General features: G+C 49.4%; 10 protein-coding genes and 7 long non-coding RNA genes across 68 annotated transcripts in view; 8 read left to right on the top strand and 9 right to left on the bottom strand.

Moving 5' to 3' along the window:
* Positions 1 to 10,314: 10,314 nt before the first annotated feature.
* Positions 10,315 to 65,639, bottom strand: KLC4 (kinesin light chain 4). 7 transcript variants are annotated; one of them, XM_059720363.1, is made up of 17 exons: positions 65,337 to 65,639; positions 57,673 to 57,746; positions 47,917 to 48,190; positions 47,398 to 47,628; positions 46,922 to 47,000; positions 46,589 to 46,814; positions 46,130 to 46,217; positions 45,478 to 45,579; positions 44,794 to 44,967; positions 44,509 to 44,608; positions 43,806 to 43,858; positions 39,267 to 39,334; positions 38,242 to 38,350; positions 32,675 to 32,806; positions 14,401 to 14,525; positions 13,757 to 13,814; positions 10,315 to 11,264 (listed from the first exon to the last, which is right to left on the bottom strand). In XM_059720363.1, the coding sequence occupies exons 1-17, from the start codon at positions 65,622 to 65,624 to the stop codon at positions 11,175 to 11,177; spliced, it is 2,271 nt and encodes a 756-aa protein (XP_059576346.1). In that variant the 5' UTR covers positions 65,625 to 65,639; the 3' UTR covers positions 10,315 to 11,174. The 7 variants fall into 7 exon arrangements, with proteins under 7 accessions (XP_059576346.1, XP_059576345.1, XP_014454706.1 ...); XM_059720362.1 differs by having other exon boundaries at positions 32,648 to 32,806; XM_014599220.3 differs by lacking the exon at positions 57,673 to 57,746 and having other exon boundaries at positions 32,648 to 32,806; positions 65,337 to 65,416.
* On the top strand, positions 65,451 to 67,104 carry LOC132247681 (uncharacterized). Its single transcript, XR_009458968.1, has 2 exons — positions 65,451 to 65,610; positions 66,045 to 67,104. It is a non-coding gene; the product is annotated as an uncharacterized LOC132247681 (long non-coding RNA).
* Positions 67,105 to 87,183: 20,079 nt separating this feature from the next.
* Positions 87,184 to 93,272, top strand: LOC109280319 (uncharacterized). Its single transcript, XR_002086597.2, has 3 exons — positions 87,184 to 87,589; positions 92,754 to 92,909; positions 93,192 to 93,272. It is a non-coding gene; the product is annotated as an uncharacterized LOC109280319 (long non-coding RNA).
* Positions 93,273 to 99,350: 6,078 nt separating this feature from the next.
* On the top strand, positions 99,351 to 108,255 carry MRPL2 (mitochondrial ribosomal protein L2). Its single transcript, XM_019476063.2, has 7 exons — positions 99,351 to 99,553; positions 100,511 to 100,679; positions 101,144 to 101,285; positions 101,512 to 101,627; positions 104,954 to 105,064; positions 107,326 to 107,399; positions 107,990 to 108,255. Exons 1-7 carry the CDS (start codon positions 99,485 to 99,487, stop codon positions 108,200 to 108,202), a joined length of 894 nt encoding a protein of 297 aa, XP_019331608.1. The 5' UTR covers positions 99,351 to 99,484; the 3' UTR covers positions 108,203 to 108,255.
* Positions 108,256 to 114,926: 6,671 nt separating this feature from the next.
* CUL7 (cullin 7) lies at positions 114,927 to 149,394 on the top strand. 10 transcript variants are annotated; one of them, XM_059720368.1, is made up of 30 exons: positions 114,928 to 114,949; positions 121,094 to 121,702; positions 129,348 to 129,502; positions 130,178 to 130,696; positions 130,923 to 131,058; positions 131,749 to 131,939; positions 132,772 to 133,159; positions 133,455 to 133,647; positions 136,392 to 136,599; positions 136,854 to 137,047; positions 137,356 to 137,582; positions 137,991 to 138,228; positions 138,748 to 138,853; positions 139,301 to 139,528; positions 139,675 to 139,765; positions 139,858 to 140,029; positions 140,454 to 140,559; positions 141,962 to 142,057; positions 142,227 to 142,402; positions 143,286 to 143,419; positions 143,501 to 143,686; positions 144,737 to 144,852; positions 145,035 to 145,217; positions 145,762 to 145,919; positions 146,448 to 146,670; positions 146,793 to 146,964; positions 147,604 to 147,749; positions 148,119 to 148,236; positions 148,567 to 148,763; positions 148,850 to 149,394. In XM_059720368.1, exons 1-30 carry the CDS (start codon positions 114,943 to 114,945, stop codon positions 149,132 to 149,134), a joined length of 5,958 nt encoding a protein of 1,985 aa, XP_059576351.1. In that variant the 5' UTR covers positions 114,928 to 114,942; the 3' UTR covers positions 149,135 to 149,394. The 10 variants fall into 10 exon arrangements, 9 of the variants coding, with proteins under 9 accessions (XP_059576355.1, XP_059576360.1, XP_059576351.1 ...); XM_059720369.1 differs by having other exon boundaries at positions 131,755 to 131,939; XM_059720370.1 differs by lacking the exon at positions 114,928 to 114,949 and adding an exon at positions 117,450 to 117,543.
* A 533-nt stretch (positions 149,395 to 149,927) lies between these two features.
* On the bottom strand, positions 149,928 to 365,063 carry LOC106739643 (phosphofurin acidic cluster sorting protein 2). 17 transcript variants are annotated; one of them, XM_059720388.1, is made up of 28 exons: positions 364,859 to 364,948; positions 361,888 to 361,969; positions 238,809 to 238,896; positions 199,147 to 199,264; positions 188,033 to 188,122; positions 187,349 to 187,474; positions 186,868 to 187,030; positions 186,598 to 186,689; positions 185,062 to 185,142; positions 183,084 to 183,143; positions 180,600 to 180,751; positions 172,679 to 172,772; positions 172,089 to 172,160; positions 170,988 to 171,059; positions 169,217 to 169,350; positions 168,464 to 168,596; positions 168,147 to 168,251; positions 159,468 to 159,574; positions 158,312 to 158,466; positions 157,986 to 158,159; positions 157,742 to 157,844; positions 156,116 to 156,148; positions 155,416 to 155,458; positions 155,168 to 155,210; positions 154,451 to 154,592; positions 152,324 to 152,547; positions 152,042 to 152,155; positions 149,928 to 151,763 (listed from the first exon to the last, which is right to left on the bottom strand). In XM_059720388.1, exons 4-28 carry the CDS (start codon positions 199,147 to 199,149, stop codon positions 151,648 to 151,650), a joined length of 2,631 nt encoding a protein of 876 aa, XP_059576371.1. In that variant the 5' UTR covers positions 199,150 to 199,264; positions 238,809 to 238,896; positions 361,888 to 361,969; positions 364,859 to 364,948; the 3' UTR covers positions 149,928 to 151,647. The 17 variants fall into 17 exon arrangements, 16 of the variants coding, with proteins under 16 accessions (XP_059576371.1, XP_059576363.1, XP_059576361.1 ...); XM_059720386.1 differs by lacking the exons at positions 199,147 to 199,264; positions 361,888 to 361,969 and adding an exon at positions 151,859 to 151,991 and having other exon boundaries at positions 151,674 to 151,763; positions 152,103 to 152,155; positions 364,859 to 365,059; XM_059720383.1 differs by lacking the exons at positions 199,147 to 199,264; positions 361,888 to 361,969 and adding an exon at positions 151,859 to 152,003 and having other exon boundaries at positions 151,674 to 151,763; positions 152,103 to 152,155; positions 364,859 to 365,059.
* LOC109280340 (uncharacterized) lies at positions 202,628 to 207,498 on the bottom strand. Its single transcript, XR_002086622.2, has 2 exons — positions 203,409 to 207,498; positions 202,628 to 203,242 (listed from the first exon to the last, which is right to left on the bottom strand). It is a non-coding gene; the product is annotated as an uncharacterized LOC109280340 (long non-coding RNA).
* LOC109280338 (uncharacterized) lies at positions 274,161 to 364,820 on the bottom strand. 3 transcript variants are annotated; one of them, XR_009458973.1, is made up of 3 exons: positions 364,525 to 364,820; positions 277,248 to 277,476; positions 274,161 to 275,221 (listed from the first exon to the last, which is right to left on the bottom strand). It is a non-coding gene; the product is annotated as an uncharacterized LOC109280338 (long non-coding RNA). The 3 variants fall into 3 exon arrangements; XR_009458972.1 differs by lacking the exon at positions 364,525 to 364,820 and adding an exon at positions 360,347 to 361,859; XR_009458974.1 differs by lacking the exon at positions 364,525 to 364,820 and adding an exon at positions 309,698 to 309,785.
* A 24,465-nt stretch (positions 365,064 to 389,528) lies between the features above and the next one.
* Positions 389,529 to 418,494, bottom strand: LOC109280339 (uncharacterized). Its single transcript, XR_002086621.2, has 4 exons — positions 416,330 to 418,494; positions 415,750 to 415,827; positions 401,317 to 401,474; positions 389,529 to 400,649 (listed from the first exon to the last, which is right to left on the bottom strand). It is a non-coding gene; the product is annotated as an uncharacterized LOC109280339 (long non-coding RNA).
* Positions 418,495 to 418,515: 21 nt separating this feature from the next.
* On the top strand, positions 418,516 to 442,340 carry LOC102563513 (transmembrane protein 121). 3 transcript variants are annotated; one of them, XM_019476128.2, is made up of 3 exons: positions 418,516 to 418,701; positions 431,029 to 431,152; positions 431,593 to 442,340. In XM_019476128.2, the coding sequence occupies exons 1-3, from the start codon at positions 418,614 to 418,616 to the stop codon at positions 432,536 to 432,538; spliced, it is 1,158 nt and encodes a 385-aa protein (XP_019331673.1). In that variant the 5' UTR covers positions 418,516 to 418,613; the 3' UTR covers positions 432,539 to 442,340. The 3 variants fall into 3 exon arrangements, with proteins under 3 accessions (XP_019331673.1, XP_006268835.2, XP_019331675.1); XM_006268773.4 differs by having other exon boundaries at positions 418,619 to 419,174; XM_019476130.2 differs by lacking the exon at positions 418,516 to 418,701 and having other exon boundaries at positions 431,051 to 431,141.
* A 3,787-nt stretch (positions 442,341 to 446,127) lies between these two features.
* RRP36 (ribosomal RNA processing 36) lies at positions 446,128 to 465,513 on the bottom strand. 3 transcript variants are annotated; one of them, XM_014603898.3, is made up of 7 exons: positions 465,304 to 465,513; positions 457,195 to 457,333; positions 449,303 to 449,369; positions 448,332 to 448,436; positions 448,128 to 448,202; positions 447,826 to 447,943; positions 446,128 to 447,003 (listed from the first exon to the last, which is right to left on the bottom strand). In XM_014603898.3, exons 1-7 carry the CDS (start codon positions 465,362 to 465,364, stop codon positions 446,864 to 446,866), a joined length of 705 nt encoding a protein of 234 aa, XP_014459384.1. In that variant the 5' UTR covers positions 465,365 to 465,513; the 3' UTR covers positions 446,128 to 446,863. The 3 variants fall into 3 exon arrangements, with proteins under 3 accessions (XP_014459384.1, XP_014459385.1, XP_059576378.1); XM_014603899.1 differs by lacking the exon at positions 465,304 to 465,513 and adding an exon at positions 465,011 to 465,032; XM_059720395.1 differs by lacking the exon at positions 465,304 to 465,513 and adding an exon at positions 464,001 to 464,076.
* Positions 465,414 to 472,584, bottom strand: LOC109280367 (neuronal PAS domain-containing protein 4). The gene is made up of 7 exons (XM_019476235.2): positions 472,345 to 472,584; positions 470,895 to 471,040; positions 469,755 to 469,860; positions 468,363 to 468,609; positions 467,781 to 467,890; positions 466,811 to 466,946; positions 465,414 to 466,197 (listed from the first exon to the last, which is right to left on the bottom strand). The coding sequence occupies exons 1-7, from the start codon at positions 472,391 to 472,393 to the stop codon at positions 465,693 to 465,695; spliced, it is 1,299 nt and encodes a 432-aa protein (XP_019331780.2). The 5' UTR covers positions 472,394 to 472,584; the 3' UTR covers positions 465,414 to 465,692.
* Positions 470,988 to 474,445, top strand: LOC132247683 (uncharacterized). Its single transcript, XR_009458976.1, has 2 exons — positions 470,988 to 472,402; positions 472,964 to 474,445. It is a non-coding gene; the product is annotated as an uncharacterized LOC132247683 (long non-coding RNA).
* Positions 474,446 to 483,467: 9,022 nt separating this feature from the next.
* KLHDC3 (kelch domain containing 3) lies at positions 483,468 to 539,750 on the bottom strand. Of its 7 annotated transcripts, XM_019476239.2 has the most exons (12): positions 539,234 to 539,382; positions 526,512 to 526,758; positions 517,084 to 517,260; positions 513,823 to 513,938; positions 511,676 to 511,747; positions 511,199 to 511,433; positions 510,795 to 510,881; positions 509,139 to 509,247; positions 485,760 to 485,833; positions 484,980 to 485,058; positions 484,558 to 484,610; positions 483,468 to 484,373 (listed from the first exon to the last, which is right to left on the bottom strand). In XM_019476239.2, exons 2-11 carry the CDS (start codon positions 526,663 to 526,665, stop codon positions 484,601 to 484,603), a joined length of 1,113 nt encoding a protein of 370 aa, XP_019331784.1. In that variant the 5' UTR covers positions 526,666 to 526,758; positions 539,234 to 539,382; the 3' UTR covers positions 483,468 to 484,373; positions 484,558 to 484,600. The 7 variants fall into 7 exon arrangements, with proteins under 7 accessions (XP_019331784.1, XP_059576383.1, XP_019331783.1 ...); XM_059720400.1 differs by lacking the exons at positions 484,558 to 484,610; positions 539,234 to 539,382 and adding an exon at positions 539,702 to 539,750; XM_019476238.2 differs by lacking the exons at positions 484,558 to 484,610; positions 539,234 to 539,382 and adding an exon at positions 539,475 to 539,632.
* Positions 539,751 to 541,259: 1,509 nt separating this feature from the next.
* On the top strand, positions 541,260 to 545,094 carry MEA1 (male-enhanced antigen 1). The gene is made up of 3 exons (XM_006268769.4): positions 541,260 to 541,669; positions 543,983 to 544,091; positions 544,292 to 545,094. The coding sequence occupies exons 1-3, from the start codon at positions 541,382 to 541,384 to the stop codon at positions 544,453 to 544,455; spliced, it is 561 nt and encodes a 186-aa protein (XP_006268831.3). The 5' UTR covers positions 541,260 to 541,381; the 3' UTR covers positions 544,456 to 545,094.
* The window catches only part of PPP2R5D (protein phosphatase 2 regulatory subunit B'delta), a 66,152-nt gene continuing 41,228 nt past the window's right edge, over positions 544,971 to 569,894 (bottom strand). For 2 of the 9 annotated variants that reach the window (XM_059720396.1, XM_006268770.4), the window contains 3 exons: positions 549,717 to 549,789; positions 549,010 to 549,126; positions 544,971 to 548,340 (listed from right to left, as the gene is read on the bottom strand). In XM_059720396.1, coding sequence (XP_059576379.1) covers positions 548,203 to 548,340; positions 549,010 to 549,126; positions 549,717 to 549,789 — 328 coding nt within the window. In that variant the 3' untranslated portion in view covers positions 544,971 to 548,202. Of the gene's footprint in view, positions 548,341 to 549,009; positions 549,127 to 549,716; positions 549,790 to 560,903; positions 561,200 to 561,360; positions 562,579 to 562,725; positions 563,345 to 567,708; positions 567,773 to 569,410 lie in introns of those variants that run through there. The other 7 variants (XR_009458977.1, XM_059720399.1, XM_019476187.2 and 4 more) reach the window with 7 other exon arrangements.
* LOC132247684 (uncharacterized) lies at positions 561,198 to 562,779 on the top strand. The gene is made up of 2 exons (XR_009458978.1): positions 561,198 to 561,388; positions 561,678 to 562,779. It is a non-coding gene; the product is annotated as an uncharacterized LOC132247684 (long non-coding RNA).

Consider the following 569,894-nt stretch of genomic DNA (forward strand, 5'->3'; position numbering starts at 1 on the left):
GCGCAGAGGGGGAGGATCACCTCCTTGGCCCTACTTGAGATACATCTGTGGATGCACAATAGGGTCCGGTTAGCCCTGCCGACCATGACCTCGCATTGTTGGCCCATGTTCACCTTGGAGTCAATGATGACTCCAAGATCCCTTTCTGCCTCCGTGCTCTCAAGAAGGGAGTTTCCCAGCTTATAAGTGTGCTGCTGGTTACTACTGCCCAAGTGCAGCACCCTGCGCTTGTCCGTATTGAAACGCATCCTGTTTTTGTTAGCCCACCCTTGCAACCTATCCAGGTCTTTCTGCAGTCTTTCCCTCCCTACTAGCGTGCCCACCTCATCCCAAATTTTGGTATCATCAGCAAATTTGAACAGGTTGCTTTTCACCCCGTCGTCCAAATCGCTGATAAAGAAATTGAAGAGTGCGGGCCCAAGGACCGAGCCCTGGTGGACTCCGCTGCCCACTTCCCCCCCGGTCAAATATGACCCGTCCACCAGCACCCTCTGAGTACGACCCTTCAGCCAATTAGCAATCCATCTGACCATGTAGGCATCAATGCCACAGTTGCCTAGTTTTTTAATGAGGATGGGGTGGGAGACAGTGTCAAAGGCCTTGCTGAAGTCCAGAAAGACTACATCCACAGCAACACCTGCATCTGGAGAGTGGACAGTGGAAGAAACAGGCAGGAAGAAAAACCAGTCAAAGCTGGATCCACTGACAACACACTGGCACTCCATGAGAGGGAAATGCAGTTGCTAATGCACCACTGACAGATAAGAGGTGGGGTCAGGAACCCACCTTGGATCGAGGGACCTGCTGAGGAAAGTCCAAAAAACTGATGTTTGTATGCAAACTCCACTAACTCTAATAGTCCCAAGCCTAGTGCTAGGGACCTACTTAATTTGTAATTTCACAGAAACAGCAAAATCCACAACTGTCCGTGAAATCAACTTAAAGAAAAAAAAAAAAAAAATGCTGGCTCCACAGTGGAAGCCAGAGGTCCTCATTGCCTCACAGCTCAACCAGGAAAGGAAGGCGCTAGCTGGCGGAGCAGCATGAAGTTCAGCCAGCAACCAAGATGGCAGCCACCTCCCCTTATCCATCTTCTCACCTGGGGCCTCACCACCAAACAGCAGCAAGGGGCGGGGATGCTGAGAAATGCCTGCGAATTCAGCTGACCTGCAAAAGGCATGATGGGTAATGGGTGAAGGGTATGAGCCTTTAGGTGTCCTGCAATGAGGCAAGGCACATCAGGAACACCACACTGCCACTGACCCAATCTAAATTCTAAGACTGCCAATGAAGTCTCTAACACCAGAGCACTCTATGGCACTGATGGTCTTGGACAGCTGCCACCCCATACCAGAGCACCTCCAGAAATAGATTCCAAGCTCAGAACTTAAAGTTATCCATAGCAGGAAGGCAGAGGGTCTGCAGAAGTCAGAAGGGTTCCCAGAAAAAGCTGACAGTTCTCATCCGAGACCCTGGGCAGACAGCAAAGAACTGCAGCACAGAACTCCCCAGCCCATCCATCTCTGTCACCATAAGGTGCAATACCTCTTCCCAGTTAAAGTGTGGAACTCATTCAACTGAGACGCAGCTGGGGACTTTGTTGCTTATTCAAAAAGGAGACAACAATGAGCACTGAGTTGAGTCCACCCAGATGGATGATCCAGGGAGCGAGCCACTCCGGCAAGTGCTCCTTCATATGACTATAGAGTTGGGAGATATTTCAAGGATTATCTAGTCCAGGAGTGTCAAACACATTTGGTCTTGTGACCAGATCATCATTCCGGTCTAGATGTTTGGCCTGGAGGGGAGTGTGCTGACTCTGGGGCCATAGAGTTGCAAGTTAAAGCCTGGGTGTGTGCCCAGGCTCCCAGCTGGGCCCCCGGGTCCAGGATTTTTATTTTTCACCATGACACATGGAAGCTGCCATGGTCCCCAGAACCAAACAGAGTAGTGGCAAGGTTCTGGGTCAGAAAGTTGGGGGTCTCGGCGTGGCATGCATCTTCATTATCATTGTACCAGGGAATATTTGATCAATATCCCGTTCCAGTTCTGTTTTAATTGGGCTTGCTCACTGCTCCTATTGCATTTGAGTCTTTTCAGCTTCAGGAATGTATTAAGCAAAATCCATGTTCTCTAGCTCCATTTATGTCTCCTCCCTAGGAATCATCTTCCTGACTTTCCAATCTGCCCAGTAGGCTATATTCTCCACCAGTCAGCATTACCTCTCTTCTGCAAGAACATGGCCAATAAGCTTCTAGGCCTGTCCACACAGTTGTGTCTGTTGGAGCCACTCACCTTCAGGGCAAGGTTGGAGGGTATGAAGCTTAGCTATGAAAGAAAATTAGAAGGGCTGGGATAAGTTTATGGAGAGAATATGATGACAGAAAGGGGTGTGCTGGTGCTCTAGCTATGGGATGGGATGTTATTTGCTGTTTTCAGTTTCCAAAGCAGAATGGAGGGTGCTGTATTTCCCAGGCTTCCAGGCTTTGCTGATTGCCAGATGGGGCTGGGAAGGAATTCCACCCCACCACTATTGCTACAGGTATTAGGGATTTTTTCCCTTTCCTTAGAAGCACTGGGTGTTGGCTGCAGCTGAGGCTGAGGATTTTGATGGGGGTGAGAGATGTGCCAGTGTTCCTGCTGGAACTGAAACTCAGAGATTCCTGGTTAAAGGGTCTTGCCCACCCCCCCCCCCCCCCCACCAGGGTTAACCCAATTGGCATATTTGGGTTCAGGAAGGAATTTTACCCTGGGGTCAAATTGGTACAGATTTGGGGGGGGGGGGGGGGGCGGGGTTGCCTTGCTCTGTAGCAGGGAATGATGGTCCTCTTTTGAGTAGATTTTAACAACCCTTGCAGCAGCAGGACATTGCCAGTGCCCTCTTCATCCTGCTTCACCTGTGGCAGGTTTGGGTACTTTTGGTGTCTTTGAACAATATCCCTTACAGTTATGTGGCAGGATTGTGTAGTTTTAGGAATAGGTTAAACAAATGCTTGTTTAGCTAGAGATGATCCTGCCTTGAGCAGGGTGTTGGACTATATGCCCTCTGGAGGTCCCTTCCATTCCTACTTTTCTGTGATTTTATGAAAGTGAGGAAGTGGCCCCATTTAACCTTCAGTTTCTCCTGGACAATGAGGGTCAGCAGGTTGGGATTGTATTGGCATCCTTGATGCTTTTCTCATGGATATTACACTCCACCTCTTGTGGCTATTACTGTCTGATTTTCTGGAGAGCCAGCTGGTGAGTCAGTTTTTCTTTATATAAAGAAGGCAAGTGAGAAGAAAGGGTGTCTATGATTCACAGGCAGGGTTTTCAGCTGCATTAGAGATAGGTCTCCTGGCACCCCTGCTGCTGGGAAAGCACCTGTTGGCCTGGGTGCTCAGTCTGATGCTGCATAAATTTGGAGTACTGTTAGTCAGAGGAACTACATGCCCAGCATAGACAGAACTGGGCTCTTTGGGCTTCTCTGGATTGGATTGACAAGTAAGTGCTAAGTGACATCAGTGACTCGGGAGAAGCACTTGTTGAATTGGCCTATGCTTGATGCAAGTGGCTTTGAGGTTCATGGATACACTTGGATCAACCAGGCACTCTTGACTCCATGCTTCATTTACCCCCAATCGTGACCTCTCTCTCGACATAAGGTTATGGTTTCTGTTCCTTGTGGGTTGGGAGGGGGTAGAGGAGGTAGGTACCTTTTCTTGAACATGCATCCATTCCAGTAACTGAGGCACACCAGTGCTCTGAAATAAGCAAGTTCTAATCCCTTTTCTGCATCAGAATGCCTGACACCCCTCAGTAAATCTATGCAGCCCATCAAGACAGCTGTTTTGCCTTAGGGGTAAAAACCAGTATTCAGAGAGCTGGCTGAAGGGTCATGTTGAAAGACTTAATCCTTTCAGCAGTTTTATTATTGTATATTAGGCATTATGGTTCCCAAATCATTTTGGATTAACTGAGTCCAGCATCAGTGATGTGTCAGTGTTAACTCTGATGATCCACAAGAGATTCTTTGCTAAACAAGCAGCAATCAAAGCTGTTTGAATCAGCCATATGCAGTGCCAGTGGCCCTGTATCAGCAACTGAGGTGTACCTTAGCACAAGCAACACTGATCTCTAGACTTTTCTGGATTAGCAGAATCCAGGGGTGAGGGTCCAGACCTTTAACCAGAGGGCTCTTTAGTCCAGGAGACAGGTAAAACCCAGGAGACAAGTTGGAGCCAGCTATGTTCACGCTGGAAATATGGTCTCCCAATTCAAGGCTGGCTGCTCCATTGACCCATCATTCTCTGAGTGAAGCCATTCAGGTGACAGGCCCTGTGCCCTCCTCACCTTGGTCCTGATGGAATCCCATGAGTCTACCTCTATAGACCAGGCCAGGACTACAGCCCCCTGTGCTCAGCATGTCCTACTGGATGTGGTTACTAGGAAGCCTTACTTATGGAAGCTTTGACCAGTGGTGACTAGTGACCCCAGCAGCCTTTCAAACACAAAATATTGTTTAATCCCAAAGTGACTAAAGTCTCCTAATCACTGCTTTCCATCTCTCATTACCCTTTCCTTAGTTAAACATCAGCTTCCACAATACAGAACACTCCCTTGGAGCTCCTCTAAACTGGGCACCAAGAGTTTACCTAAATGCACTCGTCCATAGCTTATTTCTAAAAGGCTCTATACAAGTTAGTCTTACAATGCACTTCTGCAATCTGAGTTTCTCCCTGGAAAATGAAAGGCTGATGCCTGAATCATTTAAGAGCTGTTACTGTGGAAGAGACACAGGGCCAAGACAAATGACATGGCATTACATTAGTAAAAAAGCAGACAGATAGCACAAATCCAAAAAGAGAATCTCTTCACCAAACCCAGTAGAAAATTACCCCTAAGGCTAGGGACAGACATTCGAAAAGCTGGAGCTTGAATTGATTCAATCGTTGCAGGTGAGGCTAAGCTGCATAGATTGAACCAGTTTGCAAGCAAAAACATTCACTTTCGACTGCAGAAATGCAAGCACATACCTGCAGTGGCTTAGGCCAGAAGCTGGGAGGTGAACGAGCAGGGTTAGGCAAAGTTTTCTGGGCAGAGGGCCTAAAAACTCCACAATGCCTACCTTGGAAGGTGCTGGAGTGCCAGCATGGCAGAAAAACAAAATGAGGGCAGGGGGTACATGGCAGGGCAGGGGGTACAAAATGAGGGCAGGGGGTACACCCAAAGCCCCTGCCCCCAGCCCTGCTCATGACCCTTGCCCCCCACCTAAAGCCCCTGCCCCCTAGCCCTGCTGCCTTGTGCCCCCCACCCAAAGCCCCTGCCCCCCAGCCCTGCTCATGACCCTTGTCCCCCAGCCCTGCTGTCCCCTGCCCCCCAGCCTAAGTTCTGTGGCTGTCAGTAGCTACCCAGAATCTGGGCCAGATGCAAACATCTGCTGCCTCTCCGCCCCTGGCCCCAGCTGCCTCCCAGACCCGGCTACAGGGAGGCAGCACATACCGGCAGTGCTCCCTGCTGTCCTGCCCTCACCACTGCTTTGTTGGAACCCAGCACGGCAGGGCACAGCAGAGGGTACAGAAAACTGCCTGCTCCCAGCTCCCTACTGCCCTGCCACACTTCCCCTGCAGGCAGGGGCAGCAGTGAAGGGCAACCCTGCGCTTTTGTGCACGCTGCTCCTGTGCACACGGGAAGTGTGGCAGGGCAGTGGGGAGCTGGGAGCAGGCAGCCTTCTGCACCCCCGCTGTGCCCTGCTGCACTGGGCTCCAACGCTGCTTTACAGAAGTGGCGAGGGCAGCACAGCGGGGAGCATCGCCGGTATGTGCCACCTCCCCAGAGCCCAGGGCTGAGTCTGGGGCCTGGAGGCAGCTGAGGCCCAGCCGGAGAGGCAGCAGATGTTTGCATCTGGCCCAGGTTCTGGGTAGCTGCTGATAGCCAAGGAGCCTGGGCTGCTTGCAGCAGGGCTTCCATAGGAGCAACCCGGGCTTCATGGCTATCAGCTACCCAGAGCCAGGGCCAGCTGCAGCTAGGAGGCTACAAACAGCTGCTGCCCTCCTGCCCCAGCCCCAGCCTCAGCTGTCTGGGAAGGCAGCAGGTGCTGGTACTGCGCCCCCTGAGGCAGGGGCCGGGAGGCAGCAGCTGTTTGTAGCCACCCAGCTGCAGCTAGCCCCAGTTCTGGGTAGCTGCTGATAGCCACAGAGCCTAGGCTGCTCCCAGAAGGGCTTGCAGCATCCCAGCTGCCTGCTGAGAGTAGCCCGGGCTCCATGGCTGGCAACAGCTACCCAGAGCTAGGGCTGGCTGCAGCCAGGAGGCTACGAACAGCTGCTGCCTCCCGGCCCCAACATGTGACAAGGAAAATGGCCTGGAGTGCCACGCTCAGCACACCTGCAGGAGGTTGCTGATCCCTGTGCTAGAGCTAGCCCTGCCCCCCACTGGAGGGAAACTAAGCTGAGGGAAGGGAAGGGGTGTGGCCAGGCCCAAGCAGGCCTGAGTTTAAATGCCCTGCCCTGGTCTGCAGGGACCCCAGCTGGGATCTGCCTGGAGGGGGAGAGGAAAAACAGCCTGTCAGGTCCCCAGCCCCTCCACCTCCGCTCACTCAGTGGCTGGCAGTAGGAGTGGGGGGCGAGACCAGACCCCGTAGCCTGAGGGGAAGCTAGGGTTTAATCCTCACGTTGCAGGGGGTGGCACAGGCACAGGCACCAATAGGCTCCACTCCTGCACTTGGGGCTCTGGCAGCCAGATGCACTAGCCTGAGGGGAAGTGAGGGTAGTTTAATCCCCCCATTGCAAGCAGCAGCAGCAGCATGGGCACTGATATAGTGCCCTGGGCCAAGTCCCTCCAAGGAGCAGCCAGCCATGGGGAGGGGGGATGTGACCTGGCTGTACAGAGGGGGGATGGGAGGAAGCTGAGGCTAGTTACAGAGCCCGACTCGCTGCTGTAGCAGCAGCACTGCCTGGAGTGGGGCAGCCCAGGGGACAGGGGTCAGTGCCCACTGCCTCCCACCTCCAGCCCTGTGCTGGGGCTGTAGTTCGCAAGCATGCTGCAGCTGCAGCATGACTCCCCACAGAATAAACTATCTGTGGCAGGCAGAGGTGAGGGACACAAGTTCCTTAAACCAGTTTGACCTCAATTGGTTAAGTCTGATACTACATTCAGCCAGGTTTATCTCAAACCAATTTTGGCCATTTTGAAACTGGTTTATGTGCACTGAACTTATGTTCTGTTATAGGTTTAAACCAGTTTCTGATCACTTAAATCGGTTTATGTGTAACTTCTGTCCCTAGCTTAAAAGAATCAGAGATGAATCTCTAGCACTGTAGCTTACACTGGTTTAGGAGACATCTGTACCTGCTCCTCTACCATCTAGCAGCAAGACACAGTAACAGCTGGGGTAGCTATGTATTTGTCAATTCCTGATCCCAGTGTAATTTATATCACTACACAAAATCAAGGTAAATCACACTAGAGCAGGGACTGGTCCATCTATGTCCTCAGCTCAGATCTACACTAAGAGATGGTAGGTACAATCTCATTCTGGAGGGCCTGGGCATGGGCAGCTCTGACTAAAGTCATCTGGCATGCAGTTGCTCAGATCTTATTAAAATCAGGCCTTCTCTGCCCAGCCTGTCTCTCCAACCTGAGTTTTACTGAAACATTCTGAGGCTAGTGCTTCCCCAATATGGCAACTCAATATGCGTTTACAAGAGACCAAGCAACAGCATTCTCTTAAATTTATAGAGAGGATAGGTAAAGAGGGGAAGGTGGTTTTCACAAATCACATACTAAGTCTGTAAGAGAGACAGTTAAAGAACCCAGAAACACTGACTCCAGGGTTAATCTGTCAAGTCAAGAAATGCCATTGGAATGCTCTTCAGGAGTGACGTTAGTTTCATACTGCCTGGGCCACTGAGTTCACAGCACTGCAAGGATCACTCTCTACCCTAACACATGGCTCCTCTTGAAAAGGAGGCAGTGACAGAGAAAAGCCACCTGGAAAGAACTGCATCTCAGTTTGGGCTTCTCTTTCAGGCACTGACTGAGGCTGAATGCCTAATAGTGCAGGGATGGAAGGAACTCTGCATTGCTCTCACCTGGAGGAAGGGTCACTTGGTGGCTGTTGGCCACTGCCTCCCAATGTGAAAACAGCCTGTTCTCCTCTTCCCTATCCTCTTCAAGGGACTCATTGTCCATGTTTTTGAGCTCCTTCATGGTGATACAAGCCATCTCAGCACCACAACTCCAGCTACAGGAAATAAAATGGCGGAGAATTTCACGGCAAATCTAGGGACAAGGGGCAGTACTGGTGGTTTCCGTTGCAATGTGAAAGGAGCAGTGCATGTGCTAAATAGCTCTGAGCTTGCAGGTCCTTGGTATTTGGCAGTAAAATCAATGCCAAACATTGGAAGGGTTGGGAGGGGAGAGGGATAGGTTGAGGAAGAGCTAGAGTTGAAGTTCAAGTACTATTCTAATATGTTCTTCCTTTTGATTTTGATCTTTGAAGAAAAGTTGCCTGAGATGCAGGGGAACAGAGAGTAAGCAAGTATTATTTCAGGTTGAGAAACAGAGACAGCAACTTCCTGGCTCGACTTATCCCAGGAGGATTGAGGGCTAAATAAAACATCCCTCTGCCCATATTAAGATTTCCAGAAACTTAAGGGTCTCACATCCCCAGCACAGTAGCATCTGTGTGCAGCAGACATTGATAGGTTCACCTTTTTCATACTCCACTGAGGTAGGGAAGGGTTGTCCCTCCAACTGTTATGGAACTGAGGTACATCACGAGTTGCCCCAGGTAAAGCAGCAAGCTTGTGGCAGAGCTACCTGCCCTCCCAAATCTTATTCCCCCCACTGAGCGAGGGCTAGGAGTCAATGAAACTGCAGTTGATTACTTACTCCCAAAACAAATGGCAAACTTGCAGACTTCTACCCTGATAAGAACAGAGGCACCTTTTAAAGGCCACACCCTTTTCCTTAAACAAACAGTCCAAGGCAGTGAGTGTGTCTGGCAACATTGAGCTCCTTATGGTTGTCAACAACCTACACAAGAGTGACCTGAGCCCATCCCCAAGGGGTGTCAGATTTGGTCCCTCAAGACTCCAGAGTTTCGGCTCTTCAGAGAAGAAACCTGAGCGTGCAAAGGAGACTCCAAGCTGTACACGGTTCAGCATATTGCTTCCCAGTTCTCCTACTCCCCCTCGGGCACCATGGGGCTTTTGGAACAAATTGCCCATTATCATCACAGAAGCTTTAAAGAGTCCCTGGGGGCTAGTTGCAACCAAAAAGGGGGGGTCGCACTTCACCCTCCGGATCTGCCCTGGCTCCATGTTCAGGGCCAACTAGGCAAGGGATTGCTGGGTCACAGAGAGGCTGTGGCCAAAGGTCAGGGGGCTGCAGGCAGGAAGAGGCTCCTTTTAACCCGGCCTGCCCACACGCCACCGACCGCACAGCTGAGTCCAGCTTCCGGCACTGCAGGGTCAGGGGCCAATGGCAGGGCAGGGTGGGCACTCCTCAACCCGCTGCGCCCCGCATCTGACAGCCCCATGTGTGGAGGCCCCTGCCCACAGCTCCGGTGCTACATCCCGCCCTGCCGTGCTGTACCTGCTACTTCCGCTCCGCCCGCCCTGCCCTGGAACTTTCCTGAACACACGGCTGGTCACTGGGCTGCACTTCCAGGCACCACCCTGCCAGTGACAGCACAGAGGCCTGTGTGGGCTTGGCCCGGGGCAGAGGCGCATGTGCGGAGACCACCAGTTCCCCCACACCTGCCCTCGGGACCAGGTCCCGCCTGGAGCATGGGAAGTGCTGAAACACTGCTTCGGCCTGGCCACTCTCCCGTGTGGCCCTGCGCTTGTTTTGATGCGGGTGGGACTGGCCCCGCTCAGTGGAGAGCCTTTTGCATGCTGGTCTTAACTGGCAGCAGCCTCTGCTCACAGGCACGGTGCTTACTCAGGTGCTACACAGATACACAGCGAGGGGATGGGCTTATCCTCCAGCAGGGCTGGGGCTTGCCCAAATCCCAGTCAAACCGGTTGTCTGTCTTCAGCCTCAAACCTGGGATAAACCCAATGTTTCTGTACCCTGAGGTCACAAAGCCAGGGCTGACAGGAGCCAGCTGCTCCCTGTGCAGCCTCCCCAGCTTGTAGGACTTGTGCTAAAAAGCAGTTCTGGTCAGCAAGGCCCCAACAAGGGCTTGGATGTTTGCATGAACAGGCAGAGCTGCATTAACAAATGCTGAAAAGCCACAGAGCTCTGGCAGAGTGCTGAAACCTTCTGTGTTAGGCCATGGGCCAGGCCCCCCAGTGTGGTCTGAACCCTCTACCCTCTTACCACTGCACATTTCTATGATTTGTTTTATTTAATAAAATAAAGTACAGTAATCGGAGGTAAATCATGGGAATGCACAGCCCCTGCCCGCTCTGTGCAGTCATCCAGTGCTCCCTTTGCTACATTGCTTTTCATGCTAAGGCAAACACAAGCCATGCAATCAGAATGGGAATGGGCTTGCAGAGCTCCAGGTGGTACAACTCTGGGTGGGATATAAGAGACCTGCCCTTGAAGCCTCCCCTCGGTTACAAGAGTGCAGTCCCAAGGAAGCATCCAGTACCAGCCCCCCCCCAACTCCAGTGAGACAGTATTTGGGAGTGGGATTCTGAATGGGAGGAGCCCTTCACTGGAGCATGCATAGGCATCGTGGGGAAGGGAGGGAGCCTGAGGGTGCTTTAGATGGGGCCCATAGTGAGAAGGGAGCTCTTCTCAATAAGCTCTAGAAGACATGGGAATAGCTGGCACCAACTCGGGGTGGGGGAAGCTCTGCCTATCAGGTGCCAAGTGAGAGCTGCTGGAGCTCATTCCTGGGCAATCACTAGCACGCAGTTTGCAAACTATGTGGGGAATGCTGCTACCAAAGCTACTGGGCTCTAGCAAGTCTCAGCCCCAGATAGTCACCAGGCAGAAGGAGGCCCTATCCCCAGTCTGGTTTCTCATGTGGGCTGGCACTCCCCACACTCCCTCCTCTATAGGGTAGCAGTATGAATGCAGGTAAGGCTGGAGCTCTGGCATTTAGGAAAAAACCATGATTGTGTATCTGAGACAGAAGCAGCTGGAGTGAGTGGTCCTGGACACCAGGCCAGTACCACCAGTTATTGGAGCATCCAAGATGGAGCTGGAAGGGGGTGCAGGAAACACGCAAGGGTGGGTCAGTTGGAGGTGAGCAAGGAGCTGTGAGAAGACAGGTCTAGGCTGCTTGCACTGAGGCCTCTGCTCTCTGCCCGAAGACCTTGAGTACCCTGAAAAAAAGAAACCATAGTGTTTGTGATCCACTTCTCCAGAACCCAAGTCTGCAAATGGCTTTAACTGAATCCCCATCCTGTCGCCCCAAACACTGAGAACCATACTGCTGTAACCTGAGCCTAAAGAACTATGTCCTTCCTCCCTATTGTGATCTGAAAATTGTCCAGAAAGACTCCCTCATTGCCAGAGCCTCAGTGTTCTTTGGACAGGAACCATTCCACATTTTTTTCTGACCAGTCATTCAAAAGTTAACCTTGGCATCTGAACCACTGTTAAGCTTTCCAGTCAGCAACTTAACAAAGGGGACAGGGCAGTTCAGCTTTCACTGAGTTGCCGTTCCAGGCTGCCTGCAGACCCAGGCCTCAATACAGAGGTTTCTTCCAAAGATGTGGGAAAGTTATACATTCTTAAGGAAAGCCCAGGATCTGACATACAATTCTGCAGCAGATTCTACAGCCAAAGACTCTACCTAAACCAGACATGGGTCCAGAAGCTGGACTGGCCACATGCTGGCATGTGCTGCTAGCACTCTATTTAGAGCAGTGAGGGACAACCTTTTTGGTAAGTGTGCCACAAATTAGCCCCACACCCTCACCAAGTACCACTCCAATCCCTTTCTCTTGCCCAATCTGCTGCTCAGCTTTCTGCCCGTGCCCCCTGCCTGATCTGCTGCTCTGCTTTCTGCTCCATGCCCCGCCTGCCACTGTGCTGCCTGTCCCCTCCCCAATCTGCTGCATGTCACACAAAGAGGCTGCCCATGCCACCTGTGGCACCTATGTCACAAGCTGGCCACCCAATTTAGAGCCTCTCAGTGCTGCTCCCTCAACAGACCTAGAACTGGACTCCTACAGAGACTGTACACTAAGCACAGTGGTGAGGTTAGAGGACATGGCCCCAGGAGGAACTAGTGCTGTTGTACTGCTAATACCCCTGGCCTCACAATCAGCTGTGGGCCTGAAGCAAAGCTGCTGCCCACAGGCAGGAAATTTCACCACACAGTGGGTGCATCTACATGAGACTTTACTGCACAGAAGAGCAAGTTACTGTGTAGTATGTGTCACTGTCTACATGTGCAGACCCTTACTGCACAATAATTTGCTCTACCAGGCAGTTGATTTGCTACCTGCAAATGCAAGTAGCAAATTAACTGCTGAGTAATTACTACACAGTAAGGCATGTGTAGATGGCTGATAGGGAGCAGACTTGCTCCTGACCAGCTGGGCAGCAGGGGGCAGGAGATTGCTCCCTATCCTGGAGGCTGCCTACTGCTGGGGCAGGCTTTGCCACCAGAGCCCAGGTGGGGACAATGTCCCGGACCCAGCAATAGGGAGCTCCCAGACCTCACTCCATGATTGGGGAGCTGGGGCCAAGAGTTCTTTACATGGGAAGAGTTCCCTACCCAGCCTGGAGTTGGCTAGGACCTACCCCAACTGGGACCCCAGACTGCACAAGGAAGTCTGCATGTGCAGCCTGGAGCTGGCTGGGCGCTGTTCTGTTTCAGGTAGTCCCCAGCCAGCTCTGGGCTACATGTGAAGATTTCCCCATGCAGCCTGGGGCTGGCCAGGAACTGTCCCACTCTGGGACAGGTCCCAGCCCTGCAGCTTTTTCTCAGCTCTGTGCCCTGGAGGCAGGGGGCTTGGAAAGAGTGGTGGGAGAGGGGCAGTTCCTAGCCCACTGCCCTAATTCACAGGCAGAAGCTCCCTGCTGCCAGGGCAGGGGTACATTGTCCCTGCCCAGGCTCCACCACCAGAGCCCACCCCGGCAGCAGGGGCAGGGAGCAATCTCCCAACTCCCTGCAGGAGACAACTGTATCCTGGCCCCGTGCTCCCTGCCAGCCCCTGAGCTAGTACCCAGGGGGAGCCTAGAGCTCCCCATGGCTGATGCAAGGGGGCAGAGCAGGGTGAGAGCAAGTCTGCTCCCTAATGCGCACATGTGTAGATGCCTGCCCAGGGTGGGTATATTACTCTGGAGTAAACCCATCCAGCAGCATTTGCACATGTAGGAGGACTGCAGAGTCTATTTGTTCAGTGTCTGGGAGCAGTTCAGGCTATTCCAGCCCATGTATATTTCCCTGTCCCTGGTCTCAGAATTCTAAATGCCACTACCTTGCCCAGGGATTTAACCTGTACCTCCCCAGCCCTGCACAGTTCATTAGCTCTAGCTGTCCTGGCATTACCTAGCACAGGTTTATTAAACTCTATGAGAGACAGCACAACACCATGTTTGCCCAGGTTCCTCTGGCCCAGTCCCATCCTCATCTGTAGAGATTCCCACCAGGCCAGAGGGAGGCTGGCCAGTGATCACATGGGAGAGGCACCAATAAGGGAGAGCTACTGCCCCAGTTGCTCTTTCCTACTACCCCTCCAGGCAGTCAGGTGCTCCAGGGGTTTACTGAATGGAGATGTCTCTGCCAGGGCCAGGCTCCCTGTAACATGGCAAGCAGGAAAGGCTAATAGGAATGGGTAGTGTCCTGCTGCTATGCTCTCACCTCAAAGGAATCATCACTGGATTTATGGAGGTAATTTAATGATGCTGCTCGTTTCATGCTAGTAAAAGAAAAAAAGAGAGATGAGTGACTTCTTGAACTTCAGAACCTGCCCTGCTCCCAGAAACAGGGTGGTATCTCACACTTCCCTGCTTAAGATTCATCCCAAACTCTCTGCCTCAGCCAGCACAGGGGACAGGAAGACAGGAGTCTAAATACTGGCCACCTCCTTGCAGCCCCTGCCTCACCAACAGGGATGGAGCTAGGGAATCCTTCCAAACATGGGTCCATCCCTCCATCCCTTGGATGCCTCTAGTATTCAGTAGGGTCGCCTCTCCCTACACTAGCCCCATATGAATATATATTGGAGAGTTTCTTGCTGCCCAGTTTTCCAGAGCTCACTCTGAAGCTTCCTTGTAACTGTGAGCCTCATGAGGCTGAGGGGTCAGAGTTAGAGCTGAGGGGACTCTGAAGACTCAGGAAGAGTTTTGTGTGGCCACTGAAGAGCCCTGCTCCAAGCAGTCAAAGCCCCAGGAATGAACAACCCCCTGGCACACAAAGTTTGAATTTTCTCCTGTCCCGCCTCTGGCCTGGAGGCAGCAGGTGCAGTGGGATGAGAGCTCCTATGCCCCAAGGTAGACTCATACTTAGTGTTCCTTGGCTCCAGGGGGCCATTTAACTGAAGCTTCTTGACCAGCATTTCACTGCTCCTCCTTATCACGTCCCGAATCTTCCCCAGCGAGCTGCTGCGTTGGAGCATTCCACTCCCATCCTGGAGATAGAGACACAATCCACAGGAGATGGTGAGGTCACTGAGGCTCATAGAGCAGGCTGCAGGATGACTCCATACCCAAACCCCAGGTTCACCAAGGTTCTAGCAGCCAGTTACACTTATAAATGGAACCAGACCCTCAGAAATCAGTGCTCCAGAAACAGGGCACAGCAGGGCCAGGCTCATCCAGCACCTGAGCAGGGGAAGTCTCCAGCCCAGAGCAGGAGCCAACCCCCAGCCCAGCATTTATACTAGGCATACATCTCATGATCCTTTAAGCCAAGGGAGGCCAACTTTTTTGGCAATTCACAACTTAGCCCCTCAACCTTCCCAACTGCCACTCAGGAAGGGTGAGGGGCTAACTTCCCAGCCTGATCTGCTGCTCTGCTTTTTTTCTCATCCCTTTTCTCTCTGCCTGATCTGCAGATCTGCTTTCTGTTTCCTTCCCTGTGCTCCCTGCCCTATCTGCTATTTTGCTTTCTGCTCCCTGCCCTATCAGCCACTGTGCTGTTTGATCCCTCCCTAATCTTTTGTGTGCCAGAGGCTGCTATGCCACCCCTGCTTTAAGCAGTCCTTCAGCGGGCAGGGGCAGTTCCTAAGGGGAGGCTGACTTGATACCAATGATGGGAGCCCTATGTACAAAGTGCCCATTGGAGACCCCCCCCACCTTCAACACTGGCCCATCCCTCTGTAGCTAGCAGGGGAATAGCACTCACTGACATCAGTTTGTGGGACAGATCAACTACAGCACTACACCTTAAGGAGATATCCTTGAAGAGTAAAACAGTAGCAGAACATGGAGTCAGTGGCCTTCATCTGAGGAGGCTTTGGGACTAATCAGCTCTGGGATGAGATGAGGATCACAATAGCCAAAAATCAGTTGATTTGCTACTCTCAGATCACCAGGTAGGTAGCAGTCTGCCTTAGGCCTGTTTCAGGTGGGATGGAAAGGCCACAGAAATGGTAGCTGCTGTTCCAAGAGCAGTTCCAGGTGATTTGGGAACCCCTATCATTTCTCTTGAGAAAGAGCTTCTTCCTCACCCTGCTCCTGTACTTCTTAGCTCAGACTCTTTGAGGATCATCTGACTGACTGTGAGACTGACATGATGGGGCTGCAAGTTCCAATGATAGGAATCAGAGTTTTCTTAGAAGTCTCTGTTTCCACTTGAGCTCCCTAAAGCAGCACAGCGTCTCAGTGATGGCTGGTACCAGTGCCTTCTCTAGAGTGAGGGAGTGATGTCACCTAGTATTAAAGAAGCAGGGAGTGGGGAGAGCTCTATATTCATGAACTGGGGCTTAGAAAACGGTTTTCCCTTTTGGAGTAACGAGTGGTAGTTCTGAAGTTCCTTGGCTTCTCTAGGAGAGATGGCCACAGGCCCTACACCACTAATGTCTGGGGATCCTCAGAGGCCATTCTCCCAATGCCACACAGGACTCCCTGCCTTCTAGGGTCATCTAGCAGGAGCTGAACAGGAACTGTTCCATAAGGGCCAATCACACTGGTGTTGTGGGTTTCTCCTCTGGGTTCTCTTCCTCTCTCCAGCCCTCTGGCTGAGTACAACAATGTCCCCTGCTCTCTTGCTCAGCTTAGTACTCCACATGATGCTGTAGATCTATACTTCACCCTATTCCTCCTTCCTCATCAGACTGCACAAATTGGTGGTCCTCTCAGTCCCAGACCTGCTCTGGCAGCAGCATTTCTCAGATGAACATCCTTGTGGGGGAGGGGACACCTTCCTTCAGACAAATGAATCATACAGAATGTATAAGCCTGTCCTTTACTAGCATCTTCCAGGTAGCATCAGCGAACAGGCCCTGTCTCCCTCCCCAGAGGTTGAAAACTGAGGGAAAGAAAGAGACAGTGACTTGGCCAAGATCACCTAACAAGTCAGCATGAACAAACACAGGAAGTCCTAGATTGGAACAGGGACTTCTAATCAGCCCAAGCCTTTCTCCAAGACAGGCCAAAAGAAGAGCAGTCTTCACAGGCACGGTCAGCTCCCAAACTACTGCACCTGGCAGCACAGTTTGGAGAAGAGGTGAGCAAATAACAGTAGTGAAAGAACAGGTTAGGGACTATTTAGGAAACCTGGAGGTGTAAAAGTCCATGGGGCTGGACATGCTGCACCTGATGGTGCTGAGGGAGTTGGCTGATGTGACTGCAGAGTTGCCAGCCATTATCTTTGAAAACTCATGGGAGAGGTCCTAGATGATTGAAAAAGGTGAATATAGCTCCCATCTTTAAGTAAGAGATGAAGGAAGATCTGGAGAACTACAGAACTCAGCCTCAGCTAGTCCCTGGAAAAATCATGAAGCAGGTCCTCAAGGAATCCACTTCTAAGCACGTGGAGGAGAAGGTGATGAGGAACAGACAACATAAATTCACCAAAGGCAAGTGATGCCTGACCAATATGATTGCCTTCTACGATGAGATGACTGGTTCTGTAGATGTGGGGAGAGCAGTGGACAAGATCCACCTTGACTTAAGCAAGGCTTTTGTTACGGTCTCCCACAGCATTCTTGCAAACAAGCTAAGGAAATATGGGTTGAATGAATGGGCTATAAGCTGGATAGAAAACTGACTGGATCATGGGGCTCAGAGGGTAGTAACGAATGGCTTGATGTCTAGTTGGCAGACAGTATCAAGTGGAGTGCCCCAGGGGTTGGTCCTGGGGCCAGTTTTGTTCCATGTCTTTATCCCATCTTCTAGATCACTGATGGAGTGCACCCTTGGAAAGTTTACAAACAACATCAAGATAGGGTGAGTAGTAGATATGCTGGAGGTAGGGCTAGAATTCAGAGAGACCTCGACATATTGAAGGATTGGACCAAAAGAAATGTCATGAAGTTCAATAAGGACAAGTGCAAAGTCCTGCACTTAGGACAAAAAAGTCCCATGCATAGGTACAGCTGGGAATGGACTGGCTCTACAAAAAAGGACCTGGGGATTACAGTGGACAATCAACTGAATATGAGCCAACAGTGTGCACTTGTTGCAAAGAAGGCTAACAGCATATACTGGGCTGCATTCGTATGAGTACTGCCAGCAGATAAAGGGAAATGATTATCCCCCTCAAATAGGCACTGGTGAGGCCACATCTAGATTATTGTGTCCAGTTTTGGGCCCCCCACTACAGAAAGGAAGTGGACAGATTGGAGAGAGCCCAGCAGAGGGCAACAAAAATGGTGAGGGGCTTGGGGCACATGACTTAAGAGGAGAGGCTGAGGAAACTGGGCTTATTTAGTCTGGAGAAGAGAAAACTGAGAGGGGATTTAATAACAGCCTTCAACTGCCTGAAGGGGGGTTCAAAAGAGGATGGAGCTAGACTGTTCTCAGTGGTAGCAGGTGACAGAACAAGGAGCAAAGGTCTCAAGTTGCAGCAACAGAAGTTTAGGTTAGATATAAGGAAAAACTCTCTCGCTAGGAGGGTGGAGAAGCGCTGGAACAGATTACCCAGAGAGGTGGTGGAATCTCCATCCTTGGAGGCTTTAAGACCCAGTTAGACAAAGCCTTGGCTGGGATGCTGTGGTTGGGGATGGTCCTGCTTTGAGCAGGGAGTTGGACTAGATCAGTTGTTCTCAACCTTTTTTGTACCAGGACTCATTTGTAAACATTGATGGCCAGTCTCAACCCCGTGCCCTTCCCTCCCAACCTGCTGCCCCCAACCCCCTAGTGTGTGGGACAGGGGGTGAGTCTGTAGGGCAGGGTAGGGTGTATGTGGGGCATGGGGAGGGGAGCAAGGCTGGAACTCTGACAGTTTACAGGGGAAAAAACAGTTTCCCACATTTTTCACCTTTAAAGAAGAATCCATTTATAAAGTTTGTTGATCCATTTTTAAAGTTTGTTCATGGCCCTTTCATATATTCTTGCAACCCACTTTTGGGCCTCCTCCCCCACCCCCATGGGTTGAGAAACACTGGACTAGATGACCACCTGTGGCCCCTTTCAACCCTAATTTTCTATGAGTCTAAGAGGGGCCAAGCACTCATGCAGTGGCAGCTCTGGAGTAATCTACACAGAGGGTAGTTTCTCCCTAATCCTACTCTAGCTGGCTTTGCCCTACATCAGGGTTGAACCAATGGCACACAGCCCCCCTGCCCCTCCTCACTGCACAGGCTGCATCAGAGATACCAGTGGCATGCCCCTGCCCTGCCCTGTAGGCTGTGGTGGCAGTGCACAGACCCCCACAGTCCTGTCCTTGCTGTGTAGCAGTGGGAGATGTGCCTAGTTGGGCCTGTAGACCATTTATTAATCACTTCTAGGCTTGTGTGCCTATAGATCAACAGTTGGCTTATGCGACCAAACTGTTCTATACCTAAGCACTGTCAAGACCAGCAAGGCCACCTGACCCAGTGCTAAGGTAGAGGTTCATATAGATAAAGACAAATGGTGCTCAGTCTCACATCAGCCAGCTCCATTGTTCATCTAACACCACCCTGCAAAACAGGCCTAGGAGGTACTTCATTCCCTTAACCTTTAGGGCCTTAGACCCTTCCAAAATTCCTGCTTTTCAAAAGTCCCTTTTCTAGTGACATCCTTAATAGTCAGAGAGGTGTCCACTCCTGTTTGGAACCCTCCTGAGCTGTCACTGGCACTGAGCAGCAAGTCCCTCATGCTAATCAAATGCTAATCATGGGCAGTGAGTAAAAGATCTGTCCTTGAATTAGGTGTGAAGTTGCCACTGTTTAACATTACTGACAGCCCTCTTGTTCTTGAGTAAAGAAAGGGTGAATGGACACTCTCACTCCCATCTCTTGTTGTTCATTCCTATGTGCACACGCCTTCGTCACATCTTTTTTTATTCCTCTACTCTTTACAGTAGCAGAGAGGCCCCAGCTGAAACTGTGGCCCCATTGCACTGTGCATTGAACAGATGTAAGTATAAACAGCCCCGGCCAGGAAGAGTTTGTGGACTGATGGATTTCACAACATTTTGTTCCTGTGTGAAAGAAACACACTGTCAGGCTGGACTAGAGCAGGATTCCTAGCCATGACCAGCTGTGTCAGGGGCAATAGCATGAAAATCCCAGAAAGGATGGGAGGAAAGTTTCTACCCAACCCCCAGCAGTTAGTGGCTTGGCTGCTTTGTCGAGGACAAAGGTTTCTGTTCAAATCAGTCCTGTCTAATAGAAGGCAGGGCAGGGTGGTGCCTTAGTAGCTTATTCTGCCCAACTACCTCTCTCTGCTTTATTGTAACTAAACATCTTCATCCCTAGGAATGCAAATGCAAATGGACAATTGCACATTTCTCCGTTAGTCAGGTGGAATTTGCTGCCTGTGGATTTCAGGACATCCTTAAGATCTGGCAAGCTGATCATCCCTTTTTCCCTTCTGTGCCATTCATTGATGGGGTCCAGCTCCTAGTAATGTGTCTAGTCTTTATACTAACAACTTCTCTTGACAAGCTCTATTTGCTAACAGTTTTGCCTCATATCCAAACCATTTCTATTCCTGCAATATGCTTTCCCTCCTTGGGGTATCCTGCACTGCATATGTCACAGCAGGTAGGCATATGCCCCTTGCAAAGGACTCTTGGGAAGCCTCATAGCAGCCTTCTACTGGAAGCCAACTGCTTCTGCTCTGAGTTTTGTCTTGGTCAGTTGATGTTCAATGGTGGAAATTTGCCTCAGCCTATTTAGTTTTTGGTTTTTGTTTGTTTTTTTTGTTTTGGGGTTTGTATTGGGGGGGGGGGCAGGGACTAGCAGCATCTAGTAATGGACTATGTTCTAGGCCAGGGGTGGGCAAAATGTGGCCTGCAGGCCAGATGCAGTCCGCCAGGCCATTCCATGGGGCCCACAGGGCCCCTAAAATTTAGAAATGTAATATTTATCTGCCCCTGGCTGCCTGTCATGCATCCCTCAATGGCTTGCCAAAACTCAGTAAGTGGCCCTCCACCCAAAATAATTGCCCACCCCTGTCCTAGGCTCTTGGAAAAACAAGCTCAGTTTTCAAGGGTTTGGAACAGGCTTCCCACAGAGGTGGTGCAGTCATCCACGCTGGCAATCTTCAAAAAGTGTCTTGACACCCATTTTTCTAGGGTCATCTGATCCCAGCAGTCTTTCCTGCCCAAGTGCAGGGGGGCTAGACCCAATGATCTGTAAGGTCCTTTCCAGCTCCTAACAACTATGAAACTATTCTCTTTATCCTCTGCTTGAAGTACTGAGAGAACTAATAGTTTACTGAGGCAACTGCCCTTTGCAGAAGTCATGCTGACCAGGTCCCTGTTATATCCCTGGTTATTAAAGGATTGGACAATTCTATTCTTAATTCCCATTTAAATCCATGTAACTGATACTGATGTAGCTACTCCACTGCAGGTTGATCACTAAACCTTGGTTGGAGGCCTATATCCTTCTAACTTGGAATTCACTTCTGCAGTGACTGTGACAACTATATTCAAAAACACTCGCCTGCCATTCTGTAGTTTCCTTTAGAGATAACAACACTCCACCAATGTCTTGCCTGGACAGGTAGTTTCTACTGGAGTACAGTGACTTGGTTACTATCATTTACTACTACAATATCAGACTTCTACAAAGCCAGGCATTCTAGCCTCCCTAGGTTGAATGTTCATCTCCCACAGAGGGCAGAGGTTAGAAATAGAGGTCATTTTTCATTCTTAACTCTTTGCTCCAGTGTTTTGGTAACAGGAAAAACAAACAAACAAAAAACAAACTTACTTCTGATCCCAGCCTCTCTGTGATCCAGCAGTCCTATGTGCCTTTTTTGGACTGCAAAGCATTGCAGGAACCTCCAGGGACTTTTTACAGTCCCTAAAGCAAGTGAAAATCCTCCATCCATGCCCCCTTTCTCCTCAGAGGCATATCCCCTCCCCCATTTTGCTTTGTGTAGATGTGCAGGGGCTGGACTCAGCTGGGGACCCAGACAAAGGGGGTGGGGGGGACTACTTTCCAGCCATCCTGTTGCCACTGCCACTGTCTCCTTCCACTCAGTTTGGCTGGCTCTGGAGCTCCCCCACCCTCAAAAAGTAGAGAAAGCAGCAGGGGAGTAGGGACAAGGGGAAGGAAGAGAGAAAGGGACAGCATTTCTGAGCAGGAAAGGGAAGCGGGGGGGGGTTCCTCATCTGCTTTCGGGACTTAAGAGTACCCAGAGGCTCCAGCTGGGCAGTCTGCCTACACTGGTAGTGTATAGAAGACTGGGAATGGGGTCCAGCCACCCAAGCAGTACAGGTTTCTGCTCCCACACCCCACCTTTAGGAAATTCTGGATCCACCCCTGAATGGAGCCAAAGCACCTCAAAGCAATCTTCCATAAGGGTTCTTGGCCCAAGACTTCTTTCTTCCTAATGAAGTAACTATAGACTGCAGGACTTCTCTCCCACCTCCCTACATAGGCAGCTCTTATGGGCCGCATCCACAAGTGCAGACATTTGGTTCCCCAGGACAACTAGCAGTGGCACACCTTGTGCCACCGCCGCTAGTTGGCCCTAGGAAACACCTCTGCCACATGCCCTTTTGGCATATGGCAGGTTACCCCAGGTGGGGTAGGGGACACTGGGGCCAGCCTAGCAGCCTTACCTTGGATCCTGGGGGCCTCCTGGGGCTGCAGCAGCGGCAATCCTACCACTTGGAGTCTGGCTGGCAGCCACAGCATGGCTGCAGCTAGCCAGACTCCAGTTTTGAATGGATATCCAGGGGTTAAAAAAAAAAAAAAAAAACACAAAACAAAACAAAACACAAACAAACCCCCTGCGTTGCTCCATTACAGTGCAAAGGACAGCTGAATATGCAGTATGTGGTTCCGCAGACTTGTCTGCGGTGCCATATACAGCACAGCTGCACTCATCCAGACACAGCCATGTTCTCTCCAGACCCCATTCCCTTGATTTCTAGTAATCAAGTGCTCCAAGACAACACCCTGTCTGCCTCTCCAACTCAGACCATTCTCTGGAGTTACATTCTTAGCACAGGCCTTGATCAGCCTCTGTTCATTAAGTTGGAAGGTGGATCTGATCTACAAGGTGTCTCCCCAATTGAGCCTACGACCCCTGTATCCATGGGCTGGGGAACTTGGGCCTTTCATTGCTGGGGCTGGGGAACTGAAGCTTGGGGAACACCATTCCTGTCACCTCAGCAGTTGTTTTCAGTTTCCTTACTCTTCCAGCTAAGTAATTTTGGCTTCAGGAAACAGCAACATACGTTGCACTGGCCCCAATGCAAGCAGCATGCCACCACAGCCTCCTCAGCTATGTCCCTGCTCCTAGTCTTCTACTTACTCCATAGCTAACAGGGAACTAGGTTATGCTGGCAAGGATTTAAAAGGCACGCTTCATCTAAATGTATATGTAAGTGCTTTCCTAGCAGCTAAGTTAGCAACTTGTTCCCCACATTTCTACCAGTCCCTACCCCATGCATTGGGGTCACTGCAGTCATCTTGTGCAACTCAGTCACACTCTCTCCTCCCACAGGAGTCGTGTTAGCAAGCCACTATCAACTTGAAGTAACAGGAATAGGAATCCATCCATATCCCAGTTATTCTAATGGTTATAATCATCTTCCATGTTAAAAGTCTACACTTTACTTCTAGCTATTTGCCTAGCTTCAGCTTTCAGCTGTTGGACCTGCTGCTGCTTTTTTGTGAGATCCACTGCTACTGGAAATCCTCTCCATATAGGAACTCGTAGATTGTGTTCCCATCCCCTCTCAAACTTCTTGGGTAAACTCAGCAGCCTGAGCTGTTTTAGTTTCTTGCCATGAGGCAGGTTTTCCAAACCCTGAATCACTTCCTTAGAATTCACTCCTGAAGAATGCTGAGAGCAGCATACCTGTTGACAGTATGAACAATTTGGAAACTTCCCTGGTAGGTGCAGGATCCCATAAGACAACTACACAAACTTCTAAGAGTGATGGGAAGACTGCTCTTGGTATGCATCAGTGCCAACAATAGGCAAAGCAAAAGAGAAAGGTCCTGAAAGCTATATTTCAACTGTTAGAAGAAAAAGCTTTTAATTCTTTGCACAGAGGGGACAAAAAGTCTCAGTGAATATATGAGAAAACTGTGAAGAAGGTTTTAATTCCAGCAGTCTTTGGAAGGCTTCTGTGGGGAGGGAAAAACTTCTTCAGAAGAGGTACCCAGTAAACTGCTGCTAACACAGAAAACTGACAAGTCCTGGGGCAGAGGTAGGTTGGGGCTGTTTAAAACAGGAGCTGTAGAAAGAATCAGGTGAGACAGATGTCGGCAGATGGGCATCAGCTTAAGCCAGAGGCACCCTGTCTACAATATAAATAGTGCAAGGTGCAGATAGCTGGGCCACGGCACAGTTACAGAAGTACATTCTGGAAAAGATGCAAGGCACTGAAGCAAGTTTTTCCAACAGAAGTTTGGGGGGAAAAAAAATTAAACCTAGGGGAACAGGAATGCCTTGCAAAGAGAAAATGGCAGTGTCCCTGCACTACAGTTGATTATAAACTGCCCAGGAAGGGCACATTGAGCTTGGACCTGGGGAATCAGTGCCATATCTAAAAACAAACAAACAAACCTGCAGATCCTAATGATATAACAATGTAATTAGTACAGACAGAAATCATAGTATGTGAAATGACAAGACTGCAGATGGTACAATATCAAGATCCAACAAGCCCAAGGAACCTCAAAAAGCCTCAAGCAGAGGTATGTGGAGAGGCTGACATTTGCAGGGAGCTCCTTGCACCATAACAGAAAGCTTCCCCTATAAAAAATACGCAGCAAATGCTATATTCTATACAAAAGTGAGAAGCTGGTTCAACTTCCTGCCTTGTTTCTTATTAATCATCAGTGTTTGACTAAAGTGTTCTTTAATGCCTCACGTTTCCCCGCACCCCTCCCATCATGAAGTTATTTGTACTTTGCAATCAAATCATTTCTCAGTCTACTTCCTGATACAGCACAATTTGCTTAGCTTTCCAGTTTCTCAGTATGTCATTTTCTCTGGCCCTTGCATCATTTTTACGGCTGTTCTCTGCACCCAGTAGGGATGTGGCAGGAATACAAACCCTTCTGCTTCAAGGCAAGCAGCAGCCTGTGGTAAATTGTTAGGAAGAACTCACTCCTCTGCAAATTAATCCAGAGCTACTACTGCTTCTAGGACAGCTTATTCCTAGAAACAGGACTTGGGGCTAGATGGGCCCCAGCTGTGACCTATGCTGGCAATTGCTGGGTGAAGGCAATGCTCCTGTAGTCAGTAAGGCGGGGACCATGAACTAGTACCCCTCTTACACAAACACAGCTACAAATGCATTCTCCCCAGGTATTACTTTCAGTAGTTCATGCACTATTGCTTGACCAAGCCCTAATCCTCCAGGCCTGAGCACAGCCAGTTCAGCTAGCCTCCTGTGTGATTCTGGTGTTAGGGGACCTCACCCTCAGAGCTGCTGGACTGTCTCTTAAGCATGCTGGCTGCAGGACAGAAGACCTTCCCACAGCAGAAGACAGCAGTGACCCTGGAACTGAACCATAAGCAGCATGGTGCAACAGATGGACAAAGGCTGTGGATCAAGAGACCTGGGAGTTCTATGTCCATGGGCAGCTCATTTACAGCAGCAAGGGGTCTCTAATGCAACATGTCCAACCTGAGACAACAAGGGCCCAAGTTCGCAAATGTCTCAAGACCCTGCATTTCCAGTGGCCTGAAGATAAGCTCTCAGCACCTATGGAAGCCAGACCCTCCACACAGGCACCTAAAGCTGGGCACCCATCCTGGCACGTTTGACCTCTAATTGTTCTGTGACTCAGTGGCATTAGCTGTTCAACAGGGCTCACTCACCTTTAAATCCAGGTTACATCAAGTTCTCATCCCCTTCCCCTCAACTGGATGTATGTCGCATGAGGAATAGGAACCTCTCCCACATGCAGGCTCCTCCTCAGGCTTGCTCACTTCTCAGCCACCATGTGTGCACACAATCCCTTCATTCAGAGTCACAAACGTGCACACTTCTCACACTCACAATTTGTATCAGGAAAGCTGAGGCAGAGTAGGCTGGGCAAGGGGGATGGTGACAGCTGCAGCATACGCAGACCCAAAGAAGATGAAAGCTTGATGCACACAACATCAGCTCAAATGGTTTCTGAGTCTCATGGCTGGGAGGTAGGGGTAGTAAGCCCTAGCCCATGTAGCACAGAAAAAAGCACAGGGCAGCGGTTCAGGTCTGTCTGCCTTTAATCAGAGGTAAATTAGTTCACAACATCAATGAGAAGCCCCAGGTCCAAATGCAGAAGTGCCATGGCAGAGATGATCCCCACTCCCACTGCTGTAAGGCAGCCTCTGAATAACCCAGCACCAGGCGGAGGGCAGAGTCACACACAGGCCCCAGGCACCAACAGGAGAGAGAGAGAAGCAGGGGCAAGGGCAGGGGCTTGCTCCCAGTGCCTCTTTAGAGAGCTTTAAGCAACAGCCAAAGAGCCCCTCCAGAGGTTTCTTCATAGTGTCCTGGCACAGTTCTCACTTGGGGCAGCAGCATGTTAAAGAGTGGGCACTAGCCTGATGGCTACCTCTTTCCTTCCATGAAAATGCCCTGTACAGATACAGCACGGAAGCAGCAGCAGCTTCTAGGCTTGTGGCATTACTCAACCTCCAGGTCCTTGTACAACAAGCTAAAAAGAGAATACCCCACTGTACCCTCATTCAACTTGACATCAGGGCTCAGAGGGGCCGCAGGCAGGTTATGGATTCTTGGAAGGTACATTAATACTCACCCTCTTCTTTCAAGCCCAATGGCAAAATGGATTGCTCTCTTACTAGGCACCCCCTAACTAGGTCTCTGAGCCCTAGGACAAATACTCTTCTTGCCATGCTTCTCCCCATAAGGGCTCACAAATGGATCCTAACGTCATGCCCAGCATTGCACGTGCTTAAAGTTACAGGTCAAAGTTCCCAAGGCTCACAGTGCAGGGGCCCTGGGTCACTGCACAAGGAGAGCGGGGTGTAGGGTCCAAAAGGAGCCAGAGTCACAGATACAGACACATCTGCCTCCACCCACCCAAGGCAATCAAAATCATGTATATTAAAATATATGGAAGGAATGGGTTTCTTTTTCATTGTCTTCTGAGTTTGATCAAGTAAGCTGCACCCAGGGCAACTGCCAGATTTTACTTCCCAGTCACAACAGCTAGAAACTACACCTGGTTACCCGACTCCAGGAGCTGGGGCTTTAAAGAAAATCCTAAATAACATGGCACAAAATGGTAAGGAGCCAACAGCACTTTGCATCTGTCTCCCGCTTTTCCAGCTAGTCCTAGGACTTCTGGAAACTGCCTGGGCCTACTGTCTGCCTGCTGACAGGGGCCTGAAGCACTAGATTTCTTCTGATCACCAGCCCCATCCCACTAGCAGAACCAATCCATCATGCTGCTCAAACTGCTGCATGAAAGGAGTTATTGGTATCAGCCCAGATCTCAGACAAACCCAGCCTCAGCACCTGGCCCTTTCTCCACAGCAGGGAGCATCCAACCTGGTCAATGCCACATCTGAGTGAAAGACAGACAGAGGGGCATATGACAGCCACTCTACCCCGCCACCCCCCTCAACACACACACACACAGCCTCCTCCTAAGTGTTAAGAAACTGACTTAGGACAGGCAGTTCCCAGCAAAAAGCCACTGCAGCCAAGCATGGTCTCAGGACACAAGCTAGGAAGGGCAAAAGCAGCAGGTGCTCTGTGTCACTCCCACCCCACCCCTCAGAAACAGGCTCTCTCCTTCTGCCCAGAAGATGTTTCCTTGCCCAAGAAACCCCAGCTTGATGTCCCCCACCGTGATAGAAGCACACCCCAGGCCCAGCCCGGACCCTCCTTCCCCCCCATGTTCCTCTAGGACCTACCTACCTTAGCTGCAAACTCTCTCCAAACTGCTCCTACCCACAATTCACCCCTCCCCAAAATAAGAGGTACCAACTGGAGCAAGAGCACTTGCCCCTGCAGTCACCTGTAGAGCAAGTATCCCCATTCCTTGGCTGCTGCCATTTCTTGAGAGCCCTAGCTGTTGCCCATCTCTTGCCTCCCTCTGCCGAGAAGGCTGCATGACTGCCCTCTACCCCCACTCCTTGACTGCTACTCCTGGAGTGGAAGACTACACTGCTTCTTGCCCCTCCTCATGCCTGCAAGGAGCTTTTGGGGAAATCTGGCAATTCAGAACTGTTTTCTTAGATATGCTTAGCCTTTGGGTATATCCAAATTTAGAATTCCAGGAGTCCTGAGAGGGCACAAGCTAGACTCTTCCAGCCTATAGCCTCAGCAAAATGGCCAGGGCTGAATGAGCTGCAGATGGAAGCACTCCTTACCACGTATCAGTTCCTGTTCCTAAAGACATCTCCCTGTCCCAGCTTGCGCCATTTAGCTGCTGCCCCAAACCTATTCTGGAGGCATACTGCAAGAGGGGGTTCAATCCTCACTGCTTGCACAGTGATTCCTCCCCACAGACAGCCCTCTGCCTTGCCACCTGCTTCAATCCTTGTATCTGGTCAAGAAGCCCCATATTTCCCTCCTGCATGGCAATGGGGCCACCAAAGCCCAGGTGTAGGGGAGTGGGTAGGCCAAAGCTACTGCCACAACCCACTTAGCTCACATGTGCTTTTGGCCAAATCTGGCGCTGGGGGAAGGGCCAGCCATTGATACAGGCACACTAAGGGTCATTCTAGTTCCAAAACACAGCGGGGGGGGGTGGGGGGGGGGCACGGCAGGGGCCTGGAAATGGAACTACACACAGCACAGTAGAGACCTATATGGACTGAGACACTGCCTGCACCTCCTTCTTCCCTGACTTCTAGGGAGGGAGAAGAAAGCTGTCTGGGAAGGGTTGGGAAGATGCACGTCCATGGGTGTGTGTGTTGCACACAGAGTAGGGATGCTTTCCATCAGCAGGACCTTTCATCCAGGCCTCAATAAGGACAGGACCCAAGAGGTGGGAGCGAGTGGAATCCTCCCAGTCCCTGGAATAGCCCAACCCTGGCCAGGGGAGCAGGCAATTCCACGTGAATTCTTCCTGCTTTCTTGCTGGTGGAGAGAACTGTAGCTGAGCCCCATGCAGTCGGGCATTCCTCTGCAGGTGCTGTGGTGCCCCTCGCGCGCTGGGAAGGTTGGGGACTGGCGTGGAGTCCTTGCCGAGGAAAGCAGGAGCGGTGGAAGAAGGGATGGTGTGGAGGAAAAGTCGGAAGGTACAACACATACATCCAGGTGATTGTAGTGGAGGGGAAAGAGGGAGTCTCGGGAGGCATTTAAGCCTAGTGCACAGAGAGGAGAAAGACACAATTTATAAGGCCATAGTGAGGATGGAGGTAACCCCAGAGAGCAGACATGTGCAATTCCCCAGATTGGGCAGAACAAGAACACCTCTGCCCTGCCACTGGGGACGTGCCACTCTTGGGTGAGGAGGAAGACTTGCAGCACCTCCAAAACACTGAGCTCAGCCTGGTCAAACAGGGTTGTCCGGGGAGGGCTGGGACTGGCAGGCTGGTCATGCTGGGAAGTGCCAGGTCAGGTACCTAGTATCCCAGTACTTACTATCCCCACGAACAGGGAGGGATCTGCAAAAAAAACGTTCTTAAATACACAGGCTCTGGGTTCTGTCTGTTTACAGTAGCTGTCTGCTGAGGGCTCGCTCAACTCACAGGGAGAGCCTGGAGAGTTGTTCCCAGGCTCAGAGAAGGTCAAGCCTGCACCCCAGGTGTTGCTATAGCCCCAGGGGGTGGCTCCAGATGGGGCACCTTTGGATCTCCTGCCTCACATGGAGAAGGTGCATATTCTGCATCAGTGGCCGCATCACCCAGGGGCTTGGTCAGCCACTGGAATGAATGCCCATGAACTGAAGCTGCAACCCCCTTCTAGAACTTCCGCTTTGGCTCTCTGGCTCCTGTGACAGCTCCTGGTTCCTTGGTTCTCTAGATGACTGGGGGCACTAAAGCAAACATAGGCTGAGCCTCCAGATCTATCCTTTTTACACAGGGTATACACCCTTTCAGGCGCTTGCATGAGTCAGAAAGACTAAAATCTCTTTGTAGCAGCCTTGAATTTTCCCATGGACCTTCCTGCCCAAACTCATTACAAGGGAAGCCTGCAGCCCATCAGTAGCCTCTCTAGATAATGGCAGGACAGCAGTAGATGGACTGGGGTCTCTGGCATGGCAGGAGGCTTGGTGCTCCTGCCACTTCATCCCCAACCTGCCTACTCTTAGCCTGCAGGTGTGGCCTGGGCTGACTGCAGTCATCTGACCCAGGAGGAGAGTTGGGCTTAGGAAGGATAAGCCCAGGCCCCAAGATGAGCCAGTTATAACAGCTTGGAGCCTGCTGAGAGATCACAACCTCAGCAGGATGGCTGACAGTCAACATGGAAGGTAACACCTCAAGCAGTCTGGATGTTTGGGGAGGAATTAAAGGGAGCAGGAGGAGGTTCCTAGGGACCCAGGGAGGGGGCAGGAGCCCAGATTGTGAGGCTGAGAATGTGCGACCAGCAAGGGTCCCGGAACCCCAGAGGAGGGGCTAAGTGGAAGAGAACATCAATGAAGATGCTATCTGCAAGGCATGGTGTAGGAGTGGAGCAGAGCAATGCAATTAGCCCATAAGGCAGTGACCATGGCACCTGCTGGTCATTTGAGAGAGCAATTTAGGAAGCCCTGGGGCAGACTCCCTCACATAAAAGTAGAAGACAGCAAGGTGTGGCAGGTGACTGAAGGGGTGATTGCCCACAAAATGGGACTGAAGGAATTCCAGGAGTTTCATGGCCACCCCTGGGAGGACACCCTGTCACATCTGGTACTCAATGGTTTTCTGGGCTCACTGACCGGTTTACTGGAGAAGATGAAGGCTTTGGCCCCTGGCTTGAACAGAAAACAAGCAAGTGAGAGTCATCACTAAGGCCTGGTACAATCTAGACGCTGGTGGGGGGAGGAGGGTGGCTGGCATGAGGTCAAGAGTAAGGCTTCTGAGCCCTCCCTATCAGAGCAAGAAAGAGCTCTTCCCTAGGCCAACAGGAATGTGCCAAGGGCTCTGACTTCCCTCATGTGGCCCCAGCAGCATGGTGGAGGTGGGGCAAGGGGGAGGTACAGGGGGTGGAAAGGAGGGTTGGGATCTGCATCCCTCACCTGAGACTGGTGTGATCAGAGAGGGGAAGAACTCCTAGGCTCAGGGTGCAGGCCCTCAAGGAAAAGAGCTCCCAGGCCACCACCAAGACAAACAAATAAATCAAAGAGCATGGTGGTGCAAAGTGTGCAGCAAGGAGTAACCACAGAGGAAACAAGCTGAGATATGAACCTTGGGGGAGCTGGGGATCTACCCTGGGAAGTTCCTCACCCTTCCTCCACACTGGAGAATGGGTTCCTGTTGATAGGCGGTACAGACTTCTTGCCTCTCTAAATACAGAGAATGCAAAGTCTGTCCTCTTCTATAGCACAGCAGATAGCTGCCAGAGCTAATGCCTTGCCAACACTTCCCTTGGATAAGTAGTGAGTTGCACCCATACCATGGAGAAATGAGACCCCAATTTCCTCTCTTGAAAAGGAAACCTAACTCCCCTCTGTTCCCTGTCATGGAAGGCTCCTTGTCAACCCTGCTCTTCTGAAAGGATATCCCATCTCCTTGTCTTTCCAGAAAACAAATGGTAGGGGTCCCAGAAGCTAGGAAAACGCAAGTCAGAACTCCCCTCGCTCCTCCTAGTTTCTACCTCCTGAAAGGAGGAGATCTCCCCACCAACCCACTCCCTTCATTCCCAGCCCTGCTCCCCTGGAAGGGACTCGATCTTTTCCTTTGTAGGTTACTTCACAACTGCCTCTCGGGTACAATCCACAATCAAGACAGCAAGAGACTCCAATGCTGATTGGCTGTCGTGGCAAGAGAGTATGAGTGGGGAATGAAGGAGAAGCTCATGCAGGGTTAGTGCATGGCATAGCTGAGCAAGAAAGGGTTAGTGAGCCAATGCAGGAGGAAAGTGTGTGTGTGTGTGGGGGGGGGGGGGGGGGGTTGAGGGGAGAAAGGAGAGGTAGGGTGAGGGGGAGTATATTAATATAGCCAAAGCCATGGCAGCCAAGGATTGCCTAGGCAAGGCGAAGCCCACCCCAACCCAGCCTGGAACATGATCCATTCCTCTGCTTCAAGTCATATCCCAGTACTAGCTATAGTACACCCACAACCAGGGCCTCTTGGTGAAGCAGCCACCACTACAGCTGCCCTTGCTCTTTAAACCCGGGCTTGCACAGCCCCCCTCAGCACCAGCCCCATGTGATTCATTCTCTCCGCCCACATCCCATCACATGCTGTGTCCCTTACGCCAGATACACACCTGAGCTGGTTCCAGATACCTGATCTTTGGCACCCACAGTTCACCACAAAAAAAGGAAACTGCTCATGCTCAGAACAAACACGTCTGCCAGAGACTGCCCAGTCTTCTCTCTCTCAGGTTAACCTCTCTGAACCATCCCTCTCCCCCAACCACCCATCTACTGTCCTGCCTATACCCTCAAAGAGACTCAACTTCTGACCTCCTCCCTTTGCTATAAACCACTGGAGGGGCATAAGGAAGCCAGAAAGGAGGGCATGGAGTCCAAAAATCTCAGCCCTCCTGGAGGCAACAGAGATATATAGTCTTCTGCAGCTGTAATCTTCTTACCACTACACACACACATGCCTTCAGCACCGTGCCTTCTCAGGGCACTGCACACAGCAGATGCCACAGATGCCCACAAAGCCCTCCCAGAAGTCACACACATATGGAGACAGTGGTGAGTGAGATAGTCAGTGCTTTCAGCCCTACACCACAGAGAAGGGAAGCAGCAGCTTGAGTTGTTAATAGGAATGCCAACACTAGGGTTAGGGACAAGCTAGGGCTGGTTTATACTGTAAGGTTCCAAAGCAAGGCTCAAAAGCCCATCAAAAGCAGAAGCCATTCATCAGATGGTCCACAGAAACATACAGCAGGAACAAGCACCAAGCACTGCTCTTTCTGAGCTGGCTGACTGATGGCAAGAGAGGGGGAAAGGGAGTGTACCGGAAATGAATGGAGGCAGACAGGGGTGCCAAGACAGGCCATCAGCTCCCTGAGACTGCAGGGGGCAGCACTCCAGCAGGAGCCTTCCTTAGCCTCTACTGCCCCCTGCCTCTCACAGCTGGCCTAGGCTGTTCTTGATGGTGGACTTGTACTTACCCCACTCCACTCCACGCCCATACTCACTTCCTCGCTACCGTCTGCGGCATTCTCATACTTGACATTTCCCACCAGGCTGTCACGGCTCCTCCTCCTCTCAGCACCATCTCCCTCCTTCAGAATCTCCACCACCTTGGTCTGGTTAATGGGATCAATGCCCTGCAGAGAGGATGGAGCAAGGGAGCATCAGAATCAAGACTGGCCTATCCCTACTAGCTACCATCTCCTCCAGGGGACTTGTTGGGGGTCATGTTGCTATTCCCCTGGTCTGAGGATCAGACACAAAAACAGATCAGCATAGACCACCAATTACCCCCATGCCAGGAGGCTTACTGGGATGATCTAGCAAGTGGGTGGTGTGGGTACAAAGGGAGAAGGAAGAGCCCTGTGTATGGAGATGTCTCTAGGGCTATATTCCCTATCAAACCATGCTGCAGAACACCATGCAAACTGTAGGCAGACTGCCTGGAGGACTCAGACTGGCAGAACAATAAGGTAGTTTGCAAGCCAAAGACTATTGCCTGCAACCATAGGCAGATCCAGGATTTTGTAAAGGGGGGTCTGGGAGCAGTGATCAGTGTTGCAGGGGTGGCTGCACCTCCCCTCAGCTTCTCTGCCCCCCCCACACCCCCTCCTCCAAATTGCACCACAGGAGCAGAAGCCTAGGATTTTTTTTTGATGTCCCTGAAGCAGATAAGATGGAAGGGGAGGAGGACACCCTTGGGCAAGAAGAAACACCACGTTCTTCACACTCTAAACAGATCAAGAGATCCACGATGACCCAGAGGAGGAGGCGACGAGTGCTCGTCATAGGAGACTCCATCCTGAGAGGTACGGAAGGACCCATCTGTCGCCAGGACCCCTCGGCACGAGAGGTATGCTGCCTCCCTGGAGCAAAGATTCGGAATGTGACGGAGGTAATCCAGGCCAGGATCAAGCCCACCGATTATTACCCCATGGTCCTAGTCCATGTGGGTACTAATGATGTGGCCAGGAGAACCCCCGATCACTTGATGGCGGACTACTGTGCTCTGGGCGGCGTGCTGAAGGAGTTCGGTGCCCAGGTGGTTTTCTCTTCCATCCTACCAGTGACCGGACGAGGAAGACGGCAGGAGAACTGCATCAGAGAGACCAACTGGCGGCTTCGGCAGTGGTGTCTCGAGGCAGGCTTCGGCTTCCTGGACCATGACCCGCACATCACGACGAGGGACATGCTCAGCTGGGATGGGCTTCATCTGTCCCCCAAAGGTAAGCATGTGTTTTCTTCTAGGTTGGCGGATCTCCTCCGGCGGGCTTTAAACTAGGCTCGTCGGGGGGAGGGGAGTACGAGGGCAGGGGAAGCTGTGGACCACCAAACCATGTGGCACCCACAAGGACAGCCCAGCCTGAAGAAGGAGAACATTGGGAACCTGAAAGCCATGGGGAGGCCAGCACAACAGAACAGGTAAGGAACAAGAAGGTAAGAAACAATGGGCCCCATGGGACTGGGAGCGGGGGGGGCAGCAAAGGCGCCAGTCGCAGGGCTCAAGTGCCTATATACTAATGCTAGGAGCATGGGGAACAAGCAGGATGAACTAGCACTCCTGCTTGCACTAAACACCTATGACTTAGTGGGGCTAACAGAGACCTGGTGGGATTCATCCCATGACTGGGCGGTACATATTGAGGGCTATAGATTGTATAGAAAGGACAGGTCGGGGAAGAAAGTGGGGGGGGTTGCACTTTATGTCAGTGAGCAATATACATCAATCCTCATCAAGACAGAATCCGAGGCTGAGGAAGTAGAAGGATTGTGGGTTAGGCTACATGGGGGGCAAGGAGAAAGGGATTTGGTGGTAGGGGTCTGTTACAGACCCCCACACCAAGGGGAAGAAATAGATGCGGGGCTCCTGAGGCAACTCTCGGAGACCATAAAAGCTAAAGAGGCGGTAGTCATGGGGGACCTAAACTACCCGGACATCTGCTGGGAGACGCAGACAGCAAGGTCCCATTGCTCACGCAGGTTTCTAACTTGTGAACAGGACCTCCACCTGACACAGGAGGTGTATGGTCCCACTAGGGGGAATGCCATACTGGATCTGGTATTGGCAACGGGAGATGACATGATAGGGGACCTCCAGATTGGTAGCTATCTGGGAGACAGTGATCACCTTATAATAGAATTCAACATAAGACGGCAAGTGGGTAAGGTAACTAGTAGGGTAAAAGTGCTAGACTTTAGGAAAGCTGATCTCATTGCACTCGGGCGATTAGTCAAGGAAGCACTGCAGAGTAGGAGTTTTGATGGGATGGGTGCCCAAGAAGGGTGGCTGTGCCTAAAGGAAACGATCCTTTGGGCACAAAGCAAGATGATCCCCGAGCGAGGCAAAAGAGGGAAAGGGGCCAGGAGGCTTCCCTGGCTGACCAGAGAAATCCAGGGCAGCCTAAGGGCCAAAAGGGGAGCGCATAAAAAGTGGAAACAGGGTGAGATCACTAAAGATGAATATACCTCCTCTGCTCGTGCTTGTAGGGAGGCAGTTAGGCGGGCCAAAGCTACCATGGAGCTGAGGATGGCAACCCAAGTAAAGGACAACAAGAAATTGTTTTTTAGATATATTGGGAGTAAAAGGAAGGCCCAGGGAGGAATAGGACCCCTGCTAAATGGGCAGAAGCAATTGGTGACAGATAGGGGGGACAAGGCTGAACTCCTCAACGAGTTCTTTGCCTCAGTGTTCCTAAGCGAGGGGCAAGACAAGTCTCTCACTGGGGTTGTAGAGAGGCAGCAGCAAGGCGCCAGACTTCCATGCGTAGATCCTGAGGTGGTGCAGAGTCACTTGGAAGAACTGGATGCCTTTAAGTCGGCAGGCCCGGATCGGCTCCATCCGAGGGTGCTGAAGGCACTGGCCGACGTCACTGCAGAGCCACTGGCGGGAATATTCGAATGCTCGTGGCGCACGGGCCAAGTCCCGGAGGACTGGAAAAGGGCTAACGTGGTCCCCATTTTCAAAAAGGGGAGGAAGGAGGACCCGGGCAACTATAGGCCGGTCAGTCTCACCTCCATCCTTGGTAAAGTATTTGAAAAAATTATCAAGGCTCACATTTGTGAGAGCCCGGCAGGACAAATTATGCTGAGGGGAAACCAGCATGGGTTTGTGGCGGGCAGATCATGCCTGACCAACCTAGTCTCTTTCTATGACCAGGTTACGAAACACCTAGACACAGGAGGAGGGGTGGATGTCGTATACTTGGACTTCAGGAAGGCCTTCGATACGGTATCCCACCCCATACTGGTGAACAAATTAAGAGACTGTGATGTGGATGACTGCACAGTCCGGTGGGTGGCGAATTGGCTAGAGGGTCGCACCCAAAGAGTCGTGGTGGATGGGTCGGTCTCAACCTGGAAGGGTGTGGGCAGTGGGGTCCCGCAGGGTTCGGTCCTTGGACCGATACTCTTTAATGTCTTCATCAGCGACTTGGACGTGGGAATGAAATGTACTCTGTCCAAGTTTGCAGATGACACAAAGCTATGGGGAGAAGTGGACACGCCGGAGGGCAGGGAACAGCTGCAGGCAGACCTGGATAGGCTGAACAAGTGGGCAGAAAACAACAGGATGCAGTTCAACAAGGAGAAATGCAAAGTGCTGCACCTAGGGAGGAAAAATGTCCAGCACACCTACAGCCTAGGGAATGACCTGCTGGGTGGCACAGAGGTGGAAAGGGATCTTGGAGTCCTAGTGGACTCCAAGATGAACATGAGCCGGCAGTGTGACGAAGCCATCAGAAAAGCCAATGGCACTTTATCGTGCATCAGCAGATGCATGACAAATAGGTCCAGGGAGGTGATACTTCCCCTCTATAGGGCGTTGGTCAGACCGCAGTTGGAGTACTGCATGCAATTCTGGGCGCCACACTTCAAGAAGGATGCGGACAACCTGGAGAGGGTACAGCGAAGGGCAACTCGTATGGTCAAGGGCCTGCAGACCAAGCCCTACGAGGAGAGACTAGAGAAACTGGACCTTTTCAGCCTCCGCAAGAGAAGGTTGAGAGGCGACCTTGTGGCTGCCTATAAGTTCATCACGGGGGCACAGAAGGGAATTGGTGAGGATTTATTCACCAAGGCGCCCCCGGGGTTACAAGAAACAATGGCCACAAGCTAGCAGAGAGCAGATTTAGACTGGACATTAGGAAGAACTTCTTCACAGTTCGAGTGGCCAAGGTCTGGAACGGGCTCCCAAGGGAGGTGGTGCTCTCCCCTACCCTGGGGGTCTTCAAGAGGAGGTTAGACGAGTATCTAGCAGGGGTCATCTAGACCCAGCACTCTTTCCTGCTTATGCAGGGGGTCGGACTTGATGATCTATTGAGGTCCCTTCTGACCCTAACATCTATGAATCTATGAATAAGAATGTCCCTCCTTCCCCCCAGTTCTCTACACTGCCTTCCTTCCCCTCTATGCTCCCCAGTATGTCCCCTCCTCTCCTCCCCCACCTACTGCTGCCACTTGTCTGAGTCTCTTCCTGGGCTGGAAAGAATGGGTGGTGGGGGTGAGGGCACAAGGCAGGAAAGGGAAACCTGGCAGCTGCTGCCATCCCCAGCTGAGCCAGCTCCTGCACAGCCCTGGCTGGAGTCAGGAGCTTCAGAGCTGCTTCTGCCTTTCCCCCACATCAGCTGTAAACAGCAGGGACAGCAGCAGCAGGGAATGAAAGGGGAGGTAAAGTGCCAGTGAGCATTGGGGGGGGGGGGGGGGGGGGGGGGGTGTCTTAAAAAAGTCCCTGGGTGCTGCTTCCACAGTGTTGTCCAGAAGGGTGTGTGTAGGGGAGGGGGGTGCAACCATGCAACCACAAACCCTCTGGATCCTCCCCTGCCTGCAGCACTCTGCCACTACCCTAGGCCACATTGTTCCCTTAGCCAGCCTTCTAAAATCGAAAGGAATTACCTGACCCTTTCTCCATCCTCCAAATGTCCAGAGTGGTGTGACCACCTTTATTGGAAGCCATGCTAGGCTAGCCCTGTCACATCACACATGTCTAAGGGCTTCATCGTTCTGCTATATCAGCACTTCAGTCCCTCCCTGTGGTCCCAGAGCACTATCTTCAGGTCTAAAAAAAAAGGGTGCTGGCTAACTGTAGAGAGGTCCTGGCAGACAGGAATAGGCTTGGTAGTCTCCAGCCTTCAGCAATCACTGGTTTGGTAGAAGTTTGGCCACACCATTCCACCAAGCCCTTAGTACAACACTGGACTGAGGAATTAGCCCTTATCTTGGTTTCAATATCTCAGTCCCTGAAGGTTCCTCCCAGCCCCCAAAGTCTCCGTGAGGGAGATCACTAGCTAGACTGTTAGATCAATGATAAAAAAAACAAAAAAACAAAAAACTTCTAAGCCCCCAGCTCTTTGTGAGACTCAGCCAGACCTGACCTAGAGAGAAGGAAACACGCATTGTGTATGGTTAGCTGTGGATTGTCCTGCGTTTAAATACATCAGACCAGAAGAGCCTGAAGTATCAAAACAATGCAATGTCTGGGAAATTCTGTTTGCCATTTGGATGGGCTGTGCCAGTTGCTACTATTCTCTGCCAAGTACCATCCCACTACCCAGCTTCCTAGGGCGATTAGGGTTACCTGTCGCCGGGACCGCATCGCACACTCCTCCAGTGTCTCTGCTGCCTCCATCTTGCCCTGACGCCTGTACAATGCTCCCAGGTTCCGCAAGGTAGTGTTCACTGTTGGGCTGGGAGACAACAGGAAACATGAGGTTGACACATGATCTCAACTATCCCCGTGGCCACAGCCTCCCTACTGGTCCCTAGCATTCCTAGAACTGGCTCCCAGCAGTATAGGACTGACTCAGCTCTGTATGCATCAGTGGCTTCCTCATTCTATGTTCAGAGTTTGTATTAACTAGGAAGGCAAAAAGCACTGGGGGGGAAGTTCTTGATAACTTGCATGGTCCTGTCCAGGCTACTGGAGTGGCTCAGCAGGAGCTTTGAACTCAAGAAGCCTGGAACCTGGCCTTCTGGGATGGCCCATATACTCTCCTTGCTGGGCCAAGTCTCTCTAAAAAGAAAAGAGTGCCCAGCCCTAGGTACTAAATCCCAGGGCAAACAGCATCTGAGTGACACCATGCTGGCTATCTCCAGAGGGAGACCTTGCAAGTTGTCCTTGTGAATAAGATGAGGATTTATTCACCAAGGCGCCCCCGGGGGTTACAAGAAACAATGGCCACAAGCTAGCAGAGAGCAGATTTAGACTGGACATTAGGAAGAACTTCTTCACAGTTCGAGTGGCCAAGGTCTGGAACGGGCTCCCAAGGGAGGTGGTGCTCTTCCCTACCCTGGGGGTCTTCAAGAGGAGGTTAGACGAGTATCTAGCTGGGGTCATTTAGACCCAGCACTCTTTCCTGCTTATGCAGGGGGTCGGACTTGATGATCTATTGAGGTCCCTTCCGACCCTAACATCTATGAATCTATGAAATGTCCCCCGAGAAGCTCAGCCCGCTCTCCCACTGCAAAAGGCCAGCACAGCTAGCACAAATGAAGAACATGGGGAAAAGACCATCTTGGTCCCAGAAGGGTTCAGCTACAGAGTTGGATGCAATGGCCCATAGCTCAGCACAGATGGGTAGATTCAATGAGCTTTTATCTTACCTGCTGACCTTGCAAGCTTTGTACCAGCCACCGTACTCAGCATAAGGGGCACTATCTCGGTGTTTACTCTGCAAGACAAGAGGAGAAAAGGGATGGTTAGATCAGCCTTTGGCTGTTTTCCCCCCATCCTTCCTGCCTGACCAGTAGGTGTAAGATCAGGATTCATGTCCTAGGCATACTCCCCCTCTGCCCGTGAGTCCCAGTTACCCACTGCTAGGTCTTACTCCACTGCTTTGGCCTATGGCAGCTCAGCATTTGGCCATCACCAGAATCCTAAACCCCCTGGGGATCTGCATTAAGATCCCCCAGGTCTTTGGAGCCAATTTAAACCATAAAACACATCTCCAGGCAATGGTGTTTTCAGACTGTCCTGGTGCTGGTGCAGGTGCAGTGGGGGCTCCTTCACCTACTGCCCAGCCTCAGCTCATTGAAACAGTATTACCACAAGCATTACTGCTGGTTCCCAAGCCAGCAAGACACATACACAATGAATGTGAGCCAGCAATAACAAATGAAGCCACTGGAGCACAACATGAGATTATATTAAGAACTACAGAACCCCAGAGTTGGTCTAAAGAGCCCAGAAACCTAGTCCCCTTGATCTCAGCAGCTTGACTATCTGAGGTGGTATGTGCCCAAATCTTAGGGCAAGCAGCAGAAACTGGGGGCTTAGCACCACCTAACATCCACACCTTTCTTCCAAAGACTGTCTTAACTGCTAGTTAAGATCCACCAGGCTCATTTCAGCAGTCTGGCTCAAGCATCCTGTGCCTCAAGAGAATCTCCTTGCTGGGCCAAGTCTCTCTAAAAAGAAGAGTGCCCAGCCCTAGGTACTAAATCCCAGGGCAGACAGCATCTGAGTGACACCATGCTGGCTATCTCCAGGGGGAGCTTTAGGAGCTGGACCACTCTACCCGGCCCTCATTCAGCTGGCTGGCAAAGGACAACGAAGACCTGGGCAAGGTCAAAGCCTAAGCTAGCAGGCTTGCTGAGACCACCTCAAAGGGAAATGCCTCAGTCGCATCTGAATTAGCTGTGGGTAGCCACAGGCTACATTCAGAGCTCCTGTCTGTCTGCAAGGCCAAGTGTGTTCTGCAGGAATTTGGATCCCTCTGTCTGCAACTCTTCCTGCATGGGTAAATGATCAATGTCACAGGAACAGGTGGTGGCATCAATAGGCCACAAGGTGCTGCCCACCTCAGCAGTGGAAAAAGAATATGTCCAACATTCCAATTACCACTTCACAGAGCACAGCTGGGGCCGCTGCCGGCATCCCACAGCTCAGGGGTTGACTGCACACAGCTTCCAGAAATAGACAGCAGGAAGTTGGGCACTGCAATTCAATGGTCCATGTGGCCATCTGGAGGCAAAGTACACCCATGTTCTGGAGGTTGGTGTGCCCCAAAGCTTGACCATGCATCACCCTAACATGCACTGTCTTTCATTGTACAGGGTCTGGAAGTCTGACAGCTGGCAGCTCACATTCTGCTGCAGGAGATTCACCTAGCACAAACAACCTATGCCTGGACCCCTGCCCGAGCCTGAGGCTGCTAACCTGCAACAGAACTGTCTCTCTCAGGCAAGGTCAAATGTCATGTGGAGAAGCATCTCAGCAAATTCACCATACCAACCTTTAGTTTGTGGTGGAGCTGCCCATGAAAGGGCCCTGCACCCATCACAGGCCTGGTCCCACAGCCAAGGGCCTTATGCATCTGGCTCCTCCCCAGAACCAATGGAGCACACAGTTGGCTTGATGACTGAGTATGGGAAATGTCCCCTACTCAGTCTTCAAGCCTTTCAGCCTGTCCCCATGTCTACAGGAGCCTCCAAGAATCTAGGCAGCACAGGCTAGGAGGACTTGCAGTTAGGGCCTCTCGTCTCTGGAGAGTTATAGCATGCTTGGCAGTAGGGGACAGACTGTGGCACAAGCTCTGCATTAGCTCCTTACCCGTGCTTTGAAACTGGCCTGCTATGCACTGCAACATTACCCCTCACGCCCAGGATCTGCATGTGTGTATGTTCACCAAGGAAGAGACAGGGGATTCCAGTAGCCCATACCCTCCCTACCCACAGATGTTTAACAATGAAACTGCCCCATGCCCACCACTGCCTTGACACTGGCAAATCCACCCTTCCCAGCATTTAACCCCACCGCAGCACCATTGTATGAAACAAACAAGAAAAAAAAGTGAAGCTCTGGAAGATGGGTTTGACATTTTTTAATAGAAGACAGACAGATAAGCTGCCAAAACTTGCACCACAGTAAGGGAGGGAGTGGTGGGAGCAAGGGTAAGCTAGCACTAACAGCTCAGGAAGAGTACAGCCTGCCTGCTAGTGCTCCACTCCAGGTCTAAGATGGGAAGATGCCCCTGAACTAAAATCTAGTACCTCCTTCTTCTATCCAGGCCATAGCTGTCAGCCTCTACACTAGCCCTAGAAGCAGAGTAAGAAGATACCAGGACACCAACATCTGCCAATCAAAAGAAACTGTTATCGAGTGCACTGGGAAGAGACGGGGGCAGGAGATGGACTCCTCCCATCCCCCCCTCCCCAGCCCTTCTGTCGCCCACCCACACTAGACTCAGTAAGTCTCTAGTCTCAGCAGTAGCCCTGAAGTATCTCAGCCCTATACACACACAGCAGAGACCCTACTTCCTACTCAGCTGCATAGGACAGGGCCTGAGCCACAACGGTAGTTCTACGGTGACAGTCATGACAGGAGTCCAGCTTTGGGAGGGGATGTTCACACTAAGCATACACGGGGAGCAGGAGATGGGGTGGAGGTGCTGGAGAGCAAGGCATGAGGGCTGTCTCAAGATCCAGACATGAAGGATGGTAACTAGTAGAGGATCTCGGGCAGCTAAAAGACCTTCCCCAGTACAGTTGCTGTAGGGTGGGAGAGAATGCCTTTCCACAGACTTCCTGGCAACCCAGGCCAAATGCATGCATGTCAGCCATGCCTGCTCCAACACTTGCTCTGGGGTATGTCCCCCCACCCAGCCCTGCAGCAGCCTGACAGATAGAGCTCTGGGTACATGGGGAGAGCAGCTAGATAAGCTGAGCAGTTTCTTCAGGGGAAGCTTGGCAGTACAGGCCCTCTCCTCCACTACCCCTCCCCCCCCTCCCCCCCCCCCTCCGGGGGCACTGCTTTGGAGTAGCTGGCACAGACAAGACAAAAGTTCCATTCTGCTGCCACAGCCCAAGCCCAAGCCCTGCCATGACAGGGCTCTCCTCAACACTTCTCTGTATACACAGCAACCTAGAAAGCTGGTATAGGAAGGACACGTTAACTCCAGCACACCCCATATGCACTTTGGCATCTCCTGGAAGGGCCAAAGATCTAGATGGTATAGGACATTTCAGAGACAGACAGACGGACAGAGAGACAGAGAACAAACGACAGAGAGAGAGAGAGAGAGAGAGAGAGAGGCAAACGAACGAAGAGATACTTTGTAATGCTTTCACCCACATTACAAAGATAAGGCCTTTTACTGAAGCATCCCCTTCACTCTTCAGGAGAGAACAGGGAGTCTAGCCCATCCCTCATCTGCCAGCCTACTGACAAGGGCTGAGCTTCACTACCTGCCAATTTCCAAATTGGATCCCTCCCCACAACCTACTCTTCTCCAGATAATCCCCATCTGCAAACCCAGCTGGGCATGGGTCTAAGAGACCACAGACCCATAGGAGAATGGTGGCACTACAGCCCTCCTACCTCCTTGCACACAAGCTACGGGAACTTCTACTCTCCAAGTCTCTAGCTCAGTGCCATGCAGAGGCATGTCTGCTTGCAAAGTTTCTACCATACAACTGGAAGGAGCCAGGAACTGCTGCCCACCCTCCCTCCCTCCCAAGGCCCAGTGCTCCATGAGGCTACAGAGGCAGACCTATTGTCCTGGCTTTAAAGGAGGCCCAGGCAGAATTCTATGACCTGTTCCTGCTTAAGCCATGAATTGCAAAAGGCTCTTTAGAAAGGTGATGGCAACAGCATGCTGCAGCATTCTCCCAGGTCTGTCTGCCACTTCTCAGGCTCTCCAGCCCCACAATCAGCCCTATGGGCTGCCCCAGGAATGAATGGTGGGGTGAGCAGTAGAGGCTAAGTTCCTGTGGTACAGCAACACTGCCTCTCCGCCGTCTTCTGCATCCAACATGTCCTAGGGAGAGCACTACAAGCAAAGAGAAAACATGCAGGGACAGCCAGAGCAACCTTCACCCCCCACTCCAAATTGCAGCTAGACCCCTGCCACCCACTGTCATCCACTCCTATATCAGCTCCAGTGAGTAGCTGCAGTACCCTCCCTCCTAGGCTGCCTCTGTACGACTATGCTATCCCCAAGCCTAGAGGCTGCCACTGGGGGCCTCACTCTCATGCCTGTTCCCGCTGCTGGCCAGAACCAGGTGCAGAATCTGCTCTTTGTTGTACACACACCAGAGACAACTCCTGCCTGTGGCAAACAGAAGATACTCCAGCCCCCAAAACTCTCCCTCTCCCCATGCCCCATCCCAGTTGTGGGGCTGAGCTATTCTGAGGTCACTCACCTTGCTCATCTCCTCCCTCTCCTCTGCATGCATCCAGATCGGCTTGTGCTCATCTGTGCAGGAAGAACACAGGAGAGCACTGCTCATTATCTTTCCATGCTCCTTCAGAGGGGCTAGGCTGCAGCACTGCTCCCTGATTCCAAACAGGAGGCCTCTCTAGCAAGCAAGGGAGCATGGTACAGGGCCAGCCTGGAAAGAGGCAGAGAATGCCTGTGGGGGATATGCCCACTGCTTCAGAGAATACCTCCTACTGCTCTCTCTGTGGGAAGCCATCTACTTTGATGGCCTCTCCTTAGAGTGAACCCATGCCTCAGCACAGGCACAGCACCTGCTTGTTACAGTTGCTGCTCTCCACACGTTTCCAAACAGGGATTCCCTCGAAACCCACCAGCCATTGACCCAGCAGAGGCTGAGAGCAATCTATCTGCCTGCGTGAGTTGGAAGGAAAAGGGCAGAACAGCATAATGACAAAACAGAACCTAGGGCCAGCTCTTCAGGCAAATTGCTACAAAGCCTGGGAGGTGCATCACAGGCTGCTTCTTGCCCCACCTGGCTGAGAGCAGCAGACTGCATGGAGACAGGCAGGCAAGTGCCAAAAGTAGTGAAACCTTGCAGAGATACCTTCTGTGTAGGAGCGCTGCACCCAGCCACTGGGAGACCAGTCCCAGGGCCCAAACTAGACTCCCCATCCAGTTGTACGTACCATCTACAGAGCCAAACTCCTTCACATGGGCACGAGTGAGGATCTCTTTGTACAGCACCTCAGCTTCCTTGTACTTGCCTTGTTTAAGGTAGCAGGAGGCCTGTAGCCAACACAGAGCATGTGGTTGAAGCCCCAAGAGATGACGAGTATCCTTACACCACAGCTCCCCCTCCTCAGAAAGTTCCCCACTGTTTCCCCCTCCACCTTACGCAGATGGTATCCCCAGCCTCCCACATCCCTTACCCAGCCCCTGCCCCCTTGTAAGGAGAACCCAGACAGACCCACCAGGTTGTTCTTGGTTTTGGCCACATTTGGGTCATCAGGGCCCAGGCGACTCTCGTAGATCTCCAATGCCCGGCAGTAGTAGTACTCAACCTCCTCATACTTGCCCTGATTCTGGCACAGCAGCGCCAAGTTATTCAGCTGCTTGGCCACATCCGGGTGGTCTTTGCCTAGGACCTGGGAAGCCAGAGAAGGAAGATATCAGATAGAAGCCCCTTCAAGACCATTTTAAGCCCTTGGAGATAGCATGGAAGCTTCTCCTCAAGAGTCCTGGATATCCCAAGTTCTGCCTAGAGGGGCCCTATCTAGATGATCATTTACCTAGCACCCCTATAATGAAAGACAGGAAGCAAGAAGACTCTAAATGGTCCCTCAGTGTGTATGACCTTTAATCTCCTGTAAGCCCAAGTGTTAGGGAGGATGGGAGAAGAGGTGCCATAATGTCAGTCTGAAAGCAAAGCTGGAAGGAAAGAGACAATAAGGCAGAGGTCAGCAGCACTAGGGAATGTTACAGGAACCAGACAGTTTATTTGCAGGGCATGGGACACTTCTTCCCACCCAGACTGGGGGGAGCTATATTGGTACCATTTCCTACATTTCTGAAAATAAACAAGCAGCACACCAGGAGCAATTGGGGCTGGTGCCCTCCTGCAGAACCCTGCAGAAGGTGGGTAATGGGGCTGATACCTTCTCACGGATCTCTAGGGCTCGTTTGCACAGTGGCTCTGCCTCCTTGTATTTCCCTCTTTTGCCATAGAGAACAGCCAGGTTGTTCAGTGTTGCTGCTACCTGCAAAAACGTAAGTCACATCCAGTGAAGCTGAAGAGGACTCAGAAAAAATGAGAAAGTGATGGGAGTTGGTGGGAACATGGACATTAGTTCCTTCTCACTCAGCACTGCTGCACAGTACCTTGCGAGACAGCAGCAAGAGCATCTTAGTACCTCAAACAAGTAGGAGCAACCCAGAGCCATCAGCTGGTCTTGGGGGTGTTCAGGAAGGCTGCAGGGAATTAATACCATCCTGGAGGAGTTTGACAGAATTCAGGATTGGAACAGCACAACCAGTTATCCAAGCATGAGGCTTGGGGAGTTGGGGCAGAGTACTGGGTAACAACCCTGCAAAGAGATCTCCTCAACCCAATGCCACAGCACACATGGCTCTCCTTGGGTACCTGCAGTCCCAGCAACACTACCTAGCCTGTAGCCTTATAGCCAGAGATGACCTAGCCATGGGTAACAAGGGAAGTATGACACAGAATTTGGGCACCAATCCCAAGCCCTGCACTACCAATGCCAGGGGGAAGGACCAACACCCAGGGCAAGGGTGAAAGATACTCACTGCAGGGTGGTCTTTGCCCAGGGTCTTCTCACGAATAGAGAGTGCATCATTCAGCAAGTGAGCTGCCTCTTTGTATTTATTCTGATCCCTGCAGTTCAGAGCCAGGCAATTATTGCAGTTCTAAGGTACTGATATCCAGAACATGCAAAGCTTGGTAAAACACTGCCACGCCACCCCTTTCCAAGAGACTTTCCCCCAACCCATTGCTTTCTCCAAAGTCCAGCCTGCACTGTGCTGCCCTCAAATTCAGCCCCCTACAACACTCCCACAATCTATCAATGGGGCCTGCCCATCCCAGTTTTCTGTGATCTCAACATATACTAACAAGGCCCAGATTGCAAGATGGTTACTGACCCACAACCTTTTTCTAGAGGCAGACTCTGTCAGTTGGTGGACTCCACATCTGCATAAGGCCTGTATTGGCACATCAGATAGAGCAGCAAAGCCCTGCTCCCCTACCTGTATACAAGTGCCAGGATGTTGAGCATGGTAGCCACATCCGGATGATCATGGCCTGAAGTCTTCTCTAGATCTTCCAGTGCCTGCTTGCAGAGTGGCACAGCCACCTCATAACGCCCCTGTGAGGCATACTGGATCACTAGGTTGTGGAGGGTACGTAGGCGTGCCGGGATCTCATAACCACCCTGCTGAGCCGCTGCTGCTGCACTGCTGTGCTGGTGGGGCACTGCGGAACACACAAGGGAGTCAACTGGGGAGCAGCATAGCTTGCACCCCCATTTTCCCCAAGCCAGCCTGGGGTCTTGGTACAAGCGCATGAAGCAGAACACTTACATCCTGGGCCGTGCTCCTCCTCCTCATTGGGGAACAGATCATCTAGAGAGTCCTTGGTAGAGTCACCTTCTTTCTCCTCCTGACAAAGAGAAGGAAGCACAAAACCAGCTACATGTGCTATCAGTATCCCAGGGAATTTACATCATGTAAAACATATCAGTAAAAATATGCATCAGTAAAGAAGTTTGGCTATCATTAAAAGGTTTGCAGATTGTCAGTTAATAAGAACACCCTCCATCCTACCCCCTCCAACTTCTCTTGGGTTGGGAACCCAGCTCCAAGTCCTGATGGACTCCACACCTACGCCCTTTACCCTCCCTACTTTGAGGCTAAAGGAGCCCCTGCAGGTGTGGGATGAGGTGCGTGCCAGGGACTGTGAAATGAACTGCTAGACACAGGCTGCAAAAATTGGGCACTCTGCTCACGCCCATGGGATTGTTCTGAGCACTAATGCACCTTGCAGCACCAACTCTTACCGAAGGGGAGACATCCTCATCATATTTCTTCAACTGGTTCATGAACTCCAGGTGCTTCTTCTCCTCTTCTAGCTGGGCCACAGTCTGCTCACTGCGCTGCAGCTTCTGCTGGGTGTTGGCCAGTTCATCCCGCAGCCACTGGTTCTCCTGGCACAATCTCCGTACCTGAGCACGCAGTTTCTGCTTTTCCGATTCCACAGCATTCAGGTGGTTGGACAGAGCCATCATCACCTGGACCAGAAACACCAACGGGGCCACATTAATCCAACAAGAGGAGCTGAACAACTCCCTAATGTGCCAAGTGTTCCCCCGCCCCAATGTGCCAAGACTACCTTCATAAAGGAAGAACCTCCCTAACCCTTCCATCTCTTGATATGGAGATTAGACATTACCAGGCTCAGGTGCAGATTAAGTGTGCGGCCCCTGGGGCAAGCATAGCAGTATCAGCCCTCCTGCAATGGCCCCAGCCACTGTGCTGCAGGGTCCTTTCCCAGCATGCTCCCTAGCAGAGCCTCTCACCTGAGCCTCCCCAAGTCCCAGCTCAATCATTTCCACCGACTTGCGGAGCAGGTTGGATTTCTCATGCACTAGGTTGGCCTCCTCATCCTTCTTCAGACACTTGATGGTTTCTAGCAGGCTGTGTAGGATGGAATTGTGCTCATTCTTGAGGGCCTCCAGCCCCTGAATCACCAGCTTGGTGTTGGATATTATCTCCTCCTGGCTCAATTTGTCCAGCTTCTCCTCCCTTGGATACACCATGGTGGACATAGCTTTTTTTTCCCCACACAGACACCTGAGGAGAAAATCAAAACCTCTTAACACTCTACCAGAAGGAGCATGTACTTAATGGAGGCTGAAGAGCTCCAGGCCCAGACAGTTCAGAGGGAAGGCCAAGGACTGGGATGGAAACAATGTTGTCCTCTCCAAGTTCTTCCCTTCCTGGCCTACACACAATGCAAGAGGACAGGTAGGGGGCAGGAAGTACTAGCTGTCACTTGGAGCAGCATACAGGCAGGAGACAGAGGGTCACAGCATTAGAACCAGCTGCCTCCTCACTGCCCACAATTTTGTCAGCCAAGAAAGTGAATTTAGCAAATCATTCAAAAGCTAAATAAAAATCAGCAAGAACTGCAGTAGACACACCTCCGGCTCAGAGGTCATCAGAGCTCAGCTAGGAACCAGGTGCAAGGAGTCTCCAGGAAGACTCAGTGCCTGTTGTTGGTTGTGGGAGAAAGAAGAGGGGGAGATGGAAAGCAGCCAAGCAAAGCAGCTTGCTTCCTCAGTGGCAAGTCCCTTAGAAAAGCAGGCAAAAAGAGGCACAATGCACCACTCAGCCAGCCTACAGACAACAAACCTCCCCCAGTGCCTTGAAGGTCAGACCCGAAGAGCAGAGAACAGGACCACAAACAGTTTGCAGAGAGCAAGAGGGAAAAGATCCAAATATAGCCCTGCAGGCTTGTTTGCCTTGGGGGGGGGGGAGGGGTTGCTAGCATTACTGTACTACCCCAATACCAGAGTTATACCACTGTATCCACCCCCATATGGGCACACTTCACCCAGAACAAGCAGCTTTTCTTCCACTGCGCTTGATTTTTTTTTGCTGACAGCCCAGGTAGTGTTGTCAGAAGTGGAGGCATTGAGACTCCTGGGTTCAAGGGTTCCATGTCATCTTTTCTCCTACCCATGCCTTGGTTTCCCCACACAACAGAACAGTACCAACCTACTTACCCCTGTAAGAGTTAGTATGTATGTGGCATCCTGATTAGCCTCAGGATCCTGCATCAAAGCCCTACTTCATGAATGGGAGCAGCACACACTTGGGAGCCCTGAGCCAGAATTAACTGTTATCAGAGGAAAAGGCTGCCACACTTGAGAGCTCCGCCACTTGGAGCATGACACTGAATATACAAACAACTACCCATAACGTTAAGTCAGACATGCCCTTGGTCCCTTCTCCCCCTCCCCCAGTCTAAAATCTGCCCTCTCCATGCCCATGTCCAGAGTCAAGGTACCCAGTGGAAATTAACCCTCTAGTGCTTGGCCCCTTTGGACTCCAACTTGAGCATCCCGGCTGTCCCCACTCAAAAAAGCTTAACAAGAGCCTTGAGACAGAACCTGTAGCCTAAGACAAGCCACTGCTTACCTTGGCCAGTGACTAGCAAGTGCTGAATTCGCCTCCAGATCAAGTCAGTGCCATAGATGCATCCCAGTGCTAGACGTGCAGCAGCCACTGGTGGGGTTGGCCAAGCAGCACCTCTGTGGGCAGAGAGCTATAAACAGGCAAAGCAACCTGAGCTCATGTGACCCTACTGGCAGGAAGCTGGCAGTCAGCCAAGGTATTACACCAGCCAGGCAAGTGAGGGAAGGCAGTGCCAACAGATTTGTCTTTGTTCTGCTCTGTAGACCCACCTCTGTGTGTTTTGGGTCCTTTGCTCAGCAACAGCTGCCTGCCTGTTTACAGAAGCAAGCAAATCCTGTTTCACGTGCAGCACAAGTGAAGCCAGAGCAATGCCCGTCTCTGCAGAGTCCCACCCTAGCTGGGCACTCCCACCACTTCCAGGGAAGCAGCTGCTCAGCTCAAAGGGCTTCCAAGAGTCCCTAGTGCCAAGGCAGTCCTAGCAAGAGCAGCAGCATACTTGAACGTGGAGAAGATTGTCCAAATATAGCGAGACAGTGTAGCAGAAGGCGAGTAGCCAGGCAAAGAACAAGGGAACTGCTGGGCAGTTATGGAGCAAAACTGGCTCTGCAAGGTACTGTGCAATGGGACAGAAGACAAGGATGACCACAGCACATCCTGGGAGCAATTCTGAGGGAGCCAGATATGATGAAGGGAGTCTTCACCATATCTGCAGTGGTTTGGAAGAGGAAATTTATTTATAGTTTAAATTTATAACCCATCATATCCAGCAGGCTCAGAGTGGCTTACAACAAACCATCCCCACAGATCGTAGGTTGAAAGAACCTCAGAAAGGAGGTAAGGGTAGATGTTATTTACATGCATTTTAAAAAGGCTTTTGACACAGTGTTGCACCCAATTCTTACAAGTAAACTAAGTAGCTGTGACATGGATTTTTTCAGTCGGGTGGGTAGAAAACTGGCTTATGGGACACACCCAGAGAGTGGCGGTGGATGGGTTGGTTTCTACCTGGAGAGATGTGGGTAGTGGTGTCCCCCAAGGCTCTGTCCTTGTACCAGCACTGTTCAATATCTTAATCAGCGATTTGGATAAGGGCGTAGAAAGCACTGTGTCCAAATTCACAGATGACACCGAACTATGGGATATAGTAAACACACTAGAGGGTAGGGAGTGAATTCAGGCAAATTTGGACAGGCTGGGGAAGTGGGTGGATCAGAATAGGATGCAATTTAACAAAGATAAGTGCAAAGTGCTGCACCTGGGGACAAAGAATCACCAATATACCTATAGACTGGGAAATACCATTCGAAGTAGCACAGCAGCAGAAAGGGATCTTGGAGTCATAGCCAACACAAAAATGAACATGACTCGCCAATGTGATGAGGTAATAGGCAAGGCTAACCGTGCTCTTTCCTGCATTAGTAGGTGCGTCACGAGCAGATCTAGGGAGGCGATACTTCCCCTCTATGCAGCATTGGTGAGGCCACAACTGGAATACTGCATCCAGTTTTGGGCACTGCACTTCAAGAGGGAGGTGGAAAACCTGGAAAGGGTTCAGACGAGGGCTACTCATATGGTTGAGGGCTTGCAGGTAAGATCTTATGAAGACAGATTGAGAGACCCGAATCTCTTCAACCTCCACAAGACAAGGCTCAGAGGTGATCTTGTCGCTGTCTACAAGCTCATCGGGGGGGGGGTCAGCAGGGAATGGGGGATACTCTGTTTACCAGGGCACCCCTCGGGGTTTCTAGAAACAACTGCCATAAACTGAAGAGTAGATTTAGATTGGACATCAGGAAGAAATTCTTTATGGTGAGGGTTGCCAAGATATGGAACAGGCTTCCAAGGGAGGTCATGCTTTCCCCTACCTTGGAAGCGTTCAAAAGGAGATTAGACAAACACCTGGCTGTGGTTACTTGACCCCAGCGTGCTTTCCTGCCCAGAGAAGGGGGTCACTCAATGATCTAATAGGTCCCTTCCAACCCTAGAAATCTATGACTGGGGAGAACTGCAACCTGGGGAGAGATGGTTGCTGAAGGTATTCTTGGAACCACATTGCTAACGTCGTTAGGCAAACAAGCAGTCATACTGAGGCATACCAGCCCTCAGGCCCACAACAGGGGTCTGCCCACACTGTGACAAAGGTTACTGAAAACAGAACTCTTCATCAACAGGCTGCCTGTAACCTCAGTGAGCCAAAAAGGCACCCAAGGCTCACAGAAAGAACTCTGCAGAAGCCTTTGAAGCCAGGCACACCTTTCTTATTCCCCACCTTCTCTACACATACACTTCCCATAGCCCTCTGGTCTCTCTGCCCAAACTTGGACTATTGCTCCAACTGGGTAACTCAGCCACCAATCCTGACTTGCCATCCCCACACACCTAGCAAAGCTCTGCCTCCCCATATTCCATCTCTCTCTCCAATACTTCTCCCTGCAAAGCTCCCATAACTAAACATTACCCCCAAGAAGGTAAAAGAACATGAAGACCATGGCCAAAACTGATGAACACCTCAGTTTGTATTCTGCCCCTTTGCCTCTGCTGGGGCCAAATCCATAGCCCACCTGGGCTATCTGTGCAGAGGGACTTGCTCATCCCTTCCTATGCAGTTCGGCTGACAAACACTGGCACAAGATGGGCCTTTGCTTGCAGTTCCTTTCTGCATAATGAGTCAAGAGGGTGTTTATAGCACAAGCAACATGGTATGCACTATCTCTGGCTCCACCTCCACTGGTCAGTCTCCACTGTCTTCTTCTACTGGAGCTTGGGACTCACTGCAAGTAAGTAGATGGCACCTGGGGGTATAATATTCACCAATATCACACAGCTCAGACCCTAAGAGCTTACTATTGCTCCCAGATACTGCACTGCACCTTTAACTTATGTGATAGTACTGTGCACTGGCACTGCACCAGGCAAAGCTGCCTGCCCATCACCCATTAGAGTGGGTGGAAGCTGAGGCTGCAGCTCTCCCAAGCCAACCAGCACTGTACCTTGCAATATGCAACTCGAACCCCATTCCAGGTTCTCAGGATGGCCCTGCTGTTTGCCACAGGACCTCACTGGAGGTGAGGGGAAGATGAGTTCCGTGGGTCTCTTGCACTAGCTTTCACGCAAGTTACGTTCTCAAACATGCTATTAAAAGCACTTCAGATTTTCTCCAAAACCCTCCTCTTCCTTGCTCTAGGACCTAGCTTCTCAATTTTTAGGCCTGCATATCCGTGTAAAATTAAGCAACAAAGAGCAACGTGAGCAGCTTGTCAAAGACCACAGAACCAAGGAGTGTTGGCCCAGAGATAGCACTGCAGTTCACCTCCCCAGTTCTGCAGCACTTCCAGGGGTGCTGTCCTGACCTCTTGCAGCTGCAAAAACATTCCCTAACCCAGGCTTACAGCACAGCCTTTTCCCATTCCTCACCCAAGGTAACTATGTATGTGGCTGTGCTGCTCTTCAGAACAGATCTGCTCAGTGCTCAGCTGCTTCCAGTGGGAAATAAATTCCTCATCTTTTCCTGCTCAAGGGTGGGAGTAGGAAAGAAATCAAGGCCTGGAGAAGCACGCTGACCACCCTGTTTCACTCCTACATAGAGGTGATCCCTAGCCAGGGTGCTGCAGGAATAGACAGTATTACATTCTGACCTGCTATGGACTGTCTGAATATTTTGCAACAGAAAAACTGCTCGTTTGGGGTTTTTGTTTTTTGTTTTTTTAACTACGGAAAAAGAATCATGTGAAACAAAGTGCTAGCAGTTTCCAAGGAGTACCTTGGGTGTAACAAGGTTGAAAATCACTGCTATATAGAGTCCAGGGAAACAAACAGTAGGAAGCAACAAGAACTAGGAATGTGAAAAAGCCATATTAGCACTGCCCTGTCTCAAAGCCACAAAAATCCAGCTTCCCCAGTTAGCTCCATGCTCCAACCCCACCTCCCAACAATTTATTTCCTTCAAAATGACTGCCCTACGGGGGTTTACTAGCATTAGACAGAACCCCAATTCCTGGCTTCCCCAGGGCTGGCAGGTACAGATATGGTACGTAGCCTTCCAAACAAGGAGAATGCTATGGAAACAGACACTGCTGTGCAGCCAGTTATGAGTGGCTGCTGTATAAGCACTCTTCCTAGTAAAAGGGCATTGTATTTCCTGTCTCAGCAGTCAAAACTTCAAGGTTCCTCTGAAGTCTGGATGATAGGAGCAGCTACAAGGAGGGGACAGACATGTAGGCTTGCCTTTTCAGGAAAGTGAGATGGCCTAAACATCTTGGGCAGGGGAAAAAGGACACCTTCTCAGTAAGTACCCCAGCTCCAAGTTCTGGGTTTTTGTCTGGAGCTGGACAAAGTTTGGGGCTTGGTTCCCCCTGCCCCTTTCCCCATCCCATTTAGCAGTTATAGCTCTGACACTTTCCATGTCTGGTCACAGATAGAGGGCAACAGGGGAGCCTGGGGCTCAGTGAGAGGAGAGGTCCAAGAAGCAATGTTCCTTCTCCAAACCACCCCGATCTTCCTAAGGAGTTTGACTTCAGAGAGCATGCTGCTCAGAACAGTACCACAGAAAGGCAGGGAAGAGAAGTTGGATGGTTCCAACAACAGGAGCTGGGAATATGGTACATGACTGGCCAGCATGCCCTGCTTGGCAGGATCTTTCTACCTGGGTCAGGTGCATGGCTGAGTAATCCTTGCAACTGCTCAGCTGTTTTGGAGCTCTGAATATGTATTAGTTATGTCATCCACCTTGGAAGGAGAAACACTAGAAGTTTCTGATCCCTTTCAGGGTCTTCTATAACTAAATCAAGCAGGCATCATGACAGCATATGGGAATATACTACAGGCACGTCTCCCTTGCCTAGTTCAGAAGCAGCTCACAGCAACTCCATCAGCAAACTAGTTGTATATATATGTTTGTTGCAAGACATTTTAGGATACCAAACACCCAAGATGGGAAAGCTAGAACATTTGCTTTTGTTGCCTGAAAAAAAATGTTTAGCTATACAGTATAAGAAAAAAGCAACTGGCTTCCCAAAACACTCCTGTGCCAAGTGTAAGTTACAACAGACTGTTGCTGCTTGCAGAGGAGCAGAATAAAGAGACTGGGATGGTAACAGCCTCAGGATTAATTGCAGAGGGGCTGAGACTGCATTACCATGGACACTAGTGAAAAAGACCAGGCCATGGGGTGCTGGTCAGTCAATTTGGTAGCATGGCTGTGACCAGGGAATTACAAACTCCTGTTAGGAGTTAGAATAAAATAACCAAAACTAAATCTTAGAATAAGCAACAAACAGGTTAATAAAATATTTTCAGGGACAGACTTTGGCCCCTTTTTAAGGAACACACACACCCCACCCCTTCTGTTTACATTCTAGAAAAGATATTTTCACAATAATCATTCAGCTCTTCTGCACCATGAGACTTTATGACTACCTTTTGTTGGAATCATCCAACAAAATGGAGGATGGTTACGACACTGGCAAAAGGAGGGAAGCAACACATGAGTGGAACATGAAATTGTCCTTCACACCATTTCAAAATTGTTGTTGTGAAGTGTACACATTCGGGATAAAGGTCTTTGTGCCAGATTGTCCACACCTCCAATTAAGTGGTGAGAATTCCCAACATGCAGCTGAGCCCCTATCCCAAGGGACAGGTGACAAAAACAAAACAAGACAGGATGTTAGACATTTCTAAGGTAAAACGAAGAAGGCACAGCATGAGGTTGCGTTCTTTTCTCCTGTTGTATAGGAACATGTAGAAAAAGCAGTTCTTCTAGAATGCTTACTGACACAAAGCTAGGCTGATATCAAGGAAGACTCCCAGTGAAAAGGGACAAACTTTTAGGCCAAGTACAGGGCATTCAGGGGGTGAGAGGTCATAGGTCAAGGTGTCAGGAGGTCAAAGATCAGGGGTCAAGGGTCAGGAAGTCAAAGGTCAGAGGTCATGGGGTTGTGAGGCCATTCAGGGCATTAAGGGGAGGTTAAATAAATTTAAAATGGTTGTCCAATAGCAGATAAGTCAGTATGAGGGGGCTAGCAAAGGGGTTGGGAGTCCAACAGGCTGAATGGGATGGGGGGGGGAAAATCTACCAGGGATGCAGAATAGACATGACCCATGGGTGGGAGGGAGGCGTCCCCCCCCCCTCTGCAAACCTACACTTCCATCCCTCCCCCCACCAGGACTTAATTGCTTGGTTCCAGAAGTGGTGAATGCTGATGCTGATAAGAGCAGCTGCACCTGGAGCAGCTTGTGAGATGCTAGTTGAGAGGTCTAGCTGGTCACAAGGTAGCTGGCATGCAAAAATACCCTAGTGCCAGGGGAGGGGGGCCTGGGGCCATTGGATGGGTTTTTCTGCCCCTGCGGCTGCGCAGGGGAACAGGACAAAAGTTCCATGCACCAGCATTTGACCTAAATCAAATAAATCTAATACTACATAGATCCAGGTTTATTTTAAACCAGGTTTTGCATTTTTTAGACCAGTTTATATGCACAGAACTTCTGTTCTATTACAGGTTTGTTAAGTGTAAAGTTGGCACTGGGACAAGCTAAGTTTAAATCAGGAGGCCATTTTGAACCCAATCTGACCTCCCCAAATGTCTCTACCTAGCCTTAAAAACTATTTCCATGGTAGTGTGAAACATCCTGGGACCTAGAAGTGCATCTCCCACTCAGGGTTTTCAGATTGCTTGTCTAGCACCCAAGCAGCTCCACCAGTGATAGAAGCTTCAGAAGTGTAGACTAGCAGCACCTGTTTTTAAACAGACCATCACTAAGATCCACCTGATGGAAGGCATGCACACCTGGTGAACACTTCAGCTCCCACAACCTCCTGTATGACAGCCACTCCTGAGAAAAGTGTAAAACACCATGATCAAACAGATTTGCGAAAGCAGATGGAGGTTAAATAAGCCTCCCTTCTGAAGTGGCAGACCAGGATAGGATCCCAGACAACAAGAAAAGGATAAAGAACTAAGGGTCACACTAAGGATCAGGAGAAAAAGGAAGCAAACTTTAGGATCTTAGAAGCAGGAAACCTGCAGGAATATCTGCAATGCAGGCTCCTAGGGTAAAGGGGGGGTTGGGTTGGTGGTGGATATCAGCTAGAGAGGCCAGCATACCCACCAGGTATAGAGGAGAGGAAGTCAACAAAGAAAGCAATCCACCAGCTGCAAATCTGTCCTCATCCTGTTTAGGTCCAGGGGCGCTGTACCCAAGGAGAGGTTAGCATTTTTTTTTTTTAAGTCATCTAAACTCTCTCTTCCTGGACCCAACTAAGCAGAAGATCTCTAAGGATCCCTAGTTTAAAAAAAAAACAAAAAAACCACACACACCTTGCAAGCTGCCATAATGTGGTACAAGAAGCCTGGTTTTCAATTACCCTGCTGCTATGCTTAAGGCAGAGAGAGTGGGCAAGGTATATTTCAGCTGCTCTGTACTCCCTATATAGCGCAGCCTATACAAGGTGGCCCCTAGCATAACACTGAAGGAAAGAGAAAATAAGCAGGTATTGCAAACAGGGGACTTCCTCTCTGTTGCTCAGTCACCAAACTAGCTGACTAGGTGCCCAGCTTGGGGGTGCCTGGTTCCTTCTCTACAACAATAGCAGGAGGCCTGTATGCCTTGCTGGCTCAAGAGACAAATTTCAGCACACAGGGAAAGTCCATGACTATGGTCAGAGGAAGAAATCCCTGGGGCAGGCTAGGCTGTGCTACAATCAGGGTTGCAAACCATTTTTGAAAAAAAAAATTACCAAGAAAACTTGTTTGTAAAGTCTGTTTAAAAAAAAAAATAAATAAAAAAAAAAAATGAAAAAAAAAAATCGAGTTATCCATAAAAAAATCCTAAGCAACTGTGAGCTTGACTGAGGATCTGTGGTCTGAAAAAGACTAGCTGTTGAAGGATCAGATAGCATCTAATGAATTGAACTGGGGTTCATGAAAGTTTGTGCTCTATCTGTATCTTAGTCTAAAGGTGGCTAATCTTCCCTACCTTTGGCTGAAGGATAGACAAAGCAAGAAGTCACCAGTTGGTATCCGAGCAGGAACACAGCTCAGGGCTTTGCAACTCACTGGAGTCTCTGTAGACCCCTTCCCCCCTCCCCCAGCCATGTGTTGCTGCTGCATTCCATGCCTGCCTATATCACTGCTCACCTTGCAGGTAAGGCAGGGCTGCGCAGGCCCAGGCAGGACAGAGGGGGTGATGCTGCCAGGACAGAGTTGCAGAGCTGGAGGGGGAGGAAAAAGTAGTGTCAGGTGAAAGTCCATGCCAGGACAAGGGGAGCAGGGCCAGCAGGGGTAAGGGCTTGGGGAAGGGAAAGTGTGCAAGTACAGTGTGAAGTATGGTTGGGGATATCAGGGTGTGGGGGTGAACCTGACTTGGTAGGTTTTAATGGGAGGGTAATTGGTTTCTCTTCTTAGTTTAAGAACCTAATGACACCTCAACCTACAGAAGGGCCTGGGCCCAATCCTCAGTTAGGCTAGGACCCATTCTACTGCTCTGGCAGTTGTAAATCAGACAAATAACCCCTGCTGAGACTAGCCCTCCTTGTACCAGCAGGCACCTAGCTGGTACAAATCGTCCCCACCACCAACCTCCCAGGCAAGACCAAAGCACATTTTGCCATAGTTCTGCATGTTGCCAGAGATCTTAAAATGCACAAACTTGCAGGACAACTACTACTCTCTGTAAGCACAATCAGATTATTGCACAGAATACATCCTAGCTGACCCATTGTTGCCGAAGGGCTTTCACCCCCAGAAAGACTGACCTTGTAAGTCAACAAACTTCCTTTATCAGCTCAGGAGCAGAGTAGTCACTTGAGAAAGTAATCTGTAAAGACCCCTAAGCTTCATCTGCAAGAGAAGCAAAGGGTCTAGCTCAGGGATAGGCAACCCCTGAAACAGGTGCCAGAGCAAGGCACGTACAGGCATTTTACTTGGCAAGTGTGCCTCTGAGCAGACAATGGGGAAGGGGCCACGGCTGTGCAGCCACAAGGATCGGGCCCCTCATAGCTCCCCCACTGTCCACCCCTAGGCACATCAACGTCTTACAAGTCGAGGTTGTGGGTGTTTTTGGCATTCTGCCCTAAAATGTAACCAACCCCTGGTCTAGCTTGATTCTGGCCTCTTCAAACAGCCTACAATGCTTAAAGAGTAAGTGGTCCTTATGAGCCCCACATCTGCACTCATGTCAAGGCCCTCTGTCAAGTATTCCTGAGGTCAGGGCCTTGACATGGGTGCAGCTCCTACTGACACTGAGCTCTTTCCAGGAACTGGAGATTAAGGCAGTGACCCTTAGCTGTCCATTCTTCTGAAACAGGCTGCAGCAGGCACAGCCTGCGCTCTTTGCACCTTTTGGCACCACTGAGACATGTCTACTTCATGCCTGGATTACTGCACTCTGTAGCATGGCTGCTGCCACTGGCCTCAGAGGGCTCAGGATACAGAGCTGGGAGCACAACCTGAGGACCTGCCTCGCAGCCACTCTCTTGCTTTGTCCAGGAATAGGACCATACCTTCCCTGCATATTCCAGATCTGTGAGCCCAGAGAAAGGATCTGTTTGTATTTGATCCAATACAGTCCAGGGATAGCTGCAAGAACAGTTCTACTGTGTATTTAAGGACTGTCTAGTTATGAACCTCCCAAAAGCCAAGGCTTCCTATTCCAGTACGCAGCAAAGCATGGCTCAGAACAGCTCTTTGTTGTGGCAAGGTACTGAGCCTCATCTCTGCCCCAAGATGCAACACCCCCCCACCCTTTACACACACATGCACACACACCTTGATTCCTCCAGAAGCCTGTCTGGTATCAGCAATCCTAGACCACAAGATGCTGTGGAAGCCAGATAGCTGCAGGCAGCACTTATGCCCAGAGCGATGACAGCATCTGCTGCTCTGACCTCTGCTCCCACCAGAAAGCAGAGGCACTAGACAGCACAGCAATCAACCAACCTACTGCAGCAAGGGGGGGGGGGGGGTTGGGGGGGGGGGGGAAGAGAAGAGGAGTGGAGATGCAGCCAAGCTAAGGAAGCTTGATCAGCGGTCTCCTGGTAGCACAGAAAAGCTGAACAATGCTGGAGTCAGCCATCAGCAAGGCATGCCAATCCCAAGGGCTCCTGCCCTGAGGATACAGGAATAAGCACAGCAGAGTACCACACTTGCCAGACACTGTAGGAGAAAGCCCTGTCACTCACTACTAAGATTCTGGTCTCCCTGATCTCTGCAGTGTGCTGATCAGTGAGACAGCACCATGATGCAGCACAGTAAGCCACAACCCCATCCCCCACTCCCTTGGCCACCTGCATAGAACTGAGGTTCTGCTGCATTTCAGCAAGATGTTCAACTGCCTCCTCTACAGTCCCAAAGAGAGCTTTGTCCCAGCTCTCAGATATGCAATAACTATCCCTGTAATTATTTGTGTTACAGTACTATTAGGGGCCCATCTAGTGGGGACCCCTAGGACAATGTGCTACATGGGTGCAGAGTAAGCATTAGAGCCCACCCCAGAAAGGCCACTTAGTTTGGCTGCTTCCTCAGGTTCTGGCCCCATCTTATTAGATGCCCATACAAGTGATGGATGATGTGTTGCAGTGGCCACAGAGGATGGGTTAAGAGACCAACTCTCCTTCGCTCTTCCGCCCCCTTATTTCTATACCTTTTCATCCACTCCTGACATCTTGGATCAAACCTGAGCTGAACATACAATGCAGACTTTGTTCTACTGCTGCAGAGTAAAAACTGCCTGCACCTAGTCCCCGCTACTATTTTAGAGCAGGACAACAAATGCTTATTACTTAAAAAAAAAACAAAAAAAAAAACAACCAACCTTAATTAGACCAAGGTTTTAAACCAGAGGAATCTCTCTCACCCACTGCACAGCACAGTGCAAAAACAGAACCCCTAAGCACATCTGGGGTGTCTGAGCTCCACTGCGACATAACAGTGGACAGGCAGACAGACATTCCCCTCCTCATAACCTTCTGTATAGGCTACATATGCATGAAGGGTAGAGAGTCTTTCTGGATCTCAAGTCAGGAATTTAATCAAGTATAAGGCAGTGCTGGTTCCAGCTATATCTGAAGGAAAAACACCTTGTGAATGCCAAAGTCCAAAGCAAAGCCTTATCACCATTCATCTACCAAGCAGGAGACTCCTCCCTCTCGGCTTAAGGGTAAGCATGAACTCTGTCTTGCTTCCAAGGTAGCTCATGTCCAGCCCCACCCACTCCTTGCCCAGTAAGAGATTGTGCTGATGCTGGAGCTTGAAGGGACTCTACTATTAAAGACAACCTTTCACTCAAATTAAGTCTGCTTCAGACCATGGGAAGGGCAGGAAGTAGGGGTGGAAGTGCAGTAACACCACAGTTAAAATCCTGAACTATTACCAGGATAAATGAACATTCATCTACAGCCCAGTCACAGTCTCCAAATGAATGCAGATAGGTTATAGTCCACTTTCCAAAGTGCAGTCTTAATAACCAGAAACCCCCAATATCTGCATACAGATTAACACATAGGTCCTACATAGGCCATAAGCCAGGAGTAACCTCAACCACATAACCATAAACCAGTGGTTCTCAACCTTTTTGGACTCGAGGCCCCCCTCACTCCCAACACACAGCTCCCTGGCTTTGCTTGTGCCCCTCAGTCCCAATCCACAGAAGGGGGGAGGGCATGGCCTGGCTGCCGCTGCTCCCCTCAGACCACCTGCGCTGCTCCCCACCCCCTCTCCAGCAGCAGAAGGTGAGGGCAGTGCATGCCTCCTCCCCCATTACCCCTTCACAGCTGGCTGGGGCAACAAGTCTTGCTGTCCCACTCTGCCTTCCTACACCACGTCCCACTAGCTGGTTCAGCCAGGCTGCAGTCCTGTGCCCACTGTGGGTGCAAAAACTGTGGGTGCACATGCACACATGCATATGGTAACCCCTGCCAGATTTGCTTCCTCCCACTCCCCACAGTCCCAGGCAGCCCCTTTGCAAGCTGGAACCCTGCCAGCCAGCAAGAGGAAACCCAGTTTCCTGCATGTTTCCCCTTTAACAGAGAAAATCCATGTTTTCCTGTGATCCTGGCAGCAGCAGTGGCAGCAGGCTCAGCCTGGGCATGGTCTGCCCCAGCTAACCTCAGAGATCATGATAGCACCAGATCTGCAGCCCCCATAGACCCCCCGAAACCTACTCATGGCCCCCTGAGAAGATAGTTTATGGTAGAGGTTCTAGCTCACAGGTCAGTTATTAACCATGTATCAACATCTTACTTTCAGATGCAGATCAAACAGATTTATCCCACCCTTCACAGCTACTTGCTACAGTAAAAAGGTTGTAATATATCACAACCCAGTCTCCATGCAGAGCCCAGAAACTTCACTTATCCAGTCCCATTCTCTCTTTTCAATTTGCCTGCCCATCACAAGGAGATCTTCATCTTCCATATATAGGCCATGCTCATCCAGCCCTCTCTACACATTTAGGCCACAGATCCATGGACCCTTGCTTGCCAAAGCTGGTTTATTCATTGCCAGAGGATAGAAAGGAGTCAGCATCTCTGTAGAATGCATAATAGTTCCATCTGCAGTCAATTCCCAGAATATTTAGAGCAGTGTTTATGATCAAGCTCATGATCAGATAAAACCACAGATGAAAATAAAAAAGTAAAATTAAAAAACATGCAAATAAGGTATTTAAAAATTACACTTAGAATTCTGACAGTATTAATCTCTAAAATGTTATTTGATTATACTGACAGTAGTAAGCAGTTTGCATTCACTGCTAAAGAAAAGTCAAACCACTGAGCTCATCAAATCATAGGCTAAGTGTCTGAAACAAGAGTCTGCTGAAATGCTAAACCAGCTTTTGACAGCAGTTGCTTCATCTAGAGGCTATTTTCTGTTTTTTAGGTTTATTCAACTAACTCACTCCAAGTTGAGAAATCACTGGAAGTGGGAAGAGCAAAAAGTATCTTTCCCACCCCTTTCCCATCTATGGATAAAATGAAGCAAGACAGGAAGAGATCCCACTACCTCCAAAGTTAAGAACACAGTAGTTGGAAACAGTTCAGCCAACCAGGGATAAGGCTTCCTTTGTCTAAAACTAACTTCTTAAATACAAAAAGTATTATACAGTACACTTAAAATTATTTTAAGATTCTTGTATTGGTTTTATAAAGCTGTGCGCGCATTTTAGCAACATTTCAGGTTCCGTCCAAAATGACCCCAACATTCACGATGACTAAGGGGACTGGTCATCCAATAGATAAAAGCTGAGCCATTCACCATTTCCGAACAAACGTAAAACTTTACAACCCAAATACATATATGGTTAGCTATAACTGGCAAAGTAAATACATGTCAATTTTAACATATCTTTCTGGTTAGAAAGAAGTACCAGTCAGTACAAAGACTGTTGTTTAACTGTAAATCAACATATTGTAATGGTTACCAACCAAAAGTTCCTTAGAAAACTAAATAGGATAAATGCAAAAACATCTTAAAATAAACTATATTTATACTCATTTAGTAGTAATTAAAATCAATGAGCCAACTAACTACACACAGGTTATGTAAAAAGTTCTATCCACCTTGGCCAATAAAGGCATATGGGACCATCAGTCTCTAGAAAGAGACAGGGCACTTGGTAGATGGCTAGATAGTTGCATCCAGAGCCATTAGTTGGAATGGTTTCTTAAAAACATAACCAAAAACAAAACCCTGCAGTATAACCTTACAGAGATGGTCACAGTTGTCACCCACCTAAGTAAACCCATTACCACCCCACCACCCCCATAAATATACGTATATATGAGGTTTTATGAAATTAGTAGCTTTATTATGAAAAGTTTTGCAAATTAAACTGCACTCCTACTACAGGTTCCATCATATTCACTTTTAGACAGCGGCATGCAGGCCAAATGGCTGGTCTGCACTGAGCTCATATTTGCTAGTATACCCAAAGAGCATTCACTAGCAAGCAATTCCTTCAACTTAAATGACCCCCCAGCCATGTCTTTTAAGAGGCATCCTGCTTTCTCAGAAGTGTTCCCTGGCTCCTGTTTCTGCATCTCCTCAATAGGCTAGCTAGAGTCTGCCCTCCACCTAAAGCATGTATCCCTACCCTCTTCTGTTGCAAAGGAGGAGCACCGTCAATACCAAGAAGGGACTTCCAGGATGGAGGAGAATTGGAGTGGGTAGAGGAGGATGAAGCATGTCTAGGACAGAGACCACAGTCCCAAGTGATGCTCCACAACTAACCTGCTAAAATGTTACACAGCAGGAGCTGGAAGGAGTTCAGAGGATAAAGTTGAAGGGCACAATATGGAGTATGGCCAAAAGCAGTCAGCAAGGAACCTTCAGCCATCAGAGGCTAGGGAGGGAACTGCTGGCCACAGCTTCTGATGACTGTCAAAGTGGTGTGTATCCACCGGTCCAACACACCAGGGACACCCTGGCTCCCAGTGGACTACATCTGTGCCGGTTCAGTCCACCCTAGTTCTTATACGTGCAAATGTGGGGTAAAATACATTGATTACTATCTTCCCAATAAGGAAGTGAGCTACTTGGGCACAAACCCCAAAGATGGATCACCATCCTCCAACATCAGCAGCAACCTCCACCCCAGCTTTGAGGACTTTTCTTCCAACAGAGGGACTTGGTGCTTCCTAATCCAAACTCTGCCTTGTCCCTGATAATTAAGGTCTCTACCCAACCACATATGCAGCAGGACAGATAGAGGAATTGGTCTTTTCCTGGTTCTGCCATGTCTCCCCTGCCATTGTACTATATACTATGTAGTCTTGGTCACATGCTACAAGGACATTGGGGTTAGATGCTCTCCTGAGCTGGGGATATTTCTGCCTGCAACATGCATTATATTCCCCAGATCAAAATCTAAAATGCCTGAGATGGAAGAGCTTCATTAGGTCCCATGTAGTCCATCCCCATGACAACCAGGATTAGTCCCTGTTCTTCAGGGCTTGCTCCAGTCTAGCTTTAAGCATTCCAAGCACAAGGGATGCCCTCTTCCTTTGCAAGGCTGAGGAACTAGGCTAAACTTTGCCAGGGAAAGCTTTTCCCAACAATCCCTGCATTTTTCTGAGTTTCACCCTACTACTTTGTTCCTGGGACCCCTTATATAACTCTACTTTCAGCGCTGCTGTCCTGCTTGAGGGAGGTCAAGGCTCAACAAAATATGAGACAGGAGCCAGCTAGTGGTCCTGCTCCTGCAAGCAACCAGGTCCTGATGCTTCCAAGGAAGGTGCAAGAAACCCATGTGAAAGGAAGCTGAGATCAGATATTAGGAAAAACTCTCAGGAAGAGGGTGCTGAAGCCCTGGAACCAGCTACCCAGAGCAGAGGTGCACCCTCCATCCTTGGAGGTTTTTAAGACCCAGGTGGACAAAGCCTGGGTCGGGGATGATGTAGTTGGGGCTGGTCCTGCTTGAGCAGGGGCTTGGACTGAGTGTCCTCCGGACGGCCCTTCAGCTCCTCATGTTGTCTGACCCTAGGGGCTATGGAAAGCTGTGCCCAGGGCAGCCCCGAGGCGAGGCGAGGCTAAGCCTTCTTTCTTCCACCCCCGGCAAGGGAGGGGGCGCGGGGAAGCGGGCGGGGCAGCCCCGCATCGCAACAAGCCCCAGCACAGCCGGCAGCGGGCCGCGCCCCGGCCGCTGCAGCCACACGACAGGCGGGCTGCGCGTCCTCGCCCAGCCCGGCCGCCGCCTCCGCGCCGCAGCCCCGAGCCCGCCCGGCCTGGCCCATCCGCTACCGCGCCAATACAAGCCGCCCGCGACCGACCACCACTCCGTCCGTCCGGGGGTGAAGGGCACTCACCCGGCCCCGCCTGCCGCCTCCGGCTTGGCTCTCCCCTCGCAGCTGCCGCCACCGGCGCCCGCGGACTGAAAGTGCCTCCCTTAGCCGACCAGGTGCCGGCGCCAGGGCCGCCCCTTTAAATCCAACATGGCGGCTTCGCCGAAGCGGCCCCTTCCCAGCATGCCCTGAGGCACCGCGGTGGCGGGGCGCGTTCCACTGCCTGGCCTGTGGGGGAAGGGACTGGGACGCTCCTAGCAGCTCCTTAGGGGGCAGCAGCCGCTCCGCAGGGGGAAAGGTTGCAAAGATCATGGTTGTGCGGGATGGATTTGGGGTGCATGGATGGGGTAGTCCTGCCTCAGGCATGGGGCTGGATGTCCCTCGCAGCCCACTTCTTTGTTACCTATTAAGGGGCATGGTGGTTAAGAAACACAGCATAGGTGCCTGCTGGGACCTTGTGGCAGAGAGGGCAAACGTGGCTCTTTCACATTCAGCCTCAGCAGTGCCAGCTCTGCATCTAGTGCTGATAGCCACCTTGTTAAAGGGTGCTGGCAGTCAGAAAGGGTGTAGAAGGAAAACCAGCAGGGTGTTTCAGTGGGTTGAGAACTTGCCTTATTGCTGTGGTGGGCTGAAAAAGCTGGGTCTGCTGAGTTTATCCAAGGCAGGTTAAGACGTAACGTGAAGGCAACCTGCAAGCAGTTGTAGGAGAAATAAATTTTTCCTTTTGCACAGGGCTCTTTAACATAGCTGAAGATGGCAGAATGGGATCCAACAGCTGGAAGATGAAACACTTAGAAGTCAAGACTTAGATGTGAAGGTTGTGCATGTTAAGCAGCAAAGGTGAGGAAATGTTAGAACGTGGTGATGCTGAAGGATCCTACATCTTGTGGAGCCTCTAGAAAGATATCCTGTCTTGGTTTCAACTCACACTCCAGCTCAAGCAAGTGATGGATTTCCTGATTCTCCAGCCTATATGTGAAAGATTAGAAGAGGCAGTCATGATGACACTCTGCCACTGGCTTCAGAATGCTCACAAAAGGCTCATCAACCTGAGGACCTGCCTCCCAGCCTCTCCCTTGCTTTTTCCAGGAATAGGACCACACCCTACCTACCTATTCCAGGTCTATGATGAACTCAGAGAAAGAAGCCACTTGTAGCTGATCCAGTACAGTCCTGGGGAGAGCTGCAAGAGCAGTCCTAATGTGCGTTACTGTCCTTGTCCTTAATCTCGAAATTCTGCCCACCCCAGTTGCACCACATACTAAAAAAAATCCAGTTTAATTCTCTCAAACAGCCAATCTATCCTCCCAGCCACACCCTGCATTACAGCAGCCTGCTCACTTCCCTCGGCTGACCACACAGCGCTAAAGGAACCTCACCCCACTTCACTGGCTATGGCCAATGCAAAGGAGCTCAGCTCCCGTCACCAACTACACTTGGTGTGGGCCTGACCCTAACTGCTTCTACTCTTCTTCTTCAGCAATCCCTCGCAACTGAGGATGATTGTCTTCCGTGATTGTTTTACCTGTGTGCCTGAAGATGGCTGATGAGGCTTATCCAGAATCAGACTCTACTGTCTCTTGCACACGCATTTCCATGTGGGGTGGGTGGCACTGGATTCTTAATCCCTTCTTCCTCCATATGCAGTAGTCCTGGGCGATTGTCAACTTGAGGGAGACTTCGATATTGCATTTTCTTAAGTTGGCTTTGAGGAAGTCCCTGAAGTGCTTTTTCTGCTCTCCTCTTGAGTGTACACCTTGGCTGAGCTGGGAGAATAAAACTTGCTTCAGGAGGCTGGAGTTAAGATGTTCGGATGATGTGGCCAGCCCAACAAAGTTGGTGTTGGATGATCATCACCTCAATACTCATGGTGTTTGCTTGCAGGAAGATGCTAATGTTGGTGCATCTGTCTTTCCACTGGATTCATAGACTCTTCCACAGGCAGTGTTGATGGTACTTCTTAGGGGTGCACAGACAGAGATTTTTGCAGCCAATGCCGATAGCTGGTTTAAGGGCAAAAGCAGGGCTGAGAGGCTGTGGGAAGGGAGTGAGGGGCACCAGGAGGGCCAAGGGGGCTGTGTGGGGGGCTTTACTTCTAATCATGGCTTTTGGGTTTAAAAAAAACAACAAAAAAGCCCCCCAGAAAATTCGCAAAAAAACAAAATCAGAGAAAACCAGGATCCCTGGTGATGACACAGCCTTGATTAACTTGTTTTAACCTCAAAGGGATCTGTGATAGATCCAATACTGAGACATACCAAAAGGGAACAGGTAGGGAGTGGTGACAAATTTTGGTGGGCATCCATACTTAAGAAGGATCCTCCACAACACTTCTCAGCTGAGAGTCAAAAGCTTTTTTGAGTTCAAAGAAGGCCATGTAGAGAAACGTATATTGTTCCCGGCATTTCTCCTGCAGCTGGTGAACTGTGAAGATCATGTCAGTTGTGCCTCTTGATGCCCTAAACCCACACCAAGATTCTGGGAGGATCTCTTCAGCAAGTGGAAAGAGACAGTCCAGGAGGGTTCTTGCAATGATCTTTCCTGTGTTAGACAGCAAGGCAATCCCTTCATTGTTTCGGCAGCGAGACTGGTCTTCTTCCTTGAAGATCCTTTCTCGTCACAATCATGGTGTCCCTGAGGTCATCTGGGATTTCCTTATCATTCCAGATCCTTAAGATGAGGGCACGAGGCCATGATGTGAGCTCCTTTCCTCCTTATTTTAAGATTTCAGCAGGTATTCCATCCACTCCAGATGCCTTGTTGTTCATCTGCTTGATGGCTTTCCTCACCTTGTCAAGGACTCGGGGTGGGATTCTGAGATCATCTCTGACTGGGTTTTGCAGGATGGAGTTGAGAACCCTGTTGTCAACAGCAGAATCTCGATTGAGAAGGTTTTCAAAATGCTCCTTCCAATGGCCATTGATGTTTCATCTTTCATGGATCAGGTCTCCTTCCTCCTTAGGTCTCAAGGGGTTTGGTCCCCAAGTACTCAGACCATAAGTGGTTTTGGTGGCACTGAAGAAATTGCACATATTGTGGATGTCAGCAAGATGCTGAATTTATTTTACCTGGTCTTCCCACCGTTTGTTCTTCATATCGCAGGTCTCATGTTAGACGTCTGCCTTGATGATTCAGTTTTTTTTGCTTGGAGCTGGTGCTGTTTTGCCAAGCACAAAAGGCCTTGTGCTTGCAAGTGGTCAACTCTTGGATCTCCCAGTCACTCTCGTCCTACTGCTCTCTTCCTACAGTTGACATTTGACTTGGGAAGACTACCCCAGTTACAATATCACTGTATCTGGGCAAGAGCTAACAGTCCCCCACAAAATCCCTGCCCCAATCTCAGCAAGACTCCCCACAGGAACAAAACATCCCAGAGTCTCCCTGGCCCCAGGAAACAACAGAAACAAAATCAAAGTATGACTCAAGAGGACAAATGGCTATCCCCCCCCACACATCGAATTAGGTATTCTGAAGGTGATCATGACCAGTCTGTAATGCAGGCTGAATTTTAATTTGCATTTACAGAAGGGAGTCAACCTCTGTTTCACATGAGAAACCCAGTGTTAACCCCTCAAAAAGTATTCAGTTATTCTTGCAGCATAGAGGAGAATTTGTAAAACATTTACAGGCAGTGACATCACTGCTCTCCATTGCTGTGACTCTCTGCTTTCCTCCACACCATCCTTTTCAAAATCCTAGATCCTCTACTGCTAGCAACCATCATTAATTTGTTAAGAACAATTTTCTTTGACAAAGTAACTGGGTGGATGAAGGGAATGCAGTGGAAAGAGTGTACTTTCACTTTAGACAAAGCTTTTGATGAAGTCCCACACGACCTTTTCTTAATCATCTTAGAGATAGGTGGGCTTAAAGGCTAGGTACAGACAGTCAGAAAGCCCAAGGCTGAATCAATTCAGTCTTTGCAGGCTAGTCTAAACTGCACAGATTAAATTGAAACAGAACAGACATTTACCTTTGATTCAAGAAATGCAGCCACATACCTGCAGTGGCTCAGGCCAGAAGCCAGGGGGCGCTAGAGAACAGCTCTCTGGCAGTGTATTCGCTTCCTCTTCCTGCTGCCCTTGAGGTCTCTGGGATTTGCAGTCCAGAATTACAGTAGCAGGACTCTGCAGAGTTGCTCATCACGTCCTCTTCCTGCTTCCAGGTACCTCTGGGATTTGTAGTAAGTTTAAAGTGGGGGAAGGTTTGCCTGTGGAGCTGGGGGGGGGGGGGGGTGCAATCCTTCCCCTGTAAACTGGGCTCCATTCCCAGCCAGGCTTGTCCCTGCCCTTTGTCAGCCAGCCCTCACTTCTCCAGCTAGGGAGTAGAGGGGCTGAGCCAGCCCTGCTCTTTGGAGCAGACAGCACAGCCTAGCCCAGGTTTGGAAAGCATGCTGGGGGACTGTGATTTAACTTGAACCAGGAAGGGATCTGGGACAGAAGTTTTCATAAACTGATTTGGGTCAAACCAGTTAAGTCTGATACTACATTCAACCAGGTTCATCTTAAACCAGTTTCAGCCTTTTTGAAACTGGTTTATGGGCACTGAGCTTCTGTTTTGTTACAGGTTTAAACCAGTTTCTGATCACTTACACCGGTTTGTGTGTAACTTCTGCCCCAGCTGAAAAGATTACTACAAGGTGAATAGGAAATTGAGTCAATAACTGGAAGTAAAGGTTAATTACAAATGAATCAGTGTCAGAAAGATGGGGTTTTGAGTGGAATTCCACAGGGGTCTAGTGGTTTTTAATGTATTCATTAATTATTTGGATGCTGGAATAGAGTGCTTCCTGAGTAAATTTGCAGATTACACAAAACTGGGAGGACTGCAAACCCTCTAGAGGATAGGGACAGCATTCAGAAGGATCCTTATAGATTAAAAAGTTGTTCTGCAGGCAATAGGATGGAGTTCAACATAAACAAATGCAAGGTGCTACACCTAATGAAGAATAATCAAAAGCACAAATACAGAATAGGAGAGAACTGGCTAAGTGGTAGGAGAGCTGAAAAGGATTTGGGGGTTTTGGCAGATCACAGACTCAACTCTAGTCCACAATGTGAGACAGTTGTTAAAGAAAAAACAAATGCAATTCTTGGCTGCTTCAATAGGAGTGTTAGAATAAGACACAGAAGGTGATAATGCCTCTTGGTGCTGGTAGGCCTCATCCAGAATACCATGTACAGTTCTGGGCTCTATGTTTTAAGAAGGATGTGCAGAAGTAAGAGAGGGTCCAGAACCAGTGACAAAAATGGTAAAGGGGTTGGAAGACAAACCATGAGGAGAGGTTGAGAGAACTAGGCATGGAATCACAGAAGAGTAGGATTGGATAGGACAGTAGTTTTTCAGCCTTTGAGTAAGTACCCGCGCGCCGGGGGGGGGCAGCAAGCTGCAGTGGGGGTGGCAAGCAGCGGCAGCATGGTGTCTGCGTGGCCCTGCTCTCACCCTGTCCCAGCCCTGCTCCTGTGAGGCAGCGGTATGGGGTGGCAGCATTCCATCCCTGCCCGCATGTCCCCTGGGACCTTTCAAAGTACCCCCAGGGGTACATGTACCCCGGTTTACACCCCCTAGAACAGGATATCTGTCTAATCTGCTGTTTAAAGCTTCCAAGGATGGAGACTCCGTAACTTCTCAGGAATAGCCTGTTCCAATGCTTAACTGCCTTCGTAGTGAAAAAGTTCTTCCTAATTTCCAATCTCAATTTCCCCTGCTGCAGTTTCAGACCACTGCTCCTAGTCCTGTCCCTTGTGGCCATGGGGACTAGTCTCCAAAAAGACGGGCAAGAGTCTGGCAAAGCCCAAAATTGAACCAGGGACCTTTGATTTGATGCTCTAACTGAGTTATTTCAGCGGCAGCTGTAGGTTTAACTTGGCAAAAGAGATGACTAAAGGAGAACACGATCGCAACCTTCAACTACCTGAGAGACTGCCATAAAGAAGAGGAAAACCAACTGTTCTCCTTTGCTGCAGAAGGTATGATGGCTTCATATCGCAGCAAGTAGATTTAGACCAGTTATTAGAAACAAATTGTTCACTGCCCGAACAGTGAGGCAGTGGAATAGACTTCCTAGGGAAGCAGTAGACTCTCTTGTCAAGAGAAGACTGGATAAGCATTGGACAGGAATGATTTAGGAATAGCAATGCCTGAAGCATGATGTGAAGAGCAACAGTTGGAAAACCCAGGAGATTCCCCCTACCCCCTGAGACTTCCCAGACTGCATTGCTCAGAGACCATGAAAAGATCTCTGCAGCCCAGAGCAGCTAAAAATAGAAGACCATGCTCAGCAGCAGGAAAATAAATCAGAGCGCCATAACCAGCTTGGTTATGAAAGAAGATTGGAAGAGCTGGGATAAATTTATAGAGAAAATGATAAAAAGGGAGTTCTGGCTCTCCAGGCAGGAAAAGTGATATGTGGAGTTGTATTTTTGATTCCCAGATTGCAATACAGAGTGGAATGTGTCTGTTAACTCATGCTTCTGGGCTTTTCCTAGTTGCCCCATGGGGACAAAAAGAATATTTTTCCTCTAATGGTTGCTACTGAGATTTTGGCTCCCCCTCCCCTCAGAAACACTGAAGGTTAACTGCAGCCAAGGCTGGGGATTATGATGGGCAAGGTTCCCTCTCAGGTGTGCACATGTGCGGCTGCACACAAGTAAAAGGCTGGTTGCGCACAAACTTTTTCAGGCCGCACACCCACTGGGAATGGAGCTGGGCTGTGGCGTGGGACACTTAGTAAAGGTAAACTCCTCCCCTAGCGGAGGCAGAGGCGGGGGCTGGTGCTGGCTTTGCCAGCTCTGGAAACTGCGCCGCCCCCCTGCATTGCCTCGGAGCGAGGTGGCACATGGTGTCAAGGCCAGGGAGTGGAGTACTTCCCAGAGTCAGCGGAGCCTGCGGAGCAGTTCCCCGGAGCTGGCGGAGCCTCAGGGCAGGCAGGAGCTCCTCCCTGAGGTGAGGCAAGGCAGGGATGAAGGCTGGGGCAGGCTCCACTGGCCCCAGGGAACTGCTCCACTCCCTGGCCCTGACACAACATGCCTCCTCACTCCCCAAGGCAATGCAGGGGAGCGGAACAGTGTCCCAAAGCCCGCGATAGGCCCCAGTGGAGCCTCACTCAGGGTAGGCAGGCTCCAGCCCCACAGCCCTCCAGGCTCCAGCCCCACAGGCCCACTGCCTGCCCCGGGTGAAAAGTGAGGAGCTTACCTTTGGTAAGTGTCCCATACTGCACCAGAAGGGGGAGGCAGGATTGAAGTGGCATGCTCACGGACTGCCACTCCTTAGAAAGAACATTGATGATGGTTGTGCTTGTGGTGGGTCAGTACGAAGCACTCTTGTGCTGAGCCTCCCACCTCACTGTGCCTGACCACTGTCACAACCCAAAGTTGTGAGTTTTTGTTTGTGTGTGCTTCGGCAACGCTAAATTATGTTCCCGCTAAATTGCAGCTTCCTTGCACGGTGGAGTTCTCTGCTGCGGAACAGAACTCCGGTGCAACGGGGAATTTCCTGCCAAATTTGTAGCTTCTTTGCATGGTGCATTTCTTTTGCATCTCAGAGATGCACGGCGCAAAGGAGTTCCTGCCATTTATATAAGAGTTCGTGCCACATTATTGGCCAACTCTAATATATGCACACGTAACGGCTAGCAATTGGCTTGCTAGCCGTATAAAGGGTTTGGGTGTCTTCCGCCCAAGTTGGAGAGAAATCACTTGGAGAGAAATCACTTAAAGAGCATGAAGATCTCTAAGCGCTGCGGATCCTCACGGACCCAATGCATTTCTTAAGCAGGCAACAGAGGTCTAAACAGCCTCTGGCCTCTCCCCATTGCCGAGCGCAATCCTAGATGTATCCCTTTCCTATATACTCAATTTTCGAACCCACGGAGCCTTAACAACTCCGGGGCCTGAGAACCGGACAGAGCCCACGGAGCTTCGACAACTCCGTGGGAAAGAATTGCCGAACCTGTGGAGCCTTAACAACTCCGGGGCCAAAGAACTGAATTTGTTGTAGTCCTCCAACGAGGATTTAAGCGGAGCTGCACCTGGAAACTGTCCAGCCTACACCGCGACCATCTTAGGTGTAAGTAAATAATCTTTCAATCAACCGTTACGCCTCTGTGACTAATTCTAGCCCGTGCGTGCCTTGCCGCCGCACGGTCTCCTCAGACCCTGCGTGCCCGGGCTGCTGGCCACAGTCCGCGTGCGCAAAGACGGGCCCGGCTCGCCCCCGGCCCGCACATGGCAACGAGGATGGGATCAGGAGGAAACACGTTAGAGCTAGAATTGGTTCAGAACTCCCCTTGGCACGATAACCAACACCAAGTGAAAAGCTTTGAGGAACTGGAGGCGCATATCGCTTACCACCAGGCGGGCGGAACGGGTGAAAGATTTGTCAGCGGACGCCTGTCGCTGAAAGGAGAAGAGGGAGTCTCCGAAGACGGAGCCCCGAGAGAGAGGGAAGTGTATTTGCTCCCTGCGGCGTTCGGGTGTATAATGAGAGACGAGCGGGTCCTGTTTAGGCCCCTCGATACTGTGTCCCTCGCCGGACCCAACCCGGCAGGTGGAATGAACCCGACCTTCATCTGGGAGTGTGCCCGATGCCTACGATATGCTCAGGAGAGTGAAGAACCGGAGTCGATCGGCCGGTTCCCTCCCCTCATGGCGGCTAGATTAAGGGGTCGCAAGCTACCATCCGAGCTCCGCGAGGACCTGGAAGCGGAGGAACGAGCCGCAGATGAGAGGGTGGCCCCGTGGTACAACAAGGGGGGAGAATGTAGTGCAACATTTTGTACTGTGATGAATCTAATGCACAAGAATTTAAGTTTGAAAGCCCAGCTGCAGATGGCTAGCCAAGTGGTCAAAGAAGCGGCTGAGAAAAAGGAGCCCGAAACGCCGGTCCAAGATGGCGCCGAGCAAGAGGGAGACCGCTTGGAAGAACCAGAAAAGAAGGGTGGAGCTTCGGAGGAACCCGCGAGAGTTCAGTCAGCAACTCCACCCATCGACGCAGCGTCGTCGCTGGCAACCCTGCCTAGCGACGCAGCGACGCCCCTGCCGACCATGCCTTCCTGCCAACGAAGGAGAGAGTCAAGCGGAGGAGTGCATCTGCCCCTCCTGCCTGAAGCAGCAACAGCAGCAGTAACTCCCGCGGCAGCAGTTCAGCCTATAACAACATCAACTCCCGAAAGAACAGCTTTCCCTACAACAACGACTGATCGAATTGCTACTGCCTACTATGCTCGCACCAGAGCTGAGTTGCAGGATTTGTGTAGAGCATCAAGAATTCAACCTGAAGAGACTCTAGCTGTATGGTTAGGATGTTTAGTCATGGAACTTGGATCCGACCTGCTGAACCAGGAAGAAGCAAGCTTCCTAGTTAGACAAGCTTCGTGGAGTAGAGGACATGTCACTGACATTGACATGATTACAGTCAACGTTCACTGGCCTATTCCACTGCCAGCGCTTGTTGCAGGACTGATTAGTCAGAAAACCCACATATGGCATGCAGGACGGCCGGAATATACTGGCGCAGAGCATCTTATGCTAGCAATCATCGGCGTCTCGTACTGTGCCTGGAACCCCAGAGCATGTGCGCTGGGACTGACATCACTCCAACAAATAAGACCATGGCCTCATCGTCACCTGCAAGATCCTGGAACCGTTCCACTAACCGTTCACAGCCTAGACAGTTGCCTCGAGGTTTATGGGCGGAAAAACATCGTCATCCTTCGGATTCTGCTCAGTCCAATGGTAAACCAACCTGTGAGCAATCTTCTTTGTCAGTTGCCACGACTGCGTATCCTGATGGAGCCAAGATTGTCTCTTGACTGGGACTGTCGAGACCCGACCAGACCTCAAGGCACCAGACGTCGTGAATCCGATCTTCCATCACTGCCACCAAGAACCCTAGAGGAGCAATACGTGTTTGGATTTCTCCTGCAGTGTTCCGGAATTAACAAGAGGCAGCTTCGGATTTTAGGAGACGCAGGCCAATGGCAATTGGCTTATGAGTTAGGTTTTCGTTATTTAGAAGAGCCAGATGATGGATTCTCAACGATTTCATCCAATTGAGCCATGGAAATTGTTTAAATCTGTTGAATAAGATCATTAATCTATTTTTTGAGAGTTTTCTGTTTACAGATCCGAGATTCAGAGTGCGTGGCGAGGAGGAGCCCTGAGAGGGATGACATCACTGAAAGAAGTGAGGGCCTGACGCGTGACTTCGCCATGACGCCCACTGAATCCCTGATCGTGCAATTTTGTTATGAATCAGATTATGTGTTTGTGTTGATTATTGTTTCTTGATTGTTATGTAACTTAATCCCAGGGCAGCGAATTTTATGTTTGTTTATTTGTTTGTTTGCTTATCTGTTCGTTTGACGACTCATGACAAGGTTCTAGAGTGATGAGTATATAGCATAATTTAGCTATGCTCTCAGCAAGGGGGGATGTCACAACCCAGAATTGTGAGTTTTTGTTTGTGTGTGCTTCGGCAACACTAAATTATGTTCCCGCTAAATTGCAGCTTCCTTGCACGGTGGAGTTCTCTGCTGCGGAACAGAACTCCGGTGCAACAGGGAATTTCCCGCCAAATTTGTAGCTTCTTTGCATGGTGCATTTCTTTTGCATCTCAGAGATGCACGGTGCAAAGGAGTTCCCGCCATTTATATAAGAGTTCGTGCCACATTATTGGCCAACTCTAATATATGCACACGTAACGGCTAGCAATTGGCTTGCTAGCCGTATAAAGGGCTTGGGTGTCTTCCGCCCAAGTTGGAGAGAAATCACTTGGAGAGAAATCACTTAAAGAGCGTGAAGATCTCTAAGCGCTGTGGATCCTCACGGATCCAACGCATTTCTTAAGCAGGCAACAGAGGTCTAAACAGCCTCTGGCCTCTCCCCGTCACCGAGCGCAATCCTAGACGTATCCCTTTCCTATATACTCAATTTTCGAACCCACGGAGCCTTAACAACTCTGGGGCCTGAGAACCGGACAGAGCACATGGAGCTTCGACAACTCTGTGGGAAAGAATTGCCGAACCCGCAGAGCCTTAACAACTCCGGGGCCAAAGAACCGAATTTGTCGTAGTCCTCCAACGAGGATTTAAGCGGAGCTGCACCTGGAAACTGTCCAGCCTACACCGCGACCATCTTAGGTGTAAGTAAATAATCTTTCAATCAACCATTACGCCTCTGTGACTAATTCTAGCCCGTGCGTGCCTTGCCGCCGCACGGTCTCCTCCGACCCCACGTGCCCGGACTGCTGGCCACAGTCCGCATGCGCAAAGACGGGCCCAGACGGGTGTCTGTGACTGGCCAACCCCCTTCCTAGAGCACACCCGCAAGCCTGGAGTAACTGCTGCCACCACCCAGGGTCTGGTTGTTGGTCAGGCCCTGTGCCCCCCCCAGGGTACACAGGCCTTGTAGACCCCTTGAGGGCACTTGGCCCACTGTGAAATCTTGGGGCGCTTCAGTTTAACCTGAAGCACAGCCAGTTGCCTCCCTTAGTCAGCTGAGCGAAGGGAATAAAAAGGCATATCCATTCCCTCTCAAGCTTGTTCCCCAAAGCTGGTTATAGTGGATAGTTTTATTGGATAGAGAGGGTAGGTTTGGGGAAGGGCATAAATCAGAGAAGTCTCAAAAGAATACCCTGAGCAAACAGAACTGGCCTGATAGCAGTTTAATATGCTTCTACATTGCAGATGTCATTAGGGATCTTCTGGAAGGGCTAGACATTTTTAAATCTGCAGGTCCAGATGCCCTCCACCCAAGGGTGTTGAGGGACCTGGCAGGGGTCATCGTGGAGCTCTGGGCCCGGCTGTATGAGCATTCGTGGTCATCTGGCCAGGTGTCGGGGGATTGGAAACTGGCTAATGTGGTCCCTATTTTTAAGAAGGGGAGAAAGGAGGACCCAAGTAAGTCTAGGCCTGTAAGCCTCACCTCAGTGCTCGGAAAGATCTTGGAGAGAATCATCAAGGAGCACATCTGTGGGGGGCCTGCAGGGGAAATCATGCTCAGGGGCAATCAGCATGGGTTCATCAAAGGCAGGTCCTGCCTGACCAACCTGATTGCCTTTTATGACCAAGTAACTAAATCCTTGGATGATGGTGTCACTGTGGATGTAATCCTTCTAGACCTTAAGAAGGCCTTTGGCACTGTCTCTCATCCCATCCTCATCAATAAATTAAGTGACTGTGGCATTGATGCCTACACAGTTGGATGGGTAAAAAATTGGCTGATGGGGCGCACCCAGAGAGTAGTGGTGGACAGGCTGTACTCAACTTGGCAAGATGTGAGCAGTGGGGTACCCCAGGGCTCGGTCCTCAGGCCCTCAATGTTTAACATCTTCATCAGCGACTTGGACGAGGGGGTGGAAAGCACGCTGTCCAAGTTTGCTGATGACACTAAGATGTGGGGAGAGGTGGACACACTTGAAGGGAGAGAGGCTGCAACTAGGTTTAGACAGACTACAAAAGTGAGCAGATGAGAATAGGATGGGGTTCAACATAGACAAATGCAGGGTGCTGCACCTTGGGAGAAGGAATCCACAGCATACATACAGGCTGGGGAGTTCCCTTCTTGAAAGCACAGAGGCGGAAAGGGATCTCGGAGTCATTATTGACTCCAAGATGAACATGAGCCACCAATGCCAGAACACAGCCAGCAAGGTCAGCCATACCATGTCATGCATCCAAAGATGCATCTCAAGCTAGTCTAGAGAGGTGATACTCCCCTTCTATGCAACTTTGGTCAGGCTGCAGTTGGAGTACTGTGTCCAGTACTGGGCACCGCACTTCAAGAGGGTTGTGGCCAGCCTGGAGAGGGTTCAGAGGAGGGCCACCCACTTGGTGAGAGGGCAGCAGGACAGGCCCTATGAGGAGAGGCTGAGGGACCTGAACCTATTCAGCCTCAGCAAGAGGAGGCTGAGGGGGGACCTGGTGGCTGCCTACAAACTCATTGGGGAGATCAACAGCAAATAGATAGAGCCCTTTTCTCCCCAGCACCACCTGGGGTGATGAGGAACAATGGTAATAAGCTGATGGAGAACAGGTTTAGGTTAGAGATCAGAAGGCAATATTTTACAGTTAGGGTGGCCAAAATCGAACCAACTTCCCAGGGAAATGGTCCTTGCCCCTACCTTGGCAAATTCAAGAGGAGGTTGTGTTGGCTACAAATGTCCAACTTGGGATCCTTAAAATTCTGGTTTATTAGGTGGATTGAAACACTGTAATGAAATCAAATCATAAGCCTTGGGGCTGGTCTCCACACACACACGCACACAGTAGCGAGTTACAAGAGTCAAGTATACCTATCCCACAGGCGCCATCTGCCATCGATGGAAGAAACCTTGACTGGCCAGTGTGGTGTTATCCTCCAGAAGGGGGTCGCTGGCTGGTCCTTCTGGCTGGACAGGTCGGGTGCTGGTCAAGTTGGAGATCAAGAGGGCGCCGCTGAGGGTCACTTTTCACTGCTTTTTATCTGTCCGTGGCAGACTTTGTGACTCCCCAGTTTTCAGGTTTGCCCAATCCAGGGGTCTTCGACCCTCGTGGGACTTCCCCCTCGGTGGCTACTGGATGGCATCTGTCAGCCCCAGGGGTTGTCCACATGTACATGCAAGTTTGGGAGTCCGTTGATGACTTTTGATTAATTTACTGCTGTCATGAATAAGGCTCTGGGAGCGGTCGATCTGGAGATATTCAGCCCCAAAAGTTGGTCCCCAGCGTCGATTAACTCAGACCCTGACTTCTAGCCCTTGAACAGTGAAGTTTAGAGAATTCCTGGTTGCTACATTGTCTCCTATTGATTTCTTGCATTGGTTGATCTGCCCTTTTCATAGGTGTTAATTGACCCTTGTTACTGAAGCCTGCTACTGTGTTACACATTCAATCACTGATTCACTGGCTCTTTCAGGGGCCCGCCTGATACAGGGAAGCAGTAGTTTGATTCCAGCCCTTGTTAACATTGTTACAATGTATAACTTACTTCTGAAACGAAACACATTTAGTTAAAAGGTGAAGAGTATAAAATATGAGCTACAAGAATAATGCCATGGCACACAAATATATAAAAATACCAAAATACAAGGGGAAGATACAAAATACACACATACAAACTTTAAAACACAATTCCTTATCTTTATAGTGAAAGAAAGAGGAAGGAAGAAAAGGTAGAAGAGGAAAAACATATCCAAAGGGGGGAGAGCAAATGCAGGCAAGAGGAAAAGGGGGCTTTCTGCTACAGTTGGACAATCACCTGTCTGGGGTCTTGTGAACCCAGCATTCATTCCTGCCTGTGGCAGGGGGTCAGGCTAGATGATCTGTTCAGGTCGCTCCTGACTGTAGTTGCTATGAAACTATTACTTTGAACTACCTTTCTAGTTAAGTTTTTGGTACTTTACTCACTCCAGCATTGTGAAAGAGACAGAGGTTCAAGTTGCAGTGTGAAGGTCCTAACATGGCTCCCCCTCTTCCTGGAGAACCTCTCTCTTAAATAGCTTTCCTGACCTCACCTTCTTGACCCAATCAGGGGCAGGTGTTGTTTGAGGCCGACCAACCAATTTGAAAAGCATCACACCTTGACCTGGACTCAAGCCCCTGTCTTCAGGTCATGAGGCCATAAGTTAAAACAATACAGGCTAAGTTACTCAGATCACATATGCCATAACCTGGGCAACCAGATTGACAGTCAGGTAAGAAGACCAAGACAAAGAAAAGAAAAAAAACCCCAAAGTGGGTGGCTGGAAGAGGATTCTTCCACAGTGCTTCTCCTGGGATTTAAAGCCCAGAGGTTCCCAAGTAGAAAGTCTTGCTCCTCTGCTCAGGATGAGACTAGTCATCAAATTTGGGATTGTATCAAGGTCCTGGTGCCAAGGGCAGCTGTGATGCCCCCAATAGCCTAGTGACTCCTGCCCCACTCCAGCTTCTTGAAATACCCTGTTTTCTTACTCACCTGCCATGCCTTCATGGGATTTATAGTATTGCAAAAGGTTGCCCCAGGGTCCCAGAGTGAGCCTTAATCCCTCAACTACCTTGTGCTCTACATGCCCAACTGGCACCAGTCTTGCCCTCAGGTATTAAATCACTTTAGGGTTGTCAGTGCAGTATAGGATAGGGCCATGGTTCCTGAGGCCCTGTGCCCTATGGGATTGTGCCGTGGGGGTGCGGACCCGCCAAGTTTGTACAGTCAATGGAAGTTGCCCAATTCTCACTTGCCACATCTTGTTGTTGTACTTGCTCTAGTCAGGAGGTGACCTACTTCCGCTGTGTGAAATCTCAGATGAATCAGGTCCAGTTCTTCCTTGGGACTCCAACCTCCCTTACACTATCTTAGCACCACCCAGTTGTTATTGTGTCTGTTGTCCTGGGTCTCTCTAGGAGCATTCATCTTCTGTCCTTTACTCCACCACACTGTTGCTGTCTTGATCCTGGTTTACCAGGGCCACAGCTCAGCTGGTCCTCCAATCATTCAGTCAGGCTGAAGTCAGGGAGAAGAAACAACGAATGATTTTGCTTGGAAGGAAATTCAGGTAAATTCCTTCAGAGGGCATCTACTGGAACCAGCTGCATCCCTGGTCCTTGAGAATCAAGTGTCCATAGAGTGTCAGCTAATCCCAAGCCAGTGGCCCTCCCAAAAGAAAATGGAAAAGAAAAGAAATGGCTGAGCCTTCCCAGCCCCCATCACTCACTGGGGGGATTGCTACTCCTTAGATGTTTCAGCATCCCACAATCAAAAGCCTTTGTGGCACCTGCCAGTTTGTCCACCCACTCCTCCAGCTTAACTCTGGCTGGTTCTTTAAAGCCAGTTCCCTTGCTGGCTTGCCTCAGCTGGCTCCAGCTGCTCTCTCTCCCCCTCTCTCAGGGCTACAGCCCTGTGTCTTGGGCGAATCAACAAAGACCGAAAAAAAGGGAAGTAAACTTAACTGCAAGAGTGTTGCAGTGCCAGCTTCTCAAGGTCATGTCTTCCCTTGGCATGTCTCCCAACCAGCAGTGCCTGCACTCTCTGCTCCTGCAGCATTTGTCCCAGAGAGCTTCAGTAGCAGAGCCACTCTGGGCTTTCAAGGGCCCTCTCTGCCAGCTCCTCAGGATCAGAGGCTCTTCTTTGGGCATCCAGTGTTCCTGCACCCCCTCCATCGTCCAGTGCTTATCTCTTCCCTCTCCTGGCCCTGGCAGCGGGCCAGAAATAGCCACAGTGCCACAGGCAGGGCTGATCCTGATTGACCAGCTGCTGACAGAGCATCACAGCTGCCATTCTTTTCTTGATGTCAACTCTGGCAGGACTGGTGAGTTCTCCCCTGTTATGAACTCAGGAGTTTTCCTTTATTCTTTTACAAGGGTCATTAATCATGGCCTCCATCCTCCTCTGTAGCCTTGCCCATTCCTTGCAAGCAGTACTTGATCACCTTGGAAAGGCTCCCTGGCTCCACTGCAACACATGGCTCCCTCAGGCCTCAAGACTTTGTTGGGGCTTCAGCCTTCCCAGCTTTGGCCCCTTTTCTCTGGGTGTGCCTCTTCAACCTAAGTTCACTGCCCCAGACCTTAGGTCCCTGGCTCTGGTCTCACCCTTCTCAGGCTCTTCCACCCTCTGGGGTCCTGTCAGGGCTGCTATTTTGCTTCTCAAGCCCCTGGGATCCCTGACCCCAGCCAGGCTGTTGTCATGTCGCTCAGACCCCTTGTGGTCCCTGACCCCTACAGGGCTCTATGTCAGGTGCCTCAAGTGCCCCTGTGGCTTCCATATCATAGCCACAACCTGGTCCTCCAATGTAAAACTTAAATATAACACCGTAGCAAACTGCTTCTCAACTAATCTTTACCCCTCATTCTGGGTCATTCCCCCACCCCAAGCCACACTCCCCCTTTAGCTGCTCCATCTAGCTCTCCTGGGTAGCTTAAGTGTCTCCAGGCCTGTTTCTTGAAACCTTTCTCCCTCAGAAGCTCCTTCCTCTGCAGCATGCAATACCATACTAGCCTCTATGCCTCAGAGCCCTGGGTTTATATGCCTCTAAGCCCCACCCCCTTCTGGTCACATGGCTCCCCAGCTACACACAGGGGGTTTCCCCTTTCCCTAATAGGCAGTCTGTGCTCCTCTGCTACAGCCCCACACAGCTAAGTTGGCCTGATGCACTTTTTACTTAAACTGACAGAAGCCTTTGGCTCTCTGTCACACAGGGATCGGGAAGGAATTTTACCTTGTGGTCAGACTGGTGCAGTCTGTGGGGTTACCTTCCTCTGTAGCAGGGTGTGTGGTCCTTTTCTTTGGATCTCTTGAGCATATTTAGCATCTTACTTCCTGTCCTTACAGTGGCAGGACATTGACAGTGCCTTCACCCCTCCACTTTACCTGTGGCAAGTCAATGGGTGTTTTTGATGCTTAGGTCAGTATGCCCAATGCTGGACACAGAACTTGTGTGGACCTACATGCAAACTTCAAATGACTAAATTATTGTATCAGTGTCCTTTTGCACAAGAATGTAAACTCATGACTGGGACCATCTGAAACAACAATAAAGTTAATCTCATCTCTGGCTTTGATCTCAAGTACACTCCATGCCCAACTACTCTAAATTGATTATGAATAATTTCATAGATTTCTTAGACATTTGGGCTGGAAGGGACCCCAGAGGATCATCTAATCCAGCCCTCTGCCCCAGGGGCAGAAAGTCAGCAGGGATCATAGGATCCCAGCAAGATAAGCATCCAAATGTGTCTTGAAGACGTTCAAAGTGGGTGCTTGAACCACCTCTGGCAGCAGTCTATTCCAAACCTTGGGGGCTTGGACAGTAAAGAAGTTCTTCCTTATGTCCAGCCTGAATCGGTCGCAGTGGAGTTTGTGACCGTTTTATCTTGTCATCCCTTGGGGCACTCTGGTGAACAGACATACTCCCAGATCCTGATGAGTACCTCTGATAATCTCATAGGTGGCCACCAGATCACCTCTGAGCCTGCACTTTTCTAGGCTGAAGAGTCCCATGGCTCTCAGCCTCTCATCATAAGGTCTGTTTTCCTGACCTCTGATCACACACGTAGCTCTCCTCTGCACTCTCTCAAGCTTCTCCACATCCTTTTTGAATTGTGAAGCCCAAAACTGGCCGCAGTACTCCAGCTGCGGCCTCACCAAGGCCGAGTACAACAGAAGAATCATAGAAGTAGGGTCAGAAGGGACCTTGTAGATCTTCAAATCCGACCCCCTGCCTGGGCAGGAGGAAAACCGGGCTCAAATGACCCCAGCCAGGTAGGCATCAAGCCTCTTCTTAAAGACCCCCAGGGTAGGAGCCAGCACCACTTCCCCTGGAAGTTGGTTCCAGATCCTAGCCGCCCTTATTGTGAAGTAGTTCTTACGGATGTCTAATCTAAACCTACTCTCCAACAACTTGTGGCCGTTATTCCTTGTTATCCCAGGGGGCACTAGGGGAAACAAGGTCTCCCCCAAACCCTTCTGGCCCCCCCTAGTGAGTTTATAGACAGTCACCAGGTCCCCCCTCAGCCTTTTCTTGTGAAGGCTGAACAGGTTCAGGTCCCGTAGCCTCTCATTGTAGGGTATGCCCTGCTATCCCAGGATCATGCGGGTGGCCCTCCTCTGGACCCTCTCAATGTTGTCCACATCCTTCTTGAAGTGGGGTGTCCAGAACTGAACACAGTACTCCTGACCAGTGGCCTGACCAGTGTCGCGTAGAGGGGGAGGATCACCTCCTTGGCCCTGCTTGAGATGCACCTGTGGATGCACAATAAGGTCCAGTTAGCCCTGCCAACCGTGACCTCGCATTGTTGGCCCATGTTCATCTTGGAGTCATTAATGACTCCAAGATCCCTTTCTGCCTCCATTCTCTCAAGAAGAGAGTTTCCCATCTTATAAGTGTGCTGCTGGTTACTACTGCCCAAGTGCAGCATCCTGCACTTGTCCGTATTGAAACGCATCCTGTTTTTGTTAGCCCACTCCTGCAACCTATCCAGGTCTTGCTGCAGTCTTTCCCTCCTTACTAACATGTCCACCTCACCCCAAATTTTGGTACCACCAGCAAATTTAAACAGGTTTCTTTTCACCCCATCATCCAAATCGCTGATAAAGAAATTGAAGACTGAGGGCCCAAGGACCAAGCCCTGGGGGACTCTGCTGCCCACTTCCCCCCAGGTGAGATATGACCCGCCCACCACCACCCTCTGAGTACGACCGTTCAGCCAATTTGCAATCCATCTGACTGTGTAGGCATCTATGTCACAGTCACCTAGTTTTTTAATGAGGATGGGCTGGTCGACAGTGTCACAGGCCTTGCTGAAGTCCAGAAAGACTACATCCACAGCGACACCTGCATCCAATGCTTTTGTGACCTGATTGTATAAGGCAATCAGGTTGGTCTGACATGACCTGCCCCTAATGAAACCGTGCTGGTTGCCCTTGAGCATCATCCCCGATGCCAGCCCATCACAGATGTGGTCCTTGATGATCTTCTTAAAGAGTTTCCCCAGGATTGAGGTAAGACTGACAGGCCTATAGTTGCCCAGGTCCTCCCTCCTCCCTTTTTTAAAGATGAGGACCACATTGGCTATCTGCCAATCATCTGGCCCGAGCACCATGAGCGCTCGTAAAGCCGTGCCAAGGGCCCTGCAATAACCCCTGCTAACTCCCTCAACACCCTGGGGTATGAATGATGTTCCGGGATCTCCTTGAGAAGTATCTATGGATGCAAGCCAGCGTTTTGCTCACTTTACTAGCCGCAGCATCACATTGAAGGCTCATGTTCATCTTGTGGTCAATCATGACCCTCAAGTCCCTTTCATCTTTAGTGCTAACCAGTGTAGCACTGCTGAGCCTATAAGCATGCTGCAGGTTTTTCCTCCCAAGGTGGAGAACCTTGCATTTTTCAGTGTTGAACACCATCAGGTTCTCATGCACCCTTTCAAAGCTCCCCTTTCAAAGCAATTGCCTCTCCCTTGTTATCACATTCCTCACTGATCTAGATGTCTGTGCCAGTTGGAAAATATTTTAGGTTCTACCCTGTTATCACAATAACCTATACCATGCCTTACAATTCAGGGTCTAAGGTGCTCAATTCAAGTAATCAAGTCCTACTGCAATTAAATCATGTAGTATATCCAGTTTAGAGTGTTAGGCTCAAACAATCAAGCCATACTATAGTTAAACAAATGATAAACCTCCAGAGTGATCAAGGGTTTTTGTGTATGTCAGTTTCACTCACAACAACTAGAGATGGATCCAAAAGGCTAACATTTACTCCACAACCAAAGGACAATGACCTCCACACTGTCAGCTTTGTCTGGACCCTGATCCTCAACTCTTCAAGAAAAATATGCTTTGAAGAATAAGTATAAGAGAAGAATGCAAGGCATGCATATCACAGAAGGGAAACACCACCCTGACCCACCATACCCTGCTCCCCAGCTGACCACTCTTGGGGATGGATTCACACCTGGTGAAAAGCTGTAAAGATCAGGACCGCTTCCTTACCCATGCTGGTGAGAAAACCACTATTATGGCTAGAAATACTGGACTTGATTATAGCTTGTTTTATTTGTAAGATTGCAATAGCCTACCTGTCATTTTCCTGTATAATTTGTTATTTAATTAGTAAAGACTTTCTGCTATCAATGGAAGTGTCGTGTCAGTCTTCCTAAATACTAACTAGCCCATTTCAATTGCAACACCTAATAGTTATGTAGGAGGGTTTGTTTCTGATGTTTTTTAAAGAACAGGTTAGATTAACACTTGTCTAGGCTGGTTTAGATAAAACTTGAGCAGAGGGCTGGACTAGATCTTTTGAGGTCCCTTCCAGCCTTACTTTTCTATGATTCTATGACTCACAAACCATAGGAGCACCCTAACCAGTGAGCTATAGAATCAGTTTCTTACTTTTCATTCCCCCTCTCTGATACACTATTTAATTATTTAATATGAGGTAGAGTGAAAGATCTGTCTCAGGATGGCCTATAGCCCAGCTCTCCTTGAAGGCAGATGATCTCCTAATCTGACTGAGCAATAATTTGAACTTGGGTCTCCCCATGTCCCAGATGAGCAGTCTAACCACTGGGCTGTGAATCAAAGGCAAGGCCTTCTCTCCTCACTCTATTGTTGAGGTTAGATGACTGAACTTTTCTGCTGGATTGGATTTGCAGGCAAGATAGAGGACACTGGTTTTTAATCCTGATGGAGATTAGATGTGACAAGTCAGAGCAGTTTGGTGATGACAAATACATTACTTTGGTGGTTCTAAACATGGACTGTAGCAGAATTTTTTGCACACAGAGGCCATGTCCACACATACAGGCATGTGCACTTACAGCAGCTCAGATAGCAACAGCACAAATTTTAGCCTGAGAGTTGTGCCTCAGTACATATGCCTAAATATACACTTTGGTGGGGGGCAAATTGTGCCATTTGGGGCAAACTGACCCTGCCCAGTTCCTCCTGGATCTTCAGCCAGGGGGGAGCTACAAGTTGGGACCAGCACCTGTGCTGGTCCCAGCGGAATAAAAAGCTGCCCTAGTGAACAGCCTCTGGGAAGAAGTTGGCTTTGCCTCTTCCTGTTCCAGGTGATGGCTGCTGCAAGCTTGGGCTCAGGAGCTTGTGGGGAGAAGATGGGCAGGTTCTTTCCTGCCTCTAGCTACTGCTAGCTGCTGGCTTGGTCTCAGAGCTTTTGGGAGTAAGTTGGCCTTTTCCTGCCTTGGGCTGCAGCTGCCACCCTGCCACCAGTGGGGGGGGCGGTGTCCTCTGCAGCACAATGCTGCCCCCTCGGGGAGGGGACTACTGCTCTGCACCCCAGCTCTGGCCTGCTGCCCAGTCTGCTGCCAAGCCACAGTCAGGAGACAGCCTTGGGAGGGAGCCTGCACTGCTTGTGGGCCCCTCCTCCCCCACCATCACTGCCAGAGCCTAAAGGTGCCTTGCGTGCCCCAGCTGCCTTGGCAGGCCAACCCCCACCTTCACCTCCACTCTCATCGGAAGCACACCCTGAGTAGCCACTCAGGAACTGGATGGCTCCCACCGTCACTGCTGCTGTTGCTGCTCCCTCTTGGGAGAGAGAGAGAGATTCCCTACTGCACCACCCGACACCACACCTGCACTGGATTACTTCCTAATTGACTGACTGCTCCTGCTTTCCCCAACAGCTGCCTCACTGTGTCTGATCCTGCTTTGTCTTCTGGGCTACTGCTCTGCTGCTGAGCACTTGGCTGGAGGCCTGAGAGGCTTCTGGACAGATCTTCAACAAACAAAGCCCCTCCACCACTCCAGCCATCTTTTACATCTGCCTCAGCAGCCTTCCCTGTGCATTCTTGCCCTTGTGTGGTAAGTCCTGTGGCCCACTCCCCCTGTCCTGGTGTTTGTCCTGTGGCTGAGTAAGCCAGCTAGAGTTTCCCCTTTCCAGCACTTGCCCACAGGCACAGAGTGAAGTGCCAACTACCCAGGCAGGATAACCTGCACTTTAAGATGTGGGTGCAGGCCTTGGCTTTGGTAGCGGGGGCCCCCCCCCCAAAATTGTGGCAGCCTCCCACTTTCATGGCAAGGGTGTCTTTTTCCTTGCCTCAGAGGTTGTTGCACAAAAGGCGGTGGAGAAGGGGCTTGTAGTGGAGAGTGAATAGTTCTAGAAGAGTTGGGGACCAGGGTGGTCCTCAGTTCCATCCCTCCCTATATCCCCATTTGGGCCCTGCTCCCCCAAACCCTGGGGAGAGTTATCTCCCTGGTGGTGGCTCTCTTGCAAGTGCCTGGTCCTTGGCAGAGACTTTAATGTCACCCTAGACATTAGACACCAGTTGGGTAGGGAGTGGAACCAGGCAGCCATGGGCACCCTCAGAGACCCTGACAGGCTACTCCCTGGTGGACATCTGGAGTGCCTGTCACACTACCAACCCTCCTGCTGCCTTCACCTATGTGAAGGTGGGGGAGGAGCAGGCATGCCACTCCCTGTTTATATCTCTTTGCTGCACTTTGCCCAGGCCCACTCCTCTGGCCTCCATCCGACCCCTTTCACCAATCACCACCTTGTCTGGGCCCAGGCCACGCTAGGGCCTGGGCATCCAGGGTCAGCCTACTGCTGGAGGATGTGGATTTCAGGGAAGCCTTCCAGGAGTTCTGGCTGGCCTGATGGGGGCAATGGGCAGTTTTCCCCTTGTCTTGGAGATGGTGGGATGTGGGGAAGGTGTGCATCCAGATTTTTTGCTGCAGCTACACTCAGGGGGAACACCCAGCAGAGGGAGGCAGTCTAGGAGCAGGTTGAACGGGAAGTGCTGGAGCTGGAGAGGCGCTTGCCCACTGACCCAACCAACCCATCTGTAACAGGGGGTCTGCTCAGGGCCGATCTCCATGGCCCGACCACCTGTTCTTGAGCCAAACACCCGCCTTCTTGCCCACCACACCTTGATATTAATTGATTAATTAATAGATGTCAGTTAAGCGGGAGGCTACCCATTTTGTTGCCCCGATGCCTGGGGGCGCTCTCTGCAGCTCCTGTCCTCCCCTATACCGCAGCCCAAGCCTTGCAGATGGCATTTTGATGTTCACATAATCACTGGTCCCCACACTGGGCCCCAGAATCCTCCTAACAACAGGACCCCTCCATGATCCCTCCACTCAGGCGGCCTCTCTGCCTTCATTCAGGCTACCTAGCCCCTGCCAAAACTATTTTCCCCTCCTGGGTGTGGTCCCCCCGGGACCTCTGGCTACCAGCCCTGGTCCACCTCCAGGCCAGTCGGGACCCCAGGCCCCCGGCTCTTGGGCGTCCCTCGCAGTGGGCCCCTGGCCCTTTTGACTGTCCTGGTCCTGGCCCCAGCATGGGCCAGTCGAGGGTACTCTCTTGTTCAGGTCGGGTCTCTAGCCCCTCGCTCTCTCCAGGGGTCTGCCCTCTGGGCCCTTCACACAAACTCAGGGGTTACCCACCCAGTGGTGGGGGCTAGGGGTTAAGGCACCCCAACCCGCCTTTCACCAGGGTGGTAACTGGCCTGGCATTTCCTGGGGGCTCCCACGCCACTAGAAGCCCCACCAGGCCACCCACTCCAGGCAGGGTGCAGTTTTAGGTCATGCCCAGGACCAGGAGCCTCCTGACCATCCCCTACAGCTTCTCCCTTAACTCCAGATGATCTCAGCAGCCCTCCAGCCAGGCAATGTTGTTGCCTGGCCTCCAGCTGCCAAACTGCCCTGTTTATATAGACAGCCCCTGACTCCAAAATGGCTGCCCTCATCAGGCACCTGGTGGCTGCCAGCTCCAGGCCCTTAAAGTGGCAGGCACACACAGTGCCCTGCCACACCGTCCCTCTGCAGAGATTGTTGGGAGAGACAGGGCAAGCTTCATGCTCTGGATGACCACTGCTCCTGCAGTGCATTTGTCCACTCACACGTCCAGCTCCTTCAGTAGATGGACTGCGGCTTCCACTTCTTATCTGCCCTGGAGAGGAGGTGGGGAACCAAGAAGTGCATCACATGCCTTCTGGTGGGTGATGGCACCCCCTTCACAATCCAGGTGAGATATACCTGTGTGCATGGGGCTTCTATGAAGGCCTTCTCCCTGTGCCTGCTTCCGTGCTGATGGATGTGATCCATCCTGACCAGACATACATGGTGCCCGGATGTTCCATCTTTGACAACCTATACCTGGTTCAGGACCTCCTGGAGCTAGCACACAGGGAGCACCTGTCTTTCGCCCTCCCATCCCTGGACCAGGAGAAGGCATTTGACAGAGTGGATCACGGATACCTCACAGGCATGCTTTGGGCCCCGCTTTGTGCGGGTGGGCTTTCCAGGTGATGTACACCACTGCGGAGAATTTGGCCAAGCTCATCTGGACCCTGACAGAGCCCATCCCATTCAGGAGAGGGGTGCGTCAAAGCTGCCCGCTGTCAGGCTAGCTGTACACCTTGGCCCTGGAGCCCATCCCTGTTCTTCTGCGGAAGCAGGTGGTGGGGCTGATGCTCTGGGAGCCGGCGGTGCGGCTTGTCCTGTCAGCTTATGCTGATGGCTTACTCCTCATGGTCCAGGACTCAAGACCTCCTCTTGAGGTTCTGGTTGAATTTCACCCCCCACTTTTTGTTTTTGGTCACCCCATCCACGGCCCCACCAAGTTCTGGGATCTCCTGGTCAGCCTCCTCCTGGCCCTGGCCCTGGCCAAGTGGGCCCTGTACTTAACCAGGAAGGAGGCTCTGGCTAGGAAGGTGCCCGGGGACTGTGGGGCCACTTTCCTTTCGCTTGTCCACGCATGTTTCCAGGCAGAGCACCAGTGGGTGGCATCCACCGGCTCCTTGGATGCCTTTGGGGACCAGTAGGTTAGGCCTGGGGGACTCTGCTCAGTGTCCCCCTTCAGAAAACTTCTTTTCATATTTTGAAACTATGACCCCCATGTCACTTCTACCCTTTTCTTCTTTAGTTGTCCCACAGCAAACAAAAACTGTTGTATCTTTCAAACTTTGGCCCCACACAGTAGTGGAGGCTATTAGTTAACTAGGTGGGCCTTAAGGCCCATGATCTCTGGAAGATGCATATAGACAGGAGCTTCTGAGGCAGCATCCACCAGCTCCTTGGATGCCTTTGAGGATCAATGGGTGCAGCCCGGGGGGTTCTGCTCGGTGTCCCCCTCAGGAGCACTTTATTCCAGGGGTGGGCAATTATTTTGGGTGGAGGGTCACTTACTGAGTTTTGGCAAGCCATTGAGGGCCACATGACAGGCAGCCAGGGGCAGATAAATACTACTTTTCTAATATTTTTAGGGGCCCTATCTCTCTATCTTACACACACCCCTGATGCCACCTCCTCCCCATCCCCCACTCCATCACCAGGAGCACCCCCAGGCCAGGGCCACATGTGTGGGCATAGGACAGGGCTGCAGTGCAGCAGTTGCCCCTGCAGCTGTGGCTTCCACCAGCAGGTTTCATCCCATCTGGCAGCTGGGCACACAGGATGTGAGATCTGTGGGGGATGTGGGATTGGGGAGGGTGGGTGTGGGGTTTGTAGGGGGAGGTGTCTGATAGGGGTTTTGGCAGGGGTTGTGGGTGGATGTAGGTGTGGGTGTGAGGTTACTGGGGGGAGCTTGTGGGGAAGTGTGTGGGGTTCGTTGGTAGATTGGGGGCATGGGTTTTGTGGGTAGGTATGTAGGTGGGGTGGGGGGGTTTGTAGGTGGATTGTGGTGGGGTATGAGGAGGCTGAGGGGGTGGGGTTTGTGGAGGGGCCCACCACACACCCCCTCCCCACTCACGGTGCACAGAAGCAGCAGCCAGCAGTGGGCTAACAAAGTGCTCATGGCCCGCTGCAGGCAGATACCCCCACGGCATGCAGTGCCACCTGAGATCCAGGGGCTCCACATGGTGCACGGAGCTGGCTCCTGCCACAACCTGGGGCTCCTGGCACTGCACATGGGAGCTTCACGCTATCAGGCTGAGTCAGCTCCTGCCTCCATGGAGCCTGTCTGGCCTATTGGTGTGCAGGTCACATGCAGGCAGGAGCTGGCCTGGCCCACAGCTCTTGAGTGTAGTGCTGGGAGCCCCGACTCATGGCAGGAGCTGGCCTGGTCCTGCCCAAAGGCGTGAACCAGTGGACTGAGCTGGCTCCATGTACCAGGGAAGCTGTAGACTCAATCACTGGAGGTGTCAAGAAGGGATTGGACAGCTACTGGTCAGGGAAGATTTAGACATAGTTATGCCTGCATGTGTAGTGGTTTTTTAAAGCCACCTTCAGAGGCGCTGAGTGCTGCTACAGCTAAGGCTCCAGACTTGAACTGGAGTATGCAGATTTCTCCTGCTAGGAGTAAAGCCAGAGGGTCCTGGCTGGAGGGATTTGACCTTCACTCAGAGTCAGACCAATTGCTATATTTGTGGTCAGGAAGGACTTTTACCCCATGGTCAGATTGGCATATGGACTGTAGGGGTTTTTACCTTCCTCCATAGCAGGGGTATGGTCTCTACCCAGGAATCTCTGGAGCATATATTGATACCATTTCATAAAAGCAGGACAGTGGCTGTCATAGTTCCCCTGCTTTACTTGTGGCAGGTTCAGGTGTTAGGTCTATGAAGTATGGTTAAATGGGATGATTTAGATAGGAGTGATCCTGCCTCAGGCAGGGAGTTGGACTAGGTGACAACTGGAGGTCCCTTCCAGCCCTATTTCGCTATGATTCAATAAGTCTATGAGCCCCTGGCAGCAGGGAGCAACAGAGCCTCTGGGGCGGTCCTCAAGAACTACTACCCAGAACTTGCTACTAAGCCAGTGCAGGTGGTAGAGTCCCTGAATGGCAGCCTTGAGTGAGACTCCCTGCTTGAGTGACTGGGTTAAGAGGGAGCTCCCTGGGTTGGTTTGCCACTGACTATGACCAGTTTTGAGCTAAGTTAGTAGTTAAGGTTTTGCTTAGGGACTACCACTGTTCCCCCTTTTCCCTTGTAATAAAACTTGTTTTAACTTAACATTGGCTAGTGAGTGAGCAGGTTTCCCCAACTCACAACTCAAGTCCGCTTCTCCTTCTTCCTTCCTGTAGGAGGTTGGTGTCGTGCTGCCTGGAGCAGTTTGGTGTTCCATCACAAAAAAAAACCAAAACAAAACAAAAAAACCCATCACTGTTCAAGACTTGATGTTACAGAGAGAGATGCCAAACACTTTTGGGAGACAAAAGGATCAGTTATAGGCTTAAGAGGTCAGCTTATCTTCACAGGGCTCCACTATCCCCATACCCTGCCTCAACCACAACAGATGTTCTGGGCCTGTTGTTACTCACCTATGGTATTGAGGGTCCACTCTCAGTCTTATGGACTCCTTTGCTGAGGGGCCCTCCTCTAAATTGGCTGCTTGCCCCATTCTTCCCTGCACGGGTCCCAACGTAGCCACTTCTTAGTTCTAATCCTGCCCTTAATCTTCAAGGTTGGGACAGATTTACCACACCTTGGGGTGTAATCTCATCCATGTCTCTCTTCTCTAGGCTCCCAAAGAGGTTACCTTCATGCCTCAGGACTAGACTCACCAAGGGAACAGTCTCCTCTGTCTCTTCACTTGCTGTCACCAGGTAAATTGGGGACTAGGGCTTTCCTCCAAGCCCTAGGGTCAGTTCCTTCTTTTGTCAGCTCTTGCCACCTTCCCTCTCTTCTTGTTCTCCCCTTTCTCCGGTCCAACCCTAGATGCTCCCTTGGCATCCCCTTAAATTTCCCTCCCAGCTGGCTGGGTCTGCCATGGCAGCATCCGATTTGCTGCCTTCCCAACCCAGCTGTTTCCCCTTTAACTTTTTGGCACATTTTTTTTTCTTTTTCTTTGGCTGCGTTGTTTTCCCTGTCTTGGGCTTGAACCCTGGCAGCTGGGTTTGCTGCTGCTCCCTTTGAACTGCCACAGCCCCAACTGGTTCCCTTAATTAGTTGGAGCCGGCGTCTTTCCTGCCCCTGTTCACCACAGTTTCCTCAGCATCTCCCGGAAAATTGCTTTTCTTTGGTGTAATCCTTGTGTTCCCATGGAAGGCAGTTTCAGCCACCCTGTCACACTTCCCCAGGTTCTCAGGATGAAGCTAATTCCTTATTCAGACTCAGTACAGTGGCTGGAAGGCTAGAAGTTGGCAGCCTGTCACACACAAACCACGCTTTAGGCCAGGCAAGACTGCTCACAGTTTTCCAGGAGAGTTACCTGGTGGCACAGAAGCAGTGTGGGCAGGCCTAGAAAGGATTTCCATCTGTAATCTCAGCCCAAAAACAAGTTCCTTATTCAAACCCATATACTTAATACAATGGGCATGAGGGGCTGTCAGTTAGCATCTTGGAAGGAACAAACTGTGTTTTGGGTCAGGCAAGACTCTGGTCAGGGATGTCTAGGAGAGTCCCCCAGTGCAACAGTCATGGCGTGGGGTGGCCCAAGAAGGATTTCCATCTCTAACCCCAGCTCAAAAACCAATTCCTTATTCAAGCCATTATAGTTAGTATAGTGGGCATGGTGGGGGCATCTGCTGCTCCCCCCCCCCCCCAAAAAAAAAAAAAAAAAAAGGTTCCTGTCCTGCCTTTGTTTCACACGAGGGCAGGGAAAATAATACAGAAACACAAAATATCGGGTGGGCCCAGTGAATCTAGTAGGGGCAGGCTGGGGTTGTGGGGGAGAAGCAAGGGAGGGAGGGAGAGGGCTGAAGCTCACCGAGATACAGTCCTACAGGAAAAAAGCTGGGAGGCCTATGCTTTGAGAATGTGTGGGGGAGGGGGAACAGGGCTCTGCAGGGCTCTTCGTGGCAGGGGCTGGGCCTGGAGTGGGCATTGTCAGCGCTGGGCGGATGCTGCATCCACCCCAAATTTCACCACTGCTCTGCTCCCAGTGCCACTGCCACCAACCGCCCAGTGCAGCCCTAGCTCAATGCCCTGCCTCTGCCCACACACCAGGAAAAGCCGGGCCTACTTCGGGCAGCTGGTGGTGGCAGGGTGGGAGTGGAGTCCAGCCCCCACCTAGAAGAGCCACGTGCAGACCCAGCTGCAGCCTGCCCTGCCCCTCACAGATCTGGGGGGCACCCCCCGCACCTGAGCAGCACCTGCCCCTGCCTCCTCCCTCACCGCAGGGGACGTTGATCTGGCCCCCTCACACCCTTTCCTTACCCCCTCCCCTTTCACCACACCAAACTTACCAGCTGGAGGCAGCTGTATTGGAAATCGGATCGGTATCAGTCAACATGCCTCCTTAAATATTGACTATCGGTATTGCCCCCCAAAATCTCTATTGGTGCTCCCCTAATTTGCAGCCATAATCCCAGCACCAAACAGTTCCTTATTCAAGTCTCACTATGCTAAGTATATGGCATGGGGGGCTGTCAGATGGCAGCCTGGCATAAAGAAACTGTGCTTTATGATGGGCAGGACTCTGGTCAGAGATCTCCAGGAGAGTCCTCCGGTGGCACAGAGGCATGCTTCGTGGTGGCGTAAAAAGGACTTGCAGCCATAATCCAAGCCCAAAAGCCAGTTCCTTATTCAAGCCTCTATACTTAGTACAGTGGGCATGGGGGGCTCAGTTGGCAGCCTGGCACACACAAAGCACACTTTGGGCTGGGAAAGATTTTTGTCTGGGATGTCCAGGAGAGACCTCCATTAGTATATAGGCATGGTGTGTGGTGGTCCAAAATGGATTTCCATGTGTGATCCCAGCCCAAAAGCCAGTTCTATATTTGGGTCCATATACTTAGTACAGTGGCTGGGGGGCTGTCATCAGGCTGGCACACACAAACCACACTCTGGACCAGGCAACAGTCTGGCAAGGGATGTCAGGAGAGTTCCTAGGTGCCACAGCGGTATGGTGTGGGATGGCCCAAAAAGGATTTTCAACCCAAAAGCCAGTTCCTTATTTGGGTCCATATACTTAGTACAGTGGCTGGTTGGGGGCTGTCAGTTGAGAGCCTGACACGAATAAACTGTGCCTTGGGCTGTGCAAGACTCTGGTCAGACATGACAGGGAGAGTCCCCTGGTGCCACAGAGTCATGGTGCGGGGTGGCCCAAAAGGTATTTCCATCTGTAATCCCAGCCCCAAAACCAGTTCCTTATTTGGGGCCATATACTTAGTACAGTGGCGGGGGGGGGGGGGGGGGGGGGCGGAGGCGTCTATTGGCAGCCTGGCAGGGTGAAGCTGTGCTTTGGGCTGGGCAAGACTGTGGTCAGGGATGTCTGGAAGAGTCCCCTAGTGGCACAGAGGTGTGTGGTGCGGTGTGGCCTAAAAAGGATTTCCAGCCATAATCCCTGCCCAAAGCCAGTTCCTAGTTTGAGCCCATATACTTAGTACAGTGGTGGGTGGGTGGTGCTATATCAGTTCACAGCCTGGCCAGGGCCAGGTCATGCTTTGGGCTGGACAAGACTCTGGTCAGGGATGTCTGGGAGAGGCTCCCAGTGGTACAGAGGTGTCGGGTGGGGTGGCCCAAGAAGGATTTCCTGCCATAATCACAGCCCAAAACCCAATTCCTTATTTGAGCCTATATACTTAGTACAGTGAGAATGTGGGGCTGACAGTTGGCAGCCTGGCAGGGCAAAACTGTGCTTTGGGTCAGGCAAGACTTTGGTCAGGGGTGTCCAGGAGAGTCTCCTGGTGCCACAGAGACATGGTCTGGGATGGCCCAAGAAGGATTTTCTTCTGTAATCTCAGCCCAAAAAACAGCTCCTTATTGAGACTATGTATTTAGTACATTGGAAGTGGGGGGCTGTCTGTTGGCAGTCTGGCAGGGCCAAACCATGCTTTCATAGATTCATACATGTTAGGGTCGGAAGGGACCTCAATAGATCATCGAGTCCGACCCCCTGCATAGGCAGGAAAGAGTGCTGGGTCTAGATGACCCCAGCTAGATGCATATCCAACCTCCACTTGAAGACCCCCAGGGTAGGGGAGAGCACCACCTCCCTTGGGAGCCCGTTCCAGACCTTGGCCACTTGAAATGTGAAGTTCTTCCTAATGTCCAGTCTAAATCTGCTCTCTGCTAGCTTGTGGCCATTATTTCTTGTAACCCCCTTGGTGAATAAAACCTCACCAATTCCCTTCTGTGCCCCCATGATGAACTTATAGGGAGCCACAAGGTCGCCTCTCAACCTTCTCTTGCAGAGGCTGAAGAGCTCCAGGTGCCCCAGTCTCTTCTCATAGGGCCTGGCCTGCAAGCCCTTACCCATATGAGTGGCCCTTCTCTGGACCCTCTCCAGGTTATCCGCATCCCTCTTGAAGTGCGGTGCCCAGAATTGCACGCAGTACTCCAACTGCGGTCTGACCAGCGCCCGATAGAGGGGAAGTATCACCTCTTTGGATCTATTTGTCATGCATCTGCTGATGCACGATAAGGTACCATTAACTTTTCTGATGGCTTCGTCACACTGCCGACTCATGTTCACCTTGGAGTCCACTAGGACGCCAAGATCCCTTTCCACTTCCGTGCCACCCAGCAGGTCATTTCCTAGGCAGTAGGTATGCTGGACATTTTTCCTCCCTAGGTGCAGCACTTTGCATTTCTCCTTGTTGAACTGTATTCTGTTGTTTTCTGCCCACTTGTCCAACCTATCCAGATCTGCTTGCAGCTGTTCCCTGCCCTCCAGCGTGTCCACTTCTCCCCATAGCTTTGCGTCATCCACAAACTTGGACAGAGTACACGTCACTCCCTTGTCCAAGTCACTGATGAAGACATTAAAGAGTATCGGTCCAAGGACCGAGCCCCGCGAGACCCCACTGCCCACACCCTTCCAGGTCGATACCGACCCATCCACCACGACTCTCTGGGTGCGACCCTCTAGCCAATTTGCCACCCACCAGACTGTGTAGTCATCCAAATCACAGCCTCTTAACTTGTTCACCAGTATGGGGTGGGATACTGTATCGAAGGCCTTCCTGAAGTCTAAGTATACGACATCCACCCCTACTGCTGTGTCCAGGCATTTCGTAACCTGGTCATAAAAAGAGACTAGATTAGTCAGGCATGATCTGCCTGCTATGAACCTGTGCTGGTTTCCCCTCAGCATAATTTGCCCTGCTGGGCTCTCGCAAATGTGAGCCTTGATAATTTTTTCAAAGACTTTGCCAAGGATGGAGGTGAGACTGACTGGCCTATAGTTGCCCGGGTCCTCCTTCCTCCCCTTCTTGAAAATGGGGACCACATTGGCCCTTTTCCAGTCCTCTGGGACTTGGCCCGTGCACCACGATCGTTCAAATATTCCCGCCAGTGGCTCTGCAATGATGTCAGCCAGTGCCTTCAGTACCCTCGGATGGAGCTCATCCGGGCCTGCCGACTTAAAGGCATCCAGTTCCTCCAAGTGACTCTGCACCATCTCAGGGTCTACGCATGGTAGTCTGGCGGCTTGCTGTTGCTTCTCTACAACCCCAGTAAGAGCCTTGGCTTTAGGTTGGACAGGACTGCACTCAGGGTTCTTTGGGATATTCTGCTGGTGGCATTGATAGGAAGGGTGGGGTGGTCGAAGGAGTATTTTGCCCCATAATCCCATCCTAATCTGATCCTCATTTAGGGTTCTGTACTTGATGCAGCATATTATTTTACATATTAATTAGAAAATATACATAGCTAATTAAATTCTATCTTTAGAATGTGTGATTCATTATTAAGAAGCTTTTATTGGGTATTGATTAGCTTTGAAAAAGGAACTGGGAACCGGAAACAAGGAACCAGGAATAAGGAACTGGGAATAAAGAACCAACTTCAGCCTCATGGCATAGAGACACTGTGGCCAGATGCTAGAGTGCATCTTTGGAAGACCCAGCCTCTGGTTGCCTCCTGGCGTGTGCCTTGTGTCACTTTTTTCTGTGTGCGTGTCTTTGGGGGTTTTTTAAACCAGGATTTCCTGCCATCAAATTTACTCTGTGCTGCAAATATGCAGCACGGGAACATTTTTTCATTCCTAGCATGCTTCCTGTGGCATCTCAAATTACTTTGAGACACCACAACGGGCACATGCTCACTTGTCTGGACCTGGCCAGAGGTGTTAAGTATGTTGCCTAGCCTGCTGGCTTCTGCAGGCAGACTTTGCTCCCTGAGGAGCAAATAAATACACAAAACAGTCTTTAAGTAACAAACAAAACCCAGCCGCCAGGAGGGGACTCCTTTGGTTCTGGCTCAGCACAGTTGTCTGGCCCCTGCATATAACAAGTGATTCAGTTCACAGTTTATTTTCTTTCTCCTTGCCAACTGTTCCTTCAGTTTGCCTCCTTCCAGTTCTCTCCTTTGGGATTTTAGAATCCCAGTGGGATACTCTTCGTGACCAGAAGGCTCTATAGCTGAATGCCCTTAACAGTACTGGCCGCCCCTTCTTAAGGGAACAGACCACCCTGTTTAAGGGCATTTTACTGGTGAGAATGCAAGTACTTCAAGAATTCAGGTGCTTCCAGAGCTAAGTGGGAGCTTGGGTATCTAGATTTTGCACCAAGGTTTCTAAAGTGGGTAGATAAGGCTTCCTTGTGAGCATAGCCCTGTTAAAATGGAATGACAGTTGTGTGTATATTACACAACACGTCTGGGGCGGCGGCCTCAGCAGGCTCCGGCCCGGCCCCCAGCCGCCTGGCACCGCCTCCAGCCCGCGCAGGCTCCGTGTGCAGCAGCGGTGGCGGCGGGAGGTGGGTGCGCGGGGCCTGGCCGGGGCGGGCGGGGCTTTGGCAGGCGCGGGGGCCCTGGGCCGCCGCGTGTCGCCCGGCCCGCGCCGCCATCGCAGCGCTGCGCCTCCCGCCGGGCCGAGGCCGTGTTACTCGCTCAGGCTCCGCTGTCTGCTTCCTCCGCAGCTGGGCGAGCCATGGCTGTGTCCAGCCTGACGCGGGCCTTCGGGGCCCTGCTGCTGGCCTCGGGCCCTCGTCTTTCCCAGGTACCAGCTCTGACTGCTCCCCTTCCCGGGCTGCGCTCTTCCCCCTCCGTGGACGGGGCTCCCCCTGCATGGCAGCCAGCACCCCTGCTACCAGCGGCTTAGTCTCAGCTCAGTGGGTCTGCTACTTGGGGCAGAGGCCACCTGTGCCAGGCGTGGGCCTCGGAGGGAGAACAAAAAGTCTTTGAAGACTGCTTTAGCGGGAAGAAGCCCCTCACATGTTGGCAGAGGGCTGGCAAGTCTTCCTCTGCCAGGAGCTAGCCTTGCCTTGGGTTGGCTGTACCAAATCAGAGGCACAGCTAGAGTGTCCGGTATAAATGTGTGCCTCTTTGCTTCCAGCATTCCCCAGATAAAGCCCCTGCACCCACCCAGGGGGCATCCTGAAGCTGATACATAGGCCTGGAAACATTTAGCTGGAATTTAAACCTCTAATAAATGTGCAGAGTTGCGCAGGAGGACTAGTGCTGCAGGAGCACAACCCTAGGGAAAGAGGCAGAACCAAGTTAAGATGACATTTACAAGCCCCACACTCACCCTTTGCCCTCTGGTCCCAGGGAATGACAGTGCTGTTCCTCCTGCTCAGCTGTGCTGTGCTGTGTAATTTAAGCAGTAGCAAGTGCTGCCTGGAGGTCTGTGGGACTGCATGAACAGGAGTGCTGAATAGGAGCTGTGCTGCATACGAGGGGTAGGCAGAGTGCCAGGATAGTGCTATCTGTGCCCACAGGGACAGAATGAAGGTGGGGGCAGGTTAGTATTGCCATCCCTGCATTTGGCGAATATTTGTATTTTGGCCATAAGTTTCTCTTTCTGGAGGAGCACAAGAAGGCAGGGCCATGTGAGGGCCTGCAGCATTCCTTTATAATAGCATGGCATGTGTGTATCTCACTTTTTTTGTACAAGTTCCCTTTTATTCTGGGGTTCTGTTCTTTGAATTCTTGCTGTTTGCTTTTGATTTCCCAGGTAGCCTTACAACCCAAGCATCCCTGTCTTGGGGGGCAGCTCCTCTCTGCATGCCATGGGTTCAGCACCTGTGCTGTCCTCTCCACCAACAACCCCTTGTGGAAATGCAGGATCAAGTACACCACCAGGCCCATTGGCATGAAAAAGACCGGAGGCCGTGATCACACAGGTACATCTAGAGTGCAAGATTCACAGCAGCCTGCTTGGCTTGCTAGACAGAAGCAGCTGGGGAGAATGGATTTTGGAGTTATGTCTACAGTGACCCCATTCACCCTGAGGGGAGATGGCCTGTTGTCCCATCTGGCCCCTACGGTACAGCTAGGGAAAGACCAGTTTCTATGACTCTGTGACAACAGCTCTGGTGTGTCTGGTGCCTTCCTTGCTCCCCTGTATGCAGTTGAGGGCAATCTATTAGTGTCAAGAATATACTGAAATAAGGAGTTACAGAAAGGGTACAGGTGTCCCAGTGCCATCAGACAATTATTTTAATATGTAAAATGAGTGTAATAGGAAAGGGGAAGCAGGAGACAGCCCATCTGGGCATCTGAGGAAAGCATTGAGGTGATGCACACATCCTACTGGATTGTGTCAAGCATGCATGGTGCCTCCTCAGGAGCAGCTCTTCTTTTGCAGGTCGTATCCAGGTGCATGGGATTGGTGGGGGACACAAACAACGCTACCGCATGATTGATTTTAAACGGTTGCGCTCCGAGGATGGGGCTGAGCCAGGCCCCTTTGCAGAAAAGGTGATCAATGTCCGGTATGATCCCTGCAGGTAGGTAGCAGCAAAGTGATTTCAAGGTAGGGAGAATGGTGGAGTCTGGAATCACAGTGCATGGGCCTGTGAGGACTCATAGGTGGCAGGAAGTAGCATGTGGGGCTTGGAGAACCCGTGAGAGGGCTGAAGGTTTCTTGTTTTGTGGGGGCCCAGGGAGGGTGGAGGTCCAGCTAGACCCACCCACCCTAGGGCCCTTGACAAGCTCCCTTGTTGTCTGTGGCAGGTCAGCTGATATCGCCCTGGTGGCTGGGGGCAACCGTAAACGCTGGATCATTGCAACAGAGAACATGCAGCCTGGTGACATCATCCAAAACTCAGGACACATAGGCAGGATGGCAGGTGAGCAACCCAGGGTCTCTACACCAAAGTGTAGGGACTAGGAAAGCCAGGTTTTGTTTTGTCACACGCCTGCTGGGCAAATCCCAGGAGACAGGACCTGGCTTCTCTCAAGGGCAAGGGCTATAGTGCTGTCTCTTACTGACTTTTATGCAGGATTTGTCAGGAGGAAAGAGACAACGGGAGCCTGGGGAGAGGGCAGAGTTCTTGTCAGTAATGCAGCATGTCTCCGGAGACCAGATGACAAACCGGTCCCCTGGGGTCATGCCACAGAATCATAAAATCCTAGGGACCTCAGGAGGTCATCTAGTCCAACCCCCTCCTCAAAGCAGAACCATCCCCAACTAGATCATTCTAGTCAGGCCTTACACACCTCCAAGGATGGAGATTCCATCACCTTTCAAGGTAATCTGTTCCAGTGCTTCACCACCCTCCTAGTGAGAGAATATTTCCTAATATCCAACTTAAACCTCCCTTGCTCCTTGAGACCATTGCTCCTTGTTCTGTCATCTGAGGCCACTGAGAACAGTCAAGCTCCATCCTCTTTGTAACCCCTCTTCAGGTAGATGAAGACTGCTATCAGATCCCCCCTCAGTCTTCTCTTCTGCAAATTAAATAAGCCCAGTTCCCTCAGCCTCTTCTCAGAAGTCATGTGCCCCAGCCTCTGAACCATTTTCATTGCTATCCACTGGACTGTCTCCACCTTGTCTACATCCCTTCTATAGTGGGGGGCCCAAAACTGGATACAGTACTCCAGCTGTGGCCTCACCAGTGCTGAATAGAAGAGAATAATAACTTCCCTTGATTTGCTGGCAACACTTCTACTAATGCAGCCCAGTATTCTGTTAGCCTTTTTGGCAACACAGGCACATTGCTGACTCATCCATCTTGTTGTCCACTGTAACCCCCAGGTGCTTTTCTGGAGAGCTGCTGCTTAGCCAGTCAGTCCCCAGCCTATAGCAATGCATGGGATTCTTCCGTTCTAAGTACAGGATTTTGCACTTGTCCTTTTTGAACCTCATGAGATTCCTTTTGGCCCAGTCCTCCAGTTTGTCTAGGTTACTCTGAATCCTAACCCTACCCTCTAGCGTATCTACTACATCCCCCCAGGTTGGTGTCATCCGTGAACTTGCTGAGGGTGCAATTCATCCCATCTTCCAGATTGTTAATGAAGATATTGAACAAAACTGGCCCCAGGACTGACCCATGGGGCACTCCACTTGATACTGGCTGCCAGCTAGACACTGAGCCATTAATTACTTAACTGTCGAGCCGGACAATCCAGCCAGCTTTCTATCCACTGTACAGTCCGTTCATCCAACCCATACTTCCTCAGCCTGCTTGCAAGAATACTGTGGGAGATGATATCAAAAGCCTTGCTAAAGTCAAGGTATATTATGTCCACTGCTGTCCCTGTATCCACAGAGCCAGCTATCTCATCATAGAAGGCAATCAGGTTGGCCAGGCATGACATGCCCTTGATGAATCCTGGCTGACTGTTCCTAATCACCTTCTTTTCCAAGTGCTTAGAAGTGGATTCTTTGAGGACCTACTCCATGATTTTTCCAGGGACTGATGAGGCTGACTAGTCTGTAGTTTCCTGGATCCTCCTTCTTCCCTTTCTTAAAGATGAGCACTGTTTGCCCTTTTCTAATCGTCCAGGACCTTCCCTGATCACCACAAGTTTTCAAAGATAATGGCCAGCAGCTCTCCGCTCACATCACCCAACTCCTTCAGCACCTTCAGATGCATTGCATCTGGCCCCATGGACTTTTCTAAATAGTCCTTAACCTGTTCTTTCTCCACTGAGGGCTGTTCATCTTTTCCCCAAACTGCTGCCCGGTGCAGTAGTCTGGGAGCTGAACTTGCCTGTGAAGACTGAGATTTTAAAAAAGCATTAAGGATTTCCATTTTTTACTCATCTGTCAGTAGGTTGCCTCCCCCATTCAGTAAGGGACCCACACTTTCCCTGACCTTCCTTTTGTTGCTAACATATTTGTAGAAACCCTAATTCTTACCCTTCACATCCCTTGCTAGCTGCAACTCCCAATTGTGCTTTGGCCTTCCTTACTTCATCCTTGTATGGCCGAGCAATATTCTTATATTCCTCCCAAGTTGTTTGTCCAAGCTTCCACTTCTTGTAAGCTTCCTTTTTGTGTTTAAGCTCGCCAAAGAGTTCCCTGCTCAGCCCATCTGGTCACTTGCCGTCTTTGCTAGTCTTCCTGCACATCGGGATGGTTTGTTCCTGCACCCTCAGTAAGGTTTCTTGAAAATACAGCCAGCAATCCTGGACTCCTTTTCCCATCAAAATGACCTCGCAGGGGATCCTGCCCATCAGTTCCCTGAGCAAGTCAAAGTCTGCTTTTCTAAAGTCCAGGGTCCTTACTCTGCTGCTCTCCATTCTTTCTTTCCCCAGGATACTGAACTCAATCATCTTGTGGTCACTGCTGTCCAACTTGCCATCCACTTCTACATCCCCCACTAATTCTTCCCTGTTTGTGAGCAATAGGTCAAGAAGAGTATGCCCCTAGTTGGTCTCTCCAACACTTGCACCAGGAAGTTGTCTCCAATGCTCTTCAAAAAATTCCTGGATTGCCTGTGCACTGCTGTATTGCCCTCCCAGTAGATGTCACTCCATGAGAACCAGGGCCTGTGGTTTGGAAACTTCTGCTAGTTGTCTGAAGAAAGCATCATCACCCCTGGTCTGGTGGTCTGTAGCAGACCCTCACCACAACACCATCCTTGTTGCTCTCCCCTGTATCCTTAACCCAGAGACTTTCAACAGGCCTATGTCCAGTTTCATACTGGAGCTCTGATTAATCATACAGCCTTCACATGCAGCGCAACTCCTCTTCCCCTCCTGTTCAGGAAGGACAGACAGTTTATACCCATCCATGACAGTGCACCAGTCATGTGAGCAATCCCACCAAGTCCCTGTTATTCCAATCACAACACGTCATGTTGCATCATGTCACCCAGGACTTGCAGCTGTTTCATGTAAAGTGGCCAGCCCTGTGCTCAGCTGAGTCTTGGTTGGATGTTGGGTTGTAGCACTCTTGCTGCAGGGTTCCAGGTGATATCATAAGAATTGCTCTGGTATATGCATTGCAGAAGCAAGTCCTGTATTGCCCCATAGAAGGCAGGGTGGGAGGGTCTAGGAAGACTGCTGCTTTGGGGCTTGTGTTGTTCCCTCTAACCTTGGGGTTCAGTGGATTTAGGAGGGACATTGCCCTGGCCCTGTGGGTTCCAAATGTTGGCGATGGAGGAGCCCCATCAAGCCCACCTTGGACTCTGTGATCTGTCAGCTTGGTGGGCATTTTGTCTTCCAGTCTCCGCCAAAGAGGGGGATGCATATCCATTAGGAGCTCTGCCTGTGGGGACCCTAATCAGCTGTCTGGAGAGTCACCCTGAGAAGGGAGCACAGTACATCCGAGCAGCAGGTATGTAGTGGACTGGGCTAAGAGAGGTTCCTTTGGAGGTCCCAGCCACAGCTCAAGGACCTTTGGCCTTGTCACTCTGCTCGAGAGTGGCAGCAAAGCTGCTTGGAGCAGCCTAGTGACTAGATACAGGCAGGCACTTTTCTAACTCCTCCCGTGGCCTGGGCAGCTCTCTGTGCCTGGTGCTGGTCAGAGATGGACAGCAGGGCTACCTGTCCCCAAGGAGATGGTGACCTGTGGGGGCTATAGTACCAGGTGACCAACACTGATCCTAGAGTGGCATCCTAGGGCTTTAGTTTTGGTGCAGATCCTTGGCCCAGAGTCAGAAGAGTCCTCGCTATTGCTTTGCTTATTATCAGGGATCCGGGTTTTCCGCTTCCCACAGAAAAATGGAGAAAACTACAGCATGCAACTGCCACTTACCTGGAGGGTTGTGCCAGTGGTGACAGCCGCTGCCTGGAAAACTTCCTGCCCAGCGGCCGGCCACACAGCTCCAGGCATGGCTCCACAGCTCTGGCCACATGCCAGTCTCCCACTTCCCCTCCCCTGGGCAGGCGGCTGGGCGGCACATGGCGGACACCATCACACTGCAACCCGCATCGCTTGCCCCCCACAGAGGGGCACCCCTGTCCTCATCCCCTGGCTCTGCTCCCAGTTGTGGTGTGCTGCCTGGGGCTGGCAGCACCCCCCACTCCCTCAGCCCCCAACCATCTTCCCCAGCCCTGCCCCACAGCCCCCAAGCTCCACTTACCTCTAGGATCCAGGGGCAAAGGGCATGGCTCCGCGTTGGCACCGCTTGCCCACAAAGCTCCCCCAGCCTGCGTGCAGCCTCCCTCCCCCCCCCGTGTCACTGCAGAGCTGTACAGCCAGTTGCGGAGCATGCCGCTGCATGCAAGTCCCCCATTCCACCCCCCAGCCAGGCAGCACATATGTGGCCTGCACACGGTAGTTGCCACCACACTGCTGCTGCCGTGCCCTGCACCACTTGCCCACAAAGCCGTGCAGGTGGCCATGGGATGGTAGCACAGGATGCAGTGGCAGAGTTGTGGTGGTAGCCTCCGTGCGCAAACCCCTTGTCAGACCGGCTGGCACATGTGTGGCCCACAGTGTGGCACCCCTGCCCTCACCCCCTGGCCCTGCTCCTAGGAGTGGGCACAGGGGCACACTCCCCCCCACCCCGATCTACCCCCCAGCACCTTCCCTTTCCCCCACCCTGCCCAGCCCCTTCCCCCCCACACACACTTACCTGCTGGGGTAGGTGTCAGTGTCTGTGCCTACGAGTCTGGGGGGCTGTTGCAAGGGGCATCAGGAGGGCTGTTGAGACTGGGGGGGGGAGTGCGGGGCACCAGCAGCATGGGGGGGTTGTGGGGGCCTTTGATTTTTATCATAGATTTTGGGTTTTTAATCAGAGAATTTGCCATTTTTAATCAGAGAAAACCAGGATCTCTGCTTATTATATAGTTTTCCTGTGACCTTGCAAAGGATTAACCTGCTCCATTTAGCCTGCTGCTGTTGGGGAAAAAAATCTAAGTCCCTGGGTTCGTTGGGCGGAGGCTCAGACGAACCACAACATAAGTTTAAAGACTTGATTTATTAAAGAATGCATTCTGAACAAACAACTGCCCCGCAGGGAAATTGCCTGTTGCACTTCTCGAATTACACAAAGCATTATATGGGAAACATGACGATATCATCACAGCAACAGCTTCACCAATCAACAATTGCCACTTGCTGCTAATTTAAATTTCCCTTACTGAGTAACTTAGAGCTGATAAAAGCCAGTTTATTCTAGTTTGCACTAGCCTTACTGTTTCGAGTTATGTCCTTCACTTTTTGATAGCTTATGCAGCATACGTGATCTGCTTGCTTACACATAATGGCGATGAAAGTTTCTATTTTGTTCCCCTTCACTGCCTGTACTATTACATCTGCTTGGGGACGGGAACTAAGTCCTACCCCAGCTGGCATGAGCTGCATTGCCCAATGCCAGCTATAGTCCTTGGGCAGGAGGCAGGATTTCTACCCTAAGGGCCTGGGACACTCCTTCCTGGTGTGCCTGCACCATGCATCTTGGTGGAGTCCCAGAGTCACTCTTCTTCAGTGTGTGGGAGGTAGGGGTGCTCTGCATACATCTAAAGGAGCCACTACACATGCACAGTATTGCAGAAGGAGGCTCAGTCTGCTTTTGGGGTACATTGAATTTCTGCAGGGATGCCTGCTAAGGGAAGCCATAACCCAGCCTTTTGCTCCTTCGTGTGCTGCAGGAACCTGTGGGGTGTTACTGAGGAAGGTGAATGGAACTGCCATTGTACGGCTGCCTTCCAAGAGACACATGCAGGTAGGTGGTAAGAGGGCATGCCAAGGCCTCTCTGCTTTGGACTTACTAATGGCTGCGGGCTGGGTCTGCAATCTCAACAAATGGGGAGATGTGGCCTGTGCCAGGGTCTGGCACCACCCTGAGCCTGGACTAGGCCATGAATGTCTGTCCTCAGTATGGGCCACTAGAGCCAGGGTCCTATAGACTCAGAGCACTTCCTTCTCAGTTGGGAAGATTCTGGCCCCCAACTAACTGTACTCTGTAGGGTGAGGGGAAACCTGTTAACTGGCCTCTGGGGCTGTGGTTCTTGGTCTTATTTGTATTCTCTGGCACCATGGTCCCAGGCAGGGTGACCACAGGATTGGAGACCCCTGGTTTTGTGTCTGCCCACTCTGGAGGTGGCAATGGGAGTCTGATAACCACTCTCCTTGTGATTGTCATGCTTCCCACATATCCAAAGAAGGAGAGAGTAGAGCAGGGGTTGGAGTACAAGAGGGAGCTTGGACTTGGGCTCACAGGATGGAGTGGAGCAGGGCTCAGAGTACAGATAGAGGGGCTCTGAGGCAGAGAGTTGTCCACGCACCTCTACTGCTTGCTTTTCTTCCTCTCAGGTGCTGGAGACCTGTATCGCCACTGTGGGCCGAGTTTCCAACGTTGATCACCACAAGCGGGTTATTGGAAAAGCTGGCCGGAGCCGCTGGCTGGGGAGGCGTCCGCATACTGGTCTTTGGCACCAAAAGGGTGGCTGGGCTGGACGCAAGATCAAACCACTTCCACCCATGAAGAGCTATGCCAACCTTCCCACAGCAGCAGCACATGATTGATACTCATGCCTCAGTTGACCCTTAATAAAAACTGATCTGTTGGCTATTGCTAATCCTATGTTGCTTGCTGTGCATAAGTTCTGCAGGAGTGCTGGGAGTGATCTCATGCGGGAGGGGCTCATTCTGCTGCTCTAACCATGGCACTACAGTCATGTTTGCCCTCCCCCTTACCTCTTAATGTGTGGCATGAGGCTGCTGCAGGAGGCACCTGCTGGGCTGATCTGTGCCTGGAGCACTGGATGTTGGAAATTCCTTGAGTGATCCCTTTGTGGGTCTGGGCCTTTGCCCCTTGTTCAGTCCCCTTAAACATCTACAGGGGTTTGAGCCCAGGCATCTTACCCTCTCTTCAGGTTCTACCCTTGCAAAGGAGCTGAATCAAAATGTGGCCACCCTGCATAGGAAAAAAATCCTTTTCTCTGGAGGTGCTCCCTACTGGCCAGAGCCCTGTAGCCAGTCCCTCTCTACCTGAGGTTTCTGGGCCATTCCCAAGAACCTTCCTGCCCAGTGCTGTAAGTCCTATGGTAGCCAGTGCAGCTGCATTTGTTGCAGCTGGTCCTAGGGTGCTGCTTGAGAGGGACCAGGCAGTACTGAATTTGGGGGAAGGGGGAACCTGTTCCTTGTCCTGTTACCTGCATTTGCCAGTTACCTTACCTCTACTCTATATCCTGTGGGATAAATGTGTCTGTGGGCCCCTCATAGCCATATAGGCGGGCAGGAGTGGCAATCCCTGTTATTTTCCTGCAGACAAACCAGTGAAAGCCCAGAGACCAGCAAATTCAACAGGGTGAGGCAGATCAGAGACGCAGATCTGCATGGCATCAACTGCGATGCACAAGCTAGAAGGGAGATGTGCGTGTGGGTAAAGCCCAGTGTGGAAATGTCCCCATGGCTTATGGGTTCTGAGCTGCAGCCGAGAGTAGGCTGTGGGACAAGTTGAACAGCTAGCTGGGGCACTGGACTGGATGCCCCTGAACACAGGGGAAGCAGTTTGTTTAACACACAGAGTCCATTTGATGACTGGGAGGAAGACTTGTGTGGATGTTATGGTTGTGGAGCCAATGATCTAAAACAGGTTGTCAACCAGGGGTACGCATACCTCTGGGGTACTTGGAAAGGTCATCGGGGGTATGCAGGCAGGTGTGGACAGAGTGCGCCTCAGGATGTGGTGGCGGCATTTCCCCTGGTACATTGCTTCTTATCCAGGGGATGGGGAGGGGCACACTGGGCACCGCCGGCCCCATACAGCACACTGCAGTGCCTCCCCGCCCCCATTTTCACTGGCCTGCATTCTTGCATGCTGTCTTCTATCCCATCCAAGAACACAAAACCACTAAAGATGCTCTCACAGCCTGACGAAGGGTGTTTTTACCCAAAAGCTTGTAAAGAAGAATTTTTCCAACTATTTTAGTTGGTCTAATAAAAGGTATCAGATTTACCCAAAGAACCGTGTCTGCCTATGTCCTTAGACCAACAGGGCTACAACTAACACCCCTGGATTTCTCTGCCTCTTCAAGATGCACATTCCAAATTCTGCAACAAATGATGCAGGCATCCTGCTTTAGAGTACAGCCCATCCTGTGCACTAAATATGGCAGGGTTCAGTGGAAATATTCCTTATGCAGAAGGTCAAATGAAGGTTGTGCAGACCGCTTTAATTGTGTTATTTCTTCATTTGAGTGCTTGACTACATTACTAAACCATTCAGGTTGCAGCTCATTTGGAGGTATTTTTTTGTTCTGAATAGTTAAGATTGACAATAAAAAATTATCATGGAACCAGACTGGATTCCACCGAATGCACATTGGTCATTAGATCTATGCCACAGATCTCTGCCACTTGAGCAAATGGTAGCAGTAGGGAACTGTTATCTTCTCTATCAATCTGCTAGAGGGTGAAGAGACCTGCTCTGCCAGTGGGGTTCTTAGATGTTTGCACACAGCAGACAAATAGTGTCTTGGGTACAACGGGCTCAGTGCCAGGCCCTGCAGGGGAGTGTGTTCTAGTATCAAGAGGCCATTTTGTTCCTGTTCTCCAGCTCCTTTCTGTTTCTCCCTGCTCCTTCTGTTTCTCCCCACACCCCTTGCTTCTTAGCTCCTGTCCATGTTTTATCCCATTTTCATTCCCTTCTACCTCCACCTTTTTAGGCCCTGTCCCTCTCTGTGTTACAGTTCTCATGTACTAGGGATGCATGACTTGAAATTTGTCAGAATAACCACACTGATAACATACATTAGTTAGTCAGATACATCCTCACCTATTTTCTGTGGGCCATGACAGCAGGAACCAGAAGTTATTGTGCACTGGTGCAGCCATTCATCAGCCTGTCTTCTTCCTTGGGCAGCACTGGGTTAGGTTTAGTTTGTGTTTAGCCATAGCATTTGTTGTTCACCTGTTATACAACAAGACAGGCTATGTGACAGATCAGTATGGTTCCTTTTTTCTTTAAACCTATGAATGTCAGGCAAGACCTTATGTTAAAATGTTCAATGTGGGGAAAGAGCTGTGTGCCAAGAGCTGGGGTACTGTAAAGATAACTGCCATTTGGTATAAATCACAAGATAATCACGCCTAATGGTGTAGCTGCAACATTAACTGATGTGCTGAGACATTCATGTTCCTCCCTGTTTGCTTCCTACACATGCTCCAGCAGGCTTGTCAGTGCCTCAGGGAAGATCTTGAAGTACTTCTTCACTAGCTCCTGTGACCAACTTATTGTCATGGTGACACTAAGTGTTGGGAATGCCCTAGTATATCCCCCTCCCCACCCCATTTCAGCATCAAAGAGCAGGTGTGGCTGGTGTTCCAGACACCAACATATTATACCATGTGTTGGCTACAAAGGACCAACTCACAGGGTCATCATAAAATTCTAATTTATTAGACGGATGCAAAAGTCAGATCATAAACCTTGGAGCTGATCTCCTCAAACACACACACGTTCACGCACACACACACTCACAGTAGCTAGCTATGAACACTAAGCACCAATGTCAAGATATACCTATCCCCAACCTCTGGAGTCTGCCGTCAATGGCCAGTTAAAGATTCTTTCAGTGAAATGTTGCTTCAGAAGGGGGTCGCCGACTGGTCCTTCTGGCAGGGCAGGCAGGGTGCTGATCAGGTCAGAGGGGGGTCCATTGGGGGTCATTCTTTGCTGCCTTTTATCCCTCTCTGGCAGACTTTGGTGACTCCCCAATTTTCGGGCTTACCCAATCCAGGGGTCATTGACCTTGTAGGATGTCCCTCTTGGTGGTTCCTGGATGGCAGCTGTTAGCCCCAGGGGTCACGTCCGCAGGTACATGCAGTCTTGGGAGTCCGTTGATGAAGTTTGATTAATTCACTGCTGTGATCAGTTCAAACTGGGGCTTCTGTACCTTTATCAGTGAAGTTTCAGGGAGTTCCTGGCTCTGTATTGATCCTTTCCTCTCCTTAGTCTGTGGTTTCTAGGTGTTAATTGCCACTCATGAGCTTGTTATCCTGTCTAGCTACTGTGTTACACAATCAATCAAGATTCATTCAGGGACCTGCTCCATACAGAGAAGCTGTGGTTTGATTCCTGCCCTTGCTAACATTGTTACATGGTACAACTTACTTTTAAACTTAAAATACAGTTGTTATAAAGTTAAAAAGCATAGAATATAAAACATAAAAGGGTGATCCACTACTATGCTTTCTGTTTCCTACCCTGTGCTCCCAGATCAACATGCTGCTCTGTTTTCTGCTCCCTGCTGTATCTGCCACTGGACTGCAGCCCCCTCCAAGGTCTGCCAGGTGCCACACACAGAGGTTGCCTGTGCCACTTGTGGCACGCATGCTGCAGGTCAGTAATTCCTGAACTAGGGATATAAGGATTTCTCCTGTATACTGCTTTAGTAGTGCTGAAGTTTTGTGTGACATTTTATTTCAGTACACTTTGATCCTGCTGTGAGATTGTAGAGACTGCAGACCCTTAATCCAGTCCCATCTAATTCTTGTTCTTCCATTTGTAAAATGATACCAATAATAATTTGTTTGTTTCTTTTAAATTATATGGTGGTAATGATGCTGCAGAAGACTCCAAAATGTCATCTGCAAGCTGACATTTTGAGAAAGCTCTTTTTCACTGGCCTGCATGTTTTCTGTGCTGTAGCTTCTATATAGTCCTTGAACAAGTAATCATTTGCACAGAGACACTGTTTCCTGCAGTGTGAACATGCAGTATTTGAGGGTTCTCCCTGTGAGCTTTCTCTGTAATGTCTAGTTCATTTTTCAGATACTGTTGCTGCTCTTTGATATCCTCAGTATCTATGAAGAAATGTATATAACCATTTCTAATGTGCATTTTCAGGTCTAGACTGTCTCATTCATTAACACTTTTTGGATTGCTTCATCCTCCAGACCACACACATTATAAAATCCCTTTGTGAATACATCATTTAAAGTACCCAAAATAAAAATGCTCTGTTAATTTCTTGGATATATTAATATTGTTTTATTTATTTATTCTGTGTTCCTTTTATAAAAACTGTTGTCTCCATTGGAATTGGTAATAGGGGATTCCTTGGAATTTCCTTAATCTCAGCAATTGTTTTGTTTTGTCTTTGGGGTCAGTAAGGCTCATTAGGCTTAATTTGTTACAATTGGCATTGAAGAGTTTTAATGCCCAAGAGCTCTTGTACCAGGCCCCTGCTGAAGCAGCGGTGTATATATGTAGTCAGGTTGTGAATTCCTATACAGCAAGGGTGTCAAACTCATTTGGCCTCATGGGCTGGATAAGTGGTATGCAGGCAATGCATGGTCCATATCAAGCCCATGAACAATCTCCTCCCACCTGCATGCCTGATCCAGCACCAGCATCACCTACCTAGGCTGGCCCAGGATGCTGGCCTGAGTGGTTGCTGCATGTTGTATAGCCTGGGACTGGCTTGAGTGACAGCTGTGGGCAGCGCTGCCTGGACCCAGCCACAGCAAGTGCCACAGGCAGTACATATCCTGGGTACTGTATGCAGGGATGATCTGGAGTAGCAAAAGGGGTAGCACTGGGTTATGGGGCTCTGCAGGATGGAACTGGCCTTCAAGCTGTATGTTTGCACCCCTGCTATCCCGTTAGTAAACAGTTATATGAACCCCAACATTCCCCTACAGCCACTTTTACCAAGATAGCCTCAAAATGAGTACAGATGATAATACACAATTTTTGTGTACTGTTTCAGGATCCTGGTATTGAGATAGATGCCAGGGCAGTGGGGGGTGAAGTCGGGGGGTGTGAGGGAACCTACTGAGCTGTGAAACAAGTCCACTTCCCCAAAGACCCAGACATTTTTAGCTTCGTCTCTTTCTTTTTGAGAGCTCCATTCATGCACCGGGAAGCTGAAGTTTCACCTTCACCAGGGCTTTGAAGTCTTTCACTGTATTCATGGCTTATTAGCATCTCGATCATGTTGCCAGTCACTGTGTTGGGTTCCTTACACAACGTATGTAACATAAAAGAGCTACAGGATTAACTAGGGTTCGCATAATCATGTTTACTGAGTGTACATAAATTCATGGCCTTACTATACATGTGTAACCCGGGCGGTACTCCAAAAGGTACCCCCTCTCCAATTGAAGGGATCAAAGCAGGTGCACAAGCACTGTGGGAGGTGTAGGGACTCTCCTCCCCCCATAGAGTAGAGCCAGACCACCACTGGGGACTTAACCATATACCTTTTAATGAGGGAACAATACTGGGAACATAACAGGCATAATCAGGGGGTATAGCGGACACTACAATGCCCCAAGGGGCAGGATTCAACAAAGGTTAGACACTTACAATCATTGACAAAAGACAGGGTTAACAAAATATAAAACAAACAGCAGAGCAAACAATACTGGTTGGAGAAATATAAAAAAAGCGCAAAATACAAAATGCCAAAGGACAAGGAAATATAGGGCCTAGGTACCTGGAAGGGGAGAAAACACAATGGCCCCTTTCTACTGCAAGAGGAATTTCTCCTTGTTAGCTCACTCACCCCAAACCACCAAAACTGGGACTTGAACTCATCTCCCATGTGGCAGGCAGAAATGCTGCCACACAACCACCAGTGCTGGTACTGCTCCAAGCTGCTAGGGGTCTTGACCTTCCTGGAGCCCCGGCCTCACGTTGAGCTGCCTGGTCTCTGATTGGAGGAGCTAGAAGCCAAGCTGGGAACCTCTCAGGTTGCTGCCCAGATCCTTGCTGGAGCAGGGAAACCGGTCCTGCTGGCTACAGCCTCTGGTAGGGAATCCTGGAGCCCAGTAGGAAGCCTCTCCTGCTAGCCACATGCCGTGCTGCTGAGGGTCCAACTGCTGCCTGCAGGTCCTGCTCCTTCAGGCTCTTCTGAGGCAACTGCTCCCACCCCACTGGCTCAGCTCTTGCCAGCTCCTTCCTCATAGTCCCTCACTGGTCTTTTCCCTAAGTCAGCTGTGCTGTCCCTTTTATCCCCCTCCAGGTGACCCAAGGGGCCAATCAGGGGACATGAGGGGTGAGTCTCTGGGGCCTGATTGGTGAGGAAAGGGAATCCCAAGTCCTCCAATCATCTTTTGCCCTTTCAAAACCCCTGGGCTAGGTCACTGCCAGCTAGCCCATCACACATGTATGTTGCTACTCCAGTATGTGCCTATTGGCTTCTGCAATATGAGACAGTTGGGACTATGAGAGCTCAGTCTCCCTTGCTTGGAATTTGGTTCTGCATCACTGAGTCTACAACTGGATTTCTTCCTGAAGGTTGAATTCAGCAATCATGCATTGTGAGTATGGGGGAGGGGATCATGTTATTGTTTTGCAGAAGAATTGCAACGTGCCTTCAGCTGAATAAGCAATGGCATGACCTAGCAGCAATACAAAATACCAGCAGCCATTCATGGACTTAGTGGAGCAGCTCTGGTGAGTGAAGTCTGATCAAATTAAATTGCATGTTGGCTGGGCTTTTTAAGGTCTTTAGTCCACTCCAAATGGAATAAGGGCCCCACAAGGGTCTGTAGCCAATAAGCATATGGAGAAGGTCTTTAGCAGGATTGAACTTGTAGGAAATTGGTAGCAGTAGGCTGAAACTGGTGTCACCTTTAAGAGGCTACTATATGATGACTCCCCATTTAAAAAGGAATCCATCACACGAGCCTAATACATGCCTTCTCTGTGAGTGGTTGCTACTGCCGCTATTTTCTGTCCCCTTCATCACTGTCAGCAATCCCTCAATTCAAGTATGATATCTACCATGACTCACTGCTGTGTCTTGAGGTGACTTAACAGTTCAATCCTCAAGTCAAAGGTCTGGCCACAGGAGTTACAAGTAATTCTGTCAGGGAGAGTAGGCTGCAGGCTGGGATTCATCTCCATTTCCTTCCCCTGTTGTTTCTTTTCTGCTTTGAGAGTAAGAAGCTTTGCCTCAAAACAGGCTGTTGCTTGGTTGAAGTTGTGGTGCCATTGGAGTTGGTTGGCTCCTCCAAACTCTTGATGTTGGTGTGTTTTCTTGAAGTATGACTTAAATATGTCCTTGTAGTGTTTCCTCTGGCCACCACAAGATCTCAGGCCATTACTAAGCTGGGAGTAGAGCACTTGTGTTGGAAGTCGAGAATTGGGCATCTGCACACAATGAAGTTGGTGGTTGGAGATCGCTGACTTAATGCTGGGAACACTAACTTCAGTAAGGATGCTGGCATTTGTACAGTGATCTTCTCAACTGATGTGGAGGATTTTCTGGAGGTATCGTTGGTGACACCTCTCCAGACTCTTGAGATGACAACAGTAGATCACCCACATTTCACATCTGGAATCTCACATTCCTGGCAGGGTCACCTATGGCAAACAGGCCTTAGGGGAGGTTCCAGACAAACCACTGTCCAACACCAAGTCCTCAACAGTGGATTAGGAGGAAGAAAATGTCAGAAGTTCAACAGCTATAAAGATGAAAGAAGGCTGCAGCAAGATGGAGGTCTCCCGTCATCTAGGGCTCCCCTTTGCCACTGGGCCCGGATCTCTAACTTGCCAAGATTGTGTGGTTGCTGCTTCTGTGCACTAGCTTCCTCATGTTAAATATACTGAAGTGCAAGCTTCTACCACAGGAAACCATAGTTTCATGTATCAACCTCCAAAAGTCCTGTGGCTATGGGTCACTGGTGATGGAGACAGGACTAGTGAATCCACCAGTCTCTACCCACCAATCTGCATGCAGGTGATGGTAGACTGATGGTCATCTTGCACCTGGACTGAAAGAGGGGTGCAGTTTGGCAGCTTTTACCTTGACTGAGCAGTCCTATTCAGGATGCCCTCTGCTCATCCTACATGGAGAAGGGACTAGAAAAGGTGCCCCAAACCTTAGCTGTCTTACCTGCACCTGGCAGAATAACTGTGTCCAGTGGGATCACTCTCTCTGTGGTTGAAAACATAAGAATCTGAGTATTGTTACCTTCAAGGACCAACTCACCATTATACTCTGTGTTACACCGCTCTAGGATGGTGTGGAACAGTTGGAACGTGCTGGTGACGGGGCCTTTTGGCTGCTTACACACAGCCTTTGAAGGGCAGTGACAGTTTACAAACCAGATAATTTACCAGTGGGAATGGTGAGACGCTGGCAGGCCCCCATACTTTGCCTGCTGATTTCAAGCACTAAAGCAGAGCATGCAAATCGGAGTGAACTGAGAGGTGAGGACTGATCAAGTTACCTGGGAGGCCAGATACCTTTTCACTGTCAGGTGAGGGCTAAGAAGAGATGATGATTTGACTCTGTCCATAGTCTGTTTACACAGTAGTTCTCAATCTTTTTAGAGTTAAGGCACCCCTTGTTTGGCTTGAGGGTGCCACCCCTCATTCCACCCCTTGGGAAATGCCAGAACCATGTCAATGAATGACCAGAGTAAGTAACACCAGCATTATCCAAGGCATTTGGGGACTTCAGTTCCTACCAATCCTAACAGGGAGCTCAAATGCTCTGAGGCAGTGGTTCTCAACTTCTCAAGACTCAAGGCCCTCGCTCAGAAAACACCAGCTTAGTTTTCACTCGGTTTCTGACTACAGAAAAATACTAGAGCCCTTCTTCTATTGCAAAGAAGAGAGGAAGCCTAGGGCAGGGCAGGGCAGGGCAGGGCAGAGCGTTTTGGACACTGCGGATTTCTATTTGCAACAGCGAGCCAAGTCTGTACCCCTCCCTCTCAGCGCCAGGGCAGGTGACCCGCGAGCGCGGAGCCACGTGGCGCTCCCCCAGCCGCAGGCTACAACCCCGCCTAGCGCCCCCGAGCCTTGCGGGTGCAAACGCCGCGCTTTGTCTCCAGCCGGGATCCGTAGCCGAAAGGGCCGAGCCTGCGCGAAGGACCCGGAAGCCGCGCGGGAGCATCTGGAGCAGGTAACTGGGCCGCGGGCCCGGCCGGGTGGGCTCGAGCCAGCCCCGCGGGAGGCAGAACCGGGCCTCGGCTCCAGTGTCCAGACGCGGGCCGTTCGGGCAGGGCCCCCTTCGCACCCGCTCTTGGAGGGCGCTTGGCCCGGCCCGAGCGGGAAGTGGCCGCGGAGCTCGGCTGCCCCTGCTGCCGGTGGTGCCAGCCCGGCTTGTCCCCTGGGGGCTGACTTATTTTGAAGACTGAAGACTCGGGGCTCTGTGCTTCCGGAGTGCTGTTCTGTCGCTTTTTCTGTCCCTTCCCAGCTGCGTCCAGCTTGCCCCTTGGCCTTTCTGTCTCTTTCCCTGCACGATCGGGATGTGCTCTTGTGCTTTCTCAGTAACATAGCCAAGTTTCGCTTTTTTGGGAGAATACTTTTTTGGTTTCATGCTGTTGAACAGGCCTCTTGCTGTGCCTGTGTGCCTTCCTTGGGCTAGCCTGTTCTTGTGCCATTAAGAGTAACTCTTTAAGAAACAGCCAGCTAAAGCTCATAGTATTCAGTTACACCTATTGGCTGAACTGTCGTTTTGCCTGTTGGTTGAGATCTAAGGGCTCCTACACACATGCGGGGATCCCGCCTGCTCTGACGCGCTGGAAACAAGCATGGAAGTTGATGCGCTTTGGCAGCCTTGTGCATCACCTGTATCAGCATTGCTGCATGTCTCCATGCTGATAAAATAGCGGTAAGGTGCTTTGAAATAAAACATGTCTGAGCTTTAGTTCAAAGCACCCCAGCGCTATTTCTTCAGTGTGGGGACACGTGGCAAATCCTGACTTATGTGACGCTTGGGCACTTTTAATTAGCACGGATCACTAATTGAAGTGCACAGCACCGCATCTGCCAGCACATGTGAAAATGCCCATAGAGAAGCAGGGCTGGAAGGGACCTTCGCAGGTCATCAAGTCCCAACCCACTGCCTGAGGTTGGATCATCCCTATCCAAACCATCCCATCCAAATCCATTATCTAGCCTTTTAGCAAAACCCCGACACAACACAACCTAACCTGCCACGTTCTGCCACAGAGAAACCATATGCATGTCAAGTTTGTGCATAGTAAACCTCTAATGTCTTTCCTTCCTTTAAATTATCGTTATGTTACGTTGAAATCATAGCTTTAGATTATGTTTAGTCTGGGCATTTTTTTTTCTTTGAGATGATACATTTTAAACAGACAAGGTTCTTTGAGTAAATCTGATATCTTTTTTAAGACCAACTCAAATAGTTGGAAAAGTTCTTTGCATGCTTTCGGGTATAAATACCCTTCATCAGGCTGAGGAAGCCTCTGCAGTTGGTGTGTGCACTTCACACCAAAGAAGAAGTTTTCCAACTATTTGAGTTGGTCTAATAAAAGATATCAGATTTACCCAAAGAACTTTGTCTGCCTATGTCCTTAGACCAACACAGCTACAACCTATACCCCTGTAACACTGTAAACAAGCATTCTCCAAGGAATGCTTCTTGGCAGTCTCATAGTTTAAGTTTGATGCTTCATATCAAAATAACTGCACAAATCTGGACCAATATTGGAGATAACAGACTAGCTTTTAATTTGCAACTGACTGTTCAGGTGGCCTATGTTGGCTGGATGCTGTGAGAAGACTAGGGCAGCAGGAGGCTTGGTCTCCAAGTTTTGTGTCTCTCCATTCTAAGGGTTCATGCTGTGTTCTTGGTCCCACGCTCCCTAACTTCAGAGTGCCATGCAGCCCAGAGCTTTCAGAGAGCTGTGATGGCTGGGTCAGGGTACCTGTGTACAAGCAGTCTGCACGCTTGTGTTCAGCCCAGTGATTCTCAGCCAGGGTCCTATGGCACTCTTATGCCATGAGAGCTTTTCAAGAGTGATACAAGCAACGTTAGGTGTGCAAACATGATTCACAACATAAACCCAGAGATTGCAGATAGGAATGCATAGTGTCAAAAACATTTTGATCTGCTGTGGTCTTCCTGAGTTCTTAACAAGAAAAGAATTGCTCTACTAGTTTTCTGTAGAGCAATTGTACATTGAGAACTACTGGGCCAGTCAGACTCTTTCCACTGAGGTCCTACAATCAATTAAACTGTTGAGTTTGAGGTAACTTAATCCTTCCTTCACAAGTTACTTCTGGTGTTGCAAGTGACAGAATAGAAGTTACCTGAATGATAATCAGTTGTGCTACACTAGTACCTGGTTGTACCAGTTATGGACCAGAACCACACTGGACAAACAACACAAACACCTAAATAAAACAATATGTAACCTCAATCTTCAAATACCTCTATGTTTAACTTTACTACCATAAGCTGTCATAAGACTACAGCATTTACAATACCAGGACCTTAGTTAATAGCTTTGCCCAATTATTTAAAGTAGTTAGCTTTGTATAAAGTTTACAAAATTATGCTACTGTGAACTGTAAGGCAGTTTGAAGTCTTGTTGTGTCATTAAGTTCACTTAGGACAAAACTGGCACAGAGACTGTATTTTTTTAGAGCTGATGTAAAGTTTATTCTGTGTTTCAAGAGTAAATACTGTAAAAGTGTTGGGGTGGGGGGGCATGCTGGACCTTTTGTTGTAACTATGAGTTAATTCCCCGCGTTAAGGGCAAAACTTAACTTTAGTTAAGAAGCCATAGATGGGGGCCTCCATTTGGCATGGTATCCCTTAGACTTTACCCACTTCTGCATTTAATTCTATAAAGGACATTTTCAGTTTTTTGGAGGCTGTTGCAGAACCTGGGGTCTTGGCACAGAGTATATGGCTTTGGTCTTGTCAAGCAGTATGTGACATGAGATATCATAGAAACAGATCAATGCAGATGAACTATTCTAGGTGGCAGCACCAACTGCAAAGAAAAAGATTTTTTGGAGTGAGGGAAAGATCAGGCTGTCCATAGAAGGGTAGTGGCACACTTGGAGGATAACCTAGCTGGTGAGTTGCCCAAGACCACACAGCAGGAGGACTGAACCCCAGCTTAGGTTTCCTGAGTCCCAGTTCAGTGCCCTGCCTGTATGATTGTGCTGCCATCCATGTGATGAACTTGTAAACCTTTTCTGTCTTCCCTGCTGGCTGTCCCAGGGAGTTTTGCTGTCTGCCTCCTGAGATCAGGGTTCCCGGGCTCCTCAGGGGCTTTAGGTTTGAACATGCACGCAGGCTTTAAATGTGGTTTAAGGTGCATGAAGAAAAGCTTTTGCTAAATGATGTGTGTGTATGCATATGTGTGTGTGTATATATATATATAGAGAGAGAGAGAGAGAGAGAAATATATTTAAAAAAAAAAAAAAAAAAGAGGCCCTTGCTCCGTTGGTGCTGGGACTTCAGGAGCTCCTGACTGGGACTTTCCTTACAAAGACTTCACCTGGGTTGCAGAATTGCATGAGTCTTGGTTGCTGGAGTGGTCCATCTCCAGATTTTTTTCTGTCAGCTGGGTGTTCAGGGTGTGGAGACTCTTCATCTGAGAAGCCTTTTCCCTGGAGCACCTGGCTGGGGAGTTCTCAGAGGAGCTGTCTCTAGGGGTTGTAACCTGCTTCTCCCCTTTTCTCTGCAGCCACGTTCCCTGTCATGGTGAGTGAGAGGCGTAATGGAAACCTGCTTGTGCACTTGGGGGCCAAGCTGCAGGCCTACCCTGAGGAGCTGATCCGTCAGCGCCGGGGCCATGATGGCCACACGGAGTACCTGATTCGCTGGAGCATCCTCAGCTTGGAGGAGGGCATGGGGAGCAGCACCAATGCCTCTTCCACAGAGAGCAAAGCGGAGAACATCCTTATGTGGATGTCAGCAGAGGAGGTCTATGCCAATTGCCCGACGCTGCTGGGCAAGAGGAAGCCTGAAGGGCAGCGAGTGAAGGAGGAGAAGGCACCCAGCACGTTTCCTTCGGATGTCACGCTGGATGAGGCCTCGCTGTTGGAAATGAAGGAAGATGTCAGGAGTCTGGTGCAGCGGGCTGGCCGGCAAATGGCTAGGGCTATGGGCCCAGCATCCTCCATCCTCAACACCATCCATGTGCTGAGTGCCTACGCCAGCATTGGTTCACTGACAGGTGTCTTCAAGGAGACGGGGGCTCTGGACCTGCTGATGAAGATGCTTTGTAATGAGGAGAAGCAAATCCGGCGCAGTGCTGGCAAGATGCTAAGAGCCTTGGCTTCGCATGATGCAGGTAAGACCCCTTGGTGAGCGGCCCTGTACAGAACCCCAGGGCATGTTTGGGTAGCGTCAGCTTGCTGGAAAGCTGGTGCTTCATGGTGCTTGTGGTAGATATGGGGGAGCTTTGCAGATGGTGCTTTCCAAACAGCCAAAGTGTACTGGTAGGTAATAGGGTATAATTTTCTGATCATATGGAGTTCAGTTTGGCAAGGGTAATAGTACTCTTGGAAAGTACCTCTTGAAAAGGGCTTGATTGACTGGAAAATCCTTACTAAGGGCAGGAGTTTACATACACAAGTGTTACCAGATTTGCCCGTCACTTTGGGGAGTGCTCATTTATTAGGAGTATGTTTCTGGGGGTATCTATAATTCTATCAATGTGCTGCTTGTGTTACTTGTGTTTCTATATGGAGCTGTATCTCTCCCTTCTGCAAGTCCTCACCCCCAATGGAGCTATCTTGCAGGACTCAGTTTCAATGGGCTGGGTTCCTCCAGCCACTGAATCAGTCAAACATATGTATTCACGTACACACAGAGATCAACAGGATATGCCTGAGTCAGGCTGGGTTATTTAGCATTGACAGGCTAACACCCTCATATGCCTTGAACTCAGTTCATCAGGGCAACAATAAAATGCAGTCAGACTCAAGCACACAGGTTAACAGAGCACATCTGAGTCAGGCCGAACTATTCAGCATTGATAGGCTGACACCCTCATGTGCCTTGAACTCAGTTCATTAGGACTATAATAAATGCAGGTAGACACATATATACACATGCTAACGGAGTACGTCTGAGCAGGCTGGGTCCGATCAGCACTTTCAGCTGATACCCTTGTGTGCCTCAAAACTCAGCACGTCACAATCTCTTGTCACAATGGTCCTAGTAGTAACCCCCTTGATGAGCAGACCCCACTGTGGTTTGGGGCATTACAGGGATCTTTGGCTTAGGTAAAAGAAGCGTTGCTGCAGAGCAAATGGGGAGGTCAAGGGGAAGAAGGAGTAGGTGAGGTTCAGAGAGAAAGTATAGCAACCAGCTTGACCATTAAAGTTATATATTGCCAGGTATATGAACTTATGATGATACCAGTAATAATAGCCATACAAGAGAGAGAGACAAGTAAAAAGTTATAATATTACATAATTTCAATTAGGTTTTTGGGGAAGTCTAGCGTGAGTTTGATTAGCAAAAGTCAGGTTTAGAAAGCTGTGCCTGGAGTAAGAGAATAAAAGTCAGGTTCCTGGAGACGGAGACTGTTGGGATCTCACCACTCAGCGAAGCTTGAACCAGTCAAAGTTCCCAGGTATTGTTGGAGCTGGCAGACAGGCACAGTTCTGACCACAATTAATGGAGAGATTCCAGGCAGAAAAGGAGTGGAACTGGTGCAGCTTTGGATCCAAGCACCAGGACCCAAACTTGAGCTTGGGTAGGGGTTTTTGTAGAGGACTAACAATGGCTCAAGGGAGAGCACTAGGTTTGTTTAGGGGTAAATGATGGCTCATATGCTGGATACTAGGAACTGATCACTCCTGGACATGGATGGCATTTCTCTGAGGGAGCTCACAATATAGACAGGCAGATTCAGCGTTTTGGATGCCAATAGAGGAGTCATTACTAGAATTGGTCTGATAAATGCTGAGCTGGGTGTGGTCAGGTGTGGGTTGATTAGCATTTGGAGCAAGGATTCCCCATCATGCAGTGCTCCCCTGCTTTTCTGATCCCAGAATTCAGTGCGGTCCTTGCCTTGGAATCTCTGTTTTCCATCCTGAATGCTAATGAAGGTGCATGCCTGTTCCATTTCCCATTTAAATGAGTTGTCATCTGGTTCCATCGTGGATGCAAATGAGACCGGGGAGTTGCTTCACTCTTATCGCCCTTGTCTGGAGGGCTTTAAGTGCGTAGTCTCCCACTGCATCTTCTTTGTCTGTTGTAAGTCCTTCCTCTAATCAGTTCTTGTTCAGGCAGAGGTGGGGAGGGGGAGTTCTTTGCGAGTCAGACAGGCTGCGTCCTGTGCCAGGGTTTCCCAAGAACACAGAGCTGAGAGGTAACACAAGCGTTGACACTTTTATCAGGTCCAGGGTGTGCTGTGCTTTTGTATCCGAGCTAGACACAGTCAAGCCTCAGCAGTTCCTTCTGGAGTCTTTTTTTTTTCCCCAAAGGTTGAAGGAAGTAAAAGATCAATCCAGATCTAAGGAAAAACGTGAAAGCATCAACCTCATCCAAGCAAATCTCACTGTATTTTTATGGAGCTGTTGCAGCCTGGTGCAGTATTGTTACAGTTTAGCTAAATCAATTCAATCAGCTAAACTGTAAAGCTAAACTTATTCTCCCTAGTGCTCTTGTTGATGGATGCAGTAAATTTTTTTGTGATGACCCTGGATAGTGATGATATACTGAGAGGCCTTCTATGGCTAGGAAGATGAAAAAAGGGTGTAGTTCCTATATGTGGTTGGCTTTGATCTCTGAAATCTCATACCAGTAAATTACTTAAAATGGAGAATAGACCTTATAGAGGAGGAGATACCTGATCACTTCCAAGAGCTTCCAGAGAGAGCTTGGCTTCTTTTGTTGGAGGAGTTGGTTCTCCTGTGCAAAAAGTTAGTATTAGGTATCATGAGCAGGGATCTGAGCTTTCAGTTTGCTGTGGAAAAATGCAAATTTTCTCCTTTAAAGGAGGAAACTGTAGGAAATAGCAGAGTTCCTCTTATAGGCTGGGAGATTTTCAGCCTGCAAGGGACTGCTTGGGGGTGGGAGGACTGGGAAGAGGATGATTGAAGGCAGGGGGCACCACATGTGTATGTGCACATGCATGCATGTGGTCAGCACACAGCCAGGCAGGGTGGTGGGAGCAGCTCTGGCAGCTGGATACAGGTAAGTCTGGAGTAGGGGGGGGGAGGGGTTGGAGGGCCAGGGCCTGGGGACTGTCTGGGTTGTGTGTGTGTGGGGAGCAGAGGGTGTGTGGAGGTGTGGGGGGGAAGAGTCTGGGTGCCAGGGCTGCAGCAGGGCAGTCAAGTCTGAGGCAGCGCTTAATGCTACCAGAAAGCCCAGCTCCACGCTGTTGCCAGTGGGGCCAGGCCGGGATCATGTGAGTTGGGAGTGATGAGCAGTGGCAGGGATTGAGGGGGCTGCGGGTTGGGAGTGAGTGGCACCAGCAGGGTTGCAGGGGCTGTGGGTCAGGAATGAGGGGCACCAGCAGGGATGGGGGGCTGTGGAAAGAGAGTGAGGGACATCAGCAGGGCAGGGGGGCTGTGGGAAGGGAGTGAGGGGCAGGGTTGAGGGGGGGCTGTGGGTCAGGAATGAGGGGTGCTGGTGGGCCAGGGGGCTGTGGAGTGGAAGTAAGGGGCATTGGCAAGGCTGGGGGGCTGTGACTTCAAAGTGAGGGGCAATGGCATGGGCAGGGCAGTGGCATATCAGGGTTGCTCAGCACCACAGAGCAGTGGATGGGGGGCAGCTGCAGCTGGACCTGCATCCTGGTGAGTGAAGGGGGCAGGGGGAGCTCTGATTTTCCATGATAAAAAAACCCAACAAAATCAAATGCCAAAATATATAGGTATTTAGAATTTATTTTTTATAATGATTGAGGCACCGGTAGCCTTCCAGATTGCTTTAAAAATTTAAATATATTATGTTCAACTAATCCCTATATATAGAGTGATATTTAATTTTAATTGTGCAAAAACATAGATTTTGGGTTTTTTAAATCAGAGAATTTTGGGGGTTTTATCAAAGAATCTGCAGTTTTTAAACAGAGAACACCAGAATCCTTGATCATGAGTATAGGATGGGTAGTATGTATAGCAGTGATCTCTGACCTTTTAAAGTACCAGATCACTTTTTGAATTAAAGAGCAATCCAAGATCTACCATGTGCCATGCCCCCCCCCCCCCTTGCGCTCAGTCTGAGGGAGGGAAGGGGTGGGGGAAAATCGAGGTCCCCATGGTGAGGGAGGGAGTTGGACAGGGGCTGCGGTGAATGGGGGGCCTGGCCAGGCAAGTGGTGGGATGATGGGAGCCCAGGTGATCATCCAGGCACTGGGGGGTTCCCGCCACTGTATGCATCCCGGGAGGTGCGTGACCCCTGATCTGTGCATGGGGTGGAGGTGGCTTCTGCTGCGCACTGGGCTTTATGCCCCAAGCCCACTGCAGCTTCTCTGGGAGTGTTGTGATGCTACATGCATTCCCCCGCTGGGCTGTGCTGTGCCCCCTGCCCAACTGGCAGAGGGACACATGTGGTGTCGCAGCGCTTCCAGGGCAGCTGCAGCAGGGCTCAGGGCGCAAAGCCTAGCACACAGTGGCAGCCGCCTCCGCCCCATTCACAGATCAGGGTGACATGTGCCCCCCGGGCCTCTGCCAGGGTGTGTGCAGCAGTGGGAGCCCCCGCTATGCCTGGACGAGCCACCTGGGCTTCAACTAGTACCTACCTTGTATACTGCCCCTGCTCGATCTCAAGTCTGGGGGGGGCTGAGCACATGTGCGCTCAGTTCCCCCAGACTGAGATCGGCTGTCGGAGGCTCTGACCAGTTGATTGCGATGGATTGGTTGGTGACTACTGTTGTATAGGGAGGAGACAGTTTTCAGTATGGTCAATATGTAACAGACAACAGAGGAGTGTACTACTGCATTATCTGTAGGATGGGTTTAATATTTCTTGTTGCATCAGCTGCCCCCTGCATAATATCAGGTTTTCATTTGCGCCAGAACTGTCATTTTTATGCCATTTGGAACATAGGGCCTTCACTATTATCTTCCAACTTTGATGGTTTTGTGCAGCAGTTAATTGTGGCTTCCCGTGTCATTTTGATGGTTCGTATTTCTGCCTCTGTTTTACGTTTCCACGATGTCTTTGTTCTACCATGATGCCTCTTGTCCTGGGCATTCCAATCTCCCCCTTGCCTTGTCCTATTTTTTGTGTCTTTCCTTCCTGTGTGTTGACATATTACACTGATTCTGACCAGACTTGGAGTTTGTGCCCCAGTCTGGTGGAAGGTCTGATTGTGCAGCTCAATGCGTTCAGTTCCGTTCTTTGTGCTGTTGCTGTTGGGTTCAGGAGATGATTTGTTTTCAAGTTAATGAAACAGAAAAATATTTGGTCTAACCCTGCCCTCACTGACATCAGTGGGAACAAGCCTGTGCCTTTGATCTGTCTCTTTTTAAGGATTGTGCAGTGTGCTTGCACCAGCTTCCCCCTGCACTGTCAAGAGGGCAGCAAGGGTTTGGGTGGAGACAGGCAGGGCATTGCATACAATATCTAGTCTTTTTTTATGACCAGGTTACGAAATGCCTGGACACAGGAGGAGGGGTGGATGTCGTATACTTAGACTTCAGGAAGGCCTTCGATACGGTATCCCACCCCATACTGGTGAACAAGTTAAGAGGCTGTGACTTGGATGACTACACAGTCCGGTGGGTAGCGAATTGGCTGGAGGGTTGCACCCAGAGAGTCGTGGTAGATGGGTCGGTTTCGACCTGGAAGGGTGTGGGCAGTGGGGTCCCGCAGGGCTCGGTCCTTGGACCGATACACTTTAATGTCTTCATCAGTGACTTGGACGAGGGAGTGAAATGTACTCTGTCCAAATTTGCAGATGACACAAAGCTATGGGGAGAAGTGGACACGCTGGAGGGCAGGGAACAGCTGCAAGCATATCTGGACAGGTTGGACAAGTGGGCAGAAAACGACAGAATGCAATTCAACAAGGAGAAATGCAAAGTGCTGCACCTAGGGAGGAAAAATGTCCAGCACACCTATAGCCTAGGAAATGACCTGCTGGGTGGCACAGAGGTGGAAAGGGATCTTGGAGTCCTAGTGGACTCCAAGATGAACATGAGTCGGCAGTGTGACGAAGCCATCAAAAAAGCCAATGGCACTTTATCGTGCATCAGCAGATGCATGACGAATAGGTCCAAGGAGGTAATACTTCCCCTCTATCGGGCACTGGTCAGACCGCAGTTGGAGTACTGTGTGCAATTCTGGGCGCCACACTTCAAGAAGGATGCGGATAACCTGGAGAGGGTCCAGAGAAGGGCCACTTGGATGGTTAAGGGCCTGCAGACCAAGCCCTACAAGGAGAGACTAGAGCACCTGGACCTTTTCAGCCTCCGCAAGAGAAGGTTGAGAGGCGACCTTGTGGCTGCCTATAAGTTCATCACGGGGGCACAGAAGGGAATTGGTGAGTATTTATTCACCAAGGCGCCCCCGGGGGTTACAAGAAACAATGGCCACAAGCTAGCAGAGAGCAGATTTAGACTGGACATTAGGAAGAACAACTTCACAGTTAGAGTGGCCAGGGTCTGGAACGGGCTCCCAAGGGAGGTGGTGCTCTCCCCTACCCTGGGGGGCTTCAAGAGGAGGTTAGATGAGTATCTAGCTGGGGTCATCTAGACCCAGCACTCTTTCCTGCTTATGCAGGGTGTCGGACTCGATGATCTATTGAGGTCCCTTCTGACCCTAACATCTATGAATCTATGTACAACCTGTACCTCATTGAGTCTTCTCAAACTTTTAGCTGTTTGAAGATGTCTTAATACATTTTCAATTCTATAAGGAGCAAAGGGCTGACAGCTTACATGATGTTAAGGTTTACTTACCTGCGTGTCCATAGAGCTGTTCACAACATATTGAGTTATTTTTTGGCTTTGTGACTAACTCGGGAGCAGCTCTAACAGCTGCTTTTAAACTTTGCACATGTGCTCAGAAATTTCCAGGCATGAAAAGTGGCATCTCCAGAGAAGTGTTCAGAAGGTCACAGCAGACTTTTGAAATGCTAGTGTCACCTATGAAGTGAATTGCAAAGGCTTTTAAAAGACCTGCTCTAATGATCTTTTTGGTTTGTTTATGATGTAAAACAGACTTCAGAGAGCTGTATCCAAAACAAAGGTGCTTTCTTACTGGTTTTAATTTGATTTTACAAATATCAGAAGTATAAGTTTTATTTTTTCAGGAGGATTGACTGAATTTGTGAGCTTTTACCTAATTGAAACCATGAGTATTGAAAGAGACATTTTTCCTCAGCATGTTAATCATTACAAGGAGATCTTATGAAAGTGTGTTAAGCAATGATCGCATTTCTCTTGTCTCAAGAGATTCAGCCTTCACTTGTCTTCTTGTCCTCCAGTCCATCCTGCAGCCCAGAAGGGCCTGTGAATTTCTCATACGAAATAGCAGAACTGATGGTTTTGGAGGAAAGGAGGATGTGGCTCAGACTGCTTTCTTAACTGAAGCAAAAGCTTTCAAACAAGACTTTGATTTTACTTTCTGGGTCAGCTTTAATGCTAGTGTAAGTGCTTTCAGGTGCCTGCTCTCATTTAACTGCTAAATTTTGGTAGCTTTTGTTTTGTTGCGTCTCTTTCTGGGGCAGTAAAGAAACTTGCTATCCTAGACTTCTCTCTAGATTTATTTGGCCCCTTAATATGGGGAAAAAAAGTCTGGCCATTGTATCCAACATGTGCCATGACTTCTCTGAATTCTTTTAGGCTTAGGATTGCTTGGTGCCTTGGTGATTGTTGAAAGGGGCTTGGACGTGTCAGGCTTTCAAAACTCCCAAGACAAGGGGAGTAGGTGGTTGCGGGTTGTGGTATTGTGTATGTTGCGTCTGATTCTCTTTATTGGTGTGGATGACCCTCCATGAAGAAACATTAAGTTGGTGTCTGTTATGCTTGTAGGGAGTCGGGCCTATGTCCTCCTGTCCCTGAGCCAGCAGGATGGCATTGAGCAGCACATGGATTTTGACAGTCGTTACACCCTCCTGGAGCTGTTTGCAGAGACTACGTCCTCTGAAGAGCACTGCATGTCCTTTGAGGGCATCCACCTTCCACAGGTAGTAACTGATTCAGGCAGTCCTTGGGAGGGGGGCAAAGGGCACAAAGGCATGGAGGATTTGCTGGGGAAGAGATGGAGTGATGGATGGTGGGGCTTAAAGCCCTATTTGGGGGTGGGAGCAGGTGCAGAGTCCTAGTTTTAAGGACAGTAGATGGATGACTCAAGGCAGGCAGGATGGGTGGTGAGGGAAAGGGGGATGTGGTGGAGAGGGCTCTGGACAGGTAGAAGGAAGGCCTGTCAGAGGAGGGGGGATGGTTTTAGTTGGATGTGATAAGAGTAGGGGTTTGGGGAAGGGGCAGGGGTGGGTTGGCTGGGGGGATGGGGGCAGGGTGGGTGGCCGAGGGGTGCCTATCAGGGAAGGGGCAGGAGTAGTTTGGGTAGGAGAGCCTGTGGGCAGGATGGCCAGTGTGTGTGTGTGGGGGTGGGGAGGGGTATCTGTCAGGGAAAGGGCAGGGGCAGAATGGGTTGGTTCAGGGCAGGCAGTATATGGTGAGGGGGGCTTTGTGGGGATGGCTGGCTTATGGGCCTGATGTAGGGGCAGGGCAGGGTAGGGTACAGAGGGATACCAGCTGCCTGCTCTGACCTATATTGTGATGGTGTGACTGGGGGGAATGGTAGCTGAGGGTGACTGGAGCTCTCCTGGCCATGGGTCTGAAGCCCGTGTCTGTTGCAGATCCCAGGAAAGCTGCTGTTCTCTCTGGTGAAGCGCTACCTGTGTGTCACCTCTCTCATGGACAAGGTCAACAGCAGCACAGAACTGGGGGCAGAGTGTCAGGACTGCGCTGCCCACAGTACGCACTTTGGGGAGAGGACCCGCATGCAGCGGGAGTTTGAGTTCAGCATGGCCATGGCCAATCTCATCTCCGAGTTGGTGCGGGTGATGGGTTGGGACTGCAGCCAGAAGATGGAGCGCCTCTCCTTGTGGGAAGCACGACCTCGAGTCATCCGTTCCATCTTCCAGCCCAAGGCTCCTGCCTGCACACCCATCCAGGTGGCCCCTGGCCCTCCCCAGAAAGAGGCCAGTGCCTTCAAGACACGCTCTGCCTTCCCAAGCCGCAGTAGCTATGCAGAGTATGTACAGGCGACCTTGACACGGGGCATGTGGGTGCGTATGCTGGAGGACTACGAGCAAGTCAATGCTGGGGATGAAGGCGAGTTCCGCCAGAGCAACGACGGCATGCCACCCGTCCAGGTACTTCTGTGGGCAGCAGGTGCCTATTCAGCCGTGTGGGGCTGCCTGTGTCATCCTGAAAGACTCCTGTGTCTGTCTATGTCCTTGTGTGGGTCTGAAAAGGGATGTTGATCCTGTTAGAGACAACACTAGGTGTTCTTGCTGGTGTGGGGGACTTGCTGGGATGCATGCCAGGGTACCCAGAAGGTGCCCTAAGTAACTGGCTATGTTGGGCTCCTGTCCCCAGGTATATTGGCAGGCTTTGGGTCGTACATATTGGGTACACTGGCATATGGTGGAGATTGTGGGTTCGTTTGGGCAAGTGGAGCGTGAGGTCCAGGACAAGATGTCCAGCCTAACAGAGAACCTCAAACTGAAAACTGGTGAGTGTCTGTGCAGGGCATGTGCCCTGCTGAACTGAAGCCTGTGGGGCCCTCACTACCTGCTCCCTGCCCATCCCCCGCATAGTCTTCTGTAATGTCAAGCTGTTCCTGTGAAGAGGGAAAAGGGGCTGGGACTCAGTTCCAGGCTCTTTTGCAGACTGCTGAGTGACCCTGAGCAGAATGCTTAACCCTGGCCTCCTGTGGTGATAGTGCCTTGCCCCTGTCCTACAGCAGTGACTCCCTAAGACTCTAAGGAGGAGCTTGATGTTGGGACCCTATTAACCCATAGCTGGAGATGGGGTTTGGGCTGTGCCCCTGGTTCTGGCTGTGCTGCCCCAGAGGGAGGCCTCTCTGGGGAATAGACTCATGAGGGAGAGAGTGAAGGGTTCTGTACCTATGGGTTTTTCCCCAGCGGTTCTTTCTTTTCTCTGTCTGCTTGGAGAGTTTCCACTGGTTTCTTACTCCTCAAAATGCAAGTAGATATACAGGCACTGTGGGAGTGGGAGAGTACCTCATCCCCTCATACTCTGCCTCATCCCCTCACAGAAACACCAAGACTCCAGATTTACTTGGCTGCCTGAATAACCCAGGCAGATCTCCTTGTGGTCTGTAACCACCATGCCCTGGAACCCCAAGGTTAGCCTCCAACTGTGGGTGCATTAAAAGCTCTCACTGCATTTATGTGCTTAGCTGCAGTTACCCAGACGTTTTACTGCAAGCCCCTTGGGGGGCTGTACTCCCTGCCGTACCTGATGGACCAGCTGGGCGAGGACACAGAGACCCTGAGCCGGGCTGAGTGGTGGGAACTGCTCTTCTTTGTTAAGAAGCTAGAACTGCATGAGCAGCAGGAGATCATCCACCTCATCCAGCAGCACCAAGAGGTGAAAGACAGGGTGGCAGAAGTGAGAGCAGGGCAAATCAGGCAGAAATTAGTCTAAGCATCTCTTCACCATAGAGCACCTGCGAGGGGCAGTCAGCAGTGCTTTTATGGGTTACATGTGTGATTTGGCCATGGAGTAGAAGAGGCTGGGAGAGAACACTCCTTGGCATATCAGCTTTTGTCTGAGGACAGCCTCCTAGCAGGTGCTCTGTGCTGGCGAATACACTGCTGCCATTCACTCTCAGACCCTGAGCTGGAGGCAGCAGCATGGGTTTGCTGCTGCCCATCATGGATACTTCCTCTAACTGATGAAACAGAACTGTTGCTGCTTTCTGTCCATCTCCTTAAATGTGCAGCTGATGCAGGCTTCTAGGAGACTCCTTGCTGATAATGGTGTGGAAAGGAGTCCTTCTTTACACTAGCCTTTTAGGCTGCTCAGCACTTACCATGAGCTTGCATTTGTTGTTATTGCTTTAGCCTCCCACAATGCCAACCTTATGGCTTCTAGTAACTCTTTCACCCCCCTCCTTGTCCAGAGCTTTGAGGGCTTCTAGCCTGCCTGGGCTCTACATGGGTACTGTTCCCTAGGATTTTTTCATTCTGCCCTAATAGAGTGCAAGAATTTAATGAAGGGAAAGGATATGAGAAGATCAGGTGATGTGGGAAGGAGGGGGAGATGTGGAAATGAGATGGAACTAGAGGAACAAGTCGCAGGGCTGGATGAAGTCATTGCACTGAGGAGCAGATGGGGAGGTTTGGCTCTGGCTGCCCCTGGGTAGGTGTCAGGCCTGTAGAGGGGCCATGAAGATTAACTCAGACCCCTGTATTTCCAGCTGTCGGAGCTAGGTGAGGAAGCCCTGACCCAGCTGTCAGTGCCAGTGGAGTTGGCCCAGAAAGTGTTGCAGGTCCTGAGCAAGCAGTGCCAGGGAAGCACCCTGAGTGACCTCCACAGCTCCCATGTCTACATCAAGTACTTCCTCAGCAAAGGATGGGTGGAGCAAGACAGTGTTGGGGTAGATGCAGTGCCTTCAGAGAGTGCTGGCCATGGGAGTGCCTTCCTTGAAGCCATGGTGTCTAAAAAACCAAAGACAGACCTTCCTACTGCTGATGTGCCTTCCCCTGCCCCAGCCACTGTGGAGAAATCAGACTCCCAGCTATTTAATGAACTCTTCAAAGCAGAAGGGCTGGTTTTGCCAGAGTTGCTGGAGGAGAAAGCCAAGGGTAAGTGCCAGCGGGAAGCCCAGGTGTCCTGCTGGGGGGGGGCCAGAGTTGTCACAGGGGGCTCTTTAGGCAGAGAGGGTCCCTGCTCATCTCTCTCTGCATGAAGGCAGCTCTGGACTTGTTGGAGAAATGAATGCAGGGCTCGGGTTGGGGAACAGAAGGTTAGCTTGGAGTGGTTGGGCTTGGGAGAGGGGGAGGTAGGGTTGTGGGGAAAGTGCTCCAAGGAAGGGTGGGGCTTGACCTGGGTTAGGTGAGACCCTTTTGCTATGCTGATGAACCTGTTGGTCCTGGCCAGTACTCTGCAGTGTGAAGGGATCAGGCAAGAAGAGCTCTTTGGAAAAGATTGCAGATGCTTTGGAGATGATCCAGAGATCCAGTTCAGAGGTTGAGCTGCAAGTAGCGGGTCTCAGGTTCATTATCAAGACCCTGGAGGAGGAGCTGGGTCAAGAGCGGCACCTCATCAAAATCGAGAGTGGACTCACCATCAGGTCAGTTGTTTCATCTTGCGTTCGTCTGGGTGTATGGATGCAGCTTTTTCCAACCAGTAGCTAATAACACAAGGGAAGGGCAGGGATCCCCAGCTTTCCCTGTCTCTTGGGAATGGCCAGCTGACAGGCATATGCTTGGCTTAGCTGATACCATAGAATAGTGGTTCTCATTCTTTTTAGACTTGAGGCATCACTAGTTAGACTCAAGGCCCCCCATAGAAAATGCCAGCTCTTAGCTTTTGCTTATTTCTTGATTACAGAAGAATAATTGTGAGCCATTCTTCTGTTGCAAAGAACTCAGCCCACAACAGGGCAGAATGCTTCTAACACTCTGGATTTCTATTTGAAATCTCTGGGTTTATCTTGTGAATGGTGATTGCACACCTCACAATGCTAACATTGGGCAGCATCTTGTGGCAGCCTTGACAGGATCTCAAGGAACCCCAGGGTACTGCAGCACCCTGGTTGAGAATCACTGTCCTAGAATCATAGGGCTAGAAGAGACCTCAAGGGTCATCTGATCCAATGGCCTGTATGAATGCAAGTTGCTATTCCCAAATCATCCCTGCTCATTGCTTTTCCAGCTACACAATACTTGAAGAGATTCTGTGATGTCTCTGGGCAGTCTATTCCACTGTTCTAGCAGTAAGGAGACTATTCCTGAGATATCTAAATCTACTTGGCTGCACTTGAAACCTAGGCTTCCTGTCTTGCCCTCTGCAACAAGGGCAAACAGTTATTTGCCTTCTTCATAGCGGCATTTCAAATGTTTGAAATTGCTGTCATGCTCACCCTACCTTAATTTCCCTTTTTTCTTCTCTAGTTTTTATACCTCTTGCCTTCCAACCCCTTTTTCATTTTGTTGTTCACCTATGGACCCTCTCTAACTTCTGCACATCCTTCTTAAAATATGGAGTCCAAAACTTCAGGCAATACTCTAACTGAGGCCTAAGCAGCACAAAATGAGTTGAATACTGCCTTCTCTCTTGCCTTACACTTAATACTCCTGTTGATGCAGCCTCCAGAGTATTTGCAGTTCTTTCTAGTTTTGTGACATCTGCAGATTTGCTCAGGAAGCTCTCTGTTCTGGCATCCAAATCATTAATAAACATATTAAACAGCATTGGACCCAGGACAGACCCTGTGGAATCTCACTTGAAGCCTCTTGCCATTCCAATATTGGTCTAATTATAATTATATTTTGCTTGCAGCTATTGAACCTATTATATACCCAACTTTGTAGTAATTTTATCTTGCTTACCTTTCTCCAGTTCACTTGAAAGAAAGCCATGTGGGACTCTTATCAAAAGCCTTACTTAAGTCCATGTGCATTCTTTTTATCCACCCAACTAATTATGTTGTCAAGGAAGTAGGTTGAGTTGGTTTGGCATGATTTATCCTTAATAACCCTATACTGGCTGTTTATGATCAGCCTTTTCTCCTCCAGATGCTTGCATATGGACTTCTTTATACTTTGCTTCAGAACTTCTGAGGTATTGAAGTCAGGCTGACCATTCTGTAATTTCCCAGGTCCTCCTTTTTGCCTTAAGATGGGCTCTGTTTTAGCTATCCTCTTTTTTCTTGACTTTATTTGCACTGGGGTAGTACCATAATAGGCTAGATAGAACAGGGCAGTGTCGCTATGTGTATGGTCCCTGCCTCGAGACAGCGGAAGTAAATAAAACTTCATGCAAAGAAGTGGGGTGGAAATCAAAGAGGTTCAGGGATGGTTATTACTTAGCCTGACCATGTATAGCATAAGATAGAGCCCTTCATCACCTCTTGGAGGGGGGAGCCCTTTTCTTACTTAGTGGGTCTTTAAAACAGATGTCTTTATAGATTGGAAGATTCTAAGGGATGGAAGAATTCTCTTGTTCCTGCAGAAGTGGGTCAGCTGGCTAATTACCCTTCCTCTTAAGGTTGTTTTATTTTCATTTGGGCTTTGTTGACATCAGCCTCTGGTCTTGGCTCTGTCTGCCTTTTTCTGCTGGATTGAATGCCTTCCAGAACCCAAAATGCTCATGTAGGTACTTGTACGCTGTGATCAAACCTCCTCCTCATCTTCCTCCACATAACTCTGTGGTTCAAACTTCCTCACTCAGTCACTGGAGGGTAGGTTTCCAAGGCTCTGAACTGTTCTCATTTCTCATTCCTGGTCCCTTTTAGTCCTTCAGCCTCCTTCATAACAAATGTGGACATCTCCAGGTGACTGGGAGAGGTGATTTGATGAAGGAGAGGACCAGGTGCAAAATATCTTTTTAGTCCAGCAGGGGAAAGCGGAGCAAGAGCCAAGGGCTGGAAGTCAAAGCCAGAGAAGTGTGGGTTGGATGCAGAGGCTGTATTTTTCACAGTGAATATGATTGCTGGCACAGACTGCTATCTCTCACTGTCTTCTTGGGACTAGTCAGATGGGCGGGGGGGCCACCAATAGACTTCCCTTGGAAGTGATGCAGTCCACAACCTTGGAAGTCTTCAAGAGGAGACTGGACAGACAACTTGTTGGGATCGTTTGATCTTAGCAGTATTTCTGCCCAGAGTAGGGGGGGTGGAGTTGATCTTTCGAGGGCCCTTCCACCCCTTAATGTCTATGATTCTGTGAATAAGGATGGCCTGTTGGTGGTTGGGGATCCAGTTCCTAGGAGGGAACTGCCTTTGAGTTAGGCAGCAGGCCTCATCCCTGCAGCTGCACTGTGAGGGTCTCCAATTGCTGTGGCCCCTGCCTAAGCAGCTGTTGCTCTGTGCAGGGAGAAGCTGGTGAAGATGGTTGTGGAGCTCCTGACCAACCAGGTGAAGGAGAAGCTGCTGGTGGTGCTGGCGTTGCGCCTGCTGTGCGTGCTGATGGCCAAGTATGACTGGCGCGTGCTTTTTGCCACGGAGGGTGGGGTACGTGCTGTATTGACTTGTATGCAAGAGTACGGCCCCTCGGCACTGGTCCAGCAAGCTGGTCTGGCGGTGAGTGTGTGTGCAGAGGGGCTGGGTGGGTGTAGGGGTAGTGGGGAGTGCGGCGGGTCTGGGCCCTCTGCTGGAGGGCAGCTATTGGGATTGTTGGGAAGATGGGCATCTGTACTTGTCAGGGGAGGTAGGTTCTGTGGACTAGATAGCAAGTGCTGGGATCCTGGGGGTACCTGGTGGACTGCCAGTGTTAGGCTAGTGTTGGGTGACTCTGTCCTCTGCTCCTCCCTCAACTCCCTGTTTTTGCCTTGCAGGCCCTGAAGGTGCTGGTGGGGGCTGGAAACTGTGAAGTGTTGGGCACCAGTGGGAAGCCCTATCGCCTGAACCATTCTGATGCCCAGATGATGCGGGAGATCTTTGCCAGCATTGGCTCTGCCACCAGCAAGGACTCAGACAGCTTGCTGTGTGCCATTCCTGCTGCCATCAGCACCATGCAGGGCATGGCTGGGTATGGGCATATGGCTAGGGGAAGCGTCCTGGGTGCAGGTTGGGGGGAGAGGGGGGAAATGCCTCCCAGAGAGTAAAGCAGGTGCAGAGTCTGCAGGAACTGCACTGAGGGACAATTGCCCCCTGTGCCCCCCTCCTCTCCTGCAGCAGCAGTGCTGTGGGACTGGCACTGGAGAAGGATTGTGGCTGCTTCTCCCAGAATCTCTCTGTGGCTGCTTCTGGGTGGGGAGACCCCTTCACTACCTGTTTCATTAGAGGACAGGAGGAGCAGTGTGTCCCAGCCCTTACCCTGACACCCTGTCTCCGCAGTAGTACATCGGCTGTGCAGAACGGCCTGTTGGTGGTGAACATGCTTGTCGACAACCACCACGGCCTGGCTGAGCAGCTGGTGAGCTGTGGGATCCACTCAGCCCTGCAGAGCTGCTGCCAAGGAGGCCAGAACCCTGCGGAGCCCAGCTGTCCCAGTGAGACGTTGGCCACGGCCATGCTCAGCCGCCTGGTGGAACACAAGGTCCCCTCAGATCTGGCAACAGCAGGTACGGAGTCCTCTGGGTCCTTTAGACCCCACTGCCTGTGAACCTGGCAAGGGCAGGAACTGGTTTTGTGCCTTCCCTTCAGTCCAGAGCATCCTTCTTCCTAATGCCTGTGAGCCCACAGGCAAGCAAATACAGGATGTCTGGTGTCTCCTGACTTCCTGCTTTCTGGAGATGGCAGGGACATGGTGCCATGCATCTCCTTAAGCCCCAAGTCCTACTCCCCCCCCCCCCCCCCCCAAATGGACTGCCCATGCTTTTGAGCCAGGAGATGAACCCTGAGCACCTGTTTGCTCAGTTTTTACTCCTTCCCCCAGCCTGGGGGAATTTGGGGATGGTGCCATGCTGAGGAGGGCTGCAGGCACCTGGGTGTTGCTGAAGCGAGGTCCTGAGCCTGTTGTACTGGTGCAGATGCAGGTGCCCCCCTAGATCTGAAGGACATGGATGTGCAGAAGCTGGTTGCCAGTCTACGGGAGGGTATCCTCTCCAAGGAGGTGGTGTTGGCTCTGGAGCAACACCTCTGTGACAAGAGCCTCTGGCATGAGAGTGAGGCCGCTGAGCTCCTGAGGGACCGGGACCGCTTCCTGCTACTGCTTTTTAACCTGGAGCAGCTGGGGGCTGAGAAGGCTGTACAGCTGGGGGTCCTCAGGTGAGGGGAGGAGGCCAGGCTCCTGGGGAGGGGGCTCAGTGGGCGGGAGGCTGTGGTTCCTGTGTCCTGAAGGGGCCTTGGGTGGGCTGGGATATGCTGGAACTGGCCGGAGTACCTGGATTGGGTTTGCAGACATGGCTAGGATTGCCAAAGCAGCAGGGCTGTGGCCAGGTGGGGGACAGAACCTGGGGTGATTGGGGGCAGAGGGTAGCTGTGGATTTCCCAAGGTGAGACATGGGAGGAGGGTGTTGGTCAGAGACCTGCAGAGGGGGAGGAAGGCTGCGGGTAGGTTTGGAAGGTCTTGAGGCAAGGAGGTGTGGGGTAGGAGCAAGGCTGCCAGGGCTGCCCTGAGCGGAGAAACAGAAGGGACCTGGCGTGGGTTGGCTGGTGTCTGCACTGGCTGGCCAGGGGCAGGGGAACTGGGTGCCTGAAGGGTGGCAAAGTGAGGGGGACTCTGGGCACTGGCAGCTCCTGCCCCCTCCCCTCCACCCAGTCCTCACTCCCCTGTCTCTCGCTCAGGATTTTGAACAAGTTCCTGGACAATTACCAGGAGGACGCGCTGCCGTGGCATGAGTGCATCGAGCCCTGCATGTCCTCCATGAGCGCCCACAGCACCGAGCGAGATGTGAGGATGGGGCCAGGCGGGGGGGTCCTGTTACCTACTGGCAGATTGAGGGATGGGCATTGCGGGGTGCCCTGTGGAGGTTGGGAGCAGGAGCTGCTGCTGATGTCCTATGTGGGGGTGGTTGTGGCCGGGTCCTGCCTCAGACCTGTTTCATGGGGAGTGGTGTTAGCTCTGGCTCTGGCACTTCCTTCAGTGGCCCCTAGGCCAGGACTGGATCCTCCCACTGGGACACAACAGAGAGCTTAGAGACTGCAGCACTCCATTGCCCTTATGTACCAAGCACTGGGCCCTGCCCATGAGCTGGCTGCAGATGAGCCAGGCAAGAGTGTGGTGAGCTGGGGAGTTTCCTGCCTCAGGCCACGTGCCAGGCAGAGCTGAGAACAGAAACAGGCCTGCTGGTTCCCAGGCCAGTGTGCTGACCTCCAGCCCCTCCCTCTCCTTCTGCAGGTTGTGCAGGAGTTCATTCGCTTCCTGCACCGCCTGGCCACTGTCAACAAAGACTGTGCTGTGGTGATGTGCCGTGTGGGCACCAAGGAGGCCCTGACCAAGGTCATGGACAAGCACAGCTCCAGCCTGCTGCTGGTGACGGAGCTACGGGACCTGGTGACGGACTGTGAGAAATATGCCAGCCTCTACAAGAAGATGACGACCAGTATCCTGGCCGGCTGTATCCAGGTGAGGCTTGGGCACTGGCACAGGGGGAGGGTGGCTGTGTGGAAGTTCAGGACTGGCTGGCTGGCTGTGCACACCTGGTCTCTGTGGCTGTTGCAGGGGCCCAGCCACTGGGCTTCCCCCACTAGGCCCTTGTGTCCCTTGTGCAGATGGTGCTGGGTCAGATTGAGGAACACAGGCGGAGTCACCAGCCCATTAACATCCCCTTCTTTGATGTCTTCCTGCGTAACCTGTGCCAAGGTGAGTGCTGAGCCCAGGCACCCTGAAGCCCCTCCACTTGCCTGCCCACTGGGCCCAGACAGCTCCCTACAGTGCTGCCCCTTCCCTTTCAGGCTCCAGTGTGGAGGTGAAAGAGGACAAGTGTTGGGAGAAACTAGAGGTTTCCTCCAATCCCCACCGAGCCAGCAAGCTGACAGACAAGAACCCCAAGACCTACTGGGAATCTAACGGCAGTACTGGATCGCACTACATCACTGTGTACATGCATCGTGGTGTGGTAGTCAGGTGTGGCCCCAGGTCCTGCGGCTTGTGGCGTGTGTGGGGGATGAGGGGTGAGGCAGGAGGGCTGGCCAAGGCCTTTGGGGAGCAGGTTGATCTGTGGGTTTCCTGAGGTGAGTTTGAGATTTGGGGGTTATGTGCAGAGGAGTCTGGGAAGGGGCTGGGGCTGGGTGTGGGTGTGCTCAGGGTGGAGGGTGGTTGTGAGTGCTGATTCCTTGGCCTCTGGCTCAGGGGAAGGACAGTATGGGATGGATTTGTTGTGCAATAACCAGCTGCAAGGGGACACTGTGTCCTCCTCCAGACCCTGACCTGTGCAATGTCATATCAGGTCCTTGGGGACTTGGATGAATTTTAGCTGGGACCAGCCAGGGCAGGCGGCTGAATCTTTGGAAGCAGTCTGGTTCTTACCCTGTGGCTGTCTCTGTTGCAGGCAGATGAGCATGCTGGTGGCCAGTGAGGATTCCAGCTACATGCCGGCCCGAGTTGTGGTCATGGCAGGAGAGAGTCCTGCCAGCATCAACACTGAGCTGAATACGGTGAGCTGGGTGGAGACTTCTCTGGGCTGAGGGCTCTGGCACTTTGCAGGAAGCTAGTGCATGGGGTTCATGGCTGAGGAGCTGTCTTGTGGCAGGCAGCAGGCTGAGGGCTTTGTATTGGCTGCCTCTTTAGTTGGGTGTAGAGTTTGGAGCCCAGCCCACAACAGGGCTGGGAGGAACCCCTGGCTGGCACAGTTGAATTGGTGCTGGGTGGCAGACAAGTGCCAGGGCCTGTGTCAGCCCAAGAGGAGGCCCTGTGAGACCCAGACTGCTGGCGCATGTTGCCAGGAGGACTTGTTGTCTGGGATCAGAGTAGGGCTCTGGTGTCCTGACTCCTGCATGGCCAGGACCTACAGAGTTCAGAGCTCATGCTGGACATTTACAGAATGGGATGGCCTAGCTTGCCCCTCTGCCCTGCTCCCCCTCCCCGGGGAAGCCCAGCACAACTTGCCCCTGCTTAATGTCTTGTGCCCATTTCTGTTGTGTTCGTCTCTGCCCCATGGCTCTTACTTGAACCCACCAAACGTCCAGCAGAGACCTGTCAGGCTGCTGCTTCTGTGCTTCTGGTGCTGTTGGAGCTGGGGCTTCCCCAGAGCAGTGACTGTCCACCAGAGGCAGGGCAGGCACAAGCCCTGCTGAGAGCTTCCCCTGCTGTTGGGCAGTGCCAAGTTCCTCAAGATATGTCTGGAGATGGCAGCAGCATGAAATTGGGACCTCAGGGACCCCAAGCCATTGGACACATGACCCCTCCACAGGGGTTCCTCTGCATCCTGGGATCAGCTTGGGTGCCTGAAGGTCCAGGTCTCAGCGGCAAGGCCACATGCTCTGGCCAGGCAACCAGTGCTTGCCTCAGTGCAGTACTGTTGCACAGAGGAGTATGTGGGGAGATGTGCCTCTTACTCAAAAGCTCCTGGTGCTGGCTGTTGGTCTGTGCCACCTTGTTGGTGAGGAATGACAAGGATACACTGACTAGGTGTGCCCTCTGACCCCTGTCTGCTTTGGTGGTCCCTGGGGCTGCTTCTGATAGGATGAGGTGGCTCATGAACTTGGCATTGTGACATCCAGGCTGTTGCCTGCTGCTAGATTTTGATTCTTTTAGTTGTCTGGCTAGACAGGGATGCCAGGGAGCAGGGCCAGGACTAGCCAGTGTGCGCCTCATGGTGGCAGGGGGATGGTATCTTTCTATACTTGGGGATCCTAGTTTGATTTCTGCTTGCCAGTCCCCTGTGCTTGTTGTCTTGCTGCCCTGTGTTCCTTGACCCTAAACCCAGCTGCTTCCCTGCCTGTTAAGTGCTGTGGGGTGGGGCCCTGTGCGGCCATGACATGCTGTGGGTTATGTGAATGGCAGTACTTGGGGCCTGGCAGTCCTGGCATCAAGATTCTGTGACTCTCCCACCCTCAGGTGAACGTCATGCCCTCGGCCAGCAGAGTGATCCTTCTGGAGAACCTGACCCACTTCTGGCCTCTCATACAGGTCAAGATTAAGCGTTGCCAGCAGGTGGGTGCACTGGACAGGCCCTGAGCCCAGGTCTCCCTTGCGTCCCCTTGCAGGGGTTTGGTTGGCGGGTGAAGGGCCCAGCCAGGAGCACCTATGGGGCTGGATCCTGCTGGCTGTGGGGTGGGCAGCCTGTGTCTGAACACTTGAGGTCTGTCTGTGCCCTGTGCAGGGTGGGATTGACACACGTGTACATGGCATTGAGGTCCTGGGGCCCAAGCCCACCTTCTGGCCAGTCTTCAAAGAGCAGCTGTGCCGGCGCACATACCTGTTCTACACCACCAAGGCCCACACCTGGTGCCAGGAGATCTCTGAGGATCGGCTCCAGCTGCTGCAGCTCTTCAACAGGTGAGGCCCCATGTGGCAGTGCTGTGCCCCTGTGGTCAGCAGAGGGAGATGGATTGTGTGGCTCCAGGCACTGTCAGCCATGTCATGCTGCCAGGCAGAGGAAATGTCAGGGCTGACCTGTGTGGGGGCAGAGGCATCAGCCTGGGGCTGCAGGCATTGGTATGCAGGGCGGAGAAGGTGCAGTCTGCAGTATCTCACAGGGGTTTATGAGGCCTTGTGTCCCTTTGAGCCTTTGTTTGTGAGGCTTGGATGCTTGGGAGCTGTGCAAGACCTTGAGAGCAGAGAGTGTCCCTCTGACACAAAGGCTTGAGAGGTTTCAGGGGTTTGTGGTGACATCTGGAGGGCCAGTGGGGGGAGCACTGCAGGGCAGGGAGTGGAGGTGGTGGTGATCAGTGGAGAGGCAGGGGGCATCAGGATATAGCAGCTTGGGTTGCCTGGCCTGGTGGAAGGGCTCCAGCTGCCAGATGGAGCTGTAGAGAGGGAAAGGGCTTGCTGAGAGGGGAAGTGGAGCCAGGGTAGTACAGCTGGGTCTCCAGGAGGAGCTATCCAGCAGCAGGAGGGGACAATGGCAGAGTTGCCCCAGGACAGGACCCAATGGCCAGGGGAATTTGCTGGGTGGGGGTGCCCCAGAGCCCAACAGTCCTGCCTCAAATCCTGGCAGGTGTAGGATGCACCAAGCTGGCCCCAGGTTCAGCTGCTGTGCTGCCTGGATCTCCCTGCCCTCTTTGTGTCTGGTGCTGGGTCAGCACCTCACCCTACCTGTCCCTGCCACTGTTTTCTGCCCCCTCCCCTGGCCAGCCATGCATCCCTGCCCAGACCACGTCCTGGGTGTGTTTCCCAGCACCCCTGCTGATGCTCTCCTGGCAACTCTCTGTTGTTGCAGGCTGAACAGCGCACTGCGGCATGAGCAGGTGTTTGCCAATTGCTTCCTTCCTGATGACGAGGCGGCCCAGGCTCTGGGTAGGACCTGCTGGGAGGCCCTCATCAACCCGCTGGTGCAGAGCATCACCAGCCCAGGTACCAGCTCCCCCTGCCTGCCCCCTCTCACTGTGCCCCTGACACACAGCTTGCCTGGCTCAGGCTCTGTCCTCCTCCCAGACCCCAGCGGCATCAGCCCTTTGGCCTGGCTCCTCAGTGAGTATCTGGAGAACTCGGAGACAGTCCGACATGCAAAGAGTCGTGCCACCATCTTCAACTCCCGCGTGCGCCGCCTCAGCCACCTGCTGGTACATGTGGACCCTGGCACTTTGGAGCCCAAGGAGCTGCGATCTCCCATCCGAGGCAGTAAGGGCCTGGGCAGGCCAGAGCAGGGGGTTCCTGGGGCTGCATGGGTGAAATTGGGCAGGAATGAGTGCAGGTGCCATGGGGGTGAGTGCTGCTTGTGTGGTGAGGCTGGCAGAGCATTGCATGTCCACGCCAAGGGCCACAGCAGCAGAGTTGCTTTCTGTTGGCAAAAGAGCCATGTTCCCCACCCAGCAAAGCAGGCTTCTCTCGCCCCTCAGCAGGCAGTGTCAGGCATGTCTATACCTTCTCCAGCTGCCACAAGCCCTGTGGCAGCCAGGCAGGTTCCCTTCATGCCCTGGGGCACAGCTGTACCAGTGGAGCTGCCTGGACATGCATGTGCCCAGGGTTTCCTTGGGGCAGGGGCCCTCTTCTGGCAGAGGCTCCCTGCTCCAGACAGGGCCTGGACACTCTCAGCTGCCTCCTGCCCATGGGACCTGCTCTGCTGGGGGGGCCAGGTTCAGGCTGGTGGCAGAGGCTCGGTGCAGCTGCTTCAGGTGCAGATGCCTCTGTGGAAATGCTGCAGGGGCAGGGTGAGTCCAGGGCTCCCAAAAGAGCCAGAGCAGTGGAGCAGTTCCTCTCCTCTCCTCCTTTGGGTAGGTGGATAGAGGAGCCAGACTGCAAGGCCTCTTTGAGAAGAGGTGGCCTCCCTGGCCCATGCAGCACCCTTAGCATGTAGTTAGTGCCTGTGGGGCTGGCACCTGCTGGCAGGGGCCACTGTCCCTGCAGAGCTCCCACTTAGTACTGGCTCCTGCCTGGGCTCAGGCCTTTTCCATGGGCACCTGGCACATGGCGGGCTGTGCTGTTGCTGACAGAGGTGGGGAAGTGATGCAGGCATGTCAGAGGGTGAGGAGCTCTGGTTCCAGGTGGCTCTGCAGTGCACCACATGAGCTTCAGCTCTCTTCCCCCAGGGTGGCAAGGGCCATGGACATGCCTAGCTCCAGATCCAGTCCCTCCTGCAGCAGCCAAGCCAAACTGCTGCTTTGGAGCACAAAAGGCTGCTCTCTGTGGGCCCTGCGAGCCGTGCTCACTCTGGGTTTGGTCCCTTAACAGATGGGAAGAATGGGAAGAACAAGGAGGCAGTCTGTGGAGCCGGGAACGTGTCAGGGAAGAAGCCTGGCAGCCTGGTGGGCATCACACAGTGCTGGAAAGGTGTTGTGCAGCAGCAGGTTTGTGTGCATGGCTGTGGGGACAGGGCCTGGGCAGCAGAAGCAGGATGTAGTACTGGAGTGCACGGCTGCAGTGGGGGAGCTGTGCTGGTGCTGCTCTCTCCTCTGGCCCCAGCTGTTCTGCACAGAGCATGGTCCTGGGTGGGGCTGCCTATGACAGCATGGTTGCCACCCCCGTGCAGGTGAAGCAGTTCCTGGAAACCTCATGGCAGGCCCCAGACTTTGTGGAGCGCTACTGCAGTGTGTACCAGCGCCTGCATAGTGCCATGGAGGAGCTCTTTGGGCAGCAGATGGCCTTTGCACTGGCCCTTCACCAGGGCTTCTCAGGGGCGCTGCTGCAGCTCTCCTTCCTGACAGCCATGCATGTGAGTAGGACTCGGCCCTTTGCAGGGGGAGGGCAGCTAACGGGGTGGCCCTTGCCCTGGAACAAACTGGGAGCTCAGTGGAGGATTGGGCTGCTCTGCTGGGCACTAGGCCCTTGGGCAGGAGAGCAGGGACAGCACCTATGCCCTGGTTGGGCTGTGCCCTGGCCTTTCTGCCTGCCAGCTTGGGCCAAGGCCCTTCATGGTTTCTCTGCAGTTTGCCTGCCCTCTGGGATGCTACCAGCCCCCACTGCTCTGTTTCTATTGGGTGACCCCTGTGGTGAGCCCTGCCCCTGCCTGGGTCCAGCAGGTATAGAGTCCTGTCATGCCCCTTGCAGCTCCCCTGCTTCTGTTCTTGTGCTGCCTCAGTGTGACCCCCTTCCAGGGAAGGGACTCCATTGTCCTGACCTGAGGACAGTCCTGTGGTGAAATGCTTTCCTCCTGTCCCATGTTCCCCTGAAAGTTCTTGTGGGGAAGTTTGACTCTGCCTGACCTCCTGTTCACATGTGGTGGAGTCCCACCCTGACCATGGGCGCTGTCCCCCCAGGTGAGTGAGCAGTTTGCCCGCTACATTGACCAGCAGATACAGGAGAGTCGCACTGATGCGGCCAGTGTGGAGACGCTGCAGCGGCTGCAGCGGAGCCTGGAGCCCATCCTCTTCCTCTCAGGCCTGGAGCTCGCTAACACCTTTGAGCATTTCTACCGGTGAGGAGACGCAGGCAAGGACCAGCCAAGGAGGAGCGGGGCTGTGAGGGTTCCCCAGGTCAGAGGGGCTGGGGTTCAGGTCAGACTGCTGACTGAGGCTGTGGGAGCTTCTGGGGGAAGGGAGCGGGCCCTGGACTGAGCTCCACAGAAGCCTGCTGGGCCCTCTGCTGCCAGCCCCAGCACCCAGGTTCTCTCTGTGGCTTGCAGCAGCCTGGGTAGGCATGTCCCCTGGGGTTGCTCATTCTCCAGGTGCAGGGAGAAATCAGACCAGTGAGGCTGGTTTGGCAGGGGCTGGGCTTTATGGCCTCCAGCACCATCCACTATGGAACTGAGGATCTGGCATGGAGTTGGCTGGGTTGGCCCTGAGGGCACCTGCCTTTGGCCGTGACAGAGGAGGAGGGCATGGGGTTCCTGCATCTGGCACGTGGGGTTGGGCTTTTGGTTCTGGGAAGGCAGAGATGGGTCTAGGGGATGCCTTTGTTGCGGGTTGCTGGGACCGGGGTTGTCTGAAGTTGGTTGCTGTTGTAGGTATTACCTGGGTGACCGGCTCCTGGCCCAGGGCAAGGTGTGGCTGGAGGTGGCTATTGTGGAGCAGATTGGGCTCTGCTTCCCCAACCGCTTCCCCCAGCAAATGTTGAAGAACCTGAGTGAGTCAGCAGAGCTGCAGCAGCAGTTTCACCTCTTCCAGCTGCAGCAGCTGGACAAATGTCTGCTGGAGCTGGATGCAAGGCAGGAGGACCTGGAAGATGAGGTGGGCCTGAGAGGGGTAGGGTGGGGGCTGTGCAGGGGCTGCTTCCTTTTCCCAGAGGGGTCATGCCCAAGTAGGCTGTTGCCCCTGTGGGCTCTTGAGCAGATTCCTGCATCTGCCCACAGGTGATGGAGGAGGAGCCTTCCCTGCTGGCAGTGGAGCCACAACTGCAGGTGCTGGCTCTGTCCCCACGCTGCTGGACCATCTCTTCACTCTGCCATCTGGATGACCCCGGCCGGTTTTTCCCACCACCTCTTGCCTCCTACCTGGCCAAGTTCACTGACTTCTGCACAAAGAGTGAGCCTAGGCCAGGGTCAGCCTTGCTGGGGCTGGGTCTGCTGGGGGCACCCTGCCCCATGGGAGAGTCTCTGGAGAGGCTGTGGGGCCTGAGGGGTGGTGAGCGGGTAATGCTGCCCATGGGTAGGGTCACCATATGGGACAGTGTGAAATCTGGGACATTGCCCGCCCTCCCCACTCCATCGCTTTGCAGGTAAAGGTAGAGTCAGGGCACCACTGGTATTACTACTGGGGCAGCTAAAGAGTCAATGTCCGGTTAATGATCCATTGTTTTCTTCATTAACACCAATGATCCCTTTTTTAATCTTCATTCCCCTAATTAAGCTAACCGATTAGGGCAATTTAGGTGTCTGCTAGGGCTTCCCATTTCACTGCTCCTGCCCCTCCACCTCCATGCCCTGCACCCTGGATGCTTGTTTTAATTTTCATTGGCTGGCCAGGACTGGCTTCCAAATTCCAGGACTCTCCCGGCTAATCCAAGACGTAGAGTTACCCTACCTGTGGGCAACCCTTGCTGGAGCCTGTCCAGATGCTCAGTATGAGCTCTGGCTGGGGCTGCCGCACCAGTCTGTCAGTGGGGCAGGGTGGGTAGGGCTTGCCTGCAGGGGTGTGTGATGGGATCAGCCATGTCTCTTGCAGGTCAGAACCGGTTTGGGCTGGAGCACATGGAGCCACGGCACCTGCAGTGGACGTGGCTGGGCCACGCTGAGCTGCAGTTTGCGGATAGCACCTTGCACGTCTCCACCTTGCAGATGTACATCTTGCTGTGCTTCAACAGTGCTGAGGTGGGGAGTGCATCAACCTCTATCACCCCTGCCGGTCCCCCAGAGCAGTGCTGCCTTCTCTAGGTCCAGCTTCCTTGGGACAGCTTCCCTTCACCCCTTCCCTGGGGCAGACTTGCCCTGTCTAGCCCCACAGTGCAGGAAATGCCAGTCTCTCAGCCCTTGGGATAGACCCCTGCTTCAAGGCATGAAGCCTGTTCTTGCTCTGGTTGCCTCTGCCTGACCCTTCGCAGTTCCTGCTGGGGCATTGGTGTCCTTTCTCCTTCCTTGAGAGGATGTGGTGGGAAAATGTGGCTGCCTCTTGGCAGCCTTGGCCCTCTACCACCTGTTCCCCTCACCTTGCACTACTTGGCCCCATCTCCTTTGTTCTAGGAAGTTGCTGTGGAAACCCTGGTACAGGCCACAGGGCTGTCTCCGGTCCTGCTGAGCCATGCGCTGAAACCCCTGACAGACAGGGATGGGATCCTAACTCAGAGCCACCCTTCTGGGGGTGAGTATGAATGGGCAGCGCTGTGGGGAGACCCAAGGAGGATGTGTGTTTTGCAGGGTTGGTGTGCAGGAGCCAGTTGCCATGTGAGGGACTGAAGTGCCTGGTACCTGTGCAGGGTGTGTGGCCAGGCAAGAGTGTGTCTGCAGGGGGCCTGGGGCTGGGCCTGTAGCATGCATATGGAGGGACTGGTACTGAGGCTGGACTTCCAAAGTGGGTTACAGCCTGGGGCTTGTGGGGTGGATAAAGTGGGACTGAGGTCTCTGAGCTGGATGGGGATGGAGGTCCAGTCCACAAGTACTGCTAACCTTGGCCTGTGCATGTCAATCCCAGGGGTCCTGCAGCTGAATGAGGCAGCCCTGTTGCAGAGCTCTGGCCAGCACCTGTGGCTGCTGCCCAGGCAGACGTACCTGAACGTGAAGGAGGACGAGGGACGCACTCTCGAGAGGAAGAGGAACATCATCTGCTGTCTCATTGTCCAGATCTTGAAGGGGGAGAAGCAGCTGCACATCGATAACCTTGTTTTCAGGGTATGGAGAAGGGGCTGCCTGGCCCGGCTGTTCTGTTTCCTGTCAGGGTCAGGAGTAACTCCTGGCTTTCTCTACCACTGCCTTAGGTGATTGATGCCTGTCAGAAGCGGGAAGCTGGGGCAGCTCCAAAGTTCCTGAGCTTCTACTGCAGCAGCACAGACGTGCTGTCATGCATCCTGCACCTGCTGAACCAGGGCTACATTCGGCGTCTGGAGGACAGCCCCCAGCTCCTGGAGTACATCTCCACAGAGCCCCTGCCAACCCCATCCCCTCATTGCCAGCCCCATGTCACCTTCCAGACTGTGGAGATCAAGAAGGTGCCAAGTGTAGCCTCTGCTGAGAAGAGACAGACCTTCTCGACATTTAGGTAGAAAAGGTACAGGGCTGTGCATATGGGCTGGGCTGGCACTGAGGCCAAATGCCTGTCTGCATAGCTGTGCTGCTTGTTCTGGTGGCACAGCAATTGCTAGGTTTTGGTGCGTTGGTTCTGCAGTCCTGGACTTCTGGGAGCCACAAACACCTAGGGCATGGAGCAGCAACTCGGCCTTGGCCCCAGGCACTGCCCATGGATTCTGACACATGATTCCTAAGGATTCCAGATTTTTAATTTAAATAAAAGAATTTAATTATATGGTCCAGCTATGTGTGCTGGTCTGTGCAGGACTCCCTGCTCCTCCCTGTGGCAGAGTTAGTAACCACTGCCTTAGGCCTGGCTCAAAGGAGCTTGATGCCAGCAGCAGGAGCTGTGGGGTTCACCAGTACTCAATTAATGGATTTTTGCCTTGCCCACTACAAGTGAAGAATGGCAATGTATACAGCAAGAGTATAAGCTAGTGGGAAAGGGGGCAGCCTTGGCTACCAGCCTTGCACAGTGTTAGCAACAGGCTTTGACACAACCTGAAACTCAGCCTGGGGTCATCCGTGCCCCTAGCATCTTGCCAAGACCCTTGGGGATGTGGGGAGCAGGCAGCCCATTGCCAGATCTCACTTTAGCTCTTGGAGCCTAAGGTGACAGGTGCTGACCCCCTGGCCATGGTCTAAGTCAGTTCAGCATGCTTGCTGAAGAGCCTGGGGCCCAGTGCTAGTGCTGGGGGCAGAGAGCAGTTCACCTAACTCCCTGTCCCAGGGAAGAGCCCAGCTTGCACATGCTGCTTATACTCTGAGCACGGTACCAGCATTAATTTATTAAAATGAATCCAGAAAAGCAAACATACAATAAAGTTAAAAAAAATAGAATCTTGTAAAAAAGGGGGGTAACCTGCTGCCGTCCTGCCCCGCGGGCAGCACCGCCCCACAGTTTAGGTCTCTTGAGTTCAGTCAGGGACAGCCTTTACAGCTCAGGCGACTTCAGCTCCCAGGGTTTGGCCTGGCCACACAGCCCACTCACCTCACCCTCCAGGCCCCAGCAGAAATGTTGTGATTCCTTTGGGGGAGGGATATGTTAGCTGCTGCAGGCTGTTCAAAGAAGCTGCTCTACCCTGGGAAGAGCTTTCCAACCCCCCACCAATACCAATGTGTACAAGACTTCCTTGCCCCTGGCCCTCAGGTAGGTGCCACACCTCTGCAGCTCTTATCCCTGGGGTGTGGCTGTAGGGTCTTACTAATCCACTGCAGTACTTGATGGTTGCCCTCAGCAGTGGGAGTGACTGGGCAGGGCAGATGGGCCAGCAGCAGAAATGGCAGTGGAAAGCTGTTACTTGAGCTTGGACTGGCTGGGCACGGTAAAGTGCTAGAGCCTTTTGCGGGCTCTGGGTAAGATGTATCCTAAGGTAGGTGGGTGGTGGGGAGGAAGTGGGGGGATGGGAGGGGTACGTAAGGAGCATAGTGACTGAGCATCAGCCACTTACAGGCTTGGAGGAGTCGAGCGTACAGGATAGTGCAAGAAGCAGCCTCCAACACTGCAAGAGAACATGGCAGCACAGCACAACCACGAACACCACGCATGCTTGACGCCAGGGCAGGGGCACTGCCTGCCCACAAGCTGACATTGACTGACCCTGTCCTTGCCTTTCCCTGTGCCCTTTGTGCAGCTCCTGCTGTCTTCTGCTTTGCTCAACTCACCTGCCTCTTTTGTGCCACAGGGCTTTAAAGGAGTAGTGGGGGCCTCTTGCTGTTGTTTGCAGGGTGAGTTCTTGCCTCCCAGCCTGGGGAATGCTGCTCACTTAGAATGCCAGCTGGGACACAAAGCTGAGTCTTGCCATCTGTTCACTGCCCCCAGCCACAACCACCCAGGAAAAGCTGATTGCAGGGGAAGAGACCCCTTGCCTAGTGTCCTTCCTGTGACCTGACTGGTGCTGCCAGCCATTTCTGCCATGGGGTGACTGCTCCCTGCAGAGCACAGCTTGCATCTCTTCCCCTGCCCCTTGGGCTCCATGGCTCAAAACACTCATGCAGAGGCCATCTAACCTCAGTGGCTCAGCAGGGTGGGGGGAGAGGGCAGGTTTCTTAGATGACAGGATATAGGGGCTCCTCTAACCTGCACTTGTGCACCTAGGTAAGCAGCAGGGCTCCTCTTGCCTAGGTCCTCAGTACTACTGCAGCATTGGTCTCTGTGGCAGTTCCTAGCCTCCATCCCTACCCCAGGGCAGGGGTGCTGCTATGCCCTTGTAATGGGAGGGGACAGGCTCAGATTTCTAGCTGTTACTGGAAGCTGCCTGATACCATTTCACCTGCCACAGCATCACATTAAAAAGCCTCAAGGGTGTACATGTAGAGAAATGTGTCATCTCCCTGAAGAACAGGGAAGGGGCTACACTTGCAGCCAGCCCATGCTGGCAGGAGGCAGCTCCTACAGTGCCTGGTGGGAGGGGAAGGGAAAGGAAAAGGGTCTGCTCCCCACTCTGGCCCTGCTCAGTGGAGTCCTTCTCTTGGCTGCTGTGCCACCTCATGCACTCTTCATGTAGCCGAAGATGCCCACAGGGAGATACTTGACATGCGTTGGCCACTGTGCTGCAAGCTGGAAAAACTTCACATCGTTCCACTCCACACCATCGATGGAAACTGAGAGGGAGGGTCTAGCTCAGCTGGGGCATAGACTGTGCCGTCCCCCCCCCCCACATCCCTCAGCTATCCCATGGCAGGGGCTGCACGCTCACCCTCAGTCAGCCCGAAGGCCCAGCACATGCACAGTCAGGGGGTGCTTTCACTCAGCTGCTTCAGCTGTTGTGGCTCCAAGGGTAGAGGCAGCAGCAGTGGCCTGCTTGCCTGGTGCCGTGGCCTTGGTACCAGCTGCAGGAGAAGCTGAGTGAAAGTGCATTATGAGGCCTCCCCACCCTTACCTCGCAGCATAGTGTTCTGGTGTTTGGCAGTGCAGATCAGGCGTGTGATCCCTTCAATCACCTGGCTTTTGGGCTCTAGGTCCTTCTCTTTTGGTTTCTTACTCAGGAACATCACTGTCAAGAGAAAGCACATTCCCAGACACTGACTGGATGGAGGCACCTGCCTTCCTGCTCTGCTCCAATCTTTCCCAGCAGCTGGGACCCAACAGAGCAATGCTACTGCCCTGGGTGGAGAATACCAGGTCTTGCCTCACTGCTGTGCTGGCCCTTGGCAGCTGTTACCTTTCTTGTTCTTCTCCTTGGTGACCACGGTCATGGCCATGGTGGTGGGCGGGGCCGGCTCCCCAGTGCTGGGCAGGCGGCTGACCTGCAGCGAACGGAAGTTGCTCTTCAGCGTGTTCTTCATGCCTGTCTCCCGCTTCTCTCCCTCCTTTTTCTTCTCAGGCCCTTGAGTTGTCCAGTAATCAACCTGCAAGCCCATTACCTCCACCCCAGGGCTCAGGGACCTGGTGAAGTGAAGGGGGCAGGGCGGGCAAAGACATCGTGACCATGTGGCCTCACTTACACCAGCAGATCAGGGCCCTCTTATCTGGGCTCCTGCTTCCTGGCCCCCCCAGCAACCACACTGTTCCTCAGTGTCCTGGGTGGTATCATGCACTGTCTGACACCCAGCCCCCAGCAGCTATTGACCCCTGCTGTGGCCCTCAGGAGCCAGCTGCTAGCCTCACCCTGGTACCTCAATTTACTGTATTTACTCAAAGCTAAGTTGACCATGAATTTAAGATGACCCCCCCAGTAATTAGATGCTATGTATGGAAAATGTTATAATTTTCCAGATACAGAATCTAATTACTGAAAGGTTGTCCTAAATCCATCCTCCATCACTCCTACAGCAAGGAAAGCAGTGGCCGGGGGGGAGGGGGGGGGAAAGGGGGGGGTGTCAGGTAGCACCCCTTGCCCTCTACCCCCACCATGTATTTCCCCTGCAGCCTTCCTGCCCCCCCTGCCACCTACACCACCCCATCCCCAGATCCCCATCATCTGTGCCACCCCCACTCCCCACAATCTTTACCCCTTACCCCAACTCCCCCCAGTCTCTGCCTCTACCTCTTCCCCTTCCCTTACTGTGAGATGCTGCTTGGGCTCTGTACCCTTCCAGGTCACAGAGCACAACACAAGGAAGTGTAGCCCTTGCAGGACCATGGAGAGACAGTTGCACTGCTGACTGGCCAGGCAGGGCATGTAGTTTCCCTGTGCTCTCTGCCCAGGAAGGAATCCAACCTGAGCCAGACCCTGAGCTGCACCTGACAGTAAGTGGGGGGAAGGGGGTAGAGAGGGGCAGAGAACAGAAGCTGCAGAGAGAAACTGGGGGAAGGAGGGTGGGGATGGCAGAAAGCTGCTGTGGGTCTGGCACAGGGCCTGAGTTAGCGCCACAGAGCTGGCCCCCTCTACTTTGTATGCAAATTAAGAGGATTTTTTCCCCCCTCAGACTTATTGGGGCCAGGGAGGGAACATGACACCTCATCTTAGATTTAAGTAAATATATGTACGGTATCTTATGGGTCCTGCAGCTGCAGGGATTACTGCTAGCCCATGGGGCAGAGCGTGAACACTGCATAGCCATAAGCCTATGCCTGAAGCCAGCCTGGTGAATCAGCTCTGAGGGCTTAGCACCAGCCCCAGAGTGCAGTGACCATTGCAGTGGGGAGGAGTTTTCTGGGTGAACAGGAGGAGCATAGGAAGGTGGAGGAAACTCCTGAAGATGGGGAAGTCCTGAAGCAGAAAGGAAGGAAGGACAGCAGCTGTGGGGCCTGTTCGCATTCAGGGTCGAGGTTGGGTGCTGCTCAGTAGGATAAAGGGGGCATGGGGTTGCACCCTGCACTGAGAGAGGCATGACTTTGAGCACAGCACACAGCCCCACTCCCCAAGGGACTGCACACTCTGCTCTCCTCTCCACGTGCCATGCAGCCAGCACAATCCTCTGACTCAAGCTGTCCCCAATGTGGGAGCAGCGTGGTACTGGTGCTCGCTATACAGGCAGCCCTGGCTAGCTATGGTACAGCTCTCCCCTGCACCCAGGCACTGACCTGGTGGCAGGCCTACAGCAACAGCAAACTGGGGCATAGAGTGCACCCTGGAAGCAACCACAGCCTTGGGGCAAGGGGCTCTTGCTCCCCTATCTGCCTGCCCATCTGTTGTGCTGCACTGCCAACCCCCCAGCATGACACAGCAGCATAGGAGCTAAACACTTCTCCTTCAGCAGGGAAGCAGCTTGGTCAGTTTTCTGTGATCACAGGGGCCTGAATGTGGTGGCCTGGGAAGGCCATTACTATTAGGCCCCCTGATTTGGTCATGGCACAGTATCATCTCCCCAGAGTCTGGCCCTCAGCACCCAGTGCAGAGCCTTACCCAGTCCCTGAGAGGCTGCTACTGATGGACGGAGAAGGCGGTGGGGTGCCGACAGCCTCCTTGCTGTATGTAGTGCTTCCACCTGATGGTGTACCAGAGCTCAGGAGGGAGGTGGTGCAGATGGTGGCGTCATCAGAGTCCACTAGTATGGATGAAACATAGCAGCCAGTTAAAGGACAAGGGACAGAAACAGGGGTTTGCCTTGCCCACTGCTCGGGGAGGGAAGGGAGCATGGGGTGCTCTCACAGCTCCCTGGGGCAAGGAGGGGCATGTGCATGTGCATGCCTCCAGGTGGTGAGGGGGGGGCTGCTGTCTAGCACCAGCTGCTTGCTCATTAGGAATGAGGCTGAGTGCAGACCTGCAGTCCTTTCCCCAGTGCTGCCATGGCTGGCTGCAGGGTGGAATGGTGATGCCAACCCAGTGCAGCACAACTGGGTGCACAGCCCCAGAGCCATGAATCACTGCACTAAAGTGAGTGGCATGTGGAGGTCTGCCAGGGCACCCCGGGCAGCCCAAGGCTGCAGAGTCTGTGTGCTGTCAAGAGAGTCGTCTACCATGTTGCCCGGGCAGTCCCAGCCTGTTTGGGTATCAAATCCATCAGTCATCCCCTGAGGAGGGCCAAATGTCCCTGAGCTGAGAGCCATGGCCATCCTGGGACAGGTGCTGTGTGGGAGCCCAGGGCCATGCCCAGCCTCCTAAGGTGGTAGGTTGTCTCACCTGAGGCACTGAAGGACTGTTCCACAAGCCCCACCTTCACCACCTAAGGAGAGAGACACATCAGAGCCCTTCCAGAGTTGGAGCCCTGCTGGCCCCATTTCCTGAGTGCTGTTGTGCAGCTTTCTGCCTGCAGCTTACTACCCACCACTGCCTGCCACTGAGAACCTGGCAGGGGTGGGGCTGGGCCTCCAATGGGTGCAGAGCCTTTGCCATGGCCAAAGCCTCCCCTCCCCACTCCAAACACTCACCCCCACGAATGGCACAAACTTCTGGCAGGAGTCCTCATCCGGGCTGTGGGAGGGGAGAGATGAGGGTTAAAAACTGTGACTTGCAGCAGGGACCAGAGGGCTCCTATTGGCCTCTAGAGCCAGGAGGGCCATATTCAGGCATGGACACAGGCCTGTGGGGCACAGCCAGCTCCCCTCTCATTAGGCAGCTGAGGAACTATTCTGCAGGACAGCAAGGTGGGTGAGAAAAGCCTCTGTGGCCACCAGCCCAGCAGAGGGAGCAGAGCACTGGGGCTTGTGTGGCATGGGACAGAGCATGGTGAGGATGACACGTGCCACCTCAGGGCTCAAAACAGCCCTGCCCTGAGCCCTGAAGGGGGCAGGCTAGACCCACCCTGCCCCTAGGCATCAGGACAGGTCCCTCTCCCCTGCACAGCACAGCCCCCTACCCACCTCCCCACAACACTGCAGCACAGGGACATACAGGATATGGGAGGAGGCAGGTGGGGCATGCAGCACTGGGCAGGGGCTGAAAGGACCAGTCTCCCTTCCACAGGGAGAATACATGCAACCAGGGTGCTGGGGGCAGAAGGGCGCTCTGCTCTGCTCCTGGGAGGGGCCTGCTGTAGCAGCCAGGCCCAGGGGTTTCCTCCCAGACACAGAAACAGGCTGGACAGACACATGGAACGAGGCACCAATGCAGCGAGCGACACACCAGTACCTGATATAAAAATCAAAATAGAGACTTCTCTTCCTTGAATGCCAGAAACCAAGAGAAGGGAGAGATGAAAGTGCTGCTGGAACACAAGTCATTAGAGACCTCCACCAGGAGCTGCCTAGCCCCCAGTTCTGGCCCATATGCTGAGAGACCCCAGTGCCCAGTTCCAACCAGGGCAGGACCCAATGCCCAAGTCACTATTTCCCAGGGTGGGGTGAGGACACTGTTCACACCAGTCCCTGTGCTGCTTCTTGGAAAGATACTGGGGGTGGGGAGGGGGGAAGGCAGGCCAGTGGCACTGCCCAGCCATCTGTTTGGGGGCTGGAGGTAGTGGGGTTCCTTTAAACAACAGCTGTGTCAGTGCCACTCCATCCTGACCAATGGCCCCTACCCTGTCCCAGCCCTAGGATCTCCCTCTGCCTCTTGCACACAGCTTTACCAATAGCCTTCAATCCTGACCTGTTGGCCCCTGCCATTGCTTGCCCTATGCCCCCTACCACAGCTCTGTGCATCTCGCTCCTTCCCCACAGTCCCAGATATTCTAGGCCCAGGTTTCTCTGGAGACAAACAGGTGTACTGCTTTGTGGTTCTTTCCCAAACAGCCATGATGCTCAGTGCCCGCCTCCAACCCTGCAGAGATCACAGTGCTCAGCAGGGTCTGGGAAGCCCAAGTCTCAGGCTGGGAGCTGGTACCCAGGCAGCTGCAACATCCCTGTCCCTCCCCCCCATGCTCTGTACTGACAGGGAAAAGGTGATGGCAAAATTCTGAGATCCTCTGCAGGGAACAAAGCTGGTTCACAGTCAGTGGGCTCCCTGCCCTGCAACAGCACACAAACCTCTGGGCTGGAGATGTGGGGGAGAAGGCCCAGCACAAGGGGAGGAAGAAGAGGAGGGCAAAATCTTCTTGAAAGAAGAGCAGCCACTGGGCCAAATGAACTTCCCTCTTCCTTAGGACCATCCTCCTCCAGAGACACTTTAGCCTGGGATGGACCCTGCTGCCAGCCTTGGCGTACGTACCCAGTTTACTTTAATCAGATCTGCACACAGGCCCAGGGGTTCCTCTCACTGCTCCCTGCCATGTCTCCCACTCTTTAGGGAAGTTAATTTGGCCTGGTGGCTGCTCTTCTCTCAAGAAGATTTTGCCCTCCTCTTCTTCCTCCATCACTGAAATGAGGAGTCCCTCAAGCAGGGGAGTGCAGGGCCTGCTGTGCTGTATTCACTGCTCAAGCCTAGCAGAGAGAGGAGCCCTCTGCTCTCTGGGGGCAACACCAGTTGGCTGGGCTCCAGGGGCACAAGAGGAAAGCAGGTCGGAGCACAGCAAGGTGCAGGGGCCTGCCCATTCTGGCCTGCAGCTCTCCTCTGCAATCCCTAGCCAGTGCAACAGCTGGAAGTGTCATGAGCAATCTGAGGCACTGCAATAACCTGGGGTGCACAGTCAACAACAGTAATGCAGGGTGGTGAGTGCCCAGCCCTGGTAGCACAGCAGGATGGCAGGAGCCCTGTAGTTTGTCCATGGGGGAGCCTGGCTGGACATGTGTGCGCCCCGGAAGACAGGAGCGAGCTCAGGTGTTTCTTGACCTCTGTAACAACACTGGTGTAGGGGGCCCAGCACTCAGACTTAGCACTCACCTCTTCTGCTTGTAAGTCAGCATGGCCTCCGAAATGGGCAGCTGGTGAGAGAGGCTGGCCCCTGCAATGAACTGGGCAACTCGGCCTGGGACATCCACAGTGTCTAGGAAAGTAAGCAGAGGTGAGACCACAGAAAGCAGCTTACTCAGCCTGTAGACTTTGGCCACCCTAGGCACTGCCAACCTCCCTCCGCACTTTGAGCTGACACTTCCCACAGGCAGCTCCTGCCCTTCCTGTTACTTACCTGAGCTGGGGGCCTCGACTTTACTGAACAGCTCTCTCCAGGCTGTGTCCAGAAAGAGGGCATTGTACTTACTATCCACAGATGCCAGGTATTTGGCCAGGGGATGGGAGCCTGGAAGGAGGAGGAGGAGGTGATGGTGAGAGAGCAGGAGCTGGCAGTGGCTGGAAGCAGGGCCTGTATACACACAGAGGCCCCACCTTTGCGCCTGGTTTGAAGGGTTCCAGAAAGCCCTTCTCCAAATCCCTAAACAGCTCAGGCTGAGAGAGGGGATGGGACCCTTGGAGCTGGGAGAAGGGGGTGATCCCAGTGTTGGGGCTGGCTCTTACCCAGCGGCACCAGGAGGAAGCGGAGGTAGTTGAGCCAGTCAGGGGTCTTGCTGGCCAGCTGCTCCACAAAGAAGCGTAGGACCACACTCAAGTAGCTCTGGTCTCCTGCCACGACCACCTTGACTGGGGGAGGCATGTGGGAGTTACAGTTACAGCTGCCGAAGGAAGAGAAACCCCTGAGAGACTCAGAGCAAAGCCAGGGCCAGGCTCACCCCCTACTCCAGTACAAGGGATGGCATAGTCCATACTCAGGGGCCTACTTCCAGATGGGCAGGTCCCTCATCCCTTCACTGACAGCTGTCCACACAGCTGTGGTTCCTGCCCCCACAGCTTTCATGCACAGCCACAGCATTGCTGCTCCCTGACTCCTGCATGGACTATGGTGCAGGGTGGCTACCAAGGCACAGCTTGGAGTTCTTTGGCTTGCATGATGTCGAACTCCATGGCCAGGCAGTGGGAAGGAGCCCAGACCCTGAGCACAGCCATGGGGCTCTGCATCTCACTAGAACCTGCCTTTGTGCACCCCCCCTCCTAACTCAGCCATGCACATCTTCACATCCACTCATAACCCAGCCGCCTCACCTCAAAATTACCTTGTGCAGGCCACGAACTAGCATTTAATAGCCAGAGACTGATACGATCATCAGCACAGTTCAGGCTTAACATCCTACCAAGCTATGTGCAGGCTGCTTATCCCAGCTTCCAACCTATATGTTAGGGACCCAGTCCTGCATCTACTCACCAGCCCTGCCCACATCCTGCCTCCTGCCTGGTCACTTCACCATTTGCTTCTGCTCTAATTCCTCCAGACCCACAGCAGTGCTTTGCTGGCGGAGGGGTGGGGGTAGGGGGCTGGGGCACCTGGTGTAGGTGGCATTCCAGGACTCAGAGGCACTCCCTCACCCATCCCTGCTGCATTCAGAAGCTGGCTTGTGGAGGCCGCCAGGCCTTGGCACCTCCCTGGGGTTGGGGCTGGCAGCCGCACCTTGCCTACTCAGGCCAGGAGCAGAAGCTTACTCTTTTCCTGAAAAATGAATCAAGCAAACCGCAGCAAACAGGGCCAGGCCTCCACCCTACTAGGGCAGGCTCCTTCCCCAAGGCCAGGTCATCGACTCTCCCCACCACAGGTGCTCGGCCTGTCTCGAGTTCTACTCACTATCTCTGGATGCGAGCAACGATAGTGTTGAAGGCAGCCTGGACATCTGCCATGGAGCAGGTGGAGACGACGGGCTGCCTGTGGGCCTGGAGCTGCTCACTCACGTACTATCAACACAAAGCCAGAGAGAAGGCAAGAGCTAGTCATGAGCTCCTGGTATGCCATACCATGCTCTGGGTCCCCTCGCTGCTGTGTTGGCCAACTGGGCCCCACAAAGCCTCCCAAGGATGTACACAGACTCAGCCTGGATGGGCTCAAACACGGTGCCCCTGCCAGCCCCTGCAGGATATCCTCACATAATCACCTGTCCCTGCTGTCCACAGCCCCATGCCCAGCCTAGCAGCAATCATCCTGGGAGCCTGACATCCCAAGCTGGTGCTGGTGCTGTGGACTCCAGTGACATGGAGCCCAGCCACATGGCATAGGTCCCAGCTCTTTGGCAACCTAAAGCAGGATCTCCAGAGGCTGGCTCTCTGGAGGAGGGAAGGAGTTCCTTGGATGAGTTCGCAATTTGTTCCCCTTTTATCCAAGTGAGGAGAGATGCAGCCTGTCCAGATGCGTTAGTCTGCACAACGTTGAACTAAACCCTGTCTGCCCATTCACCATCTTGGGTAGGCCCTTCCAGAGCCAGGTCTTGTCTTCAGTCCTGACTCACCTAAATAACTGTGCCTCATATGCAGGTTTTGCCACCTCTTTGACCATTCCCTTCTCTAGGTTGATGCTAAAAGGAAACTATTGCACTGTATTTCACTCTCTGGCTCCTCTTGTTTGCACAATGAGCGCTCAGGTACAACCTCCTCATTTGAATTCTCAGGCAACCCAAGGGTGATATCATCCAATATTTGTGCTATGCTTACTTGGCTGGTTTGCTGCAACCAGATAAAAAATATTTGATGGAGACACAATGGGGGAGCAGAGGTCCTCACTCACACCCTGGCCGCCCCTTTCCAGATGAAGACCTGATCATTTCTTTCTGCTTGGTTTGCTGCTCCTCAGCTGGGGGTGGGAGTTGAGGAAAGCTTTGCCTGTCACCCATGATTACCTACCTTCCCAAAATACAAAAACAAATACAGTAAAATACAAAATAAATCTAAGGTCACCCTTTTGCCAGAGGTCTAGGAACCCCCTCAAAGAATTCTAGCAGGTGAGAAAGGAACAATTTTTCTTGGCAAAGACTGCTGCTGGTTCACTCATGTCCAGCTGGGAGTCTAACAGGGCAGTGCAGTGAGGCCACTGGCCTGGGCACTGCTGAGTCATCCCATGGTCCTGGCAGAGAGGTTCAGCCGTGGCTACCCCATCTCATAGATTCATAGATGTTAGGGTCAGAAGGGACCTCAATAGATCATCGAGTCCGACCCCCTGCATAGGCAGGAAAGAGTGCTGGGTCTAGATGACCCCAGCTAGATGCATATCTAACCTCCTCTTGAAGACCCCCAGGGTAGGGGAGAGCACCACCTCCCTTGGGAGCCCGTTCCAGACCCTGGCCACTCTAACTGTGAAGAAGTTCTTCCTAATGTCCAGTCTAAATCTGCTCTCTGCTAGCTTGTGGCCATTATTTCTTGTAACCCCCGCGGGCACCTTGGTGAATAAAATCTCACCAATTCCCTTCTGTGCCCCCATGATGAACTTATAGGCAGCCATCTCCAGGCACACAACCTGTAGGCTTTAATTAGCAGCTAGGCCACTGCTTTCTCAGGCTTTCCTGGACTCACAGCTACACTGACCATGCCATCTGGTGGGCTTTAAACTAGGCTCGTCGAGGGGAGGGGAAGATGAGGGCGGGGGAAGCTGTGGACCACCAAACCATGTGGCACCCATAAGGACGGCCCAGCCTGAAGAAGGAGAACATTGGGAACCTGCAAGCCATGGGGCGGCCAGCACTACAGCACAGGTAAGCAACAAGAAGGTAAGAAATAAGGGGCCCCTTGGGATTCGGAGCGGGGGGGGCAGCCAAGGCACCAGTCGCAGGGCTCAAGTGCCTATATACTAATGCTAGGAGCATGGGGAACAAGCAGGATGAACTAGCGCTCCTGCTTGGAAAAAACACCTATGACTTAGTGGGGCTAACAGAAACCTGGTGGGATTCGTCCCATGACTGGGCGGTACATATTGAGGGTTATAGGCTGTACAGAAAGGACAGGGTGGGGAAGGAAGGGGGAGGGGTTGCACTCTAAGTCAATGAGCAATATACATCGACCCTCATCCAGACGGAATCGAAGGATGAGGAAGTAGAAGGATTGTGGGTTAGGCTACATGGGGGACAAGGAGAAAGGGATTTGGTGGTAGGGGTCTGCTACAGACCCCCATATCAAGGGGAAGAACTAGATTTGGGGTTCCTGAGGCAGCTCTCGGAGACCATAAAAGCTAAAGAGGCGGTAGTCATGGGGGACCTAAACTACCCAGACATCTGCTGGGAGATGCAGATGGCAAAGTCCCACCATTCACGCAGGTTTCTAACCTGTGTATAAGACCTCCACCTGACACAGGAGGTACATGGTCCCACTAGGGGGAATGCCTTAATGGATCTAGTACTGGCAACGGGGGATGACATGGTAGGGGACCTACAGATCGGTAGCCATCTGGGGGACAGTGATCACCTAATAATAGAATTTTTCATAAGACGTCGAGTGGGTAAGGTAACTAGTAGGGTGAAAGTGCTAGACTTTAGGAAAGCTGATTTAAATGAACTCAGGCGATTAGTCAAGGATGCACTGCAGAGTACGAGTTTTGAAGTGATGGGAGCCCAAGAAGGGTGGCTGTGCCTTAAGGAAATGATCCTTCGGGCACAAAGGGAGACAACCCCGATGCGAGGAAAAAGAGGGAAAGGAGCCAGGAGGCTTCCCTGGCTGACCAGAGAAATCCAGGGCAGCCTAAGGGCCAAAAGGGGAGCACATAAAAAGTGGAAACAGGGAGAGATCACCAAAGATGAATATACCTCCTCTGCTTGCACTTGTAGGGAGGCAGTTAGACGGGCCAAAGCTACCATGGAGCTGAGGATGGCATCCCAAGTAAAGGACAACAAGAAATTGTTCTTTAGATATACAGGGAGTAAAAGGAAGGCCCAGGGAGAAATAGGGCCCCTGCTAAATGGGCAGAAGCAATTGGTGACAGACAGGGGGGACAAGGCTGAACTCAACGAGTTCTTTGCCTCAGTGTTCCTAAGCGAGGGGCACGACAAGTCTCTCACTGCGGTTGTAGAGAGGCAGCAGCAAGGTGCCAGACTTCCATGCGTAGACCCTGACATGGTGCAGAGTCACTTGGAAGAACTGGATGCCTTTAAGTCAGCAGGCCCGGATGAGCTCCATCCGAGGGTGCTGAAGGCACTGGCTGACGTCATTGCACAGCCACTGGCGGGAATATTTGAACGCTCATGGTGCACGGGCCAGGTCCCGGAGGACTGGAAAAGGGCCAATGTGGTCCCCATTTTCAAGAAGGGGAGGAAGGAGGACCCGGGCAACTATAGGCCAGTCAGTCTCACCTCCATCCTTGGCAAAGTCTTTGAAAAAATTATCAAGGCTCACATATGCGAGAGCCCGGCAGGACAAATTATGCTGAGGGGAAACCAGCACGGGTTCGTGGCAGGCAGATTGTGCCTGACTAATCTAGTCTCTTTTTATGACCAGGTTACGAAACGCCTGGACACGGGAGGAGGGGTGGATGTCGTATACTTAGACTTCAGGAAGGCCTTCGATACGGTATCCCACCCCATACTGGTGAACAAGTTAAGAGGCTGCGTGTGACTTGGATGACTACACAGTCCGGTGGGTGGCGAATTGGCTGGAGGGTCGCACCCAGAGAGTCGTGGTGGATGGGTCGGTCTCGACCTGGAAGGGTGTGGGCAGTGGGGTCCTGCAGTGCTCGGTCCTTGGACCAATACTCTTTAATGTCTTCATCAGCAACTTGGACGAGGGAGTGAAGTGTACTCTGTCCAAGTTTGCGGATGACACAAAGCTATGGGGAGAAGTAGACACGCTGGAGGGCAGGGAACAGCTGCAAGCAAACCTGGACAGGTTGGACACATGGGCAGAAAACAACAGAATGCAGTTCAACAAGGAGAAATGCGAAGTGCTGCACCTAGGGAGGAAAAATGTCCAGCACACCTACTGCCTAGGAAATGACCTGCTGGGTGGCACGGAAGTGGAAAGGGATCTTGGACTCCTAGTGGACTCCAAGATGAACATGAGTCGGCAGTGTGATGAAGCCATCAGAAAAGCCAATGGCACTTTATCGTGCATCAGCAGATGCATGGCGAATAGGTCCAAGGAGGTGATACTTCCCCTCTATCAGGCGCTGGTCAGACCGCAGTTGGAGTACTGCATGCAATTCTGGGCACCGCACTTCAAGAGGGATGTGGATAACCTGGAGAGGATCCAGAGAAGGGCCACTTGTATGGTTAAGGGCTTGCAGACTAAGCCCTATGAGGAGAGACTGGGGCACCTGGACCTCTTCAGCCTCCGCAAGAGAAGGTTGAGAGGCAACCTTGCGGCTGCCTGTAAGTTCATTACGGGGGCACAGAAGGGAATTGGTGAGGTTTTATTCACCAAGGCACCCGTGGGGGTTACAAGAAATAATGGCCACAAGCTAGCAGAGAGCAGATTTAGACTGGACATTAGGAAGAACTTCTTCACAGTTCGAGTGGCCAAGGTCTGGAACAGGCTCCCAAGGGAGGTGGTGCTCTCCCCTACCCTGGGGGTCTTCAAGAGGAGGTTAGATAGGCATCTGGCTGGGGTCATCTGAACCCAGCACTCTTTCCTGCCTATGCAGGGGGTCGGACTCGATGATCTATTGAGGTCCCTTCCGACCTTAACATCTATGAATCTATGAATATGACTTACTCCAAAGTAAATGAACCTCTGTTCTAGTAGTAACTTTTGCAGCTATTCAAATTTCACTGGAATGTGACAGCTGAAGCCTGGACTGTCCCATAGGAAATTTGTTTGTATTTGTTACACTAACTGTGATTGGCATAAGGGGCATGCATACGAAATGCAACGTTACCAGACATACACCTAGAAGTGAACACAGGGCTGGCTGGCGCTGGGCCAGCTTCACAGAGTGCAAGGCTGGGAGGTATAATTACTAGGGGTGCAGCAATAGAGATTTTTGGGGCTGATACCGACAGCTGATTTTAAAGGAGGCATATTGGCCTATACCGATCCAATTTCTGATACAGCTGCATTCAGCTGGTAAATCTGTCATGGTGAAAGGGGAGGGGGGAGGGAAGGGATGTGGTGGGGCCAGATAAATGCCCCATGTGGTGAGGGAGTGATTGGGGCTGGGGTAAGCGCTGCCCAGCTGGGGCAGGGCGGAACAGAGGCATAGCTCATGTGGGGGGCACGGAGAGGGCGGGGGAAGGCTCCCACCGCTCGTCTAGGAGGGCATGGGGGAGGCATGCCCCTGGATTTGTGCAGGGCGGGGCAGGGCAGGCTGCAGCTGTGTGCTGGAGCGGGGGCCACACTATACTTGGTGCAGGCAGCAGCGGCGCTGGGAGGGGGGCTACGGAACGGGGCTGCAGTCATCCCATATTTCATCATAGCCCTCCCGTAGCCCCCTCCCAGCACCATTGGCACTGCCCGCCCCAAGCGCAGCATGGCCCCTGGCCCCAGCCTGTAGCTGCAGTCCACCCAGCCTGCCCCGCGCAGATCCAGGGGCACATGGCCCACCCTGTGCCCTCCCAGACGAGTGCTGCACAAGTGGCATGCATTAGAGGAAGCCACTCTCCACCTCTCCTCCCCACCGCCGGATAAGCTGCAGCTCCGTCCTGTGCCGACCCCAGCTGGGCAGTGCCTACCCCAGCCCCAGCCTCAGCCCCACTCCCTCCCTCACCATGGAGGGTATTGATTTGCGCCCCCACACCTCTTCCTTCCCCCCTCCCCTTTTACCACAACAGACTTACCAGCTTCACACAGCTCTCCATGCTGCCGGGCTGTGCTCCTTGCTGCCTGCATGGTGTGCTGCAGCTGCAGCTGTGCACACATACAGGCATTTATCAGCCAAATTATCAGCCACTTCAAGCCGATTTCCAATACAGTCAATTTTCTTTATATCAGTGCCGATCTGATATCAGACCGATGTATCGATACACCTCTAATAATTACAGTATCAAACACAACCTCCTGTATAACAAAGGGCTGAGAATTTCACCTGGCCACCCCTGCACCAATACCAAGAATCTATGTTTGGCTGAGCCATGTCACCCAGAACAGCATTTAGCCTTGATCTGAAGACACCTGAAAATGAAAAAGCCACCACTTCCTTTGGTACCTTGTTCCAGGGGCAAGCCACCTTCATGGTGAAACAACATTGCTTTATTTCTCTGAATGTGTGGCACTAGCCTCCAAACGCTGGTTCAGCCGTTCTCCATTAGGCCAAAGAACCCCTGAGTGCCTGGTATTTCCTCCAGGCCCTCCAGCCCCTTTAGTGCTGAACCAACCTTTATGGCAGGCGTGCTACAATTTAAGCCCCATACCCTCCTTAAGTGCCACTACAATCCCCTTGCCCTGCCCAATCTGTTGCTCTGCTTTCTGCTTCTTCCCCTACCTGTTGCAGTTTTCCCTGAAACCTCCCTAATCTGCCACAAGCCACATACAGAGGCTGCCCATTCCAGTTGTGTTGGCCATCCCTGCCTTACTGCCTGTTACTTTACATATGCTAATCCAGCCTCCTCAGTTACCTTTTGGATAAGGTAAGCCAGGAACATCCAGCTTCTGAGTGACTGGGGCCTACAGGACCTCTGCCACATGGTACGCAGGCCACACATCCCTCAGGCCAAATGCCACGCCTCCCTCCCCCACCCTGCTGTTCCTGGCTGCAGGATCCCTTGCGCTCGGGATTGGGGGCATGCAACGGAAGCTGGAGGAGGCAAGGGGAGCCCAGAGATGCTGGTGACAGCAGCAGCAAGGGCAGTGGGGGAAGCAGCACCTGGACCAGAAGCCCAGAGACTGCACATGGCCCGCAGACCACCAGTGTCGGCCCTGAGGTAAGTTGATAAAGTTTAGTCTCTCACTGCAAAGCATTTTCTCCAGAGCTTCAATTATTTTTCATGGCTTTTCCACACCCGCTATAATCTTTGTAAAATGTGGGCACTAGAACTGGATGCAGTATCCATCTCATCAGTGCTGCACACTGAGGTTTGGTAAATTCTCCTCCCTGCTCCTGCTCATGATTCCTCTGGCCCCCCTATCAAGTGAACCAGATTGTTCTGTACGGCTCCCCTGTCCCTCATCATTAGTTACCACTTCACCAATCATTGTGTCATCCACAAATATTCCCAGCAGTGATGCGGTTGGCCCAATAAAAGATATCACCCTAAAAAATCCTTGCCCCTCATATATTTCGTGGACTATCATGGTTATAACATCACTCTAATGCTACCTTTACTTCCAGGTCACTGATGAAAGGATTAAATAGCATCTCACCTACTGAAATCCTCTAGTCAGTAATGTTTCTCCCTCAATGGAGCAGATTTATTTTAGTTCAGTCCACTAATTAGCTTATCTCTGGAAATGGACTCTATTGATAATCTGTACCTGGGCTGGCAATATACAGCTCATGAGCCAGGTCTGGCCTGTGAAACCCATGGATCTGGCCTACAGAGTCCCAGGACTTTGCCTATGCTCATGTCAGGTCTAAACAGCCAGGACTGGGCCAGGGCCAGGGAACTTCCATCTGCGTCCTTGCAGCAGTTGCTTCTTTCTGTTTGCCCTCTAGCCTCCCCAGTCAGGGCACACAGGCAACTTCCAACTGGTGGGGAGCTACATCAGGGCTGGGCAGCTGGAATTTTTATCCATGCTGCTGCTGCTTCTTCTTCCCCACTTCCTCTCAGCTGTAGGGCTGAAACAGCAGGAGTGTGAATGTAGCTTCCAGCTGTCTGGCCCTGATGCAGCTCTGCACCGGCTAGAACCTGCACCTACACCCCCACTGGGGAGCTGGGGGCTGGAATAAGCAGCGGTGACATGGGTGCAGCTCCTAGCTGCCTGGCCCCAGGGTGGGCACAGGGAAAGTCCTATGCTGCTGTCATGCCACAGAAGCCACCTGGCTTGTATAGGACCAGACCCAGGTTGTTCCAGCCAGCGTTTTAAAAGGTTTCTGGATGCTGTTCTGTATGGTTAAACGTTGTAATATTTTAATCAAAATAGTATGTGGTACTGAGTCAAATGCCTTACAAAAGTCTAAAAATATTTTATCCCTGCAGTCAGTAAAACCCAGTGACTGAGAGAAATCATTTTCCCATCCTTGAATTCCTGATCAGTTGAATTTCCAACCAGCTTTACAGTTACTCTGCCCATGGCTGATGCCAAGCCATGTGACCTGTAGCTCCCCTGGGCACCTCACTTCTCTTTGGGAATGGTGGTACCATGCCAGCACTGTTCAAGTCTCCTGGTACTTCCCCCATGTTCTAGGATTTGCTAAAAATGTACATCAATAAGCAGATGATCCTCTCAGCCAGCTCTTGTAGACTGCAAGTTATCCAGAATGGCTGATTTAAAGCTTCTGCTGAGTAGATGCTCCTAATGGATGGGGAAGCCCCTGATACAGTAACAGCATTTTGCATCCCAAGACAAACAGCAAGAATATACAGACTGCCCACTTCCACCCTTTCTACATCACTGGGACCAGACATGTCTCCTCTTGCACCTGACAAACACAACCCATTTCACAGGCTTCCCTTGTCCTCACCTGTCCTTGCCATTCAGCAGCATTCACCAGGATGATGCTCTCGGGAAGCTGCTCATCTGAGACCAAGATCTGGTTCAGCTGATCATAAACTGACTTCCGGGGCGCCTGCAGCAGTGCAATGAGGCAGGGTTAAGCTCTACATAGCTCCCCTCATTCTCCAAGCAAAGCCAAGCTCTCTCATACACTGTGGCCTCTCTTTTCACCTCTTGCCACACCACCCCCTACCATGCTCCTCTGCCCTGAGGAAAGGCACCTCCCAGGAGAAGAAAGTCCCTCTCCTGCTGGGCAGTTCCTCCTATGTCCTACTGCAGCTTAACCTGAGTGTTGAGCCGGGAGTCCGGGGAGCTCTCGCTGTCTAGGCTGCTGGCACGGTCACTCTGGGCCTTCGAGTTCTGCCGGTCTTTCATGGAGGTGCTGCGGGGCCGCCACAGCTGCTTGCTCTCAGCCTTGCTGTGAAGCAAGAAACCACAAAAGGTTCTGCTGTGGTAGTTGCCCCCTTCCCTGCACCCATGCCAAGACTGCAGACTGGGGCAGCACATATTACCCAGAACCATCTTGAGTGGGCACACAGGAACTCCCAGTTGTAGGTGCCATTTCCCCAGACAGGATGTGAGCAAGACCCCCAGGACTGGGCTGGCTGCACCCAGGGGCAGGCATGTTATTCCCTGAGATTAAAGCTTTGCTAGGGGAGGAAGTATATCATAAAGGCTCCTTGCAAACCCCAGCACCTCCTCAAAAGGGACAAGGAGTTAGGAGGCTGTTTCTTGACAAAGAACCACCACTGCCTATTAGCTGAGGACAGCTGGATATTGCTAGCCTGTGTTGCCTGACACTGGCCCTGTCCCCAGCTCAGGAGGAACAGAGGCAGGTGAGGGTGCAGAGTTGCCAGAGGCACCTTTCCAACTTGGTTGTAGCCCTGTATGTCCCCCTGGTCCCAGTTGTGGCTCTGCCTTCAGTGCTCTGGTTGCCAAGGAAACAAACTGGTGACCTTCACCAACTCTCCCATACAGGCCCAGGCTCCATGCAGCCATCTCAGCAGGCAGGGAAGGACTACAGCAGACCTGCTTTACCTGGGTGACACGGTGCTCGGAAGTTCAGGCTTGCTGGTGTTGCCCAGCTGGGCTAGTCTGTCCACATTGCTCTCCCTTGCAGAGGTCTCTGTTGGGCCTGGCCGAGGGGAGGACTCTTCTGCTTCTAGCTCCTGCTGACAGCAAAAAGAATGTCACTCACTGCAGCAGTAGGAGTCACTGGGACACGACACAGGGCACTGTGGAGGTCACAGGCAGTCTCTGTTAGCACCAAGACCATGCCCTAGCAAAGGCAAAGATATGCTTGCTTCCCCCAACACCTGAACCCACGTCTTACATGTGCCTACATATGAGCTTACATGGCCCCATCACCACAGGATCTGAAGCTCCCGAACATCAGTGCATGTACCCTTCACATCCCACTGCATAGCTGAGACCTCAGACAAACTCACCCTAAATAACTCTCCTAATGTCAGTGAGAGAGTCAAGGGAGAGCCAGGACTGGAACCCCATCCCCTATACCTGGGCTTGTGTCACAAGCCATCCTAATACTCATCTCCCACTCCCACCTGTTCCAGCTTCACACCTGTTTCTTGTTCTCAGAACCCATCCAAGCTGGCAGTATTTTCTCCTCCCCTTAGTAAGGTCAGAGACATGGAGCCACATTGGCTAGCTCACTCTCTTAGATTCATAGATTCATAGATGTTAGGGTCGGAAGGGACCTCAATAGATCATCAAGTCCGACCCCCTGCATTAGCAGGAAAGAGTGCTGGGTCTAGACGACCCCAGCTAGATACTCGTCTAACCTCCTCTTGAAGACCCCCAGGGTAGGGGAGAGCACCACCTCCCTTGGGAGCCCGTTCCAGACCTTGGCCACTCGAACTGTGAAGAAGTTCTTCCTAATGTCCAGTCTAAATCTGCTCTCTGCTAGCTTGTGGCCATTGTTTCTTGTAACCCCCGGGGGCACCTTGGTGAATAAATCCTCACCAATTCCCTTCTGTGCCCCCGTGATGAACTTATAGGCAGCCACAAGGTCGCCTCTCAACCTTCTCTTGCGGAGGCTGAAAAGGTCCAGTTTCTCTAGTCTCTCCTCGTAGGGCTTGGTCTGCAGGCCCTTGACCATACGAGCTGCCCTTCGCTGTACCCTCTCCAGGGTATCCGCATCCTTCTTGAAGTGTGGCGCCCAGAATTGCACGCAGTACTCCAACTGCGGTCTGACCAACGCCCTATAGAGGGGAAGTATCACCTCCCTGGACCTATTTGTCATGCATCTGCTGATGCACGATAAAGTGCCATTGGCTTTTCTGATGGCTTCGTCACACTGCCGGCTCATGTTCAACTTGGAGTCCACTAGGACTCCAAGATCCCTTTCCACCTCTGTGCCACCCAGCAGGTCATTCCCTAGGCTGTAGGTGTGCTGAACATTTTTCCTCCCTAGGTGCAGCACTTTGCATTTCTCCTTGCTGAACTGCATCCTGTTGTTTTCTGCCCACTTGTCCAGCCTATCCAGGTCTGCCTGCAGCTGTTCCCTGCCCTCCGGCGTGTCCACTTCTCCCCATAGCTTTGTGTCATCTGCAAACTTGGACAGAGTACATTTCACTCCCACATCCAAGTCGCTGATGAAGACATTAAAGAGTATCGGTCCAAGGACCGAACCCTGCGGGACCCCACTGCCCACACCCTTCCAGGTCGAGACCGACCCATCTACCACGACTCTTTGGGTGCGACCCTCTAGCCAATTCGCCACCCACCGGACTGTGCAGTCATCCACATCACAGCCTCTTAATTTGTTCACCAGTATGGGGTGGGATACCGTATCGAAGGCCTTCCTGAAGTCCAAGTATACGACATCCACCCCTCCTCCTGTGTCCAGGCGTTTCGTAACCTGGTCATAGAAAGAGACTAGGTTGGTCAGGCACGATCTGCCCGCCACAAACCCATGCTGGTTTCCCCTCAGCATAATTTGTCCTGCCGGGCTCTCACAAATGTGAGCCTTGATAATTTTTTCAAATACTTTACCAAGGATGGAGGTGAGACTGACCGGCCTATAGTTGCCCGGGTCCTCCTTCCTCCCCTTTTTGAAAATGGGGACCACATTAGCCCTTTTCCAGTCCTCCGGGACTTGGCCTGTGCACCACGAGCATTCGAATACTCCCGCCAGTGGCTCTGCAAAGACGTCGGCCAGTGCCTTCAGCACCCTCGGATGGAGCCCATCCGGGCCTGCCGACTTAAAGGCATCCAGTTCTTCCAAGTGACTCTGCACCACCTCAGGATCTACGCATGGAAGTCTGGTGCCTTGCTGCTGCCTCTCTACAACCCCAGTGAGAGACTTGTCGTGTCCCTCGCTTAGCAACACTGAGGCAAAGAACTCGTTGAGGAGTTCAGCCTTGTCCCCCCTATCTGTCACCAATTGCTTCTGCCCATTTAGCAGGGGTCCTATTCCTCCCTGGGCCTTCCTTTTACTCCCTATATATCTAAAAAACAATTTCTTGTTGTCCTTTACTTGGGTTGCCATCCTCAGCTCCATGGTAGCTTTGGCCCGCCTAACTGCCTCCCTACAAGCACGAGCAGAGGAGGTATATTCATCTTTAGTGATCTCACCCTGTTTCCACTTTTTATGCGCTCCCCTTTTGGCCCTTAGGCTGCCCTGGATTTCTCTGGTCAGCCAGGGAAGCCTCCTGGCCCCTTTCCCTCTTTTGCCTCGCTCGGGGATCGTCTTGCTTTGTGCCCAAAGGATCGTTTCCTTTGGGCACAAAGCCTTCTTGGTTTGGAGGCAGTGTAGAGGATAAGATACTGTGAGGCTGGGCATGCTGGATGTGTACCAGAGAAACAAGCTGGTCAGGTAAGCACTGCTAGAGGGACCCTGTCAGCTCCTGAGGCCTGTGTGTAAAGGCCTGAACCACTGCATACTTACCCCAGTAGAGACTTCCGTGTCAACCTCCTCCAGGGCCCGTGAGGTTCCAACTTTCCACTTGTCCACTTCTCCCTGGGGAAACATGGGCGGGGAACATCAACCTAGAACCAAGCATTCCAGTATGGTGCCATGGAAGCTTGCTCTCCAGCTTGGCGCCTGCTCCCCAGCCAAGAGCAGTGCATGCCATGTTCCCAGCTACTTCAGGAGACACATGCAGGTGTGGGGGAGCCTGCCCTAAGACAGTGTGCCAAGCTGCTCTCCCTCACATCTCTTTGGCACCTGCTAGCATAGGATGGTTTTTCCCATGCTGCCATGGGGCCAGGAGTCCTCCCATGATCCCCTCAAGACCACCCATACCTGGCCTGCCTGCATTGGGAAAGGAAGCTGATCATGCCAAGGGAAAGAGAGAAAAGGAGACAGAAACAGAACTTGGAGCATCTCCCAACAAATTACAGAGATGCTTCTGCGGAAGGTCTGGTCTCAGGGGCAGGTCTCAGTCAGGCAGTTTGTGGGCCTGGTGTGACTGAAGCCCCTAACAGGAGGGGAGAAGGAAGGGTGGTAGTGTTGGTGGCGGTGGTGGAGTAACTCACAGGGCTGCCAGATTCTCGCTCCTGCCCTTTCTGGCCGTGCAGACTGCCGATCTCACTCTGGGAACCAGAGTGAGAGACTCCCTCAAAGAAACGCCTGCATAAGAAACAGACAGACGGACAGACAGACCAGGAGAAAGCATGAGAAAGAGAAATAAGAAAGAAATGAAGTCACCATGTTCCCAGTTGGCCCCCTTCAGCCTAACCTCAGTGCACAGCATCACAGGCAGGCCTCTCACCAACACAGCCCCAGGGAGGAAGATGGGGATGGAAGGAGGAAGTCAGAAGGTCTACACCCCAGAAAACAGAGTCTCCCCCATGACGGCTGCTGCATTGTCCCTGGGAAGGGGGAACTCCCTCAGGGGTACTGGGAGATCTGGGACTTGGGGGTCAGTTCCTCTCCCACTGCAACAGGAGAGCTCCTGGCAAGTGGAGAGCTATCTGTCCTAAGCAAACCGAACCACCTAGTTCATCACCCAAGACACAGACCAACAACCTGTGGGAAGCATTAAACTGAATCATGTCTGGAGCAGGGATCCCAGCGCAGCCCATGTGGTGAGGAAGGGGCTCCAAATACATCCTGGAAGCAGAGTGGAAGCCAGGAGCTAAAGGAAGGGGGCAGGCTCTCTGCAGGGAAGGAAGGAGGCTGGTACAAGGAGCATGTGCATAAAGCACTCTTTCCCTCCCTCCTCATTTTTTGGCATGGTATAAAGGAGCCCACTGTAGGCTGACAAAGCTTCACATCTCCTTGGGTTTGTGTCACTTTGTTCCAGCCTGTACACAGCCTGCTGGGACTTACTGTTTCCTCTGGCTGACTCACACAGATACATTTTCCCCCCTGGTCCTAGGATGTGCTGGGGATTAGTAATGGGGAACTATCCAAAGGAACTGGGAGCTGGCAGCAGGGAGCTGGCACAATTACCCAGATGTGTGCCCAGAGAGCACAGGGGGTGTTCAGCAGCTCAGCACTCAATGAGCTAATGAAGAGGAGGCAGCAATGCACCATGGGGCACGTTGGCTACCAGGAGGTCAGCAGGCAATCAATACTCTTCTGGTCTCTAGGCTGGTGCAGGAGCCTGGGTAAACCAGAGCAATGACTCCACACCCCCCATAGAGAGCACAGGTGTCAGGTGCATCAGGGACCTGGAGCCTGGGAGGGCTGCTCAGACAAGGCCTTTGAGCTTAAAATCCCAGAGTACCTTGGTACTTCCTGTCACTGGAGTTCTCTGAACTGATCTCCTTTCTGACTCTGGTCTCCGAGATAAAAGGACCTCCCCAGGGTTATATTATGTCATGGTGGTAAAGATGTTGGGGCCCGATCTGTATCAGCACTCTTGTCATTGCTATCAGCAGGAGCATGGCCTACAATGTGCAGTGGAGATGAGGCTTATGCAGTTGCCTTGCAAACATCCACAAGAGGGAATGGGCCAGTCAGTAGGGTGTTGGGGGTGGGAGCCCAGACCAGCCAACCTCAAAGGTGTTCAGAGGCTTTTTCTCAAGTGCCACCAAGCTTCTCAATTTGGCCAGGGAAAAGTCAAGTCAGAAGAAACCCAGCAGGTTCCTATCCTATCCATTCCCTACTAATGAAACCACCAGCTCTCTTATGTAAATCAGTTGGTAAGTTTGAGGCTGGGTGCCAGAGGGCTGAGCTTCAGGCTCTGAATTCTCTGAATGCTGGAACCTGTAAGGAAAGAGGGGTAGGGGACAGATCAGATTGGACAGGCTCTGCAGAAATACTCTTCTTCTTGGCATCCATTCTCTGCCACTGTGAGAGACAGGATGTTGGGCCTGTAGTCTGACCCAGTGTGGCATTTCTTGTACTTTTAGGCTAAGGGAACTGGCACCTAGATTCCCAAATTTGGAAACTGGTGTGCCCTTGAAGGAGGTGGAGAGATTGCAGCAGGACTGGCTGGATGTGGTATACATCAAAGACCTTCCTGAAGCCCTGGGGAAAAGGAAGTGATATGTTCCAAGGGCTCAGTGGGGGGGAAGAGCTGTAGGCAGTTCAGCGAGAGACCAAGTGTATATACGGAGCTGTGGCTAGGGATGGGAAACTGCAGGAAATGTAGGCAATTGTTCCTGTCTGACCAACAAGAGCATGCAGCAAACAGATGCGGCCATGAAGTACAACATCCCCAAGCCCAAAGGGTCCATCTGAGAATTCTAAAGGAGCTTAATACTGGGGCTGAGGAGCCACCAGCTTTCTTCTCTAAGTTAGTTACTTAGAGGGGCCTCATAAATATCAGTTTTCCTGCAAGCAGGCAGTAGGCAGAGGGAAAAGCCTGTAAACAACAGACTGACTTTGACTGCAGGGCCACAAAATTGGTCCATGTGATAATTAACCACTAAGTGGCTTTTCAATAAGAACAAAGGAGCAAGGTTCCTGCTGAGGGAAATAAAGTCTCTCCAGTCTGTTGGATGCCACTGAAGGGAAGGAGAACTGAGATGGCTTTGTTTGGCTTTTCCAAAAGCCAATGCCAGAGTTCTGCACATGAGCTGAGCACAGACCCTGAAGAGTCTTGAGAAGCAAGGTGAAATCACCTGCTGACCACCTGAAAAAAGACTGGTTGTCATTATGTCACATTCAATGGAGACCCTACACCCCAGGCAATGGTAGTCCAAAGGACAGACAAAACTCTAGCACAGGGAACAAGCTGAAGGTTTTCTAGACCTCCTATTCCTCCTCTCAAGAATACTCTGTGCAGTTCTGGCCCCTCTCTCCACTGACTGAGGGGCATTCAGAGATGGGAGTCCTGGAGAGTCTTCTATGTGGAGAGCCTCAGACCCTGAAGCCCAGCAAGGAGATGTAACAGAGGTATAAAGAAGAGTGATGGACTTGGATATCCCAACCTACCATCTCTTAGCAGACTGGGAAAAGGGTAGTCACTGTTATCAAGAAGAAACTAACTGAAACGGATACAAGGAAATCCTTCCTCAAGTAATGCACAACTAACCTATGGCCCTTGCTGCTGCAAGGCATCCTTGAGGGCAAGAGTATGACAGGGCTCAGCAAAGGACTGACTACACGTTTTATATGGAAAAGGACATACACAGTTTTTGTTGTGGTTTTCCTTCTAATTCGAGGATAACCATCACATCGCTGGTTGGTTTGGTTTCTGTGAACACATGAATGGCTGACCAGGCCAATTTGTGGTTTGAGCTGTCTATGGCACACTAAGCAAGAGATACCACTTTGGTTGCTTGTCAACAGTGGCTGTACTGCTGTTGCAAGATTTATGCTGTTTGTGCTTCTGCTCTGCCTCAGGAGTTCTTCTCCACTCATAGATGGTAGCTCCAGTATGGATGAGGCTTTGCCAGGTGAAACTATCATGAGCAAGATCTTCCCAAGACTTCAGGTCAATCTTGAAATGTTTCAACGATGACTTGAGGGAGTCCTGGCATGGGTGATTGGTGCCTCTTGAGTCAGGGGGGCACATGCCCTCCCCGCCCCGACACCAGTCAGTGACTGGGAGCTGGGGGTAATGTTCAGGTCTGAACATTACCCCCAGCTCCCGGTATGATTTCCCAGCTCCCAGTTCGATTTGCCTGAAAGCTGGGGTGGCTCCATGTATCAGCTGGAGTCTGGCAGTGCTCAGCCCCAGCAGCACTAGCTCCCAGACAGCACACAGTACCCTGCCAAGCCGTGCTGCACCCATGCCATGAGGCAGCTGACATGCAGGTGCCAGGTGTGGGGGGGGTGTGATCCCTGTTGCCCCGCACTGCCCTGTGCTGTGTTGGGGGTGCCCAAAGGCCCCAATCGCTGCTCCTGCAGGCAGTGAGTGCAGGGCTTTTTTTTTTTAAGTGCCTGGACTAGGCTGGGTCCAGGTAGGGGATGGGGTCAGGCAGGGAAGCCATGGGGGCTTCTCCTATGGCTCCTGTAGCCTGGGGAGAGGCAGGCAGAGCCAGAGGAGCCACAGGAGAACCTGCAGCTGCCCAGCTGTGCCTGCATCTCCCCGGCCAATCCAAATCACCGAATCTCGCCAAATCTTCTGAAGCTGATTCAGCTGAATTGATTCAGGACAGTGATCTGAATCGAATCACCATCCTCCAAATCGAATCACTGTCCTCCGAATCGGCCAAATCCGAATCTGAATCAAATACTTCCCTATTCACACAGGCCTAATGTCTATGGATCCATGTCCTTTCCTGAAATCACACTGACTCTCAGGCAAGAGCCCTTGTTCAAAGTGTTGCACAAGGCAATTCAACAGAATTCTGGTGAGGATTTTACCAGCTACTGACAGCAAGGAGATGCCCCAATAGTTGTCGCAGTCTTGTCTGTTGCCTATATATATATATTGATTACACAAGCGGACGATGGATGCATCCTTGTACTCCTGGGATATAATATCTTGAGTCCACATTGACTGGAAGAGTTCAGTCAGTTTCAAAGCCATGTGCGAGCCCCTGGGCTTGTAGACCTCTGCTGATATAGCATCTGCTCCAGGTGCTTTGCCATTTGACAGCAGCTTAATTGCTTTCACAGTCTCAGTCAGCATTGGAAGATCAGCAAGAGATATGTTAATATCTGTCTGGGGCAGTCAATCAATTACCTCCTCACTAATAGATGATTGTTCATTGAGGATGTTGTTGAAGTGTTCTGCCCATCTCTGCAGTATGTTTCCTTTATCAATAAGCAGTGTGATAAAGGTGCCCTAAACATTGTCTGCTTCACCTTAACCCTGGTCAGCATACTGCAGCTGATGTTCTGCCCATGTCTGCAGTATCTTTCCTTTATCATTGAGCACCTCTGCGATAAGAGACTCCAGATCTTCATCAACACTCAGTATCAGAGATGTTCCTGGTGACCATGGCCCATAGATTGTCCTCAGCATCACAGAAGTTCTTCAGCTATTGTTCCTGTCTCATTTACTTTGTTGCTCAGCCATGGGTTTTGTATCTCTGAGTTTGCATAGCATAATCCCCTTGATGTTATTGAAGGCTGCCTTCTCAGATGTTGAAGTGCTGTCTTCTAAGCAGGCCATATGGAGCCGAGGTTTTTCGTTCAGCAGTCTCCCTACGTGGTATCATTTTCATTAAACCAATCTTGATATTTACGTGTGGTGGGACCAAGGGTATTGGATGCAGCCAAGCAGACAGTCTCCGCAGGATGCCCAATTTTCCTCAATGTTATTGGAGTTTACATCAATTGTCACTAGTTGGCTGTGCAGTTCTTCAACAAATGCTTGTTTCACATTCTCCTGTTTCAATTTGGAGACACTGAGCTTTCTGGGTGCTTTTGTGCCTTGTGGTTGTCTACTAGGATGTATCCGGATATTCAGTATGGAGACTATGAGCCTGTGGTCAATCCAGCATTCTGCACTTTTCATTGCCTTTGTCAGTCATCCCGTCTGTCTCTTTTCTCGATGATGATGTAGCCAATGAGATGCCAGTGCTTGCCAGATGCACAGGTGCATCCAATACATCTTGTTGCAATTTGGCAGAAGAAAGACTGTGTTGGTGATGAGGAGGTTGTGTTTGGTGCATTTCCTCAGCAGGAGGAGCCTGTTGCTGTTACATTTCCGAAGACCATTTTTTCTGATGACACCTCACCATGCCTGGTGATCTGCACTAACTCTAGTGTTAAAGTAACAAACAATGATCAGCTTGTCTGCCTTCAGCACTTCTGTGAGAAGAGACTCCAGATCTTCATAAAATTTGTCCTTAATCACATCTGGGTTGGTCACAGTGGGTGTATAAGCACTGATGATAGTTGCGCATCTTCACCCAGACAGTGGGAGCCTCATTAGCATGAGTCTGTCATTCACTCCCTTTGGAAGATTTATAAGCTTGCTAACTAGCTGTGTTTTGATGGCAAACCCAACACCAGGTTCCCGTCACTCTTAACTATGGCCACTCCAGAAGGTGTAGTCAGCTACTTTTTCAGTTAGTTGTCCTTCTTCATCTAAGCAAGTTTCACTCAGGGCCGCTATCTGAACGTTGAATCTGGCCACTTCTCTACCAACTATAGCTGTTCCTCTCTCTGGTCTATTTGCTGTTATACAGTTCATTAGTGTGTGTACATTTGAAGCACTGATGGTGCATGGTGTCACCTTTATCTTTTTGTGTGGTCTTTGACTGCTGTGGTAGGATCCCCATCAGCCACAGTATGCTGACCAAGGTTAAGGTGAAGCAAACAATGTTTAGGGTACCTTTTCTAGCCCCTTCCTCATGCTATGGAGGAGAGCAGTGTAATCCTAAATAGGGCTGCTCATGCACCTAGGGGGCTGCTGAGTTCCACTGCTGCTTTGGTCCAGTGAAAAGCAACTCTATGCCCTGAGCCACTTGTGTGCAGGTCTGCAGCTACAGCTCCCAGTGTATCCACACCTGCTGCTTTGATGCTAGCACATCACCACAGGACTTGAGTGCATCTTTGGAAGGATATAGTGATGTCATGACTTGCATGCGAGTTGGATTTAAGTGAAGGAAACTTGCACAGAGCCACCTTCACTCTCTCATCTAGGCCTGTCTGAATCCAGTAGCATGACAGTCAAGATGTCTGGAGACATGTCTGGATGCAGTGGATGGCCATCAGGTCCTGCAGCACCTTAACTCATGCCCTACACTGTCCACACAGCTCTTGCCATCTGCCTTCACAGCCAGGGGGATGAGCATATCTGCTTGGGCACCTGATCCACCAGAGAGGACTTTCCAGAGGGAGCCAGGTGTAGCTGGCTGGTCCTGGGTACAACCGGAAACTGCATCCTACTGGGGCTTAGGGTCATTGTGGTGGGACTGCTCCTAGCAAAGCAGTTCCTAGAAAGTGTCACCAGGGCCAAACCCCAGGGAAGGGTGAGTTTGGGGTGCCCTAAAACCCTATCCCCTGCTGCCTTATGGGTTACCCCTTGGTGGAGAAAGGCTAGAGGGGCTGACCCCAAAATAAAAGTAAGGGCAGGGCATCCACAGTTACAGCAGCATTCAAATGCATAATGTAAGGCACCAATTCTCTCACTCCCTGGAAATAAAACAGCCTTTCATGTAGTGGCTAGAAAGAAAATTTTCCTTTTAAGCAGGTTATTCAAAGCTGTCTGTAACTGGGAATCCTTCTTTTTTCTCAGAGGCATCTGGTACTGGTCACTGCCTGATGGGATATGGAATCACTCTACATAGGGACTTCCCTACTTTGGCCCAGATACTGTTCGTACCTTTTAGTGCATGTGTCATTGGACGGAGAGAGGCAGCAGGTATTTATCACTGAATGATGCCTAAATCAGCACAGCACCTGAATGCTTCCCATGGGCTGAAGTCTCGTGCCACACAGGGAAACTCAGCACCTGGGTAAAATCGGGCTTGTTTGCATATACCCTGGCACAGAATTCCATGGGCAACCAGAGTTTGCTGGTGAGTGAGCTAGAATGTCATGAGACACCAGGGCTTCTTTTTCTCAGAGGACAGATGGACAATATCCATCACATATGGCCCCCTCTCTAACCCAAAAAGCAGGGAGCTGCATCAATCATGTCTGACTTCAGCTCTCAGCTGGGTCCCACTGAGATGTGAGATTAACTCTTCAAGGCAATGTGGTTGCTAGCTAGATGCTTTGCTGCTGCAGCTGTTACATAATTCTCCTTATCAGCTGTCAGATCCAAGGTCAGCTTCATACTAGCAGCATCTGTGACTAAGAAGCTTCTGCAGGTGAGGCTTCCTTTTCAAGTAAATGGTTCAAAGTGGAAGATAAGTCACTGGAGACAAGGTCTTTCTCACCCAATGCTGTCATTGTGTCTGATGGAATTATGGAAGGAGAAAAAGGGACCCAGACATCTGGTGCAGAAGCCTGAGGAGCAGGGGGAAAGCTCTGAGCACTAGCTCAAGCAGGGACTGCCAGCTGTCCCTGGCTTTAGGCTTCACAAGTAATGCCTTGTCCTACAGTGTCTCCAGGCCTGCAGGCAGCTATGAGGTCTGCATGGCCCTTGTCAGCTCTTACCTCAGGGTGGGCTTGGGTGTGCTATGCACACTCTCATTATCCTCCATCTCTGGGCCACTGTCGCTGTTGTTGCATTCCTCCAAGCTGTCATAAAGAAGACCCAGGTCCTCCTCCACGTCCTGGGTTTGATCCACTGGGTCGGAATCCAGAACCTGCAGAACCAAAGCCAAAGGTGACATGACTCCAAGAGTGCATGTGTGCTCCATTTGGTACCAGATGCTTTCTGGAGAGGATCACCTCCCTACAGGAGTTTTAGTGAGGGATGAAAAAGCAGTGCCCAGCTCCTAATCTGAGGGGTTCCAATTCTGGGACAGCTGTGATAAATCCAGTCCCCTTTCCAAACTTCCCTTGGATACTCATGCTTCTCTACAGACTTTGTGTTGCCTGTTGCTGTCTGTTTTAGGATTCCAGATGCATTCTGCAGACAGGAATCCAAATTATCACAAAACATGGGCCTACCTGCAATGCTGGGAGAAGACTAGCAAGCAGCCATTGGGAGAGCTGTTCTAGGAACAGCACCATCTTCTTCAAGCAACACTCAGCAGTGAAGACTTGACTCCTTTCCTCTGAAAACTGTTACTCTGAGTCTCCCAGACCCCAGCATAAAATGCCAAATCCAGCCCTTAGCAGGGATGGCAGGTATTCCCATCATGCTCAGTGGTGGCTGTAAAGCCACAGTCAAAAGAGGCTGAGTTGGATGAGACAACTAAGATCTCTGTTCCATTCCCTGCTCTGCCAGGAATGAGCTTGTCCATCTCCTGTCAGGTCTTCTGTAAAATAAGGGGTTGGCTCTTGCTTCTAAAGCAGTGGTTTTCAACCTTTGGTCCACTGACCCCTGGGGGTCCACAGGCTATGTCTAAGGGGTCCATGGAAGATGACTATGGTCAATGAAAAGTATGTGAATACCCACACTTACAATTTAAAGGGTCTGCAGCTCCATTCAATTTCTTTTTAGGTGTCCACAAATGAAAAGTTAAAAACCACTGTTTTAGAGAGATGAAGATGTACTCAGAAATGAGGCTTGTGAAGTGGACAGTATTATTAACTGCAGAGAGTTAACAGAAGTGAAGCATTCCCATTATCTTGACTGCCACGCTCCTGTACCTTTACCCTAGGGCTAGGCCAAAGTGTTTTTTCAGGAGTAGCAAGTAAAAGACTGAGAGATGCCAGGACCACAGCTTCCTAGCACCTCTGCAGTTTCTCTGTTCAGTCCTGACAATAGAGACAGTTTGGCCTGGGCTGTGTAGCCGCCTCTGGAGCCTCCTGGGCTAAGAAGCATGTTCTGTGAGAATGGAATGTCAGGTTGTTGGTGCCTGGGCTGCGCGCCTGGACTGCAGCATGTTGAGCCGGGTAGCAGCAGCCAAGCTCACAGGGGGCCTGGGGGGTCAGCCTGCCAGCCTGGGGCTGCTCTGATTGGGCTCAATGTGCTGCGGAGGGGCTGACTGGCACATGAGGGTGCTTCAATGTGGGGCTAGCCAGCAGGCAGCCACTGCACTGAAGCACCGTCATACTTCAGCCAGCCGGGTCAGCATCTACACCAGGGGTTGGCAACATTTTTGGGCAGAGTGCTGAAAACACCCACAACTTCAATTTGTAAGATGCTGGTGTGCCGGGGTGGATGATGGGGAGGCCATAAGGGGTCTAATCCTTGCTGCTGCTGTGTAGCCCTGGCCCCTTCCCACCATCCACCCAGAGGCATGAGTGCCAAGCAAAATATCTTCAAGTGCCACACTCTGGCACCCGTGCTGGCGGTTACCTATCCCTGATGTACACATATGTTGCTGTGTACGAAAAAACTCCGCAGTAGTGTAGTACTTGTATTTACAAGTACTATGCTGCCGCAGAGTTTACTAGTTTCCTATGCCCTCATAGGGGTGCACATGTAGATGCTGACATGTTTACTGCAAAACTAATAGTCAGCTCCACAGTAAACATCTCATGCAGACACACATTGTAATTTAGTCAAATCAGGGTGGCTTTTCAAATAAACATCAACAGGTGCCTCATGAAGTCCAGCACCATCTCCCAGTCCCAGGTTCAGGTTCTGTTCCAAACTTCTAGGTCACTGGAGTTCTTCAAATCAGCAGAAAAACAGGACATGGTTGTTTCAACTTTTTTCCCTAAGTTTAAGAGAGACAGCTCTCAAATCCTGGAATTTCAGAAATAGAAAGTACCATGTCTCAGGGTTGTATTCTCCAGGAGGCAGGAAATGCTTGAAATATAGATACACTGAAAGTACCATACAGGTCCCTCTGCTAGCAGGATGTCTGCAAACTCACCTACATCATACTGTAAGAGCATACCAGATCTCCCTGGGGATGCTGGCTCTGGCCTGGTCCTCCCAGGATTCTATGCAAGGTAGAGTACACAGCGAGACTTGAGGGCCATCATGGGATGTCCTCACACATGTGCCATGAAGTAACTGACCCCAAAACAAAGTGGGCTGCTGATGCATCACACAGGAACAAGTCAACTGTTTCTTACCTCATCTGTCACTTTAAATCTCTTCAGCAAAGCAACAAATTTCTGCTTGAAGTTTGGTTGCTAAAATGAAAGGAAGGAGAGAAAAATTCAGCAAGATCTAAGTGTCCTGTTATCTCCTGGCTGTACTCACTGCTCTATGGCCCAGCTGGGGCTGAAGCTGGCAAGTGTAAGTGGTAATGCTTCCTTCATAGCTTCCCAGCTACCAGATCACTGAGCAAAATAGGATTATGAGCTATTATCATCTGACCTACTGCACTAGCTAAACACGGAAGATGATTTGAACCTGCCCAAAGAGCTAAAGTCAAAACAGAGGAATGGCAGGAAAAGGGATATTGCTAACAAGCAAAAGACTGAGAGACACCAGGATCACAGCTTCCTAGCACCTCTGCAGTTTCTCTGTTCAGCCATGCCAATGGAGATAATGCCTTTCTATAAGATCCTGTCTTCATTAGAGAGATGGGCATGGGCCAGTAAGCCCTGCCTTAGTTTGTACCAGTTTTACCCTGTGAGACAGCAACACTAAATGAATCTCTCCAGTGCAGAGGCCTATGGCACACCAACTGACTGGCACTGGTGCTGTCTGCCACTTCTTTTAGGGAAGCTGGAATGAATGTACAAAAAACAACCCCTACCTAGAAAGTCTGCTCACCAACATAGACCCATTCCCCACCAGGGCCCACTAGCATAAAACCTGAACCTAGTGGCACTCACTCCACTGCCTGACCTGCCAAAGTAGGTTTCCCCCACCCTTTTAGTTTGGTGACCCCAAAGTAAACGTAAAACATCTTCCCAGCATAAAAGTGAAAACTGGGTGGTGCTAAGCCCAGAGAATGCATATGTAGGTGCATCTGGAGAGGATGAGAAAGAACACTTGGCCCTGAAGGCTGTGGAGGGAGCCTGACTGCATGTGCTTTGGATATAATAGCATTTTTTACACCTCACAACGCCAATGATAGCCTTTCATGATGCCCCCAGGATCATGATGCCCCCAGGTCTTATAGCTGAGGAACATGGCCCTTGTGCATGGGAAGGTTCTGGCTAGAGACCTAGCATGAATGAAATGCAAGAAGGCAAATGAGGGCAGTAAGAGAAGAGTGCTGGAGAATGCAGAGTACAAACATATGCCATCGTGTGGCACAGGGATGTGTGTGCAGGCAACACTGCAGCCCTCAGAAACCAGCCAGACAGTACAGTTTGCCCTAACCTTTGCAAGGCATCTCAGGCTCTGCTAGGACCTGGGAGGAGATGACTGAGCCACAAGTCAACTCCAAATTATTTCCTGGAGCAGGGTGTGTTTTTACACACACGCACACACACACACACACGCATGCATGCACACAGAACCTAAACACTCTGGAGGCCAGAGAGAACAGGCGCAGCTTCTAAGCCACACACAGCTTCAAGCAGTCCGTCTAACTCAGGTACTCTTTTGCTTGAGAGGAGAACACACTTTCTCTGATGGCACCTGTGTTCTGGAAAGCAAGAACCCTGCATCACTAACCTCAGGCGCAGGCAAGGTATGGAGAATCTGGGAGCTTAACTCCAGTCCCCTGCTGGGGAATGGCTTAAAGAAATGATTCTCAAGCAGAGTGCTGTGGCACCTTGGGGTGACTTGATATCCTTTCAAGAGTGCCGCTGCGTGCCACATACTGTGAGGTATGCAAACATGATTCACAAGATAAACCCAGAGATTTCAAATAGGAGTCCATAGTGTTAAAAATATTCTGACCTGCTGCGGTCTTTTGAGTTCTGTGCAACAGAAGAACGGCTTTAGTAATTTTCTGTAGTCAAAAAACAAGTGAAAACTAAGCCAGCATTTTCTGAGGGGTGGGAGGGTCTTAAGACTAAAAAGGTTGAAAAACACTGGCTTAAAGCTTCTGAATGTCATCCTCCACCACTAGTCCCTTCTGAGCCTCCTGCTAGGTTAGGTAGGAACTAAAATCCCCAAATGCCTTAGAGAATAGGAAATGCTGATTACTCTGGTCATTGATGTGGTTCTGATCATTTTCCTCCTGGCTTTCTTAGGCTTCCTCATTTCATCTTCTTCATCATATAAATCCTAAATGGCAAGAGATAACAGCATATCAGAGGCACGTGGAGCACAGGGAAGGCCTACACATGTGGAGTCTGTGCATGCCACAGCCCCTAGTTTCTGCAAGGATAGGTTCCTCACCTCGCTCACCTGACACCACTTTCCATCAGGGTTCCTCTTCCCTCCCCACCCTCACTGCTTATGGCTTATTCTGAGCCCCAAGGGGGCCCCAAAGGTCCTTTGCACACCTGCTGTCTGATCAGGACAAGCATCAGAAAGGCCCAGAAAATACAGTACTAGAAAAGAAGGTGGTGCCCTTCCAAGGCCCATTTGAACAGCTTTGTAGAAGTTGCCCTTGCTGTAGCCAAACCAATTATTTCTCAGCTTATCAGCTTTCACTGTGTAGCTGCTCAAGGTAGGGCCCACAGCTGAACCAAAGATCCCTTAGGGCCAGAGTCGTGGGTTACCCAAACAGCTGTCCCCAGGGATTCTCTTGAGCCAGGCACGTGGCCTCAAAAGATGTGGGGTCATGGTGAATATGGAGCTGGACATGAGCTTTCAGTATGATACTCCAGACAAAAGAGCTATTGAGGTCCTTGGATGTACGAACAGGGGAATCTCAAGGAGGAGCAGGAAAATGCTATTCTGATGAGGCCTTGATGAGACCACTGCTGGAATATCATGTCCAGTTCTGGTGTCCACAATTCAATAAGGATGTTATGAAACAGAAAAGGGCTCGCAAGAATGATCCAAGGACTGGAACCCTGCCTTACTGTGACAAATTTGAGGAGCTTGGTCTGTTTATCTCAACAAGAAAGGTTATGGGGTGACTTGGGGTGACTTGATCACAGTATAAGTATCTTCAGGGAGAACTGAAATTTGATGAAGCACTCTTCACCTTATCAGACGAGGGTACAAGACAATCTAATGCCTGCAAGCAGAAGCCAGGCTAATTCAAACTGGAAATAGGGTGCAAACTTTAACCATACAGGTAATTAACCCTCACTAGGGGCTGTGGGAAATTTGTCACCATGATCTATTTATGTTTTATTTTTAAATTCATTCTGGAAGCTTTTCTGAAAGCTTGCCCCTTGCTCAGAGGAGATGATCGCAAAGGTTATTTCTGGGCTTATCTATGATTTTATAAAGGAAGTCTGTTCAGGAGCAGTCTTATTTTCCAGATGGGTTTGCACTGACACTGCACCTATTTCATGCTGTGGCCAGCCAGCACCCTAGGGGCCCAATCACAAGCTGGCTGGTGCCACAAGGCCCCATTCTCTGCTGTGAAGTGCCACTATTCTGTGCTTCCCTGAAGCTCTAGCAGGTGGTCATCTCCAGGACAGGAGAGAACTCTAGGTAAATGGAGGGTCTGATGTATCATGCCTTCTGCCCTGGGGAGAGGTAAGAATTTTACTTCTCACTGAGGACAGGAAGCAGGACCAAGCTAATTTGAGATGGCCAAAGAGGCTGAGCCATCCTTACCTGGCCCTGTACAGCATCGTCACTGGCTTCCTGCTCCGAGGAGTAGCTATCATCCTCTTCCTCAGAGTAGTTATCAATGTCTGGAGAACGATCTGAAGTCACAAAATGCAGATGCCATGTCCCAGCATGGCACCTTGCTTCCACCCCTCTCACCAGTTCCCACAGCCCTACTCCCAAATGCAGTTTGGGAAACACCCTGCCCCGAGTAGCTCAATTTCCCCCAGCAGAGAGAGGAGCTGTCATGTCTTGTCTTGAATTAAGACTACATACCTGAGGCTTTGATTTTGGGGCCAGAGGGCACATTTCCATCTTCATGGTCAATGGGTTGGCTCGACAGGGAATAGATACTGATTTCAGCCACTCGGATGCTCACGTCCTTCATGCTGCTGTGCAGGCTGAGAAGCTGCCCTCCATCTGTTGGGTGCTGCATCACCTGGGCAAAGAGACAAACACCCATGCATAGGGGTGAGGCTTCCAATGCTAGGATGACTCCTGCAGCCAGCAAGAATTAAGCCTGGGAACTGCCCTCTCACTGGGAAAGCCCACTTACTCTGCCAGCAGCCAGCAGTTTGGAGGGTACCCAGCTGCTGGCAGATGGCCAGTACTCTCAGGCCAGAGCAGCCCTAAAGCTAGCACCCCCATCAGTACTTTGAGATGGTCAGCTCCCTTTGTAGATATGCTAGGCAAGAACAGGCATGCCAAGGCTCCCAGGCATTCCCCAGTTCCTTGTTTTCCTCCCAGTGCTGCTTACCTCAGCCATGTTGATGATGCCAACTGCCAGAGTCTTGTAGCCCAGAAAAGTGCGGTTCTTATACCTCTTCTTTCGCTGTAGCATGATTTGCAGTTTGTTGCCATCCCTCTTCAGGAAATGTGGATACTGAGGTGAGAGAGAAAGCACAAGGAAATAGCAAGGCCAGGGGTGGGAGCCAGGTCTGGGGTTCAAGCCAATCTTGACCTCTCACCACCAACACATTGATGAGAGTACATGACATGCAGTTCTCTGACCACCCCAGCCAGGTTCTTCACCCAAGACTCCTTCTGGGCATCTCGAGTTCCATTTCTGCTCCCTGGCCCCAGGCACATCTCTCTCCCTCTCTAGCATCCTCTAGCTCCCTCCTGTAAGCTGTGTCCTGAGTATAAAGCCATTATAGCATGACATCCCATGAGGTCCTGTCAGCGCTTTGGAGATGCTGTGCTGTCAGGCTGGTCAGAAAACTTTGGAATACTCAGAACTTCTGGCATGAAACTGGGAGATGAAATCAGCCTGGTGCTACTAGTTAGATGCTGACAGCACATTCCCTGAACCAGGTGGGGAAGCCCCTCACAGATACCAAACAAATGGAAATTTCCTAAAAACAATGTTTGTTCAGAAGGTGATAGGTCTGTCGAAGATCTTGCTGGGGCTCCGCACTGAAGTCAGCAAGGCAAAAGTTACCTGTAAAGAGAATGTCAGTTCCAGGTCTGTCTCCATCAGGCCACCGGGGGGAAGGACATACTCATTGGATCTCAGGACTCGCTTTGAACCCTGCAAGATGATCAGGAGATGCGCATGACAGTTAGCAGAGACCTGCCCATCTGGAAATGCAAGTCTGATATGCTTTATACATAGGGCAGTTCACTTTATGCTCAGTCACCCTGGACTTACTGGCACTAGAGATGAAACAAGGACATTAAAACCTTTCTAATCCATCCACTCCAAGACCAGACCCACCCGTTTCCCACAGGAGATTTAGAAAGGCTTTCCAAGACTAGTCTTGATGTTTCCAGTGCACTCCCCTTGGAAGGGTATTCCACAGTTCATGAGGACATAGCCGTGACCTCTAATGCCACTACAGACCATGGAGTTAGCTCTCTGTCAGCTAACAGAGCCATCCTCCAAGGACAAATCAGCATTTTGTATACCCTTCTGCCCAAGCATCTCCATCCACTGCTTGTTTGGTGGCATTTCATGATATAGCACCCAGATGAAGTGCCAGAAGAATGGGTTCTGGTCTACCTAGCTCCTGAGCACACAGATCCTGCTGAAGGGAAGGAGAGTACATGGGAGATGATTGTGACAGTGCCCCAACCCAGGGGTGGACACTACTATGGAAGCTCATCTCTCCTCAAAACAATGACCTAGCCCCCTGGCTCACCAGCCATCAGTGAGAGAAGAGCACTAGCTTCCAACCTCCCAGCCCCACTGAATGAAGCCAACATGGTTCATGTCGCATATTATCTGGGGAAGCCCCACAGGGTGTAAGTGGGACTCTTGGGCACACACAAAGATGGACAAATCTATCTGAAGGAGGCATGTACTATTCAACTTACTCATATGACTAGTCTGACCAAAACCACTCCTTCACCACTCCATCCCTGAATTTCAACCAGTATCAGGTAGGGCAAGTTGTAAGATGCTTTGCCATCAGGGGGCCTTTGATCTAAAGGTAGTGAAGGAATCTTAAGTGTCCTGAGATGTGCATTATGTAAGACAATACAGAGTAACAGGGACCAATTAAAATAGACTTCTGCCCTCTAGCAAGCTCACACCCCAATGACACACACACACACACACACACACACACACACCCCGGGAGCCAGGGGCAGGAAGGAGAGGAAGGATCTGGGCACACGTGCGTCCTGCACACACATGTGCCCTCTTACCTGACCCGAGGCGGAGGAGGACGCAGCAGCAGAGGAGCCAGCAGTGGGGGCAGCAACAGCTGATCCCCCAAAGGTAAGTGGGGCAGAGGGAGCCGGCACAGCTGAGTCAGATCTGGAGGGGAAGCCCCCCGTGTCCCTTTTAGTTGAGCTGGTAGGGAGCCATGCTCCTGAGCTGCGCCACGCAAACAGTGTGCGCAAACAGGCGCGCCCTGTAAGAGCGTGCTGGCATTTGCGCTGGTGTTCGCACTGGTGGGCGGGCAGGAAGGGCCAGGAGGGAAGACTCCTGCAAGGGTGGGGCAAAGGCACCACACTAAAATGTAAACAAACAGTAACTCACACAATGGTGTCGATGCGGAGTGCTGCTAGGGCCCCTGCCTGGAGGGTGCCGCCTACCCGAGGCTTGTCTGAGGCCTCCACCCAGAGAGAGCCCATGGGGGAGCTGGCATCCCCCTGCCCACCAGCTTGCAGGGGATGCCCAGCAGGGCTGGGGGGGGGGGCGGGGGGCAGGGATTGGGGGCCCCCACACCTGTCGTATAGGCGCCTGTCTTAGGGCCTTGGAGGCGCAGGTGAGGAAGCTCCAGGAGGAGGTTAGCAGTCTTAGGGGAACCAGGGAGGCGGAGGATGAAATTGATGGTTATTTCCTTTCCCTGCAGGGCCATGCACCCAAGGAAGAAGCACCTCGGGAGGTGCCCTCCACAGCAAAGTAGCAGATGGTCACCTCCAGAACCAGGGCTGCTTGCAGCAAGCAGTACCAGTTCCTCCAGTTCGGCTGGAGAACAGGTATGAGGCCCTGGTGACACTGCAGGAGAAGGAAGGAGAGGAGGAAACCTCCAGAGGAAAGGCAACTCCACACTCTGAACAGGCCAAAGGAGATAAGCAGACCCGGAGGAAGACACGTTGAGTGATCGTCATAGGTGACTCCATCCTGAGAGGTACAGAAGGTCCCATCTGTTGCCAGGACCCCTCGACACGCGAGGTCTACTGCCTGCCCGGAGCAAAGATTCAGGACGTGACGGGGATGATCCAGGCCTTGATCCAGCCCACCGATTACCACCCCATGGTCCTAATCCATGTGGGTACCAATGATGTGGCCAGGAGAAGCCCTGATCACTTGATGATGGACTACCACACTCTGGGGACGTGCTGAGGGAGATAGGGGCAAAGGTGGTATTCTCTTCTGTCCTACTAGTGAGCGGACATGGAAGACGACACAAGACCTGCATCAGGGAGACCAACTGGAGGCTTCGGGAATAGTGCCTCAAGGCAGGCTTCGGTTTCCTAGATAACGACCTGCACATCAGGACGAGAGACATGCTCGGGTGGGACGGGCTTCACCTTTCCCCTAAAGGTAAGTGTGCGGGCCGGGAACGGTCCGAGGCCCTTTTTTCACGTGGTGGGCTGTGGCCAGCAGCCTGGACACGCCGGGTCAGGGAAGGCAGGCTGCATGCTAGAATTAGGCATGGACGCTTAATGGTTGTTTAAGATTGTTTACTTACACCGTAGGTGGTTGCGGTGCAGGCTGGAAAGCTTCCAGGAATACTTCACTTAAGTCCCAGTTTAAGGACTCAGACAGAGCTCTGGATTCACTCACAATTCACTCACACGAAGTTTGCTAGGCTCCGTGGAACTTTGCGCGCAGGGAAGGGTACGTCGAGGGATCGTTCGGCAACGGGGAGAGGCGAGAGGCTGATCAGACCCCTGTTGCCTTCTTGATATTCACGCTGGGTCCGATAGGCTCCGCAGCGTTTAGAGATCTTCACGAGACGTGAAGTCTCCTCCTCCTGATGTTCGTGGAGTCCTCCAACTTGGGTGGAAACCACTCAAGCCTCTTACATGGCTAGCAAGCCAATCGCTAGCTGCCACGTAGGAATAATTTAGAACTGACCAATAGTGGGGCACGAATCTGAATACAAATGGCGGGAACTCCTTGCAACGTGCATTTCTGTGTTGCAACAAAGAAATGCACCCTGCAAAGAAAGCTATAAATGGCGGGAAATAATTTAGCAGTGCCAAAGCACACACAAACAAAAATCACACCCTTGGGTTGTGACGGTAAGCATGTGTTCTTTTCTAGGTTGGTGGATCTCCTCCGGCAGGCTTTAACCTAGGCTCGTCGGGGGAAGGAGAAGACAAGGGCGGAGGAAGCCTTGGACCACTAAACCAAGCGTCACCCACAAGAACAGCCCAGCCTAGACTGACGACGAGCAGAACAAATACCCAGGTAAGCAACAGGGGCCAGGGCAGTACTGAGAGTAGGGGGCCAGTGCACACATCTTCAGGAGGCCTCAAATGCCTCTATACAAATGCTTGTAGTATGGGGAACAAGCAGGAGGAAGTTACCCTCCTGCTAGCTGACACCAACCCAGACATAGTGGGCTCACAGAAATGTGGTGGGACCCAACACACGACTGGGCAGTGAATATCAAGGGCTACAGGCTGTACAGGAGGGATAGGACAGGGAGGAAAGGTAGGTGTGTGGCGCTCTACATCAAGGAGGAATACACATCCTCAACAAGTAGCACTGGGTCAGAGGAGGGGCACTGAAGTGCTCTGGGTTAGAATACAAGGAAGTCAAGGGGAAAGGGACTTAACGGTGGGGGTCTATTACAGACCACCCAACCAAGGGGAAGAGCTAGACTGGGAATTCTTAAGTCAGCTCACGGAGGTAGTTAGGTCAAAGGATGTGGTCATCATGAGTGACCTGAACTTTCCAGACATCTGCTGGGATGAGTAGTCAGACAGGTCTGACCACTCATGTAGGTTCGTAGCTGAGATACAGGACCTCCATCTAACCCAGGAGATGCGCAGCCCCAACCAGGGGAGACACCTTGCTGGACCTGGTCCTGGCCATGGGTGACGACCTGGTGAGGGGGCTGTGGGTGCTCGACCACCTGGGTGACAGCGATCATTGCCTGCTGGAATTCACCATCCAGCGCAAGGTAGCAAAGGCCTACAGCAAGGCAGCAACCCTGGACTGCAGGAGGGCAGACTTCAATGAGATAAGGAGAATAGTCGGGGAGGCACTGAGGTCCCGGAGGGGAGAGGAGTCAGGGGTCCAAGAAGAGTGGTCGTTCCTTAAGGAGACGATCCTCCAAGCCCAAAGGGAGGTAATCCCAACACGGATCAAAGGGGGCAAGAGGGCACAAAAGCCCCCATGGCTCACCAAAAGCATACAGGAACGTCTCCTAGCTAAAAGAAAGGCATACACCCAATGGAAGGGAGGGGCCATCACCAGGGAGGACTATACCTGGGTTGCTCAGGGCTGTAGGGGGGTGGTCAGGAAGGCCAAGGTGGAGATGGAACTGGGACTAGCTACCCAGTTCAAGAACAACAAGAAATCCTTTTTTAAATACATAGGGGACAAAAAGAAGGTACTGGGTAACATGGGGCCTCTGCAAGACACGCTAGGAAATCTGGTCGTCACACCAGATGACAAGGCTAACCTATTTAACAATTTCTTTGCCTCCATTTTTCTGAGCAGAGACCGGGTCACCTCCCCACCGGGACCTCCATAGGCCCCAGGGGAGGCGCACCCAGACCTAGGGTCAGTGAGGATCTAGTCAGGGAACTTCTGGAGGGGCTGGACGTATTTAAATCAGCTGGTCCTGACGATCTCCACTCCAGAGTGCTGAGGGAATTAGTGGAGGTCACTGTGGGACCCCTGGCACGGTTTACGAGCACTCGTGGTACTCTAGTTTAGTGCCAGAGGACTGGAAAAGGGCCAATGTGGTTCCTATTTTCAAAAAAGGGAGGAAGGAGGACCCAGGAAACTATAGGCCAGTTAGTCTTACCTTGATCCTGGGTAAACTTTTTCAGAGAATTATCCTGGCGCATGTCCACGAGGGGCCAGCAGGGAAGGTTATGCTTAGGGGCAACCAACACAGGTTCATTAGAGGCAGGTCCTGTCAGACCAACCTGGTGGCCTTCTATGACCAGGTCACCAAATCCCTGGATGCAGGGGTAGCAGTGGACGTAGTCTTTCTAGACTTTGGGAAGGCCTTCGACACTGTCTCTCATCCCATTATCATTAAAAATCTAGGGGACTGCGGCATCGACACCTACAGTCAGATGGGTCACTAACTGGCTGGAGAGCCGCACCCAGAGAGTGGTGGTGGACGGGCCATTTTCGACTTGGAGGGATGTGGGCAGCAGGGTCCCCCAGGCCTCGGTCCTCGGACCCGCACTGTTCAACATCTTCATCAGCGACTTGGACGAGGGGGTAAAAAGCACCCTATTCAAATTCGCAGATGACACTAAGATGTGGGGGGAAGCGGGCACACTAGAAGGGAGGAATAGGCTGCAATTGGACCTAGACAGGTTACAGGGGTGGGTGGATGAGAACAGGATGGGTTTCAACACTGTTTGTTCAACACTGGTTGTGGTCCATGTGGGTACAAATGATGCATCCAAGGGCAAGCTGGATAACATCATGGAGAACTATAAGGCCTTGGGACACCAACTGAAGAGGACGGGAGCTCAGGTGGTATTTTCCTCCATTCTCCTGGTAAGTGGACGGGGTAGGCGTCATGAGGACCGCATTGATGTGGTTAACTGGCGGCTTCAGAGCCGGTGCCACGAGGCAGGGTTTGGGTTTTTTGACAATGACCCATGTTTTTGTAAGGAGGGCATGCTGGGCTGGGATGGGCTTCACCTCTCCCCTAATGGCAGACGTATATTTTCCTCTAGGTTGGCTGATCTCGTATGGCGGGCTTTAAACTAGCTTCGCCGGGGGAAGGGGCCGCTTCAAGTGGAGAGGATGCTTCACCAGCACGCAGGGTGACAAAAGGAAGGGAAGCACAGGTAAGTATCAGTGTCCAAGGAGCAGGGGGCCACACATGTCCTGGGAATGGGAGGAAGGCACGAGCACCCTCAGGAGGCCTTAGGTGCCTCTATACTAATGCTCGTAGTATGGGGTGTAAGCAGGAGGAACTATGCCTCCTGATTTCAAGTAAGAACCCAGACTTAGTAGGGCTCACAGAAACCTGGTGGGACCCTACCTACGACTGGGTGGTGGGCATTCAGGGGTACACCCTATATAGAAGAGACAGGACAGAGAGGAAAGGTGGGGGGGGTTATGCTCTATGTCAAAGAGCACCTCACATCATCAAGAATTAGCTTTGGGTTAGAGGAGGGTCGGGCAGAGACACTATGGGTCAAACTACAAGGGGGGTGTGGCGAAAGGGACCTTACGGTGGGTGTCTACTACAGACCACCCAACCAGAGGGAAGAGCTAGACCAGGACTTCTCCAGTCAGCTTATGGAGGCGGTTAGGTCAAGGGATGTTATTGTCATGGGTGACCTAAACTACCAGACATTTGCTGGGAGGAGCAGACTGCCAGGTCTGACCGCTCACGTAGGTTCCTGGCTGTATTACAGGACCTTCACTTTATCCAGGAAGTGCATAGCCCCACTAGGGGTAACGCCTTGCTGGACCTGGTCCTGGCCACGGGGGATGACCTGGTGAGGGGACTGCAGGTCCTTGACCACCTGGGCAATAGCGATCATCACCTGCTGGATTTCACTATCCAACGCAGGGCATCTAGGGCTCACACCAAGGCTAAAGCCCTTGACTTCAGAAGGGCCAACTTCAATGAGCTTAGGAGACTAGTGGGGGAGGCACTGAGGGCCCAGAAGGTAGAGGAGATGGGAGCCCACGAGGGATGTTCGTACCTTAAGGGGGCGATCCTCCAGGCCCAAAGAATAACAGTCCCTGAGAGAAGCAAGGGGGATAAGAGTGCTCAGAAACCCCCTTGGGCAAGGGCAAAGGCATTCAGCAATGCCTGAGGACTAAAAGGGAGGCGTACAACCAGTGGAAGGGAGGAACTATCGCCAAGGAGGAGTACTCCTCCTCGGCCCAGGAGTGTAGGAGGGCTATTAGGAAGGCCAAGGCAGAGATGGAACTCAGGCTAGCATCCAGGATTAAGGACAACAAAAAGTCCTTTTTCAACTACATTGGGAGCAAGAAGAGACACACACACACACACACCTGTTGGGCAATGCAGGGCCCCTGTAAGACACAAATGGTAATCTGGTGGCCACGCCAGATGAGAAAGCTGATATTTTTTACAGTTTCTTTGCCTCTGTTTTCCTGAACAGGGACCGGGATATCCCACCTACCAGAGGTAGGGACAATCTTGGGGATAGCTCTATCAAGCCTTCAGTCAGTGCAGCTGTAGTTAGGGATCTTCTGGAAGGGCTAGACATTTTTAAATCTGCAGGTCCAGATGCCCTCAATCCAAGGGTGTTGAGGGAGCTGGCAGGGGTCATCGCGGAGCCTTTGGCCCGGCTGTATGAGCATTTGTGGCCATCTGGCCAGGTGCTGGGGGATTGGAAACTGGCTAATGTGGTCCCTATTTTTAAGAAGGGGAGGAAGGAGGACCCAAGTAATTATAGGCCTGTAAGTCTCACCTTGGTGCTCGGGAAGCTCTTGGAGAGGATCATCAAGGAACACATCTGTGGGGGGCCTGCAGGGGATATCATGCTCAGGGGCAATCAGCATGGGTTCACCAAAGGCAGGTCCTGCCTGACCAACCTGATTGCCTTTTACAACCAAGTAACTAAATCCTTGGATGATGGTGTCGCTGTGGACATAGCCTTTCTGGACTTTAAGAAAGCCTTTGACACTGTCTCTCACCCCATCCTCATCAATAAATTAAGCGACTGCGGCATTGATGCCTGCACAGTTGGATGGGTAAAAAATTGGCTGATGGGGCGCACCCAGAGAGTAGTGGTGGACAGGCTGTACTCAACCTGGCGAGATGTGAGCAGTGGGGTACCCCAGGGCTCAGTCCTCGGGCCCGCACTGTTTAACATCTTCATCAGTGACTTGGACGAGGGGGTGGAAAGCACGCTGTCCAAGTTTGCTGATGACACTAAGATGTGGGGCAAGGTGGACACACTTGAAGGGAGAGAGAGGCTGCAACTAGATTTAGACAGACTACAAAAGTGGGCAGACAAGAATAGGATGGGGTTCAACATAGATAAATGCAGGGTGCTGCACCTTGGGAGAAGGAATCCACAGCATACATACAGGCTGGGGAGTTCCCTTCTTGAAAGCACAGAGGCGGAAAGGGATCTCGGAGTCATTATTGACTCCAAGATGAACATGAGCTGCCAAATGCCAGACCGCAGCCAGCAAGGCCAGCCATACCTTGTCATGCATCCAAAGGTGCATCTCAAGCCAGTCCAGAGAGGTGATGCTCCCCCTCTATGCGACTTTGGTCAGGCTGCAGTTGGAGTACTGCGTCCAGTACTGGGCACCACACTTCAAAAGGGATGTGGCCAGCCTGGAGAGGGTTCAGAGGAGGGCCACCCGCTTGGTGAGAGGGCAGCAGGACAGTCCCTACGAGGAGAGACTGAAGGACCTGAACCTGTTCAGCCTCAGCAAGAGGAGGCTGAGTGGGGACCTGGTGGCTGCCTACAAGCTCATCAGGGGAGATCAACAACAAATAGGCAGAGCTCTTTTCTCCCCAGCACCACCTGGGGTGATGAGGAACAATGGTCATAAGCTGATGGAGAATAGGGTTACGTTGGAGAGCAGAAGGCAATATTTTACAGTTAGGGTGGCCAAAATCTGGAACCAGCTTCTCAGGGAGGTGGTCCTCGCCCCTACCTTGGGCATATTCAAGAGGAGGTTGGACGATCACCTGTCTGGGGTCTTGTGATCCCAGCATTCATTCCTGCCTGTGGCAGGGGGTCAGGCTAGATCTGTTCAGGTCCCTCCTGACCCTAGCTACTATGAAACTATGAAACTGCTGGTTCTTCCCCCTCCAGGAACTGCACCTGGGGGGAAGAACCAGCAGCATACCTACAGGCTGGGGAACTCCCCTCTTGTCAGTGCAGAGGCAGAAAAGGATCTTGGAGTCATTATTGATGCCAAAATGAACATGGGCCAACAGTGTGGGGACACGGTCAGAAAGGCCAACCGCACCTTGTCATGCATCCACAGATACATCTCAAGCAGGTCCAAGGAGATGATCCTCCCCCTCTATGGGGCACTGGTCAGGCTGCAGTTGGAGTACTGCATCCAGTTCTGGGCACTGCACTTCAGGAGGGATGTGGACAACATGGAGAGGGTCCAGAGGAGGGCCACTCACATGATCAGGGGGCAGCAGGGCAGGCCCTATGAGGAGAGGCTAAGAGACCTGAACCTTCTCCACAAGAGAAGGCTGAGGGGGGATCTGGTGGCTGTTTACAAACTAGTCAGAGGGGACCAGCAGGCATTGGGGGAGCCCCTGTTCCCCTGAGCACTCTCAGGAATGACAAGAAATAACGGTCACAAGCTGGCAGATGGTAGATTTAGACTAGATATCAGGAGGCACTACTTCACTGTCAGGGCGGCTAGGATCTGGAACAAACTTCCAAGAGAAGAGCCAGCACCACCTCCCTTGGTAGTTGGTTCCAGATCCTAGCCGCCCTAACTGTGAAGTAGTTCTTATGGATGTCTAATCTAAACCTACTCTCCAACAACTTGTGGCCGTTATTCCTTGTTATCCTGGAGGGCGCTAGGGGAAACAAGGTCTCCCCCAAGCCCTTTTGGTCCCCCCTAATGAGTTTATAGATGGTCACCAGGTCCCCCCTCAGCCTTCTCTTGTGAAGGCTGAACAGGTTCAGGTCCCGTAGCCTCTCATTGTAGGGTCTGTCCTGCTGTCCCCAGATCATGCGGATGGCCCTCCTCTGGACCCTCTCAATGTTGTCCACATCCTTCTTGAAGTGGGGTGCCCAGAACTGGACACAATACTCCAGCTGTGGCCTGACCAGTGTCGTGTAGAGGGGGAGGATCACCTCCTTGGCCCTACTTGAGATGCACCTGTGGATGCACGATAAGGTCCGGTTAGCCCTGCCGACCGTGACCTCGCATTGTCGGCCCATGTTCATCTTGGAGTCAATAATGACTCCAAGATCCCTTTCTGCCTCCGTACTCTCAAGAAGGGAGTTTCCCATCTTATAAGTGTGCTGCTGGTTACTACTGCCCAAGTGCAGCACCCTGCACTTGTCCGTATTGAAACACATCCTGTTTTTGTTAGCCCACCCCTGCAACCTATCCAGGTCTTGCTGCAGTCTTTCCCTCCCTGCTAGCATGCCCACCTCACCCCAAATTTTGGTATCATCAGCAAATTTAAACAGGTTGCTTTTCACCCCGTTGTCCAAATCGCTGATAAAGAAATTGAAGAGTGTGGGCCCAAGGACCGAGCCCTGGGGGACTCCGCTGCCCACTTCCCTCCAGGTCGAATATGACCTGTCCACCACCCCCCTCTAAGTACGACCCTTCAGCCAATTTGCAATCCATATGACTGCGTAGGCATCAATGCCACAGTCACCTAGTTTTTTAATGAGGATGGACTGGTCGACAGTGTCAAAGGCCTTGCTGAAGTCCAGAAAGACTACATCCACAGCGACACCTGCATCCAATGCTTTTGTGACCTGATCGTAAAAGGCAATCAGGTTGGTCTGACGTGACCTGCCCCTAATGAAACCGTGCCCTTGAGCATCATCCCCGATGCCAGCCCATCACAGATGTGGTCCTTGATGATCTTCTCAAAGAGTTTCCCCAGGATTGAGGTAAGACTGACAGGCCTATAGATGCCCGGGTCCTCCCTCCTCCCTTTTTTAAAGATGGGGACCACACTGGCTATCTTCCAATCATCTGGCACCTTAATATCAAAGACAACGCTACCAAAGCCATTCCCCAAAACCTCATTAAGGACCAGCTTGCAGATGCACCAACCTATCAAGAGGTCTTGAAAACCATTAAACACATGAAAAACAACAAAGCATGGGTCCTGATGGAATACCAACTGAAATTTATAAGCAAGGTGGGAAAATGGTCTCTAACTACAAATCATTACAATGAAAATCTGGAAACATGAAGATTCCCAGTGACTTGAGAGATGACAGAATCATTACCATATTCAAGAAAGGAGATACATCGGATTGCAGCAATTATTACTGATCTTAAGCATGCTGATGATTCTGTTGTATGTCTTCACTCATTTGAAGAGCTCCAGGTCACTCTTGCTTGCTTCTGTCAAACATGAAATGCCTGAACTCAATGTCAACTTCACAAAAACCAAGACACTTGACCAACCCACCCCAAACCAACCAGCTGCTCCATCACATATTGAAATAGGAGGCAATTCTTAAAGAATATTGGGCGCTTTCCCTATGTCAGTAGCTACCTTTTCCAAAAAGTATTCAACACTGGATAAATCTGCCAGTGCAGCCCTTGGATGTCTCCAAAATCATGCCTTTGATGATTATGACATCAGAATCCAAACCAAACTTCTTGTCCCCCAGGCTGTTGTCATCCCTACCCTGTTGTACGGATGTGAAACTTGAACAATATATGAGAAATTCCTGAAAGCTTTGAAACATTACTATCAGTGATGTCTCTGGAAAATCCTCCATGTCAACTGAAAGGGCAAGGGAATGAAGTTTTGGCTCAAGCAACCAACACCAGCACTGATGCTACGTTTATGCAGCACCAGCTCTGTTGGACAGGACATGTCATAAAGATGCCTGACAACCAGCTCCCAGAACAGATCCTAAACTTCCAATTCACTGATGCTCACTATTTTAGAGAAGAGCACAAAAGAGATTGAAGGACACCTTGAAGGCCAATCTGAAGACATGCAATATTAACATCAATTCTTGGAACACTCAAGCACTGAATCAACTCCAATGGCATTGTGATGTATGACACCATTAATCATTTTTAACAAACTTGCCTCGCTGTGGAGGTGGATAGATGAGAGAGACAAAGGGAAACAACTGTGACCTGACATCGTCAGGATCTACTACTTTCTTCTGGAACTAATTGCCACTACTCCTTAATTACCTGAATCTCAAATTTACTCTAATAAGACAAGATTTTTCTTTCTTTATATTGAATGAGGAAAAAACCTTATCTTGGATTTGAGTAGATACAGTAAATTGTTGTTTCCACATCACAAGCCTCATCAAGAAACTACCAGCATGTCACTTGCTTTGAGCCCTTCCGTCCAAGCATGCACATGCTACAGTGCTCAACAGGCACATGCAACGCTACATGAGACGCTTTATCGCACAGTTGACTAACTGACTGTGTAGTAAACTGTGCAGCAAATGCAGGTAGCAAATTAACTGTGTGGTAGTGACTATGCAGTAGCCCACACGTAGATGGCTGGCCAGGAGCAAATTTGCTCCCCGTCAGCCTGGACAGCACGGGGCGGAGCAACAATCACCTTCCCCAGGAGCTGCCTGCTTCTGGGGCAGGCTCCAAGTGTGGAGCCTGGGCCAGGACAATGACCCTCTGCTCTGGCAGCAGGCAACTCTTTGGGGCAGGGAGCAATCTCCCAGCTCCCACTCTGATTGCAGAGCCAGGGCAGGAGCTCCCTGCATCAGGAGAGTTCCCTGCCCAGCCTGGGGCTGGCTGGGACCTGACCCAGAACAGGACAGGTCCTGGCCAGCCCTGCAGCTCTGCAGCAGCAGCTCTCCCACCCCTTGAACATCCTGGGTCTTAAAAACCTCCAAGGATGGAGATTCCACCACCTCTCTGGGTAACCTGTTCCACTGTTTTACTACCCTCCTAGTACGAAAATTCTTCCTAACATCTAACCTAAACTCCCTTGCTGTAACCTGAGACCATTGCTCCTTGTTCTGTCATCTGGCAGGTCTGTCCCAGTTAGGGGAGACAGGACTGCTCCCCAGTTGGGGGGGGGGGGGGCTGTCCTGCCTGCCAAGCAGCTGCCTCCCAGTCACATGGAGATCGGAATGGGTCCCGATCTCCACATGGCTGGCAGGCAGTGTTCCACCATGCCAGGAGAGCTCTCCCTGCCCCCTGTGGCCCCTGCTGCCTAGGCTGACTAGCAGCAATTGGCTAGTGGCAAGCTGGCTAGATGGTCGCACCCAGAGAGTGGTGGTGGATGGGTCATTTTCAACCTGGAGGGATGTGGGCAGTGGAGTCCCCCAGGGCTCGGTCCTGGGGCCTGTACTGTTCAACATCTTTATCAGTGATCTGGATGTGGGTGTAAAAAGCACGGTCTCCAAATTCGCTGATGACACCAAGTTGTGGGACAAGGTGGGCATGCTGGAGGGGAGGGACAGAATCCAGCTTGATCTAAACAGATTACAGAGGTGGGTAGATGAGATTAGGATAGAATTCAATGCGAACAAGTGGAAGGTGCTGCATCTAGGACGAAGGAACCAGCAACACACTTACAGGCTGGGGAACACCCTTGTCAACACAGAGGCAGAAAGGGATCTTGGAGTCATTTTTGACTGCAGGATGAACATAAGCCGCCAAAGCGAGGAAACAGTCAGGAAGGCTAACCACACCTTGTCATGCATCTACAGATGCATCACAAGCAGGTCCATGCAGGTGACCCTTCCCCTCTATGTGGCATTGGTCAGGCCACAGTTTGAGGACTGCATCCAGTTCTGGGTGCCGCACTTCAAGAGGGATGTGGCTAGCATTGAGAGGGTCCAGAGGAGGGCCACTTCCATGGTCAAGCGACAGCGGGGCAGGCCCTACGAAGAGAGGCTAAAGTACCTGAACCTATTCAGCCTCCACAAGAGAAGGCTGAGAGGGGATCTGGTGGCTGTTTACAAATTCACCAGGGGGAACCAGCGAGAATTGGGGGAGGCTCTGTTCCCCCGGACACCACCCAGGGTTACTAGGAATAACGGCCAGAAATTGTTAAGAGAGAATTCCAGGCTGGACATCAGGAGACATTACTTTACAGTTAGGGCTGCCAGGCTCTGGAATGGTCTCCCAAGGGAGGTTGTGCTCTCTCCAACCTTGGGGGGTCTTCAAGAGGAGGCTGGACAGATATTTGGCTGGGGTGTTATGACCATGGCACCTATTCCTGCATGGGGCAGGGGGTCAGACCTGATGATCTGTTTAGGTTCCTTCCGACCCTAAGCACTATGCAACTATGAAAAAATTTGCTCCCAGTCAGCATCTACATGTGCAATATGGACCATTAACTGTTGTATCTACAGTACAGGTACTAGAAAACGGTGCATTAGGCTAATACACTGCACAGTAATTGCAGCACATGTGTAGATGGTGATGCTTTATTGTGCATTAGATTAGTCTAATGCGCAGTAAAGTCTCTCATGTAGACACATTCAGTGATGGACATATCCTGAATGAATCTGTCTAATTCTTTTTTTGAACCTATACAATACATGTCAGTATTTTCCAGCAGTGGGCTGGAATCACTCAGCTCAAGTCTGAGGCAGGACAGTACTAGGAAATGGCTGCTGCTGCTGCTTTTCCTATGCAGTGTAGCACAGACAAAGCCCCCTGTCACCCAGCTGCAACATGGCTGTCACCAAATGTCACCAAAGCTCCATCTCTCAAGTTAATTACATGTTGTATGAAAAAGAATTTTTTTGACTCAGATTTAAACCTGTTTCTTAATAATTTATTTTCTTTCCCACATGCAGCACTTATCAACACTGAAATTCATCTGCCATTTTGTTGCCCATTCACTCAACTTTGCAAGGTCTTTCTGCAAAAGCCTGTGATGTGAGACTATCAAAAGCTTTTTGAAAGTCCAAATACACTATACTAATAGGATCACCCTGATCCACTTGCTTGTTAATGTCCTAAAGAATTGTAGTAGGTTGAAGAAACATGAACACCCTTTACAGAAGCCACGTTGACTATTCCCCAGCAAGTTCTGTTCACCCACGTGATGGACAATCCTATTTTTTTATAATGGCTTCTACCAATTTGCATCAATTTGAAACAAGCTTCAATGAAATGCAATTCCCTGGATCCACACTGAAGCCCTTTTTAAAGATTGGCATTACACTGGCTACCCTCCAGTCTCTCACGCAAAAATAATGGAATGGATAAAAGGAAAGCCAGCAGCTTCAGATGTTGTCTGAAGTTCACTGCCCATCATGATAAGAGTTTCTCAAAATTCCACTTAAAGCCTTTCAGTCAGTCTCCTTCAGCAGTTGTTGAGAGGTGCATGACTCTAGAAGAACACAACAGGCTGCAGACATGACCCTACAGTAGGACACACAACACATGACTTGATAAGTACAGAACAGCAAGCTTTCAGGTTCAGGCTCATAGAGAGCCTTTTTTAGAATAAACTGTAGAAAACAAGATATAGACCAGCTAAGCGTAACAGAATTACCTGTAGCAAAGTGTATGTAACACCTTTACTCACCCAGGGGTAGTGTCAGTGTCTCAATTTCTGGGTGTAGTGCAAGGACCGTGAGAGGCTCTTTCCCACCCCCACTCTGGCTTAATTATTTCTACATCTGCATTTAAAGCAGTGTGAAAACTGCTGAAGTTGGCTGGCTCACATCCATTTCTCTGCCATGATAATATGTCACCTTACACGGTTAGTTGGTCCTGGCCTTCCCTGGGCATTCTGCACATAGCAACCTCTCTCAAGAGTCTTTTCTCTGGTTGCCAAGCTATTCATTACAAAGAAGTCTCTTTGGTGTATGATCATCAGTTGTTTGAGCAGATTCCTCTCCATAACTCCCAGCTATGGCAGGTTCCCTTTATAAACAGCAGGAAGCACAGAGAGGACAGAAGCAGCAAATGCAAATTATCTACCAAGCTCAACTCTTTATACTTTTCAGAATTAATCTGATCCAGGTCACAGAGATCACATAGCATGCAGATTTTCTTCTGATAAAGTTCTGTCCCAGCAAGATTAAGTGAAACATGCTTGTCCTCTGTCTGTGGAAGCAAATGGATTAGTGCAGCCCAAGGGGGCTTGGTTTGGCACTGGCAACTCTAATGCTTGCCTGTCCAAACTCTTATCCATTTTGTTGGTAATACCCTTTTAATTAGTCTTAAAATAATATTAATCCACTGAATATTTCAAAGAACTTCTCTGGAAAGAAAATTATTTGCACTGTGGATTGGAAATGCCTTTCAAACAGTCTTTCCCCTTTTCCAGGGTTTCCACTCAGTGGTGTCTAGGACAGACAGAAGAGCTCTTTGCCCTACCATACCTACAAAATATCCAAAAGAGGAAGCAAAAGTCTCTCCTCCTTCCTGACCTACAGGGAAGCTGATGCTCCCTGATTGACAGAGGCAAAGGGCCTGAACCAAAGCCCAAAGTTCATGAAGACTCCCATTAACTTCAGCAAGCTCACAGTTACCACAATCAGGCTCAGAACAACCAGTGCCTGGTCTACGGACCAACTTGCCCAGATTTACCAAGGGAGTAAATTGATTAAGATGATTAAATTAAACCAGTACAGCGCTCAGGATAGACACTCTCACTCCAGTAAGTCAGACAAGTTGCTTCATTACCAACTTTAGCTAATACCATATTTACTCAAATACAAGATGAGGCTTTTCCCCCCACCAGCATAAGGAAAAAAAGACCCTGATCTTATATTTGCATACAAGGAGACCTCATTAAATACTCTATCATTAAACTGCTGCCAAAAGTAGTATATGCTCAGTAATACACACCAACTATGAAGTTGATTAAATGCAGCCAACATTGAACATGACTATAAAACATTCAGTAAACATTCCGCTTTTTGGGGCTTTTTTTTTAAATCTTGTGTCTCAGGCCAAATCTGCCAAATAAGTTCTGAATTCTATTGAATGAGCAGAGCTCAACTATTCAAGTCTGTGTGGTGCTGCCACTGGCAAATATCCTCTCTCCCAGACTCTTCAGCCTGTGACTTTAGATATTCCCAATTCTATGGCAGGCAACCTATGTGCAAACCACAAGCCTGGAGGCCTTGCAGTTCAGATGCTCCCTAGTTTTGCTTGCCCCTAGCCAAGAGGTCAAAGGAGCAAGCCAGAGGGAAGCCCAAGAGCAATCCCCCATCACCATAAATTGTATAGCCAAGGTCCTCACAATTGGAGGCATTTGTAGACTCTGGTAGGGGTCAGCTCTGTGAGCAGGCTAGGGACAAGCCTTCACTCTCTAACTACACCAGATCATTCAAGGCCAAGAAGAATGGTATCTCCCCCTAACAAAGGAGCCTAGTAAGTCCAGGCCAAAGATAGGTATATAAAGAGACAGGGAAGCAGCAAACAGGGAGAAGCAAACAGAACTTTTCCCAAACAAACATAAAATCTTCTCATTTACATGCTTTCACATGTACCATTTCATCTATCTATGTGCTTCTTATCCTCTGGCAGTATTTACCTGTATGTAAACAAGTCTCAACAGGATACATCCCTCCTTCCCCTGATTTATCCATATTAAACAGTCAGCATTTCATTTTATTTCACATCATATTAACATTATTATACTGGTTCTCATATAACAGCTCAATGGGCTTCCTTTACCACTCACACCTCTAATGGCATTACCTGTCATGCTTTCCTCAGTTTCCCCAACGCATCCCATTATTCCCCCTGCTCCCCCTCCCCCTGCTCAGATTTTTCCTGGACCAGCATTCTCGTCTTTTCATCTCCACTTGTTCATCGTGCTTCATGCTCCCAACTCCTCTTCATCTCTTTCAATATGCGCTTGCAGTTCACACGTGGCTAGCTGCAAACATTCTCATGGTGTGAAAAACAGTCCCTTGAGCTCCAACAGGTTCTGTATCTTCCAGGTGGCCACTCATGCACATTATCAGCAGTTTCAGTTGCTGGCTCATTTGTCCTCTTTGGTCCAGTCCATACATCGCCATCTCATATGTCAATACATTACATCATTGGGTTCTCTTCGCAAACCTCCCCACCCTCTATCCTTCTCGGCATATCCGCACTGCCAGAACACATGATAAGTTGACTCTATGTTCTCACAGTTCTCCCTTGGGCTGTGTAGTAGGACTGTGAGAGGCTTCGGACAGAGCTTCGGATCCGGAGAAGCTTCGGACGCTTCGGGATCCAAAGCAGCACATCCGGGTCAAAGTGCTGCCTCGTTTGGCTTCCCGAAGTGGTTCAGAGCCGCCTCGGAGATCAGGCCATAGGGTATAATGGGGAAACAATAAAATATCTATAACTGTTGTTTTCTGTCTGATTTGGATTAAATTTTCAGGGGTGGTAGACTCTGCAGAGGGGATAAAGCCTGCCAAGTTTTAAGAAGATCGGTCCAGGGGTTTGGGGGGAACAGCACCCCAAATTCTTGAAAGCAAAACTCATGTTACATCTAGGCATTACAACATAGCAGGGTGAAAACTGCACGGTTGGTAGCTGTTACTGAGGCCACAAAGCCTGCCAAGTTTCAAGAAGATCGGTGCAGGGGTTTTGAGGCAACTGTACCCCAAATTCTTGAAAGCAAAACTCCTGTCACGTCTGTGTTACAACAGAGGGGGGTCAAAACTGCAGGAATCTTACTGAGGCCACAAAGCCTGCCAAGTTTCAAGATGGTTTGTCTGCCCCCTCTGTCCCAGTTGGTTCTGGGGAGCTAGTTGGGTGTAGCTTCAGACATGCAGTGCAGCTGGAAACCTGTTATGGAGGGTAGGGGACTCAGAGTTGAACAGATACTAATTGATAGGGCTGTGCAAGGCTTTGGACAGAGCTTTGGACCTGGAGAAGCTCCCGGCGCTTCGGGGTCTGAAGCAGCACATCCGGGTCGAAGCACTGCCTCGTTCGGCTTCCCGAAGCGCCTCGGAGCTGCCTCGGCAATCCGGCCATAGGGTATAATGGGGAAACAATAAAATATCTATAACTTTGTTGTTTTTTGTCTGATTTGGATGACATTTTCAGGGGTGGTAGACTCTGCAGGGAGGATGAAGCCTGACAAGTTTCAAGAAGATGGGTGCAGAGGCTTGGGGGGAACAATACCCCAAACTCTTGAAAGCAAAACTCCTGTCACGTCTATGTGTTACAACACAGGGGGTCAAAACTGCAGGCATGGTAGCTGTTACTGAGGCCACAAAGCCTGCCAAGTTTTAAAACGATCAGTGCAGGGGTTTGGGAGGAACTGCCCCTCAAGCTGCGGACAAGCAAAACTCGTGCCATGAGTGCTTGTGGCACTGACTGTCTCTGGCATGGGGCTGGAGAGGAGACACTGCTGCAGGCCTGGCTGCTAAGCTACTGGGTTACCAGTTACCAATCAATCAATCATGATTCACTCAGGGACCAGGGACTCAGGGACCAGCTCAATACACAGGACCTAGCTACTACATAACGACTCAATGAGCATCAATTAGCACCTACAAAACCAGGCTAAGAGAGGAAAGACTCAATACAGGCAATCAACTGCCCCAGGACAGAGACAGTCTTGGCAGGAGTTTTGTCCTTCAGCAGCTAGAAGTGCAGGGCCCCAGAGCCCCCCTGCACCGATCTCCTCCACAGCTGGCAGGCGTCACAGCAGGGGCCACCATCCCTGCAGCTGTCACCTCGCTGCGCCTTAACACACGCAGTGTCACCTATGGCACGAGTTTTGCTTGTCCACAGCTTGAGGTGCTGTTTCTCCCAAACCCCTGTACTGATCTTCTTGAAACCTGGCAGGCTTTGTGGCCTCACCAGGGGCCACCACCCCTGCAGTTTTGACCCCCCTGTGGTGTAACACACAGCCGTGACATGAGTTTGGCTTTCAAGAATTTGGGGTACAGTTCCCCCCAAACCTCTACACCGATATTCTTGAAACTGTGCAGGTTGCATGCTCTCAGCAGAGGCTACCATCCCTGCAAGTTTCATCCAAATAGGAGACGAAACAACAAAGTTATAGATATTTCATTGATTCCCCATTATACCCTACGGTCTCCGAAGCGGCTCCAAAGCTTTGGAGCCGCTTCGGCCGGATGGAGGCAGAAACCCGGTCTGGAACTCCGGATCGGATCGCAGCCATCTGAAGTGGTCCGATCCAAAGCCAGATCGGATTGCTGTGTAGTTCCCATCTGCATAATCTCTCCCAGATTGGTAATACATTTTATGCTGCCGCTCATGCAATTTCTACATATTCCCTCTTTGCCTGTGCATCCCACATCTCTTTCCACATTTTGGGTGACTAACTCCCGGTCAGGTTCTCCACTTCTCTTATTCTATCTGTCCCTTATATTCTTTTCAAGGCTTTTACTATTTTCCCATTTCTTCAGTTTCCCTTCTAACAATGCTTAGTGTATCATGAACTTCTCCGCTCTTGTGTAGTGGGTTGGCAGTGTCCAAGCCCAAGGTGCTTTCCATCCCTCCTTTCCTTTTTCCCCCATGTCCTCCAGACTTTTCCGGCTAAATCCTGCTGTATTCCCTTTCCCCTCACCATCTACATTCTGCTGATGAATTTTGTATAAACACCTGTCTGGTATTTCCCATCCTCCTGCTTGTTTTCCCTTGTATATCTCTTGCCTTGCCACACACTCCCTTTTGCTGCCACAGAACAAGGTGCACAATTCTCTTTGTATCCTTCATGCTCTTTGCCATATTGGAGGAAACACAATTCCTACATACAAGATCACTGGTAATAATACTGTCTTTACCAGTTCCACTTTGCTTTTAGTCATCTTTCTCGTTCTCCAGAGGCCTGTTATCTGCCATAGCCTAGCGATGATCTTTTTCCAGGCCCTGTTGCCTTTCCCTTTCACGTCCATCTGCACACCCAGGATCTTCATTCCTTCTGTTTGTAGCTGCAAACTGCAGTCTTCCAGTTCCCTATTCCCATTAGCGTGATCTTCTTTTTATTAATTTTTGCCCCTGCTGCTTCGCCGTAGTCCAGGGGTGGCCAATTATTTCAGGCGGAGGGCTGCTTACTGAGTTTTGGCAAGCCATTGAGAGCTGCATGACAGGCAGCCAGGGGCAGATAAATAATAACTTTCTAAATTTTTTAGGGGCCCCGTGGGCCAGGTAGAATGGCCTGGTGGGCTGCATCCAGCCAAGAGCTGCATTTTGCCCACCCCTGCCATAGTCCATCATGTTTCAATACTCTATCAATCAACAGTTTGTCTTGTCCTATTACTGTGATGTCATTCATATATAGCATGCATTTGATTTCTTCTTCACCAGGTATTTTCACCCCTGTGATCAGCTTGTCTCTTCTTATTTTCTGGGTCAACATTTGGGGGGAACTGTACCCCAAATTCTGGAAAGCCAAACTCATGTCACGGCTGTGTTTTACACCACTGGAGGGGAGGGGGGGTGAAAACTGCAGGGGTGGTAGCCCCTGGTGAGGCCACAGAGCCTGCCAAGTTTCAAGAGAATTGGTGCAGGGGTTTGGGGGGAACTGCATCTCGAGCTGTGGACAAGCAAAACTCATGACATGGGTGACACTACGTGTGTTAAGGCACAGCGAGGTGACAGCTGCAGGGATGGTGGCTTTTGCTGCGGCCACAAAGCCTGCCAGCTGTCGACAAGATCGGTGCAGGGGTTCTGGGGCCCTGCACCCCTAGCTGCTGACAGGCAAAACTCGTGACATGGGTGCTTGTGCAACTGACTGTCTCTGTCTTTGGGCGTGAGAGACACTACTGGAGGCTTGGCTGCTATATATGCATAGAAATATATAACTCTACCTCCAACACTCTGCCAAGTGGCCCTTGTGGTTCACTTGGCAGATCAAAGCACTTTGACAGTTAAACCATTAAAACCCATTACAGTTTGCACCGCACACCCATCTCCATACCCATAACCCCACCCACTGCCCTCTGAGGAGGGCTTGCCCTTGAAACAGTCTATGCCAGACCCCTCTCCACCATAAGAGGTCTGCTATTTCTTTCCTGCCATCCTTTTTCTTTCTTCCTGTAGTGCTAGTACATTTCACTTAGTCTCACTTTAAGACAGTCCTTGACTGTGGGGTCTGATCACTCATCCGGGCTGAGCTCGCACTGAAGATTGGGTTTCACTGGGCAGAGCCACTCATAATGAACTGTATCTTTGGAAAGGAAATGCAGTTTGACAGTTTCATAGATTCATAGATGTTAGGGTCGGAAGGGACCTCAATAGATTGAGTCCGACCCCCGCATAGGCAGGAAAGAGTGCTGGGTTTAGATGACCCCAGCCAGATGCCTATCTAACCTCCTCTTGAAGACCCCAGGGTAGGGGAGAGCACCACCTCCCTTGGGAGCCCGTTCCAGACCCTGGCCACTCTAACTGTGAAGAAGTTCTTCCTAATGTCCAGTCTAAATCTGCTCTCTGCTAGCTTGTGGCCATTATTTCTTGTAACCCCCAGGGGCGCCTTGGTGATTAAAGCCTCACCAATTCCCTTTTGTGCCCCCATGATGAACTTATAGGCAGCCACAAGGTTGCCTCTCAACCTTCTCTTGCAGAGGCTAAAGAGGTCCAGGTGCCCTAGTCTCTCCTCATAGGGCTTGGCCTGCAAGCCCTTGACCATATGAGTGGCCCTTCTCTGGACCCTCTCCAGGTTATCCACATCCCTCTTGAAGTGTGGCGCCCAAAATTGCACGCAGTACTCCAACTGTGGTCTGACCAGTGCCCGATAGAGGGGAAGTATCACCCCCTTGGTTCTGTTTGTCATGCATCTGCTGATGCATGCTAAAGTGCCATTAGCTTTTCTGATGACTTCGTCACACTGATGACTCATGTTCATCTTGGAGTCCACTAGGACTCTAAGATCCCTTTCCGCTTCCGTTCCACCAAGCAGGTCATTTCCTAGGCAGTAGGTATGCTGGACATTTTTCCTCCCTAGGTGCAGCCCTTTGCATTTCTCCTTGTTGAATTGCATTCTGTTGTTTTCCGCCCATCTGTCCAACCTGTCCAGGTTTGCTTGTAGTTGTTCCCTGCCCTCTGGCGTGTCCACTTCTCCCCACAGTTTTGTGTCATCTGCAAACTTGGACAGAGTACACTTCACTCCCTCGTCCAAGTCGCTGATGAAGATATTGGGACCGAGCCCTGCGGGACCCCACTGCCCACACCCTTCCAGGTCGATACTGACCCATTCACTACGATGGATACATGGGTTGTTACATACCCATCTGTGTGACGGAATACCAAGGAGCGCTGAGAGTGGGGCTCGCTCAGAAGTTAGCTTGCGAGATGATTATTGATAGGGAGTGGGAGCCCATACACAACATACTGGAAAAAGTCCAGGCAGCCAAAGAAGAGTGGCGGTGCCTGTGAAGAGGTGAAGGCTGGCACAGGAGCTGGCCGCTCCAGGTACCTCTGGGAGCAATGAGGACGTTATTCTGGAACAAGTCCCCAGTGTATCACACAGTTACGTCAAGCACAGCAGGATGATCCACAACTCCAATGATTGTCAGAAGAAGACCCTCGGGAAGGTCCTTCTTCTAGAGACATGCCATATGAGGTAAGAAGAGGTCTCCTTTACCATGTAAAAAGGGGCCCTGGGGCAGGGAAGGAATCGCTTGAACTGGTGGTTCTGAGCATCTTCTGCAGGGTCGTATGGCAATTAGCCCATGCCACACCATTAGGAGGTCATCTCAGGCAGAACAAAACCATGGCAAGGATCTCCCGGAATTTCTTTTGGCCTGGACTTCAGAAGGAGGTCGAGTGGTAGGGAGCAGCGTGTCCTGAGTGTCAACGAACCCAGGACTGGAGACCCCCAAGGGCTCCACTACAATCTATGCCAGTAATGGAGACACCATTTTCTCAGGTGGCACTAGTTATTCTAGGCCCACTCTCAAAAAGCAGTGCCAGACACCAGTATATTCTGGTGATCATAGACTACGCCACTTGTTTCCAGAAGGCAGTTCCACTAAGGTTCATTATGGCACCATGAGTGGCTGAGGAATTACTTTAGTGGATTTCGAGGGTGGGCATTCCCCATGAAATCCCGACAGATCAGAGAACTAACTTTACGTCAGGAGTTATGAAAGCCATGTGCAGCATTTTAGGTGTCACCCAACTCCAGACATCAGTCTATCACCTGCAAACTAATGGATTGGTAGAATGACTGAATGGGACACTAAAGTGGATGATCCATTGGACCGCTTAAAGTGACTCCCATAAGTGGGATATCTTACTAACACTATTGCTGTTCGCGATCTGCGATGCGCCACAAAAGTCTACCCAGTTTTTGCCATTTCAGTTGTTGTACAGTCATGCACCCAGGGGTTTAATGCAAGTGCTCCAGGAGGAGTGAGAGAGATCTGAGAAACCTAGAGTTGGGGCTGAAAACTACCATTGCGAACTCTGCGACTGGCTACAAAAGGCACAGCTCACCAATGAAAACTTGAGGGAAGTGCAACAATGGCAGAAGTCTTGATACGATCAAACGACGGAGGTGAGAACCTTCCAGGTGGGAGAGAAAGTCCTGGTAATGCTTCCCATGTTAGCCAGTAAACAAAGCCCCTTCGAGATCCTCTGACAAGTAAGGCTGGTAGACTATGAAGTCCTCAAACGAGGACACCAGTGTGGATGGTAGATTTATCATGTAAACCTGCTCCATGAATGAAGAGAGCAACAGTGTTAGATGGCCGAGCAGGTCGAAGAGAAGGATGAATTGGGACCCTCATATTTGAAAACAGACAGGAAAAACCCGAGACGCAGGTCCAATTCAGCAGGGAGCTCTCCCCTGCACAATGGCTAGAAGTGACTGGATTGGTCCAATCCTTCCAAGATGTATTTCAAGAGGAACCCAGTTGGGCCTGAGGGGTCAAGCATGAGATTAGAACACCTGCAGGGGCCCTGGTCAGAGAATGCTGACATCCTATTCCATAACACCTGCACCATGCTGTTCGCACCACACTAGAGAAGATGCTGGCACAAGGTACTAGCTGGCCTTCGCAAAGCCTGTGGCAGAGCCCAGTAGTCCCTGTGCCTAAACCTGATGGGATGCTAAGGATTTATATTGACTAGTGGAACTTAAATGCTTTGGCTACATTTGATACCTTCCCCATGCTCCACATTGCACACCTACTGGGGAGGATCGGGGAGACTAGATTCATAACCATCACTGTTCTATCTGGCAAATCACCACGGCCTCTAAGGACTGTGTAAAAACAGCATTTGGAACACGATGGGAGCTTTACAAATTTCTATGAATGCCATTTGGGCTGAACAGGGCACCGGCCACATTTCAGAGACTTATAGATTCCTTGTTAGTGCCACATCTGCCTATGCAGCCACTTACATTGATGACATTGTAACTTTTACTAAAACCTGGCACCAACACATTCAAACAGTGAAGGCCATACCGAAGGATGTTAGGGCCGCTGAGATGACGGCTAACCCCATGAAATGTGTCCTGGCAGATAAGGAAACTAAGTACTTAGGATTCTTAGTGGGACAAGGGATCATTAAATCATTGACAGAAAAAGTTGAAGCAATGTGTCAATTCCAGGCACCTAAAACCAGAGACAGATGCATTCCTTGCTAGTACTTATCAACTATTACAGGCAATTCATACTGCATTTTGTGTAACTGGCAGCCCTGTTGACAAACACCTTACGAGGACAACTAACAGGGGTAATTAGGTGGTCCCCGGTCACAATTAAAAGCTTTGAGAAATTAAAGACCGCATTGTGCCAAGACATACTGGTCCACACACCTGATTTCTCAGTACCCTTTATTTTACAGACAGACACGTCAGACAAAGCGCTGGGAGTCATCTTGATACAACAAAGGGGGAGTGAAGAATATTCGATCACCTTTGCCAGTCACAAACTCAATGTGACAGGAAGCAGGTAGGCTACAATAGAAAAGGAATGTCTAGCAATACACTGGGTGGTGGACTACTTTCAATATTATTTATTAGAGCAGAAAAAAAATGTCAGTGTGAAAAAAAATTTTCTTTTGTTTTTTTTGTTGAATTTGATGTTGTCTGAGCCCCTTGGGGTTTTCCATATATTGAGAAGGGCTCTCTTTGGAGAGGGAAACCCCAGAACCTTTACTCAGGTACAAGGACAGGAAGCAGGTACTTGACGAAGATGCCAAGCATACCCCATGGGGGACCTGGGGCAGCCTGATGCCGGAACATACATCAGGGTTGCAACGAGCAAGAGTCATAGCAGAGCCAGAGGACCAGAGTAGCGGATATGTGCCATAAAACATTGTCATCAGCGGCTGGTGAGTGGACAGGGTGTAGGGGAGGCACAGCCCCAAGTCAGCCGTGGCAGTACCATGAGTAATTCCGGACAGGAGTCCATCACATATCACACTGAACCCCTCCTTTCAGAGTATGATCAAGACATGGCAGGAAAGTTGGGAAAGGGCCTACCCAGGGTACTGATGTGGGCATTCAACAAAAAGGCTGTGGCATGACAAGCAGATACAAAAGTGTTGCTTAAAAATGTACTTAAGGAGTACCTATGCTAAAACTTGCAACAGTATCAAAAAAGGTAAAATGATCAAAAAAGGTAAAGATAAAATAGTGCATCAAATCTGAATGAACTAAGTTTATAGGTACCTTTAATAATTTACCTATATGCAAATTTTGGTGTGGTTTAACCCTGTAAAATGTCAGGTTTAATTGTGTGACTGTCCAGTGTTACATTACAAACTTTATTTTGGAAATGTTTGGCTTTTCATGTCTAAGTGCATGGGAAAAATGTTAAGAGTGTATTAGTGTTTAAACAAGTGGCCTTGATTGGGCAGTATTTATGTGAACTTTCTTAGGCATAGTGTCATGGTAAGGGAAGAGAGACAAAAGGTTAAATTTCTTATTTAGTCAGAATACAAGTCCAGTCTTAAAGGGAGTGGGTAAGTACTAAATGTTGAGAGAGCAGTTGTTTCAACAATTAGATTATGCTGTATTTTATAGCTGTGATTTAATTTTTCTACTTGTATTAACCTTGCAAATTTGGAAATCCTTCCAGAATCTGCTTTTTGCTTCTTATCCCTGAAATTGTAAACAGGCTTCATCTTACTGTTTCACTATCTGTCATTAATGAGCATTTCATTTTCCCACTTTCCTAACCTATGTTGTATTAGATCAGGAGTATCAAAGATACAGCATAAGGGCTGCATCTGGCCTGCAGAGCCCCATCATCTGGTCCCTGGTACTTCCCCCGAGTCTCAGGGTTAACCCACACATGGTGCCCACTGCATCAGCCCTAAGGGCAGGGCCTGGGACACGTGCCACACACAGTGCCTGCTCTAGCCAATCTGGGACTCACAGCACCTTGGATTGACCTTGCATGGATGCTGGCCCTGCCCTGCACGAACACTGCATGCACTGGATCTGGCAGGTTAAGGGGGAGGTCTGGTCCACAGGGCTAGATGAGTTTGACACCAAGAGCAAGTACCGTTGTGTTGGGTGTTTTTTGTTTTTTTTTCAGACAGCTGACATTTACCAGGCTTTTGATGTCTCGCAGTACACAGATTGGTGTGGTGAACCCCCTTAAATCTAATTTTTGGTCCTTGTGCTACTATGATGCTGTGGAGATTTAAGTTGCAAGGACCACAGCAGAATACTGAAATCTAAACTTTCTGATACTGTAAAAGCAGTGTTTTAATTTACTTGATTGGAATTATGTAAAGCTTTAAACAAAACCTAAAGTTTGAGGTTCAAGCTACTTGGGCACTGTCTCTTGTCAAGTCTGTCATAGATTTGTGGGAGAAGCAAAAGGTTTTCTTTTGATGCCATCTTTTGGTCCAACTCAGTTTTCCTGCCCAAGTGCAGAGGGGCTGGACCTGGTGATCTGTAAGGTCCCTTCCAGCCCCTAATAACTATGAAACTATGAAATGACTATGTTTGTTTCAGAACGAATGTTTTCAAATTTGCCCATCATTCAGGAAGAACATGGTCTGACATTAAGTGGGGAGGGAGGGAGGAAGGGAGGGAGGGAAGGGGCTGACGGGGAAAGATGTTGTTGGGAGCAGAAGGGAAGGGAGCTAGTAGATCCCCCAAATTTATTGTTATAGCAGTGGGAGGGTGACAAATTCAAGGCAAACTTCCAATAATTAGATTTTAAACCTGGAAAATTATATCAAATTTATAATTTTCCATATATTGAATCTAACTATTGGGGGGTTGCCTTATAGTCAGGGTCACCTTAAATTCAAGTAAATACAGTAATAAACGAAAGAAGCCACCCTACTGATCCCTGCCTATGAAGGAAACTGTGCCCCTTCAACTACATCTGCATGAAAACTTGTATATTGATATGGAACAGTTTCTCCTTGGTGCAAGAGCAAAGGAACCAAGCTGTTAGCGAGGTCTCAAGGCATGCCTCTATGCAGGCTTAGTACTCTTATGGTTGATTTAGACTGGTAATTTTCAAACAGTATGCGGTGCAAAAAGAACATCCCATGTAATAGGAAAGACCCTATCACCAAGATCCAGAAAGTAAATACACAAGAGGAATGAAAAAGGAGGAAACTACATCTTTCCATCTGATACTCTCTATGGGCGTCTATACACGTAATTACAGCATGTCAGAGCAGGCTTGATTAATTGAGTCTGCTGGATCATGGTAATTAGGGTAATCCAGCAGATTCCAGCGTCTCCTATAGCAGCATCCCCATGCTTAAAAATGGCGTTGAGGGCACTTCAAAGCGCATCTAACAAGCTTTAGTTAAAGTGACCCTGCCGCCATTTTTAAGCATGGGGACACTAATACATGAGATGCTCCAGGCATTTTAATTAAAGTGGCTCTTGGATCTGCTCTAATTAAAGCACCACCACCAAACCCCCTCCCTCCACTCCTGGAGCATGTGTATAAACGCCCAAAATGCTTACAGCCTAGTGCAGTAGGCCAGCATTGTTAACTTCACAGCAAAGAACAAATAGTAAGGTGATCTGACACAGAAAAACTAACTTCTGTTGCACTGCATAAAATATCTCAGCAGATACAACACTTTCTGGTTTCCAGGGCCTGTGAGATAGGTGACATTACACCAGATTGGCAGTGATGGACAGAAGCCAGCAGGCAATGAGGGCTATGCTGTCAGGCAGACAAAGGAATATTAGGCAACAACTGAGATAAAAACTAAGGATATATGGCAAGCTTTCTGCAAAGACAGAGAACAAGGCAAACATTTGGAAATTACTTCTTGTGCTCTGAGGTGACATGGCATCTTGGGAAAGAAACACTAGGCTGTAGGAATGACAGCATAGGAGTCAGTTTGTAACAGGTGCCCCAGAAAATGGGTTTTACTTTGATATGGTCACATTTGTAAGCCTCATGCAGTGCTCACCCTGGGCTCTTCACACCATTCACTGGTGCTAGCAGATACTTCTATACTATATATTACACAGTCCTTCTGTAGAGATGACAGGAGGTGGGACAAATTGTACTCAATCTTCTGCTCTCAAGATTAGGCTAGGATGAAATTAAGTTGCCAGGGTCAAAGATGCAATTTCAAAACAAGGAGGATGTTCTGAACTCGGCTAGATTTGAACTGGCTGAGGATCTGATGCGTCACTGCTGCCTGCATTCCAGATCATTTGTCTCATGCCTCAGAGCTCAGATTGTGTCTAGCAGGTGCCTAGGGCCTGTTTCAAAGCACTTTGACCCAGCATGTGCAATAATTACTTTCAGTGTTGGTGGCAGTGCTTACTCAGTCCAGAAAAGAGACAAGATAGACAGCAGCAGGGCAGGCCATGTCCACAATGCCTCTTACTCCTCACCTTAGGGATCACACCTCAAGGAGTGCAGGGGAAGGTCCAAGCTGGGTGCATTATTGCACTTTTTCTAATGTGCCTTTTCCAATCTGAGGTACTAAATTAATCCACATTAGGTTATGCTAATGCATAGTAGTGCATTTGCATGCGTTTTTTTAGTGATGCTTAATGTGCAACAGATTGTTTTACTGCACATTAGCATGATGTCATTTTTTGATGTGATGCTTTAATACATAGTAAAATAGTCTAGTGCATATTAATGTACATTTGTAGACATACCCACTGAGCCCGAATGAATACCTGTCAGGGCCTACTGCAGTGGGCCTTCTCTACCACAATTGTAGAGAGACTCCCATCCCCCTATTCACCTCATTCAAGCTCCAAGAATCCATCCCCTTTTGGTCAGGCTGGCATCATGCTCCCCATTCCAAAGTCTGTACTCCTCATTCCTTGCCTTCTCTTTCTCTTCTTAGCTGCAGGGCCTCATTTTCACAGTTTGGAGTCTGGAGAAAGTTCTGTTTTAGTGGGAGATGCTGGTATTTTATTGAAGGCCCAGTGTGGTGATTGTGTGATTATTGGAACAGAAACCTCTTCTATTATCTCTGCATGTTGGGAAGCCGTGGGTTCTCATTTTCGTCATCTTCATCTTCTCTTCACTTACCCATTTATTTGGATCTGATTTCTCAGGTGTCCGATGGAGGCAAAGGAAACATTTAGCACACACTACTCCCTACTCTGCCTGCAACCCACAAGGCATAATTCCTAACTGGTCAGGGTCCAGGCCAGAGTCCCCCTAACTGGCATGCACTGCACTCTTCCTCTTCTAAGACAGAGTGCCACTCAAGATGTCCTGTAGATTGCAGCAGGTCACAAGAGCTCTTTCATGGCAGCAGTCATGTTTCCCATCTCTCCAAGGGCATCCTATCCACTCCCCCTCCTAGGCTCAGTGAACATGTCTATGCCTCTCACATGGGCCAGCCAGTGTCATACTGAGACATACCATGCAACTCCCTGTGGGCAGACCCTGAACCAGAAGCAAAGCTGCCATCTTAGTGTGCCCTTCCAAAAGGAACAATGTCTCTGCCTCTCTGAAGAACTAAATAGATCAGACACTGCAACATGTGAATGTATACTCCTTCTAGTTCAGGAAGCAGCATGTGTGGAGCAGTGTGATATGTTTCAGCATGGCACTGCCTGGGCCAGCAGAGCTTTTAATATGCCTGCTATAGTCTGATTCTGGTGTTGCTGGCTCTGATCAGTCAGTATTCAAGGAGTCCAGAAACAAGCTAGCAGCACTTAAAACACACTGCCAGATAATGTCTGGAGCTTTTTAGAGACAATCCTCCCCTCCTCCCAGCCCCCACTCCCCGTTCCAGAGCAATTTATTGCAGAACTGATGATTAACGTGCAGCCTGTTGCTGGGACAGGCCCCTGATTTTCTTTTGTGCTATATGTAAAATAAACAGTAACCATCGCTTCAAATGCAGGTACAAAAGGCATGTCTTGAGCATCAGGAGAATGGGAATCCCATGAAGGCCCCAGCAGTACAGCCAGGGTTATTTTGGTCTTGGAGACAGTACTGTCTTTGTCTATGCACAGAGAGGCTTAATAGTGTAGCCTAGCCACCTCAGATTTAGGTAGTTTCTGTTGTGTAACAATGGGAGAACGGCCTGATAGTTACCATTTCTGTCTCCTTATAATCACAGTCCTACAACATCTTTGCTGCCCAGATCACTACTGCCCAATCACAATTTAGGTCTGCACCTAGTTCTCACCAGACGTGGTAAGTGCATTTGGTCTCATTCGACTCTGAGAGCCCAACCCATGTTTCTAAACTCTCTCATTCCCTTTGTATTAATACCTCACTTTCTTGTCTAGTGTTCACAACAACTCCTTAATTAAGTACCATCTGCAAATGTAGTTAATGAGTTGTTTTCTCTCTTCCAAATCATTCAGCTAATTCTGTAATTCTGGGAAGCAGCTTGTGCTACTGACATCAGCATGTTCCTAACGCATGTGTCAAATAAGACTCGGCTTGCCCTCATTCCCTTCAGGAACCATGCACACATTCTTTCCCCCACAGCAAGGGAGCAGCAAAGGGCTGCCCACATGCTAGGTCCTCGGAGCTGGCCGGGGTGGGGAGATGGAGGGAGAGGAGCACAGGGGGCACATGCAGCAGAGCTCGCCCAGGTGGCATGATGCAGGTGCAGGTATGTTCTACCCCCACCCACAAGATCTGGCCCACAACTCACTCTAGGGTGCTCCACATGGGGCTGAGCCCCACCCACTTCTGCCCAGGGCAGCTTGTGGTGCATTCCTGCCTATACCCGCCCTGTGCCTGCTGATGGTACTGACTGACTCCAGCCAGTGTGCACCCCTTCCCGGTGGGGCTGCTTCTGCTGCAGCTGCCAGAGTGCTATTTGGCTCCCCTCACCTCCAGCAGTTCCTCCTGCTCCTGCTGCACTGCTCCAGGTTGGGGGAAGCTGCAGCTGAGCAGCTCCTGCCCCACAGTGCAGGGATCCAGGTCCCGTTCCTGGCTGCCTTCTACTCACTCAGCTGCCTGCAGGTGGCTGTTTATTGTACTGGTCAGGCAGAGAGGGTGGAAGGCGGCTGGGAATTGGAGCTGGAGCCCCGTGCACTGAGACAAAAGCTGTTGGGCTGCAGGGTCTCTCCTGCCTGGAGTGGTGCAGCAGGGGCAGGAGGAGGAGGAGATGCTTGTGGCAGGGGGAACCAATTAGTACCCAGGTGGCTGCAGCAGCTGCAAAAAAAGCAGCCCCGCTGGGAAGCTGTGTGTGCTGGCAGGAGCTGGAGCCATGGTGGCGGGTGCAGGGCAGGTATGAGTAGGAGCACAGCATGGGCAGCCCCAGTTGGGAGTGAGTGGGGCTCGACCCCATGCAAAGCAAGGTGAGGCAGCTGCAGGCTAGATACAATCCATTGGCAGGCCAGACTTGGTCTATGGACTCTTTTGTCCACCCTGGCTCTACAGCTTGTTCTTTTCCTGCCTACTTCCTGCAGATGACAGAAGGCCATATTGAGTTTGATTGGCCAGTCAATTCCTGAAAGTAGAGACTAAGGAATTGGCCATAGGTTCATTTTTTGGTGAGTATTATGCACCTGCTACTGAACATTCCTTTGCATCAGTTTCAAAGCACTGTCTGACTCAGATGCCAGGAAGGCAGAGCTAAGCTTTTCAAGGTTACTAACCTTTTCAGGATTGACAAGTGCCATCTGGAATGCCCAGCACTCTCTTGCGATAAAGTCACTGACCAGCAGGGCAAGTGTTCACTCCAAATCACCAGTGGCTCCTCTGGCAACAATGCAAACCCCTGCTAACTTGAGTATGAGGTATGGACAAAAAAAAGCCTATAGCAAGTAAAAAGAGGCAGGAACTTACTGGAGAACAACTGATAGGCAATAACCATCCAATGACCAGCACTTATCCTGTGATATGTGAAGACAAAATGGCCCTTTTTCACTGTTTAACTTTCACTAACTGGGGGGTTACAGCAGACAGATGGACATTCACCACATATCAGGTGTTCTGTGGTAGGTTCCCATCTCTTGTTAATTTGCTAACAGTTTGTTTATCCATAGCCATATTTATACTAGAGCAGATGCCTCTGTAATGTGTCTGCTTCCCACATTAAGTAAGCTTAACAGCGGTCCCCAGGGCAAATACTTCTGACCCAGGATGTCATTTAGGTTGTCTCAGTTAGCTTATGCACTTTTTGGTTAATTAAAAAAAACGTTTCTTACCCATTTAATCACTTCTTCTATTCCTGGTTTGCCAAGGTAAGAGTCTTTTGATTTACCATAACATTCTCAATATAATTTAGCCCTCAGTAATAGGTTGGGGTTTTTTTAGTTAAACATGTATACCACAATCACCAGCATCAAGCACTTTTCAAATAATTACAGTCACAACAGTCATACTGATAGCTGGGTATTTCTGCCACCATCATGCAAGTAGAGGCCTGTTTGTATTACAAGGCAGACTCTTCTAATGTTGTGCTAGACCAGGGGGTGTCAAGTGGGGGTATGTGTACCCTGCAGGGTACTTTGAAAGGTCCCAGGGGGTTTGTGGGGCTGGGTGGGGACGGAGCGCAGCAACTCCGCATCGCTGCCTCACAGGAGCAGGGCTGGGGCGGGGCGGGGTGGGGTAGGGCTCCCCCCCCAGGTACACTTATTAAAAAGGGGGCTGCCAGGGGCACACTTATTTTAAAAAGGTTGAAAACCCCTGTGCTAGAGAGTTCACTATGCAAAGTGGTTTAAGCTGCGGCTGTGTCACCCAGGGACAAAGAAAAGGCAAAAGAGAGCCTTATCACATGTTGTGATAAGGACATGTTAACTGCACTTAAAATATGAGTGTTCACCCGTTCCAGAAGTAAAACACATGCTAAATGTGATCAAATCATAGCAAAGTTAGCATTTTTCAGGGGAGGAGTACGCCCAGACCGTATTAAGTAATACATATTCAGTTACCATCCAACCCTCCAAGGAGATAATACCAGCACAGCTTGTTTGCTGGCTGTCCCAATCCTGGCACCACACTGGAGTCTTGAACCAGCTCTGGTGCAGTGCCAAGGCTAGGTCCAACTATCAGCTCTAGTGGGGTGCCACGGCTGAGATTGACATTCAGGTGATTGTTGGCCTCACTCCCCACACAGCACTGAACTCTTGAACCGGCTCCAATGCAGTGCTAGGGTTGGGACCAGCAATCAGCACTGCACCAGTCTTGAACCTGCTTCAAGTAGTCCCACATTTTCACACCTTACACTTAAGAGATTGTAATAAGCATTACTGGGCAAGTGATCAGAGTGTCTTCAAACTCAGGGGTAGGCAACATTTTTGGCCAGAGTGCTGAAAAAACTGCAACGTCTAACTTGTAAAATGCCAAAGCGCTGGCATGCCAGAAAAACAAAACTGGGATGGAAGGTACATGGCAGGACGCACTGCATATTAATATAGTTAATAATAATAAATCTATATATACTAGCCAACTGCCAGTCAAGAATGATGGGGTGGCAGGAGGGGTGGGTAGCAAGCAGCTGGATGTGAACCCAGCGGCAGTGGCATGGAGTCGCCATGGCTGCTCCGCCCAGCTCTGCGGGGCCCAGGGTGGTCGCCCCGATTCAAACCCCATCCCCACCCCCCCACTTCCCCGCTGCCGTTTCAGGGCCGGGCCGGGCTGCTCCTCCCAACCTCTGTTTCAGGGCTGGGGTGGGCCTGGTGCACCCCCCCCCCCCTTCCCTGTCACCATTTCGGGGCCAGGCCTGCTCCTCCCAACCCCCAACCAGTGCAGGTCTGTTGCTCCCCCACCCTCTGCCGCTGTGGCATGTCAGCTTCTCCCCACCTGGGGCCTGCTCCTCCCTTTACCCCCACCATGTCAGGCCAGGCCTGCTGTTCCCCACCCCACATCGGGAGGGAGCAGCGCAGGACAGAGAGGGTACTGGCCTCGGCCCCCCCTTCTGTATTTGCTGCCTGCAGGGAACAGAGGTGGGGGCAAGGCCAGCACTGCTGGCCTGGCTCCCCCCCACAGCATCTCAACCCTGCTCCGCTGCTGTTACCTGCAAGGAGCAAGGGTGTGTATGTGGGGGGGCCCATTCCGTCGGCTTTGTTGCCACTGACTCTAGGGAGCAAGGCCGGGGGGGTGTGTAAGGCCAGCTGTATTGATGTCGCCCTCCCACTCTATCTCCTATGTCCTCACCATCATGACGGCAGTCTGCCACGCTGCCACCTCCTGTCCGAATGCTGTATTTGCACTCTGATTGGTTGTTTCTGTCAGCCAATCAGAGTGCGAATAAAGCGTTACGGACAGACAGGCAGACTAAGGCTTTTATAATATATATATATATATATATGTTTTTGTTAAGCATTTTGTAATGAAAGAGAGAAAAAAGAAAGAGAAAGAAGAAAAGAGAAAAAAGAGAGAAAGAGAGTGGAAAAGAGAAAGAAAAAAAAGAGAAAAAGGAGAGGAGAGAAAAAAGAGAGAAAAGAGAAAATAAAGAGAGAAAGAGGGGAAGAAAGAAAAAAGAGCCAGAGAGAGAGAGAAAGAGAGGAGACAAGGTTAAAAGAGGGGAGAAAAAGAGGGAAAGAAAAAAGAGGAAAGAGAGAGGGAGGGAAAGAAAAGAGGAGACAAAAATAGAGGGGATAGAGAAAAAAAGAAGGGAGAAAAGAGTGAAAGAAAAGGAGAAAAAGAGGTGAGTGAGAAAGAAAGAGAAGAGAGAACAAAACGAAAAAGACACAGAGAAGAGAAGGGAAAGAGGAAGAAGAAATTACAAGGATTGATTGCCAGAGCCCGGCTGCCCCCCTCTCCCCCTCAGTGTGGTTACATGGGTGAGTGGCATGGGCATTGAGTTCATGAAGTGGTGGTAGTCACCACTGCTGCTGGTGTCCCTTCCCCTCCCTGCCCCCCTGAAATGGGCAGGGACAGAGGTAGTGCTAGAGGCAGTGCTGGGAGAGGCTTGCTGCATGGCGTGGTGGCTGGGCTCAGGCTGCTTACCACAGCTGCAGCTCCAGATCTGGCCAGCAGCATGATGCAAGCCACTTGGGCTCCTGCCAGTGGCCTTGGTGGAAATCAGGGAGGGTCACGCACCACCCCTCCCAGTGTCCCCCTTTCAAGTTCCCCACGATTAGGGATGGGTGGCACCAGCCTCTTCCTGGTGGGGCTGCACTAAGGGCAGGAACGGGGCAGGCTCAACAGCATGGGTTGGGTGGCGGCGGCCCAGAAGGGAGGGGTGGCATTGAGACAGGTGGCTAAGGGGGCAATTAAGGCAAATTTTGGGGTGGGCATAGTCCCAAGTCCCTGCCTAGCACTATCCCTGATTAGGGACCTACCAAATTAACAGCAGGAGCGAGCTGCACAGTGGCTCCTTTAATCTTGAAGGTGTGCTCCTGAAGGTCCACTGCTGATTGGTGGAGGGGTCCCACTGCTCCCAACTTGCTCCTGATTGGCAGGGAGGCAAAAACTGCAGTTTTAAATATGGCACCTTTTTGCCACTTGCTAGTGATTGGCCAAGTGGCCCTGATAGTACCACTGTGTTGTTGACTGGCCAGGAGGTAAAAACTACACCATATTTAAAACCATGGTTTTTGCCTCCCCGCTGATCAGATGGGAGCAGGGAGTGGTGGTGGGGGGGGATATGGTGGAACGTGCAAAAATCAGTGGGAGTCAGGTGCGTGGCAGCTCCTTTGATTTTGCAGATTCCCCACACACCACCAAAGCCATAGAGGCAGGGTCAGCAGAATGCACACAGTGTCCCTGAGTCCCTGCCTGTGTTCTCCTGCCCCTGCCCCCAGTGCCTGCTGCAGCGCTGGAAGCCATTGCTATGCCAGAGAGCCCAGAGCAACAACTTAAAACATTTTTTTTTAACATTTTCCTTGGCACACTTCCTGGTGTGCCAAGGAAAATGTCTCCATGTGCCACTAATTGGCACATGTGCCAGGGGGTGTCTATCTCTGTTCTAACTTATAATACAGCACAGTAATGCTTACTAAATAAAATAAATGCTCTAAATAAAACATGAGTTAAGTGTTCCATGCAACAGGGCCCTTACAAAAGTACTTAAGTAACTTTAAGGACAAAGTCCTATTTTCAAATGTGTTCAGAAGCCTCATCGTCACTGAAAGATTTACGCTCCTAACTCCATTTTGCCTCTGAATACAGGATTTAGGAACTTTTGAAATTAATTTACTGAGGCTTAAATATGGTCTCTGAATATGAACACAGCTAATCTTCAGCAACCCAATGGAAAAGAGAGATTGTTACCCCAGTTTTACAGATGGACACTATCCTAAGGTCGCAGCCCAAGTGGCTATCAAAGGCAGAATGAGAAACCAGGTGCCTTTCCCACAAGACTCATGATGACTAATCCCTTATGGCTGGGCTCAGTAACCTTTTAGGAGTTGCAAGCCACATTGGGGCAGCTTACTGAAGATGGCCCAGCTCACTTACAACCTGGCCACTATTACTCCCTTTACCACTGAACTGCTAATTCCCGTTGCCACCAACTTGGTGCCCATACCAACTTCGTAGGCCAGATGGAATTGCCTGGCAGCCAAATCCAGCCCACAGGCCACAGGTTGCCAATCCCTGCCTTAGAGCACAAAGGCATTTGGCAAATTACATGCTCTGTTTCTGTCTGGTCAACCATTGTCTCTTTCCAACTTAAGTCTTCTCTTAGAAAAGGAACATTGGAGAGAATTCCCTTCAAAGATAAAGGCCAGCTGTGAGACCACTGTCTACATGAGAACCACTTTTCTCCATTACCCTCAACAGGCCAAGGAGTGATCCTTCCAATGAACAGGGATCAGGTGTTTTTTAAACTATGGCAGGCACATGGGGCTCTAAGCAGCGGGCACTACACATTGGTAAAAGCTAACTATTATGGGGTTCATTTTCAAAGAACCCCATTCTGCATGCAGGCCCACTCTACTTAGACTGCAAGGACCAGGTCTAAGAAAAGGCCTATAGGTCAGGCAGTGCAGCATCCAAGTCTTAAGTGCCTGGCCCCCAAAGTGGAATCCAGACCTCAAGTTAGACATCCATAATTCCTATCAACCTCGTGAGGAGACTTGGTGCCTCAAAAGGATGACCCCCCAAAAAACCCCATGCATACTGAACTAGCCATCTGACACTAAACATTAGACACAGGATAGGCCCTGAATACCTGCCACCCTCCACAGATGAGAAACCTGAATTAGAACCGTAAGGGAGACTTCTCCACTTACTGAGGCTGCAGTGTCACAACTTAACCCTGAGAGTAACAAGCCTACAAGAGTCCCTTGAGAGAAGTGAGCAGGGCTCACTCTTTTTTAAAGTTTGAGAAAGTAGTCTTGCTCCTACTTCTAGGTAATGGCCATGTGGTTAAGGCACTTGCCTGGGCTGGGGGAACCTAGGTTCTAGGCTTTCCTTAAACTGAAGGGATTCAAATGCACATCTCACACCTGCCAGGAGTGGAGAGTGTCATAGCAACTAGGCCACAGGCTGGAGCAACACTCAACCCTTCCTGGGGAGAAGCTGGGCCATTAAGCAGAAAAAAAAATCACATCAGCCCTGGACCAGAAGAATATTAAGCAAGAGGAAGCATGGCTCTATAGCTTAGTGGTCTAGGCACTTCCTAGTGAAGGAGCATGGTCCTGAATTCCAGTTTCTGCTTTCAGGATTATTTTTGTTTAATGGCTGTGTAATGTAAAATGCATAAAACAGTGGTAGGAGCGGGGGTCAGAAGCTAGGACTTTCCCAGGGGAGTGCCCTCTTCTTGGGGATATATGATCAGGCTCTTCTACCCCCATGAATGTGGCATCTTTTCTTTCCAGTGACACATTTTCAACTGGAGAGCTGAAAGGTGCCTCAACCAGACTATTCTGCAGCTTGATGGTCAGGGCACTCTCCTGGGAGTTGGGAAATGTGGGCTCAAACCCGCAACAGCTGAGGAGGGTTTAGAACCCAGGTCTCCCACTTCCCATGCGAGTGCTCTATCTACTAGACTATTACAAAAGAAGGCTTCACCACCTTTGATTTTTAATGAATGTGCCTGTAGCAGCTGTATTGTGATCTGAACTCCATACTGCTGGTATGTATTAGCCATGCTTAGAGCAAGCCTACTGAACTGTGCTGCTCTGAGCAGTTAGGCACTGCTCTGTCTCATTCCTGGATTCCCACTGGGACTTAACACACAAACTAGGAACCTACCTGCTCAGACCAGTATAGTTCAGAGCATGCATAAGAGGCAGGAACTTTAGGTGCCTGATTTCCACCCTTTTCTGATTTGGACTGTAGCTCTTTGAAGCAGGAAAATCACGCACTACCTCACAAGACCCAAAGGCAGACACCACTTACTAGCCATGTATAGCACACAGTACTATACATCAAGCTGGCAGCAGGCTGAGAGAACAGGAAGACTGCTTTCCAGGCTCCAACCCTCTGCAGGTGAGTCCCCTGGGCTACATAACCTAAAGCAGGAACAAAGCTATGGGCAGGCCCCTCTGATTACACCAACATTTGCCTAGGGCAGACTTGAGTTGCATGAAGCAAATGCATAAACATGGAGATCTTGAGAACTATGACTGTCCTGCTCCAGGCTGGGAATACTTTCAAAGACCTATGAATTTGGCATATGGGCCCTTGCTAAGAGACAGCCACTGTCACAACTCAGGTATCAATAAGCTGTCATTTCTGTTTATGAGAAGGAGGCTGGTGCAGAAGATAGGGTGCAAGATGGAAGTTGAGAAACCAGAGTTCCTTGCTCCCCTTGTGCCACCGGCAAAGTCTTTCCGTCCCTCCGGCTTCAGTTCCCATTTGTACAACATGGATAACAGCCCTGCTGCATGGGTAAGCAGCGTAAGGACTGAGAGAATCTGGATATCATATGTCCCCATATACCACATAAACTGTCATACAATCATAGAAAATTAGGGTTGGAAGAGACCTCAGGAGGTCATCTAGTCCAACCCCCTGCTCAAAGCAGAACCATCCACAACTAGATCATCCCAGCCAAGGCTTTGGTCTAGCCGGGCCTTAAAAACCTCCAGGGATGGAGATTCCACCACCTCTCTGGGTAACCTGTTCCAGTGTTTTACTACCCTCCTAGTAAGAAAATTCTTCCTAACATCTAACCAAAACTTCCCTTGCTGCAACCTGAGATGGTTGCTCCTTGTTCTGTCATCTGGTGCCACTGAGAACAGTCCAGCTTCATCCTCTTTGGAACCATACTTCAGGTAGTTAAAGGCTGCTATTAAATCCCATCTCAGTCTTCTCTTCCTCAGACTAAATAAGCCCAGTTTCCTCAGCCTCTCCTCATAGGTCACATGCCCTTGCTCCCTAAACATTTTCACTGCCCTCTGCTGGACTCTCTCCAATTTGTCCACACCCTTTCTGTAGTGGGGGGGCCCAAAACTGGACATAGGACTTCAGATGTCACTTCACCAGTGCTGAACAGAAGGAAAAAATCACTTCCCTCGATCTGCTGGCAATGCAAATGTAGCCCAACACTCCTACTAATGCCGTTAGCCTTTTTGGCAACAAGGGCACACTGTTGACTCATATTCATCTTATTGTCCACTGTAACCCCCAGGTCATTTTCTGAAGAGCTGCTGCTTAGCCAGTCAGTCCCCAGCCTGTACTGGTGCATGGGATTGTTCTGTCCTAAGTGCAGAATTTTGCATTTCTCCTTACTGAATCTCATAAGATTTCTTTTGGTTCAATCCTCAAATTTCTTGAGGTCTCTCTGAATCTTAGCCCTACCATCCAGCATATCTATTACTCCCTCCAGCTTGGTGTCATTTGCAAACCATGCCCCCTTCAAAGTCATTGATGAAAATATTGAACAATACTGGCCCCAGGATTGACTCCTGGGACACAACACTTGACACTAGCTACCAACTAGATATCAAGCCACTGATTACTACCCTCTGAGCCCAATGATCCAGCATGTTTTCTGTCCACCTTACGAACCATTCATCCAACCTGAACTTCCTTAGCTTTCTTGCAAGAATGTTGTGGGAGACCAGATCAAAAGTCTTGCTAAAGTTAAAGTACATCACATTCCCTGGTCTCCCCACATCCAGAGCCAGTCATCTCATCATAGAAGGCAACTGGGTTGGTCAGGCATGATTTGCCCATGGTGGATCTATACTGACTGTTCTTAATTACCTTCTTCCTCCAAGTGCTTAGAAATTGATTCCTTGAGGATCTGCTCCATGATTATTTCAGGGACTGAGGTGAGGCTGACTAGTCTGTAGTTCCCTGGATCTTCCTTCTTCCCTTCCTTAAAGATGGCCACTATACTTGCCCTCTTTTAATCATCCGGGATCTCTCCCAATCACCACGAGTTTTCAAAGATAATGGCCAGCAACTCTGCAGTCATGAACAATGCGTGCCCCCAGAAGCAGCAGGAGCATGGCAACCGCCTGCAGGCGGTGTCTGGGGCATGGTAGCGGCAAGCAGGGACTGCCTGCAGGTGCCTGCAGTGATGATGGTGGCAAGGGCAGGCTGAGTGGGGACTGCCCGCAGGCAGCTGCAGCAGTGTCAGCAGCAAATTGGGGGGGGGAGAATGGCGAGCGGCAACCGCCCAGAACCACCGGCAACCACGTCAGTATCCAAGGGGGGGTCGTCAGTCCAATCTCAGAGGGGACACATGGCCCCCTGTGCTCCCCCAAGCATCACCCAAGTCTGCAGTCATACTGGCCAACTCCCTCAGCACCCTTGGGTGTATCCCATCCAGCCCCATGGACTTGTACATGTCCAGCTTTTCTAAATAATCCCTAACCTGTTCTTTTGCTACTGTTGGCTGCTCACCTCATCCCCAAAACTCTGCTGCCAGGTGCACTAGTCTGGGGATTGACCTTGCCTGTGAAGTCTAATGTGAAAAAGGCTTTGAGTACTTCAGCCTTTTCTGAATCCTCTGTCACTAGGTTGCCTCCCCCATTCAGTAGGTAGAGGTGCACCAATATATCAGTGCCATATCAGATTGGCACTGATAAAAGGAAAATTAATTTTATTGGCTATCAGCTTTTTTGGCCAGTGTAGCCAATAATGTCACTGATAAATACAATATGCCTTCTGGCCAAGGCCTCTGGACTCTGTGTGCATGCGTGCAGCCACACACATGCACATGGCCAGGAAGCATGGAGAGCTGTGCCCTGCAGGTAACTCTGTGGAGAGGAAAGGGTGTTAAGGAAAGGCAGGTCAAGGCCCCCACAGTGTAGGAGGGAATGGACAGGGGCAGGGGACGCTGCCCAGCCAGGGTGGTGAATGGGACCCAGGGCAGGGAGCAGGACAGAGCTACAGGCAGCTCATCCAGGGGACGCGAGGGGGCAGTTCCCCACTGCTGTGTGCACCCTCCAGGGGTGCCATGGGGGGCATATGCCCCTCCCCGGATTTGTGTGTGGGGTGGATGTGGGCTGCCTGCTGTGGGGTCAGGGCTCTCCGCTCTGCTGCCTTGGCGCCAGGGGCTCCATGTTAGTTGCACATCCCCTGCCCACCAGGCAGCACTCAGGATGGCAAGTTGTGCCTCATGCTGTTGGGTGGGCAGGGGACATGTGGCTGACGCGGAGCCCCTGGCACAAAGACAGCAGAGTGGAGAGCCCTGACCCCACAGCGGGCAGCCTGCATCTACCCTTACTCCACGCAGTTCCGGTCTCCGTGCTTAAAAATGGTGGCGGTGGCACTTGAACTAAAGCTCATTTGATGAGCTTTAGTTCAAGTGCCCCTGCTGCCATTTTTAAGTGCTGAGACACTGACCCCTGGAGAAGCTGCCTGCAGGCATCCATCCTGCTCTCTGCCCCCACCCCAGGTCTCATTCACTGCCCTGGGTGGGCAGTGCACCCAGCACCGGCTTCTGCTCCACTCCCTCCCTCACAGTGGGGGCCTTGATCTGTCCCCCCGCCCGTGCCTCTTCCCTCCCCCACACCCCTTCTCTTCCACAGACTTACCTGCAGGGTGCTGCTCTCCATGCTGCCTGGTTGCATTCCTGTAAATCAGTTATGGGATTGGTATCAGCCGATATGGCTGGTTAATAACTGGCTATCAGTATCAGCCAACAAAATCTTAACTGGTGCACCCCTATTAGTAAGGGACCTACACTTTCCCTGATCTTCCTTTTGTTGCTGACATGCTTGTAGAAACCTTTCTTGTTACCTTTGACATACCTTGCTAGCTGGAACTCCAAATGCATTTTGGCCTTCCTGATTTCATCCCTGCAGGCCCAATCAATATTCTAATACTCCTCCCTAGATGTTTGTCCAAGTTTCCACTTATAAGCTTCCTTTTTGTATTTTAGCTCACTGAAGAGTTCCCTGCTAAGCCAAGCTTGTGTTCTGCCATACTTGCTAGTCTTCCCACGCATCTGGATGGTTCATTCCTGCGCCCTCAGTAATGTTTCTTTAAATTACAGCCAGCTCTCCTGGACTCCTTTCCTCCTCAGATGGGCCTCCCAGGGGATCCCACTCATGAATTCCCTAAGTAAGTCGAAGCCTGTTTTTCTGAAGTCCAGGGTCCATACTATGCTTCTCTCCATCCTTCCTTTCCTCAGGATTCTGAATTCAATCATCTCATAGTCACTGCTGTCCAAGTTGCCATCCACTACTACGTTCCCCACCCATTCCTCCCTGTTTGTCAGCAGCAGGTCAAGAAGAGCATGGCCCCTAGTTGGCCTCTCCAACCTTGCACCAGGAAGTTGTCTGCAACACTCTCCAAAAACTTCCTGGATTTCCTGTGCACTTCTGTATTGCCCTCTCAGCAGATGTCAGGGTGACTGAAGACCCCCATGAGAACCAGGATCTGTAAACAGGAAGCTTCTGCCAGTTGTTTGAAGAAAGGCTCATCCACCACTTCCTCCTGGTCTGGTGGTCTATAACAGACACCCACTACGACATCACCCTTGTTGCTCTCTCCTCTGACCCTAACCCAGAGACTCTCGACAGGCCTATCTCCAGTTTCATACTGCAGCTCTGAGCAATCATTCAGCTCTTTTACATACAGTGCAACTCCTCCTCCTCTTCTCACCTCCCTGTCCTTCCTGAACAGTTTATACCCATCCATGACAGTGCTCCAGTCATGTGAGCTATCCCACAAAGTTTCTATTCCAATCATGTCACAGTTCTGTGACTCTGTGAAGACTTCCAATTCTTCCCATTTCCCAGGCTCTGTGCATTCGTGTACAAACATGAGGTAACTAGCCAATTGCCCTACTTTCTCAGAAAGAATGAGAACCCCTCACCTTTTGCCTCCTCTTGCTTGTGCTTCCTTCAGGTCACCCACTTCCTCACTTACCTCAGGACTTTGGTCTCCATCCCCTGGTGAACCTAGTTTAAAAGCCCTCCTCACTAGGTTTCTGTCATAGACAGAAATTCACCCACACAATCCATTGGCTTGTAAGGTCTGCATGACAGTGAAAGGTTGGGGTGCAGATTGTAATGCAAAGTAGTGGTGATCTGTTCAAGAGGTTTCTGTTTTGGGCTGGCTGTAGACACAGTGTGCTAAGTTGCTTTTGGAAGGGTTTCCCATGTAGGAAGGCACCTGTGATTTCCTGATATGGAGAGGGCTGCTCCAAAGCCCTCCCTAAACATGTTTCTTCAATTCTTCATTTTCATCACCAGCTTCTCAGAGGCAGGAAGCATGAAAATCCCTTGCATCTGCACTTGGTCCTAACTTTAAGGAATCCTGGGGTCTCATTGCTGTTATTGCCCATGTGCCTACATTTTCCCAGCCCCTGGGCTACCAGTCTCTCTCCCCTCCATGGTTCACTCAAATCCTACCTGTGCACAGAGAGGCTTACATAAAGGTGCAGGTGGTACCTTAGAGGTTCGTGTGGCCAGATGCACTGCCACATACCCAGCAAGAAAGGGTGGTCATTAAAACATACACTGATGAGGAGGAAGAAAAGTTACAGACTTTCAGCACTGAATGCAGGTGGCACTGCTTACCCCAACATCTGCCCGCGGCCCCAAGGGGATGGTAGCACCCTGCCCTCCCTTCAGATGTGCTCTCCCATGTAGTCTCTGCTATACAGCTGCAAGCCCTGCCCATGGAAAATGCAAGCATCAGAGCATGCATGGGTCTTGCAATGGAAAAAAAATACATGACAAGACAGTCGAGATCATATGCATTAAGTTGCCAAGTCAACAGCTCACCCACTTAGGCCTGTGCTCTTGCCACCCCACCCTAGGCCCTCACTGGCACTGGCCCCAGTGCACTGGTGTGGGCCCCATGCTCCTGCCCAGCTGTTGCTGTGTTCCCATGAGCCCGCTTGCTGCCCCTTCCCCCTGCCTTCCACAGCCATTTCCCAACTTCCCCCCACCTGCTGGCTGCTCCAGCATGTGGTTCCCAGCTGCAATGCCAGGACTGCAAGAGCTTGCCCTGAAGACCGGGGCGATTCCCCGTGGTCCTCCCCTGCCTCCCTCCCCACCTCCTTCCTATCTGAATTTCCCTTCAGCACAGGAAGGCAGGAAGAGCCCCATGGTCCCAGGCCAGAAGCCTCTGCTAGACACAGACTTCTGGCTGGGGGTGGGAGGGCTGGGCTGGCCTTGTTGCTGCTTAGTCCTGCCACCGACTCCTCCTGGCTCCTACCTGTACTGGCTCCTGTCATCTTTGACAGGCAGCCAAGGGCAGATAAATATTAATTTTCTAAATTTTTTAGGGGCCCTGCAGGCCAGATTGAATGGGCTGGCAGGCCAGATTCAGCCCACAGGCCATATTTTACCCACCCGTGCAGGAGAACCTGGAGTCACTTCACTAGGTAGATGAACTTCATGGAAATTCCCCTATTATACATAAGAATGTTCATAATGGGAGCAAAGAAGATGTGCTCTAAATGTAAGAACCATCCAGGAGATAGAGGCCTGGGTGGCATATTCTGCCATCATCCTGAGAGTACAGGTCAGGAAGTGAAGGCAGGGAAATGCAATCCCACACCAATAAGGGCAGGGAGGTCTGAAACACCAGAACCACCTAAGCCAGGTTGGGGCTATCAGAGTGACTTTGGCTCAGTCTTCTGTATCTGTCAATGAGTCACAGCATTAATGGAATTGTTGGGGGGAAGGCATATAGATGGCCCTTCCACCATGGGAGCCTGGACTGAAAGGGAGGCTGGACTGAAGCTTAACCTGGACCATAAGAGTCAACACTTTGCAACCATTCCTATCCTATATAAATCTATTTCCAGGAAACCCAGGAACAGCTGGGAGAAGACCAAGTCCTTGATTTCCTACTTGTAATGGATTGACAACTGCTCAGTTGGTCCACTGTTCCATTGTGAAAACTGGACAGGTGAACTTCTGAAAGGTGGATGCGGTGACAAATGCACCACTGCTGCTGCCATGCAGCTTCCTCATTAAGAAGGGAGGGCCTGGTGCTACAGAGATGGAAGGAAAGTTGCTAGCATGAGTACTGTGATGGGTCTCCAATCTCTTTTTCTTTTTGGAATCAGAAAGTAGCATCCTTTCTCTCTCATTAGTTGGAACAAGTCCCAGAGGCAGCAGCCATGAAACCACCTGATGAAGGCTAGTCTCATGACAATGGTACCTGAAAAGGTACAGGAAAGATGGATTTGGAGGAGGAAAAGCCAATAAAAAAGCCCTCTCTGACCATGTCTATGACCCCCTGCTCAGTAGCTACACTGATCCAGAGAGAGGAGGCAAGTGATTGAGAAAGGGAGGATAAAGTGGGGTTAGTAAGCATTTCTAGTGTGTGCACATCATCAAAGCCCCTGCTTTCTTGATTGATCATACAGCAGGATATCAGGTGAAAAGGCACAAAGAGGGCTCAAGCTTCTGTTTCTTTTCTGCAAGCTTCAAATGGCAACTGGAGGTGGATGCATCAGGTGCTGAGAAGAATGATAGGTCCACTGAAGGGTCCCTGTGGGTATGGAACTGATGAAAACAGGACTTGCGTCTTAAAGAGGCTGGTAAATCCCAAGGGGGCATAACATACCCCTAGAGTCCTTTAGTGAATGGAGAATTTTCTGTTTTAGAACTAAACATTTGTGTGGCCTCCTTCAGAAGCCTAAGGCCCAACAGCCACAAAAGTTTTTTCATAATTACAGCAATGGCCACAAGGCACAATGCCACCTCTGCTGCACTGAGGGCACCTTGCAGAGGCTTTTAGGACATGAGTCTCCCTTCCAGCATGACTGAAAGGAAGGAGTCTCTGGAGCAGAGGAAAGCATGTCAGCAAAACTGGCCATGCAGCTGTGTAATCTGTAGTACTATCTGGCAAATAGGGCTTAATATGATGCTGAACTGTAAGCTGGACAAGGAGTACAGCTTTTTGTTGAAGAGGTCCAGACACCTGGGATCCTTTTCTCTTGTCCCTAACCTAATGTGTCCCAACTGTTGGCCACCACAAGCAATGGAGGAGCTGGGTGTGAGTGGAGAAACTCCATGCTATTCAGCATGATTCTGTATTTCTTGTTAACAAGTTTGTCAATTGACAGAGCTAACAGGAGAATTCCATATTATGCAGGCTCATTGTAAAATAGTCTCATTAACTAGAAGTGGCACTATCAAAGGACTAGATTAATGTGAAGTGCCCATCAGTGAATGCAAAAGTGCTTCCACAAATTTATTTCGGGGGGAATAGGTTGACAGCCATGCCATACACCTGGGTAGGTCTGGGAAACTTCCAGGTTCCTCCACCAAAGGGATGGATGAAGGCAGAGCACCAGAGAAGGTAGATAACTTACCTGCTCTCATGGGGACAAGCAGCCCCACATGACAGGGCTCCCTGTGGAATGGGAGGCAAAAGGGATCAGCATGTCCCTGGCAGAAAACATGACCTCAAGCAATGGGCAAGGCTGGCTCAGTTCCCTAGACAGATGCAAAGACCACAAGGTTCATTGAGGACATGCAGGCCAATTCTACAATAGAGTAGGTGGATGCTAGTATCAAGCAGCCAGCACAGAACAGGAGGAAAAGAAAAACAAGAAAAAATAGTTGTGGTAAGGATCTGTCTGCTGACAGGCTATGAATGCTAGTGAACCAACAGTTACTCTGACTCAGCCAGGCAGTGAAGGGGAAAGGGCCAAGGAATAGCCTGTACAGGTTAAAAAAAAAAAGGTCTCTAGTCAAAAGGCTCAGGGGCTGAGCCCACCCCACATGTGAGAAAGTGTGTGGATAAATGCTCAAAGGAGAATTAGGCATGGTGAATAGGAAGAGGGTCCTGGTGATGCAAAGGATGAATGGAGCACGGGGGACAAAAAGGGAGGGATTCCAGGGCATCTACAATGTCCTGTAGCTCTTGCAGCCTGGTTCCTGTTGGGTGACTGGGTCAAACATGACATGAAGGCAAAAGACCAGCCTTCATTTCCAGAGCAGCATTAATGCACAAGCTTCCACTGCTAATCCCAGATTTAAATCCTAATGCATGCAGCACAAAAAGCTCTCTGGGAACACAAAGTTGTTAGACTCCCCACCCAACCCTGCTTTCAATAGGATCAGCTGCTTTTTCTGCCACCTAACAAGAGCACAGGAAGGGCACTGGTTTCCCTGCTGGGTAAGTGAAGACCTTTGCATCAGAGAAGCTGCTTTAAGATGTCTTACTCCCTTGTTCCTACTTGGAAAGACAGGACTGGTCACAAAATTGGCCTGCCCAAAATTCACACTGGGGAAGGGTAAGGCATGGCACATCCAGACTGGAAGGTGACAGGAGCACATACAGAGGGGGGGGGGGGGGGGGGGGGGTGCGCACGCGCACTCATTTACATTCATGTGCTCACAGGCACGCAAGAGATCAATCCTGTTATCTTCCCCCCCTTCCTGCCTGTAAGCTAGATATTTTGTGCTCTCTCTCACACACATGCACACACAGAAAGGGAAGGCAACAGATCTCACACACAAATACACACAGAAAACAGGGCGGGCCACAACAGAATCTTAAATCTCTTGTATGCACATGGGTGTTCAACATATAGGCAAAAGAAAAGTCTACTATGCCAGGATCTTTTCTCCCTCACATGCATTGTTCTCCCCATTGTCTCTTCCCACTGTAGGGTGACTGGGAGGTGGAGCTCCTCAAACTGTTTAGGATAGGGGCCAGAAACCTTTATAAACTGTGAGCTGGGACAACCTGGCTTCAACCTGGCACAGACTGGGTGTCTTCAGTGGTGTGTCAGCAGCAGGGAGGTTTGCCTAGATCCACACCAGGGCCAGGCACTGCTGTTGCTTTTCCCTCCCCCTGGCTACAGCAAAAGGCACAGCTGAAAGCTGCCCAGCCCCAGCACAGTTCCCTGTCGGCTAGAAGCTTCGCTCTCACTGCAACTGGGAGAAGGAAAGGGGCAGAAGCAGCAGCACTGCAGGCACAGCTTCCAGCTGGCCCACCCTAGCACTGCTCCTTGCTGCCTGGCCTCAGCACAGGTGCAAGCTGAGACAAATTCTTCCAGTGCTGCAGGCCATATGTTGCTGATCTCTGGAACAGCAGGGTTGAGCAAAGTACATCAAGGCTTGGGGCAAGCAGTGCCTGAGTTGTACTCCACAATTTAGCTGCATTCAATGGAATGATATGGGCAGGCCACACTACACAAGCATTACCAAACTTGAAGAAAGAAGCAGAGCCTATGAACATCTGCCAGAGGTGGATCTGACCTCCCCTGTGCCTCCAACCCCTGCAACAGGGCTATATATGACATCTGGAGTTTGATCGCCTTAACCTGATCATTTGTGACCACTGGAGACCCAAGGGTGCTTCCCTAACAGGCAATGCTATCTCAGCTACATCATCTGTCCCATAGAACGCCATGCTGTACAGCATGAGAAAGGGCCTTCTTCATTTTCTGCACTAGCTTTTCTACAGGGCCGTGCCACTGGGAGGACTGTGGCATTTAGGGATGAATGAACTGCTTCTCATGTTATGTCCCACTTTCCTTGCTCTGGGTGCTCATAATGCTCAGCACATGACAATCTGCAATGTTTCAAAGCTGGGCATAGCCCACGGGGGTGGTTAGGCTGCCTTTCTTTCTCAGCTGTTAGTGTCACATTCTGACAGAAAGGTTTGTTTATACTCCAGGGTCTGGCACTTGTGGAAAAGTCATACTTGAGGCAGTTTCAAATTGCTGGGCAAGGTTGGGGCTAAGACGAGAGGTGACACTGGTTTCTTGTAAAGGAGCTCTTGAGAACCCTGACCCCATCTGGCGGTGGCTGTTTTGCCCCCTTTGCTGCAGCAGATGACAGAGTGCAGCAAGGATAGCACAGCAAAAACAGCATAATGCAAGGATGAGCGTACAACAGGGCTAGAGGTTTCTAGGTAGGGAATCTACAGGGTGGATGTCCTGTTGCTGGAGGAGCTTTATGTACACAAAGAAGAGTAACAAATGCAAGGACAGAGAGAGCCTTTGGTTCTGATCCAGTCCCTAGGGCCCACTATCTCCACCACTCCAGCAACAGCTTCATTTGAAAGTATCCCACACTCCATGAGATGGTAGGAAATGCTCAGGCAACAGGAGGCAGCAATAGAGGAAAGATTCTCTTGGGATGGGGGCCGGGCAATAAATTCAGCCTGACAGTAAGCAGGCACTGGGCAAGTGTCACTGATTCATGGGGGAGCTGTTCAAACTAATGCCAGGGCTGGAACTGCTTCAGGGGAATTTGAAAGATGCTAGAAGAGAAAAGCTTGGAATGAGGGCTACACAAAGTGAAATACATGCAAGCCAACTTTTCCTACCCAGCAAAAAAATACCAGTGGTACTTCCCTGCAATTAGGGCAGTGCCATAAAATCAGCAGCTTACCTGGATCTTCACAGCAATAAGCACAGAGCTCAGCTCCTTGTCCAGTTCCCTAAGTACTGTGAGCTTCTTCAGACGCAGACTGCAGAGCCTGTAAGACAGACAGAATGGGACACATTCAGGCACCACCATCCCAGGGGCCCTGCCGCATGGTACGAAGTGATCAGAAGGCAGGCTGAATGTGCAGCAGCTGCCTCCCTGCTGTCTCTCCCAGGCACAAGCTCCACAGAGAAACACCAGGATTCATGCCCCACAGAGAAAGCGGATCAGAAAAGATGAAAGAAGGAAAATTAACAGAGCTAAAGCAGGATTAAGGGATTACTCTGCCACAGGAAGTCACAGACCATGTGATGGAGAGACCCCTCCCAAGTCGTACTGCCAGATATACATAAAGTTCTCTCACCACTGGTGTTATTTATAACTTAAAGCACTTAAACCCACTCTCATCCTGAACTAAGGGCAGATATACCCATTCAGCCCTTAGCACCCAGACTCACAGTTTTTCCAGCAGGCAGGATATTTCTAGAGAGACAGGGAAGCAAAGTTATCACTGTACAAGGCACTGGAAAGGCTCCATTAAGACAACTCTGCAACAGCTCTGGTCACCTGTCTTAAAAAAAGATGAATTTAAAATGGAACAGGTACAAAAATGGGCTACTAGGATGATTAGTGAGAATAGAAAACCTCTCTCATAGGTGGAAATTTACCTTGTTTACCTCTCATAGGTGGAGTTTACCTTGTTTAGCTTAGACAAACAAAGATTGAGAGAATATATATAAATATATTTGCGGGTAAATAACAGGAAGGCAGAAGAGCTATTTAAGTTAAAGAATATTATTAGCACAAATCCAATGGCCGCAAACCACATTTAGAATGGGAAATTGGGTGGTTTCTAACCATTAGAAAAATGACATTTTAGAATGGTATTTTGATCAAAGCAATGGGGGCAAAGAGCCTAAGTTGCTTCTAAAGGGAGCTTAGTAAGATCATTAAAAGGGCAGCATGATAGAGTGGGATGTTCTTGAAGCAGAAATCAGAACATATGATATATAGATGAGAGGATTTGGAATCCCCATAAAAGAGCTGAAAAGATATTTTATTTCTGTATGGGGTGTCCTGGAACCCGCTGCTTCAGGGCTCCTGAATGTATCATTTGGCATGGCAGATATTTTTGTTCACATGCTTCTGACGTATTGGGCATTGGCTGCAATTAGAGATGGAGGTCTGGCTGGGGGACACTGGTGCCACTAATGATACTCAGAAACCTCAGGTGACTGGCTAGTGGGTGTCACTTACACATTCGAGGCTCAGATTGATTGACAGAACTGAGATCAGAAAGGAATTCCCCTTTCCTCTCAGATCAGATTGGCAAGGATTGTTAGGATTTTTGGCCTTCCTCTATTGTACAAGACATAGCCTTCTTCCTAAGATCTAAGCATATTGTAACTCAAGGGCGGGCAATTATTTTGGGTAGAGGGCTGCTTAGTGAGTTTTGGCAAGCCATCAAGGGCCACATGACAGACAGCCGGGGCCAGATAAATATTAATTTTCTAGATTTTTAGGGGCCCCGTGGGCTGGATAGAATAGCCTGGCAGGCTGCATTTTGCCCACCCCTGTTGTAACTGCATAACTTTCTTTCCATGGCAATGGACAAGACATTGAGAACATTTTTCTTCCCTGCTCTTTATCTATGGTACATTCTCTGTGGCCATAGGGGACAAGTCTAGGGACAAGTGACCTCAAGCAGCAGTAGAGAAAATTTAGGTTGGAGATTCGGATAAACTTCCAAGCATCGAAACAGGCTGCCTAGAAAAGTTGTGGAATCTCCATCACTGGAAGTTTAAATTTTCAAGAGCAGGTTGAAAAGACACTTGGCTGGGATAGTTTAGTCAGGGATGATCCTGTTTCAGCAGGGAGCTGGACCAGAAGACCTCATGAGGTCCCTTTTAGCTCAACTTTCCCAGTAGGAAGCTTTTGCAACAAACAGTTCCTTGCAAACACAGAGTACTAGACTCAGTGGCCTGGGAGACCCTTTCTGCCTATGGTCAAGTGATCAAAACTATCTACTCTGGCCAGATTTTTTTAAAAATCTGAAAAAACTATAAACAAGAGTGTTAAAATAACAAGCTAATATAAATAATACCAAAATGGAAAAAATATAAACATACCAAAAATGGAAACTTCATTTTGAAAAACACCTGAAAGAAGGAAGACATTACAGGACCTTACTAGGTGACTGCTACCATGGGAGTAGCAGCTAGATGTGGCATTATGTCATAAATCTGACTCTGTCATTGGCTTATTGTGTAACCTTGGACAAGTCATGTTTCCACCCCTGTGCCTTGGGGCGTTCCTCTGTTCCCCTGGGTCTGTACTTTTACATAAGATGGATGCCTTTCAGGACAGTATACCTTTCTGGAGCTTGGCTGGAGCTTCTCAGCACTACCAGAAATTACTGTGGTTAGTGAGAGGTGTGCACTGGTCAGGTACTTATTTTAAAACAGCCAATTCTCTCTCTCTCTCCTTGTAATGCTGATCAGGACACTCCACAGAGGGGGTTTGTCCAGGACACAATCACATACAGTTTTCCTGAGCTTGTAATATCTCTGAGATTAGCTTGCTGGCATTATCTGGCATTCAGTGGGGCCACAATATCTAGAGCAGGCATACTCCAGCTCACAACCTAATGCCTTTTGGATGCCAGGAACTTTTCAGACTAAACCTACATTTTCCTTCCCCAGATAATTTCATCTCATTACTCTCTATTCTATTGTCTTGCATCTCCCATGACACTTCCTCTCCCAGTGTGTTCAACCCACTCTAATCTTGATAACCCCACCTACAACAAAGAGAATTTTTGTTAAATTTCCCAAGCATTTTAAGGATCACATTTTGACACCACTAAGCACTTATATTTTGTCTGAATTAGGAAACATAAAGATTAGGTAAGTATTAGATAACCATGAACTCTACATTCCCCACCTCCACCCACCTGCTGACCTCAAATACCAATGCTAAGGTAAGAGATATCAATGTGTTACTTCACTGAGGAGGAAGGAGGGGGTAGAGAGGGAGAGGGAGAGAGAGAGGAAAAGAAAAAGGAAAAGGAAAAGAAAAGGCCCAAAAGTAGCTTGGGGTTTAGCCAGCACATGTTTACTAATTGACCTGACCTTGATTTTTGCCCAATTCAAACAAATCCTCAGGCAAGTCTAGGATTAAATGTGCATTAAATAAAGCTTAAGGCCTGAAAGGGACCACTTAATCATCTAGTCTGACCTCCTGCAAAGTCCAAGCCATTTTCTATCAAGTAGGTAACCTTGGAATTGAGCCAATGATTTGAGTGTGACTAACACCACTCTTCCAACATGGCATTGGGTCCTGATCTGAAGAAATTAAGAAATGGAAAATACAGCATTTTCCTTGGTAGTTTGTTCCAGTAGTTAATCACAGCCATTATGAAAAATGCCTATACTATTTCTAGTCCAAATATGTCTGGCTTCAGCATCTAGTCCTTGGCTTCTGTCACACCTTTCTCTGCCAGACTGAAGAGGTGAGGGCACAAAAAGACTGAAAAGTGCCCAATACGTTCTCCCCATGACAGTATTTACTCACTGTAATGAAGTCACCTCAACTTACTTTCTGCTAAAGAGCTCAGTCTTTTCAGTTTAAGTAGCTCATTGTAAGGCATTTTTCTTTCCTTCAAAATGTTTTATGGCTGTTTCCTGTATCCTCTCAATTTTTCGACATTCTTTTTAAAATGAGAACATTGGAACCAGATGTAGTATTTCAGTACCGACCTCACCAGTACTACACAGAGAGAAAAAAAAAATCACCCTCCTTTTGCTTCTCCTTTTACATCCAAAGATTGTATTAGTCCTTTTTCTCTAGGGCATCATACTCAGCACTTAGGCATTGCTTGTCCACGCTGACCCCCAAAACTCTTTCAGAGTCTCTGTTCCCAGGGTACTGTGTTCCCTGTTCTGTAACCATGGCCTTTGAACATATATAGCCTCCAGTGAGTCTAAATCCAAGATTCTTGGTTTCCACAGGTTCTATTCTATAGATTACAGAATTATTATATTTACAACAGCACACATAGGGTAACCAAAGACCTATAACTTGAATACCTTTTTTAGAGACATCAAGATAAATGTTATAAAAGCAAACTGAAAGAGAGATAAGATACAGTGAGCAAGCCCTGTCCAATGATCCACTCAGATCTTAAGTGGAAGCTCCAAGATTAGGTGACATCCAGTATAAGAGGCACCCAATATCACAAGCTGCATATGCAAATACTATGTCCATTTTTGCATTGCCTCACCCCAAATTCTAAGGTATACACACCTGATAGGTTCTTGGCTTTAAAACCCTCTATGAATTAATATTAACATCCTATCACAATGTTGACTTGTTGCTATGAAAAATGCAAAGCGTGGGGCCCCTGAGTTTCATACAAGAAATCTTTATATTATATCAGCCACTTTGGAGTGTTTGCCTCAAGCTATAGAATCATAGAAAAGAAGGGCTGGAAAAGACCTCATCTAATCCAACATCATCTAGTCCAACCCCCTACTCACCAGGCTGTTCCCAGCGAGGGGGTTGGGCTGGGCTGTGCTGTGCTCGGGGCAGGTGGCGCTGGGAGTTGGGGTTGGAGGGGCTACGGCTAAATGGAGTGGCTGGCAGCCCCTCCCGTAGCCCCCTCCCAGCGCTGCCACTACTGCCCACCCCGAGTGCAACCCAGCAGGAAGAGCCCTCACCAGGAAAAGCCCAGCAATGCCCTGGCCCCAGCCCACCCAGTGCACAGATCCAGGGGTACATGCCCCACTCATGCCCTCCCAGGGTGTGCACAGCTCAGTCCCGGGCTCCACCCAGCTATATAATGCCTGTCCCTGCCCCACTCCCTCCCTCACCATGCAGGCATATGGGGGCGGGACTACAGGGTGGGGGGGCTGCAGCCATCTCAGAATTCACTGTAGCAACCCCCACTTCCAATGCTGCCACCACCTACCCCAAGTGCAGCCAGGCCCAGCCCGTCAGGAAGAGCCTGCCCTGCCCAGATCCGGGGACCCTTATGCCCTCCTGGGGGTGCGTGTAGTGGTGGGAGCCGCCACCCCCACTCCCCACCGCAGCTCAATGCCACACCATGCCCCTGCCGGGCAGCCTCTGCCCCAGCCCCAGCCCCACTCCCACCCTCACCACTGGGGCAGCCCAGCTCACCTTGCCCTATGTGCAGATTCAGGGGCACATGCCCTCCTAAGCTGTGTGCAGTGGCAGGAGCTGCCCCCCCCTCCAGACAAGCTGCTCACAGCTTTCTCTGTCTTGCACCCTGATCTGCCCTGGCTGTGCACCACCTGCACCAGCTCCACTCCCTCCCACATGGTGGGGGCCTCAATCTGCACCCCCCAACTTAAAAACCAAAAAAATATATAAAGGCATACAGGAACTGAAACTTTGAGTCAGAAGGAGTACTCTTATTTAAAAAGGTTGAAAATCCCTGGTGTAGTGAGTACAGAGATGATTGCATAATAACTGAAAAATAAATTCTTAGTTTTGTATATTGTAGGGGGTGAACAGTAGGGTGTATGTGTGTGTGGGTGGGTGCGGTATGTGTGTGTGTGGTATGTGTGTATGGTGAGTGTTTGGGGGGGTGTGGTAGGATGTGGGGAGTGTGTGAAAGATTTGTGAGGGAGTGTGGCTGTGTGTGTGGGAGGGCACAAGGTATGCTGGAGGGTTGTGTATATGTGGGAGATTGTGGGGGCAGGGTGTGGGTGTGAGGGAGGTTCGGGGGTGTGGGGATCCCCCCCATACTCCTCCTATGGTGCAGCAGCAGGTGGGACACTCAGTGCCCTGAGGGCCATGACTCCAGCCAGCACTGCACATTGCAGCGAGGGGTGCATCCTCTGCCCAGCTGCCTGCATCACCGGTGCTCCCTGCCATTCAGGCACAGCCCCTGCACTCACACACCAGAAAGGGAAGCTCCATGTGCTGGAGCTGGCTGCCTTCCCTGCCGGGGCTGCGCAGCACCAGAGAGAAGCCTCAGGCACTGGAGGGGGTACATTTTTGGGGCTGCATGTACACATGGGTGCCTCACTCCCACCCTCATGGGCAGAAGGGCTGGGTGAGGCACAATTTCTTGGGGGGCCCCACAGGCCACATGAAAGTTCTTGGTGGGCTGAATCCGGCCTGCGGGCCTAACCTATTCTTAAAATTGTGCAAGAATCACAACAATCAGACAGTGCCTGAAAACATCAAGACCAACCTAACTTGACACAGGGAAAGCAGGGAGATGGGGCTACTGTTAAGGCCACTGCAAGAACTGGAAGCAGTTTGTTGAAATACACTTGAAAGTGTATAAGTATTAAGAAATAGGCAATCGGGACTTGTAGTAGAGATGATATCTTTTATTAGACCAACAAGATTTTTGCAAAAAAATTTCTTTAATTGCAAGCTTTTGGGCATAAAAGCATGTGTGTGTGGGAGGGCACAGGGTATGTTGGGGGGTCTGGTTCTTAGATGGCAAAAACCCTTGTTGAAAGGAGTACTCCTGGGGCAAGGAGAGGAACTTCTGGTGGCAAAGGTCCGGGGTTAGGGGGCAGGACTTCCAGTCCCAACATAGCAACCAGGGGGCGGGGCACCTGTTAGGAGATAGGGCTACTCATGTGGCCCTTAACAGCTTGCCAAAACTTTACTGATGTGTAATATCAATAGAACACATTAAATAGACTGAGAACAGGCCATCAAACAGATCTCAAAGGATACCTGTAAATAGTGGTAGTTCTAGTAGTGTTCTGTAAGCATAAGAACTAGGCCTGAAACTCTACAATATCATATCACTTATCTGGAAGTAAATATAATCATCACTGCTGATAAAATGTGTGGATAACACAAGGACTGACCTGACAAATAAGGAGAGAACAATCGGAGTTTTCTGGATGACTGTAACCTGGGCCTATTCAAACAAAAATATTGCTAAAGGCAGGGTCACCCATCTAGAAATAAAAACCAGAGATCATACCAACAGAGTGACAGACTGTATTCTGAAAAACCAAAATTCTAAAAAGGGATTAAGAGTTATACTGGACGAACAACTCAAAGTGAGCTGCTTCTAGTGAGATGCTGTAGTAAGAGGAATTAGATGCAAGTATGGATAGGAAGATTATTTGACCTCTCAAGTAGTGAACATTGTAAAATATTGGAACAAACTATTAAGGAAAGTCTTAGATTTTCCATTTGATGTAATCAAATCACAACTGGATGCCTTTCTAGAAAATATTCTTTTATCAGACAAGTTCTCAGGCTCCTTATGAAGATAACTAGATGAAATGTAATATCATGTGTCATACAGAAGCTCAGATTAGAAAAGCATTGTTACCTTAAACTATGACTCTATAAATTATATACAGTAAAATATGTTTAATTCATTACCTCTGGGGGACTGGTAATCACAACTAGTTATGCATGACTAATTATCAGTAGTTAGCCATTTCAACTTTCTGCGAGATGTATTTTGTGTGCCATATCAAGGAACAGCAAAGAATATTTTATGACACTTCTAATGAAGAACAGAATATATTACAAAAGTTCCAAGTGTAAAGTATAAGTATCCTGGCCCCCTATATGAGAAATGCATGATTATACAGTAAATGTTTCCTGTACAATTTTCATGCGACAAAGATTCAGAATGCTTACTACATAGGAATTACATGATTATAATAGAGTAAAAGTAGAGTATGAACAGACCATCATATAAAGTGCTTCAAAAATGTGCCATCTTTGTAGAGCTTCAGTACCATAAAGACATACAACTGTCCCCCTGCTCAAGTGTCCCTTGCAAATATTTCAGAGTTATCCTCATTTCATTCAGAGGATTTTTTTTTTTTTTTATGGCTCAGGTCAATTTGTAGCACTGTGCATCACCTGTCTACTCAATATTTATAGTGCTTTGAACTTGTTTAAATGTTACTTCTATCCATACCTTCCAAAGATGATTGCTTTTTACATTTAGGGGATGAACAAATGTTCACTTGAAACAGTTTCAAAATGGGAGGGGGAGCTTCTGATTTGGACCATGCAGCAGCTGTTTCACTCTAGCTCAGGAGTGGACAAAATGGCAGATCCAGCAGCCCCTGCCTGCCTGGTTGGGGCCGGTCTCCATGGAGACCCCAGCCACACCTGCACTGTAATAGCACAAGGCTATGGTTGCCATGGAGACTGGCCCCAGTCATGCTGACAGGGTGCACGGCAGGGCAGGGAGCTGCTCCAGAGCTGCTGGGATCTTGAGGCGGGGGCAGCTTGGTCTGAGGCCAGGGCAGAGCTGCGATCTGCAGCCTGCATGCTCCAGGCAGGGGGCGCAGATAGTGGATTGCAGCTTTGCCCTGACTCCTTGCAGCAGTGACAGCCTGGTCCTAACCCGGGGCAGAGCCGCAATATGCTACATGTGCGCCTCTGCCCAGAGCAGGCAGGCTGCAGATCACAGCTCTGCCCTGGCCCCGGTCCTAGCTGCCCCACCACAAGATCTCAGTGACTCTGGAGCAGCCCACTGCCCTGCCCTGCCAATGCGGATGCAGCCAGTCCTCATGGCAACCCCAGCCTTGCTCTATCACAGCACAGGTGTGGCTGAGGTCTCCATGGAGACTGGCCCCAACCATGCAGGCAGGAGCTGCTGGGAGATGGAGTCCACTGCCAGCCCGCGGGCCAGACTTTGCCCACCCCTAGTCAAGCTGCTACCTGTGCACCAGCCTGCAGCAGTAAAAGCGTAGCAAAACCTCCCAAATTCTAACCCTGCTTCACCCAGGATTAAGGTTAGGCAATTTAGCACACCTGCATTGTCACAGCTAGTGCCCACATAGCAGCTAGAGCTGGGGTGACCAAGATATGGCCTATGCGTCAGATCCTGCTGAAGGAGCTGTGTCATCCAGGCCAGGGGGCTAACCAAGGGGCAGGGAATTGGTGGCATGGCAAGCAGAGGCCGTGTAAACTGCTCCAGCTCCCAGAGCTATGGAAATGAATATTGCCACTGTTTGTCCCACCACAAAATTTCCAGACCCATGAAGAGCCCCACAGGCCAGATCTAGAGTGCAGAGCCATGTCATCTTGAGTGCGGGGCCAAAAATTTAAGAGTGGGAGGAGTGGCAGCTGCTGCAGCTCCAGGAAAAGCAACAAAGAGCACTGCCACCACCAAAATCCACCTCTGTGGGCTCTGTCTTCTGGATCATGGACCACCCCTGTGCCATTCATCTGGCCTGTGGAGTCCAAGGAGTTAGGCACTACTGAGCTGCTAGAGCATAACAACTGAGTGGCAGCTCCCTTTGCCCTTTGAAAACCACCCTAAGTGAATGTTTGTCCACGTCTTTACATGCAGTTGCTGACAAAATAGTTCTGCAAAAGGGAACAGCTGGATGCCTATTTTGTTAAGCCAGGAAATGCTGAAGAGTATCAGACAGCTTATTTTAACTAGTGGTATGGAGAGTTTAGCTTGGTACCAACTAATTAACCAGAGCAAATTCCACTGCGCTTTAGTAGGTGTGTATATTTCTAAATGACTAATTACTGTTTGTGCAAGGCAAGGATTTCTTAGGGTAATGCCTTTTATTGGGCCAACTATGTAGGTGGGATAAAGTCAGACAAGCTTTCAAATGCAAGATATTCCCCACAGGACCTGACCAAGATGAAGTCTGTGGGCTGAGTATGGCTAAAGGAGCTGTGTCATCCAGTCTGCATCATCCACAACCTGAGGAAGAATGTCTTGCATTCAAAAGACTGTCTAACTGTATCCCCACTACACAGTAGCCTAATAAAAGATAGCAGTCTAAAAAATCCTTGCCAATTCTATAATTTCTGAACCATCATGACTGCAACATCACTTTTAACTACCATAATTATTCTCTAAAAGATAATGAATTAGCCGAAGTGTTTTGAGTATTAATCAACCAGACTTTGGCAGCAACTAATAGGACCAAATTGATGAGTTATCACAGTACCTATGTTTCACTGCATGTCTGAGCATTCTGGACTGGGGAACATCCAAAATTAATTCTGTCTTCTTTCCTCTCTTCCCTGGTATTTTGGAAAGGTTTCTAAGACTGTCTAGTTCACTGTTTTCTTTCATGCTGATAACTTTTTCCAGTGCATACTCATTGCCTTTGCAAAACTTCTACAAGATTAGTGCATTCCAGCATACTGCCCAATATTCTCCATGTGTGTGTGGGTGGGTGTGTGTGTTCATACGGTGAGTCTCACACACACCCCCCACTATACACATGCACCCACACAATGTTTGAGATGTTGGCTTTTTAGAATATAATTTGGTATTTTTCTGGTTCTGAGATGGCAAAACCCTTTGCTGAAAGGAGTACTTCTGGGGGCAAAGGGAGGGACTTCTGGTGGCAAAAGTCAGAGGTTAGGGGGAGGGACTTCAGTCACAAGATGGCAACCCGGGGGCAGGGCACCTGTCAAGGGACAGGACTACCTATGCAGCCCTTGACAGCTTGCCAAAACTAGGTAAGCAGCCCTCCACCCAAAATAATTGCCCACCCTGAATTAGAAAATGGCAGGTGCTATAAACCCTCTGGCTATAGCACTGAAGCCAGCCAGACACTCAATACTGGGGCTGAGGGAGACTCCTCCTGTGCCAGCAGTTCTCAAGGACAGGATTGTGACACCAGAATGCCAGGACATACAACATCCCAGCATGGGGTGGCAAGGGCCATGGAATCAATGATAGACTCACACTGGAAGGGCGATCAATGCACAAAGAGACTGGGAGCTGCTGCCCTACAAGCAGGGGCATCCGTAATTGTACTCCAAGAGGTAACCAAGGTTCCCTCCAAGGTACACGCATGCATGGCCGCACACAATTTAAAATCTTGCCCTGCACCAACTTTTTAATGCCGCGCACCTGCCTGGAGAGGAGCTGGGCATGAAGCGCAGCAGAGGCATCAAGGCCGGCACGGGACATTTACCAGAGGTAAGCTCCTCACTCCTCAAGCAGTGGTTCCTCTCTGAGGCGAAGCAGAGGGCAGGGCTGGGGGCTGGGGAAGAGCTCTGGCTCCTTATGGTACCAGGGAAATGCTCTGGCTGTTTCTTTTACCTTGTTGCAGCTGGAAATTCTGGCTGCCACCACTTCTGCTGCATCCGGCGTACCAGGACATTCATTTAGTTACCGGCCGAGCGGGGGAGGAGTTCCCAGCTCTGCTCCCGCTCCAACCCCGGCCCCAGGGAAGGATCAGGGGGCCCCAGAACTACATCCTGCAGGGGGTCCCCCAAAGATTGTGGGCCAGCTCTGCATGTGATTTCCCTCTCATACAAGTTTTACACCACTGTTTCTATTTTTGAATTAAGTCACTGCTGATTTGCAAAGGCATAGATGAAAAGAAAATATGGGCCTATAAACACCATTGGAAAAAAACACTGCATACAAGCAGTTCACATGACTTCTAGTGGTGCACAGAACTCTTTTACTGCTTTCTTTATTTTACTTTTCTTTGGCACAATGTTTGAGTAAAGCTATTTGATATATAAGTACCTATAGGAGTTTCTTCATCAGTACACACTCAAATACTGAGGTTATGCTGGTATCTGATTTTGTGTGAGGGGAATCAGACCCTAACCCTTTAGCTGTTTGTGACAACTGACAATTTTAACTCTTAAATCTGTTCATGAATGTACAATACCCCATAAACACAATACCTTGCTGCTGTCCTTGAGCCACATTGCAGAGCCCCACCTGGCTTATTCAAACAAGACATAAGAGTGCTTAAGCAGAACTCAATTACTATTCAAGTGGTCATATGTTTGTTATGCTATTAATGGGAACAGACCAAAGCAGCACGCTCACAGATCACTGCACCTTAGAAGGAACATTGGAGGTAACTTGTACCTTTCTTTTGTGGTAGATGAACCCATGTTCTGCTCCAGTCTGGAAATCTGTCTCTAAGGGAGAGAGTCCCAAGTCAGGGAGTGGCTTGAATTGTGAGCAGTGATCTGTGCCTCTTGGCTTATTCCTATCAGTTTTGATAGGGGTTCCAACATCTGGCTGACTGAAGAAACAAGATGGCTGGGATGCAGAGTCCAGAGAGTAAGGGAATTTCAGGACTCTAATGAGAACTCCTCCAAGGAAAAGGAACTCTGGCCTTACAATGCCATTGGACAAGACATCAGCCCAAGCACACCACTAATTTGAAGCAAACACCCCCAAACACTACACGTATAACAGCTCATGGACAACTTGGGAGGGAGGTTAGTTTGTCAGCAGAGACTATAACATCCAAATGTACAATGTGAGCATAAACAAGAGGGCAGAGGTTCTTATTATTCTTCCTTAAACAGCAATTGTGTGCTGTCAGGAAATTACTGAAGTAAACAGGGCCAGCAGCATGGTTACAGTAATTGGGCAGAGTAGACCATAAGGAAACAGATACTGTACTCCTTTGAGATAAAGTAAAGTGAAAGTTGAGGTCGGCAGGTGGCCGGGCCACTGCCAGAACACCTCATGGAAGAGTTTCCTCAGTACCTTCCTGCCTTGGGAAGATTAATCTACAGAGAAAGAATATGACTGAAAATATTAAGGCAAACATGGTAAACCTCTCCTCACTCCCCTCCCCATATCTGACCTCCACTAGCTTGGGGCAGGCACAGGCACTGGGTTGGAGGAAAGGAAAGCAGCAATGAACTGTTCAGCAACCATAATACAGGGAAGGTGCACTCCATGCTTCTTGATAGGGCAGCTCTAGTGGCAGCTTCTCTCATGACATTGGTGGTTTTGCAAAGCCTTTACCTGAAGACATTACCAGGGCTTTCTGTATGCCTAACCTACACAGACCACCACACCTGCTCATAATGGGCTGATTTAGCTTTTGGCTGAGACATCCATATCACTTGCGATGCTCTGAAGATGGTTGCAAGCCTCATGGTCCCCATTCAGCACACTACTCAGTGGACAGAGGCAGCTCCACCCCTAACCAGAGCGCTCGGTTCAACCATATTTTTAGTTTGGAGATGCAGCTCATCTCAGGCCTCAGGTGCATGCACAGTGAAGCTAGGGAGAAGTATGAAATGCACCAAAACAGCCCCTGAGAGGAGTGATCCAGGCAGAGGAGCCAAGCAGCTGCTGCTAGGCTCCTGTGGATAGAGTCGACCCCCAGCTGTGCTAGCTAATGCTGGACTTAAGTGTGCCAGTCCCAGTGCTGGCAAGCAGCCCCTGCATTGGTGTGCTCATTATTTCCATCCACATAGGATCCCAGCTCCCTGCTGCCAGAGCTCACAGCAGTTCATCAGCACCAAACCAGATACTTCAGGATTTAAGTCTGCACTGCTGGTGAGGAAACAGGTCTCATCTTCCTGTATCACCAAAGGCTACCCCACACTGTGATGGGAGCAAGACCACACAGGGCTAAGCTAGCTCCAATTAACTCCAGTACTGGGGCTGGGAAGAAATTCAAGAGGATATTGCTATTGCCCCAGCCTGCCTTGAGTGGGGAGATGCTAACCCACTTGGGGCCAATCCTTTTGGCAGGCATATCAAAAATCATTCCCCAAGGACTCCCCAAATCCCATTCTGATCCCTTTCCCTTACCTGATCTGCTGCTCAGCTTTCTGCTCCCTAATGAAGCTGCTGCTCTGCTTTCTACCATGTGCTCCATGCATGATCTGATGCTCTGCTTTCCATTCCCTGCCCTATCTGCTACCATGCATGCCTGTTCCCTTCCCCAATCTGCCACATACCACACACACAAGCTGTATGTGCCATTTGTGGTACATGTGCTACAGGTTGCCCCTCCTCACTCTAAGCCATGCACTATTCACCTATGCTGCCAACGTCAGCTTGAGGGGCCACTACTGCTTACTAAGATGAATTAAAGAGATCAAAAGCAGCTAAGCCTAGGGTGGGCAAAATACAGCCTGTGGGCTGCATCCGTCCTGCCACGCCATTCTTTCCGGCCTGCAGGGCCCCTAAAAAATTTAGAAAATTAATATTTATCTGCCCTTGGGTCCTGCCAAAGATGACAGGAGTCAGGGGCAGTAGGACCCAGGGGAAGCCACAGCAGACTCCTGCAACACCAAGGCGCGCCAGGCCCTGCCCCCCCAGCCAGAAGCCCCTCCCTAAGCAGAGGCCTCTGGCCTGGGACCGTGGGGCTGTTCGTGCCTCCCTGTGCCGAAGTGAGAAATTCAAGTAAGAAATGGGGGAGGTAGGGGATGGCTGTCCTTGGGGCTGGGCTGGCTCCTGCAGAGTCCCATGGTCCAGCCATGCAGCCAGGAGCCACATGGTGCAGAACAACCAACAGGCAGGCAGAAAAATGGGGAAAGTAGCAGTGGGGGTGGGGGGAGTGGAAGTGAGTAGGCGAGCAGGAACACAGGGCCTGCGCCAGTGTCCCGGGGCCAGGGGTGGCAGGGGTCTATGAAGCCAGGCTGGGCAGCATCAGCAGGGAGAGAGGGAAGATGACTTGGCTCCACAGAGCTCTTGCCAGCCGGGACTCCATACTCTGTAGCCCACTCTGGGCCCCACCAGTACTGGCCTCAGGACACCAGCACGGGCCCTGTGCTCCCGTCCAGCTGTTGCTGGCTCCCACGTGCCTGCTTGCTCCCAGTGCCCCCAGCCCCATGGTACAGGCAGGGACGAGTGCGCGGAGCCCCGACCCCATGTGCCCTGTGCTCACCTGTCTGAGCTGAGCAGTGGTGGCACAGGACAAACTGCTGCTAAGCCCCAAGTCCGGCACTTCCTGGTGCAGCCACCCAGAGCCCACACGGGGCTGTCCTGTGTCTCTGCCAGGTCACCACTGCCTCTGGGCTGCCCCATGGGGCAGCAGTGACAGTGAAGAGCAGGCACTGGCAGCCCCATGTGGGCTCTGAGCAGCTGCACCAGGAAGCGCCAGCAGCAGGAGGAACAGAGGCCGCTTTTCCCCAACTCTGAGCAGCAGTTTGTACAGCGTTGCTGCTGCCCAGCTTGGGCCCCACGCTGGGTCTGGGCTTGCCCATCAGGGCTGAGCAGCAGTGGTAGCAGCAGCAGCAGCTGGGCACAAACTGTTGCTTGGGGAGGAGGAAAGTGCCCTCCGCCACCCTCCTCACTGCCGCCGGGCAGTGTTGGCTGTGGTGGGGCTCCTTCACAGCCGCTTGTGAGCTGCCCAGTGGCTGTTCCACATGGCCACTGTTGCCACGCTGGGCAGCTCACAAGCAGCGGTGAAGGAGCCTCACCACAGCCTAGCACAGCGCAGGCACCAGGTGGCCACAGCAAACACTGCCTGGCGGCAGCAGGAGACACACTTTCATCCAGCCTGCCGGTGCTGGCCCCAAGACAGCTGCCACTTTCCCCACTTTCCTGCCTGCCTGCCAGCCGCTCTGTACCACGTGGCCCCCATACCCACATCCATGCCCACAATACCATACCCATGCACACACATCCACCTATCCCCACAAACCCCCACCCACCCATACATACCCCCCAAAACCCCTGCACACCTCACACAATATACAAGAGTAAGACTGCATTTTGAGCTATTATGCAATCACTTCTATATATACAGTACAAACACAAATCAGGACTTCTATATATACAGCATAAACGCACACAATTTTTTTTTAATTAAATTAAAATATATTATTTGGGGTGTTTGATTTTTATTATATTTGTTTTTTTCCCCCTAAGTCCCCAAAGGAGTACTTCCAGTGGCAAAGGTCAGAGGTTATGAGTTGGACTTCCAGTCCCAAGATGGCAACCAGGAGGCAGGGCGCTACCCATGTGGCCCTCGGCAGCTTGCCAAAACTCAGTAAGCGGCCCTCTGCCTGAAATAACCGCCCACCCCCAAGCTAAGCACTCAAGGCCCTGGGGCTGTCCAGGGCAACCCCTCTTCATTCTTGTATACCACCCATTCTGACAGCCTCCACCTGGCCTGAAAATCAGGACTGAAAGTTCACAGACATCTTGCCTGTTTGCCTTGGAGTTTCCAAGTCCTTATGAATATCTGCAAGCAGGGAAAACCCATGGCCAAGGCTAAAGAACTTCTGAGATGAGCAAATGATAAATTTACTTGCTGACCTGGAGTCACACAGGCAAGGAAATAGAGATCATGCTGCATGCTAAACAAAACTCCCATTGTCCACAGTAGGGAGCTGTTTCTCCACACCACCAGGCAGCCAGGCGTGAAAACTATGACCTCCTCTGCAGAACTTGGCAAGGGAATAAGAAAAGGAGGCAAGGAGCTAGGTCCCCAGGTCATGGATGGGTAGAGTCAAGCCTGAAAACAGTAGATACACTAGATATAGCTCCTACTGCAGCAGCTAATGGCTCTAGCACAAGACAGAGCTAAGCCAGGGCTATCCAACTTCTAAGCAGCTGGGGGCCACGTGCTGCATGAGCCACGCCAGCAGGAGCTGCAGGAATCCCCCTGCTGTACCACACATGTGGGACGGCATACTGGCCCCCACCCTCAGCTCCCCAGTTGCAGGCTCCCCTGGAACCATGGGTTATGCTATGACACCCCAACCCCTAAGAAGGCAAGAAGCAGAAGTCAAAGGAGGCAGGGGAGCCCTCAGCTGCTGCTGTTCCAGTTGGACCTATCGGGGGGAGTGACAGCCTGGTAGGAACCTGGGGGGGGGGGGGGGAAGGGGAATGGCACAGATTAACTGCTCGCTGGCTGCATGCAGCCTGCAGGCCCATAGTTATACAGCCACGAGTTAAGCCATTGCTGTGGTTTAAATTACCAGAGCAGGGACATCTAGAGGCAGCCTGGTCAGGGGGAGGTGCTGCTGGTAAGCAGTGGGGCAAAGCAAACCTTTCATGTCTTCACTGCTGTCTGTGTCTAGCTTTCATTAGGGAACACTTGCTATCCTAGGCAATATCACTCAAAGCTTACTCTGGTGGACCTACCATGCCCATTGAAAGCCATGCAGAGCAGACGATGGCATCTTCTGAAGCATCCCTGTCAGTTCATTCTGCCTTGAGGCAGAGTCTTTTACGTCACTGTTCCCTTTACAGTCCCAAAGGAATCCAGAGTAGGATATGTCTCAGATACCTTGGCCGGTACCAGCTCTTCGGACAGCAGCTCAAGGGGAACAATCTCTTTAGAGCAGTGGCCCCTACCAATATTCACGGAATTGCTACGCTGCTGGGTTATGTTTGCACTCACAACAAAGCACGCATCTGTCACGTGTAGGCTGGAGGTGAGTCAATAGCATGTACTGCAGGCCTGGGCAGGTCATAGGATCACAAGGTGGGAAGGGATCTCATGAGGCCATCAAGTTCAGGCCCCTGCTCAAGGCAAGCTTGCCCCTGATGAAACCATCCTAGCCACTTGAACCATCCCAGCCAACCAAGTTTCCAGTTTCTCGAGATAGTCTGTTCCAATGCTAGACTGTCCTCACAGTCAGAAAGTTCCTCCTAATCTCCAGCTTCCACCCAGGAGTCAGGCATTTCTCAACAGATTCTGGCTATGGTTTGAGATCTAGGCCCACTACTGCTCTCTTGCTGACTGGTCAGATTCATTCTTTTAAACTGTATTAAACCTCCACACTTGACACAGTGCCTTTATCAGTTGTGTACCACACAGAGACTTGCCCTAGGAGGGCACTGGACCATAATTCATCCTTCATTTTATAGCAGCATTTCCCAACTTGCGTGCCACGTAATTTTGGGCTGGAGCCACACCCCCACCTGCTGCTGCTGCGGACACAGCCAGGCAGAGGGCGTGGCTCCAGCCCAAAATGCCATCTGGCTGGCCGCACACCCTCCACCCCCACTCCACATCCTGTGTGCCATGGTGCTTTTTTATTTAGGCAAGTGTGCTATAGGGCGAAAAAGGTTGGGAAACGCTGATTTACAGAATCATAGAAAATTACAGTTAGAAGGGGCCTCAGGAGGTCATTTACCCCAAACCCCTGCTCAAAGCAGGACTATCTTCAACTAGATCATCCCAGCTTTTCTGTTATCAGTTTAACACCCAGGCCCCGCAGCCACAGAACAGGTCTTCATTCTCCAGTAAGACCACTGCAAGTGGCTCTCATCTAAGCAGATGTTTGCCCCACAGAGCTTGCTGGCTCTAAGATGAGAGAAAACATCAAGGTGTTCAGAAACTGCTCAGATGTTTGCTTTCCTTGTGACACGGAAAGCACTTGAGACCAAGTGATTGTTTGCCCAGTGTCCCAGACACTCTGTAAAGGGAACATTATTCTCATGTCATAGTACCACATTGTGGACAAAGAAGATACTGCAACCCAGCAGGGGCCAACTGTTCTGGGTGCTTTACAGATATATCCCCAAAGAGCTTAGAGTACAAAAAAGTGACAAGATATTACAGGTGGGGGATACAAATTAGTGAGGCAGGTTGCTGGGCTGAGGAAGAGGAGACCCAAGAGGCAGACAAACTTCAATGTTAAAATGAAGGATAGTTCACATTAGAAGGAAAATCTGAATTACTTCACGTGTCACTAAGTTCCAAATTAACTAGAACCATTCATGGTGAGTGTGAATAGCTCAATGTTAAAACCTGTGTCAAAGAAAAAAGCCCAAGGAATGGGACAGAAGTTAAAACACCATACGGTAAATTAATAGTGGCCCTGATTTAGAATGCAATGTGCAGCACTGCTTACCACAGGCTTTGACAAGAGTACCACTCTGTAGCACACATATCAGGAAGTGGGGTAGAAGGAAAGAAACACAGCCAAGGCTCTACACCAGATTATGGAGTGTTTCTTGGGTTCCACCATCCACAGAAAGCAGATAGGACATCAGCATTCTCAACCTGCACACATCATCTGTAAAAAGAGTGGGTAAAAGCAAATCCTGTAATTCTAGGGAGTCTGTGAGCTTCAAACCTAGCTCTTGGAGTACTGAGCTATCCCTTCTGTTCAGAACCAACCAATCACATGGGCAAATCTCTGCCTGCAAACTACTTAAAAAATAGTGACAGAATCTCCTTTCTTTAGGCAGTATATAAGCCAGAGTAGATTTGTCAATCAAAAGTTTGCTCTGAAGGTCCCCCCTACCCTTCTTCCTAACCCAAAGGAAATTTCTTACAGGTGCTGCTTGAGGAAATACACTTTATTTCCTGTAGTTAGTTCTAGAGACCTTCTGTGGAGTGTCAATGAAACTATGTGGAGCCTTGGAATAAAAGAAATGACCATCCCGGTCAGCTTACTATAGAGCAGTTCCTGTTGTCACAGCAATCCTTTCATATCACTTCTTATGCCATGGAACCCCTATCCCTGGCTCTGCAGGCCACGTGAGCTGATGCAGAGCAAGGCAACCTGGCCTGGCAATGGTGGTGCATGGCCTCCCAGCACACTCCACCATTACCCCCAATCTCTTTGTGGAACCTTGGGCTTCACAGAACACAGCTGAAAAATCACTGCTATAGAGAGAGTTCCCAACTACGTAGCGAGGCATCGGACAGCTGCTGAATAGCTCTTCTCCCTGACCTGGATGCAACAGCTATCACGTCTGAAATACGCTTTGGCTTTCCTTAAATTAGTATATACTGGTCTCTCACAAGATATGCAGTTTTCTCCTCCTCTAAGTTTAAGCACCATTTCTGCTGGTGCTGCTGGCAGTCCTGAGAGGAGTCAAGCAAACCCCAATTCTTTTTTAGACACACTGATGCCAAGATGAGCCTATTACTACCCATGCACTCAGCAGGCACACAGTTAGCAGCCTGTGTTTCAGCTAAGGAAATCAGTCCATTTTAGTTTCTGTTAGTGTTGGCCAAGTACTCCTGCTGTTCTTTAATAACGAGGGTCTGAGAATGCCCTTCCCTTCCTATACAGAAGAATTAAATGGAGAACTTTGTATTTCTGAGCTTGCAGTTTAGCAGAAATTGGACCTGGTATTATCAAGAGTAAGGGGAGGTACTATTGCCCAGCAGAATAAGTTACAACCTTCCATACATCAAGTTTTCCCTTCTATTGCTAATCATTCCCTTCCTGAGTCAAATCATTCCTAGAAAATAGCTGTCCCACCCAAAACATCCCAACCGCTCTTGGCTCTTCCCCCAACTGCACAGACACAAGCCATCCCAAATTCTATTTCCATTCAAAGACTCATACTGCTCCATCACAGTTTTACTACTGCAGATCTTCAAATAACTCTCAACCCACAACTGTGTTACCTGGGAGCCAAATCTTGAAGCCAGCATTAATAATTCTAATATTATAAATGCCTAAGACTGTTGATCTGTCTGTCCATAATGTTTTATTCGCACTCTGACTGGCTGATGAAAACAGCCAGTCAGAGTGATCCAAGCGTGGGGGAGCACCGCCATGATTCCAAAGCCGTGCTGAGGACCGGACAGAGCGCTGCTGGCCTCAGCTCCCCACCCTGCTCCCTGCAAGCAGCACCAAACATGGGGTGGGGAAGCCAAGGCCAGCACTCCCACACCACTCCCTGCAAGAGGCAGAAGAGCGGCAGCATGGGGCGTTAGGTGGCGGCACTCCATCCCAGCCCCCTCCCCCTTGTCATTCTCGATGGGCAATTGGCTAGTTAATTTATATTGCACTACTGCCTGGATCAACCAGGCCACAGCCCTACTGTCCTGGATTCTGTGTAGATACATCATAAACAAGAGCCCCAAAAAACTTAAGAGTGCAATTGACATGAAGGTTAACCAAGACAAATTAGTTGGCTTGGATGAAAGAAACAAGAAAACAAAAGTAATAAGGTAGGTACAATTCTCAGTCAATCAGAACAGTAATCAAAACAGGTACACAGTTGGCAAGTTATTAGCAGGGATCCAGGTGTCTGTTTGCTATGGAGAAATGCAGTAAAACCCAAATGTTCCCATTTTAAGGAGAAAAACCCAGATCTTCTCCTTTAAAGGAGAAACATGCAGAAAACGGTGGGTTTCCCCTTGCAGGCTGGCAGAGTTCCAGCCTGCAAGGGGCTGGGGGGAGCAGGAGGCAGCCTGTCAGGCAGAAGGCACCATGTGCATGTGCGCATGTACACATGCACATGGCTGCCAGGCAGCCTGGAGAGCAGCTCCCACAGGTAAATCAGGGGAGGATTGAGGCCCTCATAGTGAGGAATGGAGGAAGGGAGGGAGTTGGGCAGGGCTGGGGCTCCTGCCCAGCTGGGGTGGCATGTAGGGCTTGGGCCTGAATGAGCAGCTGCAGGGCACTGGCGGGGAGGGGATAGAGATGCAGCTCTTCCAGGGGGGTAGGTTCCCCACTGCTGCATGCACTCCCGGAGGGGTAGAGGGGGCATGTGCCCCTCAGATTTGCAAGGGGGGGGGGGTGGAATGTGGGCTGGCAGCTGCAGGCTCTTCACCCTGCTGCCCTCTCTGCAGGGCCTCTGCAGCCCAGTGGGTGGGACCTGGTGCCGCAGGGCAGAGTGGGGCGGGGAAGCTCTATGCCACTGCTTTGAGCCCCACACCACCGTGGCAGGGTTGTGCCCCTTGCTGCTGCCAGGCAGGCTAGGGACTCCTTACCAAAGTGGTGTGTGTGGCAGGGCACTGTAGGTGCCTTCCACTTTAAGGGCCTGAAGCTAGCAGCTGGCAGGTGCCTGATGAGGGCAGCCATTTTGGATTTAGGGCTGCCCATATAAACAGGGCAGTTTTGCTGCTGGAGGCCAGGCAACATTGCCAGGGTGCAGGTATCATCTGGAGGTAAGGGAGGAGCTTTAGGGGATGGTCAGGAGCCTCATGGTCCTGGGCACGACCTAAAGCTGCACCCTGCTGGGAGTGGGTGGCCTGGTGGGGCTGTCAGTGGCACAGGAGACCCCAGGAAATGCCAAGCCAGTTATCACCCCAGTGAAAGGTGGGTAGGGTTACCTTAACCCTAGCCCTCACCTTCAGGTGGGTTTGCATACCATTGGAGGTAGTTGTGGGGGTGCAAGCCCTGAGGAGAAGAGGGGGGCCAGGCATGGCTGTGGCCACCTGAGCCCTGAGGGGATGCGAGACCCCGAGAGGGAAAGATGGGGCCACCTCAGCCCACTGGGGAGCAAACCCCATGGCCCCCCAGTGAGGGGGCAGTCTGGAGCTCCAAGCGAGAGGGGGTGGAAATTAGGACCCCAGTGAGGGGATAGCCCCAGTGAAGGGGGCCAAGATCTGTAGCCCCAAGCGAAGGGAGGTGTGGTAGCCCCAAGTGAGGGGGCAGAGTTGTGGAGCCCCCAGTAAGGGGAGGTAGCCCCAAGTAAGGGGCAGAGATCTGGAGCCCCAAGTGAGGAGGGGCGATGTGGAGCCCCAAGCAAGGTGGGTAGGCTCAGGTAAGTCTTTGGACGCCAGAGGTCAAGTGAAAGGGGCTCAAGAGGTCGAGTGAAAGGGGCTCAGCCCCAGAGCGAGAGAGGCGAGTCTTAAGTAAATCCTCCACTGCTGGGAGGCCGAGTGTGGGTCAAATGTAAGATCTGAAGTAGCACCACTGTAGCAGAAAGCCCCCTTTTCCTCTTGCATGCATTTGCTTTCCCCTCTTTGGATATGTTTCAATTTGTATGTGTGCATTTTGTATCTCCCCTTGTAGTAATCTATTTGTGTGCCGTGGCATTTGTAGCTTATATTTTATACTCCTCACCTTTCAACTTTCAACTAAATGTGTTTTAGTAAGTTATACACTGTTACAATGTTAACAAGGGTAGGAATCAAACTGCCCTTCCCTGTATTAGGCTGGCCTCTGAAAGAGTGAGTGAATCAGTGATTGAATGTGTAACATAGTAGCAGGCAGCAATTATCACCTGGAAGCTGCAGATCAACCAAGGGAAGAATTCAATAGAAGACAATGTAACAACCGGGAAATCTCTAAACCTCACTGATCAAGGGCTAGAAGCTCTGGCACGAGTTAATCAACGCCAGAGACCAACTTTTAGGCTGAATGTCTCCAGATCAACCCCTCCCAGAGCCCTATTCTAAATTCATCAACGGACTCCCAAACCTGCACGTACATGCAGACGACCCCTGGGGCTGACAGATGCTGTCCAGTAGCCACTGAGGGGGGGGAAGTCCCACGAGGGTCAATGACCCCTGGATTGGGCAAACCAGAAAACTGGGGAGTCACCAAAGTCTGCCAGGGACAGATAAAAGGCAGTGAAAAGTGACCCTCAGTGGCGCCCTCTTGATCTCGATCTCCAACTCGACCAGACCTGTCCAGCCAGAAGGACCAGCTGGCGACCCTCTTCTGGAGGATAACGCCACGCTGAAAGAAGCCTCGACTGGCCATCGACGGCAGACTCCAGCGCTTGTAGGATAGGTATACCTGACTCTGTAGCCTGCTACTGTGTGTGTGTGTGGACCAGCCCCAAGGTTTATGATTACAGTGTTTCAATCTGCCTAATAAACTAGAATTCTAAGGATCCCGAGTTGGACATTTGTAGCCAACACCACGACCTACTGCTCCGGGGGGGGGAGTGAGAGTCCACTGTGAGACACTGGGGCACCAGTCGTGGTGTGAGGTACCCCAGCTCCCCACATCCAGGAAGGTGGACCTGGAGAGAATGTGGGGCTAGTGAAGCCAGAAGTAGAGTACCCCCTCGACTGGTCCATGCTGGGGCGAGGACCAAGATGGACAAAAGGGCCAGGTGTCCACCGCGAGGGGCACCCAGAGTTGTAGACTTGGGACCCTGCCTGGCCTTGGAGGTGAGGCCAGGGCTTGTATATGGCTGAAGGTCCCAAGTGGGGACCTTGCCCAAGAGGGGAGCCAGCTACAAGGAGCTCAGCAGCCCAAATGAAGGTGGTGGAGGCTGCCTGAGCAGAGAGATCAAAGGAGGGTCCTACCAGGAGGATTCTGGAGCCTAGTGTGGGGCTGGTGTGACTGTTAACATCTGGATGCCATCTGCAAGGCTTGGGCTGCGGTGTAGGGGAGGAATGGTGCTGCAGATAGCATCCCCTGACATTGGGGCAAGAAATGGGAAGCCTCCCACCTTATTTAACAACTTATTAATTTTCCAACAACTCGTGGTGGGCAAGACAGGCAGGCAGCGCGCCCAGAGGCAGGTGGGAGGCCAGCAACAGCTGTCCTGAGAAGCCCACTTCACCACAGCGTGGAGCTCCCAAGACTAACATGAGCCTACCTGCCTCAGCACTGCTGCAGGGGGCTGTGGACCCAGGTCTCTGGCCCCATAGCCCTGGCAGCTGGAGACCCCCTCTGACAGAGCTAAGGAGTGAGGGGCACCAGCAGGGCCAGGGGGGCGTGGGTGGGGAGTGAGGGGCCTGGACCTGAGTCCTGGTGAGCTAAGGGGGCAGGGGAAGCTCAGATTTTCTATGATAAAAAAACCCACAAATCAAATGCCAAAATTTATAGCTATTTAGGATTTATTTTATTATCATGATTGAGGCACTGGTAGGCTACCAAATTGCTTTATAATTTTAAATATATCACTAAAACATTGTGCTCAACTGATACATATATCTATATATAGTGGTGTTTCATTTTAATTGTGGATTTGGGGGGTTTTAATCAGAGCATTTGTAATTTTTATCAGAGAAGTTGTGATTTTTAAACAGAAAACCAGGACCCCAGGTTATTAGTTACAAGTAGACTAGCTTTATTGGGTAAATGGATTAGATTTCACACAGGGGGGTTACACTAGATAAACTCAGTTGACTTAGAAACCGATTTTTAGGTAAGTAATACATGTTGCGCAAGTAGATAGGTCTGAGATGGAATGGAACTGGGGGAAGTGAGACCGGTCAGGTGTTGAGAGGCAGATATAAAAGTCACTGCTCTGAACCTACATGTGCAGCTCAATTCACCTAATTGAAAGAGGAACAAAGAACACCACACGAATGGTCAGCAGCTTGCTCCCTTCAGCCATTGGTGTCAATGCCTCTGTGCTTGAGGGCGACCTTGACTGTGTCTTTATACAATTTCCTTTGCTTGCCCTTTGAGCGTTTGCCAACAGACAGGTGGGAGAAGAGAATCTGGCGAGGGAGGCAGTTTTCGGACATGCAGACACAGTGGCCCATCCATCGGAGTTTATTTCTCAAGAGCAAGCCTTCGATGCTGGTGGACGCAGCTTCCTGGAGGACACTTGTGCTGGTCCAGTGGTCCTCCCATTTGATCCCCAGGATTCAACACGAGCATTGCTGGTGAAAGCTCTCAACGTTCTTAATGTGGCGTTGGTAGATGGTCTAGGCTTCACTGCAGTAGAGGAGGGTGGTCACGACAACCTTGTAAACCAGGATCTTCGTTGACTTCCGAAGATCTCTATTTTCAAAGACACGTTGTCACAGCTTGAAGGCGGCAGCACTGGCACAGTTGACCCAGTGCTGGACTTCTTCATCGATGATAGCCCATTAACAGAGGTGGCTGCCAAGATACAGAAAGTGCTCCACATACTCCGGAGCCTCCCTGTCTACACAGATAGCATGACCATCATGACCATCTACAAAAAGGGGGACAAATCTGACTCTGGGAACTACAGAGGGATTTCCCTCCTGTCCATTGCGGGTAAGATCCTGGTCCGCATCCTCCTGAACCACCTTCATCCCGTTGCCAAGGAGATCCTTCCAGAAACCCAGTGTGGCTTCCAACCATCCTGGGGCACTGTGGACATGGTTTTCGTTGCCAGGCAGATCCAAGAAAAATGTCGGGAGCAAAATCAAGAACTGTTCCTTGTCTTCACTGATCTGATCAAGGCATTCAGTTCCTTAAACAGTGAAGGTCTGTGAACCATCCCCCAAAGTCTTGCCTGCCCACTGAAGTTTGTCATCATGCTGAGACTCCTGCATGACGATATGACTGCCACCATCCTGAGTGGAAGATCTGAAACCAATGCCTTCTGCATCCGGACCAGGGTCAAACAAGGTTGCATGATTGCCCCCATCCTCTTCACCATCTACCTGCCAGTCATTGTCCACTTCATTGGGAAGCTTTTCGATCTTGGGCTCTTCTGGGCAAAAAATGAAACTTACCACCAAGGTCATCCATGACCTTCAGTTTGCAGATGATTGCTGTGTGATGGCTCACTTTGCACAGGATGCGCAGGTGACCCTAGACCTCTTCAATGCTTCATAAGAGACTTGGCCTGTCCTTGAATGTCACCAAGACAAAGGTTCTCCACCAACCCCCACCCCCTGGCCAGCTGAACATCCCTCACACCATCTATAAAAATGGACCCAAAATTAAGACTCGTGCGCACACACTTCTCACACTGACCAGAGCAGCTGTAGAAATACCTCAATTCAGCAGGACACTTGCAGCATCTTTGTATTTAAATAAGTCCATTCACCTCACACAACCAGAAAAATTTTCTAAGAACATGAAAACAGCAATGGAGAGGCAAAAGTGAAGACAGGGCTGTCTAACTTCTAGAGCCCCCAGGGACCACATCAACTGTGCCACATTGATGCTCCCTCCACCCAATGCATGCCAACCTGGGTACCCCCCCATCACTGTGGCACTGGATGGTCTTCTCCCCCTGCTGTAATGGGCATCTACAGAAACTGGATCCCTCCCTGCTGCAACATGCACTCTCATGTGTGCCACTCCCTCAACACTACCCCATGTGCTGACCTCCCCTGCATATGGCCCTGATCACCTTCCCCCTGTCCCCAGCACGATACCAGATACACGCTCAGATCCCCAAATGGCCAGGCTGCACTGCCCTCTGGGCAAAGGCAGGAAGGGTCAGCGAGAGAAGGATGGAGTACTTAGAGATGGGGGCAGCAGACAGATGAGAGCCCAAGGGCCACATATTATCCCAGGGGTGAGCAATTATTTTGGCTGGAGGGCCACCTGAAGAATTTTGGTGAGCTGTTGTGCTACGGGAAGGGAGCCAGGTGGCTGACACAGCCTCAGGGGGGAAGGGGGTGGAGGGCTGACCTGACCCAGTGCAGTGGGGGTGGCGGGGAACCCTCCCACACCCACTGTGTGTTGTGTCTCCAGTGATGGGTGGACAGGCTGGGGCCCCCAGGCAGTGGAACTGGGTCCAACAGCAGTGGAGATGCTAGTGGCTGTAGCCAGAAGGAGCTGCCACTACGGGAGCTGCCAGAAAATGGAGTCTAGCCATTGCACCACCCTGCTGTGTACCTGGGGCAGCAGGTTTAGCCACATGCATTAGAATAGATAAGCTACTTAAAAGGTAAGGATGTAGTGAGGGTGGTTGGACACCCTTTCAAGACTGGGGACCCTAGGGGCTGTCTGATCAACACTGTCTGGGATACAACAGCCACTTAGCCAGGTAAGTAACTCATTGCTTGTTAATTCAGAGAGAATTACTTCTTAATACTTCAGGGAGAGAGGACTCCTGGGATGAGATTGTATCCACCTCACGCAGAGAGGTAAATCCCTGTTCTCGGCCAGAATGGCCGATCGTGATAGGGCTTTAAACTAAGATTGCTGGGGAACGAGAAAACACTGATTGGACCATGCCCGGGGACCAACATACGAGGAAGCTCTGTAGATAGGAACACCAGAAGGGCCACTCTCACAGGAGCGGAGGGAATAGTTCTCCTTCAGCATGACAGGAAGTCAAGGGCCTCAGTAAGAGGACTCAGGTGCCTGTACACTAATACCAGGAGCATGGGAAACAAGCAGAAGGAACTAGCCCTCCTGCTCTCCAGTGGCTATTACGATCTAGTAGGGATTACGGAGACCTGGTGGGACTCCTCACATGATTGGAGCATAGCCATAAAGAGCTACGCCCTGCATAGAAGGAACTGAGTAGGGAAAAAGGTGGAGATGTAGCTCTCTATGTGAAGAAAGAGCAGTACACCTCCTTGGAGGCCAACATCAGCTCCAAAGATGTATGGCTTGAAACCCTCTGAGTCATGCTGCTGAGGTAGGGGGGCGGCGCAGCAAGAGATCTAACTATAGGTGTATTCTACAGACCACCAAACCAAGGTGAGGAACTTGATCTAGAGTTCACCTGAGAAACAACACAGGCTGCGTGAGCACAGGACATAGTCATCATGGGCGACTTCAATTATCCAGACAACTCTTGGGAGGAACACTCAACCAAGTCGGATCAGTCATGTTCCTTCCTGACCTGCATCAAAGAGCTTTTTCTGACTCAGGAGGCGCACAGGCCAACCAGAGGTAATGCTCTTCTGGACTTAGTCCTAGTCGAAGAAGACGACCTGGTGACCAACTTAAACAGAGGGCAGCCTGGGTGATAGCGACCATGAAACCATTACGTTCCTGGTCTGTTGCAAGGCAGATAAATCAGATAGCAGGCTTGAAGTTTTGGACTTAAAAAATGCAAACTTCAACAAGCTCAGGTCACTAGTAGGGACCGAATGGGAAAGGAGTGCATGCAGAGCGGTCATTCCTAAAGGACACAATCCTTCAAGCACAAAGAAAGTCCATTTCCTTGCAGAGGCCATGTAGCAAAAGGGCTGGGTAGCCCTCTTGGCTAAACAGGGAAATCATGGTCCTCTTAAGAAAGAAGAAAGAGGCGCACAGTCAATGGAAGCTAGGGACAGCCCCCAAGGAGGACTATATATAGCAATGGCCTGTACTTGTAGGGATCAGATTAGAAAAGCTAAGGTGGCGACTGAACTAAAATTAGCAACTGGAATCAAGGACAACAAGAAGTCCTCCTTTAGGTACATAGGGAACAGGAGGAAAACGAATGGGAATGTGGGGCCGTTGCTCAACAACTCAGAACAGCTAGTCACCAGCACTCAGGAGAAAACTGAACTCCTGAATGACTACTTTGCTTCAGTCTTTCACCGGGCAAAGGGGTAAATCACGCCAGGTAGGGTACAGAATGAGCAGGGTTCAAATGACCGCCTTCCTACTATTGCCATAGAACTGGTGTGTGATCAATTAAAGAAACTGGACATGTATAAGTCAACAGAACCAGATGAACTTCATCTGAGAGTGCTGAAGGAGCTGGCCAAAGTAATTGCAGAACCCCTGGCGAATCTCTTCCAAAACTCACGGCACTCCGGGAAGATCCCTGAGGACTGGAAGACGGTCAATGTTGTGCCCATCTTCAAGAAGGGGAGGAGGGAGGACCCAGGTAACTATAGGCCAATTACCCTAACTTCTATCCCAGAGAAAATCCTGGAAAAATTCACTGAGTCTATGTGCAGTAGGCTTGCCGAAGGTAGGATTCTAAACGATAGCCAGCATGGCTTTGTCACAGGCATGTCTTCTCTTACCAACCTCATCTCCTTTTATGATCAGGTGACTCACCACCTGGATAAGAGAGAGGAGGGTGACATTATATACCTCGACTTCCAAAAAGCTTTCAATCTGGTATCCCACAATGTTCTTGCAAGAAAATTGAAACACTGTGGGCTTAACTGTGAGACAGGTGGGTAGGAAGCTGGCTCCAGGGTAGAACCCAGAGAGTTCTAATGAATGGATCCATGTCATCTTGGCAGGAAGTGGCCAGTGGTTTCCTGGAAGGGTCAGCGTTTGGTTCTGTGCTATTCAACATCTTCATCAATGATCTGAATGTGGGGGTGAAAAGTTCACTGGCCAAGTCCGCAGACAACATCAAGTTATGGGGAAGTGTAGTCACGCTTGAAGAAAGGCTGCAGATACAGGTAGACCTAGACAGGCTTGCAAGTTGGGTAGACCAGAACCAGATGAAGTTCAACGTTGAGAAATATCAAGTCCTTCACCACGGGAAGAACAATCCCTTGCACACCTACAGACTTAACAATGCCAACCTGACCAGCACTATGAATGAAAGAGATCTGGGGTAATAATAGACTACAGTATGAATATGAGCTGGCAGTGTAATGCTGTAGCCAGCAGGGCCAACAATACACTGGCATGCATCAATCGATTCATCTCCAGCAAAACCAAAGAAATGACTCTCCCATGCTACTTGGCATTGGTGAGATTGCAGCTGGAGTACTGCGTCCAGTTCTGGGCGCCGCACTTTAACAAGGATGTGGTAAAGCTTAAGAGAGTCCAGAAAAGGGCTACCTGTATGATCAGAGACTTGCACAGCCAGTCATATGAGGAAAGGCTGAGGGATCTGGGACTCTTCAGCCTGAAATAAAGGCGGCTGAGAGGGGACTTGGTAGCAGCTTACCGCTAACATCAGGGGAATACATCAAGGGCTCAGTGAACAACTGTTTACCAGGGCACCCTTGGGGAAAACTAGGAGTAATGGTCACAAACTCCTGGAAGACCATTTCAAGCTCAACATTAGGAAAAAATTCTTCGCAACTAGGGTGTACAGACTGGAATAAGCTCCCTTCAGAGGTGGTGCAATTGCTACCCTGGAAATCTTCAAGAGGAGACTGGATGGTCCCCTTGCTGGGGTCACTTGACCCCAGTTGTCTTTCCTGCTTGGTGCAGGGGGCTGGACCCAATGATCTTCTGAGATCCCTTCCAGCCTTACACTCTATGAATCTATCAATGCATTGTGTTTCTCTCTTAATAAATAAGCTTTATAGAGCAGAATTCTTGTCTCTACTTGTATGTCTCAAACCCTGACCACGCCTTAAACACAACTGTTTAGGTAACAATACCATATTCTAATCCACACTGTAAAGCTCTTGAGGCAAACAGTTATGCCTCTCAGAAATGGTTTATTTCATCAAGGTCTGTCCCTTTACCTCCAAGCTCATCTGTAAAATGAAAGCAGAAGAACAAACACTCTGGCTGCCACAAGAGGCAAGGCAGCCATCTCCAGGGACCAACAAGACTTCCTGATAAAGCACTGGCTCTGAAGGAAAGAGGGCAGCTTCCCCCCAGGGAGCTTTCCAGGTGAAGCATGCACACGATTATTGCCTGTGTAGCCCTGCTTAGTTCAGTGACATTTCTGATGGGCAGATTCAGCTGACTCAGCCTTTAGAAGGCTTTGGTGCAGGCTGTTGTCAGTGAACAGTCGCTAATCCCTACGGAGGCAGCTGGAGTTCTGTCTCAGAAAGGCATCAGATGGTTATTTGTTGGCTTGCAAGACTCTCAGGGACTTATGGGAGCAACAGAAGGACTAAGCAGATGATACACAGATCATTCATAGCTGTTCACTTAGAACAGATGTATCAATGCACAAAGGCAATCTTTTGAAAGCAGAGTTCTGAAAACCCAATGAGTTAATTATGCACCAAATCTCAGCCTCTCAGCCACTGATGACAACAGCATGCTGACAACTGGTAAGGAGTTCCACCTTGTCCTACAATAGGGTATCCTTGTTAAGATTCAGCATCACCACATGCCAGCTATCTTCACTGACAGGTGATACTGCATAAAGCATGCTGCTTTCTGCAGCCACATGCCACCATGGTCTATATTGCAGCCTGAATCCCAACTAAATCAGGGACCTGGACAAAAACCATCAAGACAAACACAGACCATTTTGTGGAGAAAAAAGCAAAGTTCACCATCCCTCTGACAACAGCTTCCCACATAGACTCCAAGAGTAACCAAAGTTTAACAAACAACAAAGCATAAGAATTAGGGGCCTTAAGATACAGTCAGCTGCAGTAATTCAACCTGTCTGAAAAGCAGACCCTATACTCAGACAATATTACACCCACAAATCAGTAGCAATACACAGTCAACAAAAAGGCCTTCTGTTGTATAGGTTTGTGCATAATCAGAGTAGCACTTTGATTCCTCCTGCCTGTGCCTTTGTTGTTCAATCTGAACCTGCATGTCTAGGTTCAAAGCCCTGGTTTCCATTTCAAATAATCTCAACATTGAAAATATTTAACCGTCTCTTTGGTATAGGTAACTACTGCCTCTTTTTTAAAGCCAATCATAGAAATTTAAGCATTAGAGAAACATTAAGCAAAAGGCCTGTCTATACACAGCACTGCACTTGTTAAACTGAAGTCAAATCAGATGAATAATGGATTTTTTTTAGTCTGGTGACAACCTTTAAAAAAAAAAAAAAAAAGAGAAAAAAAAATCTAATTGGGCCAAACCCAAAGAAATTACTCTTAATATTTAAAATGTGTCAATTAAACAAAATTGCTTTGGATCAAACCACAATACTTCATTTTCTTTTCAGGTCATTCAACCACTTTCAAAACTCTTTTCCTTTTTTAAAAACTTAGATTATTATTTTAACTAAATATGCCCCTTCTTTTTTCAAAATGTATTCTCTCAAGGGTCAGAAAAATGTATGACATTTTCAAAACAAAGCATTTCTTTAAAAAATGAAAAATTGCTTGGATGTTTTCAAAGCTCAGGTAAAGACTTAAGGATCCTGGACTATAGCAGTTTCATTAAACTAGTAAAAATATTCTTGTAGATGACTTACATATCAAAACACCCTGCTGAATGAGGGGCTATCTACATGGGGATCTCAGGGTAATTAAGATTAATTCACTAAAAATCTGAACTTCATACATATTAAAGTACATTAAACTATGTACTCATATATGACCTTTGGAGAATAGACAGACATGCATGTATGGTGCTTCAAATCCCATGTTTACAGGTACTCCTCACTTAATAACCTACTTGTTTAACGACCACACGGACTTATGACCAGCTCTCCGAGCAGTCGTTACTTCGAGCAGGTAGGTCGTTAAGTGAGGAGTACAGTATACCTGTATTGTGTTCAGCATGGCGGGGCGGACAGCTCCCACACTCGCGGCCCAGGCACTTTGCTGCTCAGAGCGGCTCCTCGCTTATCGACCAATTCGCTTAACGACCCAGTCGCAGGAACGGAACTCGGTCATTAAGTGAGGAGTACCTGTATTTGAAAGACTTAAAGCGGAGAATACAAGTATTCTCCAAAGGCTTTTGAAGACGCTTCTAAGTGGAAACTGAAGATCCTTATGGGCATCTGACACCTCAGGCTTCTAGTCTGCCCTTTCTGCAATCAGCTGGTTAGTTACACATCTGCAGCATTCCTAATAGAACTGGAAAATGGATACCTTTCTTCTCATTCTGCAGACAGTTAACTGAGTAGTTGCACAAGGTACTAGCTGTGCTATGCACATCACAGTGCAGTTTTCACTTATCCAGCCCTGCTTTCTGCCTTATTCAAGCACCTCTGCCAGCTGGCACAATGATATAGCACAGAGGCTCAAGACTGTCAAGACGCTTCCTTAAGCGTGCTTTATCTGTCCGAGCAACGCATCTTAGGAGGAAGAAATATAGGAGGCTCCAAGAAGGATGGTCTTCTGTGGAATCTACTTGCAGATGACTCGTGAATCAGAGATACAAGCAGTAATTGGTAGGAGTGGATAGTGCTGAGGTCCACAAGCAGTGGCAACAGAACTTCAGAATGAATACAGTGAAATTCTGTGAGATCTGGGGCAAGCTGTCCTGTCATTCTAATACAGTGATCTTGTCAGTCAATCTTTTCAGGCTCAAGGCAGTCCTCAAAAAATGCTAGCTCTTAGCTTTCACCCCTGTTATTACTACAAAAAAGTTATTCTTCTGTTGCAAAAAACTCAGAAAGACCACAACAGGTGAGAATGTTTTTGACACTATGGATTCCTATTTGACATCTCTGGGTTTATCTTGTAAATCAGGCATAGGTATTTGCACATCTAAGAACACGTCTATATGAGCAAGTGCTGCAGGGTGGGTTTACTCTAGAGTAAACCCACCCCAGGCAGGATTCTACATGTGGGGGATACAAAAGCAGATTTGTATCCCCCACAGCAGCGTGCTTCCACCCCCTCCAGCCCTGCACCAGCTTCCTGCAGCCGCCAGGGGCAGTGGACAGGGAGCATGGGGCCAGGATACAGCTGTCTCCTGGTGGGGGCTGGGAGATTTCTCCCTGCCCCCAAGAGCTGCCTGCCCAGAGCCCAGGTGGGGACAATGTACCCCTGCCCCAGCAGCAGAGAGCTGCCAGCCCCAACTTCTGGATCAAGAGCAGAGGGCTTGGAAAGAGCTGCAGGGCAGGGGCAGGTCCCAGCTCCTTGTCCCAATCTGCTGGTAGGGCAGCCAGCAGTAAGCCCTTGGCTGGGCAGGGCTGACCAGGAACTGTCCTGGTCAGGGGCTCCAGGCTGGGCAGGGAACTCTCCCCATGCAGGGAGCTCCCAGCTCCCGCTCTGTGATGGCAGAGCAGAGGCTAGGAACAGGCTGGGAGCTTGTTTCTAGCTCCCTGATCGTGAAGCAGGGTCTGGGAGATTGTTCCCAGCCCCAACTCTGTGATCATCACGATCACAGAGTTGGGGCTGGGAACAGGCTGGGAGCTTGTTTCTAGCCCAGGCTCCATGATCTCAGAGTGGAGGCTAGGAGCTCCCTGCTGCCAGGGCAGGGGGACATTGTCCCCACCAGGGCTCTGGTGACAGAGCCCACCCTGGCAGCAAGCACCCACCTCCTGCTGTCCCACTGGCCAGGTTTGCTCCCAGTCAGCATGGGCGACTGGTGCCTCCTGAGTCTGGGAGGACACCTGCAGAAGCTGGTGGCGGAGGCAGGGAAGGAGCTGGCGAGCACCTGCAGAAGCTGCCGGCGGCGTCAACAGCAGGGGACAGCCCTGTCAGGGGGCCACATGCCCCCCCCCCAACCCTAACACCCCCCGCCCCCCCGTGTCCCTCCTACCAGTCGCCTATGCCCGTCAGCCATCTACATGTGCTGTACTGCACAGTAACTAATCCTGCGTAAATATGCTACTTGTATTTACAGATAGCAAATTTACTCGTGATTAAAGCAAATTACTGCACAGTAAGTGTCTGCATGTGTAGACAGTGACGCTTATTGTTGAGTAATTTACTCTAATCTCAAGTAAAACATCTTGTGTAGATGCACCCTAAGAGTGCCAATACTGAGTGGCAATCTTAATAGGATTTTATGGCACCTCAGTGTGCCACAGCACCCTGGCTGAGAATTACTGATGAAAGTCACCAACATGAGAATCCCCAGAAGTTTGGAGAAGAGGGTGGAAAGTGCTATTTTGAAGTTAGCAATCCTCAGTAGCTTCCAGTTTGTCACCAACTGCCTTGGTGTGGAGCACCCCTGGCTGAACCAGCACCAAAGTTTCTCAAATTCTACAACCTATAGGAGAATATACCCTGATCTGCCAACAAAGTGAGTCCAAACTGCACTGGGGCTTTAAATAACATACACAATTCTCTGCTGTGCCCAAAATACAGGTGCTCAGAGGACATCAACTGCAAGAGATTCTTTTCTACAAGCAGGTAAGGTACATGACAACAGGTTCTTCAAAACTTCAGCCTACTGCCTCTGGTAATGTCAGGAGCATTGGCGCTTCCAACATAGAGCTGTAAGGGGTGACTACTCCCTTGCTACTCAGAGACCTACTCCACATGCTCCTGTCATGGTGTTTCCCAGCATCCAAGTGTCCAGTGTAAGAGATTATTACAACAGCTGCTCAGGTGTTAGTTATGTGATATGTGCTTTCAGGTGCCTCAAGGTTAAAGTGGGAGGAAGGGCACCTTAAGAACGCATCTGGATGCCACTGAGTGGGACCTGCCCTGGATGATCATTTCAGCCAGTGCGCTACATAATAATTGCCCAAAGGCTTGTCAGTCACTAACAGACCCAGACTCAGGCTCTCACTCACCACGATCAACAGGTGCAAAGCTGCAGGGCAGAAGAGGGGCACCTTAGTGTGAATTTCAAAATAATTCAGTCATTTCTTTTTTTCCCCAAACAGTTTCTTTATTAAATAACTACAAACACACACTCAGGGCTGTATTATTGGAACAAAACAAGTGCTTTCTAGCAGGGGTGGGGTTGCGGGCAGTTTCTGAAGTTGCAGGGGAGGAGGGGTGTCCTGACAGTGTCCTGCAGGGTTACTGTCACCATGTCATTATGGATGGGGAAGGGTCTTTAGAGGATGCATGGCAGGGCAGTATTCCACCACAGTATGCAGAGGGATGAGCTGCTCTTCCCACACCAGCATGGGCCAGACCTCTGCAAGGTAAAGGAGAGCTGCTCCTGTCCCAGCATTCCCAAGTCTTCTTTAAAGGTCTGTTCTCCCTCACGGGCTGCAGAAGAGTGCCTTATGACTATGGAGCCTTACAGTTGAGAAGGCAAGTGTGTGTGGGAGGGTGGAGAGGGGGAAAGGTCAGGGGGAAGAGCTGGCTAAACAACAGGGCTAGGAGTTGGTAGACTGAGGTCTGCTTGTGGAATAGGTGGGCTCCAGAGGGAAAGCCTAGGCATGAGACAGCAGTAGGTAGGGGCCCTTGGTTTGGAAGACACTAAGAGGGTAGAGGTAATTCTCCAGGGCACAAAAGTATGTCTCTAAAGGGGGCCTACTTCGGATAGGGGGGCAAAACACAGCACTGCATAGATGTTCTCCATCTACCTGTTAAGGGCTATGACATACTGCTGGACTTTTCCACTAGGAGGTTCCCCATCAGCATCTCCACAGTCTGCTTCACCATGCCTCCACCATGCCCTGGTGACCTCAGTGTTGACACGCCTGGAAGATCACTGTACACTTGACCTGAGATATCCCCCTCCTGACCATATCAGCACAGCAGCCTTGGCAGTACTCCATCTAGGGACACCATTTTCCACAGCCACTGCTTTTCTCTCCAATAAGACAACTAGATCTGTCTCTTGTTCTTCTTCTCTGCCTCAGCCTGGCTACTTGCTCAGCTCCAGTCTTGAGTAGTGATCTTGGGACTTCCAACAGTAGCAGTAGGAACAACTGCATGCTGACCCTGAAATCAGAACAAACAAGGTATTTGTTAAATGTGTCTAACTTAAGCATAAACTCCCCAGAATTTTTTTCCATACCATCTTAGGAGCTTTTTAGTATTCAGTCAGTCCTGGCTCCTCTCCTCAGATTGAGATCTCTGCTTCCTGGATCTTTTTTTCTGACCTTCAGGTGCCAGATCCACCTGGAGAGGATGCCCCACACTTGGGCTGCCTCAGGACCCACCTTGTGTTTTTCAGGTAAAGGGAGAGAGCAGGGGGCAAAACTAATCCCAAAACCTCAGTGCTCCTGAATTTTGCAGGCTCCCAACATACTTGATGATATAAAACTCTCCCTACATGCTGTCATCAAAGTGGTAAGAGCTTTTGACTATGACCAGGAAAAGACTACACTACCTATTGCTTGAGAAAATGGTCCTGTCAGAGGACCCTGAACAATGGCAGAGTTGCACAAGCCATGGGGGAACCTATGAGATGCAGGGGCAACCTTCTTATATCACAACCAGGTTTCAAGAGTACCTCCCAAAAAAGTACATGTGCCATGACTCTGGTGCTAATAAGGTACTTTATTTTTTCCTTGAATGAACCAGCTCAATAATTTTGAGGCCTAGTGGGGGAAGAGGAGAAAGGCTTTCTGGAATATTCTGCTGTTTGCTGCCTGCCCCTTTCTGAAGTTCCCCTTAAAGGGTTTCCTCACTCAGTCAGAGACATTTTACCATTTGCTGCCCACAGCTTCCTGAAGCTTAAACCCTCCTTTTACCTGTATGTCACATCTGAACAACTGCCCACCACCATCCTGATCTTTGCAAAGCTACTTGCATCATACAAACTGCATGAAAGCACCAAATACTGGTTTACTGTTCTGCTCTTTAAACTTCAAATCTTGCTGTTCTTCAGATTTTCCCTGGCTAAATGATGCAATGTGTGTTTAAAATTGGCAGAGTTGGTGAAGTTTTACTAACTGTTAAAACTTGTGGGTCCAGGCTGAATTTACCAACAGCTTTAAGCCAGCTGGTCACAATTCCATACTTTCAATCCTGCTGCCTTGCTGAATTGCTTCTGCTTTTGCTAATACAAAGGCAACTTTGACAAAACTATTTTTGGGGGTGGTTTCCCCCAATATGCCTTTCTGGGTTCTAGGGCAAAGGAATGTCTCAGGAAAATCTGCAGAGGCCCTGGGACCCTTTGCCAGGTCTGTGTGCATGAATATGTGCTTGGCATCTGTCCAGGGGGGCAGGGAGAAAGAGCAATATTTTTGTCACAAGCATCTACACCCCTCTCTGCACGGAGGTGTCCAGTAACAGAAGAGAGACAAGATGGGGTGGGGGTATGAATTCCCAAGGTCTTGACAGGCCCTAGGTCCAGTAGGGACAATAGCTGACAGAGAATGGGATATGACCAGAAAGCAGAGCCACAGTTGGCGTGCTGCCCAAAAACAAAGAGGAGACCAGGCTGTATTATCCCCTTGATGGAGTAATGCAATGGAGTGTTAATGTGAACAGCCACTAAATGGATGACTTGTCAAATGACACAAATCCCAAAACGGTAGTCTCTAAATGGCCTACAAGAAATTTCCAGGCTAGTCTGAGTTATTTCCTTGTCTCCTCCTTACACACAAATACATTCCCTTCCTTACCCCACCGTTCAATGCATGCAAGGGCTGAATGGGAGAAGTACAAACTGAGTGTGTACTCCCTAGCCTGTAACTGAAACTAACAATGCACCTTCAAAACAGCAGACTGCAGTGAGCTGTAAGACCTGCACTCTCCTCACAGTCCGAGAGAAGTTTCCAGTGGTCACAATTATACCTACCTTTAACACATAAAAGGGATAATGAGGAGAGGTGCAAAGCAGCCTCTGCACCCCTCAGGCTGCAACTGAAGCTGACATTCTCAACAACAGAACTGTGCAAGCTACCCTTCAACAGAGCCAAAAGCAATTAGCAGCTCCACACGCCCAACCCCCAGCTCCCTGCAGCCAGTTGAAAAAAATGGATTAGTGATGCTGCCAGAATGCAGGAGTGCTACTCACCAATGGGTTTGGTGTCCAGTTGTCCACACATTCCTTCCAGGTGACTGGAGCCTGGGCATGGGAGCATGAGGGCAGGGTTGGCTGGTCCTCCTCAATGTCAGTGCCATATGAGCTGTCCTGCCCTGAGAGCTAATACATCTCCAGCTCAGTGGTCCAAACAACATCATCCTGGCCCAAGACTTGGGCCAGAGTATCCTCTCAGCCCTCCTGGTCCATGAAACCCGAAGTCCTGTGGTGCAAGTCATTCACATGGGAGGGGGGTGAGTGAGTGGTCAAGAGAATTTGCACCATTTTCAAGAAGCCCTAACATTAGGAGTGTGTCACAGAGGGGTCACCTCAGGGTCCAGCAGTGGCAAAGCACTGTAGGATACTGGTGGACTGACCAACTCCCTCATGCTTTATGTGGAAGGCAAACTTAACTTGAAGCTTTTCACTGTATCACCCAGTTACTTTCAATATGATTCTAGCTTATTTGTAGTCTTAAACCCTGTACATGATCTGCCTGTTCATTAGAGCCTGTAAAAGCTACTTAAAAAAATGCTATAATTGTACCTGTCTGCACCCTTAGTTTACTGCAGCTTATTCCTCCTAAAATCCTTCGATTGATTTTTCCCAACTTTCCTATATTGCCAAGCCCTTACTGAACTATCCCAAGCTTTGTAGCTACAGAAACTAAAGTACTACAGAAACATTCAATAATTTCCCCAAAACTACAGCTCAGTTTTTCACTTGCATGCCTTGAATCTGGCTCTGTTTCCTTCATTAAGCAATACTTGTCCACTGACTAACTAGAAGTTCCAAGCCACAAGACTTCAATATTTCTGGGATGAAATAGAAGTGCACTGATATATCAGTCACATATCAGATTGGCACCAATGAAAGGAAAATTAACATTACTAGTAATTAGCTTTTTCAGCTGGTGTAGCCAATAATGTCACTGATAAATGCCATGTGCATGCACACAGCTTCAGCATGCACACAGTCAGGAATGTAGCCAGGCAGCTTAGAGAGCAGTGTCTGGCTGGTAAGTCTGTGGGGGGAAAGGGGGAGATTGAGGCCCCCACGGCGAGGGAGGGAGTGGGGCAGGAGCAGGCACTGCCCAGGCAGGGAGATGAATGCGACCCCGAGACCAGAAGCCGTAGGCAGCTCATCCACAGGGTGCAAGGGGGATGGGGGTGGGGGCAGCTTCCTGCCACTGTGCACACTCCTGAAGGAGGCATGGGGGGCATGTGCCGACCCAGATTTGTATGTAAGGCGAGGATGGGCTGCCTGCTGCAGGCTTGGGGCCAGGGGTTGCACCGACCTCTTCCTGGCAAGGGGGTTGGGCTGGGGCTGTGCTCAAGGTGGGCAGGGGAGGGGCGGGCAGTGGCAGCACTGGGAGGAGTGGATGTGGGGTGGCTACAAGGAATTTTGGGGTGCCTGTAGCCCACCCTGCAACTCCCCGCCCCCTGTAGTCACCCCTCCAAGCTCCGCTGCCACCTGCTCCAACCTCATCCAGCCCTAGCACAGCCCCAGCCCCCCCACCGAGAAGAGGCTGGCACTGCCCCTGGCCCTAAGCCCACAGTGGGCAGCCTGCCCTCGCCCCACACACAAATCCAGGGGGCACATGCCCCCCATGCCTCCCCCCCAGAGATGCACACAGCAGTGGTGAGCTGCCCCCCTTCCCCACCCCCCAGATGAGCTGCTGATGGCCCCATCCCATTCCCGGCAGGGTCACATTCACTGCCCTGGCTGGGCAACACCTGCCCCTGCCCCCACCCTACTCCTTCCCTCACTGTGGGGGGGCCTCGATCTAGCCCCCCACACCCCTTTCCCCCACAGACTTACTGGCCAGACTCTGCTCTCCAAGCTGCCAGGCTGCATTCCTGTAAATCAGCTACTGGCCGATATGGCTGGTTAATAATCGGCCATTGGTATCAGCCAAGAAAATATTGGTGCACCCCTAGGATGAAGTGGTAGGTGAAACAGTTACCAAGCACATACACTGTAGCTTGAACAGTCAAAGATTTTGACATATGGTGAAAACTGGACAACAGGGAGGAGTGACATGACTACAGTAGCAAATGTAAACAATAAAGTTTACTGTAATATATGCCTATAAACTACCTGGGCACCAGTGAAAAGCAGGGGAATAGTTTACATTTATAGCAGGACTTCTCATACAGTTCCTGTGTAGGAACTGTATGTGTGAAGAAGTGAGAATATTCCCCGATGAAAGGAATGCTGGGAGTGCTGGGGAAGACTGGACACTGTTCTCAAGACTATGTTCTATCCTCGCTAAAAGTAAAAGAAAAAACAAGAAGTCAGGAAGCCTACAATGCAGCTCTCTATTGTCCTGCAGTCACCACTGAGGCTTGTTTGTCACGTATTTGCTACATCTAACCCAGGTTTCAACAAATCAGAACATGTTGTATGGAGACAAAATCTATTGCATGTAAAACAAGCCCTATAGAAGGCTCATAAATGCTATATCCCAGACTAACGTGGGCAACCAGGCACTCTCCCCCACAGGGAATGGTATGTTGTGCAACCTGTGTTAGTATGAATAGCTTTCTTATGTGGTATCTTCTACAGTGTACTCCTTTTAGCATTGTTCATACAAACTACTGCTGTATAAGGCCAGAAGAGATGAAATATCAGGAAGGCAGGCAGGGCGGGGATGAAAGAGCATCAAGAACAAAAAAAATAGAACAAAGGAGCATTTTCTGACAGTCATGGACAAGAAGCGCCACTTCTAAAGAGCAGGAACAAGAGTAGAACCATCTGCCCCACATAAGCAAATCCTAGGGGCATGGCACCTACCTTTGGAATCCACACTCTCAGATTTGTCATTAGTGGGGTCATTGTTCTACCTCCTGGGCTTTTTAGGGCACTGCAGTCTTAAAGTGCATACTGTCCTGCACAGAACTCAGAGGCTGCATTCTTCCCCCACTATCTTACAATGAATGCTTTTCAGACAGCTGTGCAATCTGGTGCACATATAAAGCTGGCTATTCATCCAAGATGATAAACTCATTCTTCATCTCTCTCGGTGCCTTGGCCCACGCTCTGCTAGGGTTTCATTAAACCTTTAGAATGAGGGACGTAAGGAACACTGCTCTGTAACAACTATTTAATCTGCTCTGTAACAACCCTCCTCCAGAATAAGAATGTGTGTGGCTACGAAAACAAAGCCACCCCACACCTCAGGGAGGACAACAATTATTTAAATACAGTTTCTTTTTGAAAAAAAAATATTTAAAATTAAAATGTGACATTAAGGCAACTAATATTTAGGCCTTAATTCAGTATGTCATTATTTCATTTATATTAAAAAATAACATACAGTACATGTGTCAAAGTTAAAAAAAAAAAAAAAGTCAAAGCCACCTAACTAGGGAAAGTCATTAGCTAAGCATCTGCAAAAAGTGTGTTATAATGCTAAACCTTTGACAGAAGTAGCTACTTCTACAGGTGGAGAGAGTATCTTCTTCATTTTATTGCAACTACTTTTTCTTTCAGAGCTGAGCAACTGACTGGAAATTGGAAGAAAAAAAATAGCAAAAAAGCTTGTTTTCCAGTTCCAATTTATGAATAAAGATGAGGTGCTAGGGGATAGAGGTCTACCAGTTCTAAAAATCCTAAGATACAGTGAAGAAAATAATGTCCCTACTTTCCTATGATTCAATACACTGACTATAAATAGCCCCCTTGTTTAATAAATCCATGTTTTCCTGCAAAATGTTTTGATACGCTTTTTATTTTTTGTATACATCAGTACATTTAAAGTAGCTTTACTGAACTGAGAACAATTTTAAAATGCTGATTCTGAGCATTTTAATTGAACTCAAATTTCCATTCAAATATAGCTCAATACAGCACATTTACCCAAATCCAAGACAACTCTGAATTTAATATGACCTCCCTCTAATTAGACTGTATACATGGAAAATTTATAAATTTTTATTTTATAAATAAGACTGGTGGTGGGAAGAGCAAGTAGTAGGGGAGTCAAGCAGCTTGATCCCTGCCCCCAGAGGTGCACTGATATATTGGTCATATACTGGATTGGCACTGATAAAAGGAAAATGAACATTATTGGCAATCAGCTTCTTTTGGCCAGTGTACCCGATAATGTCACTGATAAATGCTGTGTACATGTGCGCAGTTGCAACATGCATGTGGCCAGGAATGCAACCAGGCAGCTTGGAGAGCAGTGTCCGGCGGCTAAGTCCGGGGGGGGGGGGGGGGGCGTGGCGTGGCGTAAGAGAGGGAAGTGGCATGGGGGGCAAATTGAAGCCCCCACAGTGACGGAGGGAAATGCTCTCTAAGGTGGTAGGCTGCATTCCTGTACATCAGCTATTGAATCGGTATCCGCTGATATGGCTGGTTAATAATCGGCCATCAGTATCAGCCAAGAAAATCTTTATCGGTGTACCCCTACCTGTCCCTTTCCCCCAACTCATCCTCCTCTGCTGCCTACTCCTCCCCAGCACCTGCCCTCCTCAGGTGCCTGATCCCTCTCCTAGCCCCTGCTCCTCTGCTACCTCTGCCCTCTCCCCTACACCCCTGTTCTGTACCATCTGCAAAGCTGCTGCCACAGCATCAGTGCAAGAGAGCCTGGGGCACTTTGTTCCTTTAAGAAGGGGCCTGGGGCTCTCTGTTCCTTTAAGAAGAAAAGCAGCCTGGCCAGGGAGCTCTGCAGGCTAGGCAGGGGGCAGCAGCTACTGGTTGCTCGGGCAGCAGAGCTAATGAAGCAGTTAGCAGCCAGTCCAGGCAGTCACCTGACCAAATGTAGGCAGGGCCCTGGGAGCATATAAGCCCAAGGCTGGGGCTGGCAGGGAAGTCTCTCCCTGGTTTCCGCAGGGAAAGGAGCTCCTGCCCAGGGGACCCACCCAGGGATGCTGGGCTGACCGTTTTGCTACCTACAGGAGCAGGAAGGCTTGGGGAACTTATGAGGTACTCTGGCTAGGAGTCACGCTATACTTGGTGTAAAGATCTGCCCTCTTAAAGGGACTGAGGGCTGCTACTTTACTGTTTACGTTATAGCCCAGGGGCTCATGTTTTATGTTACTGTTTCGACCAGTGGTTTGGGATGAGGCTGGAAGGGGAGGTAAAGAGGCCTCCTTAGTGTCCAGGAGGCACTTGACTGCCTTGAGCCCTGCCAAGGGCAGGCTCAAGCACATAGACCCAGTGACTGGAAGGGACAAATGAAGTTAGTGCCACAAAGCCAGGTCCAATTCAGTGGGCCTAGGCTACAAGGCTTAACTAGATTAAAGAGGAAGAGGCCGAAGCCCTAACAGAGGGACAACATACCTGTAACACCTGCAGGCATGGGGTGTGGTAAAGGGAAGGATTTGGAGCAACACAATTAGCCCTTCAGGCTTTGTGTGCCCTGCCAGGCATAGTTCACTACAGAAGCCCAACCAGGGACCTGGGACAGTCAGACTTAGGCCTAGCAAGGGCCTGTGGGCAGCCTCCCCATATTTTATAAATACCATCAAGACAAGGCAGGAAGGCGCCATAGAGCAGAGCAGGGCACTATCGCAGAGCCACCAGGGGGCTTCATGGCCACCCCTGGGACCCTGACATGTTACAACCGGCTGTTACCAGGCTGGAGCAAACACGTGCTCCATGCCCAAGGCTGGAGTGGGGCTGGAGCCCTGCTGGAACCAGAGTAAGGGTATGTGTGAGGCAAGGGACAGGAGTGGGAGGCAGAGACAGAGGCAGCGAAGGGGCAGGCAGCAGCTGTGGCTCTGGCTCCAACCCCAAGTCAGGGCCAGAGCTGGAGTTGGAACTGCAGCCTGCCACCTCCTACTCAAAATCCAAGAAAAGGGGTCTCCCTCCCCAAACGGCTTGCCTTGGATTCAAGTAAATACATTAAGTTGCGTAAGGGAGAGACTGTCATTAACAGCCCTAATGTCTATGGCAGAAGGCAGGGGTTGGGGCTGTGACAGACTCTGCCTAGAATTCCCTTCCCTGTGTCCTTGACAGCCAGAGGCTGCAGGTAACGGAAGGATTCAGGGGAAGGCACTGGGACCCGGCATCTTCACTTCATTGTGAAGATTCAAGCTAAAACACTTGAGTTCTGAGTCTTCCAGTACCTTCTCCTAGTTCTCCTGCAGTTGACGGGCAGAGTCTCAGGTACAAAAAACATGAGTTATGGCTCCAAGACACACAAGGTCAAATACAGAAACAGCATAAATGAGAATGGGAGTAGGGCTTTTAAGTAGGGATGTTCATATCCAAGCTAAGCTAATGGGGTGCCCAAATACAATCACCAAGCACCCAAGATAATTTCCCAGTGGGCCTGCAACTGGTAGGCGAGACAAACAAGTGAAGTTGGGGGGGGGGGCACGCAGAACAGATGATAGAAGAACAGCAATACAATGTTTCAGCTGAGACTTGCTCTCTTTTGGGGTAATGAACCAACTGGTTGCAGTGGCCATAAATGGCCTTTTGCCTAGCTGTTATGAAATAACTTTCTGTTGAAGGCAGTGTTGCAGAGGTGAATTTTAAAGGAAAGATTAGGAGGAAGAGAGGGCAGTAGCACTGGGGGCTTCCAACATCACTGTAGTAGTGTGGGAGAAAAGATATCTGCCTCTCCCATAGGTGCACCCAAGTGGGAGATCAAGACTGGCACCAGAAGCAGCCTCTTCTACTATGCCAGCATCAACCTAACAGGATGGCAAGGCAAAGTACAGCTAAACAACAAAATTCTTTAAAAGCCAAGTCAAGAAGCTTGTGTTTGGGACAGTGAAGAAGGGGAAAGCAGTAGAAAGGTGTAGGAAGTGGGTGATAATCAGAGCAATGGGCAAGGAAGAGATACAGTGCAGCAGAATTTTTTTAATGAGCTTGAGAGCATCACCTGGACTATAGTGCCCACAGACACAGGTCTGAATGGGGAGGTCAATATGCAAGTCACCAGCATGGAGATGTCAAGTGAAGCCATATCTGTGGCCAGTATCACCCAGGGATACTATGTAACAGGAAGAGAAATGGTAGGATGCCTGGGATGGTACAATGGAGATCATCAATGGAAAAGGGGAAGAAGGAACCTCATACGTGGACACACTGAAGGAAGATCTGACAGCTTACAGGTGAACTAGAATGGGACAAATCCAACAAAGCAAAAAGAGGCCAAGATTCCTAGAGCACAATCAATGGTGCCAAAGGCAGAGGGTGGTCTGAGGAGAATGAGGCTAGAGCTCTAGGCAACAGGTGACTGACTGGCAGACATCCTGGAAAGAGCAGGTGCAGAGGGGCACAGAATGAAGAGGGAAGAGAAAGGTGGTGGCAGTCCAGCACTGCAGAGAGTGGTAACTCATAACACATTCAGGGAGTCTGGAAACAAGGCAATAGCTTGAGGGGAGGAGGGGCCAAGGGCAGCTTTAACTATTGCAGAAGATGAATGCCCATTTGTATTGGGAGGGAAAGAAACCCAAGGAGAGAGAGGTAGAGGACAGAGAATTGGTAGAGGGGCTAAAGGGAAGAAAAAACAACAAGGAAGATGTTGTTGCTCCTCTCCTGTCACAGATGCTGTGAAACAAGGATGACAGCCTGAGGGAGCAATAGGAAAGGAACATGGAGATCACATGCGACTCTTCCTTAATAATCTTACCCAAAGAGAATGGGGCAATGAACTATAAGCAAATGCTGGAAGGCTCTGCAGGAGAATGAGGGATCTGTGTGGATGAAAGATGTTCCTTTTAAGAAGCAAGAATTCTTCTGGATTATATCTTTTATTGGACAGATTGCATGGTTGGGATAGTTGTATCCCTCTAGAAATACACCTGAAGCTTTTTACATAACAAAGAGATTTTAAAAATCTAAGGAATAAGTGAGGTGCAGCAGAGGGGTGCAGTGGCTTTGGGTCCTAAGAGTAAGTTCCATATTCTGATTCCTTTATTCAGTGGACTTATGCCAGGGATGAATCTGACCTAGTTGTGACAGAAAACCTCTACAATCAGAACACTTTTCCTGTCATTCACTGTTTGGTCCTTTTGATACAAGGCATTTGAATTTCTGGAATCTACTGATCTGGGCAACTATACATCCAGGCTTTTGTATTTAGGTTGACTAAAACATTAAGTTTTGTTTGGCTAACTACTTTTGGCTTGGTACAGTTCTTAATACACACCTCAATCTCATTGCATTTAAGCAAGATTCTTCTTAGATCTGCCAACTTTCATTCGCAAAATACCCTGAAAAATATCTTTGCAGAATCAACTTTGCATAGGGCAGGCAATGGACACTAGAAAATGGACAGCTTATTTCCATTTTCAAGTCCTCCCGGCAAAGGCTTTGAAGTTATGTCTAGACTCAGACTCCCATCAGCACCTCGGACTCAACGTTTCAGAGCAGACTGGCTTTTTTGGTATACAGCTTCCAAGTTAGAAATCAAGTTACTGAACCAATTTTTCAAGTAACGGTAGACGATGCTTTAAAGTTTTGCTCGCTTTGTTTGTAAATGATTTGTAAGATTTGTCAGATCAGTTGTTCCTAAAAACTAAACTACCTCACAAAAGTTAAAAAAAAAACCCAAAAAACTAACAATACAGTGCATTTGGGGGAGTCTCTCACAGATCGTTATTTCCTCTGGCAATCAACAAGCCCAGTCTTGGTTGGCTTCACCGTTGACCTTGTCGAAAGCAAACAGACTGCCATACATAGATACAAGGACAGACCCTAAGAATATTTGCCCTTCACGTTGTTCTTGCTCTAGGAAGGCAACAATTAGGCCTTATGGGGAGAAATAACACCCCTGGAGCCCTTCAGTGTCACACTAATAGAACAACACCAGTTTCCCATAGGGACTCCATTAGGGACTGAAGCAGATGCTCCTAACAAGAGGCACCATGGGATATGAGCAGAAGCACTGGCTATACAGAAGCTACCAGCCAGAGATGCCATGAGGAGCCAGCAAGAGAATTAACTTTTGGAGTCTCCCAGCTACTCTAGTGTGGGCCTACCCCAGCAGACCCTAGTCTAGTGGAGAGTACCATTTCCTCAGTTAAGCAATTCTTTTTCCTCAGGTGTCAGGCACTGTTTTGAGACGAGATTGCTGAAACCCACCTCCTAATCTAAGCCCCAGTTCCAAACCGCCAACCTCGCCCCACCCCTGCCTCATACATTCATGTAAGAAAATATATGCATACAACACAACAGCTCAGGCAGTTTAATCTGCACCCAGTCAGCAGGAAATGCTTGGTTGGACTTCCCTCTCTCACTTGCAACTGCAGCAAGTGGCAGTTCTAACAGTTTGGAGCCATTTTTCACTCCCCAGTCTGCCACCTCCCATTCCACAGTAACAATTAATAGGGCTACAACCCTCTTTGCCAGGATCTCCAAAGCCTATGTATAACAAAGCCACTGGCAACTGCATGGGTGTTATCTGCACTGTCAGATGAGAAGGTGGTCCAGTGAGGTGAAGCATGCAAGTCACACAGCAAGTCAATGAAGAGAACCCATGAATCCTGACTCCCAGTACACACCCCAAGCTGCACAATCATTCCCTCTCCATCAGATGCTGCTACTTCTATACAAAGACTTGTGATTTACATTCAAACTATAAATCCCTTGAACAGAGAGACAGATAGAAAGTGGATTTTGCTGGGCAACTGTTCCTCCATCAAATCCCCATTTTTTTCTCTCCCAACTCTCCTGACAGGCAGATGCATTCCCCTGACCTACTTTTCCAGAGGAAGAAAAGGCTTGGCTACTGCACCTGAATTCCAATGAGCTTCCCCACTCTGACAATTCATCTCCCTGTCACTGGGACTGCTGGCCAAACACATCGCCACTGAGAACAGGGCTGAGTGCACATCACACAAGAGGGAGAACAGCACAGAGTGCACACTGGAAGCCCCATCATAGCTAGAACTTGTTTTACCATGAAACCAGCCTGAACACAACTGTGCACTGCAGCCACATAGCCAGAACAAATACTGACAGGCACGTTAACAGCCTGCAATGTTTAACACTGTTACAGCCACTGGCAAGCAATTCAGCCATTAGTACAAACACTGATCTACCCAGGACAGATTTAGCCACCTAACTGCGTTCAGACACACCTTAGTTCACAAGCAGGTGGGGGATGAGGAGGCAGCCATCAGTAGTCAGCTACCCATCCAATCCTATGTATTCCAGTCAGCAAAATGGTTAATACTGACAGAGCAAACCACCAACAGACTTCAAAATTAGGCCCCCACAAAAAGGAGTGGGGCAGCCACATCTCTGACTGGCTGCAGGCACGCCTCCGAGTAGCTGTGGCTAACTTCATGAGATTCTTCAGAGCCGGGCAAGTAAAGATTTTTTTTTAAACATAAACTTTGCTCTTTTCAGAAAGTGTGCGGCTCTGGGACAGTAGTAGCCATCCTGTTCAGCTTGCAGCCCTTCAGGATTCTTTCCAGACAGGCTCCAGAGCAGCCTCCAGATGCTGATACTCTCACCATTTTCAATTTTCACAGCAGCTTGTCTGCCCATTGCCACCCTCCTGGTGCCACTTCTCATGCTTGTTATATCCCTGCTTCACCACCAGGGATCCAGGTTTTTTGTTTGTTGCAGAAGAATTCAATGTTCTCTTTTAAAGGAGAAATTCAAGGATTTTCCCCTTCAAAGAAGAAAAATGTGGGAAACAGCAGGTTTCCCTTTGCAGGCTGGCCAAGTTCTAGCCTGCAAGGGACTGCAGGGAGCAGGAGGGCAAATCAGGCAGAAGGTGCCATGTACATGTGCATGCACATGGCATCCAGGTAGTGGTGGAGATCGGCTCCCGCAGCTCACTCCAGGAAAGTCTATATAGGAAGGAGCACAGGCTTCAGGTTGGGCTGGGGGGGCACCGGCCCCATGGGGGTGAACGGGTAGGGGTAGAGGCCATGTGCCAGGAAGGGGGGGACACATGTCCCCTGACATTTCTGTGCCCCGCAGGAGCAGGGGGGACAAGTCTACACCACCAGCACTGCCGCTTCTGCACCTAACCTTGGTGGTGCAGCACTCCCTCCAGGGCCGGGTCCCGCCCACTGGGCCATGGAGGTGGCTCCTACCCAGAGCTGGTCTAGCCTGGGTGCAACCCCATTGTGAGCACAGAAATCTTGGGGGGCACAAGCCCCCCCCATGCCTTCCCCACATAACCACTCCCTTCCTCACACACTGGTGTCTGAGGGCATTGGGCTGAGGACTGGGAGTAAGGGGCACCAGCAGGGCTGGCCAGGGGGCTGTGGGTTTGGAGTGAGGTGTACCAGCAGAGCCAGGAGGCTGTGGGTCTGGAGTGAGGCACACCAGTAAAGCTGGGGGGCTGTGGCTTGGGAGTAAGGGGCAACAGCATGGGCACAGAGAGGGCACCGGCATATCAGGCCTGCTCAGTACCACAAAGCTATGGGGTGGGAGGAACAGCTGCAGCTGGACCTGTGTCCTGGTGAGCAAAGGGGGCAGGAGGAGCTCTAATTTTCCATGATAAAAAACCCAAAATCAAATGTCAAAATTTACAGATATTTAGAATTTATTTTATTATTATGATTGAGGCACTGGTAGGCTTCCAAATTGCTTAAAACTTGTAAATGTATCGATAAAACATTGTTCTCAACTGATATATTATCTATCTATATCTATCTATCTTTGGGAGTTTCATTTTAATCACAGAAAAATGCAGGTTTTGGGGCTTTTAATCAGAGAATTTGCTATTTTTATCAGAGAATTTGTCATTTTTAAACAGACAAAACCAGGATCCCCCATCATCACTTCACCAAACTGAAGAATCATAAAGTCCATGATGGTAAGTGGTGGAAATAGAAATGAAATGGCTGCGGTTACTTCTAGGAACATTTCCCAGATCTTCCAAGCTGCTGTAAATCTTTTCTACAAAGTGTTGGGAAGCATGCACATGCAAAATCCATGACATGATACTACCAAAGATAGTGGCAGTTCCATCAGTAAGTCACCAGTTTGCTCACATTTCCATTCCTGCCAGCTTCCAGGGTCTAATCAGAGCAAGGCTGGCTGCTTGGGATGAAAGTCCTGCTCTACACAGAGGCCTGGTATGTGGCCCAGAAGGGCACTTCAGCCATGAAATCTAGGATATGGCTCAGTGGGGGCCAATATTTTTGGCAGGAATGCCACAAATTAGCACCCCTGCCCAGGGCCAGTCCAATCCCCTTCCCCTGTCCTATCTGCTACTCTGCTTTCTCCTCCTTGCAATGTGCCTCTGATCTGCTGCTCTGTTTTCTGATTCCTGTTCTATCTGCCACTGTGCTGCCTCTGCCCTCACAATCTTATGTGTACTGCACACACACATGCCACAAGTTGGCCCCCTGATATGGCCAATTGTTCAGCATTTGACAACACGTATGCAGAATTCCTGTTCAGTGAGCCCACACTGCAGACGTGTGCGTCTGAAAGTTGTTGTGCATTTCATGGATTAACATTTGAACTACAAACTGCTGACGAGCAGGCTTCAGTTACCCAGCATCTGGAACAATACACGTTTGCTGTTCCTAATTATCTCCACCTCACTTCACCCATCTCCCTGACTCAGCGAGAACCATCATACCCTGCTTCACAAGACAGCAGATTTAAAGGTCCAGCAGGCATGATCCTGGACCAAAAGGATCAAGTCCCAGAGTCCACTGCCTCCCAGTCTCAGAGTCATTTTGAAGAGGTTTAAACTCTCTTACAGAATGTTTCTCAGGGTAGGTTGAAGATATGAGACTAAATTTGGAGGCTGTGGCACTATACCATGGAAATCAAAGTCTCTCTGCAAATCTCCCAAAACAGTGTGAGCATAAGCATTACCACATCAAAACAAAGTGCCAGGAAATGCATAGTTAAGGTAATGTTTCCTAATGAGCACTCCATCTCCTGCCCTAAAACAGGGCTTAGCAACTTGCAACCCATAGAGCCATCTGATCCAGCCAGCAGATATAGGGCTTTGAAGATCATTTGGTAGTGGTGGTCTTCAGCAGTAGCTGCTCTCCCTGTACCTACAGGGAGAACACCACCAGCTGTGGATGGGTCTTAGTGCCCACCTTTCTTGCCAATGACCTGAACTGGATCACTGGCTCGCAGCCTAAAAATGTTGCTGCCGCTGCCCTAAAAGGGTACCACAAGATGCTCAAGCATAAGAAACAGTACCTTACCCCTCTCTAGACACACACGTACCATATTTTCCCATATACACACACCATGGAATATAATTGCACCTTGCTTTTGAAGGCAAAAAATGAAGAAAAAAAAAAGATTTTTCCAGCGTTATGGCTGCATACAGCAGGGATGTGGCCTAATCTTCAGGTTACTCACCCTCCCTTTCCTACTTAACTAAAGCTTGAAACCCAGCTGTTGTTGGAAACGGCTCTCCAGGGGTAGATTTATGATTTTGATTAGAACTAGAGTCTCCAAGGCACTGTGAAACAGGAGTAGAGACTAGGAGCAGCTAGCGCACAGCAAAACTGCCCTGAAAAGGGTTAGCTTGATTGGTGGAACATCAAGACCATTAAAAAAGTCATGAATGTTAACACCTTTTCAGTGAAGAACAAGGAACCTTTAAGTCAACTGACTCCCTTAGCTGCCTGAATATTAACATAACATCGACTGCATTGTGGACCAGGAATCAAAGCACAGTGCTTCTAATCTGGGAAACAAATCAGCTACCCCACTTAATACAAGCATCCCAAGGGTGGGGGGGAGGGGAGGAAGGAGGAGACTGTTTTAAGGAGGAAACTGCATATTGTACGTAAAAAATACAATATTTCAGATGGTTCCAACTCAACTCCCAACTGCTTCAAATGACCCAGTTGTTAACACACAGCTGGCAGGTCTCCACATCTTACGTGAGCCTCTCAAGCTTTCCTTTCAATCCCAAATGCTTGCCTCCAGTTGTAAGCCTGTTTCTGCATGCACACCAGATACATATTTAAACATTATCCGAAAACTAGCCAATTGCCCATCAAGAATGATGGGCAAGGGGTGCAGGCGGGGACAGAAGCCCATGTCCGGCTCCCCCCACTCCTTCAGGGCTGGGCCTGCTACCCCTTTCCCTCACTGTGCCGCGGGGTCAGGCCTGACCCCTACACCCTCTCTGCTGCTGTTGTGGGGCTGGGCCCGCCCCTCCCCCCACCCCCTCACCACCATTTGGGGGCTGGGCCCACCCCGCCCAACCTCCCCACTGCCAAGCTGGGCCCAGCACACCCCCCCACCCACAGCCTCCATTTTGGAGCTAGGCCAGGCCCAGCGTGCCCCCCTCTCCCCACCTTCCCCGCCACTGTTTTGGGGCCAGGCGCATCTCCCCACCATCCCTTCTGCTGTTTCAGGGCTGGACCCACTCCTCCCAGCTCCCCCTTACATCAGGCTAAGTCTGCTGCTCCCCATAGTCCCATCCCCTGCCGCCATGGCAGACTGGCTTCTCCCCACACTTTGGGCCTGATCCTCCACACCCCACCACTGCTGCCACATCAGCCCAGGCCCGCTGCTCCCCTCCCCCACCTCCCGCATCGAGAGGGAGCAACGCGGAAGAGAGAGGGGGCAAAGCCAGCAGTGCTGACCTTGGCCTCCTCCTCTGTATTCGCTGCCTCCAGGAAGCAGGGCACTGGCCTCCCCCTTGCTCTCTCTTTTGTGTCCCCACCGTTGATGCTCCACTGCACTGCCACCTCCTGTCCGAATTCTCTATTTGCACTCTGATTGGCTGATGCAAACAACCAATCAGAGTGTGAATACAGCATTATGGACAGACAGACGGACACGCTATGGCTTTTATAATATTAGAATGTTCACAAACACAAGCAAGGCACCCTTAACACAGACACAAGCAAGTTTGTACGGCACAATGGGACTCCAATACCAATAGGGTCCTCTGGACCTTACTGCATAATAAACTAGTTATTACAACTTAGATATATCCATGGTGATGACCAAAACTTATAACTGGTTTTAACTGCATAAACTACATTATACCTTCCCAAGAAATTTGTAACAGGATAATAAGCAGTTTCTAACAGGTACTTTTATAAAAGCTATTTAAAAAAGATGCAACTTTCTTTCATCTAGTTTTGGCATTCTTCTCTTCCTCCAAGGCCCACAAACAGGTAACGTTTAGCTTGGCACAGTAGCAGTTTGAAGTCTGACATCTTGTGGCCTTTCATGGCTAGAATCCAGAGCTTTCTACAACTTGAAAAAGAGACTCCCAGCTTGAAAACAGAAAAAAAACACCCACTACTGGGCTTCAAACTTATACTGACACTGTACCACGGGTCATTGTGAGAAATATCAAATCAACTTAAAAAAACCCCAAAAAATCCTGAGCATCACTTACAGGTCCAGAATGGATCTTGCATTCCTTAAATAACAACTACTGGTACACTTAGGCTTGGCAGAAATTGATTTTTATAATGTTGATGGATAATATCAATGTTTATTTTTAAGCATTTATTTTGATTTTTATCAATTTAACTTTTCAGGATTGCGCAAAATTAAGGGGGTGGGGGGCAGACAATTTATTAATGACAGCATACTATTACTGTGGTGCAGTTTAACCACCTATCACAATAAACATCACTACTGTACGACTGCTGCACTGTAGAGCTGCCGTCAGTCCCATTCCACTCACCCATAGCTCCCTTATCCATTTTGTCACTTCCGTTCCTTTGTTCCCAGGCCTCTGAAGTTTCTGGGAGTTGCAGTCCAATTACAGTCAGCACAGTTCTCTAGAACTGCTCCCTCCTGTCATCACACACTCCATCAGCCATCATTTTTCTTAGGTCCCCTTTTTATATATGTTGATTATGAACAATGGAAAAAAAAATCATAGGTCTGTGAGTAACTAAATCAATGCTTATTTATTGTTTACCAATAAAAATTGAATCCTGCCAAGCCTAAGCATACTAAGCTAAGCGTTCTAGTCATAGTGATCAAGGGTGCTGCAGGGTGTCATATAATGTTAGCACTCTAAAGTGTGCAAACATGACTCACAAGATAAAACCAGAGATTTCAAACAGGAATCCATAGTGTTAAAAACATTCTGATCTGTTGCAGTCTTTCCAGGTTCTTTACAACAGAAGAATTGCTGTTATTTTTTTGTAGTAAAAAAAAATAAGTGAAAACTAGAGTGCTGGCATTTTCAGAGAAGTGCTTTGAGTCTAACAAGGCTGACAACTGGACTAGATTGCCACACTGTGAGGTTCTGTGCACAAACACGTATGCATGCGTGCGCACACACACACACACTTTAGAGATAGCTCCTTCCTCAAAGAATTTAGAATGCAAGTACAAGACAAGAAACATGAACACAAACAACATTATTCAGCAGAATAGCAGCTGTCTCATCAGCAACATAACCACTGTCAAGTTTTTGCAAGCTCAAAGGAAAAATTTTAAGAAGAACAGTGAAGTGGCTGTACTGACATTATAGCAAGGACTGCCTCTCAAGAATGAAGGGCAGCACAGTGGAAGTGCTTGTTCAAATAGCTGAGAAGTGGGCAGTAAAGGAAATCACCAAGGGCTAAAATCAGCTTCTGAATAGTGACATAGATGTGACTGGGCAGGTAAAGGCTGTGAAAGGCCTTCAAAGTAAAAGCATGTGGCTTACGTTTAATGGAACAGAAAAGAGGGAGCTCGTGGAAGGAATCAAAGAGCAAGCTAACGTGGTCAAAGCATAGACTGAGAAAATGATGTTCCAGCAGCACTCTGGAGGGACACGAACTGGGCAAGATCACATTTGTCAAGACCAGAGAAAGACAAGGGTACAAGAGCCAAGACACAAAATGACAAATATCTGGATGAGGGACTTAGTTGTTTGCATGGACACAAAAGGATGAAAGCTAAATGAAAGCTACACTGTGGCAGTTTAGCTGTTGCTGAAAGGGACTAAACCAGGAGCGTCAAACTCACCTTGTGCTCCTGGGCTAGATCCAACCAGGGGCAAAAGCAAGCAGCAGAGGTGACTCCAGCTCCATTTCCAACCTAGAACACATAGCAGTGGCAGCTCCACTTCCTTTCCAGAGTACGTGGTGGTGGCGGAGGTGACAGCAGCTGTGGCTCTGACCCAGGGCATAAAGTGGCAGCTCTAGCCCTCACCATGTGCCCCACACCAGAGCCAGAGCTGCTACTGCATACTCCAGGTCCAACGTGCAGCTACTGCCACTGCATGCCCTGTGCTGTGGCACCAGTTCCAGATCTGGCTCCAGTCCAAAGCACACAGCAGGAGGCCAGTGGTCAGGGATGTAGGGGTGTGACAGTGGCAAACAGGACCATCAGCTTTCACTCACCCTCCTGCTGCTGATTTCCATGTCCACCAGGGCCTAAGGGCCCCAGATTCTATGGCAGGCCATGCCCCCCAACTTCCTGGTGGCCTACTGGTAGTCCAGTGGGCTGAACAGAGCAGCTCCATGGATTCTATGTTTGGCATGCCTAGCATCTGTCTGGGCCTGACCTGTTATTAAATTATTGTGCCAGGGAGAGATTAAGGCCTGTGCACACACTAACAAAGAATTTAACAGGCAACTAATGTTGATGTACGTTTGCCAATATTTCATTACATTTTTCAGGATAAACTCCCCTTAATTTTTAAATGGAACACCTTCCCTGAGCATCTTCAATCTCTAGCTTGTCACACTGTAAGTGCTGGACCACAAGGAGCATGCAGCTGCTGATGCTGAATGAATTTTACCATCTTAAACCTCCTGGCAGATGGGAAAGAGACCAGGAAAAGTTTGGCAGCTTCTGAAGCCTGTTGCATGTGCTCCTGAATCCAACATGGTTCCCAGAAACAAGAGAGGATGCAAATTTCTTATCAAACCTGGCTGAGAGATTACCAGGACAAAGACTCCCAACCCCAGTGAATTCCCACCTGCCCAGTATTAAGATGTTTCCAATCCCCTATGCATTAAAGCAACAATCTCAGACATATACTCAGTAGCCCACAAAAAATAAAACAAAATAACAACAACGATAATAATAATACCACAGCCACAGAATGGCAACTTTCCTGAAGCTTACACGGCTGCATAACACCAGAAGGTCATAAAAGCTGCTGTTATACTGTTATGTCCTTGGCTCTACTACTAGCTGTTTACATTGGAGCCAACAGTTCCTTCTGGCACTGCACTGATCTCCCAGAAGTCAACAGTCATTGCCAACCACGGGAGAAAACCTAATCCCAGTTTACAGGTCTCAAAGCATCAACGGACGTCACTTAACAGTGCGATTGCCCTTTAGGAATGGAAAATGACACAGCTGAACCTCTGAGTAATGCTGCCCTAGCAACCAGGGACAGCAGAAAGGGAAAGCCCTGGGCAGGTACCATTTTCTGTCTGTTTTATAAGCAGTATTATATGCACTCCAGGAGCATACAGGAGGCACTGGGTGCTGTCTGCCAAAATCCCCTCCCCCACCATAAGAGAAGAATGACATAGCAGGGAAGAGATGAAGACTACCCAACTGTGTAAAATACCATTAAAAACATACACAATACATTTTAACATCCCTAACTGCCCCACTGACTCATTTCTTCTTTTCTTAGTAGAAAACCCCCTTCTAGAGCAATGTCAAGGAGAAAACTGCAACCTTACAGACTAATCTGAGAGTGGTCTGTGAGAAGGGGTAGGAGGGAAGAACTCTCAAAGATGACTGTAAGGAAATGGCCTTGGGACAAATGCAGAATGACATGCATAGACTTGAAAAATGGTTTTCAACCAATGAGATTCAAAATGGACAAGTGCAAATTCCTGTACTGGGGACAGAATAGTTGCACGCAGAAATACAGATTGGGGAATAACTACCTACGCTGCAGTACTGCAGAGAAAGACCTGGGGGTTACAGTAGATTGTAAGCTGAATATAAGCCAACACTGTGCTCTTGTTGCAAAAAAAGTCAACAGCAGACTGGGCTATATTAACAAGAATGTCACCTGTAAATCAAGGGAAGTGATTCTTCTGCCCTATTCAAGACTGGTGAGGTCTAACCTAAAGTACTGTGTCCAGTTTTAGGCTCCATACTTCAGGAAAGATATGGACAGATTGAAAAGAGTTTGGTTCAGGGCAACACAACACAGACACATGATGAATAGTGGCCTGGGAAGCAAGATTTAGGAGGAAAGGCAGAAAGAGCTAGACTTATTATGTACGGAGAAGAAAATACTGAGGGGGGGATTTTATAAGTCGTCAAATACCTGAAGAACAAATATAGAGAGGATGGAGATGGACAAATATAGAGATGGATGGAGATGGGGTAGGCGTCATGAGGCCTGCATTGACGTGGTTAACCGGCGGCTTCGGAGCTGGTGCCACAAGGCAGGCTTTGGGTTTTTTGACAATGACCCATGTTTTTGTAAGGAGGGCACGCTGGGCTGGGATGGGCTTCACCTCTCCCCTAATGGCAGACGTATCTTTTCCTCTAGGTTGTCTGATCTTGTATGGTGGGCTTTAAAGTAGCTTTGCTGGGGGAAGGGGCTGCTTCGAGTGGAGAGGATGCTTCACCAGCACGCAGGGTGATAAGAGGAAGGGAAGCACAGGTAAGTATAAATGTCCGAGGAGCAGGAGGCCACAACTGTCCTGGGAGTGGGAGGAAGGCACGAGCACCCTCAGGAGGCCTCAGGTGCCTCTACACTAATGCTCGTAGTATGGGGTGTAAGCAGGAGGAACTATGCCTCCTGATTGCAGGTAAGAACCCAGACTTAGTAGGGCTCACAGAAACCTGGTGGGACCCTACTTACAACTGGGCGGTGGGCATTTGGGGGTACACCCAAGATAAAAGAGACAGGACAGAGAGGAAAGGTGGGGGGGTTGTGCTCTATGTCAAAGAGCACCTCACATCATCAAGGATTAGGTTAGAGAAGGGTCGGGCAGAGACACTATAGGTCAAACTACAAGGGAGGCATGGCGAAAGGGACCTTACGGTGGGTGTCTACTACAGATCACCCAACCAGGGGGAAGAGCTGGACCAGGACTTCTCCGGTCAGCTTATGGAGGCGGTTAGGTCAAGGGATGTCATTGTCATGGGTGACCTAAACTACTAGACATTTGCTGGGAGGAGCAGACAGCCAGGTCTGACCGTTCACATAGGTTCCTGGCTGTATTACAGGACCTTCACCTTATCCAGGAGGTGCACAGCCCCACTAGGGGTAATGCCTTGCTGGACCTGGTCCTGGCCACAGGGGATGACCTGGTGAGGGGACTGCAGGTCCTTGACCACCTGGGCAATAGCGATCATCACCTGCTGGATTTCACTATCCAACACAGGGCATCTAGGGCTCACACCAAGGCTAAAGCCCTTGACTTCAGAAGGGCCAACTTCAATGAGCTTAGGAGACTAGTGGGGGAGGCACTGAGGGCCCAGAAGGTAGAGGAGATGGGAGTCCACAAGGAATGGTCGTACCTTAAGGGGGCGATCCTCCAGGCCCAAAGGATAACAGTTCCTGAGAGAAGCAAGGGGGGTAAGAGTGCTCAGAAACCCCCTTGGCTCAGCAGGGCACTCAGCAATGCCTGAGGACTAAAAAGGGGGGCGTACAACCAGTGGAAGGGAGGAGCTGTCACCAAGGAGGAGTACTCCTCCTCGGCCCAGGAGGGTAGGAGGGCTATTAGGAAGGCCAAGGCAGAGATGGAACTCAGGCTAGCATCCAGGATTAAGGACAACAAAAAGTCCTTTTTCAACTACATTGGGAGCAAGAAGAGGGCACCAGGCAATGCAGGGCCCCTGCAAGACACAAATGGTAATCTGGTGGCCACGCCAGATGAGAAAGCTGATATTTTTTACAGTTTCTTTGCCTCTGTTTTCCTGAACAGGGACCGGGATATCCCACCTACCAGAGGTAGGGACAATCTTGGGGGTAGCTCTATCATGCCTTCAGTCAGTGCAGCTGTAGTTAGGGAACTTCTGGAAGGGCTAGACATTTTTAAATCTGCAGGTCCAGATGCCCTCCACCCAAGGGTGTTGAGGGAGCTGGCAGGGGTCATCCCGGAGCCCTGGGCCCAGCTGTATGAGCATTCATGGTCATCTGGCCAGGTGTCGGGGGATTGGAAACTGGCTAATGTGGTCCCTATTTTTAAGAAGGGGAGAAAGGAGGACCCAAATATTATAGGCCTGTAAGTCTCACCTCGGTGTTCGGGAAGCTCTTAGAGAAGATCATCAAGGGGTATATCTGTGGGGGGCCTGCAGGGGATATCATGCTCAGGGGCAATCAGCATGGGTTCACCAAAGGCAGGTCCTGCCTGACCAACCTGATTGCCTTTTACAACCAAGTAACTAAATCCTTGGATGATGGTGTCGCTGTGGACATAGTCTTTCTAGACTTTAAGAAGGCCTTTGACACTGTCTCTCGCCCCATCCTCATCAATAAATTAAGCGACTGCGGCATTGATGCCTGCACAGTTGGATGGGTAAAAAATTGGCTGATGGGACGCACCCAGAGAGTAGTGGTGGACAGGCTGTACTCAACCTGGCGAGATGTGAGCAGTGGGGTACCCCAGGGCTCAGTCCTCGGGCCCGCACTGTTTAACATCTTCATCAGTGACTTGGACGAGGGGGTGGAAAGCACGCTGTCCAAGTTTGCTGATGACACTAAGATGTGGGGCAAGGTGGACACACTTGAAGGGAGAGAGAGGCTGCAACTAGATTTAGACAGACTACAAAAGTGGGCAGACAAGAATAGGATGGGGTTCAACATAGATAAATGCAGGGTGCTGCACCTTGGGAGAAGGAATCCACAGCATACATACAGGCTGGGGAGTCCCTTCTTGAAAGCACAGAGGCGGAAAGGGATCTCGGAGTCATTATTGACTCCAAGATGAACATGAGCCGCCAAATGCCAGACCGCAGCCAGCAAGGCCAGCCATACCTTGTCATGCATCCAAAGGTGCATCTCAAGCCAGTCCAGAGAGGTGATGCTCCCCCTCTATGCGACTTTGGTCAGGCTGCAGTTGGAGTACTGCGTCCAGTACTGGGCACCACACTTCAAAAGGGATGTGGCCAGCCTGGAGAGGGTTCAGAGGAGGGCCACCCGCTTGGTGAGAGGGCAGCAGGACAGGCCCTACGAGGAGAGACTGAAGGACGTGAACCTGTTCAGCCTCAGCAAGAGGAGGCTGAGTGGGGACCTGGTGGCTGCCTACAAGCTCATCAGGGGGGATCAACAGCAAATAGGCAGAGCCCTTGTCTCCCCAGCACCACGTGGGGTGACAAGGAACAATGGTTATAAGCTGATGGAGAATAGGGTTAGGTTAGAGATCAGAAGGCAATATTTTACAGTTAGGGTGGCCAAAATCTGGAACCAACTTGCCAGGGAAGTGGTCCTCGCCGCTACCCTGAGCAAATTCAAGAGGAGTTTGGATGATCACCTGTCTGGGTTCTTGTAAACCCAGCATTCATTCCTGCCTGTGGCAGGGGGTCAGGCTAGATGATCTGTTCAGGTCCCTCCTGACCCTAGCTACTATGAAACTATGACTTTTTTCTGGGGCAATAGAGGACCAAGACTAGGAGCAATGGCCTCAAGATGCAGCAGAGGAAATTTAGGTTGGAGATTAGGAAGAACTTTCTGACTATGAAGGCAGCCAAGCACTGGAACAGGCTACCTAGAGAAATTGTGGAATCTCCATCCCTGGAAATGTTTTAAGATCAGGTTGGACAAACATTTGTTTGTGATGGTTTAGTCAGGTGGATTATGCCTTGAGCAAGGACTGGACTAGGTAAGCTTGTGAGGTCCCTTCCAGCCCTATTTTCCTATGATCCTATAACTCAAGCACAGTTTGGCCAGATCAGTACTTGAGGTAAGGCCACCAAGGAAAAATGCAGGTGATGTGACTGAGGAGAGGCCAAGGGTACTCGTTCCTCAGAGGTCACTGGGAAACCACTGGGGAATGCCTATAGCATAGTGCTGGAGTGCATAGGCACCATCTCTGGAAACGTGAACTAAGGTCATATACAGGCAGCCCTCGACTTACAACGTTTTGAGTTACAACGTTTTGCACTTTCAATGTTTATTAATTGACAGTTTCAACTTTACAACACCAGTTTCGATTTACAACGTTTGATCCAATGCAATGCCATGCCAGCAAAGAAGTTCACTGCGTTGCTCGTCTCCCTGGAGAACATCTGTCCAAACTTCGTTGGACAATTTCTTTAAGAAAGCAGACAAGACTCCAGAAAAACCTGTAGCCAAGACTCCTGAGAAGACTCCAGCCAAAAACCCTTCAAAATATCCAACCAAGAGCCCTTCAAAAAATCCAGCAAAGTCACCTCAAGAGAAGTTCTTCCAAATCAATATGATTGCTATTTACAATATAAATATATTAATGTAGCTATATTACTCATCTATAATTGATCAAGTACAAAAATCTGGGGTATTTCTGGTGAAAGTAGGGTATCAGGCCTTGGTTCAGGAACCAATCCCCCATTTATAACATTGTTTCTTATGAGAAAATTGATTCCAAGTTACGTTTTGACTTAAGACGCGGTTTTCAGGAACCAATTGTGTCATAAGTCCAAGGACTGCCTGTATAGGCACTATAGGCTAATGGCACTCTTCACAGGAAGTGAGGTGCTAGCTGACATGCCCTGGCCCAATCCCAACTCTAGTAATTCTAGTGTACCTCCCTAGGTCTCCTTACGTGAATGCAAAATTCATCACTTCCTTCCCCAGAGTTGGGGTGTTCCAGAGGCAGGTATTAAGATTCCTATTTGGAACAGTAGGATAAAAGAACCTACCTACATCAGACACTGTGGTCTCCACAGTGGTACCACATCAGCAACTCTAAAACAGAAGTGGCTTGAAGCAAAATATACAGCTACATACAGAAAGCATGGGCTATTCTTCCACCTGATCCATATCAGATCCGATATGCTGAAAAGAGCTCTGGTTCAGGCTGATCTCCAATGTATGGTGTGACTAATTCTACCCTCCATCCTACTGAACTTACTGGAAACATCTGTAGTAGAGACCTAGGTTTTTGTTCCTAACAAGCAAGCAATGCCTCAGCTGCATAGGAAATTCCAACTTTCTCCCCCCTTCCCTCTCTGCACTTTTAACTTGCACATTGTCACAGCACGCACAAAGCTCCCCCACAACACTATGTGTGTAACTGCACATTTTGTTCTCTTGTGGAGAACATCTTTATTTTTACATGCATTTAAAAAGAGACAAGCACTTGATTAGTTCCATGACTTTGGTCATCTCCCCTCCCTGTGTACATTCATACAGATGCAGGCCCCACCAAATGGTCAGAGCAAATATGTCCCTTGAGGGCACCCTGCCATGCTCTGCCCAGGCCTGCTTCCACCTGTCTTCCCACTGATACAAAAGCAGCCTAAGTAATGGTTTGTGTGAACAATGCTAAGTCAGTGTTACTAAGTGCTAGCAGATCTTTTAGCTCCTGTGACTGTATAATTTTATATTGATTTAAAAACCACATTTACCCCACACGAGGTTTGCCCATACACCACCTAAGAATGAAATTTTAGTGTGATTTGCTGTCATCAGTATTCCTGGGAGCAATAACTTCAACCTACTGCTTGCACCTTTAAAAAAGGCAGATAATGTGTCTGTTTTGGAGCAGACCTCAACCAGCTTTGCCTTCCCCTCCCACAGAAGCACAGAGGACCAAGATGTCGACCTGACCATACACTGTGCAACTAAAGTATCTCCAGGTCTTCGTTGTGATGGGCGACTTGGGACACCGCTCCATTGCTTTTCAGTGTCAATTCAGCTGATCCTCAGTTTCCCCAGTGCAAGACAACAAGGAAAATTTGAGAAAACAGCAGCCAGCACCCAGAAAGATGATGAAATCTAGACAGCTTGATTCAAACCCAGTGTAATCCACAGACAAAACAAAACCCTAGGACTTTGCTCCCCCTAGGATACAGGGGAACGTGCAGCAGAAGCAGCGGCACATTACTTCGACTTGGCTCCATAGCATCTGTATAGCTCGGGCGCTTCAACAGGGCTTTTTGGCGCTTTTAGCTAAAGATGATTCAATCCACTAAAGCACCCACTCTCTATAGATGGGAAAACCAGGTGCAACTAACATGCTGGGCTAAGCACAGGAATGTGCCAAGTTTAAAGTAAAGCACCAGTTTGGGGTTTTTTTCCCCCCACATCTACAAGCAGCCTAGGTATTCCATAACTTCTTGAGGTTTAGAAACGTCTGGTGTGTACGTTACTGCTCTCCGCTGAGTCTGTAAAGAGAATCCTTTTGCAGATTTTACCTAAGGGCAGGTGGTGATATAAAGGAACAGTTGGTGGCACTAAAGACTGGAAAAAAAGAAAAAATCAGTTCTTGAACAGAAAGCTCTAATCAAAGTATTTTAAAAAGCAACGTGGAAATATTTTGGCCCCTGGTATTCTTTGAGGTGCAAATTTGGAATCATCTGGTCAAAAGTTTCTCAAAAATAGCCACTTCAAAATAGAGCTTTTAGAACTCAGATGTTTAATGTCAGCACTGTGTTTGGGTGCTCTGAGACTCATAGGATTTATTACAGCAATAGCTGCAATCACCAAAACCTCAGCTCTTTACCAGCACCAAGGACTGGCTTAGAACAATTTCAGAAGTTACTATACTGTACAAATATGTGCCCCTCTGTACACTATTACTTACCAAGAGCTCCCAGGTGAGTGATAAATGTCAAGTAGCATGCTAACATGGCAAGTAAGAGGGACTGGCACTGCCTCTGGAACTCCAATTCTATTAGCATAAAACTTGTTTGAGAAACTTGCATGCAGGGTAGGAGAGCTCTCACTTTGCCTCCAGCTCAGTATCCACAGCCAACATGGGAATCCCTCTGGAAGCATGAGTGGTGCATGCAGATTCAAGCAAGTCCCCCATCCCACTAGGAGATAATTGGTGGACAGGGTACAAAAGGATATGAAGACCAGATGGTGGCATGCAGCCCAGCTGCTATAGGAGTCATAGACCTCAGGAGGTCATCTTGCCCAACCCCCTGCTCAAAGCAGGACCAGCCCCAATTAGATCATCCTGGCCAGGGCTTTTCCAAGGATGGAGATTCCACCACCTTTCTGGGTAGCCTGTTCCAATATTTTACTATCCTCCTAGTGAGAAAGATTTTCCTAAAATCTAACCTAAACATCGTTTGCTGCAACTTGAGACTGTTGTCCCTTGTTCTGTCATCTGCCATCACTGAGAACAGTCCAGCTCCACCCTCTTTGGAAACCCCCTTCAGGTAGCTGAAGGCTGTTATTAAATCCCCCCTCAGTCTTCTTTTCTCCAGACTAAATAAGCCCAGTTCCCTCAGCCTCTCTTCATAAGTCATGGGCTCCAACCCCCTAAAAATTTTCATTGCCCTCCGCTGGGCTCACTCCAATTTGTCCACATCCTGTCTGTAGTGGGGGCCCAAACTGAACACAGTACTCCAGATGTGGCTTTACTAGTGCCAAATAGAGGGGAAAGAACCACTTCCCTGGCTCTGCTGGCAAGCCTCTTACTAATTCAGCCCAGTATGCTGTAAACCTTCACAATAAAGGCACATTGTTGGCTCATATTCAGCTTACTGCCCACTGTAACCCCCCTCCCACCCCCTTGAGTCCTTTTCTGCAGAGCTTCTGCTTAATCAGTCAGTCCCCAGCCTGTAGTAGTGCAAAATTTTTTTGTCCTAAGTGCAGGACATTGCACTTCTTATTGAACTTCATGACATTTCTTCTGGCTCAATCCTCCAATTGTTCTAGGTGTCCCTGAATCCTAGCCCTACCCACCAGCATATCTACTACTCCCCCCAGCTTGTTGTCATCAGCAAACTTGCTAAGGGTGCACTCCCTCCCTCCCATCTTCCAGATCATGGAAGAAGATACTGAACAAAACCGGCCCCAGAACCGACCCCTGGGACACTCTACTTAATAGCTGCTGCCAACTAGACATTGAGTCATTGACTAGTACCCTTTGAGCCCAACGATCCAGACAGTTTTCTATCCATCTTATAGTCCTGTACTTCCTTAGCTTGTGAGAATGTTATGGGAGACCATATCAAAAGCCTTGCTAAAGTCAAAGTGCATCAAATTCACCGCTCTCCCCACATCCGCAGAGCCAGCCATCTCATCACAGAAGGCACTCAGGTAGGTCAGGCACAACTAGGCCTTGGTGAATCCATGCTGATTGTTCCTAATCACCTTCTTCTACTCCAAGTATTTAGAATGGATTCCTTGAGGATCTGCTCCATGATTTTTCTGATGACTGAGGTGAGACTGACTGGTCTGTATTTCCCCAGATCCTCCTTTTTCCCTTTCTTAAAGATAAGCACTATATTTGCCCTTTTCCAATCATCCGGGACCTCTCCTGATTGCCACAAGTTTTCACAGGTAATGACCAGCAGGCTTTGCAATCACAGTGGTCATTTCCCTCAGCACCAACAATTTTACTAAACAGTTGTTGTACTAAAAATGATATCACAGGTCAATGCACAAGTGTCAGCCAGGATAAACTGATTCTCTGCTGAGAGAGTCTTCAGGATAGCACTAGGCAAAACTGAAGAGGTCAATGCCAGAAACTGAGAATAGGTGTGCCTGATGGATCCTACAGGCATACAGTACAGAGCAGGACAGGTGGGGATAAGGAAATTAGCTTATGTCACAGGGACACAATGCTGAAATGAAGGAAAAGAAAACCACTGAGATGAGTGAAGCAATTTACACTTCAGATTCTTCTAGGGCAGAGAATTCTACCAAAGCCCTTCTTCTGATACTATGCCCCAGTTAGGGGCAAGAACTCAGGCTCTCCTCAGCAGACACCAAGGCAAGTGTGCTCAGAAAGCCTTTTGTCCACATTACAACAACAGAGCTAGGCAACAGTAGAGGTAGGCTTTTTGTTGAAGTGGGTTAAAGGTAGTTTAACGCTACCTTGGGCCCTCCAGAATTTAGGGCATGGCTAACCTTAAAACTGTGACTCCTAAGAAAGACAGAGGATTGGCATCATCTCCCCTCTTAGGTCCCCAAAATATCATAGGACTGTACCTTCCTGAACACAGAGAGGACAGTGAGGACAGAGTCCGAGACAGACCTTGCCTGGTCTAAACTAGAAGCTGCATTTTAGTTGCTCTGTAAAAGCTAAGTACCATTATCTCCCACTAAATGCAACCCACCCTCAGTGTCAACACACAAAGCCTTCAGCTGGGATATCTCTTGCAGTCATTCCTCGTTGAGGCTTGTAGTTGTGACAGCTGAAAAGTATGTCTGTGTGACAAAGGTGCATGCTGAAGGCTCTATGAAGATTAGACTAAGTGTTTTTCTGTATTTGTTTAGACATTAAGCTATATGTTGTTATATATGGTTATTGCAGGGCCCTTGGCACGGCTTTACGAGCGCTCATGGTGCTCAGGCCAGGTGCCAGATAATTGGAGGATAGCCAATGTGGTCCCCATCTTTAAGAAAGGGAGGAGGGAGGACCTGGGCAACTATAGGCCCATCAGTCTTACCTCAATCCTGGGGAAACTCTTTGAGAAGATCATCAAGGACCACATCTGTGATGGGCCGGCATCGGGGATAATGCTCAAGGGCAACCAGCACGGTTTCATTATGGGCAGGTCGTGTCAGACCAACCTGATTGCCTTGTACGATCAGGTCACAAAAGCACTGGATGCAGGTATCGCCGTGCATGTAGTCTTTCTGGACTTCAGCAAGGCCTGTGACACTGTCTCCCACCCCATCCTCATTAAAAAACTAGGCGACTGTGGTATTGATGCCTACACAGTCAGATGGATTGCCAATTGGCTGAAGGGTCGTACTCAGAGGGTGGTGATGGACGGGTCATATTCGACCTGGGGGGAAGTGGGCAGTGGAGTCCCCCAGGGCTCGGGCCTTGAGCCCACACACTTCAATTTCTTTATCAGCGATTTGGACGACGGGGTGAAAAGCAACCTGTTCAAATTTGCTGATGATACCAAAATTTGGGGTGAGGTGGGCACGTTAGCAGGGAGAGAAAGACTGCAGCAAGACCTGGATAGGTTGCAGGGGTGGACTAACAAAAACAGGATGCATTTCAATACTGACAAGTGCAGGGTGCTGCACTTGGGCAGTAGTAACCAGCAGCACACTTTTAAGATGGGAAACTCCCTTCTTGAGAGCACGGAGGCAGAAAGGGATCTTGGACTCATCATAGACTCCAAGATGAACATGGGCTGACAATGTGAGGTCATGGTCAGCAGGGCTAACCGGACCCTATCGTGCATCCACAGATGTATCTCAAGTAGGGCCAAGGAGGTGATCCTCTCCCTCTACGCGACACTGGTCAGGCCACAGCTGGAGTATTGTGTCCAGTTCTGGGCACCCCACTTCAAGAGGGATGTGGACAACATCGAGAGGATCCAGAGGAGGGCCACCCGCATGATCCGGGGACAGCAGGGCAGACCCTACAATGAGAGGCTACGGGACCTGAACCTGTTCAGCCTTCACAAGAGAAGGCTGAGGGGGGACCTGGTGACCGTCTATAAACTCACGAGGGGGGACCAGAAGGGTTTGGGAGAGACCCTGTTTCCCCTAGCGACCCCCGGGATAACAAGGAATAACGGCCATAAATTGTTGGAGAGTAGGTTTAGATTAGACATCCATAAGAACTACTTCACAGTTAGGGCAGCTAGGATCTGGAACCAACTTCCAAGGGAGGTGGTGCTGGCTCCTACCCTGGGGGTCTTTAAGAGGCAGCTTGATGCCTACCTGGCTGGGGTCATTTAAGCCCAGTTTTCTTCCTGCCCAGGCAAGGGGTCAGACTTGAAGATCTACAAGGTCCCTTCCGACCCTACTTCTTTGATTCTATGTTGTTGCTAAAAGCCTAATTAAAGTTTAAGATGTAGTGAGGCCTTGTATAAAGTAAGGCCTAGTATATTTAGCAAAGCCTTGAAATAGTAAGGCCCTGTGGCATAGTTAAAATTACCTTATCAAAGGAATGCAAGGCTTGTACTGCTATTGGTCAGTCTAAGGACAGTTGAAGTAAAAGGAATCTGAGTGGTTGTACGTTATCAGAACCATTCAAAAGCTATAAATTAGCTAGAATATCTAGAAACCAGTCAGAAGGAAGATACAGCTCTGTAAAAAGGATTAGTTAGCTGTTGCCTGGATCAGTGGGCCCGTGGACCTCGAGGAGCCCAAGGACTGCATTCCAGGGTCCTTCCCGGTACCCTTCGGACACTGCTGTTCAGGGACGCCTGACTTTGCTGAACTTTGTGGAAAGAGAAGCTTGCTGTGTATCAGGCATCAGAGGGGACCGCCGATAAGATGCCGATGTGAACTGCTTTTGTCTGTCTTTGTTTGTTTTGTTACCACGCGTAGTTGTGTTTTTGTTAAGTCAATAAATGTTTCTTACCTTTCTACCCCCGACCATACTCTCAATCCCGAACCCTCCGCAGGCAGCTGAGACAGTAGTACACAGAGTTATGTGCCTACCCACTGGTAGCTGAGCAATTGGATAACACAAATGACACATGCAGTGCACAGCCACACACGTGTGAATACTGACTACATGTAGGGTTGGTAGATGGGGTGAAATATGCTTATATTCCTTTTCCTTCTCAGCTACCCATACAGTACATTACCTCCCAAAGACAAGAGGGAGAGCTGTGCTAACCATGTGCACCTCTTGAGTCAATATGGCTAGATCCAGAGTGCTGACAAGAATGCAATTCTAGGTAGGAGCAGTGAAGCAGTGTTGTGCTGCACAAACAGAATTCTCCTGTATTCACACTGCCAGTGACCATCTTCATGGGGCAGAGTGAATACTTGAACACTGGCAGGGACATGAGGAAAAAACTCACTTGCACTCATTCTTCAGATGTTTAAAGTTAGCCACATTCTGGAGGGGCTTGAGGCAGCATTAGGCCAGAGTTAAAGAGCTAATGAGCTATTGTGGGCTCAGTCCGTCCCACACTGCTACATCTACAACAGGTACCTAGATGGGAGGGAATCACTGAAAAAAAGACAGCACAGTTCAGTTCTCATACTGAGAAAGAGAGAGGGACCCCAGTTTTCACTCCAACAGAGAAGCTTGCTTGGGGGCCAGGAAGTCACTGGAGAGCCTCTGTGAAGGAAAACAGGCCTGGCACAGGCTATGGTGGCTGGCCAGCTGTTGCTCAACTAGAATGCTGCAGGTGGTGCCCAGCCTAGAGGACAGCAACCAAAGGAAAACTACTTGTCTTCCCCATTCAAGCTGTGGCTCAGCAGTGCTCTGTCATAAAGAGAAATCCTGGTTTTCCCTGTTTAAAAATCCCAAAATGTCTGCTTTTAAAAAAATAAAAAATAATCTGATTAAAACCCCCCAAATCCATGTTTTCCACAATTAAAATGAAATGCCACTATATATAGGTACCACAATGTTAAACACAATGTTTTATTGATATATTTACAATTTTAAAGCAATTTGGAAGCCTACCAGTAACAAAATCAGTGTAATAAAATAAATTCTAAATTCCCATATATTTTGGCATTTGATTTTGGTTGTATCATGGAAAAATCAGAGCTCCCCCTGCCCCCTTCACTCACCAGGATGCAGGTCTAGCTACAGCTGCAACCCCGCTCCCCTGCTGCTGCTCTGTCACTGAGCAGCCCTGGTATTTTTCTGGGGTATTTTGACCTCAGCTGACTTCCTGCCCCTTGGGCAGGGGGCTGAACCCGATGATATTGTGAGGTCCCTTCTAGCCCTAATGTCTATGAACTCTATGAATCTATGATATGCCTGTGTCCTGCTGGTGCCCATGCTGTTGTCCCTCACTCCTAAATCACAGCCCCCCAAGCCCTGCCAGTGGCCCCCCACTCCAGACCCACGGCCCCTTGCCCCTAGTGTGTGCAGAATGGGTTGCATGTGTGGGCATAGGTGATGGGGGGGGGGGGGGGGGTATATGCCCCGATTTCTGTGACCACAGCAGGGCACGGGGCTGTGCAACCAGGCCAAACCAGCTCTAGGCAGGGGCCACCTCTATGGCCCAGAAGGCAGGACCCAGCAGGGGAGGGAGCGCCATGCCGCCATGGCCACCAAGGTGATGCGCTCCCTGTGACAGGCCACTAGGGGGCACTCCTGTGCTGAGCCACCCGCCTCACTGCGCCTGACCAAAACCCAAGCCTTGAGTGATTCTCCTGGGGTGCCTACATCTGGTCGACCCCCTTCCTGAAGCACACCCACAAGCCTGGGGTAACCGCTGCCACCACCTGGGGTCTTGTCTTTGTCCGGGCTCTGTGCCCCCCAGGGTACATAGGCCTTGAGGGTGTTTAACTCACTGTGAGATCCTGGGGTGCTTCCTTTAGCCTGAAGCATAGAAAGTAGCCTCCCTTAGTCAGCTGAACAAAGGAAACAAAAAGGCTTGCCCAATCCCTCCCAAGCATTTTCTGCCAGGCCTGCTGTGATAGATAGCTTTATTGATTGGAGAAGGAGGGCATAGGGAAGGAATACAAACCAAAAGGAATTTTGAAAAAACAGCCTTGAGCAAAACAGTATAAGGGGCTTGTTGGCTCTTTCAATATGCGTCTAGAACACTTAGGTCTAAGTTACTGGCTACCATTCAGATAAATTACTCACAGCAACGTCCAGAGGATTCCAGAGGTGCACAGCTTGATTAAGTGACCAGAAGATGTCTCTCTGTCCCAAGATGGAAGGACCCTTTCTGACCTCATCACCTGGAACCAGCCAACATCAGATATTTTCTGAGCATCACTGATGCTGACCAGTGAGTTTGAGTCATGTCAGCCCTCACCTGGAGGAGGGACCACTGCCTTAGGACTGCCCTCCCAGGCCAAAGGCAGGAAGTTTAACAATAGCCTGGCCACAGGGAGAGGGACTCTCCCCCTCCCAATGGAATGCCCTGGGCAACCAGATGGTTGCTTAGCAACCAGGTTGATAGACTCATGGGCAGAGAGAGTGAGAGAAGGGGAAAACAGACAATCCAAAAAGAGGGGGGTTGGGATGGAATTTTTTTCATACCCCCTACCCACCTGGCAACAGCAGGGGGCACAACTCTGTGCCACTGCCATTGCCACTCCTCACCTTGGCAGCCATAACAGTGCAGTGCTCCCTCCCACGCCAGGTCCCACCCACTGGTTGGCAGAAGTAGCTCCTGCTCAGAGCTTGTCCAGCCCGGCTGCAGCCCTGTACCCCATGTCCCACTGTAAGCGCAGAAATCTCAGGGGGCACAGGCCCCCCTCCCCACCTCATTGTCTATACCGTCCTCCTGCTCCCACAGACTTACCTGGATGGAGCTGCAGAAGCTGCTCTCCACCATGCTGCCTGGCTGCCATGTGCATGTTTGTGTGTGCATACATGCATGTGGCGCACCCCTAACCCCTGCATCCCAACCCCCAGCCCCAAGCAGTCCCTGGACCACAGGTTTCCCACGTTTTTCTCCTTTAGAAGAGAAAATCCGCATTTTTCCACAGCAAATGGAAATCAGCAAACAGATCCCTGGTCATAAGCCAAGAGCAGTAGCATCACAGCCAGACTGAATACCAAAAACAGCTTCTCTCAGAATTTCAACTGAACAGAACTGTTAATTACATGCAACAGGCTCTTAAAAAATGCTCCCAAACTGTTCTGAATACCCCTCTAGTCAAGAAGATGTGGAGAACAATGACAAAGCAGTCTGTTTCTGTGTCAAGTCTCTGTGCTACTGGCTGACCCAAACAAAACGCTCATCAGATTTATATGGAAGAAGAGGAACACTCTTTACAGTAGTGTTAAAGGGGGTACTGAAGACAGAGGCATGGCTGGAGAATGTCAAGGATGCTCTAAGGCTAAGGGCTGTATCCTAGGAGAACATGGATTGTGGTTTCATGATTTTTATTTCATTCATTCTTAGACTGTCTAATGAAGTGATACTTGAGGTCAAAATGAAATGCAGGATGAGAGAAAATTCCTTCTATAGCAGGCCACTGCAGTGCAGCTACTCCCTCTTCTGCCCATGGAACACTTAGTAGTGGAGCACAAGTTTGGCACCAAGATCTTGGTTAGCAAACATCACTGCTATAGTTTTCTGACATCTGTCACCACTCCTCTCCCTGGACACGCGTACTTGCATCAGTTAGGCTAAGAACTGCAGTCATACTGCTAAATCCTGCTAAAGATATGCAGGCACTGCTTCCAGTATTCAGCTTCCTAAACCCTACTGAAATGCCTGTTGTTCTATCTGAGCTTGGACTTTATCTTTTTCAATCCAGGTAGTTCTTTTGTTCTATTGACAATCAGCCTGTGCTGGGAGGATGCAAGAACAGAACAAAATCACAATGAGTAGCAAAGCTGAGGAACACCTGCTGTGAGCACTTCACTCACCCTGCTTGCTTGCCCCCAACTCCCTTCCAATATACAGATCCAGGGCTGAGGACCCAACTGTGCTACTTCAAACAGAAGAAAGTCTAATAGGAACCTGGATTCTGGATAAGGAGGCCTATTAAGTCACTAGTCCACCCCCTGCCAATGATAACCATATACTTCACACAAATCCTTGAACTCCAGGAGAGCCAGGGCTACATTCTGGAGGGTTAGAGAAAACAGGATCCTGGACGTACAAAGGAAAACAAAAGAATCAGCAACAATATCTATTCTCATTAGCCTCAGGAAAACAAAGGAAGGTGAGGTGGGCATTCTAGATGCAGCAGCATAGCCCACAAACACCTCTATGTTGTACCGCGAGGGCACATTACTGCAGTATCCAGGCACAGTCACAGACACCTGTGGTTATCCTGTGCAGTCCTCTCTGAGTCAAGACAGCTTATAGTTTGGTGCCCCCCATCAAAACAACAAGCCACCCCTATAGCAGAGCCCAGCCAGGTCACCTGCTTCCCCACAACAACGCTGCGTCCTTTTCTATACAGCCTTTTGCACTTATAATTTTTCTCCTTACCTTCCCAAGACTCACTTGAAGGAGGCTTAGCTGCTGTAGTGTCTCTCTCTCTCTTTTTTTAATACAGGACCCTTATAGGTGCCTTGCAAGGAATACCGTAATCTCTTGGCCAACCCTATGGGCTTGGTTCATGTCACCATTTCCTCCTGTTAGATTGGAAGCTCCTTGGAGCAGGGACAATGTTTGTGAAAGGTTGCCAAAAGCATTTCTTTGGAATAACAGCTATGCTCCATAAAGACAACCTGCCCCTGTTTGGCCTGCCTAGGACAGGAGAGCCAAACTACTTTCAGTTGCTTCTAATAAGCCATTCCACTTGCCTCAGCATTTAAGTTGCAGTAAATGCCCAGGACACTCCATGAATGACAAGCAGCCCTCATCAGCATGTAGACAGCAACTGGTGAGCTGCAAGGAAGAAACCAGAGATGGCAAAGGCCAAGGGGTCAATACTGATTTGTCTTTAAGGCTGGCACTGCTCTAAATGGAGGGACAGATGATCTGCATGTGAATTACAGAGTTGGAGGCTGAGAAATGGCAGAACTTCCAGGGAACAGTAAGCATACAACTCCCCTCCCAGGAACAAGTGTAGGGCGAAGGTTGTTCCTGTGCACAAAACATCTTCATCACCCAAAGCAACAAGTGTCATAGAGATCTGCAGCACCTAAAGTGCTCTGAGATTAGAGTAAGGAAGGAAGCATGGCATTACAGCAATAGCCTTTCATATTGCCTAACCATATGCACCACAGAGGGTAGATTTGGTTCATCTAACTAGCAAGGGTTCCAGCATCCCAGGGACAGAAAAAAGCAGCAGCTGCTCTGTAGTGCTGAAGGAAGTACCAGATTTACCTGAATCCAAGACAACTGCAAATTAAAAAATGACCCCTCCTCCAATAATTAGATTCCATACATGAAAAATTATATTTTTGTATAATTACCCATGTCTAGAATCTTATTAATGGAAGGTTATCTTACATCTGTCCTCCCCGCTACTACAGTGGAGAAAGTGGCAGCATGGAGTGAAGGGCCCCTGCCCCTTGTCACCCTTTGTCTGCCCCCTGCTAAGCATCCCCCTGCCAAGTGCTCCCCCGTCCCTTCCCTCCACACGTTGCTTGCCCCTCTACTGCCTGCCTCCCCCACACCCTGCCACCTGCCTCTCCCAATGCCTACTCCCCTTTACCTTCTTCTGAAGCTTCCACCACCGTGATCCCATGGTCTCCCCCGTGCTACCCCAAGCTGCATGCTGTCTCCCCGACCCAACTAGCCATTATAGCACAGGGCAGGCAATGGCCCAGCTCCAGCTTCAGGCCTGAGCCTACAGTCAAAGTCAGACCTGAGACACTGCCTGCCCTGGGCCAATAACTGAGTCCAAGATGAGGCTTCCCCCCCCATATTGACTGGGGAAAAGAACCTCATCTTGGATTTGAGTAAATATAGTATGTTCTTTTATATTACAGTGGCACCCAAAACATTCATGCAGCTGCACAGACAGAAACACAGTGCCTGAAACAGCTTTCATCTTAAAGAGACAAAGGGTCAGGAAAAGGAACACAGAGTATGAGCAAAGCAGTTGGAAACCTGCCAGATACAGGGCTTGTTAATTCAAAGTTAGCAGAACCTTTTCAAAGCAGACAGACAGGGGAGGGAAGAAATCTGCTTGATGGAGCAGAAGAAAGGAGGTAGTAACTGAACAAGGTGAAGTCATTAGGCCGTGTGAAACAAGACCTTCCAGGGCGAAAGCCATTTCAAAATATATCATGGAAGCACCCCTCAGTAGGCCAGGGCTGTATTCAGGATTACACACAGAACAATAAGCTACAGAAAAAAAAGCCTGCTTAGATTTAATCAGAAGCAATGGAATTACTGGTGTAGGACTAAACCCACAAGGCAAATAATATCAAAAGCCAAACATTTTACAGAAAATAAATAAATATCACCTAGCCACTCAGTCAGCAAACAATGAATGACACAATCAGATGTATTCTAGTGGAGACAATACCTACTGAAGGGAAAGAATTCATGACAATATCCAACTGCTTACAGTGCCTAAGAACATGATCTCTTGCATGGGGTGTGTAACAGGGAACCCTAGCACTGTTACCAGAAGACAGGTCGGCCCCTTTAAGATCAGGACTTTCTGGGCACAGCACGCTGGTAAGGTAGGACTTAAAAGTTGAGCCAGGCCAACTGGTCAGGTGACTGGAAGGGGGCAGGCCAGGACTATAAAAACCCTGGGCTGGGCAAGCAGTTGGGGCTGGCACCCAGGGGAGAAGGAGTATATATGAGAGCTCCATAGAGAGACTGGGTGAGCAGTCCAAAGGCTGAAGGAATTACTGAGAAACCCAGAGAAGCAGCTGCAACCCCAGAGGAAGGATGGTAGCCAACAGTGGGGAGTTGAAGCACAACCCCTGAGTAAATATAAGCTGGCATGCTGCCTTCTTTGATCATATTTTTTTGGTGGTGGTTATATCACGTGGACAGACTGTTTATGGGTTTTTTTTAAATAACACTGGCGGTATGGGAAAGGCTAGTGGAGAAGGAGGAGGCCTCATTGGGACCCCACTTCACTGTGGGGGCCAGGCACCCACGTGGGCTCAGGATCTGGGGTGTACTGACCCCAGTGCCAGAGAAGGCGCAGTATTTGGGGTACATAGGCCCTGGCGCCAGTGTGGGCAAGGTACGGACCCCGGTGCCAGAGGACACAATCCTAAAAGGCCAGGGCAGTCTGGTGCCCCTGAGGTACAGTTTTGGGGGGGTTTTGTTTTTTTGTGGACTGGGACGGTATGGGGTCGGGGCTGTTCCTCAGCCTTGAACTTGCAGCCCCTGGCCGTGGGGCAAGTGGCCAGGCCTCTGGGACAGGGAGGCTGGGCTCCAGATTGGAGCAGAAAGGAGGGCCACGAGCCTCACGACAAGGAAAAGGGCTAGAGCCTCAGAGTTGAACCCTGTTTGGTGGGTTTAGACAGGGAGGCCTAGCTAGAGAATGGCAGGGGTCAAGGCCCGTGAAGGCAGAAGACCCCAATATACGAAATACAATAGGCAGTCTCCCACTTACAAGAACATCAGTATAACAATTTTTCATCAAGACGTGGCAGGCGAGTAGAAAGCGGGACACAAGAAACCTTAAAGGGGACTCCAAGGGTGCCCCACGTAGGGCGCGGATAACAAGAATGATGGTGCTGGGAAAGGCAACCTGTTACAGGGTGTTTAGACTCCTGCTGCACCCAGTGGGGAACAAAGGGATGAAGCAATGGTTCCAACACTCAGTGGAAGCTATAAAAGTTACCCCTACAAATATGCCCTCCAGGGGTTCTGCTGAGCCAGTAAGCACAAGATCAGAGCATTTGTGCCAGCCACCAGACGGCCTGCCTTAGTCACACTGCGGATTCAATTCTAGCCAGACACCAGCACAGATTGCCATACTCTGCAAAGCCACAGGGTGGGGAGAGGAGAGGAAGTTCAGGAGCACATGGACATCTCACTTGTACTCACAAGCCAGTCCAGACTAATTTATCTGAAATTTGCTTAAGGAAAAGACAAACAAGTGAAGTAAGTGATCTGGGAGGTACTGTCAGTTTGGCTCCTCAAAATACTGGTTAGTTGGAAGGACAGGGAGGAAAAGATTGTTGCCCCCACCTCCCTCAGTTCAAACTTCACATAAAATCTGTTTCAGAAAAAGTTCAGTAAGTTTTTTTTACTGTTATCCATACTTTTGCCTTTTAAGTTTAGTTGCCCTGGTTACCGAGTTCACTGTATCTAAGGCAATCTTTTTTCTCAAGCAAAGGACAAGACAGTAAATTTAAAGACAAACATTTCTAAAAGGCTTTCAGATACAGAGAGACAGAAATAGGAGACAGCATGCAGCTACTTCTCTCTCATACATCAGCACCTTTAGCTCAGAACTATACATACTCTGTACCATTCTTTTGGCTATTTACTACAGAAAACACAAATCTTCACATGTCCCCAAGGGAATCAAAATGAGGTACACACACCATACACCTGACTCGGAGACCTAACAGTCTAGTTGGACACATGGCCAAGACAGACCCCATCTGGTCACACACACACACGTGCACACACATGCACGCTGTCTGTAGGAAAATGAGGTATGCACAGCAGCACGTTTTGAAACTTTGAAAAATCCATTTAATCAAGAGATGTTCTCTGTCAACCTACGGTAATTTGTAATGTCTACCTCCCCAAACTATAACGTGTCTGTAAAGATCACACATGATGCATCAGCATCAGGCAAATGAGAGCCTACCTGTCAAATCAACACAATTCTCTACTACTGTGGTTTCCAGGGGCGACGTGTAGGGGGTGTACATGTACCCCCTGAGAGCACTGGTACACCCCCTTTCAGGCCATGCTCCCTGTGTAGCCAGCAGGCAGGGGGGCAGGTGGGAGCACCAGTGCCCCCCCTGCAAGTACTGGCCAGAGTGTGGGGCCGCTAGGAAAAATGGCCACACCGCCTCCAGAAGTGGCCGCGGAGCTCTAGAACTGGCACGGCAGCTTTTACTGTGAGTGAGATTGGTGACCCCGCGACCAGCAGGACTGGCCGCCAGGGGGACTCCCCGCCCCCCCAACTCCCCTGGCCAGCAGGGTCGGCTACCAGGGGACCTCCCCACCCCAGTCACTGACTGGTGTCAGGGGGGCACGTGCCCCCCCCCCCCCCCCAAGAGGCACCAGACACCCATGGTGGCTTCTGAAATCATGAGAAGCTCTGAAGGAATCCTTGCCCTGACTTGCATATTTGCTTCACTGTTATTTTTATTACATACATAAAATGCCTCATTGTTTAAGGCTTCAAGCCAGGAACAGTTCTAAGTCAAGATAACTTGTACTATCAAAGCACTCGATGGTGGGGGAACTGCTGTGGCCAACTGCTGGAGTCATACTCCAAAAAGGGGTCATGACATACCTTGTTTGGCAGCTTGGCTAGTCTCATGGAATTAGCTCTAGGAGAAGAGGCTTTTCTTCCCCAAGTATCAAGCTAACAGACCCAGAGAGATCATTTGGATACACTCATTAACTTCATTTCTAAATTTGGTAAAGGTATAAAATAGCTAAAGACCTGCCATGTATTGGTGTTGCTACTGGTACACTAAAGCAGGAGCGAGCAATTATTTTGGGTGAAGGGCTGCTTACCAAGTTTTGGCCCCACCCCCCAGAAGTGGTTTCATAATAGCTCAAAATGCAGTCTTATTTTTATGGTGTGCAGGGGTGTTGGGGGGGGGGGGGGTATGAGTAGGTGGGTTTGGGGATGTGTGGATGTGGGTATGGAAGCCACATGGTGCAGAGTGGCCGGAAGGTAGGCAGGGAAGTGGGGAAAGCAGTGGCAGGGAGCAGGGGACAGTGAAAGTGAGTGGCATGTGGGAGTGCAGGGCCTGTGCCAGTGTCCCAGGGCCAGCATCCACAGGACCCAGAGTGGGGCGGCAGAAGTGCATGGTGCAGACTGGCAGGGGTCTGTGGAACCAGGCTGGGCTGTGCCAGCAGGGAGAGAGGGAAGCTGGCCCAACTCCACAGAGCCCCTACCAGCTGGGACCCTGTGCACCTGCTGCCCCGCTCTAAGCCCAGGACACCAGCACAGGCTTTGTGCTCCTGCCCGGCTGTTGCTAGTTCCTGCTCGTTCCCAGTCCCATGGTACAAGCAGGGACAAGCACACACAGCCCAGACCCCGTGCTCGCCCGTCTCAGCAAAGGAAAGTGGTCACCAGGCAGTGTTTGCTGCGGCCACTGGGAGCCCGCACCATCCTAGGCTGGGGTGCAGCTCCTTCCCTGCCACTTCTGTGTTGCTCAGTGTGCCAGCAAGCAGCAATTAAGGAGCTGCACCTCAGCCTATGGGTACAGCACAGGTTCCCAGTCGCTACAGCAAACACTACCCGGGGGCTGGGAGCAAGCAGGCGCATGGAAGCCAGCAACAGCTGGGTGGGAGTGTGGGATCCACACTGGTGTCCCAGGGCCAGTGCCAGTGGGGCATGGGCTGGCAGGGGTCTATGGAGCTGTGCCAGCAGGGAGGGAAGCCCGCACAGTTCCATAGGACCCCTGCTGGGCAGGACCCCGCATTCCTGCCGCCCTGCTCTGGGCACTGCCAGCACTGGCCCCTGGGCACCAGTGTGGACCCTGCGCTCCCGCCCAGCTGCTGCTGGCTCCCGTGTGCCTGCTCGCTTCCAGTCCCCCCCACCCCAGCCCTACAGTACAGGCAGGGACAAGTGCACGCAGCCCTGACCCTGTGCTCGCTCATCTGGGCTGAGCAGCGGCGGCACAGAACAAACTGCTGCTCAGCATGGGGAAAAAGCACCCCCCCCCCCAAATCTCTGCGCTGCAGATGCTCACAGCTCATGTGGGGCTGCCTGTGCCTGCTCTCCATTGCCACAGCTGCCCCACAGGGCAACCCAGATGCAGCAGAAACAGGCAGCCCCACGTGGGCTGTGAGCAGCTAGAGCACTGAGTGCTGGCAGTGAGATGGGGAGGGGCCACTTTTCTCCAGCCTGGGGTCTCGGGCAACAGGGGCTCTATGGAGCCAGGCCAGCTTCCTTCTCTCCCTGCTGGCGCAGCCCAGCCTGGCTCCATAGACCCCTGCCAGCCTGTGCCCCACACTCCTGCCACCCTGCTGTGGGCCCTGGCCCTGGGATACCGCCACAGACTCCGTGCTCCCACATTCCGCTTGCTTCCATTGTTCCCTACCCCCCGTCACTGTTTTCCCAAATTCCCTGCCCACCCACCAACCGCTCTGCACCACATGGCTCCTGGCTGCATGGCTGGACCACGGGATTCAGTCATAGCTGGCCTGGCCCCAAGGACTGAGGCAATCACCCGCAGCCCTCCCCTGCCTCCCCACTCCCCTTCTTAGCTGAATTTCCTGCTCCAGCGCAACCACGAACAGCCCCATGGTCCCAGGTCTGGCTAGGGCGGGGCCAGGGGGGGCCTTGCTGTTGCAGGAGCCTGCCATGGCTTCCCCTGGGTCCTACTGCCTCCGACTCCTGTGACCTTTTACAAGCAGACAGGGGCATATAAATATTAATTGTCTAAAATTTTTAGAGGCCCTTCAGGTCGGATAGAATGGCTGTATTTTGCCCACCCCTGCACTGAAGGATGCAATCAGCTACAAATCTGACCTTAGGCTGCAGAACACCAAAAAACACAGCAGCTTTCTGGTGGGCTGTCAAGAAAAGAAAGTGCAATTCAATAGTTAGATGGTCAGTAAGTTCCTGGGAAGCTTCTGAATTACTGAGAAAAGCAACCCCTACTTCAGGCTGCAAGAAAAACTGTTTAGCAACAATTCACAGACCTTTCATCCAAGCAACCAGAAGATCTTAGAAAACCAAGATCCCTGAATGATGCTACTTTTTCATTTGCCATGGAAAAACCTGATAAAATGCAGATTTTCTCCTTTAAAGGAGAAGAACCTGGGAAACCACAGGCTTCCCCTTACAGTCTGGCAAAGTTACAGCCTACAAGGGGATGCTTGGGACTGGGGAGAGCAGGATGCGGCGGGCACCATGTGCATGTGCCTGTGCACACATGTACGTGGCAGCCAGGCAGTGTGGTGGAGAGCAGCTTCCTCCAGGTAAGTCTATGGGGGTGGGGTGGGCAAGGCACAGGCAACATGTTGGGGGGGGACACAGGGAATGCATCAGGGGGTCACAGGCAATTAATCAAGTGGGCAGGGGGGCATGTGTCCACCCCAGATTTCTGCACCCACAGAGAGGTGTGGGGCTGCAGCCTGGCCACGCTAGCTCTGGGCAGTAGCTGCCTCTGCAACTCAGTGGGCAGGACCTGGCAAGGGAGAGATCACCATGCTGCCAAAGCCAAGGTGAGGCATCTCCTGCCCACCTTGGACACAACGGGGGACACAACTCTGCACTGCCATCACTGCACTTCACCTTGGCAGTCATGGTGGTATGGAGCCCCATACCGTACTGGGACCCATTATTCCCATTTTACAACTGAGATGCAGTTGGGTTAAATGTATGACCAAACAGTACCTCAGGGAGAGAAAGGAATTGAACCCCAGCTTCCTAATCACCAATCCAGGCCCCTTACCACTAGAGGTGCACCAATATATTGGTCTATATCAGATCAGCACTGATAAAAGGAAAATTGACATTGTTGGCAAATCGGCTTTTTTTGGCCAGTGTAGCCAATAATGTCACTGATAAATGCCACATGCATACACACAGCCACAACAAGCATGCCACCAGGAATGCAGCCCGACAGCCTGGAGAGCAGTGTCTGGCTAATAAGTCTATGGGGGGGAAGGGGAGTGAGGGGAAAGAGGAATGGGGAAAGGGAGATCAAGGTCCCCACAGTGCGGGATGGTGTGGGGCAGGGGCAGGTGCTGCCCAGCTGGGGCAGAGCAGAGAGCAGGGACGAGCTGCAGGCAGCTCGTCTGGAGGCCGCAGGGAGGGAGCACAGCTCTCCGCCCTGTACACACCCCTGGGGGAGGCATGGGGGGCATGTGATCCCCCCGGATTTGTGTATGGGGTGAGGATGGGCCACCTGCTGTGGGCTTGGGACCAGGGCCTGCGCTGGCCTCTTCCAGTGGGGGCCTGGGCTCAGGCTGTGCTCAGGGCAGGCGGGGGCGGGGTGAGGCGGCAGTGCTGGGAGGGCTGCAGGGGTGGGCTGCAGCCACCCCAAAATTCTCCATAGCCACCCTCCCAGCACTACCGCCACCCGCCCCAAGCATAGCCCCTGCTCAGCCCCCCAACTGGGGAGAGGCTGGCGCAACCCCTGGCCCTGAGCTTGCAGTAGGCAGCCTGTCCTCACCCCATGGACAAATCCAGGGGGCACATGCCCCCCGTGCCTCCCCTGGGGGTGCATGGAGCAGTGGGGAGCTGCCCCCTCTCCACCCTCCCATGCCTCCTAGACAAGCCACCTGCAGCTCCTTCCCACACCCCGCCCCGCTCTAGCAGCACCCGCCGTTCCCTCAGGCCCTCCCCACTCCCTTTCTCACCATGGAGGCCTCGATATGCTCCCCGCACACCCCTTCCCTCCCAACAGACTTACCAGCTCTCCAAGCTGCTGGGTTGCATATTGGCTATCAGATCAGTATTGGCCAAAATGGCTGGTTAATAATTTGCCATCGGTATTAGGCAAAAAAAACCGTTATTGGTGCATCTCTACTTACCACTGTACTATCCTATCTCCTTCATCCATTAGTGGCTCACTCTTACTTGCAAAGATAGAACAATTAGGAACAACTTCACCAGCTTACCCTCTGTGAATTAAGGTGCTGAGAAGGAGGAAGAGAAATTTCAAAGCTAAAGAAACAACCTGCTGGTAACACCCAAAGCTCCAAAAGAGAGACCTCACAAAGGTCACATTCAATAAGGATGACTGAAACACCACAGGCATATAAAGAGATAAAGTGATCCACATCCTCCTGTTTGACACTACATAGTACTCCTGTTCACCAAGAAAAGGGCAGTGAGACAAAGCATTATTCATACCTCAAAGCCTAACTGACAAATGTCCAGTATGAGCCCCTGAAGAATGTTTCAGGATTTAAAAAAGTCTGGAGATTCAAATAAAAGCAGAGGCACCTGGGACTTCTCCACTGACAAGCACGAAAGTAGGGGAGAGGGGAGAGTCAGGATGAGGAGGAGCCAATACATCTCTCTGCATTTGACAGATTGCATCTATCAGGTTTAAATGAGTGAAAGCATGACCCCATCAGCGTATCTAACACGAGGCCTCTTAATAGGTACAGAGAACTAGACAACATGACATGGGACTCTGTGTGGAACTCTCTTGATGCATTACCTAAAGCATAAGAAACCCGGCAGCTGCTGCCCTGCCTAAGTACAGAGACACAACACGAAGAATCCATTTTCCCCCACTCCCCAAAGTACCAGTATAAGATGGACAGAATACACAGAGTCCCTTTGAGGATGAATAATAAAATGGGAGAGCAGCTTTTTATGGTCATTACACATTCAGTTTGCTGTAAAAGGTAAGTACATAGAAGTACTAGGCATCTCAGAAAGGGACTACAAAAACAAAGATACTGTATGTGAAGAATGACTGCCCTAATAGTTCAGCCAGCAAACTCAGAGCTTGGGAAGGTGAAAGAAAAAAAAAAATTAAACAAGAATTAAGCAAAAACCCATGGTGAATACAAAAGGACTTACCTAGGAACTTTTCATAGACTTATAATATCATAGAGAATGAGGGTTGGAAGGGACCTCAGGAGGTCATTTAGTCTAACCGCCTGCTCCAAGCAGGACCATCCCCAACTACATCATCCCAGCCAAGGTTTTATTTAGCTAGGTCTTAAAAACCTCCAAGAATTGGAAACTCCATAACCACTGGGAACAGTCCAGCTTCATCCTCCTTGGAACCATCCTTCAGGTAGTTAAAGGCTGCTATTAAATCCCCTCAGTTTTCTCTTCTCCAGACTAATTTTTATTTATATGTTATGAGCTCTTTACATTGCCACTTCTTTACTCTTTCACATTTCATACTCAAATTTCTGAATGGAGGTTTTGCTCTGATTTCCCATTTGTTGAGATTTCACTTCCTTCTTCATCAAGGCTTCACACTTTAAATGATTATCTCTGCTGAAAGGTAAGCCTACAGCCTCATTAGCATTTTTACTGTGAAAACACTGTCAACTCAAACATAAACTGATAAGAAAATAGCCTACATTATATTTGCAAATACAGGTCAGTCACATCTTACGCAGGGGTTAGGTGCTGAAGTCAGCGCGTAAAGCGAAAATCAGTGACTATACGTGGGGTGGGAGGGGGGGCGGGGCTTGAGTTTGCATGCAGCGCCATGCTTAGAGCTGTGCGGCCGGCAGCAGCAGCGCAGCGTGGGGTGGTGGTGGGGATGGCTGCGTGCCGCCCAGCCACCACTACGCTGCTGCCCGGTGGCCAGCCACAGAGCTCCAGCCACAGCTTCATGGCGACAGCGGGAGGTTTTGGAGGCAGTGGCTGTCACCACCATAATGGGCCTCCAGGTAAGTGGCAGCGCCGCATGCAAACTCAGGCCCCACCACCCTCTGCATATAGTTGAATTCGCATAAGTTAAATGCACGTATGATGCGACTGACCTGTACCACCATCTTGTCATATACTGAACCTGCACCAGGTAAGAAAACCAGAGTGCTTTCCTGGGCTATATTCTTCCATCAGGGACTGCAGGTTTGAATTTACTTTCATTCAGTCATTACCAAGTTACTTTTGAAAATTTCATCTCTAGAGGCCTAGATTTAGGCTCTTATTTTTAAAAAATCTGTCATATATCTACAAAAAGTTTCCAATAACTTTGGGGTTGAATCAACATTCTGAACAACTGCTTACTGTCACCCACAAATCAAAGGTCTAGAAGTGATAAAGATTTAGCCCCTTAGACAAAAGTTTGATAAAAATTCAAATTATAGTTTCAAATGTCACAATCATTCACATACACATATTTCACTTTAGGACTATTCATATAAATTACATACCCACTTTCGTGCAGACACAATCATTTTCAATGTTTTCCTTTTGGCCTACAGTTTTTGTAAAACTTCTAATGAGATCCCTTACCCGTAGTGGGATTTTTAAAAAAAGTATTTACAGTCTAATTATAAAGTTTAATCTAAATTTAAATAGCACACATTTTTCAAATTAGCTTTGCAAAGTGTGACCTGATCCAAATCATGATGATTTAGTTCACGTTCCTGTAAGTCCCAGCATTCTGTGAAATTATGAAAATTCAAACACAGTAACATCAGAGAAATGAGTCAGCAGGTACTGAATGGAAGCCTGAAGGGCTGTGGCTGTGGCTAACCTGCATGTTCTAAGAAAGATAGGCAAAAGGCAATGGAATCCTTCTTATTCTTTAAAGGTGAGGCACACTCTGCCCATCCTTAGCAGTGACGGCAAACCATTCCAGCAAGGCTGGAAATATGCCTTACCATTAGTGCACTTCCCCTACCCCCATCATACTATCCATGTGATAAATGGTAAAGCCGATAGGATATTCAGTAACAGGGATAAGGTGCCTGAGGGAAAGTATTCTGGTTGCCACAGCAACTCAGCAAATCCATGTCACCAGAGAGCACCATATTCTGTAAAAAGAACCGTCTGACAGCAAAGGCCTTTCTAGCAGCACCTGGATGGCAGCTGGTTATCCTGTATACCTGAAGTGGGTTCACACAAAACAAAACAAAATTGAGGCAAGTTAATAGATGGATACAAAACTGCCAAGGAACAGCAAAGCAGCTGCAGAAAAATAGTTCATTTGGTAACTTTCTGCTCCAGACAAATACAGAGCCAAACACTCCAGCAAGGTGAGAAGTAGAACTACATTGCCGAAGGAGCTGTGGTGGAGAAGTCTATAACTCTGGTCTTTAAGAATTCTCAGTATTTATCACAACTCACAGGGAAGATAGAAACTTGCATCTGTGTCATGAATAAGTTCACTTCAGAGCAGCATGTATATTGCTGTATACAGTCAAACACAAAGTACCTTTTACCAAAGAATCACCTGTACTTTTTGATGCGGGGAGTATACTTCTGATCAATATATGAAGTGTTTCGGGACCTTTCAGGTAGGAAAGTGCTATTAAAAGGTATACGGCTAGCTAGCCTTTGGTTTCAGGAAGTGCATACCGCCACCATGTACACCATCCCGCTTTTTTCCACTGTGGGTTTTCTTGACACCAGGATCTCCCAGTGTCAAAACCCCCACTGTGCACAGCACGGGAAACGCCTGCATGTGCGGCACCACATACCACATATGTGCACTCATCTGGACACACTGCTTGAGGCCTAGCTCATCCTCAAGCCCTCACATCCTGAAGTTGCAGCTTCTGATGCTAGCACGTATCAGCTACGTTTAGGTTAATGACCCCACTGAATTATCACACTTCTTGCAACCAGCACACAGAACCTGCTAATTATTGCAACAATAGTGGGTAAACCTCACAACCTGGACCTTTCCAACATGCTTGTGTTTATGCTAGAAGAGCTTTAGCCATCTTATACAATGTCCCAAGCTGTTTTAGAACCAGCTCCAACTCTGTCCTCTTGTAGTGCAGTGTCAGGAAAGCAGGAATCTTGTATCTGAGAGCCTGCAAAAAATACATCTCCTTGACAGACAGAACACAAAATACTTGCCTTGCAAAAAGGCAAGGTTTGCAACTGAAACATCTCTTCAATATCAAATGTTAGCAAAAGGCAAACTCAAAAATGTGCAGATAATTTGCCCCATGACTGCCATCACTAGGGGCTAGGAAACTGGACACTTCTATGTTTTGTGAAGTAGCACACTTGGGGGACAGATAGACATAGCACTAAAACTGTTCCAAGAACATCACTGATTGGGAACTGTTTCACACATACACTGCTGAGGGTTCTAAGTATAACCGTCACATTTAGGGAGTGCATTACTGCCAAAATGCCACCAGGAGGTGCCCCCCAGTTGTGTTGCCTCCAGTTGGGTTCCCAGGGGACTGGGTGCTCTGGGCACCCCCCCACCAAGAACTCCCCAGCTTTTCCAATCATAAGTACTTTGTATTGCTAGCAACTACAGAGATGTGCGCGCAGGGTAGAACCTGTACAGTAGGGGTGACTACAAGAGTGCAGTGCAGAGAGTGAGGAATAGTTAACAGTTAATGGGCTAATTCACTTCACATTGGGCATAGAATTGAGAGTTATTCTGTTCTATTAAGTCAATGGCTCTGTTTCCCCACCACTACCACAAAGCAACTCAGCAATTGATGGGTTTACCGTTACAGGTACAACGCCCCCCTCCCCCCCACAAGCTCCCCTCCAGAACCTGGCTACCCCCCTACCTCAACCCCAATAAGTCTGAGACCCCTGCCCAAAGGTTCCTAATAGGGAAGTGAAACAGACACAGAGGCTTTCTGCTTCCCCACCCCTGCAGACTGTCTCTGTAGGCCACAGATTTAGGGACAGTAGAGTCCTAATTGCATCCCAGAGCAGTCCCATTGCCCTACATGGGTTTAGGAGAATGAAAGGAGCTGTGCAGTTTGGGATACCTGGAGAACAACAGACACTAGGCATGAAATGCTGTATACAGTAAACTGGTTCTAGGGGAACCAGCACAAAACAGTACTTAACACTAAAATAAGACAATTACCTTGAATCAAACTTGAGGATTTTCTCTCAAAGCAAGACCTTTCAGATGGACAAGCCCACTGTCCCACATTAAGTACTGGTGAAGTATCTGAATTAACACTTTGCCTCTGAATAATCACAGTTACTTCTAATTAGTTGCCATTTAAGCCTTTGCCACTCAGGCTTGTGACTTTTCTAGTGTAAAACTCACTTGATAGAGACAAGCTACCGGAGTGTCATCATGGTGGGCGACTCCCTACTGAGAGGAACAGAGGGAAACATCTGCTGCCCAGATCCCATGGTGCGTGAGGTATGTTGCCTGCCAGGGGCCAAGATCCGTGATGTAATGATGAGGATTCCTGACTTGATCCAGCCCTCAGACTACTATCCCATGGTCCTCATCCATGTAGGAACCAATGACGCAGCCAAGAGCAGTCCTGACCGTGTCATGGGAGACTACAGGGCTCTGGGGGCCAGGCTTAGGGAGATGGGGCGCAGGTGGTCTTCTCGTCCACCCTTCCAGTCAGATGTCGCATCACAGTGCCTGCATCAGAGAGGTCAACCTGCAGCTCAGGACTTGGTGCCATCATGCAGGATTTGGCTTCCTGGACCACGACCCACGCTTCCTGGCAAGGGACTTCACCTCTCAGCGAAAGGTAAAGTCTTTTTTCCAACAGGTTGGCTGATCTCCTGCGTCGGGCTTTAAACTAGCTCAGAAGGGGGACAGGGAGGCAGAAGAATGAGAACATCAGGAACCTGCAATCCAAGGGACATCTAGCAGTACAGCACAGGTAAGCAATAAGGGGCCCATTGGGCATCAGAGCCGGGGGGGCAACAAAGGTGCCAGTCACAGGGCTCAAGTGCCTATACACTAATGCCAGGAGCATGGGGAACAAGCAGGATGAACTAGCACTCCTGCTTACAGAAAACACTTACAACCTAGTGGGGTTAACAGAAACCTGGTGGGACTCTACCCACGACTGGGTGGTACACATTGAGGACTATAAGCTGTACAGAAATGATAGAGTAGGGAGGAGAGGGGAGGCATTGTGCTCTGTCAAGGAGCGTTATAAATCGACCCTTATCAAAATGGAATTGGAAGAGGAGAGAGTAGAAGGATTGTGGGTTAGGATACATGGAGGTCAAGGGGAAAAGGATTTGGTAGTAGGGGTCTGCTACAGACTCCCACACCAAGGCAAAGAACTAGATTTGGAACTCCTGAGGCAGCTCTCGGAGACCATAAAGACTAGGGAAGCGGTAGTCACGGGGGACCTAAATACCCTGACTTCTGCTGGGAGATGTAGACAGCAAATTCCCACCATTTATGCAGGTTCCTATCCTGTGTGCAGGACCTCCACCTGACGCAGGAGGTACATGGTCCCACTAAGGGGAATGCCTTACTGGACATGGTACTGGCAACGGGGGATGACATGGTAAGGGACCTACAGATCAATGGTCACCTGGGGGACAGTGACCACCAAATAATAGAATTCATCATAAGACGTAGAGTGGAAAAGGTAACTAGTAGAGTGGAAGTGCTAGACTTTAGGAGGGCTGACTTGAGCAAGCTCAGGCGTTTAGTCAATGACGCACTGCAGGGTAAGAGATTTGGTGAGATGGGAACCCAGGAAGGGTGGCTGTGCCTTAAGGAAGTGATCTTTCGGGCACAGAGGGAGACGATCCCAATGCAGGGGGAAAAGGGCCAAGGGGCTTCCTTGGCTAACCAGAGAAATCCAGAGCAGCCTAAGGGCAAAAAGGGGGGCATATAAGCAGTGGAAACAGGGAGAAATTACTAAAGAGGAGTATGCCTCCTCAGCTCACAGTTGTAGGAAGGCAGTTAGAAAGGCCAAAGCTACCATGGAGCTGAAGATGGCATCCCAAGTTAAGGATGACAAAAAATTGTTTTTCAGATATATAGGGAGCAAAAGGAAGGCCCAGGGCGGTATAGGACCACTACTGAATGGGCAAAAGCAATTGGTGACAGACAGAGGGGACAAGGCTGAACTCCTCAATGAGTTCTTTGCCTCAGTGTTCCTAAACAAGGGGCAAGACAAGTCTCACAATGAGATCGTAGAGAGACAACAGCAGGGTGCCAGACCACCAAGCGTTGACCCTGAGTTGTTGCAGAGTCACTTGGAAGGACTGGATGCATTTAAGTCAGCAGGCCCGGATGAGCTCCATCCAAGGGTACTGAAGACACTGGCTGATGTCATTGCACAGCCACTGGCAAGAATATTTGAGCACACGTGGCGCACGTGCCAGATCCCAGAGGACTGGAAAAGGGCCAATGTGGTCCCTATTTTCAAGAACAGGAGGAAGGAGGATCCAAGCAACTACACACCAGTCAGTCTCACCTCCATCCTTGGTAAAGTCTTTGAAAAGATTATTAAGGCTCACACATGTGAGAGCCCAGCAGGAAAAATTATGCTGAGGGGAAACCAGCATGGGTTCGTAGCAGTTAGATCATGCCTGACTAATCTAGTCTCTTTTTATGACCAGGTTACAAAACACCTGGATGCAGGAGTAGGGGTAGATATCGTTTACTTAGACTTCAGGAAGACCTTCAATAAGGTATCCCACCCCATACTGGTGAACAAATTAAGAGGCTGTGACTTGGATGACTACACAGTCCCATGGGTGGCAAATTGGCTAGAGGGTCATACCCAGAGAGTGGTGGTGGACAGGCCAGTATCGACCTGGAAGGACATGGGCAGTGGGGTCCCACAGGGCTTGGTCCTTGGACCGATACTCTTCAATGTCTTGATCAGTGACTTAGACGAGGGAGTGAAGTGTACTCTGTCCAAGTCTGCGGATGACACAAAACTGTGGGGAGAAGTGGACACACCGGAGGGCAGGGAACAACTACAGGCAGACCTGGACAGGTTGGACAAATGGGCAGAAAACAACAGAATGCAATTCAACAAGAAGAAATGCAAAGTGCTGCACCTAGGGAGGAAAAATATCCGGCACACCTACTGCCTAGGAAATGACCTGCTCAGCAGCACGGAAGCGGAAAGGGATCTTGGAGTCCTACTGGACTCCAAGATGAACATGAGTCGGCAGTGTGACGAAGCCATCAGCAAAGCTAACTGCACTTTATCATGCATCAGCAGATGCATGGCAAACAGAAGCAAGGAGGTGATACTTCCCCTCTATCGGGCACTGGTCAGACCGCAGTTGGAATACTGCTTCCAGTTTTGGGTGCCACACTTCAAGAGGGATGTGGATAACCTGGAGAGGGTCCAGAGAAGGGCCACTCGTACGGTTAAGGGCTTGCAGGCCAAGCCCTATAAGGAAAAACTAGTGCACCTGGACCTCTTCAGCCTCCACAAGAGAAAAGGTTGAGAGGTGACCCTGCGGCTGCCTATAAGTTCATCATGGGGGCACAGAAGGGAATTGGTGAGGCTCTACTCACCAAGGCACCCCTGGGAGTTGCAAGGAATAATGGCCATAAGCTAGCAAAGAGCAGATTTAGACTGGATATTAGGAAGAACTTCTTCACAGTTAGAGTGGCCAAAATCTGGAATGGGTTCCCAAGGGAGGTGGTGCTCTCCCCTACCCTGGGGGTCTTCACGAGGAGGTTAGATAGGCATCTGGTTAGGGTCATCTGAACCCAGCACACTTTCCTGCCTATGCAGGGGGTCGGACTCAATGATCTATTGAGGTCCCTTCCAACCCGAACATCTATGAATGTATAAGACTGATGTGAGAATACTGGTTAAAATGGTACCTCAAACCAAATATCTCAAAGACTGTCTCAGGTGTTTTTCATCTGCATAATGCCAAAATGCCAGCACTAATCATGAACTCACATCACTTTAAACAGTCAGCCTCTCAATTTCGAAACCTACCCAGCTTATCCTGGAGTCACTCTCAACCAGACTTTAACTCACATCTCCAGAAAACGACTTTAAAAATCAAAACAAGGAATAACATACTTGCCAAACTTGCAGGCTCCACTTGGGGTACCAATGCCTACACTACAGTCATCTGCTCTCAAAAGGTGTTATTCCATTGCAGAATAGTATGTCTCTATGGGTTCGTTCATCGCGCAGCAAACTAGTGGACACCCAACTACATGCTACAATGCGTCTTGTGTCAGGCACATTGCACCCCGCTCCACTCCCATGGCTACCAGTCCTCAGTAACATTGCTCCTGCCCATCTCTGCCACACAAATGCCGAAGCAAACCTATTAACCAGACTTTGTGAAAATCCTATGCTGCCAGCGCACTAGGACATATTCCACCCACCAATAGCTCAGTACCCCTCAAGATGCCCCATGTGGTCCACCCCTTTCAAAAATCCTTTGACTTTTCTTTACTTGCCCAATGGCACAAAGAATGGTCAGAACAAGCACCAATCAATCACCACATCATCTCTGACCCTACTGTCAGTCAACCAGGATTTAACTGGCCACGCCATTATTGGACACTTCTCAACCATTTTCGAACTGGACAGGGTCACCGCTGTGCCTCAAACAAACCAATAAGGCCTTCACAATGACAACAAATACCCTTGTGGACAAGTTCAAACCATGTCCCACACTGCTGACTCATGTCCATTTACAATGCTACCTGGTGGCCTTTAGGCTCTTCACACTAATGATGACATTGCCTTAAAATAGCAGAAACAATATGCCAAAACCACATACGATAAATAAATACATTTAAGCTTCATGTGTAAACAACTGTGGCGCATCTGCTTTGATGCAAGTCAGATCCCGGACCAATCAGCACCTCACTAAATTGCTGGTCTGTTTTTAGCCTGCATTTCCCCTTTGTGCTTTTGAAACATACCAGGAATTTTAAATCAGTCTAAAGTGGCTTGCATATCTAGACTGTTGGGGTTTAAAGTGTATTTAAAACATTCAAAGCTTACATCTGTCCACACCCTTGGGATTCTATAAGCAATCCACTACACATTTAAAAGGTCTAGTCAAGAATGCAGCAGTTTACATGCCTAAGAGATTAATGGTGCCTACAGCTCCACTCAAGGCTGATAGACAGTCTCCCACACTAGCACTTACTCTTTGTTAACCCTCCCCTCCCTGCCTCTCCTCCACTCTTCTACTCTAACTCTTCTGAAACAGCCTTTTATTGGAACAGTCATTCACTGAGCAGTATTTGTACAAATGATCTGTAATAAATGTTATGTTCTTGGAGTCATGACAAATTCCTCTGCTTGAAAAAGATGTAAAGGGAAAGAGGATTCTACAGTCTCAGTGGTGAAGCAAGGAGCTGTTTATTTTAGAAAGGTATACATTTCATATGTCTAATGATTTATTTCTGCTTTTGCAGTGCTTCCATTTAAAACTATTATCAGTATACTACTTGACAGCTTTCATGCTAACACCTCTGATGCAAACTCCATGGTTCAGAACTATCTGAACAATAAGGGTATAGGTTGTAGCTATGTTGGTCTAAGGACATGGGCAGAAAAGGTTCTTTGGGTAAATCTGATATCTTTTATTAGACCAACTCAGATAGTCAGAAAAATTCTTCTTTGCAAGCTTTCAGGCACAAACACACATCATCAGGCTGAGGAAGCATCTGCAGTTGGCGTGTGCTCTTTCTGGATGGAATGAATAGCAAAGAAGTCAGAGGCTGGTATGCATGAAAGAAAGGCAGTCAGTGAAGATTTAAATGGAGGAGTCAGTGGGTGAGAGTCAGTTTGGGGGAGGGGGGAAATGAATGTAGCTGGTAAATAGTGGAGAGGTACCTGGGGAGTCAGATGTTAAGCAAGTTGTACTGTGTCATAAATCCAATGTCTATATTTAGTCCATGATTTTTTATATCCAGTAGATTGATGAAGTGAAGTTCAGAGGCTCGTCTGTGAAAGGTGTTTTATAAATTCCCTTTGAAGATTAGAACTGAGAGAATGGAAAGAGAGTAGTTTTCTTGTGAGAAATGTGCCTCCATAGGTAACTGGGTATTCTTGTCTTTGATAGCTTTCCAGTGTGCATTCATTCTGGTAAGCAAACTTCCTACAGCCCAAAACATACTGTGACAGTACACCTTTGGGTGCCTGCCACTTTAAGGGAAAAAGGGAAGCTAGCAGGTGCCCGATGGCAGCAGTCATTTTGGAAACCAGGTATAAAGAGGCTGCAGTTTGCTACTGCAAGCCTGGGCAGAAACATTGCCTGGCTGCACTGCAGCAAGAACATCTAGAAGGTAAGAGCAGAAGGCTCTTGGTCCTGGGCATGACCTAAAACTGCACCCTGCCAGGGAAAGGTGGCCTGGTGGGACTCTGCCAGGCCAGTTACCACCCTGCTGAAAGGTGAGGAGGGGCATCTTAACCCCAGCCCCCATCTTTGGGAGGCAGTAGTGGGGCTAGGCATGGCTGCAGCCACCTGAACCCGTGAGGGGGGTGCAAAACCCTGGGGAAGTGAGAGTGGTGGGCCAGGCATGGCAAGTGGAGTGCCACCTGAGCCTACAGGGGTGTTTGATCCTAAGGCCCTGAGAGAGGGTGGTGTAGTAAGGCCCTAGGGAAGAGGGCAGAGTTGTGTGGCCCCGCAAAGAATAGGGCTGAAGGGAAGTAGGCCTGAAGAACTGTGCATGAAGGGGGCTGAATAGGGCCAAACTGGGAGTAAGCCTGAAGGGCAGTGCATAGGCCAACCCTGTGAGTAGTTGATTGTGAGGGTGATGCGAAGACCCCAGGGTGGGGCACGGTGTAGAGGCTCTAGAGTGGGTATAATAGAAACCCCATGTGTGGGGAAGAGGCCAAGGTATGTTTGTGGATGCCTGAGGCCATAGTTTGGGCCAGAGGCTGAGTGGGGGGCTCAGCCAGAGAGCTAGGGTTGAGTCCTGACCCCAGTAAGTCCTCTGCTGCAAGTAAGCCAAGGGTGGGTCAAAAGAAAGACCAAAAGGTTAAGCACAATGACCTGCTATTCCAGGGAGGGAGTGAGAGTCCCTGTGAGACCCTGGAGCACCAGTTGTGGTGTAGGTTATGATTACATCATGTGGATGCCATCTGCGAGGCATGGGCTGCGGAGTAGGGAAGGTTCGGAGCCGCAGATAGCACCCCCTGGCATCAGGGCAGGAAATGGGCAGTCTCCTACGTTATACCACCAGTTTATGGGGACAGCAAAGTGGCAGGTGAGACTGGGCAGACTGCCCCATAGAGACAGGTGGGCAGGCCAGCACAAGACCTGGCCCCGAGAGTGCCCCATTACACATACCAAATGGATCCAGACCATGCCACGATAAGAGATATAAAACCTGCCAATGTATCTTCACCACCCCCACAATTACTACACTCCACAACAGAACCATCACCGTTCCCAGATCCTACACCTGCACCTCCAGAAATGTGCACCAGGTGCACCAAATACCCTGATGGAAAATATGTAGGAGAGACCAAACAACTGCACACCAGAATGAATGCGTATGGAAAATCTAGCAAAAACAAGAATACTGTACCTAATTACCTGTGGGGGCACATTTCTCACAAGAAAACCACTCTCTCCAATCTCTCAGTTTCCACTCTCCAATCTTGCATGCATACCAGCCTCTGACTTCTTTACTATTCATTCTATCCAGGAAGATCACACACTAACTGCAGTTGCTTCCTCAGCCTGATGAAGGGTGTTTGTGCCCAAAAACTTGCAAAGAAGAATTTTTCCAACTAGCTGAGTTGGTCTAATAAAAGATATCAGATTTACCCAAAGAACTGTATCTGTCTCTGAACCATAGGATTATCTTTGTCTTGATACTTTCTACCTCTGAATCTATGGCCTGAACGCACAATTTATTAGCAAGCCCATATGCTTTGCGGCAAGTTACACTTAAATTCTGCAGCACACTGGGACTTCCATAACAGCTTTTTAGTACATTTAAAAATGTAGTTTTTCATTGCAGTCTTAATATTCATATTTAATGCAAATAGGAAAGACACTTCTGTAGGCAATACTATATAGTGGGTGCACGCTTGGGTGGGATGTGGGAAGAGACATAAGAAGCGTGTTCCTTAGACAGAAAGAATAAGGAAGGAGATACGAGCCCCTCCTTCTACAGAGTTAGAAATAGGAGTAACAAGCTACAGTAAGTAACGGACTGCCTCTTGCCTCTAGATGGGTGACAATCTGCTCAGATTAGATGTCACCATTCTGCTTGGGCATCCCTCCTATCACACACCATAATGACCAGCTTATACCCTGCCAGCAGTCCTTTTCATGCCAAGGTGAGCGCTCCAATTATCTCACCCTCTGGATTGGTCCCTCGAGCTTCTACAGTCTTTGTTTTCTTCTTTATTAAGCTTACAAAGAACAAGACTTAAATAGTAAATGTGTTTTTATAAAGAATGTGACTGGACCCTGTTTAAACATCAAAGGTTAGACTTTTTGTCTAACCAGGGGCTCAAACAGGTGAGGCACTCCTCACTGGGACAAGTCTGCTTTAGAGTTTGCAGTTTCTAGAGTTTCCTATGCAGAGGCTAAGGGTGGAATAAAAAAAGAGAGGCCCACACCTTTAAACCTAGTGGCCAAGTTCAACTTCTGTATAATTAGGCTTAATTAAGTACAATTAGAAACATCCTCTTCCAGCTCCCATTGATTAAGAAGAATTGGCCTCTTGAGTATTTCCTGTTTCCCAGAAACCATTCCCTTTAAAGGGAAATTTTGAGTACAAGAGGTCAGGGCCCAACAGGTTCCTTTCAGGATTCTCTCTGGTCACACCCAAAGCAAAAAGTATCAGTCAGCAACAGAGAACCTCATCCTCACACATACTGGCTTCAAGCTCATATCTCCTGTTCAGTGACTCTTTAGCCAGGCAGTTACTGGACACAGTATTTACAGAAAGCCGCTTAAATCTCAGATTAGCCCGGTATTACTCATTTTCACTGCACAGGGACATCTTTGGATTTCCAGATGTTTTAGAATGCAGCACCTGGTCTCTTAAATGGATGCCCTCAGCATGAGACAAGTATACATGTACATCTGGGTCTGTACTGGCTGCCTCCTGCTTTCTAGGTAGAATTTCTAGTGCTGCTTTTAACCAGAAAAAAAAACTCTGAGTGGCTTTAGTCCCACAAACCTAAATGACCTCCCTCAGTTTTTCAGAGGCAATTCATCAAAATAACCTTGTCAGTATGATTGCTCTGTTCACCTGCACATATCCTCCAGCATAACACAGTGAGAGAAGGGGCTTCTTAAGCTGCCACCCACATTAAACCATTCTCATTTTGACTGGAAAAAGACTTATTCAAAAGAGTGAAATAATTCCTGTCAATTTAATGAGATTTCCTGCTAGAAGCATCAGTAGCTGGGGCGAGCCTAGGGATTTCTCTCAAACTCACAAATCAGCTGCACCACATGCTGCTTTCAAGCAGGCTTCTCCATCTGCACTCCCAGGATATTATACGGGATTTGTTTCTTTCTTAGAATCACTTGTACCCAATGCTGCATTTCCTAAAAGGTCTGTCATACATTGTGCCCCTGGATTGGAGCCCAGGAACTATCTGTGGCCCAAGGAACTATCTGTATACAGGAGCAGGATTTTAGATAGCACAGTCATTCGTGACTCAGAGAAAGACCTTGTTTTGAACCATGTCAGGTATCTTACATGCTTCTCACTGATTTCATCCAGAAGCTCTACTCACTGGGAGATACACTAATGGCTACACTAATGGCCTAAAGGAAGTTGTAGGCTGCCAGTGCTCTAACATGGATCTTCGCTCAAACACAGAGGTGCAAAGTGCTGCTAAACCTGTGATTTTACTCCAGATCTCTTCTTAACACCAACCTGTGCTGTTTCTCAGGAACCAGGTTGTATATAAAAATGTAAAAAGCTTCCAGCCTGTTTGGGAAAAAAAAACAACCCTGAAGCAGTGTCCCAAGTGCACCTTAAGGCTCTGTCTATTTCTTTTGGTTTGTTTTTGGATTGACTTCTGAAAGAGAGAGAGAACCTAACATTTTCAACACCTCAAGATTTTTAAACCAAATTTCAAGATTTTGGAAGGCCTGTCTCCTGGCCTAATGGACTTTCAAACACTTATTTCCCCAGCTAAATACAAGTTTTCCATAATGAAATAAATACAGCTGGGCAGACCTACCCAAAAGGTACTTGCTGCAGATACCATATTTACTTGTATCTAAGATGACCCAGAATTTAGGGCAAACCCCCCCCCCAATAATTAGATTCCATACATGGAAAACTTATAAATAATTTTCCATGCATCAAATCTATTTATTGGAGGGTCATCTTTAATTCATCCGTCCCACTGCTGTAAGGGGGCAGACAGTGGGAAGGTCAAGCACCTTGCCCCCTGCTTATGCCTGCCCCTGCCAGCCTTGGGTCCCCCAGTCCCCCTCAGCACCTACTCCCCACTTCTCCCAGCCTCTGTTTGTACAAACCCAAGAAAAAAGTTCTTTGGCAGAGATGGTTTAAAACTAACAAGAGAAAGGCTGGGAACACCTTGATAAGATAGTAATGCCCACTTAAGAATAGCATTACTAGCAAACAGCTTGTTTCCCGGCTACAAAACCTAGAAACAACTGTCAGAAACCTCCAAAGGGAATCCAAGTGGAGAACCCTGAACCCTCACAATAGAGTGCGATTCAGAAGGAACCTTCACAGAAGCAAACTGTCGAAGAGGTGAAAACTTGTACAAACACTTCAGCCTGAAAAACCCCTAGCTAGTTTGTTTCACTGGTCTAATCACTTCAGTATTAGATTCCTAGCAGCTGTTTCAGGAACAGATGGCACAAATACAGACCTCCTACTTAGTAAATAGTTTCTTCAGTAATTATTTATCCCTATGTAAGTACTGTAAGAATCATAGAATCACAAGACTGGAAGGGACTGTTGGAACCACCTAGTCCAACACCCTGCCCAAACAGAGATTGCAACGTTCCTAAATCAATGGTGCTCAACCTTTTGGCCCTGTGGGCCAAATGAATGGCATAGGCAGGATCATAGCCTGATGTCCAGCACCACCCCTTCCTGCCACCCCCACATATTGGGATTGGATCCCAGAGATTCTGCACCCAGGATCCCAGAACTACTCTCACCCGTCTCCTGAGCACCAGGATTGGGTCCCAGGGGCCCAGGGCTGACTTCTCCTTGCCCTGCCCTGCACACCAGGTTTGGGCCCGGAGGCCCAGGCACTGCACCCACCCAGCCCTGCACACTGCAATCAGGTGCTGAATCCAACATATAGGGCCTGGGGCTTCCCACACATCCAAACATTTGGCAGCAGGGCATAGTGGTACAGCTTCCCCATTGCCGAATTTACAGAGCCTTGGTGTGTCCTTCAGGCCAGAAGACATGGGTGCCACAGGCCAGATATTGAGCACCCCTCTCCTAGAACATCTGAGACAATGCATCTCTCCAGACTCTCCTTGAAAACCTCTAGTGAACAAGATTCCACAACATCGCAGGACAGCTTGCTCCAGTGTCTTACTATTTAGAGTTAGGAAGTTTTTTGTAACATTTAATCTGAATCTGTTTTCCTGCAGATCACATCTGTGGTTTACTGGCTTTGTGTCCTGCCTTCTCTGGCAGAACTATTATTCTCCCTCATCTTTACAGCAGTCTTTCAAATATATGAAAATAGCTATCATGCTAAATCATGCTTAATCTCCTTTTCTACAAATTAAGGATATGTCAATATTCTCAATCTTTTCGCATACACTTGCATTCCACCCCATTTACTATCTGTCATTCATTTCTGGAATCTCTTAAGTTTCTCTACACTGTTCTTAAAGATCAGAGTACAAAGTGCACACAGTTCTCCAGCTGAAACCTAACCATCATGCCTTGCATTCAATACTCTTGTTAATGCAGGCCAAAACTGCATTTGCTTTTTTGGCAACTGCATTACATTGCTGGCTCATGGTAAGTCTATGATCTACCACAGTGGGCGCATCTACACGTTCATTAATGTAATGACAGGTACCAACTTAATGTGCCGTAATCAGCGCTACTGCACATTAGCGCAAATAAACGCTTTTTAGTGACATTAGTACACATTAGACTAAATCTACTGCACACTAGCATGGGTTCTGCTTGCTGCGCTAATGCACAGTAGAATATCATAGATTTCATAGATTCCATAGACATTAGGGCTGGAAGGGACCTCAGAAGATCATCGAGTCCAGCCCCCTGCCCAAAGGGCAGGAAGTCAGCTGGGGTCATAGGATCCCAGCAAGATAAGCATCCAGTTTGCTCTTGAAGGTGTTCAATGTAGGCACTTGAACCACCTCCGGTGGCAGGCTGTTCCAGACCTTGGGGGCTCGGACAGTAAAGAAATTCTTCCTTATGTCCAGCCTGAAACGGTCTTGTAGTAGTTTATGACCATTAGACCTAGTCGTCATCCCCTGGGGCGCTCTGGTGAACAAACGTTCCCCCAGATACTGGTGGTCACCCCTGATAAACTTATAGGTGGCCATCAGATCACCCGAGCCTGCGCTTTTCCAGGCTAAAGAGCCCCAGGGCTCTCAGCCTGTCATCGTAGGGTCTGCTTCCCTGACCTCTGATCATGCACATGGCTCTTCTCTGGACTCTCTCAAGCTTCTCCACATCCTTTTTGAATTGTGGAGCCCAAAACTGGACACAGTACTCCAGCTGCAGCCTCACCAAAGCCGAGTACAAGGGGAGAATGACGTCCTGGGATTTGCTTGAGAAGCATCTATGGATGCAAGCCAGCGTTTTGGTCGCTTTACTAGCCACAGCATCGCACTGCAGGCTCATGTTCATCTTGTGGTCAATGATGACCCCCAAGTCTCTTTCTTCCACAGTGCTAGCCAACATAGGACTGCCGAGCCTATAAGGATGCTGCGGGTTTTTCTTCCCAAGGTGGAGAACCTTGCATTTATCGGCGTTGAACACCATCAGATTCTCGTCCGCCCATTTGCTGAGCCTGTCCAGGTCAGCCTGGATCACCCGCCTGTCTTCTGGTGTGGATGCTTTGCCCCAAAGTTTGGTGTCATCGGCGAACTTGGCCAGTCCACTTCTGACTCCAGTGTCCACATCATTAATGAAGATGTTGAACAGTATGGGTCCACAGACAGAGCCTTGGGGGACCCCACTGGTCACAGGACACCACGATGAGTGACTTCCATCAATTACTACCCTCTGGGTCCAACCACGGAGCCAATTTTCCAGCCAGTGGATTGTGGAGGACCCAAGGTGACAATTGGCCAGTTTCTCCAAGAGGTGATCATGGGAAACCAGATCGAAGGCTTTTTTGAAGTCAAGATATATGACATCAATCTCTTCTCCCTTGTCCAGGTGATAGGTCACCTGGTCATAGAAGGAAATGAGATTGGTCAAGCAAGACCTCCCCGCAACAAACCCGTGCTGGCTATCCCTTAAGATGTTGGCGTCAGCCAGTCCATTAAGGATGGCCTCTTTAATAAACTTTTCTAAGATCTTCCCCGGGATAGAAGTCAGGCTGATGGGCCTATAGTTAGCCGGATCCACTTTCCTCCCTTTCTTGAAGATAGGCACCACATTGGCCTTCTTCCAGTCTTCGGGCACTTCACCAGAGCACCAAGAGTTTTCAAAGATCCATGCTAGAGGCTGGGCTATGATGCTCACCAGCTCCTTGAGTACCCTGGGATGAAGATTGTCAGCGCCGGCTGGAAGGTATCCAGCTTCTCAAGATGTTCCTTCACGAAGTCAGCATTTATGGAGGGCAGGGGATCACCCTCACCCGGACTTCCCTGTCCCGTAGCGGGCATGGGCGTCCCATGGGACTGATGAAAGACCGACACAAAATACCTATTTAATAGGTTGGCTTTTTCCTGGGCGTCAGTTGTCAGTTGCCCCATCTGGTTCCGCAGGGGTCCAATGTTGCCCCTGCTTTTCCTCCGGCTCCCCGCATATCTGAAAAAGGACTTTTTATTGTCCTCGATGCTCAAAGCTAGTTGGAGTTCAGTTGCAGCCTTGGCTTTCCTGGTATGCTCCCTACAGGACCAGACCAGTGCAGAATAATCCTCCTTGGATCCTCCATCCTTTGTAGGCCTTTCTTTTTAGCCTCAGGAGGTCTGCTAGGTCCCTGGAGAGCCAGGGGGGCTGCTGTGCCCTCTTGCTGCCTTTCCTCCGAGATGGAATAGACTTAGCTTGTGCATTGAGGATCGCTCCCTTGAGGAGCAACCACTCTTCTTGAACTCCCCTCTCCCCGTGGTCACGGTCCCTTAGGGCCTCACTGACAAGCCTCCTGAGCTTGTCAAAGTCAGCTTTCCTGAAGTCAAGGACTTCCGTGTCGCCCCAAAGACTTGCCAGCTTTTCGGCGGATGGTGAAGGTGATCAGCTCGTGGTCACTGTCACCCAGCTTCCCATCGATCACTAGGTTGCCGACTAGGTCATCTCCAGTAGCCAGTACCAGGTCGAGCAGCGCTTTGCCTCTCGTTGACCCATAGACTTCTTGAGTCAGGTAGAGTCATCCACGCACGAGAGGAAGCTTTGCAACCACTCAGATTTTGCTGAGCGATCCTCCCACGAGATGTCCGGGTAATTGAAGTTACCCATGACAACCATGGTCCTGGAGCATGCTGCCTCAGCCAGTTCCCGGGCAAACTCCTGGTCATTAGTCCTCCTGGAATTAGTCTTCTGCACATTACGTGTCTTGTGTAGACATGTCCGCTGATTCTCAACCAGAGTGCCACAGCACCCTAGGATGCCTTGAGATTTTTTAAGGGTGCCACAGGGTGCTACCACTGTTCGTTGTGCAAACATGATTCACAAGATAAATCCATAAATTCCAAATAGGAATTCATAGTGTTAAAAGCATTGATATGGTAGTGGTCTTTCTGAATTCTTTGCAATGGAAGAATTGCTCTAGTATTTTTCTGTAGTCAAAAAACAAGTGATAATTAAGATCTGGCATCTTCTGAGAGGTGTTTTGAGTCCATGAAATTGAGAACCACTAATCTAGTAAGGCTAAGAACTTCAGATCATTCTCAGCAATGGTGCTGCCTAGCCAATTATCTCCCATTCTGCAAATGGGCCCCTATTATTACTGTAAGGGTGTGAAAGGTGTTGGGAAAGCCAAGAATGGCTTCTGAGAATATGATATAAAGTACTGAATTCTGATGCTGTCAGGACCTAGGTTAGGGCTGGGAGCTCTCAGTATCACACCCAGTGCCAAATGTCAAAGACTATAGTGTCTTCCAGCCAGTACACTAAACCTCTCCTTGCCAAAACACCAGTTCATTTGGAAGAACTGGCTCACAACAGCACTCTGCGTTTACCTCTCAAAACTTATTTGGGATGTGTAAGCACTGCTCCCAATTGAGTACTGGCTCAAATGATGCACTGTCTGAGCACTGCTATGACACAGCGATGAGAATTGGGACTCTCTTGCATCAAGGTCTATTGTTCCATCTTGAAGTGAAGCCAGATCCTTTTCCTTGTAGACCAAAGGGGCATTTTGGGGGGAATGTATACTGGATCCTAGTACATATATAGGAATCTTAACAGGTTGAAGAACACTTCCTACAGCAGTGGCCATATTTAGTTTTCTTTTGTGGTAGCGCACTACATTATGAACTATTTAAGGAAATTAGACAAATCTCATCCTTAAACTGTTACTTGATTTGTGTCAATGTAAAAACATCTAGTTAGGGTTATGGATTTTGCAGTTACAAGACTTGTCTGACCATCTTTCCTCTACCTCAGGGGCGGGCAGTTATTTTGGGCAGAGGGCCGCTTACTGAGTTTTGGCAAGCCATCGAGGGCCACATGATAGGCAGCCCAGGGCAGATTAATATTTTCTAAATTTTGGGGGGGACCCCACGGGCCGGATAGAATGGCCTGGCGGACCGCATTTTGCCCACCCCTGCTCTACCCCATTCCCCCCAGTGTTAAATTGTTTGCATGTTAAAAGGGCCATTCTAACATGTCAAAGCAGCATTGGAGTGCCGTAATAGCCATGATGATCCAGGAAATGTATGAGGCATGGTTTTTTTGTGATAACTTATTGGATCAATTGGACAGTTGGGGGGGAAAGAGGTTTGACAAGCTTTCAGGCAAAACGCACCCTCACATACATTTCCACAACACTCTAGTCCAAGGCCAGGCAATTATTTCAATTTGGGGGCTGCTTAATGAGTTTTGGTGAGCTATCAAAGGCCACAAAGACAGCCCCACCGCCAACCCCCTGGCAAGCCCCTGCAAGTCCCTCCCCTTGACCCAGTACTCCTTTGGGGACGGGGTTTACCATCTTCAAACCGAAAAAACCTAAATTATATACTTAAAAAAAAAAAAAAAAAAAAAAAAAATCACACATCTACAATAACATATTTTATTTAAAAAAATATTTTTGTCCCAAGTTGTGTGCATTTTGTTGTGTGTATAGAGGTGATTGCATAATAGGTCCAAATAAAGCCTTACTCATTTACCAGTTTTGGAGGGGTACGGGGGCATGTGGAGGGTATGGGTGGGTGGGTGGGTTGCTGTGAGTTTATGCATGTCGGTGTGCTAGTGTGTGTGGGGTATGTGGGTGGGGCTGTATGTGTGTCTGTGTGTAGATGCGGGGTGTGAGGGAAGGCACCATGCAGTTCCCAGCTACAGTGTGGGGCTCACGGGACTCTGGCTATGTGCCTCCATGTGTGGCTCTCGGCTAGAGTGCCAGGAACCCCACATGCTGGCCCAGCCTAATGGCGTGGGACTCTCCATAGCTCCTGGAACTAGCACGCTATTGGGCCAGGCTGGCTTCATGCAGGTCCCAACGTCAGGAAGGCCAAAGCACAATTGGAGTTGCAGCTAGCAAGGGACATGAAGAAGAACAAGAAGGATTTCTACAAGTAAATCAATAACAAGAGGAAGGGTCAGGGAAAGTGTGGGTTCTTTACCTAATGGGGGAGGCAACCTAATGACAGAAAGCAGATAAGGCTGAAATACTCAATGACTTTGTCACCTCAGTCTTCACAAAAGAGGTCAATACCCAGACTACTGCATCTGCCAGCATTTTGGGAAGGTGGTGTGCAGCCAACAGCAGCAAAAGAACAGGGTAGGGACTGTTTAGAAAGGCTGGGCGTGTACAAGTCCATGTGGTAAGATGCTAGGCATCTGAGGATGCTGAAGCAGTTGGCTGATGTGACTGCGGAGCCGCTTGCCATCACCTTTGAAAACTCATGGCAATTGGAAGAGGTCCCAGGTGATTGGAAGAGGGCAAGCATACTGCCCATAAGAAACAAAAGAAGGAGGACCCAGGAAACTACAGACTAGTCAGCCTCACCTCAGTCCCTGGAAAAATCATGGAGCAAGCAGATCCTCAAGGAATCTATTTCTAAGCACTTGGAGGAGAAGAAGGTGATTAGGAACAGTCAGCATGGATCCACTAAGGGCAAGTCATGCCTGTGGATGCAGGGAGACCAGTGGATATGGTATACCTTGATTTTAGTGAGGTTTTGGATACAGTCTCCGACAACATTCTCAAGCAAGCTAAGGAAGTATGGGCTAGATGACTGGACTGTAAGCTGGATAGAAAACTGGCTGGAGCATCGTGCTCAGAGGTTAGTAATCAATGGCTCAATGTCTAGTTGGCAGCTGGTATCCAGTGGACTGCCCCAGGGGTTGGTCCTGGGGTGTTTTGTTCAGTATCTTCACCAATGACCTGGAAGAGGTCATAGCGTGCACCCTCAGCAAGTCTGCGGGGGGGGGGGGGGGAGGGGAGGGGAGGTGTAGTAGATACGTTGGAGGGTAGGGCTAGGATTCCGCGACCTAGTCCTAGACAAATTGGAGGATTGGGCCAAAAGAAAAATCTCATGAGGTTCAACAAGGACAAGTGCAAAGTCCTGCACTTAGAACAATACCATGTGCTGGTACAGGCTGGGGACTGACTGGCTAGGCAGCAGCTCTGTAGAAAAGGACCTGGGGGTTACAGTCAACAATAAGCTGAATATGAGCCAGCAGCATGCTCTTGTTGCTAATAAAGCTAACAGCATATTGGGCTGCATTGGTAGGCGTGTTGCCAGTAGGTCAAGAGAAGTGATTATTGCCTACTACTCAGCTCCGGTAAGGCCACAGCTGGAGTGCTATATTCAGTTTTGGGGCCCCCACTACAGAAAGGATGTGGACAAATAGGAGTCCAGTGGAAGGCAGCAAAAATGGTGAGGGGTCTAGGGCACATGACTTATAAGCAGAAGCTGAAAGAACTGGGCTCATTTAGTCTAGAGAAGAGAAGGCTGAGGGGGCATTTAATAGCAGCCTTCAACAACTTGAAGCAGGGATTGAAAGAGGATGAGTCTAGGCTGTTCTCACTGGTGGCAGATGACAGAACAAGGAGCAATGGTCTCAAGTTGCAGCAAAGGAAGTTTAGGTTAGATATTAGGAAGGATTTTCTCACTAAGAGGGTTGTAATGCACTGGAACAGGTTACCCAGAGAGGTTGTGGACTCTCCACCCTTGAAAGATTTTAAGACCCAGCTAGACAAAGCCTTGGCTCTGATGATCTAGTTAGGGCTGGTCCTGCTCTGAGCAGGGGGTTGGGTTAGATAACATCCTGAGGTCCCTTCTGGCCCTAATTTTCTATGAGTCTATGATTTTCTTCCATGTATTACACTAATGGATCACATGTGTGTAGTCTTGTTGAAAAATCTGTGTTATGCTGTGTCCGTTTATGTTACTGCTATCACTGTAAAAAATATGTTATGCTGTTTTATGGTTATTTTTATAATTTTGAGCATGGAATTTAGTTCCTGAAGAATGCAGGGATGCATCTTTAAGGAAAAATGGCACTCCCAGACACAGGCAGATCTTAAATTGGGCACCCAAGGTATTCATCTGACTGTAATGGGGAAATCAACTCCTCCATAGCAAAGGCATGTGTGAGGAATGGACCATCAGGTCAGAGGACTGCCAGGTAACCCAGGGAGATGAAATATTTCTGAAGGATTCTGGTGACTCATGAACAATTATAATAATACTGGGGGGGAGGAGGGGGGTACGCTTGGTGGCTTTTTAGACTCTGGGTAAGATAGAACCTCTAAAGCTGATTCTAGGTCACCAGCAGCCAGGGCTGGTAAAAATCAGCAAGAAGACTGATGTCTAAAAACACTGGCAGGTCTCTCAGAAGAACAAGAAGGTAACCAGATGAGAACATAAGGAACTCTTGTCTTTTTCTTTCTCTTTCCAACTTTATGGTCAGTTTTGCTCGTATGTCTTTTCTCCTACATAACCAAAAAACATTACCCAAAGAACCTTGTCTACCTTCTCCTACGTAATATATCCTTTTGTTGTTTTGCCTCCTTATTGGTTGCCTGTGGAAAGTGATCTCTTGGCAAACGGTACTTCAGGTTAGCCCTTTCTATGGAGACGGATACTTAAAATTTATTTCACAACCCAAAAGAGAGGCTATCTGGAACTGACAGAGATCCCCTTGCTGCATCTATGAGGTCCAGTATAAGGGAAGTGGAGCTAGGGCTTGTGGGAATAAGGAGTTATCCCAGGGTAAGCCTTAGTTTATTCCTTGGGATGAACAGCTGTGGATGTCCCCATGGACAAGTTTATCACAGGCGTTTTTTCTGAATTGCTGTTGAAAGTCACTGGGTTTTGAGTTCTCAACTCATAGACATTTTGGGAAATTTTATCCTTAGCTGCCAACCTCATGACAGTCTGGACAGATGCCCTCAACCAAAGACAATACTGAAATACTTGGACTGCTGGACCTAAAGAACAGTTCACATACCACTTAAAATACAGCAGAATCAGTCTCCCAGCTCAGAAATGATCTTTGCATACCAATACATAGCTTGCCCAAGTGATATTTAGCTTTGACCTGGCATCCATAAAATAGCTGCAAGCTGGGCAGATGTTGCATAGTGCAGATACCTAGTGGGATGAATAGGCACCCAGTGTCCCAGAGGAGATTAGAAAAGAGATACTTCTTACTCCTATATCTACAATGGAGGCCAGACACAAGCAAATCCTCAAAGCTGTCTAAAAGGAGGCTTTCATCCTCCTCATTCTTACACCCTTTAGTGTGCTTACTTTTGTGACTGATGCCTAAGCTAAGTTGCACAGTCCTTACCCCAGAAAACCTGTCTTTTATTTGTTCTCCAAAGCATCAGAGCTTGATGGCAAGTAACTGCCTATGACAAACACTAGCTGGTTTTGCATGGTCCACTGAAGCACTTTGAACTGCATGCCCGGGTCTGCATCAGCTTTTACTCTTCTTGAAGGTCTCCATCGGGATACGACCCTTGGTTTTTGAGGCAATGTATGCTTAGAGTAAAAGCCTGAACTCCCTTCTGCCAAGGTGTTACAGTCCAGCAGAATACAAGAGGTCCGGGGAGGTGATACTTCCCCTGTATGCGGCATTGTTCCAGCTGCAGCTAAGAGCACTGCATCCAGTTCTGGACGCTGCACTTCAAGAGGGATGTGGATAACCCCAAGAGGGTTCAAAAGAAGGCCGCTCTTATGGTTAGGGGCCTGCAAGTAAGACCCTACGAGGAGAGACTGAAGGACCTGGATCTCTTTAGCCTCCACAAGAGAAGGCTGAGAGGGGATCTTGTGGCCATTTACAAATTCATCGCGGGGGGGGGGGGGGGGGGGGGGGGGGGGGGGGAAGGCCAGCAAGAAATTGGAGATGCTCTGTTCACCAGGTCACCTCTTGGAATAACCAGAAACAATGGCCACAAACTGACAGAGAGAAGATTTAGTTGGAAATCAGGAAGAATTACTTTACGGTAAGGGTTGCCAGAATCTGGAATGGGCTTCCAAGGGAGGTACTGCTCTCCCCTACCTTACGGGTCTTTAGGAGGCTAGACAAGCACCTGGCTGGGGACATCTGATCCCAGCGCTCTTTCCTGCCCAGGGCAGCAGGTCGCACGTGATGATCTATTGAGGTCCCTTCCAACCCCAACAACTATGAAACAAGACGCAAATTGATAAAACAGGTAGGAGTGGGTGAGAAAGCAACTTGACAGATATATACACTGATGGTCAATGGCATAACTTGATGGTCAAGATCCATTTCCTCTGAAAAGAAAGGTTCCAAAGTCACAGCAGCCTCTGGGAAGGGGAAAAAAGTAGAAAGACTCAGACCCAATCGAATTTAGCCCATCATATTCCAGAAGCCCATTCAGCATGGAGGAGTTGGGAAAATAGCCTGCACTGGAGTTTGGGTTCAGATTCAGGACACAGCCTCTACTTTGCATTCTCTGGTTCTAACTAGTATGGCTACACCCCTTTGCTTTTAGGGTTCACAAAGTGACTGATCAAAAATAGAGGTGGTTAAAGTAGCAGATCAGTTGCTAGCTGTTCTTGGATGGTTGTGTGTGATGTGGAGTTTCCAGGGAATGCAGGGGGACTATTCTCTTCTCCTTTCTCTTGCGCCATGGGCTCTTTATAATAACAGAAGCACAGGTCTCCAATATTCTCTTTCAACTTTCTGGCTTGAGGTTGGAGATCTCCACTACCTCCAGTCCTTTCACAGACCTCTAACCCTTTCTGTAGGATTTTTTTACAGCACTTGTGTCTTGTGTGGTATTGGCATAGGCAGACTAAGTAGTGGGGATGGAGCTCACTGCATATGCACACCGCACAGCAGAAGGAGGGTGTGACTGCACCCATACACTCCCCCTGACTCAGCCCCAGGATACTGGGGTTGGGTTTAGAGTGCAGTCATAGTCTTCACTAAGGTACATGTTTCTCCCCTTTCTATTTTCATTGCTTCCAGTGGCACTGAGAGATTGTGTCCAAGATCACATCCACTGGTCTCCTCGCATCCATACTTCGTCCAAGGCAGAAGCCTGTATGCTGAGCAGAGTGACACCCCGTCTCTGCTCAGAGCTTACAGTCCATTTAGACAAAGGCTCCTTGAAAGGAATGTTTTTCTCTGTTTTACTTCCCAATGAGATCATTCTTTTGAGAATGGACCACTTCAGAATGGCAGGAGGTTTCCAGTCAGGTTCCACAATGGTCTGTTCCGAGTCCTCTGTCATTTGCAGGAAAACCTTCCATTCCTGTAGGATACACAAATCATCTTAGGTACCTAGAAATCCTAACTCCTCTCAAACATCACTGGAATCATAATCATAGGGAAGTCAGGCTAGAAGAGAACTCCAGAGGTCATCTAGTCCAACCCCCTGCCTGAGGCAAGATCATCCCTATCCAAACCATCCTGTACAAACCATAATCTAAACTACGGATCAGCAACTTCCAGCTGGCACGAGGCCAGTTTACTCAACACGCCACCGCCTGCCCGAGCTCTGGGCAGCTGCTGCCAGCCATGGAGCCAGGGCTGCTCCCAGCAGGTGGCTGGGAGGCTGCAACCCCTGCTGCAAGCAGCCTGAGCTCCATGGCTGGCAGCAGCTACCCAGAGCCTGGGCCAGCCCAGGGGTGGCACCAGCCTCTACCTGGTGGGGGGGGAGGTAGCTGGGTTGTGGGCAGTAGTGTCCCAAGCAGTGCTGGAGAGATGGCTACAGGAGAGCTAAAGCAAATTTTGGGGTGGCTACAGTTTCCCCAAGCCTCCCCCTAGTGCCACCCCTGCATCCTGGGCTCCAGAGCCTCAGCCAGGCTTTGTGCCAGCAGTTGCTGCACGCGCCCCTCTGGGAAAATGGCAGGGGAGGGGCCTGAGGCAACGCAACCCCAGGCTCCTCCCCCACCATCCGCTCTGAAGGGCATGGTACCAGCTCCATGCTGGTGCCAACTGCATGTGCACGGTGGGGTGCAGGGCAGGAGAGGGGCCTGAGGCAGCACGCACATGCATGCCTACAGGGGGATGGCAGTGGAGGGGTCAGGGTTGTGCTGCCCCTGCCTCTCCCCCGCTGCCTGCCCAGAGGGGCACATGCTGCAACTAGTGGCACGAAGCCTAGCTGGAGCTCTGGAGCCCAATGTACAAAGGTGGTGCTGGTGGGGGGAGAGGGGGTGCTATAGCCACCCCAAAATTCACCTTCCCCCCCCCAGTCACCTCTCCAGCACCACCTGGGCCACTGCCACCCACTCTACACAACTGAGCCCACCCCACTCCTACCAAGTGGTTAGTGCTTTTCTCTTCTCTGCTCTTTTTTCTCTCTTCTTTTCTTCTGTTTTTTCTCTCATCTCTCTTTTTTCTCCCCTCTCTCTCTCTCTCTCTCTCATCACAACACACTTAACAAAAAGAAACATACAACAACAAAGGCAGTATATGAAATTTTATCTATTGTCAATAGGTTTAGAATTTTTAGAAAACCTGTTATTTACTGTAATAAAGCATCATTTATGATTAACTATGTTAATATGTAGTGCATCCTGCTACATACCCCCCACCCCATTTTTGTTTTTCTGACATGCCAGCACTCCGGCACCTTACAAGGTAGGCTTGGCAGATTTTTCAGCAAACTGGCCAAAACCATTGCCTGCCCCTGATCTAAACTCTACATAAGCCTACCATCAACCCTGCCAATGCAAATATAACACCCTCACCTGCTGCAGGTAAAGCAAGGGAACCATGGCAGGCAATGTCCTGTTTCTATGAAACGTTGTCAATATATGTTCAAGAGATCCTGGATAGAGGGTCATGCCCCACCGCTACAGAGGAAGGCAATACCACAGTCCATACCAATCTGACCAAGGGATACAATTCCTTCCTGATCCCAAATATGGTGATTTGTCTGACCCCAAGTGGCGGGTCAAAACCCTCTAGCCAGGAACCTCCAGCTTTGGTCCCAACAGGAGCACTGGCACACCCCAATCAAAGTCCCTAGCCTTGCCTGTAGCCAACACCCAATACCTCTAGGGACACTTAAAAATACCCCGACATGTAGTAGAAAACAGGGGCAGGGTCAACAGCAAAGCCCAGAAACATGGGAATCACCCACGGTAGAATAGGTCAGTAATCAACTTCTTTTAGCACATTTTAAAATCCAAATATTAGTAGCAGGTGCAGTACCAGGAAAACAAAAAGCAAAAGTATCTGTTGAACAATTACAGTGACTGTGTTAGAAAAGACCTGCTTTACAAAATTCAACAAGTAAAGAGAGTAGGAAACAGAATAATTATAAATCCTACACTTATAACAAAAGAGAAACAGGATGGCCCAGTGCATAAGTACTGCCCTACAACCTATGCAACCTAGATCCTACTCTCAGTTCTATCAGCACATCCTGGGCAAGTTAACTCCTCCGTTTTAATTTCTCTGCCTACGTAAGAGCATTTGTAAAGAAGCACCTGCATAAGTATTATCCACGGACGCAGGACAAAAAACCTTCACAGCCAGAGGGTCACTTCCACATTGACTTGAATAGTTCCAAATACAAATACATGAGCATGAAAAACTGAGGCAAACACCAACAGTCAACAGAAGGAGAGGCTATGTGGGACAACCAGGAACTGAATCAGATAAACTCCCATTCCTGTATGTAAGTCACACACATCCTAGACAGGTAACTTAGGTAACTTTTTGCCGTCAAATAAATAAAGATTAAAACAGAAAAACATCAACAGACCAAATTAATGATTCCCACGTAACAGCATCCCCAAACTATTTAGGGACCAAAAGCAAGATAGACTAAAAACTAAAAAACGTAAATCTGACAATCTCTGCTGTGTTGCGATTAAATTACATAGCTGCTAAGAATAATTCACTGAGGAGGCAATGTCAGTAGAGGCGCACCAATATATCGGTCTATATTGGATCAGCACTGATAAAAGGAAAATTGACATTATTGACAATTGGCCGGTGTAGCCAATAACGTCACTGATAAATGCCACGTGCATGTACGCAGCCGCAGCACGCCACCAGGAATGCAGCCCAGCAGCTTGAAGAGCAGCATCCAGCTGGTAAGTCAGGGGGGGGGGAAACACACACCACTCTCTCAATCCTGAACCTTCCCGCTGGTAGCTAGGACATACATTGGCATCACAAACAGCATTAAGAGACTCTGGTCCAGAAAGAAAAGTCAGAATAGAGGGAGTTGGGTAGGCCCTGTTAGTGGCTTTGCTTAAAGAAGTAGCAGGGACAGAGAATCCCAGGTGGGATAACAATAGGTTGAGGCCTGCCTGGAGTGACTCAGGAACCGTACCCGATCACTAGGCTAAGGTTGCTGCTGCTGCCCAGGGTTATCCCAAGAAGGGGTGCCTGTTGTGGCTGCTGGCCACATGCCTGCAGTTAGGGGCCAAAAAGAATGCCCAGCTCCAGGAACAGGTCACCCAGCTGAGTAAGAAGTTGGAGGACGTGAAGGATTCCAACAGTGCGGCATGTAAGGCTGTGCGAGCTGCCCAGGTCACTTAGAGACATTAGAACAGAGGGAAAAAAAGATTATGATTGCGCATGTGGCTGCTTCCCTCCAGAAGAGGGCACAGTTGGCGCAGGCTGTGGAGCCCTTCTTCGAGAAGGTGCGACAGTGCCTGTATAGAAAAAAAAATGGAAGCTAAGCTTTAAGGTCACGGGGTGGGGACAAATGAAGGAGAAAAGATTGATGACAAGCCTGGTGCCGAACCACCCCCATATGTCCCCGCCCAGAGGGAAGAGCTCAGACAAGCATTCCCAGTAGTAGTAACTCACTCAAAGCCACAAGGGAGAAATCCCTGAACAGCACTGCACTCCTTTACCCGTGCGGAGATTTGAGATATACAAGAGCAGCATAAGTCCAAGCCAGGAGAGCCAGTAATAGACTGGCTAGTTCAAATGTATAGTGAAGGGGCCTCCACAATATCAGTGATCTGTGCCAAGGCAGCCCAACTCATCCTGCACCCCAAACTCCAGTTAAATCAGTTTTCAAGAAGTGATAAAAATGTTATTTTGTTTTCTGCTGCACTACAGGCAACCACTGCCAGTTATGGTAATATAGAAAAAAAGCTTAACCCTGCCCCTCGGGCGTGGGCCAATTTAAAGGAAGCTGTCCACTGCTTGTATTAATTAGCGCTAACTGAAATCATTCGTGCAGCAGTTTAAACTCACACGCCAAATGAAAAAGTCATGACATTACCATTACAAAAGAAGTTTTGCCAATGAGCACCAACAAAGTGCACCTCAGCCTTGTTGGCCTTGGAGCCAAAGGCAGTAGATCACCCGGTAAGAAACGCAATCCAGCGATTAGTGCAGCTTCTACCCATTTTGCAGAAGCCAGGACTTCAAGCCAACAAAAACCGCCAAGGCCATGGTGGTGGCCTCAATGAAAGACAAACCCCCTGACCCCACCAAATTGTTAAAAAAAAAGCCAGAGAAAGCCAGCCCAAGACTCCGCAAGCAAGAATGTGAAAAGACTTGTTAGCTGCCAGTTTCAATGAAGTGCAAATCGATAGACTGCCCACCAATGTCCTGCGAGGACTGTGGGCTAAACACTGTAGCAAAGGCAAGCCCAAAAGCAGAGCCTTCTGTGCCACCAACAGTGTCACCAGAGAGATTCTCTGCCCCAAGGGCAGAACTGTCAACATTTTCCCAAGCACATGTGGGGCCGCCAGTCTTTTCCTCCCCTGATCGTGTGGCCTAAGAAGTCCAGCCAGCCCAAGGAAAGAGGCCATCATAGGAGCAGTAGCAGGCCGGAGACCAGTATCTAAAGTTAATATTGGCCCCTTAATTCAGATACCCGTACAAATTCAATAAATACAAATGAAAAGTCAATCGATATGCTATTAGACACAGGTGCCCAGATATGCATTTTAGATTCCGCAAATTAGAAAGGGGAGGAAAGAACCCCTTATCAAGTAATTAAGGTCAGAGCCACTAGACAACCAAGACATCTAGTCCAAGTGACCTTCGCGCTATCTAATAGCTCTAAAGTAACAGCAACAGCAGTAATACTTAAAGACAGACCAAGCTTACTAAGACTTAATGTACTAAGGGGGCGCAAATCAAGACTCGCATGATGAGGGATGGAGTGGGGCTGGGCCAGGCGCTGTCCGGCTGGGGCAGAGCAGGGCATGGGATGGAGCCACGGGTGGCTCATCCATGTGGTGCAGGGGGAAGGGGGACAAGTCTCCAGCACTGCACACACCCCCAGGGGAGGCATAGGGGGCATGTGCCCCCTGGATTTGTGTGTGGGGCAAAGGTGAGCTGCCCACTGCGGGCTCGTGGCCAGGGGCAGCACTGGCCTCTTCCCAGCTGGGCCAGGGCTGCACTAGGAGCTGGTGCTGGGCAGGTGGCTATGGGAGGGCCACAGTGAATTTTGGGGTGGCTGTAGCCCACTCTGCAGCCCCTCCTCCCAACACCACCGCTGCCCACCCCAAGCACAATCCCAGCCCAGTCACAGTCCCTGCTGGGAAGAGACTGGTGCAGCCCCTGACCCCAAGCCTGCAGCAGGCAGCCTGCCCTCGCCCCGTGCTCAAATCCAGAGGGCATATGGCCTCCCCGGGGGTACAAGCAGCAGCAAGGAAATGCCCCCCTCCCCTCTGTGCCCCTCCAAATGACCCACCCGTGGCTCCATCCCATACCCCACCTCACCCTGGCTGGGCAGCACCTACTTCTGCCCCAACCCCACTGCCTCCCTCACTGTGGGAGCCTCAATCTGCAACCCTCCCCTCCCCCCCCATGCCTCTTCCGCCCTACAGACTTACCGGCCAGACACTGCTCTCCAAGCTGCTGGGCCACGTATTGGCTATCAGAACAGTATCAGCTGATATGGCTGCTTAATAATCAGCCGTTGGTATCAGCCAAAAAAAATCTTTATCGGCGCACCGTAAATGTCAGACTTGTGTCTTTAATTGGTCAACTCTTTGCTAATGTGCTTGGGCTTTGCAAATAAGAGTTAACCTACAAGCAGTCTCATAAGGGAACTTGGATTAACATTGATCCAGCCACCTATGGTCAGCAAGCAGTCAAGCTGAAGAGCAAACCCAAGGCACAGACGACATGTCTAATGATTTGTACCAGTTGAGTTTAGACAAGATAGCAATATCAACTATTATTATTGCTCTTATAAAAATCAACCCAGCTAAGTCACAGCTTTCTCGGTCTAGGTTTGGGAGCTGCAGCAATGCTGCTACCCTGTTTAGTCTCAAGTATAGATAAGGGCTTGTCACTCTTCACTGGCTTTCAAAATGGAGCCTTATCATTTCTAGTCCAGCTTTGATTTGTTCAACTTCTCTGTCAAGTTGGAATGGTTTGTAAACTGTACCACCTGAGCTACTTCTAAGAAAGGCTCCCTTTTCTACTGAAATAGTCTTACTGGAGTATTACGCCCCCAAAAAGTGGTCAACATTATGAGTTAAAAATAAAAAGCAGCAGCATTTCATACAGATATGTTATTTCACCCCCACATGACCCTAGTTAAACTGTTGTACCTGTACCCTCACTACGGGGTTTGTACTGTTTTAATTGTACCAGTACTGTTAAATCCACTCAATTCATTTATGCACATTCCAGTTCTACATTTTCGCTTGTTTAATTTTAAAAACTTTAACCTTGCCTCCCTCCCCCAGATCTAGATATGGTCAGCACCTCCACAACTGCCTCCAAATCCATGGCTATTGGCAGGGAATTTAAAATAAGTGACTTGGCAAATGGATTCCACTTTTTCTTATTTGAGACAATAGCAGTACTCTGCCTTTGGAGAACTAACATGCTAAGGCACTGGGATATGGCACCTGTTGCTATATTACATAGTTATTACATACTAAAATAAAGTGCATTAAGGAACAAACATGACAAAACAACACAGATGGTTATAAAACTCTACCACTGATGATCTACCAGTCTCCATTAAAAAAAGCTGGTTTTGCAACATCAGTTAAAAATGTAATTGTGAATTGAGTGGCCATTTAGTCCAGCTGGTTAGAGTGTGGTGTTAATAACCCCAAGGGTACAGGTTCAATCCTTGGTTGGATTAGATCAATGGTTTTCAACCTGGGATTTGCAGACTTTCTAAGGGGCCCACAAAAGATGACTATGGTCAAAAGTATATAAACACCCACACTTAAGGTTCAAATGGGTCTTCACCTCCATTTGAAATTTCCAAAGGAGTCTGCAAATGAAAAAAAGGTTGAAAACCATTGTATTAGATGATCTCTTGAGGTCCTTTCCAGCCTTACTTTTCTATGATAGTCCAAAAGCCACCTTAGCTAGGATAAATCATATTTACACAAACTATTCTATACAAACATCAGATTGCTTATTATTTTAAAATTCCATGAATGTAGCTATGAAGTTACCAAGTAGTATTGTTAACTGACTGTCCACTAGTTAAAGTGAGTTTGGAGATGCACTTTGATCTGTTCAATTACTTGTGTCCACAAACACACACACACACACACACACACACTCTGTAGGAAAAAAAGGTTGCAGTTATGTCAAAGTTAGTTAGCTGACCCTTCCCTAAACTTGATCTATTTTTCTAATGCACATAAGCTCTAAGATTAATAGCTGCCTGTAGAGTTAGGGATAATGCCAATGAGCTGTCAAGTGTCCCATCTATTTCATTCTGTTTTGCACGAGCAGCAACTACATGAAAATTTGGCTCCTCACAGACCCAGCCAGGTTGTCTATTCACAGTTTTTTTCTCAGCAACATAGCTGTGCCGTGCAAACCTGATGTGTAAAAGCATGACACTGGTGTAGAAAGTGGCTTTACCTGATGCAACTTGCCTCAGTTTGGAAGTATAATTTTTGCACCCACAAGAAATAGAAGGGACAGAAGATTTAGGATTCTTTGGGGGGGTTTTTAAACCAGCCAGTCAGCAGGGATCATAGGATCCCAGCAAGATAAGCATCCAAATGTGTCTTGAAGGCGTTCAAAGCGGGTGTTTGAACCGCCCCCAGTGGCAGTCTATTCCAAACCTTGAGGGCTCAGATAGTGAAGAAGTTCTTTCTTATGTCCAGCCTGAATTAGTAATTTGCCAGTGGTAAATAGGCAACTAGATTTTTCCAAGTTTCACTGTAATACGTAGTAAGCATAAGAATCAGAATCTGTGCAATCAATCAGACAGTCATACTTCTTGGGACTCTTATGGAAGCAGTAGTTCTCATAAGCAGGAAGCGAGGAGGAGATCTCAGTAAAATAATCTGGCATGTACTTCCAACATACAAGAGCAGGCTGGAACTCAAAATAAAGTTATTCCAAAATAAGCAGTTCAGTAGTATTAACTGTTATCTTGGGCATTTATAGCAACATAGAAATGCAAAGTACACAGGACACAAGCAAGAAAAATAAGAATAATGAGCAATGGACTTTATTTTTGTTACCTTAGGGCACAAACACAGGTTAGCAGGATGACAACTTTCAAACAGAAAGGTCTGCATGGAAGTGGATGATCCCAGCTTTATAAAATGGGAGAAGGGAAGTGATCACAAAGGAAGTATGTTACAATTTTAAAATAAGTCTGATAGGGAAATGTTATGCAATACCTGAAATAAAACAGAAAAAAAATGAACACAGATATTAGCTGGAATTAAAGCTTCTTGCATCAACTGCTCAAACTACAGGAAATCTTCCATGATTATGATCTAAATTAAAAGAAGTTCAACAAGAAAGGTACTAAATTGGGGGATAGCAACGTGTTTGGGCAGAGTGCCAAAAACACCCACAACATCAACTTGTTAGATGTTGGTGTGCCAGGGGCAGAGGGTGGGGGAGTCAAGAGGGGCCTGATCCTTGTTGTGGCAGCACAGTCCCTGCCCCTTCACTCGCATCCTCCCCAAGGGGCACACGCACCTACTGCCAGCAACAAGCCAGGCTGGGGCTCTGTGGAATCTGGTGCAGCTGCTTGCAGCCTCGTGGCTGCCTGCTACAGCCAGCTCAGGCTCTGGGCAGACCCCTTCCTCCCGCCAGGGAGCACAAACTGCTTGCAGCAGGTGGAGGGGGGGAGGAACGCTGCAAGCAGCTGCACTGGGGCCCACAGAGCCCAGGCCTGGCTTGATGCCAGCAATGGGTGCGTGCACATGTGCCTTGAGGTGGACAGTGGGGAACAGGCTGGGGCTGTACTACCATAATAAGGATTGGGTGCCTCGCAGCTCCCCCACTTACCACTCCAAGGCGCAAATGCCAAGCAAAATGTCTTCACATGTCATGATCTGGTACACATGCCAGGGGTTGCCTACCCCAGCCCTAAATTATAAAAAGGGACTCATACCAGTGTTACACTGCGGAATTCTGGGACTTCTGTGTAGACACTCTGGATCTGCTACTTACAGACAGAGAAAGAACTAAACAAGCATATGAGTTCAAATAGAAATGCCTGGAATCAGCAATCTGCAGGGGAATGAGGGGGGTAGGGTCAAAGCCAAAGAACTGTGCAAGTATCCAGTTCAGGAGAACACAGCTGGGGTAAATCAGAAAGACTGAGTAAAGGGAACCAGGAAAAAAAATATGAAAATTCACTACGGGGGGGGGGGGGGGGGGGGGGGGAAGAGACTCCTAAGAAAACTCCTTGAAGTACCGCAGAACACAGATCATCAGGAAAAAAAAAAAAAAAACAGAAAAAAAATGCAAGGAACAAAATTTGGCCAATACAGCTTCACAAGGAAGTGTCAAACAGACAAAAGCAAAGCCGTCTTGGAAATGTAAAAGCAGAGGCACAGGTAAATATGAGGAGTCACTCACTGAAGGCTCAAAGGGAAAGATAAGCGCGGGGGGGGGGGGGGGGGGGGGGGGAAGAGGATAATGGTGCCAAAGATAAAAGGAAATATAAAGGTCTTTAAATACAAGGGAAAGTAGCATTAAGAAAGTAAGTACATTAATAAATGAACTGTTCAAATGAATCACTCAAGAAGAGATGCACTATTTTAAAACCAACAAGAAAATATGGAAAGCAATTAGCAAGAGAAGATCATGTAAGAAGTGTTTAGAGTGCAGTATGCCTATAAAAATGCCAATTTAATTCTGAATTACAGAGAGGTTGAATCGCATCATGAAGCAGGGAATTAACTGTCTCCACATACAGCTCTTATGAAACAGACCATGAAATACTACTAGTGTGCCCACCTAAAGCACAAGTATGCCACAGTGCCAGAGGTATACACATAAATGGTGAGGGGTACACAATTTGCCAGTGTATACCACCATAGAGATCTAGCAACAACCAAGGAGGAAAAGGTAATAACTCAAAGGGGCCAAACAAATTAGTCAATCTAGACAAGAGTTCTCTCAAGCATATTTGGATCTTCAACTAAATGTTTTGTTTTATTCAAGAACTAGAAAGAAGCCATTATCAGAACAAGACAAATGAAATGACTGTTCCTCTGCATGGAACTGCAACCTCTTCCCAGTCTAGAGCTACCTTAATTTGCAATAGCACCAATATGTTCCATAAAGAGAATCTGGAATCAATCAACACTCCCAGAAGTACAACTCTGACCATCTTACTCATAGAGAAAAGTTTTCACTGATTATAACTAGGGTCTGTGACCACTTCTCAATATTTTCCTACATGTACAGTATTGAGTAACATGCAAGTAGTAGCAAAAAAACTAGTACTAGCAGCAAAGGGGCTGCTAGCAACTGTCCAGGTGAAGACTAATTAGAACAAAATGGCAGGCTGCTGCTGTCCTCTGTCTTAAGAAAAGGGCAACTTCAGGCTGCTTGGCATTCAGAGCATTAGCCTCTAGATAACCAGCAACACAGCTGCAACTAAACAGGGTAGACACTGTAGTTATAGTTACAACAGTTTCTCTTCTAACCAGGTTTTGACCAGCCCCTATTTTTACAGCACAAAAGTTTTAGCAATATAGAATTGAAAAGCATTTCTCTGAAGATGACCCAAGCAATTCCATATTGACCACTCCCAATGGCTCTCATTCCATTGGGAATGTCAGATATCTTTCTAGATACCAGCAGCACAAATTGGAATGTATGAGCAGAAGGGGACTTTCTAGCTCAATGCATTATCTGTAAGAGTTAGTTGTGTGAACACTTTCCATCTTAATTTGAACTTGTACAGCATCATTCAAGACAACATGGTGACAAAAATGTAAGTGTAGAATTTGGACCTACAATGAGAAGTCAGAAATTCTGCTAGACCAGAATTGACCTCTCTTTCATGTGTAACTAGAGAAGCAATTATTTATCACTATAGCAAGATTAATTATTCTTAACACTAACACAAAATATATGTGTCAAGAAAGAAGAGGCCATTGTAAGAACAACTTTTCCCTTACCATAATCAAACCATCTTCTGGAGTTTCTTAAGAGCTTCATTTCACAGTACTAGTTTGTTACTGCTTTTTGCCCATTAAGTAGTACAGAGGTGCACCATGGCCACTGATTTAAAATAAAAACTGGACTGATTTTTAAACTGGGACTCAACCCTCTTTCGTATAAAAGTTCTCTTGCGCGTTGTGCCAAAACCTATGACATGCAATCAGTTGGCAACCTCATGAAATTTCAACTAAATCTCACTTAGAACAAGTTAATTTTGAGTTAACCTTTTAGAAAGCTGAGGAAACTTCTCTGAATGGCATTAACAAATGGCTCACTTCTTATTAACACTTTCCAGATGGTGAAAATTCTCCCAGCATACTGGGACAAAGCTGGAATGGGACAATTCTTAAATATGAAGATAGCCACACACAGACATCCACCAAAATAATTAGGAATATGAATCAATGCTGACAGGAGCCCACTGATGGAGAAATGCAGCTCTGCTCCCCGGGCTGGAGTGCTTCCTGAGCCAAACAGAGCCAGCCTAGCCCATACCCAATCCAGCAGAAGTGCATTTAGAGGGTTGAGTGGCAAGTCTCACACAAACAACCCATGAAATCAGAAGAATTCACTTTAAGTTAAGAGCGACAGTACCTGTGCTTTGGAAAAAAAATTAGCACACTATTGGTCAATCTCAAATGAAGTCTTTTACAAATAAATTTAAAATCTATTTTAGTTTTTTAGCTGCCAACTTAGCCAATCGCTCTGGGACTTTGCAGGAAGATACCCTGCTGGGCACAGTAGCTTGTTTCCATAACTATTCTTCTATGATTCAGCACAGATCTTGTAATCATATTAGAAGCCTTGAGACATGGAACATTTAGTTCTATTTTTCATGGTGTCATATTTTTGCTGTTTCAGATTATAGCAATTTTAGGCTTGACGTCTTGGGCAGCAATCGGCCAAGAGGCCTTTCATTAATGTCTCCAACCCTTTCTTGGAAATTCTGAGTTTAATGATGCATTAAAAGCTCATTATGGCAAATACTTACCTGGCAGGTTTTTAGATCTGTGTAGCACTTGGGATATTAAAGCTGCATGTTTATAATACAGAAAAGCCCATTCTAGGATAACCTCAAACAGCAAAACGATATTTTTCTTCTATTACAATAGTGTCCAAGGCCCTTTCTGCTGGGCACCCTGCGAACACAGCAACAGAGTCTCTGCCCTGAAGAGCTTACAATCTAATTTAAGACATGATACAACAAGAGGATGTGACCAAAGAAAGGAAGCACAAAGGTAACAATCAAATAGGTAAAGTGGCACACACAAATACCTGCCTGAAGTCAAAGGTCTTGGGTTTTCCTCCCATTAATTTTAGGGTCTAAAAGTACCTGTCTGGCCAGGTGAATGGCAAGCCCTGTACTTGGTACTTTTAGACTAGACAAAGCACTTGAAAGTACGCAAAGACCAATCCTGCACTGACCCCGGGAAACCAAGTCAGTGATTTAACATGCTGTTTTTCATTTAGTTCCTGATTCTGCACAAGTGGAGCTTTATAAAGCAAAGTAGGAAGAGACTTGCATCACCTGCATCCTACTTGAACCTGGCACCTGTCCTGCCAACACTTAAGCTTTATGTTAAGGACTTCTTCCTCTCTAGTGCCAGAGTAAATTATCTACTAATTATCTCTGATCTTCCTTTAGTGTGTGAACAAGCCAGTGCATTAGAACAGGAATCTCCATGCTGTGCCAATGCAAAACATCCTTGTGAACAGCCACAGGACTCCCATTCTACTGACAGCTATGGTTAAACCTGCTTTTCAAAGCAGTCAGGTCATGTATATTCCTCTGCACCTTACAGCACAAGTTCCTCCCTCCCTAGCTTTTTCTCTTTCTACATTTAACCTCATTAGAGTACTTCTATTTATTCCCCTTTTACCACTCCAAAGCATTTCTTCTCTTCCCTGACCATCACATAATGACATACATATGCACACACCTTCACTGTTACTTAGCCTGACTATATATACAGGAGGAGTTAGTACTTTTATTCTCTTTCAGCATAACTCAAATCTACTTGGTCCCCAATCACTTTTTTTCCTTCTTTGAACTCTGATTTGTCAATACCTAGCTGGTAGAACACTCAGAAATTAACATAATATCCCAAACCATGCCAGTCCCAAAGAAATTACCTCCCCACTCCACATGGTGATTCAGCCTCAGAGAATGAGCATTCAACCCCAAACTGCATTGGTTTTTTGTAGCCATATCACATTGCAAACATCTGTTCCATCTCCTGTACCCAAAGTTTCTTTTAACATCACTGCTACAGAGGTTTCTCAGGCCAGTTTGAGGATCTACTTCCAAGCATTTTAATAGATATGTTCATTCACTTTTCTCATTGACCATATTATTTTATTAACACTGACTTCCTTTTTAGCAGTAAGCAGATGCTCTGAAACCCCTGTCTAAAAAATGTCACTCTCCTGTCCCCAAAGAGGGGGGGGCCCACAAACAAAACACTGATCTGGATTTTAATTTGCCATGTAAACAGTGTATGTGCTACATGAAAACAAGCACAACAAAAGACTACGATGTACGTACCATATTTAACAGAGTCCAAGACCTCTCCCCTCCATAATTAGATTCTATACATGGAAAGTTTATAAAATTGTTATAATTTTCCACTTGTGGAATATAATTATTGGAGGATTGTCTTAAGTCTGTCCCCACCATAATGGCAGCAGGGAAGGCAGTAGTAGGGACTTCCAGCAGGCTGGGGGGAGGGGGAAGAGAGAGACAATAAGGTGGGAAGAGCAGTGGGGAAAGGTAGTAGAAGGAGGCATACAACTTAGCTCCTGCCCCCTCCACTTACCCCACAGCCTTACTCTTACTCCATGCTGGCAGGTTCTATCCACGCTGCAGCCTGGGGCATGAAGCAGGGCAGGGCTCTTTGGCTGCAGGAGAGCAAAACAGGAGGGAGGGAGGGTCAAGGCCAGAGCTGAAGTTGGAGCTACAGCAACTGCCTATCCCATTCCTACCTCCCCCCTGACTGCCCCTCAATCTATTCCAAGACAAGGGGCTCTTTTTCTTTTCCCACCCCCTTCTCTCAGGTCAAGTAGGGAAAAAACCCTTGTCTTGGAATCAAGCAAAAACAGGGTTCAGGATGATTTCTCTAAGTAGCTTCTGCACTTAAAGACATCCTACAAAAAGAGAGCCTCCTTGAGCCACATTTTACTGGATTCGTTAACCAGATACATATTAACTGAAATCTCCAATGTCCTCCAACTTGAGGAATCTCATGAATTGACATTTTTTGTCACCTATCATAAAGATTAATATATCAATTACAGATAAATCATCATCCAGCCCTTCAATAACAAGGTTGGCACCCAAATCCCCTTCACACATAGCCAACATACACATAAAAACCAGCACCACCAAACAAATAAACAAACCTTAATCTTAATACTAGCACCCTAGAAGTACTTCTTGTCAGTAACTTATCAGCATTCAAAGGTCTCTAGATGTAAATTAACTTGACACTTAATGCAAAGAGATGTTACGCAAAATCCACATTTGAAAAATGAAAATGATGGACACAGAATGGCCATATTTATCCTGGCACTAACAGAGGAGACCTGGGCCATCAGGGACCAGCAATGCAAACAACACTTCCTAATGCCAAAACTAAGGCACTAATGAATTCACTGTGCTCTTTTCAGCAATTCATACTCCAGATATCCAAACTCTTCAAGACACAGTTTAAACAGCAGTTCACTTTCATTCCCTTTCTTTCAACCAGGAATATTAAGCAGAAGAACAACAGTTTAAAGCTTCAAAAGATGTTGGTATCAATCACCGCAGTAACTTGAGGAGCTCCTTTCCTTCCACAAAGACAGACAAGTATGCATATCCGAAAGCAGTGGTTTTCAACATTTTTTCTTTTGCGGACCCCTAAAAAATGTTGAATGGGGGTATGGATCCCTTTGAACTGTAAGTGTGGGTATTCACATACTTTTGATTGATCATAGTCTCCCTCAGGGGTCCATGGACCACAAGCTGAAAACCACTGTCCTAAAGTGATATGTAGATTTTGGATAAACAGACAGAACTGGGGAAAACCATTTAAGAGTACGGTTAACAAGGCAGACAGCAGAGCAGCTGCAGTACACTCCTTTAAAGCGGGGGGGGGGGGGGGGGGGGAGAGGGGGGGCACCAATGAGAAAAGGAACTCTTGCTTCTAAAAAGCCAACTTTGTGATACCCAATGTTCCCATCTAAAAGCCTTTTGCAAGCATAATCTGGTCTCCAGTGGAGAAGGCTCCCCATTTCTGTCAGGTTTTACACTATGGGTGTCAAACATATGGCCTGCAGCCTGGATCCAGCCCACAGATGTTTATCAGGATGTTGTAAGGAGTTACTTGCCACGATGAACATGGCAATTGGTGGCAGGAAGGTGAACAGAGTCAAACACAGCCCTGGTCACCCTCTGACCTGATCACCTGTCACTACTACCACATCCCTACCTCCCTAGCCACTGACCTCTGCCATGTGCCCCATGCTGGAGCTGCTGCTACAACATAGCACATGTGGTAACAGCAGATCTGGCTCCAGCATGGGGTATGTAGCAGTAGCTACTCCAGCTTCAACACAGGGCACGAGACAGGGGCTGCAACCACTGTAGCCAGGTATGTGCCCCAAGTTGGAAACAGGTGCTGCCACTGCTCTCTCAGGCCCTGAGTTAGATCCAGCATGCAAAGGGCCCCGTGGACATCCCTGCACTAAATTACTGTTTGTCTAGCAATTCATAATGAAGGCTATTTAAGGAAAAATTAAAGAGAGATCAAAAATCATATGAGGATATGCCTCTTGGAGTCAGCTGTCACTGTCCTGCAGCAAAACTCATCTGATCCCTGCAATCCCCTTGACAGCAGCCTCTCGCCTTCCTAACATATCTCCCCCCTCCCCCTCCATACAGAGCATGTCATCAGTAAGATCACCTCTGTAACTCTCATGGCAACCAGGCCACCCTCTCTCAATTCCCTGTTCCACCATGTAACCATTCAAGCTCCTGTCCCCCAGCAGCTGTACGCTGCTGCACTTTATCCACTCTTGTGTCATTCTTGCCACAGACACATTCCCTGCCCACTGGCTAGATTCTCCCAAGCCTCTCCGTGCATCTTGTTTGACCAGAACCCCCACCCACCACCTTCACAAGGCTGCCAAGCTCTCCAAATGCAAGTCCTGTTGGGAGAGGATCTCCAGGAGGAACACCTGCAGGGTGCTCAGCTGGAGGAGCCATCTGGGAGTCCCCAACAGGTCCTGCACAGAGCTACCACTTCCCTGCTCACCCAGGGCTCTTGGGGGCAAGAACCACCTGGCCCCACTACTGGCTGCAAAGGGCTGCGAAGGCCTGGGGGCAGCACCTTGCGCTCTCGAGCCTGCCGGCTCCTGCCCAGCGCCGCCCACGCACCCCTACCCCGCCTCGGACACTTGCACCCTGCTCCTACCGCCTTCTGCGTGGGACCAAGCTGCTTCTCAGTGTCCAACCATCGCCCACGGCCCCCCCCGCCCCGCCGGGGCAAGGGGAAGGCGCCAGGTGGGGCTGCGCGACGGCAGCGGGGAGCCGAGAGGAGGCACCTGCTGCAGGCGGGAAGGGCAGGAGGAGGGGCGGACGCCCCAGGCAGGGCGAAGGCCTGACCGCGAGGCTGGGCGGCAGGTGCGAAGCGGGGCACGGGAGAGCCGACAGGAGGGACCCGCGCCCGAGAGAAGGCCGGGGGCCGGCCCGCACAGACGGACGGACGGCAGCCAGCGAGGACAGGTCCCCGCCCCCGCCGCGCTCACCGGGGCACGCAGTTTGGCGCGGAGCGGTCGATCTCCCAGGTGGCGAACAGGTTCATGGGCACCGGCCCGGGCACCGCCGCCCCGCACGGCCCCGCCGGGGGCCCCGCCCCAGGGCCCGACCCCAGCGCGCCCGCCGCCGCCGCCATGCCGCCGCCGACACTGAGGAAGGGCGGGGATGGGTGGCAGGACCCTCTGCTCGGCCGCGGCCGCGGCCTCCGCCTGGCACTGGGCGGGGCGAGGAGGGGGCCGCCAGGGAGCAGCCAATCAGGGGGTAAGGGGCGGGGATCGGCTGGACCCCTCTGCCCAACCAGGAAGGCGAGGCGGGGCCAGGCCATTCGAGCAGCCAATCAGAGCACGGAGGGGCCAGTGAGGCCGGACGGGGGGAGGTGCTGGGTGTGGTCACGTGAGCGGGGCGGCGGTGGTCTCGGCTGACTGGCGGGCGCTGGTTCTGTCTCGGATGGGGTGGCCTGCGAGTTCGGCCGGTGCTGCCTGCTGGGGCAGCCGGGAGTCGCGGGCCTGCGGCGCGCTGCTGTAGACCCCCTGCCCGCAAGCAGCGAGAGCCCCTGCCCCGCCTTGTGGCCTCCTACACGAGGGATGCAGTGCCCGCCCCGTCGGATTGCCCGGGGCCTGCGGGGGGGCAGCAGCGGGGATGACCGACGCAGTGGGCCCTTCCCGCGTCTGCTCCCCATCACTGTTCCCAGCTGAGCTGGCCCCGCAGCAGCCTGCCTAGGGCGGAGGGGAGGCAGGCCTGTTTGTTGCATGCAGCAAACCCACCACCAACCAAAAGCCCCCCTTAAAAAGGGAGGCCACTGACACCACAGCTGATTGCTTCGAGTCAGTCGTCCCGAGAATGTTGGGGCACCTGTAACAACCCTCCTCCACTCTGCCCTGTGTTTGGTTAGTGGAGGAGGATTTAAGGCTACTGAGACCATAACTGATTGCTTGGGACAAACCAAAGAAGACACCAGGAATGGAAGTGAGGGTTATAGGTGGAGAACAAGAGCTCCAGCCTCTGAAGCTTCCACCAGACCACAGCAGCAAGGGAGGGAAATGCTTTGGAGGAGAAGGGGAAGGGATTTTTACCGGCTTTGGGGACTTTAAGCTGGCTGTGTGCTGTCTGGCCATGCTTGTTGGTGGCAGGGACAGAGCCTGGGAGCAGGGTGCAGCCAGGATTTGCTTCCTGTCCCACTGCTTTGCCAAATCCTGGACCTGCCCCTGTAGCATGGAAAGTGCTAGACATGCAAAATGCTGTTCTTCCCAGACAGCATTCCTGCTAGAATTTGCTTGAGTGCAGGATCCTGCCCATAGGAGCAAACTGTGGTCCTAGCAGTTGCTGCAGATTATGTTGAATTGGACGGGACCCCAGAAGAAAGTCTGCACTTGTACATCTGCAAACAAGTACTCCATTTACACAGGAACTCTCCCAGCACCAACTGCAAACAAAGCTAAGGGGCATTCCTAATCTGTGGGCAGGCAAGCTCCCATAAGGGTGAGAGATTGTTTTGATTGCAAGCTGATGTTTGGCAGGCATATACCCCACCTAACCTGATGCAAAATCCAACTTCCCTAAAAAGAGTATTTTCTGAGTGAACTCTCTCTCTGTCTTTGGTCAGGGTGCATGGGAGGGTGGGGAGCATGGTTTTGAAGAGAACAGGTAGCACCTATCTTGAACTATGGGGCATGAATATTGTAGTTTCACTTTAGAAATGTGCCTGAAGATAATTTGTCAAAGCACCTCTGAAAAGAAGACTAGGTCTACATATTTCAAACGTGCTTTATTTCCAATTCCTCAGAAAGATTTAGGTCACTGGATTTATAACACATGACAATTTTGAATCCCTCTGAACTTTATAAAATCTTGCTTTCAAGACCAGGAGACTTGTGAAATTTAGAAGCAAACTTACAGTTTCTACATTTTGAGAGACAGGGAAGAGAGTTTCCACAAAAGCCTGATTTTTTTACTTCTTGTCAATGTAGAAAAAAAATGCATTTGGGTGTTTTTTTATGATGTGAAATTGGCCACACAGGGGCTTAGAAATTGTTTTTTAAACAACTAAGATAAAGATGGAAAGGTTTGGGAGGCAATGGTTTTCTGTATTTTAGAAAGTCAAGTAACAGCTTTGTAATATTGTAACTCAAAGAGATCACAACATCTTTACAGAGGAATTGTCCAAGTGGATTGCATCATGGTCCAGCTAGCCTACTGTCCCAGCTCTGATGGCAGCCAGTACCAGTTGCTTCACAGGAAGGAGAAAGAAGCCTTATAGGGCATATCTTGATGAGTGGGAACATGCACTTTGTGGCTCCCCAAAGGCTTTTGAGCTGCCACAAAACACACATGGCACACATGAAAAGGTTCTACATATTGCGTATGTGCAGCACAGAGTCAAAATTAGATACTGGAAAATCCTGATATCTAAAAAATCCTGACCAAAAAAATGCAGGGTGGCACAGGTGGTAGCAGCATACAGTGCCCGAAACCAGAGCCACGCTCCAGCTAAGCTGCCAGCCAAGTTTGGCGTGCCCAGATCACCACTGCTGCAGCCCTGGGAGGCCCCCAGGGCCCCAGGTAAGGCTGCTAGGGCCAGCCCAGGTGCCAGCTTCAGCCTCCCCTACCCAACCTGGGGCAATTTCCCACGTGCCAGACCACACATGCAGGAGTGTTCCCCAGGTAAAAATAGCAGCGGCACAACTTTGTGCTGCTGCTGTTTATGCCACGGGAAACACATGTGCTGCACACATACTCATAGCGTAACAAAATGTCTGTAATTTGTTTTTTAACCTTATCAGCTAATGATTGATCAGGATAACATGAGGCATGAGTGTAAATCTACTCTTACAATGTTTGTATCCTATGTATTAAGATTGTAAATGTTCTGAACCTGCCAAGCTGTCAGCTGCAATGATCTCGTGACAATGAATTCCACAATTATGCACTGAATTAAAGAGTATTTCCACTGATCGGTGTTAAATTTGCTGCCTTTCAATTTGGGGTCCCCCTTCTGGGTTTGGAAAAAGGAGGAATAAAAGCATCTTGCTTATCTTCCTTTTCTGTTTCATCATCCTGTGTCCCTCCAGCTTTGCAGCCACTGGTTTAGAAATGGGTAGTTTGTATGGACCTGCCTTTTTTTTGGTTGAAGAGTAGTACCTCATGCTGATTTAGCAGTAGTGCCAACTGTTGCAAAACTATTGTGAGACTTGGGATTTCTAAGTCAAAATAACTCTGACTCTCAATCTCCCAATCGAACCCTCAGATCTCTGGATTTTCCCAGCTGGTAACTTACCAGTGGTAAGTCTATGGAGAGGAAGGGGCAGGGGGGAAATCAAGGCCCCCACAGTGAGGGAGGGAGTAGAGCAGGAGCAGAGGCTGGGATGAATGGGGCCCCAGGCCAGAACAGGATGTCCAGAGGTGCAGAGAAGGGGCGCGGCCCCTGCAGCAGCAGACACCCTCAGGGGAGGCATGGGGAGCACGTACCTCCTGCGAAGCAGAGGCAGTCTGTCCACTGCAGGCTCAGGGCTCTGCGTCCTGCTGCTTTTGCCCCAGGAGCTCAGCCATGCAATGCCAGTGTGCTTCCTGCTGCCGGGTGGGCAGGGGACATGCCACATGGTCAGTGCACCCTGCACCCCCTGCCTGCCCAGCAGGTGGCAATGGTGTCATGCAGCTGAGTTCCTGGGGACTTCAAACTCCCCACACACACCCACAGTCCCCCACACCTTCACAAATAACCTGTGCCACACGCACACACTTCAAAAATAGCATCTCATGATTTACGTGCCAATCTCTTGCTTGTTTTAAGAGTTTGTCTCATGACTTTTGGCACAGTGGGGTTGGCAATACTGATTTAGCTTAATTGGTACTATTGTCTCATGTAGATAAGGCCCATGTTATGTCCTTTTCTTCTCCTCTCTGCACTAAATAGTTCTTAGTTTTTCCTTCCCCCCTCACCAGGAAGACTTGCCAAGCACCCAATCATTATTTTCTCTCCAGAACCATTTCAAACCCTCAGGCTGCTCACACTGAGCTGCACTGCCACACACAGTGGCATTTAGGCGATCTGCTTCTTTCAGCTTTGGTTCAAGAAAAACTCATAGAATCATAGGGCTGGAAGGGACGTCCATAGTCATTTGGCCCAATTTCCTGTAGGAATGCTATGAATTATTGCTGACAAATGTTTATCCAGTTGCCTCTTGAAACCTCCAGTGAAGGGGATTCTACAACCTTACCCAGCAGTCTATTCCACTACCAAAGGCTAAAAACATATGACATGACAGATTTGAGCATCTTGTTTTGCAGCAAACCCCAAACTTTACAGAGGAAACTGCTCATGGTCCCACATTAAGTACCTGTGAAATATCCAAATTAACACTTTGCCTCAATCCTGCTGTTTTTATGCAAGTCATATCTTTGTTTCCCATGTCCCACTCCCCACTGCCATTTGCCACCTAAGCTGGCCCTTCATTCCCTTCACTAATCAACTCCAGATTAAACCCCTTGTCTGTTTCTACCCTCACTGTTCAAAATATTTCTTATGACCTCTGCTGTTACTTCTACCCTTGGGGTGTGGGCAGCTATAAAAAATATATTAACAAGGTGGAAGAATTTATTGTACATCATCTGCTCTGTAATAACTTTTTTGTCTGTCTGCTATACCCTGCAGTAAGTGGAAGAGCACAACAGTTACCATAGAGCAATTTGCAGAGTAACTCCTGCCACTTTTAAAATCAGTGCAATTGTTTCATCTGTCATCTGTCCATGACCTGGATAGCTTGAAAATATTCCTAGAGCACAAAAGGAAAACTGTACTATATTGTCTTTCTTGGGTCATGCTTTGTCCACTGGAAGCTAGCCAACAAAGGAGCTCAACAAGGTCCCTGTGGGGTAGCAATGAGTACCCAGCAAGGCTATGCAGTGGACAGCCAATCCATATGGTGGGTTGCTTTGACTGGTACAAACTAGGGATCACACACTTTGTAGCTTCTATAGGCCAAGTACACAGCTTCTGGCATCCCACAGCTGACCCGACAGGCACCCCCTCCAGTGTACTATGTTCCCCCAGCCCTCTACATCAGGGACTCATGATGATTGCCTGCCCCTTTGTCCTCTTGCAAGTGGCTCTTTGTTTCTTGTGTCCCACTCCCCACTGCCATTTGGCACCTAGGCTGGCCCTTCATTCCCTCTTCCACCCCATGCCAAGGTCTCTGTGGCCCCTATCCCTGCCCTTTGCATACAACAGAATTTTGCACTATGTCTTCCAATGGCCCTCGTCACTGAGGCTATGAGCTCTTCACTTACTTCCCCTCCCTCTAGATCCCACACTGGCACTATTCGTACACTGAGTGGAGCTATGGTCTCTGGAATGTGCTTACAGAAGATGCAGTAGTAGAGAGACTTCTTGCTGGAAGCAGATGGTTGCAGCCCCCAATTTCCTTTCATCCAGTGTTTTATAGTGTGTTCAGAGTTGCACTACTTTCCAAAGGGTCTTGTGCCCATCCCTGCCTAGGATATCCCATGAAACTTTAGAATTCAATGGAGGGAGGTCGTTCACAGTAGCATTACAGATAGAGTGGAGCAGTCGACCTTGCTTTGCTCAGGGAGCTCTCTCAACTCCACAGGCTACAGCTCATTCCCCAAGTCCTTCCTGGAAAACTTTCTAGGAAACTGTCCTGGAAAGTGTCCTGGAGTCTCAGGAGTCATGTTTCAAGGCTTCCAATGCTTGAAGGTCCTGCGTGCAAGTAGAACTCTGAATTCCCGGGATAATCCCCTCCGGACCCACAAGTCCTGTGAACTCCAGATAACACTGCTGGACTCTACAGTCTCCACCAGTCTTTCCTTTCAGGGTAAGTCAATGAAGATGGCCATTCCATTCAGGGCTCACACACTTTAAAAGCAACACACCAATTGGAAGAATTTACCCCAGATTCTCTGTGATAGCTCATCCCCTTTTGCTCTTTCTGTACAGTGAAAAAGACACAGAGTCTGTATCCCTTCTGCTCTGAGCGGATTCCCTTATTATAAAGGGAGTCCTTGGGAATTGTAGCACCAGCCCCTGCTGTAGAGTTCCCCCAGTGCAGAAGGCAGGTTAGAAGCAGGAAGGTGTGACCAGAGTGGTATGGTTTCTCCAAAGGCCACAGTGGTAGTGGCTAGTCCCTCACACATCTTAAAGAAGCCCCTAGGCCTGTGGAGAATATAACCCTTTGCATTCTCTGCAAGATCCTCAGATCAAGGCTTACAGATTATAGAAACCCTAGTATAGCGCTGGACTGTGGCTTCTCTGTGTCCATTTTATTACTTGTAGGCTCCAACAAGAGCCTGCACTGGTGGGTGTCCTGACACACCGCCCCCCAGCCCCATGCTCAAAGCAGCATGTCTTATTCTGCACCTGCCCCAAGAGTTTCTGTGAAATACTGAATTCATTTTGCAGAAGTATGCTCTGAACAATGTTTGGAGCATTCCAGTCTCCATGGCAACCCTGTTCAGTGCACACAGGTAGCATCCATGTGCCCAAGTTTCAGTCCTTCCTGTCTCAGAGTTAGCATCTGCACTTGTTGCTTAGTTCATCTTCTCATCTTCTGTGGACGTACCTGGTTAGGTGTCAGCCTGCAGGCAGGCCATTCCAGCATATACCATCCCCATACTCATTCTCCTTCCAGGGTACTTTGAGCCTGAGGGGACAAACCCTGAGGGTGGGAAGGATCCTGTGTATTTGGTAGATACTCTGGATCCTTGGAGGGATAATGGACCCATAGATCCAGGGTTGGTCTGGACCACAAAGAGGGATGAGAGGTAACATCTGGATTCCATGGATGCCCTCACCTATAGGGGTGTGAAGATAGATACCTATGGATTTGAAAGGTAGGTAGATAGGATACAGAAACAAATCCCATGGCATGAGAAGGCTCCTGAGACAGTCTTGCCCTAAACTACTCTCCTTGAACACCCAAAGAAATGCAGATACTAATCCTTTAAGTGGAGGCACAGCGACACCCAATGACTGACTTGAGTAACGGGGGAAGTGCATGTGCAGCATTCCATCCTTGGTTCTTATGGGCTTTTTACCTCTCAGAGTGCGGATGTCAGCCACATGCCATTGAGCCCTCTGCTCCCACTAGTCTGTGCAGACCAGGATGGCTTATGACTTAATATGTGTGGAGAGAATGGGGCCTGGCAGGACCAGTTGTGAGAAGGTTATGTTACTATGGGTCTCAGTAGTGTAACTGAGGAGGGCAAGCAGGGCATTTGACCAGAGTCACTGGGAGGGAGAAAGGCTGCAAAAATACCCATTATCCGCACCAAGCACTGCTATACATAGTGCAGCTGCCCTGATACCACTCTGGCAGAGCTCAGCACCTGGCTGTTTCTCTTGGAGCAACTTGAGAATCCAGGGAACTGATCAGAAAGTGGGCCCAGGAGTCTTTACCTCTTCAGAACTTCTCTTACTGCTTTTCTGAAAAGCAAGAAGGTTGCTTCTTTGCAGGATACAAATGCTTCTCCAACTCCTGTGATTCATGCATCAAGCCTTATACTGTGTGGTTATGCTAAAAACCAACCAACCTGAAATTTCAAAAGCATCAAATTATCTTAAGAGTCTATGTGCCGTTAGCTTTCAGGGGGATATAGGCTCCTGAGTCACTTTTGAATATTTTGCTTCTAGTCTTGATTTAAAGACTCCAAAGGATGGAGAATTTATCACATCCCTAAATAAGTTGTTCCCCATACTTAACAAAAATTATGCTTTATCTCTAGCCTGAATTTGTCTAGCTTCAGTTTCCAGCCACTGAATTTCACTCTGCTTCTGCTAGATTAAAGGCCTCTCTGCTCTAGCAAGTGTTCTCCCTAAGGAGGTACTTACAAACTATGATCAAATCATTTCAACCGTCTCTAATTACATACATATCCCAAGCTTCTTTGCTCTCTTCCTATGAGACAGTTTTCCAGACCAAGGAGCTCTTTTCTGAATCTTCTCCAATTCATTTGCATCCCTTCTGAAATGTGGGCACCAAAACTGGGCGCAGTACCCAGGACCACCTGCCTCAAAGGTTTGCATCATCTCTGCTGGCTACATGACTGCACCAGAGCTCATGTTCATGACACTAAGTCCTCTTTGAGTCCTGCTTGCCAAATTAAAGCCTCCATCCTATAAATATGTTCAACATTCTTGGGTCATTGGTGTATGACTTTGCATTTGGCAGTGTTAAAATTCACATTGTTCAACTAAGATCAGTTTACTGTGCAATCCAGATTGCTGATTCTGTATTTTATTCAAGATCATTAAACACAATATTGAAAAGCACTGGGCCAAGAATAGATCCTTGTGGGACTCTACTAGGATTACTCCAGAAATAGATAAGTAACCATTTTAAGGTACTTTGAGATCTATCCATTAGCCACTTTTTAACCTATTTAATAGTTTCCATATTGATTTAGTGTCATTTTTTGCTAATTTTTGCTGATGTGGCTAATTATTTAATCAGAATGTTGTACAAGTCAAAGCCAAGTGGCATAATCTTAAGTATATTATGTCATCACAGGCACTTGTATTAAGCAGGTTTGTAATCTCAGCAAAAATTAGATTTATCCTTTTTTTTTTTTTTATTAAACTGTTTCTACAGCAGCAGCTTTTCTTCAGCCCTCTGCATTCTGAGGTTAGTTCAATATGAACAGCAGTGTTTCCCTGAGCAGATCACCCAAATCTCTAAAACAAAAACAAAAAACTCTTTGATGCAAGATAAATGCAGATTTTAAAAAGTCTAATTTTAGTTATTGCTGTTTCTCATCCTTAGTAACTGTTGAAATGTTGCCTATTTCATTATCACTGTATGATAGAAAATTAGGGTTGGAAGGGACCTCAGGAGGTCATCTAGTCTATCACCCTGATCAAAGCAGGACCATCCCCAACTAGATCATACTAGCCAGGACTTTGTTGAGCCAGGATTTAAAAACCTCCAAAGATGGAGATTCCACTACTTCTCTAGGTAACCTGTACCCGTGCCTCACCATCCTCCTAGTAAGAAAGTTTTTCCTAATATCCGACCTAATATGCTTTGCTGCAACTTGAAACCATTGCTTCTTGTTCTGTCATCTGTCACTGCTGAGAACAGTTTAGCTCCATCCTGTTTGTAGCCATCCTTCAGGGATTTGCAATGCAAATCCCCCTTCACTCTTGTTTTCTGCAGACTAAATAAGCCCAGTTCCCTCAGCCTCTCCTCCTAAGTCATGTGCCCCAGCCCCCTCACCATTTTTGTTGCCCTCTGCTGGACTCTCTCCAACTTGTCCACATCCTTTCTATAGTGGAGGACCCAAAACTGGACTCCAAATGTGGCTTCACCAGTTCCAAATAGAGGGGAATAATTATTTCCCTTGATCTGCTGGCATTCCCAGTATGCCGTTAGCTTTTTTGGCAACAACGGCACACCATTTACTCGTATCCAGCTTATTGTCCACTATAACCCCCAGGTGCTTAGTCAGTTGGTCCCCAGGCTGTAGCAGTACATAGGATTCTTCTGTCCCAAGTCCAGGACTCTGCACTTGTCCTTGTTGACCGTCATAAGATTTCTTTTGACCCAATTCTTCATTTTGTCTAGATCACTCTGAATCCTAGCCCTTCCCTCTAGAGTATTTATGACACACCCCAATTTAGTGTCATCTATGAATTTGCTTAGAGTGCAATCCATCCCATGCTCCAGAGCATTCATGAACATATTGAACAAAACCAGCCCCAGGACTGATCCCTGGGACACTCCACTTAATACCACCAGCCAATTAGACACTAAGCCATTGATTATTATCCATTGAACTCAATGATCCAGCCAGCTTCCTATCCACCTTGCAGTCCATTCATCTAACCCATACTGCCCCAGCTTGCTTGCAAGAATGCTGTGAGAAGCAATATCAAAAGCCTTGCTAAAATCAGGGTATAGCATATCCATTCCTTCCCCTGCATCCACAGAGTCAGTTATTTCATCATAGAAGGCAACCAGGTTGGTCAGGCACAGCTTGCCTTCTGTGAATCCATACTGACTGTACCGATTACTTTTTTCTCCTCCAGATGCTCAGAAATGGATTATTTGATGACCTCCTGCATGGCTTTTCTAGGGACTGAGGTGAGGCTGAGTGATTCGTAGTTCCTTGGATCCTCCTTCTTACCTTTCTTAAAGATGGGCACTTTTGCCCTTTTCCAATTATCTGGAATGTCCCCCGATTGCCACAAGTTTGCAGAGCCACTGGCCAGTATCTTTGAAATCACATCAGCCAACTCCCTCAGCACCCTTGGATGCATTGCATCTGGCCCCATGGACTTGTACACACCCAGCTGGCAGTGGTTCCAGCCTGCAAGGGGTTGCTGCGAGCAGGACACAGGGGGTGCCATGTGCATATGTACACCTGCATACATGCATGTGGCTGGGAACACAGCCCGGCAGCCTGGAGAGCAGCTCCCTGCAGCTAAGTCTATGAGGAAGAGGTGGGAAGGGGGACAGATTGAGATCCCCATGGTAAGGGAGGGAGTAGGGCAAGAGCTGGGGGTGCTGCCCAGCTAGGGAGGTGCATGGGGCCAGTGCAAGGAGCAGGACAGAGCCACAGGTGGCTTGTCCAGGCAGTTGGGGAAGGGGGGCATGGGGTGGTATCTGTCCCCCACCCCCAGATTTGTGCACAGGGTGGGGGCAATTGTGGGCAGCCCTCTGTGGGCTCAGGGCTCCCTGCCCTGCCCCTGGGAGCCCTGGGCTGGCCACACCACCATGGCAAGGTGTCTCCTGCCCACCCAGCAGCAGTGCGGGGACACAGCACCATGGAGTTGTGCCCCCTGCTGCTGCTGGGCAGGCAGGGGGTGCACGGCTGGCACAGGGTTCCTAACAGAAAAGTAGCAGGGCAAGGAACCCCAAGCCTGCAGCCCACATCCATCCTGCTTCACTCTGCTCTGGTCCAGATGTGGCCCCTTTGAAAAAGGTGGTCACCCTACCTGTTGCTCTCCCCTCTGACCCTAACCCAGAGACCTTCAAAAGACCGATCTTCAGTTTCATACTGGAGCTCTAAGCAATTGTGCATCTTTTACATAAAATGCACCTCCTCTTCTCCCCTGCCTGTCCTTCCTTAACAGTTTGTACCTATCCATGACAGTGCTCCAGTCCTGTGAGTTATCCCACCACGTCTGTTATTCCAATCACATCAGTGTTTTGTGACTGTGCAAGGACTTCCAATTCTTCCTGCTCGTTTCCCAGGCACAGTGCATTCATGTACAGACACCTGAGGTAACTAGCCAATTGCCTACCTTCTCAGGAAGAATGAGAACACCTCTCCCTTGTTGCCTCCTTCCAGGTCACTCGCTTCCCCACTTACCTCAGGGCTTTTTCTCTATCCCCTGGTAAACATAGTTTAAAGCCCTCCTCATTAGGTGGAGTGATAGAAATTCACCAGCACAGCCCACTGGCTTGGAAGGTCTGCAGGCCAGCAAAAGGCTGGGGTGCAGATTGGAATGCAAAGTAGTAGTTTAAATTCCTCTTCGTTAGGTTAGAGAATTTGTCTGCAAAGCTGCTTTTACTTCTCTTCATCAGGTGATCCCATTTCTTCCTAGCAATTCTTCTTGGAACAATATCCAAGGTAACACAAGTTGTGACTACATCATCTCACTTCTTTCCAAATCCAGAATAGAAATATTTATTGAATACTTCATCTTTTTGCACAATCTTGACTGTTTCACCATTCTTAATTACTAAATTTATAAGAAAACCCCTAATAATTGGATCCTATGTATAAAAAAGTTATAACATTTGTTATCATTTTCCAGGTATATAATCTAATTCTTGGAGATTTGTTTTAAAATTTGCCTCCCTACTACTACTAAAGCAGGGAAAAATAAATTAGGTAGCCCCTTTGTTTCCCCACCAACGTCTTCCCCTTGCAACCCTTTCACCACTCCTTACTATCAAACCCTGCTCTTCCCGAGCACATGGAAATATTGGGCAAATTTGAAAACACTGACTTTGAAATAAACATAGCTATAGTAACTTGCATATAGTACTTGTAGACTTAGTTCATCCAGAATTGCTACATTTTACTTTTTTTGAAATTGCTGAAAGTTTTAGCACAGGTTCTCCATAAACACACTGTTAAGTAGCACTTTGGCACCTATTTCTACATAGTACAAACTTTAATTTGTATCCGAGGCCAAATTAGCCAAAACCAATTCCAAATCCAAGTGTCCAGAACCATAAGTGGCCCCAGTACCAGCAAATATCCTCCACCTACACCCGAGGCTTCCGACGTTTCCAAGTCCTTTGGTGGGTGTCGTACTACGCATGATTTTAGTTCAAAACCAAAAGGCTCATGGTTTACCATTTAGTTCATTGGGCTGGGCCCCATCAGAATCAATAGCATTTCAAACCATGGTGACCCCACAGTTCAGCACTGCTCAGTATGCGTGTACTCCAGATACCCTCCACAAAGGCTCTATGTGCTAGTTAGCCCCCTACTCACAACTGGAACTGGGTGTTCTTGTTGTGAGTCCCGATATCCTTCAAAAAATTTATGTGCAGAGGAGGCATAAGGCAACTTGGTCCAGCCTCACCTCATGGAAGGCAGGGGCACACTAATCATACGAGATAGGCAGAGAAAGGGGGGCAAAATATGTATTCTGAGTGAACTGTTTGGGGCCCCATCTGGTGATGCTTCTCCAACATGTAAGGCTAGTGAAAAAAACAGGAATGGGAAAGAAAAGCACAGCTCAGCTATTCAAGAGAAAAGGAAGTTGAAGTGTATGCTATGTAGTGGCTCACTGACTTAAAGTTAGTGCTGAGGGAGACTGTGCTCAGTGGGCACTACCATAAATCTTGTTCTGATTGGCTGTGCTAGCCTGTCCTTGTGGTAGGTCCCCATCAGCATTGAAAGCCTGATCAGTGCCTTAAAAAAAAAAAAAAAAAAAAAAAAAAAAAAAAAAAGGACAGAGAAAGGGATCAGCAGAGCATCAGGGCAGAAAGAGTGGAGAAGGGAGAAGACCCAAAGCTCAAAAATACTGGCAGTGGTGGTGGTGGTAAGCAAGCAAGAGGTGGAAAAAGAGTTGAAGGGCAGAAATGAAGATCTGGAGATAGATGGAGAGTGGACAAATGTGGAGAAGAAAGGAAGAAAGAAGGTGACAGTGGGACCAATGGCTGAGGCAGCCATGATGAGAGTGACAATGCCAGAAGGAAGACAGGAGCAGAAAAGAGCAGGAGCAGCAGGAGAAGGTACATCGGGCAAGAGGCAGAGGACGGTGGGACCATGACAGCAGACCAGACCACGAGGAGTGGCACGGCAGAAAAACATGAAAGACGCACCGAGAGTAGCTGTATAGGAGTGGAGGCTGTGGATAGAAGGCAGGTTTAACTGGTGATAGGAGGCAGACAGGATTGACGATGAACAAATACGATTTCCTGGAAAAGGTACGGTTTGAAATTTTGGAGGTGCAGGTAGAGCATCTCAGTAGCCTGATTGGTTTCTCAAACTGAATGACTTCAGAATGGTCTTATTGGGATGGAGAAAGGTATGAGAAATTTTGGAAGAAATATGTAGAGAAATGTGGGAGGGAGAAATTAAGAGGTATAAAGTTCATAGCAGGGGAAAAGTCAAGAGAAAGCGATTATAGTTTGAATCACACACATTTCCTAGAGGCAGAAGACATAAAAAGCTTGCTAAGGCTACAGGAATGCAAGTGATGGAGGGAGAGGAGTTGACCACCCCCAGCAGTGGCATAAACCTTAAAGGGACAGGCAGACTCAGCTCCAAGCAACCATGAACAATCCTTAAAAACAGACAGGTGTACTCATTTTTAAAGTAGCATAAATGGAGTTGAAAATAGTTTTGCTTCACATCAGGAATATCTTAACAAGGAAAAGATAGGAACAGACTGAACCAGTGTTGAACCAAGTAAGGGCATATATAGTCTACCTACAAGAATGTAGAATACTAGAAGGGAGGGATTACGAATGCTTTGAGAAAAGGTGGAGATGGGGACCATCTTTGTTCTCATTTGTCCCTGACCACCAAGTGGCAGGGGTAGCAATATTATTCAGGAACTCAGAGCTGAGAGCAAAGCAGGTAGAATAAGTCATCGATGGCAGATTGCAATGAATGATACTATCAGTTGGGAGAACACAATTAGAAATTTTCAGTGTATATGCACTGGAGAGGGAGGGAAGGAATGTGCTGCTTAGAAAGCTAGCAGTTTATGTGGTTGAAGGGAGACTGCATAATAGCAGGAGATATCAATTGTATAATCCAAGTGGGCGACAGAACAGGGGAAGGAAGAAATGGAGCTTTAGATCGCTCATCCAGACTGTTAACAAATATAATAAAAGAAGTGTTGCTAAGAGATGTGTGGGCAGGGGAGAAAGTTCTCACTAGAACAGACCCCGGTGGAAAGAATTAAGAATTGACTTTATTTATATCAACATAATAGGAATAAGGAAGAATTAGACTGTATATGCAGCTTTTAGTGATCACCAGATGCTGAATGTGGAAATGAGTCTTGGTAAGAGGCCCATGACAGCAAAGGGACTGTGGAAGTTAAATGTGTGGCTGTTACAAGATGAAAAAAAATATGTTAAGTGTACATAAGACAGTATTAGGGGTGACAAACACTGAATGAATGTCTCAGGAGTCCTAGAGAATATAGTGGGTGATGGTGAAGAAGAGGACAGGAGAATTCTTCAGGAAGGAAGGCTGAAGTTGCATGGGAAAAAGAATGAAAGAGCTAAGAGAGTTAAACGAAGCCACAGAAGGAAGACAGGTATGAGAAGAGCTAGAAGAAACAAAGCAAGACTTAGAAATCTGGTTTAAAAGAATGACGAGAGAAAATGTTTTTAGCACAAGCACTTTGGGCAGAAGAAAATGAAGAGTGGTCCCAATACTTTTCAGCAAGAGCAAAAGTGGCAAAAGGAGAACTTAAAGCAGTGGGGGAAAAAGGTAGTGTGTGAGTAGAAAAGCAGGAAGAGGTGTTGGAGGTGATGAGAATATTTTACAAAGAGCTATACCAGAAGAAGGAAACAGACAGGAAGAAGACAAAGGATTTCTTGGAAGAGAAAATAGAGGAGGAGGAAGCAAAGAAGATGGAAGAAAAGATAAGCCTAAAGAAAAGTGAAGGTGTTTAAAAACTTTAAGAGGAAGATCATCAGGAACAGATGGACTGCCAATGTGGAATTATGAGAAGTTTGAACATGGCTAAGGAGGAATATGGTAGAAGTTTTTGAGCAAATAGCAGAAACAGGAGAGGTAGGGAATGATTTTACAAGTGGCATTGTGATCTTACTCTTCAAGAAAGGGGAGGAGGAACTCCTGAAAACTGGGGATTGATTACACTCCTTAATATGAACTGTAAGTTAATGGCCAACATGCTGGCTTTGAGGATGAGGAAAAACCTCCAGAAGATAATCTGAAGACCAAGTGTGCACTACCAGGTAGAAGGATCTCTGAAGCAAATCAGAGTGATCAGAGATGCACTGTCCCACATCCAAGAGAGGAAAAACAAACAAACAAACCAACCAACCAACCAACCAACCTAGACTTAGAAAAAGCATATGAAGAGTAGATCATGATTATGTAAATCACTGAATCATATTTAAAGGTGCTAGGAAAATTGAGTTCCCACAGAAATGTATAGGTTGGAGAAGGTTACTGTATAGAGGAGCAGAGGGTCAAGTCCAAATTAATGGGCACCTAAGAGGGCCCTTTAAAATCCATGCACAGCAAGAAAAGGGTGCCTCCTGTTGCCACTGCTATTGTGTGCAGCATGGAACAGTTAGCACAAAAAAGACAAGGTCATAACCAGAGTAGATATACTAGGAGGGGGAAAGAGACAAAAAACATACTATATTTGGATGATATAAAATGTAGTAGAGATAGACTGTTGATGGAAGGGTGCTAAAGCATACATCAGAGTATGGAGAAGTGATGGAGGTTGAACTAAATAGATTGAAAAGCACCATAATGGGAGTGGGGAACTAGAAGGATTTGGAGAAGCTAGGCCTTTAAATAAGAGAGAGGGAAATCAGAGCACTAGGGATCCCAATGGACCCTGAAGGGAAAGATAACAGTATGAGAAAAGATGATGGCAAGGACACAGCAAATAGAAAAACAATCTAATATGAACTCTCATGAGCACAGATTAGTTCTTACCCTGTAGTTCTCTGCCTTCTTTCTTTAAGGAGTCCCCCTTCTTCATGCAAAACTCCCCCCTTCCCCACCCCCTTCCTCTTCCTATCCTTTTATTTCTGGTCAACCAGTCCATTTTCCCCAATTGCTCTAGCCAAATGGGACCTCGCTGGTGGGTGGCTTGTTACTGGGCTTGGCACAGGAGCACACCAAGTTTAAAGTAAAGCATTTGGGGGGGGGGGGGGGGTTAACATCTGTAAGCAGCCTCAGAGGTTTCTTACTTTTCATAAACTAGTTTTAACACATGCTAATAAAGTTCTGAATAATGTTGTTTTCTCCAGTCCCTTTGGGTGCATCCACACATACAGGCATGTGCACTTGCAGCAGCTCAAATAGGAGTGGCACAAATTTGTGTCAGGGATTTTTAAATCAGCGCATGTGCCTGGACATGCACTTTGGTGTGGAGCAAGTTGTGCCAGTTGGGGCAAAATAACCTTGCCTGGCTCCTCTTGGATCTGCAGCCAGGGGGAACTAAAGCCTGGCCCAGCACCTGTGCTGGCCCCAGCAATATAAAAACCTGCTTTGTGCTGGCCACAGAAATATAAGAACCTGTCCTGGCAAGCAGCTCAGGGCTACTTAGCCTGGGACAGAAGCTCCTAAGGATACTGTTGCTGCAAGCTTGGTTTCAGGAGCTTCTGGGGAGAATACGGCCAGGCCCTTTTCTGCCTCTGGCTATTGCTAGCTTGGTCTCAGAGCTTTTGGGAGCGAGTTGGCTGCACCCCTTCCTGCCTTGGGCTGCTGCTCCTCCCCCTGGGGGGGGGGGGGGCGGATCCTCTGCTGCACATTGCTGTCTGCCTTCTAGGAGGGGTCCACTACACTGCACCCCAGCTTCTGCAGCCCTGTTCCAGCCTGCTGCCAAACTGCTGTCAGGGGGCAGCCTGGGGAGGGATCCTGCACTGCCTGTGGGCCACAACTACCAGACCCCCATGAGCGCAGGGGACCCCACCCCACAACCAAGTGTGGTGGAGTCCCAGGGAGGGGGGCAGTGGCTGGGGGAGGAGAGAGAAAAGGACCCCCTGCCCCCAGCTGTGCCCCTGCTAGAACTGCCCCACTGCCCCAACCCTCACCTTCTACTGGAGCCTGTCTACCTGAGGACTGCCCCATGGCTGAGTGGGTGCAGGTCCCCTCTAGGCACAAAGCCAAGAGAAAGGCCTGGGTGCAGCTGGAGCCCTCTGACAGAGGACCCCCCCCCGCCCCTCCCCCCCAAACCATCACATGAGAAGAAACAGTTCAGCTTCTGGGAGCCTCCCCAGCTGTGCCTGACAACCTGTTTAATCTTCCCTGGGGGTGGGGTATCCCAGTAGAGAAGGCTTTGGGGCTGCTGGACACTCCTGAACTCATGCAGGAAGCTCCTCACTCCACTGGCTAGGGCCTACCTGGTGAGACCATGGGCACTGATGCAGAGGCTGACCCAGAAGGTGAGAGCTCTCCCCCTCTGATTTGGGAGAGAGACAGGGTCCCTGGGGCTCACCCCGGTGAGTCCTGAGGGAGGTCCCCTTTCCCAGGACCCCAAGGCAGACACTGCAGCCACCCTGGGTCTCTTCCCTCCCCCTCCCAGAAAAGCCTCACTTCCAGCCTGCCCCAGGGTCCCACACCAGAGGGGGTCAGGGTAGGATCTCCTGATCAACTGGCCAAATCTTGCCAGAAACCCTGCAACCCCCCCCCCCCGGAACTCCAGCTCTACCCTACCATCTTTTGAAGGAGCCCCACCCTTACCCCCACCCCTCTCCCAATCCCAACCAGAGTCCAGGGTCTTAGTGGACTGGTAGGTCCAGATGGTGCCTAAGGATCCCGCTAAGCCCCAGGACCAGGAGGATGTACAAGAACCAGCAGGCTCCATGGAGCCTGCAGACCTCTCAGTCCCAGAAATCCCTAGGGGCGAGCTATCTGCATTTCTTGACCATGACTATACCTGCCAGTCTGCCAGCAAGGTACAGCTCACCTTGGACCACTGGGGAGGTTGACAGCATCCTCACCACTGCGAGGGCACTGGTGGGGCAAGTCAAGGGGCCCAAAAGCTGCAATGCACAGATCTATAGGTGGGCCCACAGTTTCACAGACACCCTCTATATGTATGGAAGGGTGCTACACGAACCAGCAGACCCCACACCAGGTGTTGAGGTCCGTGAGGCCCCTGTTGAACCATCTACTCCACCCTGCCAGCCATGAGGTCATTTAAGATCGTGACCCTCAACATCCAGTTGCAAGAAGGGTTTCTGGAGGTGCCAGGTGCTCTCTTTTCTTCAGGAGGGATAGTACCCCATGGTATTCTTGCAGGAGACCCTGACTACTCCAGCCAATGAGCCTAATTGGCAGCTAGAGTGGGGAGGTAGGGTCTCTTTTGGTTGCCTCTCGGCCACCTCCAGCAGGGTGGCCACCCTGTTCTCCCCAGGCCTGCAGCTGGAGGGTCTCCAGGACATTGAGGTGGTGCTGGACTGCCTGCTGCACCTCTGGGTCCAGGTGCAGGGGTTGGTCATGAACTTTTTGAAGGTGTGCACCCCTGCAAGGGACCCAGAGTTGGAGGATTTCTTCCTCCAGGCAGCCATACATCAGCTTCCTCAACCCCCATGAGTGCCTGGTCCTTGGCAGTGACATTAATGTCACCCTAGGTGCGCAAGACCAGTTAGGCAAGGAGTGGAACCAGGGTGCTGTGGACATCTTCAAGGAGATCCTAATAGGTTACTCCCTGGTGGACGTCTGGCATGCCTGTCACCCTACCAACCCCCCCTGCCTTCATCTATGTGAGGGTGGTGGAAGAGCAGGCATGCCACTCCTGGTTGGACCAGGTTTATATCCCTTTGCCACACTTTGCCCAGGCCCACTCCTCTGGCATCCAGCTGACCCCCTTTCAGCGATCACCACCTTGTCTGGGCCCAGGCCATGCTAAGGCCTGGGATCCAGGGTTGGCCCACTGGCATTTCATTGCCAGTCTGCTAAAGGATGAGGGCTTCAGGGAGGCCTTCCAGGAGTTTTGGCTGGCCTGGCAGGAGCAATGGGCAGCTTTCCCCTCAGCTCAGAGATAGTGGGATATGGGGAAGGTGCATATCTGGCTTTTTTGCCACAGCTACACTCGGGGGCACACCTGGCAGAGGCAGGTGGTCCAGAAGCAGGTCAAGCAAGAACTACTAGAGCTGGAGAAGTGCCTGTCTACTGACTCACCCACTTCCCATTCTGTGTCGGGAGAGGTGGGAAGAGCTTTGTGCTCTGGATGACTACTGTGCCTACGGTGCATTTGTTCACTCGTGTGTCCAGCTCCTTTGGGAGATGGACCGCAGCTCCTGCTTCTTCAATGCCCTGGAGAGGAGACGGGGGGGGGGGGGGGGGGGGGGGGGGGGGGCAAGAAGTACATCACATGCCTTCTGGCGGGTGACGGAACCCCCCACATGGATCCAGGCGAGATGTGCCTGCGCACACAGGCCTTCTATGAAGAGCTCTTCTCCCTGGATCCGACCGATGCCGAGGCCTCTCAGACCCTGTGGGAGGGACTTCTGCAGGTCGGCATAGGCAACCGGGACCAGCTGGAAGCTCCTCTCACTCTGGCTGAGTTTTTGGCCACCCTCCCCATGATGTCTGGCAACAAGGCACCAGGCATCAATGGGCTGACCACGGAGTTCTACCAGGTCTTCTGGGATATCCTCAGCCCAGACCACAGCAAGGTCTGGGCTGAATCCGAGGGCAGTGGGGAGCTCCCCCCATCATGCAAGAGGGCCGTGCTGACGTTCTGTCTTAGACAACCTGTACCTGGTTTGGGACCTCCTGGAGCTAGCATGCTGGGAGGGCCTCTCTTTCACCCTCCTATCCCTGGATCAGGAGAAGGCATTCAATAGAGTGAATCACAGGTACCTCACAGGCATGCTGTGGGCCTTTGGCTTTGGGCCCCACTTGGTGTGGGCTTTCCAGGTGCTGTACACCTCTGCAGAGTGTTTGGTCAAGCTCAACTGGACCCTGATGGAGCCCATCCCATTCAGGAGATGGGTGCATCAAGGCTGCCCGCTATCAGGCCAGCTGTACACCTTGGCCCTGGAGCCCTTCCTCATTTTCCTGCAGAAGCGGGTGGCGGGGTTGATGCTCCAGAAGCCAGCAATGCAGCTGGTCCTATCAGCATATGCTGACAATGTACTCCTCATAGTCCAGGACTCAGGTGACCTGCCACAGGTGGAGGCCTGCCAGGCACTGTACTTGGCAGGCTCCTCTGCCCAGGTCAACTGGGTCAAGAGCTTTGGCCTGATGATGGGTGGCAGGTGAGCTCACTCCCACCTGCACTCCATGGGATCTGCTGGAGCATGGGCTCACTGCTGTACTTGAGGGTCTGCCTGTTCCCCACGGACCCCTTCTTGTCAGAGAACTAGCACCAGCTGGAGGCAAGGATAGTGGAGCAGCTCAGGACATGGGCAGGGCTCCCAAGTTGTCTCTCCCTGCGTGGGAGAGTGCTGGTGCTGGCCCTGTCCATGCTTTGGCACCACTTACACACCCTGTTTGTGCCCTCTGAGGTCCTAGTGGGACTCCAGAGATGGGCGCTGGAGTTTTTCTGGCCAGGACAGCACTGGGTTGCTGCAGAGGTCCTGAGCCTCCCTTTGCAGGAGGGCAACCAGGGCCTGGTTTGCCTTCACAGCCAGGTCCTGGCATTTTGCCTTCGTATAGCAGTCGCTGCAGGGCCTGGGGTTGGTAGCCACACAGCATGGGGCCACCTGGGGCACGCTTCCCTCCACCACTTCCAGGGGCTCCTATATGACTGGCAGCTCCTTAGCTTGCAGAGCTTCGGCTTCTCCCTGCAGGACCTGCGAGGGCTGCCAGATTTCTACCAGGATCTCCTCCAGGCCTGGAGGCTGGTCTCTGCCTCCAGGTCCCCTGCCCAGAGCACCAACCTGCTCAGAGCCCCTCCTCTGGAACCCCCAGCTGGAGGTGTTGATGGCAGAGGCACCCTGGTTGCGATAGAGGTTGATCCTAGCTGGTGTCACCCATATTGTAGACCTCCTGGACTATGATAGGCAGGAGTGGGTGGACCCCACTGTGCTGGCCCAGCACATGGTTCTACCCATGACACATGCAACCTGCCATCTGGTCCAGGAGGTGAAGTCTGCCCTACCTCCTGATGCCTGGGTGTGGGCCCAGCCTGTGGCCATGCGCCTTTGGGCAGCTCTGGGCCGCTTCAGCCATCTCCCAGGGTCCCGCACTACTCCTGCCTTCATGGAACTGGCCCAGCCTGATGGCACATGGGGCCTGTGCATGCAGGACTTGGCCCACTGCACTGTGCCTACATGATTTGGCACAGGCAATGCTGGGTCCCAAGCAGCCAGAGCTGAGTCATGCTGTGCCAGGAGGGCCTCAAGTGCCCTGATGGCCACTGCTGCTGCAGAGGGGCTGTGGGCCATGCGAGGGAAAGGCAGGGGGCCACTGCTCCCGCTCCAGTCCTCAGTTACCCGGGGATGGACCCCGGGGGGGGGGGGGGGGGGGTGTCCACACAGCCTGCACTGCGCCTTGCCCTGCACGTAGAGACAGTGTGCTTCAGCAGTGGGGCAAGGGGCAGCCATAAAGATGCTCTGGCTGGCTGCCAGAGCATCTCTTTGGAGGACCCCAGCCTTCAGTTGCCTCAGGGCATGGTCCTGGACCCATGCCATGCCCTTCTGGGGGAAGTGGGGTTTGATACCTGGATTTCCAGGTATCAAATTTTGAGCCCACATTGCAAGTGTGCAGCACGGGGAATTTTTTTCCCCCCCCCCCTCTTCTCCTCAGCGTGCCTCTTACGGCGTCTCAATATTGCAGCTGCATGAAGTTGGGCGATACACACCACTTGCCCCTCTCCCTCCGTTACTGCCTTGCATATTTCACATAGACAAACAATTCCAAGTCTGGCAGGCCCCCCCCCCAATCTCTCTTGCTTTGTACAGTTCAGCTCTAGCCAACCTTTCTCTTTTGGCATTCTAGAAGAACATATATTTCCCTCTGTACTTTGCTATCTACTGCCACATTGGTGGGAATACAATTCCCACACATAGAATAGTCAGCAGTAGCACAGCCTTAAACGCCACCACTTTTCCAGCACAGGACAGTATCCTTCCCAACCCCAGATAGAAGAGGCATTTTATTAGTTAGACCTAGCTTGTCCAATGTCTGTATGGATTGGGCACTTAAGTGGGACTTTTTTTATGCTTTTATCTAATAGTTGATTGAATCACCTTTAGATAAAGTGCCAAAAAGCCCTGCTGAAGCTCCAGATCTATACAGACTCTGCAGAGCCAGGTCAAACTACCGTGCTGCTGCTTCTGGTAAAGAGTATTTTGTTTGTTTCTTTTGGTTTTTTATTGTTGTTGGGTTTTTTTAATGTCTATAAGTAGCTTTGGTGTTTAAGGGGCTGGCTTTCACTAGAAGAGAGTTCATGAAGCTGGGGCTGCCAGAACTGAAATACAACATGGACTGGGACAAGATCAGAAAGAAGGAAGAGATCAGAGAGGAGGCAGCGGAGAAGTGGAGGAAAAAAGTACTGGATGCTTGATTCACTAAAACCGAGAGGACTGATGGGAAGAACAGTGTTTCAGGCGATTATTGAGGTAACAGTATCCCACCTGTTTTAGGGCCAAAAAAAATTAAGTAAATAAAAAAAAAAAGTTTCCCCGTATGCATTTTTGGGACTAGGGGAAGTTGTCGTTTCCATGCTGGCCAGTTCCAGTACCCCCAGGCCCACTGTTCATTCCCTCCTGAGGGGGGAAAACTACTTCTTTTGCATAAGGGCTATACAACTGGTGGCTAGGGAACCTACCTAGCTCTTCACAGCTTGAATCAGTCCTTCACCCTTTAACCCACTCTGTAGCAGGGCTCCAGCTAACCTGGCTCAAACCAGTCCCTGAACACTTTATCCCTCTCCTTTAACCTGGTCCCAGCAACAGTCTTTCACTGGGCCCAGCAGCACAAGCTTCAAAGCCCTGGGTTAATCTACACCACAGGGCTCAGTTACAAATATAAAACAAACTAAAATGAACACTCACAAGCACAGACAGGTCTCATCCTGTTGTCTTCCTTTGAGAAATCCTTCTTCTCTATACAAACATTCCCCACTTCCTCTTCCTGTCCTTTTATTTCTGGTCAGCCAGTCCATTTTCCCTCATTATTGCTAATTGCTGGAACCAGCTGAGGCCTCTCAGCTGAGTGGCTTGTTACTGGCTGGCTAATTGATCCAGTATTACAAGCAACAAAATAAAATAAAGCCCTGTGTTTGTTCCCTTCTGAGGAGAAACTGCCTGTCTTGTCTTGTCAACAAACAAAGATTCCTGTTAGTAGCTGCCCATTATGAGCCTTGTATTTTATATTCATGCTCAGCATTGACTGCATTTAATCTGCTTCAGAGTTGGTTTCCATTACTGAGTACTTATTGTTTATTAGGGCTGTGCGAAGCTTCGGTCCCTGATTCAATTCGGCGGAAGTGGCTGAATCCAAATCTAATCAGGAGACCCTTTAATCCCCTCCAGATCAAATTGGAACCTCCAAATTGATTCAGACATAGACACAGCTTTAAATATTTTTTCTATATGCCTCAAGGTACCAGGTGGCTTGTCAATGCTGTGATGCTGGGGCACATGGAGCATCCCACAGAAGCATAGGGGGTCGGTAGCAGACCCAGAAGTGGACCAGAAGCACTTCCAGTCCAGTTGCAGGTCTGCAGGGGAGGGCCCCTCCCCCTCCGACACCTGTGTGCCCCCCTCCCCCGCTCGCCAACTGGTGCCTCCTGGATCTGGGGGGCACCTGGGGTCCCCCTGTGGCTGATCACCAAGCCAGGGAGGTACAGGGGGGCCCCCCAGTGTGTTCCCCGGCAGACCTGGAAGTGCACCAGAAGTACTTCCAGTCCATTTCCAGGTTTGACACCAAGTATGCAGGGAGGTCCCTTGTGCTCCTGTGGGACGCTCCATCTACCTCAGCATTGCAGCGTTCACAAGCCACACCTGGTACCTCAAGGTATGTAGAAAAAACATTTAAAGCTGTGTCTACGGCCGAATCGCTGACTATCTGAATTGGCATTGAATCTTCAGATCCTGATTCCGCTGAATTGAATTGGGGACAGTGGTCTGAATCAACTAATCAAATCACCGTCTCCGATTCAGGCCAAAATCGAATCAAATACAGCCTATTTTACACACCCCTACTGCTTATAGCTGCAGTTTAATGACAGGCAAGGCATTTAATGAAGTTTCCTTGAATGCAAATGTAACCCTTCTGCCAGGCACTGGTCAGCAGCCAGAAGAGCCAGGTTCACATTTTGGGGCATCCAATGAATTATACCAGTGGGTCAATTCCCCACCAAGAAATCTGGAAACACTAAATTTGACCAGGGTATTCCACAGGGACAACCCCATTCTTGCAAGCAGTATAAACCAACCAACACAAATTTATTATCAACACATAAATAAAACTGTTTAAAAAACAAACAAACCCTTAAGCACAATGTAAACTACTGTAATCTAGAACTACAGTTCATAGGTTGAACCTCTTTAGAGAGACTTCACTCCAGGCCAGGCCAGTCTGGGACTTGGGGTTCCCCAAAGGGTTAGTTCCTGGGTTCATGCCAGAGTGGTCTTATAATTGGGGTTCACCACGCATCAGGAAGCTGTTTGTGGTCGGCAGTTTAGTTGTGGTGCAAGGGGCCCCTCATCACTCCTAGAGAAGTGGTAGAGAGCCAATCTTTGCTCCCATAGAGAGGCTGCATATGAGTGTGTGTGTGTGATGGGAGGTGACTGCAGTTCCAGCCAGCATGCAGACACCCCAAAACTTCTTGGCTGGATTATACAGCCTGCTGAAATGGAAAGTGTAGGACAAACCCAAAAGGGAGTCAGGTTGATTACTGGCTACAGCTGGCCCCAACCACACAGCTTGGCTGGAGCAAAGGACCAGCAAAAGAAACAAAGAGGAAAAGCCAGGCCTACCCTCTAGGCCTGGGCTGCAGGTAGTTTGAGTCACACGGCTCCACTGAGAGCAGAAAGCTGTAAACCTCAACCCCAGTTCAAAGACGGCAGGATTAGAAACTCCCAAATTTCAACCCTGTTTCAAATTACCAGGCCTAATTCCTGGCCAGCCAACACAAGGAACCAATACCCTCCTCCCCAGTATTAATCCCTTAAAACCTCAGAAAAGAAGGAAGAAAAGGAGGAGAGGAGTTTCCAGACACTGTGACAAGTCTCCTTCTCTCTCTCCTCTACCTGAGAGTCCTTCTCCCTTGGAAAGGACATTACTCTTCAGCAGCCCTTAGCAACTTCTCCTCTTCCCCAAACAGCCTAGCTGACCTTATATCCCTTAGCATGACATCACTGTCCAGTCAGGGGGTGGCACACTCCAGTCTCTCTCTCAACCCATCTGCCTGAAAAAGTCTTTTCTTTGCTCGCCCTGACCAATCAGGCTAGAGGATTTTACATATCTTACCCAGATAGAAGGCCCCAGCTTTCCATCTGCAGACCATGTGGCCAGAACAACAGGGGACCTCTTGCCCACATAGCCAGAGTGCATGTTTTCTCCTCAGCAACAGGCCAGAGAAAAGGAAAGAGGAAAAAAAAGATACATACAGAAAAAAACCACAATACACAACCAAAAGGACACACACTGCCATACACAGCACAGGAGTGTGTGGTTGTTACACCTATATAAAATGAGGGGCTTTTTCCCCCATGCTGATTGAATAAATGCAGCAGTGTAATGGACCTATGCCATTTCTAGGACTTCTTTGAATAATATATTTAAAAAAATACTTTATCCCAAACTTAATTTTATAGCCTACAGGTTGCTTTAATTGAAACCTTGAGCTTCCCACATCAATTATTTATATTTCATAAATACCATACAATACTTTGATTATTTATACTCATTGCTATAAACTTTCAAAGGCTTAACAACTGATCTCAGAGAGTGCATTGCAAAGACTGCTCATCAAGAAAAGTCTTTTCTGATGGTCCATGTTATTCTTTGAGGATGTATGCTTAGTCTGGCTGGCTGTCATCCTCTTCCCTCTCGTGGTTATCCAATGTGTCCAGAAGCAAGGGATTTTTCAGTATCTTTTATTTGACAAACTGTATCCTTGGGAGAGAGATTGGACAAGCTTCTGGGCACAAAGTGCCCTCCTCCATGTCTATCCAACCACACTCTCAGCCCTACCTCCCTCAATCAGTTAACTGTCTTGTTTATCCCTATTGACCTATTCAATCCACTTTCACCTCTCTCAGGAGGGCTCCCTCCCCCTATCCTTTATATTTAAATTCCCCTCTATTTAGAAATCATGTTTTCTGCAACTCCATTCATAGCATTTGATAAAGTAGGCTTTCACCTACAAAAACTTAGTATCATAGTACTTAGGGTCAGATGGGACCTAAACAGATCATCAGGTCCGACCCCCTGCCCCATGCAGGAACAGGTGCCAGGATCATATCACCCCAGCCAAATATCTGTCCAGCCTCCTCTTGAAGACCCCCAAGGTAGAAGAGAGCACCACCTCACTTGGGAGCCCATTCCAGAGCCTGGCAGTCCTAACTGTAAAGTAATGTCTCCTGATGTCCAGCCTGAACCTTCTAACAATTTGTTACCATTATTCCTAGTAACCCCAAGTAATGCCTGGGGGAACAGAGCTTCCCCCAATTCCCACTAGTTCCCCCTTGTGAGTTTGTAAATGGCCACCAGATCCCCCCTCAGCCTTCTCTTGTGAAGGCTGAACAGGTTCAGGTCCCTTAGCCTCTCCTCGTAGGGTCTGCCCTGCTGCCCCCGATCATGCGAGTGGCCCTCCTCTGGACCCTCTCCATGTTATCCACATCCCTCCTGAAATGCGGCGTCAAGAACTGGATGCAGTACCCCAACTGCGGCCTGACCAGTCGCATAGAGGGGGAGGATCACCTCCTTGGACCTGCTTGAGATGCATCTGTGGATGCATGACAAGGTGCGGTTGGCCTTCCTGACCGTGTCCCCACACTGTCGGCCCATGCTCATTTTGGCATCAATAATGACACCAAGATCCTTTTCTGCCTCTGCACTGATAAGAAGGGAGTTCCCCAGCCTGTAGGTATGCTGCTGGTTTTTCCTCCCCAGGTGCAGTACCTTGTACTTGTCAGTGTTGAAACCCATCCTGTTCACATCCGCCCACCCCTGTAACCTGTCTAGGTCCGATTGCAGCCTATTCCTCCCTTCTAGTGTGCCCACTTCCCCCCACATCTTAGTGTCATCTGTGAATTTGAACAGGGTGCTTTTTACCCCCTTGTCCAAGCCGCTGATGAAGATGTTGAACAGTGCAGGCCCAAGGACTGAGCCCTGTGGGACCCCACTGTCCACATCCCTCCGGGTCGAAAATGACCCATCCACCACCACTCTCTGGGTACGGCCCTCCAGCCAGTTAGTGATCTATCTGATTGTGTAGGTGTTGACGCCACAGTCTCCTAGTTTTTTAATGAGAATGGGGTGAGAGACAGTGTCGAAGGCCTTCCTAAAGTCCAGAAAGACTATATCCACCGTGACACCTGCATCCAGGGATTTGGTGACCTGGTCATAGAAGGCCACCAGGTTGGTCTGACAGGACCTGCCTCGAATGAACCAATGTTGGTTGCCCCTAAGTATAGTCTCCCCTGCTGGCTCCTCATGGACATGCGCCAGGATAATTTTCTCAAAAAGCTTACCCAGGACTGAGGTAAGACTAACTGGCCTATAGTTTCCTGGGTCCTTCTTCCTCCCTTTTTTGAAAATGGGAACCACATTGGCCCTTTTCCAGTCCTCTGGCACCACACCAGAGCACCACAAGTGCTCGTAAAGCCATGCCAGGGGTCCCGCAATGACCTCTGCTAATTCCCTCAGCACTCTGGGCTGGAGATCGTCAGGACCAGCTGATTTAAATGCATCCAGCCCCTCCAGAAGTTCCCTGACTAGATCCTTACTTACCCTAGTTCTGGGTGCGCCTCCCCTGGTGCCTACGGAGGTCCCGGTGGGGGGATGACCCGGTCCCTGCTTAGGAAAATAGAGGCAAGAAATTGTTAAATAGGTTAGCTTTGTCATCTGGTGCAACGACCAGATTTCCTAACGTGTCTTGCAGAGGCCCCACGTTACCTGGTACCTTCTTTTTGCCCCCTATGTATTTAAAAAAGGACTTCTTGTTGTCCTTGATCTGGGTAGCTACTCCCAGTTCCATCTCCGCCTTGGCCTTCCTGACCTCCCCGCTACAGCCCTGAGCAACCCAGGTATAGTCCTCCCTGGTGATGGCCCCTCCCTTCCATTGGGTGTACGCCTCCTTTTTAGCTAGGAGACGTTCCTGTATGCTTTTGGTGAGCCATGGGGGCTTTTGTGCCCTCTTGCCCCCTTTGATCCATGTTGGGATTACCTCCCTTTGGGCTTGGAGGATCGTCTCCTTAAGGAACAACCACTCTTCTTGGACACCTGACTCCCCTCCCCTCCGGGACCTCAGTGCCTCCCCGACTATTCTCCTTATCTCATTGAAGTCCGCCCTCCTGAAGTCCAGGGTTGCTGCCTTGCTGCAGGCCTTTGCCACCTTGCGCTGGATGGTGAATTCAAGCAGGCAATGACCGCTGTCACCCAGGTGGTTGAGCACTCGCAGACCCCTGACCAGGTCATCGCCCATGGCCAGGACCAGGTACAACAAGGCATCTCCCCTGGCGGGGCTGTGCACCTCCTGTGGAGCCCAGAACTCGACACAATACTCCAACTGTGGCCCGACCAATGCTGCATAGAGGGGAAAGATCACCTCCCTGGACCTGCTTGTGATGCATCTGTAGATGCACGACAAGGTGCAGTTAGCCTTACTGACTGCTTCCTCTCATTGGCAGCTCACATTCATCCTGGAGTCAGCAATGACTCCAAGATCCCTTTCTGCCACCATGTTGACAAGAAGGGTGTTCCCTAGCCTATAGGTGTGTTGCTTGTTCCTTCTCCCTAGATGCAGCACCCTGCACTTGTCTGTGTTGAATTGCACTATCCTATTCTTATCCACCCACCTCTGTAATTTGTCTAGATCCAGCTGGATTCTGTCCCTCCCCTCCAGTGTGTCTACCTTGCCCCACAACTTGGTGTTGTCAGCGAATTTGGACAGTGTGCATTCCACATCCAGATCACTGATAAAGATGTTGAACAGTACAGGCCCCAGGACCAAGCCCTGGCGGACGCCACTGCCCACATCCCTCCAGGTTGGAAACGACCCGTCCACCACCACTCTCTAGGTGCAACCATCTAGCCAATTTACCACCCATCTGACTGTGTAGGCATCAATGCCACAGTCACCAAGTTTCTTTAAGAAATGTGGTGGGAAACGATGTCAAAGGCCTTCTTAAAGTCCAGGAAGATAACATCCACCCCTACACCCTCGTCCAGGGACTTTGTGACCTGATCATAAAAAGAAACCAGGTTAGTTAGGCAGGACCTGACCTCAATGAACCCATGCTGGTTGGCCCTGAGCATTACCTCCCCTGCTGGCCCTTGCAGATGTGCTCCTTGATAATTTTCTCAAAGGTCTTCCCAAGGACCGAGGTAAGACTGACTGGCCTATAATTGCTGGGGTCCTCCTTTCTCCCCTTCTTGTAAATGGGGACCACATTAGCCCTTTTCCAATCCTCTGGTACCTGGCCAGTGCCCCATAAGTGCTCATAGAGCTGTGCCAGGGGCCCCATTATGACCCCCACCAATTCCCTCAGCACCCTCGGGTGAAGGGCATCCGGACCTACTGATTTAAACACATCCAGCCCCTCCAAAAGTTCCCTAACTAGGTTGTCCCTGACTCTAGGCATGGCGGTGCCTCCCCTGGGTCCGTCCACATTCTAGTGGGGGAGATGTCCCAGTCCCTGTTCAGGAATATGGAGGCAAAGAATTTGGTAAAGAAGTCAGCTTTTTCGTTTTCCGCAATCACCAGATTGCCAAGTCTATCTTGTAGGAGCCCCATGTTACCTGGTCTTCCTATGTATTTGAAAAAGGACTTTTTATTATCCTTAATTCTGGTTGCTAGCCATAGCTCCATCTCAGCCTTGGACTTCCTAACAGCCTCCCTGCAGTCCTGAGCAACAGAGGTGTAACCCTTCTTGGTGATAGCCCCTTGCTTTCACTGTTTGTACACCTCCTTTTTTGCCCTCAGGATGCCTTTGCCGAGCCATGGGGGCTTCTTAGCACTTCTGCCCCCCTTGGGGTGCATTGGGACTGGCTCCCTTTGAGCTTGGAGGATTGTCTCCTTGAGGAACAACCACCCGTCTTGGACTCCCATCTCATTGAGGCTCCGAGAGCCCAATGCCTCTCCTACTAACCTTTTTAGCTTACAGAAGTAGGCTTTCCTGAAGTCAAGGACCTCTGCCTTGCTGCCTTTCACCACCCTGTGCTGGATATTAAATTCCAGCAGGCAATGAACACTGCTGCCCAGGTGGTCGAGTACCTGCAGACCCATCACCAGGTCATCACCTGTGGCAAGGACCAAGTCCAGCAAGGCATTTCCCCTGGTGGGACTATGCACCTCCTGAGTTAGGTGGAGGTCCTGTATCCCGGCTAGGAACCTACATGAGTGGTCGGAACTGGCTGACTGCTCCTCCCAGCAGATGTCTAGGTAGCTTAGGTCACCCACATCCCTTGCCTTTACAGCCTCCGTGAGCTGACCTGAGAATTCCAGGTCTGGCTCATCCCCCTGGTGAGGTGGTCTGCAGCAGACGCCCACTAGTAGACTCTGTAGTAGAGTCCCTTTCCCCACACCCCGCCCCTTGCATTCTTACCCAGAGCACCTCATTTTGCCCCTTCTCTGACCCCATCCTGATCACTGAGGACATGTATTGCTCTTTGATGTATAGCACTACACCCCGCCTCTTTTCCCTGCTCTGTCTCGCCTGTACAGCCTGTATCCCTCGATGTCCACTGCCCAGTCGTGCCTCAACTTACGCTTCTCTGAACCAGTTTGTCTCTAAGGGTAGAAACAGATGTTGTCAAATGAAGTTGATTATCTGTCACAGGATACATCCTGCCATAGCTGATTTCATTTTCTTGGGTGAAACACATGTTGCCTATCATCCCACATCGAGCAGGGGCCCAATGTGTGACAACAGGCAATGAGTTCATGGGTGGATCTAGAATGTTGAAAAGGTTTGTACAGATGGTATGGTGCCTCAGCCCATATAAAACAACATGTATTTTTCTTCAGTTAAAAATAAACTAGAAGCTTTATCAATATGCTAAGGGCCTAGGGCTATATTATTCAGTTTAAGATTGGAGCAAAAACAAAAAACAATCTGCAGGGCTGTGAAATAGGAGCTTCATTACCAGGAGTCAGGAACAGACAGCAGAATGGAAGAACAAAAGATAACTTGACTAATGGAACCTCAAGACCATTAAAAAGAAGAGAAGTTCATTAACACCTGTGAAATGAAAAGTTTAGAAGGGAGAAGATAGATTGTAATGAGCCATGAAGTCCATTGACCCTCAGCACTGCCTGACAAGAAATGTTGCTGCCACTCCCAGGCAGTTGGTTTTAAACTCTGAATCAACCAGGAATCAAAGAGAGGTGTAAGTGCACCACTGCACTTCCCCTCCCCCATTGATCCACCTCTGAATGTGTTCCCCTTGCTCAAAGATTCCCCGAGTCCCTCACTACCCCATTACTCTGTCAGGCTCTGTGCTGAGTCCATGCCAAACCATGCCTCATGCACAGGCAGGGGGTGGCACAGGTCCCAGAGCAAGTTGGCATAGCAGAGTAAGGAAGTGCAGGAGCCAGGAAATCCCTGGAGTCTCACGCATTCACACTGGGACCTAGGCTGACCCGTGTCTCCTCATGAAGCATGGGTCAGCCTAGGTCCTGGAAAGAAAGTGCGGGGTGGCACAGGACCTGGGAAATTCCCAGCCAGAAATTCCCATGCTGGGTCCCACACTGACCCATGCTTCATGCAGATGCATGGGTCAGCACAGATCCTGGGTGTGGAGGCATAGGGTGCTGGAAGTTTCCCAGGTCCTACATTATCCCGTCCTCCTTGTGAGAACCTGTACTGACCTCTGTCTCCATATGAAGCACTGGTCAGTGTGGGACCAAGTGTGGGTCCCAGCATGGAGGCACAGCCCTAACTTTCCCCACTTACAAAAAGGTGTCCTGATATTTACCATAGGTACATCTCTGTAAGCGAGGAAAGCCAAACAGCTATTCTGAGAGCTTGAGGGACCTGATCATACATGGGAATTCCCAGGGTGCTGAGGATCAGGCCCCTGGAGCACCTGGGGTGGCCAGAGAACGTAGCCAGTTCCAGGTGGCCCACATTCTCTTGCCACAGAGCAAATAGACATATGTGGCAATAAAGTGGCACTGTTTTACACTAGTTTGTGTTGCAGCCACTGATGTGGTACAACAAAGAGTTAGAGACATCTATTTGCTCATCATTTGTGCCATGATAAAAATGTTTATAGCGGCATATATGTGACATTGAGCAACATCTGTTTCTACCCTAAGATTCTGGATTTTGGGTTGTAGCTGTGTTGATCAAAGGACACAGGCAGGCAAGGCTCTTTGGGTAGATGTGATATCTTTTATTAGACTAACTGAGTAGTTGGAAAAAAGTTCTTCGCAAGTTTTCAGGTGCAATCACCCTTCTTCAGGCATAGAGTCTCTTCTGTTTTGAGTCTCCAAGGAATGAAAGAAGCTAAAAGTGTGACAGGATGTCAATGAGAATGTAAATAGGTAGAAATTAGGAAAACAAAAGGTACAGCAGGGAAGGGGAGAGGGAATGGGGCGAAATGGGGGGGGGGGGGAAGCCAAAGGTGAGTAAGGGAGACTACAGATTTTCAAGGTAAAAAAGAGGCTGTCTGTGAAAAAGTAAATTACTGGAAATTAAGAAGACAAAGGGCAGAAAAAGAGGGGAGGAATAAGGGAAAGAAAAGTGTAAGAGGTCAGGTCTAGCAGGTACCTGGTGAATCAGATGTCAGGCAGGTTGTAATATGTCATAAATCCAATGTCTATATTCAGCCCATGATTTTTTGTATCCAGTAGATTTATGAAGTGAAGTTCATAGGCTTATCTACAAAAGGTGTTTTGTAAGTTCCCTTTGAGGATTAGAACTGAGAGATCTGAGAGGGAGTGATTGCCTTGTGAGAAGTGGGCCATCCTGGTAGAAAATATGACACACAGAAACTGATAAACATGGTTATTTAGAATAGTGACTCAGTGTTTTTGGTGGGCTCCCTGAAAAAAATATTACTGAAAATAAAATCCTGACTGCCTCCCTTGTGGCTGCTGTGGCCTGGCTGTGCAGCCTGCCAGGGAGGCAGGAAGGGGGGAGTGGGGCTGTCAGTATGGCAAGATGTGTTGACCCAACTGCCTGACACAAGTACAGCGGAATTATTTACTCCACCACAACACATGTGTAGACGATGACTAGGGCTGGCTGGGGCATGAAGGTGCTACACTGAGAGGGCTGCCTGCCAGCTACCTCTGCACTGTAGCACTCTCATGCCCCAGCCAGCCCCTCTGCAGCATGTTGAGCCAGGGGGAAACAGCTTTGGGCTGGCAGGCTGACACCCTGGGCTTCCTGCCAGCTGGGGCTGTATCACCCTGGTTCAACATACTGTTGTTCTGGGTGCACGTGTAAATGCTACGCCCAGGAGAAATAAACTCCAGCGCAAATTACAGTGGAGTTTATTGCATTGCATTAAAATTTTGTGTAGATGTGCCCAGGCACAAATCTCCTGTGGCTAGTCAAGAAGTTGGAGAGGAAGGATTTTCCCAAGGTATTACAGCACTCTTTTCAACTGCTCATGAGATGCTTTTGCTTTGAGCCTGCACATACAGTTGAATAAGATAGTTTGGCTGGGGCATACAGCAGTGGCTCTCACAAAGAGCACCAGATTTTCCAGAGTGGATCAAGACAATCCCCCTTTCTGGAATGGAAGGGAGAGAGTTCAACCTGTTTCAGTCCTGCTTACTTCCAAATATTAAAAATAATTAATCACATCCCCTCCAGCAAAAAAAAAAAAAAAAGAAGAGAGATGAACTTAAACTCAGAGAAAAATAGAAATTAACAGAGAAAAAAATATTGAAAATAAAATCCTGACTCCTAAAAATGTCTAAAAATAGAAATTAATAGAGAAAAGTAGAGATTAACTGAAACTCTACTCAGCACTGGTGAGACCGCAGCTGGAGTACTGCGTCCAGTTCTAGGCACCATACTTTAACAAGGACGTGGACAGGCTTGAGAGAGTCCAAAGAAGAGCCACCCATATGATCAGAGTCTTACACAGGAAGCCATACAAGGAAAGGCTGAGGGATCTGGGACTCTTCAGCCTGAGGAAAAGAAGACTGAGAGGGGACCTGGTAGGAGCTTACCACTACCCTAGGGGAATACATCAAGGGTTCGGTGAGGAACTGTTCACCAGGGCACCCGATTGGAAAACCAGGAGTAATGACCATAAACTCCTGGAAGATCGATTCAGGCTCAACATTAGGAAAAACTTCTTCATAATCAGGGTGTCCAGACTGTGGAATAAACTCCCTCCAGAGGTGGTGCAATCACCTACCCAGGAATCCTTCAAGAGGAGAGTAAACAGTCACCTTGCTGGGGTCACCTGACCCCCAGTTGTCTTTCCTACCTAGTGCAGGGGGGCTAGACCCAATGATCACCCGAGGTCCCATCCAGCCTTACAATCTATCAATCTATGAATCTATAAACACTACGAGATTCTAAAGAGATAGAATACTTGTTCTTTAGTTATTTTTAAGGCATTGCTTCAAGAAGTAACATGCTTAACCTTAGCTCAAGCTGTGCTTGTTTTTTTCCTCAGACCTGAAGAAGTGCCTTGCACTTGAAAGCTTGTCTGTCCATATCTATCCCAACCCTGCAGTTGGGCCAATAAAAGAAATCACCCACAAAAATCCTTGACTTGTGCATGCTTGTTCTTTGCTTTCTGATTTCTGAACCTTTAGAGTTAAACTTGCTTCACACTTCCAAGTTCTTCTCTAGTCATGAGGACCAGAAATACATTTTAATAAAATAAAAATGGAAATGTTTCCAGACACTGAGGCTTTGAGACAGACATCAAATATCTCAATATTCACTACAAAAATCACCAGATGAGCAAAACAGCTATAGCCTGAACAAAGACCCCTGCAACCCCTCCTCTGCTGTGCTTAGGCCCAGGTTTTTATGACTGAGATCAGAGGAATGCATGCTTCTCTGATAGCCATACAGGCAGTCCTCAGACTTACCACACAATTGGTTCCTGAAAACCATGTCTTAAGTCAAAACGTTGTAACTCGGAACCAATTTTCTCATAAGAAACAATGTTATAAATGGGAGATTGGTTCCTGAACCAAGGCCTGATACCCTATTTTCACCAAAAATACCACAGAATTTTGTACTCGATCAATTATAGATGAGTAATATAGCTACATGAATATATTTATATTGTAAATAGCAATCATATTGATTTGGAAGGACTTCTCTGAGGTGACTTTGCTGGACTTTTTGAAGGGTTCTTGGCTGGAGTCTTCTCAGGAGTCTTGGCTGCAGGTTTTTCTGGAGTCTTGTCTGCTTTCTTAAAGAAAGTGTCCAAGGAAGTTTGGACAGATATTCTCCAGGGAGATGGGTGACATGGCAAACTTGTTCGCTGGCATGGCATCACATCGGATCAAGCGTTGTAAAGTCAAAACTGATGTCAGAAAGTTGAAACAGGGTGTCAATTTATAAACCTTGTAAGTGCGAAACGTTGTAACTCAAAACATTGTAAGTTGAGAATTGCCTGTACTGTGGGTGGGAGGGAAAGGACCTGTCACCCTTGGGCAAGGGCCTTAGGTATCGTTAAACTGGTGCAAAAGGCTACGCAGACACTGATTTAATTGAAGCAAGTTATACTTTTTTGCTTTAAGCTTGCTGGGTGGACTTCAGAGATAGCCACTACTTTTCTCCCCATGTTTCCAAGCATTCATGGGAAAAAGCCTTTCCAGCTGCTCTGGCTCAATGACTATCTTTACTGAAGCAGAGTGTGTGCCTTCTGCTTGGGAGGAACCAAGGTTCCTGGAAGGAGGTGTAGAACCTTTTCCTACGTCTCTGTTTCTGGGTTTGGGAGAGAAGGTGAGTCTTCCCTTGGGAAGACGGCTTCTTTTCTTGCCTTCTGTTCCTTTAGGTATTACCTACAGATTCAAGTGCTTAAGGTTAATGTCACCATTAGATTATGTGGTCTGACTCCTGTGTAACACGTGGCATCAAATTCTACCCAACTACCCCTACACCATGACCAAAGATTTATTTGATTGAAGCAGGTCTTCCAGAAGGGCATTCAGTTATCATGCAAAGGCATCAAGAAGTGGAGTATATACCTCTTTCCTTAAGAGTTTGTTCCAGTCACTTGCACTTGTTAAACTTTTGTGTTTTATTTCTAATCCAAGTGTCTCCAGCTTCAGCTTCCACACGCTACCTCTTGTTCTGCCTTCCTCTGCTAGATTAGAGAACACTTTTCGTACCCAGAATGTTCGCCCTGTGAAGAAGTTCTCAATATTGTTGATATATTTAACACATTAAGCTCTTTCAGTCTCTTACTGCAAGGCACTTTCCCCAACCCTTGAATCTTTTTTTTGTGGCTATTTTCATTCAGTACCTTCTCCGGTTGTTAACATCTCTTTATAACCTGAACATTATAATCAGACACAGTGCTCCAGTACTGGTCTCATTAATAGCATATACTCCTGCCCTGGTCTGGCCCTTGCAGCAGCCAAGGGGAGTTCCAGGTGTGAAGAAAATCCTTCCCCCCCACTTTGACCCTCACTTTGGTCAAGTGACCCTTCTCCCTCTCCACTCCTCTTGGATCAGGCTACTCAATCAGGTGACCTGGCCAGATAAAATTCCTAGGGGGAGGAGGGAGCTCTCTCTTCCTGCCAGTGGGCATCTTGAAATTACAAGCAACATACTCCAGGCAGTAGCCTGGTGATTTCTGTAAGTAGAAACCTGGTAACCTGCCAGGAGTTAGAAATTATGTATAGGCAGGTTACATCTTAAAAGGGCCACCGTATCCAATATCTGTAAAGACTCAAGTTGCTTTTGTTTGTTCAAAGTGTATTTTGACTTCCTTGTCCAAACCCCCCCTCCCCGCCCCAATCAATAAAGGTGTTGGGTTACATTCTGTGTTCTTGGGCACCGAGAGAGGGAGAGGCCTTCCACCCCATGCCTGGTCAACAAAGTTTGTCTTTTTATTTTCCCTCAGCTCTTTCAAATGCTATCTTGGGATGCTTCATGCTGAAAGAAGCACCCAGAAATATAACTGTGGTCAAAGCACCCCCTAGGTTTGTGAGGTCTGTGTGCCCTAGTGTGCACAGAGCCCCACCAGAGACCAGTGCCCGGGTGGTGGCAACGTTATCCTAGGCTTGCAGGGGTTCTCAAGGAAGTGGGACAGCCGGCTGCAGGCTCCCCAAGGGAGACCGTCAAAGTGAGGTTTGGGGCCTAGCAGGTGTGTTTGCGTAATAGTGCCCCCTACTGTGCCACCACACCAGGCTCCAGCTGCAGCTGCCCAGGTGTCAGCCCTGGCCTAGCAGGGGGCATGGGGGTCAGCCCTGGGCTCTGGCTGGTGGCAGCACTGCGGCCGAGGGTCTGGAGGACAGCCTGGGGCTGGCAGGGGAAATAGGGGGTTAGGCCTGGGCAGTGGGTGGCTGCATCGGGTGGTGGAGGAGGTGCCGTGTGGCTAGGCAGCAGGTAGGACTGTGACCTCCTGCTGGTTGAGGTGACTAGGTACAATTTATGCCCAAGTCAATGTCTACATGTATGCTGCTGTGCACTAAATAATTCCAAAGCAGGAATTATTTTATTATTTTATTATTAGTACTTGTATTTACAAGTACTAGCCTGCTGTGGAGTTTTAGTTTCCTGAGGCCTAATAGCACTGTATGTGTAGATGTGAGATTTTTACTGCAGAGCTAATTAGTCTACTCCACAATAAATGTCTTGTCAAGACGCACCCAGTGACTACTTTCTAGGATGTGCGGGTAAGGTCAACATTTCCCTTGTGCGGGTAAGGTCAGCATTTCTTCTTTCTTTATGTATGACCATGCATATTATTACGGTATGTCTTTTTTGAATAGGCTCAGATTCTCCAGCCATCCACCATGTCAGCACACAGGAACTGCAGGCACTGCATCCCTTGACAGGATGTAAACAAGACTCCCAGGACAGAGCTGCCTGCCTCCAGAGCCAAGAAGGGCCAGGCTCAGGAACAGCTGAGGCTTCAGTCACCAGGCAAGTTACACACAGAGACAGGTAAGGGCCACTTATGTTATTCTCTGAGATTAAAGCTTCGTCAGGGCAAGAAATGTCTCACTGGGGCTCCCTGAAAGCCCTAGCACCTCCTCCAAAGTGCCTATGAGTTGGGAGGGTGTCTCTTGATGAAGAACCATCACTGCCTATTGGCCAGGGATGGCTGGCTACTGCTAACCTATGCTGCTTGGCACTGGTTTTGTGCCCAGTCCTAGTGTTTCGTCTATTATATTTAGAACTTTATCATTATTCTTTGCCCCACCAGCCATGCATCTTTCCTTAATGTCTTTATTGTGCTTTATACACTTTGTACACTCCATAACTTCTAAACTTCTATTTTTTTATATTTGTTCTATTTGGAAATTAGTTTTTTGAAGCATGAATTGTATATAAATATTATTTGTTTGACCTTTCCCCTGTAATCAGGTCATGATCACTGGCTTTAGACAGGAATCAGCTTTCAGTCCAGAGATTATTATTTCATCTTTATTTTTCATCATGAGGTCCAAAGTAGAGTTACCTTGGGCTGAGTGTGAGATATTTTTGTTAGGAAATTATCATCCATCACTTTTAGAAACACTAATGCTATTTTACTAATGGCTGTATGAGCTCTCCAGCACATTTCCCCAATTGAAGTCCCCCATACCACCCCAGTTCTCCTTTCTACAAATTACAGATTGGTGTTTAACAAGAAGCTCATCCTTTTCCCTGTTTTGATTCACTGCTAGGTAACTTCTCAGCCAGGGCTTTATTAATGAACACATTGATTTTTGTTGTTTCATGCTACTGTTGGTTCTAAGCTATCCATAGCCCTAAAACAGATGATGTAGCATTCCCCCAGCACCACCTCCTTTACCTGATCTATAGGTCCTAAACAGTATAGCAAGTGACTTTTAATCAGCAAATCATTGCAGCAGTTTCATCACTGCTAGTTATATCAGATTTCTTCTCATCAATGAGAGTTTCTGGTTCCTCTTGTTGTTACCTCCCAGCATCAGTACATGAGGATGTGAAACATTTTTTCTCTTTGCATTCTGTGTCACATTGGCTCACACTTTTTATGACACACTGACTTTCAGATTGTACCTTAAGGGCTTCCCCTTCTGTTAGTATATTGTCTTTCTGGCTGGTCTACCTAGTCTTCAACAGATACAGTTAGCAAAATGGAGGCTTTACCACTTATATAATATTCTTCCCAAAGGATTATGGCCCTATGTTACACAAAACTGGGACCTCCAACTCCACAACAATCATATAGCCAGCAATTCATCTCCAGTATTTTCTGCTTTTTCTCACTGATGGGCGAGTGGTGCCGCCTTAGTTGGGGGGGCATGTGCCCTGCCCCCCCAGCAACCAGTCAGCAACTGGGGGCGAGGGGGGTCCCCCCACAGCCAATGTTGCTGATGGTGGGGGTCCCCCCATGGCTGATCCCACTGACCAGGGTGGTGTGGGGGGGTCCCTCCACGGCCAATTGTGAGGCAGCCGGTCACTGCAGCTGCTTCCAGAAGTGGCCGCCCCCCTCACCTAAGCAGTGAGCGGGGCCAGTCAGGGGGTGTGCCAGTGCTCTCAGGGGGTGCATGTGCACTCCTGTGCACCCCCTATGTGTCACCACTGTTCTCACTCATGAGCCAGAGATAACTCTGGGAATATAACTTAGACTTCTTCCCTCTTCTACTCCCTTCCAAAATGCCTGAAGTCTTCTATAATTTGCATAGCTTTATCTGATCCCTAGTGATTGGTTCCATTGTGAATCATTAGAGGCAACCTGCCAGACAACTTCATAAATCTGTCCAATATTGTTAATATTTTCTCACTAAGAGACAGCACATCAGCAGCATATCATTTGCTGAACTTTTTGCTCACTCTTCTTAATATGGGGTTGCTGATGCTGACTGTTTCCATTTTTTTGATGGCTGAAGAACCTCTCTTGTGGATGGCTTCCTTTGTGTTGGCTACAAAGGACCAAGTCACAGGATCATCATAAAATTCTAGTTTATTGAACAGATGCAAAAGTCAGACCATAAACCTTGGTGCTGATCCCCTCAAACACACACACATATTCACACACACACACACACACACACACAGTAGCTAGCTATGAACACTAAGCACCAGTGTCAAGATATACCTATCCCCAAGCGCTGGAGTCTGCCGTCGATGGCCAGTCGAGGCTTCTTTCAGTGCAAAGTTGCTTCAGAAGGGGGTCACCAGCTGGTCCTTCTGGCTGGACAGGCAGGGTGCTGATCAGGTCAAAGAAGGTGCCATTTGGGATCATTCTTCGCTGCCTTTTATCCCTCTCTGGCAGACTTTGGTGACTCCCCAATTCTCAGGCTTACCCAATCCAGGGGTCATTGACCACGAGGGATGTCCTTCTTGGTAGCTGCTGGATGGCAGCTGTCAGCCCCAGGGGTCATGTCCGCAGGTGCGTGCAGTCTCAGGAGTCCGCTGATTAATTTTGATTGATTCACTGCTGTGATGAATAGAGCTCTGGAAGTGGTTGATCAGGGGGTATTTCAGCCCCAAGGGTCTGTTTCCAGTGTTGATTAGTTCAAACTGCGGCTTCCGTACCTTTAACAGTGAAGTTTCAGGGAGTTCCTGGCTCTGTATTGAGTCCTTCCTTTCCTTAGTCTGTTGTAGGTAGGTGTTAATTGCTGCTCATTAACTTGCTTATCCAGACTAGCTACTGTATTACACAATCAACCATGATTCATTCAGGGACCCACTCTATATGGAGATTCCTTCCCTTGCTAACATTGTTACATGGTACAACTTACTTTTAAACTTAAAGTACATTTGTAAGAGCATCTACAAGCTCTATTTTCACTACAAGTACACCTTATATAAAAATAATAATAATAATATAAGAAAGATAGAGAGGAAGGAAGAAAAGGTAGAAAAGAGAAAGCATCCCCAAAAGGGGGCAACTACTGCAAAAGGGGCTTTTGCCATATGAAGGAGCTTCACATTTGGGTGGGGGGCAGGCAAAAAGGTTTCTTGCTACATTTGTACCTCAAGAATGCTTGTCGGGTACATCCTCTGTGGCTTTGTTCCATTCCTCAAGAAATAGGTTCTATGGTACTAGACTCACTGGGTGTATCTACATGAGATGCCTACTATGCAGTTCTTACTGCGCAGTCATTTAGTACTTGCATAACTGAGTACTAAATGACTGTGCAGTAACTGGTGTTACTGCACAACAGCATCCTGGCATGATTGCCTGGTGATGCTTACTGCACAGTATATCATTAGTAATGTGTAGTAGCATCGCATCACGGCTCATGCTCAGTGGTGCTACTGCACAGTCATAATGAACTACTGCGCAGTAAGCATCTTGTCTAGATGCACCCACTGAGTATCCAATAACCAGGGATCTGGGTTTTCCATTTCCCATAGAAAAACAGAGGAAACCACAGATTCCCCCTTTTACCAGAGGAAACCACAGATTCCCCCCTTTACCAGAGAAACGCATGGAATTTGCAGTTTTGCAAAGAGCTCTCTGCCAGCTGACAGACTTCCAGCCTGCAAGGGGCTGGGAGGGAACAGAAGGAGAGTGGTCAGGCAGGGGGTGCCATGTGCATGTATGCATATGGCCACCAGGCAGCCTAGAGAGCAGCTTCCACAGGTAAGGGGGGCGGGGAGAGATGGAGGCCCCCATAGGGAGTTGGGGGAGGGAGTTGTGCAGGGCTGAAGCTGGGGCTGCTGCCAATCTGGGCAGTGTATGGAGCTTGGGGCGGCAATATGTGGAGCAGGAAGGGGCCAGTGGGTGGCTCATGATGGGGGCTGGAGATGGGGCTGGCTCCCCACCGCTGCATACACCCCTGGGGGTCAGGGGGACCCATGTCCTCCAGATCTGTCCGCAGGGTGGGAGCAGGCATGGGCTGTGAGCTCCTGCCTTGCTGTCCTCCCCCAGGGCCTCCACAGCCTGGCAGGGAGCAGTGGGGCCATGCAAGGATCTCCTTCCCTTTGTGAGCTCTGCACTGCCCTGTGCATGGCAGCAGCAAGTGTGGCAGCATGGGGTTGCGCCCCTTACCCCTGCCACATGGGCAGGGGACATCTCACCAAGCCTGGAGCTCGCAGCAGCAAAGAGATCTGGGAGGCATGGGTCCTCCCTGGCCCCTGGGAGTGGACAGAGTGGTGGGAAGCTGGTCCCCCCCCACTGAAGCCCATAGCAGGCAGGCAGCAGGCGGGGGGAGGGGGGGAGGAAAGAGGGGGAATAGGGCTCCACGCTCATCTCCGCTGCAGCAGCTGCCACCTCCTGCCTGGGGTAAGGGGCTGTGGACCCAGGTCCCTGGCCCCATAGCCCTGGCTGTAAAGGGGAGTGAGAGGCACCAGCAGGGCTGGGGGGGCTAGGAGTGGGAGTAAGGGGCATGAGCAGGGGCAGAGGGGGCTGTGAGAGGGAGTGAGAGGCCTTTCATTTTAAATCTTGGATTTGGGGTTTTTATTAAAGAATTTGCAATTTTTTATCAGAAAATTTGTGATTTTTTATCAGGGAAAACCCTGCTAATAGCAATTCCATATTTCTATCTGAGTTTCATAAATTCAGAGAATATAATGCCAGAACAAACTGAAGTTTTCCTGGTTTCTTTCCCCTTTTGGTCACAAATTATCAGACCATTTCTTCGGTTTCCATTCTCCCCTGTTCCCATATTACTCATCCTGCTTCATGTGGTGGCTGTGGCAACCATTGCTGAATCTGGTTGTCCAAGTCCTCAGTTGCTTAGATGTTAAAAAGTCTAGAAAGCAATGCTTCTGCCTCCAGACTAAAATATCTGTATATTCTCTTCCTGCCTGGCTACCAGTTTGCACTTTGTGCATCAAAATTTTTTCTATCTTTTGGCAGAAAGGATATCATAGCATATCTGAGGGCAGCCACAGTATCCCTCAGCATCCATGCCTGCTACATGGCAAAGAGCCAAACTCAAGCAGAAGGAACTGCTGTCCCTCCAGAATCCTGTTTGCTGCCTGTTTGCCTCTTCAAGGTTTCTCTTGGCAACTGACCTATATACTGTATCTCACTGCATCATTTCACCCCTGCTTAGTGAGAAATGAATCACACCAAGACTTCAAAGGCTGGGTCTACAAAAAAAACAAGAACAAAAAACCCAAAAAACAAAGATCTCTTTCACACAGTCCCCACAGAAATGTGAATGGACCTCTCTCACTTGACCTGTTGAGGGGTCCAAAACTCTAGGTACAGGATGTGCCCAGATACAAACAAACAAGAAACAGATTAGAAACTCAACTCACAAATTCACTTGTTTCCAAGCTGCTCCCTCTAAAATTCTCAGACACAGGCTCTGGGCAGCAGGCACAGGAGTCTCTCTCTTGGATACAGACCAACTTTGTGTTCAGTGTGAACAATTCTATCCGTCAGCTTTTCCTGACGCTTGGAACACATGGATAGTGTGTCACTCTTGCAGATACCAGAGGTGGAACTAGCTGGTTTCCAGTGCTCTGACCTTGTCCCCTTTCTTTCTTCCCTATGTTATTTGTCTTTGGTAGTGCAAGCAGATGGAAGTTCAACTTTCCTGGCTAGTTCTGTTCAGTTTTTAAAGATCACCTTGGACTGCAGCGTACAGAACTTATCCCTATCATAGATACATCTTCTTCTTTAGGGGACCCATACTGCCATAGTTTTGCCTCCCAACTACAATGATTTGGTTAGATCCTTCTTGCCCTTTGTTCATGTAAAGCTGAGAAAGCTGAAGCCAAAAGGTGTTCCATCTTCAGACTCACTCAGGAGCTGCTGATGGGGTGTCTCACTAGAGCATTCTGAACTCCACACTCTTACTCTCCCAGGGAACAGACTGTAAATCCATTCACATCATCCTCAAATCCTTCAGAGACATCCCTACAAGACTAGGTCAAGTCTAAGCAAACAACAAACTAACCACCCTGCCCAAAGAGGACTCTTCAGAAGTTAAATTCAGACTTCCATGTCCACTGAGTATCACCAGGTTAAATAAAGGCATGCTTTTAACTGATTTAGCTAAACAAGAGCAAAAGGCTGTGTGAACGCTCACTGTGTTTAAACAAGATTTATTAAAGCCTTGTCTAACAGGTATGTTTTACCAATTGTACTGATACAGTTATACAGATTGTAAGAGAGCATGTCCTGGGGATGTTGCGCACGTTTGCTTGCTCCCCACTTTGGAATCTCCCTTAGTTACTCACTTGTCATGCCTTTATGTTCAAATAATCAGAAAAGAGAAAAGAAGGGAGATGAGATGTCCATCACAATTAGTGGTAGGGCTCATGGGCAAGACTTTTCTTCACAGAGCTCCACCTCCCCTACACCTTACCCTCACACTTGCTCATACTCAGGCAGGCGATGTCTATTGACGTTTCATCCTTACAATAACATACCAGATGATGTCGGGCTACAGACCAGTTGTTCCTGCCATTTACCTGCAGGAGTCAGCCATTCAACCCTTGCTGGCTCATTCAACTGCTTAATTTATAATTCACTTGTTAGCAAGTTTCTCACTGCTGGTTCACCAAATCAGTTGGTTCTTATTTATACTTCACCAATTAAGGCATTTATCATCACTATATTACTTCTTATCCATACTTCATTAATTAATGAGTTTCATCACTCAATTAATTGTTGTTTATACTTCATTAATGACCAAATTTTTGCCACTCAATCCTTACTTGTACTTCATCAGTACAGTGTATCATCACTCTTTGAATAATCAATTAATAAGTCCATCATTGCTCTATTAACTCTCACTTTATATGTCACCAATTAATGAGTTTGTCAGGTACTGGCTTATCCCATTCTCTACGCTTATCTAGGATGGGTCACTTCACGAGTTGCTCCCTTGCCAGTTCTACCATTAATTAATCAGGTTAAGGGCACTGCCATGTCCAAGCCTTTCACCTGCTGGTTCATCTATTTAGCTAGTCCCTTGACCAGCAATATCCCCTAGGGCAGCCTCCCTCCAAGGGGCCTTATCCTCTCTCTGCTCACTTATCATGGCCGGGACCCAGATGGCTGCCTCTTCTTGCTCTCGGGTTCCTTGTGTCCTAGCATCTCTTGTCCCCGGACCAGTGTTTGGAATTTGTGATGCAGTAAACCCTGTTCTGTGCCTGCACACAGACTTCACTGCCCTGTCCCAGGAGGAGCTGTGCACTCCCCTCTCCGGGGGATCTACATGTGTGCCTTTTGGCTTCTGGCAGAACTCCCAGAAGCCAATTGGGGTTGGCACGTGGCTGCACACCTCCTAAGCCAGGCTCGGCCAGTCTCCAGGTGGTTGGCCACACGTCTCTGGGGTCAGTGCCACAACCCTGGGGCCCAGAGGTAAGTCCCTCAGCTGGTCAGCTTGGACTGTAATAGGGCCCAAGATCAGTGTCCTGTTACACAGGTCTAGTTATATCAACAGTCAGGGATGGATGCTATAGAGCAGGGGTGGGCAAAATATTGGGGCCATTCTATCTGGCCCACAGGGCCCCTAAAAAAATTTGGAAAATTAATATTTCTCTGCCCTTGGTTCCTGTCAAAAATGACAGGAACCAAGGGCAGTAGGACCCAGGGGAAGCCCGGCGGGCTCCAACAGTGGGGCCACCCAGCCCCACCCCCCAGCGGAAGCCCCAGCCAGGATTTCTGGGCTGGGAGCACATAGCTGCCCCAGCAGCATGGGAAGCTCAGATAAGGGGGGTGGACCCCAGGCAAGGAAGGAGCGCTGGGGGGGGGGGGGGAAGCAGCCCCTCCCCACCCACGCCCGGTGCCCCGCGCTGCAACTGCTCACAGCCCGTGTAGGGCTACCTGTGCCCACTCCGGACAGCCCCATGCAGGCTGCGAGTACCTGCAGCATGGGGCACTGGGCATGGGGTGGGGGAGGGGCTGCTTCCCCCCCACACACAGCTTTTTCCTGGGCTCCTTCCCTGCACGGAAAAAGGCGGACCCTCACCCACCCCATGGCTGGCACCCCGCACTGCAGGCACTTGCAGCCTGTGCGGGGCTGTTCGGAGCAGGCACAGGCAGCCCCAAGCAGGCTGCGAGTGGCTGCAGCACAGGGCGCTGGGGATGGGGCGGGGACGGTCTGCTTTCTCCACCCCCCCCCCCGCACTCATCGCCACCTCGTAACCTGGCCCCACTGCCAGGCTGGCAGTGGAGCAGGTTATAAGGTGGTGCTGAGCGCAGGGAAAAGTGGCCCCTCGGTCACCCTATGGCCAGTGCCCTGTGCTACAGGTGCTCGCAGCCTGCCTGGGGCTGCCTGTGCCTGCTCCAGACAGCCCCATGTTAGCTGCAAGCACCTGCAACACGGGGCGCCAGCCATGGGGCAGATGAGGGGCCACTTTTCCCCACACTCAGCACCAGCTTCTTCCCTGCTGGCAAGCAGGGGGTCGGGGCTGTGCTCTACCCCCGGCCTGTACTGCGGGGCTGGGGGGTGTCACAACCCAAAGCTGTGATTTTTGTTTGTGTGTGCTTCGGCACCTCTAAATTATTGTTCCCGCCCAAATTGTAGCTTTCTTTGCACGGTAGAGTTCTCTGCTGCGGAAGAGAACTCTGGTGCAACGGGGGATTTCCCGCCAATTTGCAGCTTCTTTGCATGGTGCATTTCTTTTGCATCTCAGAGATGTATGGTGCAAAGGAGTTCCCGCCATTTGTATTTGGATTCGCGCCACATTATTGGCCAGTTCTAAATGTAGGCACACGTGGCGGCTAGCTATTGGCTTGCTACCCGTACAAAAGGCTTGAGTGGTTTCCGCCCAAATTGGAGGACTCCACGAACACCAGGAGGAGGAGACTTCACCCCGTGTGAAGATCTCTAAGCGCTGCGGATCCTTACGGACCCAACGCTTTTCTTAAACAGGCAATAGAGGCTTAACAATTGGACCCACAGAGCTTTAACTACTCCGGAGGGGAAACAAAAGAACGAACCGCCTCTAGCCTCTCCCTGTCGCCGAGCGCAATCCAAGATGTATCCCTTTCCTGAAAACCCAATTTTCGAACCCACGGAGCCTAAACAACTCCGGGGGACCAGGGAACCGAACCGAACCTGCAGAGCCTAAACAACTCCGTGGGAAAGAACTGACCGAACCTGCGGAGCCTAAACAACTCCGTGGGAGCAACCGAATTTGTCGTAGTCCTCCAACGAGGATTTAAGCGGAGCTGCACCTGGAAAGCTGTCCAGCCTACACCACTACCATCTTTGGGTGTAAGTAAATAATCTTTTCAATCAACCACTACGCGTTTGTGACTAATTCTAGCTCACCACTGGTTTTCTCCGACCCCGCGTGCCCAGGCTGCTGGCCACAGCCCACGTGCGCAAAGACGGGCCACGGATCGCCCCTCTCGACCTGCACTTGGCGGCGGGATCAGGGCCCAGCCCGCACAGGGGGCACTGGGTGTGAGAGGTGGGGGGAGCCAGTGGGAGCACAGGGCCCGCACCAGTGTCCCGGGGCCAGTGCCGGTGGGGCCTAGAGCAGGCTGGCAGGAGTGCAGGATCCCACCCAGCAAGGGCTCTATGGAGTTGGGCCAGCTCCCCCCTCCCTGCTGGTGTAGCCCAGCCCAGCCCAGCTCCATGGACCCCTGCCAGCCTGCACCCCGCTTTGGGCCCCACCGGTGCTGGCCCTGGGACATCGGTCCCAAGACATTGGGACGTTGGTCCCAAGATGGTGACCGGGGGCAGGGCATCTGTCAAGGGGTGGGGCACCTATCAAGGGATGGGGCTACCCATGCAGCCCTCGACAGCCTGCCAAAACTGGGTAAGTGGCCCTCCGCTCAAAATAATTGCCCGCCCCTGCTATAGAGGAAAAGCATTGAACTGGATAGATCTAATGCAGTGCTGGGAAATTATTTGGGCCCAAGGGCCACATATAGAGTTTTGGTGAGCTGTTGCAGACTGGGTCAGCACCCCACACCTCATTCAACAGTCCACCAAAACTCCCTGTGTGGCTCAGGAGCTGCATCTGGGAGCAGGATGGGTGGGTTAGGAGCCAGGGCTGGAATCATGAGATGGAATCATGAGGCAGTGACAGCGTGGAGGCAGGGCCCAGGGAAGAGCTGTGATTTGCTCCCTGGATGGCCTTGGTACAGGTACAGGTTCTGCAGGCAGAGACTTGAGGAGAGTGGATTGTGGTTCTGTCCTGGCCCTGTGCTTTCACCACTCTGAGATCCCAAGGTCTCCATGGAGACTGTGGCGGGCCAGTAGGGGGTGCTCCTGCGTTGAACCACCCACCTTACTGCGCCCGACCACCTTCCAGGCTCCGAGTGCCTCCCTGGGGGCGCCTCACGTCTGGCCGATCCCCTTCCTGGAGCACACCCACTAGCCTGGGGGTTCCACTGCCACCACCCAGGGCTCTGGACTGATTCTGGCTCTGCACAACCTGGGTAACACAAGTCTAGTAGCCCTCAAGGGTACTTGATTCACTTCAAGAAGTTGGGATGCTTCCCTCAGTCAGAAGCACAAGTAGTGGTCTCCCTTAGTCAGCCAAACCAAGGGGACCCCAAGGCATAATCTAGACCCACTCCCAATAAGTCTCCCACACTAGGTACAAAGGAGAACTTTACTGGTTACAGAGGGTAGGGTTGGAATAGGGTACAGGGTAGAGCAATATCAGAGAAATCCCATAGAGCAGACTCCCCTGGCTGGGTAGCCTTTGATCACGCATCTGAGTTACTGCAAGCTAACTATCTAGTTAGATCTCAGGTAGCTTACTCACAAGTATCATCCAGAGGCATTTGGAGATTCCCTCTGGCAGGCAGTTCCTTGATCATGAGTTTTGAGAGAGAGAGCAAGTTTCAGATGGCACAGCTCTTCTCTGTCCCTGAGTCTCCCTCATGGCTGCTGCACCCTCATCCTGGGCAGTCCTTAACTTATATAGCCCTTGTGACCTCATTTACCTGGTCCAATGGAGGCCAGCACCCACTGGCTGTCAGCCAACCAATTTGAAATACATCACTAGTTGCCAGGCAAACTGGCAGTCTCTACCCACCAGGGAGGAAGCCCCTCACCCAGGTATGTGATACCAGTCATGTAGGCAGAGGGAGCAGGTTTCCCCCCTCCCTCAGGAATGTATCCAGCTCAGGTTACCTAAAGAGATAGGGTAAAGGTGTGTCTCCTCTGCTGTGCCCATCTTAACCAAATTGTCACAGAGCGGAGTTTTTGGGGAGAAACAGAGGTGGCCTTCTGCCACAGAGACCAGCTGGGACTCTTGCGGGCAGGGCGCATTGCCAGGTGAACAGGATGGGGCTGGCGGTGGGTAAGGAGCTATGTCTGGGTCCGAGTCCAGGGCCACGTGGCAGGGCCATGTGAGGAGCAGATCACGGCTCTGTCCCAGCACCATGCTGTCACTGCCCCACAATCCCACCATTTGATCCCAGCCCTGCCCACCCATCCTGCTCCAGAACACCGCTTCCTGCCTGCCCACAGCTCTATCCACCCAGCTGTGAAATTTGCCTGCATGGGTCCCAGCACTGGGTGCAGGGCAGACTCACTGGGCTGCCTAGGCAGTGGGGCCAGGTCTGGAGGCGGCAGCCACAGAAAGGAGCTACCATCACCAGGGCTGCTGGGAAGTGAGTCCAACCACCACACCACCTGCTACGTGTCCAGGGGTGGTGGGACTGGCTACACATGTCATGATTTGGGCTGCCCCTATGCCAGGGTTTGGAGGAACCAAGGGACCCACCATGGGCCAAACAAAATCCCTTGGCAGGCCAGATCCAGCCCATGGGCCATATTTTGTCTAGCGTGACCCATCCCCTATTTATTACCCTCCCTGACATCCACCATTATTGGTTAGAGATGCCGAAGGAAAAGTCTCCAGCCATTCTGTTCAACAACTAAGAATAGAGCTATCATCCATGAATTTGTCTAATCCCTTCTTCATCCTGTCTACATTCTCAGCTTCTACCACCTCCTGCAGCAATAAATTCCACAAATTAACTATGTGTTGCATAAACAGTACTTTTTCCTGTTAGTTTTAAACCTGTCTCCTACTTATTTCACTTGGTGCTAGTATTTCACATTGTTCTAGTATTCTGGGACATGATGAGTAACAATTCCCTATTCACTCTGTCCACACTCTTCATGATTTTATAGGTGCCTTGTCATATCCCCCCTCAACCTTCTCCTTTCCAAAGTGGATTTTCTCTAGCTGCCAAAAGTATATCCAGGTTCCATACTGGTAAAGTAAAAGTAAGATCAATGGCTTTGTAAACCTTAACTCTCACAGAGACCTTGACTCCTTGTTGCTTCCAACAGAAGTCAGTTGGTCACTTTGTCAAAGGCTGCAAAAAACAGCTTCCTTGTCGATACTAATTTGATTTGCCAGCACACTGCACAGGTAGCAGAACTCATGAGTCACAGGAAATTGCTCTCCGCTGAAGCACATGCAGTAGGGCAACATTTAACCCTTGCTGAGTACCAGGAGTACCAGCTAATGCATGACCTCAGTCTTCATTAAACTAATTGTGAGCCTAAAGCATTTTGTGGATGCTGAAAAGTGGGCAACCAACATTTGCAGGTCCTGTTCAAGAAGTATCACTAATGCACAGTTACCTGTGTAGAGAAACTTGTAGGGTCAGCAAGTTGTGACTCTCAATTTCACTTGCAGTCATGGAGCACTGGTTATTCCATCTGAAAAAGAATATCGTACTCAGAGATTATTGTATTCAAAGAATATTGTAAAGAAGATTGCACTCAGAATATTGTATTCAGAGAGCAATCATGGCTATGATAGGGAGTGCTGAAGACTGCAACCCTTCTGCTGAGCACCTGTTGGTAGCAACAAGGGCCAGGTTCAATTTTGGGGTACTAAATATATTTTACCTTGGCTCGAGTCCCCACCCAGTCTACCTAGGAAACACTAAAGGAATCACAAGGGTGTCCAATAAAACGAACAATCCTTCCCTTGCAAGTAGTGTAAACACAAAATCCAAATTTATTACAAAGAATAAAGAAAAAACAAAAGTAAACACTAACTATAATTTTAAAACACTATAAACTACAAAACAAAGTCTATAGGTGGCACCTTCTTGGAGAGGCAGTCTGGGACTTGGAACTCCCCAAAGGGTAGTTCAGGGGACCTGCACCCCTATGCCTGTCCTTCAGCAATGGGCTGGAGAGGGGGGTCCCATACCAGAAAGTCCTATGAGCTGCTCCATGGATCCACTGCGCCGCAGGGAGCTGCTAAAGCGTAGGTCCTTTTGTGTTGCAAGGGGCCCTTGTTGTTCCCTGAGAAGCTGTAGTGCTGATCTCTACTTCCACATGGTGGCTTTGAGGGGGTTAACTGCAGTTGTCATCTGCATATTGCACCCCCAAGTTTCTAGTCCTAATCCCAGTTTTGCTGGGGCAGAAAACTGCAAAAGAAGTTAAAACAAAAGCCAGCCAAACAGCAAAAGAGCCTGTACTGCAACTAGTGTCAACCACGCTACTAGGTTAGGACACAGAGCTGCAAAATCAACATGTGCCAGGCCCCATGCCAGGCCCAGACATACAGCAAATGTATAGCGGGGCTCAGCAACACAGCTATGATGAGACACAACATCTGTAAAACAGTAAAAGGGGGGGCTCAGGCCTGTCCTGCACCAAGGCCTGAACATACAACAAAAGAGCACCAGGCCTATTTGGCTGCAGCCTGGACATTTAGTCTCGGCTACACTACTATGCTGAGATCTAACAGCTATGAAACACCAAAAGGGGGGCCAGGCTATCTTGGCAACTAGTGGCCAACCACACCGCTTGGTTGGGGCATAAACTGCAAGAGGGACAAAAGGAGGCCCAGGCCTATTTCGCTGGACCTGGACTGGACAGCAAAAAGCTGGCCAGGCCTACATACCACTGAGGCCTGGATAAACAACAAGAAGTGCCAGCCAAATGTATGGCTGGGGTTCAACCCCACACAGGTGGGCTGAAATGCAACAGCTGTGAAACAGCAAAAAAGAGCCCAGGCTTTTGGCTGCTCAGCTATACCACCATACTGAGAACTACAATTCCCAACACAGGGGCCAGTGACTGCCAGGACCCTGTTTCCTGGTCAGTCTGCACTAGGGAAAAATATACTCATGGCATCATCCCACTCAAGGCCTGTGTGGCCAAAGCTACCAGCAAGACACGTAGCTGGGGTTCAGCAACACAGTTATGCTGAAACCAAAAGAAGTTGCAACAGCAACTAAAACATGCCAGGCTCTCAGCCCTGGCTCAGAGTGCACCAGCAAAACTGCCAGGCTCCAACCTTGGCTAGTTTGCTGCAGGGACTGATACCCCAACCATGGAATCATCCCACTCAAAACTCAGAAAAATAGAAGGGAAAAGAAGAGCTTCAATTTGCTTCTCCAGTGAAGAGCAGAGGGGAGACCTCTCTCCCCCCCAATAGGGAACAGCCTTTTCTGGCTTCCAATTCAGCTTTCTGGCTTCAATAGCCTCAGGAGGAAAAAGAGACCCAGCCCAAGTGACCTGACCCTCAAATCACTTTTCTGACATCATCACCTGGTTCAACCAGAAGCAGCATCATTTGAACACTGCTAATGCAGACCAGGGAATGCAAAGGTGGTCAGCACTCAGGGTGAAGTGGCCAGAGTCACCAAACTGGTTCCACAGGTCCCTTGATGGGAATCTTAAGACGAGGGGGAGAGGCGTGGTTCTCTTTTAGTCCTAGAGGCAAAATATACAGCATAAACAAGATACACAGCAACATAAACCTTACTACACACAATCTCAAGCGTGTGCGTTACATTTGTCACCCTGGAAGAGTGGGCTTGTTACCTAGGACAGGGCACATGATAAATGGTAATAAAATAACAAATAGCTTAAAGAAAATGGGGGGGAGGGGGGGAGCTTCTGTTTTCCCAGGATAAGAACAAGGGGCATTGAAGGAAAAGGAAATGTGGAGTGTTCAAAACCAAAAGAAAGTATTTTTTCATACAATGTGCTGCTAAAACTATGGAACCCATTGCCACGAGATACCATAGACACTGCAGACATAGCAAGTTTAAAAATAAAAGGCTGAACATTTCTAAAGGAGATAAAAGATCTAGACAAAAACACTAGTATGATGATTAATTATGATTATTAGTTAGAATCATGAGACAAAAAGCTAGAATTGTGATTATCGATTAGATTTTGATTATGTATTAATAAAATGAGGATTGTGATCTGTGATTAGATTAATTATGATTATTAATTAGAATCTGAGGCAAAAAAGGTAGAACTCTGAGTGCTAAGAAACATTGTGGAAGTTATTTAGCATCAATCACACTTGAGGCATTCAAGCAGCCCTCTGAAGTCAGAGAGTAGGTGGAGCCCTAATGGGGGTTTACTGTGAGGCTCTTGCATCTGCCTCCGAGGCCTCCTGGTGCTAGAGACTATCGGGGGAGGAAGGGGCATGGGATTGAAGTTGGTTCCTTATTCCTGGGTCCCAGCTCATGATGCTACCCTGTACTGTTACTACCAACTACACCTTTCTGCCAGCTCCGTGGCACGTCTCAGCCACTACTAACAACCTTTCACTAGGTAAAGATTCGCTTTGCAAAAGGCATCCGGAATAAAAAACCGCCTTCCACCTCATCTGGACAGCAGGGGAGGGGCGGGTTGAGCTGGAAACGCAGCGCTCGGCCCAGCTCCCGGCACCGGACCGGGTCGGGTCGGAGACGAGCGAGGAGGCGCGGGCCGAGCCGGGCCGTGCGGAGGCTGAGACTGAGGCGGGCACCTCCCCCGCGGGAGTGGCCAGCCCTGCTGCTGCCCCGCGGTCCCCAGCAGCGCCCAGCCCCGCCGCCTGCCACACTGCAGCGCGGCGCGGCCCCCTCCCCGGGCGCCGTAGCGTGGCCCCCGCTCACCTTCGCCTTCCGCCGCCGGGGAGCCGGGCCGGTGCGGCGGGGCCCAGCTCCAGGCGGAGTGCGGGACTGTGGCGCCGCCCGCCGGGCACATGCCGGAGGAGCCGCGCCGGGGCACGCCTGGGCCCCACGCTCCCGGCCCCGCCGGACACGGTGAGTGACTGCTGTCTAAGGCGGAGGCGGCCGTGCCTGCCGGGGAGGGCGCGCGAAGGCTTGCCCAGTTGGGCAGGCCTCGGTCTGGGAGGCCGAAAGCCTCGGGGAACGCAGCGGTCCCGCGGCGGGGGAGCTGGGGGCACTGAGGTGCTGCAGGCTGGGAGGCGAAGTCGGCGCCCGCGGCTGTCGGCTTGGCGGGTGGCCATGAGCACTGGACCCCATTGGTACGTTGGCCCTGGGAAGGGGCAGGGCAGAATGAGGCCCTAGAACCGGTCTCCTGGGAATGGACCAAGCGTGGGGCTTCGTGCCCTGAGGAGACCATTCCCTGGGACCGAGCTGGCCACCAGGAGCTCCAGCCCAAGGGCCTTGTTTGTCCCCCCACTCCGAGTTACTCGCTCACAGCTCCTTGTAGTAAGCTTCCTGTCTCCTTCCGCAGTTAGCCTTGTGTCTCCCCCCAGCCACTGCTTAGTCAGGCTGGACCGGGCGACTTCTCATCCTTTAGTCCCTGCTTATTCCATCACTCTTCTCTTGAATGCGTTTCTGGTAAAGTGGGGTCTAGAAAGGAGCAGCCGCTCCTGGCCTGGCTACCTGTAGGGTGACTCCTTGCCTGCTGGGGCATGTTTCTGTAGCTGTGCCCTAGAATGATGCCCCCCGACGCACTTCAGGATGGTATCTGAGCAGTCGCACCCCTACAGTTTCTTAGCAGTGATGCCACTGGTTTGGCTCATTTGTGGCAGTGCTGTGGCAAGCGGTGCTGGCACTTTGACTACGTGTTGTTTTGTGCTGCTCAAAGCAGACCTGTACTGAGTGGTGTTGCTACTGCCAGTGGAGGTGTATCAGGGCTATGAATAAAAGGGAAGGCCTCCCTAGGCAAAGGCTCAGGCATACTCTGTGTTTCAGTTTCTAGGTTCATCCCCCACATTGAGTTGGGGGAAGGGAGAGGAGCCTTAGATTGACATGTCTGAGGAGAACAGCTACATTCATCCAATTCTGACCACTTCTGTGTTTTTAATCTTACTGAATCCTTTGGTATCATTGTTCCGTCCTCCCAGCTCCCCCTTTAGCATCACCTGCAAATGCATTTAAATTGCAGGCCACCACTTTCTTCTAGATCACAAATGAAAATGTTAAATACATCTGGAGCAAGAAAAGATGTCCCTGGCAGAGGACTCCCCATAGTCCATGCATTGCCCCTTTCTCTTGGGCTCTTAACTGGTTCTCTATTCATATAACAGTGTTCCTGTCACAGCTGATTTGAAGTGAATTTGCAGTTGGGAGTTCATGAGAGGCAAGATCAAATGCTTTTGATAAAATCTGCCCTATTCCTGGCGTGGCTCAGTGCCTCCCAAGTAAATGAAAGGAAGTAGCAATATATCAGTCTCACTTTCCTCTACCCGAGGGATTACCCTAAAATTGATTAGTAGATGCTTCAAAAGGCTATATGCTTGTGTGTCCTTCCTAAGAGATTACTGGCAGGGAGCTAAAATAACAGTGTTGCATTTAATTCTGAATGTGTCAAAACCTAGAGCCTCTTCTCTTGCAGGAGTGAGTTCCATATGAGTCCCCCTTCTCTGACATTGCTGTCTCCAAGCACACAAATCCTCCTGGCTGCTAGTTTTATGGTCCAGAACTGTAGGAGGCCATGGTCATAGAAGGAGAGGTATCTCTAAGAGAGCCAGAGACAGTCCTGGCAAGGGATTTGAGAATCAAGTCAGACACCTCAACCAGGCCTCTTTGTTTGGGAGGGGATGAGGGGGCTCAGTTAAGAGAGTGAACCCTGCAATGGTGGGCTGAGGATAATTGATGTTGTTAAGCAGCCTGGCTGCTGTGTTCTGATCCAGGTAAAGACTTTGTTCCTAGATCTGCTGTGTGGCATCATGAGTGCTTGGACATTGGATGTTGGGAGGCTGGCTTGGATATTTGGGCATGTAACAGCAGTAAGACCTCAAAGCTGTGTGCTGACTTTATAGTTTATGGGCAGATATCGCTTGTGATGTGGGGATATTAAAGCTAAAACAAGTAGAGGTGCACCAATATATATATATATATATATATATATATATATATATATAGGTCCATAATGTATCAGCACTGATAAAAGGAAAATTGATGTTATCAGCAATTGGCTTTTTTTGGCCAATAATGTCACTGATAAATGCCATGTGCATGCACTCATCTGCAGCACGCATGCAGCCAAGAATGCAGCCTGGCAGCTTGGAGAGCAGTGTCTGGCCGGAAAGTCTGTGGGGGGGGGGGGCGGGGGAGTGAAGGGGTGTGGGGGGGCAGATAAAGGCGCCCACAGTGAGGGAGGGAGTGGGGCAGGGGCAAGCACTGCACAGCCAGAGTGGGGCGCTGAATGGAGCTGCAGGTGGTTCGTCCAGGGGGGGTAAGGGAGTGGCTCCTGCCACTGCGTGTACCCCCAGGGGAGGCATGGGGGCATGTGTCCTTGGGCTGTGTGCTCAGGGCGAGGGTGGCTGCAGACTGGGGCCAGGGCCTGTGCTGGCCCCTTCTTGGCGGAGGAGCTGGGTTAGGGCTGCACTCAAGGCGGGTGGCAGTGCTGCTGGGGGGGCCTGTGGGGTGGGCTATAGCCCCCCAAAATTCACTGTAGCCCCTCCCCCAGTGCAGCTGCCACCTGTCCTGAGCGCAGCCCTAGCCCAGTCCAGCCCCTCTGCTGGGAAGAGGACAGCACAATCCCTGACCCCAGCCTGCAGGGGCAGTCTGCCCTCGCCCTGCACACAGGTCTGAGGGGCACATGCCCCCATGTCTCCCCCAGGGGTGCATGCAGCAGTGGAAGCCACCCCAACCCGGCATCCCCCAGATGAGCCGCCTGCTGCTCCATCCCATGCCCCACCCTGGGTGGGCAGCCCCTGCCCCACTCCCTCTCACACCATGGGGGCCTTGATCTGCCTCCCCCTATACCCCTTTGCCTCTCTCCCCCCCCCCCGACTTACTGGCTGCTCTCCAAGCTGCCAGGCTGTGTGTTGGGAATCGGATTGGTATCGGCCAATATGGCTGGTTAATAATCAGCCATCAGTATCAGCCAAAAAAATCTTTATTGGTGCACCCCTAAAAACAAGGTCTTGGAAGAACTTTCCTTATCTAGCCAGCCTCCTAGCTGTCTTGGCCAGCTTGTCTTCCAGGAGCCAGTTTTGGTTTTGCTTTGGGGAAACTTGAGTGATGGTGCTGTTTTCATTTGACATATGAGAGATAAAGAGTATAGACTAATTTACAAACCACTGTCACTTCACTGTTCATTGTCTCACCAGCTCCCCCAGTGACTTAATTTTGATGGGGAATAGGATAGTGAAGATTTTTGTGGACTTCAGATATACCACATCTGCCAGTTTCTTCTTCCCTACCTCTTAGGTACATCTGTCAAAACAAAGAATCAAGATTTATGCTTCAAAACTTTCCCCTGGCCCCTCCCTGAGAGTAGCCACTGTACTGCCTAAGCATTGTATGATTTTCTTCTCTTACGGTTTATTACCGTGGAATAGAAGTTAGAGCTATTGGAATTGTAAGTCTAGGATCCCTTCTCCTTCTCTGAAAAATCAGTACTCCACTTGATGTCCTTCCCTGTTTCAGGGCTGGCCTACATGTCTGATGATTCAGTAAGTGAAGCAGTTAAAGCAGCTTCCTTTGTTACACAAGTACGCAGGTTCCCCAGACAGGCTGATTCTGAGATGTTCATTCTGGGTAGCTTGTCCTTTCCCTGCTCTCTCTAGAGTAGTGGTTTTCAATCCTTTTTACATTTGCGGGCCCCTAAAAAATTTCAAGTGGAGCAGACCCCCTTGGAAATTCCACATGGAGGTGCGGACCCCTTTGAATTGTGTGGGTATTCACATACTTTTAAAGATTGATCATAGTTGTCTTTTGTGGACCCTGAGGGATCAGTGGGCCACAGGGTGAAAACCACTATTCTAGAAATTTCTCATTTACTAAGGTTGTCTTCTTCCTTCCTGAAGGGAGATTCTAATACCATTTAAAAGGAATTCATTTTTCTCCTTCCTTTCTGTGGTAGAATTATTCCTCTCCTTGGTATATTTCCCCTTAGAAATGCCAAGAGAATGTACAGGTGACAGCAAGGCAGTGAGCATGTACACATTTGTCTGGAAAAGGCCACCTGAGCCCTCTGTCCCTTTGGCCCCTGGTCTGGTCCCTTTATCTCTGGGTGCCTTGGCTTGGGCCTGCCTAGAACAGGCCCCTTGTCCTTTGCACCCATGTTGTTCTTCATTTTCATGAGCTTATGGCCAGGATTGGGCCATTTTATGTAGTTTGTTAGAGGGCTATGAAGACAAACTAGTTTTGTTTTTTTTTCTTTTTTAAATGAAGTTTCTGTGGCTTCCGGGTAGGTGGAAGCTGCAGGCTTAGCACCCTGGGGACAAATTCCCCTTGTTCTCCAGGCACCAGTGGGGTGAGGTTCCTATACAGATGAGCTTACTAGCATGCCCTGTGGCAGGGGTGTCAAAATCAAATTAGCTGGCAGACCATATTCCCTGCCAGCAGCTAGGGGGTGGGTCATAGCTGGGTGGTGGGTCATCTGGCCCACAGAGCCTCTTACTGGTCAGATGACCCACCTCTGAATCTGGGATGCTGGAGCCTCTGTGCTGGATGTGGTGGTGGTGGGGGAGTGTTTAACACAGCAGCTGATTACTGCCTCTAATGGGTATGGAAAACTGGCAATTCAGTGGTGGTTAAAGAGTGGGGCAGGCAGCAACATTCATCCACTAAGGGCATGGGCAGTCTGGCAACAGCAGCACAGCTGCTCTGATAGCCACAGCAACAAGCCCCACAGGCTGGGTCTGGAAGTAAGTTGTCCATCCAGTGAAAAGCCTTGCAGACTGGATGACCCACCTCTGTGGGACTGATCTGGCCTGTGGGCATTAGACGTGGGTTTTAAGTTTGACACCCCTGATCTATGGGGAAGGGGTCCTGTAGGGAGAGCAGGCCTCTGTGTCCCATGTAAGTCTTAGTTACTCTACTCTGAACTAAATAGCAGTCAAGGTGTTGTGTCTGTGTGTGGTCCCAGCCCCAGCTCCTACAGCCTCATCCCAGAGAGAGGCCAAGAAAGGTCCACTAGATGGAAACATTTTTAATCCCTCTGGGGCTGTAGTGTATCAGCGCACGTGACGTGAAGTTGGCAAGCTCTATAGCATATTAGCAATAGGCTGAGGCATCACAACTCCCAACAAGTGCTAATTTGAGAAATGAAAGAATAGTGATAAAAGAACAAGATTAAGGTTGGAAAGAGCCCACACATTTAGGAAGAGCAAGTTGTAAGGTAATCTGTGGACCTTACCTCTGCTCCTCTGGGCACATACAGTTAAAGCCTGTTGTGATGCAAGATTACATTCTGTTTTCTTCTTTGCTGTGGTGGTCCACACAGTTTAACTGGCATTGACCTGCAGTGACCTTTGACAGGCAGCAGTATGATCCAGTGTGCTGTGCCTGTAGCATCCCGAGTTTCACACTGCTCCAGATAGCGCCTGTCAAAATGACATGGATGGTAACTGTGCTCCTCTTTCAGTTTGTCATGGACTTCAGTCTGGCTTCTTTGCAGAGCAATGCCTAGAATCCTGCCTTTGATCCTCATTTTTTCCCTAGGCAGCAAGCAGTAGCAGCAGCTGCACCAGTGTTTTGTTCAAGCTAGATGAAAGGGACAGGAGGAATACAGACCTGGTAGGTGGTACTTCCATACCACCAAAAGTCCAGGGTGCCAAGCTAAGGCTCAGGACACTGATCAGATCACCCTGAGTGCTAGTTTGCATTTTGGCTTTTTAGGTGTTTTGCCAGGTTCTTACACAGAGTGGAAAACTCTGAATACAGGACAAATTTATCCAACCAAAGCACTTGGATGTCACAAAACAAAGCGAAATTAGGAGACATTTTTTCAAATAACTTGACTTCACTGCTTCCAGGTCATTTGTGTTAAATCTAGGGTGTTGTACTGAGACACTTGAGACCTAAGAACAAATCAAGGAAAGACAGGTGAACATCCTTACCGTGGTCAGTAGGGGCACAGGAAACTGGGCCAAAAAAGATACATCACAGCCAAGGGTTTAACAGTGCTTCTGTTCAAAACAGGTTTTTGTTTCCTTTCCAAAATCCATGTTAAAGTCTGGCCACCTGGAAGACTAGTTTGCCATTGGGGGGGGGCAGGTGGGCACAGGGCTAGAGCATTTGGTATGCAAATCTGAGCAGATGACCTGGGTCTCAATGGCATCCCAGGATGCAGAGTGTCTGGGATAAGGTGGAAAATCAACTTTCTTCTTTGTTTAAAAAGAAGAAACTTTAAAGATTGAGAAGTGGCTTGATTAGTGATCAAGTGCTTTCTCAAGGAGGAAATGCCTAACACAGGAAGTCAGGAGATAAGATGGAAGTTTGTCAGACAAATTCAGATTTGTCTGACAAAGGCACACATTTTTGATTGTGAGAGTGAAAATTGTTCCAATGGCCAGAGGAAAGCGATGGCATTTCTATCTCTAGATGACTTCAAATCAAAGCTGAATGTCTTTCTGAAAGATGTGATTCAACCAGACACAGATTATTGGGATCAGTGCAGGGGTGACCAGGTGGAATTCAGGGGTCTGTGTTACACAGGAAGTCATCCTGGGTGATCCCTGTCACAGGGGTTTCTGTCCCAGGGCACCTTTACGGCCATAGCAGGATGCAGCATTCACCCAGCCCTTGGCTTGCAGCATTCAGGCAGCCTGTCCTACACGCCAGGTTATGGGAACCTGTTTCCAGCCAAATCCAGGCAAGTCCTCTCCCTCCAGGGTTATCAGTGGTCCAAAAGAGATCAACCCCCAAATAAATCTAGGCCATACTAGGAGCCATATCCCACAGAGCAGTTTCTGGAGCCCTGGCCCCAGCCGGTCTCTAGTAAAGAGAGAGTCAGAGCCTCTCAGATTTTGTCCTCCCATTGTAAGCCCTTCCCTCCTGGTTTGACATCTTTCACAGGTGTGCCAAGGTCAGGCTTACTGGGCTCACACCTTTTCATTAACTTCTTGTGGGCCAATTTGAGTCTTGTGTAACCCATTAAAAGCTCCTTCTCCCATTAAAATCTGTGAAAAAGTTTGACAAGAGCTGGCTTCATGTAGAACTAAGGTCACTGTTGTGCCCCTGCTGAAGTCTAATTCCCAGCACCTACAGGCTCCAAAAGAGAGGGAAGGAATGGAAGAAAAAGCCCCAAAGCTGTGCTGCTGTTTGAAGCTTGGTGGAAGTCCTGCCTGGTATGTGCCAGAGCACTCATTGCTGGCTGAAGTGATCACCCCAGCACAGGGCAGACAGCTGCACCTTGGTTCCATCTGTGGGGGTGTCCTTAGTGTGACTAGCAGGCAGCTTCCTGCACCCAGAAGGTATTCTCCACTTAGTAAAACATACTGCAGCAGGTGCTGGGGGCCTTGCAATGTGCAGTTAAAACTGTATTTTGCCTGGTGTGAAGCATCACTTTAACTTTGCAGTGACTGGTTTCCATGTCTGAGCCTGGGGCTGTGCATTCCTGTGTCTCAGCAGGTGTTACTGCAGCCCCTCTCTAATCCTGTTTTCTGTAGGTCGCTATCCTTCAAAGCCCAGGCTGTGTAGGTGGGTCAGGAGGGGCACCTGTCCTGCTTCTTTCAGGCTATATTTTCACTGTCAAAAATGAGTCTTACAGCGAGATGAGTGCTCATGCCCCTCTGTAAAATCTTCATGGAGACAAGGTGCAGGCAGTCCTTACTGTGTGATGACAATGAGTGAGGTCAAAATCAGGTGCGTAGTGTTGTATTCAGCTGGTGGCCTCCTTGCAAAAACTGCTTTTGGCTGGAAAGCAAACTCACTGTGCTTATTGCACTGTAAACCCCTTGCTTTTGGGGAGAGAATTAATAGCTTCATTGTTTGCCTTTAAGTTGGGGCTAGACCTCTAGCCACCTCTAGTCTCTTCCACCTGCTCCTGCTGTATCCCCTGCCTGCCAAGTGTACGCAGGCTGAATGGATCCATGCATCTTCTCTGCTCTTTGTTCCTTCTCCCAGCTGACATATTCCTCCCCTTCCCATGGCCCCTTTGATCTTACAGGACCTCTCTCACATCCCTGACTCAATTTGCTTGGGGTGTGCTAGCTCCTGCAGTTGCTGTTCCAGCCCCTTCTGCTCCATGTAACAGCATAAAGGAAAGCAGTTAGCCCTTTGTTTCGCACCAAAATGGAGACTTAGGGTTGCCAACCCAAGAAATGTTTTTTACTAACAAGCTGCAAACTTTGTACTGACAAATGTTTTTACTCACAGTAAAAATGTATCAATTAAAAGAAAATGTTCCTGGATTGGCAGCCTTGTGTAACCGCAACAGGGATTTAACACCCCTGATCTGCAATCACCCTGACATCTGCTGAGAGGGAAATACAGCAGTGGACAGATGATCCAGGAAGCTTTTGGAGAGTATTGGGGACAACTTGCTGATGCCAGTGCAGGAGTGGCCAACCAGGGGCCATGCCCTTCTTGACCTGCTGCTCACAAACAAGGAAGAATTGGTGGGGAATGTAGTAGTGGATGGCAACTTGAGCAGCAGTGACCATGAGATGGTTGAGCTCAGGATCCTGAGGAAAGGAAGGATAGAGAGCAGTAGAGCAAGGACCCTGGACTTCAGAAAAGCAGACTTTGACTCCCTCAGGGAACTCGTGGTCAGGATCTCCTGGGAAGCCAGACTGAGGGGGAGAGAAGTCCAGGAGAGTTGGCTGTACTTTCAAGAAGCCTTACTGAAAGTGCAGGAACAAACCATCCTGATGTGCAGGAAGACTAGCAAGTATGGCATGAGGTTCAAGAAGAACAAGTGCAAAGTCCTACACTTAGGACAGAACAATCCCATACACCAGCACAGGCTGGGGGCTGACAGGCTGGACAGCAGCTCAGGACCTAGGGGTGAATATAAGTCAGCAGTGTGCCCTTGTTGTCAAGAAGGCTAATGGCATACTGGGCTAAATTGGTAGGTGTGTTGCCAGTAGGTCAAGGGAAATTATTTCCCTCTGTTCAGTACTGGTGAGGCCACATCTGGAGTACTGTATTCAGTTTTGGCCCCCTCCTCCCCCACTACAGAAAGGATGTGGACAAATTGGAGTCTAGCGGAGGGCAACAAAAATGGTGAGGGGGCTGATGAACATGACTTATGAGGAAAGACAGAGGGAGCTGGGTCTAGAGAGGAGGAGACTGCGGGGACTTAATAGCAGCCTTCAGCTATCAGAAGCGGGGTTTGAAAGGATGGGTCTAGACCAGAGGTGGGCAATTACTTTGGGCGGAGGGCCGCTTACTGAGTTTTGGCAAGCCATCAAGGGCCGCATGACAAGCAGCCAGGGGCAGATAAATATTAATTTTCTAAATTTTTTAGGGGCCCCGTGGGCCAGATAGAATGGCCTGGCGGGCTGCATTTTGCCCACCCCTGGTCTAGACTGTTCTCATTGGTGGCAGATGACAGAACAAGGAGCATCGGTCTCAAGTTGCAGGAAGGGAAGTTTAGGTTGGATATGAGGAAGAATTTTCTCACTAGGAGGGTAGTAAAACACTGGAACAGGTTACCCAGATTGGTGGTGGAAGCTCCATCCTCGGACGTTTTCAAAACCCGGCTAGACAAAGCTTTGGCTGGGTTTAGTTGGGGCTGGCCCTGCTTTGAGTTGGGTTAGATGACCTCCTCAGGTCCCTTCCAACCCTCACTTTCTATGATTCTATGACTTTACCTTCCACCCCCAAAGCAACCTTTGTGTGACCAGCAATATTACAGGGTGGGAAGCAGCTGCACGTGGCTAGAGGAAGGCATCCACGAAGCCCTGAGAATTCCTGCAGGGTGCTGCACTCCTGCTTGGACACCAGGTGGTACTGGTGTGCTGTGTCTGTGTCCAAGTGAAGCTCCGTGGGGTGGCACAAGATGCTGAAGCTTGATTGTTTTTACAGAGGGCTCAAATTTATTTACAGACAGGAAGTTTTAGCTAGAACTTTTACTGACTGTCTGTAAATTTACAGACAGTTGCTGCTGGTCGGCCTTGTGTTTTTCCTTGGCTGTTATGTATCCCAGATGCTTATTTTGCTGCTTACCTTTGGAGTAGCCAGCTCTGCTCTGGCATGACTCCCTCTGGAAGTTGCATAGGCTGTATTTTTTACCAAGCTTGTTTTTGAGCACTGTGTTTTATTCAGCTCTTCACTCCCCCACGACAGCCTTAGCATTCACCCTCCTCTGCTTAAAGGCCTTTTTCTTAGAGCTCAGCAGTTCTCTGCCATTTTCTGTGCATGTCCCTTTGCAGGTGGGCTGGGGTTCTAAAGTTGGGGAGTGCCTGGGGACCAGAGCCAACCAAGTCAGATGTGCACACACAGCACATATGAAAGGCTGTTCTGCTCTGGGAGGTTACTTTATACATTATTTCCTGGAGCCCAGGCTTATCAATTCCCTGGCTCAGAGCTGATTGACTCCTTTGGAAGTGAAAATAGGATTCTTTCTGTATTCAGCCCTTCAGTCTCTGCATGACATCCCTTAGGTCAGGTTCAGCTCTTCTCAGGGTTCAGCAACAGCAATGCCTTTGGTTTGAGGGCAAGCTTAAGCCTAATGTGACAGACTGGACTTCTGTTGTGGGAGGACATTGTTCAGAGGGGAGAGTCCATTGGGATGTGGGTACAGAGTGGTACTAGAATCTGGGCCTGGCAAGGGCAGGCAGAGTCTGCAGGTGGGTGTTATTAGGAGTTTGGTGGAAGGAGCTTGTTCTACAGGTAGAGCAAGAAGTTCCCCTGAATCCTGACATGAGGATTAGGAAGCACCAGTCTGAGTGTTTGTCTCTTATTTCCAGCTGGTCTCTGCAGCTTGTTGGTAAGGGAACTTATTGGTAGAGGAAGCCCAGCCCTAGTCACTATGTTTTAGTCAGTAGGATTAAGTTGATTGAGGCTGAAGTGCTGGGAACCTCCATCCTCAACAGGGCCAGAACCAGGAGCTTGGAAAGGGCTTTGGCTCAGCTGTCCCAAAATGTGTAAGTACAGCACCTGAGCAAGCGCATGTTACAAGCCACCTTGGTGCCAGTGCCCAGTCAGTATCAGCTCCAGAACCCAGACCCTTCTGGGAGTTCCTGCTTTTAGCTCTGGCAGTCCCTAAATCAATCTGGCAGGGCTGCAGGGAGGGGCCAGCTGTAGGTCTAGGTTAGGTCTTACTAATGGCTTTGCTGCCTAATGGAACCTCAGTGCCTTCATCTGAGTCCTGGGAAGCTGCCAGCCCTGGCTGGAATTTACCACATGTTGGCTTGATGCTTTTCCCCACCCTCCAGCTGAGAGAACCTCTTCTCAGTGCAGGAACCCAAAGGGGCACCCCTTCTCACAGTAGGAGACTCCCAGCAGGGTGGTTCCTCCCTCTATGTTCAAAACCCCAGATGGGCAGGAAGGGGCATCAGCGTGTAGATAACCCCATGGCCTTGCCACCCTGGTGCCCAAGCCTCTGTATATATGTGAAGACGGCCAACACCTCCTGATGGGTTAGCAATCTCAGGGGGGGCAGCTCAAGATACTTCACAGGGGCCAACTCTCAGATGGGAGGGCTCAGCACTTTGGGCACTGAGGCCTCTTTAAAATGTCTCCTGTCAGACCTTGGAGCTGCGTATCACTGCTCTCCAGAGATGTCTGCCACAGCACCACAAAGGAGATGGGAGCACAGTGAGGCCCCTGCTGGCAGCTGGTATCAAGTGGAGTGTTCATCTGTGGCACAGCTAGGAGTGTAACAGGGGTCTCTGAATTGCAGTTCAGGGCCTGAGGCACAAGGCCAGCCCCTTTGCTCCTAGCAGTCCTACTTGTACTCAGAACAGTTCTCAGCTGTCCAGCACCATTCAGAAGCCCTGACGTCTTCACTCTTTCTCTTCAGGAATTGGCTTGTCACTGGCTCTGCTCTCTCCTCCTTGGACACAGCAGGAGGCCCAGCACCAGCCCACTGAAGGCAGAAGGCGGCGTGGCATCAACACACTAGGGAGGCAGAAGGTCTGGCCCAGGTCTGGTGGGGTGCAATGGGAGGCTGGCTTGGGTGTGCTAGGAGTGGGCAGCATGGGCAAAAGGGTGGGCATATCAGGGGACTGGGTGCAAGTCTGGGGGGGCAGGGGTGGATCTCACACAAGTACAAGTGGAGGGGCTCGTGTCCTTAGACCCCTCATCAGCCCCAATCCCACTGTCAGCCTCTCACTGCACAGGAGACACTGCTGCCACGGGCAAAGATGTTGGTACAGCCAGGGGGGTTAGCACAGACCCTGATGCAAATATTGCTTTTGTTGCTGAGGGGAGGGGGATGAGCATTGATGGTGGCTGCAACAGGGAGCTGGCAGCTGCTATGTAACTGGCCACACCAACATCTCCTTCCCTCCCCCACAGCTTCTCAGGTGCAAACCTTACCAGTTATGCCTCTGTCTCTGACAGAACTTTGTGTCCTTCCGTACAGAATGGTTCCCCCACCCCCTATCAACAAGCCCCATGTCTGCCTTTCCACTGTACTCATCATGAGCAGCATGGTGCTGATGGATGCCTACCTGGTAGAACAGAACCAGGGCTCCAGGAAGCTGGGAATCTGCATCATGGTGTCTGTGGGTGATGTCTGCTTCCTGCTGGTGCTCCGGTACGTGGCTGTCTGGGTTGGAGCAGAGGTGAAGACAGCCAAGCGAGGCTACGCCATGATCCTATGGTTTTTGTACATTTTTGTGTTGGAGATCAAGGTCTACTTCGTCTATCAAAACTACAAGGCTGACCGCAAGAGCATGGACCTCATGGCCCGTAAGGCCCTGACCCTATTGTTGTCCATCTGCATCCCAGCCCTCTACATGCTGCTGGTGGCCACAGAGCACATGGAGTATGTCAGGACGTTCAAAAAGAAGGAGGATCTCCGCAACCGCCTCTTCTGGGTCATTGTCGACATGCTGGATGTGCTGGATATCCAGGCCAACCTGTGGGAGCCCCAGAAGAAAGGGCTGCCACTTTGGGCTGAGGGCCTGATGTTCTTCTACTGCTATATTTTGCTCCTGATTCTCCCGTGTGTGTCCTTGTGTGAGATCAGCATGCAAGGGATCAGCATCGTGCCACACAGGATGATGCTGTACCCCATGCTGAGCATGCTCACCATCAACATTGCCACCATTTTCATCAGGGGAAGTAACATGGTCTTCTTCAGAGATGCCCGGGTTTCTGGTATCTTCATGGGCAAGAACATACTGGCCATTGTACTTAAAGTCTGCATGTTTGTGCAGTACAGGAGGCAGTTGCAACACCAACCAGCAGGACTCAGCACCGAGCCCCAGCACAACTCCATGCCCCAGCCCCAGCCAGTTCTGCCTCTGTTGAAGTCCCAGAGCCAGACTCGCTGTCCCAAGGTGCTGGCCCAGGAGAACACGTGACCTGCAGCAGGGGCTGCAGACTGGGCACAGAGCAGCACTTCTGTGTGCGATTATTAGGGTCCAGCACAAAGCATGAGGGTGTAGCTGAGTCCTGTACCCTCTGGTGAAGGAAGTCTGTGAGTAACCCCTCCCTCCCTTGCACAGACAAACCAACCACCCACATTCTAGGGACATCCTAGCACAGGGCTGGGGACAGGTCACTTTTCTGGTGGCACAGAGTAAAACGGGACTTTGGGGCCAGAGCAGAAGCAAGGCAGATACCAGGGCCAGTAGAGCTGTGAGGACCAGGCTGTGCAAGATGGTGAGGTCCCTCCCTGCTTTCTCCTTTGCTTTCGTTCCTCTGTTTGGAGCAGATCTGCTGAGCTGCTGTGGCCAGTGTGGCTTTATGGCACGCTACTGGTCTGATGGGAGCATCCCTGGGGCCTCAGTCTGCCCTTGTTGCCCTGTGCAGCCATGCTGTCCAGTCAGAGTTGGAGTTTGGAAAGAATTGGTGGGGGAGAAAGCTGGGGTGGAGATTTTAGCGTCTTACTTCCCATTTGCAAGGTGCTCGGAGACCCAGTGGAACTCAGTGGGTCATAGTCTTTTTTTCATAAGCATCTTCTTGTTTCCAATAAAAGAAAGCACTCGCCCTGCAGCTTCCTGGTGTGTCTGTGTAGCTGCCACCTACGTGCTTGGGACTCCCTTTTTTGCTGATGAGTTGGGAGGCGCTGTGTCCATAAGAGTGAGAAGCGTTTGGGTGTGATGGAGGCACAGGGGAGATGTGCTGTGTAGAGGGAAAGATTGAGGTGCTGTGAACACTGGATCATTCAGATTGCTTGTCTGAATCTGACTCTTACATCTTTCATGAAGTCTTACATGCCAGTTGGCTTGGAAACAGGCAGATGGATTAAGAGTTTAGCCTAGAGTTTGCAGAGCACATGTGAGGTCAATGGATTAATGAATCTCCAAGATGGAGGGATCCAAAATAACCTGCTCTTAAAGCCTTGGTTTCGCACAACTGTTTTGTATGACTTGTTGGGCCAGGCACCCCATCAAGGTCTTGGTCCAGCTCTTAAAGCAGGCCCTGAACCAAATTAGCACAAAATGCTTAAGTGTAATTTTTGGTTCTGCATCCTGGCATGAGAAGGCCATGGCCTCTCCAGGCTTCTCCCTCCTGTCCTCGGTTCTCTCCTGTGGTACAATCACAGTTTGCCTTGCTTCTTACCAAATTCTTCTTTTCCAGGTGCCTAGCACAGTCACAAAGCCATGCTGCTGTTCACACAGCCCAGCAGGAGCCCCTCCAGGCCTGTGCCTGAGCAATTACTGAGATGCACTTGCTGCTGGCTGTAGCAATCACCCAGGCTCCAGCCAGTCACCATTAGCTGATGGCAAATGTGCTAGAGAGGCTAGACTGTGTGGTGGAGGCTCCCAGCTCTCTTGTGGGCAGAGTAAAGGCTGCAGTTTATGAAGCTGCACCTTATCTCATCTCCCTGGCTTTCGGATGATGGGGGATGTCTCCACCCCATGGAGAGGTCTACTATAGCCAGATGGTCAAGGGACAGCTCTCCCTCATCCTAGTAGAGAAAGGTGCTGGTTCCCACTGCCTGGATTTCTGCCTTGCATCTGACACATGCCAAACCAAATCCCTTCTTCCCTTTGCCTGCTGCCTCCTGCCAGTCCCTTGCTTGCTACCTGCCAGGGCTTCTGGGAGCACACTGCAACAGGAACTGGTCCCTGTGAACACACCCAGCTTTTTTGCTGGCTCTGTTCCTATAGCTGGGCAGTAGAGCTGCCTGCATGAGCCAGCTGACAGGGAAGTGGATTTATGCAGCATTCTTCCGTGCATGGACAAGGTTAATACACAAAAGTAAATCACTGCAGACACTTGAAGCTCCCTAGTTTCTTTACCAAGTGCCACAGCAGTCCCACTGCATTGCCCACCATGCACAGCAGAGCCCCTGGCACCTGCCTGCTCCACTGCCCCTGAGGTAGTGCCCTCTCCCAAAAAAGCCCTCTCTCTCTCTCACCCTTAGCAAAGGGGCCATGAGTCCCACTGCTCCCTGATGCAGCAGCTGGTGGGGTATGAAGACACTGGAACCAAGACATCCCCTGCCCCTGCTCCCTGCCTAGCCACAGGCAGTGAATGAAAAACCCTTGGGTGACACGGTTGTAAAATCACCTGATTTGCAGCAGACCTCCAGCTTGTGCTCAGGCACGTGAGCTGGCCCCTGGGCATGGCAGCACTGTAGAGGGATAAAGAAAAACCTGATGGGAAGCAGCAATGCCCAAATCCCTGCTGTCACCACTGCAGCTCATCTCTGCACTCTTGAGCAGAGAGGCAAGCCCTGCCTGGTCCTCAAGGCCTTGTGTGTGGAGGATGGATATCTCAGTGGGAGGGAACAGGCATGCACAAATGGAACTGGTCAGGACTGAAGGACGCAAGGCAGGGGACAGGGGTTTTTAGGATCTCCCTGAGGAGCTGTGGAGTAGAGCCATGACTAGCCTGCATGGGGATTGATCAGCTGCTTGACAATAACCAGCCTGAGCTGGCTGTGATAAGTGAGGGGCAGTTTGCACTAGTGCCACAGGTGGTGGGTGTGAGCCAGGGTTGCACACCAGCCCAGGAGGAACAGCAAGTTGTCCAAGCTCATCTCTTGGTCATTGACTGTGGGTATAAAACAAGCTGCTTCTCCTTCCTGGGGCTCTGTTGTGACTCACCACCTTCCCCGGCTCACTCACCAAGGAGACCTCTTTTTCTTCCAGGCTTGTTCCTGGTCTCTTACCAGAGGAATTCATCCATTGCCTCTACTTTGAAAAGTGGGCAAGGTCCAGCACCAGAACTGCGGAATGGTTTGGGAGTGGGGATACCACTTATATTTCCAGCATGGTTGCATGGGTGGCTCTGGTACAAACCACACTGAGGGAAATCCAGGTCACCAGAGCTATGGCCATCTGGCTTTATTTTTTGGTCACAAACTGAAGGAGCTAAAGGAGCTAGTTGTGTTCAGCTTGTGGAAAAGGCACTTAAGAGAGAACATGATAACAGCCTTCAAATACCTGGAGAACGTGGGTTGCGGTTGCAGCTAAGTAAATTTAGATTTGATATCCGGAAAAACTTCTTCACTGTGAGAATAGTCAGGCAGTGGAATAGACAACTAGGGAAGTTGTGGACTCTCCACCACTAGAGGTGTTCAAGGGGTTGGACAGCCACTGGTTGGGGATGATCTAAGCATAGCCTATTTTCTACTATGGGTATTTCCTATGATTTGGGCTTTGTTGGTTGTTCCTGCCTGCCCCACAACACCCTCCCCACCTTTTTTCTGCTACATGTGTAAAGGTGTCTTTAAGTCTCCCCAGAAGCATTGGGTGCTGGCTACAGCTAAGGCTGAGAACTTCAACTGAGGTGTGCCAATGCTTCTGCTAGGAGCAAAGCTGGAGATTCCTGGCTAGAGGGTCTTACCCCTCTGCTCAGGATTAGACTGCCATGTTTGGGGTCAGGAAGGAATTGTACCCCATGGTCAGATTGGTATGGGCTGTGGGGCTTTTTTTGCCTTCCTTTGTAGTTTGGGGGCATGGCCCTCACCCCAGGATCTCCTGAGCATATACTGAAAACATTTTATAGAAGCAGGACATCAGCTGTTGTGATTTCCCTGCTTTACCTGTGGCAGGTGAGGGTGTTAGGTCTATGTTGTGTGAGGTTTGATGGTAGACTTGCATAGAGTTTAGATTTTGGTTGTAGGGATGGTTTGGATGGGGATGATCCTGCCTCAGGCAGGGGGTTGGATTAGATGACCTCTGGTGGTCCTTTCCAGCCCTACTTCTCTATGACATTTATGACTATGAACATGGGCAATGCATACGGGGTGCAAAAAACCGCCACTGACACTGGTGGTGGCGCCTGTAGGCGGTTGCCACTTGCCACCCCACCACCGGTGGCACGTGCGGGTGGTCCACAATTGCCGCTGCCAGTAGTGCCTACGGGTGGTCGACAACCCCTGGTCGGCGTTTGCTACCCCTCACCGGCTACCGACACTGCCAATGGAGTCTGCAGGAGCTCCCAGCTTACCACCGCCTGGCTCCTGCCACCACCAGCGCAGCCATGCCCCCCCAACCGCTGGGGGCATGCGCCATTCATGACCATGAAGAAAGAGGCTGAGGCCCAGTGCAGTGGCAACATACTGCACAGGAAGAGAGCAGCCATGGTAGGGGGTGGGGCAGAACTAAGTTTGTCCTTTAAACATTAATCTCCCAACCTTCCGTACACTGTTATTTAGTTCTAGCTTTGCCATGTCCAACTTTCAATGCTTTGATCATTAATGAAACATTTCAATAATGTTTTAGTTAATATCTGTATATACCCCTTCCTAGCTATTAAATGGCAGCTCCACTCCCAAAACAGACTGCCCCTTCTTACTGATCAGCTGGCCATATAAATTCACAGCCAAGTTTATTCACTATACAGCAAATCCAGAAAAACTTTACCTTTCTCCCCACATCCATTGGGCCTGGTTTCAGATACGTAGGTACTAAGGACTATTTTTTGGCTTAAGTGTCACACACAGATTTCATAGATTTTTAGGGTCGGAAGGGACCTCCAGCAGATCATCGAATCTGACCCGCTGCCCTGGGCAGGAAAGAGTGCTGGGGTCAGATGACCCCAGCCAGGTGCTTGTTCAGTCTCCTTTTAAAGACCTCCAAGGTAGGGAAAAGCACCACCTCCTTTGGAAGCCCATTCCAGATCCTGGTCACCCTGATCAAAATGCATTTTCAAGGAATACCACAAACACTAACTATACTCTGAAGGAGGGTTCCCTTCTCCATTTGGACAACTTGGCAGAGACTGGCTGAAATTTAACAGAGTTCAGCTCAGATCAAGGCATATTTAACTCCCATCCAGATCACTGGACTATTTCCTTTTAGACAGCATGTGAAGAGTGGAGAACAAGAGTTTCAGTGGTTTTCAAGGGTCAGTGGTTTTTATATAGCTAAAGATGAACTAGGTGGCATTTAAGGGCTTGCTCCTTTAATATTTATTTCAATGGCAAAATTTAACTCTAAATCCTCTGATGAGAGAGGTTGGATTCTTAGGGATGAGAAAATCTCAAATGTTCCCACAGACAAGGTTCAAACAAAACCTTGGATCTAAACAAATTTGAGGCCTCTGAAGATCTGGGGTTGGAACTGTGCCATGAAGCTTCAGCTCTTCTCTGTGTGTAACATAATTTGAGCAGAGCAGGAGGTTACAGAGCAATTGGTGCATCTTTATACTGGTAACAGCTAATCGCCAATAGTCAGGTAAATACAGTGATTTAGTTGTCTCTGCTGAAGATAAAACTCCCAAAAACTTCAGTGGGGAATGAACCTCATCTTTATAAAGGGAAACATTTTGCCAGCTGTTTCATTTGATCGCATTTATTACACATTTTAATGATATGGATTGGCCAGGTGTCATTTTCAGGGTGGGTAGTAAAAAAAAAAAAATCTCTTCCTTATAAAATTAGCAGGTTTGATCTAGGGAGAAGTTAAGATACAACCATGAAACTTACTTTGTGACATCCACAGAAATCAGAAGTTGGGTTGGAAGGGACCTCCAGAGGTCACCTAATCCAGCCCCCTATCTGAGGATCATGCCTATCCAAACCATCCCATACAAATCCATAATCTAACCTCTTAGTAAAACTACCATCAGTCCTGACACAGCACAAGACATAACACTCTAAGCTGCCACAGGTAAAGCAGGGGGACTACAGTGGTTGATATGGTCAAGATTGTTACTGGGTGCATGTACACATTCATTAATGCGCCGTAATTACAGTCCATTAAAGTTTAGTACCTGTAATCACAGGTACTAACAATGCACTGTAATCAGCGCTACTGTGCATTAGTGTAACTGAATGCTTTTTGTGTGATGCTTAATGCCCATTGGACTAATCTACTGCACATTAGCATTTTGCCAGCCATGCTAATGTGCAGTAGAATTAGTCCAAAGGTAATTAATCATCTCATGACAACGTGCCTAACATACCCTCAAGAGATCCCAGATTCCTTGCAACAGAGGAAGGCAAAAACCGCCACAGTCCATACCAGTCTGATCATGAGGTAAAATTCCTTCCTGACCCGAAATATGGTGATCATCCTCACCCTGAGAAGATGAGCAAGGTGCTTTAACCAGGAGCCTCCAGTTTTAAGTCCCAGTATTTAAAAAGAGCAGCATGGCACATTTTTCAGGCCTAGAATTTTGCTATAAGTAACCCCTGCTCTGTTCAGATATCACAGAATTACAGAACAGTAGGGCTGAAAGCACCCTCAGGTCACATCTAGTCCCACTTTGTGCTCAAGGCAGGTTTGTCCCTGACTAAACCATACCAGTCCAGGGTTTGTCTCATCTGCTCTTACACACCTCCAGGGATGGAGATTCTACAACTTTTGTGGGAAGCTTGTCCCAATCCTGAACCACCTTCACCATGCTGCACATTATTATATTCAGCTTTCAAATGGTGGACTATACTGTTATTTGCAACAACTACAGACATGTCTTTCATGTAACACAAAATAACATCCAAGGTAACCTGAATAGTGTGGTAAGCCCTTGAAGCAGAGCACTCATTTTTATTAGGGCTGTGCTAGTAACTGAGCATTCACTTTGGCAGCTGAACTGAAAAAAAACAGGGGGCAAGGGAAGGGTGGGGGGGAAGTGAAAGTACAGACTAAGCCAAATTTGAAACATTTTGGTTTGGTTGCCAAAATGAAAACTGAACACTGTCAGCTGTGTCCAATGGAACATTCCAGGACACCTGAAACCAAGTGCTTCATTTTCATGTCATTGCAAGAGGCATAAAGGAAATGAAAGGGCTCAATTAGAAAAATCAATGATGGTGTCAGTAGCCCAGGAGCTGGCGATTGGATTCAGCTCCCTCCTCTACCGGAGGGGATTTGCCTCTGCATCTCCTGTCTGTCAAAAGACTGCTTGCACCACTAGGCAAAGGGGCACTGTGAGATGGCCCAGTCATTAGCATCCAGCTGGAGTTTGTAATACCATCTGGTGCAGAACTAGGTAAACTACATTTGGAGTAAAGAAGAGGAAGGCAGTGATATGATAGCAGGTTAAAAGCTGCCATGGGGAAACACTGTGCCTCTTGCCTAGGACTCTGACCCCCCAGGGCAGCACACTAGTCATCAATGGGGCACAGGGGGCTCTCAACATCTTATTGAAGCTATTCTACTTCGTATAATACTCAGATCATGGCTCTAGAGCCCTAAGTGGCTTCTCAGCTCTTTGCTTGCAACTCCTCAGGGGAAATGTTATTGGAGGTTTTCTTTTTTTGGCAGCATGCACTGGGTAGGGGTTTCCTTTGCAGTCACAAATAAACAAACACACACAGCTTGTGCTGTGCAAGTACTAGCTAATGTACTATACTATTTTCTTTCAAATTGGAGTGTTTGCCACAAATGTCCTGAAGGGCTGGGAAAGGAGGAAGTATATGTGTTTCTGTGACACTGCTTCCTTCCTTGCTCATGTCCTCGTGGGCCAAGGTATTCAGCAGAATTTGTAGATTTGTTGGAATCTGACAGAAGATGGCGAGGCCTCCAACTCTTTTCCTGTCTCTAACAGAGTACAAGGCTGTGCTCTAGGTCCTGTTTTGTTAAGTCCCTCATTTGTTCCTATGCTGATTTAGGTCTTCAGGAAGCTGGATAAAGTATATGTATTTTTTTTAATGAATGGTAAATTGTACCTCCCTGCCAAAACTGGAAACCTCTGAACTGATTTCATAGATTTCATAGACATTAGGGCTGAAGGGGACCTCAGAAGATCATCAAGTCCAGCCCCCTGCCCCAGCTAGGGTCCAAGGATCCCACCAAGATAAACGTCCAATTGAATCTTAAAGGAATCCAAAGTAGGTGCTTGCACCACCTCTGGCGGCAGCCGGTTTCAGGTCTTGGGGGCTCGAACTGTAAAGAAGTTCTTCCTTATGTCCAGCCTGAAACAGTCTTGCAGGAGTTTGTGACCGTTTGACCTTGTCATCCCATGGGGTGCTCTGGTGAACAGATGTTCCCCCAGATCCTGATGTACACCCCTTATATACTTATAGGTGGCCACCAGGTCCCCCCTGAGCCTGCGCTTTTCCAGGCTGAAGAGTCCCATGGCTCTCAGCCGCTATTCATAAGGCCTGTTTTCCTGCCCTCTGATCATGTGTGTGGGCTCTCCTCTGGACTCTCTCAAGCTTCTCCACATCCTTTTTAAATTGTGGAGCCCAGAATTGGATGCAGTACTCCAGCTGCGGCCTCACCAAGGCCGACTACAGTGGGAGGATGACATCCTAGGATTTGCTAGAGAAGCATCTATGGATGCGAGCCAGAGTTTTGCTCGCTTTGCCGGTTGCAACATCACATTGGTGGCTCATATTCATCTTGTGGTCAGTCGTGACCACCCAAGTCCCTTTCGGCCGTGGTGCTAGTAAGCATAGCACTGCAGAGCCTATAAGCATGCTGTGTGTTTTTCTTCCCAAGGTGGAGTACCTTGCATTTTTTGGAGTTGAAGGCCATCAAGTTTTCATCTGCCCATTTTCCAAGCTTGTCAAGGTCCGCCTGGATCACCATCCTGTCTTCAGGTGTGGATGCTGATTCAGGAGCACTTGTTCACTGACAATTGTGCTGGTTTTGGCCGCATAGAGGAAGATCTCCAAGTCATTGTGGGGCTTGTTAGACTTCTGAGCTTACTATTATTCTCAAGAAGGTGAAAGTTACATATTAGCCTGCTCCTTGCAAACCCTGAGTGATATAGCATTACTACTGGTGAGCACTCAATTCATCTACTGAAGTAAGCTCTTTAGACAGTGAAATAAACCAGACTGTTCAAAGTCAACTCTGCTTTCGGAAGGCTTCCAGTGAAATTTGGGGGGAGAGAGAGGCATTAAAAATTGTCAACAGAAGTTAAGATCTATAGGCCAAGTTAAGATCTATAGGCCTATAGCAGTGATGATATAACTTATCATCACTACTTTATGTATATGAGGGCTTGACTATTTGCAGTCATCCCACTGAAAAACTTAAGTCACTTCAATCTAAGTTGCCTCAAAAAGCCAATGCAAAAGTTACCAGTGGCAGAAGTTACCACGTGCCAAAATCTTAAAAAGGAGGAATTATGCTAGACAGAGCCAATGACAGCAAAGCTGCTGTTAAGGTGGGCTGGCCACATAGTCCAAAGGCCCAGTCCACCCAAGAAAGCAGTCTATGGTGGAACATTTACCATGTTTCATTCTCCCAGTGGTCAGCTTAAAAGGCACAGAGATCTAACCAAAAAAAAAAAAAGTAGAAGTTCCACTGACACACTGGAGCATGATGTGAGCAACAAAAATAATGGGAAATGCTGATTTACAAGTCTAATTATTCTTGAAACAATTCAGATGTAGCTAGTGGAAGTCAGCTCAAAAGAAACTGAGGGAAGACCCAAGTTTAGGGAGCCCTCTGACATTTCTTGCCCTGCATGTGGAAAGCCAGCTCTCGTGAAACCAGCTATCCTATTTTACAACCCTGCAGACCGTTTTTAGCTGTAGCTAAAAACCGTAACTCAGGTGTGTTAATATTAACTCAAGTGTAGAAATGACTGACAGTGAAGTATTGGAAGCACTGTCAAGGCACTCAGGTAGCTTAGATTTTGTTTTACAAATCTGAATAAAAGAGATGTACATTTACTACAATGACTACAGGATTAATGAAAATGTCTTTTGACTAGTTTTGCATAGTTTGTCATGTTTTTATGAACAATATATAATCTAGCGAATTGGTGCATATTTCAATAAATTTATATTTGCTTTTGCTTTCATCTTAAGCTAAGTATTATAGAGGTAGCCCTCTAGAATATTAGAGTAAAGCTTCTAGTTTCTGTTTAACTGGAGGAAAAAAGCGTGTAGTGTTATATGTGATGATGTGTCATACCATCTGCACCCCACTCTTCAAAACCTTAGATCTGCCCATGCTGGCTATGGCCCTGCCAGGACAGCAGGCACCAGGAGAACATGGAAAAAGGGGGCTAAGTGATAGGTTCAGAATGCTGGATGGACATCCCCATCATGAGGCTTCAAGTGTTTCCTGGAAAATGTACCAGTCTCCGCCCCATGGCTCAGCAGGGCACAGCGGCCACTACAAAACATAGTAGCTTAATGGGCAATATTGGAAATCAGCTGCAGGGACCTACCTTCCCAAGGGGCTTATATTCCAGACAGTCTGGGACCACTGCTTTGACCTGTGGCCTTTTCTTTCAAGGTACTGCCCCAGGGGAGCCTGACTAAGCAGGTGACCCCAGCTGCTAGGGGAAGTTGCTTTAGATTTTCCCAGGAGTGCAGAGAACATGCTATGATGGAAAATATGTAGGAGAATCCAAACAACAATTGTGTACCAGAATGAACACACACTAAAAATCCAAAGACAAAAAAAAATATCCAATTACCTGTGAGTGCCCACTTCTCACAAGGCAATCACTCCCTCTCTGATCTCCAGGGATCCTGGTTTTCTGTGATTAAAAAAAAAAATCACAAGTTCTCTGACGAAACCCCCCAAATTCATTATTAACATTAAAAGCCCCCTGCAGCAGCCGCCAGCCCTGCTGGTGCCCCTCACTGCTCCCCGCCCTACTCATGCCTCTTGCCCTCCCACCCACAGCCCCTGCCCCCCAGCTCTGCCAGAGGGGGCCCCCAGCTGCCAGGCCTACAGGGCCAGGGACCCAAGTCTGCAGTTCCCTGCCCCCAACAGCAGGCAGCTGCAGCAGAAGCAGCATGGAGCCGGGGCTCCTCCATTGCTACTGCCTGCTCGGGTAGAGACGGGGATAGCTCCTGGCTCCCCCCCCAGCCCTGTGAGAGGGGCCCCTGCAAGCCAGATTTACCTCAGGCTCCAGGAGCGAAGAGCGAGGCTGAGCAGAGCTGTGGATGACTGAGAGTCTCAGGCCCCAGCCTTCCCCTCCCCATCTCCTCTGGGCAGGGCTGGGCGTTTACTGCCCTGTTTGCAAACAGCTTTTGCAGGCTGGAGCTCAACCAGCCTGCAGAGTTGTTTGCAAAAGCAGGGAATCTGCAGGTTTCTCTGCTAAAAGGAAAAATCTGTGGTTTTCTCCGTTTTTCCGTGGGAAATGGAAAGCCCGGATCCCTGCCGATCTCTCAGTTCTAACTCTCAAAGGGAATTTACAAAACACCTTTCATAGACAAGCCTACAAACTTCACTTCATAAATCTACTGGATACAAAAAATCATGGATTTAATATAGACACTGGATTTATGACATATTACAACCTGCCTGACATCCGATACCCCAGGTAACCTGCCTCCAGCTGACCACTTGCATTCCTTCATACATTTCCCTCACTTTTCCCCCATCTCTACCCATTGTCTTCCTAACTTCCACTCATTTGCATTTTCACAGACATACTTGTAAATTAGCTTTTTTCTACCTTGGAGAACACACAACCCCAGCAGTCTCCCTATGCCTGATGAAGGGTGTTTGTGCCCGAAAGCTTGCAAATAACTTTTTTCCAACTATTTAGTTGGTCCAATAAAAGATATCATATCTACCCAAAGAACCTTGCCTGCAAACATACTACACACCTTTCAGCCATCCCATGCATGCATTCTCTCATTCTCTTTTGGGTTAGGAGAGATTGAGCCTGTCGGGAAGAACCTTTCTGACTTTATGGTGCAGCATTCATTGGACCTCAAAACCTAAGTTTTATCCATTCACCACTTAACACTGCTGCTTTGTCATATGCCAAAAACGCCCATCCCTTATACAGCTGGCTAAGCCTAGAGATTTCCTGCCAAAAACTCTAAATGCCCTATCAGGCACACCATGATGAGAAAGGGACTCCTCACCCAGCAATTAGAAACTCCCTTCCTTGTAACTGCGTCACAGCCTTCTGCTCTTATGAGGTTTGTTGTTTCCTTGGGAACCTTTGTAGAAACTGATTCCAAACATAGCGTCTTCATTCTTAAAAATCTCCAATTCTCCACTTATGAGCTTTGGTCTGTCTCCACTTAGCTAGCCTTTGAAACAAAGCCTGGATGGTACACACATATGTAGCTGTGTATACATGTATACTTGAAGCCACAGACAATCTTCAACAAGAGCTGGGAAGTGTTAACTGCCTCCATTCATCTCAGAGAGAAGTCTGGAAGTCTGATGCTTACTTTTCCTAACAACCATTAACAATGTCACTGCTGCTGCTAACATCTAACCCCTGTCACATGCCAAGAACTCCCACACCCCCTGTACAGTTGGCTAAGCCTAGAGCTTCCCTGCCAATAACTTCTCTCATTGAAAATGTTTGTTACAAAGTTTTAGCATGCTACACATATTAAACACGTATATAGTAAAGACACTTTTAAAAGGGGAGACTGCCCCCCCACCACACACAATTAATATTAATACAATAAGAAACTCCATTTTTCAGCTGCCTTCTGTGTGTGAGGGCTGCAGAATGCAGCAAGAGGTTGGCTGCAGGATTTAGGCCAAGCTGGCAGTGGAAAAAGAGGGACTTTGCCTGCAAATCAGGTAGAGCTGAGCTCACCTCTTTCACTCCCCAAGAGGTGTTACCCTTGGTTTTGTGATGCAGTGCTTCCTCCCCTCATGCCGGTGGTTCAAGTTAGATTTCGAGCATACATTATTACTATTGAAAAACTGAACTCTGACCACAGGAAAGCAGCAGCTGTGAGGTGTGCAGGTAGTGTAGAATCAAGCCTGATCAACACCCTTCCTCCCCATTTGCCTGAAAAGCCCTCAACAAATCTATTGGCTTTAATTGCTAAAAGGAGGAGTGCTGTCTACACTGGTGTGAGTCTAAATGTGGCCCACAGGCTGGAAGTGGCCCACCAGGCCATTCTATCCAGCCTGTGGGTCCCCTAAAACATTTAGAAAATTAATATTTATCTGCCCCGACTGCCTGTCATGTGGCCCTTGATGGCTTGCCAAAACTCAGTAAGCGGCCCTGCGCCCAAAATAATTGTCTGCCCCTGCCTTAGAAGGTCCCTATGGCCATGTCTATGGTAGGAGGCTGTTTTCTCTTCAACAATGATGGTAGTGCTGCAGCAGCTGAGCCCATCATGCAAGTACATTTCTGCTGGCAAGAGTTCTACTGCCAGAACTATGCCAACTATCTTGAACAACAGCAGCTTCTGCCACCAGGACTGCAGTCACCCCATGGGGTTTGCTTGCAGAGCTGTCAGCTCCAGGATGAGATCTTTTAACATCCTGTAGCTAACAGTGCAGTCAGCAAGACTTTGTAATGGAGAGAGGGACTAAGACCATCAGCAGAACAATTCTGGCAACTATAAGGCTAAGAGGACCTCCCTGCAGGAAAATGCTGACCTGTCTGACTCACAGGCATAAAGGAGAACCCCCTCCCAACATGGACATACCAAATCCCTGCCCATTCTAGTGGCAGTGGGGAGTGTGACAAGTGCCAAAGGCCTGAAACAAACATAGAAGAGTGCTACTCAAATGTAGCAATCCTGTTCATTACCATGGGAAAAGGCAATTCCTGTGGAGAGGACAGCTTGTCATGAAAGGAGAAATTAAATCCCCAAGAAGCTAAAACTTTGTACTGAACTGTTGGATTACCAGCACAGAAGTGATGAGAGATTTATCTTTTATTACAACTTTTTTGCATAGCAACCCATGAAAATACGCTCAACATTTTTTGAGAAATAAGCCGTCAGATGGACCCAAAGCTGCCTGATGGGCTACACACGCAGGGTAATAAAGAACCACAATATTGGCAAAGGGTGGTGTAGGGTCTGGAAAGGGTCCCAGTTGCATCTGCTCTTAGCTGACATCAGTTCTGAAAAGAGAGAGGACTGAACTCCATGAAGCCTAACCTGAGCCAGTCCAGGAGGTTCAGACTGCTCCTCCTACCTGCGCAAGAGCAAGGGCTCTTGCCAGAATATGAGCAAGAGAAAAGTTCTAATGCAGGGGCACAAGCCTGCTGTGCCTTGACAGCAAGTGAATGAATACTAGGGCAAAGGCATTTTGTACAAGGACAGAACTAGTTGTGACCAACCTGCATGACTCTGGACCCTGCATTCTAGACAATGTCTGAACCTTATGGAATATTCTAGCTAGCCCTTTGTGCAGCTTGGACCAGAACTTTATTCTGCTCAACCCCTGGCTGTCTAGGTGGATAGAGAGCCCCAACCCCACTACTGAAAGACAACTGTCATTCAGCAACAGAGAGCAGTGATACAGAGAAGACAGAACCAAGAGCAGGATGTGGGACAGTTGGGCTCGGCCAGTCAGCAGCCAGAGCTAAATCCCAGTGCTTGATATCCAGTCAACATTGCTGCATGCATGCCCAGCCCACCCCAGCAGTCATATATCTTTACGGAAGGGCAGTCTGCGCTTGTCCTTAATGGCATTCCTCTTCCTCTTCTTGCTCAGGAAGCTCTCCAGCTTCCCACTCCTCTTCAGCTCTGCATATTTCTCTGCCAACTCCAATTTCCGTTTCTCAGCTGCAAAAGCAAAGGGACAATTCGTGAAAAGGAGTGACACTTCCTAGTACAAATGTCACTAGCACAAGGAGCTCCTTCTACCTTGCCCTATCTATCTGGGTCTGTACCCTCATGCCAATCCCACTTCTCTATCCTCTTGCTCTCCAAATCCTTCTGACAGTTCATCTCCCAAGAAGCCCCAGGACCATTCCTCTCCACCTACAGTGCTGTACAGGTCTAGGAATTCACACAAAAGGTGCTGCCTAGATTTTGTACCTCACCCACACTGTAAGGAACATGTAGTTTTACAGCTATATTCAGATACCCCAGCTGACCTCAGGGCACTAGGTGCTGCATCAATCACACACAGTCCCTACCCCGATGAGCTAACAATATACAAGCATTAGCCCCACTCCACTGATAGGGAACTGAGGCATGTCAAGCCTGTCAAATCTTTGGTGTAGGGTCCGACATCCCTTTCATTACACTCCCCCATACCCCGTGAATTCCCAATGAGGCTCAGGCTCTCAAGTGTCTGAGTCACTTTGGCCAACTCCTGTCTAAAGTGCTCAGCATCATGGGGGTGCTATGGGGTCCAGCTCTCATTCTACTCTTCTTGACTGGTCTCTGTAATGAATCTGACAGAGCGGCTAGCCTTACATCTCCTGCACTTGCAGTTCCCATGTCCTTGTCCTTGCATGCGGGAGCTGTTCTTGAAAGCCATTTATTTAACAAGATTTTTAGAACCTGTTCATTGATATTCTGGGCACCATCCATTAATAACAAATAGTCAGCAACCATCTATTTCTGGACCCTGCAGTTCTGCCCAAACCAGGAACTTACATTTCTTCAAGTAGAAGGGCTTCCTCCCCTGTTGGGCCTGTTCCCTCTGTTGTTTTTTCAGGGCCAGCTCCTTCTCTCTTCGTCTCTGCCAGTCTTTCTGAGCAACTTCCTGCTGCGTCTAGGAAGCACAGCAGGAGAAGGTTATGAACTACCAAGGCTGAGCTTGAGCCAAACCACCTTTCTTTAGTTTCACTAGCCACCTCTCAGCCTTGCATTTAGGCTGGTCACTCCAGGCACCCGCCTGCTTCAGCATGCTGCCAGGAGCAGTAAATTGATGCTGGGTGCACAAGACACATACTCACCATTCTCTTTAGCAACTGCTGCAGGTTCTCTTGCTGCTCTGCGTTTCGGCTTTTCTTCAGCTGCTTCTGAACCATCTATAGGAGACATCAGCAAGCACTATGAGTCCCAACTCTCTAGGAGGCCCAACTGACAGGCCTCTCTAGAAGCTGCAACTTTCAGGCAGGTTTCTTCTACCCGCAAGTGGGCAAAAGATGCAGCATCACCTCTTTCTCCCTCTCCTTGATGCTGTTCAAGAAGCTGTACGTCTTCTCAAACACTTCTGGGCTGTACTCCCCAGATAAGTCATCAAAGCGCGGATCTCTGTGCACCTGCAAGGAATAGCAGAGGTGAGGGCCCCTGAATGCAGCCTACCTCTTCTCCCTAAACTCAGCTTCACCCCATCTCCAGGTTTCTTGGACTCCTAGCCCCTGACTATTTAACATTTTTGCCAATGACCTAGAAGAAATGCATCATAAACCACTACCAGAGTCTGAAGATGAGACAGATCAGAGGAGCTGTAAACAATGAAGAGCAAATGTCACTAACACCAAGCACTGCAGATTGCTTGTTAAGTTGGATACACACAAAATGGGTTTCAGTATGACCCCATGTAAAGTTGTATACCTAGGAGCAACAGATGCCTGTCATATCCATAAGTCTGTTCTGGAAAATAACAATTTAGATATATGCTTGTGGGTTAGGGCAGACACAGCACTGCTGTGAAAATGTGCACAAGATGGGAGGTGTTATCAGTCTCTAGTTATGGTGCAGCCTTTGGAAGGATACTACAGACTTGCTGTAACTATCAATTTTTAAATCCAGACTGGAGGCTTTTTGATGGATCTGCTTTAGTTCAACCATGAACTAATTCAGTAAAATGCTTTGGCACATACTGCAGGTGGTTAGACCAAATGATGCCAGTGGACCCACAGGGCCCTAAACCTTTGAACTGTAAACAGAGTGGAGCAGTATCACTGCTTCTGCAAGTCCCTTGCAGCACTCAAAGCTCCTAAGCATACACGCCTCTCTGCCTGAACCCCTCTGGAGTCCATGGGTCTGTACTCTGACCTCCATTACCACTCCATGCCCCATTCCCTTCAATGGCCTCTGTATTCTGTCCCTGACAAACACAAGCCCCATTTCCTGCAGCAGACCCAAAGGCACCAGGCCACTAACATTAGAAGAAGGCACTTACCTTTTTTTTGGCAGAGACCACCTGTCGCAGAAAGGGAACTGGGTTCTTGGCAGAAAACTCCAGTGGTCTGAGAAAGAAAGAAACACAGGTAAACAGGGGAGAGGAAGGCGCAAAAAAGGGAGAAGGCAGGACCAACTAGATCAAACAATCATGTCAGGCGATGACCCCACAGCCCATAAATCTCCACAGGCATCTGATCACAGTCCCTGCACAAATGCAAATCATCCCTGTCCAGTGCTTATCCAGTCTCTTCCTGAACATTTCCAATGAAGGAGATTCCACAACTTCCCTATGCAGTCTATTCCACTGTCTCACTGTTTGAGCAGGGTAGTTTTCCCCCCAATATCCAATCTAAACCTACTTTGTGGTTGTTTCAAGTCACTGTTACATATCCTGCTCTCTGCAGCAAGGGAGAATAGTTGCTCTTCTTTCTGGAAGCCCTTCAGATACCTGAAGACTGTATTAAGTCGGTGATGGCCTGCTAGCAGCTCCTGCATAAAGTCAGGCAGGATCACTGCAATTGAATGCAAATCTTCAAAAATTAAGATTCAACAGGAAGCCAGGAGGCTGTTATTTTAAGAAGAAACAAGAGCAGACTGAACTGATCAGGGAGGGTAGGCAGCCTGGAAGCAAGCTAGCTGCTAATGAACTTGCTGCCAGCAAGCAGTAGGACTGGGAAGGTAACCCACACGCAGAGTGAAGACAGAGCAGCAAACTGCGCTGAGGCAGACAGGGAGGCAGCCCACAAGCAGAGGGCTGCAGGCTGCTGAGCTCAGGCCTCATAAGGCAGAGCAGGAGGGTCATCGGGAACAGGAGGAGAAAACCTGCAAGTGTCTGCAGAGTTATGTGACCAGATGGGAAGGGCTGAGGAGGCACAAAGCCAGACCCTGGGGGCAGGCAGGCAGTCTGGCCCTGCAAGCTGAAGGGGTAAGAATTCCTGAGCAGGAAGGCTGAATGGGACTGCCTGGCTGATTTGAGATGCCCCAAGCTCCGCAACCTGCAGGGAAGTGGTACCCAGTATGGGGATGGAGCTTGGTGGTCCCTCCAGGGAGCTTCTGTTATGTTGAAAGCCAGTGTGGGGAGAGTTTTGTTACAGCCAGAGGACTGCACTGTGGTTTATACTGTTGGTGGGTGGCAGAAGTTCCAGTAGTGCTTGAGGGCATGCAGATGTCCTAAGCCTGCCAGGGGCTAGAGGCCCAGCACACTGAGTGGGCTTTGGCACAAAAGCAGGCTCATGGCCTGGCAGAGACAGGGCCAGGGGCCCAGACAGACAAAAGCAGATCAGGCTCATTGCCCAGAGCAGAGCAAGGACAGGGCCAGGAAGCCCAGTGTCCGACAAGGACTTATCAGGGGAAGGGGGCTTAGGAATACAGGGCCAAAATAGGCTCAGCATCCAGAGCAGGGCAGAGATAGGACCAGTGGGACCCATACAGAACCAAAGTAGGCTTATCATACTGAACAAGGCAGAGACAGAGCCAGGGGCCCACGCAGACAGAGCCCGAGCAGGCTCACTGCCTAGAGCCGGACAAGTACAGGGCCAGCAGGCCCAGTGTCCAAAAAAAACTGACACAAAATTATTGGCCACATCAGGCCAATTTCCAATACAGCCAATTTTCTTTATATTGGTGCTGATCTGATAACGGACTGATGTATCGGTGCACCTCTAATTTACATCAAGGTGTGGCAAGCAAGAGTGGAAGACGGAGTACCTAGAAACAGGGTAAAGCAGTAGCTATTTGACTGCTATGGGGCCGCACGGGCACCCTGGAGCCCAGTCCTGTTACATTCACCTGATCCCTTCCCTCTAGAGTCATAGAAAATTATGTTTGGAAGGAACCTTAGGCCATCTAGCCCAACCCCCTGCCCAAAGCAGGACCATCCACAACTAGATCACCCCAGCCAAGGCCAGGACTTAAAAACCTCCAAGGATGGAGATTCTACCACTACTGTAGGTAACTTGTTCCAGTGCTTCACCACCCTCCTAGTGAGCAAGTTTTTCCTAATATCTAACCTTAACCTCCCTTGCTGCAACTTGAGATCATTGTTCCTTGATTTTTCCAGGGACTGAGGAGAGACTGACTGATCTACAGTTCCCTGGATCCTCCTTCTTCCCTTTCTTAAAAATGGGCACTATGTTTGCCCTTTTCCAATTGTCTGGGACCTCCCCTGATTGCCAGGAGGTTTCAAAGATAATGGTCAGTGGCTCTGCAATCACATCAGCCAACTCCCTCAACACCCTTGGATGCACTGCATCTAGCCCCATGGACTTGTACAAGTGCAGCTTTTCTAAATAGTCCCTAACATGTTCTTCCATCACTGAGGGCTGCTTACCTTCTCCCCAAACTGTGCAGACCAGTGCAGTAGTCTTGGAGCTGACCTTGCCTGTGAAGACTGAATACTGATACCCGTTTATGCACTGATGTAAATGGGACTGTAAATGTTTTGGGGCAGGGACTGGGCCTAGTTGTGCACTTGTGCAAGGTACTGCATGAGGTCTTTGGGTGCTGCCAGAAAACAAATACCACCTGCAGAGTGATTAGGAACAAATCTCTCAACGTTATGGTAATTCTGGCAATATGTAAATCTAGGCTGTGTGTTTCCTGCAAACATATATTCTACTTCAAAGAGGAATTACAATAGTTCAGGGAAGTGTCACAGCATGAGTCAGACTAAATTACCATGATGGTCCCTTCTGGCCTCATAATCCATGAATGTTTCTCAGGGTATCCTCACATGGTACAGTTAGCCCTGGACTCTTACCAAGGTTTTAGCCTTGAACATTTTTACTGTTTATGCCAACAAAACACAGAGCCAGCTTTCAAAACTGTATGTGGCCTAAGCTAAATGACCTTGTCTTAAGGTTACAACCAGGGTTCCCCATAAATTGTGCCAGATCTACTTTGCACAGAATGATTTAGCCTGCAATCAAGTGCTGACAGTCCTCCAATGGCTTTTCACAGTCCCTCCTGAAGGACATACAAGCTGTCTTTGGAAAGAATCCTAGAACACCTCTCCACAAAGAGCCATGAGATGCTTCCCCCCATGGTAGTGCACAGATGAAAGAACAGTAACTTGAGTATAACTGCACTGGGGATGCTCCTACCCAGGCTAGGGGAGCCTTGGTGCTGATCACCTAAGTTAACTGAACAGTGTAGAGATAGCCACACTGTTATCCTGGCTACCATACATCGGATCTTTGACCTGTGAACAGGAACAGAAATTGTTAAAACTACCTCCAGGAATCCTGCTTTCAGGCTAATTAGAAGGTGCAATTAAGCTCCTTTAGGGAACAAGACAGTGGGAGACTTGAAAAGGTAATTCCCAAGGCAAATGGCAAACTGAGTAAGACCCAACCATGTAATTTCAGGGCTCTCCCTGAGACTGATTACAAATGCAGCAACCAAGAGATTACTTGGAAGTTGTGTATGTCAGAGGTGAGAAAACCCATGAGAAGTGAAAGCAGTCATGAAACATGTTCAGAAGAGCAGAAACACATAAAGAGCTCCTTGGACACTGAACTGATTGCATGGCCAGGCCTGGAAATAGCAAGCAAGAAAACTGCCTGCTGCTTGCTCCTATTACATTCAGGGAAATGGGACTGTGTATGCATTCAGAGTCAATAAGCCTAATTAGACCACAGAAATGCCTGGCTGCTGTCATCAATTTCTGTTCCTATTGGGAACAACCTGGCTAGGCCCAAACAACAGGCAATCACTCTGGTAAAAGGGGCAACAATATATTTAAAAATTTAAAAAAGGAAGGAGATTGAAACAGTCAGCCTGGAGAAAGACCAGATACAGCAGAGCAGGGAGGTCAGTCATGTGCACTTCTATTCACCATCAGCACTTTTCACAGGGCAAGATAACTCCTTCAGGCATGTTCTCTGGGGCTTTGACAAAATTTTACAACTGGACAGGACAAAGTCCTAGAGCTCCTATAGCTCTCTTGGACGATTGAACATTAAGTTATTCCACACTGTTCCAACATCTTCCCTTGCTTCACTTCAGCCTATTACTTAGTTAAAACACGCTTTTATGCACCCCATTAAAACAATCCTCCCTCTCCTTGGTGTTTTAATCCATCATGCAATATTCATCTGATCTCAGTCCAATGATATTCAGTATCCATAAAATGTGTAGGGAAAAACCCAAATGAGCACAGGTAAAGCTTGGAGAGGAGATAAAAACTGTTGGAATGGCAAATACTAATAAGGATAGATCAGATCTACAGATCCATATGGACCAACTAGGGAGCTGGGAACACATTTAATACAGTCAAGGAAAGGTACTAAAATGCATATCATACAAGAATGGGGTGCATATTATGAAGAGCAATGACTGCAAAGGATTTGGGGGTCACAAAAGGAACCAACAGCATACATACTCCCAGTGTAATCTGGTGGCCAAGAGAGTTTAGACCCATTGATGAAGGAAAGAAATGCAGCAGAAACAGGAAAGGGTGGTATGACTACCATATTCAGCACTAACAAGATTCCTGCCAGATAGCTTGCTCTGTGCTGAGTGTCCACAGCTCAAACAGGAAGGTGACAAAATGAAAAGGGTTCACAAGAGTGTTACGTGGATCATTTGAGGCCTATAGAACCTGCCTTACAGCAACTAAACTAAACTAAATACATAGAGTTTCTTTACAATCTGCAAACAACCCTGAACATGTCTGATACTGAATATTTAGCAAAAACTGAACAATGTCCAGTGGTTGGAAGATAAATTTGACTAGAATTAAAGCATCTAAAAAAAAAGATGAGGGTAATTAATCACTGTAAGAATGTATCTAGGGATGTACGTCCTTCACAGGCAGAGTTTAAGTCAACACTGAATTTCTCTCTTAAAAGAATGTCTTATCTGAAATTGTAGACTTATATATGATGCATAAATCACTGGGTGAAGCAGTCTGTGCTATGTAGACGGTGGGATTAGATGGTCATTAGTGGTTCCTTCAGGTCTTACAATTGATAAAAGCCTTTTGGCCCCTTGGCCTTAGTCAATCAGATATTTACTCGCAGGCACAGCTATTATGCCCTGTTTATAAGCAAGTTCCTCCAGATCCTCCATTTCTGTCCCAGGAATTCCCATCTTTCTGGTAAGAAGGTAATGCAAGCTGAACCTGTAATTCTGGTCACACCAGAGCTTCATACAACTTTTGCCTCCCAGAACCTCACTCGCTTTGTGCGCCCAGTCTGAAAGCCACACAATTTTTGCTGCACTATAGTCTCAGGCCTGATAGTCCTCTGCAGATTTTCTGACTGTTACTACATCCCAGAGATTTGGGATTAATTTCTCCATGATGTTCCTTAGCTGTATTTTCCCAAACTCAATTTCACATTGTTGTTTGTTTTTTGATCACACAGCTAATCACTCAGTTTCCTCATAATTTCTCTCTGTGACAGTATCTACAGTTCCCCACCCCCCAGTCAGTATCAGGGGTGAACCCAGGATTTGGCAAAAGGGAGGTGCAGGAGCAGCGACCCATACTGTGGCCGCACCCCACACTTAGCCTCCTCCCCTACAAACCACACTTAAGGAGCCTCTGGGGACTTTTTTTTTTTTAAACAAAACACAAAGCAGGTAAGATTCCCTTCCCCTTTCCCTCTGTGTTCAAAAGGCACATTCCCTCCCCTTCCCCCTCACTGTTGCTTTCCTTGCTATCTAGATGAAGCTTCAGAGCTGCTCCTACCTGCCCCAGACAGGCTGTGTGGGGGGCTGAGCTCTGCTAGGAACAGTGATGGGGTAGCAGCCACAGGCAGAGGTGTTCCCCTTTCCCATGCCTGCTCCAGGAGAAATAAGCAGGGTGGGGGAACCCACTACACCACTGATCACCTGTTCCCAGCTGAGTCCAGCCCACACAGTCTGAAAGGGGGGGTGCAACTTATCAGTGCACGTTCTCTGGAACCGCCCCTAGTCCATATTAATTGACAAATGACATAACTGCTGTTTACTTTCTTCCCAGATGTTTGTAAATATGACTGGACATAACTCCAGTGCTGCAAGATCCCTCCCAAGAATCCCTAATCAGCTCTGTACCACCTTTTGTTTACAGTTCTTCTGCCTGTTTTCTATCCACACAGGCCACAATTAAATTTGAGAAATTGCATCCACTGCTTTCCTGAAATTCAAATATAAAACATCTATCCCACTTAACAGTGAAACAAACAAGTCACTTCAATTCCACTTCACTGTAGTTCACAGGGTAACAAATCAAAGAAAGCAAAGGCAGGACCTAGAGCTACTGAAAGCACAGGATGCAAACAATAGGGTTGTAGGAAGAACAGAGACAGCTCCAACAGCACCAGCCAGGATCTCTGTAGGTACACAAGCAAGACAGCCAAGGGAGAAAAATATCTTTCTCCTGTCCAGCATGGAGCACTAGCACTATCCCCATATGTAGCAACTGTGCTCCTCACCAGGTTGTTACCCCGGCACTTCCTGAAGATCTCCAGCCCTTCTCTCTAATAAGCCTAGCCTCTAGTGAGCCTTTCAAACCCTGCTCAGTGCACTGCGCTGAGTCAGTGCTGAGCAGCTACGCAATGAATAAGTGTGTCAACCTTGGCTTTGTAAAGCATCAATGACACAGACGTAGTTCTGGGGCATTTCAACTAGAGTCCTTTTGAGCAGCTTCTTTTTCAAAACACAAATGCAGGAAAAGGACTTGTCCACATCATGCCTTGCATTTGAAGGTTTGTCTATCATCCCAGCCTTGAAGTTGGTCCAAGATAAGATATCACCCAGAAAAATCCTTGTCCACTTTAGGGCTTTTGTAATGAAACAATTTTTTGAAATTTTGAGTGGATTTTAAGTGTTAAAAATAACTACAGCTAAAATAACTTATAACAATAGAAGCAGAGATGTCTTGTGAAGCTACTGCCTCATTTGTAAAGCTTCCAGTGAAGAAAGCAAACAAAAGGACAGTGTATTGTCCTCATTATCCTTTCAAGGGACAAGAAAAATGCTTTCAGCCTGGGTTTTAGAAAAGATTAGAATGCCAGAGAAACAGAGACAGAGGAAATCTATTCAAATCACCCTGAATATGGCACTGTGGACAGAAACCTGGTTTAACTGCCAGGAAAAAAGGGTAATGATGTATATGTCAACATGCCCAGTTGGGGGGAGATAGAGAAATGCAGTAGTCTGCAGTAGGCCATTTTAGGATAACATGTCCATCAATATTCACATCAATGGCACTTCTGGAACACTTGCAATCAAAAGGACTTGTGAACACCAGCAAAAATAATCAGATAAAAGAGCCCACAACTTGTGATAGATAAAGACAGTATTAAAAAGTAATGCAAGGAAAACACAACCAAAGGGAGACAGCAGGAAGAGATTATTGGAACCTGGGCTACATCTACCCATGGGGCAAGGAGGGACACCCCACTTTGAGCAGATCCTTAAAAGATACTGACAAACTGGAGGGAGTTCAGAAAACAACAAGAAATACAGAGGGCCAACATTTAGAGAGAGAAAATGACCTACCATCCAGTTCAGAAGACACACAGCATAACTGTACACGAGTTGATTAAAACACCTTTCACTAGAACAGAAGTAAAGGAGTTGCAACATGAAAGCAAGAAATGAGGAAAGAATAAGCTTTCAAAGGAAGCACTCACTGGCTATGAACTCGGATCAATTGACAAACCCCATTGCTAATGGGCAGTTTAGGAACTGAAAGTCATGGATATAGAAAGCTCTAGAAAAGAACTGAATAGTTCCCAGAGGCAATGAGATAAAGGATTACTTTTCTATGGCATGTGAGACAGGCCTGAGGCCCCTTTCCTGGCAAAGAAAACTTCAAGTGGCTCTCATTATGGTCTTACTGGATCCCTGGCAGTGCACAAACACCCTCCTTGTTGAGAAAGACCTTAAGAATGCCTTTACCCCTGCTTGCTCTGCCGTTGCTTTGTCTTGACTTTGGTATGGTATGGTGCCTTCTTCCCACAAGTCATCTGTTGATATGCTTTGGTTCCAACCCTGTTCCGCAGCTGCAGCAATTCCTCAAAAGACAGAGAGGAGAGATCTAGAGAAAAAAAAGCAAGGACAATTGCATTCAGACTCACTAGTTGGACACATTCACACTGCTACACCAATCCAGCCTGCTGTGCTGGAATTCACTCAGTGTGCCACAAATGCAGGCATCTCTGCTCACAAAAACATTTCCACCCACTACAAGCACGAGGGCAGTCATCACCTCAGCCAGTCCAGGGTTTCTCCTTCATGAACAGCTAATCACCAATGCAGACTCTGCATTGGGAGGGAATGGAAGAGACCCTTGTCTCCGTGTCTCTTTCCTGGATCACAAGTAAGCAGAGAAAGCTGTTCTAAAGTTTTTATTAGGTCACTGAAGTACATGAGAAGTGTTGGGACTTTACCCATGGACTTCTAGCTATTGAGGCATAACCACTCAATCATGACTCCTTCCATGCCCTAGTCCTTCTTGCTCTGGGCTGCTCTCAGTTCATTACTTATTTTGCTCTGGAGTCTCCTTTATTTTGCTCTGGAGTCTCCTTTACATAAAAAAAAAAATAATAAAAAAATCAAGAGATTGCTCAGAAGGGTATGCTACTCACTGCCAGAACAGAATAGTCCCCTCCTAATCACTAAGGCTTCTCTTACTCTGTGTTTAAACATCCCCAGTGATGGAACGTCTGTAATATTCCAGAGGGTAGGCTCCTGCATTAAGAAGTTGTTTACTCCTGACATTCACCTCTAATTTTTGCTTTCTCAAAAGTAACAACCTGAAATTTAATGTATTTTTAAAAAAAATTAGTTTTAGATCATACCCCAGCAGGGTTGATTTGATCAAACTGACTTAAATCAAAATTTAAATCACCAGTCAGGAGGCCTGGATTTAAGCACTGTTTTCTATAAAGACTGCATTCTTGTTGTTTGATATAACCTTCATTAAAATTTTCCCAAATGGGGTCTCTTTTATGGCCTGGCTAAGCCTGCTGCCATGATGGGTTTTTCCTTCTACCATACCATTCCTACACTAGCTCTCAAATCAATGGAGAGGATATACTCTGAAACTTATCCCTCAAGACTTCTGAAATATTTTGCTCAAAATGTTGCTTTTTTGTTTCTACTGCTCATCCCGCCTTGCATTTATTGTTAGACTCCTCCTCCTTGCCCAGATTTACTCCACCCCCAACACTCATTTAACTTCTTGAAACTTTGCACTTTTAGACAGGAGTAAGGGCTTGACTCTGTACACGTAATTTGCAGAAAGACATTAAGGCTGATGGGTAGGTAATCAGATCTGTTATCTCTCATCTCCATATACTGCTGTTAACAAGGATATTATCTATGGAGATATAAATCCACAGTTTTAGAACTGAAACTAAGCATCACAGAAATGCTCAATGGGATCTTCTAGACTAACAGTGAATCCCACTAGGTAGAGTTGTTTTCTTTAATCTTTACTAATTAGGGGCCCATAAAATTGGGCCCCTAATATAGTCCAGGGCCTGTTGTGACCTATTTATAAAACTTTGTTAAAGAAGTTACATGAGTAGATTGTCTCAACTAGTATATAAATGAGAAATTATAATCCCTAGCCCTAGATGAAATTATAATTCCTATTCCATCCACCCAAAGAACCTTGCCTGCTTACATCCTTACACCAACACAGCTACAACCATAACCCAGATAACCCTTTTAACTACCTTTATTGCTTATCTTTGAACTATCTCCAGGCTTTCTACCTCATTCTTCTGAAACCACTGCTAAAACTTGGACATACCTGCTAAAACCTGGACATTTCAGATGAGACCTAACCAGTGTCAGATACAGTAGCACTAGGATCTCCTGCATCTTAAATACAATATTTATGTTACCCCAATCCAAAACTTAGTTTGGGTTTTCTGCAACAGCATTATATTGCTGACTCATTGAGAGTTTAGGATTCATCGTGATTCCTTGGCAGATCCTCCTTTCTAGGCAATTCACCATTCAGCATGTATATTCTCACCCACTCTCACCTTTGAGCCCCTTTTTCAAACTGATACCTAAGTATCCAGATACTACTGCTTTTACCTTACTTTCCAATGCTGACATGTACTCCCAGGCTGGATACTCCTCTCAACAGTATCTCTGTACAAGTCTCCAAATTCACAGGATTTGCTTGCTACACTATGACTCCTTTTAATTTGAATTATTAACCTCCACCACTCTCTCTTCACCCTTCTCCCCTCATACTCTGTTTTTCTTATTTAGATTATAATCTCCAAAGCACTACACCATGTTATGGCACCACAGAAAAATCAATAAATGAAACACTGATTTAGGTCTTTTCAAACCTCTTTATGGCCTTTCTATCATTGATGCCCTTCTCAAATGATTTTCATTCTCAGCTAGATCTTTTTTTAAGATGAGGAAACCAAAACTGAATGTGCTACTGCATATGAGAGTGACTATAATTCTATATAGTGTCATAAATTTCATATTAGCTTCTGTGCACTCAGGCACCACATTGGCTTTCTGTTACCTCATAACTATCCATCATCCAGATCTTCTCTTTCACCAGTAACCTTAGTGCCTTTCAAATCTTAATACACCAGCAGTCTGCCCCTCCCCCTCTACCACCAGAGAAAAATTTCAATGGTTTCTGTACTCAGATTTAGTTTGGGGAAGGCTAGGTGGAAGACTGGGATTTAAGCTGGGAGGCAGGAGATTTGCAGCTGTCCTGATCTTTAGAAGCTGTGCCATTAGCTGTTCACCAACACTCCTAAATCTCTAAGCCTCATGACTTTCCAGGCTTTTCCCTCCCAGAAACATCTGTTTCAAGCTCTTTTTCCCTAGATGTATTAGCTGCCTTTCCCCAACCCAAGTCTCACTATATTTTGGCCAAATTTCAAACCTCTATAAAGGTATTTGTACCAGCCGTTGACTCTCGCTATCTTTGTATCAGCTTCTAGTTCAATGTAGTCTGAATTTTGTTAATAGGCTCTCTACTCCCCCTTCCAGGTCCATTAATGAAGATGTTTTGTAAGACCCAAAACCAGACCTTGCAGAACTCATCAGACACTTTCCTCAACTCAATATGTTACTATTTACAATTAAGCTTTACTTGAAGTAAATCAGGCAATTTTTAATCCATGTGACAGTGCCATACCCTAGCCAATGTCAATTAGTTTTTCTGCAATTCCACGAGGGCTCATTTTTCACACAGAAATCCTGCATCTATGCATTCAAACAGACACTTGGAAACATGGCAATCACTCAGATGCAAATTTAAGCAGCTGCTTTCGAGAATTTGGTCATGAATCAAATGCTTTACAAGTCTCAGATATTACATCTGCACCATTTCCACTGCCCAGTAACTCAGTTAGCTTAAAAAAATGAGAGTGCATGCTTTGGCATCATTTGTTCTTTATAAATAAATCTCCATTCAGATTTTTTGCTCACGGCTCCATTATGCACTGGATTAGAGGCTTCAAAGGCATTGCGTGGATGAGACCAAATTCCATTTTTAATTGTTGCTTGGGGTACAAATTTAGGACTATGTCACACTCAATTTAGACATAAATCTCACTGATGTTAATGGAAAGCTTGTGCAGACATTAGGAGTAGGATTTGGCCTTTATGACAGAAGTAAACCTAGTTATCTATAGTTATTACTTGTTCAGGACTTACTTGCATATCTGTCACCATTCAGTAGGAAAATATGTTAATCTTGAGCACCATCATGCTATGTTTTCTACCATCTTCCCTAATCCCTTTTTTCCTGTCTTTGTTTTTCTATGATTTCTATGAAGACACGATGCTGAGAAAGAAAGGACTTCACAGGCTCATCCAGTCTAACTCTCCAATCGAGGCAGGATCATCTCTCCCCTAACCCACCCCAGACACATGTTAGTCTAATACAGGGATGGGCAATTATTTCAGTCAGAGGGCTGCTTAGCAAGTTTTGGTAAGTTTTAAAGGGCTGCAAGGGTAGATGTGACCCTTTACAGGTGCCCTGCCCCTGGTTGCCATCTTGGGACCAGAAGTGTCAGTGTGAGGGAGGGTGTATGTGTGGGTGGGTTACGGTGGGAGGGAGTCCTCAGAGTCCCTGGAGCTGCACATGGTGCACAGCTGGAGCCCCATAGTGCACAGCTCCCTTCACTCTCTGGTCAAGGCCCTGGAGGCCCCACCCGGACCCATAGTGCTTCTGCTCAAACCCCTGGCTGCATGCAGTGGCAGCGTGCGGGGCCAGCCTGACCCAGCCCCATAGTGTGCAGCTCCTGTACTTCTGCAGCATGCAAGGACAGCTCAGTCTGGCCACCCGGGAGCTCCATGTGCTCCCAGTCCCCTTTCCCCCAGCAGAAGCCCGGGGCCCCAGCAGGTGGGGTCCTCACCTGAATTCCCAGGCTTGTAGGCAAGGAGGCTGGGAACAGCCTTGGGGTGACCTGGCAGAAGCTCTGCCAGGTAGAGGCTTCTGGTCTCTAAGCCCCACAAGCTTGGAGCTGGGGGTGGGTCAGGCAAGGCTGGGGTGGGAAGGGGTTGCTTAGCAACCACAGCATACCTGCTGCATGGAAGCCCGGGCTTGCAGAGGGACAGCTCAGGGCCAGGGCTTACAGAGGGGCCCTGCAAGCCAGATGGAATTGCTTGGTGGGCTGGATCCAGCCTGCAGGCCATATTTTGCCTGCCCCAGTCTAATATGGACTTAAAGCATCATCTAATTCTGTAACAATACACAACTCCATGCCATGAGCTTTGTACCCAACCATTTCTCCACCCCACCTTCTAAAATAAGTAGTACAACAGTTAATACTGACATTTGTAACCATTTCATTAGGATTAACACCCCAATCAAGTCAACTGAGGAAGGATAGGCCAACCAGCTTGCATGTGTCAGTTATTGTTTCAGGCCATCTCCAATCTCAAGGAGACTGGACTGCATGCATTTACTCTTGATTATTTGGAAAGTGATCTCCATAACAAGCAGCCATTTTAACATTAAAACTTGATTTTTTTTCTTTGTTTGTTTTTTTATATAAATCTAACATGCCATGCAACCACAACTACATCTTGTGGGCTGCCTGTCTGACTTCATTACATGCACAGACACTACATGTTGTTCATGAAGTACAGACTACTTTCTCTTATTTATTCTATTATTTTACCTGAGGATGCAATACAGTTGGCAAAACTGCTTTTCCTTTTTGAAGGCTAGACTGCATTTACACATACCAACTCAACCATTTGAGATGTTTCCTGATCATTAGCTCAATTCAACTTGACTGCAAAACAGTTCCACCCACTGTTCCGTTTTTGAAAAACTGACAGCTTCAAACTTTCTTCATGTGGAAATTAGGGGAAATTTTCTGGGGTCTTCATTCTCTATGTTTCCCTCTACATAAAGAAACACAAAACCACATATCCATCCCAAAGTGAACTCATGGGGGGGGGGGGGGGGGGGGGGGGGAGTGAGGGGGGAAGGACACTCTAGTGAAGAAGAAAGCATGAGTATAAGGGAGCTCACACCTTGCACATGACCATTAAGACGTTCATTAAATTGGTTCCAACCCACCCCCTCTGGCCAATGAAGCAAAGTTTTCCCAAAAAGATTCTTCAAGGCTTTGTCAGTGTTGGGTGACGAGCATAACAAGATTTCTCATTCTACCCCTAGGCTCTCAAGTTGTTGCCTGTGCCATTGAGACTTTTTTCCAAAAACAGTATAAGTGCTTGCTCATTCTACAGATATAATCTACGTATGTTTAATCTACAATCATATCTATATTTATATATATTTATACATGTATTTATAATTTACGTAGAATGTATGGGACATTATAACCTGCCTGTCATCTGATAGCCCCAACTATATTACCAACTACATTCTATCACCAGGTCAGGGCAACATCCCTCCCCCTTTATCCCCCCACCTACCTGTGTCACACCTATTGTCTCCTATCATCTCTGATCTTCCCTGCCTCACATTCAGGGGTGTTCGTTATAATTGTGTTTGTCTAAGAAGATAGGCAGACAAGGTTCTTTGGGTAAATATATTTTATTAGACCAAATAAAGAGTTGGAAAAAAATTTCTTTGCAAGCTTTCAGGACAAACACCTTTCATCAGGCAGGAGTGCCTGCAGTTGTTTTGTGCTTTTCCTGGATCAGAGAGAGCACATTTCATAGATTTTTAGGGTCAAAAAGGACCTCAGTAGAACACTGAGTCCAACCCCCTGCCCTGGGCAGGAAAGAGTGCTGAGCTAGGTGTTTGTTGAGTCTCCTCTTAAAGACTTCCAAGATAGGGGAGAGCACCACCTCCTTTGGAAGCCCATTCCAGCCTCTCATAACCATTACCGTAAAGACGTTCTTCCTAATGTCTAGTCTAAATCTGCTCTCTGTCAGTTTGTGGCCGTTGTTTCTAGTAACCCCAAGGGGTATCTTGGTCAACAGAGTACCTCCTATACCAGGGGTGGGCAATTATTCTGGGCAGAGGTCTGCTTACTGAGTTTTGGCAAGCCATTGAGGGCCATGTGGCATGCAGCTGGGGCAGATAAATATTAATTTTCTAGACTTTTTAGGGGCCCCGCGAGCTGGATAGAATGGCCTGGCGGGCCGCATTTTGCCCACCCCTGACCTATACCTTGCTGCCCCACCCCAACCAATTTAAAGACGGCCATCAGATCCCCTCTCAGTCTTCTCTTACAGAGGCTGAAGAGATCCAGGTCCTTCAATCTCTTCTCGTAGGACCTTACCTGCAGGCCCCTAACCATATGAGTAGCCCTCCTCTGGGCCCTCTCAAGATTATCCACATCCCTCTTGAAATGCGTCACACAAAACTGGATGCAGTACTCCAGCTGTGGCCTCACCAATGCCATAGAGGGGAAGTATCACCTCCGTAGACCTGTTTGTGATGCACCTGTTAATGCATGATAAAGCGTGGTCAGCTCTATTGATTACTTTGTCACACTGTTGACTCATGTTCATCTCTGAGTCAGCTATGATTCCAAGATCCCTTTCTGCTGCCTTCGCCCATATTTGCATTTTCACAGATCTGCATTTTGCATATTAGTGTAAGCTAGTCTACCCAGGAGAGTGCACAACCAGCAGACTCTCACTCTGCCTGAAGAAGGGTGTTTGTGCCTGAAAGCTTGCAAAGAACAGTTTTTCCAACTATTTAGTTTGTCTAATAAAAGATATCACATTTACCCAAATAACTTTGTCTGCCTGTGCCCATTCTACAGATTTTTACCAAGTTTATAATCAGGCTGTCTGGTGGCTGACTCCATGTACAATGCAAATGTGTGGTTCCAAATCTAGTAGACTGCAGTGGTTCTAAATCAGACACACTGACCCATTTAGGGAGGAGACCTGTAATTTGCTTGTTAGGACCCCAGCAAGAAGCTTCTCCAGTAGGTGTGATGGTTCACCTAACCACTCTTATTTCCAGGTGTCCATGCTAGAGGAGGGCTTAAAGCACAATGCACCATGTGGAAACACATTCACGTCCTTTATGCCTAGCACCATGTATCAGAGAGGGGTCATGAGCCACGTTAACTCTGAAGTCAGGCAGAAGGCAGCACGGAGGCCCGCCTAGAGACTAACGAAATCAGAGATACAGAAGCTTTTGTAAGCAGCAGCTCCTAAGTTACTGTTCAAGAAAGTTGATGCGTCTCCAGTTTAGTCAGTCATAAGAATGCAAGTGCCTTAAGGGGTTGCAGCAGCAGCCCGTCTCCCACAAGACAGCCACAGGCTCCCGACTCACTCAGCATGCCCTGGCAAGGACGCTCTGCTCCTCGTCCCCACTCGGATCCCTCGTTATTAACCTGCGGCTGTCGCTAACTCCCACCCCGTTTTCTTTTTATTCGTCTCCCACGCTTTGCTGGTATATCTCGAGCAGCCTCAGTTTTCTCTTGGCGGCTTCAACCCACGCCTTTTCTAAGGCAAGACCCGGAGGCCCCGCTCCCAGGGCGGACGAGGCAGACAAGCACCAAGGCGCTGCAGCCCCCGCCCACGCGGCCGCTCCAGTCCCACCTCCCTGGGTCCCCCGCCCTTTACCTCCGCCCGCCTCACTGCTCTCGCCGCCGCCTGGCGCCGCCGCTGTCCGCGGCCGTCCCATTCCGCCGCCGCCTGGAGGCTTAGCGCAGCGGGACAGACACGAGGCGACCGCCGCCCGCACGCCGAGCAGGCCCCGGCCCGTCTCCCAGCAACCGCCACTCTGATAGGGTCACAAGGGTGGCGAATGCGGGGGGAAGGGGAGAACAAAGCGAGCAGAGCTTATGCGCACCCCGACAGCAAGGCGCGGTGGGAGGAAGCGCATGCGCAACCTGAAGCAGGGGGAGGAAGGGGTGCGTGCGCAGCTAGGACTAACGCAAATGCGCTGCAGAGCTGGCGCTGGGAGCGCGGCACAGACTCGCGCATGCGCAGAGCGAGGGGTGCGCTCGGCTCTATATGGGGTGGGTGACGGCGGTGCCCCAATGCGAGGCAGGCAGCGCGGGCTGTAGGAGGGCGCTAAGTGTGGGCTCGGCGCCGTTGCAGTCCCACCAGGGCTCCGGGTTGGGCGCGGCGTGGGGCTGCAGGAGCTGGCTGTAGCGCGCCAGGCTGTCGGCCAGTGCCTGGATGTGCCCGGCCAACGCGCTGAGCGCCCAGGGCGGCGGCGGGGAGCCCACGGCCAGGCCGGGGACTGGGGCCGGGGCGGCGGAGCTAGGTAGAGCTTCGTAAAGGCTCCTGTGGGCGGCGGCGGGGAGGAGCGCGCCCCCCGGCGCAAGAGCCGGCCCAGTCTCGGCGGCGGGCGCGGGGCTCGGCACAGCCGCCCGCGGGGGGAAAGGGCTGAGCGTCCTCGGCAGCGGCCCCTGCTCTCGCTGCCTGCCGCTGGGCCTCGGGCAGGGTGCAGCTGCGGGGCCGGCTCCGTGCCCCGGCTTCAGGCCCTGGAGATGTTGAGCTGCCTCCTCGCTGTGGGGGACACAAAGGGCATGTGTCAGGGGCTGAAGTGAGCACCCCCTGCTGCCATAGCCATCCCCAGACTCCCGGAGAGGCATCATGCTCCCTGCCAAGGGTGAAAAGAGAGCTAACAAGCCAGCACCCGTTTCCCCCTCCAATCTACATGTGCTGCTTGCTCAAAAGGGGGAACTCCTGGAGCAGACTAGAGGCCCTTGCCTTGGAAGTACTTTCATCTGGCATCTGCCATTGTAAATAGCCTGGTGCAGGTGCTAAATAGAGGCTACTGGTACATTTTGGCCTTTGGCAGTAACCCTTCCATTCATTCATTCTTGTATTCTCTGTGCTTCCCTGTTCTTCCCTCCATCTGTAACCTCTCTCCATCTGCTGCTGCTTCTGCAGCTGCACCACCCTGCCAGGCTCACCACGTGGAGGTGACACTCTCCTGGTGTTTGGGGGTGACACCTGTCTTTTGTGATCACCTTATTTCCTCACCTTGCTTCAAGTGGCTGCTTGATCAGGCAGGGCTTAGCTCTGCTCTGTGAAGGGCTGCTGGCACTCTGAACCTTATGTAACAGGGAGGTGTCGAGGAAGGAACAACTTTGCAGATTAGGACTAGGAGATGTACCTGAGGCTGACATTAATGCAGGTGATGATCTCCCTTCCATGCTCCCTTGATGCTGTGATTCCCATCCAGGCCCAGCTCAGGTCCTTGCATAGCATGCGAACCATTAAGTGCTGGTGGCAGCTTCCAGGGTCACACACTGAAATCACAAGTACAGAGCAATTGGACTTGGGGCAACAGTACTTAACAGTAACCCTTTCTTGTCCCGTGGCAAAAGTACAGGCTGCACAGTGTCCCCTAATATAGGAGTGCTGTGGATCAAACCCAAGCAGCATTTATGATTACCTGAAAGGGAATTTGGCCTGAGCCAAGGGAGGAGCCCGTAGTGGCATACCAGTTAGGTGGCACTGTGCTCATGGCCAGGGAACATCTGGCTCAATTAACAGTCTGCTCCATGTTCTAATTCTAACACTCCAGCATAGGTTTACTGGCATATAAACCCCCACACATTTTAAAATGGCTGCAGGGGCACTTTATCTAAACTTTGCTGAATGAGGTTTAGATGAAGCATCCTACAGCTGTTGTTAAATGTGCAGGGGCTTAATACATGTGACAGTGAAGTGTTATAATTAAGTGGCTCTCCAGGAATTGCTCTAATTAAAATCTACCCCCTCCCCTGATCATGTGCATAGGTAGCTGATATGGTTATGCACATTTTGTGTGAGAGGTGCAAGTGATGAGGCCTCACTGGTAGCCTTTCCTTCCTCTTCAGGGTCACCAGGTGCTTGTCCCCACACTGCCTGTGTTCTTGGAGGTGTATCACAGTGCAAGTGAATCTTCAGGAGGGATTTAAAGCCACTGAGCAGCAGCTTTGCTGACTGGCTTAAGGAGAGTATTTCATATGTAACGAGCAGTGTGGAAGATTAGATCAATGTTAGTTATAATGTAAAACTGGGTAAATTCTGCTGCTGAAAAACAACATCCCTGCTCCCCCTGGACACATGGGCATTCTTGGCCCAGGTCTGGCACTTACCTAGAGTCTCATGTAAGGCTGCTGCTACACCAATATCTTCTGGGTGTACAAGAGTGTACCAAGATTGACCAATCAGCTCCTCCCTCCGATAGCCAAGGTGATAAACAACACTGAGGAGGGCAGAATAGAACATCATCTCAGTAAACACATTTCTTAGAAATGGTGGTTTGGTACCCTCTGGGGAGGGGAGGGAGCTACACAAGAAATGAGGTGAGATCCATTCACTGGTGTCAGCAAGGGAAAAGACAAGCCCTGGGTATGAGGATCAGGGGAAACAAGCAAAGCAAACTTGTCCATTCTCAGAAGTGTTGGGATGAAGAGGCAAGATCTGGTCTGGTCTGTGTTGCTGATAGAAGCGGGTAGTAATGGGTTTTCTTCCAGGGTACTGGGGCAGAAACGGGGCACTTAGGGATGGGGGAAAGACTGTAATGTTTGTGGGGCTAAGAGTATGCCTCCCAGTAAGAACCAGCTTCAGTATGGATGCTGGCAGTTATTAATTCACTGGAGTGCGGTTGCTCTCTTGAGTACTGGCTGCTTTCCCCAGGATATAGTCAAGGTCATGCCAAAACCAGCTCTCCTTACCTCTCTGTAACATCAGTGACTCTCATGTTCAATGTGTGTTGGCTGTAGAATGGGACATCGTTGGATGCATCATGCCCATCTTCCAAGAATTGTGTGATGGGAGTGCAGAAAGCAATAAAAGTTAAAATGGAGGAGGTGGGTACTCTGTTCAGAGCAAGAAATCGCCCCCTCACAGCCACTGTCCGATTCCCTCCATATTTCATTCGGAAGGACCTGGATGTGCGCATTTCACTGACAAATGCAATTTCTGCAATGAAAAACATTGTGTAGATTGTTAACACCTTCTGTCTAGGGAGTGAGCTGTTGCCAAATGCATAGCCCATATTGTCTGATCAGGGGTCTCCCTTTGGTGAAGCTGCTGCCCTTCCCTGGCCCAGGCACAGTTAAGGGACTCCTGGCAGCAGACACATGGGTCAGCAATAATTATGGCATGACTCAGTGAGGTGCTGTTGGCTGCATGGGCACAGCCTACACAGTGTGGCACACATGCCTGGTAAGGCATTTCCTGCCCTCTTCCCAAGGATGAGGTATGTGGAGCTAAGCATTCTTTCTGGCCTGCTTGTGCTAGCAGTTCACAAAGAACACCAGCCTCAGGAATCTTACACCAATCTCTTGGGAATTTTCCAGTGGCAAATTAGAGGTTGACTACTTCTCTCTCCACAGTTTCTCCTGAGTTTCCCACTAAGGATCCCATAAGATCTTTCAAAACCACCAGCAAAGCACTGAGACTGAGAGCTGTAATTGTACCATAGGATAAGTACCCAGAAGGCAGTGCAGCTGAACTGATTTAACTTTACAGAAGCCCAGTAAAAGCACAAGTTCTTTCAAAAATAATTTGCTATGAGTGTACTGAACTGCTGGGTTTCTGATTCTAGGATGGACCAGCTCCAGCATTCATGGGAAGTGGAATGTACCCAGAGGCTTTCAATCTCCACTTGACTCCAAACTTGGGTGGCAATTGCTGCAAGTGGCTTATCTTTTTAAAACTTTCCTTCAGAAAGTAATTTTTGCAGATCAGGGCCTAATGCAGTGACTCATCCCTGTCGCATAGCCTCATGTACATGCCTACTTTCAGCCACGCAGGCAGGGTGCCATGTATAGCCCTTTACCCAGGACCTCTTGAGCATATATTGACAACATTTTATAGAAGCAGGACATTGGCTGCTATGGTTTCCCTCCTTTACCAGTGGCAGGATAGGATATTAGGTCTATGTTGTGTCAGGTTTGATGGTAGTCTTATGTAGAATTTAGATAATGGTTTATATGGGATGTTCTGGATACAGATGATCCTGCCTCAGGCAGGGGGTTGGACTAGATGACCTCTGGAGGTCCCTTCCAGCCCTATATATATATGGCAATGCATACCGTGTTCTGAGCCCAGTTTGGCCTTACCAGTGCCTGGCTGTTCTTGTGCAGCATGCAGCTTCTTCTGCACAGTCTCATGTGCTCTGTTGTCCAGGAGGTCAAAGATTGAGTCTCCCTGGGCTAGCAGCTCCACCTGAAGGAGATGGCAAAAAGAAACTTTATTAATGCAGACCCAGCCTGGTTCTACAGTGGACCAGAGGACCTAGAAGGACTGGTGTCCAGAACAATCAGTGTCTGCAAAAGTTGGTGGGAGCTCTCTGGGAACAGGGATGCCCACTGACAGTATGGGGCATACACCCTCAGATTCTGGAGCACACAGAAATGGATGAATGAGTTCCAGATCCAGACTGGCACAAAAGACACCAGGGACTATGGTCACCAGGGGACAAGCACCATTGATGGGTTCAGAAGTTGAGCTAGTTGGAAAATTCCAATTTGTCAAACTAGCGGTTTCTTTTTGGAGGCCAAGGAGACCTAAAACAGTCAGTAGCCCATTGATAAGGGCTCTCACCTGGGCCATGGGAGACCTAGGTCCACACCCTTTCTCTTTCTGATTCAGACCAGAACCTTGAGTTTGGGGCTTCCCCATCCCAGGTTAGTACCCTAAACCACTGGGCTGCTGCTGGATGTCTCTTTAAACTCAGGATGTTTCATCCTACTATAAAATATGAACAGTGTGGCAGAACAGGGAAACAGTTTATTACCCATTAAAATTGAGCAGACCAGTGAAATGAATGGAAAAATCCAGGCACCAGCTGAGCTAGAGGCAAAGAGCAGTCCTCAGCTATGCAGCAGGTTGAGCTGTCACCTCAACACACATAGCCCATCAGAACACTTCTGTGTTGTCAAAATCAGTAGCTTCAGCCATCGACAATCTGCCTGGCTGATGGGTTGGAAGGCAGACAATAGAGGCCAGAGGGAGTGATTCTGAATGTTGCAGTTGCTGCTGGGCACATGTAATCACACAGATCATTGAGTCTAGGAGAACGATGCCGTTATCTCGGGTCACCACTGTCCTAGGAAATCAGCTGAAGCCAACACTGAACAAAACTCATGCCAGCTGACGCTTGGTGCAGCACTGCATTGGAAGAAGAACAAGCATTGACTTGCCATAGGGATGTAGACAGAGACAGAGCTGGTGCTTTAGGTCTACAAAAAACTGCTTACCACTGAGAAACCCAGGATCTGGGTTATATTTTCAGAGATGTAGGCCAGCTTGCCATCTGCAGAGAGAGCAAGGATGAACCCTGGCAGCAGGGACAGCAGATCCAGGTCTGGCATCACAGCATTGGTAATGGCCGGCGTACATGGACCTGCAGAACAAAAAGAGGAGGATTGAGTTCTCACTGTATCTCCTGGATTACCAAGTTTACCAAGAGCAGGAAGCCATGTGCTGGGGAGCTTTGCACCCTTCATGCATTCTACACCCTCCAGGGCTTTCACTAGACACACATGATCTTTTTTGTTGTAGTAGTGCTTGCAGGTTCACGTATGTGTGTGTGCATGCATGCACATGTAGAGCTAATCTCTATCCTGTGGTTTTACCATCTAGCCATGGCAAGTGAGTGAGTGTAATACAGCCAGATTAATCAATGAGGATAAGGGTGTCAGCAGAAATACTGATGGTGCTAATGTCCTCGCAACAGTGGTGGCAGATGCAGTAGGAACTCCACCTGAAGGAGAGCACCAGCCCCTGGCACTTAGTGGGGATATCAAAATGGCAGTTGCCCAAATAGTCTCTGCCATAACAACAGCAGCTGGGTTGCATCTGGGTGCAGGGACACTGTGCTACTGCTGCAGCAGCAAGAACCAGGATGGACAGAGCATACTTGCTCTAGCACTACCAACTAGGGACTCTAAATCCCCAGAATAGGTAATACCCCTGTTCTATGCTCTGCACTTGGCACCTCCTTCCTTCCAGTGCTCAGCAGCACTTCCTTGCCTCCCCAGCCCCCCATAGCCATTCTTCAGCATAGCTTTGCTTAAGGCATAAACCCTACTAGTTAGGCCTCTAAGCAGAAGCAGGGAGCTGTGGAAGGCTGTCCTAATGTTGTATCTGTCTGCTCTTTTCCCAGCATTTCCTCCCTTTGCCCCAAGAGCCCACTCCGTCTGTGGGGTTTGTCCCGTTAAAATGAGCATTGCTGTTAGGCCACCCATGACTCACATCTACCAGCTGGGCAGATGTTGCCTGCTAAACCAGTCCCACTGCTGAGCCAGTTGCTTTCTGTTGCACATATCTAACTCCCCTTGGTGTGCTCATGGAGCTACACAGAGCTAAACATAGTGTCCCTAGAGGAGCCATGCCAGAGACACAGAGGGACACCAGCCCCCCTCAGCTCTATGATGTGAGGAGAAAAGGAAGAGAGCTAGCGACCTGTTTGTAGGTAAGGAGTGGTGTCTGGTGGTATTTGTCTCCCTGACAGGAGGCGTATCTGCAGGGGAGTGTGGAAAGCAGCCCTTGTGCAGGATTGGTTGTACCTGTGTGAAGCAGACATGAGGCCTTATGAGGTGGCAGAGGCACTGGGAGCTAGAGATCAGTCTGCAACAGGCTTGGATTATGGCAATCAGACCAGACTGTGCAAGACAGGGACTAATAGCAGCAAGATGAGATGTTTACCTGGAGGAAAGAGCTGTGACCCTCGGATCTGAAGACAGACCAGAGCCATGGTGTGGAGGTAGGAGAGCCGCTCCTTTTCCTGCGCAGAGAGGGGCAGCAGGGAGCGCAGTGTCTGAAGCTCAGCATTGATTAGATCACGACGAGCCTTAGAGGCACCCTTTGTTGACCTGCACCAAACCAGAGGGTTAGAATTAACAGGGAAAGGCCCCACTCCCCCAACGGGGAGTCCCACGGGGGGAAGGGGGTTGCAATTTCCTATTTGTTTCCCATTGCAGTTGTTCCTCCTGGTGAAGAGGAAACAGCAGTGGCTTCTACTTCCCTCCTTCTACAGAAAAACTCCCAGTAATGATGAAATCTGTGTCCTTGTGAGCACGGACATTCCCATCCCCAGGTCAGACTCATGAAGTGCAGCTTTCTGCCTGGGTATTTCACGTAAACCAATCCAGGGAACCTCTGCCATGTTCCTATAATGATCAGTCACCTAGGGCAGACAGCTTGACGGAAAGCTGCACAAAGGAGCTGCTCCCATGGCAACCAAAGCCTTGAGCTTCCAGCCTCAGGATTTTACAGTCTCCAGATTTACAGTGTCCTGAATCTTTCTTCCTTTTGTTCAAAGCAGATGAGGAGGAGTGCAGCCTGACAATCACCACAGCCCTGTCCCCTGCCTGGGACACATCACCTGTAGCTTCTTCACCTCCACCAGTGCTCCCCTGGGGGGAACACCCACCAGACACACCTCACCCAGCCACAGACCTAGAAGGGCAGTACCAGGGCATAGGGTGGCATAGCCCACTACCCCAGCCAACACAAGAGCTCAGAGGCAAGGGGACCACACAACCTATGCCACACAAGAAGCACGGTGGCCTGTGCATGTTGCAGTGGGTGGGGGTGTCTGTAAGGGGCTGGGAACACTTTGCTGCTTGCAGTGCTGGTTCAGTGCATATTTGTGGGCTGAGCAAGTCCCCATGTTCATGAGCTTCTCATTCCAGGCTAGGCTGTAGTCCATATAAAGTCCTGAGCTGGATCTTGGCAGGCAATGCAAGCATGCATGTAGCTTGGCCTAGGTATGCTCTGCCCCTGAGCATTAGACAATAGTCCTGCCCTGGCAAAGGAAGCAATCTCTTTACTGAGGTATCTGAACAGCTGTGTGACCCCTGTGATACCAACAGCACGCAATGGGCCCACGAGCCTCAGATACTAATCCTGGTCTGATATGATGGAGCAGAGCTCAGTACAGGCCACCCTCACAGGTTTTAGATCCTCAGAGTGGTGGGCTATGGCTTAGCCTACAAAATAAAAGCTTTGCTTATACCGCTAGAGCAGCATGGGACATATGGCCTGGAAAGTGCTTTCCCCAGTGTGCAGTATGTTATGCCTGCAAAAGCACTTGAACTGGAATAAGTACATCTGTACCCAGACTTTTGCCAGCACAGAAAAGTCACCAAAAGGACTTAATTCACCCTGTAACTGCCACTGCAACACTGACAAGAGGTTCCAGTGCTGACCTGGCCACACAGCAGGATAGCTTGGAACAAGCTTATCAAAGAAGGCCCCCAACAGATGCCTGACTGGCTACTGCTGCAGACAGAAGGACAGTACTATCAGCTTAATGTCCTGAAGCAGCAAAGTGAGGTCAGGGATGGAGAAGGGAGACGCTGCCTGAATTATGGTGAGTGGTCTCTAGTTGGAGAAGCTCAGAGGGTTACTGCTGCAAAAAACTGAAGCTGCTACAAGCCTTTTGTCACTGTCCTGTCTGATGGTAGTTGTGCCTTCTCTAGTTGTTTGTGCCAAAAGACGATCTCATTGACATATCAAGAAAGAGGCCAATGCAAGAGACATTCCCTCCAGAAAGGCCTGAGCGATGAGGTCTAGGCACTAGAAAAAGCAACTGTTCCAGAAATGCCATGAGGTGTTTTTATCTGGGCAGGCTTTTAGCAAGAGAGGTTAAGTTTGTGGATCTTGACGTTCATTACATGTTACTCTATTTTAATATTTTATCTGCTTTTTACCATGTATCTTGTTTATTATTGTAAGCCACCCTGAGCCTTTTCTAATAAACAGGAAAATTAATAAAAAAATAAAAAACATAGCTTAAACCTTAGCTTGGTAAGTCCTCTTTGCTCTATGGACCCAACTTACCACCATACCCACACTCTCCTCATCCCTGCACACCCTATTCCTGGTGCCATAGTCCTGGCAAGCTCAGACTGAGTCACAGATTCACTTTGTGGCCCCAAGCCTGTATTCAACAATTAACTGACAGTCTCCGTTCACTCTCCTCCCCACCAAATACAGTACTCCCAGATGTTTCCTTGCTAGCAGATAGCACTAAGGGAGGATGAGCTGGCAGGTTGGCCCCATTGAAAAACTTTGGAAACTCATGCCAGACAATACGGAAAAGTACAGCAGGGTCCTGCCCCAGTCATCTGGAAGGCAGAAGCCAGAGGAGACAGCAGCGTGATCTCTGACCTGAATGGCTTTGAAGTGTTGGGCACCAGCCTGGTTCTTCCCCAGGGGCATTTCATCTCCTTCCTCAATGGCCTACTGCAGCAGTCACAGAAGATGGTCATTGTCCTGCATGAAGAAACCAACATGCCAGAAGAGTAGGGCAGGGTATGGGTCTATGCCCTGTGAAGAGCAGCAGGTGAGCTGCTGCCAGTCTTCCCACAAGGGGAAGACAGCTCCATCACTGATTCATAAGCCTGGTTGCCAAATGGGACAAGGCTTCCATTTAGAGATCAGCAGGAGACAGCATCCACCACCCACCAGGACTCCACTCCGGTCCAGGTGCAGCCTTCAGGGACCAGTGACACAACAGCTCCTCGCTGGGTAGAGCATGTGGTCAAGGCCTTGACAGCACCCAGAGCAGCACCTTTGCACCTACACCTGGGTATTAGAGCCCTGTGGCTAGGATATCAGCCTCTGGCAAAATGCCTCTTACCTTCTTCCGCTCTGGCTCAGTCTGAACTTGCTGACCCCCTCGTCCTCTCTGCCTCCTTTTGTACCCCCCCTCCTGGGGGCCTGGGGGCCCAAACCAGGCCAAACAGGGGATACAATTACCTCTTGTGACGCAATTCTAAACAGCTTGGGGCTATTTTTAGAAAGCAGGCTTCTAAAAATAACCCTCTGCAGCCTGGCTGCAATCTGATAGGGGAAGCAATAAAAGGAAGCCTGGTTCTTTAAAACAAACCTGTCAGTTCAGCAAGGGGGCCATGCTGGTGGAGCATGGCAGTCAGTTGGCCTCTCTCACACACACTGTCCATTCTGGCGCCTTTGGGTTCCATTCTGTCTTGGGTCACCCCCTCCTTAAGTGACACCACACATGAGGCCCCACCTGGGCCCAGGTCTGCTCAATTAGCTCTTCTCCTTTGGCACCAAAGCAAAATGTCTGGGACAGAGCCAGAACCCAGGATGTCTAGAGAAGTGGCACTATTACGTGCTGGGTTTTTAATCTTAGGGATCCTGTGCTGCCTGCTCTCTCCCTGCTAGGTGCGAGCTGTTCAACCCTGTTGGGGCTGTCTCTGCAGTCTCTTCCCCAGGCTCTCCATTGGATGGGTATCCTTGTACTGCTAGCAATTAGCAGCAGTTGCCGTATTACCTGCCAGAGAACTGGCCCGCATGTGGACACCTCCTCTTAGCTCTTCACCCAGCTCTCCTGTGGAGAAGGAATCTGTCACTGGCAGTGGCATGGGGAGTGCCTAATGAACATTCATGGCACCACACTCCAGACCAGCTCAGCAGCAGTGCCCAAGCACTGGTCGCCACAATCTACTCTGCTCTGCAAGTTCCTGCTGGACCCTGCTTAGAGCAGCATCATCAGGTACAGAGGCTACCATGCATCGTGGGAACTGCAGCCCAGGCCTGGAGTCTTCTGGAATCAGGGCTGATGTAAGGAGGTGACCTCAGCCATGACAAGTCTGACTTTTGGCCCCCAGCCCTGTTCTGGGCAGCCCCAGTTGTCCTACGCCCTCTTCTAGCTCTGTTCCCACAGCTCACTTCCAGAAGGTACTAATCTAGCTATGGCAGTGGTGTGGGACTTCTTTGCCTGCAGGGGTAATCGTGTAAGCTCCAGTGATGAGGCTTTCTAAGTAGCTGAAGGACTATGGCATCTAATGTGTATTAAAGAGCTGGAGCACTAGAACTGGCCCATGAGGAGCCTTGCTCTCGAGGACAAGCTGGGGGGCCAGGGTTGGGAAAAAGGGACTGGCAAGGCAGAGATCATGTTCCACGATGACAACACACCTGCCATTCCTACCCTATTGCTGTCACTTGCAAGGGGAGGATTTTTCCTTGGCCTCTGTGTGGCCTGCTCCATTCCTCTTCCTTGGCCTCAGGTTCTGTGCTGCTTACCAGGCACCAGGTGCTGAGCGTCCTTTCCTAGCACACATCCCAGCGAAGGAGGGAGGGAGGCATGGACATCTCCAGTGGCTCTCCACTCCAGCTGTGTGCATGTGGGCAGCTGCTGTGCTAGCCATTCTCTAGGCTGTAGTCCTGGCCAGCCTGAAGTCTGGGCTAAGCTCCTACCTCTCTGACTGCAAGTGGGACACCAGGTCCCCAGCTTCCCCAATCCTCTTCCTCTTTCAGTCCCATGCTGCTGTATGTAGGAAGCGGGTCTGGAGTCCAACCAGTGCCTTGTTGGGGTGGGACAGGAATTGGGAAATGAGAGGCAGGGTAGTGTGCAGGGCCCAAAAGCAGGATAGTGTTTGTGAGGAGCTATGAGGTTCCCAGTGGGAGATGCTGAATTCTAGGACACTGCAGAGAAACACCACAGTGAAAGAGAGGGGGCCTGGAGGGAGCCCAGCGGCACTTCACACTCCTTGGAACTGCCATTGCAGGTTCTCGGCAGACTTGGGCAGCTGTGCACCTGTAGCACTCAGGTCTGGGCTCTGAGGTTCTCTTCAGCGAGAGATGGGCACTGAGCACTCCCAACCTGCAGCTGTGTCCCAGCGGTGTCCCAGCTGTGGAATCGCAGGTGTGGCCAAAAGGGACAGACACAGTAGGCCTTTCTGCTCTAGGCTGAGGGATGAGGGACAGGGCAGAAGCATTAGCTTGGTATCAAGCTAATGCAGCAGTCTCAGGTGACGGAACCTCTTACCTTGCCAGCAGAGTCTATTTTACAGCCCAGCCCAGCTCACTAGCTAGGACATCTCTCCTTCCCTCACTCTCTTCCCTTTTCTCACTGCTAGTCCTTCCTCAACCATGCCCCTCTCCCTGGCCTTTACCGCATTCAGGTATTTAGGATTATCCCATTCCCCTTCAGTGTCAGAAGGCCCAGACCCAGCTTTCAGGTCACAGTACAGGCCCAGCTGTTCCCACAGGCTTATGTGGTAGATGGGGGTGGGGTGATTTGCATGGAGTGGGGTGTGGACTCAGCCCACATGCCCCAGGGACCACAGTCCTGTCTCTCTGGGCTCAGCTTCTAGTCTCTCCAGGTTCCCAAGAAGCTGTTTCTCTGAACTCCTGCTGTGGCCCAGCATTTCCTGCTTTCCCCAAGGGAGATGTTTCCCATGTCTCTTCCTCCTTCTGTGACACACACTTCCTCCACCAAAAAAAAACAAGCAACATGGGACCACCAGGAAGAAGCCAGAGCTAAGCTAGTGCCACATCTCTTGCCTTGAGGGAAGGTCTTGGACTGTACTACCCTGAGATAATTAGCATCTCCAAAGTGCCTAGGCCTACGGATGCAGTGCAGATCAAACAAACTGAAAGCAACAGAGAATGAGAAGCATGGCTTCCTTGTGCCACCAGCCCTCCAATGACCTGCTATGCACTTCAATGCAAACGCAGATGGCGTTTTGGGGATTAGCATCAGTGCCAGAGGCAAGCAAGTGGTGCATATAGGCAGTGCAAACAGCTGAACTTAAGAAGATTGTACAGCATTCAAAAGCAGAGATCCTGACAGGAAGAAAAGGTTCTAGTAGCTTCCTTTTCTATGCTGTCCTTGCACTTTCTAGGCAGGGGAAGCATTTGATAACAGGCACAGCCCTGGCAGACCATCCCTGGCCTGTCCCAGGGGTTGGCGGAGTCCTAATCATCTTTCCCCATTGTAGAAGCACTCTTTTGGCTGCAGAACTGTAGTGTAAGTACTCCTGGCTGTGGCAGTGGCTCCAGGCAGCAGCCAGCCAGAAGAAGGCATGAAGCTAAGGCTGGTGGAGTTTGCAGCAGACATACAGTGGAAGATGGAAGAGCAAAGCACACACAGGGAGACAAGGAACAAGACCTGAGTAGATAACAGGGGAAGGAAAGACAGTCACAGATGTGTGGGCTGGAGTGAGGAGCAGGCAGTGGGTGTGTGCAGAAGGGTTCATTTCCACTCACCAATCCTTAAGGAGGGACTCCAACAAAAAGACAAGGCAGTGGCAGGCTACTTGTGAGGGATTAGCGGTAAGAGTAAGTACCAGTAAGGTACTTCCAAGAGTCAAGGCTTCTCTGCCTTTCTCCCACTTGCAGAGAATGCACCTGTCTCTGTCAATGATCCAGCTCTGCATGGGGCTCCTACGGTGTGAGCTCAGAGTGTTCAGCACATTAGTGCTGGCTATTCTCCTTCTGGGGGAAAGGGATGCAACTCCACATCTAATAAAAACCTGCCCCTCACCAAGCCCTGCATCTCTGACCCCAGACAGCAAGCAGTGCAGCCTTCTTTTTCAGTAGTGACCTGCCTACTCCACAGCATTCTGCCCTGCACAACTCCATGGTTCCCACTTCCCTTGCGGGCAAGTTCCTTGGCCAAGTGCAAATGGATCAAAAATAATTTTAGTAGATTACAAGGCCAGGAGGAACAATTCTGACCATCTAGTCTGCCCACACTGCAGATTCCTACCCAGTGACCAGGACCACTGCTTGTGGGTGGCACCTCTGTGCTCTCTTCTACCCAGTGTGCCTGCCCTTTTGCAGCTGTCTTCTGTATAGCATATTTCCACCAGCTAGACTCCCTATCTCAGTTAAAGGACTGAAAGCAACAGAGAAGCTAGACAAATTGCAGGATGGGACCAAAAGAAATCTCACAAGGTTCCATAAGGACACATGCAAAGTCCTGCACTTAGGACAGAACAATCCCATGCACTGCTACAGGCTGGGGACTGACTGGCTGGGGAGCAGCTCTACAGAAAAGGACCTGGGAGTTACAATGGACAGTAAGTTGTATTTGAGGTGACGTGTGCCTTTGTTACCAAGAAGGCTAACAGCATACTGGGCTGCATTACTAAAAGCATTGCCAGCAGACTGAGGAAAGTGATTCTTCCCTTCTAGTCAGCACTAGCGAGGCCACATCTGGAGTACTGTGTTTAGTTTTGTCCCCCCCCCGCTAGAAAGGATGTGGACAAATTGGAGAATGTTCAGTGGAGGGCAACAAACATGTTTTGGAGCCTAGGGTACATGACTTATGAGAAGAGGCTGAGGGAACGGGGCATATTTAGTCCAGTGGACATCGAGAGGGTTCAGAGGAGGGCCACTCGCATGATCAGGGGGCAGCAGGGCAGACCGTACGAGGAGAGGCTACGGGACCTGAACCTGTTCAGCCTCCACAAGAGAAGGCTGAGGGGGGATCTGGTGGCCATTTACAAACTAGTCAGAGGGGACCAGCAGGCATTGGGGGAGTCCATTCCCCCGAGCACTTTCAGGAGTGACAAGAAATAACGGTCACAAGCTGGCAGACGATAGATTTAGACTAGATATCAGGAGGCGCTACTTCACTGTCAGGGTGGCTAGCATCTGGAAGACTGAGGGGGGATTTAATAGTAGCCTTCAACTACCTGAAGGGTGGTTCTAAAGAGAATGGAGCTAGACTGTTCTCAGTGGTGGCAGATAACAGAGCAAGGAGCAACGGTCTTAAGTTGCAGCAAAGCAAGTTTAGGTTAGATATTAGAAATAACTTTCTCACTAGGAGAGTAGTAAAGCACTGAACAGGTTACCCAGAGAGGTTGTGAAATCTCCATTTTCAGAGGTTTTAAGACCCAGGTAGACAAAGCTGGGATGATATATTTGGGAATGGTCCTGCTTTGAACAGGGGGGTTAGACTAGATGACCTCCTGAGGCCTCACTTTCCAGAGGATTGGAAAAGGACAAATGTGGTTCCCATTTTCAAAAAAGGGAGGAAGGAGGACCCAGGAAACTATAGGCCAGCTAGTCTTACCTCGATCCTGGGTAAGCTTTTTGAGAGAATTATCCTGGCGCATGTCCACGAGGGGCCAGCAGGGGAGATTTTACTTAGGGGCAACCAACATGGGTTCATTTAAGGCAGGTCCTGTTAGACCAACCTGGTGGCCTTCTATGACCAGGTCACCAAATCTTTAGATGCGGGGTAGCAGTGGACGTAGTCTTTCTGGACTTTAGGAAGGCCTTCGACACTGTCTCTCACCCCATTCTCATTAAAAAGCTAGGGGACTGTGGCGTCAACACCTAGTCAGATGGGTCACTAACTGGCTGAAGGGCCGCACCCAGAGAGTGGTGGTGGATGGGTCATTTTCGACCTGGAGGGATGTGGGCAGTGGGGCCCCCAAGGGCTCAGTCCTCGGACCTGCACTGTTCAACATCTTCATCAGCAACTTGGACGAGGGGGTAAAAAGCATCCTATTCAAATTCACAGACCACACTAAAATGTGGGGGGAAGTGGGCACGCTAGAAGGGAGGAATAGGCTGCAATCGGACCTAGACAGGTTACAGGGGTGGGTGGATAGATGAGAACAGGATGGGTTTCAACACTGACAAGTGCAAGGTGCTGCACCTGGGGAGGAAGAACCAGCAGCATACCTACAGGCTGGGGAACTCCCTTCTTGTCAGTGCAGAGGCAGAAAAGGATCTTGGAGTCATTATTGATACCAAAATGAGCATGGGCCGACAGCATGGGGACATGGTCAGGAAGGCCAATCACACCTTGTCATGCATCCACAGATGCATCTGAAGCAGGTCCAAGGAGGTGATCCTCCCCCTCTATGCGACACTGGTCAGGCTGCAGTTGGAGTACTGTGTCCAGTTCTGAGTGCTGCACTTCAGGAGGGATGTGGACAACATGGAGAGGGTCCAGAGGAGGGCCACTCACATGATCAGGGGGCAGCAGGGCAGGCCCTATGAGGAGAGGCTAAGGGACCTGAATCTGTTCAGCCTCCACAAGAGAAGGCTGAGGGGGGATCTGGTGGCCATTTACAAACTAGTCAGAGGGGACCAGCAGGCATTGGAGGAGTCCATTCCCCCAAGCACTCTCAGGAGTGACAAGAAATAATGGTCACAAGCTGGCAGACAGTACATTTAGACTAGATATCAGGAGGCGCTACTTCACTGTCAGGACGGTTAGGATCTGGAACCAACTTCCAAGAGAAGTGGTGCTGGCTCCTACCCTGGGGGTCTTTAAGAGGAAGCTACACGAACACCTTGCTGGGGTTGTTTGACCCCAGTACTCTTCCTGCCATGGCAGGGGGTCGGACTTGATGATCTGCTCAGGTCCCTTCTGACCCTACCTACCCTACCAACTATGAAAGTATGAAACCCTAATTTTCTAGGATTCTAAGATATCAAGTGCCTTCACAATCTGCCCAAAGACAAATTACCTTCGAGGTAGCCACTAGCCTTTGTCCCTAAATTCTAATCCCAGCAATTACTGACCTGGACCAAGTAAGCCTGACCATACAATGTCACCACCTCCTTCCTGGAGACACTTGCCATTGCATGCATCTTTGTTGAATGTGCTTTGCCATCCTGGTCCATTGTTCACAGGCCCTTTCTGGGTGCCAAAGAAACAAATCCCACAGAAAGCACATATAACTGCAGCTCAAACAGATGCATCCTCTCCCTCATGAGGTTGGCACTTCAATAGAATGCCAGGGCTGCCCTGTTAGCTGTACTGTAGTCTAATTTCTCCTTCCACATATCAGCAGTGTCCAGCTTCTTGACTGCTTCAGTTACGTCAGTAAAGTTCCTCCACCTTTCTGTCCCCTGCTCTCAGCATTCCATTCTCAGCTTAACAAGTCATTCAGCAGCATGCCCTTGGGAGGGAGATTTCAATTACATGACAGGGTGGAGCAGGAAGGAAAGTGCTGCTACTTTTCACCTCCATCCCCGGAGGGGCTGCTCAGTGGCCTTCATTCCCCTCTGCCTGTGGAGGCCAAATGAGCTTGTCATGTCAGCACCTCCCCTCAGTACCTCCAGGGCTAAGAAACCTCTTAAAGTCCAGCTCCACTCCTCTTCTGTGTTCCTTCACCATCCCCACTTCTCTGGGCCATTCTCCACCAGAATTCCCCTTCTCACTTCTGGGGCTATGACTCATCTCAATCCTAATGCAGCCTCCAAATCCCTGCTTTAGCCCACTGTGGCCCATGCTCACTTGCCACTCTCTAGTATAGTGGATCCAAAGCCCCAGAGTGTTTTGCTGCCCTCTCCTCTCATATGGTTGTGAAAACACAAACACTCCATTGCCCCCCCCCCCCCCCAGTCCTTTGTTGGAAGATGCAATGCAAGGTCAATGGTTTAACACTCTACCTCATTTGTGTTTTTCCCATTGGTCCAGTGCTGACATCTTTGCCTTCTCTCATGTCCTCCCTGGGAAATCAAAAATCACCCTCCCCAACTCCTACTGCCTGGATCAGCCCCTGCGCACCTCTCACTTTGACAGGGACTCATCATGTGCTTGTCCAAATGGCATAATGTTCTTGTCATTGCCAAGCAGCTCCACAAAGACAAGGCTATTATAGACCAGACATCTCTTCGGAGAATCCAGGGGTCATGTCTTCTAGCTCTAGTATGACCATGCGTCCCAGCTTGGCTAGGAGTCCTGGATTTCAGAGGTCGGCCCTGGCTAGTTGGGGAAAATTAAAACGAGAGTTCCAGGCACAGGGTTCAGTCCAGCAGCGAGGTGGAGCAGCATGGTGTTCCAAGCAGCTCTGCCTCCCCACTGGCCTCTGCCTGCTGGCCTCTGCCACTGTATGCAGCAGCACTGTTGACTTGGGGGAAAAGGGTAAGGGGAGGGGGGCAGTGTCCCAGATGTCCTGGATTTCCTTTTGGTCACCCTTACTAGCTCCCATCACAACTTGTCCCCTTCACACAAGAGCTGGCTCCAGCAGGGGCTTTGGTTCCCCCCTCCCCCAAGCAGTGGTTCTGTACCTGCACAGACAAGACAATGCAGACTCAGGGGCTTGCTTTAAATATTTATAGAAATCCAAACTGTTGTTTACACATGGAGCTGTACAAAGGCACCTCAGCTCCTGAGCCAGCCCTCTTCCACCAGGCAGAGACATCCCTGTTGTGTTCTGTATCCTATACAAACATTGGATGTAGAAGTTCCCTCTCTGTCTGCCCAGTAGGCAGGATTCTTCATCCTCATCAGGCCCTCCTCTCCAGTGAAGACCCTGGAGCTCAGGGATGCAGATACCCCCCACCATAAAGGTGCCGCTCGATAACAAAGTTTTGTGTGTTTCTCAGACAGCAGAGGGTAAAACCAGACAGGATCTAAAGTGTGGATGACTAGGCACAGACACCTGTGCCCAGGGGAGCAGGGTGCTGTAGAAGGCTGAGCAAGAGAACTTGGCCTAGCAGCAGTCTGTTCAGTCACTGGAGTGATGACAAGGATGCTGGGGAGGCAGGAGCAGAGTTGTTGCTGTGCTGGCCAATACTCCAGAAGGAGGTGAAGAACAGCATGGTCCTGAAGTCAGCTACCATTGAGGAAGGGCTAGTTCAAGTTGGATGCTGCAGTGAGAACAGCAGCAGATGGACATAGGCCACTGCTGTCCACAGCAAGAGCGGTACTGGTTTCCTTTTCCTTACAGCCTGCTGTCCCATTCTGCCTTGCAGGAGCATGGATGATAAAACTGTGGCAAGGGTGTGGCGAGGCTGGTGTGGCACAGAACAAGAGCAGAGAGCATGAATGATTTTTTCCTGAAGGGGCTAAAAGTCTGTGCAGAAACCTGGAACAGGTCAGTCTGCAAGGAGGGGTTGAGGGGGAAGGACAGGCAGAGATGGGGAAAAGGATGCTGGATTAACCCTGTGAGGAGACAATTGGACGGCTGATGGTGCTGTTTGTAGTCATTGCTGTCAGCTCCCATCTACAAGAAAAAAGATAGGGAAGAGAACTGAAAAGAGACTTCCAGTTTTCCCATTCAGGTGCCAAAAGCCACCTTGCAACCAGAACAGTTCCCACAGGCCTGTCCTGCTCATCACCCAGCCACCAGGCATGGAGTAGCAATAGACAAAGACAAAGGCACATGTCAACCGCATCACCTGCAGTACCTCTTCTCCCAGGTTCTGAGCTGAGGCAGGTTTGGGTGTCAATCTATGGGGACCTGTAAGAGACCCCAGATTACCACAAGTGTTTTGGGAGGACAGGATTTGTTAGCAGTGAAATGGGGGCCATCACAGTGAGGTGTACGGGTTCTTGAGGTATCCCCAGAAAGTGTCCAGGGGTACAGTCCAGAAGGAAGCACCTGGGGTGCGGTGCTTGGACTCCCCACTCAGCTGCAGACCCATTGGGAGAGCTTCCTAACTGGGTTTAGCTTACACAGAGCTTGGGTCTGCGATCCTGTGCCCAAGAATGCTGGCACTCCTGGGACGGCAATGCCTCCTCAAAGCTTGTCAAAAGGCCTGCACCCAGGCTGCAGTCTGAAGGCTGGAGCAAAACACTACCTGTCTTGTTATTGCAGTAGAAGTCCTACCTGATATCATGTGGGAGGCAGGACTGGTCCAGGCTATACTGAATCACTGCTAGTTTACACAGAGTCTTCAAGCTGGGGCCTATGGACAGAAGCACATAGTGGTTAGAGGCTGATGATAACCATGGAATACATACTAACTTCTGCCCAGGGGCAAGGCCAAGCATCAGCTCAACACCCAGTGAACTGCTATGGGAGGGCACCTTGCAGAACAGCCTTATGGGCTACCCCTCCAGTTTGAGGGCCAGCCAGAGGCTGCACTTTGAGCAAGCGCCAGCTTGCTGGGTTGAACCACTTGTAACCAAAAATGCAGTGAGAAGCGGTAAACTTGCTCACAGGGTCCACAATTTTAAGTACAAACTCAACTTCCCAGTGTTAACACCCAGGGCAAACTTCTCAGGAACATGAAGTAGGTAGGGACTGTAATGGAACCTGTGCAATTCTAGAAGATCAAACTGCTTATTTTGGTGCCAAAATATCTAAGTTGGAGCTAGCTTTCAGAATCCAAGCTTGAGAATTGGTCTGGAACAGGCTCCCAAGGGAGGTGGTGCTCTCCCCTACCCTGGGGGTCTTCAAGAGGAGGATGGATATGCATCTAGCTGGGGGGGGAGGGGGGGGGGGGAGTCATCTAGACCCAGCACTCTTTCCTGCCTATGCAGGGGGTCGGACTCGATGATCTATTGAGGTCCCTTCCGACCCTAACATCTATGAATCTATGAATTCTGGTCCAGATGGCCCCTATGGGCACGAGGCAGGAGCCACAGTGAAGAAGTGCTTACGTACTGAAGTCCAGGATGTAGAGGTCCGAGTGATCCATCAGGTCAAATTCATCCCCCATTCCCTCCTCTGGAGATGGGCTGTGGGAACCAAGCAAAACTGGTCAGACCGCAGCAATACCTGGTTTTGTGAGTGTAATGCTGCTCTTCCAAATCTAGAGGGTTTGGGAAATTTTCATAGGACCCCCTATGACTTACCATAAGAAGGAACTGCACAGCAGAAATGGGTTCATTTTCCTCCAGACTCTAGCCCAGTGGTTTTCAGGCTTTCTAAAGTCTCGGAACCCTCTCATATAACTTCTTCCACCATGGAACCTGTACCCCTACACGGAGCCAGGTGACCCAGCTCCACAATGGCAATGCACCCCTCCTGGCCCACTCCGTCATCACCCCTCAATCTCTTTGTGGAACCCCATGACCGATTGTAGAGTCCCAGGGTCCCCAGGGTTCAATGGTACACTTTGAAAACCACTGCTCTATCCCCTATGTAGCTTTCATCCTCTCTGTTCATACAAGGTAAGCCATATCCTGGGGATTGACAAAAGCCACTTCCATGTAGCGATCCCTGGTAACATCTCTGATGGCCAAGAACTCCTGAATCAACAAAAACATCAAAGCGCACAAAGATGTGGACCCTATTTATGTCATTTAAGCCATATCCTGAGGCCTCCTTCTCAATCTCACCCTCCAGCATTGTTTCATTACTTTTACTACAACTTTTTTCTTTCTAGGCTGCGCCTGGGGTTCAATTGCTTTTCCATTCACTTATCTCAGAGGAGCTTTATTCATTAGCTCTTTCTCCAGTCCATCTTGCAAATCAAGGTTCCTGAAAATTTTGGCAATGGCCCTCTTCCTCCACACCCCTCAGGTGACCACATGGATTTCCAAGTCATTTCTGTGTGATGGTGATGGCCATGATGCCCTGCTGTGGCTGTGTGGCTCCTGCCCTACTCATCTCTAATGTAGCCCTCTCAACTGCTTTCCTACCATGCCTTGTTGTTACTGAGGTTAAATAAGGGAGGCTGCCCATGTGCCTTAGAGTGAGCCGGAGCCCAATCAGCTCCTCAACAGGACCCTACTAGTCTCAATCCAGCCCTTATGCTAAAGAGGCCCTCTTGGCCTGGCTGTGCCCCTGCAGGTCACCTACAGACTTACGGGCAAGTTGTGCAGCACTGTTCCTCCCCTACACCATGCCCCAAACCTTGTGGGTGTTAGCACTTCAGATATTAGTTTCTCTTAGCCCCTCTTGGGACTCTCAGCCTCTCTGAGTCTTTCTGCCCTCTTTCTCTGGGTCCTCAGACCCCAGCCCCTCACATAGTCCCTCTCAGGGACTGCAGACCCTCTAATCCCCTGCTCTGACTCTCTCTGGCTGGCAGGTCATCTGTTCTGTTACCTGGCTCAGCCCCTTTTCTGGGCTGGAGGGACTCTGTAGGCCTCGAAGCTGTCTCCAGCGGGGCTCAAGGCTTGCAACTCAAACAGTAGTATCAACATAAAACAAAGGCCCCTTTCTTGCATAAACCCTTTCTTCTCTGCCCTGGGTAATATTCTCTGGCTCCCAGGCCTGCTGTCATTCTGTTTCCCCTGCCATGTTGGGCCACTCAGGATTCCTCCTGCCCTGCTGCAGAGAACTCTCCACAGGCTCACAGGGCTAGACTACCCGACTAGCTCAGGCCCTAGACTTATGTAACTCCAGCCTGGAAACCTGAGCATGCTGGAGAGGGCACAGAGGCAGGCCCAGAAACACAGTCAATTTTCACAAGCATCTGTCCAAATGCCTCTCAGGCAGCTTCTCCCCTTAAAGTGACAGATGCACCATAGTGTTCTGCTACACATGGACAAAGGACTGAGCAAAGCACTCTCCACACTTACATATCTGCCTACATATCTGCAGTTGCCTACTTGTATGGCCCTTCACCAACTTTGTTAGCCAAACAAAAACAAAGCTCGTTTCCTAGGACTCGCATCCTTTCTCATCCCAGTACTCCCTGGAGGGCAGGACTGAAGAGGGGTTTCTGCCTGCACAGGCCCCATCTCATGTCAGTTCTGTCTGGCCTAACTGGTTCCAGCTCAGAAGTCCACCCTCTTCTCCCCTGTCCATGCCCAATCATCTCTTGTAGCTTTCTCTGGCCTCTCAGTTCTCACCTCGCTTCCATTCAAGTCCATGACCCAGCCTGCAGCTAAGTCCCTTTCCTCACTCACTATTCCAGCCCTATTATCCTCCAGCACACTGCATCATCCACACACTAATTCATTTGCCTACATCTCACAAATGGCTGTTCCCTGTGATGCTATTTATACTCCGCCCTTTGCCTGCCCAGTGCTAAAACTTCCCTTCCCTCTTCAGCTTGCGTCTTGAAGGGTTAGTTAGCCTGACTCTTAAGAAAAAATTTAAAGCACATGAAAAAGTCTTTTCAGCTTCTCCCATTGGACACCTCTGTCTCTGAACACTAATAAGGGTGCTAACAGACATGATAAAACCCCCGAACCCCCAGCACTTTACTTTCAGTTTGGAGCACCCCCACACGAGTACAGTGCACATCCAGAAGAGACATTACATTAGTTTGACCCGGGTCACCCAAAGTCTGTATATAGATCATGAGCTTCAGCAGGGCTTTTTGGCATTTTTTATTTAATAGATGACTCAATCAACTTTAGATAAAAGTGCCAAAGAGCCATGCTGAAGGGCCCCATCTATACAGATGCTAGGGAGCCAGGTCAAACTAATGCGCTTTCTCTCCCGGTAAACCACGGGGGCTTTTTCCCCCCATGTCTCCCAGTGCCATGACTAAGAGTAAGGACAAATGACTGAATTATACTGAGTTAAAACCAGGGAGCAGGAGAAGAGGCACCAGCAGGGGCCCCACCTGTGTGGTGCTACAAGCATGTCCAGCCCTACAAATTAGCAACACCTATCTGGTAGAGCTCAGAGAGGGAGGAGTTGTTGTACTCAAACAGACAACAACAGGAGCTGTCTGCAAGCTACTGGAGAAGTGACAAGCTTCTGCCATGGGCAAGAGAAACCTGAACATGCTGGAGAGGGCACAGAGGCAGGCCCAGAAACAGTTAATTTTCACAAGCATCTGTCCAAATGCCCAACTTCTCCTCCTCCTTGAAAACAAACAACACTCCCTGGACTCTTGACACAGCAGGCAGGGTCGGATGTCCCCACACCAGCTCGAGAACTCATTACCTTGGAAGGTCAGACACGACTAGGCAGGAACGAGGGGGGAACATGTGGAGAAGAAGGGAAGTTGGGGTGGCATCAGGTTGTTTAAGGGCAGTGACTTCTGTGGGGCCTTTTCTGCAGTTAGGAGGACCTCTCTGCAGGCAAGCAGCAAACAATCACGTCTTTAAAGAGACAGTGCTGCTGTGCAAGGTAGGCTTACACACACACACACACCCCCCCTCCCTCTCTGCAGTAGGAGTTAAGTAGTTACACAAGCCACTCAGTCCACAGATCATACCAGTGAACGCCAGTTAGAGCTTCATTATGCAGGACAGCCTGGAGCATCTGAGTCAGCATAGGTCACCCCTTGAGAAAACAGCCCAGTCAACAGAATGTGTCTAGAGCAGAGAGGCAGGAGCAATAGTGGGAAGAGAATGTAATGAGAAACGGGAGAAAGGGCAAAAAGTGTTGGTGCCAACAGGCAAGAAAGAAACACTGCTCTGGGACAGGATCACACACCTTGAGCTACACAAGGAGCAGGCAGCAGAGACCAGCCAGGAAGCATGCTGGCCCCGCAGGCCCAGAGACCCCTGCAGAGAGGGAGATCCTTCCTCTATGTTACTGCTGTGAAGCCTCTGCTTCCAAGCCAGGTTCCCAGTCTTCACCAATTTATAGTTCTCTAGCAACTTCCCCTTCTTGCTTAAGAGCCATATCAAGCAATTTACAGAATCAGTACTCAACTCCCCAAGAGGGCAAAGGTTGCAGAAAATGGTAAGCAACTAAGAGGAGGCCTTTAGGCTGCAAACATTTCAAGTGCTAGGATCATTGTGCACTGCAAAGATTGAAAGGGATATAAAATCAGGAAGGTGTGCTAAATAGACACAGCTAAACAGATTAAAGGAATGGGATCTGTTGACCTGTGTCAGCTAGTCATGTCAAACTAGTCCCATTTCACTGGGATCTGAAGTTGTTCCTATCTGTGGGAAGTTCTGGTATCTGGGAGATGAGTGCTGTTTCAGGGCAGTTCTTCAGGAGAGGCACCCTCATCTCAAGCAGTTCCTTCACTTACAGTCTTAATGAAGGACTCAACTGCATGAGTTAAGGTGAGCAATCCCTTCTTCCCCCACGCTGGTATGGGCATGAGGCTCACTGGCTGGGCTAGGGTGTGTTGCAGACTGTACTTGTTCAACAGACAAAATTCAATCCGACTGGCTGAAAACCATTACACCACTTTTACAACTCTCTTGTTTAACAGTTTCAGTTTCCATGTCAACTTGTGATGCAGTATAAAGTGACAAGACAGCTCAGCTGTTGTATGGGTCTGTACGCTTTCCCTCAGCTGTTGTCTTCATGACTCTGCAGGGAGAGGCAGGGGCAGCTTGCCTGCCCAGTCCTCAGCCCTGGCACCCAAAGCACAGGGGCAGCTGTGCCACCACCTTAGGATGGTAAGCAATTCATGCAGCTGCCAGGTTGGCACAGCCGGCACCTACTGCTGACAGATCCCATCTGTCTTAGCTCAGGAAACAATCCTTTTACATCTACCACTGTGTTACTTGTTCATAGCAAGGATAATCTAATTTTAACTCACATCCACGTCACAGGAAACCCTAATGAATCCCTTATCTCTTAGAGGGAAAGCCAACAGACCCCATGTCTGCCACATTATCACCACATAGGGAGGGGCTAAGGGAAGAGTGAGTTCAAGGCCAGGGAGGGTTGATGGGATGGCTCCCAGAAAAGGGAGCTCAGAGCACCTCCTTTGCTATCAGCCAGACACCAGCAAAACTTCCTGCTCCAGGCCATCTCCTAACTAGGCAGCCATTTGAGGTACTTCCAGAATTCAGATGCTCCACTCCACTTCAAGTAAAGATGCAAAATAGATGTGGATTAAGGGAAGGCTTTGCAGCAGCAAAAGCAAACAGATGAGGCTCATGGGCTTAAAGCATGAGCAGCTGAGTTTGTCTAGAAACCCTGGCTTTTACTTGTGTCCTTAATTCCCACCTCCCCAGCCCAAATTATATGTTGTACACTCCAAGTAAGAGATCTCTTTCCTAAACTGAAGAACAGAGAAAGGTGGAGCTTAAGACAGTCCCTTCTGGGGATTCAGATGACAGAGGTTTTGTTGCAGCAGAACTTCTTTGCTACTTGAATGCAGGTAAGCCTGTGAAACATGAACATTCTAGAGGGCTCCCTCCCACACACCTGCTTCTTCAGAGCACTGCAATACTGTGTGCAAGCGCATCTGATCTGGCAGCAACCAGAAGCCTTCTTTAATGCCTATGGTTCAGGGCAGGGCTGGCACGGGACACTGCCAGAACGTAGCAGTTCTAATTATCATTGGGGCCAGCCAGAATACTACACTGACAGGTTGTACTTGTTATTTCCTCTGGTTTAAAGATTACAGCATGAGCTCAAGTATGCAAAACAGGCTGGAAGCAGACATGCCACATAAGCAGGAATATAAAGAGCTGGGCTGAATTAGTCTGTAGGTTTCTGACCTGAGCACCATATTTCTTCCACCCCTCTGCTCTGGCATACAAGGGTCCCACATAAGCCTAACTATAGCTAGGGCAGTCTGTCTGTGGGTAAACACATATCCAAGCTGTGGGGAGAAATATGGATGCATGCAGACTGGTTTAGTAACTTCCCTGGATGACACTGCAATGTATGCATTGGTTGCTTATTCCACTTTCTAACCAGCTCCTTCAAGAGCCATTTAGCAGACAAAACAGCAGTGAACACAGTGCAGAGGCTCTCTACAACTGGACAGACTGTCCTCTTTTTCACAGACTGTGAAGGCAGGCAGAGCAAGAAGGGTTTCACCTTTTCTTCCTCAGGAGTTAGCAAGTAGGCAAGCCATGGCTGCTGCCCAGCTGAACCAGGACTGGACATTGCTATTCTTTGGGGAATTCTATTTAATCCTTTGTGCTGAAATTTTATCTCTACCCTTTCTCCCACCCCCACTTCTTGGTGATCTGGACCATCTGCAGACAAGGCAGGGAGTTCTCCATTTACAACAACTTCCTGGAAAACTTCTTATCAAGCCAGCCAGCTCCAGAACAGAGCTGATAGACTGTTACAGGAAGTAAGCAAGACTCTCCCCACAGGTCTCCCCAAGTCTGAGTGACAGGGCAATCCCAACCTGCAGCAGTTCCTCTCAGCTCCCCCTCCTTGCTCCCACTTTGCATCTGCAGAACAGTAGAGTAGTTCACCAGCTATTCAGAGTCATCCATCAAAGAACAAACACTTAACTTACCCCAAGTCTCTCCAGGCATAGCAAGAGGGAGCTCTTGCCTTGCCCAGTGATGGAGACCAGTATTCCAGAAATGCAGGCTCTTAAAGATGCCAGTTTGTTACCATCTTCCTGGTATTCGGGTGTACGGTAACTTTAACAAGGGAGCATCCATCCTTGCTTGGGGTAGCTAGGTGCTGCCCCAATTGCAATGCTGATTAAATGGTGCTAAAGCAACGTAACAGAACAACACCTGGGAGAGATGCCAGTTTAAAAGGCAACTCCCACCAAGTCCTACTCTGTCACCTTGGGTCTTTTGCTATATAGAAGGAGCAACTATATGGGTGATTGAACAGATTTTTGAATGCTTCCAAGGGAGTGTCACCTTCAAGAGGGACTCTGGCTAAACTCCAACCATTTCCTTCAAAAACACTCCTGCTGTTAGTTTCTTGATGCAGTAGCTGCAAATGAGAGTTCATTTGGAATTCTTTGAGACAAATATGATTATACTAAGACCTACACCAAAGCCTATGCAAAAAGGTCCTGAAATTGTGGCCTGTCCCCTTCTGCCCAGCAACGCCCAGATGGGTGTCATGGAGCCAGTCTCTGCTCTAGAGGTGTTGGAACCACTTGTGGCAGAGGGGAGGATGAAAGGCATTTTGTGTGTTTATACTAACAACTGGCTAACATTCAAAGCACATTTGCAACTGGACTCACACTATGCAACTGTAATCTGTCACTGAAGACAGAGTTCAGAGAGCAGAGGGCCTGTAATGGTACTAGGGAATTTCCTTGCTCTTAGCAGCTGTTACATCTCTTGGCCACATCAAACTGCCCTACATCCTGATGGGGTCACATCCAACATTTGACAGCTAAATCCCTAACTCCAGGGCCCCCATGAGTCAATGGAAACTTCAACCAGAGACACTCCTGCAAAAACTGCACAGAAATTCTGAACTCCATATGGGCATCACTATTCCATATACACATCCTTGTCACACACAGGGCTTCTCAAACCACTCCAGTGATCAGAATTCAGTATGCATCCCTCTGTTGCTAGGAAGCTATTCACCAACAGAATAGGAAAGTCAGCAAAGCCAAGAAGCTGTGTGCCCAAGCAAGGGGTAAGCTACTATTCCACAGTAAACCTCAAAGAACACATTGAGGCACACAGCTTTGTCAGAAGTTTATAATATTATTTTCCTTCTATGACTCCCTTTCACTCAGGGCTCTGAGCTGTTGAACATCTCCTTGCTTGCAAGGTGCATAAATCACCTCTGTTTACTATTAAAAAAACGAAGCATGGAGCAGCATGTTTACCCTTAGGTATGACCAGGGAGCCAGCAAACAGGAGCTACAACAGGGTAAGCAGTTTGCAGGCAGTTTGCTGAAGGCAAGAGGAGGAAGGGGGAGAGAAGCCAGGCACCAGATTCTGCCCAGGGAAGGTAAGTGATCCAGCTGCCTGTGCCTTTGGTCTGCTGAGGGTTTGTTTGGTGGGCTGTGTGTGTTTGGGGTTGTCTGCTCTGAGAAACTGGGAGTGATTGCTTACTGCTGATTGCTGACCGACTGCTGCCTGGGCCTGACAGAAGCTCTTACGAGGGGACAGCCCCAGTCCAGCCCTAGCAGGGTATAAAAGAAGAATCCCTAGGTGACCAGGGAGCCAGTGAACAGGGGCTGCAAACAGGGTAAGCAGTTTGCAGGACAGTTCCTAGGCCAGTTTGTGGGCCCACCCCCTTTTTTGAGGAGCAAACCTTTCAGTTTGGCATGAGGAAGCAGGAAAAAAAGGAACCCTTTCGGGACAATAAACAGGCCAGCTTCTAGGTGAGTTTGCTAGGGAAGGTCTGCTTGGAAGAAGAGCAGTAAGAGAGAGCAGGCAGAATAAGAGACCCAGGAGGACACTGCAGTGCTAGAGCCACTGCCACTGCCTCTGCTTGCACCTGTGAGGTTTCTGTCGAGGCAGCACCGCTCATCATTGATGCTTCCGCTCAGGGCCAGGTTTGGCACTATGGGGACTGCGGCTTGCAGGTTCCTTCCAGTGATGGCCAGGTTGGGGAGTGCCTGTAGTGTGAGCGGGGCTCCTTGGTGGTGTCTCTCAGGGAACAGGCAAGAGAACTACAGGAGGAGATGGCGAGGATCTGACGCATCCTCTGCCATGAGGAGTTCAGTTTGATGCTGATGGAGACCTCCAGGACTGTGAAGAACTGCTAGACTCAGCGCTAAAAAGAGAGGACATGGACATGAAGGAGGGTGGAAGCTGGAGGCTTGTGATTTCTGGCAGCAAGCAGAGACCTTCACCTCCACCTGTAGTGGTTTGTCTGGAGAACAGATATGGAGCCTGAGCAGCAGAGAGGGAGGAGCATGTTCCAATGGTGGAGGCCTCACCAAGGTGGGAAGGATCAAGATGACTGCCACCAAAAAGAAGCAATAGGTAGTACTGGTTGGAGACTCTCTTCTGTGAGGGACAGAGAGAGCTATCTGCCAACCTGACCTGTTGTCTTGGGAGGTCTGCTGCTTGCCTGGAGCCCAGATCTGAGATGTCATGGAGGGACTACCAAGGCTTATCCAGCCCCCTGACTACTACCACATACTTCCACTTGGGAATCAATGATACTGCCAGGGGAAACCCTAAGTATATCAAAGTGACTACAGGGCTCTGGGTGCAAGGGTGAAGGGGACAGGGGCTCAGGTTGTGTTCTCATCGATCCTTCCGGTCAAGGGAAAGGGCCCAGGCAGGAGCAGGTGCATCCTGTAGATCAACAACTGGCTGCGCAGGTGGTGTCACCAGCAGGGTTTTGACTTCTTCAACCATGAGATTTCTTCCAAGAAGGATTGCTGGGAAGAGATGGGATCCACCTGATTAAGAGAAGGAAGAGTGTCTTCACAGACAGGCTCGCTAACCTAGTGAGGAGGGCTTTAAACTAGGTTCACTGGGGGATGGAGACCAAACCCCTGAGGTAAGTGGGGAAGCAGAAGACCTGGAGGAACAGCAAGCAGGAGAGGGCAACAGGGAGGTGCTCTCACCTCCTGAGAAGTCAGGGGAATCAACTAGTTACCTCAGGTGCCTGTACACAAATGCGCAGAGCCTGGGAAACGAGCAGGAAGAACTGGAAACCCTTGCACAGTCATGGAACACTGATGTGATTGGAATAACAGAGATGTGGTGGGATAGTTCACAGGACTGGAGCACTGTCATGGACTGTTCATGAAGAGGGTTGGGGAACCGGTGGTCAGAGAGAGCCCAGGGTTGGTAAACTACAAACAAGACACCAGATCGTACCAGGTAAGTAATAAAGGGAACACATGCCATCAAGCCAAAGGGGCACCAAGAGCCCCCACTGGGGGAATAAAATGTCTTTATACAAACACCAGGAGTATGGGGAACAAGCAGGAGGAGCTCACACTCTTGCTTGCTAGCACCCAGTATGACATAGTTGGACTAACCGAAACGTGGTGGGATTCTACACACAACTGGGCGGTAGGCATTGAGGGGTATAGGTTGTATAGGCGTGACAGAGTGGGGAAAAAAGGTGGGGGGGGTAGCACTCTATGTTAAGGAGCAGTATACGTCTTCCACCATCAAGGTGGGGGCGGAGGAGGGGAACACCGAGGCATTGTGGGTCAGGATCCAGGAGGGGCCAGGGGAAAAAGGACTTGGTTGTGGGGGTCTACTACAGGCCTCCTCAACAGGATCAAGAGCTAGACGATGTATTCTCTGGGCAGCTATCAGACGCCACACAGGCGAGGGAGGGGTGGTCATGGGAGATCTAAACTACCCAGATATCTGCTGGGAGGAGCAGACAGCCAAAACAAGCCGCTCATGGAGGTTCTTATACTGTGTGCAGGACCTCCACCTAACCCAGGTGGTGTCTAGTCCCACCAGGGGTAACGCCTTGCTTGACCTGTTCTTAGCAACAGGGGATGATCTCGTGGGGAACATGCGAGTTCACGGTAGCCTGGTCACTCGACCATCACTTGGTTGAGTTCGCTATCCAGCGAAGAGTGGGTACAGTAACTAGTGGGGCTAAGGTGTTGGACTTCAGAAGGGCCAACTTTAGCAAGCTTAAAAGGCTAGTTAGTGAGGGGATGCAACTCAAGAACACAGAGCAAATGGGGGTCCAGGAGGGTTGGAGGTATCTCAAGGGACTGATCCTTGGGGCTCAAAAGGAGTCTATCCCATTACGTAGGAAGGGAGGTAAGGGGGCAAAAAAGCCCCCTTGGCTGAACAGGGAACTCCAGGAGAGTCTGGGGGCAAAGAAAGAGATGTACAGGCAATGGAAGCAGGGAGCAGCCACCAAGGAGGAATATCTCTCCCTGGTGCGCTATTGCAGAGAATCAGTTAGACAGGCCAAGGCAGGGCTCGAGCTCAGGCTGGCTTCAACAATCAAGGACAATAAAAAGTCCTTCTTCGGGTATATAGCGGGCAAAGGAAAGCTCAGAGCAACATAGGGCCCCTGCAGTACAAATCAGGACAGTTGGTGGATGACGCGGGGAAAAAAGCAGAGCTCTTCAATGAGTTCTTCGCTTCAGTATTTCCATGTACCGACCAAGCCAATTCCCCCACCTCGATCGTTGACAGATGTCCACAGGGCACCAGTCCGCCTATGGTTAGTACTGAAATAGTTAAGGAGCTCCTGGAGGAGCTGGATGGGTACAAGTCAGCAGGCCTGGATGACCTCCATCCACGGCTGCTGAAAGAATTGGCCAGTGTCATAGCTGAGCCGCTGGCATAGCTGTTTGAACACTCGTGGTGCTCCAGCCAGGTCCCCAAGGACTAGAGAAGGGTCAACGTGGTGCCCATTTTCAAGAAAGGGAGAAGGAATGAGTCGGGTAACTTCAGGCCAGTCAGTCTTACCTTTATTCCTAGGAAAATGCTAGAGAAAATAATCAAAGAACACATTTGTGCAGGCCCAGCAGGGAAAATGATGCTGAGGGGAAACCAGCACGAGTCTGTCACAGGTAGATCCTGCCTGACAAACCTTGTAGCCTTCTATGACCAGGTCACACACTGCCTGGACGGGGGAGGTGAGGCTGATGTCATCTTCCTGGACTTTAGGAAGGCCTTCGACACAGATTTGCACCCTATCCTCATTGGGAAGCTAGCAGACTGTGGAGTGGACGCCTACATGGTCAGGTGGGTGGCCAACTGGCTTAGAGACTGCACCCAGAGAGTGGTGGTGGATGGCTCCTTCTTAGCCTGGAGGGAGGTGGGCAGTGGGGTCCCACAGGGTTCAGTCCTCAGACCAGTATTATTTAATATCTTCATCAGTGATTTGGATGAGGGCGTGGAGAGCACCCTCTCCAAGTTCGCTGATGATACCAAGTTATGGGGCAAAGTTAGTACACCGGAGGGCAGGGAGCAGATTCAGGCCGACCTGGACAGGTTGGATCAATGGGCAGAGAGAACTAGGATGCAATTTAATAAAGATAAATATAAGGTACTCCACCTGGGAAGGAGGAATCCCCAGCACACCTATAGGTTGGGGAGTGTCCTTCTCAGCAGCTCAGAGGCAGAGAGGGATCTTGGAGTCATAACTGACTCCAAGATGAACATGAGCCGGCAGTGTAACAAGGCCATCAACAAGGCCAACCGCACCTTGTCATGCATTAGCAGGCACATGACTAATAGAACAAAGGAGGTGATGCTCCCCCTCTATGCGGCACCAGTCAGGCTGCAGTTGGAGTACTGTGTCTAGTTTTGGGCGCTACACTTCAAGAGGGACGCGGAGAATCTGGAGAGGGTTCAGAGGAGGGCCACTCGCATGATTAGTGGCCTTCGGGAAAGACCCTACGGGAAGAGGTTGAGAGAGCTGAATCTCTTCAGCCTTCACAAGAGACGGCTGAGGGAAGATCTTGTGGCCGCCTATAAATTTATTAGGGGAATAGGCGACACGCTGTTTACTAGGGCGTCCCAGGGAGTGACTAGGAATAATGGGTGTAAATTAGTTGAGAGTGGATTTAGGTTAGATATTAAGAAGAAATTTTTCACAGTAAGGGTGGCCAGGATCTGGAATGGGCTTCCAAGAGAGGTGGTGCTTTCACTTAGCTTGGAGGTCTTCAAGAAGAGGCTAGATAGTCACCTGGCTGGGGTCATCTGACCTCGGTCCTCTTTCCTGCCAGGGGCAGGGGGTCGGACACGATGATCCATTGTGGTCCCTTCCGACTCTACAATCTACGAATCTATGACAGGGAGGGGAGAAGAAGAGGAGGAGTTTCACTTTATGTAAAAGAGCCATAGGATTGCTCAGAGCTCCAGTATGAAACTGGAGATGGGCCTGCTGAGAGTCTCTGGGTTAGGGTCAGAGGGGAAAGCAACAAGGGTGATATCATGGTGGGGGTCTGCTATAGACTACCAGACCAGGGTAGTGGAAGTTTCCCAGTCACAGGCCCTGGTTCTCATGGGGGACTTCAGTCACTCTGACATCTGCTGGGAGGGCAATACAGCAGTGTGCAGGCAACCCAGGAAGCTTTTGGAGAGTACTGGGGACAACATCCTGGTGCAAGTGCTGGAGTGGCCAACTAGCAGCCATCATCATCTTGACATGGTGCTCACAATCATAGAAGAATTGGTGGGGAATGTAGTGGATGGCAACTTGGGCAGGAGTGATTATGAGAGGATTGAGTTCACAATCTTGATAAAAGCAAGGATGGAGAGCAGCAGAGTAAGGACCCCAGGTTTCAGAAAAGCAGACTTTGACTTACTTAGGGAACTCATGGGCAGGATCCCCTGGGGAGAAGAGTCTAGGAGAGCTGGTTGTACTTTCAAGAAGCCTTACTGAGAGTGCAGGAACAAACCATCCCAATGTGCAGGAAGACTAGCAAGTATGGCAGAAGACCAGCTTGGCTTAGCAGGGAAATCTTCAGTAAACTAAATTACAAAAAGGAAACTTACAAGAAATGGAAACTTGGACAAATAACTAGGGAAGAATACAAGAGCATTGCTCAGGCATGCAGGGATGAAGACAGGAAGGCCAAAGTGCAACTGGTGTTGCAGCTAGCAAGGGATGTGAAGGGTAACAAGAAGGGTTTCTACACGTATGTTGGTAGAAAGAGGAGGATCAGGGAAAGCGTAGGTCCCTTACTGAATGGGGCAGGCAACCTTGTGATAGGGTATGCAGAAAAGGCTGAAGTGCTCAATGCCTTTTTTGCCTCCGTCTTCACAGGCAAGGGCAGCTCCCAGACTACTGCACCTGGTAGCACAGTTTGGAGAGGAGGTGAGCAGCCAAAAGTGATGAAAGAACAGGTTAGGGACTAGTAACAGGGCCCTGCTGTGTTCCTAGGGGCTTGGGGGAGTCTGAACAGCCCCACACTCCAGAAGCACCTCTGCACACCCACCCCAGACCTGGTAGAACTCACTGGAGGCTGGGGAACCAGGTCTTGGGACATAGTGAGTCCCTCAGCAAGGGAGCTGCTGCAGGTGTGGTGAGAGAGGGTTAGCCACATATGCCCAGAGTGGGAAGGATAAAAGACACTGAAAGCAGCCTCAAGGGGCTGCACCTGGCCAAGGAACAGGCTGCCTGGAGCTACCAGGGGTTAAGCAGCCACTGGGAGAACTTGAAGCAGGGCTCTTCTCTGTTTGTTTGTTTGTTTGCTTGTTCATTTGCTTTGCTGCACAACCCTGCAAGCTCTGCAAAGCCTCTGAAAGATAAGAGGCAACCAGGATGTGAAGCCTGGAAGAACCACTGGAAGACAGCTAAGTGCTAACTTATTTGTTTAACTTCTTTTGTTTGTCTGTCAAGCTGGGGAGCCCTCCAAGTATTATCTATTAGCCTGGCTGCAGCATAGGCAAAGGCCCTGAACAGTGGGTCCTTGGCCAAAGACAGCAGCAAAAGTAAAACTGGTCAGCTCAACTAGTGTGACCAAACATACCCTGCTGTGATCTGCCTAGGCTCTGCCCATAGCAGCCTACAGACTACTTATAAAAACTGGATGTGTACAAGTCCATGGGGCCAGATGGGATGGACCTGAGAGTACTAAGGGAGTTGGTTGATGTGATTGCAGAGCCATTTGCCACCATCTTTGAAAACTCATGGCAATCAGGACAGGTCCCAGATGATTGAAAAAGGGCAAACATAGTACCCATATTTAAGAAAGGGAAAAAGGAGCATCCAGGGAACTACAGACCAGTCAGCCTCACCTCGGTCCCTGGAAAAATCATGGAGCAGATCCTCAAGGAATCCATTTATAAGCACTTGGAGGAGAAAAGGGTGATTAGGAACAATCAGCATGGATTCACCAAGGGCAAGTCATGCCTGACCAACCTGACTGCTTCCTGTGATGAGATGACTGGCTCTGTGGATGCAGGGAGACTGATGGATGTGGTGTACCTTGATTTTAGCAAGGCTTTTGATATGGTCTCCCACAACATTCTTGCAGGCAAGCTAAGGAAGTATGGGCTGGATGAATGGACTGTAAGGTGGAGAGAAAATTGGCTGAAGCATTGGGCTCAGAGTTGTAATCAATGGCTTGATGTCTAGTTGGTAGCTGGCATCAAGTGGAATCCTCCAGGGGTTGGTCCTAGGGCCAGTTTTGTTCAATGTCTTCATCAAATGACCTGTAAGATGGCAGAATGCAACCTCAACAAGTCTGCAGATGACACCAAGCTGTGGGGAGTAGCAGATACACTGGAGGGTACGGCTTGGATTTGGAGTGACTCCAAAGGAATCTCAAGAGGTTTAACAAGGACAAGTGCAAAGTCCGGACTTAGGACAGAACAATCCCATGCACCAGTATAGGTTGGGGGCTGATTGGCTGGGCAGCAGCTCTGCAGAAAAGGGCCTGAAGGTTACAGTGGACAATAAGCTGGATATGAGTCAGCAGAGTGCCCTTGTTGCCAAAAAGGCTAATGGCATACTGGGGTGCACTGTTAGGTGTGTTGCCAGCAGGGCATAGGAAGTGATTATTTCTCTCTATTCTGCACTGGTGAGGCCACATCTGGAGTACTGTGTTCAGTTTTGGGCTCCCCACTACAGAAAGGATGTGGACAAATTGGAATGAGTCAGTGGAGGGCAACTAAAATGGTTCAGGGGCTGAGGCACATGACTTATGAGGAGAGGCTGAGGGAACTGGGCTTATTTAGTCTGGAGAAGAGAAGATTGAGGGGGGATTTAATAGCAGCTGTCAACTACCTGAAAAGGGGGGGGGGGTGAGGATTCAAACCAGGATGGAGCTAGACTGTTTTCAGTGGTGTCCGCTGACAGAACAAAGAGCAATAGTCTCAAGTTGCAGCATGAGAAGTTCTGCTTAGATATGAGGAAGTATTTTCTCACTAGGATGGTAGTAAAACACTGGAGCAGGTTACCCAGAGAGGTGGTGGTATCTCTGTCCTTGAAAGTTTTCAAAACCTGGCTAGACAAAGCCTTGGCTAGGATGATCTAGTTAGGGATAGTCCTGGCTTGAGCAAGGGGTTGGACTAGATGACCTCCTGAGGTCCCTTCTAATCCTGACTTTCTATGATTCTATGAAGCAGTCAGCAACAGCCTTGCACTAAGGGACAGGGTTTGAGACTTCTAGTGACCCACTGACTCCTGGGTCACATTGCGATCTTTCCATGGTTTGCTGCACAAGGGAAGAGTTGTGGCCCATTTGCTTGGTTACTGTAGCAGGGGCTGGGTTGCAGCCCCTGTTAGACTCTGAGGGAGGGGCAGTGCAGGTAGGAAACTCACCTCATGGGGTCTGGGCAAGCTGCACTGCCTGGCACACTGGAGAATGCCGTGCGGCAAGGAATTCACCCGGCGGGGTCTGGGTGAGCCAGGCTTCCCCAGTGCACCAGGGATAAGCTCCAGGGGGAAAAAAAAACTCACCCGGCAGGGTGCAGGCAAGCCAAGCTGCCCGGCATGCCAGAGAAGGATGCCAGGGGGAGAGGAATTCACTTGGCAGGGTTCAGATGGGCTGCGCTTCCCTGGCACACCAAAAAGAACTGGGGCGGGCGGGGACATGGGGGACGGATGGACTGGAACAGCACACTGGATCCAGAGTCCAGAGAACACATACCTTTAGAGCTGGTGCTGACTGGCCCAGAGGAAGCCCGTGGGGTTTAAAAGGATGCTGAGAGGTTTGGTGTTTGGCATCCAGGGGAACAAAGGCAGTGTAGCAGGACTGTGAAGAGGACTCCACTGCAACAGACACTCAGCCAGCTGAACCCTCGGGGGACACCGGGATACTGTGACCACAAAAGACAAACCAACCCAACCCATTGAACAAGGTAACTAATGCCGGATGGCGGGGTAGTTGTGGGTATACCCCCTAAGTCGGAGGGATGGGGACACATGGAAAGAGTGTCCAAGGAAAAGGAGGAGTATACCTGCTTGGCTCACACTTGCAGGGAAGCAGTGAGGAAGGCCAAAGCAGTTACAGAACTCAAGTTGGCAACAAAGATTAAGGATAACAAAAAGTCCTTTTTTAAGTACATAGGGAGCCAGGAAGAAGGCACAGGGTAATACAGGGCTGCTACCGAATGCACTAGGGCAACTCGTAACTGATAGGATGGAAAAAGCAGAGCTCTTAAACAATTTCTTTGCTTCTGTATTCCTGAACACGGAGACAAATACACCTCCCAATGAGTCTTTAGTCTGGAGTGTGAGTAATAGTAATCCACCAATGGTTAGCACTGACCTAGTGAAGGGGCACTTGGAAGAGCTGGATGTATTTAAGTCGGCGGGCCCTTACAATCTTCACCCAAGGGTACTAAAGGAATTGGCTGATGTCATAGCAAAACCACTGGTGCAACTGTTCGAGCACTCGTGGTACTCGAGACAGGTCCCAGAGGACTGGAAAAAGGCCAATGTGGTCTCTCTTTTCAAGAAAGGGAGGAAGGAGGACCCGGATAATTATAGCCGTTAGCCTCACCTCTATTCTCGGCAAGACCTTAGGAAAAATCATAAAGAATCACATTTGCAGGGGGCCAGTGTGTCACACTATGGTAAGGGGCAACCAACATAGGTTTATAGCAGGCAGATCCTGCCTGACTAACCTGGTCTCTTTTTATGACCAGGTCACAAAGTGCTTAGATATTACTTACCTGGATTTTAAAAAGGCTTTTGACCCAATTCTTCTGAGCAAACTGAGTAGCTATGATGTGGATTTTTTCACAGTAAGGTGGATGAAAAGCTGGCTCATGGGACGCACCCAGAGAGTGGTGGTGGATGGGTCGGTTTCTCCCTGGAGGGATATGGGCAGTGGTGTCCCGCAAGGCGCTGTCCTTGGACTAGTGCTGTTTAATATCTTCAGTGATTTGGATGAAGGTGTTGAAAGCACCTTGTCCAAATTTGCAGATGACACTAAACTATGGGGTGCAGTTAACATACTGGAGGGCAGGGAGCGAATTCAGGCAGATTTGGACAGACTGGGGAAGTGGGCGGATCAGAATAGGATGCAATTTAACAAGGATAAATGAAAGGTGCTACACCTGGGGAGAGAGAATCTCCGACACACCTATAGACTGGGGGGTACCATTCTGAGCACCACAACAGTGGAAAGAGATCTCAGAGTCCTGGTTGATGCAAAAATGAACATGAGCTGTTAGTGCAACGAGGTACTAAGCAAGGCTAACCACACTCTTTCTTGCATCAGCAGGTGCATCACGAGCAGGTCTAGGGAAGTGATAATTCCCCTCTATGAGGCATTGGTGAGGCCGCAGATGGAGTACTGCATCCAGTTTTGGGTGCCGTACTTCAAGAGGGATGTGGATAACCTTGAGAGGGTACAGAGGAGGGCTACTCATATGGTTGAGGGTCTGCTGGTAAGACCCTATGAAGGGCCTCTGCAAGAGAAGGCTGAGATGCAATCTTGTGGCTGTCTACAAATTCATCAGGGGGAACCAGCAGGGAATAGGAGGCACTCTGTTTACCAGGGCGCCCCTTGGGGTTACCAGAAATAATGGCCACAAACTGAAGGAGAATAGATTTAGATTGGACATAAGGAAGAAATTCTTTACAGTGAGGGTTGCCAAAATATGGAATGGGTTTCCAAGAGAGGTGGTGATTTCCCCTACCTTGGAGGTTTTCAAGAGGAGATTGGATAGGCATCTTGCTGCGGTTAGTTAACCCCAGTGCTCTTTCCTGTCTGGAGCAGGGGGGGGGCAGAACCGATGATCTGCCAGGTCCCTTCCTACCCTAGAAATCTATGAAATCAAGCCCAATAGGAAACAGGGCACGAAGTGACACCAGAGGCGGGGTTAGCTTTGAGGGACTCTCAGGTTGTTCAGGCAAAGGAGGGATTTGCCTGGAGGGACTGAATAAGTGAACTGAATAGCCAGGTTCAAGCCAGCTACAGTGAGCTGAGCTAGACCTCCGAACTCAGGTTCTGAGTTTTTCTTCTTGAGAATGTAATACAAACAAGGAGGTGAGAACCTGTTTTGTTGGCTTTTTTTTTTAGCACCTCACAGGCAAGGAAGAGATAGCAGGGGGAGGTTAGATCCCCTGTGTGCCTGAGTTACAGCTAATTAGCTTATAGGACATACACCTGGGATCTACAGAACTGCCTAGTTGAGGATCTTGGAGACAGGCAGGTAGAAATCTCACCACCCAGGATCTGCCAATCCCTGGGAGAAGGAAGATAGCCGCAGGTTAGGCTTGAACATTAAAGAGAGAGACCAGTCTAGAGCAGAAGGCCATCAACCCTTTGTGGAGTCAGCAACTGAATAGGGCCAGGGAGAAGCCGAGATTCCATGACTCTCGCTCATTGTCAGCAGAGAAGGACAACTTGTCACCTGAGAGGAAAGAGGCAGGGTGTAGGGGTCGTAGAGCCCTGCCCTGCGGAAGACCAATCTTCATCAGTCTGACCATTACTCTAGACATCATCCATACTCCCACAGAACAATATAATATCAAGATGTGGCAGGCGAGAGGGAGTGAAGATTAGGCAGAGGTCCTGGTGGTTTAAAGTGGGACAAAAGTGAGGCGAGTGGACCCACCTGCTCACAGTTACAGACTGACAAGAGATGCCCACAGCTTCTTCCTCACTCTGGGCAGAAGAGACCTTTACCTCATTATTGTTCCTCATGGAGGTCATTAATGCAGGATCAGAATCATCACATCGCTCTGCAATGTCTGGTACCCACAAGGATAATTTAAACTCCTCATGGCCTTCAGCAACACAGTAGAAAGAACTCCCCTTCATGGCCCCCCAGGCAAAGGCTCACCCTTCTTGCACCAATCAGTACAAGGGGAAGCAAGCAGAGCTTAGAAGCAAAGATGGTGCAGCCCTCATAACTCCAAATTCTAGACTGGGGTATGCCTAGTGCATTTGCCAAACAGCTCTGTTCTAGGGTACAGCCAGAAGACTGAACTCCTACAGCATTAGCTCACTGGTCTCTGTACTGAACAGGAGAACTAGTGCTGCCTCCAGTCAGCCTATATAAAGGCCTTCATTTGTGTGCGCTAATCACTATGTTGGCAGGAGCTCCTCATGGAGCCCAGTCAGCAAGAGTTGTGTGTGGAGGTTGACATATTACAGGGAGGGAGGCAGATGGCTTGACTGGACAATTCTTTGCTTTTTAAAGGGTTTAAGCGAACAGGTTTGGTACATAAAAACCCCACTCCAGTGCTGCTTAATGGAATGCACTGGGTTTTGAGACAGCTGGAGAATCTTTTGTTTTTAGGAGAAAAGGTGACACAATACATACAACTACTGGAAGAAGAGTGCAGTCATGAGGCTCAAGGCGATGGGATGGTGGGGAGTATGCAAGGCGATGCCAGGGACTAGGGAAGCAAATGGAAATGAACTACCTTCTAAAGTCTTTGAATCATAGAAAGTTAGGGTTGGAAGGAACCTCAGGAGGTCATTTAGTCCAACCCCTTGCTCAAAATAGGACCATCCCCAATTAGATCATCCCAGCCAAGACCATGTCTAGCTGGGTCTTAAAAACCTCCAAGGATGAAGATTCCACAACCTCTCTGGGTAACCTGTTCCAGTGTTTTACTACCCCCCAGTGAGAAAATTCTTCCTAATATCTAAACTAAACTTCCATTCCTGCAACTTGAGACCGTTGCTCCTTCTTCTGTCATTTGCCACCTCTGAGAATAAGCAAGCTCCATCCTCTGTTAAAACCCCCTTCAGGTAGTTGAAGGCTTCTAATAAGCCTCCTCTTCTCTAAACTAAATAAGCCCAGGTCCCTCAGTCTTTCCTCATCAGTCATGTCCCCCAGCTCCCCCACCACTTTTGTTGCTCTCCACTGGACTCTCTCCAATTTGGACTTTTTTCCCCGCTGGGCCTGGACAGGCTGGGCTGTGCTGCCACTGCCGCCATCGCAGGGGCCGGGGCTGGGCTGTGCCGCCTCCCCGCTGGGCCCGGGCAGGCCAGGCTGTGCCGCTGGGGCCAGGGTCAGGGCGGGCCAGGCTGCGCCACCTCCCCTCTGGGCCTGGGAAGGCCAGGCTGTGCCGCCACTGCCGCGGGGGCCGGGGCCAGGGCCAGGGCAGGCCAGGCTGCACTGCCTCCCTGGGCCTGGACAGGCTGGGCTGTGCTGCCACTGCCGCCATCGCAGGGGCCGGGGCTGGGCTGTGCCGCCTCCCCGCTGGGCCCGGGCAGGCCAGGCTGTGCCGCTGGGGCCAGGGTCAGGGCGGGCCAGGCTGCGCCACCTCCCCTCTGGGCCTGGGAAGGCCAGGCTGTGCCGCCACTGCCGCGGGGGCCGGGGCCAGGGCCAGGGCAGGCCAGGCTGCACTGCCTCCCTGTGTATACGCTGCCGTGGGGAATACTTGGGTGCGGCGTATACACGGACTAATTTACAAAAAAACAATTTTCCGCAGGTTATACGTGGGTGCGGCTTATACCCATGGGCGGGCTATATGCACGAAAATATGGCACTCAAGATGTGGCCTCACCAGTGCTGAATAAAGGGGAATACTTCCCTTTACCTACTGGCAACACACCTAGCAATGCAGCCCAGTATGCCATTAGCCTTCTTGGCAACAAGGGAACACTGTTGACTCATATTCAATTTACTGTCCGCTGTGACCCCCAGGACCTTTTCTGCAGAGCAGCTGCCCAGCCAGTCAGTCCCCAGCCTGTACTGGTGCATGGGATTGTTCCATCCTAAGTGTAGGACTTTGCACTTGTCCTTATTGAACCTCTTGAGATTCCTTTTGGTCCAATCCTCCAATTTATCTAGGTCCCTCTGAATCCAAGCCCTACCCTCCAGCATATCTACTACATCCCGCAGCTTGATGTCATTTGCAAACTTGCTGAGGGTACACTCTATGCCATCTTCCAGGTCATTAATGTAGACATTTAACAAAACCCGGCCCAAGTCCGTCCACTGGGGGACTCCACTTGATACTGGCTGCCAACTAGACATTGAGTCATTGATTACTACTCTCTGAGCCCAATGCTCCAGCCAATTTTCTATTCACCTTACAGTCCATTTGTTCAGCCCATACTCCCTTAGCTTGCCTGCAAGAATGTTGTGGGAGACCATATCAAAAGTCTTGGTAAAATCAAGGTATACCACATCCAACGGCATGGGCAACTGGTGCCTCCCAGGTCTGGGGGAGCACCAGATCACCAACTGGGAGGGAAGGGGGTTCCCCAGCGGCCAATTGCCGAGCCCAAAATCGCCAGCGGCGAAACTGGAAGTGCACTTCCGCCGGCACTACCAGTTTTGTGGCTGGCATTTCCAGGGGGTGCACGGCCAGCCTCAGGGAGTGTATGTGCACTCCCTACGCGCCGCCAATGTCCACCGGTTGCCCTGCATCCACAGAGCCAGTCATCTCATCATAGAAGGCAATCAGATTGGTTAGGCATGACTTGTCCTTGGTGAATCCATGCTGACTGTTCCTAATCACCTTTTTCTCCTCCAAGTGTTTACAAATGGATTTCTTGAGGATCTGCTCCATGATTTTTCCAGGGACTGAGGTGAGGCTGACTGGTCTGTAGTTCCCTGAATCCTCCTTCTTCCCTTCCTTAAATATGGGCACTATATTTGCCCTTTTCCAATCATCCAAGACCTCTTCTGATCTCCATGAGTTTTCAAAGATGATGGCCAATGGCTCTGCAATCACATCAGCCAACTCCCTCAGCACCCTTGGGTATATCCCATCCAGCCCCATGGACTTGTACATGTCCAGCTTTTCTAAGTAGTCCCTAATCTGTTATTTCAGCACTGAGGGCTGCTCACCTCCTCCCCAAACTGTGCTGCTCGGTGCAGTAGTTTGGGAGCTGCCCTTGCCTGTGAAGACGGAGGCAAAAAAGGCATTGAGCACTTCAGCCTTTTCCGCATCTTCTGTCACAAGGTTGCCTGCCCCATTCAGTAAGGGACCTACTTTCCCTGACCCTCCTTTTGCTACTAACATGCTTGTAGAAACCCGTCTTGTTACCCTTCACATCCCTTGCTAGCTGCAACTCTAGCTAAGAGGTCAAACAGGATCTCCACACCATGAGCCAGAAATGGCTTCTCAGTGGGGCTTTTCTCTGCCCAACTTCTCTAAAGCTCCATCCTCAGTTCTTCTCCAAAAGGTACAAATACCCCTCTGCCTACCCCACATGCAGACTCTCCACAATCCCTTCCTTGGAAGCAAAAAGTGGGGAACACTCAGTCTGATATGCACAGGGTGGAAACAAGGACACAGCTGTCTGGGGAGCAGGACCGAGCAGCTACAGGAAGGGTTTAGAAAGCCACTTATGTCATGCATCCTTACCAGCCAGGAGGTCTGTTTTTCCCCCCAGTCTTTGCTGGGCCCCCTTTCCTCTCCTTTGGTTTTCATGGACTTGGCCCCAGAAACAATTGATAATAAGCACTTCTTTTCTACACTGGTTAATGTATATCCCAGCAGGAACATAGGCCCTTGCTTTTGGCCCCCTGAATTACAGGTTACCAAGTGGGATGTGCCATGCACCTGAGAACCAGGAAGAAGTAGCTTCATTTAAGGGAAGGAGCTGATTAACTCAGGTGGGAGTACAGGGAGAATCAGCACTAAGGGGAATCCAGGGGAAGGGACAAAGGAACCTTTGCCTAGCTCTACCCCATCCAGCAGATGCCATGCTTCCCCATCACTCACCTGGTGCCCCCAAAAAGGATAATCTTGTCCCCCACTCTGCAACAGCACTGTCTGCGGCGCGGGCATGGTCCTTTCCCCTTTGGCTCAATCTTCCTCCAGGAAAAAGAGACTGAGGAGAAACCCACAAGCCTGTCACATGAGTGGGCCCAAGCCTGAGCTCAACACAAAACCTTATCCACCTGATTACAGGTAGTTATTTATACACTATGACAAGCCTACATCTTAAGCAGGTTAGAATTCTAAAATGGGGATGTGCTGGACTGACCCTTCAATAGCCAAACCTCCTAGCATCCTACTAGACCCATTTCTTTGCAACCTGATCATCAATCTTGGTCCACCTTTACTGTAGGGAATGAGGGGAAACACCTTTAGTAATGGTGCATAAGGAGTGTCTATTCCAGGCACAGAGCAAGATCTCGTTTGAGATCAGACAGGACTTCTGGAGGAGCCACTTGATAAGACAGGTGTTGTAGAATCTCCCTCTGAGACCCCATTTAGGTCATACGCATGCTTTCCTTAATGAGAGATCTGAGGAAGGATCCTGGAATGGGTTCACCTAGCTGGGTATGCCGCTCCTGATTCCTTATGGTAGGCAGCCAAAGTACCAGCTCTTTCCCCTGCCTCAAAGTACTCTACCAAGACCAAGCCAGTCTGTCCACATACTTAGAACTCAGTACAATCTTAGAACTCTCTACAATCAGCTGAGGTTGCTAAGGTTCATACTTTGCTAGGCAGCAGACTGCAGCTGCTTTTTTGGGAAGAGGGGCAAGACAACCATGAAATCCAGGAGCAAAAGCCCAGCTAGCCTCCCTCCTCCAGCACTTGCTGAAGCAACTCCAGCGGCTCTTAGGCAGGATGCACATGGATCTAGTGCCCTCTTGTGGCATCTGCAGTAAGTGCAGAGCCCATCTCCAGGGAGCAGACAGATCAGACAGGTCTTTTGAAGATGAAGGGTAGATGGCCAGGGCAGGCTCCCTTTGTTCTAGCAGTTAACCAGAGATTGAAGGCTGTGGAAAAACCACTGAATAGCATGAGGCAAGGATGAGCTGCCCTGAACAGCTGCTTTACTGAGGTTCAGGTGCCACTCAGGGAAAAGGAGTGACTTGCCCAGGGTGAGACTGAATTCTACTTGCTGGCTCAACTGTTTGCTCAGATCTCAGAACAGTAGTTGTCATGAGGAACCATTTCTGATGGTCTGCAGAAAATGACCTTCAGTGCCTTTTGGGGATGCGGTGTTGGGAGGGGTCTTGTTAAGGTCCAAACTCCATTGTTTTCCCTATTGAAGCTGTGATACCCAGCATGCTTGTATTCTCCAGAGTTCACCTGAGCTACCAATCACTTCAGGACCTTGTCAAGGAGAAGCACAGTATAAGGCAAGTGCCACAACAGAAGGTCGTTACCCTTTTCTATTCTGAGTAGAAGGATACAGTCAGCATTATTACTTTTTCCTAATGATGCCAGTTTCAGGAGGAATGGGGCTCACAAGAATATAAGCAGGTTTATATCCATTATGTAAACAGGACAACATTTCACTGTTGAAGGGACTTCCAGATTTTTGTTGTACATGCTGGTGAAATACACCCCAATATGCATACGCTTGAGGATCTTGGACACCACCATTCAAAAAATAATGAGAAAATGTTAGAATCTAAATACCTGGATCAAATTTCCAGAGATCGTGGAAGTGTCTATTCAGACGTGCATTGTAGCCACCAAATACATATAACTCCCCATTGTAGCAGACTGCAGGAAGTAAGGAGACACATCAGCACACCCATGACAAAACCCAGTCTGTGTCTCCCTATAGCACCAAATGTAGAAGAAATGGGTTCAGGTGCTTTCCCTTACTGCATGCCACCTTCATGTTCAAAGCAGAGTTTATCAGGGGTGCTCAACCCCCAGCCTATGGGCTAAATTCACTGCTTCCCTATTGTTGTTCCCTGCTGTTAAATTTCCAGAACCCTGGGGAGCCCTGGGCTCTGCATATTGGATCAGGCACCAGATCCCAGAGTGCAGGGCCAGGTGGGCAGGACAAATATCACATGCCGGGCAGGACTCACATGCTGAGCAGGACAACTCACATGCTGAGTGGCTCCTCCTGCCTTCAGGGAGCATTGGAGTAGGAGGGGAATCCAGCCAGGAGTTTGTCTCCGTGTCAAACACTTTTATCCGGTTACAGTAGATCTCATTGTTGGAGTGAAAGGGCCCAAAGCGATCTGCTCTGCCACCAAATACGAACATCTTTGTCCCTATGATGGTTGCTGAGTGGAAGTCTCTCCAGCGAGCTGGCGTACCCTGGAATAAACAGACAAATAAATAAAAGGAGTAAAAATGCAGGCTTCCCAGGGCTATGTGAGAGTAGTCAAATTTGGCCTGGGTGGCCTAGCACAGAGATGTGTAGCCAGTCCACAAAGAACTCACTCTTGCAGATTCCAACCAAGTGAGACAGAAGTTGTAGAGCAGGAATGTGCAGTTTCCCTGAAGGGTAGCAGACATGAGGGGTCCTCCACAGGGCAGAGTAAGAAACAAATACTGACCTTGGCTGAGATTAGAGTCCATATCATGCTATTGGTGTCCAATTTGTGGATGTCATTCGAAAAACAGTCAGCCTGGAAGACAGCAGGGCAGCCTAATTACCAATGGATTCAACAGACCAAGATCTAATTGACTGCAGGAAACTAGGTGGTCCTAGAGACCTGGAGCTTCTCTTTGGAAACAGAGCTTCTGGTATAGGGGAATCAACAGGACCCACATCTGGAATTAAACTCGTTCAGTGCACAGGATGGACAGTCCCAGGGAATGAGGCAGCTGTTCATCATTTCTTATCCCCAGCATTCTTTATGGCCCCCAACCTTGTTAACTGGACACCATCCAAATCCTGCACTGGATATATAATTAGAAAAGCCTAGGAGGTGGTTATTATGGAGTTCTATGCCAGTATTTCACAGCATATGAGAGGGGTGAGCATAACTTCCCTGAAACGCTACACATAGGGAAGTGAAGTGCAGGACTCAAGCCAAGATATGCAGAGTCCTTGCTAGTTTTAAGTACCCTGACAATTAAGTGCCTATTCTGAAAGTTTTCAGGGATGCCAGGCCATGTACAGCCCTCAAGAAGTTCAAACTGTATCTCCAAGAGCTTGGCCCCAATCTTGGCACACTGGGCATCCAGGTGATAAGAAAGCACTGCCCACCAATTAAATTCTTAAGAGAAGTATTGGAAAGTCTGTGGCTAAACCTAGTTCTTCTGAATCCCAGTGTAGTTTAACTGCACGTGTTGCCTTTTCTTTCTGCAGTTCCTTGGCTCATTCAGTAGTTATTTCAACCAGCTACAAACAAGATAAGAGAGCTACTTTTGCTACACAACCCTGCTTCATTCATTGTCTACCCTGTGCAGGGAGTGAGAAGCTTCTGTAGCAAAGACAGTAGAGACAGTAGACTGTAGCACAGACAATGAATGTATAACTTTGAGTATTCATTAGAGGGAGAACTGAAGCTGCATAGGCAGCCTCATCCTGACATCATCCTACTTAGACTATTTGAGTTTGACTTTTTTAAATAAAAAATGAACAAGCCCAAGAGTCCTGTGTGTAGCCAGTCACCCCTACACATAGGGGCTCTGACTACCTTGCATTCAAATCCACAGCACATTTCTCTATCATTTGAGCCTGGGGGTGAAGTCTGCTAGCTAGCAAGCAGTAGCAGGCTGTTATGCCAAGGACCAGTGTAGAAACAAAAGAAGCTTGCTAATACTGCACACAGCTCAGGTTACAGACTTGGCACATATGTTCTGAGCTGTGTGTTTAAACGGGCAAGACTTAGGGTCACCACCGAGTCCTAGCTGCAATCTCCAACTCTGTTAGAGGCAAGTTAATGCAACCTTCCCTATAAGAAAGAGGGGGCAAAGGACAGGATTATGTACCCCTGTCCTAAAAGGCAGGTAAGAGAGAACTTATTCAACAAGGGTAGTTTATGCACAGAAAGATCAGTTCAGATAAGACTTGAATATCTAGTCTTCTGCCCTCCAATCAGTGCAAACTGCTCTTAAGCTAAAGGCATTTTAATATGGGAGGGCAAACAAGTAGATGCAAGAGAAGAGCTCAGCAAGCCTTGGGTACATGTGTAGGACAGGTGAATGTTCAGCAAATTAAGCAGCACGATAAAGACTGCATCCTACTGCACATATTCAGTAACTAGGAGTTCCTGTGTCTCACTTCCTGGCCAAACCTAGGTGGATTTTTTCAGGGACAGCAAGCAGAACTTCACTTTTGGTGCCAGGATTTCATCTGATCTCATTTAAAGATTCTGACTTTTATATCAGATGAGCTTGCCTTGTTAAAACAGTTTTTCCTTCATTTAATGTTACAAAGCTCTGAAGTTTTCTTAAAACCATATCTGAAAACTTTTTTTGCAGGGTGGCACAGGAGAGGGATGGAGATGGTGGAAGGAAAATGTTTGGCTCGAAGCAGAAGCCACATCTGGAAAGGTTCAGCCTAAAGGACAAAAGAATGGCAAAATTATAAGCAGGGGATGAGAACATAAAATTTTAGTCCATCTTAAATATGGACATCCATTTGCATTTCAGTTACTAGAACGTGCTAATAAAAAGTAGGGCTCCCCAATCCTCCTTCAACGTAGATTTCACCACACAGGGACACAGGTGCATCATATTGGAGTCCACCTACCAGCTGCTCATACCCTCCAAAGATGTACATGCTCTTTCTCAGGACACAAGCTGAGTGACCATCTCTGGCTCCTGGGACCATTCCAGACACCTTTGGAGTGAACCACTTATGTGTACCTAAAATAAAGGAAGATGGACGTTAAGACCAAACAAGACAGCAGATCCAGAGATAGAAAAAAGAATGCACACAGCTCCTGAGAAACCCCTTCAAAAAGAAAGAGAGGTTAGCTTCTCTTTCCTGCAGCTCAATTGAGCATTACTTCTTAGTCTATCAGAACTTTTTAGCAATCACACCAAACTAATCCGTAAGAGTGGCCAGGGCAGTCTGAGATTCTGGCTTCTTTACATGGTGGAAGTAATTAGCAATCTAAGCCCTGCTGCTCAGAGATCAGTGAATTTACTGTTCAAAAGTAACTGGTTATGTAAATGAATCCCTACATTGTTATTGCCTTCTTTCCATTACAGATTTGACCCACTGATGTGAGAGCCTCTTCTTCCCCCTGTTCCACAATTCCCTGCTACCTTCTATCCACAGCCCCCCTAAGCTCATCCGCCTCAGTCATATCCAATTCTGACAAGTTCCTCTGTAGTTGGCAAACTTTGGCAACTGGCTCAACTCAGGGGATCTGCAGGCCTACTTAAGTGTTCCCCATGCAGGGCCTCATGAAGCTCACTGCCAAGCTCATGCAGGCACCTGTTCTGGGAAGCACAGCACAGATAAGCCTTGAAGCAACAGGAGACCCTTTGCTGTTGCATGCTGCCAGCAGCAATGCTTATTTGAAAAAGTGGCAAAACTGGAATGTGTTTAACATTCTCCAGGAGCAGAATGTTTCTGGACTTGGCTCGCAGCCACAACTATCTGACCAGACCTTGGCTGGAGCTGTACTGAGGGGCTTGCTGCAAGGTCAGCATGAGCCCAGGGGAGACTAGGTTAAGCAAAAGCTCTCTTTGTTCATACCAAAAATTCTGCCAAGCCTGGGGCTATTTCCAAATCCTGTCATACACTAGCAGACAAAGCTCAGCCAAAAGCAACAGGTCATAAAAGACCCAGAACATCTAATTTGGTCCACACCTGCACCCACACCCTTGCAGGCCTTACAAGCCTCTGCTCTCCAGAATGAATTAAGCACTGCTGAAATGTTTCGTGCAGTGTGGCTTCTGTCACTTGCCTCGAGCAGGAAAGGATTAGCAGAGCCCACTTCCTAGGGCTGGGAAGGAATGAGCACAAGAATATATGGACAGCTGTGCAAGGGTTTGGACTAGGACTGCAGTCTGTGGACTTTCAGTCAATTTTCACTTAACACTTGTGCTAAATGGCTTCAGCTGGCAATTAGGAAAGACCAGCTGCTACCACAGGTGCTTCACAGCCATCTTGGACTGATGGTAGTACTGCTACTTCCAGTTGCCAGTCACAGAAAAATCTCACTGCTATCTTAAAACAACCTGGGAAACTTGCACTGAGCCTTTCACTATGCATGGAAACCCAGTCCTTAATCTTTCATCTGCTGTATAACTCTGCTTGTACTTATTTCTCCCCACTCCTCCTCTTGCTCCATACTACTCTTCCTGCTGTGGGTTTTGCTTGTTGTAGACTAAGGGTGCATGTGGAAGAAGTCTCCCTCTCCTAGAGAACCAGGCTCAAAATTTGCTCTTTGCTCAAAATTCACTTCACCCTCGAGGCTTTTCAGCAGTAGTTAAGGACAACAGCATCCCTAGAACATGTAAAACTAATTTTAGTCAAGACTCAAGAGGGAAACTGAAGGAACACAATAGGCCAAATATTTTATTTTCTATTAGAAAAGCATTCAATAGCTGTCTTTTGTACTTTAGAATATTTCACAGACATTAGGGCTGGAAGGGACCTCAGAAGATCATTGAGTCCAGCCCCCTGCCCCAGGGGCAGGAAGTCAGCTGGGGTCGCAGGATCCCAGGAAGAAAAACAGCCAGGTTTCTCTTGAAGGCGTTCAGAGTAGGTGCTTGAACCACCTCCGGCGGCAGGCCATTCCAGACCTTGGGGGCTCGGACAGTAAAGTTCTTCCTTATGTCCAGCCTGAAACCATCTTGCAGTAGTTTATAACCATTCAACCTTGTAATCCCTTGGGGTGCTCTGGTGAACAAACGTTCCCCCAGGTCCTGGTGAACACCCCTGATAAACTTATAGATGGCCATCAGGTCGCCCCTGAGCCTGTGCTTTTCCAGGCTGAAAAGTCCCATGGCTCTCAGCCTCTCGTCATAAGGTCTGTTTTCCTGACCTCTGATCATGCACATGGCTCTCCTCTGCACCCTCTCAAGCTTCCCCACATCCTTTTTGAATTGTGGAACCCAAAACTGGACGCAGTACTCCAGCTACGGCCTCACCAAGGCTGACTACAGTGGGAGGATGACATTCTGGGATTTACTACAGAAGCATCTATGGATGCAAGCCAGCGTTTTGCTCGCTTTACTGGCTGCAGCATCATATTGAAGGCTTGTGTTCATCTTGTGGTCAATCCTGACCCCCAAGTCGCTCCCGTCTGTAGTGCTAGTCAGTGTAGCACTGCCGAGCCTATAGACATGCTGCAGGTTTTTCCTCCCAAGGTGGAGAACTTTGCATTTTTTGGTGTTAAACACCATCAGGTTCTCGTCCGCCCATTTACTGAGCCTGTCAAGGTCAGACTGGATCACCCTCCTGTCCTCAGTGTGGATGCTTTACCCCAAAGTTTGGTTATCATCGGCGAACTCAGCCAGTCCGCTTCTGACTCCAATGTCCACATCATTAATGAAGAGGTTGAACAAAATAGGTCCAAAGACAGAGCCTCGAGGGACCCCACTGGTCACAGGGCACCATGATGATTGACTTCCGTCAACCACCACCCTCTGGGTCCAACCCCAGAGCCAATTCCCCAGCCAGCAGATTATGGTGGACCCGAGGCCGCAGTTGGCCAGTTTTGCCAAAAGGTGATCGTGGGATGCCAGATCAAAGGCTTTTTTAAATCTCGTATACAGAGAGAATCAAATGTGTAAACACATTAGCCATTATGTTACTCTTTCAGACATTGCTAAACTAGCCACAGACACCCTTTCAAATATGTTCCCAATAAAAGGGCTGATTCCTGGCCTCCTATAGTTGCTCTAGATCATCACTTCATGGAGACAGAGTGACACAGTACAACAATGCTGCCATTTTTACAACACCATCATGAAACCAACTAAGAGGGAGGGAAGGGCACATACATCACACAGATCACTCAGAGCAGAGAGAGGGTGAGAATCTGGCACTTACTGACATCAAAGGCATATAGTACGTTGCAGGCTCCCTCGGTGTCATTACGGCCGCCCCATATGTAGATGGTGTCATCAATTAGCACTGCTGAATGTCCATACCTCATATAGGGCACCTCCCTCACGTGGTCCCGGCTATTTGTCCATACTGGTGGCAGCTTGGTCCAACGCAGAGATACTGAAAGCAGAAGCCTTGGTGTTACTTGGCTGATTTGCACAGCTTACACAAAACATTAAGCTGCTCTGCATGCTGGATTTTAGCACAGGTTTGTGACTGAACATACACAAGTAGAAAACTTCGCAGCTCAGCTCTTCCACAATGATTTACAGCAGACTATTAATCAAGGTTAAGGAGTTAACATCACTGAACCAGAACCACCACCCAAATATGAAATCCTCTGACTATCAGTTGGTCTACAAGGCCACTTGGGAGCAAATGAAAGCAGGCAAGGAACATCGTAAAAGCTGAAACAGTCAACTGCAAAGTATACTGGAAAGAAACTTACTTTAGCCACTTCTAATTCACCAAACTGTCCACTAAACAAAACACGTACATTCAATATTGAATCACTTCAGTCAGTCAAAAAAGGGAAAAGAATCAAGATAGCACATACACATAAGTTGTTTAAATGGATAGAGCTTATCATTAACTGTTAACACATACCAAGCATGACAGTAATACGCTCAGTCTGGGGAATATCTGTGCATGTATAAATAAGGTTCCCCAAAATTAATCACTGCATAAGTGTACAACCTGTGACAAGTAGTTTAATTCTTTCCAGCACCTATTGCTTGGCATTTTTCCCCAATAAATTAGCTGCTGCCGTGCTACCCATTTACCTAGCTTTTAGTTCCTCAAACTTCTGGTCTTAACTCCATTTAAATGAATTGTCATGTGCACATATTGTTATCTCAGCTGAAAACTTTGCTCCTGTATACTTTTCCTACCACCTCTCAAACTATAATTCAGAGTACAACATAAGCCTCTTATCTTCAGCTCTCATAAAAGAGAACCCAAGATGGCAAAGGGAGGATTAGAAGAAACAGTACCTAAGTTCTCTTTATACCCACTACATGTACATGCTAAAAAAGTACTTACTTGTCAGCAGCTACAGATGCCCAATAGTAGGTAGAATGACACAGCAGTCTCTAAAAGGGGGCAGTTTACTTGTATTAATAGTTGGATTTTAGTTTAGGCAGTAGGATAATCCTGTGGTTAAAGCAAAGTTAAACCACAGCTGTTAAAAATGACTGATCACCTCTTGCTTTAGGTGTGAAGTTTTTCTCCTTAATGAGACTGCTGAGAAGAGTATTACTGGCAATGCAGTTATGTTCTCTGAAGACAGCAGAAAGAATACAGTCATGGGTGTTACTGTTTTGAATACTGAAATTGGTATCCTGGCTCTCTTGTTTGGTTGCTGGTATATAGCTAAAGCCATGGTTGTACATCTAGAACTGCAATCCTGTTACTAAACAGATATACTTTATGAAAGATGATCCTCTGCATCCAACTTTGACTCTGCAGCTAAAGTAGGAATATGGTCACACAGTTTCATAGTTACACATGGCTCAAACCTTAAGACAAAGGATGCTCTCAAAATATTTCTCTACCTGCTAACTCTAAGAAGTATTGTCAGTTTGTCAGCTCCCTCCATCTGGGACAGATTTAGCAAAAAACACTAGCAATCAACTGATTTGGCATGCCTCTATAACAACATGATAACTTACAATTTGTAGCTGTAGCAGAGGGCCAGGTCACAAAAGGATGGCAAAAGTTTGCCAATCGCAGGCCTAGATGTTTATTTGTGCACCCACGTGTATCTAAATCAGAGAAGGTATCTTGCATTAAGGCAAGAGACTCTTCTCCTTCCTTGTTCATAATCAGGCCAAAGGTAAAGTTCCTGAGCCTCTTGGAGTTACAGAAATTATCCAGTGTTCGGGATGTGCTGTAGAACCAGTAAACAAGTTAATCAGAATGGCACAATGACACACGGCAAATTCCGAGGCTGAAAGTCACTCATTGACTCACGTGCACTTTCTTTTAAGGATACAGACTTCACACAGAAGGAACAGATGATCCAGTTCTGCTTTAGACTATGGATCCAAACACTTGGAATTAACAGTGGATCGAGAAGAATAAAGTTTAGGAGGTGAAGCAGAGGTTAATCATTTCCTTTTATCCACCCATCTGGCAGAAGTTCTAGAATAAGAGCTAAGAGGCTACCTCCTTCTGTGTCTAGGGGCTCCTGAATCTTTCCAGATCCAAGACAATTTTGCAATTGGAGTTAGAGAGATAAGTTTGGAAACACCATGCAGATCCAGGATAGTCTGTCACCTCCATTCTTCCCAACTGCAGAGGTGGATCCTTTAGTCTTTAACTGCAACCTGGCACCTTGGTAGTCAGCGCTGCCCACCATTACTTGAGTTCGTTTTCACTGAACAGCTGCCTCTACACCACATACTGTATTTCCTTGGAAAAAAGTTCCTGAGCCTAAAATTCTCATTCACAAGTTGGTTGAGAGGCCATGTTCCCACAACACCCTGAAGCCTGTTCTATATTTCCCTGCCCTGGGAATGGATATGCTACAAACTGGGCATTATGAAAGCAAACACCCTGTTCTATGGTTGAGGAGGTACCAAGTGCACAGGTCTAATGCCAGAAGAGCTAGTCAGGAGAAACAGCATTTGAGATCCTAGTTCTTCCTTTTGTGGCCATGAAAGTCTTGCAGAATAAAAGTAACGTGCAAAGATTTAACACTAAAAATTCATAACATTAAATAAGCATATATCTAAGGAACTGGACCAGTTGGTACAGGCAGTTGGCAGACACTAAACGCATTTTTTACTGGTCATTTACCATGCCAGGCAGCTCTATACTAAACACTATAGTGCTCCAAACCAGTAGCAGTGTAGGTTCATTAGAATCATAGAAAATTAGGACTGGAAGGGACCTCAGAAGGTCCAACCCCCTGCTAAAAGTGGGACCATCCCCAACTAGATTATCCCAGCCAAGGCTTTATTTAGACGGGTCTTAAAAATCTCCAAGGATGGAAATTCCACAACCTTTCTGGGTAACCTGTTCCAGTGTTTTATGACCCTAACATTTTTCCTAATATCTAACCTAAACTTCCCTTGCTGCAATTTGAGATCACAGCTCCTTCTTCTGTCATCTACCACCACTGAGAACAGTCTAGCTCCATCCTCTTTCAAACCCCCTTCGGGTAGTTGACAGCTGCTATTAAATAACCCTGTCTTCTCTTCTCCAGACTAAATAAACCCAGTTCCCTCAGCTTCTCCTCAGAAGTCACATGCCTCAGCCCCCTCACCATTTTATTTCCCTCTACTCGACTCTTTCCAATTTGTCCACATCCTTTCTGTAGTGGGGAGCCCAAGACTGAACACAGTACTCCAGATGCGGCCTCACCAGTGCTGAATAGAGGGGAATAATAACTTCCTGTGCCCTGCTGGCAACACACCTACCAATGCAACTCAGTATGCCATTAGCCTTCTTGACAACAAGGGCACACTGCTGACTCATATCCAGCTTACTGTCCACTGTAACCCCCAGGTCCTTTTCTGCAGAGCTGCTGCCCAGCCAGTCAGCCCCCAACCTGTACCGGTGCACGGGATTGTTCTGTCCTAAGTCTGGACTTCGCACTTGTCCTTGTTGAACCTCTTGAGATTCCTTTTAGCCCAGTCCTCCCATTTGTCTAGGTCACTCTGAATCCTAGCCCTACCCTCCAGCATATCTATTACACTTCCCAGCTTGGTGTCAACTGCAGACTTGTTGTAGGTGCACTCTATGTTAGGGGTTCCCAACCCCCCAGGCCACAGCTGCTGGACCCAGAGCATAAAAAAGGGTTGGCTGCTGCTCCACAGTATGCTGGTCACTTCTGGTCTGCTATTTACCAGTCCATGATCATTTCTGGTCCATGGTCTAAAAAGGTTGGGAACCAATGCTCTACACCACTGTCCAGATTGCTGAAGAAGATATTAACAAAACTGGCCCCAGGACTGACCCCTTGGGGACTCCACCATATACCGGCTGCCAACTAGACATCGAGCCATTGATTACTATTCTCTGAGCCCTATGCTTCAGCCAATTTTCTATCCACCTTATAGTCCATTCATCCAGTCCATACAACTACTCCTCACTTAACATCGTAGTTACGTTCTTGAAAAATGCAACTTTAAGCTAAACGATATTAAGGGAATCCAATTGCATCACAGTAGTTACCTACTAGTAGGTGGTGGCCAAACATTGTGCAACTTTATGTCCTCTAATAGATCAGCAATGTAATAATGAAACAAAGTTATGAGATGAGATTAAGTAAGGAGTACCTGTACTTCCTTAGCTCACCTGCAACAATGTTGTGAGAGACCATATCAAAAGCCTTGTTAAAATCAAGGTACACCACACCACATCCACCAGTCTCCCTGCATTCACAGAGCCAGTCACCTCATGAAGGCAATCCAGTTGTTCAGGCATGACTTGCCTCTGGTGAATCCATGCTGGCTGTCACCATCTTTTCCTCCAAGTGCTTACAAATGAATTCCTTGAGGATCTGCTCCATGATTTTTCCAGGGACTGAGGTGAGGCTGACTGGTCTGTAGTTCCCTGAATCCTCCTTCTTCCCTTCCTTAAATATGGGCCCTATGTTTGCTCTTTTCCAATCATCCAGGACTTCTTCTGCTCATGAGTTTTCTAAGATAATAGTCAATGACTCTGCAATCACATCATTCAACACCCTCAGCACCCTCCCTTGGGTGCATCCCACCCAGCCCCATAGACTTATATATGTCCAGTTATTTCTAAATAGTCCCTAACCTGTTCTTTTACCATGTTTGCCTACTCACCTCCTCCCCAAACTGTGCTGCCAGGTGCACTAGTCTAGCAGCTGACCTTGGATGTGAAGACTGAGGTGAAAAAGGCAATGAACACTTCAGCCTTTTCTGCATCCTGTCACCAGATTGTATCCCCCATTCAGTAACGGACCCATACTTTCCCTGATCTTTTTCTTGTTACTCACATGAACAACTGGTGCCTCCTGACACTGGGGGGGGCACCATTTGTAGTTGGCAGGGAGCGGCATGTGGGGACCACCCACAGATGCTGGCAGCGGCCAATCGGGGGGGGGGGGGGGGGGGGAGGAGAAAGACGACACACAGACGTGTCCCCATGTCTCCCCTACATGTCGCTTATGGTTACTGACATACTTGTAGAAACCCTTCTTGTTTCCTTTCACGTTCCTTGCTAGCTGCAACTCGGGTTGTTCTTTGGCCTTCCTGACTTCATCCCGGCTTGTTCAAGCAATACTTTTATACTCCTTCCTAATAGTTTGTCCAAGTTTCTGCTTATAAGCTTCTTTTTTGTGATTTAGTTTACTGAAGAGTTCCCTGCTAAGCCAAGCTTGTGTTCTGCCATACTTGCTAGTCTTCCTGCACATCAGGATGGTTTGTTCCTGCACTCTCAGTAAGGCTTCTAAAAAGTACAGCCAGCTCTCCTAGACTCCTCTCCCCTTCAGTCTGGCTTCCCAGGGGATCCTGCCTATGAGTTTCCTGAGTGAGTCAAAGTCTGTTTTTCTGAAGTCCAGGGTCCTTACTCTGCTGCTCTCCATCCTTCCCTACCTCAGAATCCTGAACTCAATCAGCTTGTGGTTGCTGCTGCCCAAATTGCCATCCACTAGTACGTTCCCCACCAATTCTTCCTTGTTTATCAGCATCAGGTCAAGAAAAGCATGGCCCCTAGTTGGCTGCTCCAACACTTGCACCAGGAAGTTGTCCCCAGCACTCTCCAAAAACTTCCTGGATTGCCTGTGCACTGCTGTATTGCCCTCCCAGAAGATGTCAGAGTTACTGAAGTCTCCCATGAGAACCAGGGCCTATAATTGAGAAACTTTGACTAGCTGTTTAAAGCAAGCCTCATCCACCACTTTCTCCTGGTCTGGAAGTCTGTAGCAGGGGTTGTCAACTGTGGGTACACAGCGGCAGCACAGAGAAGTGGGGGTACTTGGGAAGTAGCGGCGCGGGGGCAGGACCACCACCCATCACTCTGCATTGCCGCCACATGATGTTTCCCTGCGCCCAAGTATCCCTGCTTCTCTACGCTGCCGGCTTTGCATCTGGCTGGCCGGGGGGGGAAAGGGGTGTTGCTGACAGCTGGCTGGACGTGAAGCTGGCAGTGCGGAGAAGCAGGGGTACCTGAGAAGCAGAGGCATGAGAGGTGAGGTCACCACTGCCATCCATCACTCCATGCCACTGCTGCTGGGCACTATATGCTGTTTTCCCATGCCCAAGTATCCACCTTCTCCACACCACTGGCTTTGTGTCTGGCCGGCTGACAGCACCCCCTGGTATGTGGCAGAGGTAAAGGGAGCTCGCATGCAGTGGCCACCCCTGCTGCCATCTATACACTCAGCACCATGGCCATGCACCGCAGGGGGAGGAGGTGCTGACGGCCAGCTGCACGTGAAGCCAGCAGCATGGAGAAGCAGGGATACTTGGGCGCAGGAAAGTGGTGTGGGGCGGGGGGTATAGGAGGGCTATTAGGAAGGCCAAGGCAGAGATGGAACTCAGGCTAGCGTCCAAGATTAAGGACAACAAAAAGTCCTTTTTCAAGTACACTGGGAGCAAGAAGACGGCACCAGGCAATGTAGGGCTCCTGCAAGACGCAAATGGTAATTTTGTGGCTATGCCAGAAAAGAAAGCTGATATTTTTAAGTTTCTTTGCCTTGCCTCTGTTTTCTTGAACAGGGACCAGGGATATCCCACCTACCAGAGTTAGGGACAATCTTGGAGATAGCTCTGTCAGGCCTTCAGTCAGTGCAGATGGAGTTAGGGATCTTCTGGAAGGGTTAGACATTTTTAAATCTGCAGGTCCAGATGCTCCACCCAAGGGTGCTGATTGAGCTGGCAGGGGTCATCGCAGAGCCCTTAGCCCAGCTGTATGAGCATTCGTGGTCATCTGGCCAGGTGCTGGGGGATTGGAAACTGGCTAATGTGGTCCCTATTTTTAAGAAAGGGAGGAAGGAGGACCCAAGTAACTATAGGCCTGTAAGCCTCACCTTGGTGCTCGGAAAGATCTTGGAGGAAATCATCAAGGAACACATCTGTGGGGGGCCTGAAGGGGAGATCATGCTCAGGGGCAAACAGCATGGGTTCATCAAAGGCAGGTCCTGCCTGACCAACCTGATTGCCTTTTATGACCAAGTAACTAAATCCGTGGATGATGGTGTCATTGTGGACGTAGTCTTTCTAGATTTTAAGAAGGCCTTTGTCTCTCACCCCATCCTCATCAATAAATTAGGCAACTGTGGCATTGATGCCTACACAGTTGGATGGGTAAAAAATTGGCTGATGGGGCGCACCCAAAGAGCAGTGGTGGATGGGTTGTACTCAACCTGGCAAGATGTGAGCAGTGGGGTACCCCAGGGCTCGGTCCTCGGGCCCACACTGTTTAACATCTTCATTAGCGACTTGGACGAGGGGGTGGAAAGCACGCTGTCCAAGTTTGCTGATGACACTAAAATGTGGGGAGAGGTAGGCACGCTCAAAGGCAGAGAGAGGCTGCAACTAGATTTAGACAGACTACAAAAGTGGGCAAATGAGAATAGGATGGGGTTCAACATAGACAAATGCAGGGTGCTGCACCTTGGGAGAAGGAATCCACAGCATACATACAGGCTGGGGAGTTCCTTTCTTGAAAGCACAGAGACGGAAAGGGATCTCGGAGTCATTATTGACTCCAAGATGAACATGAGCCGCCAATACCACAACACAGCCAGCAAGGCCAGCCGTACCTTGTCATGCATCCAAAGGTGCATCTCAAGCCAGTCCAGAAAGGTGATACTCCCCCTCTATGTGACTTTGGTCAGGCCGCAGTTGGAGTACTGCGTCCAGTACTGGGCGCCGCACTTCAAAAGGGATGCAGCCAGCCTGGAGAAAGTTCAGAGGGCCACCCGCTTGGTGAGAGGGCAGCAGGACAGGCCCTATGAGGAGAGACTGAGGGACCTAAACCTGTTCAGCCTCAGCAAGAGGAGGCTGAGGGGGAACCTGGTGGCTGCCTACAAACTCATCAGGGGAGATCAACAGCAAATAGGTAGAGCCCTTTTCTCCCCAGCACCACCTGGGGTGACAAGGAACAAGCTGATGGGGAATAGGTTTAGGTTAGAGATCAGAAGGCAATATTTTACAGTTAGGGTGGCCAAAATCTGGAACCAAATTCCCAGGGAAGTGGTCTTCACCCCTCCTTGGGCAAATTCAAGAGGAGGTTGGATGATCACCTGTCTGGGGTCTTGTGAACCCAGCATTCATTCTTGCCTGTGGCTGGGTGTCAGGCTAGATGATTTGTTCAGGTCCTTCCTGACTCTAGCTACTATGAAACTATGAAACTCTCCCAGACTGTTTCTCTATTAGAAGAGGACTGGTAACATGCTGCTAATTCACTCTCCATTGACAAATCAAGTGCTCTACAGAGTGATGAAGGAACCTCTTAAGGCAATGACTTCTCAACCTTTTTAAACTCAAGGCACTCCTCTAAAATGTTGCTAAATTTGGCAGCATCCCATTAAAATACTAACATAAATATATTATGAATATTATAATATAAATAGTATACATGTTATTATTAATGAATGTGTTATTAATTGATTGGATCATTATATTATATTCATCCCACTTCTCCCACCGCTAAAGCCACAGCTCCTTTAGAGCCAGACTGGGAAGTGGCTGTGGCCAGAGCACATGCTCTTGTCACAAGCCCTTTCCAGTCTGAAACTGCATGGTGTCTCCCAGAAACAGAGGTACATGTGGAAGGGGGAACTGTCCTGTGCACCTCTGTTTTCAAGAGGCAAGTCAGAACAGAACCAGGAAGAGTCTGTGTAATGCAGGCAGGCATGCCTTTATTATAGCTCCAATGTACTTCCTGAAAACAGGCACACAGGGCAATCTCACCTCACAGTGGCAGCACCAGTATTGGGATCACAGCACCCCGGCGGGTTTTGCAGCACCCTGGTTAAGAACCACCACAACGGCTTTTGAGATCTATGGGTATCAAGCTACAGCTTTCTCTCAGTGCCCACCTGTTATTCCATCTTGGATTCCGGGTACATCCAACCACCTCCACCCTTCAGAGAAGGGTCACTTTGTGCTCACAATAGCACCCCCCTCCATTATGCATAACCCTTAAGCTGGAGATAAAGCTTTGTACCTACAGGTGCATCATATAACAGAAGAGATTCCATCCCCAAGGATCAGTGCTTTCACAGCTCCATGAGAGCTAGAAGGCTGCTTTGGTTTGGTGCTTTCTTAAGCAGCAGCAGGCACTGTACGCAGACCAGTCAGAAAACTTGTTTTAAGAGAAATGGCAGTTTGACAGAATGACCAGACAGTTATGACTTGCAAATCCCAATCTGTGCTTAGTGCTCTTACCTGCATTAAACACATGGACATCAATCTGCCGCAGAGTCTCATAGTCTTCACCAGAGCAATACCCACCAAAGGAATACACTTTGTGTCCAACAGCCACAGCAGCATGGTTCACTCTTCGGGGCCCACCTTCCAAGTGCACTGTCCACCGTAACATTCCTTTCTATGAATGATCCGTCCTTCAAAGCTGGGGACACTCCAGCTTCATATCCAAAAGGCTGCCTCCATGCTGTCCAAGAGCCACCTTGTTCTGTGACAGACAGAATGTAATGCTCAGTAGAAGCATCCCCAAACCTCACAGTCTCCTGATGATCCCCATGTGCTACATTAGCAGCACTCAACCTCTGGGCTGGAAGCCAGATCTAGCCTGGGAAGCCATGTCATCCAGCCTGTGAGGTTCACCATGGGTCTGGAAATTTGGTGGCAGGGGAGTTGTGGCAGCATTAATTGCTGTGGGGAGCCCCACAGGCTGGATGATGTAGTCCTGCATGCTAGACTGGTCTGTCGTAGGGTTGGCTCCAGCGCACAGGGCCAGGCCTGCAAACCAGTCCATGCCACTCATCAGGCCCACAAGGCCAAAAGGTTGAGCACCACTGTGCTAGATGCAAAGGAAGCCTTCCTTTCCCCTGGACCAACAACTTTCTCTGCAGATCTTATTTCCCATCTGTATAGAGGTGCCTATAAAAACTTCACAACCTTGTTTGGAAGGAAGGCCAGCATAGAATAGGAGGAAGCTTCTTTAAGCACTATAAAATGGAGTAAAGATACAGTTCAACCCACATCAGTCTCAGTGAAGAAGGGGATCTGAACTGCTCAGGAAACAGTAGCGTCAGTTACTGTGCAGTGATTAACTTAATGTGCAGTAACTATAGCACATTAATGAACGTGTAGATGCACCCAGTACGTACTTATTTGAAGTTAAAATTCACATAGCCAGCCATGTTAGTCTGCAGACAGGTATATGGCAGAGCAGGGTAGCACCCTACAGACTAAGTTGTTCAGAGAGGCATGAGCTTTTCTAGGCTACAACCTATTTTGTCAGATGCTGTGAATGGTCCATAAACTATATCAAAGACTTAAATATACCCTCTCCCTCAAGAAAGGGACTTTAAGAGCCCTCATTCCATTCTGATTCCTTTAAGAACATAAAACATTTCTCCAAGTTTGGTCTCAACAGTATTTTCTAGCACTATCTATATCTGTTTCAATGTTGAGAGTCAGCTCAGTACAAAAACTCTAGATGAGCTCTAAAGGGCTGGAGTGAAAGCATAGCTTAAACTTAACAAGAACTTTCTCTCAAAGCTTTAATGTTTTTTGCCATTGAGATGTTTTAACACAAGCCAGGCTGGACCTTAGACATAGAACAATGGGGCAGAGAAACTTCACTTGCAAATGTGATTGGCACGTGCACATCTGCTAGGTCCAGCCCTGACAGTGGCAAATTCAGCAACTAAGGCAGAGGAGGGCACTAACTGAGGCAGGCAGCATTAGATCAGATCTAGAAAGACCTGGATTGCATCCTCTGCTATAAGTCTCATAATTTTCTGCTCTGCCCATTCTGTAGTGCTAACTCTAACAAGACTATCTGTCTTTCATTCTTGCACTCAGTCCATTAAAAGATATACCCGCCTCCCAAGCAGCAAGGGTCAAAAGGGGCAGGGACTTTTCCTATGTAGCCTCCTACTCCTTGGATAGCACCTTTTGCTGATGCCCTTCCCCTGAGAGGGGGGTAGGGATTGCCAAAGAGGATATCAGATGTTCCTAGGTTCTCTTGAATATTTAAATAGGTATTTAAGCTAAAAGGAGGAGTCAGTACTTCAAGTTTTAGCTATGCTAAATAAGAAAACCATTCTACACTGCTCAGAAAGTAGCGTTGCTGGTTTTCCAGTTATTATGAGAGTCAGCAAATGGACTGGGATGTCGATACTTTTAAAGAAGACTTATTTCAGCGTCAGCCCTTCTTGATCAGCTACAATGCAGAGAACTGCACTTTGCAAGTCCACTTTAAATTTTAAAAAAGTAACTTTAAGACTGAATCACTCTCAGGATCCCCTCAGACATGGTTTCACTTAAAGTAGCAAGTTCCTCTAAATAAGAACCTTGTCTTTTGCATCTTGTCCATGCCTGAAATGCTTTAACACTACCTGTGAGCCTCCAGTTCCATCCATTTCTCCTGAAAATGTTAGATTTATAACAGTGAGCTCTTAGAAAGATCCACAATCACGCAGATTCTACCTGCTGATTCACATCTCTTGATAACGGTGCCAGCCCCTACATTTTCTGGTCCTTTTTGTTCACAGGTGGATTTAGACTGAGAGAAAGCTGATCTTTCCAAGTACCCTCAGAAGACAGGTCAGACTGAAGGCCTTAAAAATTCAACTGATCCAAGAGAGATTATGCCAGCACTTGACCTCAGAACAGACCTGAGGGATAAGGCCTGCATAGAGGTACCCAGCTGTCAGGTATCTGGCAAGAGTTTCACCTTGGATGTTATATTAACATTTTTTTAAATTCAAATAGCTGGATGACAAGACTGCAGTTGGAATGGCATGAACTAGGTCAAAGCTACTCTAATACATAGCTAATATGTAGGAACGTATAATATGTAAGGACCTACTGAATTCGAGGCAGCCGCCCCTTTGATTTCACAGACAGAACAAGGCCCCAGGCAGCCATTTTGCAGACAGAGATCAGTTTATGGCAGTTGCAATGAGATTCTGGGTCTTGGAGCCTTGCTCGGCCTCACACAAAATATTCAGAGCCACAAGGAAGATGGGGTTACACGTTTTGAAGATGGCTCCAGGAGTTTTGGAACTAAAGCATATTCCCCCATGGTATGGCAACTGTCAGTCCTACTTGGTCATGGCGTATGCAAGACAGGTCACCCAGACCTTCAATACATATGCCTAGACAGGAATATGGAGGAGTGGAGGCTGTCCAGACCTTCCATTTCCCCTTTAGGTCTTTGAGAACAGAATCCAAAGGTCCAACTGAGTCCAGATGTTAGGTGCCTCCATGGCTGTAGTTGCATAAGTGTTAGAGGTGCACCAATACATCGGTCCAATATAAAGAAAATTGACTGTAATCGGAAAAATCGGCCTAACATGGCCAATAATTTGGCCAATAAATGCCTGTGCATGCATAGTCGCAGCACGGCATGCAGGCAGCAAGAAGCACAGCCCAGCAGCTTGGAGAGCGGCGTGCAGCTGGTAAGTCTGTTGTGGTGAAAAGGGAGAGGGGATAGAAGGGGGGGGGAGGGTAGATGAATGCCCCCCATGGTGAGGGGGAGAGAGTGGGGCAGGGGCTGGGGTAGGCACTGCCAAGCTGGGATGGGTCATAGGATGGAGCCGCAACTCATCTCGGGGGTGCAGGGAGGTGGGAGTGACTCCTGCCTCCCCCCTCCCTTTCCACCACAGCAGACTTACCAGCTGTATCGGAAATTGGATCAGTATCAGCCCCCAAAATCTCTACTGGTGCACCCTTAATAAGCGTCCAGGAATCAAGCCCAGATCTCCTGTGGGGCAGGCAAGAATTCTGCCGTTGAACCACAGGGGACTCCAAGGCACAGTCCCACAAAGAAGTAATTCTGCAATTTGGCAACTGTTAGTCCTTCCAGATAACAGTGTATACATGAGAAGTCACCCAGACCTTCGATGCATATGCCTAGGTAGGAATTTTTAGAGGGAAGGATGCCTAGACCTTCCATCCTCCCTTTAGGTCACTGGAACCAAATCCAAAGGCTAGACTGGGTCCAAACATTTGGTGCCTCCATGACTGTATTTGTATAAGTATCTGGGAATTGAACCTAGGTCTCCTATGTAGCAAGCAAGGGTTCTACCACTGAATTACAGGGACTCCAAGCCACAATCCCAAAGCAATTCTCAATGAAGAAGAACACTAATTATTTAAAAAAAAAGTTTGCATTAAAAATGCACCAAAACTTTCAGATGCCCTAAAAATCTTAGCTATGGGATGTTTGCCCACATACTTTTCTCATATCCTTTGATTATAAGATGCTGATAACATGGGATCCAGGTTTTCCATTCACCATGGAAAAATGCAATAAAACATAGATTTTCTCTTTTTAAGGAGAGAATCGTGCATTCTCTCTTTTTAAGATAAGATTTTCTTTAAAGGAGAAAAACATGGGAAATGGTGGGTTTCCCCTTTGCAGGCTGGGGGGAACAGGAGGGTGACCAGGCAGAGGGCACCACATGCATGTGTACACAGGCAGCATAGAGCAATTCCTTGCAAGGTAAGTTGGCGGGGGGGGGGGGGGGGGGGGGGGGGGGGCAGGATGAGGCCCCCATAGGGTGGGAGGGAGGCAGGCAGTTGGGCAGGACTGGGAGCAGTGCGCAGCTGAGGCAATGTGTGGACCTTGGGGCCCAAGGCTGGGGCAGGAATGTGGCTGCAGGCCCCAGCTGGAGAGGGGGATGGAGCGGTGTGTAGCTTGCCGGGGGGGGGGGGGGGGGGGGGGGGCGTGGCAGGGGGGCTGGCTTCCCACCACTGCGCATACTCCCAGGGGAGGGCATAGAGGGGCACATGCCCCCCAGATCTGTCATGTGTGGGGGACAGATGCGGGCTGGAGGTTGCGGGTTTAGGGCTCCCTGTCCTGCTGCCTTCCCCCCCAGAGGCCACCATGGCCCAGCAGGGGAAACCCAGTGTGGTAGGGTGGGTCAGGAAAGGGAGGCTTGGTGCCGCCACCAGGAGCCCTGTATGCTGCTATGCTGAGGTGCCTCCTGCCTGCCTGGCATCAGCGGGGACGACGGTGTGGAGTTGTGTCACCCACTGCTGCCAGGTGGGCAGGGAGCACCTCACCATAGTGGTGCAGGGGCCCCGGTGGCAGCTCCAAGCTTCCTCATCCTGCCCTGCCACACCGGGTCCTGCCCACTGTGCCACAGAGGCCCCCAGGAGCAGGGTGGGGAGCCCCAAGCCCACAGCCACCAATCCACATCTGCCCCTACTTGTGAGCTCCACTCCAGCCATGCCACCCATGGGGGGGGGAGGAGCCAGGCTCCATACTGTGCTCCGGGTGCGGCAGCTTCTGCTTTCCATGGGCGGCAGCCAGGGCTCAGGCACTGTGGACTTGGGCCCCTGGCCCTATAGCCCTGGCAACTGTGGGCCCCCTCCAGCAGGGTTTGGGGAGTGGGGGGCTCCAGGTGGGGATTTAGGGGCACCAGCAGGGTCAGGGGGACTGTGGGTTGGGAGTGAGGGGCAGCAGCAGGGCTGGGGGTTTGTGGGTCCTGAGTGAGGGGTGCTGGCAGGACTAGGGGGCTGTGGATCAGGAGCGAGGGGCAATGCTATGGGCAGGGCACCAGCATATCAAGTCTGATCAGCACCATGGAGTGAGACGGGGAAGGGGGGACACCTGCAGCTGGACCCATGTCCTGGTACATGAAGGGGGCAGGTGGATTTTCTGATTTTTCATGATAAAAATCCCAAAATTAAACACCAAAATTTATAGGTATTTAGAATTTATTTTACTGTAGCAATTGAGCCACTGGCAGGCTTCCAAATTGCTTTATATTTTTAAATATATCAATAAATAATTGTGTTCAACTGATACCTATAGAGGGAGAGGCATTTCATTTTAATTGCAGAAAAACATGGATCTTGAGGTTTTAAAATCAGAGATTTTGCATTTTTTAATCAAAGAATTTGTGATTTTTTTAAAACAGAAAACCAGGATCCCTGGTGATAACCGTCCTCCTAGATGCTCTTCAGCTACTGCAGTTATTAGCAACCCATAACCTGTTCAAGGCAAGCAAGAGATGCATATCTAAATAACATATCAAGAAATAATTATCAAATGTTCAAGGAGCATGTTTTTCCCCCTTCAATTCTGACCACCACACTTTACTAGTTTACCTCCGTAAGAATTACTAAACCCAGTTTAGAAAGGAAAAGCTTGCACAATGGTTCCACAGGCAATGATGAAAGCTACCAAGTTAAAAAAATAATTCGTTTTCATATGGGTTGTCCTCCTAACTGGGGCACTTACAACACTACTCTTTTGAAGTCAGGTCCTTGCCTTCTTATCTGTATCCATTCTACATTTTCTGCCCAGTTTGTAACAACCCTTTTTACATCCTCCTTTGAATTACTGGTGCATTCAGACAGAAAGCCATGCTCAGTTGTGCAAAAAGACCACCACACAAATTACAACTATTTTCCCAGCTGGATATATGGATAGTAAATCTATCTGGAGTTAAAACAGCAAGGGTAAAGTACGAAACCTTGGAGTATTGGGGTTTAAACTAAACTTCTTAAGTGCCAGGAGCTAACCAGCTTATTCTATAACTACCTTTGCAAAGTTCCTTGTCCCTTGCCCTGAAGTGCCTAGTACTAGCCAATCCTGGAGACTCAAGAAGTTTGGCCATTTAACCATTTCAGTGTAACTTAAGGTCTCCTTAGCCCTCTTTCCAGATCCTTGCAAGACACAAGGAGATTAATTCAGAAGCATTAATAGGAAATTATGAAACTTTTAGCAGCAATGCACAAAATCCTTCTTAGTTCACAGAAGATGACAATCAGGAAACAGGGGTTTTACCTACCATATTTTTTCTCATATAACTCACACCTTTCTCCCCCAAACCAGCTGTAGAAAATTGGGGTGCATATTAACATACAAGGAAAACAGATCTCCACAGGTCTAGGAATTTGGGGGGGGAGGGGAGGTTGGGGAGGCGGAGCAGTAGCAGCATTAATTGCAGCAGCTCTGGGAGCCATGGCAATTAATGCCACCACCACTCCTGCTCCCTGCCACCTATTTTTCAGACCCCTGGGTTGCTCCCCTTCCCAATCACGCACCAGATTGGGCTGGCATGCAACTGGACTCAGCGTGCCAGATCCAACCCAGCACATGGCTCTGGACCTGGCGTGCCAGGTCTGACAGTTTACACTGGCTCCAGAGCCACATGCCAAGTCAGACCCAGTGCACTGAGTCTGGGACTGCATGTCAGGTCTGCAGCTGTGTGCTGGCTCCAGGGCAGAGATGCCAACTGTAACTAAATTTACTGACTGTCAGTTTAAAAAAAAAAAAAAAAAAAAAATCAGGCCAAAAATGGCTGTCAGTAAAGTCTCTAAAAAAAAAACTTTAACCACCAGTAAAAACACTAATCAACAGCAACGTGATTGAAGCTCTTGACAGACACAGCACAGCACAGCAGTACTACCTGGTATCTTAATGGCAGAAAAGCACCCTGCAGCGAGCATTCTTTCAGCTCTGTGCTGCTTCTGCATTTGAAGCTACTTGTAATATCTCTAGATCAGAGATAGGCTTCTTTGGGGGTCCATTCTGGGATAAGTGAAGTGCAGCTGGCACAAGTATGGCTGGGAGGTGGACTGGGGATGGGACAACATGGTGGAGGGTGCAGCCAGGGGCATCAGGATGTCAGGGTGAGTAAGGGGCTCCTGGTGGGAAGGGAAGGCAGAAGAACATAAAAAAAATCACCACTGCAGTCAAGCAGTTTCTTGCCAAACCAAGGCAAAAATTGTTCTACAAACTTTTTACTGACAACCAAACTATTTTACTATGGTTGGTGTTCAACACCTAAATTTGAATACAGCTCTTCTAACTGGGGTCTGGCAAGAGAGTTACATTTACATTACATAAAATATATATCTATATATCAGTAAAAACATATCAACAAAAAAGTCTTTTTTCCATATAAAGCTTGCAGAATGTCAGTAAGAAAACATTTCTTGGATTGGCAACCCTGCTCTAGAGCCACATACTGGTTCCAAACCCATGAGCTGCCTCCAGGGCTGCATGCTGCGCCTAGGATCGTATGGTGAGCCTGGGATTGTGAGGTGAGCCTGGGACTGTGGCACTGGCTCTGAAGCCACATACTGGATCCACCCTGGACTTGGTGCATAATCTTGGACTTGGTGTGCAGCTCCTGAGGCAGCACATAAGGTTGCACCCAGCATGTGGCTCTAGAGCTAGTGTGCAGTGTCAAGTCTGGCACATAGCCATAAAAGCAGCACATGGGTTCAGATCCAGCACATGGCTCTAGAGCCAGGACAGAGCTCCAGATTTGGCATGTGGTCCCAGTCTTGACGTGTTGGGTCCAATCCAGCACATGGCTTTAGAGCCAGAGTGTGGGGTTGGATTCACTGTACAGCCTTAGATCCAGCACATCCAGTCAAACTATGGGCCCAACTGATGCACAGGCCTGGCAGCAATGTAGGAAGCAGGCTCAGCTCCCTAGCTACTGCCATTCACTTACCTCAATTGAAGATCTATTTTTTCTTAGAGTCAGAGGAATAGGGCTAGAAGGGACCTTCAGGGGTCATCTAGCCCAAACCTCTGCCTGAAGCAGGATCATCCCTACTCAAACCATCCCCTGCAACCATAACCTAACTCTACATAAGACTACCCTCACCCCTGATACAACATAGACCCAACACCCTTACCTGCCACATGTCAAGCAGGGGAACCATGGCAGCTAATGTCCTGCTTCTATAAAATGTTGTCAATATACACTCAAGAGGTCCCAGGGAAGAGGGCCATGCCCCCACTACAGAGGAAGGCAAAAACTCCCACAGCCCATACCAATCTGACCACAGGGAAAGATTCCTTCCTGATCCCAAATATGGTGATTGGTCTGACCTTTAAAAGCCTCTTTTCTTCAAAATCAAGGTGAATAATACATATGGGTGCATGCTATATGCAAAAAACATGGTACTGTAATTGCTGAAGAGATGCCAGTTATGGGATGCAAGAGCAGCAAACAGCATACGCACAACATGCCTAAAGAGCCTCTCTTCCCTCACCTTCAGTGTCACAGGCAGGCATTGTATCCAATCATAATTGAATTTTTTACTATGACAGTTACCAAAAAACAAAACAAAACAAAACAAAACAAAAAAACCCAGGAGACTGCTGGGTTTTAAGGTCTTTATTGTTCTCTTTCAGCATTAGCACCCTGCTGAGATTAATGGGATAGCTCAATTTTGAGAGCCAGTCACATTTACAGGTTAGCTTCCAATCAGGACAGCAAACCTGATTTCAGGATACAAAAACTGAGAGCTGCAAAAGACAGGCTCTTAGCTTAAGAATGCAGCATTTTTATGAAGAATTCCTGAACGCTTCCTGACCATAAAGTTATTTACAGCATGAGAATAGCTCTGGGAAACCACCCTTATTCCCTTCAAGAAAGTCAGCATGCAACCAGGTGGCTTTCCATCCTTGCCATAAAGAAACAGACCCAGAACCCTTCTTAACAGGTGTTTTGGTCTGTCCAACTGTGCATCTTCAATTCTCTCCTTTAATTTTCAGACTAAATGGGAAAACCCAGGAAAAACCACTCCATTCCCCACAAGCCAGGCTTCTATTATACCCTGGCAATACAGAAAGTAGATTCCTCAAACAGCAGAGCAAGTCTGCACCCATGGTTTCTGTGAAAGTGCATGAAGAGCAAAAGTCCCTACCATGCTGCTGTCTCAGTCCTCAGGGATCTGTATCCTGAGAGGGGACAGCCACGAGGTTTACTTGCATTAAAAATAGCTCCAGCCAGCTTGAAGCAGTCCATTTAGACTGTTCTATTTTGAGCACACCCAACTTAATGTTAGATCCAAGAACAGAACAACCCAGGTTTTTCACTCATGCCTGAGATGAGTCACTACTCTGGCTATTTTTTCCAAGACAGTAGGATAGTACTGTCACCTCAAGCCTATATAATGGCTTTTTCCAGCCAAATACTCTAATACTACCATCTCCTCAATTCCAGCACAGAGCAGATGAAAGTCATTGTACCTCCTCATAGAGATACAACCCTTGAGGCTTGTTCAGAACACCAGGTACTATCTACAACTCACAGCCCAAGGAGGAAGAAGCTACATGTTCCTCTATGCAGTTATCAAAACTGCCCCCATTTACCAGATTTTTCCAGGGTATAAGGCTGGATATTTCCCTGAAAAAGGAAGTCCTTAACTTAAAGATGTGTTTTACATACTGAAGGCATGCTATATATAAATAAATTAAAGTTACTGTACTAAAGTATTGATCAAAATTCAAGTGAAATTTATGTTAACAAGCCCTCCCTGATCTCAATTTTATCCCTTTCTTGGGGGGTGATGCATTTTACACACTGGAAAATATGGCTTAGCGATTCTTACTTCCTGCTGCTAGGCTGTTAGATTCCGTGTCTACTAAATTCGCTTTCCATCCTGCTTCTTTCTTAACCATTTCTTGTGAATTTCTTTGAACATTCTTCTGGGATACCCAACTGAAGGAAACACTTGTGTGCCCGCCCAAGATGCGGTCAGCAAGCCTCAAAAAGGGAATGCAAAGGGTACCTAAAGTGCCCAAATTCATACTGCAGTTCTGACAACTGTGTCTCTGGGCCAGAACTTTCACCAACTCCATTTTGCCTTCTGCAAAGTGGCATAGCCCAGACCTCTCATGGAATGGTGCCTGAAAGTCAACTGGCTAGAAGGCACTTCATAAATACCAAGTTGCTGCTACTAGAATTGCCTGCGGGAAGGCTAATGATATAATACTCTTATTCTCCTGAATAGTTACTAATATCTGCTGCACAAATAAAGCTACATCTCAATTCCAGTATATCCCACACTTTCCCATTACAAATAGCCATACAGTGCCCCTTCTTCTGCCAGACTCTACAGCATGCAGATCACTATGCAAAGCTCAGGAGTCCCCTCCTCCAGAGTCTCAGGACAACCCATGGAGCAACGTTGCCAGCTATCCATAAATTTACAGACAACCAGTAAAAAAGTCAGGCTAAAAACACCTGTTTTTAATATCTGTAAACAACTGAGCTGTCCATAAAAAACACTAAGCAACCAAGCTTGACTGAAGCTCACTGGTTGGAAAGGAGCTGGAGAGAAACTGATGAATAAACAAAACACAGCAGCACCACCTGGTGTCTGAACAGGAGCACTTCATCCTGCAGGGAGCCTTCTCTCAGGACTTGGTAGATTCTCCCCCTCCAGCCACGTGCAGCTGCTGCTGCCATAGCTGCCTGTAATACCGCTGGGCCTTTCTTGAGGGTCCGTGCTGGGATGGGAGAAGCAGGGTTGGCAGGGGTAAGGCTGGGGGTTGGAGCAACATGGTGTGGGTGTGGTTTGGAGCACCAGGGTACGCGGGGGGACTAGAGGACTCTTGTGGTATGTAGCACAGTGTAAAACCCTTGCTGCAGTCAAACAGGGTTGCCAACCCAATACTTTTTTTACTGCAAACTTTTTACTGATAACCAAACTTTTTTTTTTACTATGGTTGGTGCTAAACCCTCAAATTTGGATCCAACCCTTCGAACTGGGGCCTGGCAACAGAAGAGTTACATTTACATTACATAAAACATATATCAGTGTCAGTAAAAAGTTCTCAGACTACCAGTAAAAAAACAAAAAACAAAAATTCTTGACACCCTTCCCTGAAGCATGTCATTTGCTATGTAAGAAGAGATCCCAGGGAGTCTGAGGTCATCTATGACAGGCATGAGATGCTCATGGCAACAACAGAAACCTTCTATAAACAGAAGTCATGAAGGCAGCCAGGAATTTCCTGAGCACTACTAGGCCTATGAACCACTCAGGAGGGGAAAACTGCCTCTGACAGACCAAGCATATGTCTTTCCAGGGTGACTGGCAAACTCTCACTTCCAAACACCTGTTCAACCTCACTGTATCCCATTCACCTCCAAGGACCTCACTAAATCCTTAATTAGAACTCATCCCCCATCCTGGTTTCCATACATAATAGCAAGCAAGAGAGGATCAGCAGAATGCCAAGCTAGGTCTACTTGGTGGAAGTGCTTCTTTCCCAATTTAGCCCAGAAGACAGTATACATCTAACAGAAAGGTCAATCTCAGAACCCCACCAAAAACTTCTGGGTAAATGCAAGGGGAAAGAACTTCACATTTCAATCTTCATCAGAATGTAATCCCCCCCATCAAAACACCCAACAACCTAGAACTTGATGTAGCATCCCTTTTAAAACTTTATTAGAAAGGTGCCTGTTTGGAGTGGGGAGGGGCACACATCAGGATAAGAAAGACATAGGACGTTAATCAGAAAGGGCAGTTTTCCTTTATTGTTCCTATAAGGAGTATCAGTTTTGCTAGAATCTCAGAAGCACAAAGTACTGGCCTGTCACCTAAAAAGCAACTAGAAATGGTCAAGCAGAATAGAACTTTGGCAGAGGTCTGGTCATCAAAAACCTGGCACAGGTCAAAAGTTGGGGGGGGTGGGAGGGGGGAGATGTCATCCTGCAAGATGGGTGCAAACACAGAAATTCACAGAGCATAAAGTAAACCAGCCAGCAGTGCCCAATCCCTGTATGCTTCAGAACTCCATGCCAAACAGCAGGGAAACCTGAGTATTCTCATAATGTGCCTTCTGCACAGGTACAGGACACTGTTCTGGAGAAGGCTGGAACTAGATGCCAGTGGAGTTTCTCCCATCTAAACTGGGAACCAGGGTGGGGCTATTCCCAACAGGGCACATCTAAGCACTTAGTCCAGTCTAGTTTTAAACCCCAGGGCTTCCACCTCTTCCTTTGGACACTGCACAGCAGCCAGACACATCTCACATTCCAGAATACTTTTCTGAGGCTCAGCTCCTGCCCTGCTTCTTGAGTGACAAGAGGGAACGGCGGGGGCTCGGCAAGGCTACAGCCAGGCCAGGCCGAAAGCTCCAGATCCTGCCCTCTCTCAGAAGCTAAAGGCCCGGGTCAGTCCCTGACTTCTGGGCAGCTCACCGACAGCTGCAGCAAAAGCCACCTGTCCTCCAGCCTGCGACCAGGCCTCCACACGTGCTCGCCCCCTGCTCCAGCTGCCTCAGGCCTCTGGGGACGGAGGGAGGGAGCGGCGGCCCCTGGCCGAGCGCGTCAGGGGGCGGCAGCGCAGCGCCCGGCCCCGGCCCCGGCCCCGGCCCCGGCCCCGGCCCCGAGCACACCGCGGCACCTACCGACCCGGCGCGGGCAAAGGGCGGCCGCCTACCTGGGCCCTGCGCCGCTCCGGCGAACCCGCGCCAGCGGCAATCTGGGACTTGTAGTCCGGGCCGTCCGCGCCGGCGCACAGAGCGCAGCGCCTGCCACGGGCCCGCCTTGCCTGTCCCAGCGCGCAGCAGCCCCGCGGCGGGGGGCGCACCGCTGGACGCAGACGCCCGCTCCGGGGCGTGCCTATCCCTGGCAGCTCCCTCCAGAGCGAGAGAGTAGGAAACTCACCCGGCCGCGGGAGGCCGCGAAAGAGCTCCTCCCCAAGCGGGCGGGAAATCTCTCGGCTGGTGACGTTTAAAGGCGGGGAGGAGGGCAAATTCAGGAGAGAGGCAACAAAGCTGTGCGGCAGCAGGCATTAGCCATGCTAATAGCCATTAGCTAATCCTGGCCATTAGCACCTATGCACAATATCGTGGGGCTTATCCCAGCCAGGGACAATTGCCGTGTGGCACTCGGGGCCCCAAGACTAGAGGCCCAAGCAAGGCTGCATTGTTGCCAGCAAAGCGGGGCTACTCGGGAACTCAGACTTCTCCCTCTGGCTTTGTTCTGGGAAAGGGGGGAGGAGAGACAGAAACCAAAGGGCAAAAAAGCCCCAGACCGACTGAGAAGCATCAAAGGACCCCTTCAAAAAAACCAAGAGAAACCCTTGGAAGAAGGGGGACCAACTAAAGGAACTCTGGTCAAGGGTAGTCTCTGGATGTTGGAAGCAGCACTTCCTATATAGTCTTGTAATCAGTTAGGATTACTGTGCAAGTAACTGCATGCGGGTGAAGAGAGCAAGGCAAGGTTGAACGAATATGTACATCCATACACATGGACAAGCAAACCATACAGGCTTAAGGCAAGGGGCTTTTTGTGTTATCTTGTATTGGACCAACTGTACACTGAGACACTGGAAAAGTTTTGGCCATGAAAAGCCCTTCTTCCTTTGAAGCCAAAAAGGTTGTCTGGTTATAGAGCTGGCTCCATAAAACATACCACCAAAACCCTTGCCTCATATGTTTCCTGGACCAGCACAACTACACCAGCGCTCCAAGCCTACTGCCTCATGGGCTTAACCTAGTCACTGGCTTCTGAGGGCCATTCGTGTCACAAGCAGTGCCGTAGGGACGCAGACCGCAACAGGGGCGTGAACAGGGCGCCTGGAGCAGCAAGGATGCATGGGAGTGGCAGTGACTTCCAGCTGCCTATGGTGCAACTGTGTGGCTGCAGCACCAGCTGCTATTTTCCCAATCCCCTCCCCCTCCCAAACTGGGGCCAGGGGTTGCTGCCCTGGTCACCTTGCACCTTGGAAGTGCCCTCACCGAAGTTTAATTGTGATTTCTAATCCCAGCCTCAGTTACACCCCTGGACCACAGGTCGGCCTAGCCCAGCATCCACTCTCTCACAGCCAAGAGCTCTGCTTTGTGTCCTCTCGTGACACCCTGGTTATGAACTCCTATTCCCCCTGCACTCCTATTCCTTTGGTCACCTCCTGTTTTCCCAAGAAATCCGCTACCACGCATTTAGTGGCCTCCTCCTGGCCACTGAAGGCAGCTACTAGCTCCGATGGGCCTCGCCCTGGTGTTATGATGACAAAAATACACCTGTTTTTCGCACCATAAGGAAGAGCGCGCGCTGCCTCCGCAGACGACCCCTCACCCCTGCAGGCAGCCGCCGCTCGTGAGCTCAGGGCAGGGATGCGAGCCCTGGCAGCGGGCCCGCCGGGCGTGCGACTACAAGACCCAGAGCCCTCCTCTGTGACACCACCCGCATGGGCTGATAGCGTATTTCCGCTTCCGGCGCGGAAGAGGAAGTCTTGTCCAGGTCTGGGAAGAACCCGCGGCAGGTGGACGTTCCCTTCGTCTTCTCGCGGGCGGGGGCTGCGGGCTGTAACGCGGTGCCCCCCCCTAGCTCGGGCGCTGGCGCATGGACGTGGCGCTGGGGCTTGCCCAGGGAATGGGGCCGGAGCGCGTCTGCCCGAACCAGCACGAGGACGCGGGGCCGCAGGAGGCCCCTGAGGGCGTCCCGGACCCCGTCGGGGACTGGAGTGGTGAGGAGCCGGAGGAGGAGGAGGAGGAGGAGGACAGCGGCGGCTACTTGTACCAGCCTCTGAACCAGGATCCGGAGCAGGGGCCCTGGGAGCAGAGCCTGCCTGCGGCCGAGGAGGCGACGGGTAGCACGGAGCCAGCCCCCGGCATCCAGGAGCGGCTGCAGGTAGCGCGGAGCCCTCAGGGGCGGGGGTGCAGGTGCATCCAAGGGAGGGGCACTTATCTGGTGGGATGGGACTTCAGCTGCCACAGACGACAGCAATGACGATGTGAAAGGCGTTGGGAAGAAGCAAAAATCAGAGAAACCAGCGCCTCCACGTGAGGCTTGCACGCCTCGGAAAGGTGTCCCCGACTGCTGTAGCAGGGCCTGAGCCCTCCCACTGCCCCTTGGGAACACTTCCTGTTTCACATAACCTGACTCATGTAGCCCAGGCCTCAGCACGTTGTGTTTGAGGACTTGTGTCATTCTTTTCACAGATAACACGAGCATTTCTGCAGCACTTGTTTCTGGTGCAGCCAGGAGCAAATTCAATGTCTTCACAACTTAGCTCTGTTGCTTGCTTTGCCCCCTGCAGCTGTTAAGAGAGAGTGATGGAAACCAGACTGTTCTGTAGCCCATGCTAAGAAAACATGCGTTCTGTTGCTTTTTAGCAGCCAAACGCCATCTAAACCGTAGGGCTGTGCTAGCAATTCTGTGCTGAGAGCCTCTTCCTCCTCTCAAGAGGTAGAGGCTCCTGCTTTGGAATATATGCAGCCAGACATCAGCTCCTGGAGATGATTCAAAGGGGAGAAGGGGCCCAGAGGCAGTGTTACAGAAAGTGTAGCCAAGTGTAATAGACTGCAAACAGTTCCTGGATTGGTTCCTCTGGAAAGACTGCTCTGTAAACAGTAAGTGAGCATGCATTGCTGGTTGGACTGGACTAGGAAGACTCTGCGTTCAAAACCTACTAATGTCTTGTGATGAAGAGGGGAGGGGGCAAAGGGGAATAGCATTAGGACCCTGGATTGACTATTGGAATGACTCCATGATGCAAATAACTTGAATCTTGCGTTAGCCAAAAATGCAACAGTGCAGTATTAACTGTAGCTTTCTTTACAAAAGCAAGATTAGACTTGAGGTGCAGGTGATTGACGTGATGAGCAGAGTGGGCAGATCCTTGTCAACTTCCTTTTGAAACTTGCTAAGCCAGGGGTGACCAAGCTCTGGCCTACGGAGCTGTTTCATCCAGCCTGCAGGGCTCCCCATGGGTCTAGACCCTTGGTGTGGTGGTAGAGTAGTGGTGGAAGCATCGATGCACTGCTACCATTGCCTGTCCTGCTGCCAAACTTGTAGACCCATAGGGAGCTCTTCAGGTCAGATGATGATGTGGCTCTGACGGCCAAATTGGGCCAGTGTACCAGAGTAGGGAGTCGGAGGAGTTGGGGCACCATTGGACTAAACCAGTACTCCTAGGAGAGAATTCTCATCCGTAAAGGTGTAACACTTGCTTGCAGGGGTTGAATGCTTTAGGATGCTAATGACTTTTCGGCCCTTTGGGTGGGACAGATGCTACACTTTAAAATATTAAAGGCTTGAAAATGTTTCAGAAACTTAGCATTTCAGCTGCTGAACAGGCATCTCATCCCTGCTGGAGTGCTTCAAAATAGCTCCTTGGCTGCATGCAAGCAACACCTTCTCCAGCAAGGGGGCTATGGTGATTTGCAGTATGGGGAGTGGAGCACTGTGGTTCCCCCAGTCCCCTGCTACATCAGCATAAAGATGACAAAGTATGAAGTATACAAGAAGTAATGCTCTCCTAAGTAGTTCCTCATGCCAAAAGAGATTCTGGGAGTGCTTGAAAGGCACTTGAAATTATTCAAATGTGATGTCTGTCTACACCTTTTCACCAGTTTTAACCCCTGCTGAGCTGGGGAAGCTTTAAAATTTTCCTATGTCATGAATATTTAGATTTGGCCTCTAAATAAGATGACATAGTTCTGGCTTCCATGTCACAAATGCGATGTGATGCTGTCCATTAGACTATATGCTCTTTACAGCAGGGCCAGTCTCTTGTCTGTACCACATCTGGCACAAACAGACATGCTTGCATAGGGCTGTCTAGTGGCAGGTGCTGCAACAGTAGTTAATTGCACTATCATTCTGACAGCAACATGCAAGGGGAGGTGGAGAGAGACCCAAGCTGAAAGAGCTGCAAATCATGACTTTTCTTTAAGAAAAGAAAAACCTACGTTCTGTGAGTTTTGAGCCATGACGTGGTGGTTTTCTGTTTAACGCTGGGATTGGAAGTACTGGGAAGTGTACTGAGGCAGGGAGATATTTCAGGAGAGTGTGCACTGAGGAGCTTGGTGCCTGAGATGTGCTATAGTGAGAATGCCAAAGGGGTGACACGGGCAGGAGGAGATGCTAGGGAAGAATGCAGAAGGGAATCTTTGTTTCTATCCTTGTCTTTGAAACTTGCAAAGATTTTGTGTGCTGCAGATGATGAGGCTGCACCTGCCAGATCCTCCAGTGGATAGCGAGGATGAGGAGGAGGCAGCGGCAGGAGCTGGAGCTCGGGGCAATCAGGGCTCCATACCTATGGATCCAGGTAATAGAACCTAATTTTTCCCCTTCATTCCACACTGGAACCAAGCTTTTGAGGGGGCTGGAGAAAAGCAGCTCCCTCCTCATGGGCAATATATCAAAATAGAGCTGAGCTCCCAGCATCTTCTGTAAGAAGGCGTTGAGGTTGCATGCTACTCACTAGTGGGATGGCTAGTTTCATGCTGTGACTCTGTTTGGTTTTAGAACATGTGGAATTGGTGAAAAGAACAATGGCCAGTGTGAAACTCCCTAGCTTGGGAATCCCAGCGTGGGCCAGTGAAATCTCGGATGAGCAGTGGAAGGACATGGTACAGCGCACACTGCAAGCCAGACAAAATCGTAGCATCTCTGTGCCTGAATGGAAGTGAAGTGCAGAGCCAGTGCCAGGAGCCTGGCTGGAAAGCCCACAGTGCTGAGTAAATAGTGCTACCTATCCCCCCACTTCCACATCCAGTTAAGTGTGGGAGACAGATGACAGCCTCTTCTTATTCTCTAAACTGGTCAACAATATAGGTTAGTTGCCCACCAGCACAAAAATGCTAATCTCTATCTGGACTGTTTGACACTAAACCCATTGCTTTCCTTCTTCCCCTCTTCAGTTTCTGGGTGACTTTGATGTTGGGTCTTGTGGTGTCCTTGCACTGGCTCTGTAGTAGTGTTCTGCCTCTAAGGAACTCAGCTGCTTTCCTCAGTCCACAGGCTCTAGCCAGGTCAGCCAGTGAGGAATGCTGGACTTATACTAAATCCTCTATGATCCTTCTTTGTGGAGGGGGGAAAAGTAGTTGTTGTTTTTGTTTTTCTCAGCCATGTATGTGCTGACCCCATCCCCACAGAGGACAGATGGCACTGTACAGATATGTCACATGCCTTGGAGTCTAGTGTGTTGTCTTTTCAAGAGATCCATTTTTATTTAGTTCTGTACATACAGGGACATCTGTACAAAATTCAACACTTTCATACTATGTAATGCTCTACTGAAAATAAAGTACACCATATGTACATATGAACTGTAAGCAGCTTAATACTTGTGTCCAGGGGGTAAATACATTGTTTAGTTTTACTTTGCCCTCCTGAGGAGAGAGCTATGTGATAAGTGGAAGAGGCAGCTCCAACTCTGTCCATGTGGCTGAGAGGTGGGGAGGGCACAGGGAGAAGTCAGTGCTAATGGTAGGGAACAAATGTACAAAAACAAGCTATGATGTGGTAGACAATGCCCAAGAGCTGCATGTATCACAACAGTTTTATAGAGGTGTCAAATGCATTTAAACTTTTCTCACACCACCCCCACCACTCAGCTTTCCCGGACAGTGAAATGAATAGGCAAACTAAATGTTATGTGATTGTGCTAAGCATAAAAGACTCCCTGACCCAAAACAAGATTTAGAGTAAGTGGGGATAAGCCAGACAGCTGCAGTACAAAACTCAAATGGAAAAAGTAGTGGTACAAATAGGGTGGGGTAACTTATTTTTCCTACTCTTTCCCCCAATGAATCTAGCAGGAACTAGAGCCCAGCCAGAGGCAAAATCTAGCCTGGAATGCAGCAACTGCCAACTCCATCTCTTCCATAGTCAAAGTGCTTCCCTGCTGTAGGCCTAGGCCTCCAACTAGCACTGCCTGCTCCTCAGTCAGGGCAGCTAGTGGGACCTTCCATAGTATAGCAGAGATGAGTTGACAGATAGCTTGCGCAAGTGCTCTTGTCAATATAGTGATACCACACCAAGGCCCATCAGACATGTTAGTTCCTCCCTGGCTGCTGTAGGTTCCTTTTGTAAGTTGCAAGGGGGGAGGGTGAGGGGAGGGCTGTTGGGATTTAGCAACTCCTCGCACCCCTTCCCCATCACTTTCTTTGTAGCAAAGTGAAAGCCACACTGTTATGAGCAGCCATATGCCAAACACCATGCTAGGCACAGGGCACATATTTTACAACTGGTTGTGAACTCTGATTCATGCTGAAGGTAGAAACTTCTCCAGCATGTAATTCATGGATCACTAGATGATTTAGCCCACAGGACAAAGCAGATGGGAGGTGCTGTTCTATTTGTATTGAGAATCTTTAGAAAATTAGAGAACTCCCTTAATTAGGGTGTCACCTTCCATCCTCTGGCCAACAAAGGCAAGTCTGGCAAGGACAAAGGGACTTCAAAGGAAAAGAATGAGCTGTAGTGGAAAGAGTGACTGACTTGGGAAGAAAGAGCTGACTATAGTTAGAGGGTTAATAATGTATGTGTGAAGGGTTTAAACAAGGAGGAGGAAGAAGAACTTTAACATGAGTTGGGCAGGATATAAGTAAGAGCCCTGGCAAGGGATTAATGAAGGGAAAAGATGGGTTGAATGCGAGCAGCAAAAGATATGCGGCTAGGGAGAAAGCTCTCATGGGAGCACCTGTCACTAAGGAAGTAAAGCTGGAGAGTGGAATATGCCAGCAGAGGACATGATCCACAAGGATTTTTCCTTCTGTGATTTTTTTTTTTTTTTTCCATGATTCTGGAAGGCAACTCTTAGACCAGTAGCAACAGTGCTGCTGCTTACCCACTCAGGAGCTATGTCATAAGAAAGAAGCAAGGCCAGCATTTTATTTAAAAATAAGTAATGGAGAACAGTGAATTTACCCTGCCCATAAAAAACAGCTTTTCCAGGCAAGGGGGACATCTGGAGCACAACGCTCAAGAGAACTGCCATAACACTATAATGTACTAACCACTAGCCAGGAGGAAGGCCCTGGGCTACTGGCAGATACAGTCCTACTTATAAAAGCTGGTCCCTGATGTGCTACATAAGAACTAGCAAGGGTCCCAGACCCCCAAGGATGCCACAATAGAGTTCAGCTCAGATAGCTAACTAAGCTTGTACAGATAGGGCAAGGTGAACTCTCCTTAAACACCTGCAGAAGCAATTGATTCCTAATAATTGGGTCTATGACCCCAAAGCACAGATGCAACTGAATACTCACAAGCTTAACCTGGGCCCATAACACATGCCTGTCGCTTGACTTGCAGTGAGTTACAGCAATCGGCACAAGCTTCCTGGACACCTTGGCCTGCATACAGGTAGGGTGCAGATGCGATATGGCAACAAAAGGAGAGCAGTTCCGCTTCTGAGTTGATAAAGCAGAGAGGTGTAATATTCACCCTTTGGTGACTGCCTGGGAATAGCACATTAAGTTTGGGGCCCCTCACTTCCTCAGTGGTATTGACAAGATTTCAGAAACTCAGGAGAAAAACAAAAAGGCTGAAGGAATGGATGGAATTGTTCCTTAGAATAGCCTGGATGACACACGTCTTATAGGGAACTTTCTAAAGGAAGAAGGGTGAGACTGATTGCTTTAGGGATAGGAGGAACCTATCCCTAAATTTAGTAACATTTGTGCCTACACAATGCTTTCATCTAGAGATTACAAAGTACTTCATCCAGGAAAGAATTGGCCTCACATCACAGAAAGGAGAACAGAATGGAGGGACTCCATTAAGTAAGGACCAAGCAAGGCTTCTGCTACATGAGACAATTGAACTTGAGGAATCATTGCTCAAGGGCAGAGGTGAAAATCCACTTCTAAAATGGGACATCTAGAATGTGACTGGAGGCAGCCTTTGAGAACCCACTTGAATTATCCTGTCCAGATGAAGGACAAGATCCAAACCACTTGAGCATCTGCTGTCTTTCAGTTCTGGGGCTCTTTGCTGTATATGTGGTACAGGGCTGTGCATGGAGGGTAATACATGGACAGGGAAGAACCACATTGCATTTTATGGCTGGAAAATTCAGCCCAGACATAGAATTCAAGAGGCTTTGGTCCCGGGCTGTGGTTTGGTTCAGTAAGCAGCAGGAAATCATATTATTCCTGCCTGGAATGATACAGACATGGGCCGGGTGAACTCCCTTTGCACGTGCACACAAAAAACAGCCTTAGAGGAAAAAGCAGGAGGACGTGACAAAGTGATGAGATACAAGGTACAACGTAAAACCAAATCTACCCTGAAAGGATGGGAATGGAGTGGAGGACAGGCACAGCTCACCATGTTCATTCCCTAGTTATACATTAGAACCAAGTGCATTTTTGTGTAACCCCTGGGGGGAGTGAAGGGGGCCAGGCCTCCCAGGGCAGTTCCCTAGCCCGTCAGAGCGCCTCCTGGCTTGAGGTGAGGAATTCTTCTGCTCTCTTGTGGGCCTCCAGGGCTTTTATAGTATAGACATCCTGAGGAAGCTCAGATTTCCGATGCAGCAAAACTTTCTCCTTCTTTATGTCTTTCAGCATCTAGACAAACCAAAAAGGGTCAGTGACCAGTTCGGGGGGAAGGGGAGGATGAAAGGGGGTTGGCTGGCCCCTTCATCCTGCAGGAACATGGGTGAAGAGGGAAAGGGGTAACATGACCCAAGGTCCTCTCCTTTTCCCAGCCCTGAAAAGCGGCTCCAACCCAGGTGCCCCAAGCCTTACCTGGTCAGTCCCCTTCCAAGGGGAGAGAAACATGATCAGTAACACTAATCCTACTCAGAGCTGCCTATGCTCATGGAGACCCTGCTTGCCAGAGTGAGATTCTGCCCTTGTTCCCCCCCCAGCCCCATGTCTAGCTGTAGACATAGTATGCTCTCCCTAGTCTCACACATGATCTTAGTAAAAAGCCTTGGAAAGTCTTGCCAAGACTCCTGTCTTGGGTAGCAAAGCTATCCAGAACTCTTAACAGCTAACATTAATTTCTGGAAGGGAGATAAACCCTTCTGTTCCAGCGTTTAGGCCAGTCTCTAAGACTTGGGATTAGGATGTGTGGTGGGGGTCTCACAGGTTCATGTGAAGTAGCCATGCTGGATACTGGATTAGGCAGACCTATGTCTGACCCAGTTTGGCAGTTTCTATCTTCTAAACACACCCATCTACTGTGGAGAGACCTTTTTTGAGAAAACATGCCAAGAAATTGAACTCAGTCACCTGCACAGCTTCTGTCTCCATTGTTTTCTTCAGTAGCTGTATATCCTCTGCAGTTGGGGTCTCTGTCTCCATGCAGTAAACAGGAGGCAAAGGTGGAGGTGCATAATACATGGGATACTGCAGGAACACAAGCAGTCAGGGTCAGTATGCAGTGCTGGTTCCTTACTGTGCCCAGGAACCAGAACCCATTTTCTACCCCTAAATCTGAATGGGGCCCCACTTAATTTCATGTACCACCACTAGAACTGCACAGCCTCCCTCTATACAAGCCATGCCTAGGAAATGCACCAATAGGTCATAGTACATAGCCCACACAGGCAAGCCAGCAGGGCTGTATGTATTCCTCAGTCTGGAAGATGCCTGCCCTCTGCTCCCAGGATGCTGGCAGAGCAGTGGGGTAAGTGCTATGTTTTCTGTCTAAGCAGGGGCAGATCACTATACTGACCACAAAGACACCTGGCTTTCCAGATGACTACTCCTCCTATATCAGAGGGTGGATACAACGTCTTGGAATCTGCCAAGTAGCGGGGATAACTTCAGCATCCTCAGGAAATTGGGGTCCATGACAAGAGAAGGGAACAGGAATGCAGGTGACCATGTACTGCTCTGTGCCTGGCCAGCATTTCCTCCAGAAAGAATCTAAGGAAGCAGGTATTGAGCTGCAACATACTTTATGTTGTCCATCTCATTTGATTTTTCACCATTACCTGGGGATTCAGCCTGGCCAGCTCCTCAATCTTCTGCCACATCTCTACTCGCTCTTTCATCCTGAACCTCCCTCTACAAAGGAAGTGAAGAAGTTAAACTGGGAGGAGTGACAAACAGATGTCAGCCAGTCCTTAACTGTATGGGTTGGCTAGACCACTGCCCAGCAGGCAGCAAGTCTACAGTAGGCAGCAAGTAGACTGAACGGTGGTTGAGTTTAAATCAGAGCAGAAAAGCCTGCCAACCCTGTGCTAATGCCAGTTTGGACTTATTTGTCCTGATTCCCTATGGTTCCAACACTGGTCCCTCCTGCTGTACCAAACAAGCACAAGAGCCCCTTTGGCCCAAGCCTGCTCTTTCATGCTCCCCACAACCAGCTGCTACACCAGAGCAAGGTCTGAGAAGTGCAAGGGGTGGGGGGAATATAAAAAACATTTGTAAAGTTTAAGGCTCAACAGGACCATCAGGTCATCTAGTCTGAATGCTATATAACCCAGGACATTCTGCTTCACCTGGTTACCTCCGTATTGTGATCACTGATTTCTGTTGGACTACAACCATATCTTCAAGTCATGAAGTTTTGGAAAACTCAACAGATGGAGGAACTGATATGACCCTCAGTAGTTTGTGCCTTTGCTGCTAAAATTCTGGACTATATTTCTCATTTGAAATGATCTGACTCTAGGTTCCAGCCACTGGCTCCTGTTATGCCTTCCTCTGATAAACTGAGAACCTTTTTATTACGTGGTAATATTTGATTTTATTATCCTATGAAAGTTGTTACATACTGCAATCAAATCACCTCTCCATCTTCTTTGTGTGTATAAATAGTCTATGAATAAATTTAGGCTGAGAATTAGGTACCTTTTTCTAAATACAAGAGCAGTGAGGTTCTAAATGAGCTTCCCAATAGGAGTACAAGGGAGAGGAAAGGGGGAAGGGGCAAAAAACCTAACTAGTTGCATGAAGGAACTCAATGAGTCTATGCAAGGAATTATACCATGCAGTGCCTGTGACAGCAGGGACTGAACTCGACGATCTGGGAGCTCCCTTCCGGTCCTACATTCCGAAATTCTTCTTGATCAGTCAAAACAGATTGAGCTCTCTCCATTCCCCACTGGAAGGCATTTTCTTCAGCCCCAGAATAATTTTGAGGGCTCCTTTCCACACTTGCAGACCTGTGTGCATGGACTTTGATGTTGATTTCACCAGATGCATCTACACAAGACACTTACTGTGGAGCTGCCTAATTAGCTCCACAGTAAATATTTCAGTGTCTACACATGCAGCCCTATTAGGTTGCAGGAAACTAATAAAACTCCACCGCAGGGTAGTACTTGTAAATACAAGTACTATCCCACTGCAGGTCTTTTTTTGTGTGCATCAACGCATATATAGAGACTGATCCGGCTGGCTGAGGCATAAGGGTGCTTCAGCATGGGGAAAGCTTGCTGGTTAGCCCTGCACCAGAGCACCCTCATACCCCAGCCAGCCCCCTGCAGCATTTTAAGCCAGGTCAGAGCAATCCCAGGCTAGCAGGTTGACCCCTGGGGCCCCTGCCATCTGGGGCTGCTCCAACCTGGCTCAACATGCTGCGGTTCCAAGCACACATGTAAAGGCAGCACCCAGGAGCAATAAATTCTGGCGCGGTAAGCACCAGAGTTTGTGTCACATTAACACAGGGGTGGGCAAAATGTGGCCCGGGGGCCGGATGTGGCCCGCCAGGCCATTCTATTCAGCCCACAGAGCCCCTAAAAAATTTAGAAAATTAATATTTATCTGCCCCTGGCTGCCTATCATGTGGCCCTCAATGGCTTGCCAAAACTCAGTAAGCAGTCCTCCGCCCAAAATAATTGCCCGCCCCTGTATTAATATGCATGTGTAGATGTGTAATGCTGCATACAGAAGTAATGTTACTTCCATGCTCCAACCTGCTACTTCCCTGTCTATACTGCCAGAGTATACTGGCCTGTTTTGCCACAGCCTTACATTGAGATCTCGAGTTCAGTTGTTAATGCACAAGACCCTTGCCCTTTTTTTAAGTGCCCCTGCTTTCCACAACACATTCTCTAGCTATGACTTCACATTTGGCTACACTACAGCACATGATGTTTGAATGGGCCAGGTTACTAAGTAATCCTGATCAGTCCATATGACTGCTTTGTACTCCTCATTTATCACTCTGCCACTCTGTTCGTGTGCAGGTTTTCAGCAATGGTTTTATATCTATTGCCAAGAAATTTTGATAGCACCCATGGGCGGCAGAAGGCCGGGGCTAAGGGGGCTCAGCCCCACCAAACACAGGGCAGCGGCTAGAGCTGCAAGGCAGCCCAGCCACAGGCTCTGGGCAGCTGCAGCAGGGGTGAGGTGGGGTACACACACAGCCAGGATTGCAGCCTGTGTGTGGATCACTGGCTGCCCAGCACAGCAGGCAAGTACCAGCTTATTCTGTGAAGGGGGAGGGGCTGCGGAGGCAGATTTAGGCCCCCACAGTGAGGGAGGGAGCAGGGCACAGACAGGGACAGAGACAGGGGCGAGCGGGGCCCCAGCCGACCTGGGTGGTAGAACAATCAAACCCCGGGCAGATTATTCAGGGGTGTGGGGGTGCTCCTGCCACTGCACGTGCACCAGCAGAGGCCTGGGGGGCACGTGCCCTTGGATTTGTGTGCAGGGTGGAGGCGGGTGCCACTGAACGCTGGGCTTTGCATCCAGCTGCAGCTGCCCTGGGAGCAGTGTGACACCACATGCCTACCGCCTCTGGGCTGCGCCACACCCCCTGCCCGCCCGGTAGTGGGACGCACATGGCATTGTGCCACTCTTGAGGCAGCAGGGTGCAAAGTGCAACACCATCCACCTCAACCCACACACAAAGCAGGGGGAACGTGCCCCCTGGGCCTCTGCCAGGGTGTCCACAGTGGCAGGAGCCCTCCCCCCAGATGAGCTGCCCGGGCTCCAATTGTCCCACCACCTGGCTCGGCCAGGGCCCCACTCACCCCAGTCCCTGCCTGTGCCCCACTCTCTCCCTCACTGCAGGGGCCTCAATCTGCCCCCCTTCCCCTTCTCCCACAAACTTACCTGCTTGGGGGGATGAGGGGGAGAGATTCAGCCCCCCAAATAATGTTTTCTTCCTCTATGATAGCACTAGTCCTAGTACTGATGGCTGCAAAGCCCCTCCCTTCACCATCACTTCTGTCTGATGAGCGTTGCCCACTAACGATTACATTGAACTATCAGCTCACCAGTTCTTCACCAGTGCAAGGTGTGTTCTATTTAAAAAAACACTTGTTTTTTAACCAGCATGCTGTGCGTGCCTGTCAAACATATTTCACAAGTCTGATAATATTGTATCTTAGTGGTGACCCTTAACACCCAAACCTGTAGTCTCAATGCACAAATTCAGCTTTGCTTGCCCACACTGGTTTTCCATAAGGCTATGCTGAGTGGCATACATGTTATTTCTACAAACATGCAACACTGCGCCATAGGGGAAGTTTCTTCCTATCCTCAGTCAGACTGACTTTATGCCCTGAGGTAGGGTTTTTTTTTATCATTTTGGATGTAACAAGGTGTCGCTGATGTGTTCTCATCTTCTTTCAACAACTGCCACTCCAGAGACATTGTGGGAATGTGCTGGGCAGCCAAGGAGCACAGAACTTTGACGGGGCAGTACCCATAAAAGCCACAACCTCCCCTCCCCCTTTAGACTGGAGAGAGATGCCCACCCTTCCAGTTTCCTCAACTCCAATGTTCAGCTACAAACAGGGATTGTGGAGGGAGGGGGAAGGGTAGGGGGACTGCATGGAGGTAATGCATCTGGAGAACAAGAGCTTTGTTAGGAGTTAATCCTTCCCTTTCCCTGCTGGCAGTACCTCTGCTGTAGATCATAGAAAAGTAGAGCTTGAAGGGACCTCAAAAGGCCACAGATAATCCAACTGCCTGCTCAAGGCAGAATCAGCCCCAACTAAACCATGCATTTGTGAATAATTCATTTGCACATCAAAAACACTGTAACTTTCCAGTTAAAGCAAAGCGACAAGGGCACTGTCAATATCCTGCCACTGCAGGGGCAGGAAGCAGATATTAGATATGCTCAAGAGATCCAAGAGAACTACACCCTATTCATTGCAAAAAAACCCTCAAACTCCCATAGTCTGCACCAATCTGACTGTTGGTTAAAATTCCTTTTTGATCCTAAATGTGGTGATCAGTCTGACAAGGAGCAAGACCTTTTAGCCAGGAACCTCTGGGTTTTTTTCGGCCTAGCAGGAGCATTGACACACCCCAACAGCAACCTCTTGAGGCTTCAATTGAGGCAGATAACCTGAACTTGGCAAGGCAAGTTTAGGTTAGATATTAGGAAAAAACTCTCACTAGGAGGGTAATAAAGCCTGCAACAGGCTATCCAGAGAGGTTGTGGAATCTCCATCCTTAGTGGTTTTTAAGACCTGGGCAGACAAAGCCTTGGCTAGGATGATATAGTTGGGGGTGGCCCGGTTTTGAGCAGGGGGACCTTTCCAACCCTCATTTTCTATGATCTATTTCAGTGCTATACAGAAGGAAGTAACAGGCTCAGCATCTTGTAGCAGCCCATAGGCTTTCACATTAAGGTAGAGAGTGACCACATGCATTTGAGCTTGTTATCACCATTACTAAACAGAGCTTAAGATGCTGAGGCACAGACAGTCCAGAGCATGGCTGTACACACACCTTCAGACTACATGGCTTGACCTTTCAACTTTTCTCTTGGGGCCTCAAAGAGTGTGATTTGCTGAACAGCTTAATCCCATCTAAGAAATAACTAACTGCTCTTTAGCCACCAAGAATGTGTAGCTTCACTGCCGCAGGTGGATCATCAGGCACTAGAAAACAGTTCAGGCAATACTGGTACCCCTGATGCATAGGTTCAAGTAACAGGGCATGCCTTTTACTGCTAAGCACTAGCCAAAAAAATTCTCTGGGTGTATGTTTACATGTTCATTTATGCACCGTAGTTACTCTGCATTTAGTTTAGTAGTTCCTTAAAGAAGTACTAACTGAATGTGCAGTCGCACCAGCACATGGTTTTCTGTGATGTTTACTGTGCAATAGCTTAATAAAAACTGTGCAGTAGCGTGTTAGCACTATTTTTGACCAGCACACTATTGCGCAGTGTATTAGGCACAGTAAACATCTCATGCAGATGCACCCTGGCTGTGTGGCTAGCGGGAGAGAGAGGGATTAGTTTTGAGAGGTGATGTCATAAAGGGATAGCAGACAATGTCATCAACTGTGGAAGGGCCTGATCTTCTTCTGAATCTGAGCCCTTTGCCTTAATGTCTTGTGGTTGTGAGCCTCACAGCTTAAGGAAAACTTGTGCAAAACACATTTCCTTTTAGCAGTTTGACAGCTGCTGGCTTTCATTCATTGCAAGTCCTTTCATTTTTGTGGGGAGACAAGGATGAACAGGAGCACCCAGATGTACCTTCCCTCTCTACATGTACACAGTCTGCATACCTCCTATATTTCTTCTTCTTTCTAAACTAAACAATCCTCAGCTCTTCCTTCCCTGTTCTCTTCTCCTCAACCCCACACTGAACAAGACTGGGGTCCTGTGGCAAAAACAATCCACAATCATGCAGCTAAATACTATCACAGTGCATGTGCACATGGGTACAGGCAACCTTCACACTAGCATTTCCTGAATTCTAAGCAGTTGACTTGGTAAACTTAATAATTTTCAGGTGTCATTTTTGTAATTTCCTAAGTTTTATTCACCTTCCTCCTCCTCCAAAATAGATAAAAAGATATGCTATTATGTAATCTGTTATTGATCTCTATAGGGGTCCCCAGCAGGGTTGGAACACTGAAATCTGCAGAGACCAGAGCACTTGAACTAATGGAGAAACTAGCAGCAGAAGTTGTCCTCATCCTCTGAGCTGGTCACCTCAGCTCCTACCCTTAGAGAAGGTGTGACAATTTTGCCTCAAGGATTTCACAGATATTGTCCAGCAATAAAGGAATACAGGCTTGGGAATCTTGGGGGTCCATCCCAGATTCTGATGGCAAGTGTTCCTAGTAGATACAGCCCTTTAGCATCCCCCACTCTGAAGCATGGCCCCCTCTCACAGAATCATAGAAAGTTAGGGTTGGAAGGGACCTCAGGAGGTCATCTAGTCCAACCTACAGATGTGAAGGCCCGGAAAATAAAACCAACAGAAAAATTTGGAAAGGAGATGATCTAGTGTGTGGCTTGAACATTGAGGGTAGCCTGGGCTCATCAGGTTCACTGTCCACTGCAAGGTGGACGAATCAACTGGCAGGATTGAAGTCCTGGACTTCAAAAATGCTGACTTCAACAAGCTCAGGACATTAGTAGGGGAGATGATGTGGAACCAGGGACAGAAGGCAAATGGGGAGCACAAAAAGTGGTCATTCCTCAAGGACACAATCCTCAAAGCACAAAAGAAAATCATTCCCATGAAGAGGAAAGGTAGCAGAAGGACTGGAAAGCCCTCTTGGCTCAATAGGGACATCACAGTCCTCTTGAAAAAAAGAGGTGTACACACAGTGGAATCTAGGGACAGTCCTCAAGGACTGTGGTCCGCACTTGTAGGGAAATGATTAGGAAAGCTAAGGCAGCAATGGAGTTTAAGTTAGCCAAGGGAGTCAAGGACAACAAGAAGTTCTCCTTTAAATATGTAGGGAGCAGAAGGAAAACAAATGCAAGTGTGGGGCCCCTGCTTAACACCTTGGGACAGCTGGTAGTGGACACTTAGGAAAAAAATGAACTCCTGAATGACGACTTTGCTTTGGTATTTCACTGGACCAAGGGGAAAAACAAACAAGATAAGGATTGCAGGGGGCATGGTGGCAATGATAGCCTTCCCACTGTGGTTGCTGAGATGGTGCAAAACCAACTAGAAAAGCTAGACATTTATAAGTCAGCAGGACCAGGTGGACTTCACCCGAGAGTGCTGAAGGAGCTGGCTGAGGTCATCACCAGATGAAGTTCAACACTCAGAAGTGTAAGGTGCTCCATCTGGGGGCAAACAATCACCAACATACCTATGGGCTCCATGGCGACTACTTGACTTGCACCACAGCTGAAAGGGACCTAGGGGTAGCAATTGACCATTGCATGAACATAAGCCAGCAGTGTGATGCTGTGGCCAGCAGGGCAAACAACACTGACATGCATTAACCATTGCATCTCATGCAAAACTACAGAAGTGATACTCCCACTGTACTCCGCACAGTTCTGGGCACCACACTTCAAGAAGGACGTGGAAAAACTTGAAAGGGCCCAGAGAAGAGCCACCCATATGATCAGGGACTTGCAAGACAAACCATACGAGGAAAGGCTGAGGTACTTGGGCCTCTTCAGCCTACAGAAGAGGCTGAGAGGAGATGTGGTAGTGGCTTACTGCTACATCAAGGGAGTACATCAAGAACTTGGTGAACAACTGTTCACCAGGGAACCCCTGGAAAAGACCAGGAGCAATGGATACGAACTCCTGGAAGGCCACTTCAGGCTCAATTCAAGGAAAAACTACTTCACAGTCAGGGTGTCCAGACTGCAAAATAAACTCCCTCCAGTGGTGGGTGCAGTCACCTACCCTGGAAATCTTCAAAAGGAGACTGGACAGTCACCTCACTGGAGTCACTTGACCCCAGTTGTCTTTTCCTGCCTAGTGCAGGGGGACTGGATCCGATGATCTACAAGGTCCCTTCCAGCCCCTAACAATCTATGAATCTATGAATCGTCACATCACGACGAGGGACATGCTCACATCATGACGAGGGACATGCTCAGCTGGGATGGGCTTCACCTGTCCCCCAAAGGTAAGCGTGTGTTTTCTTCTAGGTTGGCAGATCTCCTCCGGCGGGCTTTAAAGTAGGCTCGTCGGGGGGAGGGGAAGATGAGGGCGGGGGAAGCTGTGGACCACCAAACCATGTGGCACCCACAAGGACAGCCCAGCCTGAAGAAAGAGAGCATTGGAAACCTGAAAGCCATGGGGAGGCCAGCACTACGGCACAGGTAAGAAATGAGAAGGTAAGAATCAAAGGGCCCCTTGGGACTCGGAGCGGGGGGGCAGCAAAGGCACCAGTCGCAGGGCTCAAGTGCCTATATACTAATGCTAGGAGCATGGGAAACAAGCAGGATGAACTAGCGCTCCTGCTTGCACTAAACACCTATGACTTAGTGGGGCTAACGGAAACCTGGTGGGATTCATCCCATGACTGGGCAGTACATATTGAGGGCTATAGATTGTACAGAAAGGACAGGGTGGGGAAGAAAGGGGGAGGGGTTGCGCTCTATGTCAGTGAGCAATATACATCAACCCTCATCAAGACAGAATCCAAGGCTGAGGAAGTAGAAGGATTGTGGGTTAGGCTACATGGGGGGCAAGGAGAAAGGGATTTGGTGGTAGGGGTCTGCTGCAGACCCCCACATCAAGGGGAAGAAAGAGATTCGGGGCTCCTGAGGCAACTCTCGGAGACCATAAAAGCTAAAGAGGCGGTAGTCATGGGGGACCTAAACTACCCGGACATCTGCTGGGAGTCACAGACAGCAAAGTCCCACCGCTCACGCAGGTTTCTAACCTGTGTACAGGACCTCCACCTGACACAGGAGGTACACGGTCCCACTAGGGGGAATGCCATACTGGATCTGGTATTGGCAACGGGGGATGACATGGTAGCGGACCTCCAGATCGGTAGCCATCTGGGGGACAGCGATCACCTAATAATAGAATACACCATAAGACGTCGAGTGGGTAAGGTAACTAGTAGGGTGAAAGTGCTAGACTTTAGGAAAGCTGATTTCAATGAACTCAGGCGATTAGTCAAGGATGCACTGCAGAGTAGGAGATTTGAAGAAATGGAAGCCCAAGAAGGGTGGCTGTGCCTTAAGGAAATGATCCTTCGGGCACAAAGCAAGACGATCCCCGAGCGAGGCAAAAGAGGGAAAGGGGCCAGGAGGCTTCCCTGGCTGACCAGAGAAATCCAGGGCAGCCTAAGGGACAAAAGGGGAGCACATAAAAAGTGGAAACAGGGAGAGATCACCAAAGATGAATATACCTCCTCTGCTCGTGCTTGTAGGGAGGCAGTTAGACGGGCCAAAGCTACCATGGAGCTGAGGATGGCAACCCAAGTAAAAGACAACAAGAAATTGTTTTTTAGATATATAGGGAGTAAAAGGAAGGCCCAGGGAGGAATAGGACCCCTGCTAAATGGGCAGAAACAATTGGTGACAGACAGGGGGGACAAGGCTGAACTCCTCAATGAGTTCTTTGCCTCAGTGTTCCTAAGCGAGGGGCACGACAAGTCTCTCACTGGGGTTGTAGAGAGGCAGCAGCAAGGCACCAGACTGCCATGCGTAGACCCTGAGATGGTGCAGAGTCACTTGGAAGAACTGGATGCCTTTAAGTCGGCAGGCCCGGATGAGCTCCATCCGAGGGTGCTGAAGACACTGGCCGACATCATTGCAGAGCCACTGGCGGGAATATTTGAAAGCTCGTGGCACACGGGCCAAGTCCCGGAGGACTGGAAAAGGGCCAACGTGGTCCCCATTTTCAAAAAGGGGAGGAAGGAGGACCTGGGCAACTATAGGCCAGTCAGTCTCACCTCCATCCTTGGCAAAGTCTTTGAAAAAATTATCAAGGCTCACATTTGTGAGAGCCCGGCAGGACAAATTATGCTGAGGGGAAATCAGCACGGGTTCGTGGCAGGCAGATTGTGCCTGACTAATCTAGTCTCTTTTTATGACCAGGTTACAAAATGCCTGGACACAGGAGGAGGGGTGGATGTCATATACTTAGACTTCAGGAAGGCCTTTCATACGGTATCCCACCCCATACTGGTGAACAAGTTAAGAGGCTGTGACTTGGACACAGTCCAGTGGGTGGCGAATTGGCTGGAGGGTCGCACCCAGAGAGTCATGGTGGATGGGTCGGTTTTGACCAGGAAGGGTGTGGGCAGTGGGGTCCCGCAGGGCTCGGTCCTTGGACCGATACTCTTTAATGTCTTCATCAGTGACTTGGACGAGGGAGTGAAATGTACGCTGTCCAAGTTTGCAGATGACACAAAGCTATGGGGAGAAGTGGACACGCCGGAGGGCAGGGAACAGCTGCAAGCAGACCTGGACAGGTTGGACAAGTGGGCAGAAAACAACAGAATGCAGTTCAACAAGGAGAAATGCAAAGTGCTGCACCTAGGGAGGAAAAATGTCCAGCACACCTACAGCCTAGGGAATGACCTGCTGGGGGGCACGGAAGTGGAACGGGATCTTGGAGTCCTAGTGGACTCCAAGATGAACATGAGTCGGCAGTGTGACGAAGCCATCAAAAAAGCCAATGGCACTTTATCGTGCATCAGCAGATGCATGACGAATAGGTCCAAGGAGGTGATACTTCCCCTCTATCGGGCGCTGGTCAGATTGCAGTTGGAGTACTGCGTACAATTCTGGGCGCCGCAATTCAAGAGGGATGCGGATAACCTGGAGAGGGTCCAGAGAAGGGCCACTCGTATGGTTAAGGGCCTGCAGACCAAGCCCTACGAGGAGAGACTAGAGAAACTGGACCTTTTCAGCCTCCGCAAGAGAAGGTTGAGAGGCGACCTTGTGGCTGCCTATAAGTTCATCACGGGGGCACAGAAGGGAATTGGTGAGGATTTATTCACCAGGGCGCCCCCGGGGGTTACAAGAAATAATGGCCACAAGCTAGCAGAGAGCAGATTTAGACTGGACATTAGGAAGAACTTCTTCACAGTTCGAGTGGCCAGGGTCTGGAACAGGCTCCCAAGGGAGGTGGTGCTCTCCCCTACCCTGGGGGTCTTCAAGAGGAGGTTAGATGAGCATCTAGCTGGGGTCATCTAGACCCAGCACTCTTTCCTGCTTATGCAGGGGGTCGGACTTGATGATCTATTGAGGTCCCTTCTGACCCTAACATCTATGAATCTATGAAAAAAATGTTTTTTTCAGGTTTTTTTCCAAGAACATTTTTGAAAAATTGAAATTGTGGAAAAATTAAAAAAAAAAACCTCATATGAAATATTTTCTTTTAGTATGATGAATAAAATATTTAAGACAAGGTGATCATACATTGCTACCCTTTACTCCCCCAAAATGTTTTCTAATAACTATGTAATAGGAAGACTATCTACAGTATCAGATCATTATAATTCCTGTTCACCGAGGACAAGCAGCACAGTACAACTCTCAGAAGACTTTTATGTAAGACTATCTACAGTATCAGATCATTACAATTCCTGTACACCGAGAACAAGCAGTGTAGTACAACTCTCAAATGCAAAAGCAAGATGCATTTCTGCCCCCAGGGGGCACTGCCATTTTTACAAGAGAAGAAAGAAGGATTCAGTGCCTTCTTTGCTTGTGGACTTCCTCTATTGTTGACTTTTGATCTAGAGGTTGGTGGATCTGCTCCTGTTCTCCTGACTAGGCCTCAAAGGACTGGGAGTGGACACTGGCAGCAGCATCCATTCGTTCCTGTGGAGATTAGAAACAAGGAGTTTATTGTCCTGCTTGCTCAAAAAAACTCAGGAGAGGAGACAGAGCAAGTCTAAAGGTTTTGGAGTTGGAAGGAACCTGCCTCCTCCTAGCCCTCTGACCTTGAGATCCACAGAAGTACAAAAGCAGCACAAAGGATCTGAAAGAAAATATACTTCTTTATTGAAGGTAAGAGTTTAAATTTCTCTGAATTCAGTATATTAAACTATATTTTAGCAGCATTAGGATATTTTCATAACCTATGTAATTCATAATTGAATTCCTACTAGTCTGATGTTTTGTGACAAATGTGACCCAACCTCACCAGTGAGGTGAGGCCTGCAGGGCAGGGAAGTTGTTCACAGTTAACTCTGAGAAGATGTCTCTTCCATCCATTACTAAATCAGTACATGCTGTAGCTTAGTGTTTATATATGCAAGCTAGCCACTAAATTACATTTTTCTTTTTTCTCCTTCAGCAAAATGGTGCGACCAACTTCTAGCATATGGAAGCATTTCCACACTGCAAGTTATTCTGAGAAAAAAAATGTGATTTGCAAATACTGTCAAATTAAATATGCATTTCCAAATGCTACCAGGATGACCAAACATATCCTTGTGTGTAAGAAGTATCCTGCAGACATTAACAAATCCTTCACAGGTGTAAGTGAGGAGGTAGATCATGATGATGAAAATGCAAGTAGCTCTTTCCAATGTTCTCGATCCAGAAGTCCTCCTACTGCTGCTGCTATAAACATCAGCATCACAAAGGTCTGGCCAATCAACATCAAGTAACCAAATATTGCAACCAACTGTATACAAAAGATTCTCAATAGCTTCATTTGTAAACAAGATGACACCTGAAGATCAGGAAAAAATTGACCAAGCTTTTGCAAGAGTAATATATTCTTCTGGGATGCCATTGTCAATAACTGAAAATCCATACTGGCACGAAGCTTTTAAATTACTAAAACCATCATACAGCTTGCTTAGCAGACATTCTTTAAGCAACCTTCTTTTAGTCAGAATATGAATGTGTAGTGCAATCTGCAGTCTTGCAGTACACAGAGATGGACAAATGTGCAGGGAGAAGAAATCATAAACTTTGTGATAACAACTCAACCAGTTTTTTTACAAAAGCACTGAAACAGGAGAGAACAGGCATACTGCAGAGTATATCAGTAGTAAAATATGTGAAGTCCTACAGAAGATTAGGAGTGGTAAAGTATTTGCTTTGCTGACTGACAATGCAAGTAACATGAAAGCAGTATGGGAGATCATAATGGATAAATACCCACATATTACTGCAACAGGATGTGCATCCCATGGGCTAAACTTGCTTCTTAATGACATCATGAAGTTGGACACTCTGCAAAAGATCTATAGAAGAGCAAAAGAAGTTATCAAACATGTAACTACTCATATTGTTGCTGCAGTCTTTAAGAAGAACCAGGAAGAAAAAGAATGCAAAGAATAAAATAGTGACACTCAAACTCTGTAGTAAAACTAGACGGGGTGGAGTGGTGATCTCATTTGAAAGTTTACTAAAAAACAAAGCAACTCCTCAAGAAACAGTAATAACTGAGGATCTTAAAGCACCCAGAAGTGTAAGGAACACTGTACTTTATGAGGATGTCTTCTGGGTTCAGCTGCAGAACTCCCTGAAGACTCTAAAGCCAGTTTCTTCATCAAATCACTGCATCTGAATTAGACAGCGTACTTTTGTCAGACATTCCTTACCAAATGGCCCAGATAGATTCTCAAAAACAGTTGATTGTAAGTGCATCTCCACTTACAAGTACACAAGAAAGGTGAAAGCCTTTATTAACAGACGGGAAGAATTTTGTTGCCAATCAATTCATGCTGCTACAAATCTCTTGGATTCAAGATTCAAAGGCAGAAATGTTAGTGATGAATGATAGCACTGCCACAGCATTTGACTGGATTACAAAACAAGCAAAACGCTTAGGACTTGATATTGGAAAGGTGCTTTCAAATGTTGCAGAATACAGAACATCTTCAGGTATTTGGTCCAGGAACGCAGTCGGGGATTCTGCCAAGCGTATCCCTCCCGCAACATGGTGGCAAGGTCCTTGCACAACACAATCTCCTCTTGCTTCTCACCTGCTTCAGATTCTTCCATCTTCTGCAGCATATGAAAGAAACTGTTGGGAAATACTCAGACCAAATCAAGAAATAAACTAACAAGTAAAAGAGTAGAGAAGCTTGTCTCAACCCAGGCAAACCTTCAGTTTTCAGAAGTCCATGAAGATGATAAAAACGAAGGATCAGAAGAAGCAGAAACTGCTGATAGTGATAGCTCAGAAAATTAGACTGATTAGATAAAGTTTCATGTAGCAAAATTTGCATTCAATGAGTCTTGGGGTTTTTTCCCCCTTTTTTCCTCAGCTCTTTTTCTAAAAATGAGTGCTTTCTGTATTTGCTTGACACTGTGGAGGAGACGAAGTCCAGAATACAAAAAAATAACTTTCTTTGTTTTACTATAATGTTGATGATTTCTTCTATTTTCAACTTCAATTTTTGCCTGCTTCTCAAACTGGCAAAAACTAAGATGCTAGGTTCCTTAGAGTTCAGCAGCTTGTAGCTCCATTTGTAACAAAAATTAAAAACATTTTAAAGTAAATTAAATTAGTACATTTGTACTTGTTGTCTGAGTAAACTATACTTTTAAATTTAATAAATATACCAAACATGATAATTTTATGAGCAAAACCAATAATAACGTATTATACATAATAAATTTATGTTCTTAAAGTAGCAAAGTGAATTTAGATCTGTAAAGGGTGCTAGGAAAATAAGTACTGCATATATTTAAATTTTTCCCAAAATGTCAGTTTTTTTCACACAAAAAAATTTTTTTTTCCCCATGGCTTCAAAATTTCCAGAAATTTTACATCCCTAGTCCAAAGCCCTGCTCAAAGCAAAACCATCCCCAACCAGGTCATCCAAGCCAAAGCCTTGTCTAGATAGGTTTTGAAAGCCTCCAAGGATGGATCTTCCACCACCTCTGGGTAACCTGCTCCAGTGTTTTACTACCCTCCTAGTAAGAAAATTCTTCCTAATGTCTAAACTAAACTTCCCTTGCTGCAACTTGAGACCATTGCTCCTTGTTCTGTCATCTGCTACCGCTGAGAACAGTCCATCTCCATCCTCTTTCGAACCCCCTTCAGGTAGTTGAAGGCTGCTATTAAGTCCCCCCTCAGTCTCCTCTTCTCTAAACTAAATAAGCCCAGTTCCCTTAGTCATGTCCCCCAGCCCCCTCACCATTTTATTTCCCTCTGCTGAACTCTCTCCAATTTGTCTACATCCTTTCTGCAGTGGGGGGCCCAAAACTGAACACACTACTCCAGATGTGGCCTCACAAGTGCTGAATACAGGAGAATAATCACTTCCCTTGAAATACTGGCAACACACTACCAATGCAGCACAGTATGCCAATTAGCCTTCTTGGCAACAAGGGCACACTGCTGGCTCATATTCAGCTTACTGTCCACTGTAACTCCCAGGTCCTTTTCTGCAGAGCTGCTGCCCAGCGAGTCAGCCCCCAGCCTGTACTGGTGCATGGGATTGTTCCATCCTAAGTACAGGACTTTGCACTTGTCCTTGTTGACCCTCATGAGATTTCTTTTGGCCCAATCCTCCAATCTGACTAGGTCCCGCTGAATCCTAGCCCTACCCTCCAGTGTATCTATTACTCCTCCCAACTTGGTATCATGTGCAAACTTTCTGAGGGTGCACTCTATGCCATCTTTCAGATTGTTGATGAGGACACTGAACAAAACCGGCCCCAAGACCGACCCCCGGGGCACTCCACTTGATACCAGCTGCCAACTAGACACTGAGCCATTGATTACTACTCTCTGTGCCTGATGCTCCCACCAGTTTTCTATCCACCTTATAGTCCATTCATCCAGCCCATACTTTCTTAGCTGGCCTGCGCAAATGTTGTGGGAGACTGTATCAAAAGCCTTCATAAAATCAAGGTATAACACTGGTCTCCCTATATGCACAGAGCCAGCCATCTCATCAAAGAAGGCAATCTGGCTGGTCAGGCATGCTGACTATTCCTAATCACCCTTTTCTCCTCCAAGTGCTTACAAATGGATTCCTTGAGGACCTGCTCAATGATTTTTCCTGGGACTGAGGAGAGGCTGGCTGGTCTGTAGTTCCCTGGATCCTCCTTCTTCCCTTCCTTAACCTTCATACATTCTCATGGGGTAATTTCCTAGCCCAAATGCATACTTTGTGCAGTATCTTACAGTTAGTTAACTCTTAAAATCTTCTTTTTTAGGACATTGTCACTGGCACCACAGTGCACAATATCCCCAAAGAACAGCCAGCTTACATAAATGGTCTGCTCTCTGTGGTTGAAAAACTGCCCAGGGTAACATGTTACCCCAGGTGTGAATGTGTTTTTCTATATAGGGTAACAACTTACACCAAGCCCATGTTAACTGCAATTTTTGTATAAATGACAGGCCTAGACCTGTTTGGCCACTTTGGGTGGATGCATCTGAAAGGCCATCATTCATTCATACCTCATTCATGTCCACTTCAGGTATCCATGGTAACTAATAGATGGCCTTCCTCCACTCTGATTTTGCAGAAGATGTGGTAAACCCTTTTTCTAACCATGTTGTTTGTAGGCTTCAAGGACATCAAAATATGCTGCCCTTTGCCAAAAAACCTGAAACCCTTTGTCACACCAAATCCACCCCTGCTCTCTTTTCTCATGGCAAAACTCCACCTCACCTGCCCCTTTCATAACATACAAGCTAGTTTGCCCTGCTTTGCTGGATGTGAAGACAAGGAGCAAAGGGATAGCAGAGAAGAAATAGAACATCATACTGCAATACAGCGTACACCATGGAGTCTCCTTCAATGGCAAGGGCTTGACATCCCCCATAGCCCTTTTACCTGCTCTCAATAAGCCTCTGCATGTGTGGTTTCCAAACAGCATCCACCCACATTTGGCTTGCCTGCAAAGGGTAGATGTTGGTCTCTGGCTTCTATGCCCAAGACAGGGTGATACCTGCGCTGCCATAGGGCAGGGCAGAATTGCTTCTGTGACAGCACAGGTGAAAAGGCTTGTCTTTGATTATTATTTATATGCATTCAGCAGTAATCAATTTCTTTTTTTTTTTCTACAGTCCAGGATGAGAAGGCAGCGCATATTCAGTGCTGAAGCCTGTCTTGCACAGGTAACCAGGGATGACAGCGACACATCCACTGATGAAATCTTATCCCAAGGCAGTGAGGATGCTGACTTTGTTCCAGATATGGGAGACTGTTCAGAGCAAGAAGACCATGTGTCTATGGAAGCTTCATCCAGCTCAGATGAGGAGTCATCACTTGGTGCCATCACTTCGGCTTGTGGCAGCCAGTTGGTGTCACAAGAGAAATGTGATGCCAGCACTTCCAGTGGGAAAGGGAAGAGGATCAGCCTGGGGCTGCCATGGAAGACCAAGGAGAGCTACAGCAGGATGTGGAGCAGAACCACTGCAACCACCCCCAGAAAACATTGCAGATGATGACAGCTTTAGAGGAAGGAATGGCAGAGTGTGGGGAAAAAGTCCACAGCTAATACATCATCAGAGAACACCCAAGGACATGATCCATGAAAGTGCTGCGCCAACAAGAGAAAGTAATAAAGACACAGTGGTAAAAACATTCCACCTGTTTCTCTCACAAGCTATCCTGACTGTTACTATAAGAGAAACAAACAGAGAGGCAAGAAAGAAGATTCAGGGAGTGGAATGATAGCCATCCTGAAAATAGAAAGGAGTGGAAAAAGCTGGATAAAACAGAGCTGAAAGCCTACTTTGGCCTCCTACTGCTGAGTGGTCTATACCACGGTGGTCACGAGGCACTGGAGGAGTTGTGGGAGCAATGCACTGGGTGTCCTTGTTTTCATTCCGCCATGAGTTTAAAACAATTGCATCAAATCACCAATTACCTGAGATTTGACAACAAACTGACACGTGAGGAAAGGAGAGCTGTGGACAAGCTTGCTGCCTTCAGAGATATTTGGACACAATTTGTGAAGCAGCTCAGGAAACAGTATATTCCAGGAACACACCTGACAGCTGATGAGCATCTCATTGTGTTCAGGGGTTGCTGTCCCTTCACACCATATATGCCCAGCAAGCCTGCCAAATATGGCTTGAAAATTTGGTGGTGCTGTGATGCAGCAACATCATTCCCCCTGTCTGGAGACATCTACCTGGGTAAGCAACCAGAAGCTCTATGTCAAGGTAATTTTGGTACCCAGGTCGTTGAAAACTTGTTTCATCCCTGGTACAAGATGGGAAGGAACACTATGGATGACAACTTCTTCACAAGTACTGACCTGGCAGAAAGACTGCTACAGCAAGACTTGACCTATGTGGGTATGATTTGGAAAAACAAGGTCCATATCCCAAATGAAATGCAAGCAAATTGAAGAAGGGAAACTTTTTTATCCATTTTTGCTTTTTATGGGGAACTCACCCTAGTATCTTATGTCCCAAAGAAGTCCAAAGTTGTGCCGTTGCTGTCAAGCATGCACCGTGACCTGTCAGTGGGTGGAGAGCAAAGAAAGCTGGACATTATCCATGACTACAATAAAAACAAGGGTGGGGTGGATAACCTTGACCACTTAGTCTGTATGACCACCTGCAGACAGAAAATCAACAGGTGGCCAATGACACTATTTTTCAATATGCTGTATGTGGCTGCCATTGCCAGCCTCATCATTTGGCTAGGCCACAATACAAACTGGAAGCAACGATCACATTTAAGATGACACTGCTTTTTTTTGTTGCAGGAACTTAGAGAACAGTTGATTGACAGACAAATAAAATGATGGATACACATAATCTGTCTAAGTCCGTTAAGTCTGGTATGACTGCCCTAAAATACAAATTGCCACAATGCACCACAGTAGAACCATCTACAAGCATGAGTGGACGTTGTGCTTTTTGTGCAAGGAAAGATGACCGCAAAACCTGGAAACGATGCAAAGATTGTAAGCAATTTGCTTGTGTGCACCACAGTACATCACCGCTGCTTTGTAAGGAATGCACTATTTAGTTAAAACAGTTAAGAAATGTTTTTACAAGTGATTGTTAGTTTGAAAACAGTGTGAACTGCAGACTTAGCAAACTGTTCATTCATGTTTTAAAACTCTAAAAGAAGTTTAAATTTTGTTCATAGTTCTAGTTAAATAATATTTTGGGTTCAAATGATCATAAATACTCTTTCAAACAATCTGTATGTTTAATAAATACTTTTATAATGTTGTCACTGGTTCGATTTCATTCATGCGGGTAGGGTAACAAGTTACCCCATGAGAACAACAATGGTTACAGTTTCATGAGAACAGATGAGGGTTAAATATGGCCACTATGTTTGTCCTTTTCCAAGCATCCAGGACCTCTCCTGATAGCAATGAGTTTTCAAAGAGATGGCCAATGGCTCTGCAATCACATCGGTCAATTTCCTCAGCACCCTCAGATGCATCCCATCCAGCCCCATGGACTTGTACACATCCAGCTTTTCTAAGTAGTCTCTAATCTCATACAGAAACTTAAAGAACAAGGTGCTTCCTGGTTCAATAAAGAATGTGTAGAATAGAAAAGATCATTAAATAGAAAAGCCAGGGAATTAAGAAAAATTGTATACGCTGGAAGAACTTTTCAGAGTGTGTTTCGAAAGTTATGAAAAGCATATAAACTGCTCCTCCAGAATAAGAAGAAAGAATATTATAACCAGCAACAGGATAAATTGAGGTCGGCAATTATTGCTAAAGCTAGTAAAACCTTTTGGCTACTTGTATCAAAGGGAACAGCCAATTATCATTATAACACTGAAAATAACATTACCACAGACATTTGGGTAGAATATTTTTCCAATCAGTTCACTCCTTCTATGGAACAAATAAATAGTAGTCTAGGGGGTAATATACCCCTTATTGATACAACTAAGTATTGGGTAACAAATGATCAAATAGTACATCTCCTCAAAGTACAATGGAAGAATAAAGCCCCAGGCCCAGATAGCATACTGATAGAAGCTTATATTGATAACATCAAATGGTGGACTCCAGTCTTGGAAAAGTGGTATAACTCTATAATTGAGCTGGGTCAAACCCTAGATTCTTGGAAAGGGAGTACCATTGTACCTATTTTCAAGAAAGATTTAAAAGCCAGAATCATATCACCCTATAAGTTTAATGGAAGTTTCAACTAAAATTTTTGGGCACCATTTGTTATACCATCTCATAGCATGGGTAAAAGGATACAACATATTACTTGAACATCAGACCAGATTCAAGGACGGATATTCCACTATTGATAACATATTTATTCTTCAGTTTGAGACACAAATATATGCAAATGCGCAAATCAGCATTGTATGTTGCATTTGTTGATCTGTGTGACAGGGCACTGTGGGTGCCTGCCACTTTAAGAGTGGAGCCAAGCAGCCAGCAGGTGCTTGATTGCGGCAGCCATTTTAGATCCCTGGCCGCCTATATAAACAGGGCAGTTCACTGCTGGCAGGCCACGCAGTGTGCCTGGCTGCAAGGCTCTATAACATCCTGGAGGTAAGGGCAGGAGCTGTAGGGGATGGCTAGGAGGGTCCTGGTCCTGGTCCTGACCTAAAACTGCACCCTGCCGGGAGTGGGTGGCCTGGTG

Source organism: Alligator mississippiensis, chromosome 1 (assembly GCF_030867095.1).
Source record: "Alligator mississippiensis isolate rAllMis1 chromosome 1, rAllMis1, whole genome shotgun sequence".
Taxonomy (NCBI): domain Eukaryota; kingdom Metazoa; phylum Chordata; order Crocodylia; family Alligatoridae; genus Alligator; species Alligator mississippiensis.

What these genes read in the sequence shown, in the direction of transcription:
- KLC4 (XM_059720362.1), bottom strand. Translation starts at nt 65,624, where the DNA reads ATGATCTTTGCAACCTTTCCCCCTGCGGAGCGGCTGCTGCCCCCTAAG. An exon ending in CCAAAACCAAGAACAACCTG is followed by an intron (nt 44,609 to 44,793) that starts GTGGGTCTGTCT and finishes TGTTGGCTACAG; the next exon opens with GCCTCCTGCTACCTTAAACA. An exon ending in CTGGAGCCAAGGAACACTAA is followed by an intron (nt 13,815 to 14,400) that starts GTATGAGTCTAC and finishes TTCTTTTACTAG; the next exon opens with CATGAAACGAGCAGCATCAT.
- MRPL2 (XM_019476063.2), top strand. Translation starts at nt 99,485, where the DNA reads ATGGCTGTGTCCAGCCTGACGCGGGCCTTCGGGGCCCTGCTGCTGGCC. An exon ending in ACACATAGGCAGGATGGCAG is followed by an intron (nt 101,628 to 104,953) that starts GTGAGCAACCCA and finishes TTTGTCTTCCAG; the next exon opens with TCTCCGCCAAAGAGGGGGAT. An exon ending in CTTCCAAGAGACACATGCAG is followed by an intron (nt 107,400 to 107,989) that starts GTAGGTGGTAAG and finishes TCTTCCTCTCAG; the next exon opens with GTGCTGGAGACCTGTATCGC.
- CUL7 (XM_059720368.1), top strand. An exon ending in ACCATGCAGGGCATGGCTGG is followed by an intron (nt 137,048 to 137,355) that starts GTATGGGCATAT and finishes CTGTCTCCGCAG; the next exon opens with TAGTACATCGGCTGTGCAGA. An exon ending in TCGATAACCTTGTTTTCAGG is followed by an intron (nt 148,764 to 148,849) that starts GTATGGAGAAGG and finishes CCACTGCCTTAG; the next exon opens with GTGATTGATGCCTGTCAGAA.
- LOC106739643 (XM_059720378.1), bottom strand. Translation starts at nt 365,004, where the DNA reads ATGGCGGCGGCGGCGGGCGCGCTGGGGTCGGGCCCTGGGGCGGGGCCC. An exon ending in CTTCCTCCTGGTGCCGCTGG is followed by an intron (nt 158,160 to 158,311) that starts GTAAGAGCCAGC and finishes GTGTGTATACAG; the next exon opens with GCCCTGCTTCCAGCCACTGC. An exon ending in CTGACTTACAAGCAGAAGAG is followed by an intron (nt 156,149 to 157,741) that starts GTGAGTGCTAAG and finishes CTGGCATTCAAG; the next exon opens with GAAGAGAAGTCTCTATTTTG.
- LOC102563513 (XM_019476128.2), top strand. Translation starts at nt 418,614, where the DNA reads ATGATGCTACCCTGTACTGTTACTACCAACTACACCTTTCTGCCAGCT. An exon ending in TACTAACAACCTTTCACTAG is followed by an intron (nt 418,702 to 431,028) that starts GTAAAGATTCGC and finishes CTTTCTCTTCAG; the next exon opens with GAATTGGCTTGTCACTGGCT. An exon ending in AGGCAGAAGGTCTGGCCCAG is followed by an intron (nt 431,153 to 431,592) that starts GTCTGGTGGGGT and finishes CCTTCCGTACAG; the next exon opens with AATGGTTCCCCCACCCCCTA.
- RRP36 (XM_014603898.3), bottom strand. Translation starts at nt 465,364, where the DNA reads ATGGGACGGCCGCGGACAGCGGCGGCGCCAGGCGGCGGCGAGAGCAGT. An exon ending in GAGCAGTGAGGCGGGCGGAG is followed by an intron (nt 457,334 to 465,303) that starts GTAAAGGGCGGG and finishes TTTTTTCTCTAG; the next exon opens with ATCTCTCCTCTCTGTCTTTT. An exon ending in AGCAGTTGCTAAAGAGAATG is followed by an intron (nt 447,944 to 448,127) that starts GTGAGTATGTGT and finishes TGTGCTTCCTAG; the next exon opens with ACGCAGCAGGAAGTTGCTCA.
- LOC109280367 (XM_019476235.2), bottom strand. Translation starts at nt 472,393, where the DNA reads ATGGCTCTGGTCTGTCTTCAGATCCGAGGGTCACAGCTCTTTCCTCCA. An exon ending in ACAAGAACAGCCAGGCACTG is followed by an intron (nt 468,610 to 469,754) that starts GTAAGGCCAAAC and finishes TTTTCATTGCAG; the next exon opens with AAATTGCATTTGTCAGTGAA. An exon ending in GTCACTGATGTTACAGAGAG is followed by an intron (nt 467,891 to 468,362) that starts GTAAGGAGAGCT and finishes TGCCCTCCTCAG; the next exon opens with TGTTGTTTATCACCTTGGCT.
- KLHDC3 (XM_059720400.1), bottom strand. Translation starts at nt 526,665, where the DNA reads ATGTTACGGTGGACAGTGCACTTGGAAGGTGGGCCCCGAAGAGTGAAC. An exon ending in TGAGTTGTCCTGCTCAGCAT is followed by an intron (nt 510,882 to 511,198) that starts GTGAGTCCTGCC and finishes TACTTCCTGCAG; the next exon opens with TCTGCTACAATGGGGAGTTA. An exon ending in TCTCTGGAAATTTGATCCAG is followed by an intron (nt 509,248 to 510,794) that starts GTATTTAGATTC and finishes GTTTCTCCTCAG; the next exon opens with TCTCTTTTTCCTGGAGGAAG.
- MEA1 (XM_006268769.4), top strand. Translation starts at nt 541,382, where the DNA reads ATGGACGTGGCGCTGGGGCTTGCCCAGGGAATGGGGCCGGAGCGCGTC. An exon ending in GCATCCAGGAGCGGCTGCAG is followed by an intron (nt 541,670 to 543,982) that starts GTAGCGCGGAGC and finishes TGTGTGCTGCAG; the next exon opens with ATGATGAGGCTGCACCTGCC. An exon ending in CTCCATACCTATGGATCCAG is followed by an intron (nt 544,092 to 544,291) that starts GTAATAGAACCT and finishes GTTTGGTTTTAG; the next exon opens with AACATGTGGAATTGGTGAAA.